A 455,382-nucleotide genomic window follows, 5' to 3' on the forward strand; every position below is an offset into this window, starting at 1 on the left:
TCGCAGGCACGCGAGTGCGAGTTGTTTGTCGCGGGTCAGTTAATGGAAACTATTAAAAGATAACTGTCGTTTCGGGGGATACGTAGCGATATTTCGGGATAAAAGGAATTTATTGCAGCAGACTGCGGCGTGTGAAATTGTCGCGCTGTTTCCTCTCGAAGATAGAAGGAAGAAGAATGCGAGAAAAAGAAGGACTGCCTCGCTCGACTTAATCGCGCGAACATTTTCTCGAGGAATCAAGCGGACACGCATCCGTTTTCCTTTTTTAATATCGTTCGCTCGCCATTTCACTAGCGAGAAACAACGTAATGCGACTTTCGTTTCGCCGTTAGAAATTTCGAGCCTATTACGCGTTGCGGTGCGCGAGTCCGCGGTGAATTCCAGTCGCACATTACGAATTCAGGAGATAGAAAAATTGAACGAGCGTCGCCGGCATAAAGAACGAACTGTCCGAGAGTCTCGAAGAAAAAAAAGAGACATTGGCTCGATAACTTTCTCGCGTGTATCACTTTCGTGCATCTAAATCAATTTTATTTGGTTTTTAAGGATTGCTTGGATGCCTAATTAAAGAAAACGGTAAAAGGAGCGCGATCCGTAGTTTTCATACATTCGTAGAAATCCATAACGGTTCCGAAAGCCGAAAATTGTTAATCGCTGGCGACTATACCGCGCGGCTATGGCTCTCTGGCGTCGGGCCAAGTCCGCATTGCAATCGTGTGTTATTACGCCTGGAGAGGCCGATCTATTGTGGAACTGCGTGAATCAATAATACTACCGAATTCACTTTGCGACGGAAAACCGAGTGGAGAGGAGAGAGACATTAATTCGAATTTCGATGCGTATCTGTGCAGTCGACTTGAAAACTACACTCGATCTACATGACAACTTAAGAGTATCCTCGAGCCAACGCACGCGACGTTACGTAAATTGAAGGATGTACGTAGATAGATTTTTGGAGAGAGAGAGAAAACAAGGTTGATGATCGCTTTCACAGAAGCAGACTCGTGTTTTTCGAATGATTTCAATTTCATAGCAGACGTTCGTTACGCGCGGAGGAAAATTGTAACGTTCTCCTTCCTCTTGGGCAGTCGGATACTCGTCTGGTGGTGTCGTTCGGCATCGCGATCGACCGGTCCGCAACGACAGCACGAAGGATAATTCTCTCGCTGCCCTCGCGTACGCGGCGCTGTCTTTCGGATCGCGAGTCGAAAGGCTTGATAGTCGCGGCGCGAGCGCGCAACCGCGAGCGGAGGGAAGAAGCCACGGCACAATGGCATACATCAGGCAGACGCAGGGCAGAGGGCTGACCCGAGCAAGTTCATTTTCAAGGATTTCTCGGGACTAGCCGCACACGCAGTGCTCGTAATACGGATAGACGCGTAGAGAGATGGTCTTCGGGTGCTCCGGCGTGTCTTGGCGTTGCTTGAGCTGCCGAGCGTGCTTCCGCTGTGTGCGCGCTGACCGGAAGTCGCGAGTCAGTCCGCGCCGGCTCGTTACGCTTCCTTACTCACCTCCACCGTGCGGTCTTCGACAGAGAAAAAAAAAAAGAAAAAAGAAACACGCAGGAGAGTCGAACGGACGCGGGGCCCCAACCCTTTTTCCAGCGCGTGCGCGACGTCGAAAAATCTCCCGTGGAAAAGCCCGGGCCGCCGCCGAGAAGAGCCTCCGAGCGCAGAAGAAGACGAAGAAAAAGGATCGAGAGAGCGACCGGAGGAGGGAGGGGTGAGGCTGGCGCGTGCCGCCAGATGTTACAGACTCGACGGCAGCTGTCTCGCTCTCCTCTTCGATATGCTTTTCCTCTCTCTCCCTCTCTCTCTCTCTCGCTCTCCGAGCTGCTGCGTCTTTTCGGAAAAAACGAGCACGGGCGCGCCCGAGAGAGAGGAAGAGAGACAGAGGCCCCCCGCCTTCTTTGCTCGCTCAACTCGTTAATGAAGATTACGAGAGTTGCCACGTTCGGATGTCGATTCGGATGCTCCTCTTCTTTTTCTTCTCTCGAGAAATGTGCATTAATTTTATAAATAGACGCGGACGGAGTGGTTCCTCCTTGGCTTTTTTCTCCGAGGAAGACCGGGTGCTACGGACAGATTGCGCGCGCGCGAGTTTCGTTCTTTATTTTTCGAGGAGGGCGGACTTGATTTTTTATGGGGAATCTCAATGAGGCGAGCGAGCCACTTATTCCGACTCGGAGCGCCAAAAGCGCCCGCGACTTTTACCCGCGCGTCGTCGCTTCGTTTCGCATTTGTCATACGCGCGCGGCGTCTAACGAGCCGTGACATAATCGGCGGCCAGCAACGCGACAAAGGAAGACGCTCGCCGCGCGCGCAGGAAACATCTGGCCGCGGGTGGCGCGGTTATCTAATCGGCGAGGAGGCGCAGTAGCGACGAGCGTCGCTTTTCCAGACGGCCTTCTCGAGAAAGCGAGGCGAGCGCGGAAGACGAGGCGGGGGGAGGGGGGCCAGGTGCAAAGTGCACGAGTCGCGCTTCATCGAAATTCGCGAAGCGCAGCTGCCCGGCCGCTTTCTTTTTTTGTGTCGCGCGACCACTTGCCACCTGGTTTTTCCTCGGCGCGCGCGCGCGCGCTCACGTTGATTGACACTCGATGCGAGCGCCTCGGCGCGACTCTCGGCGAGCGCGCGCGCGCGCACGGATTTTTCGGGAAGGAAGCGCGATATCCTTCCTCTCCGCGCGCCGACAGCTGCACCCTCGCCACCGAGGGGAGCACGTGCGCGCAAACAACCACTGCTCGCAGCCACTCCGGCGCGCACCTTTCTCCGCGGCCACGCGCCTATCGCCTTTTCCTTCCTTCCCGCGCTCCTTCCCTCTTTGGGACTTCGGCGTGGGACGGAAGCGCCACCGTTTCGCAGATTTCGCCTGGCATTGCTTCATCGGAACGCAGCCTCGTCGTCGACCTCGTCCGAGTAATGGCTCCTCGAGACTAGGCCGATTCCTCGGCAACGATGCTCGCGCGTCCTCGAGCAATATGGTCGCCGCGCGCGTCATCGCCGTCGTTGGCAAACGCTCGTCACCAAACTGCGGTCTCGTTGCGGTGCATCGCACGCGCCCATCGATTTCGGGGCGTATCCGCCTCGCGGCATTGTGCCGCATCCAATTCGAAAATTCGATTACGAGCGTGTCCCGTGCGAAATTCAAATGGAGCGACCGAGCGGGCATATGGCGCACTTTGCGCAACATTCTAGAAGAGAGAGAGAGACCTGCCGTTATCCCCACGAAAAGGAAAAAAAGGGAAAGGAGGCTTCATTCACATTGAAATTTGGCGCGTAGACGAGGCGTTCACGCACTTGTCCGCGTGCGCGCGCGCGCGTTCGGGGGACACGCGTCCGAGGGGAGGCTTTGGCATTGGCGCGTCGACGATATTGCGACTCCCCTCGAGTTTCCGATCGGAGATCGCGCGATCGCCCGACGACGAGCGTCACTCCCTCGCTCTCTCTCTCATTACATCCTATAATTTATCTTCCTAATCCCATAAATGCTACGTCTCGATGATTATCGTGCGAATGATCTACAATTGATTTGCGATCGACTTTACTCGTTGTTGAAACATGCCACGTATACGAAACGCACACTCGTGCGTACGTTGAGTGCAGAGCGATCCGAACGGACTTTAGCACAGCTAAATATAAAGCATCGAATGAAATCTCTTTCGTGCACCTTGCGCGCGTGGCGAGGGGGGATCGCGCGCTGGACACGCGGCTGTCGCTTCCAGTCACAAGGTTAATTAGACTTCTGCCTGCGGGCACGATTTATCGGATACGATTTATGCGCCGATCTGGGATTCCTCCGTCGCTCTTCTTTTTTCCTCCTCGACCTCTGCGCCGGCGCGATCCGATAAGACGATATTTTCTGAATTACGACTCCGAGGGATCCGCGCGAACGTGGCCATTAATCGAGAAATGACGAATCGCTCGGCCACGTCACAGCGTATAATTCGGCGCTTTCGAAAGCGTAATCGATCGGCGGATCGCCGCGAACGAGAGAGCCGGCGATGCGCTCCGGGTCGACGTCGACGGGAGCGGGGCACGTGCCGGAGTCGAGCGCCGCTCTCCTTTGCGAGGCGCGAGCGCGCGGTAACCGTAGCCGTTCGCTTCCGAAAAATCGGTGATTCGCGCTCCTCCTTGCAAGGATTCCGCCGTGCTCGCGACATCTGCGCGACGTCGCGCTCGATTTCACGACCAGTTGACGGCTTCCCGCGGGCGCGTCTCGGCGAGTCCGGCTCGAAGCGAGCGATCGCGTCGGTGTGGCCGTCCCGGCCAAGTCGGTCTCGCTCGGGCGCCGGAAGAGGCTTCCTGGCGGGCAGATGCCTCGTCGACAGCGCCAACAAAAGACTGCACAACGTCTTGATCGTGCATCGGGGAAAAAGCGCGCGCAGATGCATTTTCTCCGGGCCAATATTGACGCAGGAGGCGCCTGCTTCCTCGCGCGAAAGCCGATACTCAAAGCCGCGCGCGCGCGGCACTCGATCGAAAGATGACACGCGAGACGCGATGCTCGGGCTCAAGAGAGAAAGAGAGAGAGAGAGTGTGTGTAAGCGTGCGCGCGTGTGGGGGAAGGGACGTGGGGCACGTGCCAGGCGCACGCCGCACAAAGACACGCGCGCGCGTCGAGAGAGACAGAGAATCAGCATCCGCAACAACCATCTGTTGCTGCTCCGACGTTTTTACTTCACGAGCGGCCTTAATTAAGCCTGCTGCTGCTGCTGCTGCTGCTGCCGCCGATCCGCCCGCGCCGTGGACCGCCGAGAGGAGACGGCCGCACGCAGCTTGCGATATGTTGCGTTCCACAGCGCGAGCTTGTGGGTTTTCGAGGTGGCGCGCCGTGGAGAACCGGCACGGCAGATGCGCCGAGCCACGCGATAACCGATCGACTCGCGCGATCGTCCAAAATGTCAAACGCCGGCCAAACGTAATCCCTTCTCTCGTTCTCTTTATTTTCGAAATCTTCCGGCTTTTCCGTTAATGGCTTCCGTCGAGGCGAAGAAAAGAATAAAGCGACGCATCCGCCCCGAGGAGCGCGAGGCGAGGAATAAAAAAATGGAAAACGAAATCGGAGGCAGCCTTCCTCCGAGGCGCCCGGCCGTTATCGCGGCGCGTAAACAAAATGCGCGTGCGCTCGCCGGCGCGGGGCACCTGTTGATTTCGAATGCGGCGCACGTGTGTACTTAGACTTTCTCTCTCGCGGTCGCGTGCACGCGTCGAAAGCTGCGCGCGACTCGCCGCGCGCCGAGTAATTCGAATGATTTTCTAACGAAGCTCCTTCGCCCGTTCGAGGAGCGAATCGAAAATCGGCGCGAGGAGGAGAGAGAGAAAAAAAAGACAAGAGAGCGAGCGAGACGCCGTAGAAGAGCCAAGAGCGAGAGAGAGAGAGAGAGAGGGAGATCAAAGGTGGCAGATGGCCGCCAAGTGGCAGCGGGCACGCGCCTCGAGAGAGAGAGAGAGAGAAGAGAAACATCTGCTCCCGCGAGACAACGGGGGTACTCACGAGAAAGAGAGAGAGAGTGCGAGAGGGAGAGAGCGAGAGAAGGAACCACCGACTCTCTCTCGCTCTCAAAGCTTTCTGACCTTTTTACCTACGCACCTTTCCCAGGATTTTCCTGGAACGCGGTTGCGCGCGCGGGACGCCAGAGCGCTTTTGTGTGCGTGCGTTTTCGCGGCCGACGGGGCTTGCGAAGGCAGTCGTGCCCGATCCTCGCGTGCGCGGCTATCGCGCGCGGACGAGTCCCGAGACGGGCGGTGCGCGTCGGCGAACCCCGGCATAATGGAGCGCGGGCCCGATCGCGAGGAGGAACGGGGACGGCCAATGAAAATTCATCGCGGCGAAATCCAAGCGCTGCGGCTCGGCTCGCGGCTCATTTGAATGCCGCCGGGGAAGCGCGAGGCATTGTGCGAGACAAAGCGACCGAGCCGAACGAGAGAAGCCCGCGGTCCCCGAACAAAAGCTCGCGCAGCTCATCCGCGGAATAATTCAGCGCCGCGCCAGAGGAGCAGAGGAGGCGAGGCGAGGCGGCGCTCGCGTGGCGGCTGGCGATCGAGGGGCCGAGATACACGCGCCACGGCGCACCTTTCGGGGCCCCGGCAACGCAATTAGCGAAAAAAAAAAAGGAGAAAACGTAATATGGCAGGTGCCGCCCTGACGATAGAGCGCTAATCCGTCGTAGGCGAGAGTGCAGGCGCCCTTCGATGCGTTTTGCCTCTCCTCGACGCCGACATCTGGCTCGCCGGGGACGCGCCCGCGGACGCGCCGGGGCGAGCAGTCCAAACATCGGCTTTGTCGTCACGCGAGACGGAGAGAGAGGCACCTAGCCGCGCGGGCATACCTGTGTCGTGAAACGTGTCACCGGCAACGGCCAGATTTATTTCACTGCCGCGGCGTCGACCGTTTCGGGAAAAGCCTTTGTGCCGGCGCTCGATTGCATGTGCTGCATTTTCCGCGGCGACAATTGCCTTTCAAGGTTACGATGGTGTTTATAGCGTGACGAGACGAGGGGGGATGGCACCAGCGCGCACGGAAAACTTTTTGACGAATCGAGAGGGACGCGCGTGCGTCTCTTTCTCTTTTTTTTTTCCTCGTCTTTTTGTTCGTCCGAAGACGGGGATGTTTTATTTTTTTGCATCGACGAGAGCGCTTTTCTATACACCAATGGCCCTGTGTTTCCCACAGTTGGCGCGCAACCAGGGATGATTCAATTTTGATGATTATGCGCAAAGCAACGCTCGCCAAAGCCACGCTAGGCGACCGGTTGTTCGAAAGCTCGCTTAATCAAGAGGATGATGGATCGCTTGTCTTGCGCGCCGTATTTCACTGATCGGAAAGAGAGCGCGCATTGAGCACGTCGCTCGACAAGGCGTCCTCGACGAGGAAGCGAAACGCCGCTGCATCTCGATTCCCCCCCGCGCGACGAAAAGCCGGGAAAGGTCCGTAAATACAAGTAAATTGAGCGATCTCGCTTGATTTATTATCACTAGGCGCATTATTGAGAGAGAAACCTGCGCAGCTGCACGCGTCCAAGCGTCCGATGTACGGGGGAAAAGACGGTGGGCAAGATGTTTGATGGTTTTGTCACTTTCTGTTGTGTAAACTTCGTACCATAGTGAGAGTTAATAGAATAAGTCGATTGTCCAGAGAAAGACGCGACGGACGGTGCGCGCGCTCAAGTTTTAATAATGAATCACCGCCGAGCGACTGGATCCACCGCGGACACGAGGCAACGGCACTGAAATCTCCACTTTGAAGTAGAGCAACGCGTCTTCCGTAACGCGCGCGGTTCGGCATCGGCAATTAAAGATGCGACATTTCCGCGTTCGCGGGGAAAGAAGTTGAGGCGCGATTCCAATCGGGCGGAGTGCACTCGAGAACCGAGTAATTTATGTGGTGGCCGCGGCGCGAAGCGAGCCAAGAAGCGAGCGAGTGGCGGCGCAGGGCCGGGTGAAATGGTAATGAGGGTGCGCACTGGCGCGCGCCACTTCTAGGCTAGTTCCGAGCGTTGGAAGAGAAAAAAAGCGAATAAAAAAGAATAAAAGAATAGAAGACGAGCGCGCGTAGGCAGCTGGGACTCTTTTGAAATCGCGGTCAGGTCTCTCTCTCTCTCTGCGCGTTCCTCCCCTTCTTGTCTTTTGCCTCGGCGCGGCCGTGCGTAACGCAACCGAGTGATATCGAGAGCCCGGTCTCCGTTGTGTGCCACGCGACTCCCGGGCTTTGGACGACGCGCGCAAACAACCGAGCTTTCCGGCGCGTAACCTTACCTGTAAGCTTTTGCCGCTTAAACCGACACTGCCGATGAAAATCGATGTGTCGTACGATCGATTTGTTTTTGCTTGGCCAGCTAATAATACACCTACTTATTGGTTTGTTTTTCGATTCCTGCGGAATAAATCCAGTTACGAATACAGCTTGGAAAACGCCTCCGTTCATTTCATTCGCTCGTGTGACACTTGACGAAATTATTTGGTCAGTCTCCCGTGAACGACATTCTATCGAGAGAGTGTGAAAAAACGGTCAAAAATCAACGAGCGAAAAAAAATCACAGGCACGGCCGAGGCCCGAAATCTCGAAAGAAAAAAATCCGCCGCGAGAGGCAAAACATTTTCAAAAAAGCAGCGGCAGCGGCAGCGGCAGCAAGAGAGCGAGAGAGAGAGAGAGAGAGAGAGAGAGAGAGAGAGAGGCAGAAGTTGAGCACGTCAGCCGGTGTTATAGGTCAATCTCGCCAGCTTCAGGCCGAAACTTCCGGCACATCGAGGGCCTATCATTTGTCGGCGAGGAAGGCTCTTGCGTATGCGCGCGGAGCGCGGCGGCGACTTCCTCGACAGATTGCTCGCGCGCGCATGCACGTTCTCGGCGAATTGAAAATCTTGGTTCGGCGCGAACATCTGGCGCGTCGGTGGGATTCTTTTTCGCGGAGGCACCTGTTGCCGATAGATTTTCCTCTCCCTCGCCGGTTCGAAATCCGAAAAGTTTTTCGGAGCCGTAACGACAGCTTGTTTACAGGGCCTCTCGCTGCTGGCACGGCGCACATGTGCGCAGGGAGGGCGCGGCATCTGTTGCATCGGGCCGACGAGAAGACCAGGTGCTCCGAAACTCTCCCCTCCCCCCGCCGCGCCACGGCGAAAAGAGCGCTCCCGAGATTTCCACCATCTGCGCGCGAGCACCTTCTGTGCCGTCGTCGCTGTCTTTTCGCTTCACCCCTTTCCGAGACGGCCCGCGGACTTTTCATCGTTTTTCACAATGTGGCGCCGCGGCTGCAATTAGGAACGGGCGCAGATGCACGCGCCGCGCGCAAGGAGAGGCTAGGACGCAACGACTCGCCGAGACAATGCCGCCCTTATGTGGGTTAGTACGATACTCGTAGATGGCTTTTGTGCGAGCTGTGCGCCTAGGCAACCCGTTCCGCCCTTCCCTGCCTTGGCTCTTCCGTCCGAGTGTCCGCGCCACTTTCAGTGCGCAACGGACTCGGCTCTCGCGGTTCGCTCGTTATTAATCGCGCGCTAACCTGTCGTATTCCGCGCTCGCGTGGACGAGTGGCATTGCGAGAACGATCGCGCGGAGGCGCGCAGCTGATGCGCGCCTTTTATCCTCGCACGATGCGCGCCTTGACGTTTCCTCGCGCGACCGTTTCGCCGAGCTCTTGTCGTTTGGCCCTCGCACAGTAGGATTAATCAACTGCCGAGCGTACGAGCGAACGGCTCGTCTTGGTGGGTTGTACGTTGCAACTGAGCTCGCGCGACGCATCTTCTCCTGGGAGTCGGAGCGGACTCCCGCGATCGAAATGCGTCACCGATTATTGCGGGAATGGAAGAAATCGGCCGTCAGTCTACTTACATAACAAACTATGAAATCCCAAAGCCGCAAACGCACATGCCGCAAGAAAGCAAAGAGCCAGCGAAAAAAAAGGCAGAAGAGAAGGCGGCAGTGGCGGCAGCGGCGGCGGAGAACAAGAAGAAGAAGAAAAAGCCTGCAAGGGAGCGAGGCAAATAACACGAATTTAAGAAGAAGACATACGCCCCGCTCGCGCGTGTTTATATTCTTTATGGTTTCCCCGGCGCTGCCGCTGCTGCTGTCGCGCAGTTGTCGGCGTCAGATTGGCGCAGGTGACGCAGCTGCGATTCGAGGCCCGCGCTCGCAGCATGTGCCGGGGCCCCGCGGGGGGAGAGATTTGTTTATTGCGCCCGCGGATGCCGCGATAGCGATCGCGGAGGCGACTTCCGATACGGCGACGCCCCTCCCCTCCCCTCCCGAGGTTTCTCGCGATTTCCGGGATTCATTACGAGCGGCCCCATTGTCGACGGCCATACGTCGGCGAACGGACCGATCGCCGCGGCCAACTGATTTGCCGACCGGTACGGTTACGATTGGCGGTCGCGCAGTTCAGGAAGTTTATTCTTCTGCGGCCGGAGGATATCGAATCGTTTTCGACTCTTCTTTTCAGTGCGCCACGGCAATTAAAACAGTATGGCTGATTTTTCGAAGCGCCCGTGCGTACCTTTGTGCGCGTTTTGCGGGCGAAGGACCTCTAAAGATTGCAGTTGGCAGGCGGATCCTTCGTGTTTCGCATGGAGCATTCGCGAAAACGGAGCTTGCTTCCGATGAAACGTAACAAAAGTATTTCGCGATTGAATTTGGTCCAATTGAGCTTTCGCGCGAGCGCCATTCGACATACGTTTCCCGTCGACGCGTTCGTCTGATTTTTCAATCGCGCCGCCAAGCGTCAAAGCCATCGAAGTTCCCCGAGTGCCTAAGTTTAATTGGACATTTCCTCTTTAGCGCACCGAAATAGAACCTCGCTTTTTTTACTAATCCGTCCGGACTGAGAAGCGCGTGTAGCATTTCTTCTTTTAATAAATGATTGTTGATATTAAAAATACGTAAATACGCGAGGATCCATCAAATTGCTCGCATTAAATACACTTCCGACAAAAAAAGAAGAACGCTCAAATGGAAATGAGAGGGAGAGAAAACACTCTATCAAAACAGGCGCTCGGGATTAGGATTTTCCGTTGAACTTTTTCATCATCGTGCTTGTCCATTTGGGCTGCTCTTATTCATTACCCCGCAGTCAACGGAGAAATAGCTACCAAAAGAGAGGAAGCTCTTTTTAGCTGTATATACCTTTCGGGGGAAAAAAAAGTTCCGGAATGGCGTCGCATCGACGCGCGACGAGTTTCAATCGTCACGGCTTTCCCGGGTGAGAAATGAGAAAGAGAGGCCGCGCGCAACGCGCGCAGCGCGATTAATCGTTGGCGAGCTGGAAATAGGATTTCGGTGCGTGAGTTTCGCGCGAGAGAGACGCGTACGGGGAGCAGCGCCGACTGGAATTCGGCCGACCGTAGAATGCAAACGTCGCGTTTTCTCGCCAAGTGCCCTCTTTATTTTCCACGAAAGTCGGACGGGGCAGAGGCGCGACGAGTCGGTGTGAGTCATCCCGGCGGACGGCACGTAACGATTCCATTACGAGCGAGGCGGGCGCGCCAGGCAACACGCGATTAATAGATCGCAAAGCTATTACGAGCGCGCATCGCGGGCAACGGGGGCGGGGGGTTCGAACCAGGTGATCAGCGCTCGCAGGGGTAAAAGGGATGCCTCGCTCCGTGCTCTCGCAGCTGATGCCAGCCCCGTCGGCTCGCGGAACGGCGCAGCCTTGAACGAATCGTCAGAGCGACGCTCGGCCCGCGCGACCCGTTGCGTCACGGACGCGCGCGACTATGTTTAAACGCCGCGCCTGGAGCGCGTCTCCGTCTCTCGGAAATAGAACTTGGGCGTCGCGCCCGCCGCCGCTGCGGTATGTAGAGCGTTCCCGGCCGCGATGCACTTTGCCCGAATTTCAGCGCTGGAGCGCGCGAGGCTGGCCCGCAGCGGCGCGCTCGAGGAATATATTGAAAAACAACGGCCATCTGGCCGAGCCCCAAGCGGGAGGACCAGCGCGGGACCATAATAAAGCGAGAGAGAGAGAGAGAGAGAGAGAGGGAAGAAACCTCATCGCGCCGGCATCTCAGCGCGCGCGCGCCTGCTGCCGACAATTGTCTCGGACAAAACGTTTCTCTCTCTCTCTCTCTCTCTCTCTCTCTCTCTCTCTCGGGCGCGCGCTACCTGACTAGTGCACTCGTAGCGTGGGAAGCTCGCGGGCCGGCAGCTGAGTCGAGCAGCCTGCTTCCGTTTCTGCAGCAGCAGCAGCGGCAGCAGCAGCAGCAGCAGCAGCAGCAGCAGCAGCAGTTAGTCCTTGGGAAATCGATCTCCTCGCGGTGCGCGGCAACACACACGAAGGAGTGAGTTTCTCTCTCTCTCTCTCTCGTCGCTTCCTACGTGTGTGCGTTTTCGGCGTATTTGTCGATATTCTTGCCGCGCGTCACTCGGGTCTCCGACGCCTCCGTACAGCGTCGACGCTCGCCTTCTCTCTCGTCGAGCGATCGCTATCGCGCGCCGTTCAGCTTTACATCCGACCGCGACTTGGCGCTTGTGCAACGGTGTCCGACGCGTTCTGCGAACGAGAATGCAAGTCGCGCAAAAACCATTTCAACGCAATTCTGATTAACAGCCCGTTCGAATATGCCCCCGCCGTACTCCAAGGACACAACAAGAAAATTAGCGCTGCGCGAACACTCGATGATTGTTTCTTTGATCGGCGAGTGAATGACGAAAGCGAGCTGCTGTAATGGAAAGTTGCGCGCGGTAATAGAGCGTATTATCCCCCTTTCGGAAGCTCGCGTACAGTAGTGGAAACACGCTGACCTAAGGCTATATACGAAGGAGAGAGAGAGAGAGAGAGAGAGAGAAGCAAAAAAGCGAAGAGAGACGGCAGGTCTGGCGTTCAGGCGTAAACGAGGTTCGAATAGCATTTAGAGAGCGAGAGAGCGAACCCCTCGGGTAGTCCGTCCTCTGTGCCGCATTGTCTCTCGTTTCCTCGCTGCGAAGGTCGAAAAAGGGGTACGACTGCGCTGCTCGATTCGGATGCGCCGCGAGGTACTGGCAGTCTCTCCCCGCGAATCGCTCGCGACTAATCGCCGCGGAAGCAAGGAGAGGCGCTCATTAGGGGCGCACATCGAACGGGATATTCTCACGCGCGAAGATGGACGGGCGTCGAGGAGCGTGGCGGAGGTCTGCGGCAGAAGGCGCCACGCACAGCGGCAGCAGCAGCAGCATCTCGCTCTACGAGGCGGAAGCGGAGGCTGCACAACCACCTTGGCTTCCGCCACATTGACGAGTGCGCCCGTGCCGACCACCTTGTTTTTTCTCTCTCGCTCACTCCCTCGCGCGCGCGCGCGCGCGCACACGTGTTCGTCCTCTCTCTCTCTCTCTCGCTCGCTCGAATAAAACCCATCCACTTCCTTCCCGGCCCTCTTCTCCCTTTTTTTCTGTGAGAGAGCGTGCACTTCGTTAAAAAAAAGGACGATCCGTGTCCTGTGTGCCACTACTTTCGGGAGAACGAAGGAGAGGGCAAACAAATGAGATTTGCCGCAGATGCCGACGGCTGCGAGAGGAGTGCTTCCTTCATCTGTTTTTTTTTTTTTGTTTTTTCTTTTTTTCTTAACGAAGGTTGTAACCTAGTTTTTCGAGGAGGCGATCAACGGCCGATAACGCGAGCGCGAGGTCCGATGATCGTCGCGCGTATCACATGCGTCGTTGATTCGCCGCGCGGCCCGTCCGACACCGGAAAATCTCGGTTCGCGTTCTTTTTCTCTTTGCTCTTCTTCGTTCCCTTCGTCGGGGCGGCAAATGAAGTGCCCGAAACAAGGAGCCACGGTGCGACGCTTAATTGGCCGCGGGAGCGGCGCACAAAGGTAAATCTACAGGACGCAGATTAAAAAGAGCCACCGTTTGGATCTCTCTCCCTGACCGCTGTCGCCGCCGTCCCCTATAATTTGACCCCTAATGATAGAGCGTTCAAACTCCGAAATCTGACGTCTCTTGCGGTAATGTTTTAAATACGACCACCTTTTTCTTCTTTTCTTCCTCCGGGAGTGGCCTATTTAATGATATAATAGGGCCGGCTGCTTGATCGATACAACTGTGACGTTTTCGAAGCAACATCTGGTCGCGCGGATGGTAATTTTCGACGTGGGATTACTGTTTTAACTAATTTTACGGGGAGGGTTTTCAGATTAAAACGCGCACCGATTTTTGTTCTTTGCCTTCGGAATCTCGTGAGTACTATTGGGAAGGCGTGAACGAAGCGGCGTTCTTGAAGGGAAAGCCAGTGTTTACCTCGTTCGAACGCAGACTGACGAAATTCTATGAATACGTGGTTTTATTGATCTCCGTCACATCTACATTTGGTTGTCCACTGAAGAGTGCGTCCTGAAAATTTTTTTACATTCGACATCTCGTAATTTCAGTTCGTAACAATATTGGTATAGGCGAACCGATGCCACTGTGAAAAGTTCCCAGCTACGTTACCCCGCAGTACGAATCAAAGACCCAGCATCGCATTCGATTTGTTTTCTTTCGTACAGCAAAAAAAATGTTCAGGCGAAGAAAGAAACAAAAAAGTGTTGTAAAAAAAACTCATCGTGGTCAGGAGCTCAATTAGTATTCACACCAACGAGCAGCGGATCAATTGTCTGGCCACAATACACCAGCGCACAGCAGCATTGATCCTCAAAGGGAAGCAAAAAAAGATCATTAATTCATGACAAGAGCTTCGGACTAATCAAAATACACGACGACAATGGCGATCTAGAAGCACAGCCGTCTGATTAATGCGTCCCCTTAGAGGGACGATGATTAATAGGGAAAGCGTCGCGGCGTTAAGGGTGGGCCGCCTCGTCGCGGCTCGGGATTAAAAGGGCGGAACGCGGTAGCCGGCCGCGGCCTGCGTGGCCGGTGGGCCCGCGTCGCTTAATATTCCTCGTCGCGCCGGCTTTTCCGCTGCGGAAGTACGACAGCGAGATGATCAGCTCGCTCGTGATTCCCCGGCTTTTCTCCGCGCCGCGGCCACGCGCTCACCTGCATTCTCATGCGGCCTCGTTCCCTCTGCAGCCTTCGGATTTTCTCGCCGTGATTGTTCTTTCTCCATTCTTCCTCGGGCGAACGGCGGAAGTGTTCTCAAAGCGCGATCTTTCGTATTCCGCGCGCGTGGGGCCGTGACGCAAGCCGATAACGCGCCTCCGACAGCGATTTTCGGGCGACTCGCGCTGAATTAGTCAGCAGCCCGCCGATCGCTCGTCGAAAGAGCACGCGCGCCCTCGTCAACGCGTGGCCGCGAAATCGGCCCGAGAAAATCTCCGGCCAGCGCGTCGATATATCTCGGAGCCAATGGAGCGTGCCGTAACGACTCCCCTGGAAAGCCAGAGAGAGAGAGAGAGAGAGAGAGAGAGAGAGAGAGAGAGAGAGAGAGAGAGAGAGACATCACCGCGGGCACGCGTATTTCTCCAACTGCAGAGCGCACTATCGATCGCCGTCTGCTTCGCGTAAGCGGCTTAAACATTGCAGCTGGATAAATACGCTCGTAAGTCAGGGCCCGCCATTGGCTTTATAGACAGCGAGGCGATAATAAGGTCACGAATGCACCATCATCGACGCGCGCAGCCGGCTAACCCGATGACCCTTCCCCCCGGTCTCGGGACGACTTTTTCTCGTCGCTGGGGTGCGCCTCGAACGTTCGGCTTTTGTTGCGACGCTTTTTACCGACCAATGCATTTGCGTGCACGACGAGAGGGCGGAGGGGGTATAGGCGCAGGTAGCACGACGCATGTGCAGCGTACGCCGCTTTTGTCAACGCGACCGACGAGGCCCACCTACGCTGAGTGTCGTAACGTGCGCGCCGAATGTTTTTTTCCTTCGCTCGTTTCTCACCGTCTATTTTTTTTTTTTTTCTCGCCGTCGTTACGATCCAAGGTTTCGCGCGCGCACCTTTGTTACTGTTTTTCCCGCCAACCCGCTCGCTCGACAATTAATTGTCAATCGCAAGGGCAGCTAGAGCTCCCCGGCGCAGCCGTCGTCGCCGCGGCAGCTGGCGGAAAAGTCAGGCCGCGCCTCTCGAGACGAAGAAAAGCGCGCGCTCTCCGAGCTCGCGCCGCAGATGCTGTGCGCTTCTTTCTTCCGCACACGCGCGCTGGTCGGATTTTCTCTCTCTCTCTCTCTCTGTCGCCCTCCCCCCTCCCGAAAGCCCCGTGAGAGAGAGAGAGGCGAGGCTGGCCCGAGACTTTTCCTTTTCTTCCGCGACGAGAGTCTCCGCATTGTGCCGCGCCCGCGCGTGCCGAATGTCGAGACTGACACCGTGCTCCAGATTGTTCTTCTCGTCCGTCTCTACGCGGCTGCTCTTTCGGTCTCTCTCTCTGTCTGGGCTTCTGTGCGACAACGTCAATAAATAAACAGTTTTGCGCCGAACGGGTTACCGATGTGCCGGCGATCTCGTTGTCGGAGCAGATGGATAAATGAATTTCGGAGCTCTTGAAATAATACGCGCTTCTGTCCCATTCTCCACCTTTCTTTTACCTGGGAGGATTCGGGCGCTCGAGCTTGGAAATTCTCACGCGTGTGCTTCCTCCTCAACTCGCGTTTCGTATGTCAATCGTAAAAGTTCGATTGTCAATCGCTCCGCACTGCAGCGCTCCAACACGTTTACAATATTTTAATTTGAAAAGACTTTCCGGGTTTTTTTGTTTCATGGTTTTTTTTTTCGTTTCATTTTTTTTTTGCGGGCGGGCGGAGGAAACAGCTAACTCGAGGAAACAGCTGCACTAAATCTTTTCTGCTCATCATTATTCATTCCCAAATACAATGATTTATAACTCGAGAGTATCGGCGCCGATTTACGCAACTGCGAAAAAAAAATAATAACAAAAGATAGCTACGCGAGCATCGATAAAAATTATCGTCGAGAGCAAACGATAACAGGACGAAGATCTTACACGTCAAAACAGAGAGCGAAAATTGTGAAAAAAAAGAAAAACACGCAGGCGAGCATCGGCGTAATAAAACGCAACACAAGGAGAGAGAGAGAGAGAGAGAGAGAGAGGGAGGGAGAGGGAGGGAGAGTACGGGCCCCGAGGCTGCAGCCTCCGCATCTTTCGTCATGCGGTACGGGTCGGCTCAAGTGCATCGGGCCGAGAGCGGCGCAACTGCCTGCGTCGAATCCACGCGCACACGCACAAAGAGAGCGGAGCGAGCGGCAGCTGCGCGATTAGCATCGGCGCTCGCCGAAAAAAGCTTCGGGCGCGCTCGGCTTGGCTCGGGCGCGTGCCGCGTCCTCCGGAAGCCTTCGCCGGAAGCCCAACGCCGCGGCGCGGGCTTTGTCCTTGAGACTAGACACGCGCGCGCTCGCGCGGTGTGATTTTTTCGCGACAGCTGCTCGCGGAGGCATAACGCGCGCAAAATCCAAGCCGAGCGGGCTCCGGGCACGTCCCGGCCGCGAGGGCGATGAAAAGATTTTTCCGCGCGCCGGCGGCGGAAGCCGAGCAAGTGGTCGAACGAGCCAGGGGCAAGCTGTTGATTTTCCCCGCGTACGTGCGCACGTATGCGCACGGTGGTTGTGCGCGGCCAGGGGCGGGGGAATCGTGCCACGTCGCTCGGTGGTTTCCGACGGATCTCCTTTTCCCTTTCTCTCCTTGATTTTTTTCGATCGAGGGGAATATCGACGCGTTGCCGCTCGATCGATACGCATCGCTGTCCCTCCCCTCGGGTTTTTGGGACTGTTAACGCTGCGTTGGTTTGCACGGCGTGGGCTACGTTTTTTTATACCTTCAAAGTGTTTCCTGGTACTGCCGATTTCCAGGAAAACCATATTTTACTTTCGACAAGTTCATGAGTTACGTGGAGAGGTCAGCGTATCTATCACCTCTGAGTCAGCAATTATATGCGTATGAAAAAAGCATGCGACACTCGAACTTTTGGAATCATTGATCCTGACAGTAATGCCCAAGTATAATCGATCGAACCGGCATCGCCGACGCAATTCGAAGCGCTCGAACAAGAAAACACAAAGAGATTGTTGAAATTCACGCGAGTTAGCGTGGTCCAAAAGTAAATAGTTAAATAAATTAAAAAAATCTGAGAGTAAAAAATGAATAAATAAAGCAAAACCGAAACTAGCAGGGCACGACCATCTGCGTAAACAACGCGCAACATGGAGCGTAAATAGCCACTCGCGAAATTTAGAAGAAGAAAAAAGGAAGAGGCAGGAGGAAAGAGACGAAGCAGAAGAAGCCCTTGGGATTGTGTTGTTTGCTTGGTTGGAGCAACCCGCATGTGCGCTTTAGCTTCCGGTCACGAGGTGGTTCAACAGGTCAGAGCCAGGGGCCAGATGGAAAGACTTCCGGCGCTCGCGGCACCACCGCCGCGCCCGGCAAGTGCGCCCGATTTTTGCGTTCGCGCGTCGCCGGACGCGTTCGCGCTCCCGGTATCGCGCCGATGTAAATAAATATTGCCGATGACGCGCATTCCATCGCGCGCCCGTCGCGCGCACGGAGCTTTATTGATAGGTCGGCGAGGGAGCTTGGATCGCGTAAAAAGGTGTAGCCTCTGCCCCGAGACGGAGTCGGCCGCTCTTCGTTTTCCGCGACGGTTCAAGGGTTTCGCCGCAGCGCAGCTGTGACAACAAGCGCCTATCGCTCTCGGACTGCTGGGAGCTGGACCGGAAGCGACTCTTGACTCGATAAGGGCCAGATCTTACGCGGCAGTGGGATTCATTACAGCCGAACGGGAGCGCGTGACGCGAGTTTCAATTGCCGGCAATGAGCTTCGTTAGCCCGCGTTCCGGACACAAGAAGATACAAAGAGAGAGAGAGAGAGAGAGAGGGAGAGAGAGAGAGAGAGAGAGAGAGAGAGAGAGAGAGAGCGAAAGAAAAGCCAAAAAACAACGCCACGACGTTTCCTATACGCATTCCTTGACGGAAGCTCCACTGGAGCTTGCAATCTCGCTTGTCCACTCGTCTCCGAGACACGAGAGCTTGCGCCCTAAAAGACGACATTAGCGCAAGCTGCAACCGGACAATGCAGCACCAGTGTGCACACACACTCGAGGGAGAACAGGGCGCAGCATCAGCAGGTCGGACGCGCATGCATCGGATTTTCCGCAGCGTGGAGAGAGAGAAAGAGAAAGAGCGAGCGAACGAGCGAGAGTCGTCGGTGGTGGCGGCGGCGGCGGCGCGTGCGACGCGTGCCCCGGGCTGGCGGTGGTGGGGGCGGGTGGCGCGTGTGCAGCTGCAGCAGCTGCACGAGAGTCGGCGAGTCCCCCGGCCTGGTTGGCTCCTCGGCGAGCACACCGCGATTATAAGTAGGGGTGCCGAGCGAAGGGCCACCTCCAGTCGAGGGTTGCAGCGCGTCCCGTCAGTGTCTGCTGCGCGCCATACTCTCTCTCTCTCTCTCTCTCCGTCTTTCTCTCGCTCTCGCTTCCACTCCACTGCCCGAGTTTGCCGATTCGGCCGTGAGGTGTCGCGGGCGTTGCCACTGCTGCAGTACAGTGCTCTCTCTCCCCACAGTGAGTGTGCCGAGCGCGTCTGACGACTGCCTACCAGAGGCAGTTTCTGCCGAGCGTCCGACTCGTCGACACGCACGATACAGCCGCGCGCAGCGTACCATCACACGTTCAGCCAGTGCGACATGCCGCCGCGTCGAATCGTCGAAGCCGCGTGTGTCGTTGCCGAGTAATACGAGCCGCGAGGGAGCAGGCCAGCTGAAGAGCAGCGGGTAAACAGTGCGTGCTTTCCCCTATTCCGCTCCGAAGCCGAGCGTCGACGAAAGAGTGCGCGACGAAGAACAGTTGTTATACTTGCCGTCTGTCCGACACGACACGACGAGCAAAGCAGTGCAAAGAGAGTGACATGCCGCTGCCTCGAGCCGGCGCAAGGAGCTAGTAGTAGAGTGGTCCTGGATGAGGCATCTCGGCGATCGCTGCGTCGACGACTGAGCGCTAGACGACTTGACCACGAGCGACAACAGCAGCAGCAGCCAGCGAGACGATGGACAAGCGGCAGCAGCACTTGCTGATCTTGAGCTTGGTGCTCGCGATAGCAGCTTGCGCGGTAAGTGTGAGCAGCGTCTCGCTCGCTCCATAAATACGCGTCTGCCAGTAATAGCCGGGGTCCCGCTCGGCTGTTCTCCGTCCTCTTTTTTCCTGGCACTCTCCCCAAAGAGGCAGAGACGGCGCGAGAAGTGGTGCTGCCAGTGCCTGAACGTCGGCTGCGTTGCGCGTGTTGCAGGTGGAGGCCTCGGGGGTGTTCGAGCTGCGGCTCAAGTCGTTCGCCAACGAGAACGGCAAGGACAGCCTGGGCAAGTGCTGCTCGGGCCAGGCGAGCACGGCGCAGGGCCGGTGCACCGGCGTCTGCAGGACGCGCTTCCGCGTGTGCCTCAAGCAGTACCAGGTCAACATCGACACCACCACGCCGTGCACCTACGGCGACGTGGTGACGCCGGTGCTCGGCGAGAACTCGCTGACCAGCGCCAGCAATCTGACCAGCCCCATCCGCTTCCCCTTCGACTTTACCTGGCCGGTGAGTTGTGTGCCTGCGCCGTGGGAGCGAGTGACCGGTCGCGCGCGCACATCTGGGCGCGGAGAGCGAGAGAGAGAGAGAGCGGAGCGCGGGCGCGCGGCTAGACAAAGAGTCGGAGAAAAGCGACAAGGGACTAGCCAAGCGACTGCCGGAGCGCTGCTCCGCCTCGCCAGATGTGCCGGCTCGTCGCCGTCGTCTCCAGCGCGAAGGTCGCCGCCGACGGGCCCGCGCATTGTCACGTTATTTACAACGGAGCGCGCGCGCGCGCGACCCCCACGTGAGAGAGAGAGAGAGAGAGAGAGAGGAGCTTGCGACCGAGCGCGGATATTTTTAGAAAGTTTTCCGCCGTGGCGCGGCTCGGGGCGGGCAGGAGTCGGGCGCGCACGTGCGCCGCGTCGCCCCCCGAGAGTCGCGCGCCCGCGGCAGCGTGCGAGGATCAGCTGATCGCGCTCCGCGGGACGATCGTCGCGAGCGCGCATTTTCCCGCGTGGGAACGGAATCGCCGGGCGCAGCGTATCGTGCGCCTCGGTTTTTGCGTTTTCGGTCTGCAATAAATTAGCGGCCGATCACGGTGGCATTTGTCTCTCCGCCGCGGTAATTTATCTCTCTCCTTTCGGCTCTCTCTCTCTTTCTCTCTATACGCATGCGAGTGTGCGGATATGTTGGCTACCTCCTCCTCCTTTCGACGACGAGGAGAGCGAGAGAGAGAGAGAAGTTGGCGATCCTTGTCCTTGCGCCGAGCCCTTTCGAAAATACGCGCGCGCCACAGTCCAAAGACCGCAAACATAACTCAGCTCCCTGACAAATGTTCCACCGGCGACATTCTTCGGGATTCCTTTCTTGCCGCTCGTACGCGCGCGCGCGTGTGTGTGTCTCTCTCTCTCTCTCTCTTTCGAAAAAATTAATAGCGCCCCTTGAATCGATGCGTCCTCCCATCTGCGCGCGTGTGCGTACGTCGGTGCCGAGTATACGTGCGAGTGAATGGGGACGAATGCACGAACGTGAGAGAGTGCGTATACTAATTCGCGCGCATGTTTGTTGCAGGGCACGTTCTCTCTGATCGTCGAGGCCTTCCACGACAGCAGTGACGGCAGCGGCAACTCCACCGGTAAGTACACCGGGCGCAGCGCACATTTAGCACACTTCTGGCAAAAAATAGAAAAAAAATGCATAAATAAAAAAATAAAAAAAATAAGGAAGGAAGCAGGAGGACAAGTTTCGCTCTCGGTCTTTTTTTCGACAAATAGCCCGGGCCGCTGCTCTCGCACGGGGGCGCTCCATTGTCGCCGGGTCCTCACAATGTGGCCCTTTATGTTACGTGCAGCGAGCAGCGCCAGGGCCGCGTATACCTATATAGGTGCAGGCTCTCTGGCGGGATGCTGGTGCTTCCTTTCTCAGGCCTTTCGCCAAACACGCTCGCCTGCCTGCCCCCTCGCACACCAGTACACCTGCAACGACATCCCCACCTCGTGCGCGTCCTCCTCCTCCGCTGTTTCCTTCTCCTCCAACACACGAGCAGCAGCAGCAGCGGCACACAGGCCATCCGGATCCCATCTCTCTCTCTCTCTCTCTCTCTCTCTCTGTCCGATGTGCTCGTATGTACGCAGAGCCACGGGCCTTTGTCCTAATGCACTCTTTGCTGCTGCTACTGCTACTGCTGCCAACAGCACGTGACTCTTGCCAGAGCGAAAAAGCTCCGAAAAACCTCACGATGCACGCCGGATTTCTGCCTTTATTCCCGGTTCTGCTGAATCGCTAGCTAAACGTAGCGTCCTCCCTCTCCCCTCGCGCTCCCTTTTTCCTCCTGCTTCTTGATCTTTCCTCTTTTTTTTTTTTTTTTTTCTTTTCTTTTCTTCCTCGTCTTCGTCTTTTTTCTCTCTTTTTCGGCCGCTGCACGCCGGCGCGCGAGATTTACTACGGACTGGGCTTTCTTTTGCGAGCGCGCGAGAGATAACGGGCTCGCATTTTATCGAGCGCCGGCGGATTCCCCTCGGCGGAGGCTCGCTCTGAAAGCCACGGCAATTGCGCGTTTTGCAGGTAGCCCGAGCGAGCGGGTGATCATCACGAGGCTGGCCACGCAGCGCTGGCTGGACGTCGGCCCGGAATGGATCGAGGACGTGCACAGCTCGCACCACTCGGCGATGGTATACCAGTACCGCGTGACCTGCGCGGCCCACTACTACGGCAAGGGCTGCGAGAACCTCTGTCGGCCGCGCGACGACAACTTCGGCCACTACAGGTGCTCGCCCACCGGCGAGCGCGTCTGCCTGTCCGGCTGGAAAGGCGATTATTGCGCTAGTCGTAAGTAGCTTTGCTATTATACTTTCTCGCCTCCGCGCGCGCGCGCCTTCGCTTGCGTAAGAATCGGCGAGATCTCGGGAATCAGAGAGAGAGAGAGAGAGTGAGAGAGTGGTTGCCATAGGGACGAGGCAGCAAGCAGCAGCAACGTGTGTTCCGAGTGTGTGTGTGTGTGTGTGTGTGTGTGTGTGTGTGTGTGTGTGTGTGTGTGTGTGTGTGTGTGTGTGTGTGTGTGTGTGTGTGTGTGTGTGTGTGCGCGCGCGAGCCGGCTGCTGCTGTTGCTGCTGCTGCTGCTCGGCGCAACTTCCCACGCTTCATGCGCCCGCCTCTCTCCTCCGCTCTTCTCTCTCTCTCGCTCGACTACCTGTGCGCCGGAGAGAAGCTACGCGGTCTCTCTCTCTCTCTCTCTCTCTCTCTCTCTCGAAAATCCGCGCCACTGCGGCGTGCTTTGTTTTCGTGTTGGCGAGGCGACAAGTCATAATAATGTAACTGTAGTAACGATGACGACTGTTGCGACGGTGAGGCAGAGGCGTCGACAGCAGCGTCGCTGGAGCTTTCCACGTGGGTTACTTTCTTGCGCGGCTCGAGTTTCGCGGTCGTTGCACCTGCAGCGGCGCGCCGAGCAGAGCTGACCGACAAATGTCGTAGTCGCGGCATCGATCGTATACGTACGCCGGCTAACGGTCGTCGCCGTCGTCGCAGTCGTCGTCGCACGGGCGACAACACACGTACACAGACGGGCGAGCGAGCGAGCGAGCGAGCGCGCGCCATCAAGGGGAAAGGTCGGGGCAGCAGCTGCGGCAGCTGTGCGCGGCAAGAGGCCTCGAGGCGCTTTAACCCGCAGCTGCCGTGTGTGTCGACTTTTCCGAGCGCGCGCAAACCAGAGTGAGAGAGACGATCGATCGATCGTCGCCGTTACGTTCTCTCTCTCGCTCTCTCTCTCGGTCTCTCATTGCGCTGTGCGAGGTTTAAAGGGCGTATTTTCGCCGGCGCTGGAGCTCGCGCGAGCGGATCCGAGGAATCCCTGCGATTCGACTATAAATACTCGCTCTCTCTGGTCGAGACCCTCCGCTCTCTCGCGCGATTCTCTCTCACACACGAGCTCGACTTTATCAAGGTCACCCGGACTCACTCGGTATTAATCTCTCTCTCTCTCTCTCGCGAATTCGCTGCGAGAGCCGCCGCCGCCGCCGCCACCGCAGTCGACGCTCGGCTATGCACTTTCACTTGCATTCCCGACGAGAGGAGAGGAGAGAGAGAGAGAGAGAGGATCGCCGACCTCTCGGCTTATAACCTCTGCGCTCCTCGCGGGCGCAAAGCATGCTCATCCTTGATTTTTGCTTGACTTTTTTCCTGCTCGCCTGTTTCAGCCCACTGCCTGGCCGGATGCGACGAGCAACACGGACACTGCAGCCGACCCAACGAGTGCACGTGAGTATAGGCGCATCGCTCGCCGGATCCCCGGTGTCCCCACCCTCCAGAGGGAAAGCCTCGGCGCGGGCAGCAGCACGCAGCGATCGATTAATTACTCGCGGCGATTCGCCGAATTAGCAGGACGCGGAAACGCGCGTGTCCCTCGGGCGCACACATGTTCGAGTATGAGGCTCGGCTCTCCTCGCGCGCCGTGGGAGCTGCATCATCCCGCAGCTCCTCTCTCGCGCGCGCGCGCGCGGCCGATTAGCATTTTGAGAACGGGTTTGGGCTTATCTCGCGCGGCGGATCGGAACTTGTCGTAAAATCGCTTTTTTATCGGCCTCGTAATCCCATTGAAATAATGTCCCCGGGATTTCGAGCGAAGAGAGGAGCCGCATAAATTATCTCCTCTCTGCTGACTCTCTTTCTCAGGTCGAGCTCTCATACTCTCTCTCTCTCTCTCTCTCTCTCTCTCCCCCCCTTACTCTCTCTCTCTCTCTCTAGAGCGACGAGAGAAAGAGGGACAGAGTTATGACGATTCAATTGGAATAAATTCGTTGCGCAATTTTCGAGAAGTCTACTGCCGCCACCACCAGCGCCGTCGTTGCCTCGAGCCGTTCCTTCCTTCCTCTCGGTAATGATGCACCCCGAACCAACAAACTCTCTCTAGCTTTTCGAACAAGTAGCGAAAGAGAGAGAGAGAGGAGAAGAAAGAGAGGCAGTGGCGGCGGCGGCTGCAGCAGACTCCTCTCTTCTGCCGGTGTATATGGGATTTAATGGTATAGTCATGCGGCGCGCACCTCTCTCGCAAACACATATACACATATGCCTACAGACAGACACACACGCGCGCGCGGGAGAGCGCGAGCGTAACCTTTCCTTGACCCGCATACTGAGCGGCTCTCTGCAGGCTCGCGCGCGCGGCTCAAACCGTGGGAACACTACTCGGCGACTCATCCCCCCTCCCTCCCTTCCTCCCTGCCGCTCTCTCGTTTTCCTTTTCTCTTTTTCGCCTACCCGTGTGCTCCCTCTCTCTCTCCGGCGGACAAAGTAATGGCCGACCACCGCCACATCCTCTCTCTCACTCACTCACTGGATTGAGCCGCCGTCGCCGCCGCCGCCGCCGCCGCCGCCGCTGCTCGTGTCGAGCTGCCATGCCGCCCGAGGCCCTTATCCTGTTACCTCACCGCTGCAGCACCGGCTGCCGGCGGCTTTCAGCTGAGCGACCATGACTAAGCCGCGCGCGCGCGCGCGCAATGCTCTTCTGTCCGATAGCTGTCACAACGGCTGGACCGGCGAGTTCTGCGACCAGTGCGAGCGCTACCCCGGCTGCCTGCACGGCAGCTGCCAGAAGCCCTGGGAGTGCCTGTGCGACGAGGGCTGGGGCGGGCTGTTCTGCAACCAGGACCTGAACTTCTGCACCAACCACAAGCCCTGCCGCAACGGCGGCACCTGCTTCAACACCGGCGAGGGCTCGTACACGTGCTCGTGCGCGCCCGGCTTCACCGGCACCGACTGCGAGACGCCGCTGCTCGACTGCCAGAGCCAGCCCTGCCTGAACCAGGCCACGTGCGTGAGCGCGAGCGGCAACGCCAGCAGCCCGGAGGCCGCCGAGGGGCCGGCGATCGCGCGCCGCTACCGCTGCGCCTGCCCGGCCGGCTGGCGCGGGCGCCACTGCGAGGTGAGCTCGCGCTCGTGCCGCGACGGGCCCTGCGCCCGCGGCGCCACGTGCGAGGACAGCAGCGAGCGCGGCTTCACCTGCCACTGCCCGGCGGGCTTCGCCGGCGCCGACTGCGCGCAGCAGATCGACGAGTGCGCCTCCAACCCGTGCGCCAACGGCGGCAGCTGCGCCGACCTCACGGCCGGGTTCCGCTGCAGCTGCCCGCCGGGCTTCGCCGGCGAGCAGTGCCAGGTGAACGTGGACGACTGCCAGGGCGCGCCCTGCCTGAACGGCGGCTCCTGCGTGGACCTGGTGAACAAGTTCCGCTGCCAGTGCGCGGCCGGCTTCACCGGCAAGCACTGCGCCGAGCGCGTGGACCTCTGCCAGTACAAGGTGTGCGCCAACGGCGGCAACTGCACCTCCACGGCCAGCGAGTGGAAGTGCACCTGCCGGCCGGGCTTCGCCGGGCGCGACTGCAGCCTCATCTTCGACGAGTGCAAGAACTCGCCGTGCCTGCACGGCGGCAGCTGCCGCAGCCAGCGCGGCAACGGCTTCGTCTGCGACTGCCCGGACGGCTGGCGCGGCGAGACCTGCGCCGAGCCCGCGCGGCCCGGCGCCGCCGGCTTCTGGGCGGCCGACCGGCCGCGCGGCCACGTGGCCGCCGCGCCCGAGGCCCGCCACGCGGCCCTCACCACCGAGCACGTCGTCGTCATCGCGACCATCTCCACGGCCGTGCCGGCCTTCGTGCTCGTGGCCGCGCTCGCGGTCATGTGCATGAAGCGCCGCCAGAAGCGCGAGCAGGCCAAGGCCGACGAGGAGGCGCGCCTGCAGAACGAGCGCAACGCCGTGCACAGCAGCATGAGCAAGCGGGCGGGCGCGCTGCTGTCGCCGCCCTGCGAGCCCGGCGCGGCCGCCTGCGGCGACAGCCACATGATCAAGAACACCTGGACGGCCGCGGCGGCCAGCAAGAGCATCAACAACGCCGACAGCGCCTACGACGAGGGCTACAAGCCCGAGCCCGCGGCCGAGGCGCGCCCGCGCGCCACCAAGCAGCTCAACACCGAGGCGGCGGCGCACCGCGCCTCGCAGCACCTCTACCACAAGGAGAAGGACTCGTGCGCCTCGGTCTGCCAGCTGCTCGAGCCCAAGCGCGCCTCCAGCCTGTTCGCGCCCGAGGCCGGCTGCTGCTCGGCCGCCGGCTGCGCCGACCTCAAGAGGCCCGGCGCCGCCGGCCTGGCGGAGGCGCCGCCCGACGACCTCGACTCGGGCTGCTCGCCCGTCTACGTCATCGACGAGCACTACAGGCACGACCTGTCGCGCGACACCCTGGCCACCGAGGTCTAGCGGCCACTCCGAAGTCACTCTCTTCAAACGGATGCTGTGTGCGGGCGCACCGCCCGCTTTACTTAGCTCTTAGTCTTCACTCGAATACGAAAGAAATGCTGCGCATAGGTACATATATATATTATATATATATATATACACACACAGTGATGTATATCAATCGTGACGTGACGCGCGATGCGCACACACAACTCCTGTACAGAACTAATTTATTATCATTGTTGATTATTGATGTAGCTCGTAATTCGGTAACGCGTGCGTATTCTCGTAAGTTGGTGTCTGTGTGTGCGCGAAAGCAAGAGAATCTGACTGTTTGCTTGGCCGCGAGCGAAGCTTATATATAAATACTGCCTGCGACTGTGTGTGTGCGCGTGTATGTGTGTGTGTCCTGTCTTTACAAATGTACGTGTGTGACCGATGTTTTTGTAATTGCCATCTGCATCCGTGTAATCGAGCTCGGATGACAATTATAGAAAATGTCGAGGGCAAGTGCGACAATCGGCTCTTATAGAGCTTTTCTCCTTTTTTTTCCTTTTTTTTTCTCTCCCTTCTTCTTCGTTTTTCGTTCGAGGATCCGTGCGCGAGCGCGCGAAAAGCTTTTTTTCCAGCCTCGCGCCCGAGTTCATTGACAGTCTGTCGCGCGCGGACACACTAAAAATAAGCTCGGGCGTCAAGGCGCTTCAAGGTCCGACGTTGCGAATAATATTGGGGACGAGAGCTTTTTCGCCGGTAACAATCCGGAATCGCCATAAGCTTTCACTCTACGACGATCTCCATTACGATGATTAACTTTTTTTCTCGTTTTTTCTCTTTTTTTGCGTTTTTTCTTCTATCTTCGATGTAGGCGGTTCTTGATCGATGCCACGGATCCGAGAAGTCACGCCGAGCGGGCAAAGGACTAGCAAGTCCAAATGGCTTGTTTAAGACGTTTCTTTTTTTCACAAATTTTCGTTTTTTTCCTCTTTGTTTGTTCGTTTTCTTTCTTTTTTTTTTATTCTTGTAAAATTGTGCTATCGAGATTTATTTTGATGACTTGCTAGTCGGTGATGCCGCGAGGTGTGTCGAAGCACTGACGACTGCTGTTTTGTTACACACAAATCGTGCGATGAGTGACGTATTTATTTATAACGATAATGATAAATATTTGTTGGTGATATGACGATCATGAAGATATTAGATGATATGAAATATCGGACAACGATGCGACGACGAGATTCATTGATGTTCCTCTTAAAGTTATATTACTCAGAAGTCAGACTTGGGGCTTTCCGCATCTGTAAAGCTTTTTCTCAAAGGCGACGCCTATGCGCGCATGTCCCGTAATAACGGCCAAGTTCGTTGAAGCAGCGAATTAAGGATACAAGATTTCTACGATACATTTGGTTTTTGTACTTATATACAACATATACATAGGTAAAATATCGTCCTAAACGAAACAAAAGGAATCTTTATTCACTGCCACGCGTATGCGCAACTTTGGTGAGAAAATATCTCGACGAGCGTGAGCACTCCGATCGCTGTCTGCTCTTTCGCGCGAGCGCACCTTTTTTTTCGCTTTTTTCTCCGCCGCTGCTCACTTGGAACAAAGAGCGATTGGCCGTATTTTCTCAGCAAAGTTTCGATGTTCGATTTAGTCGTTTTTTTTGCTCTTCTCGCTATCTCAAGCCGTATCCCAATTTACGCATAATCTTAGGTAAAAAGGACAACAACAAATTTGTAAAGACTTCGTAGGTTATAATGTAATGAAAAAGTGCATCATTCTCTTTTTTGTAAGAAAAAAAAAAAATTTCAATGATAAAACGCGAATGAAGTGCGAAATCTGTATATTTGTAGTAGACGTGTACAATTATGATTAGTTAATTAAAAAAATACAAGCTATTGTATCATTATTATCAATACCATTGTAAATAGCGACGAAGAAAAAACATTGTCAGAATATAAATGAAAAACCAACCATATTGTCGAAATGAAAAGAGGATAAATGACAAGTTGAGCGAATTAAAAACGATAAATTCAAAGATAACATCTCTGCGTTCTCATTACTTCCACGCAATCCGTCTTTCACCTTGGCCGCCAGACGTTGCGTCTTAATGCGCGACAGCGCCTAAGAAGATACAGCATCAAACGCGGCTTTAAAAGCTCGCGCTGTTTACGAATAATACGCATCAAAGGAAAGAAAATACAGCGTTTGTCGACTCTAATTTGGGCGAGTCTTTTACTGGGTGCGGTTGATTGACGTCCCCCCGCGGAAAGGGAAGCCGGCGTCGCGCCGCCGCCTCGGCACGCGGCACGCGGCACACGGCGCGAGAGCCCAATCAATCGCACGCGGTAATTGTAACGCCATTGAGCTCTTTTCCCGTCGCGCTCTTATCCGCGCTCCGGATGAATCATTTTCCGCTTTCGGCCGATCGGACTCTCGCCGCGGGAACCGGGCTGCCGCTCGATTGCTCCCGTCGTAGTCCCCGCTGGCCGCTAATTTAATCAACCATTGAAACGCGCGGCTGTAAATCAGCCGTGTAATTGGCAGCTCGCCGTCGAACGTGGGCGACAATGGCACACAGGCGAGAGAGGAGCCCGAGGCGCGGCTGAAAACTTGGTCCGCGCGCGCGAAAATTCCTGAACGAAAAGTTTCTCAAACTCGTAAAAAGGCGCGTCGGCGCGTCGAAAAATTCCTGAGCATCGCCGGCCAGCCACCCTTCCGCAGTGCAATAAAAGCCGCTCGCGGAAATAGCTCGAAAATTTCGTTGGGAGCGTTTTTATATGGCTCGCGGTAAAAGAAAGAAGAAGAAAAAAAAAAAGACGTTACGCGCCGACGGGACGATAGGGGAGCGCAGAGGGTATAACGGACTGCTGGCGAGCGCGCGCACGTAGGTACATAACTGACGCCTCTTCCAGTTATGTTAATGGGCAATTTCCATGGGGGCACCGTTTGACAATGCGCGCCGCGAGCGCCAGTTGCGTCATCGCGCCAATCGAAGCGCAAACTCGCTGGCCGGCGTCTGCTTGGCGTCGTCGAACGTCGCCGTTGCCGTTCGTCCGCAGTGCCGGCGTCGCGACGCTATCCGCCGTACCGCGCTCGCTGGGACGCGGGATCGCAGGGCTTCGGGGCGCAGCGCAGTGACAAGAGCGTTCTGTTCAGCAGGATTGCGATTTATTTGTCGAATGAAGCACAAAGAGTAGTCGCTCGGCGGGGCTCGGGAGTACGGGAGCGTCCGGGCGAAGAATTGCATCAAGGCTCCGGCTGGACGTATCGGCCGGCGAACAGTACGTTGTTGGTCTGCAGGTCCAGCAGGAGGAAGGCGAACGGCCTGTCGACGCGGAAATTCGTCACCAGTGTACCCATTAGCGGTATCACCGAAACACCTGTAAAGACATTTAATTTTCGCTGATCAAAGGAGAGAAAACAAGAGACGCCCGTGTCGTCTGCCTCGTTTCCGAGATAAGGAATGGCTTTTATGCTAATACGATCAGAAACTCGTTCTCGCGCCTCATCGACTCTCGAAGCTCTTTGCGTTCTGATCGTCGTTAGGCCGGTCGTTAAAGGCGCGATTGATTACCGGTGGCGGCGGCGGCGATGGTTCCCTCCTCGCTGACTTCGATTCGGGCGTTGTGAAGCACAGCGCCGACCTGCACGACGTCGTTGGGGAAGCCCGCGGTCAGGTTCGACTTGGAGTCGAACAGATCCGTGATTTTCAGCTGGAACGACAAAGGACCGATCGAGAATGCGCCGTCGGCTCGCGTCTAGCGTGAACGCGACGTACCTTGCCGAGGCTGCTCTGGAGCTGGAGCTTATTGCCGACGGAGAATCGGGGCAACTGCAGAAACAGTTCCGCGTCCTCCAGTTGACGCAGCACCTGCGGGAGCGGCGTGAACGCCAAATCTCTGAGCAGTATTTCCAGTGCGTCCTCCTCCTGGCTCTTAGGCAGCAGCACCAACATCGCCACTCGGTTGCCCTTCATGATCAAGTACAAGCGGTCAATTGAGCACGAGGCCGACAATGTCGATGCGTGCGTTCAAAGAGTCACCGACGATGTAAGGAATCTGCACGACTTCGGAGCGAAGACTCGGGATCTCGGCGTACTTGTAGGTCTTGATGCTCTCCATCAGAGGCACGTCTTTGCAGCCAACGCGCGGCACGTTGAAGCAGCTCAACCTCGTCGCGGTCTTGTCGAAGGCGTGCAGCCAGGTTCCTCTGAAGTACACTGCCGTGGTCAGCAGCGCCTTCGTATCGGCGTCGAGACTGTCTGCAGGCGTGACGTTTCAATTGGACGACTGAATCGCAGTTCACGTGGCGCTTCGTCGAGCGACGCTTACCCTGATCGACGATGGAATCGATTAACCCGTTGGTACGCTTCCTCACCCAGTCGTTGACCGTCCTCGCCGACGTGGCAACGTCTCCGAAATCGACCGCCTCGAAATCGCTTCCGTAGTACCGCAGAGCGTCGCTCAAGTTGTTCGCGGGCACCACGTCCTTCCGGGTCCACAGTTTCATGGCCGACTGCAGCTCGGTGCCGCTCTGGGCATCCTGGAGGACGAAAAATACGACGCGACGCGATGAAGCCGCCTGCGAGCAATCGACGCGAGTGAGATGTACCTTGAAGGAGCCGATGGTTTGACCGGCGATTCTCCTAATGCCGGCAGGATCGGTCGGTAGCCTTAAGGACGCGACGATCTGCTGGCGCGTTCTGCCCGCGGCTGCCTCGGCGAGCACCATTAGCGCCGCCTTAACGCTCGACGAGCCGACCACCACATTACCGGGCTTGGCTGCGCACAGCTCCTGCGAAATTTCCCCCGTTTTTGCAGGCCTCCTCCTTTTCTCTTTTATCTCGTCTCAATTATACGTACATTAAGAAGCTCGATGTTGAAGAAGTTCTGAGTCGCCAGGTAATCGTCGGTCTCTTGCGCGGAGCTGGAGCCTGCAAAGCAAATCGAGCGCCAATAATGGGACGTTCGAGAAGGAGTAAAGGTCGCGCTGCACAACGATCAATCGCGATCGTTTGCGGTGACGGCCGCGAGACAAAGGAGAGCGCTCGGCAAATCGAACTTTTCCGCGTCGATCGTGTCGCGCGCAAATCGACGCGTTGCGCAACGGCAACTGCGGCGCGATTGCTTTTTTACAGGCGTACGCACGAAATACGCCCCAGCTCCGAAATTATAAATTCAGGGACCGCGTGCGCGTAGCGCTATACGCGTACGCGTTGCTTTTGTCGGCTCGCGACGCCAAGCTTTAACTCACTGGCTCGTGCGCTTAACGAAAACAAAATTTATACATCTCGTATACATACGAAGCGCAATAAAAACGGCTGCGGGTAAGCCGTAAAAGTTACACACCGAGCCGCTGATTCGGCAGTCCGCGCGGGCAGGACACGCTGTCCAATAAAATACAAGAGTCTCGGTGGGATCAAGGCAACTTTGTCTACCGGGTCAGGCTCCGATGATTAATTTAAATTTAACGGTGCTGTTACATTTCGAGTTTTTAGTATGGACGCGGCGACCAACGTTTATTACTATTTTCATTTATTTATTTATTTATTGTTTGCGAAAGAAAATGAAAAGAGCTTGTTTGGAAAAGTTCCCGAGACTACTGGTGGTATATAAAAATCAGTCGTACGAGACGCGCGCGTCAAAACAATTTCCCGCAGGCACGTATTTACAAACACGGGCGATCGCCTCGCGCGCAAGAAAAAGACGCCTCTCTCGCGCGCGCGGTAAACGAGAAGCAAGCAGGAGGCGAGCGACCGGTGCCGCGTTTTGGCGCATCGCTCGTCGGCTGCGAGCTTTTATCCGGAGACTGCGTCGGATCGATTGCGAGCCGAGCGAGGAAGCTTGTCGGCGCGCGGGTCTGATCTGTCGATGACTCGACCGTTTCCCCACCTCGCGCCCGGCGAAATTTATGAGTGCTCGGCGTCGGAGCGCACGCGTGTTTTTTTTTTTCTTTTTCTTTATTTTTCAAGGAGCGATTCGAGTGGACTTTGTTCCAGTCCTGTTTTGACGAGAATTCTTTTGCTTTTTTTTTTCCTCGAGCGTTGCTGGCAGTTATTATTGTCAGTGAGTTGTGAATCGTCAAATAAAACTCCAGGTTATAATAAGACGAGGCGATTTACATGAGTTTCGGCGATAAGCATTGAGCGTAGGATTGACTATATTTTTCTTTCGCATAATTAATTCCTCGACTATGTTTACTGCCGCAATCACTGTTTAAGGATAGTTGTTATTTTGATATTGGCATTTTAATTAGACGCGAATATAATTTTCCAGCACGCAGCTTTGATTCGCGAAGTGAAATAGATATTCGTGTTAAACATTTTCGTAAGAAAAAACAGCACCGCCGTGGAAAAATCTCGTACTATTTCTCCGTTAGCACATTTAACTCGAAACTAGTGCAGGAAAATCGCGATCGCGTCTCAAGAGTACACGAATCTATTGCAAATGGTAGAGTAATATAACGCGAGAAGCTTGGGGAAATTTAGTAAGGCACGAGTAGGGAGAGATGGTAGCCGTGAAAATGCGAAAACGCCAGTGAGCCGGAACGTATTAGCAGCAATGAAGAGATCGTTAGCCAAAGAATGGACGCTCCAGAACGAAATCCAAAGATCACGCGTACCTGGCATTGGGCCGAGCGTCTGCGAGGTGAGCGCGGGCGGCGGCTTGACGACTCTGCTCGTCTCGAGAGGATGATCGACGATGCCCATGTAGGTGATAGTGCCAGTGCTCTCGTCCTCGATGTAGAACAGGAAGGGATGAGTCGCGTGGAAGGTCTCGTCGCCCATCTTGTTTCCAAGCTCGATCGCTGCCGAGCGAGCAACAAGCAAACAATCAAAACGAGCGAGCTCTCTCGACGGGTCTCGCCAAAGCACCGATCATTTCATCAATTATCGGTAAACGCTGGGCATTCAGCTAATAGTTTCTGCGGACGATCACTCGCAGCCCCGTAATTTCGGCTGCTCGCTCGCGATAGACGAAACGCCGACGCCAGCGAGCAATTATTTGCCGGGGATGCGGCGATGGAGGCGAGTACGCTTGCCGCTGTGCCCTCTTTTACGACGGAGAAGCGCGACGATCGAGACGTTAAAAAAACAAAGTTATCGTTCGGAAGTTAAACGCTACCGATGAGGAAAGCAACCGGCGCGGTCAGAGAAATGAAATTAGCGCGGGGCATGCGCTTCCAGTATAATCACACGGTGCAGTCCTTGCGAGCGAGCTCTCTGTTTGCAGTGTACAATTTCGGACTTTTCGAGCTTCCCATTGCGCGTTAGCGAAAAAAGAGCGAAACAAAACGAAAACAAAAAAAGAAAAGACAAGAAAAGTAAACGAAAAAGAACAAAACACGAGAAAAAGTTCAATGGCATATCGGGAACCGATGATCTTTGAAAACCGTGGGAACAATTATTTCTCCCGACTTCCGATCGCGCGCAGTTGTACGTAACCAGCTTTTAACTGATTCGTCAAAAATCACGTCGGGCAAGCGCATCGGTAAAAAGTGCCAAAGTGTTGCGATAAGCGCGTCGAAAAGAAAAAAAGAGAAGTAAATTGAACGACAGTCCAACGTAAAACACATCCAAGTCAGCCGTGTGACAACGAACTCGTTTAACCGAGAGTCGAATGGTCGAATGGAATCTCTGGTTCAGAGCACAGAGCTGGCCATTCACACCTCGCTCGTTCTCACTTCTCCCGAAAGCGTCATTGAAATGCAAATAAAATCGGCCTTCGACCATTCGATACGACAAAGACGCATGATGTACGCACTGGTGGCAACGTAAGCCGTGGTTCCCTTTTCGTTGATCTCGATTCCCGCCTTCTGCACGACATCCGAGACGGCGAGTCGCCTGCTGGTGGACTTGGACTTCTGTATGCCCGTGAGAGTGGCCGTGGCCTCGAAGATGTCGCGGATGCCCAGCTGAACATAATCGCCAGTCAGCGCCTCGATCGATTGTCGCGTGCTTCGCTTCGTCGAACCTACCTCGCGAAGGTTGCTCTGCAAGTGGCTGGTGAAGTCAAATTGGAATTTGGGGAGCAGTACGTCGACGGGTACGAGCTGCAGCGTCGACATTTTCTCGGCCAGCAGCTTCGGCGTGATCTTCTGCAGCACGAAGTTCAGCTGACCGGGCGACTGCGGCAGCACGAAGTACATCGCGTATTTGCGGCCCTGCAAGCACGCGAAGACAAGTAAGCCGCGCAAGCGAAGCGCGACTCGAGAAAATGCCCAATCGAAAGGTCAGCTCACGGCATAGGGTATCCGAAGGATCTTCGAGTTGAGCTCCTCGGCGTAGGTCGCGTAGAAGCTCTTGCTGGCCCGCATGTAAGGCACCTCGATGGCAGTCTTGTCGGCCAGATAAAACTTGTCCAGCCTCGTCTGCTTCTCGTCGAAGGGCTGCTTGTCCCAGTTGCCTTGGAAGTAGAGCGCGCTCGCGATCAGCATCAGGTCGTCCTTCAAGCTCTGCTCTGCAAGGCGACGCGCACGGGCACCGTCAGACGACTCGGATGTCGATTCTCGGCATCGCGCGACGTCGATTCTCACCATCGTCTATGAGCTTGCTTATGCGCCCGTTGGTCACGTTGCTTGCGAAGTCGTTGATCATCAGCGCGACCGAGTGCGAGTCGGCGAAGCTCGCGTTGACGAGGTTCGCGCGGTAGTGGGCCTCCAGGATCGCGGCGTACGACTGGCGGGGCAGGATGGTGTTGTCGAGGTAGATGCGATTGCCGTAGTTCTGCGTGTACTCGGGGCTCTTCTCCTGAAACGCGTTTCGTTCTTCGTCGATCGGACGGCAATCGACTCGCGGAGAGCCTTCGCCTAGGCCGATCAATTGGGAGCGCGAGGAAGGAGCGCGCGGGCTTAAGTGAGTCCAATTCGAGTGTCGAGAGTCCGCTCGCGAAGAGAAAGAAGCAGAAAGAGAAACGCAAAGTCAAACTGATCGAGCGCGGCCTCTTTGCGTATGTACCTCGAGAGATCGCAGAATGCTCGTGTAGCGAGCGCGGCTCTCCTCGGCCCTCGCCGGCAGGCGGAGAGCCTTGGCGAGCTCCCGTGCGGTGTCCTCCTGCGCCCCCTCGTACAGCATGACCAGCGCCAGCTTCAGCGATATCGGTGAGATCAGGATGTTGCCTCGGCCGTGCGACGCCATGCTCTGCAACGGGCGATCGGCGGTCGTCTCAGAATAGTCGCTGTCGGTCCGCGATTACGCGCGTATACCTGCAGCAGAGCCCAGTCGAACTCGTCGAAACGCTCGCCTTTATAGGGCGCGAACTCGTCGACGTCGGTGCTGCTGCCGGTGGTCGGGGTGGTCGGCAGAGCGGCGCCGAGGGCTGCGCTCGTGGCGAGCACAAGTGCTATCCAGCCTGCAAGCAGCGCCATGGTCGGGCGTCAGTCGGCGACGCTGTCTCTCTCTCTCTCTCTCTCTTTCTCTCGCGCGCAGGGCCTCTGTCTACGCTATACTGACCTGGCGACGTCATCGTGCGCTTTGGCTCGCTCGCAGGCGCGTTGTGTCGACCAGCAGAGGAGCGTCGTGACTGCGTGCCGCTCGTTGGCCTGAACTCGCTCTTCGAGGATGTGACGACGACTGCTCGCATGAGAGGAGTAGGAGGCAGGACCGGATTGGCTGTCGATTCAGACGTGCTTCCTCGCTCGCTCCGACCGCGCGACAATGACTTCATCTCGCCGCGGATCTCTCTTTCTCTCTATCTCCCGGTTTTTTCGTCGTTTTGTTTTTGTTCTCGCGTTCATTTTTCTTTTTCCCTCGGCGACCGACACGCTCGTGCGCGTCTCTGCCGACGGCGACTCTCGATCGACGCGCGCTAGCGACACGCGTCACGGTCGGCGATCGTGTAGCTCGATCGCGCCTGTTTACGTATCGTATGGGGAAGTACGCGCATGTACGCACGCTGTCACGTCGTGCGCCTCATTGGACTTGGGCTCGGGCGACAAGTGCCCGCGCGGTTGCTACGCCTCGCGGCGCGAGTTCGAAGAGGAGAACGGGAAGACCACTTCGTTCCTTAAGCGAGTCAATGGGATTTTATTCTTTCCAGGGCATCACCTTTATTTTTCCATTCTCTGTACAAAAATTTCTTTTTTTTTTACAACAATTTTTTTTTTGAATTTTGATGTTTAATGAAAATAAATAAACGCGATTACTCGACGAACGCGGCTACGGTGAATAGGTTAGCCTGACTATGGACTTTGCGTGCATTAAATGAAGTTTTTGACCGAGGTGTAACTGTCCATCGCTGATCTTGCTAATTTCAAGGTGTAGTCCAAGTTCTCGTCGCTCATGTACGGTCTCGCCACGTTCTCTATGCGGGCTTTGATGTTCTGCAAATTAAAACTTATTGTTATGGTATTGGAGTGGCAATTACTTGACATTTCGCAAGAACAAAGCCATTGAAAATCTAATGATTATCAATTTGCTTTCATTAAACAAAAGACAAATTCAAATATCTTGAAAAAAGAAAAAAACACAACGATAAGGAAATCTGTAGATAAAACGAACCTCTTTGTTGATGTTCGGCAAATTCATGTTGAACGAGCAGAACGACGTGAACTTGCAAACCGCATGAGTAGCGACGACTCCCCAGAGTAAAAAGAACGAGAGGAACTTAGCGCCAGCAAAGATCTTGTGCGCGAAAGGCAGCAGCAAAGCTCTGGCAGTGATGGCAATGTTCTTGAGATGCGTGATACTCTCAAGGAAATCATACTTGGCTTTGTCCGGTTTTTCGGCCACCGATCGACTGACGGGGGCGACGTAGCCTTCGTAGCCAGTTTGCACAGAGAAGCCGTTGTTGGTGATGTTGACGGCTTTAGTCTCTTCGGCTGCTGGAAGAGTGCCAGCCTGGACGAGCAGCGCCGAGGTGGAGAGCAGCAACAAAACCGATGCCAGTGCCTGCATTATGCTCGTCTGCCCTTTCACGACTGATTGGTAGCGACGAGCCGTGCCTCCGCTTAAATATGACTTTCGACTAGCCGGTATGCAACGAATTCCAAACCCTTAACGGTATCGGGACGATAAGTTAATGCGCTTTGGTTAATTTTACTTTTACCTTAATTACGCGCAATTAAAGAGGAAAATCGTGACGGTGCAGAGGTGCATACTTTCGGGAAAAGTTATGACCAAGTCTTCTTTGCTCATTTACGGAAAATCTGAGCGATATCGAAGGGCCAGTCACGCGAAAGACTCGTGAAAAATTCGATAAGCTTCGCGCGCTTTCTATTGGGTTTAAGGAAATTTCCAAAATTACAATAATTATTTCGTGGCTCACGGCTTGGGAGGGTCTTTCACAAGTCATCCGGCGATTTTTATAGAGGCACGCGAAATTACGCAAGATTTGAAAATGTTTGCTGATTCAGCCCCCATTCGCATTTTATATATTATTCTATTGAATTCATCCGAGCGCTAATAAACCTATAATTTGAAATAAGAAATCAGTATAAAATTGACAATTTTTCTAACGTTTACAAAATTTACATAAAAAGTAATTAAATCATTTGCTGCAATCTTTTCGGACGAAAAATATTGTGCTTTTGAACAGATGTCATCGTTACGTTTTGATTTGCATTAAACGAAAGTTCTTAAAAGTGACTCTCAAGTAAAATCGATTAGGAAAAAGCAAGGCTCTCTTTTTTTGTAAAATTTGATCGAACCATTCATTATCGTAAGTTTTGACGGGGGAAAAAAAATAATAGGACGGAAAGCTCATTCTTGTTTCATAATTGCACGCTCACTCTGTTCGACAATAGCATCGATTTTTCATTCAATCGTCGCTAGTTGTTCGTCGATTTGGAAGTAGCTTGGAAATCAATCGCTTCGGGTGAGCGTTTGCAGTATCGTGGCAATGACCCTCGCGAAGTTCCTCGCGGGCGTCAGCTGTGATCGAGTACACAATTGGCGCACCGATCGCACGACCTCGACAAATTTACTTTTCAATCGATTCACAGTGCCTGGAATCCCGCAGACGCGGTAATAACGCACTGCGCTATTCCGTGAAAAGTCAATGACAAGCAAGTGTACCGAAAGAGAGTCGACGGCACGACCGGCAATTTTTTTGATGCCAGGTTGATCGGTCGGTAGCCTTTAAGGACGAGACGACTTGCCGACAAGTGTTGCCTGCGGCGGACCATTAGCGCAGCGTTAACTCCCGACGAGCCGATCAATACGTTACGGGGTTCCATTGCGGGTACCGCCTGGCAAACGTCCAATATTATTTTATTTTATTTTATTTTGTCCTTTTTAATTTCTGTTTCGCTACGCGCCCAAGAATTCCAAAAGAGAACAATGCCATCTCTGGGAACGGCGAAAACAATTCCAACGGATTTTCTTTCATCTGGAAATTGTTAATTGTTGTTGATCTTTCGTTCGCACCTGTATATCGTCGTGCGTGCCGGTGCATAATCTACTTAACTCGACACTTTCTAACTGCGTAGACGTTCGATGCTGATGCAGATAATCTTGCTGCGCATAAAGCCATGGTTTGGTTGCTCAAAATAACGCCGCTATAAAAGTGTACTCTCGCGCGATATATATTTGTAAGCGTATATTTCAAGTATCGAGCGAACGGATCCCTCTGTCGGGGGTAACTCCAATTTGAAAGCATTATAATCGTCAGTAAGCATTCTTTGTAACGACTTTATTGATTTCTTTTCACAAAATAAATAACAAAATGTACATTGAAGTAAGTGCAATCGGAGACGGAATCCCATCGCTTTAAGTTTCGTTTTCCTTAGCGTTCGGCTCGGGAGTCTTGGCAGTTCGGCTTTCGGCGTCCAGCTTTTTCAGCGAGTTGCGCGGGTCAAGCTGTAGTTTCGGGGCCGCCTCTTCGGGCGCGGATTCTGCTTTCGCCGGCTGCTCCGGGAGCTCAGCTGGCGCAGACGGCTGTTGCTTGTCGAAGAGGCTCGGGATCTTGGATACCGCTTCGAGTGCGTCGTAGAGCGCTGGCAAATGCTTCTGCGAGACATGCAAAACAAAGAAGGGAAGTGAAGCGAACGCTCGCGAGATCGAGCGCGTCGTGTAATTACAGAAAACGACCGCGATCGTCGAGAAGCGCGGGAGCGATCTCGATTTGCGAGCGCGTCGCAAGCGCCAACTCACCTTGTCGGGCAGTAGCGAGGCGTTGCTGGCGTTGAAGCTGATGCTGCATAGCGGCGTGAAGTTGCACAGGGTGGTCATGAAGCCGATCCCGACGAGCAGCGCGACCGCGAAGTGCAGCGCGACTTTGGCGATCTTCAGCCCGAGCGACGGCCAAGAGCCCGCTTGGTACGTCGACAGGGCCTTGTACAAGTCCAGCATCGAGGCCGACGGCAAGTCGTTCTTCCTCTGCTCGCTCTTGGTTTCGCTGTGCAGGTAGCCCTCGTAGTCCCTCTTGACCGCGATCCCGGTACTCGTCGCTTCCACGGTGTCCCTCTTGCTGGGCAGGGTGCCCGCTTGGGCGACCGCCAGGCACAAAGTCAGCACTGCGATCGTCGCGCTGGCGCTCGGCATCTCGACTCCGTGTGCTTCGCCGACCTAATAGTGCATTTCCGCGGTGGCGCGTCGGCTTATATATGCCCGACGTGCCGTGCACGTGCTCGCGGGGATGACGCATGGACGCCTGCGACGTTAAACGCGTGCCAGAGTCGTACCTTCCGATTCTCTATCGGCAAGTCGACGGCAAGTCCGCTTTCCTTCGCACTCGAGGGCTTGTTTTCGTAATTGACGAACGAAAGTGCGGCGCGTCGCGCATCTAGGAAATTTATCGGCCAGTAGATTAGGCTCCCGCCGCTTCTCGCAAACACAGACGCGATAAGGCTTTCCCTCGCGTCGTGCCATGAGTAATGCGGATCATCTCCGTAAGAACGCGGGCGCGTACGCACGCTCGATTAACAGTCGTTAATCGAGCGTGGGCCGCGGCGCGATTGCATAATGTCCCGGCAGAAAAAAGGCACGAAGAGCGCGGAATTTTCTTCTTTCGAAAAGAGTGTATTATCAAACACCGAACTATCGTTCGGGAAGGAATTGACGAGGGCGAGACGATGGTGTTAGTAGCGCGGATAACAAAGAGAGAGAGAGAGAGAGAGTGAAAATACGCGGACAGACGCGAGCGAGGTGAAGAGCGGCGAGCCGTGGGTGCGTGCGCGCCGTGCAATGCGAATCGAGGTTGCGAGGCGGGCAGTTCCCGCGCCGCCGTTGTCCGACGCGCGTTTCGCGAGGCTTTAATGACGCTAACGATGCCATTCTACGCGATGGCGCAATCGAGGCGGCTGCTGATCGCCGCGGTCCTGGCGATCGTCGTCGCCGACGTGGTACGAGCGGCGCCCGAGTCCACGTGTCTGAAGAGCAACGCGGACGTGAGTATACGATCGGCGATCGCGAGAAGAATTGAAAGTCGAGCTCGCGGCTAATCCGAGAAGGCGGGGGCGGTCGGTCGGCGCACCGCCGCGAACGATATAGCGCCGATGATGGAGCCAATGATCGCTCGCGGGTGAAAGCGCAACAGCTGCGCCTGGCGCGTTCCGCCTCGCCATAATCGCGATCCACTTTCAATTTTTCTCGCGAATCCGCGCTCCCGAGCCCTGAGTAATTCCATCGCGCGCCCGTGTCGTCGGGCTCAGCAGTGCGTTCGCAGCTCGGAGTGCTGTTCCGGATGCTGCCTGGACACCAAGTGCGTCGAATGTGAGTATGCGCGGGCGCGAGCCGAGCAGCGGCGCTGATCTTCGCAAAGGATGTATGGAAACGGTGCGTGTGCTCGTGCTCGCAGACGCCGACTCGTGCCAGAGCGACCTTGCGAAGCTGGGCGCGGGCAAGGGCGGACCGTGCGCCAACCTCGACCCGCCGTGCAAGCCGTCCTTCGCGTGCGTGCTCCAGCAAGCGACTTGCGCTCAGGCCCCCTGCAAGCCAGTGCCCACTTGCGTGCCGCCTGATTACCGCGACGACTACGACTGAAGTCTCAGCTCCACGGACAGGTGCCAGCCACACTTTTGCACTCGACTCTTGTAGAGCCTTGTACATTTTCTAGAGGAATAAATGATCCTTTGACTTTCATGGGCGATCGTGTTTGTTTGTTTTTATTTATTTATAGACGTATGACTGATGAGTCTCGAGCTGAAAACGTATAGATTTTCGGTGTAAACGTTAACGCAGTCGAGTGGATGTTGGGACGAACGTCGCAGATTGCTACGTGCTTCTCGTCGGCGTAATACCTGGAAGCGTAGAGTCGCGCGTCATTTGCCGCGAGGAGGTCTTGCGTTACTTTGTTTTTCTGCGTGCTAATATTTTCGGTTTTCCAGTTCTCGAGTGTTCCGTTGGCCTACCTCTTCAAGCCGCTTCGTCCTTGAAGCGGAGCAATCGCGTAGCATAAAAAAACGCTCTGAAATGTCTGTTTTGGTTTTTAAAAAACCAGCGCCATCTACTTCTGGGTGTGGTTTTCACGACGTATGATCGAGCACACTTCATCAAACGTACAAGATGCGTTTTTAGACAACACGCACTGGAGTAGTGATAGGCGCGCTCTAGATTATTGATCAAAACATGGAATCATGGAATGTCGTGAGTGCTAAAGGAAATGCAGCGGATGCGTTTGCTCGTAGGAGTTACATACGCCAATAAATAACAAGTCGCATTGCTACTATTTTTAGATTTTTAATTGTATTAATATTTTATTTTGCAGTTTTTTTAATATAATTTCGTGCGATACGCGACGTTTTTTTCATGAAAATCTTTAGATTTAATCGAGGATTAATTATTTTTGGCTTCGCCTAACCTATACGAGTGTACAAACTTGGAAGTTGAGACTGAAAAATTTAGGTATTCCAAGCTATTATGGCTGTTGTTGGTGACTCCGTTTCTCTGGAAAGAGGTAACATTCAGGTAAATCTAAATGACTGAATAAAGTGATCATTAAAATAATACTTTTTTTGCAGATATCAAAAGATCCATTGAACTCTTAGATAAGTTACAAAAAAGTAAGTTAGTTACTCATCAATTTTCTGCTTTTGGTTCTGAGAAGACCAATTTAGCAATCATTGTTTATGTAGGTGGAGAGTTTCCAGTATCAAAGTTTGTGGCTTTGCAAAAAGTCTTGCAGAGTGACTTTTTACATGCGGTACGAGAGATTTATGAACACATATATGAGTCTGTTGATATTCAGGTAAGTTTTTAACTACATATTGAGCTTATAACTTATGAACTTGATTAATTCATTGATTAATTTCATTGAACATAGGGATCACAAGATGTAAAAGCATCAGCCACTGCCAAAGCTACAGTTGCAGCTTTTGCTGCCAGTGAAGGTCATGCACATCCCAGAGTTGTTGAGCTGCCCAAAACTGATGAAGGACTAGGATTTAATGTTATGGGGGGTAAAGAACAAAACTCACCTATTTATATCTCTAGAATTATTCCTGGAGGAGTAGCTGATAGACATGGAGGACTGAAACGTGGTGATCAATTATTGTCTGTTAATGGAGTGGTAAGTTTATGCTAGTATGATTTTACAATACAAGAACTTTTTCATGATTGACTTACAATTGATATCTATTATTAGTGTGTAGAAGGTGAGAATCATGAAAAGGCTGTGGAGCTACTGAAGCAAGCTCAGCATTCTGTTAAACTTGTTGTTCGTTATACACCACGAGTCTTAGAAGAAATGGAAATGCGCTTTGATAAGCAAAGATCCTCTCGCAGACGTCAACAGTTACACTAAATTATCTTATTGCAGTTGTCAATGTTATATTACTATAACTGTTACCACAATCAATACAAAGAAACACTTTTAACATTTGTGATTGCAAGATACAAGAAGTTTATGTAGATCTAATCTTACAGGGTCTATGTAAAGTACCTGCATTTACATAAATGAAATAGTATTCTAGGATATTTTGGCATAATATTTAATGGAATATTGATCCATCACATATACTTATTTTAACAAGTTTTAATAAGCTTAGTGATTCTATCTTCATCCATTTATTGCTAACAAGCATCCATCAACTAATCATTCAAATAATTATCATAGATTATTTACTTACAAAACATTTCTCTATGGTTAATTTGGTCAAAATCAAAATAACGTACTTGATCTGATAAAATTTTGTGATTACATTATAAAATACTTAATGTTATCACAAATGTACATCATTTAAACTTAGTAGCTTGAGCAGCTACTATATATTTAGATAATATGTTCTTCTACATTAGAAAATTATGTGAAATTATATTTTAAATTGGAAAAAATAAAGTGATTGAATTTTACAGAATATCGTTTCTTTCAATGTTTTTTTTCCTATTTTGTAACTCCTTTTTAAAATTTCGAAAAAAACATTCTAAATATAACATACTTTCAAATCATTTGTCTGTAAATTTATGTATTTACAAATAATAGTCTTAATTTTCGTAATTCAATAAGTAAATTGGTTGCAAAAAAGTGACCGGTGCATATACCTAACGTTGGGATTAAATTAAAACGTGAATGCAGTATGGCAGACAGTATGGAAAACTTTAGTGCTTGAAAGAGCAAACTAAGTATTCACTTGCGAAATTTTACTGTTCCGTTAAAAAATGTTTGATCATTGTTGAGTGCTTTTTTATTCGGCTTGAGCCGTTACTTCGAAATAACTGTCTACTCATGATTATTAAAGAGCACAAGGAAATGTTAAGAAATTGCAGACTTAGACAATTTTTCACATAGCGACGTCAATTCGACGAATTCCAAAAATTAATTGTTGGTTGTTGCTACGTCATTTGATTGCAAGGCTGTTTACAATGGTTTCATTAAGCAGACTGTGGTTTTTTACATGTTGCGGTATGTCTGTATTGTCAAAATATAAACAAATGTTTATTTACATTTTATGTCATCGCATATCATAACCTTAAAATCAATTTTCAATCAATATTCTAAATTATATAAGGCAATCATAAATAATCTATACTAAATTAATTACATTAATGCACCAATTACATTTCTCATTATTAATGAACATATTTATTTCGATAAGATAAGAAAACGTTAATCTGACTTGGTAGTCATTATATTTTTTTACAAATTATTTTGTATTGTTGCAAAGTGTCAATAATGTTTGAAACATATCTTTTGATATTTTAGTCATTACTAGTTTAGTAAATATCAATGGGGCAGAGGCATCACGGGTATTGGAACTTGGTGATAGATTTTTGGATGTTCATAAGGAGGGGCAATGGCTTGTTATGGTAATAATTACTTTTGTAGGTAATTCTATAGAAATATAAATACATTAACACTGATTGTTTGATGATTGCTTAGATGTATGCACCATGGTGTGCACATTGTAAAAAAATAGAACCAATTTGGGCACATGTTGCTCAATATTTACATTCAACACCAATTAGAGTTGGGAGAATAGATTGCACTCGTTATACTAGTGTATCACATGCTTACAAAATTAAAGGTTTTCCAACAATTTTATTGTAAGTTAATTATCATTGTTTTAAAACTTTACAGCTTGTTTGGTTCTTTTTAAGTAACGCTTGTTTGATTTTTCAAACAGCATCAAAGGGGACGAACAATTTGTTTATAATGGAGATAGAACAAGAGATGAAATTGTTAAGTTTGCTACAAGATTGAGTGGGCCACCAGTTCAAGAAGTCACACGTACTGTTAGTTTTGATAGTTTAAAAAAAGATAGAGATTTGTATTTTTTATATGTTGGAGAAAAATCTAGCCCATTATGGGTAAGAATAATTTGATGAAACTTTTAAAGTATAAAGGATTATACTAAATATAGATTTCCTATTTTTTAGGAATCCTATCACAGTATTGCTAGTATTTTTCAACCACATGCATTTTTTTACCAATCTCATCCAGTTGTTGTAGATAAACATGCTCCAATCGAACAAACTCCTTCACTTTTTGTATATAAAGATAATGTACATTACAATTTTACAGGTAAACTGCTAATTCAACATATTTGACATTTTAAGTTTAAAAGTATCTAATAAATATTTTTTAAAATCTAGATATTGGTATATCTGATAAAGAAAAACTGAATGAAACATTGTATAAATGGATAAATGCAGAACGTTTTCCAACTTTTCCAAAAGTGACTAGAGGAAATATGCATCAGTTATTCTTAACAAATAAAAATCTAGTCTTAGCAGTTGTAGAAGAAAATCAATTGGAAGAAGTTCCACCAGACATGCTTGAATTCAGGGATATGATTGAGGCTGTGATCAAGAAGAAACGCCACAAATATCATGAGTAATGACTTACAAACATACTGCAATTTAAGATTGAAAACAAACAAAAATCAATTTAATTTATTTTTTAGTCATTTCCAATTTGGTTGGGTGGGTAATCCAGAACTAGTCAATAGTATTGCTATGATGGTTCTACCACTGCCAAGTTTGATTGTAATTAATTCCACTACAAATCACCACTACATTCCGGAAGATGAACCAGAAAAGTTAACACCACATGTGATTGAATTGTTCCTAGATAAAATTAGAGCTGAAAGTGTCCCGGTAATTGTATTTATTATTCATCAAATAATTTGATGCATAAACTTAATTTAAAACAATCAGTAAATAATATATTCTAATTTTTAGAAATATGGTGGAAATAGCATTGTAGTAAATATATACAGATCATGGTTCGAAGTTAGATCTGCACTTGTATCTATGTGGAAGGGAAATCCTGTTCTAACTCTGGTCTTATTTGGTCTACCTGCAGGCTTTTTGTCACTTATTTGTTATAACATTTGGTGTCCAGATATATTTGATGCAGATGAAGAAGATGAAGGTATGTCAGAGAGTTTTTAATAATAGAATATGTAAATATTAAAAAGTTCTTGATTTATTTGAATATTTTAATATTTCAGATACAGAATCAAGTCATGCAAAGAAAGACTAGATGCGCGGTTGAATAAGACAGATATTTCAATACACGAAGTGAGAATTAGTTATTTTATGCATTTAACCATTTTTCCAGATGTGACAATACTTTAGTTAATTTATTATGTGAATATGTGGAGTGACATGAAAATGTGTTTTGTTGTGTATTTTAAACTGTATTTAATATTCATTAATCAAAATTATTAACATGGTCGTTGAGGATTCGATCGTAAATTGTATATTTTATATATTTTAACTTCAACTATTCTTAACAATAGTATAGTATAGAAAAAGAATTCATAAAATATCAGTACAGTAAGCATATTCCTATTCTTGTATAGCATTTAAAACTCAGTGTTAAGTGGAAATGTGTTAAGTGGAAATAAAGATATTGTTATGTTTTCCGCTGTTATATTACAAGTCATCATCGTCTGAATCTAGTGCTGCTCTGCGCCTGTCAAACTGAAACATTCAGTGCAATAAATATTTGTACTATAGATACAAAATAACAAATTAATTTTTGTGCAAACAATACAATAAATCTCTTTATTTCATATATCTAATTTTTAAGCTAAAGTGTTTAACTGTGTTTTGTTACATGGAAGTAAGCAATGCATTTAAAATATGTTTATGAAAATTGATTTAAGAACTAAAATTTTTAAACGGAAAAGTTTTTGCTACATTAAATATAATGTTCACGGAAAAATTAAATTGTAATATTTATTTTTAATTCACTTACTTTGACTGTAGGAGTACTTTTATTTGTTTGTTTATTTATAGATTCCAAGATATTAATTAACTCTGGTTCTCCCAATTTTCCTGGAATTTGTCCTCTTTGTGCCATAGCAATGATCATATTTTCAACCATTTTTCCTTTTTCAGGTTTACCTAAACTTAGGGTATTTACTGAAAAACAAAATTCTATAAAATAATCAAAATTTTAAGTTTTTAAAATCTAGTCAAATATATATAAACTTACATCTGGCTCTTGCAGCTTGATCAAGACATTGGCTAAGTATTGAGTTTCGCATGTCTTGCATTTGTTGTTGTTTTTCAACTGCTGCTTGCTGATTGTTGGCATTGTCACCTTGCTAAAAATAATTTCTAGTAAAGTTCAGTTTAATGTAATTTATAAACAAATTTTAATAATTAAGTATAATTTAGAACAGCTAATAGGAATTTTCAATGTATTAATTCAATTTATATATACAATATTTATACAATGTACATTTTTAGTTTATATTATTTTTCAATAAATACAGTACTTTTACTTTAATTAATATATTAATTGTAGGTATTCTTTTTTACTTCTAACCTCAAAAAATTGTATTTATACTTATAAATGTAAACGTATTATTCATACTTTTATACATTCAGAAAAATTCATATCAACAGAATTCTTTTTAAATTAACTAAAAAATTCAAATTAATATTAACTTTTAATTTATACGAATATAAATTATTACGTTACCTTATACTGCGACTGTAATTGTGCTAATCTTTGTTTACGGAGTTCTTCAAGATCTGAATCAGCCATTTTTATAAATTAAACTAATTAAACAGTAATAACTAGCAAATGAAATAAAAAAAACTTTCTGAACTCCTTTTATGGTTTTCAACTCAAATGTGCGGCTTTTACATTACATTCACGCGCACATAAGCGCGCATGATGCACACAACACACTTATAAAGCAGTTGGTGATTAATTCGAATAGGAATTCTTTTTATCGACGTAAATCTTATAGAAAAAAATACTTACGATAATGAATGAATTTTCAAATAATCATCAAAATAATTATTGTTAAATGAATACCAAAATGTAATTTTATATACACATTTTTATTTAATAATGAATTAACTACATTATGCAGTTGCTGTAAATGAATCATGTATACCTTTCAATGTATGTATAATAGGGTAATGAATGATCAATTTATAATCATACATAAAAAATGTTTATAAAGTTGAAACATTAAGAGTATAGTTCCAAATATTTACACTTCCTCTACTTATTTATATACATTATGCAGCTTAAATTCTGTTTCAAATATAAAGAGGAGCATTTACACGTACTAATTATAACTGATACATACAACATAATAAATTTATTACATAAAACAAGCATGTACATCGGTGAAATTTCTTTTATATAAGTAATTTATGAGGATAATAAAATATAATAAAAAACAGAAACTTATAATATATACTTAATAAATTTTTTTTTTCATCTTTGACAACGTCAATAAGAAAGATATTCTCTACTTTGTAAAGCTATTACATACTCAAAAGCTAAATTTTTCAAAGAGACATTCTGAAAGAATCAACGGCACAATTAAAAAACAATCTCTTTTTCATCATTAAGTAACAATATACCATATTCTTTGATCCAACAATTATCAATAACAGTTTAATAACTAGGGGGTAATTCAACATTAGAAAAACGAATACATAATACGTAAAGTTGTTAAGCAATTATATAAAAGTAATAATCAAATCATATTGAGCCAAGAAATCTGCTGCATATTTCTTCTTAATATACAAAATTGTAATATTTATTAGTAAAAAACTTTATTTAGCTATAAAAATAACTTTTTTGTTATGGAAAAATGTATCTGATAAATAAATTCTGTTGGGTATTAAAAAAAAAACTAATGGTTTATCCGATTTCTTGTCACGCAGTTACTTATATCGTATTACTCTGAAAGTTTACTGTTCAAATTAAACTTACGTGAAAATATCTCCATTTTTACCTAAAGTTGATAAAATATTTTTACTATTAGGCAGATCGTGATTAAATAACTAGCACTGTTTAGGTCAAATTGAATCCAAGTACATACATTTATGATTACATACAAGATTTTTCTGCAAATCTTTGGCAAATTAAAGCTTTTTGCAGAAAAAGGTAAGACGTCGCTGTTTTGTACATAACTCTAACAATCGTACTTTTTAACAAGCGTTCATTTATCAAACCCATCTCTCATAATTCTACCAAACTTTTAGGCTACATTAACGTATTTGAAAGAAAAAGGCAAAAAGCTGTACAACACTGTTCAATCGAAATAAGAACATTTGTTTCAAAACTCAATTTTTTTACAACTTTTACTACTATATAAGTGATATGAAATCATACACTCTATCCTAAATTGTAATAAATCATTTAACATTAAAAAGTGCAAATATTTAACGGAAACAAAGTCAAATTTTTATAATCATCTCTTTTCTACAAGATAATTTTACATCACTTTTCTATATATGTTACATAAAAATGTCAGTATGTGCACGTTACTGTACTCACCCTGATTTTCTTTCAATTCTATTTAGTCACAGAATGACGTTTACACTGTGCTGGTTAATGTACACGAAGCATTAATGTTTGGCAAAGCCGTCACACAATTTATACCGGAAAGCGTTTAGATAAAAATATCTAAACGATTCTCATGTATTTTGTATCTTCTATAAATTCAGTAAAGCATACATACGTGTGATTGAGCGAATTTGATAAAGAACAACAAAAATATTAGGTATTCTGATAAAAAGTATTATTGCACAAAATAATTTCAAAAATTCGGAAAAAGAATATAGATACTTGAACCATACCGGATATATATAAAATAGTTGTACAAAAATTGCTTGCTTATTTTTTGTTTTGATTATTGAATAAAAACCTGTGCTGAAGTATCAAAACGTCGATGTAGATCAAATATCGTTCGTCGATAGGAATTATGGGAGAATCCAATCACTCTAGTTATCAGTCTCTAGCACGTAAAATATTAGCTCTAGCACTGTTTGCGTGTCTTCACAGCCTTGAACAGCTTTTTGCAAAACTTGAATTAGTTCATTATCCAAGCTGTTCATATATATCGGTGGCAAACGCGTTCCCTCGCTTCCGGCCTCGTACCCGACCTAAATATAGAAGAAACATCAAAAACAAAGCGGAAATTTATCAAACGTTTGTTCGTATATCGAGTATAAATATTTACGTTATCTGGACTAATGGTAGTTCGTACAGCAATTTTCGTGAGTCCTGCATTTACCAATAAGTCGAGTAATTTAACAAGTGCAGCACAGGTAGCTCGCGCTATGCTTTCCGATAGTTTATTTATATCCACAGGGTAATGTATTCCAAATGGTTGATCATCATCGGACTACATAAATAATTAAATAATTAGCGCTACGGTAATCATTTAAGCGTCAGGCAATGCAACGAATGTTACCTTAATTATGAAAACTTCCGTCCAACGTATGAACCTGCTTGTTCCAACAAAGTTAATTCCATTGTGCACTCTAATAGAAGGAATTCCATCCATAGGTTTATTATCAATTGGACTTTTTACACTGAAATTAATTTTATTTACCATAAGTTTCATGAAAATACGAATTATAACTGTGAATAGACCAAAAATATTGCCTCACCTTAAATTGAATTGCGTATCGTTTTCCACCCACTTAATATTCACAATCTCATCTGGTTCTGGAGCACCTTGTCGACCACAGCCAATCGTGAAGTCTTGCATATTTTTTAGAGTAGCTTTCAAAGCTTCCATTTTTTCAGGCATTATTTGAACCATAAGACCATCCTCAAGTATACTTGAATTTGCCGAGAGACCCGCGGATGATTTCAAAGCGCCATTAATAATAATAAAACTGGCACCAGTTACTGTAGAAACAGATAACGCATGCCAAAATATTCAAATAAAAATTTATTTCCCGATAAAAAAAATACGTTTACCTTTTCGAGGCTTATTCTGTATATTGATAGCTTGAGTTTGATAAGTGCTTTCATCCTCAGAATTAGTCTGCATGCAAACCAAATGCGAATCAGCTTGAATGCTAAAGTTCGCGGCAAACACAAGCACGTGGTCATCGGAATTGTTAACACCTTTGATAACTTGGTTGTATCTGTTTTTCGGCAATCTGACCATAGTAGTTCGGTCCTGCATATGGATTGTAAGCCCTTGTACTTTGGGGAGCGTATAGGTGAAGTTTCGGAAGTCCGCAAGGACTTTCATAACTGTGTGTCCAATCTCAAAATACACCGCATCTCTGAAGCGCACAGATACCAACGGGCAGGGGTAATATCGATACTCGGCACCTAGTCGTAATACAAGTCGTAATGGGAAAACTTTTGCCCATGGAGTTTCCCATCTGCATAGATTAAATCATTTAATGCGTTAAATCGCCAAGTATAAAATTATCGTTAAATATGCATGAATGCAATTACCTATGCACCAGCAGGCCGAATAAGAAGGGAGCTGGAGGAACTATGACTTTTTGTAAGCATTGCAGAGTTTGCCTGATGAAGAGAAAGCCCGCGTGCTCGCGAGATCCCAGCAAGTTTCCGCTCTGATGAATGGATATTGCGTACTCGGACAGCGTATTTCCTTTTGTAGCTTCATGATAAATTTGATTGATATGAAGTAATAGATCTTTTGGAACCTCAGTTTCATCCGGCATAGTTTCAACTAAAAATACTATTTCATCTTGACCAACGCAGGCTAAACCTTTCGAAGTTACATTCCAACATGTTCTATTAACACAGCAGTTTACTGCAGAAAAGAAAACGTTATAAATCAATTTCTTTTCGTGGCACATAAAAGTGTTATTAAAGAGAATCAACTTACAATTAACTATTTTTACATAAGCATACAGATTGCGATTAATTGCAAACATCACTGGAGATTTACATTCGTTTTTCAAAGTAGCATAAAGTGCGCTGATGTCAGTAACGTCTTGATAAATGATTTCTAAAAAACAGTAAACAGCATATCATTTCAATGTTCCTACAAGCTTTAAAAACTTATTTAAAATAGTTTCCGAACTTACGTCCTTTGTGTATCGTCACAGTTGGAGGCAGAGCCTCAGGATCATGAGGGATATAGCTATTTGTTGCGAGATCGATCGGTGGACAATTTTGTTTTTTATGCAGAGAGGAAGCTGTGTAGCCGACGCTTCTTCTACTATTATTCTTCCTGATGGTGGCTGGTTTCCAATCCCAGGAAGTGTCGAGCTCTGTCAGGTCACAGCCAGGCCTTATTCCTGTGTTGTTCGTGAGATATGCGTGTGAAAACAAAACAAACGGGATTTGGGATTCTTGGGGCCCGAAGTATGCCATTAAACACACTCCGAGGGGGCGAAATAAAAGTTAATCTTGTTTTCAAAGGAATATGAAACAAACTCAAAATTAACTCAAAAGCGTTAAAAAGGTATGAGTGTTGTGCATGACGTGTGTGATTCACATATATATTTCAATCGCAAAACCATTCAGTGTAAGCAAATTCAGTGTGTGAAAAGTAAAGAGAAAAACCATCTTGACGATCCTGAGCTTACCATCGCTGAACATCACAGATTTGGGCCCTTCTGAGCGTGGCTTTGTACTGCCTTCTCGTTTCAGTACTCCAACTGGCACCATGACCGTGGGCGGTGGCGGTAGGACACCTGCCAACTGTTGCAAAGGCGGTATCGTTGAACAGTACTCCATGGGATTATTTGGATTTGGTGGACGACCCTATAACCATTTGTCAAATACTCCAGAACTCTCAGCTTCTTTGCTACTAGGTTTTTACTTTTTGCAAGTTCACTCGAAAATTCGTCATGCCTAGGTTTTTTTATTAATAATTGGACTACCAATTCAAAATTTTTTTGGATAGAACTAATTTCGTAAAACCATTAATTTACTCAGAAAATATTTGTCATTTCGACATGCTCAATTTATCGACATATTTATTTTTAGAATTTTTCCGAATAGTTTCTTTCATGCTTGATTCAAAATGTATGTAACGAGGTTGAGGTATTCAACAAGTTGTTACAGGTTTATCATACTTGTGCATTCTCTAAAGACTAAGATTAGTAAGAAGTGTGCAATTCCTATTAGATTCAATGCGATTAAAGAAAATAAGCGTGCAATTATGGCATGAAAGGGAAAAAACATACCTGAGGTGAGTTTATGCTCGTTGGATTTATGCTTTGGAAGCCAGTGTAATCTCCCGAGCCGTTATCACTTTCCGCTGAAATTATAATTGTTCAATATGTATTATTAAATGAACAAATGATAAAATATTAATTTTTCATTTAAACGGAATACATAGAATACCTTTTGACAAGAGTTGATGACACGGAATACATACTCGCGAGTCGACGTTATTTTGATATTCCAAACGGAATTTCATACTGCAACATTTACTACATAGAACCTTGCCGCAAGCTCTGCAATGATGTCTCCTCTTGACAACAGTGAACTTCGTATCGCAAAGCATGCAGTTTGACGCATCACTGTCAGGTACCCAGAATGGTGGCTGTTTGCCAAGCATCATTCCACCAGATTCCATCGATGAATTTTCTGAAATATCTGGAGATGGAGCTCTTATGTTGTCACGGTTGCCTTCGGTGTCTGATGATTCTTGATTGTACGATGCTCCTATTTTGCATAATAAAAGAACGATTATTATTCACCAAAAATTGCTTTTCGATGCTATGTATAACTTTACCTGCAGACGAAGTGTTGGACATGACAATAGATGACGTAACGTCGAGAGTTTGAGGCCTGACAGGCCGATTGGGATCATCGTCACTACTGTCAGTGTGTTCAACATTGTTTTCCAGAGTTTTTGTTTTCGTGTAAGCTTGACTAGGATAACTGCGACAACCAAGTTTGTCGTTAACATCGACGTTTCTCGTAACGGAGAACCTCGAGATAGTTTCCGTATTTCTAACAGGTGGTCTACTGTTAAGTTTTTTATCGTCAGAGGTGTTATTGATTTTTAGCTCGCTGTCGTCCATATTCTTGTTGTCAACATTGTCAAATTTGGAAGTGCTGCTCTTGGAGCAGTTTAGATTTTTATTTTCCTCCGATGCGGCAGCTCTTATGCTTTCGTTATTATCCGAATCGTTAGTAGCTAAATAATTACCATTTTCCTTGTCCGACTCGTCATCTTTGTTGACTTTGTTGTCGTCTCTATGACTAGATTTCTGAGGGATTGGCTCTGAATTATCGGAACATTTTCTTACTTTCTCGTGCGTCTTCTTGTTCACCTTGATCTTTGTTTCGTCGTCGGTAACTTGCATGCTGATTTTACTTGACTCTGACGTTTTCTTTACAGTTGTTGAGAATTCCCTCGAACTTTCACCGCTACTTCCGGAGCTTCCTAAGCTATAGTCAATGACAGGAAATTTCTTGGCTTTTTCTTGCAAGTCTTCCTGAGAAACTTGAGGTAGTTCTCCTATTGTTACTGCTTCGAAAATTGGCGCTTCATTGGCATCTTCATCATTTTGTTTAGCAGATAACGGTTTGGTTTTCAATTCTGCAGGCTTCTCAGATGAAATATTTTCATATACTACTAAAGCTCCTTCTGTAGCTCTTTCTTCTGCTTCTAATTCAGCTAAATACTTGTTCAATTCTTCTTCGGACATATCATCGATTGTTGGAAAGCCAATGACAGATTTTGCCTCTGGCACTTGTACTGGTGGGTGATCTAACTGTACATTTTGAAAAACTAATTTTGTTGGATTTATTATTGAGGTTGTTGTATTTGAACTTGCAGCTGTATTGGTAAATGCAGTTTGAGGTTCTGATTCTTTCAAATTGAGCTGATCAATCATTTTTTTGGCTGCAATTTCTAATTCTGTGTTAGTTTCAGGAAGATTCTCCCTATTTCCAACATAGATGCACTCGTACACTCCATCTTTGTTTTGAGCTTCGAAATTTATGTTTTCATAAGTATGAGCAGCTACTTCAGAATTTATTGACTTAACTTCATTCACTGTTCTGAATACATCTTGAGCTTTTGGAATATCTGTTCCAATATAAACATTTTCATACACATGCTCTGGCTCACTCAATAAACTATTTGTACTATTATCAGATTTCTCAAAGTAATTCAAGCTTTGATTATCTTGTGTCAGAAAATCTGAAAATCCTAAGCTTGGATCTAACTTCACAGTATTATTTTCACTAGTTTTTTTAGGTATACAAGTATCTAGCTTAGTGGGCAATAAAATATTTTGATACTTGGGTGGTACTGAATTGCATTCTTTTTTATTAGACATCAGATCTTCTTCTCTTGTTGACAATAAGTCATCAATGGAGCATTTCTCAACAGGTTCACTACTGCTTTTAGCAAAGCTTGACATGAAAGAGTCAGCCACATCAATAATGTTACTACTCTGGCCAGTATTGACAAAGCTAGAACTAGTAGCAGCCATATAATCAGCATGATTGTAAACACTGCTAATACCAGCTTGCATGCTCGGTTGATTCAAAATCTTGTTGTAGCTAGTCTGATTGGATAAAATGTTATCGTTTGGCTGCTTCTGCAGCAGTTTTTGCGATATGTCATTGTGTATGGTTAAAGGTGACTGATCAACATCTAGATTAAAACCGTGCTTATATTGCATCTTATCATCATGTAGGTTATCGTAAGTATAAAAATGATTTATTGAATCTAAGTTGTCAATCATGCTCTCTGGTTTTCTTATACTATCAATATTACTAGATATGGATGTCTGATCTCTCACAAGATTCATTCCCTCATTCCTCATACCTGTCCCATCTAGAATATTAACTAAACCTAAATCACTGTTAGCACTAGGTTCTGTCTGTGGCTGATGATAAACAGTTGAGATTCCACATTGCATGTGCAGGCTTGAATGCATGGGTGGAGCAGAAGCTGCTGCCCCTTGCTCTGAATGACCTGAAACATCAAAATACGTTCTACAGTTGCTGGAAAGCTCTGCAAGCACATAGGATCAGGTCAATACATACCTGCATTAAAGTCAAAGTCATCAATAACTTTGTCCAAATCGACAGTGAATTTCTCCATGGTCGTGTCGTCGTCGGCTTAATCAATGAGTAACGCTGTCATTTAACCTATGTAGCATTTGACGAGTCGTCTCTCGAGAAATTATTAGTCGTCAACTTATATGGCGAACGAGGAAATGGCGAGAGCAGCTGCAACAGGACGAGCATGGAGAGGCAAGGCAATAGCGGCTCCCGGTCGTCAAGTGCATTTGAAGCCTTGATTAAACAGCACCGAGAGTCATCAAAGTCGTTTCTGAAAACGGAGAGTGCCGCAATAGGAGCAGCATGATTAGCAAAAACTTCAAAGGAATACACGCGAGCAAGGACAAAATAAACAAAAGAGAGCCCAGCTTATTTATACCTCGTGACATCAGCTGTGCGGGAGCAGCAGCAGCAGCAGCGAGTGTTGACTTAAGTTCTTTGACAGCCGCGAATTTTCCTCTTCGGTTAAGTCCTTTCAGCCGCAGCCCCGAATTCCTCGTCGCAGTGACGATCCATCCTGATCACGTGAAAACGTCTAAACTGTTGGTCTGACGGTTTGTCTTTGCAAGAACTCAAGAGAACGTTCATGCACTTCGTTGCACTTTGCACTTTTTTTCTCTCTTACCTACGGACGACCGACGTACACCTCGGTAAAAGTTATTGCTTGTTCGTTCGCAGTCAGTAAATGTAAAGTGTGATACGGACAATAGAAATGGCAGCTTGCGTCGATGCGACATCTCACGGGAGCGCCAATTGTTCGAATTATGCGCGTTTGCATTGCGATTGTATCGGTATTGTGTTGCGCTCTAATAGAAAGTAACCTATAAAAATGCACACATAAATCGCTGCCATTTACATTATAAATGACTAGAATGACCTTTTCCTTCTCGATCAAAATCAAACTTGCATTCAAATTAGATTATTTGCCGAAAATTAGCCAAACTCAACATAATAAATAAAAGCTCCACTTGGTAGCTCCAGCTGGTAAAAATAGTCCAATTAAAATACATCTCTGTTCATTGCCACGCGAGATTCTCATCTTTTTTTCTTTTCGCAATCGGGGTCCATCAGTTCTCATTCTCACTTGCTTGGTTTGCGTGCGCGTGTTGTAACTCATATTTTTAACTCTTCTAATTCGTAGAAATTCAACACGCGCGCATTTGACAAGAGAAAAAGATAGCTGGAGCAAACAAAAAAGCGAAGGTCGAGATATATATCAATGATGCAATCGATCTCATCATAATAGAATTATTACCGAGCGAAAGCTTGTGCAATGCCGCTATATCGAGCGCTTGTTTTAACTGTTGAATGTTGCATCTATCGTATGCTAAATTATAAATCTTTGTCGCTTCCTTGAGAGAAGAACAAACAAAGAGGGGAAGGAAACCTTCGCAACTAATCGCGGCCTCGTTAGAATGGGGCTCCAGCACAGTTGTTTTAATTAGGTGAGCTCTCTTCGTCGCGTGGGTCTTGACATTGGGGCCGACAACGTACGGCGAGAGAAGTGTGGTGTCTGTCAGTGGTGTGCGCGGCGGCGGCGCAGTGCGCTTGCCTAAAATGGCGACTTCCTTGTGTGATGATTGTCCGCTGCTACTCTGACAGGCAGAAGTCCGGAAACTCGCAATCGCGTGGGCGTTCTGTACGCGCGCGCGAAAAGTTATAGTCCCCTCGCTGACATCGACGTCGTTGTTGTCCAACGACTGTTGCGAGAGTAAGTACAAGATCACTTCTGTTCGGTTAAGAAAAATAAACTCCGCAATCGAATTTTCTTCGTCGTGCATATAAACGTTCGATGTCGCGAAAAAGTACGAGGGTTGAGAGGACAGTGCAGTACTACTCCTCGCAGTGATGAAAAGGAAAAAAAGATTGAAGATATTATGGGGACGACTAATGGCTTTACATCGTTCAACGTAACCGAAAAACGACAGGCTCCAATGTCGACCTAATTTATCACTGCTATCCGTTCGTTCGATTCCTATTTTCTTTTGGTTTTTTTGTCGATCGCCAAGAGCGATCGTATTATTATACGAGAGTAATCATGGCTGAGGATGAACTTTATCCTATACATAAATGTATATTCGAGGGGGACATGAAAACCTTGAGTTCTCTTATAAGGACTCATGACATTACAGCTAAAGATAAGCAAGGTACTGTGCAAAGCAGACATTTATTGATTTGCTTTTATGTTTTGCAGTTTTAACGTCGGTCTATACATTTGTTCTGTTGCAGGAAATACCCCATTACATCTAGCTGTTATGCTAGGTAGAAAAGGTACCATCTCTCAATTATAATTATAGATTGATTTGGAATGTGCCTTTGTGCTAATTAGAGGTTAACGTTACAGAATGTGTTCAATTTTTATTGACTCATGGAGTACCTGTTAAAGTTAAAAATATTTCTGGATGGAGCCCTTTAGCAGAAGCAATTAGTTATGGCGATAGGCAAACCAGTAAGTCATTTATCTAAACACCTGAAATTCAATTGCCTTAAAAGTTTTCCTTTTAATTTAGTTTGTTTTCCTTTTTATTTATAGTATCATCCCTTGTAAGGAAATTAAAACAGCAAGCAAGAGAGCAAATGGAAGAAAGAAGACCAAATTTAGTGGCAGCTTTGCGTCAAATGGGAGATTTTTATATGGAACTTAAATGGGATTTTCAAAGTTGGGGTGAGTAAAAGTGATGCATTATTGCATACAATAATTGAAAAATATAATGATTAAATTGTGTACTGTATTTCAGTACCCCTAGTATCTAGGATACTACCTTCAGACATTTGCCGAATACATAAAAGTGGAGCATCCATTAGAATGGATACAACTTTAGTAGATTTTAATGACATGAGATGGGAAAGGGGTGACATATCTTTTATTTTTAATGGAGACCAAAAACCAAGTAAATCCCTTACTGTTCTTGACAATAAAGCCAAACTTTTTCAACGAGTTAGATATGAGGTGATTAATTTTATCATATCTTTATTGCTCTAGCAACAGATCAATGACTATTTGATATTTTAGGAAACAGAGCTTGAAATTGAAGATGAAGTTGACATTTTAATGTCTAGTGATATAATGGCAGCTCAAATGTCAACAAAAGGTATTACTTTCTCCAGAGCACAAACTGGCTGGATTTTCAAGGAAGATAGAAGAGTGAGAGTTTATTTGTAGTTAATCTTTATTCTTTTGTATATTGATTCATAACTTAATATTTTATTTTGCAGGAAAAAGTTGGCCCATTTCAAGCAGATTTTTATCAAATTAATGGTATGGTGCTAGAAAGTAGAAAAAGGAGAGAACATTTAAGCGAGGAAGATCTTCAAAAAAATAAAGCCATTATGGAATCACTGACTAAAGGTTCATCTCAAGGTTTTCAAAATGGAGAAGTAAGCACCAGTAAAGAAAAATTGTTATCCATCATTTTATTTTATATTTATAGTATTGTATATTATTATAGCCTCCTATGAGAAGGGCATCTTTAAATCCGCCACCCAATTCAAATATTACATGGGAAGAATATATCTCAGCTCCACCGGGTCAGTGTCCACTGCTTGGTAGAAGTTTAGTGTACAAAGAAAGTAGCAAATCGTTTAAAGCCACAGTGGCGATGAGCTCAGACTTTCCATTAACGGTAGAGATGCTACTTAACGTTTTGGAAGTTATAGCACCGTTCAAGCATTTTAATAAATTGCGAGAGTTTGTACTAATGAAGTTACCACCTGGTTTCCCTGTGAAAATCGACATACCAATTCTTCCGACAGTTACGGCAAAGATTACATTTCAAGAATTTGCCTTCAAGCAAGACATTGGCCCAGAATTGTTTCAAGTACCGACAGACTACTTTGAAGATCCTCTGAGGTAAGATATTTGGTTTTTATAATAAATTTATTCTACTCATTCGATTGTTTAAAAATTCAACAGTCATTTAACCGAGTAAGCTGTTCGTGCTTAATACATAAAATAATAAATCATTTGGCAAACTAAGAATTCTTCATGTACAAATGAATTTCAGATACTATGGAGCATATTTGGCTATGTTGATGGTCCTAGATACCGTGTCGTCCCACTGAAGCGGAAAATCAGTCAAAAGTTCCAAATTTTATTCATTGTCATTTGACATCAGTTAATAACTAATAATGCTTTTATTTCAATTGCTTTTATTTTATTTATAATCAAATAACCAAATTTTTAATATTTGTTTAAGATAATTTTTTCACTAAAATAATTAATAGCAAGAGTTATCATTGATAAAAGTAACTCATTTAATGTTGAGAATTAATTAATTCATGATAAATTAGTCTTTAATGCTAAATTAATGCTTGTGATCATCATCAGTCACTTTGTTAACCATAGTATACTAAAATTTAAGTGTAAAGACACAAAAGCCCAATAAACTAAATTTAAACCAGTATTTTTTAATGGGACTGCAGATCAGGTTTCACTACAACTAATTTTCATATTTCACCTTACAGATTTCCAGACTTATGACGCTTCGGTATCTTAACATTAATCGAGGTCAATTATTGGACTAGCTGGGGGTTGCTTTCGTTACTGAGGGAGCAATTAGCACTCGTGTATTTCTACTTGGGATCAATCTCAACAGCATTTATTCGAAACACTGTGTAATATTCATTCAGTAATATATCGATCATTCACCGTACATAATGCTACTGAGCGCACCATTCTACTTATTTCTAACGAATTAGGAATGAAGTGCTCCACTTATATGTAAAGAAAAAAAAAACAACAAAAAATATGTAAAAATATGCACTTTTGTAAGTATATTTGTTCATTAAGCTCTATGCAAGACTGCTATGTTTTTTCGTGCTCTTTGTCGGAATCAAGCCAAGGTTCTGAAGAAAAAAACTGATTATTATACTATAAAAACCGATATCGGTTTTTATCATTTTTAAAAATCAATAATGCAGTGACAATGAGTTGTTTTTTACGACTGTGTATAATTCTGTTTATATATTGTAGCAATAATTGTGTAAAACGAAATCCTGTAGACCAGATGAATTTATATAAGTTTGTATGAAAAATAACGCTTTTTTTAATAATTCGTTAACCAAAGGTTCGATGGTACTTGTTTATTTTAAACTTGGCCAGTTACTTATTCAGAAATTTTTCGCTATTGAGTAAATTTCGTAATCAAGTAAATTGTTCTTTCTCGTTTTGCAACTGAAAGTAATACATCACAATCATAGCAACATAGACATCGTAATCGGTAAAGAGCCACACAAATAGATTTTGTACATGTTGTTGAACTGAAATATGCGTTACATAGGTATGCATAACGTAGTGTGCTTTATATAACAGTATTCTTTTTGTTTAAACTTGTTAGGATACGTGTTTTTGAAATATGTATGTATGTCATAATTGAGTTTTTATTTTTTACCATAAGAGCTTTGAGTTAAGGATATTACTCGATGTACATTTGGCAAGTCAATTACAATTTCGTGAAAAAGCAATTTATAGCTTATTAAATTGATTTAATAATATTTCATTTTTATCTCAAAATCATATCAGAAAAATATTCTTTTTGAAATTTCGTAATATTTTGAAATTTGAAGACGTAAAGTTTACAAAAATGCAATCTTAAAGTGTTTTTCTTTTTTTTAATGGACAATGGGGAGTTTAATAAGAAATCTGTATTATATGCAAAATTTTATTGATTTGATAGTATGAAAGCTTACATTTGTTTTTCTACAAACTTCAGTGTGAAAATTCAACATTTCTTTTGCGAATAATCATCTGATTTCTTGTAGCACTTTGTATAATAATAATAGTTTAATATATTAAATTTGTTCTGTTAATACAAAACTGTTACGACGAATATACATTTAAAATGTTAATGTAATAATGATAATAAGTTTCTTTTTAGAGTCGATAATTGGAATATCAGTTATAGCGTGAAACTCACGAAAATAATAAACGAATAAACACAATATTGTGGGAGCAGATTTAGTTAAACAACTGCTTTTAATAGAATAATATCTGAAAATACTCCTGATTCACAATGTGATTTACGCATAATCGTTATGCAGAAAGCACTTGTTTGCCGCCATCTATGTTACTGTGTAAAAGCTAAAAGTAAAAAAAAAGAAAAAAAACATTATATACATAACATTGTACAACAGAAATATTTACGCTGCCTTTTCGATGACTATTTTATTGCATTAATTACTGCGGAGACTCTGCCTTGTTAGAGCGATAGTTCACTAAACAATTGCTGAATTCGAATGGTCATGTCAAACGAAGCTAGACTTTATTAATTCAACAATCGATCCAAAAGCCAAGTCATTGGAAATATTTTCGAAATTTTTGACTACGTGTAAAGTTACGATATTGTGAATGGAAACATATTTTAAAAATACTAATTGCGATTTAAAAACGAATCAATGCAGTAACTATTGCAATCTTTACTGCTCAGAATCATATCGAATATCGAGGTTTCAATTCTTTTTCTAACTATTAAACTTTAACTTTATAAACAGTACAACCAACACTCAAAACATTTTTCTGTCTATGATAAATGTCATAATCAAAATTATTTTAATACATTTTTTATCGACAATAGCATTCGTCAAAGCGCAGCTAATAAATTGAGCCATTATTTCTCTATACATTGCAAAATATCAAGAACTAAAATTCCCGACTGATCGTATATAATATATACAGCTCAAATAAATGACCAATTGATTTTTTAACGAGGCACCTGAGCTAAGCATTGCTGTTATAAAAATCGTTTTCTGATCAGCTTCACGTGAGAAACTCACACACGAATGTAATAATCTCGAACGAAACATGTAAAAGCGGCGCATAATGCGTTGTTAATCAATAGGTGCAGTGTTTTTCGTCAGTGTTCCACTGATGAACACGTGGCTGCACGATACCACAATCGCGAAAGGAAAATGAAACTGAAAAGAAAATGAAATAGAAGAAACCTGATACGTGGTGCAAGGTGAAAAAACCGTTTTCCTACTTAGAAGAAAAAAGTAAAAAAGAACACGATACCTTAACTAAGTATTTGTAAATTGTCATAACAAGATGAAAATAAAATCGTCATGCGTACGAAAGCTTGTTATTTTATTATTCACGCAACCCTCCACCCAACATTATCAGTGCAATAATAACGATATTTATTTACTTGTACATGGAAACTCGCTATCTTATTATTCATTTGTATCATGTCCATAGATAGAAAGAGTTGAAAACATTAAAGTGTATTTCTCTTAACCGCGCAACAGGGAAGCCGCACACGAATTACCGTGAGAGAGGAAGAAGTTGAAAGAATTACATTAAATTAGCAACAAAAAATTATTGAGTATCGATAAGCGAAAGGAAAAACGTAACGCGTCAGTTAACGAGTACTGATTGTTGCGCGTACGTCGGTGTACTTTTCGAAACGCCTATTCACTTATTTCCAGAGGATATCTGTTCTCCTTCCTATATCTCGACAGATAAGACGTTTTAAAATAAATCTCAAGTTGGGAAAGGGCAGCTGCAGGAGCCGGAGCTCGCGCTGCATAAAGCAATCGCGGCGTTATTTCTCATCCGCTGCCGAAGCGAAATGTCGAGGAGCGCGCGCTCGAGAATTACGATGATCGAATAATATTGCCAACTACGAAACGGCGCGCAACATTGTTACGCGATGACGGTGAGTAAGGAAGTGAATTTCCGCGCGGCACACATTGCGCGCACTGTTGTCTAGCGCGTATTCGTATAATAAACGTCATCGCGAGCGAGCTGATAAACCGGTTGGATCGTTCGCTTTATTTGTTCGTTGGCTCGACGAACTGAAAATAATAATAATAATAGTAATAATAAGAATAATAATAGACTTTTACATATTTCGTCCCAAGCCTGTTAACGCAGTGCTCTTTTTCATTTTACTCCGCACTTTTTGGCTTGATGGAACGGATTGCTATACGAATAAGCGCGGCTTCATCCTCTCTTTTTTTTTTCGTTTTGTTTTCGGGATGTCGATATAATATTTCCAATATCGGATGCCAGCAGATATACGTGTATAATTAACGCTCCGTTTGCGGTATTGGAGGCGGCGATCCGTCAGAAATTCAGGTCAACGCAAACAAAATTATGTAACAATCGATATTTTGCACTTCTCGCGCGATCTTACTCTGATTAAAATAACGTTGCTCCATTGAGAGAGACGGCAGCTGCTCTCTCACTGTCGCAGGCCGCGAATATACAGAGTCTGGCTGATAAGCGGATAAGCGCGCCGATGACCGTTGACCCGGCAAACAATCGAGTCCAAACTCACTCTCGGCTCTCGCGCGCACGCGCGCGCCTTTACATGCTCCCCCGTGGAAACTTGGGAATTTTCCACGCGGAAGGACAGATGCTGCGCTCTATTGCCGGGCAAGCTTCGGTCTTTTAATTACCTGTCCGGCTGTACTTCTTTTTCGATTACATTTGCAGATTACGAAAACTTGAGCTCTCTATCTCTTTCTTTTTCTCTTCTTCTCTCTCTCCCCCTCCCTCTCTTTCTCTCCCTTTTTCGGAGTTTTATCAGCGCGCAAAAGAAAGAAGAAGAGCGTGAATTTATCGGGCAATCCGATGCGTCAACGTGTTTACTTTCTATTGATCTATCGAGTAATGCCGATTCAGTCCAAGATGTTTATTACTAAGCTTTCGCGAAGGAAATGTACGAAGGTCTTGTCAATTATCTAACTCTCGATATTCGGTGTCAGAATGGATAATTTTCAGAACAGTTACATATCTACGCTTAACATTTAACATTCTACTCACGGTTCACCAGCACATTCTTTACAGCAGAGATAATTTTTTTTCTCTATCTTCTTCAGCTTCTTCTTCTTCGCTTTATCGCCATTTTTTTCCGGCCTTCCGTGTAAACGCACTCGCGTACTCGCCCGGCAAAGTAAAAGAGAAAAGAAATCATTGCGTCTAGCTTTGCTAAATACTATTTTTAAATTGGGTAAAAAATCCAAATTGATATATGGTTCATTGGCCGTCTGTGATTTACAGCGGACGGAAATTAATTCGTGTAACAAATATTTACGATAAGCTTTGTATTTTGTACGGCTAGGCAATCTCGCTCAAGGCTTGACGTCTCTCCGAGATCCAATTAATATTGCAAATATCGTGCCAATAGATGAGTAAACAGACTGGACAGATGTCACAATAAAACTAATTATCTCGGATCTCGAAAGTACAGTGCATGGTCATTATTTATGTGTTTTCGCGCTGCACTGCGATTGACAATTTTTCCGAAAAACACGGATTTCTTTTCTTCTATTGCACGTAATCTTTATTTGTTGCACGATACCCTTTTTACCTCGAGTATAAATCATCCAGTTTATTGGCGATAATGAGATCGATGAGCTTATTCGTTCCAATTCGAGCGTTTTCTAATCTTTTTCCAAACCTTCCAGAGCTGACTCATGCACTTTCCTGCGCTTTTCGTGCACTTTTCCACAGATCGCTATTTTCTCAATGCGAAGCGTGCGTTCACTCGACGGGGACAAAAAAAAACGAGAGAATTATTTGCAATATATTACTAATTAATCTTGTATTAGCTTATGAGTTGGACGTATATCTCGGGTTACTTTTCAGCGATTCCTCAGAAATAGCACATTTACACCAAATGAAAAATTTTTTTTTATCGTCACGTATGCATTTTTAACTCTGCAACATCTAGCAGATTCAATTTTATAACCTACGCATAAATCCCAAGGTCTAAGAAATTATCTCGTTCTTACGTATCTTTTTTTATAATTCTTTTTTAACTCTTCGTGTTTCATTTAACGATATCTCAACACGCTACTCGTCGTTGCATGATTCTTGAATGAAATTTAAATATATCAATTTCCCAATCTTCGGTCTTTGACATTCACAAAGGCAATCTCAAAGCAGAACGATCGCATTGAAAATACAGCGCTTCTGGTTGTCAGCGAGGGTGAGAAGGAAGACGAGATTTCCAAAAACCAACAAAGGAAAGGTAAGGAAAGCACCGAACGTAAGTGATACAAAGAAAAGTTCCTTGGACAGATTGTCCGCGCAGGATTACAGCAAGCCAGAGCTTTCTTTCGGCGCGCGTCGAGATTAACGGCAACTATCGCGCATCGAGATTCCGAATCGACGGAGCAACGGCGGTCACCATATGCTCGAGGGAACCGAACGAATTTCGATCGCGTTCGATATTCAGCAGGCAGGATCGCGCGATTTTGGTGGCGCCAGGCGCCCGTGGCATTTAAGTCGAAAATGAAGAAAAGCAAACGAACGGAACGAAATGAACGACAGCGGAGAAACAGAGCTCGCGGACAAAGGAACCTCCGTGCACGCGCAAGGAGACACAACGGAAAATGAAAAAAAAAAAAAAAAAAAAAAAAAAAAAAAAAAAAAAAGAACGAACTACTGCGTAGATGCAGGGGACCTCCCTTTAAAGCGGGACAAAGAGTCTTTGGGAAACCTGGTAAACATCGGGTCGGGGCCCCCCCTTAGCGTTTTCGAACGCTGCACGGGCGAGGGGTAAGTAACAGTCGTCATCCGCGAGCGCGCGAGAGAGGGAGGGAGAGTGAGCGAGGGCACCCGCACACAAAGAAGGCGAGCACGTATCGCGGGGCCTTGGTGGTGGGGAAACGAGAGCATAAAAGCCCGTCCGCCAGAAAAGCCAGCCGCTGTGGTGTTCTCGTACCCCGCGACTGACAGACTATACGGGAAGAGAGCGAGAGAAGAGCGAGCGAGCCGCACTGTTTGTTGTTCGTTTGCGACGGCAATAACGCTCGAGTCGAATCCTGGAAGACTTGTAATCGTCGAAGCATGGCGCATCCACCCCGGCTCGTCACCGCGGGTCTCCTTGCCTGCTGCTACCTCTTTTTGTTCCTGTCTGTGCCCACCGCGTCGGCAAGTGAGTACCTCTCGCTATCGTCTTTCAATTTCTTCTTCTTCTCTCCTCTCTTTGCTTTTTGCCAATAGCTCGCCGATTTGTCCTTCCCCTGCCCTGCCGTCGTCTGCTTTTCGCCTACCCCGTGCTTTACCCGCGCGCTTAATGAGGAAGTACTCGATTCACGCGATGCCCCCGGCGATTCACGAGGACTTCTTCAATTGATGTTGTTTTAAATTCGACTATTATTTGCGCCGCGTGACGACCGCGCGCCCAAGGCACGCACGCCGCGCTCTTCCACGGCCGACTCTTTCGCTGAGCGTCGCCCGTCGAGCCGACGTTGCGGTGACTCCGCGACCAACTTACTTGATTTTCCTTTCGAGTCTACAGCTCATCTTTGCGATACCGTCGTTCGTCAATTATTTCGTTGCCCCGATTTTCTAAACCGTTTATCAGCGGCATTGCTTATCGTTAATTTTCTTTCGAAAGCAATAACGAGCGACGAAAGTCGCGCTTCGACACGCAGCTCGACGAAAGCAGAGAAGCTTCCCTTTGTTTTGATCACCACTGAAAAGCAAGTCTATCCGTTTAATTGAGGTACCGGGCTATTGACCTGCGCGGCTAAAGGGGCCGTTACGAGTGCGTTGAGAAAAAAAGAAAAGGAGGGAGAACGAAAGCCGCGGACGGGGGCGGAGGAAAATTCAATCTCCCTGAACTTTAAAAACTGCCGGCTAATTCGCGCGCGCGAAATTGCCGGGGAAAGGCCAAAATTTACGACTGGGCCATTATCAAGGCAAATTTGAAGTTGCCAGCGCCGCGCCGCGCCGCTACCGAGACTGTTGATTAAAGTACATTCGACCTCGTCGCGCTCGCGTTTCTTGTTACGGGCGCGGCGGGGGAGGGGGGGGGGGGGCGCCTGCCGAAACGGCCGATATCGCCCGATGAAAAAATTTCTCTCGCGCGATAAGTGAAAAGCGGGCGGCGAGAGCGGCTTCGGGAACGCGACGCGGACGGGCGACGAGAGCGAGCGAGCGACCGAGCGTACGAACCCCTCCCTCCCCCGCGCGTTAATGAAATGATTGACCGGACATGCGGCAGATTGACACGGCGTACCCCGAATGGCTCAAATCAATTCGACGCTGCGCGCATGTACGGGGACGATCAAAACGATACGTGTACCTGCATGTCTCTCGTTTATCGAATTTACGCTCGTTTATGTGTACCCAGTTAATCCGTTCCCTGTCCTCGTTCCCCTCGCGCTCGCATTTCAACTCGCCTCCTCCCCTGTCTTCGGCACTTAATTAGTCGTTCTGTAGCCGTGTACTTTTTCCACGCTCTTCTTTATTATTCGCGTCAATTGTAACGCGCATGTACGATGCCTCTGTCTCCCTCGCTTCATTGTTATCGATACATTTTGTTTGTTCGCCAAAGGATTAATCGACTTGCTTATACATAAAGTGCAAAGTTCGTTCTACGAGTTTGTGTGTGTGTGTGCGTGTGTGTGTGTGTGTGCGCGTGGCAGATAGCATTTCGCGGAATGATTTCGGGATGTAAGATGTACATTGCACAAAATTATTAGATAAGAAACGTTGCACTTAACAATTCTGAACATGCTCAATTCAAACTTTTATAAAAATTCCATTACCACGTTTACGGCAACAATTTTCGTTGAGTCTCGACTGCTATTTGATTTTACGGGGGAAACGTAAAAAATTCTTTTTACGAGTTGAATTCTTGGAAATCGACACACCGTGGGTCTGCTCTTGATGAAACAAAAAAAAATAATCTCAAAGTAGAGATAATCCGGCTACTCGTTTTTGTATTACGAACTTTCGCGAGATAACGGAGCGGAAAGTTTGTCGAGCCACTAAAGTAACATTAGTATTACGCGCACTCGGAATAAAATTTAATTAGCTCTCGCGTTCAAGTGCGTAGGTCATGATCTTTTTTCTTCTCCTTCTCTCGCGCAAATGGAAATTCTTTTTGTTTTTATTACAATGCGCAAGAATGAGCCGGGTCTCCGTGTGGCCGCGTGTAACAATGAATTATTGTATATCCCGCGTAAAAATTTTCATGTCTCGTAAAAGGATTGCCGCGTAAAATGTTGCTTTACCACGCAGCACTTACTCGTACGTGCAATAAAAAAAACCCGTATACAGCGTAATCCGAGGCAAATTTAATCTGCAAGCACGCCGATCGGCGATTGAAGCGAAAAAACAATTCGTGTAGGTATACGAAGCTTAGAAAGGGCAATGAAGCAACGCGTTGATAAGGCTGTTATATCGCATAGAAATTGATTACGAGAGACATTTCGTCGGGTCGTGAACTTTTCTAAAATAAAAACTTCGTGTAGGAGGCTGATGAGGGAGTTTGCCTTGTTGGTGAGCAGTGTCGCTATACCGATATCTTAAGTCTACTTGGACATGTCAATAGAGCAGTGAATCTTTCTTTCTATCATCGATTATCACTGCTGATTCACAAGACATACTTTACGCGTTTTCCGATTTTACAGAAACACCATCAAGAGTTTTTTCTAAAGCTCTGTCTTTGGTTTTTTTAAGATTATTCTTTCTTTAAGATTAGTCTTTTATTACATTAAAAATGTACAAACATCAAGTCGTTCCACATTCGGCACAAACCTTAAAGCTCACAAATATCCAGATATTTCGCAAAATCAATCAGTCGACATTCAATCGTCTTTGGCAGTTTCGATAATATTGGCGTATTTTTTCTTTAAATTTCTCTCCCGACAGTTTATTTATGCGCAATCATCGGCACCGATAAGCACACGAATAATAGTAAACATGTAAATGACGATACGTACGAGTATTTTATTCAGCGTTAATCTTAATTTATTTGAGCGTGATTTTTTTTAAACTCCCCGTTTCACGCATGAACGCAGCATCACCGCGATTGCGGGTTACACGGAGGCTCTTTTATCACTTTTATCGGCCACGACCCAACCACGAACTTCTTTTGCTTATCAATGCATAAATATAATTTTTCTCGTCTTCTTTCGCTCAAATAATCACACTCGAGCTCATCCAAGATTAATTGCCAATATTTTTTTTTTCACGTTGAACGTCTTGTCGCTCTTTCTTAATTTTCTTTGAATCCATGCAGAATTGGGGGTACGCATCTGAAATTTCTTATAGCTTGTCTTGCCTCCATACTGTAATATTCTTTAATAATATTATTGTCATGTAAAAAAAATACACTTTTTAAATGTTTCTTTTATTGCAATTTTCAGACAAATGCACAGTCGGTTGCCATGGAAGTAAGTATCATTTTGTAGCGTACACTTTTTAAACAGTAAGAGTTCGCGAGTATTTACTCAAATATCGAATAAAAAATTCTAGTGCACTCTGATGCGTCGTACAAAGAAGGCCAGACGTACACGTACGCGTTAGAAGGTACGTCAGTAACATCAGTTAGCGAGGGTCAAGGAGAGGCTACGCTAAAGCTCAAAGCCGATGTTGAATTGTCCGTAAAGCCCGACTGCATCAGGCAGATCAGGCTAAAGAATGTCCAAGTAAACGGAGCCGTAAGTATAGAATCTTAATTGTTTGTGTGTTAAATTTCGAAAAACTCTTTTGAGAAGATTTGCTAAATAAATACACGCGCATGTTCGCGAATGATGATATACAGAACGTGGCTCAGCAAGACCTTGAGAAGCACGCACTCCAGTTCAACTACCACCATGGGCACATAGACACGGAGTTGTGCGCCGAACCGGCGGACTCTCAAGCCTCAATTAACATCAAAAGGGCCGTAATCTCTCTGTTCCAGTCCTCGGTTGCACAAGAGGAAGGCTCCACGAGCAGACATGAGGCATGTATTTAGTCTCTCTCTCTCTCTCTCTCTCCTACTCTCTTTTCCTCTTCAGCCAATTCACGGCGCATTATTAAAGTCCGTCATAGATATATAATTTAAAACGTTTTCGTTCTGTCCTTTCAGATTGACGTCCTCGGTGGCTGTGTCACCGATTTCAACTTCGCCAAAGAAGGCGACCACCAGCTCGTAACAAAGTACCGTGACCTTAACCACTGTTCGAATAGAGAAAATATCAAGCAAGGTCTATTCTCTGGAATCACCAACCAAAACGCAGGACTTCAATCTCTGCCAATCATCAATGCCCACCAGAAGGTCGAGCAACGTTTCAAGAACGGAGTCCTCGACAAGGCTGTGTCCACCGAAACTTACAAACTCCGGCCGTTTAGCAATGGAGAAGCCGGCGCCAAGACTGTCGTCGAGACTGTGCTCACCTTCAAGGGCCAAAAAGGCGATAGCCCCACTGCTCCAGTATCAGTACCAAAGTCCCTTATCTTTGAAGCTCCCCATGTCGTCGTCAAATCCTCGGTCGAAAGTATCGAGAAGGCTCTTCAGGCCATACACAAGGATGATCATGAGGCTGTCAAGTCCGATGAAGCCAAAAAATTCTCTGAGCTCATCAGAGTTCTCCGTACAAGCAGTAAGAAAGACATTCTCACCGTTTACCACAGAATCAAGGCTGGTGCCGGTTTCGACAAGGAGCGCGACAAGAAGGCACTCCTCGATGCACTTTACCGCACCGGAACTGGTGAAGCTGCCGAGGTCGTCGTTGAACTCATCAAAAACAAGGAGATCACTTCCTTGCAGTCGCTGATGTATTATGCCAGTCTTGCTTTTATTCAGCATGTCAATCTTCCATCTGTCACTGCCATCTCTACTCTTTTGGATCAACCCAATCTCTCGCGCATTGGATACCTCGGAATCGGTCAAATTATTGGTAGATTTTGCAGCCAACACGCGTGCGAAAATGTTCCCGAGATCAAGAGTGCAATTGAAAAAATTTCTGCGAAGGTCAAGGATGGCAAAGCTAACAACCGTCAAGATGAAGATATCATCATTGCCGCTCTCAAGGGTCTTGGTAATGCCAAATATATGGACGAAAGTACTCAAACCAAACTGGCCAATATTGCTACCGATAAAATGGTACGTAACCGCATTCGTGTTGCTGCCATCGAAGCCCTGCCAACCAAGTGCGCCATGAAATGGAAGAGTACCCTCGCTAAGAGCTTTACTGATCAGGAGGAAGACAGCGAAATCAGGATCAAGATTTACCTGTCTTACATCGCTTGCCCGTGCAATAAGGTCGTTGGTATCGTCAAAGACACTCTCGATAAAGAAAGGATATACCAGGTTGGTTCCTTCATTCAGAGTCACTTAAGGAATCTTCGCGCTACTGCTGATCCTTATAAACAGAACGCCAAAGCTTACTTTGGTCAGATAAGACCACGCACCAAGTTCCCCGAAGACTTTCGCAAGTTTTCTGCCAATGATGAAATTTCATACGACATTAATGCGTTCGGTTTCGCTTCCACTGCTGAAAGCAACGTAATTTTTAGTCAAAACAGTTTCGTACCACGCTCAGCTAGTGTCAATCTTACCACCGAAATTTTTGGTCACTCATTCAACTTCTTCGAGTTAAATGCACGCGCTGAAAATCTTGACCGTATGATTGAACACTTCTTTGGACCCAAGGGTGTCATTCCCAGTCAAAAACCGGCTAACGTCGTGCGCGACGGTATCGTCGAGCTCACCGGTCTTTCGAAGTATATTAAAGAGCGCCTTGAGAAAAGCGCGCGCGGAAAACGTGAAGTCAAACAAGCCGATCTCGACAAATTCGCAAAGGGTGTTCAACTTCGCACTAAGGAAGTTGATGAAGATTTAGATCTTGACTTGTCTATCAAGCTCTTCGGCGTTGAACTTGCCTTCTTGAGTTTCGGTGGATCGGATCAGAAATACACTGCCCAACAGATTGTCGATAAGATCTTTGATCACTTTGATCAAAGCGTCAACAAACTCAAGAACCTCAACTACGACATTGAAAATCACGTTCATTTTCTCGATGCTGAATTTGTTTACCCGACTGGTTTGGGTATAGCTCTCAACCTTGGAATTGCTGGTTCTAGCGTCATCCGTTCCAAAACTCACAGCAAAATCGACATTCCATCAATCCTTCAAGATCCCAAGAATGCAGCTATCAAGATTGCTGTTGAGCCAAGCGCTTCCATCGAATTCGTTGGAGACCTGAAAGTCACAGACGGTTTCGGTACTGAATCTGGTATGAGAGTCGTTACCACTCTTCACACTGCTACTGGCTTTGATCTCAATGTCAAAGTCCTCGATGGTAATGGTGTCGACATCACCTTGGGCGTGCCAAAGAGAAAGCAAGAGATAATAAGGGTGTCCAGTGATGTTCTCTATAACAACGGTAAGGTAGACAAATATATGCCCGTCAAGTTCAGTAAAGGCGTTGAGCGCGAGGCCTGTTTTGAGCAGTTCAATGCTCCTTTGGGACTTACCATTTGTGGTCACCTTTCTTATCCGTACGAAAACTTTGCTATTATGCAAAAGAAACCGTTCTATCCTCTGAATGGGCCTGCCAAGTTTTATGTCACTATTGAGAACAACGATGTCTCAAGCTACCATCTTAAAGCGTTCGCCAAGAAAGGCTACGAGAACCACGACTATGCATTTGAATTCCTTGTGGAAACACCCAATAGCCGAACCAACCGATATATTAAACTTGCCGGACAAGCTACTCTCGCACCTCTGCCAAGAGCCAAAATTGAATTTGACTCACCCATTAAAAAGGCTTCGGCTGAGGCCGTTATCAATGCAGATGCTAAGGAACACAGTTTCTCTGTTACTGTAAAGAATGATAACACTGCATATTTCACTCGCATTGGAGTAGAAAGTGTGGGCGGTAACAAGTACAAGCCTGTTCTTGAGTACAAGGTTCCCGAACAGCTTCAAAAACTTGCAGGCAAAGCGGGAGACCAGAGTACCGAAGTAAAGGGGACTGTAGAAGTTGCAGATCACGACGGCGGTAAAAAGTATGTTTTCAATGATGTACAACTGCTAGCCAACGGCCATAAAATTTTGGGTCTTGATGGTAATGCTGCTTCTACACCCAAAGCACTCGATGTTGACTTGAATCTCAGCTATGCTGATGACAAGGTTGGAATCAAGGTTGATGGAAAGAAACTCGCCCCGAAACATTACACTTTAACTGCCTCCATTATACCGTCCAAGAGTCCATCTGCTTCATTGGGGGTTGACTGGGAGCTCAACATTCAGAAATCGACAATTGACCACAAGCTTTCCTTAACTCAGGGTGCTGATCTCAAGTCTGAGACTGACCGTCTCAAACTTGACCAGCATGCCGAATTTGATAGTAATGTAGAGAAATTTATCTTGTCTGCCAAGAACAAACTCACTTACCCACGAGTAGGTTTAGTGGCTGAGCTCAACGGTGAAGTTACTAAAAAGACTCTTAAATATGATGCCGAACTTAAGTACGGTAAATTTAAGTTTGGCTCTGAACTGGATGCTAAAATCAATCAAAACAAACCAGGTGATTATGCCATCGATTTCGAAGCTGAGGTTTTGGAAAACAAGCTTGAGTTTGACGCTAAGAAGACTGTTCTGGATGAATTCAAGAGTAAATATGAAAACTCGCTGAAAATGACTCCCGGCGGTACTTACAAAGCTGATGCTGATATTAAATGGCAAGTAAAGAAAAACGATATCGACGTTAGAGTCGATGCTGATTTGGGTTTCAACAACAAAAAGCTGAAGTTAGACTCTGGATTAATAGCCAAACCAGATAACATTGACAACCATGTACAATTGCTCGCTAATGGAGTTAAGTACCTAGACTATAATTTGAAGATTAACCGCGGTTCTAGCCATAACGGTAATCTCCTTTTCAACTTGAAGAGTTATTTATTGGCTAACGGCCAGTTCTCCTACCAGAACGGTAAAGGTAACGGTAACCTCAATATTGACATTCCTAAAATTAGTAGAAAAATCAAGGGAACTGGTGACATTACCATTAGTGGTAGCACACACGCCGGTAACTTTGAACTTGCTTACGATGCTGAAAAAGATCCCAACAAGAAGATTAAGATCAGTACTGTTACTGATTTCACCAAATCATCTATCGAATCGAAGAATATCATTGAAATTCTAACCTATAAGACCGAAGTCGATTTCAAGGGCAAGCATGCTGGTAGCCTGATGAATGGGCATCAAGAACTTGAAGCTAGCGTTACTTTACCAAATGGACGCTACGTTTCTTTAAAAGGAGATCGTACTGTTGCCAAAAAAGACGAAAATATCGACGTCAACGCGCACTTTGAACTTGCCGATCACAAAACCAAGGGTAACGAAATCAAAAAAATTATTGGTAACGCCAAGGGAACTGTATTCAACTTGAAGAACTATCTTTTTGATCTTTCCTACGACCTCAAATACGTTCACTCTGATGGCAAACATTTATCTGGCAAAATCGTTCTTAAACATACCGCTCAGCCAAATTCTGACAAAAAGTCAGCTACCGTTGACATTACGGGATCTGGAAGCTTGATTTCCACTTCGCATAATGCCCATGTTACTGTTGTTTATGATCCAGAAAATATTTCATTCAAAGGTTTGGCTTCTAGAGGCAATGACTTGTCTATAAAGGTAAGTTTTTTTTATGTAATGAATTATATGCAAATCTGTGCTACTATTCTTAACATTTATGGAGAATCATCAAATTATAGAGCAACATTGACATTGTTCACGGAAACCATGTTGACAAACCACACACCATCAAAGGTATAGTCGAAGCTAAATTACCCAGCGAAAAATTGAAAAATATCAAATTTGAAATAGATGAAACAATTCTTGATAAAAAAGACGATGACGGTGTTTTTGAATATTCTAAATCCAAGACTCTCACTTATAACGATGACAAAACGATTAAGCTTAACGTCAGATACAAACACTCCGGGAATATGAACTTCGATGACTTGGGCAGATTTAAGCGTTCATATACTGCTAATCTTAAGATATTGGACAAACCTGCGCTCACCATAACCGAGGAATATGATCACGATTTAACCGGAGATACAAAGAAAGCTCATGAGAAGGGTAGTATCAAATTTGGAGATAAGGAAGTAACTGGTGATGTTCAAGCTCAATGGAGCCCTGAATTCAACAAGATTGGTATCAACGGTAAATTCACAACACCGATCGAGAAATTGAAGAACATTGACTTGCAGCTTAACCATAAGGTGACTATCACAAAAATGACATGCTTATGTACTATAAGAAAACAATTAAATTTAATGCATACAATTTTTATAGCACGATGACAAATCAAGAAAAACTGACGTCACTGCTACAGTCGACGGCGTTAAATATACTCAATCTACAGAAATTATCTTGGAAGGAACCCCTGGCATTCACCTCATTTTCACTTGTCCAGCTGGAACAACTGAACTGTTTGCCAAGTTCAAGACTCTTGGAGAGAACGAATACTCTGGTGAATACAAATTAAGCACACCAAAAGGATTCGTTGCCGTTGACGGACACGTCAAACTCGATAGCGTCGACGACTTTGTTCTAAGCGTCAACTTTGATAGTGACAAGTTCAAGTACCGCAAGATGCACGTTGAAGTTGCTAATATGCCAAACTCTCAAGATGGTAGAAGAATTTTTGTTACGGTTACCAGTGAAGGCAAGAACCTTGTTACTGGCAGTACTAACTACAAAAGGCACGAGGAAGAAAAGAAGGTTACCCTCGAGGGTAACGGAAGCCTGCAAATCGGCGAAAATACCAGGAGCTCTTCCTTCAAATACGTTCGTAAACAACTGACCAAGGAAACCGATAAGGAAGTCGGAGTTGCCATTATGCTCAATGCTAGTTTTGGACCATCAGCTATTGTTGGTGAACTGAAACTGTCCGACAAGGAGGTGCACGTATTCAACAGCTACTGCGAACAGAGCAAGGACTGCGCTAACTTTAAACTGCACTCAACTCTTGACACTGACCGTAAGACTTTCTTCTTAGCTGAACAATAATATCAACTTTGAATAAAATTTAATCAAAATGAAATTGATTTCAGACGTATCTCATTTCAATAACAACTTGCAAGTGGAAGTCAATCTTAAGAAATTCAACGTGCCTGTTGAATTTGGCATTCAAGCCAGCACTAAATACAGCGACTTTTCATTTGACCACCAAGCTAATCTTTATCTACACTCTTCCAAGGATCGTACTCAGTACACTTATCACGTATATAGCAACAAGCGCGAATCTGGTATGTTTGATTATTCACAAAGACCATTTGAGTAATGAACGATTTATAAATAGATTGAAAATATAATATTTATAGCTGCTGTCTTGTCACTCCCAAGCCGTGAGTTAGCTATTGTTGCTTTCCATGACTTGCCTGCCAATAAACACTCTGGAGCTTACAAGATCGATATTTCTCTATACCTGGACAGAAAGAATAAGCCTACCGAAAAGACCAGTCTTATTTTCGCAGGAAACGTAAATATCGACAAAAACACTGTCGGCATTAAGGGAGAAGCTAAGTTTGTCTACCCAACTCAGCCAAAGGATATGATCGTCAAGGGAGACCTCAGTGTCAAACCTGGCCAAGAGCAACTGTTTGATGCCAACTTCGACATTGACTTGTTTGCCAACAAGAATGATAAGATCACCGCCACTGCAAAGGTTACTCGTCACGAAGTACCGAAAGGACAAAACGTTACCGCTATTTTTGGCTTGTTCAGCAAGGGTCAGAAATTAGACGTCAAGTCGGACAACCACTTTGCTGTATCTACCAATTCTCTTGATTATGGATCATCTTTCTCTTATACAGATAAGAATCAGAAACCAAAATCTATGGGTGCTTTCTTGCTAGTCAACCCACAACAACTCGATATCGACATCTATTTGCCTAATATACAACTTCTAAAGTCTCACGCTGATATTCATGTTAGCAAAGACCTCCTGAAATATGAAGCTACTAGCCACTTCCTTGGTCATGTTCCAACTTTGTTGGTAATTGAAGTCAAGGATTACAATAGCTTCAAGCTTGACTTTGGTCGCAAAGGAGACAACGACAAGTTTGCCGCTCACGGTAAATTTGTTTTTGGTCAACTTGCTGAACTTCAAGCTGATGATTTCAGAAATGGCAAAAAGAATGAGCTGTTACACGTCTTAATCCACCTTGACGAGAACAAATTCATGAAACCCGACTTTGGATACAATGCAAAGAATATTAAGGAACTCGTTGACCATGTTCGTCACGAGATACGCGAACGTGCTGCTGAGCTCGGTCAGATTGGCAAAACTGTAGGTAATGAAGTCGCTGTTGAATTTGGCGACTTATTTGACCACTTGAAAAAGGCTCAACCAAGTTTGAAGTCGTTAGTTACTTACTATCATGATGAATTAGAAAAACTCAAAAGTGAACTACAGGCTGACGCAACCGTCAAGGAAATCCAAGATATCTTTAATAAGACCTTTGGCGGTATAATCGCTGCCATCACTCAAACTCTTGAACAGTTTGCCGGGCGATTCGAGGATCTCAATAACCAATACAATGAGATCATTCATAAATTGGAGGATGTTGCTAAGACCATTTATCCAAGCCTCGTGCAATCTTTTGAATCAATCGCGAAGGCTGTTATAAGTATTGTGGAAAGTTACGCCAAGTTGGTGACTGTCTTTGCAGAAGCTGCTTTGAAGATCATCAATGAACATCAAAAGGACATTGAGGAGTTGATCGGCGTTGTTTCCGACTTCGCTCAGGACATCGCCAAAATCATTTTCAAGGGTATCAGCCAGATTGAGAAGGAAGTTAAAGAATTCGTGCAACTATTGATACAACAGATCCGAGCTCTACCAGTCTATGAAATGGCCAAAAACCTCTATAGAGAGGCTCTGAACTACAAGCTGCCACCGTACATCATTCAACCAGTCGAAGAGTTCCTTAGTAACGTCAAGAACATTTTGCCTACGCAGGAGCTCAAGGACTTCTTTACTACTCTCTACAGCTACATTCTCAAGCACGTCAAACACGAAAAGGTAATCTATCTTGTAGATAGCAGTAAAAAAGTGAGGTGGGTTTCTAACAATATTTTGTTTGATAGATCGACGACGCAAATGAAGTAAAGAAGATCTACACGCAAGCCCTCAATGCTCTTCGTTCTGTTATCGCATTATTACAGCACCACATTACTGTTGAAAATATGTTCGGTTTCATCGAAGCTCAAATTCCTGTCGACGCGAGCTACCTAAGAAGAATTCCGGGCCTTAGAACTATCCGCTTCTCGATTGTCAAGCTGCTGGTCAACCGTGAACTTCCAACTCTCGCGGAACTTTACTATACCTACAGACCACACCATTATGCTGCAGACACCATTCCTCCAGCCAAAAAAGACGCTTACTTCACCGACGGTGGTTACGTTATCACCTTCGACAGCACTCAATACATCTTCGGAGGTAGTTGCAACTACATTCTCGCTCAGGACGTTGTCGATGGAAACTTTACCGTTGTCGGTGAGTACGCTAATGGCAATCTCGTTAGTGTTACCGTCACCGAGCCTGGCGAGAGCATTACGATCAAGAACAGTGGACACGTAAGTTTTTAAAATGATTCATTATCAATTGGTTTATAATAAATTTATTTATTCATTTTTGTTTTTGTTTAATCAGATTTTGGTCAACAATAAACCAGCCGACTATCCAGCCACGACAAAGAATCTCGATGCCCACATAACTGTACCAATCAGACGTATCAATTCCAAGTATGGTGCCAAGCTCGTTTGTACCACTGGCAGTTCCATGGCCTGCTACCTACGTGTATCCGGATTCTACCACGCTAAGCTTCGTGGTCTGCTTGGAGATGCGAACAATGAACCAGCTGACGACTTTATCCAACCTAATGGAAAGGTTGCCGCCGGTACCGCTGACTTTGTTAACGCTTACAAACTCAACCCATCTTGTGGTGCTGCCACGGTCAAATCTGGCGAGGCTCCACGATCGCCCGTCTGTACCAAGTACTTTACTGGAAAATCATCCCTAAAGTAAGAAAATTAACACTTAAATTGGTGATTTTTTTTATAATTATAAAATTTTAACTTGTAGTATAAAAACGACATTTATTGCTATTCTTTTAGCTCGTGCTTTAACTATGTCGACCCCAAATCGTATCGTGCCGCTTGTGATCAGCTCGTCGCCGATGGTGTCAAGTTCGGAGCTTGCGCAGTTGCCCAAACGTACGTGACAAACTGCTTCATGCAAAACATCTTTATCAATCTGCCCAACGATTGCGTCCAATGCAAAGTTGGCGATGACAACGTCAATGGCGGAGACAGCTTCAGCGTGAAGACACCAAAGAAGCAAGCCGACATTATTTTTGTCGTGGAACAAGAAGCTGACAATGAGAAGGCTTTCAAGACCCTTGTCAAGCCAATGATCAACGAATTGAGGACGGAATTGAAACAGCAAGGAATAACGTAAGTTGAATGGTTAATGTAAAGCATCAATTAATCACGAATGTGTCATTTACATTGAATCGGTTATTAGCGATGTCTTCATCGGTCTCGTCGGTTTCGGCGAAGGCATGGACTACGCCATGCATTACACGTCAAACAATAACATAAACATCGAGGGTGGCGACGTCAACAATATGAAATTCACAAATGCTCGTGAACCCGTGATCACACTGCAAGAAGCCAAGGAAGACAAACAAGGACACAAGAAAGTTGAGTTCCTCAGACAAAGGCTCGCCGTTGAACTTGGTACCTCCAAGATCGCCAATGCCTTTGAAGATGCCATAAGGTATCCATTCAGAGCCGCTGCTTCTAAGGCTGTTATCGGTCTCATTAGCTCGAATTGCGAAAAGAGTGCGTTCTCGCCGATCTCCGTAAGTATATTTTTCACATTAATCCCTTTATATGGCGGAAACACATCATCGGTAGCAATGTTTGGGAAAAAATGTTTCTTGCAGTTCCAAGACTACAAGATGCTTCTTGGCCGTGACATTACCTCGAAAATGGGTCTGACGTACTACCACGTTTCGCCACTAGCCGACCTCGAGGTCTCCGGCAAGCCTGCAAAGACTGTCGTTGGTTATGACGCCGATCAGGTTTACACGTTCGCCGATAACAAGGAGAAACCCCTTAAAGGCAGCTCCGAAATGAAGAGTAACCTGCATCTTGGCCACGGCGACGTTTGCGCTAAATTTGCTGTTAGCGTGAGTATCCTTCATATTTCGCTTACCTGATCAACGTCATCAAGTAAAATTATGAACATTTTAAAATACGATCAATACAGTAATGAGTATAAATTTAGTGCCAATGTTTTCATAAGTGACATTTCAATTATTTAGATGTTTAAAACATTGATTAAAATTTCATATAAACGTTTTCGTTACTGCCGCACACCGCTGCAGATTCCACATCGCCCGCAGCCAAAATTGCCATTAACACGTCATACAGTATTTAATACTCATTCGAGTATTATCTATTTATATGACCGATGGATAATTGAATATTTAGCTTTTCAAGCGCATTGATTCTTCAAACAAATAATTAAAAAAATTATACTTTCGAGCAGACACAATATTCCTAATCCATAACGTTGAATAGAGAGAAAGAGGAATAAAATATCGTATCAATACATAAGAAATCGTGCTGACTCACGTAATAACCCATAAATTATACTCGCAACGACCGTCGCTGTCATAATAAGCCGAATGAAAATAACATTGAAAACCGAAATGCTTTTGCAGACCGGCGGCGCGGCATTCAGCTCGCACAACTTCCTGGAAGCCAAGCCCACTCAGCAGTCCCAATTCATCAAAGTAGCAGCCAGGAAAATCGCCGAAGATTTGACGCAAGTCGAGCTCGAGCAGGACTGCGTTTGCGCCGCCGATACTAGCTACGGTTATACCGCCCAGGTGGTGAGCCGGCCACATTGCAAAGTCACCGCACGCAACGACAAGAGGCACAAGGCCTAAGCTAACACAGCGATATACGACTGACAAAATACGAATTCTCGCTCTCTCATACACGCATTCTCATACTTTGTATTGTTTGTTTTTTTTTTATTGCTACTATTACTACTTTTTTTTTAAACTATTATTATTATTATAATTATTATTATTATTATTATGTCGCGACGGTCGCCTCTCCAAATGTATTGTGTCCCGCGCGTAATGTGTATATATACGACCAGCTTGATGAATATATATTAGAAGAGAGAGATTAAAGCGAGGACTGTCGCGGGTGATTCGGCAAATTTTCTTTTTTCCTGTTTCGACTGAACCTTATTTTTATATATTACAATGAAGCGATAATCCTTGCAACTCAACGCACACAAATGTTTGTTTTTTTTACTGCTATTACCTTGTTCGCCGAGCACTGATTGATACGCGACGACGACACTGTGAACTCTGTGAATAATAAATATTAATAAACAAAATATATATTAAGCTAGTTGTGTTTTGTTTGTCCCGCCTTCGTTTAACCTCCTGAAATTGCTCAGCCGAGTCGAGAAAGAGTGCCAGAGAAAATGTACCCACATCCGGAGCTCAACAGCTACCTGCAAGGTTTCGGCGTTAATTTCCCGAAGAAAGTTCTCAATAGAGCTATCGACAGAGGTGAAGGCAGAACATGTTGGCGGAAAGGGTTTCTCTCTCTCTCTCTCTCTCTCTTTTTATCTCTCTAATGACCTATTTAGCTATGCATGAGAAAGGCGCAGCTTGCGGCGAATCCAAATCGCAGATAATACGCCAACGACGTCTCGTCACTAACCAGCCGCGATTCTACGCACCTCACGTCGACGTCACTCGTGCCAACTGCGCTTACCGACAGCTCGCGCTTCCTAAACTGGTACGTCTTGGTTTCCCTTCCCAGCCAAAGTTTGACCCCCTCGGCGACGATAATGGCACTTGCGAAATGATGAATTGACGATAAATAAAGATGAAAGATTTGAGCAGCGAGGACCGGCTGACAGTGAGGCAAGCAGTGACGACTCTGGCGGATCTCGTAGTAGACCCGGAAACCTTGATAAGAGCTCTAGAAGTCGATATTCTAGAGAGGTGAGAGCGAGCTCTATTGATTTTTCCTCGGTTCACATTTTCTGTACCCTCGCTTGTGTTTCGACTTCATTACGAATATACCGCGCGCGTCGTGACTCTCGATAAATTTATCGCGATTCGCTTTGTCGCCTCGAGCGATGTCGAGTTAATCTGCACTTTTTCCCAGTGGCTTCACTCTGTGAGAAATACGCGAGAAGTAAGTTCGACTGACGGATTTCGAGCGAAATTATAATTTAAAATTGGCGCTGCGAAGGAAGCGCGTTGTTCCTCTCTGCTTCGACAATGAAACCACTGTTCGGGGAGGCGTGAACAACATACTAGTTGTGAAAAAGGCGAAACTGTCGGGGATATTACATTGCAGATTAGCCGATGTGTTGAGCTCGAGCGACCCGTACTTACGCGAGCATGGATTGCTGATTTGCGCGACGATGGCGAATCAGGCGGCCGGAAGGGATGCAATCCGGCAAAACCTGCAGCTCATGGCTAATCTCGCCAAGTGCGTGGGCGATCGTTTAGCCGCCGTGCGCTTACAGGCCGCCGTCACGCTGGAGAATCTGTCCTACGATTACACCGGTGATTGTCCACCCCATGGTATCGTTCGCGCGAGAGTTGCGTTTTTACGCACGACGAGTGCACAACAGTTGCAGATCAGCTGGTCGCGTACGGATTTGTCAAATTATTAACCGAGAGACTCGCGGAAGAGAAGCGCGACGTGCTGGTGAGTGGTAACGGCTTCGTTGCCTCGTTTCGAGATACCTCGTTCATGACAAAACGGCGAGCAGGTCCGCCATCTGAGCACGATGAGGTTGCTACTGCTGCGGAGCACTTGTAAGAGCGAGGCGATCGAAGTCGGAACTTTTGACAGGCTGACGGATCTGCTGCACCGTCGCAGAGACCGGCAAGTTTTGCTCGACACCCTGTCTTGTCTGACGGTCCTCTGCGAAGATCGCCAGGCCAAGATCAAGGCGCTTTGCTTGCACGACAGACTCAAGTGTCTGCTGAACGACGAGGTAAGGCCTACCGCTTCTTAATCTGATTCGCAATCGCCTGCCCTGCCCAATGGACCACCGCGTTCGCGCGATTCGACAAATACATCGGCGGAAACAAAAGCCGCGCGAGAGTCGCTCTTCCGCGTCGGAAAATGCGCACAATGGAATTGCGTGACCTGCGTGGCGCGGTAGACAGCTCGAGACGTAGGCGCCGGCACTTGTGCAGCCGAACTGGCGATCAGCGAGAGGAGCGCTTTTGCGCCTCGTTTACTCGGCGAATACATCGCTATCGTCCGTGACGTGCAGGACGAGTGCATAAACGCGGGAGCGGCTCGGCTGGCCTCGTTCATCAGCATAACGACGCCGGGCAAGCAGCGTCTACTAGACCTTATGCCCGTGCTCCTCCGCATGCTGTCCCGTCCGAAGATCTCGCGAGGACTCCTCCTGCCTGTCATCAAGGCACGTCATTACCGCGAGCCCGAGTTAGTTTGCGCGAATGGCGTCGCGTCTCTGACGCTCGTTTGTTACAGACGCTGACGAATCTCAGCGAAGTACCGCAGGGTCGCCGAACGATGCGCGCCTGCGACGCGACGGTCGCGAACATCGACGTCGCCGAGGATGACGATGTGCTCAACCAGCACAAACGCAGATTGCTGGATGTGATTCGCTGGGAGCCCTGAATAAAGATCGTCGATCCGCGCTGCTGCTCGACTTTAACCACCCCGCACCAGCCGCCTTTGTCATTGCAATTGCGAGCGAGCGAGCGTCAGATAAGCGGTTCCGATTAGTTATTAACTTCGGAACACGTCTACGAAATTCATGATAATTTGCGTCCAAGGCCGAGCAATCATCGAGCGCATTTATCTGCCGCGAACATACGCATACGAGAAGGTCGAACGATGAAGGCGACCGAGGCAAAAACCCACGGAGGGAATCGTTCGTATCTCCCTCGGCCTGTTTCTCGATCGACGCCTTTTCTTCTCCGAGATTTACTTTCGCTGCCTCGATGACTGTTGGACGTGCGCGTCCGTTCGTCTCCTCTTGTTAGTCGGTCATCGCGATGAATCCGAGGCGACAACGAGGGAGCACTTTGTCTTTGCGCCACCAGTGCTTGCTCGAATTCGAAAAGTTGCCTTTACTTTGGCCGGGCGAAGTCACATAGCTTTCCCGAGCGCGGAAACGCGTGGACGAGCTTCGGAGGTGTACGCGCACAAAAGCCCCCTCGTCCGCGAGAGAAAAGTCGGGCGTCGCTCGGCAGGTTTGGCTTCGGTCGCCGTTTACCGGCCATTAAAACGCCCGAGAGTGGCCGAGCGCAAGGGTCGCCAGCAGCGACGGTGTCGGCACTCGCCTAAACAAATCAGCCGACCTGCGCGTTTCTCAGCGACGAGAGCAACTTTCGCATATCGCGCGCGCGGCTCCAAGTTAACGAGAGCGCGGGAGACTTAACCAAATCGAAACTCTCTCGCTCTCTTCGTGGCAGCTTCCCCGTGGAGGGTCCACTTCCTCTCGCTGAAAAACCAGCTGCGGACACTTAGCCCCGCGGGCGCTCTCTCTCTCTCTCTCGCGCGCAGAGCGCAGTCGAGTGTGGACGAAGAGAGCGATCCCTCTCATCCCAGAGCGCGAGCAAATATTGATCTCCAGGACCCCTTTGGGCCGCGCGCGCGAGCGTATTTCCGAGAGCGAGAGAGCTTCCGCGCGCGATGGGACGATTGAGCTTCTCGTCGCCCAGCGTAGCACGCGGTGAGAGAGAAGCCATCGTCTCTCGTATTCTCATCTTAAAGTCTAATTTCTTTTTTCTTCTCCTCCTCTCCGCTTGTCTGTTCCGTCTTTTTTTTCTTTCGGGCGTAATATTCGATAGTCTCTCCGAGCCGATAATTCGCAGCTTTTATCGTCGGCGCGGAGGACACGGGAGATTCGATAGCGCTCGCGTGGCCTCGAGCGCGCGTTGACAACGCCCTATCTCTGCGAGCGTGGATTCACACGATGGACTCGGACCGTCGCTCGCAGCCCGTAAAACCATTCTGCAAATAAGCGCGCTAGCCCGCCGTCGATCCTGCTGATCGGAAAGTTGGCCAGTATCCTTATTCACAACCGAAAAGGCGTAGACTTTGTGCATTACGTAGTGCCGCCCGAGGCGCTATTTTATTTATACGACGGCGTGCACTTTCTTTCTCTCGCCGGACGGATTCTATTTCTCTCCTGTGCTGTCATTTGCGTGACGTTTCGCCGATCGCGCGCGCGCGTAGACGATGATCCGCATATTTCGGCGTGTAATATTTATGAAGCGACGCTCGTTGTAACGAAGAGAGAGGCAGAGAGAAAAAGAGCGATGGTCATCCGATGCTGCTTTGTCGATGGTAACGAACGCTTACGTAAGAGCTGCCGCCGCTCGAGAGCAGCGCGAATGGTGCTGCTGCGGCACAGATTCGCGGCAGAACAACGGTGCGACTTGCAGCCCGTCTTCATTGGAGTTTGATTTATTTTCGCGAGTAAATCACGAGCGAATCTCACTCTGATTCCGTTACATAGTCGGTCCTCCCGTTCCAAGCTTACGAAATTGGAACAATTACGCGAGGTCGCTTTCGAGCGTCGACGTTGATCGAACGGATCACCATCTCGCTCCACGAGGAAAGAGCGAGGAGGAAATCGCGGTGGTCGTTGTCGCTCTCGCGGATTGCCAAGTCCGACGCGCGCACGGCCAATAATAGCGGCACCCGGCGAGAGACGCGTGGAGTCGACTGTATTAAATAAACAAGCCCTTCTCCGCCGACCCCCCCTGGCTCTCTGTCTCGCGGGCGCAGGTGCCGCAGTGTCGTCAAAGCGTCTGTGTGTGTGTGTGCGCGCGTCGCGCTCTCATCAAATTAGGCAAGTTTGTAAATTAGCGCGTCGAGCGACGAGCAGCAATGTCATGCAAATGATATCATTCCGATATACAAAGCCATCGCGCAGCGTCGACGCCGCCACCGAAAACCCGATTCTCCGCGGTATAAATTAATTAGCCGCTCGCGCGCGAGAAAGAGAGACGCGCGCCCGACGCTTGCCGAATTGCAAGCTCAAAGGCTCGCCCGTGCGCGCCATCCCTCTCCCGGGGCGAAGATCGCGCCCGTGCTCCCGAGCCGCCAGCCGCCGCGGTCCTTTGATCTCGGCCGCGAAGGATATCCCCGGCGCTGTCGTGGCGTGTCTACGCGTGTACAGCTCTCGTGATTCATGCACACGTGCGCGCGCAGAGGTGCGAACGGATTACTCACGACGGCCGGCGGCCGTGCACTCTGGTAATTGGCGAATCGATCGGAGCGGGGGAATTCCGGAGACGAGCGTGCGAGCCGCTCGGGAAAAACTGCTCGAGGCGATCGAGGACTTTCGTTGGGGATTCGCGTCCGAGACGGGACGTGTCGGCGCCAAGCTCTGCCGGGGCAATTAGCACGCGCCGAATAAGCGTCGCGCGCGCGGAACGGACACGCGAAAGCAATTAGAGGACGCGCACAATCCATCCGTCTGTTCCGCCTCGCGCGACGCGGAATTCACGAACAGCCGTGCCTGTTGTGTTTCAACGAACGATGAAACAATAAAGAGGGGACGCGGAAGTCGATCTCGGGAGAAACCCCGCGAGCTTGTACGGGTGGCCGAACGCCGGTCCTTCCGAGAAAACGTTACGAAACGCCGGGACTCGCCGACGAAACTTCGCGGAATAACGTCGAGTGCGCGCTGTCGTGTGTCAGACCCGAAGATAAGAAAACTGGGCCGAACGCGGCTCGAGCCTCTTGGAACTGTGTACGAGGATGAGATCGACCGGCCGATACGCGCGAATTGCCCAAGTTTATTTGCCTTTTAACAAGCGCGAGTCTCTCGATGCGCAGACCGCGGCTCCAGTCAGGGGCTTTTCGGCGCTTGCCCGCGGCGAGTCTTTGCGCTTGCCGATCGCGGAGACGGGGGGGCGAGGAGGCGGAAAGCCGGCCGGACGACGCGGAACGCGCGCGCACTTGGTAGCGCGGCCTTTGGCCGCGGGCGAGCTTAGCGCAGCGAGCGCACGTCGGACGCCCCGCGCGCGCGAAGGTGGTGGGGCGCGCGGTAAATACGAGTGCAAGCGGCTCGCCTCGAGCCAGTCACGCTCGCGGCGCCGCTTCGACGCTTCTTTTCATTTGTCTCTCCTCGAGTTGCGTGGATTCGCTGCCGAGCATGCAGATCAGCGAGGACTGAACGTGTCACGCCGCAGACGCATATATATATATATATACATTTTTCGTTGTCTCGTCCCGTCGAGCGTGAGTATCGCCGATTTCGCAAAGTGCGCTATACTGTCCGTCGCCGATGCCTTGTACGGACAACAGTATAAACAGAGAGCTGAATCAGTGACCTTGAACGACGAACCGATTGTGTCTACGTATGTCGCAAGAGAGAGAGAGAGAGAGAGAGAGAGAAATGACCGCACTGCAGGCATCTCGGAACTTTGGATTTTCCGAGAGGAAACACCATTCTCTCTCTCTCTCTCTCTCTCTCTCTCTCTCTCTCTCTCTCTCTCTCTCTCTCTCTCTCTCTCTCTCTTATTCACGTTCTTTCGGCTTTTATCGCGTTGGAGAAGCCAAAGAGAGAACAATAAAAACACTGCTCGCTTTTGGCTTAGCAGCGTAGAAATTTCAATTGAAAAGTCCGCTTCGTCATTGATTCACCTATTATCGTTGACCTTTATCAATTCACTTCCAACATTAAAAAGGCAAAAACATTCATTCTCGCTGAGAGATAATAACGCGCAAGAAGCTTTCCGCTGATCCCGCGGACGGACAATTGTTGTCAATTAAAAGCAAATGTTCCAGCGCGAATGAAAGAAAACAAAACAAAACAAAATAGATAAAATAAATAAAAAGAAGAAAAAAGAATGGCCGTAGCGGCGCTCGAGCGAATGCCTGCATACCCGCACAGAAGCGCGCGCAGCGGCGTGAGGACGATTATTTAGTCACAAAGCAGAAAAAGAAATCCTTCGCTCGCTCGATTCACTCGCGGCTAATTTCTATCTTGTTCCTTTTTGTCCGTTTCGGCGAGCGAGCTTCGCTCCGGGTTGCGCTGCCAATCCGTTTTCTCCTTTTATTACCCCCGCCCCCTCTCTCAAGCTGTCACGAGGCGTGAGCATTGCGTTTGGCTGTCCGCAGGTGAAAAAAAAAAACAGCGCCCGCCGAAAGGATGAGACTGCTCGTGTCGCTGACACTGCTCGCGGTGGCGAGTAGCACGTGTCGCGGTCAATGGATCGATCCCGAGCAGTACGATCTTTTGATACAGCAAGCGGAGGATCGCCGGAAAGCTGCCTCGAAATTGCACATCCCGACGTTCGAGCCGGTGGCGCAGAGCTCCAACGATATAGACAACGGCTGCCAAGATTATCTCGGCAGTCAGCAGCGACAAGCCGAGGCCAGTGCTGCTCTCAAGGCCCCGACCCAAAGGATCACAACGACACCCTCGCTCAATCCCTTCGACACTTTCTTGCCGCCGAGGTGGCGCGACCACGTACGTATGCTCATCATCGGGCTTTACGTAAGACAAGCGTTGCATCACGATCGACTGCCTACTTTTTAATTGCTCGCTGAAAGCGACGCGGCTTCGGGTCTCAATAGTCTCCGCGCGCTCGACGCGTATGCGAGCGCAGTCGACTGCTCTGCGAGCTCGCACAGACGGCAAATCGAGCGAAAACGCGGCGCTCACCACGAACAATAAGGAGCTTAATTTACACGGAGCTCCGCTCGAGAGCGCGCGTCTGCCGTCAGCTAGGAACGGCGCGCGGGTCGGCGATTCGCGATTCGGAACTTTGCGCGTTCCGCTGAGCAAACCTCGAGATGACTGCGCGAAAGTGCACCTTGAGCCATACGCTTGGCGGAATAATTGCTCGCGAGCGCGCGCGAAGGATAATTTTGAGCAAGAAAAATAAGTCCCGTGGCATTGATCAAACGCACCTCGTTTACGTAGAATTCCGCTCTGATAACAAAGTTTCCTCGTGACAAGAAAACGATCGGAGCCAAAGCGAAGATCGATGACTCTGTTAGCGTTGCAAAATTGCTTTTTCCTTCACCAGATTAAAGGATGGTTCTGCGAACTCACTCCAAGTGAAATATCACAAAATACCTAATTTCCGTGTTTTCTTTTTTCTTTTATTGAAATACAAACATTTCTTTCGTAGGTGATCAAAATTCTATCCACCGGCGTGACCAAGTTTACTCTGGATATGGATCGTGCAATCGAAAAGTCTCAAGTCTCGATTCCAGACTCGACGCTTTTCTCACCGGTCAGTTTGACGACGACGCTTGCAATGGTGATGCTTGCTTCGAGCGGCAAAACTTTCGAGGAAGTCGCCAGGATTCTCGGCCTCGAGTCTGGAATCGACGTATCCCATCATTCCGAGGTGGTCCACCGAATCTTTGGCTTACTCCTGAACCAAGCTAACGAGATGAGCAGGCTTCATCCGGAGCTACCGCAGTCCAAATTCGCCTTTGGTATCTTTGTCGAGGTAATACGAAGCGATGGAAGGCTATTCGCCGACGCGAACGGTGGCAATGTTAGCTTCGGGAAATCATCAGCCGAGCCGTCTCACGCGGCGCAACGTTTTAGGACCAGTTCCCCGTGCGCAACGAATTCCGCGACGTGAGCGAGAAAGTGTACAACAGCGAAGTGATCAGCGTGGACTTCTCTCACCGCAGCGACGAGGCGCAGAGGATCATCAACGATTGGGTGAGCAATCGCACCGAGGGTAAAATCGAGAATATGCTTCAAGAAACACCGAGTCCAGCGACCGATGTGATCATCACTTCGGCACTTTACTTTAACGGCGAATGGGATCAGCATTTCTTTGACGGTGGCACCAAGAAGAAGCCGTTCATCGTCAATAAAAACGAGACTATTTACGTTGACATGATGGTCAACGGCGGCGAATTCCCCTTCTACGAGGACAAAAAACTCGGCGCGAAGATCATTGCATTCCCTTACAAGGGCCGTGGTGTAAGAAGAATTCGTACGATTATTTTTCTCTTATTCGGATGATTGCTGGAATGACGTTGTTGCAGGTGTCTATGTATGCCTTGCTGCCGACGGAGGAGGGTACGCAAGGGGTCAAGAATCTGAAGAGCAAGCTCAGTCCCGAGGCGATACAGGACCTCATTGGTAACATGAAGAACACCTCGTGCATCGTTACCTATCCGAAAATGAAGCTGTCGAGCACCCTGAAGCTGCAGCGCGCGCTCGAGATATTGGGGTTGAAGTCGCTATTCGACCCGCGAACGGCCGATCTCAGCGTGCTCTCGCCAGGTCGCGGCGGCGAAAGCACCCCAAGCAAACTCACCACCACGCCACCGACGAACGCGGCCGATCCTTCGCCGAGATCCAGATTCCAGGGCGGCTTCAAGCAGCCCGTGCAGAATCTTTACGGGGACAGCTTTTACTTCCCGTCGCGCATCGACGCCAGGAACTTGTACAGATACGAGGACCGAGTCGGTGGCTACAAGGTCGAGCAGTGGAGCAACGGCTATCGCTTCGAGAAGTCCAGGGGCAAGCGACAAACGCGACCGATCGATCGGCAATTCATCGACTTTCTCGATCATCAGAATCTGCCGACTTTCGGCGTCGACGAGCTGCGCAACACGGCCGGCATCAGCAATCCAGGACTCTACGCCGACGATGTCATCCACAAAGTCGAGATGACGGTGAACGAGAAAGGCACCGAAGCCGCCGCGGCGACTTCGGTGGTGCTCGACAGGAGCGGCGACTACCAACGATTCATCGCCAACAGGCCGTTCTTGTTCTTCATCAGGCACGACGTCGCCAAGTCTATCTGGTTCTGGGGCACGATCAATCGACCCGCGCCCCATTACAACAGCCTGTAGTGATAGTACAGCGATGCAATGCTATCGACTTGTTGTGATGTTGTATTTTTTTTCTCTTTCACTCTCTCTCTCTCTCTCTCTCTCGCTCTGGTGTGCTTCGTCGATAGTGCATTACCTTCCCTTCTTTTTGATATTCTACCGTAATTATATGTTAGTCGTAACTATCGTTTTACACTCGAAATAGGCTTGAAGAGTCCATAGATTGCGATAATCAAACAAGTATTACATCTCCCCCTCCCCTCCCTCTCAGCCGTTTCTCTCTTATTTACATTGAGTCACGCGTCGCTGCATTTGTAGCGACGGCATTTAATCATAACACGCAAACACGCTTCGGTCAGTGAATCATAGGCAACACGTGTGCGTATGAATAAAGTTTAATACTCAACAGATGTACCACGCAAAACCTGTTTACACATTGATTTGATAACCAATCTCCGCGCAGTTTTCATTTTCGATGTCATCAGTCGTCGGCTGGCCTCGCCAAATTAAAATCGAGCTGCTCGTCCGAAGTGAGATAGCGCACGTCGCTATCCTCGGCGAAGGCCGAACTGCTGCATGGACGTCGGTATCGCTGCAACCGTAGAACGAGCAGTGCCAAGGCGACCGCCACTGCGACCGCCGTTAGTGCGCTGATCATTGCGCCTACGATGCCTGTCAGACGGAACCTCGACTCGGGCTCCAATTGTCGAGCGTTCTGAATTATCGCGTGCGGCCCTGTAACTACGGCAAGCGCGTCCTCTCCATTATTTATTGAACGCTCCGTGACCGATAATTAGCCCTTCGAGCGATTCGCTTTTATGCACATTTATCCAATTCGATCTTCATCGCCACGCAAACTGCCGGCAGTCGCCTTGCAATTATCATCCCAAGTGCTTTTAATATTTATTCAACGTCATTGTCTGTACTACCAAACAATGCAATACAAACGTTACATTTGATTCCGAATTCATGAATAACGAAAAATTTATGGCAATCTCGCACAAACGGCATTTTAATGCTCCTCACGGCCTACTTCGATCAAAAATGAAATAGAAATGCACCGAATACCGAATCATTAATTGACCATCGATGAAAGAAATCGATTTGAAAGTGTGCTCGAAAAATTGGAAACGAGTGAAAGAAAACGCTTGTATTTACCCGTACTAGTGCTCGGCAAATCTTTCCTCCTAGTAACACTGGGATTAAAGAAAGTCGTCCGCTTCGAGCTCGCAGTCGACGGCGGCGCAGTTGGCTTAGTTTCGACGCTCGTGACTCGCGCCTTACTCGTAGGAATTGTAAATTTGGCGGTTGGCGTCGTCGTCGGTGGAGTGGCGGTGGCGGCGGTGATAGTGGTAATCGCCGTCGACGTAGTACTCGGAGTTGTTGTTGTTTGGCTTATCCTATCAGGCGTTTGTTGAAATGCCGGTGTCGAGGTTGGCAACGAGGGCTGCTCCGACGTTGCCTCCTCGGTTCTATTTGACGCTTGTCGAGCTATTGATTCCGTGGCCGATGACGTTCCCAGCGACCAAGGCATTGTCGTTTCCATCGCTTCGGTAAACTCTGAAACGATGGTCAAAGATACGGGATTCGAATGAGAACAGTTGCGCTTGGAGGAGCAAAGATTCGTGATTCGTCAATTTGGCTAGGCAAGACGAGATTTACCGTATACGCAGTACTCGGCGTAATCTGGACAACAGCTGGAACTTTCGGCGCAGTCCATTGTACACTGACAGACATCTGGATTGGAGTAAAGCTCGGGGCTCGGAGTAGTTTCTATAAGGCTGCAGCGACCCTTGCAACTTTGAATCGCATTGAAAATTTCAACCTCGTCTGCAGCAGCGAACGAAAAAAGTTTCCAATTAAAAAACACAAAAACACGAGGTAGCCAGGGAAGCACAGGCGCGGAGAACTTTGTCTACCCACCACCATCGGCCACCGGAACTGCGGGAGTCGTATCGTCTTTCAAAATGCACTCGTCGCCCTGAAGAATCGCCAAATCGTCGATCGCAATGTCGCTTACGTAGCTTGTGCCTCGGACCCCCTCGATTATCACCTGCGAAGCGGACGCACCAATTAGAATACACTCCGTCCCGACTCCGTTGACAATTAATTGAAGCGCACCTGAAAACTAGTATTTACAGCGGGCAAAGCGAATAAGCCACGTAACCACTGGTTACCCTGATTGCCCTGTTTTGTCCACATGAGCTTGGGCGGCTGCTCGTTCTCGAGTTTGAAGTACACGTTCAGGCTGCCAATTGTCGAGCCGTACATGTGGTACCTAATTTGCACACATGCCATTTCAGCTTCAGCGCCGTGCCCGCGAGCGCGAAAAGTCGCTTTATCGACGTTGTAGCGCGGAGATAACTCACCAGAAAGAAAAACATCCGGATTCGGTGAGATTGCTAGGGTACAGAGGAGATATTATCCTGGCCGCGTCGTTGACTAATCTTCCGGACGCCTCGATGTACAAGTAATACCCTAAACCGTGTTTCTCTTTATTATGTACCGCGCCTCCACGAATACGCCAGCATATCGCTATTTCAACGGCATTGCCAGTTATCAATTTTCTCGCCTATTTTTTTTTCATTCCTACTCTCGCTTCGGATTTTTTTTCTCTCCGCGGCAGATAATTGCTAAATGACTTACATTCACTTATCGGCGCAGAATGCTCGGCATTTTAATTATCGTTTAATTTAACTGAATTGCAATATGAGTTCTGTAGGGAATATTAAAAAAGAAACCGCCGATGCACGCTAACTGAATAATTCTGGTGAAGTCGTGCAGGCGCTTGAATAAACGATGCAAAATATTGATTTTAAAAGGATATAAGAGGACTGAAGAATTGAAAATCGATTTCGTTGATTCTCTTTTTGTTCGCAAGCAATTCAGCTGCGAAATTTTTTTTACTCAGCCACTTATAAAAAGAGAGAGAGAGAGAGAGAGAGAGATTGCACTTACATCGCGAGAACACGATCAATAAATTCCAAACGTGTTGGAAGTATCGTTACGCACGAAGCTAATTTGCATGCATCAATTTGGCGTTGTACCATCATAATTAGCACCAAGAGTATGATCGTGAGTGGGTCCAGTGCCGATGTGCGAGCTCGGCGTGTCGAACTTATGCCTGACCCAGTCGAAGTCGTGTTTGGGATCCTGCTCCCACCAGCACAATCCTTTCTCGAAGTCGCAGGACGTCGGCGCGACGGCGTTGGTATCTGGAACGACGACGGCAGCGTCAGAAGATACGGCGCGGCAGGGAGACGCGACGTATGATACTGACCGCGGCAGTAGGGAGTGGTGCCGTTCCACTGGCGTCCGTCGCAGTAAATTTCCGAGTTGCCGACGAGCTGGTAGCCGGGCTCGCAGAAGTACATGAGTATGGCGCCGCGATACTTCTCGCCGACCACGGCGTGCATAGGCGCCGGGATCGTCGGGCACCTCGTGCCTGAAACCACAGGCGTCGAGTTCGCGCGGGTAAGTGTCCTTCGGGGGCAGCTGTTAAAATGCCATTTTCACGGGCCGCCGACCAACAGCGGCTGTTTCAGCCGTTTTATTAAACTGACATCCCCCCTTCTCTCACTCACTCTCTCTCTCTCGCTCTCTCGTTTAATAGCCTCGTTAAAGCCTTTCCTAATTTCGTTTGCCCACGAATTATTCGGAAGCTGAAGCGGCTGCGTTATATCATTCGGCTACAATGAATTTATGTTGCTAATCGAAAATTCCAATGATCACGCACGCACGCGCACACACAGAATTCGATTTCCCTATAATCAATCGCGTACCTATATTTGACGACTAGCAGCTTAACTGTCTGATATTTCAATAGTAAAATTTGACGAGAATATACGTGGCGTGCAAGCTGGGCGTATGGCATTTTGTGACAGACATTATCTATATCCTGCCCAACTAGATTCTTGACCGAGATTAGCCTGCTCTCGTATGAGCAATGCTCGCCACGTGTGTGCACACATGTAGCTAACGGCGCAGCCGATAAGTGCATGGCTAATGCTGCGAGAAATTCGGCGAAACTTCTAATAATGCCGCGCGCGTTAAGTTTTTTCCGCTGCACGTCGCATTCGAAACAACGGCTAATCGAATTTAAAGTAAACATTAAAATTAAAACCAGCCACGCCAGAGCGAGAGAGAGAGAGAAAAAGAGAGGGCTAAAAAAGACAATCCTCGGGTAATCTTCTTATGAAATTTTTTTCACCTTTGCTGAAAAACAGTTCGCGGATTAAGGGCGCAGGGCGAGCAAAAAAAAAAGAGAGAAAAAAAAAACAAAGAAAAGGAAAGCGGAGAGGAAAAAGTGATAATCGTGGCTCCGCTGGCTACTTACTGACGCAGATGGGAGTGGGAGTGTCCCAGGAGCCGCGGATGCAGGTGGAATACTTGTTGCCGACGAGCTCGTAGTCGGCGTAACAGCTGTACCTGATGATACGACCGCGGCCGCGGGCTCGTATCCTGCCGTTCTTCAGTCGTGGCGTCGGGCACTGCGGGTCCGCTGCACCCCAGCGCACATGCAACCCAGGCATCGACATTGTTATGGTACGCGTGGGCGCGAGCGCGCGCCGCTCCGCATTGTGCGCCCCGGGGGCTTGCATTTGTATCACAATGACGTTCCCTCGGCCACGCCATTCAGCTCGGACTCGACAATGCGAAGCGCTAAACGCGGCTTACGTGCGGCCGCGCGCACGGCCAGCCTCCGTCGTTCAACTAATTCCTAACTAATTTCGACGCGCTCGATTGACGCGCAACGGCTAGAAAAGTCAGGCTGGTGAACTTTGACGCTCATCGATTATCGAAAATTAACGTATTATTCGATTGACGAGTAATACGCTTCGCCCTCGAAATACCGATCGCGTTGCATATGCCATGGGATGAATTATTTGGCACGACGCTACGGCGACAAATTCGTTCCCCCCTCCACCCACGCAACTTCTTTTTTTTTTTCGACGACCCTATATTAATTTTCAAACAACCGTTATTCACGCGTCGATTAGCGAGTTGCGCCCCGAGCCGAATTCCCTGCGCGTGGAACGAGCATAAGGAAAATATCGCGAGCAAGCGAGCGTCGAGTACGCGAAAAACAACCAGCAAGAGCAAGAAAACATAACGCGGCGGGGAGGTGTTGTAAAATCAGGAGAGAGCGACGCCGCAACGCGTATAACTCATTTACGGCGCGATGAACTGCGGAACGTGGCAAAAACAAAGTTCGCGCGACAATACGCTCTTTGTAAATTACACGGCAATGCCGTCAGGTTGACGAGTGGAATCATTAGCGCTCGGACCGGTAGTTAATTGAAAGCAATATCCTAAAGGAACGCACGAGGAGCAGGCGGTGGAAGAAAAAAAGAGAGAGAAAGAGAGAGAGAGAGAGAGTGCAAACGGCATAAGCAGCGAGACTCACAAAGGGTGCTCCTGGCGCAGGTGCCGGCGACGCACACGAGCAGCGAGGTAAGCAGCAGGATTCTCATCTTGTCGGTATCACTGGAGGCGCATCGTTGGATCTCATTACTGTTCGACACGTGAAGAGCGAATAAGGAACGGACTGTCGGTCGCGAGCGTGCGAGGCTCCTCCCGGGGACGCAACTTCCTGCGAGAGCGATTTTCTCTTATCGTTTCCGTTTTTCCTTATCGCCGACGAGCAACCGAGCGACGAGCCAACGTTGCGCTACTGTCACAGGCCTTGAAAGGGGTTTCCAGCTTTCAAATCTCTCTCTCTCTCTCGCTTTCCTGACTAAGAGAGACTGACTCCTTTGAGATTTTCTCTTATCCTTCTACTCTATCGATGATGATAAGCTGCCAGCGTGCTTTTGCAAGCGAATACTTCATTTACATTAGCCTGATCAGTTTCTTTTTATCGGCATCTTTAAGAATCTCCATCTACTTGGCTTTCAACTTCTCAAGCATTAGGATGATTCATTGCGTTTCACATTTATACTTGTGTATATAAATCGTATTTTTTTCATTCATGACTTATTTTTCACAGTTTCAATTGTAACTGACATTGCTAACGTTTGTTTTACAGGTACAGATCAATGCAAAGTGAATTATAACTTTCATTGTAAAAACAGATACTTGTCTGATCTGGTTCCGTGACACATCGTATTGAGGAAATGAGCTTTGAGAATTAAAATGTCTAATAAGTGAACGGACGTCTCATAACTTACTTTAACATGATGAAATACGCTAATATTAGTCGGGGTAGCGTTAAATACTTTTAATAAACGAGTGAACAAACATGAGTGTTCAGCAGCATGACAGTCACAAATTTATAATGATTTTGCGCAACGCAAATACCCAAAAATAAAATTTTATTTTGTCAAACCGTAATCACCAATTAGTGAAACTCCACCTCCCACGCAGTTTCCTGTACGTACATACACGAGAAACGTTCGACACCGCGCGCACGACATGTTACAAGGCTGGCTCTATAACAGGGCTCGCGCGAGCAACTTTTCGTTTTCTCATCACCCCCCTTTCGCGCGCTCCCTTTCTCTCTTTCTGCATCGTTATTTACGCGCGCGAGAGCTAGTTTTCTCTATGCTCTGATTTAAAAGTGGCTGGGATTGCAGCTGAATCCCTCTCGAAATTATAGCCATGTGTATGTGCGCGCGCGGACGATTGCCAAGTGGTAACTCGCGCTTAACGGCTCTTCGAAACTTCAGATAAAGCTCCGCTAGTTTAAAAAAATAAACAAAGCAAACACGTGCACACGCACTTACACGTACTGCAGCCAAGGAAATATAAAATTGCTTGACTCGGGAAGAAAAATGGGAACACGAGTGCGATTGATAAATGAATAGACGTATGTGGGTTATATGCTGCATAAACTTTTATCAAAAAAAATAGTAACCAGGCTTACTTGTTACAATAGAGATACACTTATAGGTAGCTTTATCCGAAATAATACGAACTGTGCTCAGAGTCTATAACAGAAAATAATTCATCTACTTCTTTTTATACCTCGCATAATATTGCAAACATTACTTCAACTACACAACACACACACATATATATATATATATATATATATATACACACATATATATATATTTATCAGTTCATTTTTCACGCATTATACACGATGATTGCGAAATTCATAAACTACACACGCGTGCGCACTTGCGTTTCATTGCCTCTTGGAGTGCATATGTCGATTCAGTTGATGCAAGTATGCATCGCTCATTTTACAAGCCTGAAAAGCAACATTGTTCGTACATGAGTTACGTGCCCATTCAGTGATGAAAATTCGAAAAATAATGTATTTTATTGCCAGCTTGTTTTGAAATATCACGACTTGCTTTATTTTAAAGTGAACTCAATGACTTTCAGATTAAACGCAGTGGTCCTTGAAATAGTCAGAATAAAAGAGAAAAAAGGAGAGCGCCAGCATTAGCTAATTAAAATACTATTCTCAGTGAACTTTCTTAATGCTTACCTCATTAGCATTGGGATGTTTGTATCTGTAGGCGACCTGCTGGCAAACAGGCGGCGGTGGCGACGGTGGCATCTGCCTCTGAACAATGTATCTCTGGTTGCCATTGAGTGGAGCAAAGCTCTGCGGGCGATCGCCACCACCTCCGTAGTTCATCTTCAGCATATCTAGATACTCGAAATCGGAGCTTTCGTTTGCACGAGAGGTGGGGTAACACGACTGTTTGTGCACAAATGAACAGGATTCATTGGGATTGTAAATCGGTTGACGTCGGTTGCCCTCAGCTGCATGATACTTGATTGGTTGACGTGTTGGTATCATGCAGTTTTTCATCGTCTCTAAGGAGTTTTGCTGATGACAACAGCTGCAAGTGTTTGACTCTTGGAACGAGTACTCGCTGTGAGGTATTATTGGGTACTCGTTTTGTGGAACGTAAACCGGCTGGTGCATACTGCATAAGGAAGTCGAGCAATCACAGATCGGTCTGTCATATGAAGGTTCAATAAAAGCTTTATGGGGCTGGTTCTGGTACAGACTGCAATTGTTTGTTGTCTCGCATGGCTGATAATGATAGTTGGGATGAGAGTGTTGAGAGGCATAAGCATGTTCCGTGTTCTCTTGTGAGCAGGTTTGATTTTGGGAACAAATGGTCAAACGGTTGGTTCTGTCTTGAATATCACCGAAGCTAACCATGTGAGTCATACCATTTCCATTCTCTAAAGCTTTGCTTTCTTGAGACAACTGGCAGAAGCGGAAGTCGTGACTGACATTTTGAGAGTAGCTTTGGTGCTGCTTTATAGGAGATAGATTGTAGGTTTGCGAAAGGATAAAGTTTTTCTGAACACTGTTTGGAGATGCAAATCCTTGAGAACACCTTACAGGTACTGAATTCCTATTATGTCTATTATCTCGTACTATTGGAATATTTATTCTAGAAGGTTGATTATACTTTGCATTCATATGACTGTATTTACTTTTTGGTGCTTCCAATGTTGACTCGTTTATTGTGTTTGGTGTACGTTCACTTTCTATATTGTCTAAGTTCAAATCTAATATTGATGACTTGTTTCTCTGGCTTGGATGCTCTTCAATGCTTAATATGGTGGCTTTCTCTTTTGCAATACAGTCTACCAAGGACCGATTTTTTCTTAAAATTGCAGGAATGTATTTAGTACTTTTGTGTATATAGTGGACACCTTTAGAGCTATTATCAATATATAATTTTTCCTTGCGCACAAGGCGTTCCTGATGTTCCTCACTATATTCAGAAGTAAAACTCTTTTGATCTCCGAGAAAACGAGCGACGAGCTCTTGACGATCTGGGTGAATGTTATTCATAGTTAATTCTGCCCTCACGCTTTTTGGATCTACAATAGCTTGCGTTGAAGAAGCTACATCTGGTTCGCTACCTTTGGATGAAGGTGCATGTTTCCTTTTTGTGACATTATTTTCAATGGTATTTGCCAGTGATCGTGCGTTAACTTTATTTACAAAATTCTTAGTAGAATCTGTGGAGTTAGTAGGAGTCGTCGTTGATTCTTTTTGCTTTAGGAATGCAATGTTTTTCTTCACTCGTCTCGCGATATCCGAATCTGGTTCCAGCAAAATTTCGGAGTTGCTAGACGGAGTACTTTGATTGGCAGATTTTGATTGCTGGCAATACTGACGTTGCAAATAATCCTTTAACACTCTTTTGTAAGTTAATTTTAGAGCTTCTCTTGCACTTTCCTCTGGATCTAAATAACATTATTAAATGAAAATAGTTCAAAAAATAAATAATATCTAAAATTCAATGTCAAAATTTATGTACCTTTGTACTCATTCCTAAACATATTTTTAAGATCATTTGTGCCTATAAATTTACAAATCTGTACATAGGATTCGATTATTTTTGGATCTGAGGGATCTATTATTGGATGTTTCTTAATCTTATTTACAGGCTGTTTTAATATCATTTTAGAATATAATATCACATTTTCTGGTGTAGAATTTCTAAAAAATAAAATTTTCCAATTAATTATTCAGATAATTATGGATCATAATAATAAAAATTTTTAAGACTCATACCTGGATAATTCATTATTACATAACACACTACTGGGGATTTCCTTACATCTATTATTTACACCAGCTACTGTCTCATCGAATAAACGTCTCCTATATCTCTCTCCTTTGTTAATATTATTTACAAGCGAAATATCATTCTCTTGAGAATGCACATTTTGATGTACCTCATTAACAGATACTTTTACTTGATTATTTCTTTTTTTAGCACTGTAAATGATTGAAAATAATTTTTAAAATATCAAATCAATATTTTGAAGATTATAATTCAAAACAATATTTACCCTTTACGTCTTCCTATCACAGGACTAGATGGAAATTCAATTACTCCAGGATTGTCCAAATCAAAACTGCTACTCTCCGAAGAATTGAAATTATTCAAGATTTTTGCTACTTCCATTTTCAAATCTGCATGATCATCTTCTATAGGACTCTTTGTACTTTTATTTGGATGTCTTTTCTCATCAGATCTACAGTAAAAATCATTAATTTAACTACAAGTAAATTATATTTCTTCAAGTATACTACATTGTGCTCAGAGCAAACCTGTGGCAAGGATGACCACTTTGAAGTATCTGTAAAACATCACTCTGTAAGACTCCATTTCTGAATTTTTCAAACTCTGGATCAGCTACAAAATAACCATTGACACTGTTATTTTAAAAAATTAATGATCAATTGTGCAACCAAATAATCTGTATACAATTTAAAAAACTCACAACGATGCACTTCTCTTCCCTTAACTCCTGCTCTGAAGAATCCTTTTATATCTTTCTGTAAAATAATTTAATTTTTACTTGTTGAAATTTGCGTTAATTATCAAATGCAAATTATGAAAAATTGAGTTAAAAAAATACAGACTGGCTGAATTACTTCCTGTTTAATAATTCTAGGTTTGTTATTGTTGCTTATTAAGTTAGAAGTAATTTGTGTGGCTTCTTCCTGTAATTTATAACTTGAATAAATACGTTATTAATTCAATGAAAGAAAGATAATTTATCACAAGACCTACAATTTTTCTCCTCTGAGAAGCAAATTGATTCAGAGTTTTAATGAAGCCTGACTTTGGTTTACAAATGATAGAATCCTTGCATCGCTGTGTTAATAGAAAATGCAAAATAAAATATTAAATGTCACCATGATAATCACAGTCAAATGATAACAGACTAAAACTGGACTTAAGCACAATGAAAGCTTTTTGCACAATTTCATAGCCTACAATTTCGATCGAGACAAGTAATGTTGATGACATTTGAATTTGGTAGTTAACCTAACACTTCATCAGCGGTTTGAACTAACGATCGTCTTTGTCACAAGAGACACTGAAAAATCACCGCCGACCAGATGTAATCGCCTCGCAGTACAATCAAACTCGCTCACCAAATCGCGCTTGCGTCCAAGGGCATTTCTTCGTATTTGATCGAGGTCCTTGATCCTCAACTTCCTTTTTATCTCCTCCGGATCTTCATCTTTGCCACCGAGCCATCCGGAGCTGAACTTGCCCATCACACACGCACCAGGTTAATGACACTTCTCTCTTGACGAGCGATTATTCGCGCACCACATGCTCGCGGCGATGAGTCGGGCACACTGCTTTGTTTTGGCTTTTTCGTCGTTCACAACAGCGTCCGTGAGTGTAAACATCAACCTTGCGCGTGTCAGATCAAACGTATAAGCGTGAGATAGCCCAGAGAATTGTGGTATGCTGCTTTTTTTTAGGTAATGGTTGGTAAACAACTTTGCTCAGTGTGGAATGCATAAGACGTCAGTATAATTTGTTATACTGTTCATGCGGTGCTACATTATTGAGTATTTTAACCTTAATTATTGCATCAATTTTGCACAATTCAACAGATTACAATATAATAAAAATTAGAAGAAAATATTTTTTAGGATGCGTAATTGTCAAAGTTATTTTGAGCGAAAGATGTACGTATCCTTTTATTTTCACGAGTCAACATCAACTTCGTAATTATGAAAAAGCTCACTCACTCGCATCAAATTTACTATTTACTATTAGTGCACAACAATTCTTTCTCTCTCTCTCTCTCTGCATTATGAAGTCACTGCGTTAAATCAAGCCATTGCATATGAAACACGGACATTTCGAGTGTCACGTAAAAACATAATTCACGCAGCGAGAAAACGTTAATTTATTGAGTGGAACCCGGATGCACGCTCATAAATTTATTATTGAGTTATTACGATGCAGACTCATAATTATCTTTAGAATTTCGGCATATTTCGGGGTTCATCGATGCCGAAACATAACGACAGCGGCACGCACGTGACGCTGTATAAATAACAGCGCGCGCATCGCAGCGAAAATGCCAGCGGTGACAATGGAATTTCATTACAAACAAAGTCAAGTCTTATCCTATCGATTATATTTCCATTCCATCGATTTCAATTCGATATTCAGAGCTTGATTTTTTTCTCGCGCGCGCGAATCAAATTTAATGTTCCGCGGCCAATGCAAAGAAGCTTTACGGTGAAACTTGGCAGATCGAAAGGCGGCCCGAAAGTTGGAAAAACGAAACGCGCTTCGCGGAAATATCTGTGAGTAGAGCCGCGATGGAGGTTCGTTTTTTTTGTCGTCGACTTGCGCTCGAAGCGAAAGGAGAAGTTACTCTGAATCGAAGGTGCTTCATCAGAATGCCCTCGCGTTTGCGAATTTATGAATCCCCCAAAAATTTTTCTTCTCGGTTCTCCCTCGGGATCGAACTTCTCAGTCTGCGCTATAATCCTCGCGGGAGCTTTCGACGCTTTACAGATTGCGACTTGTCAAACTTGAGAAATCATTGGTAGTAGATTCAGGGTTATTTCAGCTGCGCGGTTTTGAGGCGAGAGTGGATTGAGACTATCTTCGCTTTCAAAAAACTTCTCGTTATCGATTATTATATACTACATCAATTTAGCGCATTTTTAATGATAAAAGAAGACTTATGGTAATTAACATAATTGAAGTGGCTTCATCGGTATTCCACGCGTTTCAAAATTAATTAATCAAGCTGTATGAAATAATCTATCCAACAATTGCATGTGAAAATCAACGATAAATGGCAAATTAAATATTTAAGCAAATATAGAGAATCGTGCCTCGATAATATGTCTGTATATATACTAATAAATCAAACGAATAAAACAAACAAATTATTTAATAATGTAAATTTGTTGAAGTTAGTTGCTGCAAATGCAAGGGGATTAGTTCGTGCTGGTAGTTGTTATTATGAAAATAAAATGCCGATTTGGCCGTCATAACGGTTTCGTGAAGGATCATCTCGAAATTTACGAATTCATTGGCAAGCCGAGCGGCGCGGTAAAATCTGGCGCGGTTCGAAACTTTTCCGTCGCTCGAAGCCCCGTGGAAAGTCGCACGCGGTGTGCGATCCGCCCCCCCCCCCCTCTTGATCCCTCCAGATGCCGGTCACTTTGGAACCCGCTTTCAGCGAGTGTTCGCGCGGTCCCGCGGTATTTCTTCTCTCTTCTGTTATTTTTGCGTTCTCGCACGTTTGCTCTTCAGCGGACGTCCGTACAACGCTCAGACAATGAACCTCAGAGTGTTTCCTCTGAAAGCTCATTCTTTCCAAGGATCTGCCTCTGCGTTGGCTCGCGAGGCGCAGCGGAGAATTGAATCTCACGATTGTTTGCTCGCAATCGCAACGGAAATCCAAATGAATCAATCACGGCCCCTCGTCGACAGATAGAGAACAATATGTTTAGCGAGAACTCGCTTTTTTGTTTCTCGTTCGGTCAATGCTTAAATGTATAGCGCGAGTTTACAAATTTCTGCAAAACGTTTCGCGCGCATGTAAAAGTCCTCCCGCGGGGTGTCGGTTCGAATATTTGTTTTCTCACATCTTTCTTAAAAAAAAATAAAAAATAAAAAATAAATAAATAACAAAATAAAAACGCCGCTATACCGACTTATTGCGGTCAATACGAGCCGTTTTTCCGTTCGAAAAGCGCTTCAGACGAGTTCGACCCGTCGCCGAGAAAGCAAATCCAACCTGCTCGTCCGTAAAACGTCACTCGCGCGTGCGTCCGACGAGCTGCGGGCGCGCGTAGACGTATAGCCGCCTGCCGAAACTTATCGAGCGCTCGTCAGCTTGGTGGTCCACGTAACGGCCACGGGAAAAGAAAAGGACAAAAAGAAGAGCGAGAAGCACGGCAGAGCCATTAGCATGATAAGCTCGGGGTCTCGGGAAGCAGGCGCGGGTCATTGATCACGCCGGTTAGCCGACGCCCGGAGCTTTTTCGCGCGGCGTGAATAGTTGAAAGGAGGCGGCAGGCGCGCGGCAGTGACGCGCGTGGAATTAGGCGAGGCTCATCTGCATGCGATTAACCGCGATTGTCTGGGTTAAGCATCCTGCGCGAGTCACTTGCTCGCCTCTCCCCCTTCCCGCCCCGCCGTGTGCGTTTGCATCTTCCATTCGACCCGCGGTCGCCGAGCTTTCACGGATCACGCGAATCAATGCCTTACGTGCGAATGGGATTTTGTGCCGCGCGCGCGCGCGCGTGTTTTTGTTTATGTGCGCGCGAGCAGCGGTGCACTGTAAACTTTCACTTTGGCAGCGAATTTCCGCGAGCCCAATCTGTTCTTTTTTTCCTTCCTTCGTGGCGCGTTACACGGTTCCCGTTGCAGCCGTCCGAGCCTACTCCCCCGCCGCGAGTTCGCGGTTTAATAATCACTAAGGCCAAACTACGCCGCGGACGAATGATTAAAATTCGTCGAGCTAAATTTCGCGCAAAATTCAGGAAGCGTGCCGCGGGCGCTGTCGCCACTGCTTGCCGTCGTCCATGCTTCCTCGGCGAAACATGCAAATTACGACTGAGATTACGTTGGGCTGCGCTTGCATATTCTCGAAAAAGGAAAAGAAGGCGCGCGCGGAGTTAGTACCGTAAATAAACAACCGTATTAAGATTCCGCGATCGTCCGTTAAAGGAGGAGTGTGCCTAACGGAAGAAAAAGAGAGGGAGAGAGAGAGAGAGAGAGAGAGAGGCGGTGGCGACGGCGCTTATTTTGCCCGAGTTAAATCGTACATAATGCGGCACGTCGTAAAGAAGCCGGGGAGAGTCGGTGGGTTAGGCGAGCGTGACGCAAGTTTCTCAATTCGCCGTAAAAGTTAGCTCGCGCTCGCCTCGGAATATCATTATGTAGATGCATTGTTTGATGCATCTCGAGGACGCGCGTCGCTCCGTAACGCTTAATATTCATCGTTCTGTGCGTGCACCGCCGCCGTCACCTCGAATCGACGCCTTCAGGTAGCTCTCGCGCGTCTCTTCTTCCGGGGTTCCGAGTCCCCCGCCCCCCGTCCGCACGATGTATTCATGAGAGCCCAGGTGTAAAAGGTCTATTATTGATTTTTCGCGGTAGTCGCGCGGGAGCTGACGGCCGGTGAGTCGATTGCATAGTTAAAAAGTCGTCAATTTGCGCGAGCGCACACTTCTGGAATGTTCGCTGGGAGTGCGAGCTCCGAGGGAATGTGTGCTTACTGTTTCTATAGAGGCCAAGAAAAAAAAAAGAGGTGCGAATGCCAAAGGTACCCCGATAAAAACGAAACTCCCCCTTTTTTCCCAATTCGATGTACGATTTTCGCGCTATCGTCGCTGTCTATTTGCAGAGGAAAAAAGTCGCAGACTATCGTTCGTTGTATCACCGCGTTACGCTCGCGGGTGTGCAGGAGGAAAGGGGATTTTTTTCAGTAAGTTATGCACGAGTTTTATGACTCGACTGTAATTGTTTCCTTGACATGGTTCGCTTGAATTAGAGTATTCCGACTATTTACAGTGCATTTAGATCGCGACGATAGCGTTCGAGTCTGAAAAGAGTTTAATTCTTTTTTTTCCGCAAGCAGTCAGTAATTTCAAATAAAACCCTTGTCAATCGGGCATTTTTGAGCATCGATGAGCGGTCATTGAGTAGTTTTGGCCCGGTGCCCATTTGTAGCTTTCGGGCGTACGTGCAGCGTGCAATAAAATAAAGAAAGAGCGCGAGTTAATTTGCGGGACTCGCGAGTCTATTAGCACGAGAAACTGTGACATTATCATGGAAATTACGAATGTGCGAAAGTTTCTAAACTGCTAAAATTATCACAGGGCGACGCGGCGACGGCTCACGCAACTCGAGGCATTGTTTGATAGTATAAACGGAAAAGTTTCACCTGTACTCTTGCACCATTACAATTGCAGGGCCTTTCTAGTCTTACTTGGCCACAGCGAGATCGCTATGAAAAAAAATGATAGCAATGGAAACGCTGAAATATGCCTCGAGGTATATATATTCGGGGGCACTTTAGAAAATCGATTAACCTCGTTAGTCAAGTCAGGTGGGATTTCGGATGTATCGCGTGACGGCCGCAAATCGAATTACCATTTGTAGATGGCGAATGTGTATCCGCGCGATTGCCTTGCACGCGAAAAACATTATTCCTCGCGTCGCGTCGGCTTCGTCGTCGAGAGGCCCGAGAATTTCGCACGAGTGCCGACTGCACGCTTCCGGAGGCTCGCCGCCTACGGTCGCGAGTGTCATTTTCCGTTTAATCGTCTTGCCCGCGACGGACGGTGTCGTTAACGACATCCAAGGCGTTTTCATTGTCGGCGATACGTCCGTTATCCATTTTCGCTTTCTCTCAGGAGCCACTCGACCGCAACATCGTGAAATACGACGTTCGGGTCCGTTACAAATTTGATTTACAAAGAACCATCGCTCCAGACGCTTTTCAATAACCGGAGCGGAAAAGCTTCATCTTTTAGACGCGTCCGCCCAGGAGGAATGATGAATTTGACAGGCTGCGCGAAAAATGCAACGGCGCCAGTTCTGTTCACGCAGTGAGAGAGAGAGAGAGAGAGAGAGACGGCGTAAAAACATCGAAGCATCGGTTTGGGAAAGCTCGATTAGCCCAATATGATAGGGAGACGTGGGGCGATCGATGCGTAATTGGATTCGCGTAATCAAACGCGCGCAAGAAAGCCGTACGTACGGCGCGCCCGGCAATTTCCATATACGAGGCCGACACACCGTCGCGCGCGCGCACGCGAAGCCCAATCGCATTACGCCCAATGATCGTGGTGTAGCCTCGGCTGCGGGTTCGTCTCTCGATAGCTGCAGCTCGCGGCGGCCGCCCACTCCGCGCGCGGCAATTTCCATAATTTACGAATGCACGAGCGAGCGGCGCGGCCAAACTTTGCACGCGCCTGACATACCACGGCGACCTTCGATACCCGCGCGCGGAATAAAACCGAAGCTCGGGGCGTTGATTGTAGCCGCGCGAGATCGCCGATTTCGCGCCTTTCAAAGTGGCGCCTTTACGCGTGACACGCATCACTTGCGCGGCTGCTTTCACGCCAGCTTGGCAAACTGAACTCTCTTTCTTTTGGTCTCGCTATATGTATATGTACACATACATACATACGTGTTGATTCTGCTGGCTTGCAGTCGAGCGATAAGTTTGTCTAGATTATTTGCCCCGAGAATTTTCATATATTATACAAGACATTTCAGAGGTGGCGCTTAATAACTTGTTGAGGGTTTATCGAGATTCCTCTCATCCCACTCTCAATCGTTAACGTTTTATCGACGGAATCGGTTTCGGAAAGGTTTTAAGGTGTCTTCCCTTTACAGCGGAGCGTTAATGTCCTAGTCATCCAATTGTACAGGGTTGAAAAAAGAAAGACAGAGAGAGAGAGAGAGAAGCTTTTGATCCAGTTCACAAGTTGAATTTGCCAAGTTTCAAGTGTGTCGTAAAAATGCTGCGAGAAAAAAAAAGCACGAGCGAGGGAGTACTTATACTAGGGAAAGTACTTACTGGCGCATATACTTACGCACGCACATAAAAATTCTCGAGCTGTTATTCTACTTCAAACTAATGCTTCTCCCCTCCCCCTTTCTTTTTTCGGAGTTCAACTCGTTTCAACTTCCAAAAAAGCGAGAAAGAAGCTTTTCTCTTCTCCATGCGTGAATTCGAACACGCGAATAAACGCAAAAACGTATGACTCTTTCTCTCTCTCTCTCTCTCTCTCTCTCTCTCGCTTTCTCTTTTTTACTTTACACACGACGACTGGTATAGCGCGCCGTCCTAGAATATAATTGTATAGTGGCAGACGCCCGCGTAAAACAACGCATCCATTTGTGTAACGGCGTTTCCCTTGCAAGCTCGCGCATTCGCGAAATAAGCTCGGCAAAAAACGTCGAGGGAATGATTTACAAAGTGGCGCGATAATTCATAGAGGGAGATGCATAGGGGGATAGTAGAATCCCCAGAGCAGTACTCGGTGAGATATTGCAGTCGTGGCGCGGCGCTGGCTGTGCATTAAACACGCGGAAACCGCGGATCCTAAATGGCGACGTATCCAGTCCGTGCGAGCGCGTAACGCTCAACGGTTTCTTCTGTAATGGCTTTACATAATGCTCGTTGTTGTTGCGCGCGCGTACTCTGCTATACGGGCTGTCTCTGCGGTGCGGCCTGGCGATGCGCTGTGTAGGTGTAAGTGCTGTACGTGGCCGACATTCCAATTGCCTATGGCAGCGAACAATGCCAAGGGGCCTCTCTCAATCATCGCCGGAAAAGCCCGCGTACGATATACGCGTACGTACAGCCACCTCCCTCTCTCGTGTGCGATTGGCTTTGCGCTCTCGCGAAAAATTATCACTTTATTGTTAATGGGAACTGTGATTCTGCGGTTGGAGAGACGCGTACTGCTAGCTTTGGCTAGTCGCAGTTAGATGCTATTTTCAGACGCGATTGCTCGTTAGAGAAATTATTAAGCTTAGAATTTATCTTTCTATTAAACGCGACAATCGTACACCTGACTTTTAATGTTCTCTTAAACTGTGTTCGAATTTATCGATATGCGATATTTGGCGATAATCGAAAACCTCCTTGAGAAACGATACTTGAGTAAACTTTAACTGAGAAGCATCGGACTACCAAATTTATCTTTCTGTCATTATTAGTATTGAGCTTTAAATATTAGATTGCAATTTGAAACTATTATTAACTTTTAGTCTCTGAAAATTTCAGGAATTTTTCTAAACTTCAGAGAAACGATTTTTTTCACGCTAATTGCTTGAAAAATGAGTAAGTGAATACTGCTATACATTCATTATTAGACATATTAAGATTAAATGTGGAAATAAAATTCAGTTGAAGTTTCAAGTTACTCTGCGAAATGTGTAAATTGATCATCGGATGCTTTTATGTAGGAATTTTCCAACCTGATCTAATAATAATATCTTTGCATCGAACCTGTTATCACCGATCGAGATTACATTTATACATTTCAACATTGCAATCTGGTCGTCTCCGTCGTCGCAACATCGTGCAAATTAATCATCCGATCGAAGAAAATAAAAGAAAATGCTCGTTCGATAAATAAACAAACGGTGATTTCTTTTACAAACAGCAAATTTGTACGCACTTACGAGCTTCAAGTGGCTCGCAACTAAAAGCGTTAAACGCACTTTTGGGATGGGCGAACGAGGGGGGGGGGGAGGCGGTCATGTATTTTTATTCGCGCTATCGAGAGTAAACACACTTGTGCCTGGTGAAAACAAACGGAACGAACGTTTCGACGGCGGGGGTGAGATTGTGAAGTGTTCGCGCTCGATTATACGGGTCAACAGGCCACTCTCGCCTGGCTTCGCTCGCTCGCTCGGGCCTCGGATTTATGGAGTGCTCGCGCCGGAGCTATTTAATTTTCAGAGTCAAAGGGCGAGCGAGCGAGCTGCCGAAAATCCATCGACGAGCAGCTTCCATATAATTTCCGCGATTACCTTCCGATCGGCGAGCAGTCATTAAACGGATATGCCCGCGCGACTACTCGGCTGCGTAATAAAGTTTGATCGATTCCTTTCGACGACGCGCTCGAGTTCTCCGCTAACGGCTTTTGTCGGCCACGGAAAAACAGACAAGTCCAATTTTATGTATCCCCGTGAGATATCGCCTGTAACGTTCCTTATATGTTTCGCAGCTTCCCGAAATGGACTCTCTGACGCTTCGCTCTTCCCTGAGTCATTTTTATTGAAGTTTTAATAACTCGCAGTGCGATGTAGCTCGGAAGCAATTTTTTTTTCGTCGACGAATATCCACGAGGATCACGTCCAGCCGCAGGCAAATTACTCGACGTGAAGTATAAACGCGAGAAAGAGCGTTTTATTCGTGCATCATTCGAGCATCGAAAGATCGTTGAAACGCGCGCGTTAATTGTAATGCAGTTGGGTGCCGCTGCTGCCGCCGCTCGCGCGCCTCTTTATGAGACACATGAAAATAATAAACGCGTGGAGTAAACCCCATTCAGCGCAGATGCTCGTCAAGTCCATTTACGTCGCCATCATGGACACCCCACACGAGCTTTCTTTCCTCCTGTCGCAAGCTCTCCCTTTACCTAATACCACGGCTAAGCGTTTTTTTTTTAACTAGTCTTTCGCGTGCAATTACTTTTCTTTACGTTTTACTTTCGATGAGTTGCAGCATTTCAATATAGCAGTGTTATTTCACGTCGCTGATTCTGTTCAATCGCGAAAGTCACTCGTGAACGTCCGAATAGGAGCGAAGAATTTCACGTGCCTCCCTGTCCCCTCGCAAGCGCAGGGATCGATCGGTACGACAGTAGGCGAAAAGCAGAAGAAGGCGCTGATACCCAATGAAATTAGTGACGCCGAGAGCCACCTTCCACCATACCTGTGCCCCACGACGCGCTACTTGATTAACCCTTCGGCGTCGATCTCATTAAGAGGTGTTTCGCGACGACGTGGAGAGCGCAGCTGTAAAACTTTACGAGAGACCCTCTGTCGCTCGCATACCGCCCGTACGTTACCGTTAATTTTTAAATCCGAGCAGGGCTGTCCTGCAAAATTCATCAATTGTTTAGGAAAGGACGAATCGCAAACGCGCGTTAATTATTCGTCAACTTCTTCTTTTCGAGAGGGAAGGGAGAAGCGAAAGACGCGAAGGGACGTAAAGTTATTAATGCGAACGACGGCTATCATGCGAATGCGCGGGGGAGAGACCCGTGGGAATATTTGCGAGCTTATCAGGGGGAAATGATGATGACGACTGACGGAAAGGCGCGCGCGAGCATTCCTTCATCGTTCAGTTGGCGCGGCGTAACAGCTCGCGAGCGGATTGCTCGTACTGCTCGAACGATTAAAGTCAATCCTTCCTTAATAATTGCGCTTAGTCTCTTCCCTCGAAGCGAAGTAAGAAAGCAAACTCGCTTGGAAAATCCGAGGAATAACGAGTTCATTTGGTATACGCTCGAACTTTATCCTCCAAGGAGAAGAAGAAGGCACTGAGCGCAGGGGACCGCGAGAGAAGAATCTAAATCTCATTTAAATCTCACCCTCGATCTTCGTCCCTTCGAACCGTTGACGTTACCCAGTGACCCGTTAACCCCATCCCAAAAAGGAAGAGAGAGCGAGGAAACACAGACCCGCAAAATCGAGCATCCCCATAATCAGCATCCCTCCCTCCTCGGTGTCGACATGGTGGCATCGACCAGTTTGCGAACGGCAGGTGGCGCTGTGGGTTGGCACATGAAATCGCGAAAGCAGCGGCGGTGCGGCGAGAGCCGCGCGCCGCACCCCCAGTAGTGCCGTCGCAGCCGCTGCCGCACGTGCGCTCGCCGCTACTTTGCGCCTCCGTCGTGACCGCTCACGGGAGTTGTTCCTCCTTGGCTCGCGTCGTATTGTCCGCTTGTCGCGTGGTGACTCGCTCGACAGCCCAAATGTGTCGTACTGCGTGAGAGGTCGGCTGCGTTGTGCGAGCACGAGTGCGCCATGCCGCCGACGTTGACAGAGGTGAGCTCTTGGGTCCCGATTCCCTTCGCTGTTCTTTCTTCCCTAAGGTCCTCGCGCGAGGGGTGGACGACCGCGGCATCGGCACGCGACGCGCCGCCACAACGCCAGACGGCCACGCTGCGCCCCTCTCGCCGCGATACCTCACGGTGCGCTCGATCGCGCGAAAACGGCTGGTTCCGCGCAGCACCTGGCCCAGCCGACGGGAAAGACCGTTTCACCGTCGCGCGCCGCGCGACCGCCCGTCTCTCGGCCGCACGTGGTTGATTCCCATCCATCTCGAGGAATGAACTTGAGCTCAGTTAAGGACGAAGCGTGCCGACCGCAAATCACCGCTGCGCCACATTTCGTTTGTTGCCGCGGTCGTGACGTTTGCCGATTGCACTTCATTAACTCGTCTTGCAGCTTCGCGGAGCCGGGGGATAATAATAGCGAGCGAGTGGTGTTGTCGAAAATTCATCGTTCGTTAACCTCCTGCGCCATAATTACGATGGCGTATACCCTCGCATATGTGACCCGCGCATAAGCGCAGATCACCGATATAGTGTTCGAACGAATTTAATCAAGTATATACAGCGTATACGGGAATTACTCAATGCTTTACTATTGAGCTTTTTCTTCTTTCTCTTTCTAGACGTGCGTGTGTGTATGTGTGTGTATGTGTGTGTGTTTCGTGCAAAGGCCACTCACTGCGATCTATTTTCGCGTAAGGAAAACAGCTCGAGGGTCCCTTCCGAGGGCATTGTTCACTCACGATAAAAGGTGAAACTTTTTTTTTTTTCGAGGATCGACAAGCTACTTGTAGCGTCCGGATTTTACCCTTTTTTCAGCCCGAGAGTACGAGCGCTTTGTCAGGAAGGGGTAGTGGGGACAGAGCAATGATTTAAGTGCATTCACATACGGGAATCTCCATCTAATTAAACCACGAAGCTGGATTTGTTATATTGCAATTAATACGAATAATATTGCGATTAGCTGGTCGACGTGCTATCGTGGATAGCGAAATGAAAGAGATCGTGTTCCTTAATGCTCGAGTACGTCGCGCGCTGGATGTCGGCTCCGCTAAGGTACGGCAAGCGAATAAATCAGCGAGCTTTCCGCGACATTTCTATTCTTTCTCGAGAGAGAGGGAGAGAGACCGAGCAAGGTAAGGGAGAAAGAAGGTCCGCGACCTTGACGAATCGCGTGGAAGCTGGAAAATAAAGGGTCGTCACGCTCGGAGATTTTCGAGGACGAGGAAATTCATACCCGGTATCGAGAGAGTTGCTCAAAAGAAGTCTGCATAAGCAGCTTTGCGAAATGCGATTTGCAACAGAAAAAAGAAATCGCTCGCGCGCGACCTCCGCGGCGGGTAAAAGGAAGGAAAAAAAGAAACGGGGGAAGTATAGCTTTCGGAGGAAGAGCGATTTTTCCTGAATGCACGGCGTCGTATAGATAGGCTACTACTCGTCGTAATAAGTACTCGCTCTGCAAAGCTGAAACTCGGTCTCTCGTACTTTCTTTTGAGAGAGACGCGGTCGCGTAGAAAGGTAGAACAAAAAAAAAGAAACAGGATACTAGACAGTCGAGTAAAGTAACGATTAAGATTCATTCATAAACAGAAACGCACGAGCCATCTATCATTTGATGCACACGCGCCTGAAAGTGCGCGTCGTCGAGTTTTCCTCCTTTTTTTACCCGAGGTCTGTCATTAGCCTTAGGGTGGCAGCGTCGGTAGTGGGATGAGGTCAACGCCTGACTCTCGAGGGACAGACGCGTGTCCCTGGCAACTGGCCACCTCGAATTGCCTTGGCTGCCGCCGCCGTGAAACTCACTCGGCCGTTTACCGCTTTATCGTGCCGTCCACCGCCGAGAAGGGGATTCTTTCAGCGTTAATGCAGTTCCGTCGCGGACTATTGTCGTCGCGAGGACGTCCTCGTCGGAGAGGCGAGCGATCGTTCGTTGGCTCGTTTTTGGCATTGGCAGCCCCGCGCGACGGATCCGACACTTGGGCCGCAAGGCGGCAGGCCAGATCAATCGTCGGGCGTCTATAGCGGGTCCGCCCAGTTGCTTCCGCCTCGCTCGCCCTTCGCTCGTTTCAAGGCGAGCATTTCGATCGCAGTCGGCCGTCTAGCGACGTCGCGACGTCGTCGGCGAATGCCGGTCGTCCATGAGCACGCAAGCCCTTCTGACAGACACGGGGCCACCGGTTCGGCGGCTCGATATACGTGGGCGATCAGCAACTATTGCCGCGCCGACGGGGCGTCGGCTAAGTCGAGTGTCGCGGACGGGCACGCCGTTGCCCCTTCGCCGTCGACGCATTATTCCGTATCGATCGTCGCGCGGGCTATTTGCAGATCCTTCTCCGGGCCTCATCTATATTTCAATTGACATCGAGCGTTGGGCGGCGACGGCGATGCCTTCGAAAATTGACGGCGCGCCGCGGCGAATTTGCATGGCTGTTGGGTGGTCTCTGTCGCTCGCGCGGGTGGCTTGATGGATGACGGCCTCTTCGAGAATTTCGATGAGTGGCTAGTTTATCATGCCGGAGATTCCGCCGCCGACGCTCAGCTCCGCCCGAGCGCCAGCTCGACACGCGGGAGCTATGCTCTCGGGAGAGAGGAAAAATTACACCCTCGCGTTGTATTTTGTTTGTCTCTCTCTTATCTGCTCGCGCCTGGGAGAGCCTTAATGTATGGCACATTTTGTAGGATGGATTATTTAGCCACTCCCGTGGCCCCTGCGCTCTCAAAACCTCGCGAAAAAGCGAAATGCGCGAGTGCTCGATCATCCGCGTTGACCGAGGCGCGTTGTTGGCTGTCGCGTCAATTGCAGCTGGAATATCGCGCTCGTCGCCAGTTGTACTTGGTCGCTATTGCAAATTTGCACGCGGAGCACATCATGCAGAATCAAGTTAACGAGGTAAATCCCGCTTGGAAACTGTCAAAGGCATTCAAACTCCCAAAGCTTACTTCCGAGAATTGAATTTCGTCTTCCATTATGCTGCCGCGTTGCAAGCTCGCGCGCTATAATCACGACGTATACCGTCAAAGGACTTCTTCTTCGAATAATAGATCTCGATTCATCGTTAATGACTGTGCGAGCTGCTAAAATATTAAAAGGAATAGCGGCAACTTTTCGTGCGGCGAAGCAAAAGAGAAAAACTAATAAGAGTATTGTAGCACCGTTCACCGTAGGAACTTTCGGAAATTTTCGCAAGTCTACTCATAAATCTTTCGCCGTACTTCGTTGGCGAGAGGAAGAAAAAAGAACATCGAGAAAAGAAGTCCGACTGAACGACGTTACAACGTTTCAAAGTTCCTGTATGACGTCAGCCGCAGAGCGTTCTCACTCTGTCGACGCGTACGGAGCGCTATTACGCACACACAGCCAGCGGATACTCCAGCTTGTTTCGGCGGAGCCGCGCGATAAAACAAGCGATTTATCAGATACATACCTACCGAAAAAAAGAGAGAAGCGACAACACTACCCGGGAGCGATCCTGTGAGAAAAGAAAACACGCATTCAAGACGATTCTCGCGAGAGAATGTCTCTCTTCAGCGCACGCCGAGAGAGAAAGAGAGAGAGCGAGAGCGAGAGCGAGTGGATCAAATTCGAACGACGGAGGAGAGGTTATCGATTCCACATTGTTTTTGCGCCAACGAGAACATCGTGTAATCGTTACAATCATTAATCATCCCTCGGCGAGAGTGAAAAAAAACCTCGCCAATTATCCGTAGGAGAGGGCAGACGACGAAGGCATTCCGCTCTAATGAGACTTGGATAAAAGTTCATCCCGCCTGCGAGCTTCCGCGGAATTGTTATTGGCGATATCGCCGAGAGAGCGTTTGTTTTTCACGCCGACCTAATCGGATTATTAACTTGCCAATTTACAGCTCGTTACGCGCGCGCGCACCAAAGTGATCTCCCTTTAACTTTGTTATTTGTCTTGGCCGGCATAAAAAGCTCCGCCCTCGCGAATAAGAAAGTTCCACCTCTATGGGCGTCGTATCTGACATTTCAAAGGGCAGGCGTGCTCGGCAAATTTACCCTTAGTTTAACTTGTCTCCCGAGCGCCGGTCACTTAAATACCTGTAGTATGGCTTGCAGTGTTGACTATTGATTGCTTAAAAAGTCAACTTTGATTTGCGTTCGCAAAGCGGACTACTCTTGGCAACTTTCCTAAGGTCTTTCTTTTTTTCACACTCGACGGAAGAAAGTTTTCTTGTCTCGGTACTACTGCTAAACTTACTACATTCCACAGTTGCTGGTTTTTTTACCTTTCTTTTAAACGACACCCGTAATGTTTTCATTGATGTGCAAAATGAGCAATGCAAGCGGTTCGATTGATTTGTATTTCCAAACGAATAATTGAACTGCGAATAAATTTTAATTTTACGAAGAGAGATAACACATTAATTCGTGAAATTTCATGAAATCCAGTAACTTGAGTAAAATACAGTTATGTAACGGCTAAATAATCATATTTTAATTGGAACCACTCTCCACTGGTCGAGCAATTCAAGTGCTTTGTAAAATAGCTAGATATATTTTTCAACTTGAAAACTATGCTTGCATTCAAAGGTACGTATAATCGAAATGCTGGTCATTATTGAGAGCGATACGTAGGAAAGAAGGGCCGGACGGTACACTCCACTCACCTCTGTCGGCATACAAAAGCTGTCCGAACAAACAAACGTCAAACGCGCACAAAAATGTGAAAAAGCAGAGGCGAAAAGAGACGCGGCGCCGGACAAAAGCAAATTACAACGTACATAGCGTGAGAACAACTGAAAAGCAACTCTTTCGGCATTTGGGGTGGGAGGGAGGGGGGCGAAAAAGCGCGCGAGCGAGCAAAAATTTTCACGCGGTCATGTGCAGCTCGAAAAAAAGGGGGCCAAAAAAATTCCAACGCAAGAGTAACGTAGTAGCAGTAGTAGTCCATCAAGGTAAATATCGTGGTGGGTCGGTGCCAATTGCACGTCGTCGCCCGAGCGTTGTTAATTAACCAGAGGTAGCGCATGTATGTTTACGAAAGGGGGGAGGCAATGGGGAAAAGAAGAGCCGCCGCAACACGCGTCGGCATACACGCGCCTATATCTCGCGCAGCGTAGCGACAGCCGTAAACTCGTTACGAGGCAAACACGTGTCGGCAGTGGCGCAACGCGCCCGTACAGAGGGCACATTCTTGTGTGTGCCAAGATGTTGAAAATTGAAGCAGCTAAGAAGGGGGGAGGAGAAGATCGATGGGCTAGCGTCACCGCGACTGAATGCATATTTTAGCTACGCTGCGGCCTCGCACCTTTCGCCGCTTTTTTTGTCGAGCGCCGAGAGCGCAGACTTATTCTCGGCGAGCGCGTGCCACTCTTGATTAAACCATCGGCGAGCCTACCGGGACGCGCCGTCCAATCGGCCGTGGGCTAGTCAATAATTCGCTCATCCTGACGCTCCACTTGGGCCGTACTATTTTTGTGGAGCGGGGCTTTTTCGCGGACTCGATGGTATTTTCGGACGAGGCGACGCCACGTCCGCAGCGGTGCAGGCGCGATTAGCCCGGTCGCCGAGAGGTCGGCGCGTGCGTGGAGCGCCGCGCGCGCGCGCTCGCTCGAGATTCAATAAAATTCTTGGCAAGCTCGTGGCACCCGATGCTCTTTGGATTTTTCAAGTGCATCACGTCGCGCGCGATCTCCCATAACAATTTCGATCGGCGCGTCGGTCCCCGGCGCAGTTTCCTAAATTCACAAAGCATCGAAGCTGTAAACGCCACCTCTGGCTCTCCTGCCCCTCGTAAAAATTGAAACCATAAAGAAGTGAGAAGAGCTCACGCCTCTCGATACTTCGCGGTACATCATCAGTAGATAAGGGAGCGGCGGTACGCCTTCGTAAAAAGTGTACGCGGCTTACGAGTAGTAAAGGTCAGCGTCCGTTGCGACCAGCGCGTCTTGCGTGGATCTTTGACCCTACGGCGGGAAAAGGAAAAAAGAACGCGACCAACAGCGTGTATTCCATTATTATTTCTTTCCTTTCGTTCTGAGATTATAGAGGAAGCGCGTGCGAGGGAGAGAATCGAGGTCAAGGGAGTACTTCGGGAAATTTCGGAGAGCCCTCGTGCGCGAGATACTGCCTTGTCGATATACACATACACACACACACACACACACACACACACACACACACACACGTGCACACTTGGCGCTTTCGCGCGATGAGTTAAGGAAATGTTTATTGTCGGCTTATGTCTCTAGAGAGCAATGCCGGGGAGATAGATAAACAGCCCCGAAAATAACAGCTTCGTGTAGGGATCTGTATATACGCGAAATATTGACTTTTTCTTTTTCTTCTTCTTCTTCAAGTGAAGAAGACGTGCTTTTGTTAATGCTCGCACATTAGAATGATTGCGGTGACGGGCTCTCTCTCCCTCTTTTTCTCTCGATTTCGTGATGCGTTTTTATTGCGGAGACTCCGGCCGAACGAAAGCCTGATCTTTGGCATTCGCCGAGTTGTCTTACACGCGCGCAGCTGCTCGCATCCGGCGGAGAGAGATCTCGGTGATTTTTTATACCGCCCGCAGGGGGGGGCGCCATGTCGGCGGACGTCGGTATCCCCGCGGTCACCATAATCGCCACAATTCAGCCGTACCTTGCAACGCCGCACGGTGTCGATCGACGCGGCATTCCATGGGACAAATGCGCGCCACTTTTTCCGTGTGTCACCGCAGGCCGACGCACGTGCGAATTGATTTCTCTGCGCGATAGCGGATAACGGAAAATTTTCTCCCCGAGCCGTTGCGGGGGGGGAGGGCATAACCATCGCCGGCGACGAAAGTCAACGCAATGATATGGCAAAAATCAATAAGCACGCCAAAAATATACCGACGATAATTCTTCCAGAAGCAAATTACAACAAAGTGAGCATAATTATCCCCACGGGCGTGCGCCGATCGATGGTATAATTGTTTGCCGAGCGCTATCTCTAGTTTCTTATTTTTTTTTCGACGTGTCATTAATATAATATTTATCTCTAGAGGTTATATTCAATTAGCTGTTTTTGTGTTTCACTCAAGTCTGTCAGGTGAACTTCGATCGTGTCTGATGACGTGTCTTTCGAAGAGAGAGAGAGAGAGAGAGAGAGAGAGAGAGAGAGAGAGAGAGAGACAGAGGGAGATAGAGCTTCTTTTATTATTATTTTTTTTCCGGGTCACGCTTGAGCTTGGAGTATCGATGAACCAGCTTGGTCGCCTCTGGAGTTCAATGAGCCATCGTCATAATGCAACAGTTTGGAAGTGATACTCGTGGATGACGAGGCACGTAATTATTCTCGAGTGCCCCTTCATGGGGCGGGCGGGGGGCGGACCAGCGGAATATTTGAGAACCAGTACGTACGCGCGCTGTTGTCGCAGTCGCGAAGATTTGTTGCGAAGTTGCGCGCGGGAAAATGCAGTTCACGTTTCCGCGTACGCGCGCATAGTTCATAACTCGGACATTTCTCTCCCGTGCCGCTCGACCGACAACTCTCGAGTTGCAGTTTTGAGGAATACACTTTGCGAACGGGCAGACCGCGTGCGGATGAAAAATTGCCGAACAGTCGAAGCTCTCCTTGCCGATCGGAGCGTACAGCTAGTCTAGTTCCGTAAACAACTTTTCCGAAAATTCCCTTTCGAAATCTCGTCCGCTCGCCGGGCAATCTCACTTTTAATCGAGGACATCTCTCTCTCCCTCCGAAGCGCGCGCGCCCGACTGCGACGCCACTTCCAGTCGATTGAGAGATTTAGATTCCCGCGTAGATTTCTCATCGATGAAAAATAAAGAATAGCCGGATTAAAAATCAATTTTGGAGAAGAGCGTGCACCCGTGTGTCGCGTGTGTAATTTTCACAATCAGCTTCGTTAACCGTTCCAAGACGAAGCGAGAGGGGGAGGGAGAAAGAAAAGCGATTCTCTCCTCGGCGGAAGTTAAGTTTAAGAAGCTCCGAGGGATGGGGAACGTAAACACGCTCATGCCTGTCAAGTAGGACACTGTTAGCCGTCGATTTTCAAGCTCCACTATCTTAGACTTAGCGCCGATCAAAGGGGACGACGGCGAAATTGCGAGATTACCCGCTGTTTTTCTCTCTCTTTTTCGCTGGCACCTCGCTCTCCTGAAACAATTTTTAAAAGGCTCCCGCGAGCTGACATCAGCCGGATTTTGATTTCGCTGTAAACTTCTCTATCCGCTGACGCTGCGCCGACCGCGGGATTCTTTCATTATCCTGTCCTCGCGCGCGGGAAGCTGAAATACTACCGTGCCGGGCTGTTCTTTATCATCGGCGCCAGCCCGATTGTTTCCGCGCTGCGCGGATATTTTTTCCTTTCTCTTTCTCTCTCGCGCGCGTGCGCGGGAGATACGTCTTGGGAGATATGGCGAAAATTCGAAGAAAAAAGAAACAACGGCAGGTGCCGCGCGACGATCGATGGGATCTTACAGCTTACCGCTTTGCGGGAGGAAGAACAAGAAATAAGTCGAGGCTGCATGAATATTCCGATTCCTCGTTATCCGCAAAGATGACTGATAATGATCTTTATAATACATCAATACTCTGCCAGTGCTGGATATAAATAGTTGCTTTTATCCTACTTGAGGACATTGGCGCCATCGCTTTTTTCCCCTCTCCATTCAGGATATTATTTATCGATAGGTGCGCGATAGCTAGACGACCCTGGCGCGACAGGATAGTCAGGCGGATGCTCGTCTCTGTGCACGATGGCCAGAAAATGAACGGTCCACAGCGTCGAACACCAAGGAACATCCACGCGGCATTTCTCGAAAATAGAGACGACCGCAAATCCTCGCGTTCGTATGGCGGACGCGCGCGCAGCGATATGTTAATTTCTTGAAGTGTTTTCATCTGGCCAATGAAAAAGTTCTGGCCTGCTACCTCCACCGGGTGGGGAAATAAAAATTCGGCGCGCCGCGATCATTCATCTTCTCGCGCTACGAGGGTGATAGCGAGAGGGGGGGGGGGGAGAAAGGAGTCTGGAAACCGGGTGCGTCAGCATCCCATCCGCGCACTTCACCGAAATCCGGGGGGGGGGGAGGGGAGGCGCGGAGGGGAAATTCCAGTAACGGCAGGCCCCAAGCTCGCCGAGCAACGGGGGCAGGTGGGAGCGCGGAGTTGCGTTGGAGAAAAACGTTGCGCTTGGCGAATGAGCGCGTGCCGGCCGGTCGTTCCAAAGCGAAGGCAGCGGCGGAATCGCGAGCGCGCCGAACGATGCTAGTCGGCCAAGGTTGCTCGCCTTGGCACACGCTAGGTGCTCGCATGAATAGTGAACGAGAGGTTATTACTTTGATTGTCGTTCGCGCGCGCACCTTGAATTCCCCGACGGCGTAGAGATGCCTCTGTCGCCGGCAGCGCGTAGCCTCGATCGATCGGCCACGGTTCGTCGAATTGACGCGGCCTGTCCCATTGTTACGGCCTCGCGATAATCAATTCCCGCCCTCTCCGCCTGACTCGTCTCGCTTCGCGCGGCGCCAAGTGGCAAAAGTCAAGTGTAATCGGCGACAAACGCCGGCTATCGATTCGCCCGACCGATTAATCGGCCGAACGCGCGGCTCGTTTAATATTTGATCGTTGACCGGCCTGTCGCCGCCGCCGCCGTTAATGAGCGGCCATTCTTCGTTCGTCCCGAGCGATTACGCGACCTCGCGGCGAGTCGGGCAGGATAGTTTGTTGCTGCGCATCGATCGTCATCGCGCGCTCGCAAGTGGATTGTTTCTTCGGCGCGCCGCCGCGAGTGTAACGGGCAGCCACCGTCGGAAGCTTTCAACGGGCCATTCCGCTGCCAGGGGTTTTTATAGTCATCGAGAGGCGCATTCCCTCGTGCTTTTACGGCTTTGCTTTTTTTTCTCCAGCCGACGCACGGCGAATTAGGTTCTAGCGGAAAGAGCCCTTTGTTTTTCCAACGGGAATGAGTTATAAATAAGCTCGTAGCGAGCGCGAGCGGAGGAATTTTTTTCCTTCGCGCGCGCTCTACGTGTGTACGTGCGCGCGTGCGTGCGTGCGCGTGCGATGAAAGACGACCTGGATATGCTCGGCACGCGCCTTTGATCTAGTACGTACGCAGGTGCGCAGCCCGAGAGGAAGTCTAGGAAACAAAGTGTTGGCGTGTCTTCGTACGTAACGGCAGCGCCATTAAGTGGGAAGACGTAGGTCGCGACTCTGCCGACGTCGGGGAGCGATGACGAAGGGCCACGCTTATGAATCCTCGTCGCCGCGCTCGTGACGCGCTAAGGCGAGCGAACCCTTCGCCTTCGATGCCCGTCTGAAGATCGGCCTGTGTGCCTTTGTGTTTCAGAATCACCTTTGCCGCGCGAGGACGGCGCTGTCCTAGGTGAGAGAATGCGGCGCTTGAAGAGACCCGCCAAGTCCTGATGCCGCCGCGAGAGACAAACGTGATTGAAGATGATAATGTGAAGTGTTATACGTAATAGTGCGCGAGTGCGAGAGAACGATGAGGCGACGAGAACGCTCGAGCAGGTGAGTGAGAGAGGGAGAGAGAGAGAGAGAGAGAGAGAGAGAGAGGGACACGAGGTTTAGACGAGCGAAGCAGGGAGGACGATGGCACTGTCGGCAGCGGTCATTTTGTTGAGGCTCAGCGTGGCAGCCATGTTGTTGTCGTGCATCTGGTGCCAGAAGCCCCTGATCACCGGCGGCGCCAAACGCCACGACGTCTACATCGCGGGCCTCTTCCCGTACGCTCATCATGTGCCCGAGAGCAGCGTCGGCCGTGGCGTCATGCCGTCCGTCAAGCTCGCCATCGACCACATCAACGAGAACCTCAGCATACTCAGGAATTACCGACTGCACATGTGGTGGAACGACACGCAGGTACGTCTAGACTCTCGCGACTGTCGATCTCTGTTATTTTACCTCCAGCGATTTCCAGGAGGTAGAGGAATTTGTCGCGTGTGCCGTTTGACGAGCTGTCAAATGTATAAAGCTCTCGCTTCGACGGGAAGCAAGAGCCGAGAGTTTGACGTATATCAATAAGCTCCCCCGGGTATCGAGATAAAAGAAAGGGCAAATTTGAAGAAGGAAAAATAAGTCCACGGCTTACTCGCTGGGGATGGTGTTATTGGGGGAGGGAGGGGGAGGCCACGACGACAGTAATTTTTAAAGTTCTCACGCGAGATTTCTTTGCAGCTTCCGCGTCACCTACGACCTCTCGAATCCTGCAATTTTCTTTTCCCTCGTTTCAGTCGCGGCATTTGACCGAGAAAGCCCCTCTCCCCACCCCTCTCGTAAAATACCGTAATAATTCAGATCCGAACTAAGGTAACAAAACGCTGGCGCGAGTCGAGTGGTAGTCGCATTACTTAAGATTTACCGTCGTGCTCCGTGAATTCGCTCTACATCGAGAGCGAGCTTTTGCGCGCGAATCAGCGATCGCGCATACGCCCGATAATACGTTCTGAAATTTTCGGGAAAACAATCGAGTCGAGTGGTATCACCCTGTAGTCCATTGTGTCGGGCCCGCTAGTAATTTCATCCTCTAAACGTTCGAATTACTAGAGCAACTTGACTCGCTCTTCTCTTTTTTTTTCCGCGTTCGGCTATCGATTGGCACAGATTGACTCTCGATGCCGCGCCTACTTCGGCGCTGGACTGCCTCGAAATGTATTCTTCTCTTTTTTTTAGAAAAAAATCGTCGCGGATTGAAAAATGCGCACAGCTCGATTAGCAGCCGTTTCAACCACGGCAAATGATCGATGCCGGCACGCTCGCCTTAATATGATCGAGGCTCAATGCCATGCGTCGCGGTTATCGCGGGGTTGGAAAAAAATGTACAGAGAGAGAGAGACAGAGAGAGGAATGAATGGATTTGCAAGGGCTACGCTAAGCAAAAGTAGCCTTGGTCGATGCAGCAGGTGTGTATGTATAGACGCGTCTGTATCGATTGCCAACGCTGCCGCTGCTTGACCTCGCCCGCGCGCGCGCACACACGCGTATCGGCTGGAAAGAAAATTCCGATATTATGCACGCGCGGTGACAAGTTGCCTTTCCTTCTCTCTCTCTCTCTCTCTCTCTCTCTCTCTTTCTCTCCCTCTTTCCATCAGTTTAATGGCCCACGGTTCCAGACGCTCGCATTGTCGACGATTGACTTTGCCCGCTGCGACTATCCGCTCCAGTTGTCGCGTGATTGGTCCGCGCGCGCGCGTCTTCGGCGTGCGGCTGTCGTCGCAATTGGATTTCAATCTCAAGCGAGCAGCCGTCCTCGCCGAATGCACTTTCGCGCTAGATTCTTCCTGGAAATTATCATTTTTGCGCTTTATCGTCCGCCAACGAGGGAGCGAAGTTTAACGATGGCCTCGATCGAGCTTCGTCTCTCTTTTTTTTTCGTTTCTCGGCAGGAAAATTAAAACAGACGTCGAGTCTCGGGGCGAGCTGCCGGGTATAAGGGCGAATAAAACGAAGGATACACGTTCCGCGAACGAATCGGACGTCAAACGGACGAGAAATTTTATTTTATTTCGGCATGAATCCGTTTGATCCCCGCTTTGCTCTTGGCGCATTATGCGTATAGGGAGAAAGAGAAAAAAATCATACTTTGAAATCAATGAGGGGTATAAAACCGAAAGTGTGTCTTCTGTTTTGTCGGGATGAATATTGTATTCATTTGATAAATCGTCGTCAAAGAGAGACTGAGGTCACGTGGAAAATTCCAACTGGCATATATAATTGGCGTGATTTTTAATGCACGCGTGTGGCACTGGCAGAGGAAAGAGGCTTAAAAATTGCTCAAAGAGCAAATAGATAGTTCGCGATCTGTCAAAAACCGCAGCTGCATAGGTCATTTTTTTTACTGAATTGTGGTTTAACTGTGAATTTCAATTCTTCGCTGGATATAGAGGAAAGTAAGAGCTGCTGGCTTTTACATCGTTTCATTATTCAAACTTTGCAGGCGCGAAGGAGTAGTGACATTCAAAACTATTATTTTACCCTCTGAAACAACATCATAAATGAGCTGGAGTCGGAGTGCAGTTCAAATAGGCCCTGCTTGTACGTACGTGAAAGAGTGATTTTTTTATTCGAGGCCAGCGGGAATCCATTGAAACGTAATGAAATGTCTTTTCCTCTCTCTTTTTCGAGCCAATGGCTTCGACTCGAATTGAGAGGGAGAAAGATTTTTCCAATAGCCCGAGATTCGTATAATTTTCGAAGGTAACAGTTTTTTCCCCTCGCTCGCTGCTATATAGACTTTTTGGCGTACGGAATTTCCTTTCGTTTCGATGAATTTCGTATGCGGCTAATCTATCTTTTTTTATTCAGATATGAAAAATCTTTACATTTCCATAACGATTATCCTTCGCTGCGAACTTTCCGCTTATTTGTTTTGCTTTTCAACAAATATTTGTAGGTCAAACTACATTCGCGTGTTTATAGTTCTGCAGAACTATAACGAGAGGGACAGAGAGAGAGAGAGAGAGAGAGAGAGAGAGAGAGAGCAAGCGAGAAAAAAGTGAAACATTAATTAACTTTCCATGCCATATGGCGATTCCGCGACATTGGCCTACTGCGGCTTTCCAAACAAACGTAATTACGCAGTAACTTTTTCCACAAATCGATGGCCGCGCAAGCTAATTCCTTGGTTTTTCCCTTTCGGGCGTTGGGAATGCATCTCGCGAGAAAAGCACGCAAGCATCGCGGCGATAAATCAAAGCTCGCGAAAAGTTTCCAAGAGAGCGAGAGAGCGAGAGAAAAAGAGCTCGCGCGGCCTCGCGGAATTCGGATTTTCGCGACAAAGGCCCTGCTCCGGTGATTTAGGGTACATACGTACGTACCTACGCGAATTCCTCTCATTGTCCGGGCGAGGGAGAGAGGCTCGGCAAAATGAAAAAAAGCCCTCCGCCCGGATTGTTTCCGTTAACGAATGATCCGGTAACGCGCCACGTCAGACCTTTTGTACTTTGTGATTGTTAGCAACATTTTCCTTTCCCTGTCTCTCTCCCTCTCTGTCTCTTTTGTTCTCTATTTGCGGCAGTAGATCAATTTATTCACAGAGAACAGCTTAATTCTATGGTGCGTGCGACTGACAAGTCACCGAAATTGCACGCCCGAAGCAATTTGCCGCTGGAATAAAAGACGCGTCGTGCGCGTTTATGCTCGCGCGCGAGTCGTCGACGTTCCGCGCGAGAGCGACTCGTCCCGAAAGATCTCACCGAGCGAAACGCCTTAATTGCCTCGGGGGAGAGTCGCGAGCGAGCGAACGCTGCCGACTGATTGGCATTAGCAGGCGCGCTCCATTAAAGCGCAAATTACGCCGGCCAACAATTCCAATCGCTCGAGCGCGCCGACGATTCGAATCCGAGCGGTCCCGCGGAAACTTGGCGAGTCGCGCTTACGCGATTCATAATTTGCCGGCGGGGCGACGGGAGAGCGGAATGACGATCGAATCGCGGGCGCCTCCGGCAGCTTTCTCCGGGGACGCCCCGCTTGCACGCCGCGAAAACACGAAGAAAGAAGCGGTCCTCGCCCCGCAGACCCGCAATTAAGATTTGATATCGTGGCTCGCGGTGCGGCCTGCGCGCTCGCTCCGTTAATTGCCTCCTCCTCTCGCGGCAGTTAATTTCCTGTATCGATGCTGCCGCGCCGAGGCGGCGACGCTCCAGATAGCGCGCCTTAATTAATTATCATATCGCACAGGGCACAAGGGCCCGTCGCAATAATAGAAAAAAACGAGGAGGCGCGCGCGAGCTAAACTTTCATAACGGATTTTCCGCCGCTGCCGCTGCGTTTTATGGGCTGACCCATATCTCACCCGCACTCTTTCTGTGTGTAGAGACGCAACACGTGTGTGTGTGTGCGCCGGTTGCGTTAAATCCGGCCCGCGCTTGCGTTTCATTCGATAGAGCCTTATCGATCCCCGATAAACTGTTCCGATATTTCTCTCTTTCACGATATTACACGCGCAGTATGCGTGTGTATGTGTCTCTTTCCACTTGGGGATTATTAGTTTTTTTTTATTTTCCTTTTTTTTTCTCCGCCTTTGCGGCTGACACATTATTATTGCGGTGAATTATACTCGGCTAACGTTGCCTCCTACTTTCTGAATACTCAATTCGAAAAACTCACGACTGTAATAACTTCAATGCCTTATTCTTTTAGGTTATCTAAAAAAAAATGTAATATTCACGTGTACATGTTTGCCGCTCTGCGTTTTACCTTTTATTTTTTGACATTTGCAATGAAAAATTCCGCGAATTCCGAGCCAATTTGACGATTTATTCAGCGGCTTGGAAAAAAGCTAGACGAAATAACGTCGTGCACGTGTCGCGCGTGCGTCGAAATCAAGCTTTCGCTCGACAATTTTGCATATCCGTTCGATGTAGGTGACCTTATTATCGATAGAGTACGCTTTTAACAAAAAATTAATTTTCATCTCGCGGAGATCCACGAGATCCATAAAAAGAGAGAATATATATTAAAAAGAAGAGGTAGGAGCAGTGAATCCGAAAATTGGAAGCGAATTAAAAACCTGTCAATCTGTCTACCCAAATTCAATTCCAACTCAGTCAAACGTTATTACACTCGTTTAATGCACATCGTGCAATTGCTTCTACCACTGGCAGTTCGTTTGAAACTTCATCTCTGAGGGAGCATCAAGATTTTTTCGTTTGTTTTCTTTCCTATTTTTGTTTTTCTGTTTTTTTTTTTTTTTTTTTTTTTGATGATTAAAGATTAATTGCCGCTTGTTGAGCTCCGTTTCGTCGAAAAACTAAAACACTAAGCCCCTTTTACGTAACTGCAAGGTCTAATATTTGGGCAAACACGAGGCTCGCGGGACTGAACTTAGAAAAGCTAACTGTTTGCCCTCGAGGTCAAGTTGCTATCGTTTTAATTATCCGAACTAGGTCGCCGGTTAATTAGACGCGCATCGATTTCGCGCGAGATTCCATCTCCCGTATTTTCGTCTTATTTGATTTGATTTCTTTTTTCTTTTCGTTTTCTTTGCGTGTTTTATTTCCGTTTCGACCCGCGTCGCTTCTCGCTCTTGTTTATTAAGCGCCGCTTTGAGGACGCGACTCGCGCGGCTCTTGTTGTAGCGCCCTTTTTTCTCGCTTTTGATGCGCGCGCGTCGAGGATTAATTAATTACACGAAAGGGAGGACGAGAAAGGGCTGCGGAGCTGCGATGCTTTTGTTCGTCGTCGCTGCGATTGCCACGGAATAAATTAACAGAGCGAGCGCGTTGCCTTCCGCGCCTGCCCGCATTTAAACATCCCTCGGTTGCGAAGATTCGCGCTTTGCGCGCCGCGTGCGCGCGAGTCGCCTTTTAATTGGCTCGCGTTCAACTTTTTCAACCGCGGAAAAGGTAAAGGTCACGCGTGCTCTCAGTTCATATATTGGAGAAAATAAGAAAGAGAAGGTCTTCCAAGAGCTTCCAGTCGTTAAAACAAACACGAGATTATCCTCGTGCGTGTCGCAAACTGCGTAAAAACGTGAGCGTACCTGGGATTTTTTAATGGCGTATGACGCTCTCGCGAAAGACCACGTGCACTTATTTGCAATGTAAATCGGCCACGATAACGAGGAATAGCTTACGCGAGTGAAGCAATCGATAATCGACCGAGGATAAGTATAACGAAAAGAAAAGAAAGAAAAAACGAAAAGATAGTTATCTCGCGCACACGCTATTAAACAACGGTGGAGGTGGAGAGCGAACAAAGGCTGTGAGTCACTGAAATAATAAAGCGTACTAAAAGCAGTAGACACAAGGGCCAGAGCTCGCCGCGCGGGAGTTTCGTACTTTCAATTGGATTTTAAAACTTGTTGGGCTAGCAGCGGGCGTTCGGGATACACGTCGAACGCGATGCACGTTCGCGCGCCATAACAAGGGAGAGCGAGGCCGGCAGCCAGCACCCGAAGATGCGTGTATACTTTATTCAGGCGGGGCTTTTTCCGTTCGAGCGGAGGCTGCCGGCGCTTCGTTTTGCTCCTTGGCGGCCACGGCAGCGGTTAAACGCCCAAAGCGGCCCCTTTGAGTGGCAACGTAGAATCGATTCGGCGCGCCCGCTTTTCAGCAACGCGCCGACCGACGTTTTCATCAGGTTCGATTTTTCCGTAGCATTAGCATGCGACGCTCGTTTATCCCGCAGCCGCAGGCTCCTTTCTTACCTAAGCTCCCTCTCCGCCTCGTCCTCCCGCGGCGGGGGGCAACCCTCAGTCGATTACTAATCGCGTCGCGGATTTACCTCGGATATCAATTTCTCCCCGGCTAAAATCTCGTTTATTACGCGCGAGCGACGACGGATGGTCGGTCGCTTGCAAAGTAAACTGTATCGCGCGCTTAATGAATCGTTGAGACTAAGTGCACGCGTCGCTCAATAATTCAAGCCGATGATTTATTCAATTGCTAACGCGCGCGCCACGCGAAATAAAGCAGGCCACGCATAGCTAAGGTAGCAGCGGTAGTCGGGATGTAAAGCCGCCCTTCGCGCTGTATCGATTGACGAGTCGCTCTGCGGACGGAAAAAAAAGAGGTACTAATCTCACTGTTACGTAATGCGCGGCGCTCGCAACCTTGATTCGCGCTCTGGAAATCGATGGGACTGTTTTCCGTGCGCACCCGAGACACGGAGAACAAGAGCGACTTCGCGGCTGGAGCAGCGGGATGACGCGAAGGGGAATTACGCAATCGCCGCGCGCTTTGTGCGAGCCTGCGCGTTCATTCAGAGTGCAGCGAGAGAGAAAATCAACAGCGAGTTTCATGACCGAGGCACAACTGTTTATAAGTATCCGGTGCGCTACTGGTGACTTCGACGCTAACTTCGCGCTGCGACACTGATGCGTTCGGGACAGAAGCGCGCGAGCATTCGGTATCCACGCAGCTGCACTCGCCGTGGAGCGACCAGCGTATAAAACGTAGCGTCACTGAAAATAGCGTTAACGGGCAGCGAGCGATCGTCGACACGTCGAAAGCGTCAAAAGATTAACGCGATTAACTTGGTTTTCGGCAGGAAATTGAATTGGCCAAACAAAACACAATCGCAATTGAAAGCTCAAAGAATCGTCGATCCACGAGTTTAATCGTCTCTTATCGCGTCCCAGTAATCTCGTGCGTCTATGCTCGCATGTGCTCCCTACATCTCTCGCGAGATAAAATCGCGCGAAAGCAAAACTTTCGGGCGCAAAAGTCAATCCCACCTAAAATCCTCTCGCGAATGTGAACTTTCGGGGTTTAATAATTCGCGACGGCGCGCTCGAAGGAAATCGATGAGTTTCAATCAGATAATTAGCTCATTAAAGACGGGCGAGAGAGAGAGAGAGAGAGAGAGGCCGAACACGCCAAGCCATTCGTCAGTGTCGATCGTCGGCGTCATAAATTGAGGAGAGCAATTACCGAGCGCGCCCGCGAGTCCGTGGAGAATAGATCTGGCGTTGGCTCGGAGCTCGCGCTGCACGGCTGTGACGTCTGAAGTGACGGACACGAGGAGGGAGAGCAAGTTTCGGGGTAGTTGTACGCTAAATTCAATTCGACGTCGCGCTATGCAACGAGCAAGACGTTTACGGAAGCACTCCTTTTTCCCTCTGCTCCGTCTTGCCCCGCTACTCTCTTTTTTGTTCTCTACCTACGTCAACGTTTGACTTTCGTGATGAATTTCCTCGTCTGCAAGAGCGTGCACTCCGAGTGATACTGTAACAACTTTGAATTTTCAACTTTCTCTCTCTCTCTCTCTCTTTCTCTCTCTTGCCCCGCTTCCCGTTTCATTATTCCACTCGCGGAACTGTGATTTGTTGGGATTCCTTCTTTTTTTCCCTCGTCGACGTCATCGCTGAAAGTTGCGCGAGTTGGAGTTCGGAAATGAAATGTAATTGCAGGTAATTATCGGAGTGAATCGGCAGTCTCCGCGCAGGAAAGAATTTGCATTGTATTTCAGCGCAACAATTGCCGATCGATCTGCTTTCTCCGTTCTGTACCATAGGATCGGTTCACGACCTAATGAGTAATTATAACTTTGCAAAGTTACTTCCACCGCAGGCAGCTCGAATATATTATTGACGCGGAGAAACCGAAGGGGAACAAGTTTTTCTGATTATCAATCACGCACGCAAAAAGAGCCCTCCCACGGGCTCGCGCACCGATCATGTGAAAATCTCGAAGCAGAAATAGAGAGAGAGAGAGAGAGAATATAAGGATGGAAGCGAAATGAAGATGAAAAATAGTCTCTCTAGCAGGTCGCATGATAAATGCATGTCAGAGAGCGATCCACGTCAAATTTAGCTTCTCTCTATCTCTCGCGCGATATATGTATACCAAGGTCTGAAGGAATCGTGAGTCAGCCGACGTTTACGCGCTGCGGCGGCTAAACGACAGATGGCGAAAAATAAAAGAAATAACGCAGGCCGCCCCTCTCCCTCCCTCCGTCTCACGCGCTGCACTCGCCGAAGAGCTTCATGCTAATGCCCTCGCGTCATGAATATGCAGGGCCTGAAATTCATACAGTTTCCTCGGCTCTTCAAAAATTTCCTTCTCCCTCGAAAAGCCTAAGGATGCAAATGAACGCTCAAAGTTAGCCGGCTGGAAAAAGAAAAAAGAAGAGCCGTCGTCGCCGAGTTGATTTGTTGCGCCAAGGCGCTGCAGAAAGGAAAACGATGGAGGCAGCGCGGCAGTAAGCTCGCACCCTTTGCGAAGGCAGACGCCGGCCGCCGATCGCTAATTCGCAAGCGAAGGGGTAGCGAGATGGAGCGGAAGAAGAGGCGGGAAAAGTAAAAGGACCGAAGTGCCTTCGGAGTTTTCTCTCTCCGGGGACCCGATTGATTTCCGCTCTCTTGGCTTTTAGCATATTAATATTCATGCGGATGATCTTGCTCTCGCGTCAAAACGCCGGCGCCGCTCGCCATTCTCCCGGCATTTTCCGAGCGAATTTGTCCCTCCGCTTCTTTCCCCTCGTCGCGTCCGCTGCTGACTGTTATTGACTGAGATATACCCGCGAATTAATATATACGTACACATTCTTACGTGCGCGAGATCTGAATTTTCAGTCGGCTCGACGTATATCTCCGCAGCGCCACTTAGTACCGCGAGCGCAGCTAGAGAGAAAACTTTACGCTCCGCGAAGACAACGCGCGCTCGCTTTCGTTCTCGCGCCGCCGCCGCCGACGCCGCCACCGCCGTCGCCGCTTGGCAGACACTTGGCAGAGACCGCGCACTTTATGTACGGGGCTGTTTTGCGGGACGAGGCACTTAACGAAAGTTTTGTGCACATCGCATTTTATGCGCACAACGGAGTCGCTGCACTTTCCAAGTTGCTTCTGGCCTGAGTTATCGGTACGAAAATATTATGCAAAGGCTGATTGATGCGTGATATCCTGTAGTCTTATTTATTGATTTTTTTTTGGTCTTTTTTTGTTTTTTTTTTTTTTGACTGCCAATTATTGTTCTACGCGGTCCTCGCGAGGCGTGTTCGATAAATTCGGAGGGCAAAAAAGAAGCAAAGACTTATACGGTAACACAGCAATTGAGCAGATTTACGAGTCAACCGGATAGCCGCACCAAATCTGCACGGGTATAAAAAAAGGTGCAGCGCTTGCACTAAAACGGCCTCTCTCTCTCTCTCTCTCGCTCGCTTTCAAAGACATCCCTCGGTCAACGGTTGAATTTGTCGCTGCGAGGGGTTGGTTCATAGAGAGAACGAGGCAATGGGCCGCAACTGCACGTAATATATTCGGCTGAGCCGCGGAGCACCAGAGCGAGAGTGAAAGAGAGAGAGAGAGAGAGAGAGAGTAAAAGAAAATCTCGACATTTATTCTTTTTCCAGGGAGCAAATCCGATAAATCTGCGGCATACACGCGTGAAAGGAATCGCTCGCGTACTTTCGGTCAAATACGCTGCAGCTGGGGGCTGAGTATAAATAGCGAAGTGTAATTGCAAGGACAATGGGGTAGGAAGTAAGTTCGCTCGGGAGTTTTCTTCTAAGTGACTCGCGAGAGCATCCTTTAATCTTTTATGAAGTAGCACTCAGCCCTCGGGGATGCAGCTATGCAGCAGTTTGCTGGGCAATCCGGAACACAAAGAAAAGCTCTGTGTTCGCGGGAGAAGGAGGGAGAAAGAAAGAGAGAGGGGCAAAGAGAGTTACTCAACTGAAGGGCCACTGCAAGATTGCGTATCGATGTTTGCCGAAGCAGTTGTAGCAGCAGCAGCAGCAACAGCAGTAGCAGCATCGGAACTGCTCCCGTTGCCGCCGCTAGCTCTCCGTATTTAGAGTGAATCATTGCCGGGGCGCTTCGACCAATAAAGCAGAGAGCAATAATAATGGACGAATTCAGCAGTAACAGCCAACGCCCAGATCGATCCATGTAGCCAGTGATCGAGAGTCTCTTAAAAGTCTCGCTCTCTGTTGACGCTCACTTAACCCCATTACACTGTATGAACGGGTCATTGTCACGAGCGGCGCGGGGCGCGGCTTTATCGACCGTCGGTAAAGAAAACTCGACATCCGTACGCGCGCGCGTATGTGTGTGGCTACGTTTTTTTGTCTTCGCCAAGTCCTTCGTAATGGCCGGCAGTTAAAGCGACGGCCGGACGAGCGCAATGAAAATCCACTCCCCCCCAGCAACCCGGTAATTAGGACTTAATGGCTGGCAGCTCTAATGGACCGTCTTTATCCGCGTCAGTTTGAGCGCTCTCTGGCTGCGCGTACGCGCGTCGAGCGATTTGCGTCGCCGAAAATTGAATGCGAGCTGCGCTTAAACCGAGGACTATCGACTCTATCCCTTATGCAAGAGAAACAACGAAGCGAGGGCTTTGGCTCGTAGATAAGGATTGAATTTCAGGCTCGATGGATCGCAAGCACGCCCGCCGAGGGAAATTTAACGCTCATCATCGTGGCCGAACTCAAGCTAGACCATTTCTTTTCTCTTCGTCCCGTCTCCGCTCCCCGTTTATTTATTTTTGTTGTTGTTGTTATCTGGTGTGCGGTGCGTATTCCGGTCGGGAAGGTAGTTGCGGCGGATTTTGGATCTGGAAGAAAGTCCGTCCAACTCCTTTCCGTCTGGGCTGCGCGCCCGAGCAACGCTTTACGAGATGACGGCGACTAGACGACTTTTGGTTGCTGGCGAAGTTTAATCCTGCAAGCAGAAAACCGACGGAACTCTACGACGGACGGTCAACCAGTCGCACGATCCGCCCCGAAAGGGAAAACAATTTTCGCCGAGATTCCGACGGTATTTCCGGGGAGCGGGGGGAGGGGGGGATGTTTTCCAGAGTGAGAGATGGAAAGTGCCCCGGGAGCCGCCGAGCGCTATTTATTGTTCATGAATGCAGTTTTGTGGAAATACGAGACGCGCGCGATCGCCGAGCGAGAGGGCCAACTTTCCCTCGCCGCCGAGAGTGTGTGTGTGAGAGAGAGAGAGAGTGGAATTTCAGTTCTCCGCGAGCTGGAAATTGTCGATAAAAGGTAACGTTAACTTCTCGCTTCGATTGTGTTTATATAGCCTCGATTGAAGTCACTGCAAATCGATCGTACGCGCTCTCCTTTCCTTTTTTTTTTCCCCTTTTAAGCGCGTCGGAATCGCTCGACAATTGCTCGAGACGTTAAAAAGAACGCGCGGAGCACTCGTGTTCGGTAACATTATGCGCAGCTTCGAATTTGCAGTCTCATCGATTTTCAATAATTCAGCGCGCGGCACGGCGTTTGGCCCGATATCTCCCCTTTAGCCTCAATGCTCACCGTTAGTTACGAAGTATCGCCGTAATATTTCCCTGGCCTTTGACAAAGAGAGCGGCCGCGAGATATTAATGGGCACGCGCGAGCCGGGAAAGAAAGAAGCGATAGCGCGCCGATATAATTCCCCGGCGCGCGCGTTATCGACTTTGATTCCCGCGCCGAGCGAACGAGGCTGCGGCGCCATCGCGCGATTCGCTCGCGCCTCTTCACATTTTGACCGACGACGCCGCGATATTTATGCAGCCAACTCGACGGAAGACAAGAGCACTTGGAGAGGAAGGAAAGTTCGGACGGAATCGACGCGCACACTTGCGCTCGGCCGAACGAAAAGCGCTCCAGCGGCGGGCGGCTTCGACTTTATTTATAGGCGAAGTTGTAGCTGCGGCGCGAGGATATAAAGCTGGCATAGAAAACAATCCCAAGAGAGAAAGGGACTCGGCGATCTTATCAGGCACGATAACACGCTGAATTCCGGCGGACGAGTACGATCCCGAATTTATTCGGAGACGCGGTTGACGATCGCGCGGGTGCCTCGGGGTTACGCACGCCGGATTATTAATCCGCTAATGCCCGCGCGGGGCACATCTGTCGCCAGTCCGCTTTTTACGCGAATCCCTCGGCAGCGTTTCCGAGCGAGAAGAAAAAACGAAGCCGAGCCGCGCGGGCAGTTGGCGCGAGCGCGATTAACCGGCGAGGAACGACGTCGGAGAATGACGAACGGCCCTCCAATTACAGCGCGACTTTTCGATGACCCAGATGGAGGAGAGGCGGACTTTCTTTCGCGCGCGAGCCGAGATTTACGGCGAGTTGTCCGGGCGCTTGTTTTCGCCCCCTCCCGAGGGCGGAATTATCGCCGTCATGCAAATCGCCCCGGATGAGGGCTTCTTTATCCTCCGCAGTCCCGTTTATCGCGGACATCAAGTCACTTTTACGGAGGCTCCTTCCGAACGCCCGAGCGTCGCAATTCCTGCCGCGGCTTTTACGATGCTGCCTCGCTCCCCGGATTAGCTCCTTTCTATTCTTTATTTTCTGGCGCAGCGGCACGCGCCGGGCCGAGCGTTTGCTTTATCATTGCCGCGTGCAATCGACATTCCCTCAACTATTGCCTGCCGCGGGACCAGCGCGATCCTTTTTTATTTCGTTCCGCCTCTCCGTTCGGGCTCAGCGAGCCGTTTGATGTGCGAACCCCGCGCGGGATTCGGATAATGATTCGCGAGAGAGCGGGTAGGTTATCTTTGTCGCTCTCCGGTCGCGACTCTGACGTCAGCTCCGATTTTAGCCACTCCGGGAATATTGTACCGCTTAATTCAATTTTACGTTTAACTGCACCTATATCGCTCTGCTGCACAGTTTTTTTTCCAGCAAAAATGCGTCGGAGTAACGTTACTCCTTCTTTTAAAACTTCCTTCAACTTGCCGGCGGAAGACAAAAAGTCACGGATCAAAGTCCACTCAAGTGACTTGGTAATTTTTTTGAGATACTCAACTTTGTCTGAAGAAATTCTTGGCCAGAGATCATTTCATTATCCGCGTGGAAAAGAAGAAATCTCGAGTAATTTTTTGCAAAATAAGAAAAAAAAAAATGAAAATGAACGCCTTGAGAGGAAAACCCCAAAGTGGTAGCAACTTGATATTCTTATCGCTCGTATTCTAGACTTCGAATCCCTTCGAAATCAATACGCGTCACGTAAAGTTGTACACTATAAAAGAGAGTCGGAGAGCAAAGTACGGAGAGTGAGTGAAAGATTCGCGAGGGAGTAGAGTTCGTTTTTACGTGTTTGCGTTCGAGTTCTAAGGTTAAAAACCGCATCAAACACGATCCTCCCGGCACTCTCGCGGCGGTTCTAAGCTCAAAGCGGTCGATTCTGCTCTCCGAATACAAAGCTAGAGCGTGTCGTTTTCTCTCTCTCTCTTGTCCTCTCTAAAACAAGAGTGAAAGTCAGAGCTTTGAGTGTACCGATGATTTATCGCCTTCCCACACTCCCAGACTTGCACACACGCATCTACACGTTTCCCTCGCGTGACATTAATAATTAATGAGATGCCTCGTCCGCGGAGAAAACACGTTTGCTAATTACCGTCCGTGACCACGGCTAAGGGAGTGAAAAGCGGAAAAGAACGGGGAGCACGCTGGATTCGAAGCCTTGATCTCGTGGTGAATCCCCCCCCCCCGCCCCTCTGCTGCAGTGCGCGATTGCTATTTTTCCGAGAGCACTTGTGCGAGCGCCAAACAGATTGCGCGGGTGGGGAGAGGCAGGGAGAAACAGCAGGCGACGAGGTATGCGTGAATAGTGAGTCGTTTGAAAAATTGTAAAGCGCGGAACAACGGTGACGCAACAAATCGCGGGAGTCGAATACGCAGTCGCGCGGTTCTCACTCCTGAAAAGCGCGAATCTCGTTCGCGAGAGAGAGAGAGAGAGAGAGAGAGAGAGAGCTCGCCTTTCTTTCCCGACCGGACCCAGTTCTATCCGCGCTGATTGCTCCGGTCGAGCCTGCGCGCGCGAGAACGCCAAAGAGCTGATGCTCCACGCTCGCTAATGACGCTGCTGAGCGAGAGCTCGTTGTTTTCTCGGTTCTCCTTTTTTCCTTTTCTCTTTTTGAGTTGCAATAAAACTTGCTCGGCTTGTGTATACGCGAGTGATCGATAATGAGATTCCAGTTGATGCTCGGCCATCCAATTATCGTGCGCGGACTTTGCGAGCTTTTTTATTCTTCATTTGAAAATGCAAGCTTCCAGGGACTGGAATTTTCCGACCTAATTGGAAGAATTCTTTCAGAGTGGGAATTATCTTTGACGTGTTAACTGGCTGTGCCGAGGATATGATAGTTTGAAAGTGAAACGAGTCGAGCGACTACGACAATCTGCCATGATCCGGCGAGCATTTGCTCTAGCTTCGTCTCCACAAGAGGCAGCATTGAGTAAATTTTGTTATACCTCAGCTGAGCAAACATTGTTGCGTTAGCGTATGTGCGCGAGAGCATGTACACTCATGCGCGGCTTCAATTGGAATATCAAAACCGGTTGGCACACGACGCGTCGATAATTAAGTGCCGATGGCAAATATTTGACGCGGGACAACACTTTCCGAAGGTATCGCGCGCATCCGAACCCGCTAAGAGACTCGGCGTTGGAACGATCAAGACACTCGTTGTCGGGCCCTGGAAATTAAATTATCCGGAGCCCCGACGAGAGCGAGGCGAAACGAGCAAGGATAAGTGCGATCCGGAAAAACGCGCGCTCCGTCGGATTAGCCACGCACGGGCGAGCGCGCGCTGACGAAGATCGCTAATTTCCGGGGGGCCACGGGGGACGAAAGAAGCTGCCGATGATGCTCTATTGCTCGGAAGATGCAACGAGACGTTTCAACGGCGCCCGAGTCCAGTATTCGAGGCTCTCGCCCGGCCTGACATCGCCGAACGTAGCATCTCGCCCTGGCGATTGATCATTCGGCAACGATCGCCAGGTCAACTTGCAGATTTGCCCGCTGCCCGCGACAAATGGTATCCTCGCGCGCAATGCATATTTGAATTTCATTGGCTGCGATATCGTTCGCAGTCGACGCGTCCGCCCGCGCTCGTCGTGCTGCGTTCCGAGTCGGCAACCAATCGGAACGTCAATGCGCGAAAAATGGCGAGTGAGGGTTGATCGACTTTTTGAATGATATCCCGCGGACGTAATTCGATTAATTGGATATTTTCCACGCGTATAGAGCGGCAAAATTGAACTTGGAATTGAAAGTTTTCAAGTGAATTTGAATATTCCATCGCTGTCTGTAAAATCCCACGTAGAGAGCCTGACTCGACTAGCTGCTGCTTTTTGCCAATAGAGCGCTCGCGCGTAATCCTCGAGAATCCCTTTTCCCGGTATTCGGTTGCAACCAACGCGTCATTAACATTATAAATCCGACAGTCACACATAGCCAGGCGTAAAGAGAGAGAGAGAGAGAGAGTGGGGATACACACACACACAAGATTAGTAATTAATTCGAATGGAAAGTTAATGTCAGCATTTGTGGCTCGCAAGGCGGCTAGCGACGTCATAGCCGCGCGGCGCGCCAAGCTTAATGCAGTCATGACGCATTTGCGTTAATCCGCCGGCGGCGGGAGTGCAATTACGCTCGGGGGGCGCATCTGCGCCTCGAATAAATAACTCGACTTTTCGTCGCGGCGCGCAATCGGGATCCTCGACGTAAACAACTATCGCGCGTCTCGTTAATAGTCGCTCTGCGAATGCTGTTTTAATCAAAGCCACGCGCGCCCGCGCTGGTTGCCATTCTCAGGCCGCAAATCAAAGCCACCGCCGTCACCCTTGCGAGGAGCTCGGAGACGCTCCGGCAGACTCGGCACACACAGACGCGCGCGCGCGGAATTACATTTTCCTTGCAGCGAGCGAGCGAGCATAGAGCTTCATCTTTGGAACGCGTGATCGATAAGGGCTTTATCACGAGGCGTGACCCTCTTTTTTCCCCACTCTCAGCGCGTGTCTTCTTATTCGTCTGCTGCTCCCAGCCTCCACGTCTATCGAGTATTCTGCTCTCTGTCTCTCTTCCTTTCTCTCTCTCTATCTCACTGGGCCGAAATTAAAAAACATCCCCTCGGGCTATCGCGCACACACACACACACACACACACACACACACACGCACGCACACACACACACACACACACACACACACACACACACACGCACACACACACTTACATACACATAGTAGTTTGAGCGCGAGTTTGGTCAGACGCGAATGCCTGTCTCTTTTTCCCGAGTGATATGCGGCGTTGTTTCGTTATTACTCAACGACCACCGCCACCACGGGCATGTTCATGGAGTCTTCTATTTTATGGAATTAGTATTCCATTGCCACGCCTGATATTTAATTCGATATCTCTTTTTTGATATCTCTCGACTGCAAGAGCAGTAGTTGTAGTAGTAGTAGTAGTAGTAGAGAGAGAAAGAAAGAGCTTTGGGGATGACAGCAACACAATAAAGATGTCAGAGCTTAAGCCCTTTACTCATGAAAGGATTCCCAAGCTACAAACACGTACATACGTACATATATGCCCTCAGGCCGGGGAGAGAGAGAGAGAGAGAGAGAGAGAGAGCGAACGAGCGAGCCACGTTTGTTGTTACTGCCTCGCCCACCTCCTACGCAATCGTGTTCTGCTGTAGTGGTAGGCAATGTGCGCGCCATGTGTAGCAGATCGTAAAATAAATATTTCGCAAAAAGAGATCTCCGTGCGACAACGGCAGTGACAGCGGCTTTGTGCGCAACGGGCTAATAGATTTTTGCCCCGTTTCATTTTTCATCCAACGATCGCCGCTACGATCCCGCTCTCCTTTTAATTGTTCGCTTACCAACGCCATTGCCGCGTACCGGCCGAAGGGCAGAAGTGACCGTGGCGGAAAATAGACGGATCGTTAATTAGATCGACTGAATCTCAAACTGCGTTGCATCTCGGTTTTTACTCTCCCTCTCTCTCTCTCTCTCTCTCTCTTTCTCTCTCTCCCGCTCTCGCTCTCAACTGCAACCGCGCACCGCTGAATAACGAATGGTTAAAAGCGAATTTACACTTTGCGATGAGCGTTTCAACGAGGGAAAGCGTTCAAAGCCGCGATCGCAAAAAGCAGTACCATTAGAGAGAGAGAGAGAGAGAGAGATAGCGCGTGCCATATTCTGAAATTCAATTATATTGTCGGAAAAACTAAGAATACGCGTCGTGGCTTTTGCCACTTGAATCCTACGGCGACGCGAGGAGGAGGAAAAAAGAAAGAAAGCTCGCGTTGTTATTCCAGAATTCGGGCACACGACGTGGAAGCTGGAATCTGTATTATTGCAAGCATAAGTCGTAAAGTTGAGAGCATCTCGATCAATTATTCCGTTTAACCGCCGCGCACTTTACCGCACCCTCGCACTGTCAGCAGAGCGCAACGCGTGACCGGCCAGAAGAATCAGCCGCGCCACAGCCTTTGCCTCGCGGGCGCCTTTCACTTTGGCGCGAAAGTAGACGAAAAACGTACTTCGTGACAATAACTCCGCCGGCTTTTTTTTCTCAATTCCAGGGGAGAGAGGGGGGATACATTTGTTTCGACGCTTTCTCTCTCCCTCTCTCGCGTCACGCAACTCTATTAAAGCTTCGATTCGGTTTGCCTCTTCTTCTCGTTTTCTCTGCGGCAGAGAGTGCTCGTCCCCTTCACTGACGTGGTTGTCAGATCGGGAGTCACTCCGAACTCCAAACTTAAGTGGAGGTTACGGGTTGACCGTCGGTTACAAAAAAGCTCCACAGAAACTTACAGCCTGCGTTTTATCAGGCCTTGTGCCACAGAGTCGCTTCGCTGGAGGTTGGTCGAATCCTCAATTCAGTCACGTCTAGACTATTGCACGGCAGTATGCCTGGAAGCTTCCCAGGGACAACGCGTTCGGTTACAAAGACTGAGTTAATACATGCGCGCGCGGTATGTATTTGGTGTTGGCGCGAGGGGGAGGGGGGGGCGAACATATCTCTCTCCCGCAGGAAGCCTTTGGACTGGCTACACTCTGACTCGCTCAGAATCTACCTCACAGCTCTCTGCTAACGTACAAAATTATTAGGCTACGCGAGGCGCCGCATACTTAGCGGAGTTCTGTATTGCGTACAGGCTCAGAACCACACCCAGAATAAGCAGAGTGCCTAGATCTAGATCCTCTTAGGCTTCGATATTCAGGAGATTCGCTGTCTTATAGATGGGAGTGATTGGGATAAGGCTTTCTCTTATCAACTCTCTTTTACAATTTGACTTGGTTATACGACGGCATTCTCATTCTGGCTGCACTAAGTCTTTACTTCATTGCATCTGCCAGATTTCATTGTCGTGACCGAGAACAATTTTCTGTCTAAACTGTGATAGGTCGTTGACCAATCGATTAGTATTAGTTAATTAACTTTGTTTCGTTAATTGACAACGTGCAATCAACTTTATGTCAAAGCTATAATTTTCTCAAATTGGTTATTCTCGATAGGTACGTGTATATTGCTTTAACTCCACGCTCGATTTGCGTAATTGCACGTGCCCTTTTTTCCCCACGAGCTGCCGTCGGGTTATGAACGCCCTAGTAGCTGTGGCTAGCTGGTTTTGGGTGAAACGCGCGCGAGAGAGAGAGAGAGAGAGAGAGAGAGAGAGAGAGAGAGAGAGAGAGAAAGATCACAAATTAATTTCCCTTGTAGCGTACTTAGCTCGCCTTGGCACAGGCGACTACGTGGAAGTTGCACGGAGCCGTAATCAAATATCTCTGTGAGGGGAACGCGCGTAAGGCTGCGGCACTCGGAATTAAACTTGGCGCTCGACGCACGTTCTAATATGCTCGCGCCTCGCGCGAACGAGAGCGGCATTGGCAACGCGATATCTCGGTCCTTCGCCGATCCTGGCGAGATTTCGGCGCGAACAGTTCATCGATCGGCGAGGGGGGAATAGCTAACGAATCTAATTTAAGTTGGCGCGTGAGCTCGGGAGGCCCATAAACTCCATCGGACAATCTCATCGCCGCGTAAATATTCCAATGACTCGGTGCGTCAGCGGCATACCTAACGAGCGAGCGCGTTCCCGTATTTCTGCCTCAATAATGCATAAAGCTGGTAATAAGATAATCCGAGGAGGGGAGTAAAGGTTTTAACAGGCCCGTCGGCTAAAACAAGTCTGATGCTATCGGCCTCGACGCTCTGGCCTCTCGGCGTCGCCGGCGCTTCCCATTTAATTATCATCCGGGGGGAGGTTGGCAAGCTCCCTCGGCGTCTTTCACGCAATTACCGCCGCGAACTCTGCCAGGCGCGCGCCGGACAAAAGAATGTCCCTCCGATTGTTTTGCCGGCGATAATCTGGTCTAACTGCTGGTGCAGCTCGGGGCTGTCGCGGCTGCGCGCGTCGCGGGGTTGAGGAACCGCTGCGCCAGAAATAGCCGCTTCTTCTTTTCCTCGCGGGGCAAAGTAGATCGCGGAGGCTTTCCGAGACGGAAGCGCCAGTAGCGACTACCCTCGTCAACCCCGTTCGCTCGAAACTTTCTGTCTGTACAAACATACCCCCCCCCCCACACACACACTTGCGTTTACGCGCGCACGGCGATAAGCTAATCTTTGCGTTGTTTCGTGTGTTGCAGGTGAGTGAGAAGTACGACGAGCAAGCCAGTCATTAATAACCGAGCAGGAGAAGCTTAAAGTTATCTAATCAGAGGAGACATTCGTTTGTTTTTTCCCCCCTCCGACTTACGCCTCTCATCCACGGGCGTCGGCGAAAATTTCCCATTGGCGCTGCTCGCTGTTGGCGTTTCGCTTCCGTGACTTCCTGTTTTATTATCTTTCTCTCTCGACGCCGGAGACTTCTCTCCCTCTCCGAGCAGCGATCTAATTAAACGCCAGCCGCCTCGTCTCCCTGGCTTATTAAGCGTTGTTGTTTTATGGCCTTACAGCTTATTAGAAAAAGAGTAACGCGAGATTGGTTTTTCGCTGATTAAAGAGCGCGTCCGACGTATCTGTGTTTTCGTTAGAGATATGTTTGGAGGTGTAATCGCGCGCGGTTAGGACGTCACGCGCCCCCGGCGTCTCTCGGTGAATGCCTCTTACGCGCGACTCGCTCCCTCCGCACCCGCTGCAGCAGCTGTAAAGTGAGCCACTCGACCAGTCCATGACGTCAGGCGCTCTCCTCGCGCAAAAGTCTTGACACTGTACTAGCTTTCACAAGACTACTCTCCCTCCAGCCCTCCCTCTCTCTACTTTTTAGCCCCGAGTGTAATCGTTTATATAACTGCAAACACCGAAATAGCCGTCTGCGCAACGTGGAGACGAGTGGAGTTTCGCTGTGGGACGTGCTTTTTGCAGGAGACGCAAATTCGCGAGGCTCGGAAGGTCCGTCCAATTGTTATAGTAACAAGACTCCGCGGAAACGAGTACGTCTGCCCGAGGTAAGTGTCTCTAATTCGAGGAGCCGAAACGACGTTTCTTTCTCCCCTCGCACCGGCAAAAGCCCATTCTAATTTGCTTGAAATTTCAACGACTCGAGCTCAATTACGCGGCAGCGCGCTTCGCCAGCGACAGTTGGAGCTCGCTCTCGGCGTCCCCACGGCCGACTGCGCTCAGCCGGCCGTGATCGCGCTCGCGCGTTATCGGACCGATCGACTCGACGATTCGAAGTCGAGGACTGCAACGAGGTGGTTATGCGCGCCGAGGGAGGCGCCAGCCCGTTAACGACGGATATCACCGACGACGACCACGGCCCCCTTATCGCAGGCGGAATAAAGAAATTGGAATTGGCGGGCAAAGTGAAAGACGAGACGTGTAATCGGGGCGGCGCGCCGAGGGTATTAAAAAAGCGAATGAAAATTCGATCGCCGGCTGTCTATTAACGGATACCAATCGGCTACTCTCTTGCTCTCGTCTCAGCCGTAAACCGATGTATCGGCGCGCTCTTTCTCGCCCCGGGGACTATTCGTTCGGCAGTTCAACGGAGACCTGCCGCTCTATTACGAGGCTCCGCCGGACCCGCTCTCCCGGCAATATCCTCGTCGCGCACGCGAGATTTTACGCCGGGCGCCGCCTGTGTAATCGATTTTCTCCGGAGCGCTCCCCGGCTTCGTTAGGATTTTCGCGCGCTCGGCCCCGCGTTATTGCATTTTCGGAGCCGCGGCTCGACGCCCACCGGCACGCGTCGAGCGCCTCGTTTTCCTCGCTCGCGCGGCCATTATTAAAAGACGCCGTGAGCGCGTGCTCGATTATTCGCTGTCGGCTGCATCGACAGCTGCAGCGGGCAGCTGATACTTGTCGGCGAGTGGGAGCTTCTTCGCGCGCTGTCGCTGCACTCCACAATGTACCTATTATCCCGCGTCCACATTCGTCGCTAACGATCGGAGCAAGGGGGACTCTTAGGGCGCGCTCGCTGCAGCGCGAGAGGTCCTCCATATATAAAAGCCGTTTAATTGCTCGCGGGCCGTTATTAAAGCTTGACGATGTGTGCGTGCGCGTGTCACACCACGAGTGTCGATTAATTCGAATACTGCTCCGTGAAAATAGATCGCGTGCTTTATATCTCGTCCGGAAAATAATATCCGGTTCACTCTATCTTCTCGGCTGCCGACGTAAATAACCAGCGCCGCATCGCGCGCGTAAACAGCATCAAGCGACTCCGCTACCACCGCATGCATTATAAATGCATTTGGTTTTATTTCAGTCTATCTCTCTCTCTCTCTTTCTCTCTCTTTTCCTGGCTGTGTTGCCGCTCTCGGCATTAATTATGCCTCTTTACGGCGCTAATTTATTGTCTGCCGAGACGACTAGTAAAACTTTATCTCTCGCTTCGCGCGCGCAAAACATTCCAATCAAAAGCGTACGCGGGCGACGCGGGTTTACTGTCGGCCTTAAAAATCGCGGGGGACGCGCGCAGAAGGAAAAACGGGGCGCGCGTTCGAGAGGCCTTTAAACGACGGAGAATCAAAGGGAGCTTAACAAGCAGCCAGCGCCTCCGAAGAAAATTGTTTTGCCTTGTTAAGCGACATGTTTGTTGTTGCGCACGCGCGAGCAAGAGAGAGACGGAAGAATGTCTGTTACACTCGTTGCGAAAACTTGTTTCCGCTCAAATTGCCCTCGTAAAAGTCTGCACGGCGACCCTCCTCCCGGCTATCTTTCTCCCTCTTTCTCTGACGTCACTCTCTCTCGCTCTCTTAATGTACCTTTTGTAAGCTCTATATAGCTCCGACATTTTTTTGTCCATTGTCTGAACGTTTTCCTCCTTCCACTTTTTTTATGTCCTCCTCGTGTAAGTCGATAGCGAATTTTTATATACGAACGTCTCCGTTGCGCCTATTTTCGCAGATATGTATCGCTGATACATATTTCTTGTGATTTATACTAACGTATACACATGATGGCATCGTTTTTTTTACGACCCGCGGAGAAGCTCATTGTAAAGCTTGCCCGATTACATAGGCCATATAGAAATTCTTACTTACGTACTACGCACATTATCGATTTTATATCTCTCTTGTCAAACATTTATGTTCGTTTGACATTTGACGCCCTTTTCTTCGCATTATTAGCAAAATGACATTTTTCCTCGGCGAGCTTCAATTACCACAATCTTAACATAACGGACTATTGTCAATATTTTCCATGTAACACGCTGAGGATACATCATAATCCATCATTTGTAGACGAAAAAATACGAGTGAAAAAACAACGACGACGAGTGAAAACCACATAATTGATGACCACGATAAAAGTTCATTAAGGGCAGCCGCGAGATGAACGATGTGACGAGACTGTATGTGCTTCAGCTTCCACGCACAAACTACGCGTATAATTAAAGATTAACAAACCGCCAACGTAAGTTCTAAAAAACGATGGCAACCGTTTCATTAGCATAAATTCAAGTCGTGCAGAAGTGCTATACGTGAGAAGCAGAAGGGGAACGAATCCAAGAGGAGAAATCGATGCAGGTCCACGCTTCTAAAATTGAAGCGAGCAGCTCAAAGAAAAGAGAGAGAGAGAGAGAGAGAGAGAGAGAGAGAGAGAGAGAGAGAGAGAGAGAGAGAGAGCAAAAGGCTGTGAGAACAAAAACGCTATTAAAGCTTCCGTTTCGCGATGTACGTGCCCAGCGTGCGAAAACAAAATTCAACGCCTAACACATGGCGCGAGAAAGAAAAAACGCGAAAACGTCTTTTTCTTTTCGGCTCATAACGCGACGGAGGGGGAAACTCACGAGTCGTCGCGCACGTGCAAAAGTGAATTTTTCACGGTGAGCTCGATAATTCGGCGTGCAGTAGAGGTCGGAGGCGAGGTCGAGGGGAGGCAAGGCGTTCAACGCACTCGCAGCGCTATGATAATTAGAGAGCGCGTGAACGTCGTCGGTGAAAGAGGCAGCGGGACGAGCGTAAGGGCGGCGCGGTCGATAGTTGCAGCCACCGCCGCCGCCGGGATTATATGCCCTCGCGCAATCTCTCTCTCTCTTGGCCGAGTTTCGGCGAGGGAGAAGAAAAATCCATTCTCGCGGAAGTCATCTCTCCGCGCGCTGGACTCTAGACCGGGCTTTTTCCCCGCCGAGTGCCGTTAAAACAAACACCCGGCGACGACGACGAGGAAAATCGATTTCAACGCTTGCGGTGAATCCATTTTTTTTTTTTTTTTTTTTTTTTTTTTTTTTTCTTTTCCGCGTGCGAGTCTTTTTTTCCAGAATAGCGATGGTTAACGACAACGCGACCGAGATTAAACAACAGTGGTTACGCACTGAATTATTTTATTGGCACGTTTTTCGCTTCGCTTGCGGAATCTTGTTATAAACTTGGATTTTGTTTCCTTTTTCTCGCGCGGATAAAATGTACAGTCGAATTTTCGTATCTTTTAAAAGAACAGAGTCAAATGTAAATGGTTGCAAATTGAAAGCGAGGCGCGAAGGTTAAACAAAATGGAGGCAGTTCTAACCGAGCGTTGAATGGAAAATGAAACTCTTAATCCCTATGACGAAAATATAAATAGCTCGAGGAATAAAACCGCAATTAAGAGTGACTTCCGTAATTTAAAGAAAAGGAGACGTTAATTCTTTATGATCTTATAAGTTCTTGCGCCAATGACTTTTTTCTTTTTTTGTCTCTGTTAATTCGGCAACTTGAAATGTAACTGTAAAGGAAACTAGTAAAAAAATTGAAAGTCTTTTAAGACAGTTTCCACGCTGGAGACTTGAAAAAAAAGGATTGAATTAATATTTGCAAAAAACTTAGTAATCGTATGACATTTAGCATCCTTTGCTTGAAATTTCAATACATATAAATCGTTAAATTTTGCTCACACGTATTGTTTAAAATTGCAAATTAACTAGAACTACCGTATTCTATATGGTTTAGAGACGCCATTTGATTTGCAGTCGTTACAGGCTGGAATAGCTGCTAAAATATTTAATGCGTGGAAACGATGCAGTGGTTGGTGTTGCGATTAGTCAACCTGGAAATTCATGAGAGAGAGAGAGAGAGAGAGAGAGAGAGAGAGAGAGAGAGAGAGAGAAGGAGAGAGCATCCATTCGTCTCAGTCACGGCTGAACTTTTTGAAGTACGTTTGTACTTTTGAGAAACTCTCCATTACCATTCGCTCGAGCGCTCACCAGAAAAAGAAACCCGCTAAAATAAACCTCTTGAGTTGCGACTTGCCTTCCCTCGCTTGTTACGCGCTGAATGTCTGACCAAGCCTCTACCGTCGCGCACTTGATGTTACGCCGCACTCTATTAAAATATGGCTTTCTTTTTTGTGCGCTGCTCGGCGTGAAATTACGTTTCCGCGGCGGACGCTCCGCCCGTTGGATTTTCAAATTATTGGAGAATTTTCAATGGCCCGCAAAGCATTCGAGTTATGAAGCCGTGCTTTTTCGAAATCAATAAATGTTGACGCCACTTTTCGTTCGTATTTTCGGAAAAATCGCCCCGTAATAAAGGAAAAATGTTGAAACCAAATCCAACCACACGTTATTCATTAGAGATCGAGAAAATTGAATAAAGCGCCCTCACGACGCGTCGCATCCATCGCGCGCGTGTCGCGCTTTCCGCCGTTCAATTGTCTATTGATAACGATAAAATCACATGTACACGCAGGCGTACGAGTACACGTGGCGATGCGATTACGCGCATAGCGACAGCACGCGCGGAAGTTAGATTACAGCTGGCGCTTGGCGCTAATGGATAAGCGAAATAACGAGCGCCATCGTCAGACGTAGCCTCGCTCGGCGCTCCCGCGCGAAAAAGAGTCCGCCTGCTGGTGCGCGCACCAGCAGGCGGACCGCGCGTTCACTCAAAGCCCAGATTGACCCACATGCGTATATCTGTGCAGCAGCCGCGAGCGTGTCGCGTCGTGTCGCAGTCGTGTTAATAGACGCGCAAATTGACGGATACATCCCGTAACGGCCGTCGAGACGGAGAAATTCCGCGTCGAGCCCTTGTGCTATCGCGCAACATTGCCGCGCGGTATTTGTGTCAAGATCATCGGCGACGGCCAATTTTGCTTTCGCCGTGTGCGTGCACGAGGATACGAGAGTCAATCGATACGCGCATCGCTCCATCCTTCCTTTTTCTTCGCCCTTCGTACATATTTGGAGGCTCGCGTCACAATTGATTCCTCGCTTTTTAGCGGCGGCAGAAGCAGCAGCAGACTTGATCGAGAGCGTTTTTCCCGGCAGAATTTCCATGGGGCGGAATCGCCAGGAATTGCTCTACGCGCCGACGTCGTTCGATTTCTCCTTTTTCTCCGTGCGCTCGCGCATGTGCCACCAGTCAAAATACGAATTACCATAGTTACGAGAAAAGGAAAGAGACAACGTACGGCTGCGCATCGTGTCGGCTTCGACGGCGCGCAGCGAGAAAACAATGCCGTTCCACTTTTGTAATTTCATCCCTGACGTTTACCGTGCGCGAGTCACCTGAATTTATTCGTATCGCGATGCGTTTTACGGGCGGCGCACTCGATTTATGGGCATCGCCTTTTCGGCGTGCCTTAAATTCTCCGCTTATTCACTGATCGATATACCGTCCGCCAACTTGTGCCACCTAGCCCCTTCATTCAAAGAGCACGGCCAAAGTTTATAAACGCGTGATTTATAGGCGCGACGACAACCGTAGAATCTCGGCCCTTAATTCAGTTTCTCCGGCGAGATCGTATATTCGGTAAACGGCCCTATTAACAATGCGGATAAAAACAAACTCGCGTTTTCGCACTCGCTCCCGCCGATAACTCAGCATTATCCAAGTCTTGCATTCTTTGCCGGGGGCCTGCTCACGGCGGCGCGCGACTCCAGCGGGAGAGCCAGGCGCAGAAGCACTCGATTACTGGCGCCAGCGGCAGAGCGAACAGCGGCGGCGGCGGCTAATCGTGACAACGAAGTGGATGAGACTCGATTTGAGTGGGCCGCGCCGGCGCTTCGCTCCGGAAATTGAGCCCTTAATCGGAGAGAATCGTCCTCCGCGCTGCCGGTGCAGCGACGCTTTCGGCAATCAAGCTGCAGTCCGCAGCCCGAGTCGCCGTGGCATATTGTCATCATTAACCCGCCAACTGCGTCACAGCCGGGCACCTCGCGCAAGCTAATTTCAACGGGCGATACGCGCCATTTTACGCCGGATCTTTATCCTCGCGATAACTCAATGCTGGAACTCTACCTTATGACCGCTACCCCTTGCCCCCTTCGCCCGTGCTCCCTTTATCGCCTCGTTCGTTCCTCGATTAACTGCGATCCGAGGCACACTCACGACTACTGCGCGTAAGCTCGACTCTTGTTTATACTAATCGGCTCGCTCCACCCGGGTAATTCTATCGAAAGACAGCTCCATCTGCAGGCATCGAACGCTACATCGAACGCGCGAACCCCGAGAAAGAATCGCGCCGACCTTCGCACCAATCGCGCGCGCGGGTTAATCAAATACATGTGCCGGATAATCAAAATCAACTCGGCTAACGTATAAGTATGCTAATACAGAGGGCGAGAGGCGCTGTAAGCGTTTTTCGATCCAGCCAATCGCTTATTCCATCTCGCTCGGCGACTCACCACCAATGCTATCCCCACCCTTCCACCCTTACCGTCGCATATAAATAAATATCCGTCCGCGCACTCGTATAAATACGTATTCATCCGCGCGTGGGCTTGCAAATTGCTACAAGCTCGCGAGATAAATCCTCTCGAGCTTCACGAATAAAATAGACAGAGAGAGAGAGAGAGAGAGAGAGCGAGAGAGTCCAATTTTCCGGACGCGTGGCTTCGATTTCGCGGCGTTAATTGCGCCTCGGTTTTTTTTTGCGAGCTAAGCAGAGAGGGAGAGCGAGAGATTCAACTGTCCGCCCCACGCACGCGCGGTGCGCAGCAGCCTGACTCCAAGCTGGGATAAGTCATCTTAATGCGCATTGATCGCGGGTATATTTGCAACGAAGCGTGATTTGTGGGGGACCACTCTCACGCCGCGATGCCTCGTAGGAAAGGAACGGATACCGCCGGAAGAAATTGAAAGGCTCTAGTCCGCGGTCGAGGACCCACTTGAGAGAGAGAGAGAGAGAGAGAGAGAGAGAGAGGAAGAGTGCATTCTCGAGCTTGCCTTTTTCCTTCCTGCTCGACATGCCACTCCAAGGGCGAGACGCGGAATGAAACCTTTTTTTTCCTCCCTCTCGAGTGGTTTGTTTGCTGCAGTCATCGACCTTGCAATCGTGAGAGCGGGAATAAAGCCCGGTCCAAGTTTCGATGGGACGACGAGCGCGCTCTCCGAAATCATCGAACGCAAACAATGTTTTGCCGGCGTAATCGTAAAGCTCGTGCCGGCTTGACTTGGCGAAAGAATGACAAAGAAAGAGAAAAAAAAATGGTTTCGCGTTGTTGGATAGAACAACGCAAAGAGCGTCGCGTACGGCTTCTCCGTCGTAAAATGTGATTGACACTGATGTCGGAACGATCGCTGCGACGGTTCGCGCGGTATTTTTTCGGGACTCGCCGAAATATTCCTCGCAATCGCGAGCCGTTCAGTCCACGGTAGGCCACGGCACGTCGCGAGCCGAGTTCGTTCCTTCGCTCGCGCGACACACAATCCTTCCCGGAACCAATGGAAAGGAGAAGCTGCCTCCATGGTAAATCAGTATCTTACGGCTCGGGTAGTCGAGGAGAGAGCATAAATTTCATTCCCGGAGAACGGCGGCGCGTCACTGCAGCACTCAGCTCGCCAGAAAAGACGAGCGAGCTACTGCAAAAATGAACGCGAGAATATATCCGTGTCTCTGGCAAGACGCGCGTACGTAGACATCTGCGCACGCGATACGTCTGCACTAAAAAGCATCGTCACATCTCTAAAAATCAGAGTTGCCTGCGGGGCATCGCACGTCTACTTGTGTACGTAAGTGTGCGAGTGTGCGTGCGCGTACGTGTACGCGCGGGCGCAACGCAAATTCAACATCGCACGACAGTCTCGGCGGCTTGCTTTGATCTCTCCCACGAGAGCTTTTGTATCGAGTGCTGGCACCAGTCGATTCACTTTTACGTTCGTAAATAGGGACACACGACGCGACAGGCTTCAACGTTTACGATTCACTTTTTCCCATCTGTGCCCCTGCTTTCTTTCTGGCCTTTCCGCGTTGTTTATGCGCGCGCGCGCGCGCAGCAGACTCGACAGAGATGAGCCTGGCTTTCGGCTTGAAATGGAATAATTTAGCCGAAATGAACGTTAACATTTAATTGTCGCGAGGCGAATTTCAACTGGCGCTCGTCGGCAGTAGCGAGGGTCGTTTTCGGTCGGACAAACTGCACGCAAACGCGAACCTCAACGTTATGCCGCATTAAGAGTCTCGCGGTGATATTTTTGCGCACGCGCGCTTCTTTGTCAGTTTGCCAAGAGCCAACTGCTGGTGAGGATTTTTCAAAAGGCATACGGAATAATTCAGCAGCTGCTATCAAATCGGGCAAATGGAGAATCTTGTAGCGTCAGCAGCGGAGAACGAAAAAAAAAGAGCGTCCAGTAGTACGAATCGCTTATAGTCAGCCCAAGCCATACAGCAGCTGACAGAGAAAGAGAGTTGTTTACTCGTTCGGCCGATGGAAGCTGTAGTGTCATATTTCTCTATCGATAACTCATTTTCCGACGCATAGGGTTACAGATAGCCTGTAATTGATCTTTTTTTTCCGCTGTCGAAGATATAGACGGCACGACCATCGACAGCGAGAGAGAGAGAAAGAGTCAAGTATCGTTTGATTTGAAGCAATAAAAATTGTTCGCTTTTCTCCCTTCCTCTTCGGCTGTATTTCCGTGTACATACACGCGAATGATTTATCGCGGTACATTTTTATCGCAATGTGGACACGTAGCACGATGCGCGGAAAGTAACGAGCTATACCTCCGAAAAATTCTCTCTACGATTGATGATTCAGCCGGGGAAGGATAGCTCGCGCGCAGTTTCGAGGCAATCGACGAGAACGAAAAGAACTTCCGCTATTCGCGCAAGAGAGAGAGAGGGAAACTGGAGGCGCGCCGCTCTTGAGAGAGACTCGATTGAACTTTACTGCTTTGCCACTTTAATTGAATTTCATGGAACTGGAGATAACGGCGGATTTATCGTGCTCAAAATGCCTCCGACACTGTTCTGTCTGAAACAACTGGCAGCCGCACGCGTTTATATACTTCGCGGCCGAGAGCCACTCGATATTATGCCCGACCGAATATAACGTTCGCTCGTTCGGATATTCTCTCTGCCTCTCGCCAAGCGATGTTGTTTATTTTCGAGACCGCGCCCTTCGTTGCCAACTGGAAGTCGCGTGTGCACACAACGACGACGCTCGTCGATTCCCCTCTGCCCCCGGATCAGTGACATTTTTAATTTTATCGTCCTCACGGAGCTCTGGTGCGCGCATTTTCGGTGCGCTAATTACGTTCGATTGTCGACGCGAAATAATACCAATATAGCGCTCAGCTTGCCGCGGTCCTAACGCTCGCGGACAAACCTGCAGTTCTCTTATTCTACTTTCAATCGCCTCCTAATTGACTTGCCTCGCAACTGTCACCAGCACGAGTAATGTGGATAAATCCGCTTCCCATTTGTGAAACCGCGGTATCGAACTAATGCACGCGAGAATCGTGTAGAGTGGGCGCGCAATAGCAAATGCTTGTGTTAGAGCCACGACGCGCGCAAAAAAAAATGAAGGCGCGCGTATCGTTGCTGGGGCATCGATAGCCTCCGCTCGTCGAATATCGCCGTCACGCGCGCGTACGCAGATAAAGAGAGAGAGAGAGAGAGAGCCGCATGTGAACTCGATTAGAGCGGCCACGCGCGCGACTGGGAATTAGAAAATTAGGTTACAGTCGCTCGATCGACGAACAATCGCGCGATGAAATCTTGCGAGCGCCAGTTTCTCTGTCTGTATCGAGCAATTATGCTTAACGAGAGACATATACGAAGCAACCGTGAGAGAGAGAGAGAGAATTTACACTGGATATTGCAATTAGGCCATGCATGAGCCTGTGTTCTTGTCGGGAATAACAGCGTTGCGCGTTAATTTACAGTGTATTCTCGCTGTGCGAAAGCTCCGTGCGTAGTAAGCGCGTTATATTTATTTCCCAGTGCATTCCCTACCTCCCCTAGCCGCTTTTAAAAAAATTATGTCGCGTTTCTCGCGATACGCGCGTCTCTCTAATGGCATATCGTCCGGCAAGTATAGCTCGCGATACGCGACATACACGTTTTAATCTTTCGGTTGCTTCGGCGCAACTGCGAGATGAATAATTAATTAATTTATATAAGCGCGCCGAGAGCTCTCGTGTCTAATTTCGTTTCTGCAATGGGAGGTGCGATGCGAGAACGAGGGGGGGGGGGCGAACTAGAATTATCTCGAAGAGTGGGAAAACTATTCTCTCCCAAAAACTTGCGAATTGCCGGAGAAAAGAAAAGTTTAACAATGCTGGGAAAAACACGTGTGCCCGATAAAAGTTTAATCAGCTTCGAGAGAGAGAGAGAGAGAAAGAAGGAAGCTTAATTTCCTCACGAAGATATAGCAGGTGTCGCTCGGACGGAAGAGCGGGGTGAGGAAATATAATCGGCTCTCGCGCGCAACTAATCATTTAGAAAGCTTCGTCGGAGGTCGGGGGGAAAAAAGAAGAACAGCGCGCCGAGTGTGCGAGAGACCGAAAATTTACGAGGGCGTTACGGCGTTTCTGGGTCGAAGATGCGCGCCGCCGTTGCGAGCTTCGAAGTAAAGCGTAAAAAGCATCCTTCTGTTTTCGCCGCGGAACTACGATAAATCGCCTCTCTCTCTCTCTCTGTCTCTCTCCACGGCGTACGCGAGATTTTTTGATCTGGAGTGAGCTGCAGTTGACGTTTTCACGCCGCGCGGCGCATTGTATTTGGCCCTCCCTTATTTTTTTACGCGTGAGCCTGACACTCGCCGAGGATTTGTATTGTTTTTGCTGAACAGCGGCGTGTTCTTGCGCGCTGTTGTTAATTAGGCGTTGAAAGTGCGACCGCGGGAGCAAAAAGCCAAGATCTCGCGCGAAAGAAGACTTTTATTGCAGCGCACCTAACTTCAAGTACCGGAGTACCTGTTTTCGAAACGATTCTATCAAAAAGAACGTCTCTCTTTCTCACTGTTAGCGAGAAACGAGATTCTCTGGAGTTGATACGTTAATAACCCTTCTTTCCATTTCACCTTCTTATTTTTCGCGCGAGGAGGCAGCTAGCAGCAGCCAATCCATCAAGACCGTATCTCAGGGCAGAAGCGTATGCTAATGAGACGATTTTCTTCGTTCTCGTTACAATCGAGATTCATCTCGTCTGGCTTGTCTCGCTAACTTATCAAATGTCCTTTTTGTGTTCGCCGGTGTTTTCATGCAAACGGCAAAGAGACGTACAGCGAGCGCATACCTACGTACGTTCGTTTGTATTTCGGCCAAGTAATTTGGTCGATATCCAGCGATTGTCCAATTCGCTTATATCTCGCGCGCGGAGCACCGCAGCGCTCGCGGTGACGCGGCGTACGTGTGAGCCGACGGTAAGACGCTTATGGCCTCCCCGTCGGTCAGCCTCGCGCGGAGATTGATCTGCGATGCAAACGCGGCCCCGCGCGCCTCGAGAAAGGACGGCAGCGCTGGGGACGGATGAAGGCACGCTGTTCGTGGGATTACCCGAACTTCGCCGCGCGTCCAATTGCCGAGATCGTTCTATTCGCGCACCGGAGGGATCCCGGGAAAGTCTTTTTTTTTTGTTTGTTCCGACGCGAAATTGCGAATCAATCGTAAAGACGCGCGAGAAATTTGCGTTTGAAATAAATGGCGGCGATAAAGGGATATACTGCGCCATTGCACATTAGGACGAATACTGCACGTAGCACGTAAAAGATACGCAAGACATTTGAGCATAATTCTTGTCAACCCGGCGCCGGCAAAGTATCACGAATACTAGAATACGTTATAACCAGATGTATATTTCATGAATGACACTCCACGCCGCCCCCAGCTCTGCGTACATAAAGTCCTGAGCCTTGCAATATTCACGAAAATTGCACTTTGCCCCACTTCCCGCGTGACATTCCGCGTATACGTGCGACTTGGAATAATAAATTCCGCATTCAAAGCTGATCCTCTGCATTGAATCGTGGCGCGCGCCCGCGCCAGATTCGCAGACATCGCTGATCCGCGAGCGGCGAAAGTCAGCCGAGCGCCGAACGGCCGCGCGCGATAACAATTTAATTAAGGCCGCGCGGAGGAATTGCGCTTTGCGCCGGCTGGCGTAAACGCGCACGCGGCCCGATAAAGAACTGATTATCAGCGAGCCGCGAGGGAAACCGGTTAAGCGTCGAAGACCGCAGTCGCGGCTAACCGCCCCCACCCCCCCCACCCACCCTTTCGCCGCGTTCAATTAAGCGCAACACAGGCCGATTTTTCACCGCTTCGCGCACGCGCGCGAGTAGACGACGGCCAGAACGAAGGGCAAACGAGCGAAAAGGAAAGCGAAAAATAAGTACCGAGTCGCTGCCGGCCGATGCCCGAGCGAGCGCGCGCACGGCTGTTGACTGCTCGAGGCTTCTGTCGTCCGAGTCGATTGCTTCTACTTCGCCGAGTATTAGCGCGGCCGTATCTTTATTTCGCGACGTGAATTTTTCACCGGTCGCGAGCTACCCGGCACCCAATCGTTTCCGACGAGTCGATGGAAGAGCATTTTTTTTTACGACTCGCGCGGATTTTATATCCTTTCCCACGGGCCGCTGGCTACTCAAATAGCGAGCTGTGTATTTATGAAATGGGAATATAGCGAATGCTTTACTGCGCAGATAATGCCGCGCGCGGAGCGATAGTGGCGATCGTTTACTTCGATTTTATTATAATTTATCAATTATTGATTTTTATTGCTCCGGTAACGGTTATTTAAAGCACGTAAATTCAAGCCGATGGAGCTGTGTATGTGAAGAATTTTCCTGGAAATCCGAAAGAATTTATGCATTATTGCTGGAATTCCTCAAACTCTTACGCGGACGCGAAAATTAGATAATTTGCAAGCAGCTCATAATTTGGAGAGCCAACGGTAAATAAGCTCGCTGAAATTGACGAAATGCAATAGCGGTTGCGCTGGAAAACTATGGAAAGCCGGTCCGCAGCTGACTACGCGGAATAATACATCGGATATTCCTCCGTTCCCGCGCGCGAATCGACATTTTGAAATTTTCAAATTTTTCAACATCGCAGATCCGTATGCAGTGACCCAAAAATATCCGCGTGTCGGATTCACGCGCGAGGGGAAAAACAGGATTTTCGCGCGTGCGAATGCCATTTTTTTGTTTTGTCAAAGCGAAAGCGACGCTGAGCTTTAAAAAGCTTCGTACGCTATCTGAAAACGACATATGATAATGAATATATAGGAAAGCTATTTCGAGCGATCGCGTCCATTACGCAGTCGTTTATCCGATTAAACATCGATGGTAACTCAAAGCGCCGTTAGCTACGTGACTGGCAAATAGGTGGCGAGAGTATTAGCAGAGAGACAGACGGACGGACGAACGGACGGAATAATGACGCGCGAGAGCACAAATAGCCGATTAAAAACAAAGTTAACAAGTGCCGTGAAAGGATCGATCGAGCAACAGCAGCAACAGCGGTAACAGCGGCAAGTGGAGAGCTCGAGGTAAAGGGAAAGAGAGAGGGAGAGAGAGAGAGAGTAGCTGACCGTTGATCAAAGGGTTTGGCGTGGCCACATCAAGGCGAATAGTTTCCTGTCGACCGGCGGAAACTTGCGGCAAAGGACGATTGGTCGCATTGATACGTCGACGGCCACTTCTCCCCGGCCGTGTAAGAAGCCATTGCGTTTGACGCTACGAGGATTTCTCTTTGTGAAATGCTCGGGACTAATGTGCACCGGGCGGCGCGCTCTTGTAACACTTCTCCTCTGTGCGAGGCGCTGCGTCGTCTTTGCTTGATCGTCGTAATTGAACGGCCAAACAAGGGATCTTGCGTTTTGGCTTTGACGAGGGTGGTGCGATAGATTGCTGCGTTGTTGATTGGCGTAATTGACGTGTGCGTGGGACAGAAAAAAAGGGACGTCGTGGCTTAAACGCGTTCCCTTGATGAAGACTGACTGTTAATCCGACAGTCGCCCTCTTTTCTTTGATAAAGGCAGCTAGATTGGCTTTCTCGCACATTTTACTTCCATTCACTGAGCGACGAAAAGCTTTTGGGATTTCGAACTAGCTTTCTTTCTTTTGATTTGTTTTTACTTTGTACGGTGGACTCTGCGAATTATTATCTGTATTTGCAGTGCTTCCGAAGCCGAGATATTACAGTTCCAAATGTGTACCTGGCCGGCTGTGTTTGTTCATTACTATATAGCAGTCGGGTGCATTTCCCGCGTAACCAATTTCACGAAGTATTCGCAAACATTTGATTTAAAAAAATGGCAGAATCGCTGGATAACAATGTCGACTTATTGCTATAATTTTCTCGAATGTCCATCCATTGCCGTGTCAATTTTCCACTGAGTGAGTGTTGGAAAATATTTGGTTTCACTTAATCAAATACCGCTTTCATTCGTTTTGAGGGAAAGCTACACTCGCAACAATCGAAAACGTAGAACAAATGCAAAAACGCTTGAATATAATCTCTTCCCATTGTTTGCAAACAATCTCATAAAAATGTATCAATGTAATGTATAAAAGGAGAGCTTCGGTCGAACAGAGTTTGTTAAGCTTCGTTTTTTTTAACATTTTACACGACCGAAAACAAAATATTGAATTGAATGCGTGTAAACATTGTTTAAAATATCTAATTGAATATACAAAGCAATACGCGATCCATAAACAAAGAGAGAAGGAGGAGGGAGTCTAATCTGAATCTTGAGAGGTAAAGCGAGTGAAAAGCAGCGAAAGAGTGAGGGTGAGAAATGTAAATATCAGGCAGGTCAAGTGGTAAAATACAGTGAACGGTAAAAGCACTCGGAATAATTTCTCAACAGCGACGTACGCACGCGCGACGACGTCGCCGTCGATGGGTGGAGGGGGGAGGGGGGAGGGGGTTATTATGAATACGTATCGAATTTCAGGCAAACGTTATGGGCAGGTTGGTCGTTGCTTTCGTTTCTTTCGTAATTTCGGTATGGCGTGTGCCGCGCGGCGGCTGCCGGTTATGGGCACGATAAATACGCCGAAAAGTTGAGCGCCTTGTGTCGGCCGACGCTAATGGAAGTCCCGCGTAGTGCGCCGCGACGAGCCCGAAAACTTTGCTCGGCCAGGATTACTTCCCGAGTCCGCTGTGGCGGCGGCCGCGCGCCACAGATTTGCATCTGCTTGACTGCGCCGCGCGGAACTGCCTGTGATGTGCGCCCAACCCCGAATTAATCTCGCGCGCCCGTTCGTCAAGGCAATTTTTCCTTTGACGGACCGCACCGGCGCCCTCGCGGGACACTCGCAGCTTGATTAGATTGTCACGCGGAAGCACATCGGCGAGCTCCGCGCTTGGCTATCCTCTTGCTTTCTTTTCTTTTCAGCCCCCCCCTCCCCTCATCCCCACCGACCCCCAACCGGGCGCTAATGCGAAAACTTTTCGGGGTCGCGCGCGCGTGCTCGCGACATAATTTACATCCGAGTTGTGCGCGCTCTGTCTCTTCTACTCTTATTTTTCTTTTTATTTTTTTCCCCGACACACTGCTGCACATAATTATACTCGAACTTGCAGTTGAAAATAATCACGGCACTTTTTTCCTCCTCTCTACGGGGAAAAGTAATAAAGACGCTTCAGCGCTGGATTCTTTTCTTATTGAGTCGAGATTGACGTTTATCGTTCGCTGCGCAGTATATTGAAAGGCTGGAGCTATCTTCGCCCAGGCTTAATGCTTCTATATTACTTGCCGCCGTACCATGACAATTTGTTACAGGGCCATGAATTATTACCCTCCTAGCGCGAGCTCGGTTTACGCCTGTTTGATAAAAAATATAACCGCGCATTTATCGTGCACCTATACTGAGCATTGTTTATGTCGTTTGCTGCCGACAATTTACACCTAAACGCGTCGAATGGAACTCATTTCGTGTGACGTTTTTTGACGTAAATCATAAAAATTACTTGAAGCGAGAACAGCAGCAATAAAACCTTTAGTAAAATTGCAAATAGCCTGTTACGATGTTATCCTTCTCCTTTTCCGCGCTGTCGAAAAATACTATGAGTTGTAATATTTTAGCATAAGTTCTGCGGAAAGTCTACGAAATTCAAGTTTTATCTCATCAAGTTTTCCTAAATGATTTTTAAACGTAGTACACAAATAAAGCAGTAGAAAAACAGCAGATAGCATATTATTCTTCACTACTAAAAGTTTTTTTTTGTCTTTGAGAGGCTTTAACCAAATAGAAAAGTAATGAACGTAAGCGGAGCTAAATTTTCATTTGGTTTAATTTGACATTCTCGCTCCGTGTCTCATTCTCGTCGCAGCTGGAAATGTACGCTTGTCAGACTCTTTTGTCCATTGTCGAATTCCAATCTGAAGAGCTTGCTGCTCTTTTCACACTTAATAAATGGCGCCATTATGTCGCGTTTCTCTCTCGTCGCAGCGCACGCATACACAGCGCGCTTCTCTCTTGTAAAACGCGAAAGCCGCGTCAACCCGACAAGACAATCGCCCGGTCTTATTTGATTCGCGCGCTTAACGAACGACAATGCGCGTCGAAGCGGAGAAACGTAAAGTCCGAGGGCGAACGGCGCGAGGGTGTGGGAGGGCAGGCGGAGCGCAAGCGTCGAGAAAAATTTGATAAACGAGCGTAGCCGCGCACTTGCGCCGATGATGAACGCCGATGCAATTTACAAATAATTGCAGTCGCGCGGCTTCGATTAATCACGCGCGCGGCGGGGCCGCGCGGCCAATTTGTATCCACTGTCGACTCGTCGCGGGAGACAGCGCCTGGTCGCGATTTTTCACGATCAGCGCGCCAGCAGCGCCAACGGAGCAGCCCGCGGCATTCGTCTTACTTTGCGTCCGCGCGCGACTACAAATCGGCGAGGCACGCCATCGCGCGATAAGGCGCCTCGCTCACCTTGAACTCGACACAATCGCCGAAAGGATAATCCACGAGCGCGCGTCCTTCGCACGCGAGGCTGCGCGTGCAACAAGTGCAATAGCGCGCGGCGCGTCCGTGCCTTTTTTTTTTCCTCTGCGCCCCCTCGAGCGCGCGCTCACGCGATGGCGTCTCGCGACCGCCGCCGCCGCGCGATCAATCGCTTACCGCGACTACTTACAACCTAATTAAGCTGCCTCGGACACGCGATCTGCGTGTGCACACACTGCGTGCCGACGCTGAACTTTCGCTCGCGTCACCGCGGATTAACGATCATCGACTTTGATCGAGCTTCTCGCGTCCCCTCCTCTCGCGCGCGTCACCGCCGCTCTGCTACGTTTTCTCACCCCCGGCGAGATTCATTCATGACGCGCTCACTCCAGACTCTTTCACCGATGGCTCATAGAAGTGAGGAGATTCGTTCGCTGCGCCGGCTTTCTCTGCCGTTGGGTCTTCGGGTGTACTGAACCTGCGGAATTGAGTGGAATATTGTTCGACTCGATGAAACAGCGCCCGTCGGAAACAGCACATGAATAAGTCAGAAAGGCGTCAGCTGGAAAAAGAAAAATTGCGAAAGATCGCGCTTATATATATTTTTTAATCATAAATTATACTTGGCAAACAAAAAGAATAAGCTATATCAAGGCGTGTGCACGGCGTTTTTATTTCGTTATCTTCCTCCTTTTTCTTCTCATTCACTTCACCTGCAGTATAAAATGTGGCCTCCTACCAAATCCCACGTAAGTACACGTGGAGAGTGTTTTTATGAAATACACTGCCGGCACTTTAAAAAAAGAAACGCCCAATCATCAGAAGCTCGTGAGAGCCTAAATAAAGCAAATAATCCAATAAAAAAGAACGGCGGGTCGCTTTTGCTGGCATTATCTCGTTGGCCAAACTATGAAAAATCGGATGCTACGGTGTTAAACAATCATGTTCATCCCCACTTTCCTCTTTTTTACTTGTTTACCAATTTGAACCGAAACGAAGGAGACAAAAAGAAGGAGAGGTAGAAACGCTGTTAGAACATCCGCGTGCAACGTGCGAAATTAAACGTGAAATTCCGCGGAGAGAGCCATTAAAAACGCTTAAGGAAAAAGAAAAAAAAAAGGAAATTTTTTTTTTCGTCAACTCAGCGCCGCGAGCAAACACGCCCTCGAATTCGCCTTATCGCGCGGCGCGAACTTTTTTCATTTCGCTTCTGGGCCAAAATAAAGCTCGCGCGCGGGGAGGAGGCGCCAACTTACAACGAGTATCCGCGTCTATGGTTCTCTATCTCCACTTGGATTGCGCTCCCAGGTCCGCCTGTTCGATAGCGTTTTCGTTCCGCTGCGGTCTTTATTGAGGTGGCGCCCGAACGCTTACCGCGCGCGCGCGAGAGCTGGGATCGCGTCTTCGGAGCCTCGCGAAAATAGCGGCACGGCCGGGCCTCGCGCTTCGCTCTCCGTGTGCGTTTGCGACGCGCCGCACTTTCCTCTTGTGCGCCGCTTAAGATCGGCTCTCGCAGCCTTCATGAACGAAATCCGTGATGGCGTTTGTGCTTTCACTCATCAATATTCCGCGGCAGACCCACTCGCTTACGCGCGAAACCCTCTTCATTTTGACTTTATCTCGGTCTCGTTAAATACGAAACAGAGTATTTTTTTTTCTTTCAATTTGCGCAACGATTAAACGTCCGTTTATGCAAATCGGCCTTCACTTTCTTCGACAAATCTCCGCTTTTCCCCGTCGCCGCTTAGAATAATCCTTCGCGAAGAACATTAATTTTATACGCTGCTTTAAAAACTTTCAATTGAAGTTCTCGTATCTCGACATTGTTGAAACCAAGTTTCCCGGTAGATAATGCGCTACACTCATTGCAGCACGAAACTTTTAAATCTGGTCTTTTTTGCGCAAAAATGAATTCGACCACGTTGTTGGTTTATAATGTGTAATTGTCGCCTCGTGCGCCCGTTTGAACGTCAGAGCATTTTAAGAATAATCGGTTATTTGATTTACCTTCGCAAAAAGATAGAACCAAGGAAATGGCAGACGGATGCGGTTAATGTAAGAACTTTATTGATTGTGAGGTTGGTGGAATACACTTATGGATGACAGAGAAAAGATATATGTATTTATATATATATAGAGACCACTCTTAGTACTCAATCATAGAGAGGACCGACAGTGCTCCGACCGATACGAGATCATAGTCTCGACTCAACTCGCAGCTAGCATGCATGCCATATGCAAGAGAAAACATATAATGGTGGCGCTACTGTCGCTCTCTCTGATTGCCAACTTATACATTAGACTAAATGTACTTTTACCCCCTTTTCTTTTCCTTAACTCCTAAATATATGTTCCCCTTTTACCTCTGTAATAGTCATACGTACAGGGTATTTTAATAGAGCACACTCACGATAACAGCAGCAGCAACAACAACAATAGATACGACGGTGCTGCAGCAGTTTTCATTAAAACAAATTCAATGCTCAATCTCCGTGAATTGCGCGTCGTCACGGCCAGACGAAGCTCCGACCCGGCGACCAACGCAACGCCGTCGTTGTGAATGTAAAAAACGGGTTTGGAAAAGAAAATAAACACACGCGCATAATTCGAGGGACGGAATTGAATTCCGCATGGCAGTGAGCGGTGCCTTACGCCGCGTTGCGAAACCGCGCGGGGAAAAAAAATCAATTGGCACGCTGAAAATCCACGGCGCGTTAACGCCGGACTCGCGTGTTCCCCCCTTTCCCTTCTGTTTTTCCAGCTCCGGGGTTCGGTGATGCGCGCTGGCTGCGAAACTCGATCAAAAGTGCCGAGACTCGCCGCCGACGCGAGAGCGAAAAACAAGGACGCGCGAGCCGACGGCCAAGTGAATTCGGTGGGCGCGAGCCTTATCTCGAGCCACAGTCGCGATGGAGCAATTGAATTAGGTCGCCGCTGTGACTGCGAGGTAGCTAGACTAGTGGACATTTGCGACGATGGGGCAACCACCGGGTCGCTGTTAAAAACGGCATCACGTAGAGAGGGCCGCGGGAATAATTCAAGACCGAGCCCTTGCAGGGCGGCGGGGGGAGGGGGTCGGACACGGCGCGCATGCAGATGGGGATTTTCCGCGCGAATGATTCACCGTCTGGTGCGATGCCAAGAGACACGCGGCCGATTATAAAGGCGCGATAGAGCTTTGATAGCCGCAGACGCTGGCGTGCGAGAGATGGACAATCTCGGGCGCGAGTGGTCGCAGCGGAACGGGGGCGACGCGGCGAGGGGCGAGGCCGCGCGCGCGCATCGATCCTCGAGCTCGGCGGACGGCGGTGGGCCGTATAAGGCGATCCGAATTTCCGTGATGTCGCAGCCCTTCGGCCGGCGGGGGTCGCAGGCGACAGTGGCGCATTCGCGCGCTCCATTGCCGAATCGGCGATCAAACGCAGCGCGATGCGTGGGGAAGGGCGTAACGCGGCGCCGTTAAAGCCCATCTCGGCGGGCGAGCGAGCGAGCCGAGGCGATCGATTTGACAACTACGGCATGCCGGACGCCCGCGCGCGCGTTAATTAGGAGACGTCGACGACCAAATGTCATTTCGCAGCTGAATGCCAGCTATGATAAACACGCACGCGCTGCTCCGGGGCCTCAAGCGGCATGTACCATTGCCACACCCTCTCTCTTGGTGTCCATTGCCACCCTCCACCCCTCGAGCTTCTCGTAACTGCCCTCCCCCCTCCCCGCGTCTACCCCAAAGGGATCCTCGATTTCCGTGCTACTACCGCTGAATGCGTTTCAGCGCACTGTACAGTCGTAAATTTTGGCAGCCAGCGTCTAATAACAAAGTCTAATGCTCCCTGCCGCTGGCTGACTAGCCACTATAGCTCCTTTCCCCCTCGCGGCTCTGACGCTCGGAGACGTATGAAGTTGAATTATGCTGACCGAGTGTAGAAGCAGCATCAGCCCAATTAAGATAATCGCACATCTCGCTTCTTCGCGCTTTAAGGAGTAAGACGATTTTCGAATTTTTCAAAGCGTGAATTCCCGACTTGTCAATTATCAGCGCCATAGTCCGTTGTTGTGACGATCTGGCATCACTCGCCAGTCACGCTTCGATCGACCAATTATTCTTCCGACCCATTGAAATGTCAATCATGCAAAACGATCTTATCAGCTGACGCGTTCGATTCATAATTCATGCGACGTAAAATGCACGTGTGCACGCGCGCACTCGGCGCGTCAAAATTCAATTTCAATCCTGACGTCGCGGAGAGAGAGCTTTACAATACCGTGTAGGAGCTTTTTGGCCGATGAAAAAAAAACTGAAATATACGGCGAATTTTCGCAGCTCGACGTTAAAGTGCTAGCTGAGCGAGGCAAACGGGAAAACGTACACTTGGCATGGTTTTCTTCGACAATTCCCTCGGAGCTGCCATTCGAAAAGCTCACATCAATTAGGAGCATTCTTGAAGCTTTCTTGATTATGCACTGCGCCAGCATTTACTAACGAACAAATTCAGATGAAAATTTGAAATGGAGGCCGAGGAACGCGCGCGAGAGAGAAAGAGAGAACCGTCAACGGCGTGTCGACTTGAACCTTGACACCGTTTCATCCCTTGACTTTTTTTCGCAAAATTATTCGCCGCCAGCCTCGTTAGACAGCTGAATGCATATTCAAAGCGACATCGGGTAATTACAAGGTATAATACCCGAGCGCCGCGTGCACATACGTATAGGCATCGGGCAGAGACGGGCAGGTATAGCGCGGTCTGGCCAATCAAGACAGGTTTCAGAATCAGGCGCGCTGCTTATCAAAGCCACTGCGGCAATATCAGCCATCCATCAAGTTTGCTTAGCGAGGCGCTCGGCCGATAGAGCAGACGCACATAACTCGGTAAACGTAGGCGGCGAGAGCGGCCGAGAGCTCATTAGGCTAATGTCTCGAGCGGCGATTGCGGCTAGCCGCAGTTAACTTACGCCCGCCTACCGATAATTATCGGATGCTGCTGCTGCTCGACTTGCGCGAAACTCCGTCGGCGCGCGTTCCATTATGCCTTCGAGGAACGAATGCCTCGCCGGTAATTAAAAGGAAGGCAGCGAGCTTTGTGCGCGTGAAAAAAAAAAAAAATTTTTAAAAAGAGCCGCCGCCGCGGGTCAAGTGGGTTTTTGGGCGGCGGATTGTTTACCAGCTTGTAATGGTGGGCTATGTGCCTTTTGTGCACCGGCTAATTAAATGAAATTCTTCATTCTTTCGCTTTCTCGAAAATTGTCCTTGTATTTTTTATTTTTTATTTTTTATTTTTTTTTCCCGTTTTATTTCTATTCGACGACCTCGATTACGAGCGAACTAATTTTCTCTGCCTGACGCTGACGTTCGCCGAGACACGCGGGGCGACTGATTCATTCGATTTTTAATAGAAATTTTACACTCGTCCTACATCGGCTTGCCGCCGCGGCGTATTGTTCGCGGACTTTGCGAGTTAGCCAAAAGTTCATCGTCGCAACAAAGTTGAAAATGTTGCATAATGAATATTAAAAGGTCGCACAACAACGAGACACCGTGGGCGAGCAAGCGGATAATTATACCGTGAATTAAACTTGACCGGAAGTCTCGCTCTCCAAGAAGTTTTTGCGAGCTTGGAAACGAGATTATAGCGCGTAACGTTTCGTTGCGCATTGGGATCATTATGACCTACTTGGAAAGGAGGGAGGCAGGGGCCATGGGATAACAAGAATCTACGATAGTGGACTCCCGCCCATTCGCGATTACCCTTCGACTACTTTCCAACTCGCGTTGTGGCCAAAATCGCGTTTGCAGAGGGAGTAAGGGACGAGTACGAAGAGGAGGAAGGAGGAAAAGACAAGTCGGACGTCAGAATTCTGTCCCGAGGACAAATCCCAGTTGGCACGCTCGCCGGACGAGTAACTTGTTTTCCACATTGTCGCTCGCGCGGCTAAATAAATAACGCGCCGGCGCGGCCGGAGAATAGAAAACTGGCGGCATCTGTGTCAATGGAGCGCCGTCCGCCGCGGCGGACGACGAGTAAAAGTGTCGCGCCCGCTGGCGTCCCGCGGGAGGGCAATTTCCGCGCGCGCGACGCCGGATAATTTCTCGAGACGCGGGGAATCGTGCGAAGGGGTCGGCCGAGCGGACGGCACAGCCGACCGGAAAATAAAGACGTCGCGCGGTATCGCACATGCTAATGTTTCCCTCTTTGGGATCGATGCGCGCGGCCAAGCCACTTGGGACGCGCGGAGCTAGCTCGTTGCACTCGTCTATCCGGTCCTTCATTGATTTTTCAATTGTGCAGCCCTCCTCCGAAGCCGAGTCGTCGCTGCTGGCTCGCCGAGAGGGATTTTCAGGGACTCCGACTTTTTCTTTTTCTTTATCCCCGAGCCGAACGAGAGGCGACGCGCATATCCGCGGCGTGACGCGCCTGTCTCTGCCCTACATTTTTCAAAGGGCAAATTGCTGCCAATTGAGAGCGGCGAGGAACGGCAAGGCGTCACCTCTCGCAGCGCGCATGGCGAAACCGAGAGAATCTCGGGCTGCAAAATTACGTCTCGGAGCCAGCTGCAGCGCGGAGGGTGCAGAAAGACAGCCGTGGAGTAGATTCGTCGAGAGTTTCTTCTCTCGTTCGTCGCCGTGTTACACGGGCATAACTGATTCGATCCCCGGGAAAAATAATCCGACGAGCGTCCGTTCCCTTTCATCGCGAGCTAGCTCGAAGCTCGCCCGCGCACACATCGGCCGTATATCCGTAATAACTGGGAATCGATGCTGCATTGGCCCTCCGATCAGCGCAGCTCAAAGTGCCACGACAACAAGTACATTGTGAGCATTTGCCCGGCCCGCCTCCGTGATTGTACCAGCTCAAATTTTCTTTCTTTTCTTCGTCGACGCTAAGAACTTTCGCGAAACAAGAAGCGGGAGGGGGTGGGGCTTTGGAAAAAAAGTTGTTGGTCACGGGACCAGCCGTGACAAACCCGGGTAATAAGATCCCGGGACGAGCGCGCGCGGGAGCCCGGGATATTTGCGCGCTCTCGAAAGCGCAATTAGCCTAATGCAGTTTATCCGCGCGCCGAAAGCAGAGCCGGCGGGAAGAACGAAAGAAAGCGGCGAGATAACAAAGAGCGCGCGAGCGTGCGGCAATCGCACGCGTTTTCTTAATTGAGCCGAGGCGCGGCGAGGAGGAGACGGGCAACCCAGATAAACCGCGGCCACGAGAGCGAGAGTAAATCTCGTTTAAGTGAGTCGTTCTTTCATTAGGGAGGCTGTCTGCCACTGTGCCGCGCCAGCAGTCGCCGGATAAACAAAAGGAAATGACGAAGTCCTCGAAGAAAAGCATATTGCTTTCAGTTCGCGAGAGAGAAAGGCCTCGATTCTTCTACTCGGCTCTCTCCCTCTTTTCTTTTCCTGACCCACCTTTGACGCGCCGAGAGACTAAATAAATAAAAAGGACCACGTCTCCGAGGAAATCTTGCAGAAATTGCAATCGCGATCGAGAGCAGGGGGCGGGGGAAGGAGGACAATGGGGCGCACTTTTCATCTCTTGCTCGCTATTTGCCTTCTCTTTGCGCACTGATTCCAGCGGCCTCCGCGAGTTTCGGCCCGATCAAAACAATTAACGTCGCCTCGCTCAAGTTCGCTGCACAGTTACCGGATAGTTCTCGCGCTTGTGGCGTCGCGTAATGGCAAGACGAAACAAGTTATCCGGGACGAGGAGTTCATAAAGAAAGAAATTCGAGACCGCGTTAACTCCACACTGGACACTCGGGTAATTAGCAGCAGTCCTCTTTCTGTTCTCGCCCTTGCCCTGTTAATCAAGACAACTCGCGTGGAGAATAGAATAAAAATACGCGCAACGCGGCTGATTTTTATTTTCTCGCGCGAGGTAAAATTGAGCCTCGGCGCGAACGAGAACGACAGATCGATGCGCTCATTACGCGAGCGTCGGAATTAAAATGCGACGGTCGAGCAAGCGAGGCTCGCGCGCGAGACGGGCAGCGCGGGAATCACGGGGAACGAACGGGCGAGCGAGACGCGCGTGTTTGCCGTGGGCGCAAAAGCTCCGCTGGCGAAAAGCGGCATAATGCAGCAAACTAATCGTCGGCGCGCGTCGATGGCCGCCGAGCACACATTTGCATTTCAAATGATATCGCGGGCGTATACGCGCCCTGCTCCCCCGTGCCGCCGCTGAAATCCGATTTGCCGTTCATTAATCGCGATCGTCGCTGGCTCTCGCGGACTACTCGGCCCGGCCGTAGACGCGCGCGACGACTCTCAAAAGCGATTGTTTCGCTTTGCGCGCGTCGCCGACGTAGGCGCCGCCGCTTTTCCGAGTGGCGCGGCTTTTCTAGACACTTGCAAGGAAATTCCGCTAATGAGACCTAGTTTCTCGAGAAAAAGCGGCCCGAAGAGAGAATGGCCTCTGCGCGTACATCATTATGAAGAAGAAGAAGAGAAGAAAAAAAATAAAAGCGATGCCGTGCCGCGCTCCTTCTTCCCCGTGCTCCTGGCTGCCGCGCAGTCATCGAGCGCCAATTTATCACTGCGCAAGGAAGAAGGGCACGAATTTTCCAACGTCCTCGCATGCCTCTCGCGCGCGTTTCCGCGAGCGCTTAGCCAACTGTAACTCGTCCCCGGTCTATTTGCTCTCGCGATTAACGCGTCGTTGTGTGCTCAGAGACTTTGCCAACTCTTACCTCGCTCCCGGGGTGGCACGAACTTGCGGATTCATTATTATACATTCCGCTGTCGTTCAACTCGTTGCTCTTAACGAATTGTAAATTGCGTCTGAGGTGGGGGATCCCAACTGCCGCTCATCCGATGAGCCATGACGATCGACGCTGGAGATAGGCTCGTCTTTTCTGGAGCACGATCTCAAGCGCGCCTCACGGAGTTGTAGCCGTGCTTCCAAACTTTTAAATGCCACCGCGAGGGCGGCCCGAATTTCCCGTATGTTTATACAAATCTATAACTGCGTATCCAGGTCACGACTATCTCTCGAGAGGCGAAGCGCCCGCGTGGCCCGCGGTGATGAATCGCGATACGCAGCGGCGCTATCAAAAATCAAATTAACCGAACCATTAATGTGACGGCGTGGGGAAAACTATGCCATCGATTTTGCGATGTATGCGCGCACACCGATACGCACATCAATAAAGTTGGACGTATCGGCAGCGCGAATCAATAAACCGAATACATATTTTCTCGAGCTATTATATCGAATAACCGCGCATAAGGCCGCCGACAAATTGATATTGCCTGATAATGAAGCAAAAATGGGAGCGAGAGATGGGAGAGAGGAATGTTGTATCGGAGGGTCTGGGGGAATTGATGTGTGCTCTCTCTTCGCCCCCCTCCCCCTACGATTCTGAAAGCTCATCAAATTGCTCGACGTATATGGCTGCAAATTCTCGCGCTTCTGCCCCTTGGATGGTAGACACGCGTGGCTCGGTGTGTCCGGCGTAGTCTAATGATCGTGTTGTGTTTTTGCAGTGCAACGCGGCAGTGGGAATGAAGGCCTTCTTCGACATGATGCACAGCGGACCCCACAAGCTCATGCTCTTTGGCTCGGCGTGCACCCTCGTCACCGATCCCATCGCCAAGGCGTCCAAGCACTGGCGACTCACGCAGGTTGGTTTGCGATCTTGGTTCAACGAACTCCGTCGTAATTATGCCTGCGACGTGGACCTTTCGCGGGGTTACATTGAATACCACGAGCTCGTGCGCATTTTCCGTTTTTAATCAAATTTTTCATGCGCACGAGCCTTTGTTGAATTTGTCGCGTTTTTTTTCTGACTCCGTTCTCAGCTAAGCTCAGAGGGATATTTCATGGCATTCTGGAAAGGTCTTTTACGACTAACTCTCGGAAATTTAATCATTGACGCTTATAGCAAGTGAGCAAAAAAATTTAATTACTAGACATTTTCTTTGAACGGCGCCGCGGCACTCAAACCAGCTTAAATTAATTTGCTTCTTTGAATTCGATCACATGGAAATTCATAAGCATTCGCGACGAATTTAGCGATACCAACCGCGTCAAACTTTCACGGTACATTATTCCGCGAAAACTCAGTTCATTATATGGTCAAGCGCTCGTGGCTATCGTTAGCGCGCAAGCCAAACTCAACGGCGGTGAAAAAGAGCCACGTGTACGTAGCTTGAAAAATGGAGTACTCGAGAGTGGCCTAACGACAACGAGCTGCGATTAATCGCAATAGTTTTTAAAATAACACTTTGGCTAACGATTACGGCAGCTCGTTCGCCGAACAAGTGAGTGACCGAGTTGCGTAAAAGGAAGGTCACGCAGCGCGTAATAAAATTGAATAATTGGCGTGCGGGAGAAAGAAGTACGGGGCGATGGCGGCGTCCTTCAATTACGATAATTTCTGCGGCTGGATACTAATTTTCCAAATGCGAAAAAAAAGGGAGAAGCGACGCGGCGGCGGCATTATCGCGCGCGCAATTAAACAGTCGAGCGGCGCAGCTAAACTGACCCCTCCCCCCCCCCCCCCCCCCTCTGCGCCCAACCTCTTTTCGCATTTACATATAGATGGAGAATAAACACAGCGTGCGACGGACGCTAAAGGGAGCGCAAGTGAGAAGCATATAGGCAAGGAAAGGACTATAAATAATTTGCGGCCGACGTGGCACGGGGGGGAGGGGACGCTCAAGTTCCACTGAGTAAAGCTTGATCGAGCGTTTATCTTGCTCCCTTCTCGCTTCTGCTTTGTCGTGCTGCTGCTGCCGCTGCAACTTTGTCTTCTGCCGTACGCCCGAACACGAGGGAGAAATGTCACGAGAGCTGCATTGATTAATCTTTTATGAATAACTGCTTGCTTACTTGTTTTTGACCTTCTTTTTCGAGAGAGAGAGAGAGAGAGAGAGAGAGAGAGAGTGAGTAAGCGAGTTGGGAGGGAGAGGGAGTACGTGGAAGTTCAGTGTTTTCTTGCATTTTATATTCAATCAACTTGAGAGCTTTTTAGTTCGGAAATTTTTCCTCGCTTCCTCTTCTTGTTTTTTTCACCATCGGAGGTTATTGAAACAAATTATTCATCGTGATTTACATGGAATCCTTACGTAATGTATAAGAATAGGCCTTCCAGATTCTCAGGAATGAAGGGAAAATATTTTTATCACTTTTTTCCTTCTTGACAGTTATACGACTGCGAACACGCATTTAGAGAAAATAAAAGGCATGCTTGACCTGATTCCTGTAATATATACTTATACACGTTCGATTTGCAATATTCATATGCGTATTAAATTCAGCAGTACGAACTGGAGTGCGCACGCACACGTATACGTACCGCAATATTATAACTACATTATCAAGTTTAATAATTTGCTTCAAACTCGCGCTATAATTACGAGATTATGCATGCACCCCGGTTATAGCAACAAATCAAGAGATCGGCGTACGCGAGGCATCGCGAGACTTTAATTAAAACGAACTAACCATCCGCTCGCGGTTGTTTTGCCGGGGGGCGGGAGGGGGTGGGGAGGGAAGGACGAAAAATCACAGCTGGCAGCTGTTTCACGCGGCAGCGGACAGCACGAAATAAATATTCCAGGAAAAAATGTTCGTATCTCCCGCGCGAGAGCAATTTTGAGCACCGGGCTTGGCGTTCGCTTTGTGCAAACGTCAAAAATTTGGAATTTCGCCTGGCTTCAAAGATTAATTCCAGGTCAGCGGATCCGCAAATAGCCTTGGTAACTCCCTTGGAAATTAATGATTTTACACCAGGCGCCACGACTTATACTATCCAATTCAGTTAAAATAAATCCTGATGTTTATTCACGTCATTTGATTTGATGGCCCTTCCGCCCCAGATTCCCGTAATTGAGTTGATAATACTCGCGGAATTATCAAAGGACCGCCCTTTATGAAGGCATAAGTCTCGAGCGTGAGAATTTAGTAGATTAATAATATCGAAACTCGATACGTTTGCTCTCAACGCGGTAGCATTCTCCGCCGCCGAGTAGTAAAACAAAAGAGAAAAAAGAGCTCACCGCGGGGGGCAATCGCATAGGTGTGCAATTATTACTCCGAAACTCCGCTCGTCGAGGCGTAAATAGCGGCGATCTCGCGCGAGGTCGTCGCGGTGAGAACGCAACGAGGGAAACGACGTTAATTCGCGAAGAGAGCCGTCTTGGTCTGCGAACCGCAACGCCCGACCGCCAGAAATATCTTCGCCGCGCGCATAATGCTCCGATTCGCGCGCGCAAAATAGTCGCCCCTCCCCACCCTCGTGCCACTTTATTTATGCGCCGATCCGACCTACATGCGGCGACCGGCTAAAATAATATTCTCTTTGGATTTTGCGCGCGAGCGATCGATCGCCGAAATAAATATTCGGTGCCGATTGGACACTCGATATCCGTGACGGTTATTCTCGATTAATCGCTCTCTGTTTCTCCCGTTCGCTCTTGCTGCGCACTCCCCGCGGCGGCTCCAAAGCGGAAAACGATCTGCTCGCTCGTTGATTGTGTCTAGCTCTAGCTTGACTTCTTCTTTTATGTATTTTTTTTTTCTTTTTTTTTTTTGCGTTCGTTCGTGCCGCCGCTGCCACCGTGGTTCATCGTATTTGCGTTAGCTCTTCAAACTGCAGTTTGTTTCGGATTTCCCTTTTTGTTCGCCCTTCGTCGCGTGTTTTATCATAAATGCGTGGCAATTGAGTCTCGCTGTGTTTCTAAAAACGCCCGCGTGGCCGTGAAAGAGAGTCGCGCGTATATCGAAGGCGCCACGGGCGAAAAGCCGTCGTTGAAGAAAAGAAAGAAAAAAGAAAAAATGCGCTCGGGCTGACCATAGCGCTGAGCTGCGCCACTGCCGGGCGAAGCCTAGCTCCGCTGCGCGCGTGCGCGGCGGCGACTTTTCGAGGCAGTAAAAACGAAACCGCGCGCAATAATGCCATAGCAGTTAATATCCTCTCTCGCAGCGGCCATAGCAGCTAGACGACGGGAGGAAAGCGGCAGAGAGGGCGCAATATCTAGGCTGACAAACGATCCTCGCGTGTGCCTGTGACGTCTCTCCCTTTCTCTGTCGGGCTGAACGTCTCCGCAGAGCCATTTAAATTTATCGGTCCACGTGGCTTGTTATTTCTAGCTGCAATAAAGCCGCCGCCGATAAATAACCGCGATAATTCGTCGCCGAGAAATTTCTGTGACATTGTTACGGAGCGGCTGACTTGCTCGCGAGCGCAAGGTTTCATGGGCCAATATTTACCTTTGCCTTGTTTGACTTTGGTATTTTTCTCTCTCGCCGCGCGCATACCTTTCAGCCGAGTAATGCAATATTTCCACAGAGCGAGAGGCAGAAGAAAACTTCCCCGTCTGGCAATTGCAGTCTATGGTCGCGTCGTGCATTTATTCAGAGGGACAAAGGAAATGTTTTAAAATGAAAAAAGTCCGCGCGGGTACCACGTATCGCGGAGATGCTTCTTGCTCTTCCTTTCCTTCTGCAGATTCGATTGTACCGAGTAACTTTAGGCAGTGCGGTCTCTAGATGTGTAACACGGATTTTATCTTGGCTAACTTTGAGCACGCGAATACCTCGGCCCTCGCTCGGCTAAAAATCCCAAAGTATTTCATTTGTGAAAATTCCCTTGGTGCCTATTCATTTCCACGTACAAAGGCAATTAGCAACATTTCATCGTCGGCTTTGTAAGGCATTGCTCATAAAGGTTCGAGTTTCTCTCGCCAAGTAAACTTCGTTCTCGCGCTACATAAACTCGAGAAAAGGAGGGGTAGAAAAAGGCGATGATTATAACGAAAGAACAAGCATGCACATTTGCTTTGCTGATTACTACAAAGTACAGTAATGCCAAGCTGCCTCGTAATTTGCTCAGTATGCTTGCATAATGCAAACGCAAAAGGCTACAGGAGTGAGAGAGAGAGAGAGAGACTAATGGCAGTCTCCAGGCGGCAAAAGAAAAAGACCAGCCGGCACGCAAGACTACGCTAATTAATCCTTCGTTAATTAATTAGCTACCATATAGGAAGCGAAAGCGAGGCTTGTTGCTGAACCACGCGATTCTCGATTTACCGGGCTCGCGATTGCTGTTTGCCTTTCTCATTATTTCATTTTATTTCGTGCCCTTTCCCTCCCGCTGAGCGACGCCCGATTCGGCGCGAAGCCAATTAATTCTCGCAGCTTCTCCGCGGAATTCGAGTCGCGCCTCCGGAAATGCGTCCGTCGCGATCGCGCGACACAAGAAAGCGCCGGGTCCCGCGAGGAAATGATTAATCGACGCCGCGAGACGACAACGGCAGCGCGTGCGTGCCGCTTTGACGCCTGCGAAATTGCAGTCGGTCCGCGTTCGCGCCAAAGGGAGATAAATTCGTCGATCGCTGCAGCGCGCGCGCGGGAATTCAAATCAGCGCGCACTACTCTAATTCCGAATTGATCGCTTTGAGGGCGGCAAACGGCGCGGCATTGACAAACAGCACGGGGGAAAGAAATATTATGGGAGTGGTAAATCGACAGAGCAGGACTCTTTTTTCTCTTTCTTCGTCGAGCAAATAACAGTTTGCAGCGGGAATCGTCGAATCATTCGACGGATCGTCGTCGCGAGTCTGCGCGTAGAGCGACAAAATTCGATTCTTTTTATTTTAACTCCTCTTTCTCTCCCCGAATTGCCTGGACTGCTTCATGAGACTGAACTTTTATCAAGTTTGCTTTCCAAATTGAAGCTTTCCGAAGAAGCGTAAATTTGTTAAAACAGTCGATATCTTTTTCCAACGCTGAGTTCCATCGCGACTGCAAGGATTACCAAAAAAATACAAGAAAAAAATATGAAAATGAACGATATAGCGCAAACGTTTCGGTTTGGAGATCCGAGTGCTCAACGAGTACGCATGCGAGATCCCTGTCTCGCATCCTCCACGCGTAATCCCTCGGAGAGGAAAAGAAAGAAAAAGAATACAAGTAAGGAAGGATAGAGAAAGCGAAGCACTCCGTGTATCGCGAATGCGGTGTGCGCTCGGCCGTGGGATTAGTTGTACGGCGACTAATCCGATACACGATGCAACTACAGTGGAGCTGCTGTTAATTCAGCCGATCCTCCCGCTGCGCTCGTGATACTTTTAACGATCGCTCTTTGCAGGAGGCCCCGTCGGCGTGTAAAGTGTGCGCTCGCATGTACGCACGGAGGTCAGCGCCGACGCAGCAGTCGTGGGGCTCGTTATCAAGAGCCAAGACTGATTAGATGCATCGACCCGCGATAACTCTGTTTGCACGCCGTTACGCCTATACTCCCACCGAGGTTTATGCACTGTGTGCGGATATCTGTAGACTACGTTCGTTTTTTGCGCCACTGGGGCAATTAACGACTCCCCTCTTTTCTTTCTTTTTTTTTTGCTCGTTGCTCCTACCCAGAGCTTAGCCGCGCGATGGCTGATTTTTATTTATTTATTTATTTTTTTGATGGGGGGACGTGCGAGATGGATGAATGAAAAAAAACGTGCCAATCAAGCGAAAAGGTGACTTGCGGATCGCGCTGTAAATTGAAATGTCGCTCGTGTCAGGAAGCATTTTTGACAGGTATGAGGGTCGTTTGAAGCAATTCCCGTCCGAAAATCGTAATTCTAGCTTTATTTCGCTCCGATCATTTGCATGTTTGGTTTGAGCAGTCGTCGGAAGATCCTCGCCACGGGAATTTCGCGTTGGTCGCGCTTACGGCATGCGCGTCGCAGGAACAAAGCGCCTACGCGAATCGCAGTTGAATTTTCGACGAGAAGAATTTTTCCAAGTAATGAAAATAGCATTGTACCGAATACAATGGTCATTAAGCGCAAAACAAACTCAGCTCAGCTTGCACGTTCGCTCAGCAAGGAGCCGTGGGGAGGGCATCTTTCTCTCCTTTCAGCGAAATGGAGAAAGCTAACCTTGCCTGCTCATCCCTCAAAATTCCGACGAGCACACACGCGCGCGCACCCGCGAAATTAATTAGCCGAAAGAAAGCTCGCCAGAAGAAAAGCGGAAAGGCTAAAGCAAGAAAAAGGAAAACTCGTTCTCCTCTGGTTTTCCCGGCAATTTAGCGCGCGCAAGCGAAGCCGGGAGATTTACAGTCGCATTGTTCGGCGAGTGCATTCATCGCCGGAAGAAAATAATCCGGCGCGCCGGAGCGAGTTCCTTACCTCGTCTGCCCCATTGTGCCGCTCTTGCCGACGAATATAAAATTCTCTGTGCACGCGTGTGTTGCAGCTGAGCTACGCGGACACGCACCCGATGTTCACGAGCGAGAGCTTCCCCAACTTCTTCAGGATCGTACCGTCGGAGAACGCCTTCAACGCGCCACGAGTCAGCCTGCTGAGGGAATTCAACTGGACGCGCGTCGGGACCATCTACCAGAACGAGCCCAGATACGCACTGGTGAGTCGCAATGAAAATTCCTCGTCGCCCATCGGCGATCCAGCCACGCGCGTCCGATCCTCGACCGCCGCTGCCCCCGGGCTGCAGTCGCGTCCTCGTCGCTTACACATGGCCGAGCGACGCGCAGCTCGGAGCGAGCGCGAGTGGAATGGTGATTTATCTGGCGCCGGATTACCCCGGAGCCCAATGCACTTGATCTCGATGCCGAGGCCCGGCTGAATTGTCGCGCGCCGCCTCTGTCCGTTCGCTTTGGTTTGCTCGATCGACGCCAAACATCCCAGCATTTCGTCGAAAAATCAAAGTCCACTCGATCGCTAATCCTCGGCGACTCTGCGACGACAACGCCAATGATTCGACGTCCCCCCCCCCCCCCCCCCCGCCCTCCAGCTGTGGTGACGCAAAGACGACGCGCCACATATTAGTGGTCCTGGCCAGTGTGGCGCACGTAAGCACGGCAAAAAAACAACGACAATTTTTTCGGAGGCACACATTCGTCTTCGGCGGTAACAAAGAGGAGCAAGGGGGCGGAGGGCCTAAATTGATTGCGCTGCGTCGTCAGTCGGCGCACGTATACGCGCGACGACATACTATGCGAGCGCAGACTCGGCAATCGGTGCGTCAGCCCGCGTCTGTCGCTCGGCTCAAACGGAATCGAGCGAGTTCGGGGCCTCCGAGCCCGAGAGCCGCCGCGCGATATTCGCGGCCGCGAGAGCCGGTCGGCCTTTCGCAACTCCATTTCCGCGCGTCGACGTCGCGTTCGCCGGGGCTCGAAGCGTTCGGGCACGGAGCCGGCAAGTCCTCGCGATTCGCGCCTCCTCCTCGTGGTTACGGGCGTCCCAGACGAGGTTCGATTGTCGGAGCAGTCGCGAGGGAGGCTGTAGACATCGTCTGAAGCAATTACAAGTTGGCGCGCGCTCCCGCCGAGATAATTAAAATCCCGCGATTGATTTTCGGGCCGGAGCACGTGTAACCGGAAGGACGAGGATTTTTCTTCTTTGAGATAAAGGATCCTTCTCTTGGCCGAGATGACTGCGCTCTCGGGTACGGGGTGGAATAATTGTCTCTCTCGTGAATAAATGAATGGCGATGAAGCGACGCGCTGCTCCAGATTTTCCGATCGCGGCTCTCTTGGGCTGGGCGAAACGAAAAAACAAACAAAAAAATTCATGGCGGATCATTGTCCCTCGGTCGTTTTTGTTGCTTTCTTATCTCCCTTGTAGCCGGAAAGAAGCCGTGATTCTGTTTCTTTTTTTCTTCTTCGACGTTTGTTTGCGCAAACTGTTTTCTCTCCCGCTCTCTCCCCGAAGTTTCGAGACAAAAAGCGTTATCGTAATTTGCCGGGGGGCAAACGAGCGCAAGTCGCAAGAAAAAATAATAAAAGCAGCCGATTGCCTCCGAGGGCTTTCCGTCCGAGTTATTGTTACTTCGGCGATAAAAACACTAACAATTCGCTATCTTTCTCTCTCTTTCTGTATCTCTGAGAAGAAGAAAAAATCGATCCTACCAAAATTGCTCGAGTTTAATAACGCACCTTTTGAAAGACGCGCGCGTGCGTCATTTCAACGGCAATAGGAAATCTCATTTCCGCTGAAAACTTTATCACTTCAATTAAATTTCTGCAATACGAGCGAGTATTCGATTGGAAAGCCCAATATCACTTCATTTGCCCTGACATAGAAATACACGTCCTGCAGGCCAGATATCAGATTGGCCAGAAAAAAAAGGGTACGCAGACAAATTTGATATCCAAATTTAACGGGCATTTTGGCTTGGCGATGCCCGTCGAATTACGAACGCGGAAAAACCCACTTGAATGTACGTGTAGAAATCCAAGCTCGCAGCAGCAGTAGCATCCGCACATCCTGACAAATAGCTGCGTTAATCAAATTGTCAATCCGACCGACGACGTCGTCGGCAAAGTCAATCAGCGGTCTGACGTCGCGTACATGCGCGCTGCTTTGCATTTCTCCGCTGCTGTATAAGCTAACCCCCCTCACCCTCCCCCGATATTTCATGCCGATATCCGTTCAGCTCGCCGGCTGCACATGCCGCCGTACATAGCGTCTTCGGTGGCTGTCGTACCCCTTTTTCCTTGCAAAAACGAGGCATACCCGCGCGCGCGTGGTTCGGGTGTTTGCGGGGGGATTAGCCGGGCGGACACACGCGGAGGGGTCAGCGACGGCGAGGTCTTATTTAAGTTTAATGTCTCATTAAAAGCTTCTTGCCGGGCAAACGCGGCTTAACGGCGAAGCCACGCCGTAAGACAGAGCTCGGCCGAGCGATCGCCGGAGATTAGTTTTATTTGACAACCGCGTGCTTTCAATTTGACTCGTGCGGCTCGCTCTTCTTTTTCTCGCCACGAGCCTTGGCGGCCCGATTTTACGGACTAGAGCGTCGTCGGCTTGACGAATCGATCCCTCGCCAGGCTCGTCATCAATCCGCTATTACGATGAGCCCCGGCCCTATTTTACTACACGAGGGGTGGCCGAATACACAGTCGATCTTGGCTGATTATGTTGCAAGCTGTCGCTAATGCTGTCTTGTCGTGATTTTCGGTTTATCGACAGCGAAAGTTGCGACGCGCGCGAGCGAACAAAGGGCGGCAAGCGATCGAACGACAGCCTCGACGTAGGAGTCCCGGAAAGACCAACGAAATCGCGTCAGTCGCGGTCGACGGAGCTCCCGTCGCTTATCCCGACCGGCCGCGGGCCGCGTTGAAAAAGAGAGAAAGAACACCGCCGCGCGAATCCAATTAGAACGTTTCCCGCAAGGCGCGCGCGCGCGCGCGCGCGTCGTCTCGTTGGGTACGCGCAATTAATGCCCCGCTCGGCACTGCAGTCGCGATAGCGCTTGCGTCGCGAAGGAATGCTCGGGGAGATATTATGCGCGCACGTATACCTACTGGCGCTTTGGCCTCCCGATGTAGGTCAGAGAACCGTTCGCGGCGGAGAGAGCGACCGAGATTTTATTAAACGTCCGACGACGACGACGACGACGACGACGCTGCCGCTGCTGTAATTTCATCTTTTTCCACAAAATACCGCCGCCCGCTTTACAAGAGAAGCGGGAGAGAGAATTCTTTTTGTCCGTTGGAGCGACGTATATATAACACGCTTAAATACCCCCCTGAGGGGCGGGATACATTTAAATTTATCGCGGTCGCAGTAAGTTTCAATAGAAGCTGCTCTGCCGCCGAAGAAAAATCGCTATCTTGTTTGTTCGGGGCATCGCGCGGTTTTCCGCTTGTTCATTCATGCTCCTCGAGCGATATCTCAGCGTGGGCCTCTTTCGAGACGAATTTTCCGCTGTTTCAGGCTCACAATAGGCTGGTGTCGGACCTCGATCTGAACGACATCGAGGTGGTGGAGAGCCAGAGCTTCGCGACCGAGGTGACCAGCGCACTGGAGAAGCTCAAAGACAAGGACGTGCGAATAATCCTGGGCAACTTCGACGAGCTGTGGGCGCGCGAGATCTTCTGCCAGGCTTACAAGTAAGACCGACGATTCTCTTCCTCTCTGGCTCTCGGCAGACTCGAGATAGAGAAAGTCGTCCGGGCGAGAAGTTGACAATCGCCGCCGCTGTTGCAGGCTGAACATGTACGGGCGCAAGTACCAGTGGGTGATAATGGGCATGTACACGTACGAGTGGTGGCTCAAGGCGGACGTGCAGTGCGCGCCGGCCGAGCTGGCCGAGGCGCTCCACGGCACCATACTCACGGATCTGCTGCCGCTGTCGACCCAGCAGCAGATCACCGTTTCAGGCATCGTGAGTGCTGCCTCTCCTCCGCTCCTTTTCGCCGCCCCCCCCCCCCCCCGGGGGGGGCCCGGGCGCATCGATCCGCAACTCGTTTATTCCGACGAGCGGCCCAGCACAGTCCTTTCTTTCCGCTCGTTGACGCTCGACTAATTGACGATTCACGACCAATCGCCACGACCTTTTCACCGGAGAGAGAAAGACACTCCTGCCTCCCCCCTTGTTTGTTTATACAGCGGCCTGGAGATCCTAGGCGATCGTGAATATGGATTTCCAGTAATTAATCCGTCTATTAACAAGATTGTGTTTGACTCTCTCTCTCTCTCTCTCCCTTGCGTCGCGAGTCTGATGATTTATACAAGCGGCTCGCATATGATCGCGCGCGATTGTCGGAACGCCGTAATTGCACGAATGACGGCGGGCTGCTCGATTTCGCATTGGCGCGTCGCGGCGTACGCGCGATCGTAAATGGAAAAAGTGCGTCGATTATAGGCAATGCTCGCGAAAGGGGGAAAAGATGCGACGCCAAGCGCCTTGTTATTTAAAGCGCGGATTCCGCGCACGTAAAGTTTTATTGGAACGTCGCACTCGTATCTTCGGCAAGAAAGAAAGAGAAGGGGGGGGGCACGGTAACGAGGGACCACGATCCCGGCTGTCCCACGTATATCCCGCAGACATCGCGCTCCGGATAATAGAAGCGAGGCAGTAGTGAAATCGCTCAGTGCCTCGGATATCGCCGTCTGAGAATTTTCATGCGGAACTTTTTTCGGCGCACGCATTCGTCGTGAAACTTAGATTGGATCTCTCGGCTAGGCGATGGGCGGGAAGGGGGAAGAGGGGAGACACCTAACGAACGAGAAAACAAGTTGAAAAGCGGCGAAGTGAAAAAGGCGCCTTTTAGCCTCGCGATCCCAAAGTCTCGCGCGCGCGCGCACATTCCGCTTGGCGAGGGTGCGGACGAAAAATTCGAAATGCCGACATCGGCGCTGATCCGATCAAAGCTTTGACTGTTCAAAGCTCGCGACTCGGAGAATTGGCTCGTCGGCAGGGGGAAGGAGGGAAGTGTAATGTCATAAATTATGGAATTTCTCGGCAAACGCAATCAACTCAGAGGATCCCCCTATCTCTGTCGGGTTAATGTGATTATGAGAAAGAGATTGCAAAGACGACGGCGTCTCTCTCCTTTCAATTCCAATTTTTTTTTTCCTCGATTCTCTCGATCGGGAAATTCCCTCGATTTTCAACACTGACCCTTATCCTCTCGCTTTCTTTTGTCGTTGAAGCTCAAAGAATTACCCTTTTGCCGGCAAGTTTCGCTCAGAAATTCCATGAATATTTGGCTCTTCATCGTGTCCCCGGAAATTTGAGAGCTGCACGTACTCTCGTAACGAGATATGTAACTTTCCAACAATAGCGAGTATCATATATTGTTGTTGTTTCGCTGGCAGAACTCTCGCGAAATATTATCAGATATTATACAACTATAGGGACACGTAATTCGCAAATAATCCAAAGTTCCCGCGCGCGCGCGCGCGCGTGCAATCAATGCGATATTTCAGATTGCAATGTGCTCGAGTGGAGAAAACGTCGCACATTTCACGGGAAAAAAAAAACCCAAAATAACGCTTATACTGCCGAAGGCCCACTCGGCGTTTTCAGGCGGCGACACGACGACCGCAGTAGCGGGTGTATTTTTTGTTTTATTGGCGACGTATTACATCGGAGATCGCGCGTTTACTTGTTTTCAGACCCCGGACGAGTACCTGAAGGAGTACGACAATCGGCGCGGCTTGGAGTACTCTCGGTTCCATGGCTACGCCTACGACGGCATCTGGACGGTGGCCCTGGCGATCCAACACGTGGCACGGAGGATTCGGCACTTCCGTCGCAACCAGACCATCACCGACTTCCGGTACCGAGACGAGCTGTGGGAGCGGCTGTTCCTCGAGGCGCTGCGCAACACCAGCTTTGAAGGAGTCACTGTGAGCTTGACTTTAGGCGCACGCCGCGAGCGAAAGCGAGAGAGGATCATTTGCGGTTATTAAAACTAGTTATGCCATTCAAGCCAGTACCGGAAGCCTTTTAATTAAAGTTTAAGCGTTATTAGCGCTGTGTTACCAACGAAAGGGAGCTTATCCCTTCTCACTCTCTCTCTCGGCTCAATGAAATGCTCTGCACTGCTCTGCTTCGAGCTTGAGTGGAATTTCACCCTCTTGTTTTTTTGACGTTTTTATTAAGTCAGCAGCTTTCCACGAATGCTTTAGCGTACATTTCCCGTGAAAAGACTAATCCCTTCCCCCCACTTTTTTTTTTTTTTGGGAAAATAACGTTTCGCCATCTCGAGAGCGGACGTCAAACAATTTTTCGCCTGGCGGTGTTAGCGACTAGATTGCTTTTACTGCGCGTCTATCCTTTACGAATAAGTACTTTGTTGACGTTCCCGAAAAGAAATTAAAAAAAGTACCGTTGTGCGTGTGTGTGTGTTTTTTTTATTCGTACGCTAGTTTATCGCGAACGACTAGCGAAAAAAAAGATTACTCAAAGAGAGTGTACAACGCAGTTATTTCGTGGTGGATAAAAGTTTGCGCGAAACATAATGAAAAAAAAAGATATTCAATCACGGATCGTTTTTGCAAGCTGCCGCGTGCTGCGAGAAAGGACGAGCTCGGGCGCGCGAGGGTATGAACTACATTAAAAAAAAAAAATGTATATATACATATACCGTCCCTTTGATGTCTCTGCAATGTGAAAAGCCTTTTGCACGCGCGCATCGCTCAAATGGCAAGTATCAACGGTACATATACCGAAAGCTACTGGATCAAACATTCATTGTGGAGCTGTAAAAACTTGCAATTTCCGACGATTGGACGATGTTTCCCGAGTTCGATAATAAAAATATTTTTCTTTCGTTATTTTCTTTGTTTTTGTTGCTCTCGTTCCGCTAATGAAAACAGAAAGAAAAACAAATTTCAATGATTGCAATTCCTTTTTTTTTTTATTAGATTTTTGTTTAATTTAGCAGAAAAAATATTTTCCCCACGAACAGCCACGTGTAGCGCGTAAAAATGTGATCGAGCGAGCGTTAAGTGAAGCTTTCGCTGCGGTGGGAGGAAAGCGCGACACACTCGCGGAACGACAATAATTAACGTTGGGTGGAGCCCGTCCCCATATGGGAATCGAGAGCACCTGGTCATTCTTCTCGCGCGCCCTCATAGTCCGCCACCACGCCGGGCCTCTCGAATGCCGCGACGGCAGCGACGAAAAGAGCTCGTCTCGCCTTTGAGTCTTTATCGCGCCTTACGCGAGAGAGAGAGAGAGAGAGAGAGAGAGGCGTAATTGACGACTCCGCCGTGCGCGCACTTGAATTTCGCGCGTTCGGCAAACCACGGCTCGCTGCCTATCTGAATGACGGTTGCAAAGTGCAACGGCTGGCTCTCTGCAAGAATCGGGAAAATGACAATCAGGGCTAAAAAGACCCAGGGCTCATTTAAAAGACCTTCCGATGGGCAAGTACATTTCTTCGCTTGCTACTTGTAAACTTTGCGTGTTTCGAGCTTTGAAGCTTCAACTTCGAAGTAACCTTTCTAACTCTAGTTAGGATCGTTCATCTTGAGCTCTTTTAATTAAACGTAAACATGACGGCGATATTTCAGAAAAATTATTATGGGAACGCTGGTAATTTTAAGCATGTCGTGTATTTCGGAAATGAATTTCTCGCAATTCGCTTTTGATTCTTTTGACGTTGAGCAGGAGAGACGAAGTAATTTGCAACTTGGAAAACAACCAATGTATTTTAAATTGTTTAAATGAAACCTTTCGAAAGCTCTACTAAACATGAGTTAGCGTGGTTTATTTGTGCCCTCAAGGAGCGGCGTCCCTTGATTAAAAACCACTCAACTTTGCGGAATGCATCTACATGCGATATCAAGTCCGGGGCGAATCCCCAAAGAGTAATAACGCCCTGAAAGCATCTCGCAAATTATGAAGCACAATGCAACTCTATTTCGTTTCATTTGACTAAAGCTCTATCTACAGTGGAAATCCTTTGTATTTTCAGGGTCCAGTGCGTTTCTACGATAACGAAAGAAAGGCATACATAATGCTAAAGCAATTCCAGGGTAAGTAGATTTAGGAACGGGACGAGGGTCGAGGCAAGCGCAAGCCAGCGGATAATCATCAAATTGACCGATGTCTCTCGGTCGACGGGCCGATTATCGCGAGTCGCGAGAGGGGCTGTATCCTCGTTCGAGTGCTTGGCTCGGCGCGTGCGTACTCGCACGAGGCTCCGGGACTTTTGGCGCGTCGCGGCAAATGACCAAGGACGATTAAATACCCCGGCCCGCCGGCTGTAATATCTGGCTTTCGTTCGTGAGGGCGCGCAATAAATTCGACGAGTGAGCCTGTAAAAGGTCAGCCCTCTCTGCCTCCCTTTCTCACGGAGGTGTAATACTGTTTTATTTCAAAGCCCCGAGTGCTCGGCTTGCGCGCTTCCCCTTTTCATATCCTTAAGTAAGCTCCTCGCCAGCGCGACTCCACAAGCGAATCGCTCGTCTTTCCGTCTCTCTCTCTCTCTCTCTCTCTCTCTCTCTCTCTCTCTCTCTCTCTCTTTCTCTCCCCCTTACTCTTCTTTTTTACTCGGAAGACGAGCAAGAAAAAGCTCCGAAGAGCTTATATATTTTTGTGACGAAGTTCGGCCGAGCACGAATTGACGAGGAATGGAAAACAAAAAGATAAGTTTTGATGCCAAATCGAGTTCGATGCACAGAAACATTTCGAAAGAGAGAGAGAAAGAGAGAGAGAGAGAGAGAGAGAGAAGGGGGGAGGGGGGCAAAATTTCCAAGTGAGAAACGAAATTTACGGCTATTCACAAAACTGCCCGGCATACTGATTTTGTTTTCACTTTGCCTCCCCGAAGGCGAGGAAAAAGGAAAAAGGATGGAGCTACGTCCGACGGAGTCTTTCGAGAGCTTTCCCCTTTTTCCGCGCCGCTAAGAAGAGGAAAAGAATTGTTCTATTGTTCGGTTTTTCCATTCTACTTCTTTGCACGTGTTTTCTCATGTAAACGGTTAAATGCTCCGCTAAGTTTCTTTTGGGCTCTGTTATTTGTACCATTCATTGAGAACTAGTATCCAAGTTCTTCGTTTCCAATTATAATGTTAAATATTTGCAATTGAACAACTTGTTTTATCTCACGCCCGATTAATTTTCGCAGCGGGATTAGCCGACGAAGGCTTATGCCGTTGCAATATTGGAAGTGCACGCCGCTTTTTCGCACATCTTTTCATTCCATCGCGTGTTCTCCCAACTAGAAGCAAAACAACAAATGCACCGGGCGCCGCGCAACGCAGAGAGGAAAAGAGAATCGAAGCGGAGAAAGAAAAGCGAACAACAAGGAAAAAAAAAAAAAAAAGCAAAAAATAGCCAAAGAACAGCGTGAAAATCGGCGTCCGAAATCGCGCGAGCCTGGCTGCTAGCCGGCCTCTGCCCGGAAATGCCTCGCTCTGTTCGAGCTTCGCTCGCGGCTCCGCGGATAACGCGCGACGAGGCAGGGAAAAAATCTTCCGCGGTGGTGCAATCGATTCGGCCATTGACGCGTGCGCGTCGGTCGCAGGTGGCAGCGAGGTGAAGGTGGGCGAGTACGACGCGGTGAACAGCGAGCTGGACCTGTCGCCGAGCAGCGGGCAGCCGCTGGTCTGGCGCGGCAAGTCGCCGCCCAAGGACAGGACGCTGCGCATCATCGAGCACTCGACCGTCAACATTACCATCTACGCGGTCCTCGCCTCGGCGTCCAGCTGCGGCATCGTCATGTCCGTCATCTTCCTCGCCATCAACATCAAGTACAGAAATCAGAGGTAAGAGCTCGCCCTTGCGATTGGCAACGGCCACGACGATAAGCCGAGCTTTAATCGCGGGACAGACGCGACAATTGCACCGTCACGATCGCGAAGCCCCGTAACGCCAGTCATCGCGAGCCTTTCACTGGCGCTCGGGCCAAAACTGCGCGGCGCTCGTAAAATCAATCCTCGATCGTCCGGCAATCCATCGCTTTCCAATTGTGCGAATCCGCGCCGGCAGCTTTTCATTCGCAGCGCGTTTAACGACTGCAGCGAGCGCATGGACGCGATAACAAAATTACTCGTGTAATTAGCCCGGGCGCGTAACGAGGATAATGCGCCGAGTGGAGATGGGAAACTTGAATCAATATTTGGCGCAGCCTCAATTTCACGAGGCGCGCGACTCAAGCGTTTACTCGGCTGTGCGGCGCGTCCCTGCGCGAATACTGCACGAGTGGTCGGCCTGTTATTTGCAGATACATAAAGATGTCGTCGCCGCACCTGAACAACCTGATAATAATCGGCTGCATGCTGACCTACAGCAGCGTGATATTCCTGGGCTTGGACTCGACGCTCGCCTCGGTCAATTCCTTCGCCTACATCTGTACCGCGCGGGCTTGGCTGCTGATGGCCGGCTTCTCGCTCGCCTTCGGCGCCATGTTCTCCAAGACCTGGCGCGTGCACTCCATCTTCACCGACGTCAAGCTCAACAAGAAGGTGAGTTGTCCGCCGCGACGGCCTCTCCACTCTTACCGACTGCTCATCCTCGCCAGGTCATAAAGGACTATCAACTATTTATGGTCGTCGGCGTGCTGCTGTTTATCGATCTGGCGATAATGACGACTTGGCAGGTCGCCGATCCTTTCTACCGGGAGACCAAGGAAATGGAACCCTATGTGAGTTTTACTGCGCGCCATAACGACCGACGTCGCGAACGCATAAATCATGCATGCGGAAAAAAAGGGCCAGCGGCATTCTCTCCCTCTCTTGTGTTGGACATTTTTCCACCGCGATACACGGACTTTTGAACGCATGAATATGTGATGCCGCGGCAGAGCAGAGAAAAGAATGTCGACGCTGAATGTGCTTTTACCGCCGATAGTTTTCTCCTTTCCAAGATGTGCGATTACTTTTTAATAACCCGGGCAATTCGCGCGGATACCAAAGTCTCGCCGAGTTCGTTTGCTTTTTTAATTTTTCTTTTCCCCGGAACTTTTCTAATGAATCCCTCTCGCACTAAATTTTTCCTTCAAGATCTTTATAAGAACTTTGCAATCACTTAGAGAATGATTTTATCATTTTTCACTCTTCGCTCGAGCGAGATTTTTATCGAATTACGAATCGGAGCTTTTATTTTTCACCAAAGACGCGTCTCTGTCGCCCGTGTTTGCTCGCAAAAAGAAAATAATCGCGCAAACGTCGACTAGCGGCTAAAAATACAATCGATCGTGCGCGCGGAAACGAGAAAAGCCAAGTTACCCGTCTCGAGCGATTATTCAAAGAGATTCTCCTTGCCGCGCTATCTCCACTTTTATTATCTCACCTCCAGTGGCCGTCGCAAGGGAGGACGCGAATAAACTTTAGCAAATGTGAAGTGATCACGCGTAAGATGCAATCACTCTCATTCTCTCTCTCTCCCCACGTGAGCTTTTCCTCCGTTCTCCGTTCTTTCAGCTGCGTCCGAAAAAAAAAATGAAAAAAGAGCACGAAATAAACAATAAACAAATAAATAAAAATAAAAAAGGCAAGAAAAGAGTATGCAAATACAATGGCGCCATCTCGGCTGGGATTTTCAGCCACATCCATCCAGTGAGGACATAATAATCCTGCCGCAGAACGAGTATTGCCAGAGCAACAGGATGACGGTGTACTTGGGCAGCATATACGCCTACAAAGGTCTATTAATGGTGAGTGTAGGAGCGCGAGTTGTTCCCAGTGGCGAACGGGATAAGCATAACTTTCGTCTGGCGGGCAGATATTCGGCGCCTTCCTCGCCTGGGAGACGAGGCACGTGAGCATACCGGCGCTGAACGACAGCAAGTACGTGGGGATGTCGGTGTACAACGTGGTGATAATGTGCGTGACCGGGGCGGCCATCAGCTTCGTGCTGGCCGACAAACAGGACGCCATGTTCATAATGCTCGCGGTCTTCATCATATTCTGCAGCACCGCCACGCTCTGCCTCGTTTTCGTGCCCAAGGTAAGCCGCGTGGCCCTGCCAAGTCCGTTCAGCTTGCGCTGGCAAAGTACGGGCTTGCCGCACGAGCAGGCAATCAGCAAAGACGCGCTCGTCGCTGCTCATTGCAGATCATCGAGCTGAAGAGAAATCCCCAGGGACAGATCGACAAGAGATTCCGGCCGACGCTGAGGCCGATGCCGAAGACGCGACGTGGCTCGAGCATCAGCGAGCTCGAGGAGCGAATGAAGGACGTGACGACTGCCAATCAAAAATTTAGAAAGCTCCTCCACGAGAAGGAGTCCGAGCTGCAGGTAGAGCGCGCTACCTTTCTTTCTTCCCCGCCGCTTGCCCATTCAATTATGCCCCGCTAATGAGCTGCGTCGCCGTTGCAGATGTATTTAAGGAGACTCGGCGACGACGGCTTGGCGGATACTCAGGCCGCGATGGATAGGCTTACCGTGCCCAGACGGGAGACCACTATCAAAAGAGAAGGTAAAGCTCCTTTCATTTTCGCTCCGGCCCTCCCCTGCCCCGCAGCGCGCGCGCGGATGTGACGCCGAGCGACGTCTCCGAGCGAGGAAATGTAACGAGCAGCAGTCGAGAGAGGAATCTAGCGAAAGCTGTAATGAACCGGAGGACTCGAGGATACTTTTAAATTTCAACGAGCAGTCTGCGCGCTTTTTATTCCCCGCTCTTGCGGTTCTTTTTGCAATTTGTCCGAACTTTTTCTCGGATATATACCTAACTGCTGCTTCCTGCATTTTTCTCGCCGCGCGATTGTATCGTCGCACCATTTACTTTTCACTTATTTGCGTGTGTGGAAGTGCCTTTATGCATAATTTTTATTTTACTTCTCCCTCGACATTAACCTTCTCAACCTCGAGCTGTTTAACATTTCTGTATAAAATGTAAATATATTATCTCACGAATGATATTCTGAATACAATCTGTTTATATCCACGAAATCTGTGTATTAGAACCCACTGTCCAGCGGCAAAGCACTCAAAACTTGAAAGGTCAGTTCACGAGCATCGAGCGAAAAAGCTAATTCTTTTACAAAGTTTACCATTTTCTTGTTTTTTTTTTTTTTTTATCGACCTCTGTAATGCCTACTTTGAATTGCATGACACGCGTGTTATGTGCGACAAGCGAATGTAGTAATTGCTTTTACACACAATTCCGATGTTTCGAATGGAGTGTCTGCTAAACAATGGCTATTTGTATTTCTTTTTTTTTCTTTTTCGTTCTGTAGATTTTTTCCTATCGTTGCGTAACAAAATGGTCAGACGGAAGATGATAACAATGTTCATGCCCGTAGTCAACGCCTCGTAGTTTTTGTAGATGTTTCGTTGCAATAGCATTCCCGACGTTTCTCTAGAAGCACCTGTCAAATTGTTTCGCAAAAAGTCGAGACACGAACGTGCGCGCACACTACACACACACACACACACACACACGCGCGCACACACACAGATCAAGAAAGCCGCTTAATCAGCGATAGAGCCAGTGCACGAAAAATTGGATCAGCGCTCGCGAGGCAAAATAAAAGACGCATGGGTATTTGTCTTGCAGGCGAGCAAAAATACCACTCGAGCATCATTGAGGAGAGGAACGTTAATGAGCTGCACGGCTGCGTGTGTTTCAGGTCCGTCCATCACCACGGAAACGACTGACATCTCCATGTCCATGAACAGCTTGAGCTCGGCGGCGAATGTCTCTCAACTCGAGGGCGATTACGTCAACGTGAGCTCGTTAGATCAACAGGTTGCCAAGTACGTAGATTCGTTGAGTTTTCAAACTGCTTCTGACAGGTTGAACGTTCGGGTCATTTTTATTTTGCTTTCACTTCAAAGATAGAAAATTTGATAGATTAAGAGGGACATTACGTCGCTCTCGGCTTAATTATCAAAGTTACGCCCCGAAGGGCAACGCGTTCAACTTTTCTTTTTTTTTTCTGTTTTTTTGTTGTTTTTTAACGAGCGTTCATTGTGCTGAATTTTGATGAAAGGGAAAAAAGTTGGATGTTTGCTCGTTGAGAAGCTGGCCTATTATTCAGCCATGGAATAATCGAATTATCCGTAAGGTTATGCGAAACTTTCAAAGCACAAGAGCCGAGCTGCAACTTCGTTTGTTGGATTTTTAATTGACGTAAAGAAGAGAACGTGACACGCTGCAACTTTCCGAAAGTTCGTTATTACGTTTCGTTGCGCGCGCATTTTTCGAGCTTGGGCCTTTTCGTTTTTAATTGATTTACAACTTCCGACAAAACGCGGGCAGATCTCGTTTCGAGGATGAATAATCTTGGGAAGACGCGAAATAATGCGCCTCTTCCAAGAGCTCCATTGACGGCATAAAGGACGTATGGCGCTGGAAAACGAGCCGCGCAAAGAAAGAGAGAGAGCTCATAAAAGAGAATGCGTGCGCAAGCATGAAAACCGAATGACATTCGAGGAAGTATGAAAGTCTGATGCGACGCCCGGCGGGCGAGGCAATATATCCGGCGAAAATAGTCCGCGAGCTAGAGAGAACGCGCGCGAGATCGACCTTTGGAAAAGCAGCTCGGCGACTACATGGAGACGCGCGGCTCTCGTGTGCAGGAAGAAGACGACGTTCTCGACGAGCATCGTGACCACCACGGACGGCGGCGTGGATCGGGCGACGCACGCGGCCACGGCGCCGACCGGCGGCGCGCTCCCGTCGGCGCTCAAGCACTCGACCTCGGAGGACCGTCGCCGTCGCGTGGCGGCGGCGGCGGTCGAGCACGTGGAGGAGTCGCACTCGGACGAGGAGCCGGTGACGGCTCGAGAGGTGTGCAGTGGCCACCGGGGCTCGCGCGGTCGCCTGCCGACGCCGCCACCGCCGAAGAACGTCAGCTTCGGCGAGCTCAACGAGAAGGACTACCTCGAGCAACAGACGATCATCACCAGCGTGCAGTACATACCCAAGCACAGGCACACCGGTACGTACGACCCTTGGGCTGCCCCCGGCCGAGAGACGAGCGATCCCGGGATGACCGACGACGCGGTGCGCGCAGGGCCGACGGGCACGCCGGCGCACCAGTCCTCGCTGAAGCGCCGCTCGTCGTCGGCGAAGGCGACCGAGCTCGGCTACTCGCAGCACGAGCTGCCCGAGAAGCGGCGCACGTCGGTGCCGTCGGCCAACTCTATCAGCTATATATCGACGGAGGACGTGGCGACGCGCGCCGAGGAGTCGCTGGGCGGCGGCTTCGTCATCGGCGAGTGTGGGCACAGGCGGGCGCTGACCGGCGCCACCACGGGATTCCGCTGCGAGAAGCACGGCGGCGGCGGCGGCGGCGGCGGCGGCAAGACCAGCCACGCGATGCTCAACGGCGGCGGCGACGTGTCCAGGCGACATCGCGCGCATTACGACTCGCACAACGCCAGCTCGCCAAGTGTGCCGGCTGTCGTCAGCGCCAGCTACTCGGACAATGGTGAGCGTGAACAATCCAGCAGTTCGCTGGCGATATCTACGTCTGATTTATCACGAAAGTCGGTGCGGAGGGGAAAAGCCTTGATTCAGGTCTCTCTCGCAGACAGGCGGAAAGGGGGGATGCATTCGCATTTATGAGACGGGCCTCGAAAGAACTCGGACACTCTTTTGTTAATTTGAAATTTGGCGCGCGCCACGCCTACACTCGAGTGCTCGATCCCGCAATAGCGTGCGCTCTGGTCGGATTGTTGCAGGCAAGCACGAGGAGTCGATGATCCAACGCTCGGTGTCGGAGCGCTCGCGCGACAAACCGGCGTCAGGCACGGCCGGCAAGTCGGCGACGCGCCACACGCACCCGGCCTCGGAGTGCCCGCACCGCCGGCGCTCGTGCCACCGCCACATGGAGTCGCGGTTGCGCCAGCAGTCCCAGTCTTACGCCCAGAGCACGCCGGACGTGGCGTCCAAGTTCCGCGCCCGCGGCAGCGGCGCTGGGGCCGCCGGCCACGGCGTCGGCGGCGGCTCCAGCTCCTCGCAGATGCAGAGCGCCGTGTCCATCGGCGAGCTGCTCGACGTCAACATACTGCCGATCTTTCAGAAACTGCTCACCGAGAGGCACAAAGGCACCGCGAGCCGCTACGGAGCCAGCATCGCCAGCTGTCCCAACCTCTCCATCAAGTGCGACATCGTCGAATACCTTTAGCTCTTCGCGTCGATGATGCGTGTCTAACAAACTTAGACGATTGCACCCTGCCCCCCCTTCCACCCCCACAACCTTCTTTACCTTTACGATGGCCACGCTCTCTGAATTGTATGAAAAAACAAAAAAATAAAAAAACAAAAAAAACACGCACTGTGGCAGTTGCGTATACGTACAGTCTTCGATCCGTAGCAATCGTATTTTCGCGGCGCGATCGCGTTGGGTCTCTTTGACGACGACGAACCAACATTTTCGAAAGGTTCGCAAGCACGCGCAGGCAGTAGCATCAACGTCGACCGCGTCGCAAACTAATCGAAAGTAATCGTGCACACGACGATATGCTTAACTGCCCCATTATTTGATGAACGTTTGGTAACGAGAGCGAAACTACAGCTGCGGACGCGGCGCGCGTCGGATGTACGCCCGGCAGAACGCTTCGAAAATGCTTTCGCCGTCAGGATTAGAGTCAATTTAGTGTACAGAATAATCTTCAGCGAAGGCGAACGACTATCCCTTCTGTTTTTCTATAACGAAATTGTAATGAGATACCAAATCACCGAGAAAGACAGAGAGAGAGAGAGAGAGAGAGAGAGAGAGAGAGAGAGAGAAAGAGAGAGAACTAGAACAAACACAGCGTCTGTACGTTTAGAAGAATTTTGTATGATAATTCGGAGTAGTAGTAGCTCGATCGACGAGGGAGTAAAAAACGACGAGTGCGCGCGCGTCGACGTGTGTGTATATATATATATATATATATATATATATATATATATATATATATATGTGTATATATATATATATATATATATATATATATATATATATATATTTAAAGATAATATTAAAGATAATAAAAGATAACTTACACACACAGGTAATTACAAGTGATCGGTTTTATAATTATAATGTATGACAATGGACGACGTTTACATGAAAAAGAGGATTTTATGCGACTTACGAGGATAAGAGTTTTATTTATCGAAGTTATGAGGTTAATGGAAACGATGTACACTAAAGTGAACTCTGTTTTTTGGGCCTACGCCAAAATCGCCGTCATTGATTACGACAACGTAAAATACCAAGAAAATCATTGAAAACGGAAAAGACTTTTTTCTCTCGAAAAATAAAACGTTTTAATGTGTCAATTATTCCTCACTGGTGTGTTCGTGTGTGTGCGTGTTTTAAGTCCAAGTTGAGAGGCGCAATGAGTTATGAACGCACACTCACACACCGATGTAACGTTAAGTTGTAATGTTAAGAAAAATATGCATTGGTATATATTCTAGTACAAAATATTGTTGCTGAATCATTTGAAAAAGGATTATATTATCGATTGATTTTGACTGTTAATTATGTGTATAAAAAAGTAGGTGATATTTTAAGGAATCTGTTGATGAAAAACTAGAAGTTCATTATGTTATGTGCGAGAAAGAGCAAGAGAGTGAATGTTTGAAGTGCTTTAATTTTTTGTAATATAGAGAAGAGGATATTGTGCTAAGTCAGTAATGTTACATATAAGCATATACTTGTTCCGTATGTAAATTGTACAGAATCTAATTATGTCGATGGAATCGAAATTTTACATTAAAGGGAATGTGTTCAATTTTCATCTTGTACAGTAAATCAACGAATTTTCATTCTAAAGTTTACTTCGCATTTCTTACTAATCTCGTTTTTTTCCGTCTCCTTTGAAGTCTCGCTCGTTCTACAATTGCCTCATTATACCAAACTATGAAATAAAAAATCCTCAATCTCAGGTACTCGATGTAAACATGATTGAACGAATAGTGAGCTTCGAAGTGAGAACGAGTCGAGTTTGTTTGTGCGATATCAGAGAACAAAGAAGTTCACTCTCAAGCTTTCTCGTAAGAATATAAATTGCGTATCTTGATCCTCGTAAATGGATTTGATCCTTCAACGCCACAGGGAGAGACAAAGGAGATCAAAAGGAGAGCAACTTCCCGACTCAAGAACTGTTTATAATAAATTATACCTGTCGTACAGTCTCGCTATCGACTATGGACTACTCAAACGTAGTTAGTTAGATAATTTGCGAAATAAAAATAAATACGAGAAAAGTAAAAGGTAACGTAAAAAAAGTATCTAACGAATGGACAAGTGCGACGTGTGCATGTGAGACAGAGATATTTACCTTGTAGACCGAGAGAAAGAGAGAGAGAGAGAGAGAGCGCGTCGTTGAGTATGTGACTTGTTCGGCGATTGCGAGACGGCAATCCGCTTTCCGTTCGAGGGACAATATTGTACGCAAATGGCTTTCGTTGCGATTGACCACGCACGCTACGATTAGTCGATTGTTTCACGACTGCAATAATTTCCTCTCGACATAGATAACTAATCAACGATCGTCGCGATCTTGGACGTGATTTTGGGTAATCTTTATGAACCACCAAAGTAATGACGAGTCTTAACGCGTAGGTATTGAAAAATTGTATATTACAAATTATGATATTCATAATGCAATGTGTAATAGTTTGAATGTGAGCGAAAAAAAAAAAGACGTAAAAGTTTAACGCCATACATCTATAGAGGACATACTAATCGATATTGAAGGCTGTCTCGCAAAAGTGATAAAAATACAAGCAGTGTCGTTTTCTCAATCACACCATCAAATACCGCATACATTTTCGAATCAGTATTTATTTTGTAAATAATACGAGTCACCACAATTTTTGTAAAGAACGGCAGCGGCAAAAAGAGCAAAGAACGTCCGGTCCAGCGTCGACATCTTGGAGATAATAATTTGGTAAACAGAAAACAAAATGGAAATACTTTTAAAATAGTGCGATATTGCAGTGAATGGCCTTTAATAATTGGTATGATCTGAAGAGAGAAAGAGAGAGGAAAATGGACGACGGTTAAAAAAAATAGTTAGCAGCGGGTTCTGCCCAAGGCGCCAATATTGTTGAAACATTTAATAGATGTATACAGAAGCGTTTTTAAATAATGATTAATCTTTAACAAGAAAGATAACAAAAAAAAATAAGAAAAACTCGATCGTAGCGAAAACGAAGTTCGCGCGCGCGTGTGTGTGACTGACTAAAGTAAACGTGTGAATAACGATATAAATAAAAAACCGCATCTTGCGACGAATAAATATTGGGAGGGGCACCATTTTTTGGGAGAAAACAAATAAAGAAAAAAAAAACAAACAAACAAATAACAAAGGAAGAAAAAACAATTGTTTATTCGATTATTTGTACGATACATCAACTTTGTTTACTGTCAATAAGATTTATTGTCGGTTAATAAATTTATTATCGCTTAATGACTTTAAAAGAAAAAAAGAGGTGTCTGTATTGTGTACTTTCCGGATTCCCTGCAGCCCTTTGCCTTTTTCCCGCTGCTTCTCCGCGTGGAGAGGCGCTATTATGCGGGTTGATTGCTTTTGTGACGTCGCTGCCGCGGCGCTCTCTTTGAGGCGGTCAAGATGATGGACGCATTTAGCGCGTGCTTGCGAATGTATTGACCTGTTTATTCGCTGTCAATCGATAAAAGTCTATTTTAAAGTCGATTAGACTCTTTGACTTTGTGTACACGTACGCGCACCAAAAAGAAAAAAAAGGGAAGAATGGAATCTTTTGGCGAGAAAAGCAGCAAAGAAAAGGGCATCTCGATGTCCTTGACACGCCACGGTCCTTTTTTCGCCACGGTCAGCACGAAATTTCGACTTTTCCCCGTCCCCATAGTGCATTTCTCTTTTGAGATGAGTAGAAAGCGCAGGAGAGTCCCTCGAAAAAAGAAAAATAATAAAATAACACAACAACAATAAAACACCAGGTCGATTTTGGGGGTGCAACCAAGGACGCGGCAGACGCTTAGAGACGGGTCGACGCATCGGCAAGCCGACAGACTAATGTGGACAGTCAGCGAGGCAACTTCGCTATTTCTCTCGGGTTGCGGAAGAGGATTTTCTCTATCTCTTCCTCCTTTATACTCTTATTCCGTTATCTTTTTTTTCTTACTCTTTGTCCCTCGCTCTACATAGTTTTCAAGATGTTCGTTAGATTTTTCTTGTTTTTACTTTACGCTTCGATAGCTACGAAAACAACGGTTGCACTGCCGAGGATGTTTGTTAATTTCACCTTCAGCGACAGTCCCGTCGATACCTCTACTGGCAATAGAACAGACCGTGAATACTCTCTGGACAGTTCGGAATTCGATGGTAAAGCAACAAGAAATTTATTTTTTCGATATTAAATTATATTTTTTTGTTTTTCCTTAACACGTGCAAACGTATCGCTCGCAGAACACAATATAGACAAAATCTACGGAGGTTCTTACGCTGCAGTCGGCCAATTCCCTTTCATGGCTGTCGTACATCAATTAAACCAAGACCGCAGTTACATGTCCTGCGGTGGGACGATTCTATCGAAGCGTTGGGTACTTACGGCAGCCCATTGCGTCTACAAGTCTCATATATTTCTGGTTGCCTTCGGAGTAGTCGACAAATCCGCGTTCCGGTGAGAGCTAGAAAGCAATTTGACTTGACCTACGCAGATCAATTCGAACCCTGTAACATCCTTATACATTTCTTTGCACTTCGTCCTTGGATATCAGTTACGATTACATCGGCAAGAAAGGTGTGACGATGATAGTTAATCAAAGGGCAATCTATCCTAGATTGAGATATAAATTCGACCAATACGACATTGCTCTTTTATATATGCCCAAGGATATTCCTTTTGATGGTGAGATTTTTTTTTTATTCGCCGAACGCCAAGCAGCTAATTGAAAGGACATTAAAGAATATCTCTTTTCTCTTGTTATACAGATAATATTCAACCGATCCGCTTGGCCGGTGCATCCTACACCCGGAAGTCTTTTGTGGGCCAGACGGGTCACATTTACGGATGGGGTCAGGCCAGGCAGAACGGCCATGCGATAAAAAAGCTGAAATACGGAAGTGTGAAGATTATATCAAATGCTAAATGCCACGTGTGGTGGACCATCGACGGAACGCACATCTGCACGGACTCGTCAACCGAGAACGACGTCTGTCGTGTAAGCGTATACGCTTGCGGCTGCATAGCAGCTGACAAATGATTGCCACACGAGAATTTCTCTCTCTGATCGATACTTCAATTTCCGTTTTTAGGGAGATAGCGGCGCCCCTTTGGTTGTGCTCGAGAGCGACGATGAACCCGTTCAAGTTGGAATTGTCAGTTACAGCGACGGTCAGTGTCCCAGTTCAAGGCCCTCGGTGTTCACTCGTGTGTCTGCTTATCACATCTGGATTAAAAAAGTTACGGGGATCAGCTACAAATGAAAGTCATTTGTTTTACTTAGACTTTGTATTTTTTAACAGCTAGCTTGGCGAATTCTTAAGCTACATTTGATAATAAAATGTTGTAAAAAGTGAGAATTTGAATTTGATTCGAGAGGCAATCGAGCATGTGTAATCCCATTAAATGTGCAGACCGACCATCGGGATATCAAACGACTCCTTGGATAAACTCTAGAGGGCTACTGGCAGTAGATAATCGCAGAGCAAATGTTACACAGACGCTTACTTTAGCTACATTCGAATTTGAAGATGCTTACAATTTTTATTTTACTACCAAAAGCTATTCTTCTAGCCAAAACTGTGGTGTGATTGAAAAATCAATAATTTTTATTTCATTCTGATTTTTTTCCGATGGATAAGTAATATTTGGCTTCAATCGATTTTAATTCTGTTTAAGAAACTTCTGACTTTATCGAAACTACACTGGTAATTTGAATAAAAATATAGGTAATTATACATCCGGGTCCAAGGTTTTAATAAACTATCGATAAAAATTTAATGTTACAAAATTGAACAATCGATTTAAATACATTAAAAAATCACAAAAGAAAATGCAAATTTTCAATTTTACTTTTAAATTCACTTTTCACGAAGTAAACAATCATTATTCTTTGTTCATTGTCAACATATTTTCGTTTCCCGTGATTGACAAAATCAAATAAATTGAATTATTTGTTTAATTTATGGCAAATGATAAAAAGTATATACTTACTCTGAAAAAGGAAGTTTGGACTCTCTTTATAATTGGGATCAGGATTGTAGCCTGAAGATAAGTTTAACCACTATTCTTCTCTAGGGAAATTATTAAGAACTGAAACGGTACGAAACGAATAATGATATTATTTGTAAAAGAAGTAAAAAGCTTTCCAGGAAAACACCTTTGCATTTCAGAAAATCATGATTCTTCAGCATCAAGAGTAATCACTTCAATCTCTGGAGATTTATCAAATATCAATACAGTAATTTTTGGAGATTTCTATTTTGTTAAAGTAATTTTCTCATAACTTCTAAAATTTTTTTCTTTCTTAATTTCATCTTTTCAATTTCTAAAGCTTTTTTATTGTTCATATAATTTTGTCAAACTTTGAAGTTATTTTATTTGTTGATTTATTCTGATCTCCTGTTTTTTTCGTGGCGTAGAATGGGACGACGAGTCAAATATCCTGAAATAAATAAAACCTATTTAATTAAGAATATTTTTCAATGTTAGCTTTTTTCTGAATAATTGTTATGAAATTCATTACAAGTTAAAACGATTCCATACCAATTACTAAATTTCTTTTTATTAGTCTCCTGTAAGATGTATTACATAAGCTAGTTATTTTATCTTGCTATACTTTTTGACTTTTTGCTAGAACTTTAAGAATCTGTGTCTCTAAAACTTTTGGACTATTTTCTTTTCCACTTACTAATGTCACTTTAGATTTTTATATTTTTATATTTTAGATACATTGTTATCATATCTTTTCATCATTAGAAGATTCATGACTAAAATTTTTCAAATTTATGTTTAAATTGTTACTGTTTATGGCTTTTCCTCTTTTACACTGGTAGTGCTGCCAATGTGGAGTTCAGTTTTTTTATATTTAGATAATTCAATTATATTGATAATCTGTTTATTAGCATGGGATTCTTAACTAAAGTTTCCAGAACTTGTATCTAAATCTATAAAGTTTATCGGTTCTTTTCTTTTCCACTGATTTATGCTAATAATATCAAATCCAAATTTTTTACAGTTTGATATTTTTGATATATTATTAACAAGAATATGTTTATCATTTGAAAATTTATCTCTAAAATTTTCAAAGTTTAAATTAAAGTTGCTGATGCTAATTGGTTCTTTCCTTTTCCAGTGTTCAAAGCTAATATCAGCTTCATATTTTTCACTTAACATTAATATTGTAGAATGACGGTTTTGATCAATTTGTAAATCATCACAGGATTCTTCCGAGACATTCTCTCCATTAAATGTATGGTGACAGGGCATTGGATTTTCTAAACATTGAGTACAAACAATGTTGTTAAAATCATCATTAAACAACTATTTTATTAAATAAAAATTACAGACTTATTAGTTAAAACCATATTAAAAATATCAAAGAACTCTGAGCCAATCATTTACTTTTAATATTAACTCCATAGCTCTGTTTCTATGATTTATGAATTAGAGTATATACCAACCTACGATAAGCTTTGACTTTTAAGATAGTTCTCACATCATGACAACAGCATCCTAGTCCAACTGAATTTTCTTTTAACTCAAGATTAATGAACCTTCATAGAGATTAAATAAGTTTATTATCTAAATTTATTTCTAGACAATCAATCTCAAATTAAAAACTACATTAAGACACTAAATACCTCCAATGATCTAAATTCAAAGGCATTTCTTTTGCAAAAGATTATGTAAAATAGTTTATAGAATAATAACAATTTCTCTCCTCTTTTTGGAATATACATGTTCGGTAAATACATACGTAGCATCATCAGCTACTATTCCTTCCAAACTAAAAAATATAAGACATGAATTAAATAAATGCTGCAAATATGAATAAAATTTCATGTGTACTTAAATAAAATTATGTAAGTATGTAAATTGCTCTAGTAATAATTGTAATATTAACTAAAACTTATTTCATATACATAAACAAGAACTAATTGTTCATCACATATTATACATAAAAAGTAACATACTTTAATAACACACTCAATTTCCTTTTGAAGTTTTCGTTCCCAATCTTCAAACTTGAAAGTTTAATTCTCAAGGAAGTAAAGATGCTTGATAACAAAATTATTATTTTCTTCAAGATTCACGAAGACCATCTTATATACTTAAATTCTTTATTCCTTCCAACATATAAATTCACAACAGCATCCAAATATTATCCAAAAATAACTAATGACTAAATTATGATACCCTTAGACCGCTAACAACCAAATAATAATTTATATGAATGATCTTTGTCCACATGACATATATACGAGGTATCAGAAATACGTAAATAACTAAAAATTTACTTGCAATTGTAACACTATAGCAGCTAGCCACATATTTTTCTGAATCTCATCTTTTTATTTTCAAACACAACACTCGAAATTTATTAGCGGCTAAATTGTGTACTAAAAAATGCACCTGCGCAGTAGTTGTGTTTACGTGCGTGACAAAGTACTACGAGCTGCGAGGTTAAGACAAATCAAGACAAATCGGTATATCAATTAAATACTTTAGGTCGTCTAATACGAGTTCTATAAATGTTTAAAACCTCAATTTGTGTATAAATAGTGTCTAATAATTCTCTTCAGATAGTTTAGTTATTTATTTATTTTTTAATTTGGAGCATATTATTTGTTAAACAAGTAGGTACTCTAACTGAAGATTTTAGTTTAATCTTTCAATAAATGCTTTACTTAATGCTTTTATATCATTTAAATAATCTTGAATATCATTTAAAGGAAAATTACATCTTATCAGATACCAAAATGTCTGATGAAGATGAGCCCCAATATGTTAAGAAGCCAAGGACCATACATTATGGTACATTGGAAGATTCTCTTATCTCAGATTCAATTAGAGATGGAAAAGATGGTGACCCTAAGCAATTACTTGCAAATGTTCATATTTCAAATGAATATATGGATCTTGAAGATGAAATGTCCAAAGATCGTCAACAGTTATTGGAAGAGTTTGAAAGGAGGAAAAAAGCAAGGCAAATCAATGTATCAACCGATGATTCTCAGGTCAAGAAAGATTTAAGACATCTGGGAGAACCAGTTTGCTTATTTGGGGAAGGTCCAGCTGACAGACGGAATCGTCTTAAGGAACTTTTGGCAAGTTTAGGAGAGGATGCTATCAAGAAAAAAGAGGATGACGATACTGCTCCTCAAAAAGATCCGGAAACAACTTGGTTTCATGAAGGACCAAAATCCCTTCTTCTTTCTCGTAAATGGATTGCAGGTAATGAATAATATACATATTATCAAAATGTAAAAATGAGAAAATATTTATATAATTATCTACATAATTATGTATATTTTCACTGAACTTTGATTTTTTACAGTTTATTCACTTGCTCGAGCCAGAGAGAGACTTGCACGAGCGAAAAAAGAATTGGAATTACCTTCTGCTACTAAGACAGCAAAACGTCAAGAATTAATCAAAAAATTGCATGGATTAAATATAGAATGTTCTCAAATTGGTGACACGCGTCCAATCTCTTATTGCCAATTCAGTCCAAACTCTAAAATACTAGCCACAGCTTCCTGGTCTGGTTTATGTAAATTGTGGTCAGTTCCTGACTGTACTTTATTGAGAACACTAAAAGGCCATGAATGCAATGCGGGTTGTATTGTTTTTCATCCAAGAGCAACCCTTGAAGGAGATATTTTTGATGATCATGCAGCTAGAAAAGTTGTGATGGCCAGTGCAGCAGCAGATGGTAAATAAAATTTTTATAATTTTTCACTTGCTAGTTATGAAAATTTAGTGATTTGAGTAAAACTCTGAACATCTTTTTCATCTGTAGGTAGTGTCAAGTTATGGGGAGGTGGAAAAGGTGATAAACCCTTAGCTGAGGTAGAAGGACACAAGCCATACAGAGTTTCACGCCTTGCTTTTCATCCATCTGGAATGTTCTTAGGAACATGTGTACATGATTATTCTTGGCGGCTATGGGATTTGCAACAAAAAGTAGAGGTGTTGCATCAGGAAGGTCATACCAAGCCAGTTCACTGTATTAGGTAAAATTACTCAATTATTTTGAAAAATAGATATATGGAAATAAAATCAGCTAAAAAATGTATTTAATACATTTTCATAAAATACATAGATTTATTCTTTTTATTTCTCTTGATTGTTTAGATATTTTCATGTTCCCTAATAATATTATGATTTAAGTGAGTAAATTATTTATAAATTTTTTCAGTTTCCAAGTTGATGGTTCAGTGGCTGCTACAGGAGGTCAAGATTCATTTGGAAGAGTGTGGGACTTGAGGACTGGCAGGTGTATTATGTTTATGGAAGGCCATCTCAAGTCCATATTTGGCATAGACTTTGCTCCTAATGGCTATCATATAGCAACGGGCTCGGAGGATAATTCAGTTAAAATTTGGGATCTTCGCAAAAGGGCACACATATATACCATTCCAGCACACGTGAACCTTATCTCAGACGTGAAATACCAAAAAGAGCATGGTCAATATCTAGTGGCTGCTTCGTATGATCATACTGCGAGTATATGGTCACAAAATACTTGGCAGCCACTGAAAACATTATCAGGTCATGACAACAAGGTAATGTCAGTTGACATCTCTTCAGATGACAAATATATCGCCACAACTTCGTACGATCGGACTTTCAAATTATGGGCTCCAGATTCGTTAAGTTAACGTACATAACTGTAAATAGGTCATTTTTTAAGTGTTTTCTGTAGCTTTGACTATTCTTTGGACTATTCTTTATACCAATCCTGAAGACTATCATTGAGTGATAATGTATTTTGCAATTATTGACTGAAAAAGTAGATTGATTTTATAAACAGACACGCAACAAAACTTAACTTATTGACATATTTCTCAGTTAATTATTCGACCAGATTGAATGAATAAAATGTTGATTCTATTGAATGAAAAATAATAATAATAAATGTGTAAATAGTCATGTAAATCAGAGTCTACGCTTAATCACCTGTAACGCGTACGCACAAGCCGTGCCGATTTTCGGCTCATTAACTTGATCGAGCGTGTATATGGTGGAGGTCAGTCAGCGACCCAGTGCTGTCTCAGACGAAGATCGATGAGAGTTGCATCTTTGTTCGTCCGCTCGCACGCCGGGCGCGTGTCTTCTTATCATTACTCTCTTCTCGTGACTTTATCAAATCGAATGACGTCAATGCTCGCGAAAAATGAGCGCGCGCTCGCAACGTCTATTGCATTCTTGTGCATTTTATTTTTCAAACGGGGAGAGTTGGACTTTATTCCGATGGACTTTGGGGTCTATTGAAATTTTCGTATTTGGCTGACGGAACGTAGATACCATTTCAATGGAATTTTAATAAGTGATCGACGTCAGCCTGTAGATGTGCCATATTATTATTCTTTTATTGACAAGAATTGGACTTTATTATCCACAACTGTGATTAATATAATGCAGTTTTACTAGGAAAAATCCGCACGATCGTCTTTCTATTTTTATTATCTCTAGACGATTTTGAAATGCCAACGATTAGATAATGAGCTGAGAATTGTTTCAAAAAAATAAAGCTATTTCAAAGCTTCAGACTATCGAAAATAAGATTAGTTGTGTTATTGTTTAGCAAAAAAAGTCGACTTCGCAATATTGATAAGCTCCGATTTCCGCAATGATGAAAAGAAAAAATTAATCAAACGATTGAACTTTGCACGACGCCAAATCAAACGCACATCCTTGCCGAACGAGTCGCATCATAATCTGCAATTCTGCACTGCAAGCATAACATAGAATTCCCGCCTCATTTCCAGTTTGTTTTCAAACAAACTGATGATATTACGCTCAGGGTTATCTGTCGGCTTAGCTGTCGGCTACACGAAAATATTCCTTCGCTGGCGTTCAAGTTTCAGACCGCGATTACATCTCTCCGGGTAAATTCGCGCGCGAAACTTTTCCAGCCGATTATAATCAAAATCAGCGATAAGGATCGTACTGTCGTTCGTAGCGATCGACGCCTTCGTCCACGGGGATAAATGGTAAATTTTGCAAGAAACCAATCGCAAACATCGGGGTACAGGCTCGGGACGATAAGCCGACCTTACAGGCAGTCGGGCGTCAAAATATTCCGCAGAGTGCGTAATCTCAGCTTTTACGTAACGAGCGGCTCGCGCCAGACGACGAATGTTTTGGCCGCGGTCAGTTGTCCGTTTGATTGCCGCATCTGAGCGATAAGCCATTGCTCGCCCGAGACGAGAGGGCCGCGCGACAGCGACGACTCGATGGGTCGCCGAGTCGATGCTTGAGTTCCGCACCGGAGCGGCGGCGCAATATTAATGAGCTCGCACTCGGACGCAACTCCCGCCAAGCATGCGCTTATTTTCGTTGCCGCTGATTAGACTCGCGTCGGAGCTTGAAAACGAGACTGCAAGGCTCCTGCGTAAATCTTTTTTTATTTTGAGAAAGGGATTGTCCGAATCGCGTAGCGCACCGAGTGTTGCAAGTAACGAAGTGCGCTAAGATCGACATTTCAAGTCCGAACGAAATGCAAGCGAACGACGAAGAAATGAAGCACTTTTATAAATTTCAACGTTTTTTACAGGAATGTAATGCACGCGGGCATCTCCGTTGATTAACAAATCCTTGAAATTTCATCCATCCGCTCGAGATGAAATCCGAAGCGACCATTTTTCTCGCGGATCGAACCGAATGGCAGCAACAAAACAAAAATAAAAGAAGAATCAATATGCATTTACATCGTCTAGCTTATCGCGAGAAAGCATCAGAGATGGATCAGAAAAAAAAAGTCGCGCGCAACGAGGCTTCCACTCCAAAAAAGAAAAACGAGGAGAAGGGGGAGGGGGAGGAGGATGAGGGGCGCGGTAGCATGCCAAAATGAAAGAGCGATTAGGCTTATCTTGATATCGCTTGATCCTTGCCCTCCTCGCCCCGCGCGAGATACGTCGCTCGCGACCCACATTTTCTCAAGGACCGCGAAATGGGCGCTTAATTGCAGCGACGTGCGGCGTACGGTCTCGTCGTCGTTTGGGTTCTCGCGCGCGAGCTCGCGAGGCGCAAAGGGTATCGTGGAGTAAATGAAGTCTTAGGCATGGTTTACAAACAAAGGCACTTTCGAGGAAGGCCGAGCTTTTAATACTATCCGAGCAGAGGCGTCCGTATATACATGCACTTACATTTTTGTGTGAACGAGCATTGTTCGCGGCAAGGCACGCAGAGGCACGAAGAAAGAAGACAAAAGGCAGTGGTAAACCGAGCTTATACGTCGCAGTCTTCGAGCCGGCGAGCACGACGAATTTCCAAGTCGTTTTTCTCGCTCGCCTCGCGCGGCCCAGCTGACTCGCGAGCGCTGTTGCGCTCTTGGATTTTTGATCGCCGACGCGTACGAGAGGCTGCTTCGCCGTCGGTCCCCGAAGCTCTCTGCGGCTCTCGATCGTCGCGCGAAGACGGAAATCGACGCGCGCGACAAGCGGCCGTTCACGCGGCGCAGCCAGAGATCGCGGTGACGCGATCCCTCGCCGCGCGGATTTATTAATAATAAGAAACTCGCGTCGCGCGCGAGCACTCGCGACGCCCCTCGTCGGCCGTGCGTCGCTCGGACGATCGCCGGCGAGCGACGGGGCCGACGACGAGCTCTGCCGGCCGCGCGCGGTCGCGTCGATGAATATACACAATTGGCTAAATAAATAAGCGGGGCTCGTTCGAGCGGGCATCGTCACGCCTCGTCGACGGGCAGTGACTGATGGACGAAGCTGCGGGATCCGCCGTCGGCGAAGTCAGCGGCCGCGTGGCCGTCGCCGTTGAGCACCCACTTGGTGGTGAGCAGCCCGTCTACTCCGACGGGTCCTCGCGCGTGTATCCGCGCCGTCGAGATGCCCACCTGCGAACAGAAGACGGCAAGGCAGATGTGACACGTGTCGGCGGCCCGCGGCTCGTAGTAGCACGTCTGTCTCGCTTTCGTTCGCCGCGCTCGACTACGCTGATAACCTAATTGATTTGTGTCGAGATTCTTAATTGTCGTTTCTCTCGCGATAAGGACAGGCGGGAAATAGGACGTCAGTGTCACCACCTCGGCACGTGCAACGGACCGATTGCAATTTCCATTCGTGGCGAATTAATCGCCGGTCTTTGTGCGCCAACAGACATTCGTTCGCTTTCAATTAGAGGCGAGACTGGCATTCTTTGTCGAAGAAAATTGATCGGTTAAACGATTTAGCCGTCTGACAAACGACTCGTTTCCGATTTTTCCAAATTCAAAGGATCCGCCTCGTTTTGTACGAAAACAACCGCTCGCGCGACGATCGTTCGCGCAAACGCAGCACGGGTAGCGAAACGTCACTGCGAGTTATTTATCTGCTACGATACGACGGCGCAACGTAAGCATGTATTTTCTCGATGCAACTTGTCCGGAGGCAAAGCAACCGAAATGCAAAAGGAACGTCGCGAAAAGAGATAAGTTTCACTCGGTTCGCTCGCGCTTGTAATGCAGACCATTGACCCGTCGGTGAGCGACGGGAAGGTCAACGATAACCGCGAGTTTGTTTCTGCCGATCCGATCCGCGCCAAAGCGAAACGGTGAGGAAGGGTCGCGGAGAGGCTTACCTCGGCGCCAAGGCCAAAGCGATAGCCATCGGCGAACCTCGTGCTGGCGTTGTGGAAGACGCAGGCGCTGTCGACCTCGCGCTGAAAGTAGGTGGCGTTGCGCTGGTCCTCGGTGACGATCGCGTCCGTATGGCCGCTGCCGTACTTGTGTATGTGGCCGACCGCGTCCTCCACCGACGCCGCCACCTCGATCGTGCACTCCAGCGCGCCGTACTCGATCTTCATGCTGGGCGCCATCGGCGGCCCGAACGTCAGCAGCTTGCGCAGCTTCGGGCCCGCGTTGATTTTCACCTGCGCGCGGGCGGAACAACGCGGTCACTGACTGCGAGGCCGAGTCGAGCAGCGCCGATCTCTTACCCCCTCCTTCTGCAGCACGGCGCAGATGTCGTTGAAGAAGCCGCTAGCCATGTGCGACTCGTGAACGAGCAGTGTCTCCATGGCATTGCACGCGGCCGGGTAGTCGCACTTGGAGTCGCGGACGATCCTCACGGCCTTGTCCAGGTCGGCCTCCCTGTCGACGTACACGTGGCAAATGCCCTCCGCGTGGCCGAGCACGGGTATGTGCTTGGACTGCAGCTGGATGCTGCGCACGAGCTCGCTGCTGCCGCGCGGTATGATCAGGTCGATGTGCTTCTCCATCGAGAGCAGGTCGCCGATCTCCTCGCGCGTCGACACGAGCGAGATGGCGTTCACCGCGCCCACCGAGCTCAGCGACTCCTTTACCAGGTCCATCAGGCAGCGGTTGCTGTGGGCCGCCTCCTTGCCGCCTTTGAGCAGCAGGCCGTTTGCCGAGGACATGGCCAGGGCCGCCACCTGCGAGCACACGGCAGTCGCGTCAGGCGGGATCACCGCTGCCTACACGGAGTAGCCGTGCTCGTTGCGTGGGTCTGCGCGCGCTTATCGCGCGGCTGCCTCTCGATTAATTATATCCACGAGATAAGGGCGTCGCGACCGGAAACTTTGCGGAACGCGCCGCGCTCGTGATCCCGGCCGCGGCGTCGCCGCCGAGAGGCGCTCACCTGTGGCAGACTGTCGGGCCGCGACTCGAAGATGACGAGCAGGACGCCGATCGGCACGGTTATCTGCTTGAGCTCCAGGCCGTCGGCCAGCTTGGTCCTCCTGAGCACCCTGCCGACGTTGGTCAGCGACGAGTCGGCGATCTGCTTGAGGCCGTCGCGCAGCGACTTGAGCTTGGACGGCGTGAGGGACAGCCTCGAGAGCAGGGGCTTGGCCAGGCCCGACTTGCGAGCCTCGTCGAGGTCCTTGCCGTTGGCGTCGAGGATCTCGCTCTGGCGCGTCTCCAGCAGGCCCGCCAGCGTGTTTATGCAGCCGGCGCGCTCCTCCGGCGCCAAGGACTGCAGCACTCGGCTGCCGACGCGCGCTGCATGCGGAAGACAAGGACGTCGGGGAACATGAGACTCGAAGCGAAGACGTTGCGCAATGCGCCGATAACGCGGTGCAATTCAAAGTTCATGCAAAGCGCGCAACGATAAACTACTTCTTTTGTCGTCGAGTGCTCGCGTAATTTCATCGCCGACATTTTATTGGCGCATTTACTGCACGCGCGCGTATCTTTCCGATCGCAGCGGCCGCTGCGAATTCGTCGCGGAGCTGCTCGGCGACGACGTCGATGAAACGAACGCGCGATCACGGCTCGTCGCCGCGACGTCTCGATAAAGAACGAGAGTCCAATCTCGGATCGTCTTTTTCCTTATCCGAATCGGTCGTAGACACCGAATCGCGCAGGCTCACCGTTCTCGGCGATGACCTCGACCGGCGCCGAGCTGCTCGTCGTCTCGGTGAAGAAGGTGCCGATCTTTCGTCCGCCCATGATGCTGCTGATGGCCTTCTCCTGCATCCCGTTGCAAATGACCACGGACACGCCGCGGTCGAGGGCCCAGAGCGCGGCGTTCACCTTGGAGTCCATGCCGCCAGTGCCGACCTTGGACTTCTCGCCGAAGGTTATGGATCCGCGCTGGTCGGAGCTGAAGGTGTGCAGGAGCTTGGCGCCGTCCTGCCAGGGCGGCAGATTGTAAATCCCGTCGACGTCGCTCATCAGGATCAGCAGGTCGGCCTGCACCTCGGCGGCCAGCATGGCGGCCAGCGAGTCGTTGTCCTTGATGGGGATGCCGCGCCGACCGCTGTGACCCTCGACGACCTCGTCGTCGAACTGCAGCGGCGGCGAGACCGCGTCGTTGGTGTTGATGATCGGCACGACGTTCAGGCTGATCAGCTCGCTGAGCGTGCTAAACAGATTCTTCCGCGTCTCGTCGTTGAGGAAGTCCGGCTTGGTCACCAGCACCTGGGCGAGCTTCACTCCGTACTGCGCGAACATCGCGTCGTACAGCGACATCAGCCCCGACTGGCCCACCGCCGCCGCGGCTCTCGGCTCCAGCATCGTGGCTGCGGGGAATCGCCAGAACGGCCCTGCTGATTAATGGCTCCGCGCGAGACGGACGTTGGCACCTGTGCGTGCCGCTCGCTCAGCGCGACCGCGTTGCGTTGGCACGCCGGGACGGGGGGAGGGCGCCGTTCTTACCAGTTTCATCCGGCACGAGCCCGCGCCGCGACGTGCACGATTTACGGTCGCTTTCCTTTCCCGTTGCAGCGAGGCGATAAAGGCGCTCGCCGCCCGCCGATTATCAGAGTGTGACATGCGTAGATCGCACCGATAAATTAGCGAAAAAGCCGCGATAGTCGTATCGTCGAATCAGCCTCGAGAACGCCAGCCAGAAATAGAGCGGCGTCCCGATTCGGCGCGCGCTCGCGGCTTCGCGAGGGGCTTCGCGAGGGGCTTCGCGCGAGTGCGATCGGAATATCGGATGCATCGACAGGCCGAGCTGCGAACCTGGCGATTATCGCGCGCTCCTCGAAGCGCATCTTCGTCTCGTCGGGGAAGAATCGGGTATGCCGAGCGCAAAGAGCGCGACGAGGCGGCCCCCGACGGCACCGCGTGCAGCGGAACGCCTCGAGGGACGCGCCGAGGGAGCACAAGCGAGCCCGACTGTAGCTGCGGCGCAAACAATTTGCAATTGCAATGGGCCGCTGCGGTCCGGGCCGAGCGGCGAGCCTGGCTAACGACGCGGATAAAACAGATAAGGACCATCGATTATCGAGCGAGAGAGTGGCCTTGCCGATGCACTAGTCATTAGCGTTACTCCGCACGAGCGCCGTAGCAGGGATTATGACTCTTTTGCACGTGCCTCTCTCTCCCCGCCCGCCCCCGGTGAGTTTTACTCGGGCGTGAGTCATGTTTGCCGAAGTTTGTCAGGCGGACGCGGACACAGTCAGCCGGCTAATTGCCAATTGAATGTTATGCCCGAGTTTGCTGACTTTGCGGCCGAATTAATCACTATTGGTTCTAGATCAGGCTACTACTCACTCCGTCGCACTTGTCGGCGTTATTGTATGCTTGGTTATCGGCGTAACGCGCCATTCCTCGGGACTGTCGTTTTTCTCCATTGTTCGGTGAATCGTCGCTCCGGACAACGAGCTCGCGAGCTCCCGACGCGCGCGGCGCGACTCGACTCGACTCGACTAGACGGAACTCGCGTACTCACAGGCCTGCTCCCTGGTGTGGTCGATGGGGCTGAGCGTCTCGCGCATGGACATGGACATGAGCAGCTCCTGCGCGAGCTTCTGCTTGCCGAAGGCGACGGCGCCGCTGGTGACCATGATGCACTCGCGGCCCTCGTTCTGGCACTCGGCCACCTGCTCGACGATGCTGGCCAGCCGGCCGAGCGCCAGCCCGTGCTCGTCCTCGCGCGTGATCACCGCGCTGCCCAGCTTCACCACCAGCCTGCGCGCGTACTTGAGCTGGTTGCGCTCGGTGAAGGTGGCGCGTCGCGGCCGCTCGCCCGTCTGCAGCTCCCGCTTCAGGTCCACCCGCTTGCCCTGCGGAGCGAGCTCGTGATGGCGCTGGTGTGCTCTGGGTTGGGAGGCGCGAGCGCCGCCGGGGCCGTGACTTACGCCGACGGTGCGGATGGTGAGCGTGAGCGCGGGCGACGCGGAGAACGCCCGCCTGGGCGCGAGCTGCAGCAACCTCGCGTACATGGCGTTGCGGATGGCTGGCGACGGCTGCCGAACGATCACTGACCGCGCGCCCACGAGTCCCAGCCTTCTTATCATCGCCGACGCACCGGCTTCGGGCTATCTCGCGCGCGCGGGCCTGCAGTGGGGAGAGACGGCTCGGCGCGACGTTGCGGCCGGGGGGAGAGCGGCGCGTTCGTGGGAGGCGACGTTCGCGACCGCGCCAACGATGCCGTCTTATCGGCGCGCGCGCGAGACCAGCAGACGCGCCAAATATTTCGATATTTACGCGTTTCGCCAACGCGCGACGCGAGCCGCTCGGAATCACGAGGCGAGCGCCACTTCCGCGAGCATCTCGGGTGCGTCCGTCGGCTGTTTCGCGGGCGGACGGGTGGTGTCGCTTCCTACATCGAAGTTATACTCAGCGGAGCAAAGTCCGATGCTCGCTGCATAATTTCTGACTCTCTTCTCCGTCGGGCGCGCGCCGAGCCCCGATCTCCGCGAGCGATGCCCTTGACTGACTCGGCCGGCGACGGGGCCGTAGGCGCGAGCGAGGTGGCGCGCAATCGTCGTCGCCGTCGTCGACCGGAGGTACGCGCGAGCGCGCGCCAAAATCGATGCAGCCCTCGTCCTGCCCGACTTCGCGCCCTGTATAAATGGGGCGCGCTGCTCGTCCGTCCACGCGTCGTCGTTTCCCCGCGAACGATCGGATATAACCGGATTGTACCGCCGTCGCGAATGAACCGCGAGCAGCACTGGCGCGTCTGCCTTGGACAGGGCCACGATTGCGTTGCGCAACGCGGCCCGAGCTCAACGCGTGCGGAAAAGTTGGCTTTGCCTGTGATAAGCGCGTCGGCGCGTGGGCGCCGTTATAAGGGACGGACGGCCAGGCGAAACGCGAGTCGCGAGCCAGATGTTTTCGAATCGACTAATAACCTCGCGCTCGGCGCGCTCGATGCCGAGATAAGTTTGGAAATAACGATGACGTCGGCTGATCGTTTCACAGGGAAATGCGGTCTGACGATTCGTCACGTAGATATTGAAATCAAAAAGAAGATGCTGGATCGGCTCTCCGCCGCGGCCGTTCGGCTTTTCTTTCTCTTTCTCGTGGATTTTACAATTGACAAAGCGTGACTCGGACGCCGCTCGCGCTCTCGAGAACGGCGCTGAGTAAGGGCAATGCAACGAGGAATGCTCGAGCGACGCACTCAATACGGGAATTCATTCACCTGCTCGCGCGCGGATTCACGGCATGAGGTACAAATGAAATGAAACGGCGCTTGAAATGCCCGCGTTTCGCCGTAATTGAACGAGCACAAACGAGATAAGTTGATAAAAAGGCCGAAGCACTCGAGAGAGCGGCGTGCAAGCTGCTACTTGCGAGCTCGATTCAATTTAAATTCATAATCGACCGTATCGTTTTCGCGTATCGCTCGGAATTCATCGGCAGAGAAGACCGAGGCGCGTCAAAATCGATCGCCACCGAGCGGACGAGTTTTCGCCGGGAGGTCGGCTGCGCGCGGCTGGTTACATTTTCTTGCCTCCTCCGCGAATAACAACTTGGAAGCTTTTCCCTTTATCCTCGCCGGACTGTACGCGTATCGTTCGTGTTTCTTTGAAGCTATCGAGGAACGCGATAAGCATTGTTATGCTAGCACTTTATCTCTCTCTCTCTCTCTCCCTCTCTCTCTTCTGTGTCTATTTGTCTGTTTCCCACATGATCATTAATCTCGAATGATCAATCTCTGCACGCTGTGTATCGGCCAAAGAGATCGGAAAGTCGACAGCTGTTCGTTCTTTATGCTTTTGCCGAAACGGAATTTTCGCGTTTTTCAGCTGATTTTTTCTAGTCGCGACTCCCCCCGACCCCTAAAAAAGTATTCCACCCTTGCGCGCAAAGTACGTCCTCCCACGCGTCCAATCAATCAGCCAGGCGCGAGAGGGTTACAAGAGGAGAAGTCAAGGATCAGCCGCAACAAGTCTGCTTTGGTCCGCGCGTAAATTTGCGCTGAGTTTTGGGAGGGCGAGGAAGAATCGCGTTCTCCTTCGTGAATGTGCGCGTGTGTACATACGAGCGTGTGCATCGGGCGCCGCGCGTACTCGGAGGCATCGAACTGCGCGTGCGCGCGCGCAGTCTCTCCGTTGGAGCAGCGCGAGCACGGGCAGCACAGCGCGAGGCTGAGGCAGCAGCAGTAGCCAAGTCTCTCGGAGGCAGCAGCAGCAGCAGCCGCGGACTTGAGAGAGGCTTCTCCCCAGCAGTTGTGCTCTCGACGGCGGTGGCCGCCGCGCCCCGCTGCTGCTCTCCAGGTACACACACGCGCGCACACTATTGTTCCTCTTCTCCTTCCCCTTCTTCTTCGCGATCTTCTTTTTCCATTCTTCTTCTTCTTCTTCTTCTTCTTCTTCTTCTTCTTCTTCTTCTTCTTCTACTCGGGGTGGTTAGAGGCGATCCGCTTGCAAGTACACAGTGCTGACTCTGTAGTGGATGCTGCGAGTGACAGAGAGCTTGACGTTGTTTCTGGTCCCCTTTATCTCGCGGGCGAAAACTCTTTACATTGGCTTTGTCCGCCGGGAATAAAAGTGCGACGTTATATCACTCTTCGCGCGCCAGTGTGCGCGAGTGAGCAAGTGCGAGTGTGGTGCGAGTGCAGCCTCCAGCGTGAACGCAGCTCGGTGAGCACTCGCTTGCTTCTTTGCAAAAGCAACGAAATAACAAAACGCTGTAGTTCTCTCTCTCTCTCTCTCTCTCTCTCTCTCTCTCTCTCTCTCTCTCTCTCTCTCTCTCTCTCTCGGTGAAACCTAATCGATCCCGTAAATCTAGTCACTCTCAAGAGAGCAACGTTTCACATAACAATCCCCCTCGTGAAAAAGCTCTCCCACCCTCTCTTTCCTCCAGCGGGATACTAGGTCAAACCCCCTTAGCACTCTCGCCGAGCCTTTGCATCTATGCCTTTTGTTGGGCTCCCAATTGCGAAACGATTCATTATGCAAATGTTGCGGGGTTCGTTACTCTCTTGTTCTGCCGCCTTCTTTCCTCCGTTCGCTCTGTTTACGCTGAAGCTCTAGATGAGGGGGTTAACGAGGCGCGAGATTCGATGAATTTTTCAAAGCTGCCTCCCCCACCCCCTCCTCGCGCCCGTCCCCACCAGAACCTGCACTGCCGCACGCTCGCGCACATCTCGATGAATTTATTATCGCTTGGCCACGGGACTTCCGCTGATTTATATAAATTTTATCTTGGTTCGCAATTGAAATTCGCCGCGGCGCCCGGAGGAAATGCGCGAATTAGCCTCTACGCCGCGCACCGCCGACCGAGCGCCGAATCCATTATGAAGTTTGCCTTGCTTGCCGATAGACGCGCCGCTGAGCTTCGCGAAAGATGCGACTTGCGAGTGTGCGCGCGTGCAAAGTTTTTGTTGATTCCCAAACTTGCGAATCTACCCGGCAAGAGGAGACGACGCTACGCGATCGCCGCGGTCGTAACAAGATACTTTTATTAAAGTTGGACGCGATCCCAATCTTTTTCGTGAATTTATGAGTTGTTATTTAGTGCCGCACAATAGACTTACGGCTGGGCGCTCTTCTTAGTCCCGTGAATCGGGAACCTACACCCTCTCTTTCCACTGCGAACGTTGCGAAAAGCCGACTCTCGTGCAGGCCGGCGAATTGTTGAAGCGAACTTTCGACGAATGAAAAAGAAAAGAACGAAGGAAAAAGCCACTTTTTTCGCCCTCTGCCTCTCTGACTGTCTCGTCAACGTCATGTCCAGGAGCTTGTAAAAAAAGAACTGTTGTTCTATTTTCACCGCCGCCCCTGCGCCGTCGCATCTAGTCAGCCACCACGCGTTTGCCCTTTGATTAAGTCCTGCCCGCGCTGACCCAACTAAAACAAACCGACCTCATTTGGAAGGCTTGCGAACGGAGCGAAAAAAAAACCGGGTGGGGGAAGGAAGGAGCCAGGCTATTTGCTCGACGAGCGCGAACTTTCCGCCACTAAATTCGTCAAAATCAGGAGGCAAGCGGACCCAATTCGATGAAAGACTCGCGCAGACCGCAAGTGACTGTAATCGATGCGAGCGAGAAAAAGAAGGAAGTCGACGGGACAGGAGTTTGAATGTCATGAATAAAAGATGCGGCTGCGGTACGAGGAGGGGGGGCGACGGTTTATTCGACTGTGAAACCGCACACTGGATGGGTTAATTTGTCATTTTTCGTGTCGCTGCGCCGCTTTGGACGGCATTCGACGAGCATTCAAGCCGCGCCGTTGCCACTCCTGATCCTCGAAGATCTTAGAAAAGACGCGCATTCAAAGTGGATTTGCCATCGGGCTCTATTTCATTCCTGCGCGTCATTCCCTGGGAACACGGAAAGCCCTCCTAGTCATTGGTTCTCCTTCTTTTCCTTCCATTTTGCCCGTGGTTCGAGTGATTCGGAGGCAATAAGCCAACGTCGCTCGATGGTAAATGTCCGAGATTATTTCGCGCGAGTCTCCTCGCGGCACTGCCCGCGTCGAGGAGGAATGCTGCCACTCGGTAAAGGAAACTCACAGAAAGATATTCATCGCGGACGCCGTCAATCGCCTCGAGCAAATGTTGTCCGACTCTGCCGGGGACTCGCGCGGACTCGAGCATGCGTGCGCGATCAAAGCCGGGAAAGCGCTATTTTTTTCTCTCATCCTAAAAGAATACCCGACAAACGAACGCGATATAAGTCTCTCTAATTATCACCTTTTTCGTTCGGTGCCTCCGCCGCTCTGCTAAAGATAAAGCAGACCGAAAAAGAACATTGACACACAAAGGGGAAAACGAGCGAGTCGCGAGTGAATGAAAGTCGCGTTAAAAAATTCGCATGTCGGTTTGCTTGCCTTACGAGACATTAATTCGTCTTTCTCTCTTTTTCGCTCGTCCCGAAAAATTTAAAAGTCAAAATCGCCGCTGCTGAAGTTTTGATTCGGACAAATGTAAACCGACTGCCTTTTTTTGATTTATTTTTTTTTTTTATTTTACACACTCGGGAATAGGGAGTGTGTGGGAAGCACTGGCCCCGAAATTCACAGTGCACCGTTGTATACTTGTTTTGTTAGAAAACACATAGACCGTTCTGTTTTCTCTGACCGACTTCGATAAAAAAAAGTGAGAGAGAGAGAGAGAGAACCGCCCAATGCTTTTCAATTGTATGCCCGTGAATGTGCATGTGCTTTTTTACAAAACCGCTGAACTGATTTTTATTAAACTTATTTTATCTACGTGGATTATACAAATAAATTTAAGAAAAATTTTTTTGATTTACAGAATTCACACAATAAAACCGCACGGAAATAGCCTCTCGTGTTTAATTCGAAATTCACTAGATAGCTTATAGCGACGAGCTTTTGAATTTCGTAGCAGTCGTTGATGCGAAAAAGAATCGAGTACGACTAAAACAAAATATTCTACGTGAAGTCAAACGGCGACTGCCGAGAGTATTTGTTTTAGCCACGCGTTGATTTATTACAATGGTTAAACGTTGGAAGCGCTTATCTCCTCCACTAGACTATTACGCCTATAACGACTCGTATGTGCGTTTGTCTTCGCAAAGACGCTCGGATAATCGCGGCCCATCAGATGCAAATCAAAGGCATCCTCGTCAGTGGAAATATGCGCCATTGAGGTGTGCGCGCGACGGTGCGCAGCCAGCAGACACGCGTCGGGTGGCGTCGCGCGCTCCCCGGCAGTCGGTCGGACGTTGTAAAGCGCCTCGATTAGCGGCGCATTGTGTATCCAAGTCGCCTCGAGCATTCGCGGTGACAGGTAGAGAGAAGGGGATTCCGCGGCGAGGACGAAATTAGCGGTCAAAGAAGAGCGCACAGGCCGACAGAGAGAGCGGGGGCTTGGTCATTCCGGCGGAGTGCAAAATTTGATTATCGAGAAACGCAAAGCGGTGGAACGGCAAAGGCCGAGTAAGAGAGAGAGAGAGAGAGAGAGAGAGAGAGAGAGAGAGAGAGAGAGAGAGAAGAAAATTAGATTCCAGGCTGATAGAGGCCGCGCGTCGGGATAAATAAATATTTGATTAAAACCGGAGAGACGAGCGCTCTCGCGCCGAGAGCGGCTAGGCTTGAAATAGATTGTTAATCAATATGAGAGTGTCGCCGCGCCGCTGCGAGAGCAAAAAGGAGACGACGCCTCGATTGTTTCCGCCGCGCGTAGTTGATTGATCGCTCGGCGCGCGCTCGCCTCTTCGGGACTGCCGCGCGCCGTTTCCTTTCTCTCTTTGCAGAAGACCGCTTTACGCGGCCGCTTACCACCGGACGAACGCGAAAAGTGATCGTCGATCGGATCGCGAGGCGGCCATTCCGATTGCCGCTTCCCGTATAAAAGTTATGCGATACGGGTGACCGAGACATTCGACATCGATCTCAAGTAGTGCGCTGTGCCCTCGTAAAGAGGCGAATGACGAGCATCGAGTTGAATGCCCGTCAAGTTGCCTAGTGGATTTTGTTGGCTGGAGTGTTAGGAGAAAAAGGCCTCGACTCCGCCACGATCCTCGCGGAGTGTTCCGGCTGAATCGGCGTCTTATCGCGCGAAATCGCGAATAAAAAAGAAAGAAAGAAAACTCTCGGCGGTCGCGAATCGGCAATCCGCTGGGCTCGTGCGCGCGTACGTACGTCGTTCGCGCTCGTTCCCTTTCGGTGCGAGGGGAAACTAAATCGGCCCGATGTGTTCTCGCCCGCAGAAGCTATTCCTTTGCGCGGGCGATATAAAGGGGGCATATAATTCGCAGGGCGGCAGCTTAACGAACTTCGCGAGCGGCCGAATCCGACCGCATTAACGACAATCGAGTTTCGCGCTCGCTCGGTCGTAGAGCGCGGTTAACGGCATAAATAAGCCCTCTTGCCGCTTTTCGCGCGACACACTTCTTCCGCTTGATTTGCCCTCGTTACGCTTTTCTCCCCCCGCCCCCTCCAACTCCTTTTTTTCCCCATCCTTTGTGCGTGCGCGCTCGGTTTTTTCTCTGTTTTTCTTTTTGCGGGGGCGCCGCTTTTCCACGCGCCTCGCTCAAGTCGTTTGGAGAGGCGTGAGAGATCGTCCTTGTCGATTAACCGCGGTTTTATTATGAGCGCGCCCGTTCGATTGCCACGCCTGCAATAGGCAAAAATACGTTCACTGCCGGGAGCTTTTGCACTTTCCGTTCCGGTATCTCGTCGATGAACGCGATCGAGTGAGAACCAACGATTGTTTTTCACGAAATTGAATTTTTTTTACGCATTTCGGCGAGTGCAAAAGTTCCTCGCGGCTGCGTTTTTTTTTTTGTCTACAGTCGACTTTCGCGCAAAGTACGAAATCATGTTGGGAAAGTTGAATTTAGTAGCGACGAATCTGTTTTTTTTTTCGCTCTCTCGCGTAATTAAATCTTTATACCCGCACGCAGTCGACCGACGTTTTATTCGCGACGTCGAGCGCCGAGTTATTATTGCGCCGCATCAGTGATTGTTCGGACGAGTTTGTGCTTGCAAAATAAATAAAGAGCGTAATTTACGCAGGAACACAAGGGATGCAGTTGTGACTTGCCTGATTACGTCACTAACGGAATCACGGATAATTGCGCCCGGTAAAATCTATCCAATTTTCGATTCTAAATGAAACCAAATAAAAAACCCGAGCGACGGCGACGTCAACGCTCGCGTCGGTTTTTTCGCAAAAAGCCTTCAGAGATGAAAAATTGCACTTTTCTGTAGCTTCCCTCCCCCCGCCAATTTTTTTTTTTTTTTCTAGTTCTCCAGCCATTGAAACTCGCAGCAAAGCAACATTCGTAGCGAAAGGAGAGAGGCGCGCCATTGAAAAGGGTCCGTTTCTTATTTTGCAGCTTTGAATGGCTGTCTCTCTCATGTACAGATCTGAATCGGCTATTGACACCACTTCGTAGCCGCGCCCGTGACACTCGCAGAAATTTTCGTTACAATTTGCAAGCTCTCGCCATTTCCTTAAACTGCTGCGCTCGAGAACCTCTTTCAAATATGTAAATACGGAGGGCCGAGAGAGACCTCGAGATGAATTAAATCCTGGCACTCGATTCAAAGCCGACCAAGCATTAAAAGAGAAAGCGAGAAAGTACGAAATTGTAGTGTCGAGGGTGGCGCCGCGCTTCAAAAATTAATCTCGCTCGAGCGTCGTCGCGTGAGTATCAGATCGCGAATTCTTCGGCGTACCGATCTCAATTTTGCGGCGCGCAACAGCACGCGCGGAGTAATTACGCCCTCTCTCGCTCGCCGCATTAAACGGGAAAAAGGATTACCCCGACGACGACTACGAGCTTTTCGACAAAGCGCTTAATAACCGTGCTCCCTCTCTTTCTCCGGCTGTACGCTGTACGTAGACCGCGCGATGACGATGAGCGAGCGCGAGCCGAAAAAAAAAAAAAAAGAAAAAAAAAACACGAAAAAACGAAATTGGCTATTACGGTTTACAAGCTGTAAAATTTTATCGCGCGCCACTGCCGGCTTTATTAAAACATCGCGCCTAATCCTCGCCTGTGTGATATTCAATTTCGCGGGAGCGCGGAGCGTCGACGAATTCCCACTGCTTGTCCAAGGCCCGGATGTCGCGCGCGACGCTCGGCCAGGAGCGACAGTCGGGGCGCTTTAATTCACCGACCGCGACCCGTTAAACGAGCAATAACGCTCGCCGAGAGTGGACTCCTCGCTGCGAAAGTGTGTTCCTCGGTAATTTTTCAGCCGAGCCGGGGCAGTTGATGTGTCAGCGAAGTCCTCGTCTAGATTCTCCGCTGCGCAACACCAAATGGACTTGCAGCTCGTCCTAACCTCAGCCATCGTTTATTCGCTCCCGCGTATGCTCCTCGGTAAATAAGGAGCCATACAATTTCTCGTTCTTCTCGACAACGCCCACTGACGTAATTTCATTTGCGTGCATTTGACTCGCATTGTGCGCGGCGCGAGCAGATTAGCGCGAGGCTTTTATCTTCGCTCCGGAGGCTGAAATATAAATTTTGACGAGATTTTCGTGCTTTTTCGGTAGGGAGGGAGGAGGGTGGAATTGGGGTCGCGCCATGTTATGCAAAGAATTTATCGCCGCGTTATTTTTAATGCTTTAGCTTGTCCCGTTTAATTACGCCCGACCAACGCGAATTATTCGTTTGATAGACTTGCCGCGTTTCACGCGAGCTAACGGTGACAAAGGCATATCTTTTTTTTTTTTTCTCTTTTGCCTGGGCGCGCAACTCGGTGAATTATGATCGTCGCGTGGCTGCAGGATTTTTGTAATGCTTCGCGTTTTTTCCCCGCGCTAATCTTTTTGCGCCGACTAATGGTCCGTCGAGTCGCACGAAACGGCTCATTCATTCGACTAATCCGTTTTTAAATAAAGTCGAAATCTCCGTCGAAAATCGCGCGACTCTGCTCCATTTCTCTTGCTGCGGGCACGGTCGCTGCCTATACTCTGCGCCTCGCCGAGAGCCAACTTATCCAAGCTGCACGGGAAAGACGAATCGGCCTGACGAAAGTCGTCGGTTGTGCTCTCTCGAAAAGTTTCGGGCGATCGGCAGAACGCCTAATCTTCGCTGGTAACGCGAACAAAGCACGGCCAATAACGGCGCGCCGGCGAAAAACAGACCAAGCGTCCTACGCGTAATTCACGGCCGTCCGTCCGGTGCGAGTTGGGAGGAGGGCTGCAAGTGTAGCTAAGCAGCAAAGCGGAAATCTCGCTCGCTCGCGGGTACTTTCCAGTCCCGAACGCCATTTTCTCTCGCCCTCGTGTGTCGAATTTTAATTATTTCGCGGTTATTGTATTCCGTGGATTCCCACGAGGATTACGGCTCTCGCGATTGCTTATCACGGCTCGCTCGCGTGCGGATCGCGTTTCCCTTGACTCTGCCTTACGCTATGATTTAATCAATGCCATCCGCGTGCGCTCGGAACTCGCCTATACGGATTTATGTCTCAATACGCCACACTCCGTTGGTGACCCGTGCACGTTTTCATATCGCCGAGAGATATACGCGTCCTATCGCTTTGAATCATACATGAGACTTCTTTCATTTTCCTTTTTTTTAAAGAAAAAAAAAACAGACGAAAGGATTTTTCGATTTGAAATATTCTTCTTCTTTGAGTGTATGTGTGTGTGTGTGTGTCTGTGTATGTGCCTAAGCATCAAAGATATTTTGTGACGAACATCTCTTATAAGAACGAGTAATGAGCTGTTTCTCGTGAGCTTTGACGATTTTTTTGTCGCTTTACCTTCTCAAAGGTATAAGTCATCAAAGTGAGGGTACATCAGCGTCGAGGAAAAAAGAGTTTAATTGAACGCATAGGAGAGGAACGCTGCGTCTTGAAATTTCGAGAGAGAGAGAGAGAGAGAGAGAGAGAGGATGAGCACACACATGCGCATAAACTGGAAGCTCTCGGAAATTAGAACACAAGCCTCCATCTGCACTCCTCGGGATAGAATCTTTGGAAACTGTAAATAGACGTTAATTTACGTTGCTCTAACCCTGTAATTTTCGTTTTCCCACTCTCTCTTTCTCTAGACGCTCCACCCCCTCCTGAAATGAAGCTGCGGGAGGAAGAAGAAAGACGCGAAAAAATAAAGCCGTAGGACCTTCTTGACCTACATTATGTCCTGTGTATTCGCTCGGCTAAGAAAGAAAAAAACTTCAAATTTTTTTTTAAGAATCGCACAAAATTCTTCCGGATATTATGTATCTAATTACACGCCATCGCGAAAAAAAAATAAAAGAGGAAAGAAGTCCATTGATTCTAATAAGCCACTTTGTCGGACATATGACGAGTGGACGAGCCTGGCGAGTGGCGTAATGGACGTCGTTCGATTACATTCCAGTCCTCGCGCATGCAAAGTCTTCCTCTCCCCCTGTTAGCGTTGGATACGCGTACGTCTGATTTATGCCATTCGGCGATAAATCACTCGGCGCGTTTACGGCGCTTCCCGCGCACGCACGCGAGTTCTTTTCCAAGGCAGCGAGAGAGAGAAAGAGAGAGAGAGAGAGAGAGAGAGAGAGAGAGAGAGAGAGAGATCTCCAGGGCAGCTTTGAACGATGACTGTCGATTTAATTTTTATCGATGCCTCAGCTGGGTTCTGCGAATTGTACCGAGCGGATTCGCACGCGCCGTCAAGGGATGTGGAGCTTTTATAAATTGAAATTCGAGAAATCGTACGTGATTAATTAGAACAACTTTGGCATAATTTTGCGCATTGGTGGGTGGGTTGAGACACTCTTACATCGGTTACTGATGAGAGTTTCGCGTATATAAACATTGAAATTAATGATTATTAAGGTTTTTAGTAACGATCGTTGCGATAAATTGGGCAGAACGTTGTACGTACAATCTTCGTTAGACTAAAAATTCGCCTCACGTTCGTTACCCAAGCGCCAATAACTTTAATAATGCACTTCGTGGACTTCAATAATGCACTTTACCGAGAAAGGAAAGAAAAATCTCATTTTGGCACGTCACATCATATTCAATTGACGGCGCAGACTGCTTAAAGAAATTTTCAAAAGTTCTACAAAGTAGATAGAACTTGTCGAAAACAATGTCGAGCGAGATGTACGAAATTTGGACGTGCGCGAGCTGCGCCTCTGCAGAATGAAATGTTCGTCGTAAAGCATAAAAAAAAAAAAGAAAAATTACGCGGATTATTATCCGTCGAGAAAAATTGGGTCGCAATTTTCGTCGACAATGATAGCCTTTCGTGCGCGGACAACGTACGAATGTTTTTGGGAACGTGACGTTATTAGAAAAAGGTCTCTTTTCCCACACATCAGAGCCTAGCCGCGGTCGCGAACAGTGGGGCTTGCGCTACGCGAGAAAATAATTGCGGTGATTAGACTTTACGGTGGTCCGGTGACAAGTGTTGGGCCGAGAATTGAAATAACTTGTCCAGAAGCGTCTAGCGACAGGCAGGAGCAAACGCTGGCGGCAACTCGGCACTGCAGCCGTGATAAATCGTCGTTGATCGTAGCCAGACGACGCTCCGTAAATCACAATGCGCCTCGTATCGAAGGAGTCTCGAGAAAGAGGGAGGGAGAAAACGCGGCGCGATCCAGCGAAGCAGCCTAAGGCAGCGCGGCCGCCGCTATAGCGATGGCTGAGCGCGTTTCAAGTTCAACGCACACACTTGGCTAGTTATTTCGAAAATTGCTTGACTTTGGCACGAGCGCTAGTCCGACTTTGGTGGAAGTTGCCGAGCGCAAAACGAGAGTGTATCAGTTACGTGTTTTCGCGCTCGCGTGTAATCTCGAAATAATTAGAGCTGCAAGTTTGGCTTGGCGCGTTTCTGCGAGCGAGCTGAGGGTCAAAGCCGACCCGACATTACAGTGCACTTTGCTAAGTTATGCCCGGCGCACTTGGGGGTGGCGGACGTCGGCAAATCCGATGAAAGGGATAGCACTGAAATAGTTTGTTCCTCGTTCTGGCCCCGGTGACGCAGATGACTCGACGGCGGAGACCGCGGACGCAGTGAGGAGGAGGAGGCGGCGGCGGCGGAGGAGGCGGAGGAGGAGGAGGAGGAGGAGGAGGCGGCGGGCGGCGGGCTCGTGAGCGGGTCGGCATGGAGGTCCAGCAGACGACGCTGTACGAGGAGCCAGGCGCGCTGGGCGAGGACGGCTGCAGCGCCGGCGACGTGGATCAGGGCCCGACGCTGCCGCTGTGGGAGGCCGCGCTGGCCACGCTGGTGCTGTCGTTCCTCATAATCGCCACGATCCTGGGCAACTGCCTGGTGATCCTGAGCGTGTTCACCTACCGACCGCTGCGCATCGTGCAGAACTTCTTCATCGTGTCGCTGGCGGTGGCGGACCTGGCGGTGGCGATCCTCGTGATGCCCTTCAACGTCGCCTACCTCATCCTCGGCAAGTGGGTGTTCGGCATCCACCTGTGCAAGCTCTGGCTGACCTGCGACGTGCTGTGCTGCACGGCGAGCATCCTAAACCTGTGCGCGATAGCCCTCGACCGGTTCTGGGCCATCACCGACCCCATCAACTACGCGCAGAAGCGCACGCTCAAGCGCGTGCTCGCCACCATCGCCGGCGTCTGGCTGCTCTCGGGGGCCATCAGCTCGCCGCCCCTGGCCGGCTGGAACGACTGGCCCGAGGAGCTGGAGCCCGGCACGCCCTGCCAGCTCACCCGGCGCAAGGGCTACGTCGTCTACTCGGCGCTCGGCTCCTTCTTCGTGCCGCTGCTCATCATGAGCCTGGTCTACCTCGAGATCTTCCTGGCGACGAGGCGCAGGCTGCGCGAGCGCGCCAAGCAGAGCCGCCTGGGGCCGGCGCCCTCGGGCCAGCGCCACCGCGACCAGGACGACATCGAGGAGTCGCTCAGCTCCGAGACCAACCACAACGAGAAGTCGACGCCGCGCTCCCAGGCCAAGCCGTCTCTCGTCGACGACGAGCCGACCGAGGCCAACGCCGGCACCACCCCGCCGACCAAGGCCGTCGCATCGGGTGAGTTGCCCGTCGCCGCGGTGTAACGCGCGACTCGGTCGAGCGCGCGGCCGAGGGGGGCGAGAAGCGCTGACTCAGCCTGCGCCGGGGGCAATCGGCTCGCCCCGCCCGCGATCGGAAAACCAGAGCGCGGATTTAATTCTCCGTATCACGTGGGCGGAGATTGGCAAAATAAAAAGAGGGAGAATGGAACTGCAGCGTGGGCGCTGACTCATCGTCGTGTTCCGTGGGACTGGACAGGTCGGACTTGGATGTTGCAGGTGCGAGCAGCAGCGCGACCAACGCGACGGGCGCTGGCGCCGGCGGCGTGGGCACGGAGCGCCGCGGCGGTGCCGGTACGCCGGCGAGCGCGACCGTCTACCAGTTCATCGAGGAGCGCCAGCGCATCTCGCTGTCGAAGGAGCGCCGCGCCGCGAGGACGCTGGGAGTGATAATGGGCGTGTTCGTGGTCTGCTGGCTGCCGTTCTTCCTCATGTACGTCATCCTGCCGTTCTGCATGAGCTGCTGCCCCAGCGAGAGGCTCGTCTACTTCATCACCTGGCTCGGCTACATCAACAGCGCCCTCAACCCGCTCATCTACACCATCTTCAACCTCGATTACCGGAGGGCGTTTCGCAGGCTGCTGCACATACGCTGAGCCGGCCCCGCTCCCCTTGACTTTCCAGGAGGGCTCCCCGACCCCCGCGCGGCGGCATTCGGCTCGGTCGCCTCACCTCCTCCTTTGCGTATCGAGCACACCAAGATCGCGCGGTCGCCCGCTCGCCTAATGGCTTTTGTAGGGCTAATTGCCTATCCGTTATTTTTGGCTCTCCGCTGAGCGCGAAAGAATCCTCGTATCGGTTTTTCCTAATTGCGCGTTCCGAGCAATTACGGCGCCAGGGCGAACAGTTGAAGCCACTTTTGGAAAGTCAATTTGCGCGAGTAGGTTACTTGTTGACGTATATCAATTGCGCCGAGGCTCCTCGCGATTCACCCGCGAGAGAAGGGCTACGCAAAGACACACACACAAAAGGACGAAGCGCCTTTTACCGAATTGGAAAATTATATACACTTAAGACGTATATTATATATACATAATTCTTACGGATATATACATTATTAATTATATACAAACGGCGATCGACCCTCGCCATTGTCACTTTACGGTTGTGAGTAGCGTTAAAAAAATTTACCGCTATTAATTAACAATTTAATAAACATAAGGACCCGTCGTACCGTTATACTTAATAAAAATGATTATATAAACCAAAGGAAACAAAATAATGCTTGACTATTTGCGATCTACGAGCGAGGGAAGAATGATAAGAGTAAAATAAATAAACAAATTTTCGACCACAGTAGTCGGAGCACTCTTTAAATAAGGTTGTGATAAGGTTGTGACAAACAAAACAAAATAAAAAACACACATTTAGAGAACAAAAACCAAAACCCTATGCATTATTTAAAAGATACATTCGTAGCCGCGCTTCGGATGGAAGACACAACAGAGTGAGAGAATTAACGTATATACTACGTATTATTATCATATATGTGACGCCTTTATCCAATAATTAAGCGAGTTTTCTGTCCGAGTCTCGATTTTATTATTCTATATAATATATACCGACGCGATCATCGTCACATCCTCACATAATAGATATATATATATATATATATATACACACATACGAGTATATATACATTAATTATGTTGCACAGTTTTTTATATAAATCAAGCGGGAGAGGGGTAAAATCGTTGCGCCAAGCGCCTGGGATATATTATTATAAAGTTTATGATACTGTTATCAAAATGAAAAGAGGGGAAAAAAGAAACGCGAGACGTGTTCTTTGTTCCGCGCGCACGCTACTGGGAATTTCACATTGTTTTTCGAGACGCTTTTTGACTTTAATCAGCATGGAAATTTTCATAAGGCGAGAGCGAGCAAGAGAGAATGCGAGAGAGAGAGAGAGAGAGAGAGAGTATTAGCATATTTTATAATACATTCCTGTTTGTATTGTTCCTATTTGTGCTTAAATACATGTATTAATGAGGAAAGAAACGAAAATACAGATGCACGGGTGGAACAAAGTGCGGCTGTAACGGTGGTTGTATATAAATTTTAAGACGCGAGGTGAGCCACTCGCGGACGGCGTTTAATGCACGCTAACAACACGCGAGGACAATTGAATCATGCCAAAGCCCCAGCAGCGCCAGCCGCGAGAACGGGAGGCTAATGGAATTTTGGAGCGCGAAATCTCGGGCAGAAATCCCAATCGACGCGGCTATAGACACCAAACACAGCACAACACAACACACAACTATAAATTATATATGAATGAGTATATAAATAAATAAATATACGCACGTAAATATAAATATATATAGGCAGAGAAGCGGTAGGGTCGCTCGAACGAGTCCGGCTCGCCACAGTCAGCTTGGCGTCGCGGTGCGAGAGCAATCGAGGCCGTAAACTCGCCGCGGCCGACTCGCTGCGAACGCCCGACGGATCGCTCTTTCGAAACAGAGATGACGACGGAGGTGTCCGGTTGGTTGACGATCTCCGGGGTGAGAATTTAAGAAACACTCGATTGGTTGTGATTTACCAAAGTATAGCAATACATCTCTGCCGTGCGGCGCTGCGAGTCGAGCTCTCGATCCGCCAACCCCGGAGCTTTCGATAATCGCTCGGTAATTGGTGCGCCGAAAACCGCACGCGGCGGCGGCGACGATTAAACGCCCCTCTCGACGCGATGCCCTACAAGTTCACTCCGATGTTGCGCGCGCGCGCTCCCTCTCTCTCTCTCTCTCCCTCTCTCTTTCTCTCTCTGTACATTGCCAAATTGCTGTCTTGGAATACATAGCAAACAATTGCGAGCAATTTCCAGGTTCTGTTTTTCCTTCGTGGGATATTTACTTTCAATTAAACGGCTCGGAACACTCCGGAAATTTCGATGTAAATTTATGACTGGTACATCGAACGGTTCGTCGGGGGGCAAAAAAATTGTCTTCCTTCGTCTTATTTTTCGTTCCTTCTGTCGCGCAAGTAAATACAGCTCTTGAAAATGGTTCGCCAGTCCGTTCCTCCCCCTTCCCGCGCGTAGCCCACTTTTCGCTATCGGAAATACACTTGCCCGCGTGACGGAAGCTGCAGCGAATTTTCATCCCGGAATTCAGATGCGCGTCGCAATACATTTTAGATTACTTTTGATAAGCCATTGTGCCGCTTCCTTGTTTCTTTTGTTTTTTCTGAGCTTGTACGTCTCTTACTCTAGGTTCGTCTTTATCAATGTACAATCGACAACGGACGGTCGCAATAGGGGGTGTCTTATCAAAATACCAGCCAAATTACGCTGTAAAGCTGTTGGCAATTTGAGAGAGCAAGAGAGAGAGAGAGAAAAGGCACATTTTACGTACGCTCCGTAATTTCCTCCAAGAGCACTTTTCCATTAACCCTACTGCGTAAATGTACATATGAATTTATTCATGCGCGTGACGGCGCACATTATGCTGCCACCTAGTCAAAATTTCTGCTAAACATTTTAACGACTCTTTATATTCAAGTCGCGCTATTCAAATTCGACTTAAAAGCTTTCGATTGTTTCGCGCGCCGTCAATGTAAAGAGAAACACGGAGTTCCCCAATATGAAAATCCTTGGAATGGGCGACGTGTGCAATACCTTCGAATTATACGACTGTAAAATTGAGTTAAAAAGTTTTCTTTTCGACCGCGAGCAAGATTCGCATTTCGAGAAGACAGAACTTTGGCGTGTTTTTTTTCTTTTAGTTGAAAACTCGCGGTCATTATTAATAGCGCGTGGCAATACAAATTCATACTATAACAAGAGAGAGAAATGGATTAGACTACGAATTACGGAAGTTTGCGGGATTAGAGAAGTTTCCGAATGAGAATTCTCCGCTGCGAACCGATATAGAAAGCTTACCTGAAAATATTGCCATCCGTGTGCGTGAATCCTCCGCCGATTAATCATTTCGAAGATCGCAGCCGCGCGTTTTCGCGCCAAGCGCGGATTTGGAAGTAAGCTCGGAAGCCTCGATCGAGACGCATCGCGGCAAGTGCACTTCGAAGCATCAGGTGCGTGGTGTTATTTTATTTATTTATTTTATTTTACTTTTTGACGGGTAGCGCGCACGGCTGCGGGCGGAAGGAAAGAACCTGATAAATAGGCCGTAGCCTCGGCGACAGAGAGAATCCCATCAGATTTCAATAGATTCCTCGCCCGCGCGTTCTCGGCATTAGCATCTGCTCCCATCTCCCACCCTTGCCGCTCGCGGCGATCCTCGTCCGAGATAAAAATAAGCTTCGAAAACCAATATTGTCGAAGGCTCGTTTTATATATATACATATATATGCAACGCGGCGTTGGTGGGCTGAGCGCTGACACGCTTCGTCGCGTGCGTGCGCGCGCGCTCGCCTCGCTCAGTCGTGTAAATAATATCCGAGGAGGACGAGGAAGAATAAAAAAAAAGAAAGAAAAATAATAATAAAATAATATTCGTGTAAGTGTACTGTATAGAGTGTAGCGCGAGGAGAGAAAGTGTGGTGCGTGTAGAGACGTGTGTACGTGCGATGAGCTCGGTTTTAATAATGAACAATACGCGTCGACCCGACACCAACCGTATAATCATCGTCTTGCCGTTTGTTCGTTACGCGACCCTTTATGACTGTTTTTTTTTTTCAAGCGCGCCTGCGAAAAAAAGATGTCACGAGGCTGTCGGCGAAAGTATCTTTGTTGATTCTTCTCCTCTTTGTTTTTTTATTATCAGTTGTTACATTGCGCCTTCGTTCGTTATGTGGCGATAAGTTCCACGATTGCGTTATTTGATAAAAATACATGTCATCTGATTAAAAATTAACTGTGTTGCGTAAGATTTTCTTTCTGAACCTATATCAGTCACCCAACTTCTTTCTGTCCTCTACGATGTTCTCTTTCATTGCATTTTATACTAAAAGGGTAGAGTAAACAAATATTAAGTGAACCATATTGTATTTTTTCTCTTCGTTTGATGATATTTTTGTCTTTGAAATGTTTACAAACGAATTAATCTATAAGATAATTTTGGATTAATTAAATTTATTTTTCTCTACATTTTTATTGTAATTCAGATTAGCCGCGAATCAAATATAAGCTCGCAAAATTCAGCTTTGCAAGAAAAACTATTCTGAGTGATTACAATCATTTCTCTGCTCAGCAATTTAAAGCTTTGATGTCAGCACATTATGGAATTACCTAAAAGGATACATTAACAAGTGCATTACGGGATAAGTACGTATTAAAAAAATAAAACATATTTTGTTACAGATTCGCGAATACATTATAGCACTGGCAATAAAACAATAACATGAAATTCCTTTGCAATTAAAAACATATTAGAAAAATATAATCCAAATTTCTATCGTGAAGCAACTGAAAAGAGCACATCGGCATTTCCTATTGACATATCATTCGCTTATCACCGCAGGACAAATGGAAAACGAAATCCAGTAGACAGACAGTCTGTCGCCGAACGGGCTTGCACAGAGCGGGAGCCGAGGAAAAATAATATCCCATCAGCATTTCCAATCGGTGCCGTCACAAGCCGGCATAAAACATTGCAGCCGCATCTGGCAGCGAGTCAATATCCCCCGTCGGCACCAATAGCCGCCAGTTATTAAATCGTCGTGTGCGCCCAATGGAGTGTGCTGTTCCCTCGAAAAAAATAAAAACAACGACCAACCCAATCCATTTATCGTCTTTCTCTCTTTATCCGTATACCTGTAAAAATAACGAGGGTATATATACAATAAGCTCGGCGGGCGCGCGCGAGAGAGCAGAATCGCTTTGAAAGAAGCAGCCAGCCGCATGCGCGTAGAGACGAGTGGTCGATATGTACGACGAGAGAGAGAGAGAGAGAGAGAGAGAGAGAGAAAGAGAGAGAGGGAGAGAGAACTGCTCTGCTCTGCTCTGTTACTGCTACTGCTGCTACTGCTACTTGCACCTAGACGCTTTTGAAGATTATCGAGCGCATACAGGCGAACAATTCGATTTGAATTTTAATAAATCGACAGTCTCCTTGCGCACGCGCGCGAGGGAATATTGTGTCCTGTGTCGCGGACACGATACATCTAATCGATTGCGACACAAGTTAATTAATCAGCCGGTGCACATGCTCCGTTTGCATTTTGAAGAGGCCATTCGATGCCGACCAACGTCATTTGTCACCGCTGATTGATTGAGTAAACGTTGCTTAGATGATGTTCTCCCTTGCGTACTATCATCCTACTTTTTCATTATCTGATAATTTGTTTGAGAAATGGTCGACTGCTGTGAGCTAAAGTGTATTTCGATCCAACGACTAATTCGATCTCGTAAACTTCCCGGTCTGATGATTTTTACTTGTGAGTTTGGTATTGTGTTTTCTAGAACAAAAAAACAAAAAAAGATGATTTGATTGTGCGATCGCGTATTAGCGATACCATGCATGCGAGTAGTACAATGAGTGGAGAAAGAGAGAGAAAGCTTCAAAGAGCGAAGACAAGACTTTATTAAACAAACTAAACATCAAATGTGAAGAAGGAAAAAAAGGGAGCAAAGCAACGTGCACGTATATCTATCTATACGTATATATCTAAAAACATATATATCGGAGACACAATGACAATGACAGAGCGCGCGGACCGTTGTTTACAATGAAAAAAACTCGGGGAACAAAGGTGGCCTTCATATCCTAAGCCTGAGCCTCAGCTCGGAAGCAGGCTTAGTCTTTCGGTCCTTTATCGCTTTGACTTGGCACCTCTTCACGCGACTTTTACCAGATTCCTGAATCGGCGCCGCCGCCGCCGCCGCCGCCGCTTCTGCTGGCGGCTGGTTCTCCTTGTCGGCGTCGATGCCACTGTCGGGGGACGATAAGTCGTGGATCAAACGACGCGGTTTCAGGCCTTCTCGCCGGATCTGCGCCGATGCTTGCTGCAACTTCCGCGGAGCCGCCGGCACCGAAGGCTCCACGACTTTCCCTGGGGGCGTTTTCTGCTGCTGCCATTGCGAGAATTGTATTTAAGGTTAGAAGTGTTTTGTAAATACGAGAACCCGGAGGGAGAACACGTACGAGTCGAGTTGTTTTTCGAGTGGCTTGCGCAATATTTGATGTTGATTCGAGTTTCAAGGTCTCCGTCGACGTTGTCGTCACGTGTATAACGGCATACACGCGAGAAATGAAAAGCTCCGATAGGTCGAGTATCATGTTTCAACGAGGTATGTTGCGCTTAATATGTCGATCGTTTATTTACCTGTACTTCGAAACTGCTCTCGATGTTTCTCCAAGAGGCATCGGCAAAGGGAGTCCAACCTCGTTTAATCGCGAAGATATTTTCCGCCATTGCAACCGATAAACTTACGAATTATCGTTGAACGTAGAGAGAGAGAGAGAGAGAGAGAGCGAGAGAGAGAGAGAGCGCGCGAGAAAGAGGTAGAGATTTGAATGTTCGAAGAGCCGAGCTTGCAGCACGAGGGTCAGACCGGAAATTTCGCCTACAACGCGATATTTTTTTTACGACACTTTTGCAATGTCCGTACACCAACCGGTATATGCGCTACCCCTTTAATAACTATGGCGGCGCGCAGGTGCCGCCACCTATACCACTTGAGTCAAAGTGTATGCGTGCGAGGCAATAGAATCGCTACCCGGCTACGTGATCGTTACGAAATCGTTATCTTTTATTTTATGGAAAACTATTTGATTTTATACGAAATTTTGCTTGGTATTATACGGAATCTCGCTGTAAAAAACATTGCGGATACGGACCTTATATTGGTTAAATTACGAATTAGATATTCAATGTTGAACGGACAAATCCGAAACTTTTATTTTCAAATCAAAACGATTTCAAATTCAAATAACCATTTCGGGCAAAACATGGAAATGCACTATGAAATTCGACACGCGGGCGAATAATACTCGGCTCTGAATTTTCCGTCGATTAAATGATCGACAGGCCGCGCCAATCGATATGTAAGTCGCATTCTTTTTCAGCGTGGATATCGGTCTCTCGCTCTAATGATATACACGCGCACGCGCGCAAAGGAATTGCTCAAAGAGCAAACACTCTATGCTCCGACAGCTCGAGTAAAAAAAAAATAGCGGACCTTTGCTCTCGGACTGCACTCAACGATTGATGATTACGATTGACGGCGACAAAATAAAAACCCAGCTTTAAACTGCAGCTTGAGAGAATAGTGTATGCATAAGTGGCCTGATAGCGAGCGTAAAAATAAAGGAAAAAAAAGTAAAAACGAGACCGTCTTCGTAAAATGCGCGACGCGGGCTTAAGCGATCGAACTATCCAATTTAGAGAGTCGCTTAAGAAGTTGGCGGAGTCGAGTGTCCGCTATAAAATAAAGTCTCGTAAAAAATCTTGGCTGCCAATAGAGAAGTTTTGCCTCGCCCGGCGCATCGGCGAAATTCGATTAAGCCGTGGTCGCGCGCGTCTCGAAGAGATATAATGGAGGGAAAATTCCCCCGACGTCGGTCGAGGCACGACGTTCGCGCGGCGAATTCCGCGCGCCGCGGAAAATTACTCGGATGATCGAGATTAGAGATGCACGAACGCGGCTAATTCGATGTGGATAAGGGTCTGCGAGGCGTGTCCGGGGAACGCGCACATTGCTGATATACGCGAGGCCACGGAGCGGCAAATACGAGCGCTTCCTCTTTCGATTGTCGCCGCTCGAGCGTCGAGTGCGACTCTCTAAATAACGCTCCTTTGTTACTAATTTATTGCGCTATATTTTCCCGTTAGCGACCGTTCCATTAAGCCGAGCGAGGCTCAATGAGAGCGAGTTACATTAGCATAATTATCCGCGCGTCGAAGAGCCAGCTGCAATTGAGAATTAAGAAAATCCCTTTAAAAAAGATGCTGCAAGAGAACGACGATTCGAAGCTCCTTTTAAATTCTAGCGTGAAGTCTTTATCGAAAGCGAATTTTTGCATGCTATTTTGTTCGTCGCACTGGCTGCTCGCTCGTAATGACCTTTTTTCGTTACTCTTGAATATAAATATTTGCCATCGCCGCAAAGGTCCATTGTTAACTGCGCACCGACTGGTAATCTTATTAATTTCGATTTTCGTGATCTCTCGAGCAAATGCACTCGCGCTACGCAGTCCTTTCACGCGAAACACGGGAGAAGCCCCGCGTAACGAAATTTTTCAATTCAAACGATTCTCCGGATATCGATGTTGCGCCGCGAAAAGTAAGAAGAAAAAGGATCGCTCGGCAGGAATAATATTTTAATAAAAATCAATCGATGCGCTCTCCGATGTGAAAGGAAAATCTGTCGCGGAAATAAAATAAGAATCGTCAGTGAAAGAGTAAAGTGGAAGAAGGAAGCTGCCACGCCTAATGGAAAATCGATCCTCACTCGAAGATTATTTCCAAAAGTTTCGCACTATAGATAAAAGAGAGCCGGGGCAAACTGCTCTTAAAATTGCTCGGTTTCCTCATCGCCCAGAGCATTGCGAATGAATAAGAAACGGCGGGGAGGGGATGAGAATCGATCCCCGAGACGTACATCTTGATAAAACCACGTGCATCAGGCAAATTGTTATTGAAGAAACGCTCGAGCGTGCACTTTACTCTTGCCTTTATCCGGCAATTTATCGATACTCGAGAGCGAGAGCGAGAGAGAGAGAGAGAGAGAGAGAGAAAAGGAAGAAAAAAGCCTCGCATTCTCCGCGGCTTCGATAACAGACATTTCCGCGAAGTACGCGAGGAAAGAAGGACAAGTGCGCGGAGAGCCGTTTGCACGTGCTCGACCCGAGGGGCAAGCTAGGGGGAGAGGAGCGCGCGCGCTTCATCAGCGCAGCCATCCCCGTGGACGCCGCGGAGGGCGAAGCGTTCGACGCGCACATCCCGGCTGGCTCTCCTCTCGCCGTGCCGTCGCATACTTGATTGCTGCTTTCTTGTGCCGGATTCTCGTCCGCCTTGCTAGCCTACCCGGCGACGAGTCAACTGCGTTCGATGCGAAAAGCTGTTTCCCCGTTCGTTGCCCCCCCCCCCCCGCGCGGCTTTGCTGCCGAGCGGAGTTCCTTTAACGGCCTTTAACGAGCGTCGTCGCGCGATTTCGCCAACTTTTCGGATTATCTCGCGCTCGACGCGTCAAAATTAATGGCACTCGCGGCACCCGATGAAAGCAGCCTTCGCGTCCGACCGTATAGCGAGTCTTCTACTTATCCTTGAGAGTCAGCGGCGTTCTCTTCGCAGCCGCGACCTTTATCAGATCGCGCGAGGCCGCGCGCATGCGAGTAATTCAAAAAGGCCGTACGTGTTTATTCCCTCGGCCATTGCGAACAAAGAAGACGAGAGAGAGAGAGAGAGGGAGGAAACGAACAATGGGAACGCGGCTTCGTCGGTGTGTTTGATCTGACGTGCGCTTGGAACAAAAAGAAGTCGCGATTTCCAGCGTAGCACTGGCGCCGCAGCTCTTCACGCGAGGCGAATGATATTTCCGCGGCGAACGCTGGAGTTAGCATTTTACCGCGGTGCTGTGTGCCGAAGTAACATCCGTCCGTCCGTACCATGCATCACTAATGCTACTCTACTGTTTTGCTCGCTGTAATTTTAACCGCTATTCATTTGTCAATATTTGAACAGCCCGTCAGCTTCTCTCAATATCTTGTTTTATTTGCAGTGGCCATTTATTTGGCGGGGAGTAATTTCTCTCGCTCGACTTCGTAAGAGTTTTAGCTTGTCCTCTAAAAATAATTTTCTTACACATAAGCATTGTCTATGCGTTTTCTTGGCGTTACTTGTAGAATATAATTGATGTGTGCGCTTGACTGATCGCATCAAATTTTTCGGAAAATTATCGAGGTAATAAACACTTGTGAATTGCCCGATCGCATTGGTTCGTATTTAATCGATCAGTCAGTCCGACAATAAACACACAAGTGTAAACAGCTGCGACAAGGAGTTGCCGCACGTGCTCGCAGTCATCAAAGTGCCGTTAGCGATGTACGACAAGACGACAGGCAAGTGGTTGCGGCTTCCTACGTCGACCTACCGAAGAGGAGATCTGCAAACAACAACACTTCGAGTGCATGATCGAGCAAGCTACGTGCGGACAAGGAAGGCTGATGGATAAATAAGTCAAGATTTTGAGTATTTATGCATACCGTAAGACAAAAACGAGATCAAAAAGTGTTACGATGAAAACAGTGACCCCGAGTACAATATAAATATCAGAAACGTTAAGAGAGCGTTGATTCCCGCGAGGATATTGACGCATTATCTACACCATCATCCCCATCTATCGATAGCGAAAGGAAAAAGAAAAAATATGCCTATGCAGCGAACGCATTCATGAGATTCAAGTTCGTCGAATCAACCACGTCAAGTTTGCAGTTGCATATCTATGTGTGCCAATACTCAATCGCAATTTGTATATCTGGTCTTGATGAGATTTTTGTCGCTCGACAGCCTCCCCATCATACGCACTGTTTATTTCCTGTCAACTAGAGTCATTTCAAATCTCCCGATGATTATTAATGATAGACAAAAGTCGCAGCATATTTTTCGGCAAATATATTTTAATTCCTCTTTGAAAAGGAAATCAGACTTTTCGTTTTCGTTGCGTTACGACCGCGAGCTTCAAGATAAATGAGTACAATGCTTTCGGTAAATAAGCATGGTAGTCAACAAGCGGTAGAAAAATTCACAAAATGTTCTGAAAAGCAGCTAGAAACGTAAAAAAAAACCAAAGAATGTTGTGCACGGTTGACAGGAAAGCTCGAATTGTCGTGTTTTATTTGTTCCGCAAGCATTGTCGTCGCGCGTTCTCCTGGGTTTACGGCTTGTTCGTTGCTTAGTAGGGCGACGACCAAGCCAAAAAATGGCGCACCGCGAGCGCGAGGCTAGCGAAGACTCGACCAACGCAAAGCCGTAATTCTGCCCATCCGTTTCTTCCCTTCACCAAGGGCCGTAAAACGCCATTAATCGCGCATTAAAATTTATACCAGTACTCGCGCTCTGGACCAAGTTTTAGCGACGATCGCGACATTATTTTCAGAATAAATTCAATAGAAACTTGCCGCTCGGGGGAGAAGGAAAAAAGCTCGTGAACACTTGAGAAAAAAAGAAGGATTTTTCCTGCAAAATTAAACGCACAAGCACTGCTCGAGCTCCACGTACGTACAGACGTTTGTAGTAAGCTTAACTTCACCCTGGTGCATAATGAAAGCAATTACGGAGAATTTGTGATGGCCCACATCATCAAAGCCGCTACGCGGGAGCAAAGCCAGACGCATTTGAACTTGGAATAATTAATTAACTTGGCATAATTCCTGTCTGAAATTTAATCAACAGCCTCGAATGAATATTCGCGTGCAATTTTATCGAGGCGTGCGGCATAATTGCCATCGCGTCGGGAAAGGAAAAAAAGTAATATTTCCTCCTTGAAATACAGTAGCAATGAACATTACGTTGCTCGAATAGATACAAGTTTAAATTCAATTTTCACACCGTCATATCTGCCGATGAAACTTGTCGCGGCGCGTTGTAAGCGATGTTATTGCGAATTACGCACGCGCATTCGAGGCACTAATTAACGCGCTGTTCATCCTGTTATAAGCCAATTATCTTTCACGTGACATTGTTGAACGACGAAAATTAATTTGCGAATGCACTGAAGTGCGAACAAACGAGTAGTTTAGTGAACGCGCGAGTAAAGTCATTGTTGGCGTGTTAACGAACGCGCCGTTTCTTACGTCTTGCGACACCGCGAAGTGACGAACGATCGTTTATATTGCACTCGACTTTTCATCAATTCGTAAAGCGCAAAACAAAAAACGTATACCGTAATATTTGCCGTGCCCTCTGAAAAGGCTAATTGAAACTTTCAATGGCCGCTGCAATGTCGAAAGTTTGTTTGCAAAGCTTCGGTTGGCGCATTCAATTAGACCGCTGACCGCGCATCAAAATGTAAAGATAACAGCGCTCTTGCAGGAGGACTTTCTCCCGCGCGAAAAGTGCCGTGCTTATTTCTAATTTCCCTATCCTCCGCGGCTTATGCAAAGCGTCTGACCGCACGTCGACTTTACCCCTTATCCTCGAAAAATCAACAATTCGCGCAGCTGGCCGGGACGAGCTTTCGAGGCAGGGCGCGCGTTGACTGCGGGAATTGATCATGGTCGTCGGGATCGTGGGACAGCCAGGACGAACAACCGGAAATGATCGATGAAGCGGGCGAAAGTGGCGTCGGCGGCGGTGTCGACGGCGACGACGCGCGGGAGACAGAGTCCGTCCCCGCGGCAACGCACAGGCCAAACATCGCGATGAGCCCGCACGCGCTCGGTTAGCCCGCTCCACTCACCCACTGGCCGTATTTGCCGAGGCAACATCCGCTGGTGAGCATGTGCGCCGTCCTACTCTGGCTCCTCGCGCTCGCTGCGGCAGGAGAAGGACCCGTCGAGGCCCAGCACAGCCGCGTCCCCAACAGGCCCGTCAACCTTTGTACGTATCCTCCTCTTCTTTATTGCATTCTCGGACTTTCCTCTTAGTTCTCTAGTTTTGCGCCTGCAAGTTGTCGTTGCTTCCGTTGATCCTTTGGAGGTACACAGCAAGTTTGCGATCAAAAGAAAAGAAAACAAAGAAAATAAAAACGGAACAGAGAAACACGACTGCGCACAGAATCTTTCCGAAAGTTTCTCGGCAAATGTTTGTAAGCTTGACGGACACATTTTTAAATGCTGCGTCAACTTGACGTCTCGCTTACTTTGTGCTCGCCAAACTTTCGGCAGAGACAAAGTCGAGTTTGCTACGGGTGTTCGAACTGCAAAAACGAAATCGAACTCGTCCCATCCGAAGAATTATACGCGCCTTATCGATCATTTCGACGCGATTAATTATAAAAAATAATCGTCCATTATCGCAATTGCATTATTCAGCGCAGCTCGCGCAAATTATGCAAAACGATAAAAGGACGGGCTTTCACTCTATCGTCAAGTACAATTGCCATTGTTTCTTTTCTTACTTGTTGAAGCATTATTTGCCTCGAATTTGCTGCTCTGCCCACATCTATATATATCGTCTCGTCGCATTGTTCGTGCGAAAACATCGCCGTCCTCGCCAAAATTAATTCGGTTTGTCATTGTTGCGGACTTATCAAAAGAGCGATAAAAGAGAGAACTTCGCGACCCACTTGAAGTTAAAAATGAACTTTTCGCGCGGCATTTCGGAAAATAATAGCGCCGATACCGCAAAAATGAAAATGGAAAACGAAAAAATGAAAAAAAAAAGCCGCAAACGCGCAACGCACTCGTTTCGAAGCTATAGCACATTAGCTCGATCGATTTATCGCTCGAGCAGAAAGCCAAACGGGTGGGGTCGTCGGAAAAAGCCGGAAAAGCGAAGCGACTCGTTCTTCATAATTTATTCACGGGGAAAAGTTTAGGCGGCTATCTCCGAAGAAATCGCAGCGACGACGCCTTGTTCGCGTAACTCTTCCGCGGAAGTGTCTGGCGATTCCGCGCGGCGTAAACTCGCTCGGAGATAGGCCCGCGTTCTTGATCGTCGACGGTCGAGTAGACGAAAGTCGACTCGCTTCCGTATTTCACGTATTCGGTATATTTATTATCGAGCAAGGCTGCTGGAGCACAAATCGATAAGTCGATAGGTCAGCCTTGCTCCGCGCGCATAACGGACCGTGTGACAGAGAAGCACGCACGCACACACACACACGCTTCGGCTCGAGAGCAGCTCGCGAAGGCTTATTATAAAAGTGTCGCTAATTGAAAAGCACGACCGACAGCGTTTAGTCCGTGCGCGGTCGCTAGTTTGCGCCGAGTTGCCGCCCGAATTAGTCGCTTTTTTTTTGCAGCGGCCAATCAAGTTTCCCTATTCACTCGTCCACCATCGAGTTTCGACCTGAACTCGCTTTACGGAGTCTTCTGCTAACGACGGGCGCTACCCTCGGACTGTAGCGGTATCTTGTATTTTATATTCTTTCGGTTTCATCCCTTGCGCGAAATCAATTCGATGCGCGGATTTAATAGCCACTGGAGATCTTTTAGCGTACGGATAATCCAACGATGTTGGGGCAGCGATTACAGCCGCAGCGGCGCAATATATCGGATAATTATTCATGTTCTATTTCGCAAGGATATCCATTTAGAGGCACTGAATGATATCGTAATGTGGGCGCTATATATATTATATGAATGAATCCGGCAAATGAAATAGCCAATGTTGGAAATCCCGGTACTTTTAGCTTGATAAGTCTTTTCAGCAGCCGCGGCGGTATTACCTCAAAAGCCCTCGACCGTTTTTGCTATACATCAATTTTTCATCTTTTCAGCATTATTTTTATATTCTCTTTCTCTCTCTAACACACACACGTACACACTAATCTAATATCGGGCTGTGAAGGATGCAAACGTTAATTTGCAAAAGTGTCCTTTCTCGGTGGACTCGTTTTTTTTTATTAAAGTAAACACTCGTTGCCGAAAAAGATAGAGGGGCGTTATGTTGCCTAATTCCATCCTTAAAAGTTCAGATACACTGCACTACACGCTTATCCGCTTATCGTGAACGGCGACGAAACAGAAAACAATCTTCTTGGAGTACAAAAAAAACTGCAATATTCAGCTGGAAAGAGAGTGAGAGAGAGCATACAAAGGTAGAAAGTCAATTTTCCACAGGGCAGCCGCGTATAAATATTACACGAGCGCGCTGCAAAAAATCGTCGTGCAGTTCCCCCGCGAGGATTATCGTCGATGACGATTGCCTTGCAGACTGATTGTCTCGACTTTTTGTTCTCTCTCTCTCTCTCTCTCTCTCTCTCTCTCTCTCTCTCTCTCTCTCTCTGTCCTCTGTCTCTCGAAAGCGAAATGAAATCCTGCGCGTGTCTACTTTTTGTTTTCTCTTTTTGAAAATCATCTGGTCTCTGAAAATTACTGCTATTTATCGGGAATAGCGTTCGAATCTGAAAAAGAGAAATGGACGTTTGGAACAGATATATATCGAAAGGCAGAAATTCGATAACACTTTCGTACTACGAGTATTGTAGGTAAGAAAAATACTGGTGAGTTATATCGAAGTTCCGCCTATCCTAAGTTATATCCCGTTGGATTTATACAAAACAAAAGCTAACACACGGAGTTGAATTAATTTTATACGGTAATGGTATCTCGGCATGCATGCGTATATTTTGCTTTAATTTTCATTCTATACAATGAGTAGATTCACACCAGCATAACTCGAAAGGAAGAGAGAGAGAGAGCACTCACTGACTCAATTGCATATTTCGTACGACAGTTTTTTTTTACACCAGTCGGTCGATTGAATATTGTACTTCGGGCGTCAGTGACATTTGACGACAAAAGAAAGGGAAAATAATAGTCTTGCCTCCCCCTCCCCCCCGTAATCGTCATTAAAAATTCATACGTGTGCACCGCTGCAAGCATGATCGTTACGAATACAAATGACTACATGTTTCGCTCGTCATCGTCATCTCGCTGCGCACGCCGGTAGGTTTTTTTTTATTAAAATGCAAGAAACAAGCGCGAGAATCACGCACGCCCGCGCGTTCATCTAGAGCTCGCTAATGAACACGTCGCCGCTGGGATCATTCAACAGTCGTCATCAACGACGCGGGCAATGACGTGGCGAACAAGAGCGTGACCAATTCGCTGCGAGCACTCAAAGACAAGAGTCCCGACAAACTCGGCCGAGTGTACATAGCTCGGGTCAATGTTACCGATCCGAGGGAGACCCTCAACGCCATTTGCGAGGTTTGGAAGGGCGCCATAAGCGGGAACGAGGCTGACCTGCCCGACCTGGTGCTGGACACCACGACCTACGGTCTCGGCGCTGAGACCGTCAACAGATTCACCGCTCTGCTCGGGATACCAACTCTGTCGGCGCAGTTCGGCCAGGAAGGCGACTTGCTGGGATGGAGAGACATTTCCGAGGATCAGAAACGTGAGTCCAACAGATATTCAATTGCGAGGATCAAGCGCGCGGAGACAATTAAAGGGCCAGCGGATTGGTGGGCCGATCGATTCATTAAACCGCGGCGACTGTTGTCGATAAATTTCAAATAATACGAGTTAATGGTTCGACGGTTAAACAAGCGATGTGTTTTGTTTTTCCATCGAATAATACGGCGATAACAAGATTTTTCTCCCCGATATCGGTTGCTTGCCGATCCTTCGACGCAAAAAGTCTATTTGAGTTATTTACGGAAAATGGAAATTCTCGTTATAAATTTCGCAACCCGTCGGGACAGCATGAGTTATGAAGATTTTCACACCGACGATGCATATTTCTCGCGACGAACGCGGCGCATTTCATTCCTGCAGTATTAGTTTCTCTTTTCCGTAAACTTTCGGTGGTCAAATAATTAGCCACCCGTCAATTTGACGATCGGGTGAAAAATTGCGATCAAAGGAGCAACGGTCCTACACGCTCGCCGGCGCTAGTTATCACGAAGTTATTAATAGTTAGTCGTGCACAGAGTGACAAGCGTGTAAAATCGTTAGGTAACGCGCACACGCGTGATAGCCAGCCAGTCTATTAAGGATGTATGACATCCGTCGGATGGAGAGAGAGAGAGAGAGAGAGAGAGAGAGAGAGAGAGAGAGAGAGAGAGAGAGAGAGAGAGAGAGAGAGAAAACGCGAAAGAAGCCTCGAGGGAAAGCCGCACCCGCAATAAACCGCGCGCTCGTGCGATTGCATTTTTTATCCGAAAGCGGCTCTTTATTTATTGGAACTTGCTGCCGTATCGATAGAGAGCGGCGCGCGTAATAAGAGCGCGCGAGACGCGCGGAATTTCATTGTGATTTCGAAAAGCGCAAAGGGATCTCTGACCGTAAATCGAAAATTTCCAATTTATTCGGATGCAGGGGTTTCGTTCGCGCCTGAGAAAATTCGCATGAATAAATTAGCGCTGCCACGCACCGACGAAAGTTTCAACGTTAATTACATATCTCATAAATAATTCGCAGAGGCAACACTTAAATTCGATTTGGTTTTGGTTTGGGGTATACGAGCGGTAAGCGTGTGCGGCCAACGAAAAATTTGCAAAGAAAGTTGTATCGCAAATTATAATTCGACCTGTAAATGAATTGAATTAGAAGAAATCCTCGTGCGAAATTCTAATAAGTGGCTCGAACGGAGAAATCGACTCCATAGATGACCGTCGGCCACAATCGCGTTGCAGAGTACCTGGTGCAAGTGATGAACCCGGCGGACCTGATGCCGGAGGTGGTGCGCGAGCAGTGCTCGCACTTCAATATCAGCAACGCGGCGATCTTGTTCGACGAGACGTTCGTGATGGACCACAAGTACAAGAGCCTGCTGCTGAACGTGCCCACGCGCCACGTGATCGTGCCCGCGAGGCCTGCGGGCGCGGCGCTGCGCGAGCAGATCTCGCGCCTGCGCGACCTGGACATCGTGAACTTCTTCGTGCTGGGTAGCGAGGCAACCATCTCCGCGGCCCTGCAGGCGGCCAACAGCCTGGACTTCACCGACCACCGCTACGGCTGGTTCGGCGTCACCCTCAACGAGGACTCGAGCGTCCGGTGCGAGGACTGCCGACGCGCGCGCATCCTCGTGTTCAAGCCCGAGGCGTCGGGCAACCAGCAGCAGCTGAGCGAGCTGACCAGCAAGGGCGCCCTGCCCAAGCCCTGGATCCAGTCGGCCTTCTACTACGACCTGGCCAGAATCGGCGTGCTGGCCATGAAGGCGGCCGTGGACGCGGCCGAGTGGAAGCCGGGCCGGCGCACGTTCGTCAGCTGCGACGACTACGGCGACAACAGCACCACGCCGCCGCGGAAGCTGGACCTGCGCAAGCGGCTCGGCCAGCTGACCGACGGGGGCGGCGCCTTCGCGCCGACCTACGCGGGCTTCGGCTGGGGCGGCAAGAACGGCGAGCACCAGGCCAAGTTCGAGGTGAACGGCGTGGCCGTCCAGGTGAAGGAGGGCCGCGTCACCAGCGAGGAGCCAGTCGAGAGCTGGCAGGCCGGCGTCGACGCGTCCCTCAGCGTGAGTCCGACCGAGTCGGCCGCTCGCCGAGCTCGACCACTGCTCACCCCGGGCGTGCTGCTTGCAGCTGACGAACCCGGGCCTGGCAGCCAACCAGACGGCGGTCACGAGCTACCGCGTGGTCACGGTGATCAAGCCGCCGTTCGTCATGCGCGACAACCGCACGGGCGAGTGGTCGGGCTACTGCATCGACCTGCTCAACAAGATCCGCGAGCACGTCAAGTTCGAGTACACGATCGAGGAGGTGGCGGACGGCCAGTACGGCAACATGGACGAGCAGGGCAACTGGAACGGCATGGTGAAGGTGCTGAAGGACAAGAAGGCCGACATCGCGCTGGGCGCCCTCGCGGTGATGGCCGAGCGCGAGAACGTCATCGACTACACGGTGCCCTACTACGACCTCGTGGGCATCTCCATCCTGCGCCGCAAGCCCAAGATCCAGACCTCGCTCTTCAAGTTCCTCACCGTCCTCGAGACGGACGTCTGGCTGTGCATCCTCGGCGCCTACTTCTTCACCAGCCTGCTCATGTGGCTCTTCGACAAGTTCTCGCCCTACAGCTACCAGAACAATCGCGAGAAGTACAAGGACGACGACGAGCGCCGAGAGTTCACGCTCAAGGAGTGCCTCTGGTTCTGCATGACCTCGCTCACGCCGCAGGGCGGCGGCGAGGCGCCCAAGAACTTGTCCGGCAGGCTGGTCGCCGCCACCTGGTGGCTCTTCGGCTTCATCATCATCGCCTCCTACACCGCCAATCTGGCCGCCTTCCTCACCGTCTCGCGACTCGACGCTCCCATCGAGTCGCTCGAGGACCTCAGCAAGCAGTACAAGATCCAGTTCGCCCCCGTTCTCAACTCGTCCGAGTACCGCTACTTCGAGAGGATGGCTGCCATCGAGAAGCGATTTTACGAGTAAGCGAGTTTTCTTAAACACGTCGCCGTCGAAACTCGTGTCTCTCTCTCTCTCTCTCTCTCTCTCTCTCTCCGCTGCAGGATTTGGAAGGACATGAGTTTGAACGACAGCCTGAGCGACGTCGAGCGTTCGAAGCTGGCGGTGTGGGACTATCCGGTGAGCGACAAGTACACCAAGATATTCCAGACGATGCACGACACCGGCTTCCCGAAAAGTCACGACGAAGCCCTGGAGAGAGTGAGGAAAGCCGAGCCCAGCGAGTTCGCGTACATCGGCGACGCTACCGATATCAAGTACCTCGTCATGACCGACTGCGAGTTCACTCAGATCGGCGATGAGTTTTCCAGAAAGCCCTACGCCATTGCCGTGCAGCAAGGATCGCCGCTCAAAGATCAATTCAACAACGCGTGAGTTCGACTTTATTGTTTTACGGCATCGACTGCGCACAGAAGAGCCATCGACAAGTTCTCAACGTCGATAAAAAAAATGAGGGAATATTCTGCCGGCGTACTTTTCTTTTAACAATGTCCGTCGGCCGATGACGAAACTTGCATTTCGATTTGTGAGAAAAATTTGCACGATTTAATATAGCAGTTACTTTTCTAGCGTAGTATGTCATCGAATGAATCGATTCGATCTGTCGGTGATTTGACATGCGCGTATCGCAGTTGTTTATTGAAAAAAATAAAACAAAATACGCGCCCAGTAATCATTAACGGGGACTCTTTGCCGCGAAGTATCTCGCAAACTCACGAGGCACTTTTGACCAATGGGAAGCGTATATTTCAAATTCGTATAATTAATTAACCTGAGTAGTACAATTTTGTAACGAGTAGGAAGCGTCAAAGGCTTTTGTGATGTTAAACTGTAACTAGGTCCCGTCGAAAAGCCATTTCGCGTCGCTTACGAACAAAGTGTATTTTTTCTTGCCGGTAGCGGCAACAGCCGCGAGTCGCCGCGTATAAAATTAATCAACGCTGATGCCCCGCGGAGGTGAAAATTTCGCTCTAATGAAATTAGCCTCTATAATATCCGTAAATTGACAATTAGTGCGATTAAATTACCGTGACGATTGATCGGGAGAAAACGGTGATGCTCCGCGAAGGAATTGCCGCGGTGAATTGAATTTGAGCTCTCTGCTCGACTCGATCGATCGCGCATCGATCGAGAAAAAGCAATCGTTCCGGTAAATTTAACGCGAACAAAAAGAGCATAGAGCAAAGCGACCTCTCCGAAAAAAAAAAAAAAAAAAAAAAAATGTACCGCGCTGCCTACAGAATCCTGCTGATGCTGAATCGTCGCGAATTGGAGAAATTGAAGGACACCTGGTGGAACAGGAATCCGGCGCGCAAGACTTGCGGCCGCGACGACGACCAGAGCGACGGCATCAGCATCCAAAACATCGGCGGCGTCTTCATTGTGATCTTCGTGGGTATCGGCCTCGCCTGCGTCACTCTCATCTTCGAGTACTACTACTACCGCTACAGACCGCAGGCACGCCAGAAGCGCCAGTCGCAGAGTCAGCACAAGAGCAATTCCAAAAACCCGATATCGAGCCTCAAGTCGATGAAATTTAATTTCAGGCCCGCGCCTGCCCAACAGCTAGAGCCGAATAACCGTCGGTTCTGAAACGGCCGCATTCGATCGGATTGCTTTATTCTTTCCTCTCTCGTTTACCAGTGCTGATAAATATACGGCTGATCGATCGATGATTGATTGCTTTATATAGACGTTCCGAGTGCCTTGAGAAAAGCAAGAATGTTCCTTCTCCCATTACTCGCGTGCGAACAAAGAAACCTCGATAATTCAATAATGGGGCTTGATCGCTCGCCGAGTGCTGCTAATTAATTTTCCTTCCAACTCGATGAATTACAGATTTGATTCTCCGTTACTTTTTTTTTTCTCGCTTGCACTTCTCTGTTTTTCGGAGGTATGCTGGCAAGTGCAAAGAACCTTTTGTTTCAACGAAAAGTTTCCCCGGACCGGCTTATTCTAAAAATAAGTCTGTATCAAGTTTCTTGCGCTTGATTTTGTTTATTTAAGCGAAAAAAAAATTCCTTTTTAAACTTAAGATCAGTATCAGTAACTGTCACGTTGCATACAAAAGATGTGTCGTAGTTTTGTTTTCAGTGAGATGTAAAAGCGTTCGGTGCTGCGTTTCGTTTTTCATCTGTGAGCTTGCGATGCAGAAAACAAAATTTTAATAGAAAGTGATGGCTCGGTCTGGAAATAATCATAGCTCTTTGACAGAAGATATTTGATAATAAACTCAAAGTTTTCTAATGCTACATAATATACGTATCGTTGAATAACTTTTCTCGACGCCGCAATAGCTTTGAACTGAACATTTCGGAATATAACATTGATAATTGTTTATCAAATTCTAAAATTGTTGGCATTATTTCCATTATAGTCGATATTTCCACTATAAAAAAACAAATTGAAAATCTAGGTATGCCACGATAAATGAGCGATTCGCATAGTCAGTCAATTTAAACTATGGTAACAGACAGTTTATTGAAAAACGAAATGATAAAACGCAAAAGAAAAGCTGCATCGACAGAAAAATCGAGTTATCGGCGTCAAGCACACGAGCAAAAGATTTCGAGTTGTTTGTAAAGAAATTTTCCACGACTTATTAAAAAAAAAAAACGAAACATCGTTTGGTTATTCGCTGGACTTGATAATCATAAAAAAAAAAAACAAAAAAAACCAAAGCAACAGCGTATGCATGAATACGCAACCGACAGTGTGTTATATAAATCACTCGCGGCTTGCAAGTTGCACTTGTATATGGATTTCGCGTGAGTATCCCTTTCTCTTGATATCTAACAAACAACAGTTGTTAAACGCTTGTTGTCGACATTGGCTGTACGGAGACACGTAATTATAAATCGAGTTATGTGAATAAACAAAATGGAGTGGGAAATAATAATAAAAATAATAATAAAAAAAAACGAGTCGCGCCTACGGCAAATTCCCCTGGAGTTCCATTAAGTAAGAAATTATATAGGAAAAATGCAGCCGAGGACGAAAGCGAAGGCGGCGGTGGCGGCTATATCGATTGGCGCGGATATGAAAATACTCTCAGCAGCATCGATTGCAAAACAAGCCTCGCGTCGCGAACGAGATTCCAGTGGGACGACGTCGGCATGATGAACAAGACGGTGCTGCGAGTCTCGACGATTCCGAAGCCGCCGTTCGTCATCTACGACGAGCAGGCGAATCACTTCGATGGCATGCTCATCGAGCTACTCCACGAGCTGTCGCTGCGACTGGGATTCGGCTACAATCTAACCATTCAAGAGGATGGAAAATACGGGCATATGGACGATCATGGCAATTGGGACGGATTGATTGGCGAATTGACGCGGGGCAACGCTGATGTCGGTCTCGCTGCGTTCAGCGTCATGACCGAAAGGATGGGGGCTGTCGATTTCACTGAAGCCGTTTACAAACCCACTGGTATCTCTGTACTCATGCTCAAGACTAAATCTGTTACCTCGTTCTTCAGGTCTATCACTTTATGCGTGTTATTCTATGTCGATTTTTTTACAAATTTATTTAACAAGCTGATAGTCTTTTAGAAAAGGTACAAAATGCAAGAGATATTTAAGTGAATCTTTAATCCTAACGGCTCATTTTCTTGGTCCAAGGAAGCTTATGAAACTTGCAGTAAAGATTTTTTAGATGTTCATCTTCAACTCCTATGAACTCTAAAATTTGCATAAAATCTGAAAAAGAAAAACACTACAAATCACAATTCGCTGCAACTCATTACAGTTTTTCTAAACAAATTTTATAGTGAATTTTTTACGACTTTCTACCAAAGAAAACGAAGGCTACTTAAATAGGTTTCGCTGCACTAGTAAAACTTGTTAATGAATTGGAATAGAAGTGTTTAAAATTACGGAACCCCATGTCTAAAAAAGAAGACTACATAAAAGAAATCGTAGTTTTGAATAGATGCCCAGTTTAAAAGAATAATTTTCACGTGATTTTTTAGGAATGAAATTAAATGAATTCAACTCTCGTCTACCTCACTAGGATCGACGAGTACTATCTTATTGAAAAGTACATCGCTGTATTTTCAATCTTGTGAAATCTCCGGAAAGTATGCGGTAAAGATATTAATAATAAACCTTATAATTTTTCTTTATCTTTTTGTTCGGTGAATTCCAATAAAAATCGATGGTCTTATGTAACTCAGCTTGAGCTTTAAAATGCGGTAGTACACGGGTCCATGCAGCGTCTGAAAGTTTTTACAATGAAAAATATTCCATATCAGAATTCAATATAAATTAAAATTCATCACAGTACCAGTTTCCACATTCGCATTAATATATTTGTCCCCAGCAGAAAGCTCGCACAGAAATCGATATAATAGTTGTGCCAATTATTCCTTTTTTTTTATCGTTTACCAATACACGAAATACAGCGCTTGTCCTCTCGATGAAATGCGTTCAAATTTCCAGATGTAATGCAAATTCCCAACGCGCCGGAGACATATCAACTTAATTGGCAATTTCGATGTTTTTTTTCCATGCAATTGATCGCTACACTGCTGCGGGCCTTCCAGCGGCGAATACGCAACGTGGCTCGCATTCCGCAGCTAAAATTTTATTTATTTATTTTTTTTTTCGCGATTCTCTCGAACTTCACTTTGACGATCGATAACTCGATGACAAGGCAGAAGAAAGGAACTTTACGTGTACGTTCAATCGACAGCAAAGCTGAAATACACGAAACAACCTTCGGCATTTGGCCGTATGTCCTATTCGAAATAATATATTCGCAAATGCGACGAGGCAAAAGACAATTTGGCAAATATTTCACATAAACGCGTATGCCGCTCGCAGTCTATGCATTAAATTTGTTGCGTTCGATCGACGTTGAATAATTACGAGCAACTGACCTACAAAGTAGAAATTACGTGTAAGTTTGGATGTAACGTTAATTCTGCAGCCGTGGCGAAGAATAAAATTTCCATTTAAATCCGGATAATATAAATCAGAATCGAAAGTTGATCCGGAGTTATGCGCGTTCATACATACGGATTACGTACGTATAAGCGGCCCGAAATTTATCGCCACATTTGATTCTTGCGCAAATCGACGCTCGAGTTCGCGCGAGCGAGACACAGTTGCCATTGAGTGAATGAGTCGAACGAAGATTACCGGAACGTTTCGATTCGATCCGAGAGCTTAATGAAATTGGCCTCGTTCTCGGGGAGTTGCCTCTTCAAAAAGGGCAGAAGCCCGACGGCGTTTCAACAGCACGTGGCGCGGCGGAAAAACAGCGCGCACGCGGTATCCGGCCGTTGCATAATCGATCGTTCGCGTTCGTAACGCGGAGCCAATTCGCGTATTTGCACGTAGGCGCAACGTATGCCTGAAAGCAGACTCGCGCATCGCGCGCATTACGAATTCAACGTATTCGAGTTTGTCGTTGCCGAGTTGGAAAACGCATCGGCATTATTGCGCGTGAATTTTTCAAATGCCACGGTCGCGTCTCCGGCGCGTCGCCAAAATTTCATACGTTTGTCCTCGGGAGCCGCGCCGAGCTTAACGCAAAGGAGATAAGGTCCTTTCAGATTCCTAACGATTCTCGAGGCGGAGGTCTGGTGGTGTATACTCGGCGCTTACCTGCTGACCAGCGTCTTGGTGTGGATTTTCGACACCTGGTCGCCCTATAGCTACCAGAACAACGTGCACTCGCGCAAGAACGATAGGCAGAAACGCGTATTCACGCTCAAGGAATCGCTTTGGTTCAGCCTGACCTCGCTGACGCCGCAGGGCGGCGGGGAAGCCCCGATAAATCTGTCGGGTCGAATCGTCGCCGCGACCTGGTGGCTCTTCGGTTTCATCATCGCCGCTTCGTACACCGCCAACTTGGCGGCTTTTTTCACCATCAGCAAGTACGAGAAGACCATCGAGAGCTTCGACGACTTGATCAATCAGTACAGATACACTTACACCGTCATCGAGAACTCAACGACCCACACGTACTTCCGCCGCATGAACGACATCGAGTACGACTTTTACGAGTTGCGTATATCTGTTGATTTTCAATGTGTTTTTTTCCACCTCTTTGACGCTCGTACCATGTCTCTTTGAGCGTCAGCATCAGAGGGTCGCTTGAAAAATAAAACATACTGATGTATCTTTTTGCCTTCCCGTTAGAAAGTGGAAAGACATGACGTTGAACAACAGCTTGACTGCACACGAAAGGGCACAGTTGGCGGTCTGGGAGTATCCCCTGAGCGACAAGTTTATTAAAATTTATTCGGCTGTGCAGCATAACAATATGGTTCTTAATTTATCCCAGGCTCTGGCAAAGTTTGCCGAGGAGAATTCTCGGTTTTCCCTTATCACCGAGACAATCGACGTGCAGTACCAAGTATTGATGGATTGTCGATTCCGTGAAATCGGACCTGAATTCTCGAAGAAACCATTGGCTATCGCTCTACCCAAGAATTCCATTTGGACTAAGAGATTCAATGACGCGTGAGTGACCTGTCCTGTCTCTATTCGCAAGGATTCCCCACTGGGGTTCTGGAGATTTTTCTGCGACCTAAATAACCAATCGGTCGCTCAAAATTTTAATTAGGAGCGCTGGATAAGCTCGTCAAGACTCTTTCAGATTCGTGTGCCTTTGACGAAACTTGTAATTTCGTTAATAACTGTCTCGGGGATGCACATTACCGAGAATTGAAAAGGCCCTAATTATGAATAAACTAATGGGCGTCGGACGAGTCACTTTTAACCCAAGCAATAAAACTCCAAAAAGACCGTTTCGCCTAAGTTTTTTTGGGACAGCACGAAATTATTAACACGGATAGACAATAAACATATCTTCATCGAAATTCTAAAATCGGTACAGAACATTGTTACCCAGCCGATTAGAAAAAAAATGCCATCTATTTTTATGTTTTTGCATAATATCTTGTTTGCTAGCAGTTGAATTAAAAAATGAAAAATAGTTTTTTGTTCGTCTCGGCAAGACCTACAAAAGTATGTGTCGCACGCTAATACATGTTGATTAGTTAAAAATTATTAACATAAAAATGCCAATTGTTTATTTAATAATTATCGTTAAATGTTTAACTATAGAGGTTTTCCATATACCTCAATGTATTTCTTATCACATAAAAATTATGAGTTTTGAAGCCGCAAGCTGTAAGCTTAATTGTAATTTATTCATACGGTTAATAACAAATTAATACCACTTTATTTTGTCCACGGTCCGGATTATTATCCAAAGTGACGCCGATATTTTTATCGGTACTTGCTACAATTTAAAATTGAAAACTGCAATTTAAACCAGCAAATAATTTAATTTGCGACTCAGGGAATTGTTTCTGATATATTGCTTAGTTGTAAAATAACATTCACCGTCTATTAAAAGATTTTTGTGAAGTTTTACAATGCGTTTCGGTAGATGATCCAAAGAGCTTCAAATTAAAAAAATATATCAAAATTCGTTAATTAATAAAAAAAGTTATAGGTTATTAAAGTTTTCGGCATGTTGTTAAATAACGAATAGTAGGTATCGAAAAATTTTTTAAACGACTCTTGCTTCAATTATATGTACATTCAATTCATGATCGAACGTAAACTGAATTGATAATTTTTCAATCTTATGGCGCCGCGGAGTGGTAGAGAAAATCAACCGCCGCTAGTTTGGGTCGCTCCGAAATTCGCCAAGTGCCTTCAAAACACATAGCGCGACTATATCATTACTTTTCTTCCAATTTAAATAAGATGTTGATTCATTTTTTTTAATCTGATATGTTAATTAAGCCATAATTAACGTGGATAAAAATCATAGGTATTTGACATATAAATTTACAATAACAATCTTTTTTTTAATTTGTTAATAATTGTCACCTATTATAAATTTATTAACCTTTAGATGGCCAGGATTTCAAAGGGCATATCGCCCTTAGAAAACTGGTATAAAAGGTGTGTTATATCATTGACTGATCATAGGCAAAGTGTTGATCAGGGGGTGAGCCACTTAGTGGCTTTCCGGCCGTCTAAAGGTTAATAACCCAATACAATAGATGTTGGAAATTACTTTGGTTTTGAATGACAAAGGTGTCATTTTCCTATTGACATAGAAATATCAGAAATCTCTAATCAGGTAGAAATAAAAGTGAGTCATTAGGAAAGGATTACCGTTTGCTTTACAATGCCTTTTAGGAGTTAGAGGACAAAAGTAGTTATAATAAATTTGAGACATTCATATTTCAAATTTATTAAATTTGAGACATTCATATTTCAAATTTATTATATCTGCTTCTGTCCTTTAAAAGGCATTGTACAACAAAAGGTTACCCTTTCTTAATGACTTACAATACGTTATATCGATTTTCTAGAATTTTCATTTGCACTGATCTCAGATACAGAACACTAAGTATTACTTTATAACGTAATTAGAATTTTATGTTAAAAAAAAAGTCGGAAACAATGTACGAACTAATGGTCTTTTTAACAATGGATTTTTCAGAATACTCGAGTTGGTCAAAGAAAGCTGGTTGTTCTGGGCAACCAACCGCTGGTGGGATGAAAATCCAAATCGCGTATGGTGCAATGATTACACCATCAATACCGGCTTATCAATCGAGAATATCGGTGGACTTTTCGTAGTAATTGGAGCGGGTATAGTAATCGCGATAGCCACCTTGATCTACGAGTTCTTCTACTTTAACTTCTGGCGCGAGAAAATGAAGCGCTTTTACAACGATAATTTTAAGAAACTCGATGCGATAGTGTACTTCAAAACTAAAGTTCAGGGCATTACTCAGAAGGTCCAGAATCACTAACAATAAACTTCTATCTTTCTCTCTCGCTCTCTCCATACTTGATTTCCAATTCTAATTGCACCTAAGACCAAAGGACTTTAATTCTGATTCAGCTACAATAATGTATTCGTGTCGCAGGAAGAGTGAAGAAAGTTCAATAAAATTTATCCATAAGATATAGTCTGCATTAACTTTATTTTTGTCGTTTCCATCATTTTTACATTACAACCCAATGTCTCTTGCCTTTCTCATTATTTTACATTTTCACGTAAGAAAATTTACACCACTTTTATTTCTAATTCACAATTTCTCTGTTTGGCTTCACATTAATTTTATTTGTAAAAAAGGAGAAGACTTGAAAATGTACAATTTGGGCCATTTTTTGAAAAAAAAAAAAAAAAAAAAAAAAAAAAAAAAAAAAAAAAAAAAAAAAAGATATTATTTTTTGCTATTGATTTCCGTTATTGATTTATGTTTTTCTTTTGGTTTCATCAAAAATTACTCAAACATTAATGTTTCAAGCAGAAATTGTTTTTTATATTATAATTGATTTACGCTGGCAGAGTCTACAATAGTGACACTGTTTACAATTAATTTTACCGATTCGTATCTCTTCTATAAAATAATAATCATAATTAATTTGTTTCGGTATTATCACTTTGAAAAAACAATCGTATAAAGAAACTTTATTTCGATAATTGTATAATATATATGTATGTTTATATATATATAAAGTTTATATATATATAAAGTTATATATATAACATATATATATATAAGTTATATATATATATATATATATATATATATATATATATATATATATATATATAAAGTAAATTGATTATGAGAACATTCTAAAAACATTTTTCGTGGTTCATCATTATAACGTCCAATAAGTAAAAATAACAAAACAAAATTTAAAAAATACGCAATCATAATCGCAGCTTCAACAAGAAGAAAATGAAATAAAATTTACTTTATCTATTTATTTGCTATTTGGTTTTTTCTTTAACAAATTTCGATTATTTCAAAACTGTTAAAGAAAAGTGCTTTGATCGTAATTTTTTTCCCGCACTTATATGTTATCGATAAAACGATACTTCTCGCTTAATTTTTTATTTCACATGTATGAATTTATCGCGGTGCCTTTTGCATTTTTTAAAAAGAAAAGTAAAATCACGTGACACATTCAATATATATTTCACCACAAAATACAATCCGGCAAAAGGCAATCGATTTCCCTTATAGGACATGTCTCACACATCTTTCATTCTTCTTTAATTTTGTGAATCTCTTTTAAATTGAGACGAGGTATCACTTTTACAATTACATTTTTTTATACACATACGTTTCCTCTGTGTTACTTTTCTTTCAATTTTTGATAAAGGTTATGGGTCTGGGAGTTGAGGATAAGGATTTTTGTGTGGGATAGGAGACAAGGATTAGGAAATATTGATAGTACTAGGACCTGGAATTATGTTAGTGTTTTAAGGAGTTAAATTATAATAAGGAAATACGATTATGGTAAATTCATTAATAATAAAGGAAAACAACAAGAAAACTTATCAGCACTTGTCATTGCTTCCCTTTTCCTAACCTGCCGCTTCACTTTTTTTCTGATAGTCTTTCTTGTAAGCATTCAAATATTAAGTTTTTGTCATTGTATTCTCTACATTTTAAGCTCCTACCACTTTCTTTTTTTTGTGTCTTTCTTTACCCTCATTTATTAAATTTTTTTTTCATTTCCTTTTTAAATTTTTTTTTTTATCAAGTAGCACAATATATATTCATTCTTTGCATATGTGGTTTTATTGCATAGAATTAACGCACTAGGAGATAAAAACAAAAAAAAATTAATGCAGATTACGGAAAATAAAATATGTTATTAATTTAATCTGTCCACAAAAATTGTGGCGCGTTTGACTGGGATTTCACTATTGATTATTTTCATTTAATCATCGAGGGTGAAGAACGAAATCCTCATAAAAAGAAAAGGCAACTCTTTCCACTAAAATAAAACTCAACGAAGAGAAACAAAAATTGACACTCTTTAACTACGTTTATCTTTGAAAAAAAAAAATCCCCTTTAGCTTTTCGTAATAACGAGTTTTTCGTATGAGGTGTTCACGTGTCCGTTAATTTTTTTTTTTTTCATTCATTTTTTTCGTATGTATAATACATTTTTTTTATCACGTGAGGGATTCAAGTTAACGATAATTGAATTCTCTAAATAAATTGATATTTATCGCACGTCGCGTCACACATATAGTATTCTTTACATTGTCGCGTGTAGGGCAAGGGGCTGACCGTGCCGTCTTGGTTTCATGCATAACAAATTCCACATGCCAAGAGGACCCCGTTGCCTACCGTATTTTTTTTGTTTACTTGTTTAATTACCCATCGTGTAACGCTTTTTTTATTTTCATTCTTTATTCTAGACTAAAACACAACTGCCTGCTAGGTTGAATCGCGTCCTCACGGCACAAGTCCTGATGTCAGTGACCTTAGCGGCCTCACAGTGTCAGTGGGCGCAAGACTATCAATGATCGGGACTTGAAGTTGCTGCTATGCCTTCTGAATATTAACGATTTAACTTTTCATTATCTATGTTACCTCTTTAACAAACCAGTGCATCGCCTCTCTCGATCAAGGAAAGTAAAGTGTACCTTTTTCTTTCACTACGTGAGAGCACTGTCGGCTGATCCCAGCCCACCTGTTCCAAATTAAAAGAATCCTTCTCATTCTCTTCGTTTTCATTCATGTTTAATTCCTCTGCGGCGTTCGACAGATAATACATGCGATCTTTTTCCGAGAGAATCCTGCGCTTCACGGGCGATCTTATTGGCTCGGTTTGAATGCTTTTGTCGCATTGACGAACTCGAAACTTCAGCGTAAGATTTGCTGATACTGCCATTGGCGCAACAAGATTTTCTCGATATTCCATGTATGGGCTCTCACCGCCAGGAAGATAGAATAAATTTCCCGACTCAGATCTATACAGAGCCAATTGTGATCAATCAATAACCCTATTATGTTAACAAATAACATTTAGTAATTCAAGAAAGACGTACCTGCGATATGCTACTCGTTCAAGGCTGTTATTGACGGGGAAAGTAGTCCCGTCAGTATAGTGGCCGTCTTCTTTGATTGGGCGAAAGTGAGTGCGCGTAGAGGTAAGCAGGTCTTCGTCGGACTCTGGTAAATTATTTGCTTTCTGCTGAGTAGAGGATTCTTTATCAGTGGCAACAGGTACCGCAGGATAGTAGCAACTGCCTGTGCAAGGGCTTCGACCTAGCGTTGTGATACTTTTTAGATCACCCCAATGCCAAGGACCATCACCAACTGAATCTTTCCACGCTATGTCTTCTGAAAGATAACAAAAAATAATACTGTAAATAAAAATGAAATAATAAAAATTTTGTATGCAGATAAAAAAAAACGTACGAGTTTTGTTTTTATTTCCGGATTCGTTAGGACAGTCCTCAATACTAAACAGATCGACGTCCCACGGTATAAGCGGTGAGTCATCGATATGGGTTTCTGTATCTACGGTGCTTTTATCATAGGTAATCATTGGGAAAGTGATATCGCCATGGTCGGTTGGCCATAGCGGTCCAGATGGAATGGAGAGAGATGGAGCTGCCCAGATTGAATTGGTACCTTGAGATATTCCTGGACCAGTGCCCCATAATGCCTCGAGACTTTCGTCGAATTTCGCCTGTAGCTGCGCCAACTTTAACTGATCTAATGCGCGCTCTTGCTCATTATCTCTCTCACGCTCCATCGGTTCAGCAAATCCGGAGTCGTTTGTGTCTTTTTTCTTTATTTCAGTGGCCTGTATCGAAAAATTATTCGTTAATAAATTTAATTCGATTCTAACTGTATGGTGAACAAGAGAGACTTACTATAGTAACCTTATTTTTCTTCTGGCGGGCCTTGTTATTGTTGTTCTTATTGTTATTGTTGCTTAAACCGTTGTTCTTTTTATTATTATTATTATTAAAATTATTATTGTTATTGTTGTTGTTGCTTGTGATGCGTTCTTTCCGGTGCAGAGACTTCTTCGGGGTGGTAGGTTGCAGGGCCGGGAATGCCGCGTAGTAACGTAGAGCACGATCTTGAGGAGTTAGAGTCTCGTAAGGAACTTGAGCTTCAGCTTCAGTGGCAGTTTTTAGTTCCTTTTGGTCATCCTTGGTGTCGCTACCCTCAAGATCTCGTAGTTTAGCGCACAATTCGTCCACTAATGACTCGACCCCGCATTTCTGGGCGTATACAAGTAAGAAACTCATTAGTGGGACTAACCCACTTATTAAGTATGTATTAGTGGGACCAACCCACTTAGATATTTATTAGTGGAATTAACCCACTTAAAAATATATTAGTGAAATAGTGAATATCGAGATATACCTGATCAGCGGCATTAGTAAGGCATTGAACGACGGCACGGCGTTGCTCCCTATCACCCTGCAGTGGCAGTTTGGAACAGCGTGGCAGCCTGCTGATAGGTTTGAAGGCGGCTGTGGCGGTGGCGGCTCGTTGGCGCTGTGTATGCGTGGATGGCGTATGTGATGGTGGTGGTGATAGGGCCGAGTCGTCTGGTTGTCGCAATAAACTGAGGACGAAGCGCGAGTAGGCAACTGGATCGATGCCTAACGCATCCAAACGCTGCTCCAACCAGTTACGCAGTTGTTCTTCCTCGGCCCTGACGCCACCCGCCCCCACAGCTGGTGACGCCGCTATACCCACAAGCTGCAACGCCGGGTTTCTCATTCCTTTACTCGATGATGCTTCTGCTGCGCTTGCTGATGTGGCTGCCTTGCGTTTTCTTCGCCGCCTCTGCTGCCGGAAGCACGCCTCCTCGAGCCGCGAGTTCTCCAGAGCTCACTAGCTCCCGGGGTGATCATCCTCTCTCTTTTATTCCAAAACCATTGTGTCTCTACAAGAAAGTAGATGCATAAGTTTCCTCTGAAATGCCTTCCATAAGATAACAATTTGATTAAATTTTCATAGAAAAATTATTTCAGCATTAGTTAGTTGAGTCTTTGGTCGATAAATTATATATATCAATTATGTATTGTTCTATGATCACTCTTTACCACTTGACAATTTTATCGATTTATTCTACCAATTATATAATAAACAAATGTTAACATAGAGCAAACATTTGGCTCATTGTATATGTATCTACATAAATTTACTGATTATCATAACTTGAATCAACTGTATTTGTTTTTTTTTTAAATTAATTAAAAATGTAGATACCTAGTTACAAGTAACTTTGTCTGTCCTTTCGTTTGTGACTTCGTTAAGTGTCCACCACCAAAGAAAATGTGTATCGTCTTGAAGAGTAATGAGTGTATAGGTTTCTGCTATTGCTAATGTAATTCTTGCTTAGGCTTGATTGCAACAGCTCGTCGTTAAGTCGTTAATTCTTTTTGTCGTTTCGATAAATTTTCTTCTTGTTTTTTTATTTTTCTTTGAAATGTCGTTACTGTTGCTTAATATGTACTGGCCCTAGTTCCATGTAAGTGTGTGGTGGATGTTTCGTCGTCGTCGCAAGGATGACAGGCTCTAATGCGAAATGAGAAGTATTGTCTCCTTCCCATTTTGACACTGAAACAGAGGCAACGCATTGAGCATTGTGCTATTTCAAAGAGTTCACGCGTGCGTTTGCGCACAAAACCTGTGACGTGTATATCTGTGAGAGTGCGGTATATGTGTGACTAAACGCGCAACTACCGTGAAAAAATGACAGAGAGAAAATCCGATAAACAAAGCTGTCATTTACGCTATCGTTTACGCCCTCATCGTCTGTGTATTAGCAATTGTCTCAACGAGATATTTTTTTCTCTCTCTCTCTCTCTCTCTCTCTCTCAGAATCTCATCCCACTGCTAAAACGCATCAATATTCATACACTGATTGAACTGACAAACGTTTCAAATTACAACACACTCTAAAATCGCTTCGGACACAATGAGAAGCATGCACATCACAAAGCAATGTTATGAAAGCTACACGCGAGCGAAAGTGCAACAGTCATATTAGTAAACATACAAACAGCGATGGAACTCACGACAAAAAACTTCTCGTGACAATATAACAATCGTCGTCGATCAAAAGTTCTCTTAGCGATTCTATTTTGACGAAGAAAAATCCAATAGTTTCGCGCGAGAGGGAGAGAAAACTGTGTGTTTACGTATAACGTGAGTCACGGCGGAGAGCGCGCGCGAAACGCGTGACGTTGTCTTGAAACTCATGGCTTTGTAATCGGCGCTCAAGACGGCTCATTGAATAGAGCATGGAAAATCACCTCAAATGGTGATAATAGTGAAGTAAACAAGTTTACCTGCATGCCCCGAGAGATGATTTTCACCCCGGCCTTCTCTACACACCCCACTCGGTAAAAAACATGGCGGGCCACTGAGCTCGAGCCTCACCTCCCTTCTTCCAGATTTTCAAGCAGTAACGTGTCTATTGCAATGAGGCGCCACGGGTTTGTCGCTCTCGTCTGCTGCTTTTTGTTTCGATTTTGCATTCTGAATTCAGACGCTGATCGCCTCGACATTTCTCTTCGATGATCCAATTTTCTTCCATTTCCGGATATTAAGAATATTAAATTGCTATAATTTTACGATTGAATCGTTTTGTTTTATTAACTATCCTCTAATCACCGTTGTAAATAAAAGAGCAATTTATACACTTGTTTGTTTAATAATTTTTACTATTTCATTTAAAAAATCAATTTTGGTTTGACAAATAATTACAGATTTATAAAATCTTGTAGCAACAATGAAAATTTGATAAAGGAAGGGGGTTCCACAGCCAATTCGTCCCTGCAACCGAGACGTTGTGGATCAACGCAATCGGTGGCCGCGCATCGCGCCTTTCTTGATGCGACAATAATGCACCTGCAACATGGCGTTGCCTTCTCGAGAGATTGAAATCGATCAAAACATTGACTCGTTACTCATCGAACTCAATCAAGTAAACGATGTTTTTCGTTTACTTTTATATTGAAATTTCAATTTTAACGCAACGCTAATGGCGGTTCAATGGAATTTCAGACTCAACATTGGGACACGGCGCTTTTATCAGATTTTTTTATGAGTATCTTGATTTCGGAGCTTCTGCGACGAGCGCCATCTTTTTGATCACGTAACGCTTGCGTTTTCTTGCGCGCTCTTTGACTCGCGCCAAGCAACCAATGGAATTTCGTGTTACAAGGTTGGCTTCACTTGAAACACTGAGCAGAGAAGCGGCAAAATACTTAAATGAACTTTCATTACTAAGCATCGCTATTTTCCAGACAAGTAAAGAGAACGTTTTCATTGCTATGTTCGATAAAAAATAACAAAGTTACCGTTTCGAAAAGTATCTTTGAGATGACCGAGAAACCAACCGAAAATAACCACGAGAAAGTTTTGCAGGAGTTGGATGCTTTTATAACAGAAACGAAGATCCTTGTTGAAAAAGTTATGAATATGCGCAGTAAGTATTCCAATTTTCTTGTTTCTTATAAAAATTAAATTCATAGATTAGTGAACATATATTATAATTCAGTTCAATGTATGGAAGCACAAATGATATTGCTCAGATTATTTGATCCCAAGTGCATTAAGATTTTGGAAATTTCAAATGAAATGTCTTTGAGATCAACAAAGCAAGTTGAAAGAAACAAACGAATGAAAATTAAACGGTTGAATATCACTAAAATTGATGAAGTTCGTTTTCAACCAGAATTAGAAACTACAGACTTAAATTTGGAAAATAATAAGCGGATGATGGGTTAATAAGTCATTGAACTATTTTTGAGATTTGTAATCAATCAAATATTTTAAAATTATTTGATTTTGTACAGAGGTTAAACTTGAACAAATCCATTTAACTCAATCCATAAAATTTTGTACTTTGAATTAATTTTGAAATAAAATTAACATAAACCAATTTCCCTTTTTTGTTCAAATAGATTTATTTGTGGACATTCGCACAGAATGAGATTGATATACATATAATAATCTCCAACATAAATATATATATATAGACATGACAATCTTTAATAATATAATATATATAGCATCTTTTTAGAATGAATAAACAGTAACTTTAGCTGTACAACCATAGAGCCAAAGCACAGCATATAATAATATTTGTGTATGTGTGCCTCAAAAGTTCCCTGCAACAAATACTTTTGAGAATATCTTGGAAGTCTTTATTGTAGAATTGCATAATAATAATATAGATTTATAAATATCAGTAATCTATTCAATTTTTCATTTTATCAATAATTTTTTTATTCTCATGCCCTTAGCATTAAATTCTTTTTGTACGACTAGTATCATAACATATGTCATTATACTCGAGTTGATCAAGGATACAAAGCTGCACTTCCAGGTAGGAAACCTCTCTATTACACTTCCAATCGTTAAGAAATATGTATATATGAAAACACCTTTACATACCACCAAAAACACATCACATAAAACATATCAATCGAGCTGAGCAAATATCTTTATCGCCTTGGAAATGATTCGTTTATCACTCTGATTTGTTTCACTATATGGACGATTACAGATAGTTAAGAGTAGTTAACATCTCTATAGGACATTAAGTATTACACCTATATATTTGTGCTGCCCAATCACCATTGGCTTCACTCATTGTGTGCTCGAAACGAAAAAATGGAGAACAGTGCAAACTTGTTGCATCCACGTCGATCAGACGATAATATATTATTGTCCTAAAAACCCCGAAACACAATGAGCTCAGCAGGCAATGAGGGTACAACGATGGCTTTATCAAAGTCTGTCTCTCCAATTAAGCGAAATGAAAGGACTAGTGTGTGAAGGACTCGTCACAAAAATATACTCCCTTATTCCAGGTGTGGAAAAATAAACTCTTACTCGAGGCATGGATGATCTAAGCCGTCTTATCGCTGAGCCGCGTAGAGTTGACGCGAGCGATGACGTTGGGTTTGGAAGGGCGCGAGGCACGGCTCGTCGCCCTCGAGGCGACATATCGCCTCCGCGAATACCGGGGGCGGATGACGCGGTAGCTGCATGGCCGCCTGCACGCAGTGCTTGCGAGACCACGGCGTAGACTCGAGATCATCCTCCCGGCAAATCCTCTCGACCTCCAAGGCAAACCTCTCCAGGCAGTCGTCCTGCTCCTCCTGCAAATCGGATCGCGCCCGGGCGGTCAGTGCAGCTGTCGAGCGCGAGCAGGCGCGCGGGCTTCACTTACGCAAGCGTTGCAGATGTGGTACATGACGCACGGGCCGAGCAGCGCCTGCCAGTAATCGCCCACGAGGGCTTCCGTGGCTTTGCAATGCCTCTCGACGATGTCGACCTGCGGACAGTTGGCCTGCTCCTCGATGGCTAGCGCACAAACGGTCATGAGCTCAGACCGGCCGGACCGGCGCCGCTCTTCGCGGCGAATCGTCGCGCGGCTCACCTTGCAGCTCGTCCATGCCGCTCCTGAAGCGCTTGTCCTCGCTCTTGGCCTCGCCCCCCGGCTGGTGAGCCGTCAGGTTGTTCTGGCTCTGCGCCGCTCGCTCGGCCGCCGCGCTGTCGCTGAGCTCGCGCAGCGCGCGGCGTAGCTTCTCGAGGGAGTAGGCCGTCGCGAGCTTGGACAGGATGTCGTCCTTCACGTCCTGGTCGTCCATGTTTCCGCTGGCGCTTATCTGCGTCGCCTCCTCGATCAGCTGGTTCTTCATGTTACGTAGCTTGGCATCCACCCGCTGCAGCTTGTCGCGCTTCTCGCTGGCGTCCTTGTTGACGTTCAGGTTTTCCGCCATTATCTGCGCGCGGGGCAAAAGCACGATGAGTGGTCGTCGAGGAACGGTCGGCATCGCGCCGAGCAACAGTGCGGAACGCGCGAGACCTCGTAGTATTTTTGCAGCAAGTACTCGTTGTCGTGCTGCTGGCTGCCAGGTCTTCCGACGTACGCGGCCTTCTTCTTCCTCCTGTCGATACCGAAGTACTGCGACCAGTCGACGCTCTTCTTCTTCACCTCGATCGCGCGCTCTTTTGTCCCGTTCTCTTTGCCGTTCGTCTCTTTTGCGCTCTTGGAGGCCTTGGCCAACGACGACTCGGAAGTGTGCTCGTGCTCGTCGTGGTCATGGTCGTGGTCATGGTCATGGTCGTGGTGGTTGTGGTCGTGGTTGTGGGTGTGATTCACCGGCTCGCCCGATTGAGTGCCGAACAGCGCACCCAAGTCTTGTGCCACCTGCGACATCAATGTCGAGTTAACTAGGAACGACGAATTTACTAATTGACTCGACATACCTTAGGATCGGTAGCCTGTCGCTTCCTGCTAGCAGCTTTGGCGCTGCGCTTGGCCACGGGGAACCTCTTGTACATGAAATTCTTGTAGTCTCGATTGAACAGCGGATACCTCAGTGCGTTCACGTTCCTCCTCTCGGCGGTGGGGAATCGAGGATAAGTCGTTTGTCGCGGATCTTCGTCCTCGTCGCGATCCTGCGCGTCGAGAATCTCGCGTAGCAGCTGTTGATCGTTGCTGCGGGAAGAAAAATCGACTTTGACGATCAAAGCGAGAGAGAGAGAGAGAGAGAGAGAGAGAGAGAGAACAATCGTCAACACTCACACGTAAGGATTGCTAGGGCGCGCTTGGTACTTGTAAGTCGTACGCTGATACTCGCCTTCGTCTTCGTCGCTAGGGCCCAGACCGTCGGGCGCGCTGCTGTCCAACTGCTCGAGCAACAGCTTCACCAAGCCTTCGCCGCTCAAACGAGACGTCACTCCGTTGCCAGCGTTGCGCTTCTTGCTACCGCTCATGCGCTCGCGCTCGCGAAACATCGACTTCGCTGGCGCTTTCTGCGGAAGCATACCGAATTATCGATCTGCTCAGACTTCCGTGTTAGCAATTTAGCGGTGACCGTTCGAAATCGAGAGCTCTTTTGTGACTCGACCGTTCGATCGATTCAAGAGAAAGAATTGATAGCCGCGTGTACCTGATCCGTTGGGGACTGCAAATAATTCATCAGAGCTTTTTCCAGCTGCCTGTTGTTTAGATGTTGGTAGCCGTTGCCGATGGTCTCCAGCTGACCTACTCCCTCTGCGGCAGCGTTCAGTAATTAAAGGATCAAGTCAGAGAGATAGAGAGAGAGAGAGAGAGAGAGAGAGAGAGAGAGAGAGAGAGAGAGAGAGAGAGAGAGAAGCGAAATCTCACCAGCCGGTATGAAGGCGAGATTGTCCTCGTTCTCGTCTTGCTCGTCGTCCCCGGCGACCTGTTGCCTCTGCAGCTGGCCGTCGTCCATCCTGTACTGATAGTAGGCCTGCGGATTGGCGTTGAGCGAGCGCTGCTTCCGCGCGAGCGCGTCCAGAGCGTCGCGCAGCGACTCCTCGATGGTCTGGTGCGGCACGGGATTGGACGCCCGCAGCAGGCCGACGAGGCCCAGGCTCAGCAGCAGCAGCAGCAGCAGCGGCGGCGAACGCGAACTGGCCGTCATCTCGTCTGCGCGGATTACGAACCGTTTATTCGACGGGGAGAAGCTGCGTGGGCGACGTTGATGTGTATATCGATTCTACCCGGGCGAGCTTTGCTGACGCAGAGCTTTGACTTCTCCGCGCGCGCGACTGACCGCGAAGCGCTTATACTGCCCTCGATTTGCGTCAGACGCGCGCACCCCCGAATGGCGGCTGCGCGACCGAATGCCCCGCGTGCCGCGGCCGTGCGATCGCGAATAAGTCGGCGGCGGCGCGCGGTACTCCGCCGTCGTTTGCTCGAGAGCGACTCACCTGCAAATTGGACAGTCCGGTCACTCGTTAATGGAGCATCGACGTCGGCTTGTCTCGTCGGCCGTCGAGCGCGATGTTCAGTCCACGAGGGCGACTACGTGGCGACTGTCGTGCTGGCGGTGCCGATCCTCCGAGTTTATATAGCGGGAGGGAGGCGTGCGCCCTCATCTCGGCATCCTACTCGCGGGGGGTGGCGCGCGATCGATAGAACGGCGCACGGACACCGCCTCTCGGCGCAGCAACAAGTCGCGCACGTATACGCGGCTGACGGGGTGTGCCACCGCTCTGCTTCCTCTCGCGCTCACACTTCGAGATACATTCTTGTTATTTTTTTTCTTTGTTTTTCTTTTTTTTTTGTAGTTTTTTTCGCGCGGCCATTGCACATCGAATGTTTGTTTCTTGCACAATCGCGGAGCGAGAAGCTAGCATCTCCTCTCGGGCTCGCTCGATGCCGAGTAATCCAAGGGATGACGCTGCCTATATCGTCGCCCAATGAATGAGGCGCGCGAGGCCGGCGGGCTGTTGTAAATATCGTTTCTCGCGGCGTCACATGCAAATCCCGGCCTATTTTATCGGCCTTTCCCCGCCGCTGAAACGTCGATTTCCAGCGCGGACGCCCCCACGTTCCGCTCGCGAGCGCGCTAACGCACTATATCGAGACGAAAGCAATCTCGCGCGCGCCGAAGGAATCTCTCGGCATTTGCTAATGGGAAAAAGAAGAAAACAAAATGTCGACGTCGATTCGCGACGGTGAAATTGTCGCCGCGCCTCGGACAATGGAATTTTAGAACGGCCAGACGCAACGCGATTGCCAGTGCTTTTATCGATCGCGCACGCGAAGATAGCGCTTATCGAGCCGAAGATAAGCGCACGAAAAAAAAAAAAGAAGAAGGAACTCGTCCGAGGCAAGATTACGCGGGCCGACGACCAGGTGTTGGACGAGGATGACGGAAAGATGCGGAACGAGGAGGTGCCCGATTCTCAGCGGTTTCTCGCTGCCGAGCAGAGTGGAACAGGTATTTTTCGTTTGGCGATCGTCACCGCAGTGCCGAAGTAACGTTCGCGCATCGTGCAGTGTTCACAGTGGAGAATCACCAAGTGGTGACGGACGATGGCCTCACGTTGCCGCCAATACACACCGAGCCGAGCGTCGTCACAATTCAACCTTTCAGGTCGACAGGTATGTCCGTGGAAAGCTTGCGAGATTTTACGAGATTAAGCTACATGGCTGACGACATTGCAGAGGAGGTTCGGATAAGTCGTCCAATCAGCACTGTAGACTGGGTCTCGACGCCGCGATCGCAGCTCAGCCTCTTCTCCGGCACTTACTTCTTGTCGAGCATCGACCAGCTCGAGATTCAACAAGTTGTCGAGCTCAGCTCGCGTACGTATACCTCGCCTCTTTCTTCTTTTTTTTCGTTTCCAAATGGGGAAAGCCGGAGTTTTGGAAACAAGTGGTTCGCAGGGCGCTGTTTCGTTGTCTCGGCAAACAACTGGCAAACGAGGGAGAGGTGCAAGGCGTAAATATTCGACGCCGAGCTTTATGAATATAGACGAGTATCTATGACAGGAGGCGATTATCGTCGAGAGTCACTCGAGGTCATTTGTATTTTTCGAAGCGTGAAAAAAGAAAACTCGTCTTCCGCGCCCGTTCTCGATTGATGGTTTCCTCGATCGCGCAAATAAAGCGATTTCTACGGCAACGCGTTTCCATTGTCGACTAGAGAGACGAAGAAAGTCTTTATCCGTTCTCGCAGTGCTGGGTCGCTCGAAGAACGGCGCGCAGTACCGAGTTCGAGTACCTCGGGCCGAGACGGTCTTCTTGGCCGTCGAGGAATCAGCAGAATGTGAGCGTCAGCTATTACGTTCCTCTCGCCGCCTCACTCTCAATATCATGGATCCATCGGGCGAAACTGCTTACGTGATCAACAAGGGCCTCAGCTGGGGATGCTTGCCTGGCTTCCTCCACGTACGCAATAATATACATATTCCGCCGATGTAGCTGCCAATGACCGTTAATCTCGCTTTTACTTCTTCCTCGCCTTCAGAGCGTGACGATCCAAGCTGCCGAGTATCTGGGCAGCGTCGAGCAAAATCTCACCGTTTTCGGAATAAGTTTCACCGTTTACGACGAGAACAGAGACTCACTTTGCTACATCGAGGGACCTAACGTCTACTCTTGCTGTATGTCCACCGAAACGCAATTTCAGGTATAATGGTATGGTTATTTTGCGTCGCGTATACGTCACTAATCATGGAATCCGCACACTCTTAAGACTAATATCTATCGAGTCGCTAAGTTTGACGTATCGTAGGAGTGAAATTTAAGAAGTTTCTCGTGTTCTTTTTTCCTCCGGAAGAAGCTTTTATTGTAAGTGGTACATATCGATGAATTATTCACCGAGGGTAGCGACTACATTTTTCACGAGGGCGCTTTCGGTGATATACAAGTCAAGTTTGATTAATCAACTCGATACTCTTTGTCGCCACGTGGAATTAATTCGAATTCGTCAGAAGGACGTTGAGATTTTTTTTCGCCCGCAGATAGTCTCGATGGACAGAAGCCGACAGATAGCATCACTCATACGGCACTGGGATAACGTGCTGGTGGACTATTCGGTGCTGCTGACCTTCATCCCGGAAATGGGCGTCAAGCTCAAAGGACTACTACTCGGGGCGGCGTTCCTTCTGGTAATATACGACGCTATCTTTTCCCTCTCTCTCTCTCTCTTCTTTTTAACCGCGCCTAGAAATTAAGCTAACACCTCTCTATTCTTTGTTTTGCTTGCAGGAATTTTTATTTTTTGAACAACAGAGAAGATAAGATATACCTACATAATTATCTTGTTATGTCGCCGTAGGCTTTGAAGTCTTTTGTTTATTTAATAATATATCTTTTTCATACTTTGTTCGTCGAACGCCGCTCGAACAAAAAGCAAACATATTTGACCTGTCGAATTAAAGCTGCATCGTTATTTGTTTCAACCGGCATTTTGTACAAGCGTAATATACTGCAATAAAGAAAGTTGTTACAGAACTTATTTGAAATTTCGCAAAAGTTCGCAATGCGCTGGAACGGATCGTCGCACGATCGCGATAGAAATCAGTCGTGATATTTCGCCTCAGAGTTGATGAATCATCGTCGAGTCAGCAATGATGTCATGCATTGGATCTTTATTTCGGAAATAGTAAATTTTACAAAACCGACGTTCGCGTTGAAAGTCAACTTGACTCTTTCGCTTTTATCTTTCATATACAAAAGAAAACCCTCCGCAAAGGCTGCGTAGCGTAATCAGGAGTGAGTGCAGTACTTGAAAAGCAATTCTCTTATCGTTTGATGTACAAGCAAAGAAGAGCAAATGGTGTTAATTAATAATTGATAAGATTACACTTTGGAGACGGTTGAATGAAAATGGCACTATTAACGAGGCTGTAATGTGCGTACGGAGCGTAACAGGTGGAACGAAGCCCGTAAGCTCGAGATCGATCCGATGGGCGTACAACGCGAGAATGCAATAGGCGATATGCAATGAAATCGATAAGCAGCGAGTCTGCACGCACGCAGGAGGTCGCGATTCCCGGGCCTTCGATGAGCCTGGCGGCAGCGCGATACACGTGAATGGGAAAAAAGACGTGCGTGCGTGCGAAATGTTCTGGTTCAATAGCCGTGGCGCAGGCGCGGGGCCCGTTTTTCTACGCCTGTCCCTCTCCCACTCGTCTCGCGCTCTTGATTTTCAGAGGCATTCGTGTGGTGCGCTGCGGGGCCGAAGAGCAACAAGCGACACGCCGTATGTAGCCAGACACGTCCCGCTATTGCGCTAGATCCAGACGCGATCTTACAAAAAAAGAAAAAAACGGAGTGAATAAAAACAATATAATACACATATCAGCGCGCGATGGTTATTACTGCGATCATCGTGCTCGGCGTGCTCGGGTACTACTTCGTCTATGCCGTCCTCGTACGCTTCTTCGACTGCGATATCAAGCTCTTCTTCTGCGACAAATTCGGCAAATCCGTCAGTAAGTGTACATCGTAATTTTTATTTTTTCCATTGCACCGCGCTGCTGCTTAGTTGCGTAAGCTCATTTCAAAAACGAAATGACGAGTGTGCCAGTTAGTTTGAATTTGTATGAGATGAGTGTGCACGTACGAAGAGTTTAATGTATGGTGGAATAATTTTATTATCTTTTCTTCTCAATGCAGATACATTAAGTGGTAAGGTAGTATGGATAACGGGAGCTTCCAGTGGAATTGGTGAACATTTAGCTTACACTCTTGCCAAAGGAGGTTGCAAACTCATCTTATCAGCTAGAAGGGAGATTGAATTACATAAAGTCAAAACTAATTGTTTAGCAGGTAAACCATGCGATTTTTATATAAGTCTATTTTTTTTTGGAGCATTCATATAACTACTGTGTCTTTACAGCTAATCCATCACTGCAAGATCATGATATTCAAGTGGTGGTTTTTGATGTAAGACTGATTGATTCTCACCAAAGAATATTTGATAATGTTGTGTCAATTTTTGGAAGAGTAAGTCAGACATCCACATATAACAAGCTGTACAAATATTAAAAATTTAAATATCTTCAAAATTCTAGCTAGATATTTTAGTCAACAATGCTGGTAGAAGCCAAAGAGCTGTTTGGGAAGAGATAAACATTGCAGTTGACAGGGAAGTCTTTGATTTGAACACATTTTCAGTTGTGTCACTAAGCAGATTGGCAATTAAACAGTTCAAGCGTCAAGGTAGTGGTCACATTGCAGTTACTTCAAGCTTAGCTGGGATTATAGGAGCTCCATTTTCTGGTTCATACACAGGCTCAAAACATGCCATCCACGTAAATATCAACAGTTATGATTAAATTGGGAATAATTATTGTAAAATACTCATTAAATTTGTGATTTTAGGGATACTTTGATTGTTTAAGACTAGAGAAAATGAATCAAAATATTACCATTTCTCTTATATGCCCTGGACCAGTACAAACTGATTTTTTGGCTGAAAGTTTTACTGAGCAAGCTGGAGAGGTAACATAACAATGTGTTGAATGTAAATTTTATATGCAACTAATATAATATCAATTTCATATAGAAATATGGAATTCCAACTGATGTTGCATCAAATAAAATGTCTGCTGCTCGCTGTGGAAGATTGTTTGGAGTTGCTCTAGCTAATAAATTAGACGAGGTATGGATAGCTAAAGCCGGTGCTTTACAACTAACTTATGCAGTCAAATATTGGCCAAACTTAAGCGCTTTGTGAGTATCATTTCAAGTATAATTGATAAAAAATTATAAAAAAATATACATGCTTATAAAAAAAAATAATTGTTTTTTAACAGGTTCATGCCATACGTTGGAACAGCTATGATTCAACGAATGAGAGATTCTAAAGTTACAGTTACTGTGCAACAATAATCAAATTCTACTTAATTAGAGAACTAAATATTCATTGTCACTCATTTCTTTCAATCATTTTTGCCATACATTGTATTGTGATATTTTTAATGACAGGAAACAAAGAAAAAAGCATTTTGTACAAACTAATTTATATTTATAACGATTCTGTTTTGTTTTTCTACAATTAAATATTATGTTTGGTTATTATCTCTATCTTTAGCTTCCTTACCTAATAAAATGGCTTTCTTAAATAATTTACAATAAAGTTCAATTGCACTGGGAGTGTCATCATTACCAGGCACTGGATATGTTATCAGATTGGGATTGCAGTTTGTATCAACTATCCCAACTGTAGGTATACACATTTTAGCTGCATGATTCACAGCAATATGTTCGGACATAACAGTGTCCAACAGTGTTAAAAAAATACAAAGATCTGGTAACCTGGTAACTGCTCCAAATTCTTTAGTTGAGTTGGTGAATATTCCTCTTCTCCATTTTCTAGTGTGTGAAAACTCCCCACACTCAATTGCTGTCTTTTCTACTAAATGTGCATTTTGTGGTGATCTACAGATGAACATTATTAATCCTGAATTATATGCAACATGTGCTGTGAAGTTTAAAGCTTGTCTAAGATGTTCAGCCGTCTGATTAAGATCAAATATCAAATGTCCTAATCGAGATCCATACAAAAAAGGTCTCATTCGATCATCTAAAGTACCTTCTGTATGGCCAAAATGCACTCTAGCATCAAATAAATCTTTGACAGTGAATAATTTGGACACTTCAAAATAATCTGGATGCTTCAATGGATGTAATTTCACTTCTACTGGCCCTGCAATAAAACAATTCGGTCACACAATAAATTAATGCTTAAATTAACTTATCTTACCATCATCTTTAACGATAGGTTGTGTTTGTATTGACAAACATGAAATTTGCATGAAGTCTGCACTGATGCATTTCAGAAACCTTTTATCTCTGGACACTGCAAAAAATAATGATTAAACACGCGAGTCAGATGAAATTTAATAATTCTTATTTATTTATTAAGAATAAATACGTTTATTTTTAAATATTCTCGACACCACAGCAGCCATGTTCCAATGTGTGAGTGACTGTTCTATCTCTAACTTCACACGATTGGCTGCTTCTGCTGTATTTGTCCCTCCGCGATCCACTTATCATTCAGAAAACCCAATCGTAAAAATTCACCTGTTTTTGATTGATCTCAATTCAAAACCATTGCTGCAGAATTTCAATAACAAAATGACGCTATTGCAAAATGACCGATTTGCACGTGGAATAAGCAGTGCTCGCAGGTTTTGAATTTTTATGAGATAAAATTGAAATATGTTCATGATAAATTTCAACATCGTATTCATGAATAAATAAACGATAAAAAAGCCAATCTAGTGAGAATAATGAATGAGACGAAAATCTGAATAACAATGAAATTCCATCGACGCAATGCCACCTGAAGTTGCCTAAGGATCGTCTCTGTCTCTCTCGCTCGTTCGCTCTCTTGAAAGGTGCGTCGTCGGTGTATAGTGTGCGAGAGGGGAGGGGCAGCCATTTTCGAGCTGCTGCTGCTAGCAGATCGGTGATCCGCGAGTTGTAAGTTGGGGAGTATAGTAGCGGTGACCAGCCAGTCTCGGTGCGCGTAGTAGTACTACGACGAGGCATCGCAGCGAGTATATACGAGATACGGTCAGTTGTAGCAGTATCAGGCTCAAATTAAAAGCCCGCCGTGGCGTCGTCGTTGCACTGCTGTCCACAAGGATCAATTGCCAGGCCGCCCCGCGCAGTAGGCGCAAGATGCTGTGTGTGTGATGAGATTTGAGTGAAAAGTGAAGGGCGCGCGCGCTAAATGCTCTAAGAAAGTCGTGAGAGAGACGACGACGAGCGACGACGAGAGAGCGGTTGGCAAAGGCGTTGCCGACGCCAGTCCCGAGGAGAGCGAGAGAGTCTCTCTCGCAGCAACAGTCCACGTAGTCTGGCGTGTGACATGACCGGGTCTAAACTGAAGACGCCTCTCCCGTAAGGTATACATTTACAATTCAGCAGGGTCGCATTGACTAGCGTTCGCCTCGAGATTTCGTGAATTGTGCCCAAGTGCAGCTAGTCAATCATCTTTCAAGGGATAGAGAGCCGCCGCCTCTCCCATGTGCGGTCTGGAAAGCCGCCTAAGAGAGAGAGAGAGAGCTCCGGAAAAGCGTGCGGGAAAGGTAGAGGGCGCTGTTCGCTCTCGGAGTTCAGAGCGAACGAGCGAGAGAGAGAGAGAGAGCGAGAGAGAGAGCGGAGAGTGTGTTTTTCGAGACTCCGAAATGTCGGACTGATAACGCTATAGACTTCCTATATATTCTCCATCTAAAAGCCGACAAGGAATAAAAAGCGAATTGCGCCTTGCTGCCTCAAAACACTCACGGGCTTCCCGCTTGCGCGTTGAATTGATGCAATTTATGCCGGCAGGAGCGTGGGATTGTTTACTCGGCGCACACCTGCCCCCTCCTCCCGCCACCGCCGAAAAAAAAAAAATATCCGAAGGTCACAGATACGCACGTCCGCGCATCATCGACAAGGGGGTGTAGCCGTCGCCACGAAAACACTCTAGCACGGCTTTTTTCACGGGGAGAGCTCGGCACGCGAGATCAACATTGAATCGAAGCCGACTTTCTCGCGCGAAAACCGACTAACGAGCGCTCGCGCGCGCCGCTTCATTAAATAGCGGAGGATAATTAGTCGGCAGCGTGTAGTCTGCGACACCTGCGTGCTACCTTTGGCTTTTAGAACTCTCTTCCGCTGACCTACTCTCTTTCTATACCCTATTCCGACTGCTAACTGCGCGTGATATTTGTTTTCTTTCGCCGCGGCTGTCGGATTAGAGATAGCTTCTTGCCACCTCTCTGTCGGCCGAAAGGAAGAAGAGAGCGTGGGAGTGGATTGTTCTATGGGAGAGGAAATTTTTCGGGAGAATAGATAAGCTTTGGATTACTTTATGACGCTCTGCGGTGTGGTAGTTATCTTTTACGACAAAGATATCTGGGTTGTGCGTCAATTGTCGATTCGCGGAATAGTAACGACAGCTGCGCTAAGCGTCTAGTTACGTTTCGTCGGCGTCTGAGAAATAATCGAAAAATCGCCCACCAGAATCAGGCGCGTTACTCGCATGAAGTCATCCAAAAGCAATTGACTAAGCGCGAGCAACGAGCAGCTAGATAATTCGCATTATCGCCGTTAAAATTTTCGACGAACGTGCGCAAACGGGACATGTTGTATTTTCTTATCCTTGGAGGATATAATAGCCGCGAAAACGCAACGAAGAGAGCAACCTCGCGTCACCTTTCTTTTCTTTGCTTTTTCTTTTTTTATTTTTGTTTATTTTAAGGGAACCTATACAAAACGTGACTAAGTAGACGCATTTTCGCAAGTCTCAAGATCCATTCGTAATTGTTCGCGCAGAATATTAGGCAGAGCGGGAGTTGCCGGGTAGAGAAAAAAAAACTCGGCTTTTTCCTTTTTTTTTTCATTACGACACGACGTCGACGGCACATTGTTAAAACCAACCCAACAAATCGTCGATGGCAGTGAAAAACGTGGCGAGCCGCGACGACTTGTCTCTCGCCGGCGTATAGAGAGGAGCGTCGGTCGGGTTTTGTCAATCGAGTGACGTTTATGCAGTCGCGGGCCGTCACAGGGAGAAGTCAATGCAATGACAAAAACGTGGCAGCGTGCCGCCGGCAATGTCCCACATATCGCTTTCGCGTGGACGCACGCGCGGGTGTCGCTTTACGCGCGTCTCGCGTACCTCGCGCGACTATAACTATCGATTCGAAGACGCCGCCGGCCGCCGCCGCCGCCGCCCTCGTCGAACGAGCGCGACGTCCGAGTGCACACGCAAAATCCGTGGGCATTTTTTTTTTTTTTTTTTTTTTTTTTTTCACCGATGGCCTTTTTGCTTTGCAGGCGAAGCTGATCGCGCGTAAATGTAGGTGAGGAGGAAGTGGCGATCGACGTTGCTGGCATGTCAAACAATCAGCTGGTTGATTCTTGCCTGTGAGTATGCTCCTTCATTTTATTATTATTCTTTGATGCCTACCGAGGGTCTGTTATCGGTGCGTGGATTGATCGCTGGAGCGTCGTATGCGGCGTTTCCTCCATTGGCCATTGATTGATAATCGATGTCGCGCGCGCGAGCTTCGGCGCCGACCGAATCAATGAGCTTGCGTCGAACGTCTGCTTTTGAAAAGTTCGCCAATCGCGTCGAAAGCCAATTACGGCACTCCAGCCGAAAACTAACAATAAACCCCCTTCGGGAGCACTCGCGCTCCGTCTCTTGTTCACCTTCCAAACAGCACATTGTTATTCGTGTACCCTCCGCCACCTCCCCCATTTCCCTCGTCGACCCCGTGCTCTAACCAACGAATGCCAGCGCATGAAAACAAGTAGCGAAATTAACGGCGGCTCGTTCGCGCCTCGGGATGGTTTGCGCAGGCTGGTGAACCGGCGGATCGAGCAGCGCCAGGAGCACAACATAACCCGCACTGAAATCACGCAGAGGTGACTAACCCTCTCATTCTCTTCCTCTTTTCATTTGGCTTTGCATGCCTTGGCGAACAATCGCTCGCAATCGGACAACCGTAATCACCTTGTTCCTCTCTCCCTCCTGCCTGTCGCCGCGTGCGACTCTCCCTGCATCTGCGCGCGCGTGTGTGTGTCTGTTCGCGCAGCATTGGCCTTCCGCGACAATGCCACCCTCATTTTTTTCTTCTCTCTCTCTCTATCTCTTTCTCTCTTTTTCTGCCTTGCTTTTCGCAGACGCGTCGGCTCTGCTGTCGAGAGCAACGTCGCTGTTCATTCATTTGTTTTGTTTTGCGCCACTGCAAAGCGTAATTTTACGCGCAACAGCAGAGCTCCATTTCAAGAATATACACGCAGCATCGATTTCCTCTCTCTCTCTCTCTCTCTCTCTCGGGTGGAAATTTTCATCTGTTAGAATACGCTGCGCTTTGCAACTCGGAAAAGATAATAAAAATTCAAAACAGTTAGAAAAAGGAATGCGCCTTCTCTCGCTCCTCGCCTTTAAGCGTTGCAGCAGTAGCAACAGCAGAAGCGGCAGAAAAGCGTCTCGAACGGATGCATGTAAAATTTATCGAATCATTGAATTTCATTACGTAAACTCTCGCGAGGGTCCAGTGGCGCTCGTTAAAAGACTGTATTGTCGATGGCTAACGGGCGGGCATTTTTCCTTCGTTCCCTCTGTAGTTGCATGGAATACGTAATCGCTTGTGCGCGTGTGTGTGTCCTTTTCTCTCTCTCTTTCTCTCTCTCTTTCTCTCTCTGCAGCATCACACGTAGCTTGTTTGTACTTATTGACACAATGATTACGGGCTGCGCTCGCGCGCAATAAATATAGTATGAGGCGCGCGCACGTACACAGCGTGTCAAGAGAGCGCTTATTCAGTTTGCAAACAATGAGCGCAGCGCGGCGATTCGTAAAAGCTTCGCGCAAATACGCCAGCGCCGATAGCGCTCGCGTGCTAACAGCAAAACATCTAACAGAGCTACGATTCTCTCTTCCGCAGACGCGTACTCCAGGAAAAGGGCCCCGACATGCCGCAATACACGTGAGTACCTTTATCCTTGTATTATTATAGCCGCCGATCACGCGCGCGATCTTTCGCCGTCGGTACGCTGCGGAGCTACGCTGCTTCCGCTCGGCTTGCCCGGAGCTTTCGTCGCGCCTCGACCGATCGCCTGCACTCGCACTCGCGGCTCGGCCAGGCGAACGTCAGCGAGCGCGAACTTCATGAGAAATCCAATATACACGCGTGCTCATGTGCGGAACGCAATTGCAGAGGACAAGGCGACACGGACTACCACGGGAGCAACGGGCTGGCGGATACGCATTCTCTGCATTCCTCGCATCTGTCGGTGCAGGACGATCCGCTGCTCATCCGCACGCACAAGCAGCAAACCTCTCAACAGGTAGCGACATCGCCGGGCCTCAACGATGCACTCGCCCGAGGTCGAGGGCTCTCGCCGATAAACTTTCTTGGGAATCGCAGGTGACGACGGTGACCAAGGTGGTGCGAGAGGTGTCGCACATGGAGCCGGAGCCGGGAGCAGTGAGCTACGTGTCGGTGCCGCTGATGTCGCAGGACTATCAGGCCGATCCGCGATATGTGCCGGCAGTCGACCCTTACATGGTCAATTTCGACCAATTCGACCCGTACATGGGCTACCCGCCGCAGCCTGGTTTCATGCCCGGTGGACCACACGGTATCTACATGCCCGCACGATCGCACTCACCCCCACGTAGTCCCCACAGTCCCTCTGAGCACAGTCGCGCTTCTCCGCCCCATGGTAATGCTTCGTTTTGTTCTCGCTTTTCTTTTCAGAGACGAAGGTCCGCGACGCGATTGCAAGTGGTTTGATCGCCTCGGAGTGGCAACCGGCTTTTCATTCTCAGAGAACGGACTGAGAGTGAAAATTAATCGGTGACTCATTCTCGGCGGAAGCTTTATCGAATGCCGCCTCGAATGGCTAGTTAACGTCGCTCCGCGCAGTCGATTGTGCAGAAAGAAAAAGAAAGAAATGTGTACTTTATCGGAACTCAATAGCAGGCAGATGCCGGCTTCCGTTTCAATTACTGGAAAGATCGAGGTAGCATTTACTTCGTAAGCCAACGTAAATAAGCGTTTCGTTATCTTTCTTTTTTCAATGTATTTTTTTAATGTACAATCATTGAGCCAACCGGCGACGACTACTACTACTCCGTTTCTATCAAACCGCTGCAATTATTCAGAGATACGGCAGGTGATTTTTCAAGTGCAAATATTTGCAGTGAAAAGCTTCTCCCGTACAACTTGATTTATTTAACATTATGATTACTTTGCAATGCATCGTGTCATCCGAAAACTTGCCAATCCATTTCATGTATTATTTGCTCTCATTTTGATTTGACAGTGGCTTTTAACGTTTTATTGTTTTTTTGTTGCTGATCGTCATTCCTCGCCACCTTATCCTTATAATTCGCCCTAAGAAGAGAAGCGCCCTCTTTACCACTTACATTGCAATCTGTCGTAATTCGTTAACGAAAGAGGAAGGCAATACTTCTCTGCGAGCAAATATCTACAAATATCTATACAGCGTGCCCTTGTCGCCGGCCGTTGCAATTATCACCTCGCCGCTGAATGATCGCTCTTGTTCGCTCATTACAGATCAGATTAGCAACTCGTGGAACATGGACGACTCGGGCGAGCCTTCACAGCACCCGATTGGTAAGTTGGAACTTAGTCGCACAATGTTGTGCGGGCGAAGCACTGACCGGGACATATGGGTATGCATCATTACAGACGAGGGCAAAGTGGCATACGGTTTCGTATCCCCATCGCCCTACGGCCCAGTGTCTTACGGACCAGCGGTTGGCGTAGTGCCTACCGAGGTACCTTACGAAGAAGGTGTTCACGTACCGGTAGCTGGAATCCCAGGAGCCGGTCTAGCGATGTACGAGGACGAGGTACAACTGCAACGACTCAAAGGTCGTCACTTGGTACCCGGTATGGTTAGCCCACTGGACGACGAGCACAAGTCTATGCGCTGGCGAGATCCCAACTTGTCGGAGGTGATCGGCTTCCTCAGCAATCCCAATAACGTTATCAAGGCCAACGCAGCCGCGTATCTCCAACATCTCTGCTACATGGACGACCCGAACAAGCAGAAGACGCGCAGTCTGGGTGGTATCCCGCCGCTGGTACAGCTGCTGGATTCGGACTGTCCGGAAGTCTACAGAAACGCTTGCGGAGCGCTGAGAAATCTGTCTTACGGCCGACAGAACGACGAAAACAAGAGAGCGATCAAGAACGCCGGCGGTGTTCCCGCGCTGATTAATCTCCTCAGACGGACATCCGATGCTGACGTTAAGGAACTTGTTACCGGCGTTTTGTGGAACTTGTCGTCTTGCGAGGTAATTTGTCTTTGCTCTCTCATTCCGCTATAACCAGCTTTCACCGGGGCATTAATTAAATTTCCTCTCGTTCTACGTGACTTTTTTCAAACGGAAAAAAAAACAAAGAAGTCACTTTCACGTTTCGTATTTATTGCAGGATCTGAAAAAATCCATAATCGACGACGGAGTGACGATGGTGGTGAACAACATAATAATCCCGCACAGCGGCTGGGATCCAAGTTCGGCGAGCGGCGAAACATGTTGGTCGACGGTCTTTCGCAACGCTTCGGGTGTGCTGCGCAATGTGTCGAGTGCTGGCGAATACGCTCGCAAAAAGCTCCGCGAATGCGACGGCCTCGTTGATGCTCTTCTCTACGTCGTTCGCTCAGCCATCGAAAAGAGTAACATCGGCAATAAAATCGTGGAGAATTGTGTGTGTATCTTGAGGAATCTTAGCTACCGTTGCCAGGAAGTCGAGGATCCGAATTACGACAAACATCCCATTCAAGTCAACGTGCAAAACAGGGTAGCTGCTCCAGCCAAAGGTGTGTTGACAAGTTTTTTAAGAACATGCTCTCTGATGTGGGTGATGATCTTTAGAGGTTGTTAGTGACTCTACGCGGAATATGTTTTTTTTTCTTTGTCGATGCTATTTAGATGAGCGGGTAGATGTATTGCGACTTGTTAATGAGAACTTAGTATAGATTAAATTCTTGTTTCGATCTTTTTAGCGTTCAGTCTGTGTCAAGGTAAGACGTCGTGGAAGATTGATTTGTTTTTTAAGAAAGCATGATTGTTTCATGAATATTTTTTCTATTTGTAGATAATTAAATTGTTATTTGTCAGTTTTCTAATATAACAATCAAAGTTTATTTGTCGCCAACATTGTTCATTTTGCTCATTTTATCTTAATCCATTTAATCCTTAGACTTAACCTCGGAGTGAAAAATAATGGAATTTCAAATCACAATAAGGAGATATTAATTATCTCAATAGTCAATAGCTTTTACATGTAACTTTATCGCACTGATAATGCAGTTAGCTCTACAATAGTTATCTAGACGCTATTCAATTAGTATACTAGTTTTATAGATATGCCGTAACATATATAATTATTGTCCTTGAAACGATTCATATTAGTTAATTCATCTAAAGAAGCGTTGCATTCTATCGTTTACTTCCTTCATAAGTAGAAGCATATTATCATAAGCTCATCATAACTGTAACGTTAAAAACGATAAATCGTCTCACCATATGCTTATCAATAACTGTATGACCAGCTAGTCAAAGAAACACGTTTACAAATAACAGTCCTGGACGGTTTTGCTATAGGCGAGAACCTGGGCTGCTTCGGCGGCAGCAAGAAGAAGAAGGACGGCCAGCCAATGCAAAAGGACACCACCACTACGAGAACAACTAGTCCACGTACTGAGCCAGTCAAAGGCATGGAGTTACTCTGGCAGCCCGAGGTCGTACAGTTGTACTTGAGTTTGTTGCACAACTGTTCAAATCCCGAGACACTTGAGGCGGCGGCCGGGGCTTTGCAGAATTTGGCTGCGTGTTATTGGCAGCCGAGCATCGAAATTAGAGCTGCCGTTAGGAAAGAGAAGGGTTTACCTATTCTCGTCGAGCTGCTCAGGATGGAGGTGAGCGATTCTTTTCTTCCCTTTGGCTCATTCGATTTGCAAAACTGGGCTAAGTACTTGCCCTTCTATCGAGTACAATTTTTTTCATCGACTTTTCACTTGAGAGCTCTCCTTCACGGATTTTCACTTTGTCTGTCGAGGTCGGCCGTTTCATTAGATTTAACGCATTTATCTCGATCGTTATTTTCGTTAAAAAAATCATCGTAATTGATCTGATCTTTTTTCTTGTCATTCGATTGAATTTTTCTTCTATCTTCACGTCAAATGGTTTATTGTACTGCTTCGATCAATATGAACATCTAGTCATTTTTTTAACTATTTCATAGGTCGACAGAGTCGTCTGCGCAGTGGCCACAGCCCTGCGAAATCTCGCCATAGACCAGCGTAATAAGGAACTTATAGGAAAGTACGCAATGAGAGATCTCATTCAAAAATTACCTTCGGGTAACAATCAACATGATCAGGGTACCAGTGACGACACCATTGCCGCAGTTCTCGCGACCTTGAACGAAGTCATTAAGAAGAACGCCGAATTCTCGAGGTCGCTTCTCGATGCTGGTGGCGTCGAGAGGCTCATGAATATTACGCGGCAGAGGCAGAAATACACCCCAAGAGTTCTCAAATTTGCTGGTAATTACTATTTATTCTAGTCAACGTTGTAATGTTACGTTTCTATTTTTCGAGGTTAAAGGGATATTTTATCTTTTATAAGGTCAAGTATTATTTACAATGTGGCAACACCAAGAGCTAAGAGACGTGTATAAGAAACACGGCTGGAAGGAACAGGATTTTGTAACAAAAACGGTAGCTGCTAGAAATTCTGGCCCAAATTCTCCAAACAATGCAAACAGGTAAATAAAGCTTACTACACGCCACCTCTACCTTTGATTTTGGTACTAATTTTTAGTTTCATTATTTTGTATTTATGGGACTCAAAGTACTTTTATATTTTTCTTATATTTTATGAACGACATATAACGTTGAGTCCCAGCTTACTAAACAACGATATAATACTATGTTCAATGTAGTTATGATTGCAGCACGTTAAACCGGCCGATGGCATCGCAAGGCAGCACAAGATACGAAGACCGAACGATCCAACGTGGTGGTACACTCAACTCAAATAACATCGGTCGTACAAATATCTATCAATCGGTAAGTAGAGACTTAAAAACGAATTTAATAAACAAAAGAAAAACAAATAATTAACCCGATACTCTGAACTGACAACCGGGACGCGTGCGTTTTGTTTGGTTTTTTTGTTCTGACGCTTGTGTCTTTCGACAGCAAAACCAGGAGGTCGCAAGGCAGCCACCCGCTGGGGGCGTATGCGTGTACCCGAACAATACAGTAAGTCGCTAGACCGTTAAACGCGAAAAAGCGCTCTTTCACACACCGAAAACATGGACTGTCGAGGCGCGTAGTCGACAAAACAGGGGATCTAATCAAGCGTGTTTTTCAAAACACACACACACACATACACAATTGAGAGTACATTAAAGTATCTTTTCTGAAACATTATACTCTTTTTTTTTTATCATAATTTATGCCACATGGGAAGTAGGACTTATCGATTTAAGAAGTTATATATAAAATTTAATCGCACTTACAAAGACATCTATTGCACGATGTACTGGACAACGTAGTGTAATTAGCTGCTTGCAAAGCAAATCACAAGTATCGATTGTGTATCATAATTATATAATGCATTATGAGCAGAAAAATGTATAAACTAAGTCAATTACAGTATTGGACCTGTAACGTTGCACTTACCTGAAAACGGAATTTATTTGGGAAATGATTGAGGAAATTAGTGCAAATAAAAACAGTGGTATGTTTCTCAAGGAATTAAAAATGAAACATTTAGATTTTTATAAAGATTTTGGACACAGCGTATGTAGCTAAGCAGAAAAACTTCACAAGTATTATTATGCATTTTGTATGGAATCTTTTTTTTATACTTTTGACATTATTTTTAATTAATTTTGCATTAAGAAATTATATATACGTACTATAGACACACAAAAGCAATCAGTAGGTTGGACCAAGCAATATATATTAGTTCAAGTCAGACACGAAACTTCCTTACCGAAAATTTGGCTTATATTATTAAAGGGCTTCCGTTCTGTCTTGATCTTGAATGGCTATAAATTTTAGATTACAATGACAATTTTTATAAAAAAATACAAGTAAACGAGATACGAGCACTTTTATAAAAGAGTCGTTAACGATTACAGGAATTAATTGTATATTCGTTACATATTCTCACAGACGAGCGTAGGCTTTTACCAGCAAAAATAAATAATAACAAAATAAAAGACAACAAAGTTTGTTCCGGCGCTACGCGCATTATTTGCGCGACATGTAAATGTACATTGGAAGCATCAGGCAAATTTAGTGAAATAAAGATAAATTGTCACCTAAAATAAATGAAAATGTCGTTATTTATCAAAGTATTATTTAGTTTTCTTTTTTATTTATTAACGCCTTTACTTTTGCATTTTGTCTTTGTTTTGATTAAACCTCTTTTTATTTTGTGCATGCCCTTATCAAAAATACATAAATTACTCAGCAGTCGACAAAATTTGAGCTACCGAAACGTGATGTCAAGGCCCCACCCCCAGTCTGAAAAAAACGAAAAATAAAAACAAACAAACAGACCTGATCAAAGATAAAAAATAAAAGTAAAGTGCGCAAGTAAGTGTTTGTCGAGATGAATGATGTGACGTAACAAACCGCTGGCTTGTGTGTGTGTTGCAGCAGCCGAAGCCCGGCGAGCCACTTTACGCGCAAGTTAACCTGGAGAAGAAAAAGAAGCGCCAGTACGAGCTGGGGGTGGGTGGCAACTCTACCGTTGCCGGAACAGTCGCCCAACCTGGACAATGGATGGCTGCCGATGGTCAAGAAGCACCACCGCCTAATACCAACGCCCAAGTATCTGCTGGCGACTCCTGGGTCTAAAAACAATCAACAACAAACAAATACAATTGCGACGTTCATCACTTTAGTCACAAGCACCGCTAAAAATGAAATCGTTCGTTCACTTTCATCTCACACTTCATTGCACAATTCTAAACGATCATTCTCATACTCTTAACGTACGTAGTTGTAGAGAGCCTATGTCAGTAGCGGCCGCCGCCGCCGCCGCCATTGCCACAGCCGCGCGTGTTCTTTATAATTTTTTATTTCTCTGATATACACGACGGTTTGCTGGCGTTTTTTCTACCCGATACCCGTCAATTCAAAAATGGCAGCAGTCTTGCAATTGACATAATAAACATACACGAAGGAGACGCGAGGCGTAGATGGATTTTTGTTAAATGGATATTAACAATATTATAGATTTTATCGAGCATTAACTCTTAAGTTGAATTGTTAGTAGAGGTAAATTTAATATGTTCAAGTTTATCGAATCAAAGCGTCAGACGCCGATGTTTTATAAAGAGTTTACGCAAGTTTACCAAGTTAAGGAAATCCGTTGACTGTTGACGGATTTTCTTAAATTTGTAGATTTAACAAAAAAAATGTTTCCTTGCTCTCAATCGTATACTAGGACTTTATTTCTTTTGAACAAATTTTTTCATGTCATACGAACACGGTGATAAATATGATTAATCTGACGGAGATTTCAATGACGAAAGATTTATAATTGCACCAAAATATTATAATATAAATGAATTAATAATTATGTAAGGAGATACAAGTGTGTTGTATAGATTTAGCGTCGAGAATGATTGTAATCTGTACAACGCATCGACTTTTTGAAATTCAAGTTCGACGATGATTCACGACCTAATTTTTCGATGGAATTTCTTTGCTTCATGTGATATAATCCGACGATCTTTTTACAATTTTCTCGCTATCTTTAATCATTGTTCGAAGGTAACAAAGTAAAACAAACAAACAGGACGAATGTAGCGTCAAAGAAAGGTAGTTAAAGGTTTTTCAAACTAATTATATGATGAAGTATACACCATAAAAGAATTATATTAAGCAAGTTAATCAATGAGAAATCCAATAGTATTACACACCATCTTTTGACTGATCGAGATTTTTATAAATGTACTTCTCATTTTGTATTTTGTAAACTGCGTTTATAATTTTCTACGAAAAGACTGCTTAATCGTGTACAGTAGACCGAATGAAAGCTGAGTTATGAATGATGGCAGATACACGCTAAAAAAAGTAAAAGAGAGAACAGTTTTTTGCACATAAAATAACAAAAAAAGTCGTGTGATTCTGTATGAAAGAATGTTGATTAATTATAGTTCACTTCTTTCGATTACGTACTAATATGTTTGACTTGCAACAGTTATTTACGATTCATAGATTCTACGAAACACTTTATACAATCCATAATTTTGATCACACAGCAAATTCCCTAGCGATATTTTTGGCCGTTACATGATTCGTTAACAGTCATTAACGTGTAAAGAGTCTCGAAATTCGCTAGAAAACGATTATACACCTTTTTTAGAGCTTCTACGATGTACTTATATGCATTTTAGACACTGCTTTTGTTTCTCTTCGTTTTATTACTTACTCGACAACAGCAACGGAATGACTTTTGCGTTTCCATCAATTCTGAGTACAGAACTGTGATTATGCCGAATCTCATAGAGATTAACCACTCAAACATTCCGCTCAGATTGATTGTCATGGTTGTTCATATTTTCAATTGTCCATTGATTTTAAAATTTTTTCAAACTTTACTCCGATACAATTGCGTGTATCTTTTGTACAACAGATTTTATGAACTTTTCGACTATACACGTTTTTATGAACTCTTTGCTGTCACGATCAACCAACGCAGTTGTATCAGTGCAATTTTCGGAAGAAGAAATTTGTTTAATCATTCTATAAATCAATGTGCGATCTTAAAAAGCAATAGTGATTGATATTAAGGTTTATTGATATTATTAGATTGTAATCTGAATTAAGAAATTACAAAAATGATGATTCTTTTATAAAAAAAATTATATATTTTATATTTTTATTATTGAGTAATGTCAAAAGCAAAATGAAAACGACAAACTTTATTTTATTATTCGAGATGACTTACATGATTTAAAAAAATTATGTGTATATATATATATTGTTTTACTTTTTAAAAATTTTATAATATCGCAAGTCGCATACAAAGAAACTGAAAGATTATCAATTTTTTGGGTAGTTGAAACGAAAAAAATGGGACGTTTGGATCGTAATGGTTGGAAAACGCGGATCAACCTGACCGAATTTATGGCATACGTGTAATGTAACACACACTCACACGCATAACGAAATAGTCTACTGTACCGCGTAACATATTTACAATTAAAGGTCTATACATAAGCATGGGTGTGCATTATAGGTGTGTTAGAACAAGAAGAATAAGAAAATGATAAACGATGAAAAAATGATTGTCCGAGAGAAAGCACTCACAAGTTTATAGTAATTAATACATGAGCGCCCCACACGAACGCGACTCGACAAAAAAAAATGAGCGGATTCCAAATTGCAACGTTAACTTTCTCAACATTCGAGTCGATGAGTTTTACGAAGCTGTATTATACGAATCTAGGCGTCTCTCGATCGAACGCTAATTCATAATCGAGATAATAAATTAAACTACTCGAAAGGAAAAAGGGAGAGCGAAAACAAGTGGAATAAAGAGTCAAACGCATGTTGAGGGCGAGCAACAGAATCTGCATCTTTCGAGTCTCAATTAGGTATTTTCTTCCGAGGATTTATCGATGAATTCTCTCTTCTCTATGATTCGTTGATAGTGGGAAAATGTGGCGAATTCGTGTGACGAGAGCTCGAGCGCCTAGCTTCTAATTTTTCGAGGGAAAGTATATATTATATAAATATAAATATATATAAATTTATATATACGCATTATCTTTTATTTTCATCGTACATTATATTTATATCGAAGAGAAGAAGAGTACCATATATATAAATATTATATATATACAAATAACTGTAACTAAGTAATGCAGATTAAAAAAATAGTGTAATTCGAACTCGACTGAAAAACGATTAAAGAATTTAAATGCGCTCATTTAAATAAACTCGGCTTTCTTATTTACATCATCCCTCACAACTGCTCTTCAATTATTCATAACCCTCCAATGCTCGTGTAACACCGTTTCTTGTCACTTTTTTTTCCTCGCAAAGTTGACTTTAAAATTACACAATCATACAAGTGTGCGAGCTAACGAACGCAAGCTGCGTCAAGGGCTTTCGCTCGCACCTCAACGACTCGCCAGGCAAAATCATCGACGGACATTATGCCCCCTTATTTTCGCAAATTGGCGAGTAGCTCGACGCTATCCAGTGGCGCTCACGGGAGCCCATTAAAATTTCAGCACATCTCGAAACCGCTTCAAAGCGAGTCCAATTGAAAAGTCGAATTGTCAATTTGCAATTGTAAGAGACGACTGCCGTAACTTCGTCTGGTATCGTTGAAATCAATCAGCGGCAGCGCCCTTTTCCAATCTCGCGGAAATTGCATGGCGCGCGCGCGAAATAAAAATTATAAGATTCCTCGCTGGAATTACAAAGTTTTCTTTTTTTTTTCTTCCTTTTTCCTCGCCCCTACTCCTTTCCGTCCGATCGCGCCTGATTCTTTGTTTTACACGCGCAATCGATGCGACACGCGATTTGTCGTTCAGCTGGAATAACATTGCAATTCGACAGCTCGCGCTATTTATTGAATTTTCCGCGCGGAGATTATCGAGAAGCATCGGGCTTTCTTTACGACTCCGACGAATCGTTTCCTCTTCCGATACATTTCTCAAGTCGATCGCCAAGGCCACAACTCTCTACGTGAAGGGACCTCAGCTGAGATCAGTCGCTAGCGGAGCACGCGAGCATTAGCGCTCGCGTGAGCGCGCGCCTTCGCCGCCTGGTGCCCGAGATAAGAAAGGCAGAAGCTCCGGGCTACGCGATACATGCCCCGCGATCGATCGCAGCGGATTCGCGGCTGGAGAGGGCGAGAAAGAGATTAAAGTGGCGCGGGAAAATCGAGTTTCACAGCCGATTGAAAGTCCCCCGCTCCTCGGTCGGCGCGCCATGTGAAGTCCTCAGTCTGTCGCGAGCCACCATGACGGAGATCCGGCAAGGCGCCAAGTCGCCGGAGCTGCTGCGCGACGAGCTCGCGATCGTCCTCGGCAAGGTCGGCGATCTGAAGCTCGCCTCCAGAGCCGCGAAGCTGTCCTGCCTGTACTTGAAGCTGAAGCGCAGTCCGCTCGCGGTCAGGCTCAAGAGGAAGGCGTCGCTCGGCCTGGCGGTTTTGGCTCTGGCGTGCGCGCTGCGCTGGGCGAGGACCTATTACGAGAACGTCAGATTCGACAGAGTGAGTCTTGTCAAATGCGGGCTTGTCCACGAAATTACGGGCGGCGCGTTCGTGTGCAGTGCCTGCTGGATGTGCCGTCGTTTGCCAGGCAGGTCTTCCGCCCGGCCGAGGACTGCTCGATTTGCCAGGACGTTCAACAGGTCGAGAAGATTGCCAGGATCGATGCGGAATTGTTCGAGGAACGGTAATTTCAGTGGGCGCTCGCTTTCCCCAGCTGAAAAATGAAATTGGGCTGTCCCAGCGCGCGATGATCCATCGCCGACGCGGCAAACGAGTTCGCGTCGCCTTCGCCGCCGCCGCCGCCGCCGCCGCCTCGCGTGTTTATTATTCAAGCGGCACGCGAACGACCTCGCGTCCTCCTTCGATTTTTTCGTTTTCCACTTCTCGCCGTAACGCTGCCAAATAATTCCTTTGCGCATTGGAAATCCGTTACGGGATCCCCTTCCCCTTCGGAGCTTTTCCCGTTTAGCCGCCGCATCCTTTCTCCCCTGATTTTTCACGTTCTAATAATTCCCAAGCACATCAATCCATTTGCGCGCTACGCGCTCGCGTTTCCGTCCGCCGTGGAGCCTTTTCCTTCGCCGACTTTGCGATAATCCCCCGGCGCCTAATCTACATTAGCACTGAAAGCCGCGCGAGGCATCGCTGCAAGAATAAAGGGAGCGCTTGGATGTGCATCGGCAGCTACGCGTACTCGGGCCGGCCGGTGGTGATAACCGACGCAGCAGCCGACTGGACGGCCATGGAGCAGTTCTCGTTCGCGTTCTTGAAGCAGCTGTACGAGGGTCGCGAGGCCGACTGCCAGTTCTTCCCCTACGAGACCGAGTTCCGCAGCTTGCGGGACGTCTTCAACATGAGCGCCGGTCGTGCGCTGTTACGGGCTGGCACCAGGCCTTGGTACGTCGGATGGTGGGTGCACATTATCTGCTTCTTCGCTTCTGCCTCAGCCGCGACACACATTCGCAAACTGCCTTTCGTGTTGCTTGCCTGCGCGCTTTCGCTGGCTATATGTCGTCGTCGTCGTCGTCGGCGTCGTCGGCGTCGTCGGCGTCGTTGCGCGCGCGCGACGCTGCTCGACGACTCGACGAGGCCGGCTATTATTTGACCTCCTTGCGCGCTTCCGAGGAAAACGCGACGATTGCTTTGACTCGCGCGAGCTCGAGCTAACGCCCTTTCGACGACATTGCCGAAGGAGCAACTGCGACGAGACGATAGGGGCGATTCTCCGGCAGCACTATCGACGGCCCTATTTCCTGCCGGACACCGCCGAGAGCGAGAAAACCGACTGGCTGTTCATGGGCAGTCCCGGCTACGGCGCGCCCATGCACGTAAGCGACACTCTGCCCTAAGCGACGGTCACATCTCGAAAAGAAACCGACAAACACGGCTCTCGAATTTAGGTCGACGACGTGGAGTATCCGTCGTGGCAGGCGCAGATTCGCGGCCGCAAGAGATGGATCCTCGAGCCGCCGCGCGAGTGCCACTACGTCTGCAGACGACTCGAGGTGACCGTCGATCCTGGAGAAATCCGTGAGTCTCGATTCGTTCGCTCGCGATCCCCCGCGCAAGCTAAATCGATTTTTCATTGGCAGTCGTGTTGGATACGAACAAGTGGTACCACCAGACGACGATCGTCTCCGAGGACATCAGCATAACCATCGGGGCGGAGTACGATTGATTTGACCCCTTCCGCTTACGCCGAAGCACCTGTCTCCATTGGTCTGCTAATCGTTGGGCAACTTTCAAAGTTTAGCGCTCTGTGGATTCTACGTGAAATAGATGTTCGATCTTGACGTCGACTATCGAAGATGTCGCCGCTGTTGCCAAAAAAAGAGCTTCATCACTATGGAAGATACTCCAATTTCTTTTTAATTTCAAGTAGCTGTGACTGTTTATTTGCTTAATAAGGGTGAAACGAATATTGTAGATTACTTTGAAACTTTAATAAAAACGGATCGATGGTGTATGAAAATATTCTCGCATTGAAAACGTGACCGGGCATTGTCAGCTTGGCGCAATAACTTCGACTAGCTAGTAAATAAAACCATTCGTTGAAAGCATATTGGGAAGCACGCGCGGACAGCACGTGCACAAAACGGTAAGTAAAGAAAAAAAGAAAATAGCCGCGTAGAAGTGATTCCCAGGTAAGGAGAGGGATGTGCGCGTACAGTGTCACGCGTGAATTACAAATGCCTCACGAAATTCTGCTCTCGGTGCATATCCAGAGGCTCGTTCGAATAACTTTTAACTACGTCCGTGAAAAATTGCTCAAATGTACTCTTTGAATGGACTTCCATCATGACAGTTGCGACATTGTTTCCAAGCGAAGCGACGTTGAATTCGGTGAAGTACGGGTATCAACGCACGCCAGAGCAATTTCAGCTGTACTAGCGGTCGTTCGTATTTCACTTATCCGGAGCCGCCTGCCGCGCTAAGATTTTTATCCGGCTACGAAGTAAAGTTTAAAAGCCGCGACGTCGATGCCAAATTCACAATTGTCCCGGAAAAAAATTGCAGTACCGGTCGGCCTGGCTTCTCTCACCGATACGACATTAAAGTCCGACTAATGGGTTTTTGATTACCATCGTTTTGGGTTGGAAGCAAAGTGGGCACCACCGCAACATAACCGTCTTCGATGACATCGCCACTCGAGCGAAATACAATTAACTGCCACGTTCGACTAAAAGCGTATGCACCCTCGTGCATACAACGGATCGGCCGTGTGTTTTACGCGTCGCGTTGTGGGTCAAAGCTCGTGTCGATCCGAGTGTCGAATTCCCGATGCAGATGTCGCCATCGGACTAGTCGCGCGAGCTTGCGGCCGACCGATCGATCCGGATTTTCAAATATGGAAATCGTTCAACGTTTGATCAGACGAGCTTGACAATCCGGTTAATTTCAACTTTGTTCTCCAGGCCACGTTTTTCTTCTCTTTTTTTGTTTTATTTTCGAATTGGCTATCAGGTGTTTCGTAGGGAACGTTGCTATTGCTTTGGCAGTTTAATAAAGTTGGCGAGTTGTCGGGGAAACTGATGGCGTTGAATTTTTCATGAATTTAATATACCTAGCCGGCAAAACAAGGTAAACCGCTAACAAAAAAATTTTTTTTATGCTCGACAAAGTTGTGAACTCTAAACAGCTGAAAGTTCGACCAAAGCTGTGGGAAAAAAATAAAGGAACTATTTATAGCAACTCGACAATTGAATTAAAACATTTTATGGTCGTATAAAGGAACTTTGTTTATCACTCGGCAACTGTGATATTATTTAATGATGATTTCAAATAGAATATCAACTTATTATTAAAACATAAACCCGAAAACATAACCGATTATGACGTGATTTATACATCGAACAACTTATTATATTTATTGAAGAGGTAGAACAAAATACGTTGTACTCATCGCGATGAACTTATCACAATCGAAAATACTGAAAGAAACGTAAGTGTTGTCCGATGAAAAAAAGGCGGCGATCGATAAAAAAAAAGTATGTTACACGTGGCGCAACCTTCCACCCTCCCCTCCCGCGATCGCAAAAAAATAAGACTTCCGAAGAATCAGGTACACCCCCCAAAAGTACGCAACAGCAGGCAGCATCTTACAAAAACGCAGTCGTAGAATCTCATTAACCGGCACGGCCGCGGGTCATTCGATACGCGACGGCTGCGCAGCAGCGCCTCGGAAGGAAAACAAAAAAGCCCCGAGAAAGGCGGCATAATTAAGTTCCCGTGTGCGAGGCACGCGCGCGTATGCGCTTGAAGCGAGGCGGGCACGAGAAGGGGGGGGGGCGGCGGTGCTAAAGGTGCGAGGGGTTATTGCTCGCCCCTACGTAGATCGTAGCTCGTAGCAGATGGCACAAGACATAGAGCACCTGGCGGCAGGTGACGAGTACGCATGTACTGCACGCACGGTCCCCCCGCGAACGGATAACTGTTTCATTTCGCTTTATTTATTTCTTGTCGCCCCCCCCCCTTCCCTAGAAACGCGCGCTGACGAAAAATCGCGAGCGCGAAATATCGATCTCGACAGGTTGGCGCTTCGCTCTTTTTTTTTTTATTTTTTTTTAACTTTCATTTGCGCGCGCGCGATATTTGGGTCGGAAGGTAACTACCTACTACCTACTTTGCGGGTGGTGTACTTGCGCGAGCACAGGGGGTTTTTTTTCGATCGCGCGAGTTTTCGAGTGGGTTTGAATTATAATGACGTATTCATTTGTTTTTGAGGACGCGGAAGTAATTTTGAAGTAATTTTAAAGTGGGGAGGGTGGAGGGTGGAATCGAACTACCGGGTGCGCTTATTTTGGAACTTTGTCTTCATGCCGATCCCACGCGTCACCATTGTATCGTCGACTCGAAAAATCGCGGAAAAACAAGTACATCTTATCAACAGTGAAAGCGGGCGTTGTAGACGCGTCTTCATTGATGTTTTAAGCAATCACGACAATTGCCACGGGTACATCCCAACGTGCAACCACAACGAGCTTTACCTCTATTATGGAATTCGCATCTCCACGGTAATTACAGTTCGCGCATGATCGCTTGGCCAACGTTCATATTCTCAAAATTGGAGCATTCCTCGATGCCACTTTGCATTCCAGACTATAATATAGTTCTAAGTCGTTTAAACCACCACGCTACGTTGGATGAAAAATGAAAAGAAGGCTCGTACCGAATTGGCAATAAAACAGTCAATCTTTGCTGATATTGTTGTACTGTCCTAGAGCAACATTGACCATTTGCGGATTAATAGTTTTGCGCAATTTGCTTGACTGCAAAAAAAAAAAAAGAAAAAACAGGAAAAATCTCACTGCCATCCGTGCTGAAATAAATAAAAATCCTCGGTCGTTCGTCGCTGGGAAATACAATTTCAGAGAGCCGCGGCTGCCGCTGACAAAAAAAAAACAAAAAAAAGAAAAACAAGCAAGGAAAAACGATCGGCCGAAAATTCGTAGCTGCGCGCATATAATCCCCATCGAAAAAACAAGTAGCTGCCGCTGCTACTCGCGAATTTTCAATGCTCCTCTTCCTGTCTGTCCGGCAACCTTACTATGCTTCTGGCCTCCCCCCCTCCCCTCTAGGTGAGTGTGTGTGCATCACCGCTACCGCCGCCGCTGCTGCTGCTTCGCTTCGGCTCGCTTTTCATTTTCTATAACCGTTCGCCTGCAGCGCAGTTCTCTCTCTCTCTCTCTCTCTCCCTCTCACTCTCGCACTCGGATGTACGTAATTTTTAGTGCATTGCCAATCGAAGGCTTGCCTTTGAATTCCCTATATTTCTGGAAAAAAATCTACTGCGAGAGAGAGAGAGAGAGCACCCCCGTCGATACTTCTTCCTTTTTTTTTTTTTTCATATTTTTTGTTTTACTCTCTCGGCGAATACGCGTCGAGCAGCTTTTTTATTTCTCGTTTTCCGGATATTTCGAAATTATTTTGCTAAAAGCCGAATCAATACTTCGAGAGCGTACAATAAGGATGTACGTACCCTGGTATTTTTTTTTTAATTCGATGGATGCCAATTCGCGTGCGCGAGAAGAGAAAAGCGCGCGGAGGCGGTGCATATTAGTCCATACGCGCGCTGTCGTAGGATCGCGCGAATCTGAAATGTCGGTCGGGGATTCAACGTGGATACGATTCGATTCGCCTAATCGAAGAATTCATGAATTTCGCATGTGCGACGGAAGCGGAGTTTCAATGCTAATCGATCGAGAGGCCCGTATGGCAATAAGGAGCTTACACGCGCAAGGGCTGCCTATTTTTCCTAACCCATGAATGCCCCGGGGATCCCTTTCTCTTCTTTTCGGCCAATCGACATTCATCCGAGCGAAATGGGAACAGGATAGAACCGCGTCTCCGGCGAGAGCCAGATACGTCGGCGAATGCAATTTTCACGCGCTCGACTTTTCGAAAATACACGCCAGGCTGCGTGGGTGCGCGCGTCGTCATCGCCGTCTTCGTGTGCGAGATTTACAATTCCCTTATTCGATTCCCGAATCGAAATCCGTCCTCTCCCCTTCGCGTTGACCGCGGCGCTCGGTGTACGCACAAAAGCCGGGGAGCGGCGCGTCGCGACTCGATTGTAAAAATCGAAACGAAGAAAATGCCACCCTTCGGTCGCGCGTGGTGTGCGCAGGTCGGTTTCGCCCGAGACGTGCACGTATACACACGCACACAGGGGTATATCGGTCGGCGCTATCGATTATTTGACTTCGCGTGAGCTAAGCTACCGCCTCGGCGGCCTTTCTCCCCTCCAGGCGCACGCGCGCGACGTCGGAGGGAGCGCCGGCTCGAACATAGAGCGGCGTATCGAGCGTTGCATCAAGCCACCCTTCGCGCGAGACCAACCCCACCAAGCCGAGGCGAGCTTCAGGGCTGGACGAACGTCCTTCGCTTTCATTGGTCTTGCGCGCCGTTGTCGTTATGGTACGCGCGCGTCTTGGGGGGGCAGGAGCGTAAAAAAATTGCGGCCTTTTTCGCGCGATCCACTCCCCGGCGACGAACGAGATCGCGACGGCCCCGAGCGGACATTATGCCGCGAGGCGACGATTTATTTTGCCGATAATCGATGGAGAGATCTGGCCGAGAGGCACGAGCCGTGCATTGTGTAGAAAAGTTGGCCGGCCGTTTCAACGAGAACCGCCGTGTCTGCTCGCAGCAGGCCCTATTCAGCTCTCTCAGCTGGTGAGCGCGAGAGGGGGGCCCGTTGGATGTGAATCGGAGTGGGGGCCCGGTGGCACGCGCGCGCTGCCGTAAACGTACGTTTAAAGGCGGAGCGCGACGATCGATGGTGGTGGCCTCAGTGCTGGCGGCTAGCGTGCCAGCGACCGATCGATGCGTCGATCGATGAATTGCGGCTTTTGTTCGCGAGCGTTGCGTCATTGTTTCGGCTCACGCGCGGTTCGCGCATCGGCGTCGCCGGCTCGCGCGCGACGATCCCCGCGTGCCCCGCGCACGAATCGTCGACTTGCTTCGGGAAAATCGCGGCCGCGCTAAAACTCCTCTCGCGTCGCACTTCGCACGGAAAACTTCACGCCCCCCCCCCCCCCCATCCGCCTGCGCTAGCCGACGGCGCCCCGGCAACTTGCAACTTCAGCGCAAAGAGCAAGAGGAAGGCAGAAAAAAAGGAAGAACGACAAGAGGCAGAAGGGGTGGTGGGGAGCGGAGTGCAAGTAAGCAGCTTTGGATCCCTCGGTCCGTTGGTTGGCTGGCTCGACCAGCAGGCGCTCGCGTATTTTGGGGTGGCTCCATCTCGTCACCATCCATCCCTGGCGGAGTCGCGCTGGTCGCGTACTTCTCCGTCCTTCTCGCTCGCACACACACACACACGCTAGCGCGCGCGCACACGGTGGTTGTACCGCGGCGCGCGCGAGCGAGGGGTGGAAATAGTCAGTCGCGGGCTCGAGTCGAGTAATAATCGAAGCGCGTCAATATTGGCTGCAAGCGTCGGGCGCTCACTTGGTTTGGCGCGCGCGGAGCCGATAGCCAGAGTGGAGGGGGCCGCGTATTGATCGCTGATATCGACGTCGGGGCGCACGCGTCGAAGACGGACAGCGGGCGAGCGAGCGAGCGAGAGAGTCCGTGTGCGCGCTGTCTCGACTCGACTCCCCCCTGTCGCGTCCTCGCGAGCGCTCTGTCTCTGTCTGTCTGTCTCTCTCCCGCCGGGGCAGAGCAGAGCTTTCGCGGCCTTCAGGAATGGCGCATCGATCCTCCGAGTCGTCGTCGCCAGTGCAGTGCTCGTGACGAACTTCAGCGACTGAGAGTGTGCGCTCGAAGCGGGCAATCGATATCGGGAGCGCGGCTGCGATCGCCAGTGAGGAGGCCGAAGGAGTGCGCGCGAGCGCGAGCGAGTGCAGTGCGAGCGAGGGACCGCGCGAGGACCGATGCCTCGTCGATGGATAGTTTAGGCGAGGATCGTCAGCAGCAGCTCCTAGAGACGGGGCTCGATGGCACCTCGTCGGTGGCGCGGATGCGGAGCCTTCGCGCCGGCGCATCCCCTCCCCACCACCAGCTTCACCACCACCACCACCACCACCACCACCACCACCACCACCACCAGCATCAGCATCAGCAGCAGCAGCAGCAGCAGCAGCTCGCACAGCAGCAGCAGCAACAGCACCACCAGCAGCAGCGACACCAACAGCTCGGCGCGCGAGGCGCGAGTGGTGGAGGGAACAGCGGCGGCAGCAACGGCGTCGCCGCCGTGGCCGCGGCCGTGCAACAGCAGCAGCAGCAGCAGCAGCAGCAGCAGCAGCAGCGACTAGAGCTTCAGACGGGCAGCGCGCAGCAGCAGCAGCAGCAGCAGCGACTGGCCGAGCAGCAGGAGGGGGCCGCGTCCGAGGTTATGTCCGCGGGCAACTCGTCGGCCTCGCAGAGCCCCGACATCGCGTGCGCGAGCCTGCCGCTCGAGCTGCTCGGCGTGAAGGAGGAGCAGCCCGACTGCGACGCCGCCACGCACAACAACGCCAGCAGCGGCGGCGGTGGCGCGCCGCAGCCGCACTCGCAGCACCGCAGTGTGATCGTGGAGGCGCGCGGCGACGAGGCCAGCGGCCCGCAGCAGCAGCAGCAGCAGCAGCCGGCCGACGAGGAGCTGTCGCCCAGCATGATCGACGCCACGGACTTCCGGGCGATGCAGCCCGAGCCCACCTACCAGACGCTCACCTCGGTGGCCGAGCGCATGTCGCCGCCGGGCTTCTCGCCCAGCTCCAGCTACGCCACGCTGACGCCGCTGCAGCCGCTGCCGCCCATCTCGACGATGAGCGACAAGTTCGTGTACAGCGCGCACCAGTCGGGCGGCCAGGCCGGCCAGGGCGGCGTGACCGGCAGCTTCGCCGTCATGCAGAACAACGGCCTGGCGAATATCGGCCTGGGCGCGATGGCCGGCTCGCCCTACAGCTACGACAAGTTGCCCTCGATGGGCATGTCGCCGCCGCACAACTACCCGTCGCCCACGCAGGGCCTGCAGCCGTCGCCGCTCTCGCCGCAGAGCGCCTACAGCCAGTCGGCGCTCAACTCGCCGCACAAGTCCGCCTCGCCGCACTACGAGCCGGCCTTCCTGCCGCGCATGCAGGCCTCGCCGCAGGCGCTCTCGCCGCCCTCGCCGCCACAGGCCGCGCAGTTCGGCGCTGCCCACCACTCGCCCGCCTCGCCGCCGCCGCAGTTGCAGTCGCAGCAGCAGCAGCAGCAGCAGCAGCAGCAGCAGCAGCAGCAGCAGCAGCAGCAGCAGCACGTGCAGCACACCTCGGTGGTGATGAAGAGCGCGGTGGCGGCCGGCCAGGCCCAGGCCGCCGGCCAGGCCGAGCTCGAGGAGATCAACACCAAGGAGCTGGCGCAGCGCATCAGCGCCGAGCTCAAGAGGTACAGCATACCGCAGGCCATCTTCGCGCAGCGCGTGCTCTGCCGCAGCCAGGGCACGCTCAGCGACCTGCTGCGCAACCCCAAGCCCTGGTCCAAGCTCAAGAGCGGCCGCGAGACCTTCCGCAGGATGTGGAAGTGGCTGCAGGAGCCCGAGTTCCAGCGGATGTCCGCCCTCAGGCTGGCAGGTTAGTCACGTGCTCACCACGTGCCGCCGCGGCCTGCGTGCGAGCGAGCGACCGACCGACCGACCGAGCGCCACCGAGCCCTTCCACGTCGTTCGCCGGGGAGCGAGCGAGAGAGCGCGCGCCCACGCGTGCAGCTCCGTGGAACGCCACTTTTGCGCGACCGATTCCACGTCCCGCCAAGCGCTCTCTCTCTCTCTCGCTCGCTCGCTCGCTCGCTCGCTCGCGCGCCTCTCTCTCTCTCTCTCTCTCTCTCACTCTCGCGCATATACACACACCTCCGACACACGCGAACCCACACCAACAACCTCTCTGCTGAAACGTGGGTATTGATCGTTTTCACTGCGCAGACGTCAGGCTCGCCGTGCGAGCTGGATGCGTTTACCTTACCTACCTAAACTACCCCGCGCGCGCGCCACAGAGAGAGGGAGAGAGAGAGAGAAAAAAACGAGAGCGTTATTATTATCGTTCGACGTTTATTGTTGCCCGCGATCTACCATGCTGCAGCCTGTACTTTCTGTGTCTTTCCCTCTAGCGCGCGCGCCAGATCTCGGCCTTCTGTGCTTCGGTTCTATTCTCCGCATCCCCCTTGACTTTCGCAGTGTGACCTGTCCTCGATAAGGGCCAGTTGGGTTGATCGTAGTCCGTCTCCGCCGACCCTCGCGTGTTGCAGCCTTCTTTGCCCCGTCCAGTTGTCACGACGCAGCCTCCCATTCGCCCCACATTACACGCGCACGCACGCACGCGCGCTGCTGACGATTGCTGCGCGCAATCCGCGCATCCTCTCTCTCTCTCTCTCTCTCTCTCTCTCTCTCTCTCTCTCTCTCTCTCTCTCTCTCTCTCTCTATCTCTTATTTTCATCGCGCGCGCTCGAAAAATTGCGCGAACGCACCGTCCCAATCGAAACGCTGGCGCACGCGGCGATGCAACCAGCGCTCGCCTTTGGCGCGTTTTTATGCACTATTTCGGGATAGTCGTTCGAAAATGCTCGTCGGACAGGCGGGGATGAAAGGTACGCGCTATCTCTCGACTCGTCGTCGAGCCACTGTTGGATGCGCTCTGCGGCGGCGGCATTCAACTGAAAATTTCAAAGTTACGACAGGAGCGCACCGTATATATATATACATATATATGTATACATATATATATCGAGTGAGAGAGAGAGGAGCCGGGAAAAGGCAAAAAGATGACGACGACGAGTCGTTTGTTATTCGTGCAGAGAGAGAGAGAGAAAGAGAGAGAGAGAGAGAGAGAAAGAGAGAGAGAGTGAGACGAAGATAAGCCGAAGGAGGCCGACGAAGCTATACAGGCGAGAAACAATACGCGAGAGAGAGAGAGAGAGAGTTCAATCCGCAGCCCTTCAGATTAGAGAGTATTGTCTCGCGGAGTGCGAGCACGGCCCGAAAGTTCCGCTACTGACATTTCATTAGTCTTTTCCAATATGAAATAAACAATCGACAGCGTAGTCTTGGTTACGCGCGAGCTACCGACGACGCGACTTCCTTTTCACTTTCCGCCTCTCTCTCTCTCTCTCTCTCTCTCTGTCTCTCTCCCTCCCCCTCTCACTTTTTTCGCTTGTTGTGTCCATGCAAATGCGAGAACCCACATTGACGCCAAGTTGTTATATGCCGCTGAACTAGTTGTCGCGACCCTCGTGCGAGTCGCGCGTACGGGAACGACGACTTACTTTAATCGCGCGCCTATGCTTTCCACGATTCTTTTTTTTTTCTCTCTTTCTTTCGTTCGCTGGCTCGCGACGCGCGATATATACGTATATATACATATATATATATATATGTCCTTTGACTTTACGTTGTCGTTTTATTGCTCGATGCTACGTGGCTTTACGATTACGAGCGGTCTTTTAATGGCTCGCCGTTAGCCACGTTCATTCGCGATGTAACGAAGGTTTGACATGGTTGATGTAGCGCTTTCATGATGCTCTTTCTTAATTGTTAACATTTGTTTTGAATAAGTTGCAATTCGATCAACGACAGTCTTCATTGGCGCGAAGCGCTGAGGCTGAGATTGTCGTCAAAGACTTTCTAGAGCCATTTCACATCGAAAAGAAAAAATTGAACAACAGTCGCGTCGTGCTTTGGATGATCGCTCCTCGATTTCTAACAACTCGAAGCATACGAGTAAGCGCTCGATTCGATAATCCCCTCGACAAGATCCTAATCGCAAATCGTAAAAGTAGAAAGGAGAACAGGGGAAAAAAAAGAGGAAAGAAAGCAGAAAAAAGCGTGGGGGAAAGGCGAAGTCGCGCGAACGATGATACAGCCGCAAAACGGAAAGTTAGCTTCTCCACTGGCTGGCAGCGCGCGAGGCGCAAAACCGCAGGAGCGCACGCGACATCGGCTGCGCGGGAGCGGGGAGGGAGGAGGGCGGCGTGGGGAGGGGGTCGGAAAGGATGCACCCGGGGGCAGCAGCAGCCGGTGTGGCTTTCAGGCGTGGGCACGCGCCGAAACTCGACACGCCTACGCCGGCGAGAGGCCTTATGCTACCTACGCAAGCGCTGCACGGCTGCCCGGCTGCCCGGCCGCATGGGGTCCTTCCTCTCACCTGGAGGATACGTATCCTGTCGGCAAAGCCCCACACTCGCACGCTCGAGAAACCTAATTTCCGCGCGACCACCCTCGGAACGGAAGAACGGTGGGACCGCGCCGACGGCCGACGAGCGAAGGCTCGGATCGTCCCGCGCGACGACTCGCTCGCGGCCGTCCGTGTCGCGCGCCCCGAGGCGGCCTTCCGCGGTCGGCGCTTCGCGGAGGCGTCGCGCGTATCGGGAGCGCGCTAAATCACGGCGGAGCGCTCGGCTAATACCGGCTCGGCCGGGGCGTTAATCATCGGCAAGGCCGCGCTATCGCGCAGCCCAAAGCCGCCGAAGCAGGTGGCCGCCGCGCGCCCGCATATAAATCGGCGGCGGCGGCGGCGGCCATCTGCGACGGCTAGGCGCGCGGCGCTCGTTACCGAAAAGAGAGACGCGCTCGCGCTTTCCCATCGCGGTATCGAATGAAAACGGGCGACGACAGCGGACACCGTGGCATGCGAGCGATATCGCGTTCGAAACTCGCTGTCGCACGCCACTCGGCTGTATACGCGCGCTCGGCCGCGGATTTCATGTCCCACGCAAATGAGCCCTGAAAGTTCTGTACGTCTGCCGGCGAAGATCGCCGCGCCGTGCGCACGCGTAACCGACTGTGGATACGCCTGCGTCGAGCGAAGCCGAGGCTGCCATGGATTGATTGTGTATGTTTTTGTTGTTTTCCAAGTGACAAAAGCCAAACGGATAGACAGACAATTATTATGCGCTCTCACTCTCGGTGTATTGCACTCCTGCCGCCGCTGTCGCCGCCGCCGCCGCTGCCGCTGCTGCTACTGCTGCTGCTGCTGCCGCTGCTGCCGCCGCTGCTGCTGTCTTCTGTCTTCTCTCCTTGTCTTTTTTTTTTCTTTTTTCATTTACCCAACCCACCCCCAGACGACGTCACCTTCATTAAAATACATCCCTATCGATGTCCCATTGTGCATCTGCTTTGTTTGCCTATGCCGCTCTGTCGTTTTCTGGTGATCACCTTGCGTTTTTCATAGAAAGATTCCGTTTCAGCCATTAGTTTCTTCGTTTTTCTTTTTAAGCTGATCGTTGCTGGAGTTCTTGCTCAGTTTTTTTTAATTGCGATCAACTTGACGGGAAAATAATTATAATTTCGAATAAATATGTTCAGTTCTACCGATGAAAATTTGCCGTATATTTATTTATAAGAAACGATTTTATGGCGGGAAAATTTTGACGAAGCTACTTGAAGTAATATATTTATAACAATGAGCCTCCTACAAGCTGTCCGTTGAAGAACGATCTAGTAAATACAAGCAATGCATTGGTTGTACTCATTACTTTAAAGTCACTCTGAATTATTATCTACTGCTTGTGTCAAATTTATTTATACTTTTGATCCGCAACAGCTATTAATTAAATCAGACGAATTTCTCTTAGCACGGAGTATTTAAGTATGCCATTATAAAATAATCTCCTTAAAAGACTTAAAAATAAATTGTACATGACTGAAATGGTTTCGTTGTAGATGAAGCGAAATCCGAAACCGCATACTGATTACCAGAATACGGCTGTTATAATTTAATTTTAACTATAGTTTTGTAAGTTTTGTTATAAGTGTATTTACAATGCTTGCCGCGTTACGTCTTGGTTTTTATTGGTTAACCATTATTCTTTGATTTGCCACAACTTTTTTCCTTTATATAAATCAAACGTTGCTTCTCAAAGTGAAAAAAGGCAAAAAAAAAGAAACAGTTTGCCGAAACGGCGCGATGAAAAGCTCGCAATGTTTCACGCACACCTGTTTTCACATGGCCAACGTGCGAATATCGATCACCCAGGTGCAACTCAAAAAAAAAAACCGAGAACGGAGCGAGAGCCAAGCAGATAATTAATAAGCAAAATTCAAAAGCAAAGACAATTGTAAATGTTGAGATGGTTGTGTCTATCGGTTTGGTTTTAGCGCTGAGCAGCAACTGCTCGGAGACGAGCGGTGGCGTAGCCGTGGACGGACAGGAGAGCTTGGATCTCCACCAGGAGCAGCAGTATCACAACTCATATGGTAATGTCAAAAAAAAAAAAAAAAAAAAAAAACAAACAAACAAAACAAACTTTCAAAAAGAGAAGTCGCTGCATTCTATTCTATCCGGATAACTTTTTTTTCTCCTACTTCTGCTTCTTTCTCTCTTCTTCTTGTTGTTACGTACTTTTCTCATTTCTCGTTTCGACGACGAGGCAACTATAAACTTTAATCAGCCGCCCAACAATCGCGACTCGAAGGAGCGCGACGTCCCAATCTGCCCGAGATTTCAATCCCCTCCCCCCTCTGCCCGGACTGTTTTCTATGGGACACTGAGTGCACCCCCCGGAACGAGCGAGCACGATGTGCATCGATATGTGAATGGGAGGACACGACGACGCATCTAATTAAAGTCGCGTGTGCCGCTGCCTCGCCTGCCTTTATTAATGTTTTTCTCTCTCTCTCTCTCTCTTTCTCTCGTGGACGACGAGGTAAACCGTCGCTCGCTATCTTGGATTTTCATCACGGATGAATCGGAAAAATACCTGAATGGCCATTGTACGTCGGCGCGATTCGCCGCGCGCCTAGCTATTTTGCGAGAGAGAGAGAGAGAGAGCACGAGCGAGCACGAGCGAGCAGTTCGATCCTTGCATCCGATCACGACAATTCGTGCACGCGCTTTTGGACGACGCAAATTAGCGCGCGACCAATCCAATCCCCTTCCGAGAGCGGCGCGAGCCTCGCCGATTGCCCGCGAAAAATAAAATATATAACGCGACGGCTCGACTAATGATATACGCGCGCAAATTGACGCGGATAAAAATACGGGCGTGTTTTAGAAAACTAGCCGGCAGATGTATTTACGAGCGAGCTCAATCCCACGCAGAGAAAAGCGCGATAATCTCGTTATCCATACCCGATGCAACCGCAATGGCGACGAAAAAAAAAAAAAAGAAAAAAAAAAAGAAAAAAAAAGTCGCTTAATCGAGTTCCACCGCATTAGTCGTCGATAAGTAAAACGACTCTTTCTCTCTCGTGTAGCATCTGTTTTCCACTGGACACGGCTTATTAATTAGCCGCGGTGAAAACTTCTCTCCTTTTCGTCGTCTGGAAAAGTTTCGCAGCCACGGCTAATAGGATCCGATAAAATGCGGTCGGCTCTTTTTTTTCTCTTTCCTTTTTTCGGGAAGATAAGAGAGAGAGAGAGAGAGAGAGTGCTCGTCCGGTTTTAAATTCTCAGGCCTCATCGATCACCGATGCACACCCTCCTCGTGTCTGCTACATTAAGCCGCGACGCCGAGTCTTTGTTTATATCGCGGGGTGAACAGCCTTCGGGTGCTAGCGCTGAAAAATTGAAGACGAAGACAACGTTGGCTGACGTGTAACGCCGCTCGTGAGTTATTCAAGCTTCCTGGCACGCTTTCGCCCCGCGTCTGTGTATGTAGACGCAGGGCGGCTCATTAGCCATGAATTGGGTCATACAAACGTTATGGCTCCTCGAGAAGGAAAGCCATGCCAGCTGCTGATAATGCCTACCGTCCCGAGATATCTGTGTTACGCGATTTCAGTCAACTCCCCTGCCCCTCCCCCGCTACAGTACGTCGCGTTAATATTTAATCGCTTTTCATTCAAGACTATCGGGGATAGGGGCTCTTCTTAATATTCAAACGCCACCCTGGCGTTCATCATTTACCAGTCGAGAATATTAAACCAATCCTTCATTGATTCATATAAATACGAACGTCACCGCGGTCATTGAATTATTCCTCGTTGTTGCTGCTGCCGAGGCTTCGCGTCCAAGAGACGAGATAATTTTTCCGCCGCGATTCAGCCACAGCTATCGATTCGATCGGGCTCCCATTGCCATATCGCTGCTGTTATCGTTGTCGGGGTAGCCGAGCGCTCGGCGGCTGCTGTGCGTCGCCACGTAATTTTCGCGCGATTCACGGGTGCAGCAATGCTCGCTTGGCCTTTGGCATTTACGTTGGCGCCGGCCGCCTGGCGAAACCACCGCGGGCGATCAGCGCACTCTTTTCGCGGAAAAGAGAGAGAGAGAGAGAGAGAGAGAGAGAGAGAGAGAGAAACAGGCAGACAGACAGAGGCCGAAATAAGCTATTCTCGAGCGAAAAGTGAGATGCAAGTGGCAAGAAGCAGATCGAGGAGGGTCTCGCGCTAAAAGCCATTCGCGCGCCTTATTCTGTGGGTCAGAAAAGGCGGAGCGGGAGCAATCGGCGATCCACTATTGGAACCTTAATTAGCGTGCGTTGAGGCTACTCTAGGCCTCGCGCAGCCCGCGAGGAGTGCGCGCGCGCGCGCGCGAGAGAGAGAGTGAGAGAGAGAGAGAGAGAGAGAGCGAGAGAGAGCGAGGTGCACGGCGGCGGCGTCGCCTTGGCAGCCAATCAATAATCTATACACGTTCGCGGGGCGGCTGCGCAGCTGCGTTTTCAATGGCGCCGTAAGACACCTGCGAGTAGCAAGCGGCAGTAGCACCGAGAGCGCGGATTAAAGGCCGCTATTGATTTCCACCCACTACCCATCGAAGGGAGCGAGTGCGCGCCAGAGAAGCTCGCGATAGATAATAACCCCCCCCCCCCCCCCCCCATCGCTTGCAGCGGCTTTGCGAAATTTTTGGACAGATATATGCCGCTGCTGCAACTCTTTCTCTCTCTCTTTTTTGTATTATTATTATTTTTTGCAGCGTGCATATTTTTTTATCGATCGCGGCGCGTGCAGTCTTACGTGCGGGCGAGGAGAGAATTTCGCGCGCTGGCGAACAACCGCGCGCGCGGGATGAAAGTTTCGGAACCGTAAGCGCGATAACTAATAACAAACTCGGCCCGACGGTGGACGAACGCTGAAAAAAAAAAAAAGGAAATCGCGCGCGATGCACGCGTGTATTCGTTATTAATAAAATATCCCTAGGCACGAAACGAGAGAGCGAAAACCGCGATGCACTGACGGAATGCCAAAACTTTTGTGTAATTAAATTTTTCCCTGTCCCCCACCCCACCCGCCCCTCGAACGACCAGCGAGGATCCAAAGAGAGGCTCAATTCGGAATTTTTAATACGAGGAAAAATATTCCACGTGCAGCGGTGTCCTTAAATAAACGAATCGCTGGAATTTTTTTGCTTAGCGGACAAAAGAGAGAGAGAGAGAAAAAGAGAGAAAGAGAGAAAGAGAGAGGCAGCGGTTGGCCACAGGGGCGCAGCTGCGCCGCGACGCTGCTCGGAAATTAATAAAAGCGGCTCAATTAATAAAAATTTACACATTTTTCATGTATCGAATGTTGGGGGCTAGAGCTTTTAATTTCACTCGCGAGTTCCTTATCGCGCCTTTCTCTTTATTTTATTTGTTTTTTTTTTCCTCCGTGGCAGCGCGGGGCTTGTTGCCCTCCCCGCTCCCGCCTGTTCTACGGCTTTATTGTCGCGCGAGGTCGATAGCGCGCTTCCCTTTTTCATTAATTATCCGAATCGCCGGCGAAATATGTCGTTCGGTCCAACGTCTCGTCAATGGAGATCGCGATAAGGTATGCAAAACGGGAAGCTCATAACTCGAGCGAGACCAGAAAAATAAAACTCGGTTGACATACAGTTATCTGCATTTATTAGATCAAGTCGGTTATTCTCTGACTCCCTCTCTCTCTCTCTCTTTTATTCAACCTTATGCAAGCTTGATGAGTTGCCCAGCTGAAGAGTTTTGAACAAAGCATACAACGCGCGGCGTCGCGCGAAAACCGTGTGCGGCTAAAACCGGAAACGCTAAAAAGGGATTGACGTGCAGGCAGCGCTGCCGTTGCATTTTCCAACTCTCTCGTCGTCAATTGCAAATTGAATAGTTTCGCGCGAGCGCCGACAAGAACTTGTCACCGAGTCGATTTCGATATTATATTTGTTTTCGTTGTCACTTCGGCAGGCAAAAGCCGAGTGGAGAATTGAAACCCAAGCGGGGCTTTCGATAGGAGGGTCGTCATTTGCAGGGCGCGAAGACCCGCAGCAAGAGAAAGGATTGAGTTGCTCCACACACGGCACAGACGCACGCACGCACGCACGCACGCACGCACGCACGCACGCACGCACGTGCACGCGCACGCGCACACGCGCACCGGCACACACGTGCACAAGGTGAGAAACGAAAAAGAAGGAGACAATCTTGATTTTTTCGGCTAGAGATAATTATCCCGCCTATCAATCGCCATCGGTGAATTATAAATGATAGACGTTGCTTAATGGCGAAGCTGTTTCTCCAGCGGCAAAACGAAAAGAAAAGGTCAGCTCCGCCGGATTACAATTACACTGCAACTCTATGGATTAGCCTCTCTCTCTCTCTCTCTCTCTCTCTCTCTTTCAGCCTCCTCCTGCATATCTATATGTATAAAATCCACGGAGCGTTTTTTTACACTGTGCTTTGTGTTTATATGCATATATCGCTAGCTCTCTCGGCATTTTCCAATATTCCGCCTGGGCGCCGTCATATTTCGACAGAGAATCGAAGAGAGAAAGAGAGAGAGGGAGAGAGCGGTCCGGCATTTATTATAAGCTTTAGAGAGGGCACTCTCTCTCTCAGCATTCGTTTTTTCTTGCGATTTTTCTCCTCTACCACCCCCTCGACGTCGGTCGATCGATAAGAAATTAACTGTAATACGCAGCGTAGGCAGTGCTCTCTGAATTATTATTTCGAGTCTCTGACCGAGTCCTCGCACACACACACACACACACACACACACACACACACACACACACACATGTACGTACGTACGTCGAAGAGCGAGAGAAGTGGGATAGGCAATTGATACGGCGGACAGGTTAACGAACCGTCGGGCTTTTAATTCCTCCGATCAAAGCGAGCCGTTTTGAAGTGTGTCGGCGTGGACTAATGAAAACGCAAAAAGCGAATTGTGTCTCCTCTGTGCCGTACGTGCCTCTCTCCTCCCCCACTCTTGTGTGTGTGTGTGCGTGTGTGTGTGCGCGCGCGCGTGTGTGTGTTCTGGCACTTAATACCTTTTCTCTTCGGCAGACGTTTTTCCCGATCGAAGGACCGTCATGTATATAATGTCAAAAGCCAAACGCGATAATTAAAAAGTCAGACAGGCTGCAGCAAAACCAACGACGTTTTTAACCCTCTCCCCCACCCCGCCCCATCGAATTCCTCGAATATATACGACGAAGATTCGCCATACACAACAATTGTATCATCATCAAGAAAATTATGTATTTTGTATGTGTGACACAGAGAAAGACACTGATGGGTAATGGTTCCAAAAGAAAAAAAAATAAAGAAGGAAAGAAAGGTGGCGAGAGAGAAAAAGATAAGAAAGTGATGTTGATGACCCTCCCTGTTTTTATGTTTTATGCATTGCAGACTGCCAGATGCGCAATGTTAACGTGCGATCGGTCAACTCTAAGAGAAGGAAAACACCCTCCTCTTCCTGCTTGTGAGTCTCTCAGTTTCGGTGTTCGTTTAATTATCCAACAACCTCATATATCTTATATACTACTATTATACATTTCTTATTTATTATATACTTATATTACATACATTATATATTCAATATTATTATTATTATTATTATTACATACATTTTGGTTGTAACGAGATATATATTAACGTATATATAGGTTCTTTAATTTTTTGACTTAATTTTCATTTTGATTTGATTGTCTGGATTGATTGCCATATATACAAAGCAATATTATATATATCTAAACCCGAATCTATATACCTCTGTACTTGTATACTTGCCGATTCTAAACTTGCCTTTGCATAATTTATTATATACAGATATTATTATCACACGGCTCCGTTTGTCTTAAAACTTCTTCTGTTGTTATATAATATTATTCAGTTTGTTTATATATATATATATATATATATATATATATATGTATATATATATATATATCTGTCTCACACGTTGTTTCTTTTATATAGCTATATATATTTATATATAAATACTATGTATGGTCTGATGGATGGAATTGACGTACACGTACCGACAAGTGATATATTGACCCTATATATAATACCATAAACTTTGTCTTTTGTTTGCAAACAAAACCACAAGTAAAAAAGTAAAAAACCGAGAGAGAGTCCTCGTCTCCGATGATGATCGTCGAAAGCTCGATCGGCAGCCGCGAATGAATCTTATTATCTCTCGTACCCCTTTTGTTTGCTGTGTACCTTCTTTGTTACTCTTTTTTTTTTTCTTTTTTTCAACTTGATATCCAGTGTCTCTCTTGCGCGCGACGCTCTCTCATTATGCGCGGCTCATCGATCCCCGGCAGATCTATCGAACGCGCCTCGCTGGGCGCACTCTCGCGCGTTACACGAAATCACACCAGACAAAAGGGAATTCACGGGAGGCGGGAGGGGGTGATATTGTCGCTCGTGGGTAGTCCTGATGTGCAGCGATCGTAGGCCTCGATCGTCGTGCGTCTTGACTCGAAGCTAGTGGCAATTGAAACGAGCCAAGAATTTCCGCGACGATAGAGTCTGTCGGCGGTCGATGACGCGCACAAATCAAATTGGCTGCTTACGCGCGGATCAATGACCCCCCACTCTCCCCCTTTTTATTCTTCCTCTTTATTCCGTTACCTCCTGTTGTTGTCGCGGATTTCAGTTCTTGCTTACACGACATTACGTCTCATCACACAGTACACACGCACAATATTGGTGGACGAACACACTTATGATTGTATCTCTTTCATTGTTTTTTTCAAAAATTTTTTTTCTTTGGTTCTGTTCAGTACGAACAAGGCAAGCCAAGTACAAGCTAATTATCATTGAGAAGTCTTTTCCTTGCACGCTCGCTGTTCTTGTATATGATACCTATCTTATGACGCATACAACTGAAGATATATTATCAGATAAAAAGAAAACAACTAATACCATCATTATCAACATGACACACTGTATCTTTGCTGCTGCTTTATTGACCGTATATTTATGCGTTTTATTAGACGAGATAATCACATCAATACAGAAATACATCTATCCTTTTGTACAACTTTTTCAAAAAAAAATAAAAACGATAACACAACTTTGTTAATACGGAGGCATTTTATTGAGAAGCTGCTTTTAAATCTGTGATTTACAATAAAAAAAGACAAGAAAAACAAATCGTATGTATATCTATATATATACATATATATATGCAGCCAGGCACAATTGGCAAAGTAAAGCCTTCCTGTATTTTTCGAAATTTCTTTGTGGACGTTGCTCAAATTTTATCCATCGATCTATGCACGTTTTCTTCATACAAATTTGATGAAACGGTGACGCTGGACGCTTATTATACGACTCTGAACCGTTTACATCGCGATGCTATAATAATCAAATCACACTCTAAATACGAAGACGACCGTGGCTTCGATCAAGTCGGTCCTTCGAGTCGGCGCCATGTTTAATTCTCTCGTAAAGACGTTTCAATTCCGCGAGAGAGGGGACTTTGACAAGTCGAGTCTATCGGCTATTTTTGGACGCGGATATGTGCTTGGAACCGTCGATTCGTTTCGTTTGGTTCGCAACTCGATTAAAGAGCTCGTCGTTGCGACATACGTATCATGGATTTTTTCTTCTTTTCCGAAAATCCGAGTTATAACGGAAACTCCGCGGTGACGCTGTGCATACACGAGTCGCGAAAATGTATCCGCTGATGACGCGCTTTGAATTCAATCGTAGAGAGCAAACGAGAGGCATTCCTTTTTCAAATTTTTCGATTAAGCTTCCTTTTTTTGCATCGGGGGCTGACGGCTGTACGTAACTAACCCTCTCTCTTTTAAAAAATAATAAAAAAAAAAGGAAAGAAAGGGGGTCGCTTCGTTTTTAGAGTGTGACCGGTCTTCCATGACGCGCAGGAGAGAGAGAAAGAGAGTGAGAGAGAGAGAGAGGGAGAGAGAGAGAGAATGTGTGTGTGTATGTGTATGTATGTGAGTTTGAGTTTGTGTGTGAGTTTGCGTGTGAGTTTGCGTGTGAGTTTGCGTGTGAGTTTGTTGTTGGGTGTTGGGCTTAAACGGCTCGTCGAGTTATGTCACGGTTCAGCGTCCAGGGCTAGTCAGCCGTTATTGATATTGACGCAACGAGATATATAGAGACACGAGAAGCCGGCAGAGATGAAGAGCAAAAAGCTTTTCCTTTCTCTCTTTATTTTTCTTTGCCAACACTACGCTCTGCTAAAATAAATGTTCAATGTCACTGCAACGGCAAGATTAGTCGACGTATACGCGCCAAGTACCGAGAGAAACCGATGAAAAAGTCAAGTAAAAAAAGGAAAAAGAAAAAAAGCAACAACTGTTACTGAGAGAGAAAAGACGACGAGGGCCTTTTCCCGCTCTGATCCCCGACGATTGTATTTCGAGTCGAGCAGCGGTAATCGCCGCGCGGAGCGCGCAACTTGAAATACAATCCGCGCTGGGACCTCGAAAAGAGAGAAAAAAAAATAAATAAATAAATAAATAACGCAAAGCAAAAAAGAAAATGAAACGCAGGGGAGAGGCGGGGGAGCATTTATCGAAAGTTGTCTTTAAACTGTGTTCTCAATAAAACGCCACCGGGCTGTAGTTGCATGGCCACTCTCTGTAAACTACAATCCCTTATGTATTAAAACGTAAGACCCATTTAAATATTGAACGCCTGTAATGCTCGAGAGAGCGAGAGCATCTTGATCTATATCCTCGATAATCAGTAGTTGACATATTAATCATAATATACATATTAATATACTAGTCGTAATTATATCTTAGATCATTAAGTCGATGATATACATATATATTTATCTATACATATTATTGCCATTTTTATACCCTATGATGTTGCGCGTATATGAGTATAAACCCCTTGAAACAAAGCATGAATGTAACAACGTATCAACATATATACTTGATAACACCCTATATCATTTTGGAATAATCAAACTCTGCTCGTGATTGATGCAAGGCTCGCGTAAGGCAATTCTTTTCCGCTGTCAAATTTATAGTCGGCGCCGCTCCAAACGTATGCGATCGCTGCCACACACCCGCGCTCGGTGCCTCCATCAAAGAAGACGCAGGCTACAAATTTGAGAGATGAATTTCCGATCAGTTTCCAATAAAAGCCATGCCTTACAAGAGCTTTCCGGGCCGAAACCGAACGAAACAAGACACGTACAGGGCTGCGCTCTGGCCCTGGCGAAAACTATTCTTGCCACATGTATACAAGCGAAATACATGCTCTCACCTTATTCAGAAAACAACATCATTCGATACTCATCAGCGAGAGCGGGCAAAGGGAGAGAGCGAGAGTGGGGGCAATGTCCAGAACCAGGGCGTACATTTGCGTCGAGAGGTGTCGTCGCGCGTAACGTCTAATCGCTCTGCGCTGCCAGGCGCGGACGGGGCCAATCGTTTCCGAGTTACACGTCCCGTAACGACGTCATCGGTTTTACATAATGTATCTCTCTCCCTCTCCCTCTCCCTCTCTTTCGGAAACAGAAAGGGAACGAAAAAGAAGATCGCCGGGACGACGCGCGTTTCCCTTTTATTACCTTAATGCGAAGACGTCGCGAGCTTGATTCATCGACAGATCGTGCATTCGCGCGGGTGCGACCCTTCATTAGCGGTTTCCGGGCCGCGCATTAATGAATATTCGATGGACGACGGAAGTGTGCGGAAGATCGGCGCGGGGGGTGTGGGGTGAAACGTATAAGCCCGACGGGCGAATTTTCGTTTTTCATTTTTTTTTTTTATTTATTTATCTTTTTTATTTTTTTTTGTTCGCGAAAGTCCGCCATCGGAATCCGATCGCGGGGGTGAAAAAAAAGAGCCGGCGCGTTTATTAAATTGGGACAGTCCGATGCATCCGGTATCCTTTTTTTTCATCGGGTACGAAGGCTCATTGTTGACGAAATTAAAAATTGCTCATTCGATGCCACGCGTGCCGTGGATGCCTGTATGCATCTTCCACACGACAGGAGAATATACTCACCACACGATACGCACGCACTGATATACATATATAACTGTATTGGTTACCCTCGTAGCTAATTTTTTTCTTCCAAGTTTGTTTGTTTGTTTGTTTTTTTTTTTTTGTTTTTTTGGGAAAGTCAATGGAATGTCTATATGCCTATGAATGTGTATCTGTATTCTCGCGGTGACAAAAGCAACCAGCGAAAGAGTTGGAAAGCATATAACCGACGCGATTATCGCTGATAATTCATTCCTTCGTCTCTTGCCAAAACTCTTTCTAACCCCCAAGATCCCCCCTTGTTTTCCGAATCACGCGCCACTCGTACTAATACGTAATTTTTCTTTTTCTGCTTTCAGCTGCACAGATTCCACAGCGCGGAAGTAAGTACACACCTCTTTGCATTTGTTTTTTCGATCTTTCCTCGCTCAGTTGAGCCGACCATGAGATCGTCCGTGTTGCTTTTCTCCGCGTGTCGTTTCTCAGTGTTTTTCTTTACTCTCGCTCATTAATCGAATCTTCTTTCGATAATGTCGAGATTTTGAGATTGAGAAGCAAATCGACTCAAATCGAGCCTCTTTTTTACGTGCACGCGGGAGGTCGCGTTAAAAAAAATAAAGCAAACCCAAAGGCAAAGGCTCTGAACTAGACGTGCGTATGATTGCAGCATGCAAGAGGAAAGACGAGATGTCGAGTCAGGCCGAACACCAGCAGCCCGCCCCCAAGAAGCCCCGGCTGGTTTTCACCGACCTCCAGCGCCGTACTCTACAGGCTATTTTTAAGGTGAGAGAGAGAGAGAGAGAGAGAGAGAGAGAGAGAGAGAGAGAGAGAGAGAGAGAGAGAGAGAGAGAGAGAAACGCGCACGCACTGCACGCACCTGTTGCTGTTGCCGACGCGCGCCGCGGTCCATTCGTCATCCATGCGAGCCAAACTTTTTTTTTCCTCTCCCGCTTTCGCACTCTCGATTCGCTCGCCTGATAACGGCGCGCGACTGCCTCCCCTTCGCGCGCGCGTGGTGTGGCCCAGTTTGCAGTAGTGTGCAGCAGCGTCGAGTCAGCCGTCGAACTTCTCCGCCGAGCCTCCTCATTGTTCCACGCGCTGGATGTTCTCCTTTTTTTTTCCTATTTCTTTTTCCGTTGGAAGTGTCGAAGCGATACACGCGTCTCCTCGCTTTTCTCTTCGCTCGTCCACCGTCGACGACATTCGCGAGTTCGTCACCGAAGACCTTGAGGAATCGACTCGCGAACCGATGTCGAGCTCGCGCGAGGTCCGAAATCGAAGACGAAACGTCGAAGGCGCGAAGGGACGTTCGCGTAAATCGGACGACGCGAGACGCGACCTCGGCGATAGCACCTGGCGTCGAGCTCGGGCGAATCGTTGACGAGCGCGGCGAAAACGTTAGCGACAAAAAAGAAAGGAAAAAGAAAAACAAACAAAAGACCTGTCGGGCGTAACGTGCTCGCGCCCCGCGACGCGGCCACGAAATCGGTCATCTAGCAACGTCGCGCGGGCACCACGTACGTGTGCGCTGACGGGGCGCGCGGGGCGGCTGAATGAAGCTCGCGAGCTGTTATCGACCGCCTCGTGAATAATTTCCGCGGCGTGCCCCCTCCCCCGAGCGGCGACGAGCCGTCGGCCAGCTCGGTAAGATACCAACTGCTTGCAGGAGACAAAGAGGCCGTCGAAGGAGATGCAGGTGACAATCGCGCGGCAGCTGGGCCTCGAGCCGACGACCGTTGGTAACTTCTTCATGAACGCGCGCCGACGATCAATGGACAAATGGAAGGACGAGGACCCCAAATCGCAGCAGCAGTCGTCGAGTGTGGACGAGGGACAGTTGTCACCGACGATCGGCATCAGTCCCCGGCAAGCCGGCGACGTCTTGTGACACACGTCCGACCACGAGGAGTACCAGGACGAGTCGCCCGAGGAGGAGCTCAGCTTCTCCTAAATCGCCAGCCTGCGATCTTCGCCTTTCTCTCGCACTTTTGCAATCTAGTCAGACCGAAACAGCCCGGAGAGAAAGGCGAGAGCGGCTCTCGTCCTATCCGCCAGTGTACTCCTGCGTGGCTGATATCTATCATAGATATATAAATATATACATAACAAACTCGATAATTAACCATTCTTCACTCTCACTCACTTGATCGTACACTACGTGCAACAACAAACAGACGAACAAAAAGTAAATGAGAGAGAGAGAGAGAGAGAGAGAAACGAGCGAGGGGAAACTCGACTACAAAGAAACAAATGAAAAAAAAAATAAGAGAAAACTACGTCTATTTTTCTCTCCTTCCTGTGTGAAAGCGAAGGAGAGCCGTTCGTGCATAGTACAAAAAACACTAGGCAAGTCGTCGGTGCAACGTGTGCAATTCTTATAGGGGAAGGGCTTACGAGGCTCAGCTGTGTGTGGAAAAGAGACTTGTGTATTATATACGCTGTAAATAGTATTATAGTTAAGGAGAGCAAGAGAGAGAGAGAGAGATTGAGAGAGAGAGAAACAAGTTTATTACCGATTATAAAAAAAAAAATTAGAAAGCGCGACGGAAATGATGATTATTATTATTACTGCAATTGTATTGATGCAAAACAAATAAAAAGCAAGGTGTTTTTGTTAAGGAATTTAAACATTAGATAGTTGCATTGTAGACGAGATTACAAGCGTCGTGTATAAGTATTGTATAATGTACTGCGAGACACAAACATACTTACACAAATAACCCACACACATACACAGATACACGCGCGCGCGCGCGTGGACACCTCTATAGCTAACTTAAACTGTGCTACATTTATCATAGTGGGGTACGAATCAATAAGACCAAAGGACTGATTCATTTTTTTTTTTTTTTTCGTTTCGTTTAGTTTTCGTTTTCGTTATTATCCCTTCTCTTTTTTCGATACAGGGGTGGACGATCGCTACGGCGGAGTTACTTAATTCTTAGGCATTCCTCGCGATGCATCATTATTGCCTCGTTAGGTTGTAGACAATTGTTTATCGGTTTTCGACGAGATTCCACTCGTACAATTATTTTTCTCTCCCTTTCGTTCATCAATTTACTCGCGCTTTATTTATTTACGTGTATTTGCCTCGTAAGGCTTTTCTTTCCCCGTGAACCCCGTGAGTCAATTTACTTAGGCAATCCCTTTTCGTGGGCTGACGTTTTTGGGGAGTAGTGAGTAACTTTTTTAAAATTTTTAGTGTTTTAAGCCAACTCGTAACTGTAAAGCTTTTGGTTGTTTGTTTTACGAAATTGACATTTGTAAAATATGAGAGTACCTTGAGAAACTCGACTACGAAAATGCAGTCAATATCGTTTTTAATTCGACGCGACTCTCGTTGCTGCAAAAACGTCAACTCGCAGGGAAACAAGTCAACTCTATTGAGTACTGTTAATCATTTACGCTTACGATTATCATTCCTCGAGATTGTTTCGTTGAACAACGTGTAGGCTAAATTGTAAAAAAAAACGTTAAGCGAGATTAAAAGAAAAAAAAAATTAAAAAAAAAACAACGCGGCTGATTCCGACGCGTGTGCATGATGATTTTTATAAAGCGCGAGCTATCAATGTTTTCGGCTTTTCGAGTAAATCAGAATGAAAAAAAATTTTATCTAGCGCTTGCTCATCATCGATTGGCCGAATAAGTTTTATTCGTTCCTGTCAAATTTCAAATTGTTTTTTATTTTTCGTCATCGCGATTAGCTCGAAAGAACGTTTGGTTTTTTGATTCATTGGCGATCGAGAATATAAAAAAAAAAGACAAAACAAAAAAAAAACCAACACACTAAAAATTGTGATATATTATACAGAAGAAAGCGGTTGTAGAAGCTCTCATCGTTGCTGCTATCATTTTTAGGATTGTACACACGTTAGTAGTACTCGCGGTTTACTTTCCTGACGGATCGAAGTGCCTAGGAAGGAACATTTGGAAAAAAAAAAGAAAAAAAAAAAACCCGAGAAAAAGAAGAAGCACTAAAGAGTATAGAAGCGCATTCGTCGCGCGCGCACGTCTCTCTCCGCGATCGCCGTAACACAACACTGCAGCGCGTCGAATTCCATACATATGTGCCGTGAAGCACGCGGGTGCGCGCGCGCGCGCGTGTCGTTACGTTAACGCCTCGTCGCCTGATCGGGAGCCGACTAACCATGTATAAGATAAAATATATACGAGCCGAGCTTTCGTCTCGAGCGATAATAATTTTTTTACCTGTGCGTCGACGATGCTTCTAATGTGTAATCTGAAGGATCCTCCCGAGCATACCCCCGCAACAACACGTAACGCCCTCGCCAACGTTGTACATTGTTTTTCCCAGAGACATATCTTATCAGATGGACGAGAGAGAGAGGGAGAGAGAGAGAGAGAGCGGCACAATAACGTTATTTATACTATTATTCGCATCGCGTGCGCGCGGGAGGTGGGCGCGCAACCATTTTAAACCGCAATGTATCACCGGCAATATATATGTGATGAAAACGAGCAAGGAAAACGAGCGGGGCACGTTTCGCTTGACCGTACATGTGCACGTCGACTCGCGAAGGATCTTAGAATATTCGAGTGCTCATGGCTGGTTGGGGGAGACACGTGCGATCGTACATCTCGGATATGCAGTTCGTCATCTTATTTTGACTATCACATTGCGTCAACCAACAGATTAACGGGGAAAAATAGTTCACACGACAATAAGGTATATATTGATTAGTTGGACGAGTGCGGCGCTGTAAAATAATAAGGGACAAGAAAAAAATATATACAAAAAACCAAGTAAACAATTAACTATATTTATTATAATACGAGTGTCACAGTATGATTGAAACCATATATATGTATATATACATATGTATATGTACATGTATATTTATATAAAGGCAAGAAATATGAGCTATATGTACAATTCGGACAAGTTCGACACAAGTGAGAGATCTGATTAGGAAGAGGTGTGAATTGCGAGGAATTTAGCGGTGTATTATTAACTCGGATCATAAGGAATACACACACACACACACACACACACACACACACACACACACACACACACACACAAAGACAAGAAACAAAAAACAAAAACTGCTAGGACAACTATAAACGCGAGAGAATCGGTGACTGTTTGTATAAGAGTGATCGGTTATCTATTCTTAATAAGCTAAGGAGACACACAAGTTCAAGCGAAAAATACCAAAGGATATAAGAAAAATAGCTTATACGTGAATATTTATGATTTATTTATTATTTATATTATAAGTGAGCTCGCGAGTGGAAGAGTGTGGTGGTTGTAAGCCGTGCGCCGGAGAGAAAAAGAGTAGAATGTAACTTAGGACGAGCGGAGAGACATACATATAGTCATATTGTTTCCCGATTTATTTTTCTCGGAGAGAGCGCGTGCAGCAGAACGCGAATCTGTTGCGAGTGCTAGGATCGAGTTGTTGATAAAAATTTTTTGGTCCCGCGACCGGCGAATCGGTCTTTCCGCGGAGGGGCGCGCGCGTTTCTTTCTTTTTCCCTTTTGAACACGACGAATCGGCACGGTCTTGCGTAGATCGAGCAACTTTATTCTGGCATGAGCGCGTTCGAGAGGCAAAAATACAATTATTGTACTAGCGACGGAAAATTCGAGGCGCGGACAATTGTAAACTACTGTAAACTACAATGTTACTACGTTTTACGAAGAGCTTATTGTAGTCGAGAATTATAAATGAAGAAAAAAAAAATGAAAAAAAGAAGCGGCATGATTTTAAATCGTGACGACGATGAAAAATGGTAATTGAGTGTAGCACTTGAATTCTTTACACTTTTGCACGAGACGTGTGTTGTACTTAATTGATCGTTTAATGGAATATGTAATTAACATTTTATTACTTAGCAATTAAACTTAATTTATTTACCATTATAATCGAGTCCCTTGTGTTATACACCCTTCGTTGATTGTTTGCTTTTGTTTTGTTCTGTTGATTTTTAATACCTGATGAATGTGATAAAAGTAGACGACAAATGGTATCAATAAACCTCGATGCTTCAATGTCATTGACTTTTTCGCCTTGTTTTCTCTCGGTACATCAATCATAAAAATCCATAGCGAGTCGATTACACGAAACAGCGTTATATGTTGCTTACGACACCGTTGAATATCAGTATCATCATTTTTTACTGAACTTATGTACAAACGCATCAACCCTATCCCTTAAAAAATAATCGAGTGTGCTAAACTTAATTATTCAGTTATTGCAACTGCTCCAAATGTGGAATACAAGTTATATACATATATGACTTTGACGCCTGACATCGTGTGCGAAAAATTCGGACCACAATAAGTTATAGGATTGAAAATTGTATAGCTAAAATAACATTTTTCAAAATGAATAAACAAAGTTTAGGAAAAAATGCAAGGTTTCTCAAACTGGACAATCCCTATCATTTCAATCCCGTTTTTCTAATCAAATTTACTTATTTCCAATGCTTATTTTGACGTTTTATACATTGACGCGATTATTTTTATAACACTATTGAGAATTATATTGGGTTCTATGCAGTTCTCTATTCTTTAAGATGCCAACAATTTAATATTTGCAGTTTTTTTTTAATTTGCCGAAAGTATTATTTTACTGAATCCCATAAAAATTTACTAGCTATGTTGATGAGACCATAATAGAATTTGAATAAATTGAAAATTGGCTTGCAGACGATTTTTATAATAATGACTGCATATAAAAATTAACATAACAAATTTTATTATATTCAAGTTAAAAACTATTTTAAAAACATGTCTTATATCGATTCCACTTTGAAATTCAACCAAAAAACACAGTCTAGTTTTAATAAATCAAATTGATTATTGTATCCAAAATCATTTCACATTATTAATTATATCCATACGGTAGCTGTCTTATCATCCTCTGGTAACGAAAACTGTCTTATCACGCGCGCGATCCCACTCTACCTCTCATATGTAAAATCGAACGGGAATACAAACACACTTCTCACACTTCCAAGATATGCTTGTGGAGTGAAAGTTTTTAACGTTCTTTCAAGATCAAGCATCTTTTACGTTTGTCAACGTGCAAGCAAACGCAACAAACACCATACATCAATTACTGGTTAATCCTTTTGATTTGGATTGGGTACTCATCTTACTCGTACGAAAGAAAAGTATGTGTATAGGTTAGAAGCAGCTAATTTTATTAAAAGAAATATGGATATGATACTTAGCCGAGGTGCTAAATTTTCGTGTAATTTAGTTCCTCGAATATCAAAACTGCCTTCTACAATATTAAGGCATCCACGAATTTCTAGCTATCAAAACACTCAGTTTCTAGGTTGGTTAGTTATGAGTTATCAGTGATTCATTTAAACAAAATACATTGTTTTTCTACTATTTAATCTGTTTCTGTATAGGGAACCTTCGAATCACGTCATATCAGTTAAATAATTACAGTTTATTCAGTAAACAACATAAATATGAGCTTGAATCAAGTGCTTTACCTTGCTGTACAAAAGTTATCCAGTACAGCACATCATCAAAATCTGATGTGGCTGCTCAGTCTGCAACCAGTAAGGACTGCAATGAACCAAAAAAGGTTTCAATCTTTCAAAAAATGAAACAGCTTGCAAAAGATTATTGGCACATTTTAATTCCTGTACACCTCGTCACATCAGCTGGTTGGGTAGCTATCTTCTATACTGCTGCTAAAAAGTATGATGCAATATAATTTAATAATTGTATCTTAATCTTAATATTTTACTATTAAATTGTGATTTTATTCATTTATTTCAGTGGTGTAGATGTTATGGGATTACTTGAATCTCTACATTTCAGTGAGAAATATTTAGATATGTTACGAGGTTCCAATGCTGGACATTGGGCAGTGACATATGCTCTGTATAAAATATTTACTCCAATCAGATATACAGCTACTGTTGGTAAGTGCAATTAATCAGCTGTTTAAATCATAAATTCAGAATTGATTTTCATGTATACCATTCATTCCTAGGAGGTACAACCATGTGTATTAGATACCTCAGTAGAATGGGCTACTTAAAATTCAAAGATACTCGACGAGAAACTGCTAAAGTGAGTAAAAGTATTAAACAGATAAATTTTAACACATAAAATACAATGTATTTCTTACATTGCACATCCTTTATGACTTGGATGTAATTTTTTACATGCTTATTCGGGTTGCAGCCTGTTCGTGCGATCTCTTGTAGGTTGACATTAAAGATAACTTTAATAGATTATTTATTGAATTTGATATTTAATTAGAATAGCTTATCATATATATATATATATATATATATATATATATATATATATATATATATAACCACGTTGTAATCAGTATTAATTGCATTATTGTTTAACAGATTATGGAGTCCGCTAAGCAGAAAATGGCTGACACTAGAGCATCTTTTGGGAAATCTAAAGAGCCAAAATCGTAGCAAAGAGTATGTAGTTAACCTTTGAATCAATTCATTGTGACAGTTCTATTTTGATCTTGTAAATGTACATCAATTAACTAAGGATGGAGAATATCTACATTTGATAGAAAAGTATACTCATTTGATTATACTGTTCAATTTTACTTTCATAGAAAAATATATATAGTTGTACATATCAGTTGCTGTTTTTTTTTGTTTTGAATGTAATATATGTTAATAGTGATAATGTAAACATTAAAAAAATTATATATTTATCCACATAGATAGACAAGCAATAGTAATGAATTTAAATATTGAAAAGGGCAGATAAATTTGATTTGAAATTTAAACGGTAAAAAGGATAAAATAAAATGCTTCATGTTTAAAAGTGTTTTAGAATATTTTTTTAATTAATACCTTCTATCATCTTTACGGTAAAGGTTCTACAAATAAACAATTGGAAAAAAGTCCAATTATTTATTTTGTATTATTTATTTTCGGGAGGGGGGGAGGATCGGGAGTTTCAAGGGTCAAAATAAATGTAAACCATTGATTCGCACATAAGATTAAAATTTTGACATAAATCTAGATTTTTACTTTCTTTTTGAAATACAGTAGAAGTGTGAACAATACAGTTATAATTGGACACATACATGTTAGTGTTGGAATCAATTATCATTGACATAGATTTCCTGAAAAAGAGGTCAAGTTTCTGAAAATTTATTAATTATTTTTCAAAATCAACTAACGAATTAATCGAAGTATCTCTGAATAATTTAATCAACTAATTACAATCGAAGATCTATCGCAAAGACTGTGTGGAATCGAAAAATATGTGAAAAGCTAAATAATTGATTTTTATATATATTCTCTTACAACAATCCTTGAAGCCATTCTTGAAACGCATACATTTTCACTTGTGTGAATGTCTTTTCATAATAATAGAAATTCTTACGTACTATGATATGTATGATAAAGAACGATCAAGTCTTCATTATTACTTTTTATATTATCTTACAATTTTACAATTCCAACCGAATAAAGCACGGCTACGAGAAAAATGTTTAAAAAATCTACTAAATCTTTCAGCTCGATAAAAGGTTTATAGAATAAACGAAACAAGAATACATATTCTATCATTGACAATAACAATTTTGTGCAATTTTTGTACTTTGAGAATAATTCGAAATCAACGATACTTTCCTTCAAATATCATTCTCAAGTTAAAAGTAAACAATAATGGAATTGAAACGACGAAGTATTGCACAGGTACGACGTTCGAAGACTGATTCTTAACTGTACGTTTATATAGTGTTAAATGTTCATCCACGGTCTAACAGATGAAGTAAATTATTTCTTAAAATTAATTAAGTACCTATAGTCCGCGTTGAAATTAGCGCGTTAATGGCGATGAAAATTAATTCGGAAATGCTTGAAGCAACATTATCATATTGCAAATCATGAAGTCCATGTTAACAATCAAATGTGGCACAAACGTAACTCGCAAAAGTCTCGTGAAATTCATTCAGTCGTAAAGAAGCCGGTAATACGTACATAGCTTTCGAAGCAGTTAACATATTGTTTATTTGTGCGTCGCAGACTTTCGTCCAGCTGATCGACTGAATCATCTCTTTGAGCAAATTGAAAATCAAAAAGCACAACGCTATATTCCTTTCTTGACTATTTCGCAGAGGCGTTTGCAGAAATTATTCGCTTTAGAAAGATACAGAACCATTTAGTTACATGCAACCTAGCTCTTTCGAGAAGATACAGCGTACTATGCTCCTCGTGAAGATGCGTGCTCAAACGCATTTTTGCTCTCATGGCAGAAATGTACCTTTAAAGATTAGTATACATCCATATAACATGTTCCGTAATAATTGAAGATAAAAATAGAATTTTGCAATAAATTATTCATCGCAGTATAACATTCCCTATGATTTGCTTGTTCCACTCTACTATAGTTTTCGTTTATACCCTATCGCGTTTACTTTACACAGTGTTGAACTGTTCTCTTTGTATATCATCTGCTGTTTAGGCATCTGAGTGATATATCTGTGTCTCAACTCGCAGAACGTTCCATGTGAAACTTCGGGACAAAAGCAGCTCGCGAGTCGCGCCGACTATCAGCCGTACAGCCTGTTAAATCGCTTTCAATCCAAAGGTCAACCGTCTAGCCGTGTTGGTCTGCGCTTATTCGGCAGGACCCGCGAACTGCTTGCGTCAGAAGTCTCGCGAGTGAAAATAACAACTGGTCGTCTGCGTCCTGCGAGCGTCGATCGAAAGTAAAAGTGAGCAATGATTTCTCTTTTACACTCATCACTCGAGTGAGTTTCGCTTGTCAATCGTCATTTAATCAAGAGTCATTTGAGCAATAGAAAGCATCCGAAATGTCATTAGCTTGTAAGTGCTTTTCGAAATGTTTTTTCAACGGCATAAATCACTTTCTACTGGATAATTTTCATCGTTAATGTCTTGCCGTTGAATCAAATCCAATAACGATAGAACGGAAAAGAAAAGTCAAGTACACCTAAGATTCTGCAGAGTGTTCCACATATCACATTGACTATTTGTTAGTTACAACTCCGAGGGCCGTTTGTTGTTGTCGTATAATGTATCTCGTTTCATAATCAGTAACTTACGTCGATCGGCAAAAGTCGCCTCATTGATATGTATTTGTATTACTTTCATAGATTACACGTTACTTTCATTGATATGTCTTCAATAAAATATATTTACTTATATATCGCTTTTTATATATTTCGCTTACACGTCTAATTTCCAATCTTAAAGACTAATGCACAAATCTTGATATGTCTTGTAACGTTCAGTCGTACAAGTGAAACCGTCTTCTCTGATTTTTTTGTATTTTGCTTTTTTCCGGAAGCCTCCATTGGCTTCGATGTGCATCGAGTTACTTTTGGGCTTCCTTTGTCTTTGTTTAAAGCTAATGAAAAGCATCGGTAAAGATAATGAAAGATACTTTGAACGCGTGTAAGGCAAAAAGCACTCGCACGAAACGAAAATGAAAACCGAGGAGAAAGAGTGGTAGAGTCGTGTGTCGACGTTCGCGACGATCTGGAGCTAAAGTTTGATTTGCAGCTCGACGCGAAAGTAATCGTCGGGGTGGAATGAGGAGGGGTGGGGGGGAGGGAGGAAGAGGACTAAAAGGCTCATAGAGGTTCGTTCGGCAACGGTGTGCTTTAAGGGTAGCCTCGCTTGTAGAGCCGGTTGTTCTTGCCGGTGATGCGCTTCTCGCCTGCCGTGTACTGGACAATCTGCTTGACTTGATCCGCCGCCACGGGGCCGATGCATACCAGCGGATCCTTGAAGTACGAGCACATCTGCAACGTTACGATCGTTTCTTTGCTTTGCAATGGCAGACTTTCGCGTTTGTCAGTTGGAAAACTAATTAAGAACTTTTCTCTCGTTGCGACCCCACGCGCTTACCCGGCCGCGGATGGTAGCGAGGCGTCGGGAGGGAGGAGTCCTATTACGTCGCTCTCTTTAATCAGACGTTAAAATTGGCAAATCGAAGCAGGCGGGAGCGCGCACACCCACGGCGACCATTCGAACTTGATGTTATTTTCAATCCACTGTACGTTCAAAGTTTAGTCTCGCACGCGCCGTCTCTCGAGCCACTGCACAAACGGCAATCTGGTAAACTTACCGCGTTACGTCCGAGAGCAAAGTGCATCGCGAGTGCATCGTCAATTGTTGTTTTAATCGGCGCGACAATTATTTGCTCCGCTATCGCGATGAAGAAAATCGCGCTCTCGTGCCGGCTTCGCTTGTGATGCGAATCGCCTACTCATCGGGGAAACGGCGCAGAACGCACTGACCTTCCGCGGAGTCTGGCGGTGCCGCCGCTGTATCTGGCAGCACAGTCCCCTGCTGATGTCGCACTCGCCGGACATGGTGCACAGCTCACCTACGCGCGAGGGGCGAAAGGATCACGATGAGTAGTCGAGCGAGGCGAGGGGCGTGAGCGAGCCGCCGCGCCAACTTACTGTACTGCTTGTTGGAGGTGACGGGCGGCTGGCACGAGAGGCTGTCGCTGCCGGCCACCTCGGCGCAGATCAGGCCCATCTCGCAGTCGTTGTCCCTCCGGCACAGCTCGCCCTGCTTCAGGCCGTACACGAACATGCATCTGCCCGTCGACCACTCTGCAAGCAATCTCGCCCGTGGGTTAGCGCCCGCGAGCAGTCCGCGGAGATCCGCAGCCGGTCGGCGCGCCTTACCTCCCTCGGAGCTCATGCACACGGAGCCCGAGCAGCAGTCCTCGTTGGTGCTGCAGTGGCGCTCGTAGCACGGCTCCTCGATGCCGTCCTCCAGGCCGTTGCCGGCGAAGCCGTTCTCGTGCTGCTCGTGAGTGACAGACGTGGTCAGCGAGGTACCTCGCGGAACGCTTTCGCGGCAGCGATCGCGAACTACTTTGCCCCGTCGATCGGCGGCAGGTGAACATCCGCGCACCAAAGTGGAACCTCGACCCTCGCGCGATTCAAGCGTTTCGTAAACTGTGCTCGCTCTTCTTTCGGTTTCGTTGAATAAGTCGCGTAATGTGCCCCAGCGAGCGATCGAAAGGTACACCGGAGGCTTTGGCAACTGCAGCGAAGGCTCTCGGCTAGGATGAGAATGGCGCTGCGCACTCGCCCCGAGGCACTCGCCAAGTTTGCCGCTACGTGCCCAAGCCAGCCTCGCAATCTCATTCGTGAGCTTTCAACTCTTGTGCTTATTACGAACTTGGCTCATTCGAGGAGAATCCGCGTTTCTCCGCGGGCGATATATCATCCTTCGCAGTGAGTGACGGCCGAGGGCGCAATCCTCCGATGCCAAACGGAAAATCGTCCTTCGCCTGCCCGCGCGTCGAGCGGTTTACGACTCTTTCGCTGCCGCGAGCTAGGCGGAGAAGCGGATGCCGTCGAGCGCGCAACAGTATGCACCCACGATAGCCCAACGACGATATCGATCGTCGCTCGCTCTCCGCGCGATCGCGCGAGCTCCCTCGCGAACGAACCGACAGCCCGCGCGAATTCGTCTTGTTTTTTTCTCCAGCTTCTCTCTCTCTCTCTCTCTCTCTCTCTCTATATATATATATCTGCCTGTCACGCGGGACAAATCTAGAGGGAAAAAAGGGCGAACGAATAACGCGCTTGTGCATTATTCATTTAGCTTTACGCATCTTTCTTTCTCGAACGCGAAAGCTCGGCATAAATATTCCAAAAGGTTTTGCGTGCCGCGCGCAAGGTTTCCCCATTAAAAATTCATCTTTTTTTTGCTGTCCTCCCCCGCGTCGGGTCGAGAAAGGGAACGAGGCCCCCGTGTCGTATCGACGAAAAAAGGAAAAATGAAAACGCGACCTCATAGCGTGTAACGCGGTTAGCGAGGCAATTGAGACGAGCGACAAGGGCATTATCGAGTGATACTATGTGTACATTACAACGTATTTATGCGCGGCTAATGGATCATCTCGAAGCCTCGGCGAGACTTGCTCAATTACAGCCCACGTGTACCCCGGCCGAGTGAAAGGGGAAATTCGTGTGCTATCAAAAAGAGACAGGCATAAATAAGGCTAATTGGATTGGGAGCAGTGTTTTCCGTGTAGGGCAATTAGAGAATTATTCTAGATTGCCTTCGTTACTTTTGCTATCCGGGCGATCTCCCCGTTTTTATTTCTCGTTCGCGAACCCAATGCTGTTATCATATCACGAAATGTAATTAGCGCGCGAGCGCCTTTTATCGTTTGAAAGACCCGTGCGACGTACACGTCCGTTCACTTACGGAATTGATATTGCGAAATTTCCCATACATTATCGTTATATCTTGCGCAACGTATCTATTTGTTAGCTGGCCAAGTTGAGTCCATCGCGCGTGGTTCACCTGTTAGCCGCTCGACCGCACGCACGATTCAGATTGGCATTTTCTTATGCGATAATCGGATATTTGTTCCGCCGCTTGCGAGAGTTGCACCGCCATCTGCGCGTCGCTCTTGGAAACGATTAAATCAGCGATTTGCAGTCGCTGCTGCGCACGCCCTAGGCATTTCAGTACGACCCCAATGATTTTTTCCTACGTTCATCGTAAAAATTCTTCAAAGCGCAATAGTCCTTGCTGGCTATTTTTACGTATCAGTACGTATTTTCATAATTACTCTAACGCAATGCTTTTTTATTTTCGTCATGATGAACTTTTCAAAATAGTCTGATAAAAATTATGACGGGCAGGGTAGAAATTAATAAAAGTTTATGGAACTTTATAGTGACGCAAGTATATCCCACAGTTACGATGTTCCGCGGTAAACTTTGCTGCAACCATAAAGCATTTTATTACAGCAATTCCTCCAGCGTTGAATCCCGACGAAGCTGCGCTGCTCGCGTGGCGACTTAACGCGAATTCGCATAATGAAATTGTCATCTCACGGGGCTCGCGAACGTGCGGCGAACCTGAATTTTGAGCGTCGGGCAGGGCAGAGACAGCAACTGCGCCAACTGCGCACCCGAGGTTTTCGACGTAGCGGGCCAGTGTCCGCGCGACGTATGCTTCAGGTGCGGCCGCTCAATGAATCGGGACGCGACGTACGAGCGACGTCGGGGAATTCCGCGCTGTCGCGGAGCGCAGGAGAGAGAGGCATCGATTTTCCTAAACGCGACAGCCAACGATACGAGGGCGGCCGCACGAACGATACGGGACGCCGTGGCCCGCGGGAAAACGCACGATTATGTCCTTTCGATCGATCGCGCCGAACGCGGATTCGCCGCATTGATCCCCGCGCGGTGCGACGGCCTAGATACAAATTGTCGGCGGCTTGCGATACCTGCACGAGAGCGGACGACCTGCCGGGGTAGCCGCCGTGGCTGCCGTAGCCCATATTCGACAGCATCTCCGGGCTGAAGCGATTGAAGAGTCCGCCCCAGGCCTGCGCACCGCCATTGAGCTGTGCCAGTCCGACGAGCAGGACGATCATCGTGCAGGACTGCCCCATCATCTCGCGCTGCCTCGGCTGTGCTACGTGTGCGCTGCGACGGCAAGCGAACTGCAACAAGTTCTCGCGCGTCCACAGTCGGAGAGACAGAGAAAGAGAGAGAGAGAGAGAGAGAGAGAAATAGAGAGCGCAAGCGAGCAAGCGAGGAGCTTGTGAACTGGCGAGAAGCTGACTGCGACCCAGTCCTTCCCGAGCGCGATAATCTATACCTAAGCTCTGTCCCGCTGGCGCAGCTCGACTTTCTGGCGCTCTGCGCCTGCGCTCTCACACCTGCCCTTGACGTAGGTGTACACCTTGATTCGCCGCGCACCGAAACACGCGCCATCATTCATCCCCCGCCCCCTTCCGCTTCTTCGCTTCCCTCGCGCACGCGATACGTGTCGTGAATGAGCCGACTCCTCTCTCTCTCTCTCTCTCTCGCTCGCTCGCTCGCTCCTTTCGACTCAGAGCGGGAAGCTGCTCGCTGCTCGCGGAAATTACCAGCCGGATTGATTTTGTCTAGCTCCCGGATCCCATTGTCAGCCGCCCACCTGCGCGAGATTCTCGCTCGCTTTCTCGGGCAGCGCGCAACTGCCGCGCGCGCGATGGGAATTGCTTCGATCTCGCTCGTACGGCAAGGCGCCGCGGGTGTTTGCGTGCTAAATGAAAAGGCGAGCGCCGCGGCTCCGCAATTTCCACGCGCATGACGATCGCCGGGGCGCGCTTCGCCAAAGGCCAACGAGGACTCGGGAATGACGGGCAGCAACAAGAATAAAGGCCAAACGTGTGCTTTCTACTTCCGCGTCTTATATTTCGTAGCAAACAAAAAAGTAATCATTGTTTCGTAAGCTTTACAATTAATTATACAAAGTCTCGTGCGCCTTCATCTTCTCTAATTTTTTCTCTTTTCAGCATGGTGACGAGTTAGTTCGTTTGTTTTTCGTTCTCTTCTCGCTGTATATACACACACACACACACGCACGCACGCGTTCAGAAATTAATCGCACCAATCGCAAAGCACGCACCAAAACAAGAAAAAAAATAAAACAAAAATAACGAAGATTCATCATCGTCACACGCGAGTAGTACAATAATAATAATAATAAATAAAAAATAAATAAAGTTAAATAATAGTCTCTCTGTTTGTCTTTGTACAATATTATACAAGTGGCACGAATGAAGGACTCAAAATTTGAAGATTAGAAGGGAAAGAGGAGATTTTGAGTTGAATCAGACGCCGGTGATGCTGTGCAGCCATGGTTTGAAATAGGTGGTGCGCATGTAGACACCGGGCAGGTAAGGAGCGGCGCACTTGATGCCGTGCGATACCGTGCCCACCAGTATCCATCTGCCGTCCGGTCGTTGCAGAGTCAACGGGCCGCCGCTGTCGCCCTGAAACGCAAAGACAAGCGGGCACATTCGCGCCATCTCCTTACTCGTATCCTCCCGTCGGAATCGCAAAAGCGAGAGCTCGCGGAACCGCGCGGTACGATCGAGCGAGGACGAGCCAACTTTCAGGATCGGCGTGCGAAAACATCGAAGCGGCCGGAGTCGTGGCTCGCGCGAACCGGTTTCGCGCTAACTCGCGGGGATTCGGTAAGTGATTAGCCACGCGTCTCGTCTTCCTCTTGTTTCTCGCATCGGCGAAATCGGCCGAGCTAAATACCCCAAGTTCGGCGACTACGCTCGGATACTGTTAGCTTCGGCAGCGCTGTATCTCTCGAGCTTGCTCGCGTGTTTTCGGATAATTGCAGGCTAAGCGGTCGAGAAAAAAAAAAAGAAAAAAAAAAAAAAAATAGTATTTTCCGAACGAGCCTGTCGACAGCGACGCGTAGCTTAGATATTTATTGCGTAACGGGAAACGCATAATTTCGAGCCACGGGTAGTGGAACTGTTGCGAAGGCATGTAGGTCGCGTGTCGCGGAGTAGTTTTACAGTTTGCCGGCTGGACCGAGCGTATCCCCGACGCTTTGGCAATTTGGCGAGATCCGAAAAAACGCGAGGAAGCAGAGTTGACGAACGGACGGCCGACGATCGAAGCTTGCGCGCGCCGGCGCAAAGTCAGTTAACCCGAATGAGGCCTGGCACATGTAGCACGTGGTGCCCGTTATAATCGCGATTCCGAATACCGTTCCTCTCTCGCGAGCGCGCGCGCGGGCACACGCTCGTGTGCGAGAAGCTGCAGCGGCGCTTAATTAGAGGCTACGAGCGAAAGGGAAAACAGAGAGCGCGAAGAGCAGTTACGCATATCTCACCTCGCACGAGTCCTTCTGGCCGTTGGCGTAGCCCGCGCACATGAAGCTCTCGAGGATAATCTTCTGGTGGTTCTCCGTGAGGAACATCTCCTGGCAGACGGAGTTCTCCATTATCGGCACCTTCACTTCTTGCAGCACCGAGGGCACGCCACCGTCTGCGCGGCCGTCCAAGGAACAAAAAGCAAACGCAAAAAATTAAGCCGCTTGTTTCTCCGCGGACTCCGAACAGGGTCAGTAAGGCGCAAGCCAGCTCGAGTGGAAGCTGCGCGCACCGTAGTTTCTTTTTTTTTTTATCCCCTCTCGAGAACGATGATGAGGCTGATTTTAATCGCGAGCTTGTGGCATCTCTTTTTTTACCGTAAAGATCGAGAGAGCGAAAATTTCATGAAAACACATGACTTTCTGTTTTTCCCCTGGCATCGCGCGTGTAACGAGGCTCGCGAGAGAAAGCTCTTGTAAAAGAAGCACAAATGTACGCCCGTTTTAGAGCGTCCGATAATCGATCGCGTAAGAAGGAAAGCTGCCGAGCGTCCCTTTATAAACAGCAGCGGCATCGTCCACGTAAGCTGCCAAACGATCACGCTCATTGGACGTCCACGCGCGTGCGATTGTTCCGTGGCGCTAGGCACAGCTGACCGTTAAAAGGAATAATAATCATCATCATCATCATCATCATCATCATCGCTGCTATTGGCACAGCGCGAGCGCGCCGCTCCAGAAGTGAGATTAAGCATGTGCAACGACGCGACGTACTGTATTTGAGCCTTCCCCAGCCGGTCACCGTGGCCATCCGGTTGGTGTAGTCCGCGTTGTCGTCGGGCATGCAGATCGGCACGATGTGCTGATCGAACTGTATGGGCGACTCCAGCTCCAGCAGGGCCAGGTCGTTCTCGAAGGTGGCAGGGTCGTAGCCGCTGTGCGCGATCACGCGGCGCACGTTCCGGGACACGCTGCGCCTCGACTCCAGCTCGCCGGATATGTCGAACTCGCCGAAGACCGCCACCAGCGAGGCGAGGAAGCTGCGTGGCGTTTCGGCCAGATTGCGTCGCGCCAATGAAAAAGAAAGAGCAGACAAACGAAACGCCGTGACTCTTTTTCCTTCTTTGCTTTTCTTTTCGCTTCCGAGGAGGAGGAAGCGTTCGGTTAGCGGCTTAAATGCTCAGCCAGCGGAGCAATTCGATGCTCGAATATAAAAGTATGTAAGCGGGTCAGTAAAAGCCTTCCACGGGCGCGCGTGTAGCGGCATCGCTGCGCTGGCTGGCTGACTGACTGCCGCAGTCCCATTGATCAATCCGACGTCGCTCGACGACTCTCCGCGCCAGTCTGACGCAACGCCAGTGAAACTCACCCAGGCTGGCAGTGGGCGGCGGTGATGACGTACTTGTCGGTGATTAGCACGCCGCCGCACTTGTTCTTGGTGAACAGTCCCAGCCACGTGGCCTCGCGCACCAGCACCTGCCACGGCCACTCGCCGAAGGTCGCACCCCTGCCGCCGACTATGCGGCCGGTTTTCATCAGCGGCCGGATACCGCAGACTGTTGAGAAGCGCGCGTGTCAATATGTGCCATAGCGGAAGCGACGTAATATTCGACAAATAAAAGTCGCGCCGTTACCGTTAAAACCGATTAACACGGTATATCGCGAGACTGTGTCTCTCTATATTTAGATGGCCGATGGTCGAGTCGAAAAGGAAAAAACGTAGTTTTGGTACTTACTGTCCCTGAACTTGGCGTTGGGCGTGATCTCGGGAATTTTAGTTGTGACTTCGGTGGGTCGCGCCTGAGTAGTTGGCTCGGTCTCCACAGCGGAAAACTGCTCGGTGGTCGGCGCGACGGTGGTGGCTTTCCTCGTTGGCTTCGTCCTCTTCGTTGTTGCCTTCTTCGTCGGTAGCGTCGTCGGTTTCCTCGTGACGAGGCTCGGCGTCGTGGTGGGCCTCCTCGTCGTCGGTCTTCTGGTTGTGGTATGCGGCCTCCTCGTCACCGTCGTGACGTTCTTGGGGTTGTACAGCACGTCCTTGAGATTCTGGAAGTTTCCTTGCAGCGAATCGACAATCTTGTTGACGAAGACGTCCACCTTGTTGTTCAGCTCGGCATCCTCGACGAAATCCGGAGTCGATATCTCGTCGGCACTGATGACTTCCGGCTTCTCCTGGGCCACAGTGGAGTTGAGTTCCGGGTGTCTCACGGGTGGGAAATTATTCACGTCGTCCGACGCGGCGGTGGCTGAATCTTCACAGTCGGGCTTGGTGGATGCGCCGCCGGTCGAAGTCGTAACGGGCCTCAGGTAAAAGCTCGGCTTTTCTGACCACGACGTTAGAGTGGTGTACACAGTCGAGGGTCGTTTGGTGACCACTTTCACACCGTCGGCGCTTGGCTTACTCGTGGTGCCGTCCTTGAGATTGACGCTGATAAAACTCACCTGCACCACCTGTTTGTTGTTATTCGATACGACGGTGCTTACGTTGTGTGTCAGTGAGGTGTGGGTGGGTGATGGCTTCGTGGGTTTATAGTTGATGTTGTTGTTGTTGCTCACTTTGTTACCCACCGGTGGGGTACTTTGAGCGGGTTCTGTCGTGTCCAGTGGTCCTAATACGATGACCGTGGGTGCCGGTGGGTTGGTCGTTGGTCGACTATTGTACGAATTGGTCGAGGCTGGCCTCGACGATGAAGCTCCCGGCGAGGTGTAGAACGAAGTGAAACGCGATGGTTCGGTCACAGGTGGTGAGTTATAGTGATAGTAATTCGGTGACGAGTAGATGGACGTTGACGTTGGACGTGTCGTCAGTCTTACGAGGGTCGGCCTCGCCGACGCCTCCGAGCTGGACCATTTGTACGTGGTCGGTGGTCGGCTGGTCGCTGAAAACGCCAGCGCGATCGTTTTATTTTCCGTTCGGGACGGAACTTTGGCGAACGCCTCTCCCACAAAAGGTAAACTCAAGGATCGCTAGCTGCAATCGTTAAAGAGCAGTTTCGGGCGTAACAGTTGCGGGCGCGCGTCGCATCGGCGAACCTTGCTCCTGACGAGTCGAAACCTCGTCGGCGTCGCTCGCTCACTCGAATCTTTCGCCACTGGCATTTTCCGCAGCCAAAGTGGAATCCATCGGATCGGCACGCGCGCGCGAAGCAAGAAAAAGAAAAGCCACGGGAAACTTTCCCCGCTCGACGCGCGAATTTTCTCTCGCGCGCCACGCCCCTGGTCGAGGAAAGAAATAGAAAGAAAAGAGAGAGAGAGAGAAAAAAAGAAGGAAGAAGTCATCCATGAGCGGCATGCATTTATCGGCCGGCCTTGATCATCGCGCCTAGCACCTCGTAGCGCGCGCTAACTGTTCAGCCGAAAGTGGGTCGTTCACCTCGCTCTCTCCGCGTGCGCACGCGCGCACACACACACACACACACACACACACATACACACACGTACCTTTAGCGGTGGTGACCTTGGGCGTCGGGTCGCTGCCGGAAGTGTCGTTGAGAAGGGAAATGATGTGGTTGATGGCGATCTCTTCGTTGTCGACCTCGTCGTGCTTCTTGTTGCCGGACTGGCCGGAGTACTGGATGGTGGATATGCGCACCAGGTCATCGGCGTTGCGAGTGGTCAGCGGTGTCATCGGCGTGGTCGCGTACTCGTACCTCGTCGCGCCGGGCTTCGTGCCGGCCGGCGCGGTGGGCTTCTTCTTGGTGGCCGCCGGCAGCGGCGAGCTGGTCTTCTTGCTGGGCGGCGACCGAGTGGTGTCGGTAGTCCGCGTGCTGAGCTTCTCGGTGCTGAGTCTGGTTCTCGTCTTGTCCGTGGTCTTGGTGCTGGTTCCGGCCGGCAGTGCCGTCGTCCAAGGCCTGAAAACCTCGTCCGGGTTGTTGGTCTCGTTCAGCCTGGTGCCGTTGCGGTCGAGCAGAATGGTCTCGGCGCCCGTGTCGTTGGCCTCCAGGCCGTGCGAGAAGAGCGCGGGCAGTTGGTCCACCGGGTCGGCCACCTGCAGGATCTGGTCCGGGCTCAGCAGCGTGGTCACCGGGCGCGTCTGCTCGTGCACGCTGTTGTTCGAGTCCGGCGCCAGCAACGAGGGCAGCTTCAGCTCGTCCAGCAGCTGCTCGCTGCCGAGCAGGGCCGAGAAGCCCTCCTCCAGATTGGCATGCGCGAGCTGCGTTTTCTCCGCGTTCTCGATCGCGTCTTTGGTGGCGAAGCCGCTCTTGGTGCTCAGTTCCAGCGGGGCGTCGACCGGCGTGCCGTCGGGGTTCAGCAGGATCGGGATGTCCGGCACGTGATCGATCTCGTGCGCGCCGACGTCCGCCAGGCTCGCCTTGTCCAGGGTGCCCAGCGAGGCGCCCAGCGAGGCGCCCGAGGGCAGCTGGCAGCAGGCGCCGAAGAGGAAGCCGTCCATGCAGGTGCCGACCACTTGGCCGCGACGAAGGCTGCACTCGTAGTTGAACATGCAGACCGCCGGCGAGTCGGACTTGAGGCGGCCCGGGTTCGTCGGCCGGCACGCCTTCGGCGCGATCCAGTAGCCGCCGAAGAGCTTGCGCCCACCCGCGGATGGCGAGGGGGCGATCGCGCGCGAGTGCGAGCCTTGCTGGCCGTGCGAGACGCTGAGGCCGTGGACGGCGACGTAGGCCGAGCACGCGAGCAGCACGCCGATCATTGCCGTGCCGCGAAGCATCTGCAACAGACACGCGCACCAGTTGGAGTGATTGCCGCGCGCCGCCAGGTGCGCTCCGCCGCGACTGACCGCGCGAGCGAGCTAATGAACGCGCGGACGTACGGCGGGGCGGGGCGGAGTAACGGTCGGCGAATTTTCGGTCGCGAGCCGCGCGGCGAGCTCGCGCTGCCCGATCGGCCGAGGGATTCCGGAAAGGCGACTCCCGGGGGCGCGCGGCGGCGCCTCGCGCGAGGGTCGCGACGCGCGTCCCGTTAGGAGCGCGCACACGTGCTCGCGCGATGCACCCGCCGCGTCAGAAAAATTGGCAAATCATCGGAATGTCGCGGCGGCAGCGCGCTGCCGGTGGAAGTATAACCGTACAAGCTAAAAGGCCTAAAGACCGTTACGGAAGCCATATACGCACTTCCCGGGCATTTGCTTTCTCTTCGATTTCCGGCCGAGCGATTAGTAGGTCATCAATCTCTCTCTCTCTCTCTCTCTTCAAGACACTCACCGTACTAGGCAGCGCGCTGGGCGGAGGAGCGGGCAAGGACGAGAAAATTGCGCTGCTTTCTTCGGGAGTTCCACGATCAACGAAAGCTCATCACTCGCGGCGTTACACTTCGCAAACTCGGCTGGTCTCGCGTGGTCTCCTCACGATCGGATAGCACAGAGCCGAGCGGCGGAGAGCAGCGCGCAGGTTGCACCGGAGAGTTTCAGTGTGCAGCCTCGGCGCGCACGTGAATGACAGCAGGTTGGAAATCCATCCGGCTAGTCGAGCGGTCGCTACCTGTCTGCTTCCGAGCGCGCGCGCGCGACGACGTACGGCTGCTCTGGCGCGCGCGGCTGCCCGCCTGGCTGGCTCGCGCTGCCGCGAGAGAGCCTGGGACGGGCCCCGCATCGGCGCAGAGTGGAAGCGGGGAGGCGAAAGCGATCGGGGGAAAAGGGACGCAGCCGCTGCGGCATCTGTACGCCGCGCTCGGCCCGAAAGGCTTGGCGATCCGAGAAAGAGAGAGGATAAAAAGAAAAAGAGGAGGTGAAAGCTAAGTGGGCCAGGTCACACACAAACGAAACGAGCCGGCCGCACTGCTACTGCGACGACCAAGAACGACGACCAGAGCGAGAGAGCGAGAGAGAGAGAGAGAGAGAGGCACCGAGCGACACACTGTCCTACTCAAGCATTCGCTCGCGAGAGAGCCTCCGGGCTCGAGCGCCGCGCCGCCTCGCAGGAACTTCCTATGCGGATGCGTACTTGTGACGCTCGCGCGCCTCGTCGCGATCCGTCCTGCGGCCGTCGCCTCTCTCTCTCTCTCTCTCGCTCTCCTTCGCGGAGGACTGTTCGCCAAAGCTCGCACGAGACGCGCGTCTCCACGTTCGCCGAAAAAAATACAACTGTTCTCCGCCTAACGGACTCTCGCGCGACACGTTCGCGGCTCCGACGAGCATTGTCAATTCGGTCGGACGCGGACCGGCGATCGTCGTCGATCGCACGCACGATCGGCGCTCGCGATTTATCTGCATTCCGCTCGAGAGCTCGCTCGCGTCGACGTCGGGCATTCCGAAAGCTCGGAGTCATTGCTTCGAGTCGCGCAGGCCCCGGCGGAGAGAGCGAGTCCCAAAGTAAACACGACGAGACCAAGTGAGAACTAGAGCGCGCGCGCGCGCGCGCCTCGGCCAATCCGACGTATGACTCAATAGCGTGCAGCTGGATCCGCCGATGGAGAGAGAAACCGCGCCGCATCGAGGCGTCGCGCGCCCGCGAGCGAGGCTCACGGGACGAGGGTCGTTGGCAAGCGAATCTCGGCGCGGCGATGGGGGGGAGGAGGGTCTCGAGAGAGAAATTCGGGCGGCGAGATTGACGGGGAAAAAGATGCGCGGGTGAATCTATGCCGTGGCAAAGCTTTCTCTCGGCACGGCGCCGCCGCGAAGGCCACTTAACCCGGTCCAGTAACATCCATCCGCGACTGCGTTCGACGGTGTCACACCCGTTGCTCCGCGCGCGCGCAACGCGGCTCTTGCCCGTGTCCAGCATTCCGATCGTTCCGATGGATTTGCATACCTGTATGCGCGCGGCCTAGTCGAAACGCGCGAGAAAGCGCGCGTCGCGCCGAAAATTCGGCTACTGGGCGTCGGCGGGAACGCGACCGCGAGGAGTTGCCGGGGCACGATGCAGCGGCACGCCCGACCAACTTGTACTTTCTTCCGACGGCTTTTATCGACTTTTGCTCGCATAAAAATTGACGACGACGGGACCGACGGAAGAAAGAAAGAACTTTCCCGCGCGGCGGCGCTCGGCGGCTTGTTATGAAAGTATAATGGGAGTCGTGAAAACTAGATAATCGCCGATCGATTGGATGCGTGGATGACTATCGAAAATGGCTAAAAAGAAAGTTGCATTATCCGAGAGGACGCCGCGTGTAAAACAATGAGCCACGGGCACCGGAGCCTAATAATTCATTGCGCTTCGAAATCAATGTCAATAGCTTTCGTCGGTCGGCGCGCGATACCGATCTGGAAAGTCGAGTGCACTCGTAAAGCGCGCCCAATGAGATGACGATACCTATCTTTTTCTTCCTTCGGGGTCGAGGAAATTCGCTTTGCTACGATGAAGAAAGCGATTGACGATTCTCGCCCTATTAAGCAGCGACGAGCTCGAAAAGGGGGCCGTTATCTAGGCTGTGTTCGCGTGTAAAAGTAAAAATATCGAGGACTCGATTTTTCCTTGCGCGCGGCACGAAAACACGCTGAATTAAAATGTACACCGCGAGCGCGAGCTGCCTGCTAATAATTTGTCGCTCGCGACAGTGTGGGAAGAAGCGCGCCCACCGGAAAGTTGATAGTTTCATTTTTCCCTTTCTTGTTCTTTTTTTGTTTGGTAGCCGACTCCTTTGTCGACGTAGTTTTTTTCTTTCTTGTTTTTTCGTAAAACGCTTTACGTCGCTAAGAGGTATTTAAGGCGAGTTGTCGACGTGGGCGAGCTACGAGATTACCGCGTTAACTATCTTCGAACAGAGCAACCGTCGGTTGATCCTCGTAAGGCTTTCCCTTTTTTCATCGTCCACGTGCCCTTTTCTCGATAAATAATTCACCGTACGGAGCTTTGATTGGAACTGCTCACGCGAGAGTAGGAATTATTTAGTATTCCCGAGCTGCTGCCCAAAGTTTGCTCTGCAGTTCTGACTCGCTTCCAGCGTCGGCGACTCCTCTTTTGTCTCTCTCTCTCTCTCTCTCTCTCTCGCGCGCGCGCTTGTAGATCGCTTTCCATGTGTCCCATACGATCTTCCGAAAAAGCCCTGAGAGAGCTTTCTATTTTACCTTCCAGAGAGCTGCTGCTCCTGATACGCATGGTGGTGGGCTTCCAAGGGAAAATCGTTTCTTTCTCTTTTTCCCTGGTGCCGAGTGAGAGAAGGTGAGATGTTCGGCAAGGTCGGCCTGCGTTCGAACAAATTGAAGCGAGCCGAAATCTCCACGAGGAGTACGTGACTAAAATGATAATGCAACGCCTGCGGAGCGCGAAAGCAGAGTTCGAGGGTGAAGAGAATAATTGTACTCGATGTGCGAGGATAAGAATGTCCAGTTCTTAACAAGCTCGACATGCCCGTGACATCTCGTTTTTCTTCCAAGTAGCGCCGACATTCGTTACACGCTACGGTAATTTTCTCTGTCGACGCGTGTGTGACACTGTAATTACCCTCTCTCCCTCCCACTGCGCTAAAAATGAAGCTTTATGAACAAATTAACCTGTTTCTCTTCGTTGAATAAAACCACAGATTATATATTTCAATGAGTTAATTATCTCTCCGTGGCAACTTGTTATTACGGCAATCCACCTCGCATCAAAAGTCTTTGATACGAGGAAAAATCGTTGTAATAATGGAAAAGAAATCGAACCGTCGAAGAGGAAAATTACACGTCAGAAGCTTCATGGAAACAATGTAATCCGCACGAGTGCGCTGTATTAAAGAAGTCAACGTTCTATTAAATAATCATTTGCACACATAATCGTAAAACGAATGTCAGAGAAACACGAAGCTAGAGAGAGAGAGAGAGAGAGAGAGAGAGAGGCGCGCGCCACTTCAACAGTCAACGACGCGGGACCGCGGCGAGCCTCGCCTACGCGCAAATGTAAAGGCCTCGCCGCTGCGGATGTAGTGACGTGTTGTACGATCGATAAGGAACACTTCTGACGCTTCGCGCAATGACGCAATATAATGGAAAAAGCGGCTCGGAGTAAGAAAAGCACACAAAAAAGAACACTGTATTCTTGGCAAACATTTTTGTATTTCTTTTATTGTTATGATAAAGCTAATGTCATTTTTTTTTGTACAGACTCGACGTTTCTTTTTTATTTCGCCGAGTGCGAGATTACAATTAATAATACGTTAATGAATAAATAAAAAATACAAATAGAGATAGGGCAAAGAGTCTCGACGGGTACAGAGTAAGAGCAGAAACACTCGTGACGAAGAAATAATTAAATAAGAGTTTGGCATACGTGCACAATCGATAACAGACCTACGTAAAAAAAAAAAAAAAAAAAAAAAAATTGTCGTATTTACAAATTGCCCTACACATAGGGCGGATCACTGTTGCACCTCGCGCACAATGTTCTCCACACAACAATTATGATACATCTTTAGAACTGGAGGATCTGGTTGATCCACTCGCGGAACTCGGAGATCCTCGTGTAGACTCCGGGCTGGTTCGGCTCGGCACAACCAATACCCCAGCTGATCACTCCGGCTAGAACCCAGCGCTTGTCGCGCTTTCGCTGGATTACCAGTGGTCCTCCGCTGTCGCCCTGAGGAACGGCAAAACGAGAAGGCAAATTTTCAACATCCGTCGGTTGAATTTTTTATTGTCGCGCAAAACGCAGCGGCCCTAGCTCTCAAGGTGGCCTCTCCCTCGGAATGAAAGAGACACAATCGATCCTCCCGCACCACTCGGTTGTCAGCGCGCACGAAGTTCGTCCCCCCTTTGCAATTGACTTCCATTTCTCAACGGCCAAGCTCAGCGGTGCGGCGAGTTTTCACCGGGCTCCGGTCGAACTCTAACGGAAAGAGCGTGAAATCGTGACTCGAAAAGAAAAAAACAAATTAACGAGAGCTCATCGCATTCCCAGTTGTTCATCGCCGCCTCGAATGAAGATCATTGCAAAAACTTTGTCGAAGTAACGCGTACGCTCGTGAATGGGGATCGCGAGTGAGAGCTTTATCGAACTGCTTTTTCTGCGATGTAGCACGAACTTAGACAACGACCGAAGTCGACCGATTCTCGAGTCCAAATTATCCCCATTAATTAGAGTGTCACTGATTGCCGAGGCAAACTTGAAAGTCATCGAGGAAAGCTCGATCTCCGCAAAACAAAAGAAAAACAAAAGAATAACAAAAGAAAAACAAAAGAAAAATAAAGGGTTCGAAGCAAAATTGACGGAGGAAACTGAGAGGGTAGAGGGTAAATAGGGGGTCGTTACCTCGCAGGAGTCGAAGCCGCCTTTCCGCCAGCCGGCACAGATGAAAATGTGGGGTATGTGCTCGATGTAGCCGGCGTTCCTGTACATGCCCTCGCACAACGAGTTATTTATCACCGGTACTGCCACCTCCTGTAGTACCGACGGCAGCGGTCCATCTGCGAGCAAGCCGCTCGGTTACGGACAACGTGCGCGCGCGAAGAGCCGGACAAGCGGCAGACTCACCTTCGTAGAGCCTTCCCCAGCCGGTGACGAAGGCAGTCTGGCCGACGTAGTCCTCGTCGTCGTCGGGCACGCAGATGGGCAGCACGTTCGGCTGGAAGGGCAGCACGGGCTCGTAGAATCTCATGAGCGCCAGGTCGAACTCGAACGTGCGCGGGTCGAAGTTGGGGTGCGACGCGACAATCTGCACTCGGCGCTCCTGGAAGCCGTACGGCTCCTCCTCGTTGCCCAGGTCGTGCTCGCCGATTCTCAGCAGCAGGTCGCTCGGCAGCACGCTGCAAAACGCGACGCGCGTGAGTGAGCGAGGCTTGTGTTTTCGTGGATGGCGATGGCGATGATGAGTCAGGCACGGGTGAACGCACCTTTGGACGCAGTGAGCGGCGGTGATGGCCCAGTTCTCGTTGAGCAGAGCCGCGCCGCACTTGTGCAGGTACGTCGAGGTCCGCCATTGACGCAGCGAGATCTGTTGAGGAAGACGAGGTGTGAATTGTGAGCGCAGCGGCGATGTGGTTGCCATAGCCGCGAGTTGTGCATCGTCGACCGGCCGAAACGCGATGCTTTTTCAAATTGACGAGGCTGTCAGAGTGAAAAGCGTAGCGTTCGCGGCTTGATCGAACGGATGCATCGATGTTTCGTGCATTGGCAGCCAACTTTTCGCGCTCGCGATTATGGCGGCAATAAACAGAATCGACGAACGGGAAGGGCGCCAAAGAAATCCTTCGAATCTTACCGATTCCGGGCGCTTTACGTTCAAGGCGCGGAAGTAGACTTTTTATCGCGGAGTTGCAAAGAGCGCCAGTGCAATCAAGTTTTTTCTCAATCACACGATCAGCGCTTGAAACAACAATAACGTTACGCGCGCGCGTCTCAATGCCACTACACGCGTAAACGCCCGTTCGGCAACCCAATCGCCGCGCTAGATTCCAGCGGAAGCGCGCGCCAACGGGCAAAGCGCAATCCCGTTCGCAAGCTTGCGCTTTCGAAAGCGAAAACAAAGGAGAAGGAAAGCAAGGAGCAGAGCAGCCGATCGCAAAGCCACGCCGGGGCGTAGCTTTGCGCGAGCAGCGGCGAGCAAAGAGCGCATTACCTGCCAGGGCCACTTGCCGAAGGTGCTGCTGTCGCCGCCGACGATCCTTGACTCGGGGAACAGCCTCCTGCCGCAAACTGCAAGTATGAGAATCGTCGAGTTCACGCTCTTCATGAGATTCGCGTGCCTCAGCGCGGCGGCCATGTTGGCGAACACGCGCTTTTGCGCCAACTGCGCGCGTACCGCCGAGACCGTGTGACGCGCGCGCGCGCGCTCGCGTGCGACGACGAGGTACATCGGGGGCCCGGCGGGAGGTGGAAAGGAACCGGTATCGTCGGCTGCTTTTGTCGCGTCGACGCCGCCGATCAGCCGCCGTATCCACCCCCCCGAGCCGCCACGCCGTTGTCCCTTGCTCGCCTCTACTTTTGCTTTTTATTACGACCGGCGTCGGTCGACGAATGTGAAACCGATGCGTGTTAACGGTACAACGCCGCCCGTACCGGTACAGCTTCTCTCGCTCGCGAAACGCCTCGCCCCTCTTTTTCGTTTTCTTTTGTTTCTTTTCTTCTTCTCCGAATAAATTTCCGAGTTTGTTGACTCGCGTTGACATTTCGTTGGAATTGGAAAAAAAAATGATCGCTCGTCAGTTCCCAATGAAAACGATTATATCCAAATGATAAAACTTCCGCCACGAAGGATGAGATCAGCGATGCCTGGCATTGTCCTGGTACGCACCATCTTTGTAATTAGACATGTTTATGGGGACAGCCGGCAGCTCGTTGTGACTCGGTGCGAACGTGACGCTCGCGAGCGTCGACAGCATGTCCAGGTAGGTCGTCGACGGAGTTGTAATAGCTCGCTGAGTCGTCGTCGTCGTCGTCGTCGTCGTCGTCGTCGGTATCGAAGTCGTCGTGCTTTCCTTGGTCGTTGTGGTCGCCGGAGTGGTGGCCTTAGCTGGAAACGCACGGTTCGGAGCTTAATTTTCAAGGTCGCGAGATTGGCGCTTTCGCGCTGTAAACACGTGGCGTTAAACTTGATTGCTCGCGCGTTAGAGCACGAGCTTACTTGTAGTGATGGTCGGACTGTCAGTACTATGCGTCGTGGAACTGCTAATCGGCTTCGCTGTTTCTTCTTCTACTTCGGATTCCTCTTGCTCGGTCGCGGGAGATTGGACGATGATCCAGCCGTCGGGCGTTGTTATTGGCTGCCACTCCGTTTCCGTGGTCTCTGAAAATCGTCATTTTTTCCAATATTCGCTCACTCGTAACTGCATTAGCATTATGATACGCGCGTTATCAGTCGAATAAGCTTCCGAAATTCTGGGCCAACTTGTCGGAAGACGAAACGTTGCAACGAAAGAAAAGACGTTCCTTTTAAAATGTCATAATGTAATCCACGTTACAATACAGAGGAAAAAAATATACACTAGTAAATCGTTGCGCGCATCGTGGCTCATAGAGCGAGCAAAAACACCATAGCTATTCCGCACCGAGAAAGAGAGAGAGAGATTACGGTTCTCCAATATCCACCGTTAGCGTGGCTTCTCTCTCTCTCTCTCTTTCTCTCCTTCGCTCGTCATTGATAGCCTTGTGATAAGCATAATAGGCGTACCTGGTTCTTTGGCCGGGGCCTTGGTGGGACTTTCATCTGGGAAGGACGACCAGGTGACGAATCCCGTAGGCGTTTGATCGTCGAACTCGGCGTCGATCTCGTTCGAGATCGTGGTGTTCTTCGCGGGTGGCCTTGCCGTGATGGTAGTAGCCACGATGGGTTTCGTGGCCGCGACCGTTGGTTTCGCACTGGTGGCTATCGGCAGCTTCGTGGGCTTGCTCGCCGTCGTCGTCGTCGTCGTGCTGCTCGTGACTTTCAGCGTTGTCGGTCGACTAGTAGTGGACGCGCTCGTCGTGGTTGATCTCGTCGGTGAAGGTGTGGTTGTCCTTTTCAGCGTGGTCGCCGTGGTAGGCCTTTTAGTTGTCAATTCTGCCGTCGTCGTCGTCGTCGTCGTCGTCGTTCTCGGCGTACTGGTCGTCGTCGGCGGTGCACTCGTCGTCTTCGTAGGCCTCTTCGTCGTAACGGTGGTAGTGGTCGTCGCAGGCCTTTTGGTCGCGTAGATCGCGTTGCTCACCGGTTTCTTCGTCGCGTGAGTCGCGTTGCTCGCAGGCTTCTTCGTCACCGCGAGCGTACTGCTCGACGTCGCGGCAGGCTTCTTGGTTACAACTTTTTTCGTCGACGTAGCAGTTGTGGGTATCGTCGTTTTCGAGTTCGTCAGTGGACTGATCGTGGTGATAGTGGCCTTCGTCGTAACAGGCGTAGCAGCAGTCGTCGCGGGCTTCTTACTCGTCGTCGTGGTCGTGGTGCTGGGTTTCTTAGCGACCGTCGTCGTCGTCGTCGTCGTCGTCGTCGTCGTCGTGCTGGGTTTCTTAGCGACCGTGATCGTCGTTGGTTTCTTGCTGGTGGTCTTTACCGGTTTTTTCGTCGTCACGGGCTTGATCGTCGACGTCTCCGGCACTACATTCTTAGTAGTAGTAGTTGTCGCGTTGTTGCTGAACTTGGTCGAAGCCACGGTCGTCGCGTTCCTCGGTGGGAATCTCGTAGCAGGATAAATCCTTTGCGTCGTGGTGGTGAACAGGCTCGGTCTATCGGCGGCGGGATTAATCGTGAGACTCGGCGCAGAAGTGGCTTCGGTCGCGGTAACCGGTTTCTTGGTCGGCGACGGAGAAGCCGGCTTCTTCGTAGATATCCTCTGGCCGAAGGTCGTCGACGGCGGTGTCGGTTTTTTTGCCAACGCGTTGCTGCTCGTGGTCAAGTAGAAGGCTGTGGTAGAGGCTGGCTTCGGCGTGGCGACGATCTTGGTGTTGGTAGCGGTGGGCAAGGTCGTGTACCTCTGTTGAGACGCGTTGCTCTGCACCGTTTGGAAGGTCGACAGTCTCGTGGACTGCGTGGTCGCGTCCAGCGGTCTCTTTGTCGGCCTCGGTTTCAACCCGCTGTCCACGTTACCGGGTATGTCGTTGCTGTCGAGCGGTTGGCTGTTCGCGCTGCTGGTGGTGGTGGCGGCTGCGGTGGTGGCGATCGCGACGAGGAAGGGCTTCGCCGGCGAAGTGCTGTCCGTGTCGATGGCGTTGTCCTGCGGAAAAGCGTCGATGGCCGTCGACGGGTCCTCGATCTTGCAACAGCTGCCGAAGTAGAAGCGGTCGATGCAGGTGCCCAGGTGAGTGCCGTTCGCCTTGGCGCACGTGAAGGCGAACATGCACACGCCCTGCTCGCCCGTGCGACGCGACACGCACGGCAGGTGGCGAATGTTGCGACCGGTACCTGCAATCGTGCAACCGCGTCATTATCTTCATCGCCGATGGACCAATCGTTGGCTCGAATTACGCAGCCCGATCGTGGCCATTGGCTCGCTCACGTTTGAAGAGCTAACGAGTTATACGAGGCGCTAACGGTTCATTATCATAAAAATGCGCGCGCGCGCTGAAGCGGATACACGGGAACTCGCGGTGCGCGCAACTGACTGAAATGCGTCAACGGCGCGCGTAATCGGCCGATTACCATAACTCGACCGCCCGTCGTTCGACACCCGTTTCGATCTCATCGGGAAATCGCCGTTTACGTCCACGCGAGTGCGCGCACGGGCGGTCCGCTTGCCGTTCGTCCAAGGCGACTCCACCGAGGAGTGAATTCGTGTTAGAGCGTCGGCAATGCCGGCAGAAATGATACCGTTAAGCTTCGATGTACGAGACTAGCTGGCCGAGCGGAAAAGTAGGCCAGGCGAGGAGGCGCCGCGGCGCGGCAGTCAGCCGCGTCTTTGCGCCATCCTTCACCACCATCCTGCCGGCACCGCCGCCGCGCTGTCGCCCGAATTCCGGCCCGCGTTGTCCGGATCTGCTGCCACGACAAGCGGACGCACGGGAATCTCGCAGCTTCCGGAGAGTCCGCGCGCCCTGCGTGCGTGAGCATACGAGCCTGCTCTTTGCGGCGAGAGGGGGTGTCTCCGCGCGCAATGAATTCTGACGAAACGTGGGATTCGTCGTTGTGCAGTGGGTGTCGCGCGCGTTCAACTCGTCCGGGCGCAGCTACGGCTGATTGTCGGCTAGCGATACTTTTGCGATCGTTCGTCTAACGTCGCTGTGCGACGGTTATCTTGGTGCTCCGCGGAGAGCCACGTCTATTCGTTGAATGCCGAGCGTTTCGGATGCGCAGCGTCCACCGAGGAGCTATCCAAGCCGGCTGGTCTCGATTCGAGTCGGGCGACAGCCAGAGCGAAAGAATGTCAGCGGACGAATTTGCGGGTCAGTTGGCCAGTCGCAGCTGACTTGTCATTCAGCGTGCGCGAGCGGAAGTTTCGGCGCGTGCCCGCGGCGGCGAGTCGGAGAAAGTCATCGGTCGGTCGCGCGCTCGTTTCTTCTGATTTCGCGGTTTCCTGCCTACTGATCCGCTTCCGCGGCGGCGCGTCCATTAGCCGCTGCCACGCGGTTTCGCGGCTCTGGATGCTTGACGGTCTTACCTCCGGACAGGAATTGCGGCACGAACACCGGGCTGCCGTGGCACAGCTGCGCGAGCACCAGCGCTGTCAGGCAGCTCAGGGCGATGACGACCTCGTGGCGCCTGGTCATCATCTGCAAGAGAAGAGGTCGGAAAATACGGCTTTGCCGCCTGGCTGCCTCCTCGTTTTCCTTTCGGCGGCGATGACTCTGTCGTGCCAACGTCGAGGTGGCTGCGAGCTATGAGAACTTTCCCACGCGCAGTCACGGCCGCAATTACGCGCGCGCAGGTTCAAGGCCAACTATGCGCAGCGGCCGACTGCTGTTTTTTGTTGTTGGCCTTTTTGTCCTTCTCGCGCGCGCGCGCGAGCCTGTCGCTCTCGCGGAGCTTTCAGAAACGGTATTTCGGCGTCCGTTTTTCTCTGCCCCTCTCTCTCCCCTCGACGATCGGCTCCGCTTTTGTCTCTTCCTTTCTCTCTCTTTCTCTCTCTCTCTCTCTCTCGGGCCGAGCGTGAAAAGTCGCCCGAACCTCCGGCCGCGTTCTCGACTGAGAACGAAGCGAGACGCGAGCAGCGAGCAGCGGGATCGGCGATCGTCGAAGTGGGTTGGGTTGACGAGAGGCGAAAAATCGGCGTGGTCGGGCGCACGCGCCGCGTCGAGCCGCGCGCGCGAGTTACCGTTGCTCTCACCTACATAACTGCGAGAGCTCGATCTGCTGCTCACCTCGAGACGCGTCAGAGCCACCCACGCGCTGCCGAAAACACGGGCAGAGCGCCGCGCGGCCTGCCGGCGCGAGCGACGTCCTGCGGTCGGAGAGAGAGGGGGGGGCGGACGGGGCTTTGCCTCGGGCGCGCGCGTCACGCGGAAAGCACGTCCGAAATTCGTGAAAGTCGATCGGGCCGAGCTCGCGCGCGCGAACGGCTCCGCGTCGCCGCGCCGTCGTAGTACCGCTACGCTGAATATACGGGGCCCCGCCGTGGGCGCCGATTTACGGTACATCGCGTACAGCTTGGCGGGCGAACGAGGCGCGCGGCGATAATTCGACGGGGCAGCGAAGCCGCGGCGATCCGACGTCGCCTCGCGCGCCCCGGGACTCGCACGGCCCGGGGCCCGCCCGGATCGCGACTCCGTCGTCCGCGAGCTCGAGAGACCGGCGGTCTTACCTTGGGGAGAACGGTGCGAGAGCTTCAGCGGCGGCAGACGACTGACATCGCCGATGGATCCGCAGGGCGTCGACAAAAGATCGACGCGGTTGTCCACTCGCTGGCGCTTCCGACAGAGCAGGGGGTTACTAAGCCTAAGCCTTGGCTGCCTCACGCGAGCGTCGAGATAAACAGAGGAAGAACCGACGACGAGCCCGACAACATTCCGTCGAGCTCTGTCTCTCTCGCGAGGTCTAGTCGAGCGACTCCTTGGGTAGACTCGACTCGCGGCTGTGGCCCGTGAGGAAAAAGGAGGGCCCCGTGCCGCCGCCGTTGCCGCCGCGATGTGTGCTGCAGGTGGAGGCAATGACCGTTCTTTTCTCTCCCCCCTCTCCCACCGCGACTCTATCTCCCTTGAGGCGCTCTGTTTCTCTCTCTCTCTCTCTCTCTCTCTCTCTCTCTTTCTTGCCAACAACACTACCAGCTCCTACCTTTCCGCGGGATGCGTAACCCTAATAGCGCACTATGCTGATTATATCCCCGCGATTCTTTTGCTTCTCGTTGACGCTCTACGGATGTTTCGAGGGGATGGCGTTGGGTATCGTTCGAGTTCGACGCAGTTGCCCAGGGCATTTATCGACGCGTGCGTGAGTCGGGAGACAGAAAGCTTTTTTCAGACATCGACGGATCGTACGAGTGTCTTTTTTTTTTTTTCGGGAACACAACAGCACTGCGTACGCGACCGTCAACCGCCCGGATAGTTTCACCGCCGAACGAACGATTAAAAGTCATTGCTGCTGCCTCTTCGCGACTTTCACTCTTTTGTAGCTCAAAAGATTCGTTTTAGAATTGGAAATGCCTGATTTTTCTAAAATGTTTAGCGTTCGACGCTTCATTGCGTGGCTCGTTCCGGCGCCTCGTGTACACGCGTCACTGAAATTCCATCTGCGTCACGGTTCAAATTCAGAGCAAAGAAACGCGCTGAATCAATATTCACGAATGACTTTTACGTGACAGTATTTATCGCAATTATAATTTGTAAAGGCTACATTTACATTTCTCCGAGCAAATACCAGGAGAACCCAACGAAAATGCTCGCGATTTCGTTAGCCTAGGGTGGCACTGATAACCGCGTTGAGCGCGAAAAAAACATATTTGCATTCGTTGCCGCATTTCGAGGTAAGCGAGAGGTATGTTCCGTCTGTGCAACGCGAAGTCGACAAAACAAGCACGAGACCTGCTAGAGAAAGCCCGACTGATAGTAATTTTCCTTAAATGCGAAAATTACGCAAAGACGAGGGGCACAGTGCAAGCGCTCATAAATACGAAGGCCGGTATTGATGTTCCTTCCCGCGCTACTATCTCAGCGCGGAGTATGCGGGACGAGGAGAGCTTTTGCCAAAACGCTCGCGAGCCGGCGGACGCGACTCGTAATAATATATTTATAAGTGTCGACGCGTGTTTTCATCTGGACCGGCTCGTCGAGAAACAGAAGCATCGGGAATAACGGCTTTTTTTGCAATCGACAGCGATGGCGCGAGCGTCCGGTTCTGAAGATTCTCCAATCGCCAATCCGACTTGCCTGGACACTCGAGCGCGCATTTCTCTCTCTCTATCTCTCTCTCTCTCTCTCTCTCTCTCTCTCTCTCTCTCTCTCTCTCTCTCTCTCTCTCTCTCTCTCTCTCTCTCTCTCTCTCTTGGCTCGCGAAATGGAATTTCGCGCTTTGGGCTTTGCGCGTCCGGAGAGCGATGCGCCGCTCTTATTGAATTTCACGCGGGGATCTCAAATTTTTCCACGCGTCTCGGTTCTCGCGAAACTCGCAGAGACCATCGTTTTATTCGACGATGGATTCAATTCGGCGCTAACGGGCGCGGACAGCCGGCACACATTGCGGCGCGCATCGCGACTTGCACTCGTTCCGCAAGTCGATGCAACAGATAAAAGTCACCGCTTGAAAATACCACGAATCACGCGCAATACAGGAAAGAGCGAGAGAGAGAGAGAGAGATAATGAGCGCAAACAATATCTACGTCATAGAGGAAAAAAGGCGACGATCAACTCGAGGTTGGCCCGAAGGGATTAACGCGGACTAAAAACTTTTCGGGCAGAGAGCGAGAGAGGAGAAAAAAATTTCACGAGACAGGATCCAATATCGCGCGGGGGATTGTATATCAGTTATAATGAATCTATGCTCCCCTCAGCGGGAGATGCGGCTTTATTAATATTGTTCTTCCCCTTCGCTCACGCTCCTATCTATGTATCTATACGGCCACGGTGGCAGGAGAGAGAGAGAGAGAGAGAGAGAGAGAGAGAGAGAGAGAGAGAGAGAGAGAGAGAGAGAGAGAGAGCGAAAGAAGCGCACCTTGACCGTGATACTTTCTTTGGCTGCGCGAGCGGAGCGGGGATACGCGCTCGCGAATTCGCCGTCGCCTGCACTCGAAACTGGCGCATTCCCTTGCGACGATCGAGGCAGCCTGACCGGCGCGGACGCGAGTCGGTGCTTCGAAGCACCTCCCCCTCCCGCGCGCGCCGGTGAGAGGCATAACTTTTCCCGGCCACTCGTATCTCACGGGCACCTTTAATTGATGTATCGTCGGGGATGAGTAATTACCGGGATTTGAGCGCGAGAGGCGCTATGGTTCGATTAATCGCGGGAAACGGGGGGAAATTTTAATTTTGCGAAAATGCCGAAGCGCCCCGACGTGGGCGTCGGCCATAACTCGCAACTTCATTTACCTCGGACGGAAGATCGCTCGGCTCCTTTTTAATCAGGGCCCCTTTCGTTCCGACGAGCGGATGACGATGAGCGGCCGCGCGAGGCGCGAGCGATCGGCGAGTACGGCGATGATATATAGGTTTGAAAGCCGCGCGATTGCCTTAATTGTCGCAACGAGGCGAGCAGCGCGCGACAGTGAGATCGCGCGATTTTACGCTAGCTGCGCCCGCGTGCGTGTGTCGCACGACTCTTCCCGTTGGCGCCAGCCCACGTTACAATGGGCAATAAATCACAGCGGATTAATTGTTAATAAAGCTTTCCAATGTTGAATGGAGGATGTCCGATTGGCAACAGTCAAAAACGACGCGCTGGAAAAGCGGAAAAGCGAGCAGTAGCGTAGGGAGAGAGAGAGAGAGAGAGAGAAAGAGAGAGAGAGAGACGAGAGCGCGATAGGTGTATAACGGACGTGGTGCACAGAGAGGAGCGACGCGTGCCTACACGGCAAGTAGTAGGGGCTAGAAGATAGGATTCGCAGTCGGGGATTCGCTGGGAGCTGTGCGCGCACCTGCCGGGGCGAGGGTGCTTCTGGGTTGGTCGGCCGCTGTATATATAAGCGACGGCGCGCGCGCCCGACTGCTCGTTACACAAACTTCCAGACCAACGAAGTTAAGCCGTGCGCCATCCAGGCTTTTAGCGAACTGCCAGCTTCGCGCGTAAGTTGCACCTCCGCAACGGATAGCAGATAGGGACGGGCGCCACTTCGATTCACTGCTGCTGATAGACGGTCAGCCAATCGTCACTGTACATCTCTGCTCTCCGGTTGCCAAGGTTGGTACTCTCTCCCTCTCTCTCTCTCTTCTTTTTGTCGCTCGTTTGTCTTGCACCTGTTGATTTCGCGACGAAACTGCGCGCCGTCAATGAAACTCGTAAATGCAATATTTTCGTTGATCCACTGGCAATCGGATGCCTTAGTAATTCGGTTGCCTTCCAACTCGAAGCTCGCGAAAACTGAGCTTTTCGCTCCACAGCGCCTACGCCGGCTTGGAAAAGGACAGTGGATGAAAATTCTTGCCGCGATAAATTCGCTCAACTTTCTCGATGGATCGAAGATCGCTCGCTTATCTTATTTTCAACGACAAATCTCACGCGCGCAGTTCGCCTCTGCAAGCTCCTCGTGCGATCGACGTACAGCTCAGGGCAGCTTAATGCGAATGCGCTTTGGTTCGCCGCGCCAAGCAGAAACCCTGCGAGGCACATCCGTGAAAGTCGACAGCACCAAGAAAAAAGCAACGTAATCGGAGCTTCGATGCACGTTCTTTCCAGGCGCCGCGCATAAGTTCGCTCCTCGCGCGTGTACGCCGACGTATCACGGCGGCACGTGAACGATCGTAGATTTCGAGATCACCTGTCGCCCAGTCATTTTATCGTCTAGCGATCGCGAAAAAAATACCTCGCCTGTTTTTCTATGTCTAGCGTGTAGACGTCTGTGACGCAATGTGGCAAAATAACGTAATTTGAAGGGCCGAAGAAAAAGAAAAAAAAAACAAGGCCTGATAAAGCCAACTCAGAGGCTAATCTGTGTCAGCTGCTGCGATGATAAATCTTATCTTAATTTATTTTGAATTCCACGGGGCGACGCTGCGTCCAGTAGTTCTTAATTTGTCTAATCTACCTGTCGCTTCGGCATTCCAATTAGTCAAGCGCGCTTTTCACGTGCGTGTCTGGCTTTTGCTAATGAAGATTTACGAGAGGATTTAAATATGCATACTGCTGGGACCATTGTTATATCAATTACACTTCGATCTGAGCTCGATGTAACTTTATTTCACCTTGTATCTCTTCTTCGAGTATACGTGATTTTTTTAATTATCACGAGAAGCAATGATGTTTTATCTGCCTCTCAGCGATTTCATTGATACGATCGTAGGACTAAAACAATTTTTCGGATGACTGCTGAATTTTTAAAGGAATGCAAATCATAAAAATTTTAGATTTTATAAAGCGAAAATGATATAAAAAACGTATTAGTAAAAACGACTCAAGTTTATAGTGCACTTTGCGGTGCTCGCGGAGTATATAACTCGGTCTGGCAGGAAATAGTACAGTTTTATGGGATTTCACGAAATGACGGGCCTTTCATTTACGAACACGAGAACGAAATTTATGACGCGCATGAGGCCATCATCATGGAAATTAATTTCAGATCAGAATTGGCGAATCCGTCAAATCGGCGCGACGTGCGTTTGACGGACATCGTGTGCGCGGACGAGGCAAGCCGAGCGAAAACGGAAAGTGCAGTAAGCAGAAGCACGTTCGTCGAAAAAACGAAAAAAACGAACACGTAGCGGTAGTAGCGAGAATTTCGATGCGTTCAATCGTCCAGCAATGACAATATGCGCCGTAAAAAAAAGTTGTAAATATTCAAAAGGCTTTATGCCACGCGGCCAAGTGCAGATAAGGGACAAATGACATCTATGGCAGTTTCATCTTCTTTACTGGGTCAATGTATTCACAGCAATTTATCTATTTCTCTTCCCGATTGTTTTTATCATGGGCGTCGGGCGAAATTAAAAGTGGCGATCACAGCTCCAACGTAGATTATTCTGATTCCAGTTGACGGGGGCTTGCGCGCGGCATTGTCAACGGATCACGTCGCGACGTTGATGATTTCATCGACGATCTATTCGTTCGAATTCCAGCCGCTCGGTTCTTTCCGAGATCCCACTTCTCGTTTGGAAAGTCCAAGCTATCGAAAAGTAGTAGACGCGCCGAGCGATAAGGCCAACGAATTGGCGGGTAATCAGGAGCACGTACAAGGCGTAATGAGCGCAAACATTGCTTCACTGCCGCCTAATCTGAAGTATGAAAGCGCAAAAAAGATAATGGCGAATTGGCGCCACGCAGAGCGGCGCGCAGCACCGCATTATCGGAAATATTTTCAACCGCGTCGAGATGATGCACGCGCGGCGAAGTATGTACGCGGAACGTCGTTCGCGCGACGAAAATCAGGAAAAAGCCGCCCATGTCCTCGATAGGCAATCCGCGACTTTGTCGTCTCAAGGATGCGCGCGCGACTATGTGTATGCGTCAATCAGTAAAGAGCCGCGTATCGGTACCCGGGAAATAATAAATATTTGCCCTCTTTTTCGGTTCGGGCTCCTCTCGTCCTTATCGCCGCATCGATTGCAAGTACGTGCGCCGAACGCCAGATACTCCGCGCGATTATGCCAAATCGATTTGTCGCCGTTCTTCCCCCTTCCCCCTCCATGGCTGCGATGTAACGTCCGCCCACGCGGTTTTCCATCCTGAAAAATTATCACGCGAACGAGCTCGCGCGCGCGAGGAAAAGTGGCTCCGACCGCGTCGTCTCTATGCAAACGTGATTCATGCGCCGGGGTTTTCCACTCCCTTTTATTTCAATTCAGATAGAGACGCGCGCACTGAACAAATGGATTAGGCATACACTAACAGATGGAACGAAAGCTTCATAAAACATGACAGATGATGCCGTCGGCCACGTGTGCTGTTTACTGTGAATATCTGTCGGCGGGAATTACCCACCTAAATCCTAGCTGCAATTGCGCGCCCGCGCAACAGTTGTGCCGCTCGATCTTCTCGCCCCGGCCGAGTGACGTTTTCAAGAAAACTGCCCGGGCTCGTGCTCGCGGCGCTCATTTACGGTGGCGCGGATGAAAGCTCGAAGCCGTCGAGTCAGATAATAATCGTTTCCGTTTGGCCAGGCGCGCTGAACAAGACGAAGGAGCTGAAGAGATTCGCTCTTTATCGTCCAAGTTTCCATGTGACGTGGCCGCTCGCCGTTAGTAGTACAAGCCACCTATCGCGCGAACGATAAAGAGCGTCGTTGCAAATCCGCGGAGCTCGCCAAGTTTGCATAGGCGCGATTAGGGGGGAGGGCGGTAGCAGCAGCAGCAGCAGTAGCGGAGAAAATTAATGAGAGCCAAATTACCTGGAAGAGGCCTCATCGCGCGATAAGATTGCGGGAAAAGGCAAAGGAAAGTTTGACCGGGCGACAAGTGCGTGGCACCGGTGTGGCATTGACGACGACGACGGAAACCAGCCGCGTGGTCGATATATATATCACTGCATATATGCAGGCTCTTTTATAGCCGAACTCGCGTCGCGGACTGTCGGCCGCGCTGACACGAAACTATCGAAGCTCGATCCACGGACGGTCGTACCTTCGATGCCAATCGCGCGCTTGACCTGCCCTCGACACTTGTATACTCGCACGCATCCCATCCTAGTCACCGCGCGTCACAGCCATCGCCAATCTGCGCCTTCGTCGCGTCAATTAGCGAGCATTATAAGTCGCTGCGCGTTGCGTTAATTCCGCAGAGCGTAGACACTTGCGCGCAACGTATAACGGAACAATCCGCTCGCGGAGCTTGCGCGGACCAATTGGTGTAACTCGTCTCGAGAGCCGGCGAAGGGGGCGCGAAGCGATAGGCGTACTCACGTTTGTCCGCTGGGCTTTCAGAAAAATGCACGGCTCGAAGGCGTTGCTGCGCGCGACCTGCGTCGCCGTGATCTTCATGGCCGTGGGCTGCTTGACGGTGCAGTCCCAGCCGGAACCCATGGCAAGGCCTACCAGGCCGAAAGTGTTTACCAGTCCGGAGGAGCTGAAGCAGTACTTGGACCTCGTCAAGGATTATTACACTTTGAACTCTAAACCACGGTACGATAGTTTCCTTTTCATTTCTACACTCCTGGAGTGATATTGGGGATGATGCGTGCAACTTGCCTAGTTGTGTGTCATTTCGTGTAATTACAGACTTTTTCTAATAAGTCATTGAATAACATTGAATACTATCAAAATTTCAAATTGTTATACATTTATTATTAATTTACGCTTTAAACACAGCACCAGAACAATCTTTTGCTAAATCTTTTGCCTTATTTATAAAAAATGATGTATTTCTACGTAAGCTTATTAATTGCAACCTCTGCATGGTCTAATAATGGACATGGTTTCATTACATAAATTCTATACATAATTGTAATACAAGATCTTTGATACATACATTTACTTTAAATCTGTGATAATACTTAATCTTATCTTTTTTCGTGCACACTCTTTAATTTATCACTCCTTATTTTCCTATCTTACATAATCTCACATTTTACAAATTTTATCAAATTTACACTTTACAAATTTTTCATGTCTATCTTATTTCACACATTTCCTTTGTTTCGCATATTTACATATGTTATATTGCATTTACATTTGTATAGATTTTTTTTCTTTTTCTTTCTCCTCAATTGCCTTTTCTTTATTTGTTACGCATTCTAATTTTTTAACCCAATTTACGCCATTTTTATGTTGGCTTTCCCCTCCCATACATCTCTTAGAGCTTCCCTTCTAATTTCAAATTCGCGTGATTCTCTACCCCATTCTTTTGTTTCTACGCAGTTACCTATTAAGGGGAGCAACTGATATTAAACAGTAAAAATTATAAATTTTTATTACTGCGTTTTAAAAAACATTCTATTAAAGTGATCTCAATCGTAAGAGCTTTTTTTTTTTTTAAATGTGGTTTACCACGCTCCTCCGAATGTTAGAGTGAATAAAGATCGCTTTTGAAGGGCTTACTTTCTTCTTTTAGATCAGTACTCCAGATTAATTTCATTCAAAATTCTTTTTAGATAAATTTGTGGAAGTTCTCATAAAAATGTTAAACTCGAATATTTCGATAAATCTTTCATTTAATCGGGAGTACTAATCTAAAGGAAGAAAATCCACCCATTTAAAAGTGATTTTCGTTCACTTTAATGTTCAGAAATCGTGGTAAATTAATTTTTCTAAAACAAAGGTATTACGGTTGAGGGGACTTCCTAGGGCTCTTACGTGAGATTTTAGAACATAAAAAGAAGAAAATGAAAGCATTTTCCAAATACTTCAAAATGAAAAATATTCACAGTGACAGCTTTATTAAAACAGCTTTGACATCACAATAAAGAAAGCATAATTTTCAACAGTTGACCGCCTTAAATGACCTAAGTTCCCTAAACTTTTTCTACATAGAGTGCATTTAAAAAAGTGATATAACAGTAACAAATGATATAGAAAGATCCAAATGAAGCGACTGCTCGTCGCATTTTCAACGAAATCACTTGACCAAACTAAGCGTATCGCACGAAAGCGCGTAATGATCATCTGTCTCTGTTGAAACGCAGGTACGGAAAGCGAGCCGACCCGTATCAAGCGACGAACGCGCCGGAGCACCCTATAAACATTCTGCGGATGATGATGGCGATCGAGCAGCACAAGCAGCGCAGCCAACTTGCGAAGCAGCTAGACAGGGAGGAGCCGAGCAAGCTGCAGATGATATATCCTGACGAGCACCTCAATAGATATTACGAAACGATGGAATAATTGTTATTTTTCGGCGGAGAATGTACTCATTAATCATTAGCCGGACGAAAACTGCGTTCGCTGCTTCCTCTTTGCACTTGAAATCTACAATTCCGTCGCCTGTATCATTCAGTTATTGCAGATTCTTATTGAAATTTCTATAATGTAACGCAAAAATCGATGGTATGCATTTGAAGAAAAAGCACTTCCAGACTTGTTTGTAAATCGAAATGTGATATACGTACATATGTAGCCCGTAAGCTGATCGCACGAGCGAGAGATAAGGTAGAAATCTACTGTTGGTAGAGTAGTCTGGTAAAAAAAAACCGTCGTAGGTAAAATAGTGTTTGTTACTTACTATTTGTCTCCCCCCGCTTCTCCTCTCGATAAGCGCAAACACGTGATCTCGACGAATAATCATTTCGTCTTCAACGAATTCAATAGAACGAAGTGCGTTTAGTTTTGGCGCTAGTCACGTCATTATATGCTGCTCGATTATTGTTTGTTCATGACAGATTATAAATAAAAGTCTCTGAAATAGTCTTGAAGATATGTGCGATTTGGACTTTGAGAGCCTTCCTGCCCAGTACTTTATTTCGATATGCCATTTCCTTGATTATGGATTAGATTGCCTATAAGAGAGATCAAATACTTTACGAGTGAAACGAGCAGAAAAAACTGCTATAAGGACTCCGTGTTCAATACTAAAAAAAAATATAAAGTCAAGTTCCAGTAGTTAGCGCCTAAGAATTTCACAACAAAGCTGGCAATATTCCGGCATTTAATTTTAAAATCTCCATACTCTTTCTGTCTCTCACTCTCTCTTTCGAAATCAAAACAATAACAATGCACGCGAAAAGAGAGTCACCCATGTTTTTAACCCCCACCATCTGTTTCACACTGTGGCGACGCGCGCGCATGCTCAGTAAGCCGCTTAAATCACCTAAACACGACGAGCCTATACTTTCGTAGTTGGCATCGCAGCTGGTGGCGATCAGCTGCGTCCTTCTCGGCCCTCTTCTCGCTTGCAGCGCGAACAAAGCAGCGCAGCAGCGCAGCAGCAGCAGCAGCAGCAGCAGTAGCGCCACACAGCAACAGTCGTGTTGTGTCGGTAGACTCGGCCATTTCGCAGTATTGGCGGCTTGGTACTCGTGCGGTTTTCGTTGGCTGTCGCCGTTGTTGTTGTTGCTGCTGCCGTTGTTTGTGGTGGCAGCGCGCGCCCGTGTCGGTTGTGCTGCGGTGTCGATTTTTTCGCCCGTTGAATGCGTGGGTGCTGTTGGGCGCGACGACCTACGTCCCCCAGCTAGCCCCCAACGAACATTAAAACTGCAACAATAACGCGACGCAAAAGGATGATACACTCCGGGCGCACGAGGCTCGAGGTAAGACGCAAGATCATTTCTCCCCACGTATATCACGCTTGATGTGCCGAATAACCCTTTCTCGCGGTCCCGTAATCATCGCTCGCTCGGTCTGTGCCAAAGAGCGAGAACAGACCTTTCTCGTATGCGTTCTGCCTCCATGTTGGTTGCATTCGCGAACGATGTCCTTTGTTCTCTCTGTCTATCGCGCTCTCCTTCGCTCTTTCTCTCGCTCCCTCCAGGTCGTTCGCGATCCATTTGGCAACGTATGAGAACTCATGCGTTTGTGCACACTCCTCAAGGGTTTTATGAGCCTCCCACGGAAACTGCGGGGCTACCCTTTGTCCCCGCGTTGTAGCTCTTCTAGATGGACGCACTCGAGAGGAAGCGTTCGTTTGTTTGTTGTTGCCATCCTCTCCTTCCCCCTTCTCTCTTTCTCCCTCTCCGTCACTGTCTTATTCGTTATCGAAGCACACGCAAGTTTTTTATCCCTACACTTATTCGTCTCTTTTTTTTTATCGATCGATCGATTGTGTTTTACTCCGGACTGTCTGCGTCTATCCGTGTGTTTTGCAATTATATTGTGCGCGCGCGCGCGTGTGTATGTGTGATTTATTATGTTTACGCGAAAGACACCGAGTACGTTTTCTCGAACTCTGTGCTTTCTCGCTCTTTCGACAATCCTCGTTTTCCAAAGGTATTGTTATTTACACTCTCGCATCATCGACGAAACCGTACACACACGAACTGTGTGCGTATTTATTTCGCTCTTTTATCTGCAACAGCGGAGAGAAATTTCAATTTTCTTTTCTTCTCTGTCTCTGTCTCTCTCTCTCTCTCTCTCTCTCTCTCTCTCTCTCTCTCTCTCTCTCAACAATTACGCACACTCGACGACTGCATTATTCATTGGTACGTTTGCAAAAGAACTCGTCCGCTAATTGAAAGAGTAACTCAACGAAATAAAAAAAAAGGAAACAGAAAAAAGCGAAATCGTTTCTACATATACATAACAAAACAGACATTTCAGCGGCATAAATAAAGGGCTAGCAAAATACGGTGTACTCGTGACGACGTATCGTACAGAAACACAGACAGACTGCTGGTGTTGTAGAATAAAGTAAGTCGAGTGGGTGTGGGTGGCAAAGAGGAGGCCGGCTCGTGCACCGGCGGCCAGCGGTGGCGTCAGCAGCGGCAGCGGCAGCAACGGCAGCAGCGGCAACAGCAGCAACAGCAGCAGCCGTCAGCGGCTCAGCCTCACGGTCTTCAGCACTGCAGCAACGAGCGTCACTGCGACTCGCACTCCCCGCACGTCTCCAATCCAGTCGCGAGCATGAAGCAGTCTTACATGCAGGTTCGTTCATCTCTCAGCTCATCTCACTCACTCTCGCCTCGTACGTACACGTACACTGTCTCTCTTCCTCCTCCTCCTCCTCCGCCACCACCTCCTTCTCCTCCTCCTCCTTCTTCTATTGCTCTTACTCTTTCACCGTCTCACTGTATGTGGGCCTCTCGTACAGCTGCACAGCTCTCGTCTCAGCTTTTGTCGTGTCTGTACATGGTGCATTGTCTTCTGTATGCTCCTCGTTGTTATTGCCTTATTGTCGTCGCTGCACGCGAGGTGGAACGTGGCGTATCTTGAAGTAGCTCTGTATCCTCAACGACGACCTGTGGTTTATCTTCCCGGCGGTTTGAGCTGTCTGCGAGACAAGTATCACTGTCGTTTCTCCGAAAGAGGAAAAAAACGAAGACACGATTAGGATCTCGCGAGCTTCCGCGCGACTCGGCCTCCGGCGCCTCGCTCCTAAAGATGCCTCGTGGTCGCTGCCTTCACGCTTTCCGCTCTGTTTCCTTGCAGTTGACGTGGGTGTTCCACGACGACGAGGCCCAAATCAACAAGAAGCTGCCGAAGGAGTTGCTGCTAAGGTACGTGCGAAGGGGAGAGGGCCGAGGGGGCGAGCGAGCGAGCGAGCGAGCGGCAGAGTTAATCGCACTGTGCTTTCTGTCCTCCGGCCCGTAGAATTCTATCATACTTGGACGTGGTGTCCCTGTGCCGCTGCGCCCAAGTGAGCAAGGCGTGGAACGTGCTGGCCCTAGACGGATCCAACTGGCAGCGGATCGACCTGTTCGACTTCCAGAGGGACGTCGAGGTAAGGCTTCGCGCCGACGGGCGGCGCGCGGCGGCGGCGAGTCACGCCAATGGTTAACCGACGCGCGCGCGCTCCAGGGCCCGGTCATCGAGAACATCTCCCGGCGATGCGGCGGATTCCTGCGCCGCCTGTCGCTGCGCGGCTGCCAGAGCATCGGCAACCAGTCGATGCGCACCCTCGCCCAGTCCTGCCCCAACATCGAGGAACTGAACATGAGCCAGTGCAAGAAGATCTCCGACGCGACCTGCGCGGCGCTGAGCAGCCACTGCCCGAAGCTGCAGCGACTCAACCTGGATTCCTGTCCCGAGATCACCGATCTCGCGCTCAAGGATCTGGCTGACGGCTGCCCGCTGCTCACCCATATCAATCTGTCGTGGTGCGAGCTGCTCACCGACAAGGGCGTCGAGGCCCTCGCCAGAGGCTGCCCCGAGCTCAAGAGCTTTCACAGCAAGGGCTGCAGGCTGCTCACCGACCGCGCCGTCAAGTGCCTCGCGCGCTTTTGCCCCAAACTGGAGGCGATTAATCTGCACGAGTGCAGGGTAAGATTTCGCCTGGTCGCCGCCCCTCTCGTATCGACCTCCAACGTTAAAGCGCTGCTCGATATTCGTGAGATCTAATGGACTCTCTTAGCCCGAGTTTCAAAATAAATAATCAATGCCACTCTTCGACCGGTCCGCCTTTAACTGGACCTCGCGAGTCGAGCCCGTGTTGCCAAGGGCGGTATTTCGCAGTCTCGACTTTCCCGTTATTCAGAGATTACTCACGAGTCCATTTGTGTAACGACCTTTGACGAGTGCGTTGCGCCTTCTCTGCAGAACATAACCGACGATTCGGTGAGAGAGGTGGCGGAACGATGTCCCCGGCTGCACTACGTCTGCATATCCAATTGTCCGAACCTGACGGACGCGACCCTGATGAACCTGGCGCAATACTGTCCCCTGCTCAGCGTCCTCGAGTGCGTCGGTTGCGCTCACTTCACCGACAATGGCTTTCAAGCTCTCGCGAGGGTAATACTTGATTTTTTGCTCAACAAAGCACGATTGAGGCACCATTTAGCGACATGTGATCCGTTGCAGAATTGTCGCTTACTGGAGAAAATGGACTTGGAGGAGTGCGTACTCATTACCGATGCCACGCTCATTCACTTGGCGATGGGCTGTCCTCGCTTGGAGAAACTCGTAAGTCACTCGAGACCAAAAATAACAGTCTCTTCGAATTTCCTTGGAATCCCGCGTGAATAACGAAGCGATGAGTGTATGCAAACTTAATTGTGCCATTGAAAACTCGATCTTCCGACGAATCCGAGAGACGCTTTCGCTCGTCATATTTCTGACGATCATGATTGTTTTTGCAGAGCTTATCGCATTGCGAGCTGATAACCGACGAAGGTATAAGACAGTTAGCCATATCGCCGTGCGCGGCCGAGCACCTGGCCGTATTGGAGCTAGACAATTGCCCACTGATAACGGACGCCAGCCTTGACCATATGCTGCAAGCTTGCCACAATCTCGAGCGGATCGAGCTCTACGACTGCCAATTGATCACTAGAGCCGGCATCCGCAGACTCCGAGTGAGTATCTTCTTTTTGTCTGACTCGTCCGAGTTCGGAAATGCGAAACATTCGACATTGCGGAACGTTTTTACCGCGTGATAATCTCAATAGCTAATGACGCTGAGCTTTACAATACCGCGGAATTCATGCAACTTGTTCTACTTTTAATGTTTTTGTAAGCTTACTATTACTTGCTAATTTCGATCCCGGTCGAGCAAACATCTTTTAAAGAGCTATTGCATGCAACGGCATTCGAAAACAAACAGTTACAAATAAGAGTCGGTTCTTTTGTTCGAACTTTATCTTAGTCAGATAATTATCGATCCACCGGAACTCGACGATCCGTTAACATTATCCATCCGCACTCAACTTTAATCAATAAACACGTTTTCTGTTTCAAGACACATCTGCCAAATATAAAAGTTCACGCGTACTTCGCGCCGATATCGCCGCCGCCATCGTCCGGTGCCTCTCGGCAGCGTTACTGCCGCTGCTGCGTTATCCTGTGATTCAGCATCCCCCGCGGCAGCAATAACGACAACGACGACGACCACGAAGATGAAGACGATGACTATCATCACGATGCGGTATGCTCTCCTCGCACAAGCGTGCTCGTCCCAATGAATTACACGAGCGCAGGTTGCATTTCAATAGTGACTCGATAGGGGGTGTACACGCAAAAAGGTATATACATTTTATCAGACTGACGAAAAAAAAATGAATCAACACGTTCTCGACCATTATTAACCTCATGGGGAGATAACGTTTGTACATATGAGACGAAAGATTTTCTGACTTAAAACTTGAGTTTTTTTCCCTTTGTTCCTTTCCTCGCCTCTTTGACGCTGGGAGGGGAGGGACTGCATTTTCTTTCGACGCGTGCATCCGAATGGCTTTTAAACGACGACTACTCGTGATATAATTAATGTCTTGTAGGGCATTTAGGTCTTTAAGCGTGTTATCGTTTATACACACTTTGCCTGTAATCGTTTATTTCTCTTTGAGGACTGCAAGAAAGACGTAATGTAGATACGTTCGAAAGAGCTTCTAAGGTTGCGCGTTACCTAAGTTTGAATAAAGAGAGAAAGAGAGTATGACGAATCCACACGGGGAAGTGTATAGTTAAGAAGAAAAAGAATATGTTTTATACGCTGTATGTTGAACGTAAACAAATGTGTGACATCAATGGTATATTATGTACTGTCGTGCGGAACTGGAGAAATTCTTGTAAGATAAGTAATGTTCGATGCGTCTATAATATTTATGAAGTTACAAGGAAAACGGAGAAAGCGAGAGAAAGAAGAGCTTGAAAAATTTCATTTTTCTCGAAGCTTTCCATTATTCGCGATAATTCAAATCTTTTTTTACTGCTGCGAACAATAATTGTCGCAATCTCATTGGCTGTTATGCGTTTTATCAGTGGTTCTTCAATTCGTTTTTTTATTATCAATAATTGGTTCCTATAGACCCACTGAAAAATAATTATAAAATTGAGTTTTACCGAGCAATTCTTACGAATGATATTATTGTTTCTATATATATATGTGTTATGTATAATGAGTTATATGTGGCGTGATACGAATGATCGAGAATGCAAGTGTTTGGCTGTGCAATAGAATAGACATAAATGATCCAGATGCTATAAAGGACAAATCGGCTAAAGCATTTTTTTCTGTGCCTGTAAATCTCCCAGATAGGATCAAATTCTCTCGAGGAGAGAGAAGCAATACTGCATTACAATAAAGTTTTTTTCTAATGTGTTCGAAGATTTATACATATTACTCGAGAAAATGATTGAAGTTAACATTAAGTTTTACAATTGACTATATTATAACTTTTGCGCGCTTGGCTTCTCTTCTGACCCACGACTCGACAAATGTTCATTTAATAACTTAATGCATTTTTTACAGAACTGCACGTTAACATGTATCTCGTAAGATTTATATCAATGTGTATAAACGTTGTATTATTTTAAGTTGAAATTAATATTTTTAAAAGCACACCAGTAACTGTAAAGTAGAAACAAAGATACTCTTGCACGAAAAGGATTGGGTTGACGTAATCGATATTCGGTATTTAATTTCTAATCAAATTGTCGAGAGTAAGGCACAGCTGGAAAGAAAAAAAAAATTTATTTAATTAATCACACTTGTCAGAGGAGAAGTCGAAGATCCTACTATTAACATAGTAAACAGTGTTATCGAATGTATCGTTTCATTATTTCTTTAAGTCCCAATGATAACACTTATCTACGATTATCTTTTACTTTTTGTGTATCATTCAGATCTTCGTATTTTAGGTACACATTTATACGTTGTATAGGGCTACTATTACGCACATGTATAATTAAGTGTTTCGACATAATTTGTATATTACATAATCTCATGTATCACTCTATACGTTTTTGCTTTTGTATGGAGAGAGCGAAAGCGAAGCTAAAAAAATACTTTTTATATCGAGAACAAAAATGAATTGATGTCTATTATACTGCGTACTGTTATTTTGATACCTGATGTTTAAAAATTAACATACAACCGATATTTCACCAGATATATAGTCTATTAATCGGCCTATATATATATATATATATATATATATATATATATAAATTGAACATTTCAGTTTTATTACGTGGAATACAACACCGAAACAAGTTCAGAAAAAAATTCCAACAGCCGATTAAAACAATGGCTTGTACAAGCCGCAATCTACCATGTATATATTTTCATGAATGTATCTATAATAAAATATATTCAAGAATTGTCTTTTGAAGTATACAAGTCTATTTATTCAAACGTCTGAAGGCTACAGCTGCATTTAACACGTTGATTAATAAACATCACATTTTAATGAACGAGCCGTATAAAGCCAACGAAATGACTACCACAAAATGATAAAATAAAATAATACGTAAAAATTCATAATATATTTGAATTTGACGTTAATTTAATATTAATTTCAAAACAATTTTGAATTGATCAACGTCAATATTGAACCAATAGAAACTTGCTTTACAGGGTCGACGTATAAACTTGACTTTTGCAGTTAGAAACCAAGCCATGAAATATTAATGTCGATTATTGACAAACGTACAATTTTGCATTTTCACGAATACTAGAACTATTCAAATCTTCTTTTAAATTCTCAGTTGAGAGCCAATTTTCGAGCGTAAAACTCACGACACCACGAGCGCGAATATAATCAGTATAACGTATTTGACAATAAGGTCGGGTATCTGGGAATGGAGACCGCAACGACTAATCGCCGTAGAAAATCAAACTAGCTAGACAATCGTCATAACCCTGGGCTGTCTTCGTACTGACCATGGCTTACTTGGGCCAAACTTGCCAACCGATCGTTCGCATCGGACTTGCAAAGCCGAACGGCCTCTTCGACCAGGTACATGTTATTAAAATGTCCATTCATTTTTCAGGTGCACGCGCGTAACGCTCGCGTATTTTATGACGAGTCATAAAAATTAAGCGCTCCGAGCAAAAAACAAAACAAGCAAAGGCTACCCCGGACGAGTCGGCTGTTCGGCTGTATAGCCGCACGACATTCTTCTCGGCGAACGCTCCGCGCAACCCATCGCAACTCCTCGCGAAAGGCGCACCGACGTTCGTTCCCTTTGCTCGGCCGAAAAAGTATAAAAAAATTGCGACTACTTCCATAAGCGTAGCTCCCATTGATAGGCAATCGGCAGCAAGACCTGCGTGATATATAGGTATTTTATTGGGCGAGCAGAAACTCGCATGCCCCGAGCATATTTTGCATCGCTTAGTTATGATATATGTAAAGCATATGCGCGTTGGGAACCACCAGGCCCCTTCAGCTTGTACGAAATAAGGAAAGAAGTGCTCGATATTGTTTTCGACCTCTTGCGTCGGCCGAGAATCCAGTAAGGAATAATTCGTCTCTTTTTCAGGCATCCATCGTGAATTCGACGACGTAGATGCAGACTCACATTCGACTGGGCACTGTAACGTGAAACGCCTCGATGCAGCGAAGAAACGTGAAAGAGAAATCTATAAAATCGATGTCAGCGATTCGTACAACAATTCCACAGAGATTTTTCGACACGAATATATACCTTCGATTTTATACGATAACGATCTTGACTCATAGCGCTATCGTGGGACGTCCACTTACAATGCAATAGGCCTCATTAATTTGGCGGCTCACGTGTTCGATAATAATAGCCATATCACATGTAAGCCAACACTGCACGTGTCTAACTGTTTGCGTACGATTCTTTGGCTTATTATTGCACATTCCAAAAGTTCGTCCTCCCCGCCATCGAAAATATCATAATGCTCGACGAAAACTGGCGCTATTACCACCAAACGCCCCCTTGAGACTGCAAACAGCTCAAAATAGATTAGTATTAGAAAGGCACCACAGCGGGTTTGATTCAGTTGTTTGCTTATGGACTACGATATGAAAACCATCTCATGTCATCGTCCAAAAAGACACTGGGAGAACCGATGACGGGCGCTCACTCAGTTTGGGATCAGAACAGGCAAGACGCTGCGAAAAAAATTACTACTGAAACGCCTGAATTTTGGACAAAGGCATCTAGCGGGATGGCTAATGTATACTGATACCTATGAAGATCAAAATTTTAAATACCGACAAAGATAATAAAATAAATATAATTAAAATTCTTTCTTTGATTTTCCTTCGCTATTAAAGGGAACTCATGCTTTATTTTATACTGATTCAGAATTTACCTTGCAATGAAGTTGAGAAAATCAATAGTCGAGTAAAACAACGAACTGGTGAAGTCATATTAATATGCAAACTGCGAAATATTAATGGCATTTATATACGGTTCAACGGATTTTCCCTGTGAATTCTCAGTCGAAAATCAATTCATGTTATCGTTGGTATGAAGTCCGCAAAAAGACTCGAGTGCTCTCGAAAAAGCAATGACGAGCCAAAAATTCAAATGAAACTTATTTGGAAAGTGACGATAATTCAGGCTTATCTATTCATAGTATCATTGGTCCAAATCGTATTTCTATTTGAAACTGGCGACCGGTGAATATCATCCATACGAAAAGAATTGTTCATTATACGACACTTGTACGACGCTCGGTTTTGAAATCGACGTATAAACGTATTCCAAAAATTGACGGAAAAGAGAAGGCCTGATCTCGTTTACGCAAGGCTAACTTTAGCGAGATCTCCGCAAGCGTGAGACAAATAAACATTCATTTATACATGCAAAACTTTCACGATGTAGATAATTACGAACGGTGTCCCTCGAATTGGCTCACACGTCGCACGTACAAAGCCGAATGGTTATTTCGGCCATCGCTGATGATCATGTTCACTGCATATTGCAAGTAAATATTTAAATATCGCTGGACAATGCCTCCTCCCTTGCCTTGCTTACAGGTGAACAATGAAGTAACAACAATGGAACGCACGCGATGAAATTCAGTAAATTTGAAGAGGCTTCATAATGTCTGACAAACTTCCGCAACTCGGAACAGTTATCGGATTTTGAAATCAACGTTGACTCGGTAAAAAGCGATACTGTACGTCGAATTGTCAATTCATCGACGACTAAAAAATGCAATATTCAATGATCAATCCAATCGAAGTTAAAATTGCAATTCATTAGAAAGGCAATACCGGTGAACTTGTAGCGGAGCTTGAAAAATGCACGCGAGGGGATCTGAGAGTCGAAAAGTTGCCTGGACGCTAGACCTTTTTCAGTGTTAGTAGAAGCCTTGTATTTCTTAAGTTCCATTAAATTACGGAAATCTAACGAGCGTCACGATCTCGGGTCACCGATTCGCTCGTAACCTTTGCGAGCGTAACCCTCCGGCGCGTAGAAATAGATAGGAGGGCCGCGTTCGTTCACCTTGACGCTCGACATTCCCATGGTCGCGGGCTGCTTTCGTCGAACTTCAAAGCGCGCACGAAGACGCCCGGCGACTCGGACATCGAACGACAGCCGCGAGATCGAGTTCCTTCGAGGGGGTGAAGCAGTGCTGCTAACGAATCGCCGGACCACCAGACGCGCGCCACTTTTCGGCACTCGCGCAAACGCAACTCCAGCTCTCGCGCGACGAGCGACGAATCGTCGCGTCAGGTGTCCGCGCATATTCTGCATCGCGCGTCGATCGCGCAACATGCAAATCGCGCACCTCGACAGCCGATTATTTCGCGGCGGACCTGCAATACCGAATCTCATTCGAGCCGCGCGATTGCCTTGCATATTCAAGATTCAGCGTGTATGCCGTCGCGGTGCTTCATCGTATCTCCGGCCGTCGTGCCTCGGGGAACAGGGCTATCGGCGCAGCACCTCGCGTTGCAGTAGCGCAGCGTCGGACGTGCATCGCGCGTGGGCCTCGGCGATTCCGCTGCTGCTCTCGCCGCCTGCCTTTGCTATCGCGTAAGTGCACCCGTCTGATATCGCGTCACGCGCCACCCTCGGCCCGAGTCCACTGCATACGTGCATTCCCGAACCCACCGCGTGCTCCGATGAGCATTCCGATTGCCGGCAACGATTTCAGCACGGAATTCATCCCGCGCGTCAACCAATGACTTATTGAACGCAAGGTCAGCGCATTGACTTAACTTTTAGACCAAACTATGAAATATTAATGTTCGCGCGTGTGCAACGCGGCGCTTTCGAGTGAAAAAAAAAGTTAATTGCATTTCAGAACAATTTTTTTGACGGCAGATAATTATTTTCCTTCCAGAGCTTCCAGTCGAAAGTCAGCTCTGCAGTATAAAGCTTACGGCATTGACAGCGCGCACACAACTGATGACAAGTAGACCGGCCATTCCGAGAAAAAAAGCTGATGGCGAGCGGCCAGCTGTAGCATCCTGTTCGTCCGGTGACCAATTGTGATCGTGGTTGTCTCCCAACTGGATCGATTCGCGGCTTCCATTTGCCATTCGCCTCGGCCACAGTTGCCACTACGTTGTTTGGTGAGTTAACATCTTCGGCGCTACCTCATCGTACTCCCAAGTGCATCGCGAACATTTATGATTTCCACAGCTTGCCGTCGGATCAAGGCGCAAATACAAACGATATGTTATTGCCTGGTTTTTGTTAAATTGAAGTTTTATCAAGCCTAGACTGGCCAAACTTTATTTCACATTGTGGTGTTTCGAATTCGCTGAACGTACGGTAATCAATTTGCAGACGCACAGTGCACTCGACCGGTAAACGAGCCGATCAAGTGCTTCCTCGGCCGTGATACCGGCTTACTGCAGTCCAGGACATTGACAGGTGCGTTGAGCCATCGCAGTCCGCGTGATGAATCATTCGCGAGCTTGCGACCGAGCGCGCGAGGCGCGTGCTTGCGTTCGCCCGCGACCAAACTTTCGCGACGCCACGGTACAACACGGCGAGGCAAATAAAATTTTCTCCGATTTCGTTTGACCACGTCGAGTTAGCGCAATTCGACTTCGGCTGAAAGATTCATTCGCTTTTCTCCGCTGCCAGAAATCAATAATTCTAGCCAAACGATTCGTAAGAAAACGTACGTTTTTATCAAGCAGCATTATCTAAGTTTCACCAAAAAGCGCGCCGCAATAGTTTTAAAAGCCAAAGGCATTATAAAATCAACAATAAACTTTTTGATTTACATTAAAACGGAATTGATCAAAGCTCAGCGGAGAGTCCAAACATGACCAAAGTCAAAACGCGAGATGTACACGTTTTGACTATGATCACGTTCTAATTCTTTGTTAACTTCTGATAAGTTCCGTTTGAATTTGTTAATCGTAAGCTTTATCATTGATTTCATCCTGAAGAGAGTCGGAGATTGCACTTGAAAACAACTGACACATCGGATTTTTCGTTAAATAAAGTACCGCGAGAACCTTGTTGGTAATGTCGATGGATATTCCTGAAGATGGACGATGAACGATTGAATGAAATTCGAACTGAAGAATAAAATAATTAACGTGTTAACACGATTAATCAAAGGAACTCTTCGTGTTTCTTGCAGTTATATATCCATTTTCAAACGTAGCGCTCACTGTATCATGAACGCGACAATCATAGAGAACAAGTTAGAAGCCGAGATGGAGTTGGAAACAAATGAGGAACAGTCGCCCAAAATCGAAATTTCTTGGATAATAGTCGCGATTCTGGGCTTCAACCACGTGGCGGCGATTTACGGCCTCTATCTGGTTTTCACCTCGGCCAAAATCGCCACTACGTTGTTTGGTGAGTTGACACGCTGATTTTTCTTCGAACTACTTTACGATATTGCGATTGACAATTAGCGAGAACACGATCGATTTTCTGATTCAAATATGCTCTTTCGATTTAAAATCCGATCGAACCCTGAATAAGCTCTCTATTTGTCCATCGTCAATAAAGTTTAAAAATTATTATCTGACTTGAATAACGTTTCAGCGATTTTCCTGTATCAATTCACGATGCTGGGAACTACGGCTGGTGTACATCGACTCTGGGCGCATCGGACCTACAAAGCCAAATGGCCGCTTCAGGTGCTGTTGATGATCATGTTTAGTACTTCCTATCAAGTAAGTGCTGGAACTTCTTTGTGGAAGGATACGGAATATCGAAAAGGAAATGCATCCTCAAGGACAATTATTATTAGTCTTTTACTACTTTTTCACGAGATTATGTTTTTTTTTCTTTTGCTAGTTTTCAGTGCTGACTTGGTCGAGAGATCACAGAGTTCACCACAAATTCACTGACACTAACGCTGACCCGTACAGTTCGAAACGAGGCTTCTTGTTCTCGCACATGGGCTGGGTGTTTTTGAAGAAACATCCCGACGTCGCGAAGAAAGGCAAAGAAATCGACGTGAGCGATTTGTACAACAATCCCCTGGTCAGATTTCAACACGAGTACGTTTCGTTGGGTTTTTCGCAAGTAGCGATCGCACGAACGCTTGATATGGCTTACGCGAATGTCATTGCAGACATAAAACCGCGGTGTTGATGTTGTGTTGCTACGTCCTGCCCACGCTGATACCGATGTACTTTTGGAACGAGACTCTTGCCAATTCGTTTTACGTGGCAGTGGCTCTGCGTTGGACCTTCACGGCCCACTTAGTGGGACTCGTCAATTCCGTCGCCCACATGTTCGGCAACAAGCCTTACGACAAGTAAGCCAAGGGTGGTCGGCCGGTCGCTCGACGCTATAATTCTCTGGCTTTGGCTGTTCCAGAAACTTGACCGCCGTGGAAAACATGAGTGCCGCCATCCTGACGTCGGGAGAAGGCTGGCACAACTACCACCACGCGTTCCCTTGGGACTACAGCGCATCGGAGCTGGGAAACCATTGGACCAACAACACCACGAGATTCATCGATTTCTTCGCGAGAATCGGCTGGGCGTACGATTTGAAGACCGTTTCGCCGGATCTCGTTCGGAAAAGGACTTTGAGAACTGGCGATGGCTCCCACCCGGTCTGGGGTTGGAACGATAAAGATCTAACCGAGGAAGACCGCCTTGGCGCCACAATATTGTCACCTCAAAGCGGCACCAAAATATTCAAATAAAGAGCCTCTGTTGATCAGTCGTCGCTCTCTCTCTCTCTCTCTCTCTCTCCTTCGTCATTCATCTTGCTCCCGATACTCTCAATTTCCGAGGCACATATCAGACTGTCGCGTTATCGTATTTCTAAACCTCTAATGAAAACAAATAACAGTAACAGCTACTGTATAACATAGTGGCAAAATGAAGCAACTACAAGTAAATAGTTTACTTTGCTAACTAAAATATAATAAAATTCATTGTTTTTTAAACAATTTATAAAAACAGTCAATTCGACTATTCCAGCATTTTCAAGAACATTGATTATTCATTATCGTTTACTTCATTCCATTTTGCGATGCTGTACAGTAAAACTTAGTACCACAGTTTTCTTCGGCGTATTTCATGAAAATTAACTCCATTGTAGTTGTTTTTATTATTAAAAACTCTTCGCTGTAATGATGCTCGATAAACGAGCACATTAATAACATATAATAGCTATCGTGCTTATTGTTATTATTGCTATTGAGATCTTATTTCGACATGCCAATGAGTTGGAATTTAAACATACAATTGAAATTTGCAAAAGTTGAAAAAGAGAGGCGTTGTTCATTCTTCGCGTCGGACTTGATTCAAAACAAACTGTTAGAAATTTCATTTTCCCTCCCATTTCACCAACAGTTCATCTGCTCGACACTGACGATGCGCCGTGTCAGATGCGCGATTTTTCGGGGCATGTATAGCGGCCTTGTTTACCGATGATTTGTTTAATTGTTTTCAAATTACTGCTTATTTTTCACTGCGTACATAAAATGTTAATTGTTATTCTTTAGTTAGGAAATTAGTCGTTAATAATCAACAGCAGGATTTATTGTTTAGGTAATCGACAATTTTTTAAGTTTTCAAAAGGGTTTTTCACGTCTTTTCAACAACGTTTCTAACCTATATATGTAAACAGAGCTAACAACTAAGTTAATTTTATTTATTTATGTTATTTCGAAAATTAGTTCCGTATGAAATAATAATTAGCAGGTATTGATGATGCCTAATCTAACATATTTTTACAGATAGAAAATAACCGACTAAAACAATAATGAATAGCAAGTACAGTAAGAGGGATCACTCGAGCAGTGACAGTGACAGTGAAGAGGAGAGAAGAAGGAAGGATATTAAAGAACGAGATGAATTTTCCAATCGTCTCAAAGCCAAAGATGAAAGCAAAACTAAGAAAGTTGCTCTACCCGCAGGTTCCGGAGCTGGTGAGTACATTTATATATCAACAAATAAATTAACAACAGTTGTTGTGTGTTTGTAAATAATCACTGTTCTATTTTTATTTAGCTGAGGCAGCAAAAAGGTTGAAGATCATGGAAGATGAGTCAAAGGATAAATTAGTTCCAAAACTTCGTGTTGAGTCTAGGAGAAAGTATTTGGAAAAGCGAAAGGAAGACAAAGTTGCAGAGTTAGAGGCTGATATTCGCGATGATGAATATCTGTTTGAAGAGGAGATGTGAGTATTTCCCCTATCTTACAACTTTCTATATTTTTCAGGTCTAATTAATCCAATAACATAATATTTGCTTTAGCTTGACTGAACGAGAAAAGAGAGAGAGAGCTCACAAAAAAGAACTTCTTCGATTAGCAACAGAACATGAAAAAGCAAGAGAGTTGGAAAGAGTTCAAAGGTATCATATGCCATTGGATAAGAAAAGATTAGAACCAGAACCAGAGTACAATGATCGGGAACCACCTCAATTTGAGCAAAGTAAGTGGGAGTCAGATCAAATGTCATCAGCAGTTTTCAAGTTTGGTGCTAAAAATAAAAAAGGTTTGTATTCAATAAATTTTTACATGTACATTACTATAGGAGTTTACAAAAGATATATCTATACTTTTATGTACAGTTCAAGAAGAGTATGATCTGCTACTGGAAGATGAAGTGGAGTTTGTCAGAGCAATTAGGATTCCAGGAGAAGATGAAAAAAAGTTAAAGGCTGTCATAAAACCCGCTGAAAGCAAACTAACAACAATTGAAGAAACACAAAGAAGTTTACCTATCTATCCTTTTAAAAAAGATTTAATTCAAGCTATAAGAGATCATCAAGTAATTTATTTTACTTGAGAACACTCATAAATTATGATTGTCATTTGTAAAATTATTTAATTATTATTTTCCAGGTATTGATCATTCGAGGAGAGACAGGTTCTGGTAAAACTACTCAGATCCCACAATATCTATACCAAACAGGATTTTGTAATGATGGAAAGATGATCGGTTGTACATCGCCTCGTCGTGTTGCTGCAATGAGCGTTGCAGCTCGTGTGGCTCACGAAATGCGAGTTAAGCTAGGAAATGAAGTTGGTTATGCCATTCGATTTGAAGACTGTACTTCTCATAGGACCCGAATAAAGTACATGACTGATGGTACACTGCATCGTGAGTTTCTTAGTGAACCCGATTTAGCATCTTACAGGTATGATTTGGCTTACCAATAATCAATTATTCTTTATTCGATTGATCTAGTTTTCAATTTCATTCTTTACAGTGTTATGATCATCGATGAGGCTCATGAACGTACGCTCCACACAGATATCCTGTTTGGCTTAGTCAAAGATATCGCACGCTTTCGACCTGACTTAAAACTTCTCATTTCATCTGCTACGCTAGATACTACGAAATTCAGTGAATTCTTTGATGGCGCACCAGTATTCAATATTCCTGGTCGTCGATATCCCGTTGACATTTTCTATACAAAAGCTCCTGAAGCCGATTACATTGATGCGGCAGTCGTGTCGATTCTGCAAATCCACGTCACACAGGAACTTGGTGATGTTCTTGTATTTTTAACTGGTAATATTGATTATAAACTTTTGAAACAGTTGAATTGAAATTGAAATGTTTTTATATGTTTTTTATGTGTAGGTCAAGAGGAAATCGAGACGTGTTTTGAAATGCTCCAGGAACGAGTTCGTAGATTGGGTAGCAAAGTAAGAGAGATGTTGATTCTGCCGATTTACGCTAATTTACCCAGCGACATGCAGGCCAAAATCTTCAATCCCACTCCTCCGGGTGCAAGGAAGGTTCGCATTTTTAACCATTCGCTTTCATGGCTTATTTACAATCATCGCTGAGTAATTTTTTATTTGCGTATCTCACAGGTGGTCTTAGCAACAAACATTGCAGAAACATCACTAACGATTGACAACATTATCTACGTCATTGACCCTGGTTTTGCTAAACAAAATAACTTTAACTCGCGTACCGGTATGGAGAGTCTCATGGTCGTACCAATCAGCAAAGCGTCGGCGGATCAACGTGCAGGACGTGCGGGTCGCGTGGCACCTGGAAAATGCTTTCGTCTGTACACCGCGTGGGCCTATAAACACGAAATGGAAGACAACACGGTACCTGAGATTCAAAGAATTAATTTGGGTTAGTGCACGAAAATTTCATTGTTTCAATACAGTTTTGAATGTTTTATGTACTTTAAATTACTGATGATAATATCTATAGGTAATGCAGTATTGATGTTGAAAGCATTAGGCATCAACGATCTGGTACATTTTGATTTCTTGGACCCACCGCCACATGAAACCCTCGTTCTTGCTTTAGAGCAGTTATATGCTCTTGGAGCATTGAACCACCGTGGTGAGTTAACTAAATTGGGCCGTCGAATGGCTGAATTTCCAGTCGATCCGATGATGGCAAAAATGCTCATCGCTGGCGAGAAGTACAAATGTTCCGAGGAAGTTGCTACTATCGCAGCTATGTTATCAGTGAATGGTGCGATATTCTATCGGCCCAAGGATAAAATCATTCACGCTGATGCGGCAAGAAAAAATTTCAACGTTCCTGGAGGTGATCATTTGGTCTTGCTAAATGTCTACAATCAATGGCAACAAAGCGACTTCAGCGTTCATTGGTGTTATGAGAATTTTATTCAGCACAAGTGAGTAACGCAAAATTTATATTTGGTTTATGTGTATTAAAGCTTGTTTTGTTATATTAGGTCCATGAAAAGAGCCAGAGATGTTAGGGAACAATTGGTTGGACTGATGCAGCGTGTTGAAATGGAATTAGTGTCTGGTATTACAGAAACTGCAAACATTAGAAAAGCAATTACAGCTGGTTATTTTTATCATGTGGCTAGGCTGTCGAAGGGCGGTAATTACAAAACTGCCAAGCATAATCAGCAAGTATCTATACATCCAAATAGTTCACTATTTCAAGAACTGCCTCGGTGGGTACTGTATCACGAGCTTGTCTTCACAACTAAAGAATTCATGCGACAGGTTTGTATTCAAGTTCAATTTAATTCAATGATTTGGCGATCTTAATTTTTTTTTCTTCCACTGGCTTTAGATAATCGAAATCGAGTCGAAATGGCTGCTTGAAGTTGCACCACATTATTACAAACCCAAAGAATTAGAAGACTCGACGAACAAAAAAATGCCTAAAGTTGTAGGCCGTTCTCGCCACGACGGGACCAATTGAATTGAAGACCATAAACTATCACAATACAGTGGAAATATTGTACAGTAAGTAGAGTAAATAATCCTTTCACGTGAGTTGTGATAAGGTTTCTTTTGTATAAATTGTTATATTAATTAATTGATTACTCTTTCAAGTGTGTATAATACGTACATAAGTATTGATCATGTAAATATAATTTATATTTTACCCAATGATTCAAATACATAATAATTTGACTTAGTTAAGCTATAACTATTGTTTCCATGTGGAAAAATTAATCAAATATGGTAGTTGCAATAAGGTAATCATGTAAATGGTAAGTAATTAGGCATTTGGTGCATAACATACATAGTTATTATTCATAATTTTACATCATAATATAAAATTATGTTTACAACACAACACTAACATAATTCTATACGTTCATATTAATTCAATATTTTATCATTCCATTCTTACAAAATTTTATAGCTCTATAACTGTATCTATTGCAATGTATTTTATATTATGTTCATGTTTTCGTATAAAAGAATTTGTATTTGAAATATTCTCAAAATTTTGGAAGACTAATTTTTGCAATTTCGTTCGTGAATGGAACAATTGTAGTTTTCTAAAAATTTATTTATTACTAAAGATTAATACGTTTTAGTAAATGTTATTGCATGTAAAAGGAAAAACCAAATCTCCGAATTTCTTAAATTTATCTAAACATTGCATACTTTTTCTAAAAACGCACTAGTAATGAAAAGTTTATGTATAGTTAACTGATTATACAATTTCAACATTGTAAATTTTTACAATAATGATTTATGTTTGATAGACTTTGTTATATTGTAATACGCAATTCTGAAACACAAGTACTATCCACCAAAAACTTATGATCTAGATAATAAATGTCAGTTAAGATTGTATGTATCAGTTAAATTTTGCATAGTAACATTCTTAAAAATACTTTCTCGGAAGAGAAACAGGCAAGTTTAACAATAATCTCCATCATACTTTAACAATATTACAAACTTCTTTTAAAAATTGCATTACATTAAAATGTGACTCAACAATAATCGGTAGGTATATCTTTCTCCAAAAAATCGCTTTTAAAATTCCTCTACGTGTATTAAGGTCATTTTTATCTTATAGTGATTTTTATTACCTGCACAAAACTTTTCAGTTAGTTCGAAGTAGTCATTTCTTAGAAGCCTAGTATGTAAATAAGGCACACAGAATTTATTGTTCATGTAATCACATGCGATGATAAGGTATCTTCAAGCAGATCTATCAAGAATCAAATGGATCATGAAATTTTTAATGTGGGATGCATTATACTATCAAAGTAATATAAGATAAAATATGCTCTTTACTTTTCGTCATTGGTTTCAAAGTAAAAAAATATCATTCAAAATTAAATGCGTGAAATGCAAAATATGGAATGAATACTTGAAAATTGAAGTAGGATAAAAAGTAAAATCAGAGTCGTAAATACATCTATAAAAGCATAGATATAATTTGTACATCTCGGCAGAACCTACTTTAATATTATAAGCTGTAAACTAGTATTGCAAAGAATGTAAACTGGAATTTTCAAATGTACATTGCATGCGATAAAACTACTTAAAAAATAAATATTACTTAGAAGATCACTTTTTAACTTGATGTATCAAACTTTTAAAAATTTGGCCTATACCAAAAAACGAAAACAAAGTTCCATAGAAAAATATTGGCCCCAGAATAGCAATTCGATGCATTTCTAAATTTTTCATTGTAAAAGTTGTACTAAAATTTTCAATTACGTATTTATGCTAGATCTGCAATAAATGAGATATACTACAATTGAATTAAAAAGTTCACTTTAGTTAACCTACTTCGTCAATTTAGTAATTTGTTTTAAAACTCACTAGATTACACAAATGCAAAAAGTCTCAGCAAATTATAAATTAGTAATTTCAAGAAACTCTCAAAAGAGAAAAAAAAATCTATTATGACAAATACATTATTCATCAGAAGCAGTGTGAAATTCCTTGACTCGCCAGCCAAAAACAACTAAAAGACCAACCGACTCGTGTTAACAAAGAAATGTTGTCTTGAAACCCATAAAAAAGTACAAATGGAAAATGCAATAAATAGTAGCGGATGAAAATTCGCGATATCTTACAATTTAATGAATCTAGTCGGTTAGCCTCTCATCGTTTGGACACTCCGTCCCTCTTTACATTCATCTCTTTCTTCTACAAACTTATTAGATACTGATTGCCGTGACACGTCGCGCGAATACTTGGAGTATAATTCCTCGATAGTCGAGTCGTTCAAAAGATGAATGGTTCAACATAATTGGCCGGCAACATACCCTGACGACCGGTACGTTGCACTACCCCAGTCATCCAACCTTCGTCGATGGCCGTGCAATTTATTATCAGGTCACCGTCGCAAAAACTCACCTCATCGTGATCTTGTGCCTCGTAGTCGTACATAGCTCGATACACACGCTGGAAAAAAGAAATCGCATCATTCGGTTAGTCATCGATTTTATAATTGTACTTTCTCGCAAACAAAAATAACAAGACACTTACGCCCACGTTCGCGGGCGGTGGGGGCGGTTGGTGTTGTGGGACATGGTTGTTATTTGTGGCGGGCGGTCAGCGAACCGTAATATTCATTCACTGGGTCGATGTCGGCTACCGAGCCGATTTTCCTCGTCGGTGGACTCGTCACTGCAACATCATCATTATCCAATTAAAAAGCGCGCATACTCATACCAGCATCGCATCGATGTCGATTCTTTTTAGTGCAAATTAGATTTTTAATGCAACAATGACGATGAGTTTTATTTTTTAAAACGACGTACCGGCACCCTTGTCACTCGTGTAAATAACAGTGGTAGCTCCTTGCCTCGACGAGTAAGGACTCGGCCTTGCCTCGTTAAGTGGATCGTAGTCAGCAATTCTACCGGGAGTTCGTTTGAACAGGTGATACTGCTTTCCTCACTGCTGGCGGATTTTACGTTGGTATTAGCGTTCACGCTACTAGCCGGCGCAATTGTACCATCCGTGTACTCAACGTACTCTTAAACGTTAAAAAGAATACGTCAGTTCTCAAAAGTACGTCAATAATTTTAATCTAGCTAGGATAAAATTAAAATAAGTACCAATTTGTTCGCCATTTTCACCGGTCATAGTCCTTTTCTGTTCCATCATGGCCTTCTTCTCAAGTTCACCGTGGTAGGCGACATTAGAAATTATTTTACTGTTCTGCTTGACTCTTATGGTTTCGGGATCATCGGCAACCTGAGTAAACTTTCCCTTGGCTTTCTCGAACTCGGCGTGATATTTAACGTTGCTCTGAATCTTTGTATTTTCGGCAATGCGTGTAAGCTCTGGCGTCACCGCCATTGTCGTTGCTTTTGCCTTTGGTATGTGTCTGTACAAACAAAAGTAAGATTTGATGTTATTACGCAAATTTGCATAGTCAGGTAGTTGTCGTTTATATAAGATATGAAAAAAAAAAGGTGTCAAGGATAAAGCAAACTCTTTCTATAATTACTCAAGAATACAATATTTGAAAATTTACTGTTTCTTTTGGAATTATAATTTATATTTGTATGAAGCTTATCTGCAGGAAAGTACAGACTCAATGCACTATCCCCTCGGCACTTCTAAAAATTATTCTATGTCTCAGCACAGAATCATTTTGCTTTTACAAATGATTTTGTTGCGCCAACGACAGTATAAATTAATAATTTTTAATTTATTAGAAATACTTATAATAGAGTTTTATAATACAGACATTTATAAAACAACTTATTTTTCAAAGTATTTTCACTTCCACATGATCATTCAATTAAATTTATTGAGCATCAAGAGACTGAAAATAAAAGCAATACAAGAATTAACTTACGCTTCGCAGTATGGCTCTTTATTGAAACCTTTGTATGTACGCATATTGAGGGTCATTCCGCAGCCCTTGCATTTGAAGCATTGTTTGTGCCATATCTGCAAGTTAAAAGGTATGTAGATTTGAATAAAAAAACAAAAAATATATTTGAATAACACCCATAACATATGCAAAAGTAGACTATTGCAGCACAGAGAAAAAGAGAAAGCATTAAGCCAAAACACGTTTAAGCTGATTTTCTGCAGACCAATCAAATAAGTAGCAGAGTGATGATTCACGAAGTCACATAGAATGTATCGTTTTGTCTCTCACCTTATCCAGGCACTTAAGTTCCTCTATCGGATAGACCGTTTTCTCACAGCGTGCGCACGTCTTGCTCATGGTTGGTGCATATAAAAACAACGAAGCGATTGCACGATAGTAGCAGCAGTGTAGGAGGCAGCACAGCCTCGCCTTCAGAAAAGCCTGCGTGACCCGCCCTCGCCTCCACAAGTTCTTTTACTCGACACAAAAAGTCAGCGTCGCGCAACTGACTCGTGGACGAGACTTTTCTCGCCGTGTTGAAGCGTCCGTGCAGAATGACGAAGGAGGAAATGGTGGAGGAGAAAGAGGAGGGACACGCCAGGCAAATATATACACACGCAGCACTGACCGCACGCGCGACGACGACGAGACGACACCAAACTAGCTACCGCGAGGACGCATGAGGTGGAGCCGTCACGACAACTACAGTACCACACACAAGACTGAGAACAAATAATGGAACGCGAAGATGGAGGTCCCGGCCGATCGTGCACTCGGCTGATCTTTTGAGCGACCATATTTTTTTACCATTCGATTTTCATTTCGGATTCTCTTTTCACGGCTATTTAACCTCGTATTTTCAATGTTTTTAATAGAAAAGGTTAAAGACTGATTCTTACGATAATTCGCAAGGTTTGGTTAATAGTTCGACTATTGCAGATCGCTGAGTTAACTGACTCGCGTAGTTGCGATGCCGATAATGTAGATCGATCCGTGATTTTTGAATCTTAAATTGTCAAACGCTTATTTATCAACTGGAAAACAATTTATTATTCTTAGTAATAAAAGTAAATCTAATAGGAAAATAACCAGTTAAACGCGATTTTTCCAGGGAAGTATAGATCTCATTGGGTTGATGATTGCCATATATAGTGTGAAAACGTATCAAAAAATTGTTTTGATTATTATAAATTCAAAAATTATACCGAGCATAAACAAACTTTAATCGGTTATAAAAATGATAAGGATAGCGATCTAAGTGAAGGTCGCCAAGTGTCGTTTAAATGATTAAAAGCCTCTCTTTAAAAACATGCATAAAAATATATTTCATAGTCTGTTGCATAAAAAAATAAATTTTGTATAAATGTGGGTGCGCGCGCGCGTGTGTATGTGTGCGCGCGTATGTATGTATATACATGCTATGCGCGCGGCGTTATCATTCGACACAGGCTACGAAAAGCATCCGTATCTGTTTTGATTTCTATCGGCATACAGATAACGAGCGTGTTTTCGTCTTTTTGTCGCTCGCGCGAATTAATTTGTCGCTAAATGATCTTCTTCGGGCCAAGCTTATCGCGCTTACGCAACGCTCGCTGGTTCATATCTTCATTTGTCCTCTAATGAACTGATAAATGACGCTGAAGTCTTTGGGACCGAGACCGTGGGCCATCATCGTCCTGTAGATCTGGTGAGAGAGGGAGCCAAGAGCGATCGGCGATCCTACCCTCGTTGCAGCAGCTTGCGCCAAGCCAAGGTCTTTCGAGATCAGCGCCGTGCCGAATCCACCCTGGAAACGACGAACAATCGTTTGATTTCCTTATCGTCGGTCGTGCGATTGATTCGTGGCGCAAGAACGAGCTACTTTTCGAAAGAGTACCTCGTAATTTTTAGAGCTTGGCACCGTAGGAATGATACCGGGCACCGGGTTGTAAATTTCCGACGACCAGCATCGGCCCGTGCTCGTGTTGACGATGTCGGTGAGTATTTTCGGGTCGAGACCCAATCTAACGACACACCCGAGCAATTATAAACGATCGATCGCGATATTGAATGATGCTCTCTTGGCGTTCGCAAACTCACTTGTCACCCAAACTGAGAGCCTCGCTGAGTCCGATCATCTGAATAGCCAGCAACATGTTATTACAGATCTTGGCGACTTGTCCCATGCCGACTTCACCGCAGTGCACTGCGCGTGATCCCATGGCTTCGAGGAACGACTTCGCCTGCTCGTAATCGGACTTGGCACCGCCGACCATGAAGGTCAACGTACCGTTTTCCGCACCGACGACTCCTGCAAAAACAGCGCCGCGCTTTAGCGACCGCAAAGACGACGTATTCTTTTCGACGAGCTTACCTCCGGACACCGGGCCGTCGATGAACCTCAAGCCGCTCTTCTGGGCTTCGTGGGCGACTTGCTGCGCGACCGACGAGTCGATGGTGCTGCTGTCGACCAGCAGCGTGCCCTTCCTCGCCGCGCTGAAAATTGCTCGTCTCTTTACTTCGTCGCTCGTCGATCGCACGCCGGGCGACGGCTGTTTTCAAGCAAGGCGGACAAACCTGATGATGCCGTCCTTGCCGGTGTAGCAATCCAACACGTGCTGGTTCATCGGCAGCATAGTAACGACCACCTCGGAATTCTTGGACACCTCGGCGACGTTCTGCGCGCCTTTGGCCCCGGCGCTGACCACACCCTCGACCGCCTTCTTGTTGATGTCGTAGACGGTTAATTTGTAGCCCTTCTTTATCAGATTTCTCGCCATGAAGGCGCCCATGTTGCCGAGGCCCACGAAGCCGACACTCGAAAACTCGCGCTGGCTCGCTGTAACGCCAACCAATTCGAGCGGTTATGTAGCCGAGGCATCGCCTCGCACGGGGTGCGTGCAATTTATCTCGCGCAGCTTTGATACTAGCGCAGACCTTGATCTATAAATTATGTTTCTTATCGCTCTGCACACTTTGTGCGCGCGCTCTAATGAGCCCCCACGCTGGTCTCGTCGGAATTCTTTCGTGCCCTTTTCCTTCCCCTTTCTGCACGCGGCTTCCTCGGTGGAATTGCGCAATTTTCGGAGGCGCGCGGAGGGAAAACCCCGATAGGCAGAAAGGAAAATAACGCGAAGCCGATTCAATCGACGCGAATCGGGAATTATATTATGCATGCAGTTGTGTAGGAATATACTACGCGAGGCTAAGCACGCGAACCTATTCTTGTTTTCACGACGACGCGAACGTTTTCTTGAGATAGAAACGGGTCAAATAAAAGTGTCATTCTCTCGACGTTTGTTATTTTTTTATTCCAACTTTGACTGTGACGACTGTAAGCGGAATAGATGAACAATTGGAAAATCAACCATTAGAAACGCTTGCGCGCATCTTTCACGTCAAAATATAAAGAATTCTTCTCGAACATTAAGTCTATCGATAGAGTCGCATGTGTAACGCGGTCTATCGAGTCGGCAAAGTGGGAGATCATCCGATCAATAGACGGAGAGGCGTCAAAAATTTTCCACGGGCTGAAAAGCTAACGAGAACAATAACGCAAACTCACCTTTGCCAAAGTGACGCGCCCCAGGAGTGATAGTCCGAACGAAGCTAACGAGGACGCCCATCTTCCCGGAAAAATGTGTATGTGGACGTGATAAGGCCGTGGAAATGGAGACGCGAGGCGCCGGAGGAGTGGCGTTGCGCTAAACTAAAGCCATTCGGTTGGCGATCGAACGCTTTAATATGCGATCTCCCTCTCCGCTCGCCGCACTGAAAAACCTCGCGTGGCGCTCGGGGAGAGAGAGAGAGAGAGAGAGAGAGCGAGTCGCGACGACTGAAATAAAATCCTCGCCCGGCGCAGAGACCGAGAGGACGCCGTGCGTCCGGCCGCGCGGAGATTCGGACTTTTCTCCCACGCTTTTGGTATACCTGCGCGCTCGGAGCGTGGAAGATGCCTCGAGGAATGGCCAGAATGTCATCCCGTGCACATTCTTGCGCTGTCGCTTGCTTCCTTTATTTTCACGAATAGCGCAGGGACGCGCTGCACGACGCGCACGAGTAGAGAGAGAGAGAGAGAGAGGGAATAACGCGTGCATCGTCGCGTTCGCCTCCGAAAGCTGGCAAGCCACGCCACCTGATTTGGCCAATCGCGATATCGATCGACGAGTACATCGGCCGCCGTATCAGCTGGTGTGCGAGACGCACGCACGCGGGCAAACAAGCGTCATCGTCGTCGCAGCGCCTCGCTCTTGGCGATAAGATGGACAGCGTCGAGTGCTCGCGCGAGAGCCTAAGCAGTTTTAGAACGTAAAAATCAGGGGGCGAGAGAGCGCTCGGGAGATGCTCTATTTTTAGGGCGTAATGTACGCTCGTGGTGAGTCTGCGTGCGTGCGCGCGCGACTACGGGAACGATATTGTTTTGCTTCGCTGAGAATCCGTCGACACACGATCAAGAGATATACTTTATCGTTCGCTGGTTCCAAAATTGCGTGGTCGGAAACCGTAGAGGTATCGCCGTGCCTCGCTTCCGAATCTTACGCGAAGGTGTCGAACTCGACAACGCGGCTTACGCAAAATCGACAGCATTGTAATGTGAATCGGCGAATTATCGCGATCGAGCGCGTAATATTGTCATCTCATTATGGTGTGAACGGCGGTTAAGCCTATTGCGTCGTCGTGGCCGAGCATATGGCAATTGGGGTGCACACAAGCGCTGTTCGTATATCTTGTCTTGTTCTTACAGGCCGCACTTGTATTACTTCAATCTGAAAATGCGCGAAAAAACCAACCGGTCTTGTCGGTGCCGCCCTCTTCTTCCAAATTTTTAAAGAGCTCGGAGGGCGCCACCTATGCCGCTCGCTTACACACACACACGCGCGCGCGCGCGCACGGCTCTCGTCGCGGCGCGAGGATGCACCTTCAGCCTCAGCTTAGCTCGGCTCGTAGCAGTAGTGCAGAGCTGCACGCATAGGTGTGTGTCACGTCGTCGTTTTGCCCGTGTTTCAACGACGTCGTGCGGCCGAGTCGCGCATAACTCGTTACCTTTTTTCCTCGCGCGCGTGAGTGTGTCTGTATCGCGCTAAACGAACGCATACAGAGTCATTATTAGTGCTTCTCTCTTCTCGAGGTGTGCGTGCCAAGTGCTTTTTAGCGATAAGGAAGAAGAAACATCCTCGTCGTCGTCGTCGTCGTCGTCGAGAGGAGAGAAAGAGGGAGAGAGCAGCGCGCGAGAGAGAGAGAGAGAGAGAGGAAGAGAGTGTGCAGTGCGCGAAAGTGAGACATGTGAGCCTGCAGCTGCTGCATCCTCCGACAAAGTGTCTAGGTAAGCGTTTGATTCTTGACTAACGGGAACGATGAGCCAGCGGCGCAGTAATAGGTTATAGCCGAACGCTGCTCTTGTTCGCTTAAGGGAGGAAAACGTTTTTTTAAAAAATTAAAAAAAGATAGAGACCACGTACACGTGACGTCGTTTTTAATTGTCACAAGTCGTGTCTTTTCTCTCTTTCTGCCTGTCTGTCTGTCTGTCTCTGTCGGTCTCTCTTTCTCTCTCTCTGTCCGTCTCTCGCGCTCTCTCTGTTCGTCTCTTTTTCGCTCTCTGCCCGTCTCTCTCGCTGCTGCACGCGAAAGAGAAAACAAGCAATGAAAAAAAGAGCCGTCGTCGTCGTCGTACTCGCCGTCGCCGTCGCCGCCGCGGCGTTCTGGTTTGGGCGAGTGTGCGAGCTGCGCGCGCGCGCGCGCGTGTGTGTGTGTGCAAGGGCCTTTCTCTCCGCGAAGAGAGAAAGAGAGAGAGAGAGAAGCACACAGGCCAGGCAGCAGAGCAGAGCGCGGAGAGAGAATCATTGGGTGGGGTGGCGCTCCAAATATTCTTCCGGCCAAAACTGGTTTTCCGCGCGCGTTTCTTTTGTTTTGCACGGCGACGACGGCGACTCTGCATGTCCGTCGTCCAGAGAGCGAAGCGAGCGAGCCAGCCAGCCGAGCGTATACGCGAGTACTATAGCAATCGATCGATTTGCTCGTCGCACGTTGAGCCGCCACTGCGCGCACAATACGTGCGTGCCCGTCGCCGCTGTTTATTTTGTTGGTTGGCAGTGAGAAAAAACAGCTGGCGAATGATCATCATCGCCGTACGCGAATCTCGAGGTAGGCGGGCAGGCTGCGAGAGAAGTATTCTGGCCAACGCGGCAACGAGAGAAGTATTCTGGCAAACGGCAGCGGTGGCGGCTCGGCGGCAGTAGGCGGTGGGGAGAGAGAGAGAAAAGAACTCTCACGCACAAAAACTCACCGCCGCCGGTTGTCCGTCCCTTCTTGTGCACTCTCTCGCCGAGCGAGTTTGTCCCACTCCGCGGCGGCGGCGGCGGCGGCGTATCGATCTGCAGACCCGAGGCACCCGCAATGAAAAAGAGATAGACGCGCCTGAAGCGGCCGAGCGACGATTAATAATCGACGCCGCCGCCGCCACCGCTCTCTCTCTCTCTCTCTCTCTCTTTCTCTTTCTCGTCGGTTGTGTGCAACGTTTCCGAGAGAGACAAAGAGAGAGAGAGAGAGAGAGACAGATGGGTGACGCGCGTGCGAGCGCAGAGAGGGGCCCCCTTAAGCTTTTGCTTTGCTCGTTCGCTCGGTCGGCTGCGTGCACGCGCGGCCTGGCCTGCTTTTCGACGGTGCAGCCGCCTGCGAGAGAGCGAGACAGCAGCACCTTGCCAGGCCAGCGAGCCAACGTACCCAGCGAATGAGTAATCTCTGCCCGAGAATGCGTTGCGCCGACTGCCAAGCGAATTTTCAAGTAGAAGGCTGCGCGCCCGCTGCAGCGCCTCAAAGTCGCGCGCCACGGGAAGACCGCTCGGGCTTTATCCACCTCCGCGGCCCTCGTCGGGCGGGCGCGTCCGCGCGCAGTCTCGAATTGGCGATTAACGATTGCCCCATTCCCCCGCGCGCAGGCGGCCGCGTTCCCAATTCGAACGGCGCGATTTTCGCACCCGACGCGCGCACTCAAGACGGGAACCTTGCCCGACGCGGCCGAGCGACGCTCCGGCGGCCGTCGCCTCTCGTCGGCGCGAGGCGAGAACCCTCGGGACGCGTCGATTTTCGGAAAGCGCCAGCGAGCGTCAGTTGCTCCTCGCTCGCGTGCCCGGGATCCGTTTCCAATTGCGATAAGCCGCGCGCGACCGGCGGCAAGGAAGAAAGGAAGGAAAAGAGCGCTCTCTCGCTCGTCGTCAGCCTACTTCGCTAATCAAGGATATACACTTACATTGTCAGTTGTCGCGCGCACATACCGCCGAGTATATCAAACGATATTGGACGATAAGACGCAGGCCTGTCATTGACCTTTAAATCGCACGTGTTTGTGCTAGAATCATCGCCAAAGAGAAATATTAGCATGCGAGTGGAAGTGAAAGCGGAGAAGTATATATATTAAAAAAAAAGTCGAAAATATTGATTCTAGCAGCGCGCACACACGCGTACACATGTATATACGTCGAAAAGGTCAACGGCCGACATTGATTCGCTGAATGACATTATGCAATGTTTGACATTGACCGAGTTTTTCGAAAGTCTCTCTCTCTCCCTCTCTCGCGCTCTCTCTCTCTCTCTCTCTCTCTCGCTCTTTTTAAAATGCTCGCTTCGCGCCGATAATTGTTTCGGCGATAAAACTCTCGTGCGCGCGACATTTAAAAAAAGGGAGGGGGGGTAGAAATTTGTTATGCATTATTCACGCCGCGCGCTATTCAAATAAAAATCAGATTGAATTATTTATGGATATACTTAATTAAGCTTCGTCTTCTCTCTCCGTCTATTTATGTTTTTTCTTTCCTCTCGTCTCGTCGAGTTTATGAATCACTTAGCGAAGTTTGTGAATGACTTATAGAATGAAACTTCGCTGTGTGTCAACGTGCGTCTACATACAGCTCATCGAAAATCAATTATTCAATTTGAATGAAGCTCACGTGGCGCGGCACTTTACTATTTTCCCCGGTGCGTCTCTTTTTTCCTTTTTTCTCTTTTTTTTTTCTTTCTTTTTTTTTTGTTCGTGAATGAAGAAGAAGGAAAAGGAGCGTCAGATCGCGCCATAACCAGCGCGCTCGTAAATTGTCGGCGACGCGCGCGATCTCGTTGTTCTTGCTTTCGGCGACCTCGGATGGATTATCAGTGAGTTGAGTATCAATCAGCAAACAAGCTTACACGAAAGTTTTGAGTGCTCGTATAACTTTAAAGAGCGATGAAAAGGCTCGCCGTGCGAAGCATTGTAACGTGCGCGATCGCGCGTCGCAGCCATCGATTCCCCCGAAAAAAAGGCGCACGGCCCTGTCGCTCTTGCTCGCTTGCTTGCTCTCTCTCTCTTGCTCTCTCTCTCTCTTGCTCTCTCTCTCTCTTTCTCCCTCTCTCTCTCTCTCTCTCTCTCTCTCTCTCTCGAAGGAGAGCAGAGCGGCGCGTCCGTCGAATTAATCGTAAGTATATCTGCTGGCGCTGCAGGCAGTTAGAGAGAGGCCAGCTAGGTTTGCGCGCGAGGGGGATGGCCGAGCGGCACGACGTATTGATTGCCGCCAGCAGCAGCAGCAGCGGAGAGCTGCGCTCCGCAACTCGTAGCAGCGCAGCGGAGCCTCTCCTTGCACGTATAACGCTGCTTTTTCTCTCTCTCTCTCTCTCGCCTCGCCTCGCCTCGCCGTTCGCTCGTCGCTGGTTCTTATAGCGAGAGCGAGCAGCCATTGATTGCCGAGCGTAGCGCCGCAGGTTTGGCGACGCCGCGCCGAAGAGACACGCGTGCGTTTTATTAGCAGGCGAATCGCGATGATAATGACGGGAGGGAGCTAGCATTGACCTTCGGCCCGTCGTCCCTCCCCCCGCGGGCCCGGCGGCGCGTGTGCGTGTGCCGTCGGATCCGCTCGGAGGGAAGTTGCGGGCCGCCGGCCGCTCGCGGGACTGTTGGATACGGATGATAATTATTGTGCGATTGTGTTGACAGGGGGAGCCTGGCATGGAGAAGGAGAACTCCGCGACGGCTGGAAGCGGCGGCAGCGAAGTCGCGGCAGGCGCCACCTCCAGCACTGACCATCTGCAGGCGGCGGAGCAGGCCAACTCCTTGCTAGACCCCAGTGCTCTCTTCGGTGGTAAGCTCGCCGGTCGCCGGTACCGCGGCGCTCGGCCCCCATCGATTTTCCTATTAAAACAGCTGATCCGAGTGGTTCGCCCTCCCACCCCCTTTTGGATTTGCGCGACGCTTTTGGTTTCGCTGCTGCCTGGCCCCTGCCTTGGCCTGCCCGTCTCTCTCGTCGATCCATCCGATGCGCACACGCACGCGGGCCATCGATCGACCGCCTCGTCCCGCTCGTCCGCTCGCTCGCAGTGCTAGCCGTCGTTCGTTTCGTACGCTTTGTATCCTCTTCCGCCTCGCGCGTCCAGCAGCATCGAGAGAGGCGCGCAATCAAGAGCCAGAGCCAATCGCGCGCGCGGCAGCGAGAGCAAAAAGACCGAATCATCGTCGCTCCGCAATGCAGATCTCGGCGTCGTCGCTCCCCCGAAAACTTTCAGCCGTTTCTCGCTCGGCTACGCGCCTGGCCGTTGTGCACGGCGAGCGAGCGAGCGAGCGAGCGATTTATTTTACAGCTGCTCTCTCTCTCTCTCTCTCTCCCCGTTCACTTGGTTCCTCGCAGCAATCGAGCCAGCGGCGGCAGCGTGACGCAGGCGCAATAGCGGTATATACTCTCTCGCGCGCGCACACACACACACACACACACACACGTACACACGAACACAGGCGGCGACTCTCGAGCGAGAACTTCGCAGACAAAGACACCGCTCCGCCGAACGAACGAACGCGTTAATGACGATACCTACGGGCCCGCGCTCTCCAATTAAAACGAGCGCGCGCGCCGAGGCAAAATGTCGCCGCCGACAACGGGGCCGCGATTAATTGATCTCGCGCGCGCGCGGACGCCGCGTTCGATGGCTTCGCTACGCGCGCGCCGAGAGCCTGGCCGCGAGAACGTAAAAATAGATGCCGAGGACATCTTGGATGCTGCGTGCGTGTGAGAGAGAGAGAGAGGAATGCCGGGCCGAGAACGCGACGACGCTCGAGAGTTTTCCGCCGCAGGATGCGCTCCAAGTCGCGGCGATGTGTGTCGAGCTGGCGCTCGCCCGCTTGGATTTATCGACGCGGCCGATGAAAGTTCTCCGGGCCGAAAGCGCAAAACGAAAGCAAATCGCCAGCGGAGGCGGATCGCCACTGTTTTGCTTTGTTGTTTCTGTCTCTCTCTCTCTCTCTGTCTCTCTCTCTCTCTCTGTCTCTCTCTCTGTCTCTGTCTCTCTCTCTCTCTCTCTCTCTCTCGCTCTCGCTCTCGCTCTCTCTTTCCTTTCGTCCGTCGCGAGGGGTGCATAAACGACGAGAGCCGGGCGGTAATGATTCGTTCTCACTCGCGCGCGTTTTATCGATTTTTCCGCGCACTTTTCGCCGGGGACAAAGGGCTCCGGCGCTCGCCTAGCTCCGCGCTGCCTGCTCGTGTGTACGCGCCAAGTTTATTGCTTTTCGGAATCATTGCGCGAGCGCAGTTCAGCAGGTCACCGGGACACAGCTCTAAAAGCTTACCTACTCTCTCCTTATGCAAGCGTCCCCTCAGCTCTCTCTCTCTCTCTCTCACTCTGCATGTGTGTGTGAATATTTTATGGGGGGAAAAAGTAAAGCGCAAAGGGTTGTGCGAGAGAGAGAGAGAGAGAGAGAGGCGATTTCTCTCCATTTTTACTTTGCGCGATTGACCGAGTGTGTTTTCTTTAGTCGAACTTGGAAAAGTCAACGGTAATTTTGTATAAGCGATCGATGTAGAAAAATCAGATTATGTATTCTCGTTTGCTTACGATTACTATAATGCGATTTTCATTAATTCTGATTACCGCAAGTATGCAAATCTCCCTCCATGACTTTTATTAATTGCTGAACTCGGCGTTGAATCAACATTTCAATCGCAAGCTCATTCAATTGAGATGATGCGTTTATAGAATTGTAAAAAATGCTTTTTTTCTACGTTAAACGCGGCGGAAATTTCACACGTCGAAAATATGCTGACTCCCTCACTGTTTTTCGTTTCTATCTCGAGTGCGCTGTTCAAACAAAAAAAAAACAAAAAAAAATGGAAAAAAGGTAAAACGTTATGGAATTGAGAGGGTAAAAGTTTAATTTTGTAATTCGTAAAGTAGTTTTTGAAAATTTGATTAATGCCCCGGTGGAGTTGAGTTTGGAGAACTCCTATTTAGCATCCGATTAGATTATGGACGCTCAACTGTATCTACGTGCGTTTATCTCAAAGATAAAGCAGAAAGCACCGGAGCCTTCAAGCCGACATCCGTTCGATTTCCATCGCAGCGGCTTAGCGTCGCGCGTCGCAATGTTGAAGGCTGCGAGACATTGCCTCGCCGCAGTCTCACGAGCTGGCAGCAAACCGAGAAATCAATAAAATGATTTGCAGCTTACTGGCCTCGAGGCAGCGACGCAGCGAGCTCGCTGTTCCCGGGGATGCAGGGCGCGGGCTACCCCGGGCTAGGGGCCCACCATCTGCCCTCGGCGTACGCGCGGCTAGGCGGAGCTGGGCCCGGCGGCTACTCGTCGGCCGCGGCCTCGCCGTACTCGCACGGGGGCCCGCTCGGCAGCCTCGGCGTCGCCGCCAGCCAGGCGGCCAGCCTCGGCATGAACACCGCCGCCTGGTGGACCATGGCCACTCACCTAGCCACGCAAGATTACCTGGCCAGGCTGCAGGGCGCCGCCGCCGGTCTGCCCGCCTTCCCACCCGGTGCCGAGAGCCTTCTGCCGCCTTATCCGCCGGCCGCTCTGCTCAACGCCCCTTCGCACGCCTCGCATAAGTCTAGCAAGTGTAAGTTTCGCTCTCTAATCTTCCTGAATTGCCGCGTTGCGTTGAATCAGAAAGGCCATTCTTTTTCTCGACTCAACGCATTTGCGAAGATCGCTTGGCGCTTTTCGGACAAGCTGCCTGCGTCGTGCGTTTTTCGACGCAGTTGAAAAATTCACTTCCGAATGCTCGAGTTACAGCTGCAGACCGCTTGCAGTTCGAATTAAAAAAAATGCGATTCGTGTAATAAGAAAATGTTGCAATCGACATTTATCGCGAGCCAACAAACAATTCGTAACTGTAATTATAGAGGCACGAATGAATGATGAACAGTATAACTAAAGTTTCCGCAATCTTTGCGATTAATTCAATAACGTTGTTCACGGACGCAGCAATTGTCATTGCTGCCATTATTACTCTCATTATCAATCGCAATAATGTGTGCTTTTTTTTTTGAAGTTGCTCGAATTAACCGTTTACCACGGGGGAAAAAAAGCCGATATCGAAATTTTCGTAGTTCACGATAAAAAAAAACATCATAAACTCGATTGTCCGGCGAGCTAGTAATCATAAGTGCACTTGCAGCCAAATCGAGCAAAAACAGTCACAAAAACTCGTCGCTGTCGTCGGCAACAACAGCAGTCGCAGCGGCGGCGGCGGCAGCTGCAGCAGCATCATCGGCATCATCGTCAACGTCGGCGGTGACGAACAACGCGAGCTCGCACTCGAGCTCGAGTCGAGCTGCCGCTAATTCGCCGGTGATACCCAGTAGCCAGACGCAGCAGCAAGCGACTACCACACACCAAAATACCTCGAGTTCTACTAGCGGTAACTCGATGACGAGCGCCAGTCAGTCGAGCAGTTCTCAGTCGAATGTCATTAGGTGAGGATTTTATTTTGCAGCTGTTTTCTTTTGGGGCACAATGAACGAGTAAGCAGCTTCGCGAACGGAATTCCTGTGTATGAATTAACCGCTGAGCCCTTTTGCGCTAATTGTAATTTAATAATTCAGTGACTCCAGAGCAACGCGAATATTTATCGTTAGGTCGAGAAAAAGCCGAGTGAATTAGTCGCGAATTCGAAAATTCGGAACGAAATCACGTAGATAAATCGCTGACGGGCGAGCTTGCGCGGCGTTCCACCTAGCAGTCTGACGGTCTCTGAATTGACATTTGCAGCAGTGACGCAAGCAGTATTCTGGGCGGAGTAAGGCTGCCGCCCGACACCGAGATAATAAAATACACGTCGAGCATCGTAGGCCCGAAAGTGCCCGGCACAACGAATCGCGGCCGTAAGAAGACCATCTCGCTCGACTCGCCGGCCGTTAATGTACACAGTCCCTTGCAACAACCACTTCCGCCACAAACAACATCGTCCTCCTCCCAGAAACAGCAGCAGTTAAATAATAGCACAGCTGCTCAGCTGTTGATGGACTCGACCAAGTACAGCCGATCAAGGGTACGTTGATGTAGTCATCGTAGAAACACACACCTATCAGTGATAGCCAAATATTTGACATGCAAGTTTTTCTCTTCGCTATACGATTATCGTCTCGGGAGATAAGAAGCGCGATAATTTATTCTTGTTTACATTTTTTAAGTCAATCTTTACATTAGCTGTAATACGGATAAAGAGAAATTATCCAAACAACAGTCACAATGTCGCGCGCACGAGTGTGGTTTCAAGAAAACGTCGTACATTTTCTCCCTGACGTAGTTTCGTAACTCGAATGGTGCAATATTACTATACATCTCGCTCGCATCGACTGATGAAATTGCTCACGCCAAAAGTGCGAATGAGCTTTGTTCTGTTTTGTTAGTAAGCGCGTGTACTTCACGATGTACACTATCGAAATGATTAATGAAGTGAAATGAATAATAACCTTTCTCTCTCTCTCTCTCTCCCATTTTTTTTATCGTGTGTAATAAAAACGCTAATGATGCGATATAAGATGAAATTATGCTCAATCGAATTACACGCCGTATCCAATAGTTTATTCAATGAGAAATCTCGAACGTATAACTTTCTTCTTACTATCTAGCTACATACATAAGGCATGATTCATAAAGGGGGGGGGGGAATACCACTGACTGAACCGCATGCCATTTTCCACAGAACGATAGCAGCGGCAACGAGTACGAGAGAAATCGAGATAGAGACTCGCTGGACCGAGTGGAGGTGATAAAGTTGCCGGCTCACTCAACTAACGGCTCGGTACTCTCAGTCTCATCTACCTACACCACGAATAACACTACCAGCAACTCCGACGTCGATGCACCGTTGAATCTTTCGTTAAAACCCTTGTCCACCAGCTCTGATTCGCCTATTCATGCTAGTAGTCAGCCGTTAAGTCAACTCAGCAATCTCAGCCAGTCACTCCTCGCTTCTGATCGGACTTGTAAGTCATTTTTTTTTGACTACTCGTTTATCTTGTGTTTTGACTTGTCTGATCGCGACTATGAAAAAAAAGCATTCGATAATGATTAAAATATCTTATCTAACTTATGAGAAAAATCTATAAATGCTAATTAGTTTAATGTAAAAATAGGATGAGAGATAAGCATTTTGAGATAAATTTTCTAGCTACTTTAATTTTTTGAACTACACATTGGCAATAATTCAATTCAACCATTTTGATTATGAAACCTTAAACTTGAACGTGAGTTTAAATGAGATTTTTATAATGGAGATTTGCCATGCCGTAGATAGCGCTGACTTTAAATAAACATCGCTTTGTTTAGTTGAATTGTATTTTCTTTTTGCACAGCCAAAGTGTGTAAAATGTTTAGTTTAAAAAACCGATGTACATACGTAAAAGTTCAAATTTCATGTTCCAGCACGACGAAAGCCAGGTCCCAAACCACGAAGGGTACCTCAAAATTCATTACCAGGCTCGGCAAATTCTTCGCTGGCGCAGCTATTCGCGGCAGCAGCAGACTCGTCTCCTCAGCGTCCCGAGGAAAGTGACAGTCCTGGTCAGCATCAACAGCAGCATCATTCAGCACAACATCATAAGGACCGGCCGCGAAATCTCGGTCGTGGTGTGTCCAAACCCAAGAAAAACACGGTAGCGTCGTTGCTCGCACAGAGCAGAGCGTTAGGGATCAAACCCACGCCTCAATTAGATCCTAATGTACCGTTGAGTCATCAGGTATCGCTGCTCAGATCGAATATACTTGCGGCCCAGCTGCATTCATCGACACTTGGGCATCACGACGACAAACTCTCGGTAAGATTTGATCTATTCAAAGCCAATTTATTATATCGTAAACGTCGAGTTATCACGGAATACTATAATCGCAGAAAGCTTAGAATATTCAGTGTCGATGCACGATTCGTATCTTTTTAGCGCTCGCTGCAAGAAAAAATGAAGAACAAGTTAATGGATATAACTGGTGAAGAAAATATGGATGTGACAAGTGAAAGTGGAAGTAATACCGACGTGCTTTCGGACACGGACGAGGATATCCTCGACGGTCCGAGCGCGAAGAAGCGCAAGCTCAATTACAACGAGAAAGATCTGCAAGCGCCGCTCGAACGAGGCTGGAAGCGTGAGACCGTGATCAAGGGTCTCGGTAAGACAGGCTCGATTAAGGGCGACGTGTCGTATTACAGCCCCTGCGGGAAAATCTTTAGGAGTAGCTCGGAATTACTGAAAGTACGTTAATTTTCTACTGACAACTACAATATTGTTTTTTAACTGTAACAAGGTGTTACAACGTTTGTTTTTTGAAACAGTTCCTAGACATGCAAAATCCAGCAGACTTGACAACTATTAACTTCTCTTTTTCGTCGAGACCACTAGTCGGTGAATTTCTTCAACCAACGATGGGTCTTGCGGAAGCCGAATTCGTTCGCCTCGGTGCTCAGGAGGTTGCGAGGCGACTCGAAGAACTCAGGGCAGCTGGTAGTTTTCGCGACGTCAGGGTTAACAACCAGTACGAGAGGGACAAACTTGCTTATGCTAAGAAATTAGCTAAAGAAGAGGCTCAGAGGCACAAGGAGCAGGCAAGGTAAGTTATTACTTTTGTATTTTAATATTTCATTCTTGAAAAAAAATCATCTTAACTAATGCCATTTTTTCAAACGTTCAATCGAATCCCGTGTTTATCGATTTGTAATGTAATCTATAATTATATTTCGCATTCACTATCGATACAGCTTACAATAAATTAATAAATCATGTATTATTGAAATAACCCGTTAATTCCATCATATTACGAGCGCATAATTTTCCAAATTGATTAATTGCAGGCTATTAAAAGAACAAGAAAAATCTGAAAGGCAAGAGGCCGTTCGTCGAGAGAGGGAGCTGCGAAATCAACAGCTGCTCGAGGTAAGTGTGTTCGTTCGTAAAAAAAATACAACAAATAGCAGGCTTTCAAAAAGGAATTTCTCGAATTTTATCATCTTGTTGTTTCATTCATTTTTTATTACAAAAGAATTACTCTCTTTTTTCTATATATCTCTCTCTCGGATACTTGATCCTTTTTGTACTTTTTATCACTTGTCGTGCGTGTCGCATGCTCTTTGTGTGTACCGTATATATATACTCTATTAATTTTTTGGAATTTACTTGTGTCCATACACATATTTTTTCTCTATCTTGGAGTTATTTATATCTGTGTGCGTGTATACACATGCACACGCATATATATATGCTCATATTAAACACGTGGGCAATTTTTTTATCAGATTCTTACATTTATATATATATATATATATATATATATATATATATTATTTTTTTCCTTCACACATATATAAGCTTATGTATATTTTTCGACTTAGTCTACTACACTTTTGTCCCCTTTTTTATATTCCTGTCTCAAATGATCCACAAACACACGAATCTACACCAGCCAACAAATTTAGCTAGCGATAGTGACAGGAGAGCTATAGCACTTTGTGTTTTCGTTTGAAAAAAAATCATTGATTACTGTGCTCTCACTGTTCAGTAACATTAAAATCATATTAATAAAAAAATGAGTAATTGATATGTTCATTTGCTTGAAAAAACAACCACATGCAAAGACTTTCCAATTGCTTCCTAATGGTACTTATCACAATATATAAGGACCATTTAGAGCAAGAGAGAGAAATCGTGCACTCGAGTAAACGTTATAACTATATACTGTTACTAACTTCACGATCTATATACAGTTGGCTATACAAACAATGCCCCACCTGCACTCACCTAAATCTCATCTTTCAACACGCACAATTAATCAAAGAAAATCAAAGATTAAAAAAGATATACCACCACGCAATCATCTCAAAGCACATCACCCTTTAGCTCTATATATGTAACAGAAAAACCTATCTTCCACCGAGTCGTGCAAACCGAAATGTATCATCATAAAGAAAAAAAAAATAGAAAAAGACTGCGACAATGAAGTCACTAGGACTATAGTAAGCCAGAAAAAATCTCTCCGGCGCGTGTTCAATGTTATCTCGACGTGCCTCGTGTATAGGGTCGTAAGCGGCTAGCATTCACGATCAAGCAGAAGATGAAGATAATCCAAGAGATCGAGCGCGGCAAAAGCAAAAGCGACGTGGCTCGCGAGCTGGGCTTGGCTAGCAGCACCGTGGCTACGATCTGGAAGAACCGCGAAAATATTGCCGAAAGTTGGAGGAATCGCGACATGATGCATTCCGAATTGGACGTCGAGCATGCCAAGAAGATCGTTGCGCATCAGCCGACCAGTCAGAAAGCTGCCGCTGCACTGACCACGCCGATAAAGCAACAGCAACTTCCCAGCGAATCCAGCCTTGTACCCAGCCATCAACAACAGCAGCAGTCCACTGTGGAGATGATACAACAGGCACAGAGCCAGAGCCAAGAGATGCTCGAGGTAAGAGCGCTGTGATGAAAAAAACACACTCTGTGAGTCCTTTACCTGCCCTTCGCGCGGGAACTTTATATCGACTCTTTGACATCGACACTACAAGTCCTACCTCGAAATTCCTGCCGCCAACCTTTAATTGGCGAGTGTATCAACCAATGAGCAATTGTTGAGTCTTTCGGATTCAATTACTTTCCTTTTTAAAAATTAAAAATCCTCATTCCCCTTCGATTCCCTGACTATGTACAAAAGAAAACTCGCACACTACAAAACTCGACATACCAAACCAACATGCGCTGTGCTTAAGAAAGAAAACTGCTTATAAACAACTTCAGAGCAAACAAACACATTAAAAACACAGATTTATAAAAACACTCACATCTAAACGCATAGAAGAGGAATCGCACAAAAAGAAATTCATACCGTTTAGTAAGCAAAAAATAAACGAAAGAGAAAAAAAAACGACAAGCCATATACTCGACAATATAGATGCCCTAAAACACTTCTATATACTGTTGATCGACATTGCATGAAAACTAGGAAAAAGCTTATGTATACCTCTAGAGATATACGTCTTTGTAAAAGAAAACGAGCGCACGCACCTAGAGAAGTTTTCCGCTAGCGGCTCGAAGACTTATGCGGTGCGAGTCTCCTCTTTATTTTCCTTTTTAGTTCCGTTTGACATAGTTGACTTCTATTTTTTTAGATGTTGATTTTTTGTTCTATATATATTTTTCGTTCACTATCATTGAAAAAAAAGCTTGTAGTGAGTCTCTATGATTGACTAGTTGAATAATAAAAAAAGAAAATTAAAACGAACTTGTGTTGAATAAACGGGAACGAGCTCTCTCAACAATATATACTTTGGCGAGTCGTCTGCTAAAGCCGATTTGCATATAATTGCTTGTGAGAGCGTGCATACACGCATATGTACTTCAAGATCCAGAAGATGACAACAACGACGGCGACGATCTGAGAAGACCACAAGATCTCAAGTGCAAGTGATGATTAAAGCAGTGAAAGATAGATATACATATACATGTATATATATATGATTTAGGCACGTTTTTTAGAGGCTGATGTAATCGTAGGTGCGATAAAGAAAACTGCAGCAACACTATTCCTGTGCCTCTATAGCTTCTCCTGTCACTATATTATAACAGCTAGCTGTTTAATCACATACAGCATGTCAACTATATATTTATATATCTCTAGTGATTCGTATACATTTGTATATAACTTTTATGGTCAACGGAGAGATTATTGTATTGTACTGTCGAAAAAAATCTTTTTCTCCATTCTCTTGTTACATAGTTCTCTGCATTTTTAGTCCTTAAAGCTTTGTGTCATAGGGCTCGCAGTTTTAAGTGCTTATGAAGCTTCAATTTTTGCATGCACGCTTTTTGTTAATTTCAACTGCTATGGGTGACGGTTTATGAATACATATCTCACGTGCTCATATTTTACTATACTATATTACTATTTTTATCTGTGCATCATCAGCTTTTTAATTATGATCACTTTAAAGTAATTTTTAGGGTATGTTTGGACGATTTCTGCTCTCTCCTGTGCCTTGCATTGTCAGTGATCAACAGAAGTTTTTCAAAGTTTTGCATGTCAATTTTGCTACATTTATTATTCAAGTTTATTAAAATACTGTCAATTTTTGAAATAGTAGTTAATTTTGTATATACATATATACATATGTATACATATATGTATATGTATATGCTATATATATATGTATATATGTATATAATCAGTTTTGATGTTTGCTTCTTTTATATATTTAATAATATATTTATATTATTACTATAATGTTCTCAATGATTAAAGAGTTTATAAGATTTGTATTTAAAATTACAACTAAAATTTTTTATGAAATATTGTACAAATTGATCTAATTGATCTGAGAAAAAAATGTTAAACGATTAATGTTTATTAAATTCGTGACAGTGTTTTTCAAAAAGAAAATATAAGTGGTATTATCTAATTTTAATTTCTACACGTTTATAAAATCGCGGCTGCTTATGTGTCTGTAGAAGCATCTCATAGATTTTAGATCCTTTCGAAAACAAGGATGTAGATGACATTTTATCAAAGCATTTTGTCGAAGTTAAAAAAAGAATTTTTTAAATATAAACGCGAAAACACGAATGGAAGGTACTTGCCGAGAAAAACGAAAACACACAAATACATCTAACCATACGATAATTTATATACATATTTTTTCAATCAAAAGAATTTTGATCACTCTACTATTAATTGAATTTTTAGGATGATCGAGTGAGTTATTAGACATAGCGCTGCGGTTATTATATTATCGGACAAATAAAATTTACAAAGTTCACTTAAAAAACACATGCCAATTAGTTTCCAAGCCAATGAATTGCAAATAATTCAATCATATATCGGTTTATATTAATATTTTTACCTGCTCTGTCGATACACTTACTTGAACAATCCTCTCTGAATATACATAAAAGAAATCAAAGTTACGAGAATGTGCAATCAAGGAACTGACGAATGATATCCGAATCTATGCGTAGGCGCGGAAAAAACGCCAGGAAGAAGTGGACAGGATCCGCATTGAGGAGCAACAACGGAAGCAGCAGGTTAATACAAAATTTGTTTTTTAATATTTTGTCATCCTGTCCGGCATCGGGATTTTGAAAAAATTATGATAATGTATATGTAAATTGCAGGAACGCGAATTAAAGCGACAACAAGCGGTAATACTAAAAGAGCAGGTAAGCGATTGCTTTTCGAAACGAAGAAGTTGCTCTTATCTCTCGTGTGATATCCATATAGTAATATTGTGTTCTCTCTCTTTGCGAGTTATTATTTTTTGATTTCATTGTAAACTATTTTTTTGTTATCTCAATCAATCTTCGTAGTTTTTTTGACATTGTACTATTCTTTTTTATACATTTTCAAGTAGCTAGTTTACTCATTCAGAAGATTTTTTTTTTTTTGGCGCGCTCGTTTAAATATAAAAAAATCAAAGAGAAATGACATGTACGCTTTGTGAGTATCCCCTTCAACAATAAAAAAAAAAGAAAAGAAAGAGAGAATGTGAGTTTGTTGAAAGAGAGCGAAAGAGATTAGCACTGGTGGACTGGATGTGTTTTTGTTGCCACAGATGTACATGCAGGAGCTCACCAAGCAGCGCGAGATGCTCTACACCGTCGAGCTGGTATGTCCCATACCTAACTCTTGGTTTAACCTGCTGCTCCCCCCACCCCCCAGACCACCCAGCCCACTTTTACAAAAGCTCTCTCCCTTATTTGCGGATAAAAAATCATCGCCTTGTATGGTCTTTTCTTTCGAGAGTTTCACTTGTTTTTGGTTCATTGGTGTTTTCACGCTTTGTTATATCACCTCATCATGCTTTGTTTTTTGGCTTTGATTGAATGAATCGATGTGTGTAATTTTTTTTATCATTATTTTTGTCTTTCCTCATCCTTATCATCCCCTTGCTTTGAGCAATACTTAAATTTTTGACGTTAAAATAGATTTATTCGGAAGATTTCAGACCGGAAAGTAATTTTTTTGAACGAAATGGACTTATCTCAATTTATCTTAGAAAAATATTACTTTTTTTCAATTTATATGAACAAGTGGGGTCAATTACTAATGATCTCTTTTTCTAGAAATAATAAATTCATAAAATTTCTATGTTGCTAATTACTATCGCATGACAGCGATTATCTAACGAAAAACATGAAACAAAATTAATTGTTTGATTCTGTAATTATTAATTACAGGTCAATTGTCGGAAAAATAAAGTATCAATTTTTTTTGCAAGCGATAAATGAATCTCCAACAACACTTTCAAACGCTTGATTAATCCCGCTGAGTCCCTCCACTCTCCTCGAGAAAAGTAGTAGTCTTTGTGTGTGTTGACTTGACGTGTCTGTTCGGTCGTCTGTCGACGCAAAAATTTTCTTTCATAATTATTTTATCGTTCTCCTCTCTCGCCGGTCGCACGATTGAATATTCAAAAATGTTCTGTATGTACCCACAGGAACGGGAAAGGCGACGTCAACACATGGCATTGATCCGAGCATTAGAAAATCGACGAAAAATGGAAGAGCGAGAGAAGAAGAGATTGGAAGCGAGAGCCGAAAGGATAGCATCGAAGGAGAAAAGAGCAGAACAGAGGAGAATGGAGCTTGAACTCGTCGAGCAGATTCGCAAACCAGTCGAGGATATGGAATTGACGGATCACAGGCCTTTGCCAGAGATCAAGAGAATACCTGGTTTGAGATTGTCCGGACAGGCGTTCGCTGATATCGTCATGGTTTTCGAGTTTCTGCACAACTTTGGCGAGACGCTTGGCTTTGGTGAGTTACCTTCTTATCGTGACTTTTGCTATTGCATTTCGAACTGCGGTGATGACCGGACAAAATTTTTCCCAGTAGACATGGAGTCGCTGCCTAGTCTAAAGAGCCTGCAAGCGGCTCTGTTGAACGACGAGGAAGCTGAAGAAGAGATGCTGTCAGTCATGACGCACCTGTTGGTCTGTGCAATCGAAGATCCCGGAATACCCCATCCGGCACGCCACACGACCGGTCTCGGTCAGAGTCTTCGCCAAGCGGATATCACACACGCGAATATTAGTGAGGTACTGCGTATCTATCTGTACGCGAACGCGACCGGCGAAGTGAAGGCGCTGACGGGTGTGTGCCTGGAGCGCGAGAGAGACAAAAGGTTCGCTGATCATCATCAGAACGGCGGCGACAACGCGCTTAACTGTTCCAGTAAGAATGCACAGTTCTACGAGCATCTGCACAACAACGAAACCTGGCGCATGTCTGAGCGCCTGCGCGATAAACCTTTCCTCGCGCTCAATCCGACGCACAAGGCGCAGATGCTCGCCTTCTTGTGTAACGAGCTGCTGCAGAACAAGGCTGTGATTCGACAGATCGAGACGAGTCTCGAAACCGTCGCTCAACTCAAAAAAGAGAGATTTTTACTGGATACGAAGATCAGGAAACTCAGGCAATTGCATGGTAGAAAAGTCAGGATGGAGGCCGTTGGCGTGGTTGTCAATAAGACTGGTGATACGATTACGATCGAGAAGAAGGACGTCGACGGGGAAGAGAGTAATACCAACTCCACGGCTGTAAACACAACGCCGACGCCCGATGATCAGCATCACGAGGAGGAGACGCATGAAGAAGAAATGTCCGAGAACGAGAGCGAGGGCACGCAGCCCGAAGAGGTCAGTATTGTTAGTATCGTTCGTGTTAGAGTCCTGCACCTTGTTCTTGCTGAAATCAGGTCAATAGACTTGATAACACGGTGCATTTTTAAAAACTTTATTTCGTTTGTTGAAAATATTTAAAAAATATATATCTTTTCAATAAAGTGAATTACGGGTCAACTGTATTTTTGCAATCGATGTATGCGTGAAATTAACTTTCATTATTTTTGTGTAGGAGGAGGATAAGAACTTGTCGGCAGAAGAACTTGGCAAGAAGCTTGAAAAATTATTGAAGCAATCGGAAGAGCAGCTTCAAAAGCTCAATGGATCGTCGAAAGGACTCCGAGCTCATGCTTTTGGTCAAGACCGATATTGGCGAAGGTACTGGGAATTACCGTGTTCCGGTGGCATATTCGTTGAGGCGATGGAAAGCACAGAACCTGAAGTTCTCGAGCTACAAGCAGAACTTGACGAAAAGTACAAAAATATGCCTGTCGAAGAGAAAGAGGAGCCGATATCCGAAGAAAAGGATATTAAGAATAACGAGAATCGTGAAAATGAAGTTCCCAATGACGTCAAAATTGAGGAGAAGAAAGTCAATTCGATCAAAGAAGACGAGAAAGAAGACGAGGTGAAAAACGATCACAAGAACACAGCTGAAGTCCTGAAGAATAACTGTATATCCGATGACTTGAAGAATTCGTTAATAAAGAAAGACGTCGATCTAATGGACAGTAAAACCAACGCAGATTACGTTAAAAAAGAGACTGAAATGGACGTCGAGATGAAATCAGACGAACCGAAAAAGGATGAGAATGGCGATGAAGAAGAAACGAAACGTACCATAAAGGCTGAGAACAAGAGTGTCGAGGCAGTAGCTAATGGGGATAAATTCAATCATGTAAATAACCTCCACAATGGCAAAGAGCTAAATGGAAATTATATCACCGGTAATATATTTATCGATTTCCTAATACAAATTTTGCAAACAGTAAAAATTATAAATAAATTAATATTCTTTTTTCATAGACAACGGAACGGATACCTGGTTCTCCATCATCCCACGTGAAACATGCGACACGCCAGGTACAAGTACAAAACAGATCTTTGGCGTCGCTGAGCCAACAGAGCTGAAGATCCCGATATTTCCACCACCTGCAAGTCCCAGCTATGATCGATGCGACAGCCCTGCGCCACTCGTTCTAACGCAAGACGAAGCTACACAGCTCGAGTACCTAAAAGTGCATGGTTTACCACCACCTGGTGAAGCGAAACCTGTGCCCAAAGGTAAATTTATGATTAAATTTTGAACCAAATAGTGGCTGGGGTAATAGGATAGGGTATTTTTCTTATTGGCAATGACTATAAAGTTTGATTAACGAAAAGTAACGTAGTGCCATTGTTTTATAAAATAAATGTATGTTAATTTTTTAAATAATAAATCATACGGGTACTTACAAACATATTTTTACATAAAAGAAGAATATGGTCTACGTGTAGATACAACAAAAATGTATCAACCAATTACCTTATGTGCTAATGCATCATGAGCTAGCTAACTTCAATTTAAAATAAAGAATTATTTGTTTTTTATCACTAAACGTTTGCGCATTAAAGATATGTCAAATCATGCAGGAACATAATGCTTTAATTAATTTAATCGATTGTAAAAATGTAAAAATTAATTTATTAATACCTTATGCTCTTAGATCTGCGATGTGGCTGGTGGAGAATAACGGAGGTCGAAACCTTCAATGAACTTCTTGAACATCTGCATTCACGTGGAGTGCGCGAGAAAGAATTGAAACGCACGACGTGGGCGATGATGGAGTCGTTCCTTGCGGTGACGGGCAAAGTTCACGTAGATCCAGGCAATATTACAGCCACAGACATGTCAGAGGACGGTGAAACAGACCCGTCCGATCCACCAAAAGCAGATCATCCAGACGAGTGGAGCGAACAGGTGGCGATACGAGTAGATGCACAACTGCTTGAGCAAGTGGAAGCTCTCGAAGACAAAGTCGCCAATGCAAGTATGCAGATCAAAGGTTGGAAGTTGCCACCGAGGGCTGGTACCGAGGAGGCCGAGGAGCTCGAAAAGTTACACGAGCTGGAAAAGATCAGTGCGGTGGAACAAGCACGGCAAAGATTACTCTCGCTCGAGGCAGCTATCGAGAGGAGATATCTCAAACCACCACTTGGAACTTGGTACAGTGCAGTTTGAAATTTCTTTTATACAAACTACGAGTCAATTAAAAATCAAACATTAGCTACATTAGCTACTTTTAAAAGATTAACAATTGATATAAAGATTATTTATATTACAATTATCCGCAGCGCGGGCGATGCGAATCTAGCAGCGCTAAAGGCAGAACAAGCGGCGGCAGCAAGCAGCACGAACATCAATAGCAGTGCAAATTTGTCGACAGAAGGTGGCAGTTCACAACCAAGTTCAATGGAGGAGACAACACCGCGAGGATTGAACAATTGGCGCGAGGCCACAGCCAGAGCACACACATCAGCTCAACTGGCGATGGCATTGTACATGCTCGAGGCGAGCATCGCCTGGGATAAGAGCATCATGAAGGCTGTGAGTCTAAACAACTCGGCTAGAAAGCCAGTCTGCGTCAAGCTACGAAATCGCAGCGTCTCACTCAAAAGCGCTACTAAACAGCTAGTGTCTTCTACTCAGGCCTCTGTGGGTATTTGCACTAACTCTTACTAACCGGTTGATTGCTTCTTCTTTTTCTTCTACTTCTTCTTTATCCTTGGTCTGTCCAACACTTCCACAGTCTTTTTCCAAGTGGTTTTGTAAAACAACAACAAAAATACTCTGCACCCATTGTCACTATGTCTCACTTTTCTTAGAGAAGCAAAAACTGCCTCCTAATGTTGTCCTCTTTCTCGTCCTACTTGTTAGAATTTTATAATGGTGAATATTTTAAGGTCAAATTTGGCTGATTTGAGATTTATCAATGCTGTACAATTGATTGAGCCGTCGATTTTAAAGCTGTGACGCTGAATAATTAATTATTTATGTGCTATTTATTTTCAAAGCAGCAGAAAAAGCCGTTATTTTTCGTTTAATTTTTGTCCATTGTTGTAAGGCTTTTTTTAATGAATTACTTCATCACAGCATGATTGTTTATGCACAGCTACTTATTCGACTAATTATTTCAATCGACTATTTATGCTTGCTAACATCGTTCACTTACTAAACAATCACTTCTTGCTATCCTTCCTGTTTATTTTAATCCAACTCCTTGCTTGTTTCATTCCTTTCGGTGGATATTACATTTTCGTTCGATCAACCTTATTATTCGTTCAAGTTACAAATGCATGATATTCAATTAAATTCCATTGATAATTCGTAAATAATTCATAACACAGCTACGTTTTCTTTGACTAATTACGTAAATATTTTTTGCTGCTTTTTCAACTTAACTTATTATTCAATTTACTCCTATTGCTTTCTAATCGATTCTAATGACAAATAAACTTTATATAAACAAAGCTTTGGTTAAAAAGCTACTTTTACAAATAATAATTTTGCTTTTTTTTTAATATTGCGTTTCTATAATCAACGTGATTATTTCCAGAACTGCCAATTTTGTCATAGCGGTGACAACGAAGACAAGTTATTGTTATGTGATAGTTGCGATCGCGGCTACCATACTTATTGTTTCCGTCCAAAAATGGAAAATATTCCAGATGGTGATTGGTTAGTGATTAAAATTACAATTAAGTTACGCAACCGTATACATTTGTATAAGCTCTTGTCGGGTTTGTTTTAGGTACTGTCACGAATGTATGAATAAGGCGACAGGAGAAAGGAATTGCATAGTCTGCGGTAAACGAGTTGGCAAGAACTTGGTTCTTTGCGAACTTTGCCCTAGAGCTTATCACACGGACTGCCATAATCCTGTTATGCCAAAGGTAATATTATTTAGTTAATTTATTCTATTTACTGTGATCTAATAAAATCTTATGTTCTGCTTTATAATTTTGATCTGTAAGTTTTTATCAAAAATATTAATCGTTAAATGCAGGTTGATTATTATTTCTTATACTCGATTTATTACCAGTAATATTACTGATTTTAAACAATTTTCATTTATTTTTGCAGATGCCTCGAGGAAAATGGTATTGCTCGAACTGTCATAGTAAGCAACCAAAGAAGCGAAATAGCAGCAGAAAAAGTCACAAGGGCGATAAGGCGGGAGGCACGCGAGACAGTGAAAGTTCCGATCATCCACCAGCTAGGTGATTACGTTAAAGCAAAACAAATGTGTCGGCTCGATTGGTTCAGCGTGTTTTATTTACAAGGTTTACTATTTGCGAATTACAAGAATTACAAGCACCTCTCTGTCGACCATCGAACACGAGTCATATACATACAAACACCACTCACACTTTCACGCATTAATTATCACGAGAAACACATCTCTCATTTCGATCGACTTGACAGTTGATTGACTCGCTGTTTTTTATCAAAAAAAGTGTACCTTTGTTTCTTATTTAAGCGCCGCCGCCGCTGTTAGACTACTCTCATTTCACTATACATAACATTTTACGTTTTCGCTTTTTAGAGGCTGAATAAAAAAATTTTTTTAAATGCGTCGCGCGATTGACTGATGTATGTATGTGTTTTGCGCTACAGTCCAACGCCATCAACAGCCTCAAACACGCATATAGAAGACGTAAGCTCATCCGAGCCAGCAACACCAACAGCTTCACCAAGGAAAGATGCCAATTATGGAAAAACATTAACCAAGAAACAACAACGCGAACTTGCACCCTGTAAAATTTTGCTCGAACAGTTAGAAAACCAAGACGATGCCTGGCCATTCCTCTTGCCTGTTAACACCAAGCAATTCCCCACCTATAAGAAAATTATCAAGATTCCTATGGATCTCAGTACGATCAAGAAGAAATTACAAGATTGTGTGTAAGTAGAACATCTGAAATACAAAACCTGCAAAAATCCATTAATTTGCAATTCATCAAAAAATTGTTTATTTTCCAGATATAAATCACGCGAGGATTTTTGCGCAGACGTACGGCAGATGTTTATAAACTGCGAAGTGTTCAACGAAGATGATAGTCCGGTAGGCAAAGCGGGCCACGGGATGCGAAATTTCTTTGAGGCACGCTGGACTGAGATAACCGGAGCACCGCCACCACTACACCCACAGACGCATAGCTGAGGCTCAGCTCGCATTCGTAGCGGCTGTAATAGTTTTGCACACTTTTATTACTAAAAACAAAAACAAACAATGCTGTCATAATAGCATGGATCCTCATGACGATCGCGTTATAGCGATCCACCTTATTATTCTGTATTTTCTCTTCTTTAATTTCTCGATCCGGCCTAAAGCACTCGATACAACTCGAGATTTGACGTTACGTTTTATTCTTTGTCTAGTTTGAAAAGTATTTTTTATAATACTCATTATTGCGTTTTCATTAATGTTAAGTTTTTTTTCTCTTTTAATTAACAAACAGTCTTTTTCTTTGGTATTATATTAAATGAGGATCGGTCGATGTACTTAAACGAAAATATTTTGCCTAAGCAATTCAACCGTGATTACACAAAATTGTATTATATAGGCTTAGTGTCACAGAGTCATTGGGGAAAAAATATTTTACAAAATAACGAATGTGAGATAAGAGAGATAAAAAAGATATATTATACCTAGAAAACGTGTATAGAGATCACAATATTATTATGTAAAATGTAAAAACAAATCGCAGTTTAACGCTACATTAACAGAATGTATGTATACACAATTTCTAGATAAAGTCAAACGAATTTTATCTGACACGAAATAACAAGTTTAGAAGCAAATTACACGCCATTCCAGAATTCACTCGTATATCTTTCCATATTGCACACTCGAGTGCAGCGGAACTCGTTGATTCAAGTGTACACGCATAGTGAAAGTATTGAAGAGTCATGAAAAAACTCATGAACAAAGCATAAATAAAAAAAGACATTATTCGAAACATCATCAATTATCAGTATTTTAAGGTGTAGATTAATAAGCGGATTCGCACGTAAAGATGTGTTTTTTGCAACCGACGGGAACTCTACGAAAGTTCAAACTGTACATAAACATAGCGAATGGTGAAGACACTGATGTTTTGCGAAGCTTATCTAATAATAACTATTGATGCTGTGAATGGATTTTAAATAGAGGACAAATTTGATAATCCGGTACTTTTTACTACGAAGATACAAAAAATTACAAAAAATAACTACTAAAAATGATGATATGGTGAATGCTCCGCTTTTCAATGTGTAGTGTAAATACGATTTTATAACGAATTTTTTTAATTCTGAGCTCGCCGTTTCACATTAAGGCTCGCGAAGAAGTGGCATTATGAATGTTTCACACGTGGTGCAAACATACTAATCGCATTTTAGATTTAATTGTAAAAAATTCTCTCCTGTAATGCAACATAATGTCGATATAGTAATAAGTTCAAAAAAATCACTTATGTACACTCATAGGTCGAGTTTTTAGGTGAAAAAAGGAATTGTCTTGTATTTTATATAGCTTTTTTTAGCTTTTACGCGTCTCTTGCTTTCTATTTATAACAACGTAAATTAGTTTATTTTGATGTTTCTCTTAACTTCAATTTATAACGTCTTTTCGAATGAAAATTTTCAAGTAGTTTTACCTTGGCCCAGCTCATCTTAAGCTTACATGTGATTTATGTAAACTTTGTAAATTTTCAACAGTATATCGTCGTTCCACAGTTTTTAACAGCTAATATCGCATAATTACTTAATATGCATGAATTTGAGCATAAAAGACGTTGAAATAAATTGTTTTATGTAATTGATGTAAAAATGATTTTCAATTCCACCTGTAATAATAATATTGATAACAGCGCTCGTAGATATCATGAGATATCTACATTCGTAAAAATAAGCCACGAAGCCAATCAAAGTTGTGGCAAATGTAAAGTGAGAAAAATAATGTTTTTCCGTTCAAAGTCATTAGATTTCATATTCACGTTTCGCCAATTTATTCATAGCAATAATTTTAGTATCGATTCACAGTAATAATTTTATATTTAAAAAAGAAATGTGAACAACTGAAAGATAGACTTTTTTTCGTCTAGCATAATTTATTTATTATTTTCTTTTTGTAAAATAAAAACGTTGTCTTAGATATGAACAGTATTTCGTCAATTCAAATTTTCAAAAAGTGCATGTGTAAACAATACCTTAGAGTGCTGTGAGGCACTTCCATCTCCCCCGTCGATGATAAACTAAACTAATTTGTTATAATTTGAGAGAAATATACTTTAGCTAAATCGTTGGTTCGCGAAATAACGACGCTTTTTATAAAATTTTAATTTTTGATGCGACCTTACAATACATTAAATAGTGTAATATTAATTACTAGAAGAAGAAAAAAGAAATCCGATTGCATGAATTTCTCGACGCAAATATGTAAAAGTGGAAAGAGATGTTGTGCAGACGAAGCAAACGATGAATTTAGAAGTAAATCATCATGATTGTCTATAGTTTCAAGGATGGCTTACACTAGGTAGCCTGTCATTGCTATTTAAACAGACTTATTGTATTGCAAACAAATTAATAAAATGTAAGCGAAGCGTGTAAACGAAAAAACAATCGTGTTAATTTTATATACTTTCCTTCCATTGTTCTCACTTGTATTTATTTGTCTTTTTTTATACATAAATTGAAAACGATTGAAGATAAATACTTCTTTATGCACTAATATGTGTTCAATCAATCATCTTTAAATTTATAATAATTTTTCAAAGTAATATAATTTTGAGCATGCAATTATCATTTTTTGTTCGAATTGAAATGTTAATAATTTTTTCATTGATTTGAAAGTCATTGGTATTACTTATTTTTTGAACTATGATAACGCAATTATTAATATCGAGCCCTATAACCTTTGTATCATGCAAAATGAAAAGAAGATCCGTATAATTGATTGTTACCAAGGTTGATCAACCATTAAGTTATAATCTTCGATTTTACGTAACGCCTCAAGAAATATAAAAAAACAATTTTTTATTTTTTTTTATTTTTGAAGATAAATATTTAACTTAATTCAAACATAACAAATTCCTTTACAACAAGCAATTCGTGCTTTTAAGTTGATTTTGTAAATTGTATATAATTTACCCGAAAGTTAAAACAAAACCATACTACTTATCGTGTAATGGTAATAGGTACTGCGTAATTTCAAATAAAAAGTGATAAAAATTTATTTTCAATAATTAAAAGCTTAGTATACAAAAACTTCTTTATTGATTGGTGTTTCAGTCCAATATGTAGATTGGAAGAAGTACATAAAGTACAAATGTACCTACGCTGAAACTGTAGAACATTTCTATACGTTCTCCGGTGCAGTCTAATTTGGTTTGTCATTAATTGTCAGGGAATGTTTTTATTTTTATTTAACCACTAATTTTTTATGTAAATAATCACGTACAATTTGCAGGCTTTTATAAGTATTTGATAGTGAACGAATTGTATTTTCGAGTTGAACGTAATTTCATGACGAACAGTGAGGTTAAAATATGTTATAGGGTATAATTATAAACAACTTTGCATATATAAGCAAATTCTACCCTTGTTTTAATTTGATTCTGTAACATGCGAAGCACATGATGAAGTTTTTTACAATACTTCAAAGAGGAGCATATTGTGAGTATTTATTTTTGCCTGTATACAGAAATTTAATTATTCAAATCAATTATAATCATTTAAAGGGATAATGTGATATTTAAAGATTTCGATTCCTTTTTTCATTTATGAAAAATGATACACTTTATTATTGTTTTGATACTAAAGTATTGTTGTTTTGATAAAATAGTTTCACTTTTTTACATAACAGCTGCTCAAGAATTTCTGAAATCCCGCAACTCATCCAAGCTACTGCAAATTCATAAGTGTTTTGAGTCAAGTTTTATACCACAAAGAGTCCTTATCTTGACAAAAATTTCAAGATATCAAATAGAAAGGCAAGCTAATCCTAGTCTTTCTGAGGACCAGTTCAAACAAGGGCTATTGACAAGAGGCACAAACTATGATGCTATCTTTGCTGGTCATCAACGAAATAAAGCTACAGAGTTAAGAACTATTCAGGCACTCAAAAAACAAAATATTGATTTTAGAATAAGAGATAGGTAAATTAATTTGTGTACAACTCTTGTTTGCTTAATTCTCCTTTAAAAAACTTGTTTATCATTGTTTTAGACACAATATTGATATTGAAAGTATTGATTGGGCAGATCTTATTGTGCCTGTGGGTGGAGATGGTACATTTTTATTAGCTGCTAACATGATTGCCGATAACAATAAACCCATTGTAGGAATTAATTCAGATCCAGAATTTTCAGAAGGATTTTTGTTGCTTTCATTCAAATACACTAACAATATAAATGAGATATTTGAAAGACTGAAATCTGGTAATTTTAAATACCTAATGAGGAGTAGAATTAGAATCACACTCCATGGGGAGAATGTATGGCAGATGCCTTTTCACATGCATGAAAAATGTTTGCCTTGTGAAGATGACAAGTGAGTTTAAATGATTTTTGAAAAATGTTTATCACAAACATGGCTTGTGATTGTACATTTCATCAAAAACTATTGCAGATTTTATGTGAAATATCATAAAACAACTATTCCAAAAGGAAATCTTCCCAAAGTGAGGAAATTGCCATGGTTGGCCCTCAATGAGGTAAAATAAATACTTGAATATTTTTTTGTACCTTTAGCAATACAACAGTATTATTTCTAGGTTTTCATTGGTGAAACATTATCAGCAAGAATTAGTATTTTGCACCTTGACACTGGAAATGGTACTTTTCAAAAAGTGAAAAGCTCTGGCTTGTGTGTTACTACTGGGACTGGTTCAAGCTCCTGGTATAGAAATATCAATTGTCTTAATCCTCAGATGGTTGAAGATGTTTTATCAGCAGCAGGGTGTAATAATAAATTTAGCCATGAAGAATTCAAGAAGATTTGTTTTGATTTTAACTCTCAACTACAATATCCCGCCGGTAATTATTACATTATAAATTTATTGTATTTTCTAGAAACTAGAAATTGATTTTATAATGTATTTTTTGTTCAGAAAAACTTCAACTAGCATATGTCGTTCGTGATATGATTGTTAAGCACATTTGGCCACTACCTAATAACATACAACCTCGGGATTTTTGTGACAAATTAACAATTCGTTCACAATGCTATGACGGTGGCTTGGTGATAGATGGTGGAATTGCAATTCATTTTAACGTCGGAACGACAGCAGTGCTCGAAACGCTTGAGCAAGACTCTCTTCGAAATATTGTTTTTCAAGATTGAAAGAAATAGAAGGAATGGTAATTTTTTCAACATTCCTTAATCATATAATTAAAATATCAACTAATTTAATGTATACACCTCTTAGAATTAGTTTATGGCACTCATATTTCATAAATATCATGAACTTTGATATTTTAAATTGAGATCTGATATTTTTCTACCAAATATCTACAATTGATTTCAATTGTACTCTAAGATTTGTATCACATAGTTAAAGTGACAAACCAGTGATAATCAAAGGTATTTTTTATTATATAATCACAATGCTACAGCAATGTTATACTATGTGTAAATACGTAAGAACATAGGTATTTTTCAAATTGAAATATAAATTATCATAAATTGTCGGATTTCGTTTTAATATGCCCTTTATTCATGAATAAAAATTACTAATATTCTATTTTTATAATTTTTATAATTTTTAGAAAAATAATCATTTTTCAATTATCGCAATCAACGTAAGTTTTAAGCTATATTTCATAAACTTGACAAACAACACAGAAACCTTAGAAAACAAAAAAATATTTTGTCACTGTGTAATACTTGTACTATTACCGTGTTGTAATTTATTTATTAATACTCGTTTGAATGCCAAAAAAAGTATGTATGTATAATGGTTGTATTTTATTCCCACAAACTAGTTTCTTTAATTTATAAGTAGTCTATACTTTCTTTTTTATTTTTGGATTTCGTCTTCAAAAAATAAATACTTCCTGCCTAATATTGAATTATTCTTAACAAAAATCCACACCTAAAATTCCATTAGGCCAGTATGTTAGATTTTCTCCAATTTCATTACCAGGTTCTGAAACATACAAAATTTAAATATTTCTTAACTTCCATTAGTTTTTACTTATATAGCATTTAATGGAAAAAAATAGCGTTACTTGTCTGATTAGGAGGCATTCTTAAATTAATAGGAACAGGAGGCTGCTTATCTTTGTAGCTTGCAACAAAACTTTTAGCAGCATTAATTGAATCATCCATTTCACGAGATTTTGGAGCTCTAGCTAAATAAATTGCTAACTGCGCCAAAAGTACATGGCAAGAAGCTGATTTCAATTCTTTGCAAGCTCGCATCGTATTCACCGCCATGTCTGGAAAATAATAAATCTATGTATAATTTTAGCAAGATAAAGCTTTAACTACTTTTAAAAATACTTACTTAAAGCTTTAGGATCTGCCAACCCAATATCTTCGCTCGACGCGCGAACTAAACGTCTAGCAATATAAACAGGATCTTCACCTCCTGACAACATTCTTGCCAACCAATACAATGCAGCATTATCATTGCTTGCTCTGATAGATTTATGAAGTGCTGAAATTAAGTCATAGTGTTGATCTCCTTTTTTATCATACAGCATATGTGTCTTTTTCAAGCTGTCTTTTATGTCATCTAATGAGATATGAATAATTCCAACATCTGAAAAATTTTTTGGCACTTTTGACTGTATTGCTAACTCCAAACCTCCAAGAGCAATTCTAGCATCTCCATCTGATGTCTCTGCTAACCAAGTTATAGTACTTTTGTCTATTAAAAATTTTTTCTGAACTTGAGTGTCATCAATAGAAGTTATATTTCTCTGAAAATGTTCAAAATATACAAGACCATGTATTTTACAAAGTTTCTTGAATTCTGTAACAGACTTACATGTCTCATTTCACTCAGTGATCCATCTAAACTTTTCACAGCATTTATCAAAATATCTTCCAAATTTTCTATACTGAGCTTATTTAAAACTATAACTTTACATCTACTCAAAAGTGCAGCATTCAAACTATAAGATGGATTTTCAGTGGTGGCACCAATCAAAGTGATTGTACCTGCTTCAACATGAGGTAGAAAAGTATCTTGTTGTATTTTATTGAACCTATGAATTTCATCAATAAACATTACTGTATAGCGTTTAAACTTCAGTTCATTGGATGCTATTGTTATAGCCTCTTTTACTTCATTTATACCAGATGTGGTAGCTGATAGTTTGATAAAACGATGCATACTTTTTGGTGAGTGTTTACAGACATTGGCTATAACATTAGCCAATGATGTCTAAAAAATAATTAATAAATAAATTTTATTTATAAATAATACTGATTATTATAATATTACTTACTTTTCCACAACCAGGAGGACCCCACAAAATAATATTTGGTATTTCATTTCTTGTTAATAATTGATATAACATACTTTCAGGTCCAAGTATGTGCCTTTGTCCAATATATGAAAGTAAACTTGTAGGTCTCATTTTTTCAGCTAAGGGAATGAAATCTTTTTGATCAATTTTATTTTCTTGGTCATTTCTAAAGTTCTGAATAGAATAAAATTAAGTTTGTTATTCTATTATAATTAATGGATATCATGTACAATTTAAAATAATACATACTTGTGTATTGTTCAAAGTGGATTCTAAAACCTTTGGCTCAGATGATTCTGGTTTCAAAGTTGAACCTTGCTTGGTAATTGTTTTAAAAATATTGTGACTCTCTGTTTGTACTTTCAATTTTTTGGCAACAGGACTACTTTTTAAGGATGGTGACCTTTTTGTAGCACTTTGAGAAGCATTCGACGATTCATTCAGAAAAAGACATTTGCTTACGTGATTTTCAATACTAGATGTAGAAAACTCTTTAGAGCATATTGGACATTCAATCAATTTTGCCGCCTCTTCCGGTTTGTCACTCATCTTTCCGTCAATTCTCAATTTCACTATACGTAATTCTTACTAATTCCCACTTCACAATATTGTCACGTTATTTTGAGTCATTAAAACGTCACATTGAAAATAACACAAGATTACCACCTACGCACGTGCGTGCAGCAGATCACATAAAAACAAAAATAAACTTAGAGGTTAGTGTACTTAGAAAGAGAGAGAGAGAGAGAGAGCGAGAGAGACAGATAGCAGAGACAGAGACACCTACATACGTATAGAGATCGCACACTCCACACTCTCATTGATGATATATGAAAGCGGGGCCCAAAATGAAACCGGGTAGTACCGTTATGTCGAGTCTTCATCGTGGAAGGCTTGTGGAGAGATTTTTTCACGGGCTGAGAACTAAAGGAGAAAGGCATTCTCTCCCTCTTTCTCTCTCTCTTTTAGACTAATCCTTTATTCGGTATTGCCATTGGTCATGAAGAATTTTTAATATCGTGGATAAGAATATCCACGTTGACAGTTTCCTTACGCACAAAAACTGTGCTGTTTTCTTTACAAGTAGGATACGATTTTCTTTTTATTTTGGTGCTTGAAAAGTTTGTGTTATGCATTTGATAATGAATTAATATTCAATTTTAAAAAGTAACAATGGAAGTACGGCGAAGAAATAAAGGTAAAAGCAATGATGCCAGCAGACAAACGACTAAAGAAATTAGTAGTAGTGAAGATGATCATTCCGCAATAACAAGCGTGATTGATGACTTTAAACATGAAGTATGTTATTTATTTGTTAATAAAGTTAAAACAAAACTAAAATTAAAAGTTATTGATTTTCTTTTTAAGGAGACAGATAATAAACCAATTGAACAAAGTATTATTGAACAAAAATGTGAACAAGTGAACAAAAAATTAACTAGTATAAAGATAAATTTTGAGATTGATCTGTTAGCAGTATTACTATTATTTTTGGGTCTAACTACGCGTCTGTATCGACTAGAAGAACCTAAAAATATAGTGTAAGTTGTTACAATACACTATGCAATAGAATTTTTCCATTGAATGTCTTTATATTTACAAATATTTTATAGATTTGATGAGTTGCATTATGGAAAATATGTTAGTTTATACATGAAAAAAACTTTCTTCTTTGATTCTCACCCACCTCTTGGTAAGCAACTTATATCTGCTGCTGCGTACCTGGTAGGATTTGATGGCAATTACAAATTTGATAGAATTGGATCCCCATACAATGACAATGTTCCTCTATTTGTTCTGAGAGTTATTCCAGCACTATGTGGAAGTTTAAACATTCCAACAGTATATCATTTAGCTTTAGAATTGGGCTTGAGACAGTGGAGTGCTGCTATAGCAGCATTATTATTGTTGTTTGGTAAATACACTTGCAAATTTAAGTTTATGAGTTTAAAATTTTACGATTTTCAAATGTATCTCTAATATTTCAGACAATGCACTCTTGACTCAATCAAGATTCATTCTGATGGAAAGTATTTTAATACAGTTCTCACTGATGGGTTTACTTTGCATTTTAAAATTTAGAAAAGTGATGGATAAACCAATGACTTTTGCTTGGTGGTTCTGGTTAGTGGTGGGAACAATCAATTTGACTTGTGCCTTATGGTTTGTATACAATTTAATTTTATTATCATAATTACATAGACAATATATTGATAAATTATTTTACATTTCAGTGTTAAGTATGTCGGATTTTATACACTGCTACTTGCTCTCTATGTTATTGGAAGGGACTACTGGTCATTGTTACCAAGAAAAACTCTATCTATTTTAAGTTTATACTTGCATTTATTTGCAAGATTGTTTGCGATAGGCTTAGCTATTAGTTTTATTTACTTGGGTGTGTTCTATATTCATTTGTCAGTACTTACTAAGGCTGGACCGCATGATTCTGTCATGACAAGTGCTTTCCAAGCAAGTTTGGAAGGAGGCTTGGCAAGTATTACCAAAGGACAGCCTCTTGAAGTAACTCATGGATCTCAAGTCACTTTGAGACACACGCACGGCAGAGCTTGTTGGCTGCATAGTCACGATCACGTGTATCCCTTACGATATGCTGATGGACGTGGAAGTTCTCACCAGCAACAGGTAAATGAATAAATTAAGAATTGACTCGAGTTCTGTAGATAATATGTTAATAACAATTATTTTCTTGTAGGTCACATGTTACTCGTTCAAAGACGTTAACAATTGGTGGATCGTAAAAAGACCAGATGTAAACGACTTGGTGGTGAACAAACCCAGTGAACCAATTCGTCATGGAGATGTGATACAACTGGTTCACGGAATTACAAGTAGAGCTTTAAATTCACATGATGTTGCAGCTCCCATGACCCCACAAAGTCAAGAAGTCTCTTGCTACATTGATTATAATGTATCTATGCCCGCTCAAAACATGTGGAGGCTAGAAATTGCAAACAGGGATCAAGTTGGGAACGTCTGGCATGCAATTCAGTCACAAGTTTGTGCAATCTTTTCATTGAATGATATTTAAGTTAGACTAAGATCTAGATGTTGACTATTTTGTTTGTATAGGTACGTTTGATCCACGTGAATTCAGATTACGCTTTAAAATTTAGCGGGCGACAATTGGCTGATTGGGGATTTAATCAGCATGAAGTAGTAGCCGATAGGCACGTAGATCAATCAGATTCTATTTGGAATGTCGAAGAGCATCGTTATACGAAAAACGAAGACCAAAAACAGCGTGAAAGAGAGCTTCTCAATGCAGAAATGATACCACTAACTGCTACAAGCTTGAGCTTTTGGGATAAATTTATAGAGTTACAGATGAAGATGTTATTTGGCGGCCAAGATGTTCAAAATAGCCATATGTACTCTAGTAGTCCTTTAGAGTGGCCTACTATGACGAGAGGTATCGCGTATTGGGTGTCGACGAAGAGCAATGTAAGTTGTAAATAATTTACGTACAAATAATACATTTACTTTCGAAGCATTTCTTATACTGAAAATATCAACGCATTTGATAAAATTTATAGGCTCAAGTTCATTTACTAGGAAACATAATCATTTGGTATTCAGGAACGCTAGCCGTTCTAGCTTATTCATTTCTACTAGTTTTTTATACGATGAGACGTCGAAGATTGTGCTATGATATTGACGAAAGGGAGTGGAATCGATTTGTTGCTATTGGTGAAGTTTTGTTTGCTGGTTATTTAGTTCATTATCTTCCATTTTTCGTCATCGAGCGAACTTTATTCTTGCATCATTATTTACCCGCATTTGTTTTCAAAGTTCTATTGACTGCTGCCGTTGTGGATCACGTACATTACATTCTGAGGTGAATTTTGATAAACTCAACGTTTTAGGAGTAATTAGTACGTAATAAGTACATAATCAATATATAATTTTTAATAATTTATTTTTTCTTTGCAGTACTTACGTACACTTGAAGATTGTTTCAGCATTGTTCAGATTGCTTTTGATAGCTTGGATGATTGTTATTGCGATGGTCTTTCGAAAATTTACTGCGCTTAGTTATGGCGTAACACCGTTGTCAGCTAAAGAAGTTTTGAAACTGAGGTGGAATGAAGAATGGGACTTCATTATACACAAAACTTGAGCTTTATCAAATTACTTTTATCGACTGACTAGTATAGATCTTCTCGCTTTTTTATGTATTATTTATTACAGGTATATTATTTAATTTACTTACTTTTTCTACTTGAAGTGCAATCTCGAATATTTGCAATAGTGCTAAATAATGATAGGCTATATTGAAGCATATGCAATTTATTCAAATTAGCTTATTTAAGTATTCAATATTTTTTATGTTTCATAAACATGGTTTTACAATACAGTACAAAGTTATTCCGATGAAAAATATTAATTTTCATTGCGCACACAAATAAGTTTTTGAACTTATCTGTTTATGAAATCAATTAAAAAGATATAAATTAAAAAATTGTTCTATAAACCGTGTTCACATTTTATAGAAAGTTTTATATGTATGTTAATCGTTTTTTTAAGTATTGAAATAATATTTCAATAAAAAACAAATATTGTTGCATATTTTTTTTACAACTTGTGTTATTCGCAAACATCTACTATAGCGTGTCGCATTAGTCGAGTCTTTTTGTACAATTACAATTTTATGTAGATTTTTTATATAAAAAATGTTATATATACGATGAAATTCTATGATACAGATATATTTAATTTTTCAACTTCCGCTACTTCGAAGAAATAATAAAAAATTTTTCAATTGTTAATTTTCTTCATTATTTACATTAAACATCAAATTATTTATACCTACATTTAACGGCTGCAATTTTTATACGACTTCCAAAAACAAATAGATTGAAAAAATGTTACTTTTTTTTTCAAGAAAATATTCGTTAGCGATATGTAAATACAATCGATCTTATAAGTCCATCTCTCAAGTAATCAACACCATTAACACCAACATTGAAGGTAAAGGAAACATTTTCACAGTTGACTTTCTGAATGCCATTTCCAATTGGGTAAGCGCCAGGTTTATTAAAGACAACTCCAACTTTGTAAATCTAAAAAATTTAGTACCTTTGTAATCAACGTTCAATCAATGTTTATTAATCACCTAAGCAATAACTTACCTTGTTTTTTTGTATATACACTGGTCGATTAAATGAAATTTCTACTAAATCCCTTACTGAAGCTTTTGTTCGATAGTGTGTGTATGTTAATCTAGTACCATCAGAATCGAGAAGGTGAGCGTAAAGGACTTCTGTATATGTTCTGTCTCGTAATTGAGGTATTCCCATCGATGACTCCTAAAAACGTTACTCACTTTAGAATAAATAAACTATAAATACTTATTTTAAGATATACTTACAGCATCCGATAAATTAAATACAGGAATTTGAGATGGTACTTGTACACCAAGTACAAAAACATTTCTGTCTACCGTGAATGTTACAGAACAATCCATAACATCATAATTGCGGCAATTAGTTTGTTCAATTATAGATCGCGTACAATAAAATTTCGGTCTATCTTTGATATTCGTTATTAGAATTTCGTTAGGTATCTCTTGAGAATCTCGGTTCACATCCTGACTTTCATCTCTCAACATTACAGGGTAATTAGGCTCGCGCATGCTAAATGGATTACCAATAGCATTAGCACATTCAATTGAAAACAAAGGAACTGAGATAGGAAAGCTATTCTGAGGAATGTTTATTGTTGGGTTAAAGTTGAATTTCTGCAATAAAATATACATATTGTTATTCACAATTTCAAGGAAAAAATTGCATAGTCAAAAAAATTGTTGACATACTCGAGCATCATTTTCAATTATTAGCATTTTAGATCTTGTAATACAAGTGTCAAAAAATCCTTCTGGCATTGGGAACACACTTTTATTGGAAGATATATTCATTAAAATGGCAAAAGCTTCTTGTTGTGTTAAAAGTGGAGATTTCCCAGGTCCTTCAGCGAATTCTTGTGGTGTAAGTGTGAGAAATCTGATCTTAGTCAAGGCATTCCCAATGACAGATCTCAATGCTTTTGGATCAGATGGGTCTAATGATTTTCTATTGCACTCAGCCTTTGCCCATCTTTCTAACGCATTGAACAGAACAATCTCTGAAGATATTTGCAATTCCTGTTGATCTAATATTGTCAATACAGTGCCTTGTTCCACTTCGTCCCAGCTTGATTCCTTTAAGATCTCATCAGTTTTGGAGCAAATTATTTGTAAACATTTCTCCATCAATACTGGCTCTTCAAAGAGCTTTGCAAACTCGTAAGCTCTACAAGCTTTTTTTAGTGAGAGATCGCACCATAGAAACTTTGTGCATTCTTCAACTAGAAAAGGTAACATGTATTTTTTTGCACAGTAACACAATTCACAAGCTAGTTCAAAAGATCCAAGATCCACTCTATCAGTGTAGATGTACTCCATTAGAGCTTTGAAAGCTTCAGGTTGGACATCTCTTATTGGAATTGGATCACTCTTTTCAGCCATGGTTCCATAAAACATTGCCTCAAATACTGGACTTGACATGGCAAGAAAAACTTTGTGCCCTTCTACTATTTGTTGGTGGGGCTCTTGACCTACAATAAATTTGCAGTCTGACCTGTAAAACAAAACTATTTTACATTTGTCTCTTTAATTACTTCATCAATTTAACTATTTTTTTTTATACCATTGTCCTGTTTCTAATAGATATTGGCCTCGTTGAGCTATTTTTTGTGTTGTAGTCTGCCAATCGCAAGGTAGGACCATTATTGCAGTTTAGCTTTTTTGTACTTTGCGTCTGCAAAATGAAAAAAAACGCGTTGGCAGTGAAAAAAAAAGCTCTACTGGTTAACCAAAATAATCTTCATCCTTGCAAGACAAAGTAATAGTACTCGTAAAGTTGAAAACTACGTTAAAATTAAGATGAAAGTGGCGAGATCTATTTTTTCCAACGAAGCTATGAGTGTTGGGTGCAACTAACCTCTATTTAAAAATAATAGCTTGTAGTATTTTGGAATAAGACACTTACGAAAGGATGGGGGAAGAGTTCACAGTTTTTCAATTCAATACGGAAAATAAATTGACGAGCTCGACGTAGGTGAAACCGAACTTCGTATTCATCTTCCTCTTTGGCACCTCGTACGATTCCTGATCCATTCAAACTTAATTTTATCTATTCGACTATATTTTTACATAAAAAAGGCCAATTTTGACTGTCAAATTCACAGACGCAGCGTTCGGCGTCTAGTGGCAAATTACTCTACTATCCAATATGGTGGACGGTTAGGATCTAGGGGAATGTTACCAAACGTGGGTTTTTTGAAAAGAAACATGCAAGTGACTTGTTTACTTTTTTCAGACGAGACAACATAACTGGTACTTGATTTCTCAAATATTTTATCGTAGGAGTTGCTGTACAAATTAAAAATAATATGACTTCTATAAAATACAATAAATATAGGACTAAGACTAACTTATACAAAGTGATAAAACGCATCGCCATCCTAAGCAGCTACTCTAATGTAATACTCAACACGGGTGTCGTATGCTAGAACGAGACTGATGTGCGTCGAGCGTGCCGCGTTGGCTTCTCAAGGGAAACCAGGGAAAATGGAGGAAACTGTTCGCCTTATGTGTTGGGCCCTAAGCGGTGTCCAATCAGAGATGAAAGGACGCGGTGGCGCGCGCTACCTTATTTTCCTCTCTCGCTCTCTTTTTGCAATGCTACGGTGAGGGGCGTGGGTCAGGTAGTTCGAACTGGCTCGGTGAACGACGTTACGGTGAGTGCGTTCCATTACCATGCGAACATTTGAAAAAGAAATACTTTTCACTGTTTGAGATATAAATTTAAATTCGCCATAGATGCGTGTATCTCTCGAACCAGTAGGTGCATGTGCACTTTATACATAAAGAAAAAAAACTATTGAAATGACTGTCGCGTGATTCACGTACAGTTTCATCCTTATCGTCAATGTGAAAATGAAGAGAAATTAAGTTCTGACCCACATTGTTCGCAAATACACGTCAATGTCACTTTTATCTTCGTGACTCGTGCTTCTTCAATTTTACCTTAGCATGATTTCACTTTCGTGTGCGCGAAAAAATTATCAAAAAGCACAAGAATGCCAAAGTTTTTTACCCGTCAGAGAAGTCTTTATGGCGAAATTTGAGCGCAAGCGGTATATGTATATATGGATAAATCAGATGCGAGCATAGGTATCTATGCGCGACTAGAGTGAATGACAGTCGGTGGCGTCGAATGGACAAGAAAACAATGCGCTATGCTGCAACAGGTAAATCCAGGCAGACGCACAGCGTCCTCGGCGATCCCCACTTTTACCCGAGGCGCGCGTTGCTTTTTCTCGTCATTTATACATAAATATATATACACATAAAATCGGCTCTCCGGTGACGATCCGCGCTCAGTTGTCGTTTCGGGCTGGAAGATGTTCACGGCGAAAGTTTGCCTCGTGCTACTTATTGGACACGCATGGGTTCGCGCTGACGCTCAGACCGACAGCCCTAACGCGCCGAATAATCCCAGCGTCTGGTTCAATGCTATTTATCCGTATCCCACGAAACCCGACAAGTGGTCAAGTGAGTATGGTCGCGTCCGGGTGTCTGGTAAAAGCTTGAAATCGTGGTTTTGAGCAATTTCGAAAACCGCTGTAATTGCCGACGTTCGCGTAGTCAAAATGTTTGCGACCTAGAAAGCACGCGTATTTTGTATTTTTTGTTTTTATTTTTTTTTCTACCGCAAGCATTACATTCCGTTGCGCTAAGCTTATATAAACTTTAAAGTCTCTTGATAATTTTTTAGATAAAAAGGAACATGCAATGATATACTTTTTAAGAAAACCTTTTTCCAAAGCAGCGTGTAACTTCGAAATAAACTAAACTTTATTGTTGAAGTTTTTTCGGCACTCGGTATTTTCAATCAATGAAGATTTCACTAAATCTCTGTTTACCTGAAATTTCGACGGTAAATGATTTTCATAAAGCTGAACTAACCCATCGTTTTGTGCTTTCAGAGGAGTGCGACACACCTGCCGACTGTCCGAGGTGTCAAGGTGATTTGATTGTGATCTGCATGTCTGGTTATTGCGGTTGCAAAAATAGATACAATTTTGGCTGAAAAATTACGAAAAAAAAAATTATTTACAAAATTTATTAATAATATATATATAAACTCTTATATTAGATAAAATATAAATTTAATAAAGTTAAATTTATCAAATTGTTTTGGCATTTACATATCTCATTACCTTTTCTCATCTCACAATAATCATACTACTATAATTTTTATATTTGAATAAAAACAGCAGCGCATGCTCATTGGCCTCATGCACTTCGCAGCGTTAGCGCACAGTTTGGGTCTCATTTTCACGCACGTGCGGTGCGATGCCGTCCGCCACCGTCACCAAAGATTTTAGTAAATTAGTCAGGTCTGCTGTAACGGAGTAAAAGAATGGTAACATTACTCCAGTGTTTTGGACTAGTGAAACTTATTTGCGAGCATAACGTGACGTTTAATTTTTCCGTATCAAATTTGTTAATTGTTGTGTGAAAGTTATAGAAATGGACGACAAGGATATAATTATTTGTATACCAGGTATATGATGAAATGTTTACGTTAACCTCATAATTTGTCATTCCGGACAAATATTAGTTTTGCTAATTATTTTGAAAAATAATGTATTTCGCAGGACAAAGGATATGCCCTACAAATCAAGAGAACATTGCTGGTCAGGGAACGTATGAGCAACTTGGTTATATTTATTCAAAGTTTGCTGGGATAGTCAAAGTTGTTAGGCTTGAGAATGTAAGTAACCTTTTCTGTCAATCAGATGGTGAAGTTCAGTTTGAATACTGTATATGTTCATTTTAGACAAATTCAATTGAGGTTCATGGTATGACTGACCAAAGCATAGTCCCGGCCCCTGGAGATATTGTTACTGCCATGGTGACAATAGTCAATCAAAGGTTTTGCAAGTGTATGATAAAGTGTGTTGGTGATATAGTGCTGAGTAGGCCGTACAGAGGAATTGTAAGGAGAGAGGATGTCAGAGCAACAGAAAAGGATAGGATTGAAATGTACAAATCTTTTAGACCTGGTGATATTATTTTAGCAAGAGTTGTATCCTTTGTTTGTAAATAACAAATATCATTATTCCATTTAAATTAATAATTTATTATCAACACTCTATCTAACTTTTCCATTAGTTTCCTTAATATTTTAAATATAGTTACCTATGACAGAAGCACACACTTATCAACTAAGTACTGCTGAAAATGAATTAGGGGTGGTTATTGCACACAGTGAAGAAGGTATGACTGAAATTTACCAAAGCAATTATTTATTAATGGTTTTTCAAAAATTAATTATTTTTAGGAGTGGCAATGGTACCAGTAAGTTGGACAGAAATGCAATGTCCAAAAACTTTGATTAAAGAATTAAGGAAAGTGGCAAAAGTTATACCAGAAGAAGTGGCTGTACAGGATGGATAGTTTTTATATAGTGATTTTTATGGCATTAGTTAATAAAATTAGTAATAGTAAAAAATTATTAAATTGTTTCAAGCCCTTTATGCTTTGTATATACATGACTTTCAGATAATCTAGCTTTCACAGCTTTCAGACTCGAATTATATTCCATTGAACAATGCAAATAGAATATACTTCGTATTAAAAAGTGTATAAAAATTATATCTAGTGGATAATGTAATTACATTTTGATTAAAATTAATAGTAAAAACTTATTTGATCTGGAAACTTAAAACAAAACTCGCTTCTAAATAATTCTTTTTAATTTTCTAACTACATCTAAATAAGGCATTAATTAAGTACAAAATTAATATTTGTTTTATTCCATATTTTTTGATAGTTATTTTTCTATAGATCAATGAATTACTTAGTTCTATACAAATTATTGAATATATTTACATAGTAATAAACAATTTTGCAAATGTCAATTAATTTTATACGCGAAAAAATGTTTCATAATAAGCATTTAATTATTTATCTATCAAAATAATCAACATGTACAAGTAGAAAATAGTAAAAAGAAAAAATAAGTGACGTAGTTAATTAAGTAAATCTAAGTGTAATTATACAACTATCCCTTTTGATAAAATTAGATATCGCTTTTTCAAGCAAGAGGTATCATTACACATTCGCATACGCGCGCACACACACACACACACACACACACGTGTTTAAAGCAGTCTTACAAACTAGCTGAATAAATGATATCGACATCGTCTTTCATCATTGATCTATGTCAAAATCCAACGTTATGAAACCGAACGTAGTTGCTAAAAATTGACATTGCAAAGTAGTGCAACTTTAGCTAGAGAAAGGCGCTACAAGTGCTATTTTTTCTACCGAAAACCGCATATAAATTTTTATAATGAATTTTTTATCACAATTCATTTATGCTAGTTAAGTAATAAACTTTCGTTGAATAAAAAAAAAAATACAGTAACCAAGGTATAACTTATCTTAACAATCCTATTCACGTGTAAGGTAACTTCAAATACGGAAGACTACATTGTTGCAAAAAAATATGAAACGTGTTATAATATCGTAAGCTTGTTGTATTGATCAATATGAAAATAAAAAACATACACTCACAAAATAGCAATATGTACACTTAATTGCAGTCAATAGGAAAAGTAATGTAAAGAAATGAGGCAATATGGTGACGTTGAATTAAAATAAAATCATTGTACAATTGTTAGTTGCCTTTAGTGCTGTAATTTTACATCACTTATATATAATGAAAAGTATAATTAGTTAATTTAACTTTACTTCTGGCTTATTCTTGAAATTGTACTTGTTCGTGGGCTACTTGTTCCTGCTCCTGGATTATTTCTTGTTCTCTCTCGAGGACCTCTAGTTCCTTTTTCCATTCTTCGGATTTAGCTTTGAAATCGTCTTTCAAAATTTTGAGTATTTGTTTAGCTTTTTGCTTCACTTCTTCGTAATTTGCTTTGCCAATTTTCGCGGCTTCTTTGATTGCCTGTTCCCATTTTTGTTTCTCAATCTCTATGGTTTTTTTGGCTTGTTCGATAATCGCGTGATAGTTCTTGTCAACTGACTCTTTGGCAGACTCCTTCACTCCGTGCCACCAGTTGCTCACATCCTTCCAGCCACGAACAACGACCTTGAATTATATTTTATTATGTAGACATTTTTGATGACTTAATATATTTTTCAGTTTTTACATATAAATCCTTACTTCATTATAAGCATTGTTCTCAACTGGACTGGCCTACAAACATGATATATACATTTAATTATTATTTCTAGTAAATTCAAATTGTTTTTCAAGACGAAATCCAAAGTACTTACCAAAGTCAAGGCAGTACCGAGAAGGACAAGGATCAGAGTTTTGGTGAACATGTTTCTCGTGTTAGAAACTGGAAATGAATCAAACAGACGTGATTTCTTGCTCAATCTTTCCGTATTTATACCGATGAATCGAAATTTATCCATATATTGGCATCTGTGTCATCAAAGATTACCCTTTGTTTAACAAAATTCAAGTGAAAAGTTAATCAGATTAATGATAATTAATTAATTAATTAATTAATTAATCGTTTGATACTCTGATAATTATTAATTTTTCCCTCAAACAATGTTACAACATTCTTTTGTTAACGTTTTGCTAATTACCGTCTGCTTATTAAAGCAAATTATTCAATTCATTCATTACGTTGTGAAATTTTCCAAGTAAAAGATAGATCATCACATTTTCCAAAGGACCTCAAAACCTCTTGTAATATCTCGCTATGAAAAATCATTTTAAAATAATACAGTCTTCTATTGTTTTAATGTCGAAAAGAAATCGATGTGTCTATTAGTCATTCGATTAATTAACTACTGGCAACTGTGAACTGGAATAAACATTGTGGTAAAAGTTAAAAACATATGATAACATCGTAAGTTTATTGTATCAATTAATACTGAAACAGAAAATATAAATTTAGAAAAAAGCAATAAACATACTTGTTGCACTACTTCCTATCTCCGATTACAATTTATTTGTCTCCTTTACTGTACAACCGTTTTGTCAGCAGTTCGCTTTATATGCACCACGTGTCTCTTCATTTATTAGATCTCGACAGTCACATTTTTATTAATCCCCTCGTTCAAATTTCGGCACGTTTGGGAAACCACCAATATTTTTCTAGTATCTGATGAATATTGATCTTGAAGTTGGAAAATGTCCCATAGTTGCATATAGTATTTTATCTAAGCTGTTTAGTCTTGCTGGATAAGTGAGTCCTATGACACCAGTAACTTTATAGTGGAGAAACATTGTTTTATGTTGGGTAGTTGAGTTACAAATACAGGATACTATAAAGACTATGCCATCAACGACTACTAGGTTTTTGTGTTCGAGTCTTATTGAATACATTGAATTAATAAAAATATGCGTTCCTTTCTCGCCTCCGTCAAGGTTGAGTAATGCTTTGTTATTATTTCAATTCTAATTAGTTTATATCCGCATAAATCATCTGATAACAGTTAGGTTGCTGTATTGATGGTTTCCCTAGGGCAGACACCATGCTATTTTAGTTTTCGCTATATTACTGTTTACTTAACAAGCTTATCTATAGTCCTAAAAATTGTTTCAATATTGGCTTGTTTTTTAGTTACTTGGTGTATCTGATACCTTGGTTGATGCTTTAACAAATAGTGTAATCGGGTTTAATGAAGTCGTCATTATCTGTTTTTGTTTTATTTTATCTATTTGAATATTAAAATGCATTTTTCCCTCCTAAGTGCTAGTATAAACCCTTGCTATTATAATTATTTTGTTGAATTTTTCAGTGGATTTAGATTTCATCTTTCTTAAATTGAATATTGTTATTCTTCTATGTGATCTTTTATGGTGTAAATTACACATACTATATGCATATAAGTATGTTTTAAAATCTATAAACTATCAAAATACACCTCCTGGACATACGAATTAGGATCTGCATCTCCGTTATAATTTCCTTATTCTAACAAAAATATTTATTGATTGCACTTATACTTTTCCTTCGTGTATTAGGTTATATAATAAGAGTTGTTCAATTGTTCTCCCTTATCCAATTTTTTATTTTTTATTTTCCAATTCTCTTCTCAGCTATTGTTTTAAGTTCATTTGGTAATAATGATATATTCAAGTATGTACGTTGTTGTATCTTATTCTATTGGTTTTACTGATGTATTTTTGAGATAGTTTTTCATAATAGTAAAGTAACGATTTATATTATATGAATGATTGATCTATATTAAGTGGGTTTGTATCCATTATGAATAAAAAAAATTATCGCTCTTTTATTGATGAATTGTATATATAAAATAATGTAATGATATACGGTGACGTTGAATAAAAAATAAAATAAAATTATTGTATTTTTAATTGACTTTAATGCTGTTACTTTGCGTTATTCATATGTACAATGAGAAGTACAATTAGTTTATTTAATTGTACAACTAGTTTATTTAATTGTACTTTTGGTTTATTCTTGGGATTCTACTTGTTCTTGGGGCACCTCGGAAACTTCCTGTTCCTGCTCCTGGATCATTTCCTGCTCTTGGATCACTTGCTGTTTCTGCTCCTGTTCCTGAACCACTTCCTGTTCCTGTTCCTGGACCACTTCCTGTTCCTGTTCCTGGACCACTTCCTGTTCCTGTTCCTGGACCACTTCCTGCTCCTGTTCCTGGACCACTTCCTGTTCCTGCTCCTGAGAAACTACGGGCTCCTGCTCTTGGAAAATTTCCTCTTCTTCCTCGGTATTAATTTCTTTGTGAGCTTCATTCTTTTTCCAGTGATCTAATGCAGCTTTCAACTCGTCTTTCAATTTTTTTATAGCTTGTTTAGCTTTCTGTTTCACTTCTTCGTATTTGTCTTTGCCGATTTTGATGGCTTCCTTGAGGGCATGGTCCCATTTTTGCTTTTCGCTCTCGATGGTTTTCTTGGCTTTCTGAATAATTGCATGATACTTCTCATGAATGAAATCTTGGAAAGACTGATTCACTCCTTGTAACCAGTCGCTCACATCCTTCCAGCCGCGAGGAATGATCTTAAAATATATTTCATTGATTATTATGAACAAATTTTTGCTCATTTTAAAATGTATTGTTTAGCTTTTATATATAAAACCTTACCTCATCATTATCAGAAGAGTACTTGACTGGGCTGGCCTACCAAAACAATATGCATTATATTGTTATTACTAGTTAATTGAAATTGTTTTTCTAAAGCAAAACCAAAAGTGCTTACCAAAGTCAATGTAGTGCCGAGAAGAACGAGGATCAGAGCTTTGGTGAACATGTTTCTGTTGTCAGGGACTAGAAACAAGTCAAATCGAAGTGATTTTTCGCCCTCTTCCCTCCTGTATTTATACCAATAAATGGAAGTATGTTCACATATTGACATCTGTGTCATCAAAGATTCCCCTTGGTTTAACAAATTTTAAGTGAAAAGTTAATCAGATTGACGTCGTTTGACGCACTGGCAATCATTAATTAATTTATCCTCGAACAATGTTACAACATATTTTCCTTGACGATTACCATCTGCTTATCAACGCAGTTTATACAATTTTTTCGTTGTGTTGTGAATCATTTTAGAATGAACGAAAAAGAATCATACTTTTCAAATCATTTCAATGTCTCGCGAAATTGTTCTGCAGCAAAAATTCATGTAAAATAATAGAAATCATTCTGATTTTTGAAGTCAAGAAGAATTGAGGCTTCTATTGCCCTACGAATGAAGAAACAATACAATAATGTATAGATTTCATTAACTGGTTTCATTTGCTGTATATTTGTAATCATCTTTTATCACGACCTAATCACATAAGGCTTCTAGTGTTTACATCACTGTCGATGATGAACTTCATCTATTAATCTTGCTGATTATTAATCTTGTTAAGAAATAAAATTTATCAAGAACCTGCGTAATATAAAAATGGTTTTGAGTGCACAAAAAAGTAATGTATAAAATGTGAAATCCCAGACAATACTTTAGTGATACCTAGTTAAATAAAATATTTCATAAATGCGCATCGCGTCGAAAATTGTGTTTCAATGGTCGGCTATAAGAAGAGAGATTAACTTTTATAGAGAAGAAAATACATGCGAATATTCAACGTAATTTTAGCTGTTGTATAAAATTATATAGCTAGAAGAAAGCGCTATTGTAAATTTTCATCTCATGAATTTTCTTATACCCATCTCATAGCAGGTGCAGATGCTCATTTTATCAATAATCAATGCGCCTGCTATAAGATTTTTGTGCGAATCAAATAAGCGCAGTAGCTAATATGTAACTTATCTTGTCAATCAATCGAATTAATAGACAACAGGAAAGAAAATGCCACATTGTTGCGAAAAATAAGAAGCATGTTATAGCTAATTCGTACGGCTGCTATTTAGATCAATACTTAAACAGTAATATTATACGTTCAAAACAGCAGTGCGTAAATGTGCGTAATGTGGCGTGGGTTCGCTAAAATTGTAAATACGGTAAGAAAGAAAATGTTAAAAGCCGAGCAGGACAATTTACTAATCAAGAAATGAGAGGCTTTTTTTATACTTGTAAAAAGATTTTCGATTTTAAGGAAACTGATATCTTCATGATAACGAATAATATATATACTTGCAGAGAGCACCAGTTCATATTATATACTCGTATAGCGCGTGAAAGTGCATTTCTAATAATTAAAAGTTTAACAAGAGTCTAAAATATTATTATCGTTTAATGATACGTCAAAAGCTTATGTTGAACAAAACTTTGTATTCGTATTAGCAGAGTAAAAACTTTGAATTATGATGCAAGTCAATTTTTTCGTGAAGTTGCTATAAAATTGGCAGAGAATTGAAGTAAATAGCGCACATGTATTAGATTAATTTATATAAGAAAGATAATAATTTCTATTCATAATACACAGATGCTAATGAAATATCCAGAATTATATATAAACTTTTGCAAACGAAGCTGTTGACATTGATGGGAATATAGCGTTAAACTATCAAGAGCAATAGAATATCATACATTAGTTTTCCATTAGAGTGTCTATTCAATCTAATTATTTCAAAAGCACATTGTCCTTTGGTTCTCATTTAATATAAATATAGCAAAGATTTTTGAAATATTAATTTATTCGAGACTGTACAAACATCAATCAAAACATCATATTATTGATGACAACTAATTTAGATTTAGGAAAAAACAGGATGTAGTGTTTCACGTAGTACCAAAAATGTAGTATAACACGTAGTAAACCAATTAATTAAAGTACGTAATAAGGATGAAAAGGTTATTGTTGTATTTTTTTTTTTTTTTTTATTTAAATTATTGTTGTATTACGGGACCTGGCAAAAGTATTCAATACAGTCGATCATGAAATTCTACTTAAAAAATTAGACAGGTATGGAATCAGAGAACTTGCAAATGATTTCTTTAGAAGTTACTTAGCTCAAAGCGAAGGCACTTTATTAAGTTTCACAATCATCAATGTAATATAACTGGGGTCATATTAGGCTAACTGGTTAAATGCTGAATTTAAAATCAATAACTATAATGCGATTTGATAGAAGTTGGCAAATTAATAGAGATAAATCGCCTGTCATTTAATGTTCTTAAAATAGTATATATATAACTGTAGGTTCTTATCATGCCATTGTTCCAAATGACCTTAACATACATATCAACAATAAGCATCTAAGTAGGGTATGTTTTTAAAAATATCTTGGGGTAGTGCTAGAGTCACGACTCAAATGGGAGTATCGCGTGCATTACATCGTCATAAAGGTCAGATGTATCGTACATGTAACGTTGGAGTTGCGAAATTTCTTCGATATCAAAACTTTAATGACTAATCTACAGTGCTTTTTATCAAAGTATTTACACTAATGGCATAATAACTTAGGGAGGAGAGTACAAAACTGTCATTAACAATATCCGAAAAATTCAGAATAAACTGTACAACGTTAAATTACGACTTTGCTAATTTGTCCGTTGAATCTCACAATCGTCCGTTCGCCACTTCAGACGTGTATGTATGAACTCTCATGCCGATTTTTTCTGTTTGAGGTGTGATGAAGGAGATGACTGGTGAAGTCAGGAGTGGCTGACGACTGCGGACGATGAAGAGAGATGGTGAATGCGGGATCGGGGGGGAGCAGCTATAGAGAGTTAAAGCTGGATCGTCGGATCGTGTTGAGTCCTGGTACCTGAGCGTGTGAGGATTCCGGCGAGGATACGCGCGGACGACGCGTTCGACCGTTTATCAGCGAGCGGAGAGCGGCAACCGGACGCGAGTAGCGACAGCGGTAGGAGATCAGCAATCAGGAAGCTGTCGCCGGATCATGAAGATCGGTGCCCGTGTTTCTTTCTCTCTGTCTCTCTCTCTTTTTTTGTGTTCATGCGTGTGTGACTGAGTAGTTTTGTTGACCCCCGCGTTGGTTGTAATAGTCGGTCACGTATTCGTCAGGCTAAGGATTATCAAGTAGTCCGTTCATCAATCCTCATTCCAACATTAGTTTCTCTCATGATTAATCTATACACCTGGTATATTATTCAACTGTCGGAGTGTTTGCGCCTCCCGAATACATTCTTTTTAAACAATTTGTGCGGGCGACCGCGGATATAACCCTTCGGATTGTCGGTTGTATTTCTCCGTAGCAGCTGGTCAAATTTTGCTTAAAAAATTCAATAATCTATCATTCTAACTTTCTACGAGAATATTTATTAATGAAAATTATAGCATATATTATTTACAGAATATGCCAATCAGTTCAAAAAAGAACACTAGATATAAAATACTTATGTCGTACGTTAACAAGACTCTAACTTTACGAAGTCGATCGATATGTTTCAACAAAAATATACAGGGAATTTGACGGTGTAACAAGAAGCTTAAATGTTAAACAAAACAGCTGTCCGTATACAAAATAAAAAAATAGGTACGAACTAACACTTACAGTTATGTACTTATTGATCTTGATGTCATTAGCATGAATGAACTGATCATCTGCGAGTATGATCTCCGCATTGTCGCGCAACAGTGTATCCACCGGATAAAAGTCTGCAGATTACGCAGCATACTTCCAACGGCTATCTGATCTGACGATTCGAACCACGCAAACGTCGTCGCAAAGTTGACTCATTTGCATTAAGCCTGACAATATCGTTAAGGATATATTTTGATACAGGATTTTGTCCTGTTTTGTGAATTACGTGTTGATTGTAAAAACATGGTTCGTCCTGGAATTTAATGTTCCACGAACGTTTCTCCGACTGTTAGTGTATAGCTCGATGCGTTCTCGCTGCTTTGGGCTCATCAATATTGCAACACAGATCGACGTTGTAATTGGCTGCAATAAGCACTGCTATAACAGACAAACATCATCGCTGTAGGTGCCGTTTACCTCGCGTTAGACGAGCGAACAGCCAATGCAATAGTCCGTTATTACCCTATTATTCATATAAATATTTGAAGGAAATTATGGCTATGCTATATTTTTTCGCAAAAGAGTACAATGCAGTTTAGTGCGGTATTGATCTGCCAGCAGAAACGAAATTCTTGTTTTCGTCACACTTAATTCAATGCGAGCTAGTTGTTATAATTTAATTAAGAAATATCGAGATATATGGCATCTTCTTACTGATTCCCTTTTATTTCCGCCAACATAGTTTTCAAGGTAGCGACTTTTCAAGGCATTAGACGCAATTCAGTGAGGTTTATTTAGAATAAAGTATGAAGAATTTTTGGCTAATGCAATTATCGACCGAAAGTTGTTTTTCTTATTACGCGAAATTATTCTATGAAAATTGTTCGTTCCTTTAGCCGTTCCCAAGTTTACTTATGCTTCTATAGTTTGGTCAACACAATATGGAGTCTATTTATCAAGACTCGAGGTAATTCAACATCGCTTTATACGTTATCTCTCTAATAGGTTTCGCAAAAGTATGGATCGGTTCGATCATGATTATTCCTCGGCTGCTCTATCATTCAATATTTGTTCAATTTCTTCTTTCATTAATGTACAATCTGCTTTATACATATATAAGATCTGTCATTGTCTCATTGATTCTTACGACCTTATCTTCTATGTTCCCTCTCGCCTCCTGCGTAATCGCAATAATACATTTTACTTTCGTCCTTGTAAAGGGGGATCAAATCATCTATCCGTTGTTGACAGATCAAGTGATATTATCAATGGCCTGAAGTTGCTTGAAGACATTCATTTGATCACAATAAGTAGTTTTAACAATACTATAAAATTACAATTATGATCTTTTAAGTAAATTTTATTAGATGCCTTAACCTTTTTGGATTTTATTTATATACAATGTTTACTGTTTCTTCCTATTGCTGTTGTTCCTGTTTTTATTATTTTTATTGTTGTTATGTTCTTATATCGTTTTACAACTTTCTTTTATTTGTACTACGCTAATGGGAGTATCTCCTGTATGATCAATAAAAAAAAATCCAAGGAGGCCTTTTGCTTCACGGTCACAGTAAGTACATAAAATGTGTATTGTAACCATTAGCCATTAATTACTTTCTTTCTTTTGTTTATTTCTTAAAACGACGTAATCTTACGATGTGCCCTCAGATAGATGGATCGAAATTCAGAACGACTTGCCAGGAAAATGTAAATCTTCCACCGCATTAAGAGAATTCCAATTAATTGAAAACATTATAACAGCTGAAGAATCGTAATAAATTTGTAAAAGAAATTAAGTAATGTATACGTATATCGGTGTGTGTAACTGTACTTATAAATAATAGCCACATGTACATTAATATGACGATTAATAAATTACATTTCAAAGTTTATTGATGTTATCTATGTTATCGAATATATCATTCGAATCGTATTATCTAAGCAATTAAACATCCATATTTTAAAAATAATGATAGCAATAGTAAAACTGTAACTCGTAGTATTCAGAAAAGCGTAGCAAGTTTTTCTAAAATATTGTGAAGATATAACTAAAATTGTGCTATTGTTGTTTTGTTTATTTTATCTTATTTCAACAATCCATTCAGACAAGTTATTCATCGGAGATTATTAGACATACGTAAAAAGGTTTTAATTGTGTGGATTTGATTTATAGAAGGACGAAAATAGTGTAAGATATATGAACTTAGTTCGACATATGAAGAGTAATTGAAAATTTATGCTGTGAATATTTTATTGTAATGCAGTTATTTTTCTATATTCAATTAGAAGATGAATAACTTAAAAAATACAATTTATCGGACTGCACTGTGATTTATTCATAATGGTTGTAAGACTCTACGTGAGACGCTACGATATCTATTCATGTTGGGGCTCTTTCCTGTCTTCCTTTCTAACTTTCTGAATAAGCCTTTTGAAATTGGACTTTCCACTTTAGTATTAAATCTATCAGGCGCTTTTTCATTATTTCGATATAATACTTAGACATGATCTTAGTTCTTTCGTATTCCTGTTTATTCATTTTGAAGGCATACGTAAGGTGTTCATTCCATTTTTGCTTCTCGTTCTCGATGGACTGTTCAATTATCTTGCGCATATTTTCATAGCTTCCATTCAGATCCATAAGCCGTTCCTTACTGATTTTAATCGCTTTACCTGTTTCTTGTTTGTTGTTACTATCATGCTGTTCGGTGACGTTCCTCCAATAATCCAAATAATCTTTGATAGAGCCCTCGATTTGATGACACAAAATGCTCAGTTCTTCTTTGAATCCGCGTAAATCCGCCTTCATCATTATTACATTTAAAGTTTATACTTATTTGAGAATAAAGCTAACAGTATTTGTACAAACTCACCTCATTATCATCAATATTGACATCGACTTGGCTAGCCTAACAAGAAAGATATTCAATTGTATGTAATAAATATTTCTTCTACACGGTTGTCTAATAATTAGAATTTTATCAAGATTTCTAATAAATACACATTATTTTTTTTAAAGAAAATTAAAAATGCTTACCAAAGTCAAGGCGGTACCAAAAATGACAAGGACGAGGGTATTGGTGAACATGTTTCTTGTGTTCGTGACAGAGACTGAAAACGAAGGAAATTTAACAGTACTCTACTGTTTTTGCCGTACTTCTACCAATAAATTCGAATACATTAATTCAATTAGCATCTGTGTCATCAAAGATTCTTCAAAGATAATCTATTTGACATCCAGTTGTGTGCATTTAGAGTAAAGAATTAGATATTGAGAATTGATTTGATTCGTAATAAATCTTATATTCGTAATAAATCTTATATTCGAAGAATATTAATCTACGATTTGTAAATTTATTTTTAGTCTTGAACAGCAAATCTTATAATTTATCTACTAAAACGAGAAATATTCTACAGTAAAAGTTTCAACGGCAAAGTATTTAATTAATTAATAAAAGTATTATTTGATTGCTTCAAGTCAATATACATTTATTTTTAAGCGATTATACAAATAATAATGTTAAATATTATAGACAATATGACATTTCGATTACATTATATACTATTCTAAAACAAATTTTGTGTTTTAGCAATAAAAAAAAGAATAAAAGTATCAATCAGTGGACGAATCTGTAAGGATAACTCGCAGACAGTGGAATGGATATTTCTGGGATAATTCGATCACTATTCAGAGAATACCAATCGTCAGGTTATATTATACATATTAGGGAAAAGAATCTTCTAATGTTAGTTTTTCATATGAATGGTACTTGAAGGAATTCAGCGTATTTTTTTATTCGAAAAAATATAACAAACAAGATATATAATATTAAATTCGAAAAATCAAGAATTTGACACAACTTTTTGATATATTTTAACATCTATTATCTTATTTAAAAATTAATATTAAGTATCATAAAAAGTCAAATAATAGGAACTCATTAGTGGAACAGTAACTTGATGGAAAATAGATACAAGAGTTATTATACGTACCTATATTATTTAAAGGAAACCGGTACAATAATTTGTTTTTCATTTTACTTTAAGAGGGTAGTTTGAAAAGTCCGTGCAAAAATAAAAACTATTTGATATTTTTTTAATAAATCTTTTTTTATTTTTCTACATAGTCTCCTTTTAGGCTTTTACACTTTATCCAACGCTGCTTTAGTTTGTTGATCCCTTTTATATCATAGGATTTGTTCGAGCTAGTGTGTAAATAGGCATTCGTTCCTGCAATTACCTTCTTATTTGAACAAAATCTTTTCCCCGTCAACCATTTTTTTATATTAGGGAACGAATAATAGTTCAACGGAACCAAGTCTGGAGAATAGAGGGGATGGGATGTGGAACGAGTAGGAACCCTATTTCCATCAGTTTTACGGCCACAACTGCTGAAGTATGAACTGGTGCGTTATCGTGATGAGAGATACTTTTTTGTGGGACCATTGTGGACGTTTTTCTTGCAACTCAGTTTTCAAATGATCCAATAACGATGAATAATATTCACTTGTAATAGTTTTACCTTAGATAGTCCATGAAGATTATTCCTTGCGAATTCCAAAAGACAATCGCCATAACCTTCCCGGCCGAAGGAATGGTCTTTGCGTTTTTTGGTGCAGATTTCCCCTGGGCAACTTATTGTTTAGACTATACTTTGGTCTCAGGAGTGTAGTGGTGAATCCATGTTTAATCCACAATGACAAAATGACACTCAGGCTTGCAGATTTCGCTGGAACAAATGCAAATTGTCCTTGCAACACTTTACACGATCTCGTTTTTAGTCAATCGTGAGCCATCACAGCACCCTCTTAGTAGATAGCTTTTTCATATCCAAATATTGGTGCAAAATATTATGTACCCGTTCGCTCGAGATACCTACAGAACTAGCAATCTCATGCAGCTTGACTCTGGATTTCTGGAGTGGTGATCTCAACAGGGCATCCAGAACGTTCAGCGTCTTTTGTACTCATACGGTTACTCTGAAAATTTTGAAACTACTTATAAACCATTCTAATCGAAGGCGCACAATCACCATAATGTTTATTAAGCTGCTGTTTTCTTCTGAGACGTTTTATCTTCAATAAAGTAATGTTTAATCAACATACGAAATTCTTTTTCTTCCATTTTTGTACAACCATTCGATTTCTTTAAATCAAATGAATCTTAAACACAAATTAATAGACCGATCGGGCTAAAATTTGGTATGTGCTCTTCCAAGATATGTTACTAACTGAAAATAACCTCGTTACGCTTCAGTAGTGACATTTCTCTGACTTAATTTACACGGATTTTTCAAACGACCCTAGTACAATTAATATAAATCATGAAAAAGTAGCAAAAATAATTCTCAGAGGATATCAACTATTTATTGGCTATCAATTTTAGTAATTAAAAAATTCATCAACTTATGAAAATAAAATAATTAAGCTGGTTACTGATATATCTTTGTATTTATTCTAAATAAATATTCACAGTTGTAAATGTGTTACAATTGTAATCGCAATAAATTGCATACTTTTTTTTACTTTAATTTCAGTAATGTAGGCATATAATGTACGACATGAATTCAATTTTAAGGTGATTCATATTCTAATATATATAATTATGATCCAACAGTAAAACTATTGATTAAAAATAAAATTTCAGTCGCAAAGCAGCGGAAAATTACTTTTTGGTTTAGTTTTCCTCACACAATATACAAATAAAGAAGGGAACATGAAAATTATATACAGTGTATTTATTTATAGCTTGTATTTTTTGGTAATTGACACGTTTTATATTGACGAATACAGTGAAGATATTGTAAAATTCATCATCAGTGTCCAAAAACGATATAACACTAGCAGTGTAGTTATTGCCATGAGTAAGATAGTTACTGGTGAGTGTTAAAAATTGTAAATTTTAACGTCACCTAACTTTTAATTTATATCGTTTTTCTATAGGTTTCTCTTACAAAACTGTACCTGTAAAATTAACCAAATATTTGTCGCGTAGAAATGTCCCTTCAATGTTTACAACTATTAATAATCTTTCTAAAACTATGAACTATTACAAGAAACATTTGGTCTTTACTTCATTTGTGATATTTATTGAATCTTTCAATGATTTCAACGGTCTCATTGACGTTGCACATAATCAGAGCACGAAATCGTTTTCAGCCACGATGCTGATATTTAGAAGCTCTAATAAAACTTTAATGGAAATATGCAAAAGTCCAAAACATAATTATTTTAAATTAGCTTTTTACTCGAATATGCTAGTTACATGTGTCAATGAAGATATACCTATAAGAGAATGGTACTCTTTATTTTCTGATAAAATTGAAACGTTCGACTATGCAACGTGGTCCAACAAGAAGGGGTTCCAATTATTGAGTAGTAAACATATGTACGAGCGAAGGCCGTCTTTGAAAGGGATAACTTTGCGTGTGACTTATGTAAAGGTATGTTCGCTTTACGATACAAGATTGCATTACACTCATTATCTAGAATTTTCATTCGCCATTGTTTAGGACGAAGTTTATGAAGGAAATAAAACCCTGCCAGGATTCTTTCGTGAGCTTCTAAATATTACGTCTCAGTTTGCTAATTTTACTATTCAGCTTCAAGAGCCGCAAGATGTATACGGAATATACAATAATATGACTGGACAATGGAATGGATTAATAGGACAGTTAGTTAATAATAAAAGTGACGTAGGATTGGGTTTCATTACCATAACCACTAAGCGCCTCGACGATGTCGATTTTGCGATCCCATTACAATCCCTTCGCTGTTGTTATTTTGTTAAAAAATTAGACCAAGTCTTGCCAAAATCAATTTATTATAAGGTGAGATCAAATTTACTTGTCGGGTTCTTATCAACATGATTCAGAACTATTTTAATATTTTATTTCAGTCATTTGGCAAACGAGCGTCATACGTACTCACTTCTATATATTTCTTAGCTCCGTTCGTAATCACGTGTATGTTATATAAACATCGCGAGGCACGTTTTTACAAAAGAGACCCGTGGAGAGTTGTCAAAACATTGCATGAAAATTTCATTCTTGTTTGGGGCATTTTATGCAAAATGCCATTAACGAGTAACGTTTGATTGACTATAATACATGTTAATAAGTTTATGTCATTAACGTAATACATTTTTTATTTTCTCGATAAATTTCACAGAGATGACAAAGATTTCATCATTGCGCCTGGCCTATCTGTCCTTATATATTTTGTCATTGCTACTGTCATCAATATATTCAGCCAATCTTACGAGTTCTTTAACCAATTTTAAATCGGACTTGCCATTTTACTCCGTCAAGGACTTTATACAAGATGGTACTTATAAGCTGATGGCTGTCGATGGTACTAGCCTATTAGAACAGATAGAGGTAAGTTTTATTTATTTGTTATTCATTTTTTTTCGAGGCAACGATGTGCTTAATAATGAGTGATTCAAGGATACAAAAGATGAAAATTTTAATAAATTAAGAGAAAAGAATATGCTGCTTGATCAAAAAAAATTCCCAAAATCTACGGAAATGGCACTGCAGCAGGTAAAAGCGCTTTTTTTATTCTAAAGAAACGATGTAATGTAATACCGTAACGATTTTTATAAATATATAAGCTCTGTGATGATGAAAAATTGGCACTGTTCGACGACACATACTGTAAGCATCCTGAAAGAGCTCCCATTCCTTGTCGGATTGTGCCGTTTGATGAAAGCTATCTTTCCAGTGTATCTATTGCATTCGTAAAAAACAGTCCTTATGTAAAATTTTTCAATTTTTGGTAAGTTTCGTAAACCAAGAAAATAGTCCTATAATTTAAAAGAATTCATTTCTTGTTTTAGGATTCAGAAGTTACAAAGTTCTGGAATTCTTCAACGTATACACAATCGAAATTCACGACAGTACAGTACGGAATCATCGAAATATCAAGCTATTTCATTTCCAAGTGTTAAATTGATTTTTTTCATTTTAATAGCAGGATTATTTTCATCTCTTGTGGTTTTCGTTATTGAAAAAATATTTTTTTATTTTTGTCCCAACCTTCGGCACGACTTTTCGGTATCGCGAACTAACTACTGGACCCCTCTAATTAGACATCCAAAGGAAAATAAGAAAAGATCTAACATGAATTTAAAAAATCAGTCATTATGATTTTTAAATATTTTAAGAGTAGCTGTAGTGTGAGTAGAAATATATTATTCAATTTTTTGGTGTTTCAATAAAGATATTCAATATACATTATTAATTTTGTAAATTTTGTTGCTGAAATTACTTTATTTTTTAACAAGCTAATAGCATTTTTCGCAATGGTAAAGTCCTTTTCAGTTTGATTTGTACCAGAGTGAATTTCACTCGCGCGAAAAGATCATATATGATTAGATTGTTATAATAGGTAATGAAAATTTATGGAAAAACTAAATTTCAAATGTAAAAACTTAAAACTAAATTTTCTACAAATATGAGGTAAAAAGGCAGCACAATTGATTAATGAATGCATAATGATTATTCCAACTATTTCTGTGAATTAATTGCTTCTGATCAAAGGCATGAAATTAATTTGGCAATTGTTTTTATTAAAATTAAACAGTTTTTAGAAGATACGTGCTTATAGGATTTTGCAAATTCTGAAGAATTGCTACCATTTTATGTAGCGCTTTGGGCCTCAAAAGAGTAGTTCATATATCTATCAAAATTATCCGTAATCCATACTAATATCTTGTACCATAAAATATGAATATACATATACGTGTTGATTATAATGTGCTAAGTCACACGTTATCGCGATGAAATGTAAGATGACAGTATAGGTATGAACACTCTCTTATCATGTAGTTATCTTTCGTTGTCACAGCCTTGCAATTTACCTTGACCTCAAAAACCCTGGAATTTTCTTTTAAAAGTTCTAACAAACATAAAAGCTATCCAATTGATCAATATTTTAGAAACACGTTATGTTTAAATGCGGCTTGAAAGATTTTTTATGTTTGCTACGGCGCAAGGTGTCATTAGATCGCATTAGTGAAGCAGTAAATTCTACATGTAACTTATTTATATTGCAACTATATACTTTTGTTCGATGCGTTGTAAATACGTTATAACCGCGCCAAATAAATTCCAAATTTTTACATCCGATTCTAATTTTTAAATTGATTCCTTCGTTGACTGAGGCCTTTCACGTAAATTTAATAGCAATAAAATTTCATCAAAAGTTATAATTGCTTTTCAATCCAATTTGGATACCAATAAAGTGGAGTCAAGTAAATCACTGAGAAAATATTAAGACTAGTAAGTGCTGCTCATATATTTCAAAACGTATCATTTTTACGACAAATATTGTATTGATTGTTTTAGATATTCCCAAAATTATTAGTATTAGAGAAAAGTTACAATGTTTTTCGAGGATGATGTCTCTTCAACATAATGTACTCGAGTAGCTCATCTTTAACTACAATTCGAAATGCATGTCCTTCTAAAAAGTATTATTTAATTCGAGTAACGACAAGTCGTCCAAAAAGTCTCGGAGGTTATTCATATCGATCCCATGTCCTTTGCCTCACATATATCCCGCTTTTATGTGAAAAACATTAATAAATAAAGAAGATTGAAAGCGCGATAGAACGACAGACGGAAAAAATCGAAAAATAACGCCTACTCACAATTGTGCGTTTAGGAAACGCAGGTGAGAACTTTGCCTCTACAATCATCAATAATTCTAGATTCGTGTAAAGAAACTTATCTAACAGTTCGATTGTATTGTAGGTAAGCCGTGTCACTCGAAAATTACTGGCCCATCGTCGAAAGTGCTTTTATTTGTCGATTGCTTGATGCTCGTCGTCATGGGATTTCAAGGCAGGCTCGATGGTGTATGTAATCGCGTTGCGTCGGTTCAACATTTATTCGACTTGCCGAGTCTCTCCATCGTCGACGCGGTTTTCTACGAATATAGGGTCTCGTGAATCGTCGTAGATCGTCTTGGTTAACGACAGCCGACGATTCTTTCAGATCTGGTGTTAATGGTACTGACGGCCACAGCGTCGTGGGAATTTCCAGCAGAGCAGTGTCCATGCTGTTTCAAAACATCGACTTCAAGGCCATAGGTTGCACGAGGAAGTCCAGTATCACAAAGGCAATGCCGCCCAGCTTTACGCGATAATGCCGAAAAGCGCGTGCACGACCTGCGTCGATTCATCGAAACGCGCGCGTTCAAAGAATATACCGCCATCGACATCTCGTGGAAACGTTTGTTCAGTCTGGTGATCGGCTCGAGGATGCTCGTCAATTTCGAGATAATGGCATTCCGTGAACGGAACGTAGGTCCATCATGTCTTCGTTTGCGAGGCATATGGCGCACGAAGGAGGGCGCATCGTGGGAGTCACGGCGGATCAGTTTGCCGAGAGGATGAGCAATTTCAGGGGTCTACGTTTAGAAGTTTCGACTGGCGACGGTATGCGTCGATGGAAAATTTCCCCTCGCGATCTTCTGCTTCTTCGGCTGGATGATTTGTCGATTGAGACGCAAATAATAACACTTTTAGTCGGTCTCTTCGGTATAATTATCCAAGTGCTGAACCTCGCGATGGAGTTCGACTCGAACGAGTCAACGTACGGCAGTTCCAACTCATCCCTTCATGGCTCGAACGGGATGATAGGTGAACGGCAAGATCGACCTTAGTATCGGCTATATTTCTATGTTGAAACGACCAGAAACGAGTAACGTCGATTTGTCGGCTTGCTATGTGTCAATATTTGCGCCAACTTTCGTTCGGAAGATAAATCATACCGAAAGCTGTTATTATGTGCAAAGACTGGCTTTGCGAACTGATACGTGTTTAAACAGCTATATAAATATAGCATTATAGCATTCGAGCATTATACCTTGAATCGGCAGATTATTACGTCAAGTTAAAGAACATGCACAGAATCCAACGGTCTTGCAAGGTGAAATTGCATAATATCGTCGATTTTTTGTCGATTGTTATTCATGGGCATGGTTTGCTGTGTATTTTAGGCGTTTCACAAAGGCATTTGACCGATAATGATCATGATACCGATCGTCAGCTCGATAATTCTAACCACTGTATGGAAAGTAATCAAGGGTCACGATTCGATCTATCATTTGGTTCATGAGTATTTATACGCATGGGACATTTATTGTCAAAAACCACTACGAGGTGATTTTTCCAAAATGACACGTTAGACGCGCGATTTGCCTGCCGATGATATTTCGTTTCTGAAATGTGTCAAAACTGAAACGAGCCGATTGAAAATCTCATTGAGTCTATGAGCTTCGCGCGAGAAAGATAACGACAAATTAATTATCACGATATTAGGATTTCAAATGACCCACCAAGCGATTAAAGCGCGACAGCATATCAGTAGCAGCAGACTGGATACGGTTAACCACGAGGCGTTTGTGTCAGCCGCGCTGCTCGTCACCGAGAAGAGAGGCGAGAAAGACGCGCGAAAGAGTAACATTACAAGCGGATTTTTCGACAGCGTCGTCGTCGCGCTATCCCTCGCTCAATACTCGGCCTATCTCACCGACTATCTCGTTCTCTTCAGACCGAGTCTGCCCTTCGAAACGTTCCGAGGGCGATATGCCACCTATAAGCTCATTATCGTCACGCGACGCTATTCTGATCAACATCTCTTTACGGTGCGGATTTCTTGCGCTCCCTCGTCTTAATGGCCTTGCTCTGCGCGATTTTCCGGTGGTTTTAGCGGGCGGAGGATTCCATTTTATACGACACGGGCAAACTGTTGAGATACAATAAATAGCTGTTGCACGATATACATATTCACCACTGTGGGACGAGTGAGTGAACAGTACTATTAAATGTGGCTTCTATCGCTCTTCGGATGTTAGTCGTATTGAACGACAGCGAAGGCAAGACGTATCGCCTTTTGAGACTGGTCAGCACTTTTCTAATCTTTGAGCATCGGCCAGAATCGATTGCTCCGAATCCACGAATTTTCCACGAGTATTCAGTCTTGTTTTTTATACTTGGCCAGTGTCGCGAAAAATATCGAGGAGGAGAAGCCGCGTGTTTCGACCAATCGACTATTGATCGAGAAAATCGGCAGAGTCGATCGCATCAGTCTGACCCCCGAGAAAGACAATCCCTGCGCTTCAATATCAGCATTTGCAACTGTCACATTGACGTTGATATAGCAGTTTGAGGCTTTCGGTGTAATCGTGTTCCTGAAGCGTCGCTGAAAAGCTGCACGCAGCCGTCAGTCGAACATGCCGTCGGGAGCGCAGTGCTTTCTAGTGGTAACATTATTCCGTGCGATCCAAACCTGTGTGGCCATGAGCGACGAGCAAATGTGGAGCCACGCGAGGCTGGCGGTCGAGGTGAGGAGGTTCTACGGAGCGTCGAGCATTTTCAACGTCTACAACGACAAGAACTCGGGTGAGACGCGAGACGACAATCGCTTGGCCGTGTCACTTCAATTCACGCATCTTCCCGATTCGACTGCGCAGACAGGGAGATCATGTCGACGATGCTGCGTCTGTCCCTGCGCTTCTCGCGCAGCGACGTCCTCGTGCACAGCACGAAGATGAGCAAGGTGAAGCGCTACGCGGAGTACTACCAGCAGCGCACCCTCCGGTCCTTGTACATTATCACGCTGAAGACGCAGCTGGACATGACGGAGTTCGTCAAGTTCGCCAGCGACTTCAAAATGTCGCTGAATCTCTGGCTAGTGTTCATCTACAAGAGCAGAGAGCTGCTGAAATACTGCGCCAGGCCCGATCGGAATCTCTTCAACGTCAGCTTCGACACGAGGATGCTGGTCAAGTGCGAGAACGACCCGACGGTTCGAGAATGGTATGCGCTGGGGAAGGACGCGGTTAGAGTCGTCGATCTGGCCAGCTGGTCGGTGGAGAGCGGATGGAGGCGAGTCACAAATAAATCGCTGTGGGAGAGGAGGAGCAGTTTGGACGGCATCTCTTTGCGTATCGCTGCGGTGAAGGTACGAATTCGCATGCTCGTTCGATCAAGCCCAAGCGTGATTTTTTCCTGGGCGAACGCGACTCGCAGGAGTCCGTGTACACAGCGACGGAGTCGAAGCGCAAACGCAGCTCGTTGCACGGCCTCTTCGGTGCCGTGCTGCGCGAACTCGCTCTGGCTATGAATTTTACGTTCGAGCTGATCAGCATCGAGGACATGTATGGCAGCTTCGAGCCGGACAGCGGCACGTGGTCGGGCGTGATAGGTCGTCTGGTCGACAAGGATGTCGATGTCGGCGTGGCCGAGTTCGGGCAGAGCAACGAACGACTCAAGGTGGTCGATTTCACGGTGCCGTTGCTGCTGACCTGGGCCAACTTGTACCTGAAGGAGCCGAACATGTCGGCTATCATGTGGTCGACTTACGTGCAAGTGAGTGAGATCACAGTTTCCCTCGCGGGCAATTCTGCGAAAGATAGATTCAAACTCCCAATTTTCGCAGGTCTTCGACACGAGAATCTGGAAGTTCACTTTGGTATTAGCGATCGTGTGCTCAGTCGTGATATCCCTGATGGCAGCGAAAGTTGAGCAGAAGCAGGTATTGACAGTCGCCGTAGACACCTGGTTTTACGTCTGGGGAATTCAGTGTCAGCAAGGATTCCCAGGTAATGGCACGCCATTTCAGTTGAATTGTCAATCGCCGATTAACGCGTCTGTCTCGCAGGATTTCCAACGGCTTCGTCATTGAGAATAGCCTTCATGTCCATCATGATCACGTCGATGGTCATCTACAGTAGTTACTCGGCCACTCTGACTAGTTACCTTGCTCTCTTCGTTCCGAGCTTACCGTTCAACTCCGAACCGGAATTCTTGTTAAACGCCGCTTACAATCTCTCCGTCGTTCGAGGAAGCGTTTATCACGACATCCTTGAGGTGCGATTAATCTTGGTTTTGTAAAATCTAACTTTTTGCCGATTGAACGAGCAACGAACGTTACAGCGAGCAGAAAGTCGCCGAGCAAAGTTATTGCGAAGACGGTTGAATAGGGACGAGGATTTGCCAAAAACCATGGTCGAGGCGATAGATCAAGTCTGCCAGGAGAAAGTCGTCCTTATCAGCAATGAGCTGTTTATTGAGAAATTGCGCAACAAAATGCCCTGTCCATTGGTGGCCATAAGCCTTGGTCGGCTCGAGAGCATCGCGTTTCCTCTAACCAAGAGGAGTCAATTCAGAGAGATTTTTGACTTTTAGTAAGTACAGATTGTTTCATAAAACACATGCTTTTCGCGTAAAGCAAGCGTCCACTCTTCCTATCCAGCATCGAGCACTTTCGCTCGTACGGCATAATACAAGTGCTGAGAAACCGACATCTGCCCAAAATCAGTCCCACGAAGATGATCTACTTGCCGGTGAGTTTTTACGGTATCGTACCGCTCATTACGATATACTTCAGTGGCGTCGGCCTCGCCATCGTTATCTTGATCTGCGAATTGTTGCATCATCGATACTGGTATGCCAGGAGATCAGCAATTAGGAATATACGTGACAAATACTTGTGCGTTAAACTTTGCTAAGCGAAACGGTTCGACGGATGATACGTTGTAAAGAAAAAATGGATTTTATGTGAAAGTGAGAAAAGTCTAATCATGTATCCTCGATATTCTTTAGAGATGCATTTTTTTTAAATTTTTTGAAAGTATTATGTTGACAGTATTCTACAAATATTTAATGATGCAAAATTATTTAATTCATTATTGTAATGATTTAAGAAATCGCAAAAGCTATAATTGATCGGTGTTTCAAATATTATTATATTTATTTAACATTTATTGATATTTATTATTATAAACGATATTTTTACAAATGCTTATAAATAATAATGAATTTTCACAGTAAGTTTTTAAATTGTTTTACTTAAAAAAGTAACCTTCCGTATAAATTATTCATTAATAATTTATTATTAACTGTGTAGTTTTATTTTTCATGTATCATCTAGAATAAAATTATCAACATTAATATCCTCACGTTAATTTTCTCAAATCACTTTTTAAAAATTTCCCGCTTCTGCGCATTCTCCTTCTTTACCCTGGATCTACAATATCGTGCAAAACATCATGTTAACATGTGGGGCTGGTCACACAACCTTCTTTCAATTTTTCAGGCAAGTGTCGCCTTAAAGAATGAGAAAAGAATTTTTTCAACCTAAACTCAGAGCCGAGTTTAGGCATGGGCCTACCTGGGCCCAGGCCGGGGCCCCGCCGTGGAAACCAGGCCTCGCGAACAGGGCCTCGTAACCAGGCCCCGTCTTTTTGGCCCAGGGGTCGGGAAAGGTCTAAACTCGGCTCTGCCTAAACTGTTGCCTTAAAATATTTACTGTACGGAGGACGCAGGTATTTACAATCGTATAAATAAATACCTGTGTCCTCCGTACAGTAAATATTTTAAGGCAACAGTTTAGGTTAAAAAAATTCTTTTTTCATTCTTTAAGGCAACACTTGCCTGAAAAATTGAAAGAAGGTTGTGTGACCGGCCCCACATGTTAACATGATGTTTTGCACGATATTGTAGATCCAGCCTTATACCTGCGCAGTCAACGCATGAGTTTTGGCATACCGGAGGCGGGGTTTCTGCGAGATCAGCTACGTCTAGTGATGGGCGATTATCACAAAAGTAATCGATCGAACACAATCGATTATCAAACTCTATAACTATTGACTAATCGATTGATCAGCTAAAATAATCGAAAACAATCGGATAATCGATTAATTGTCTGAAACATTTAAATAATTATAATTTATCCATTATTTATTAAATAACGAAATTTATCGAATCCAACTATTATTATTTTCAATGTTCTACTCTACAATAATGAAATTGATCATGGACCCAATTAATTACAATAAATTTTTCATATTTCCAAACTTTTCTTGGCCTTCTTCTATTAAAATAAAAATTTGATTATGTATTTCTGCTTCATCGGCATTATTGAAATCTAATTCTGTCACACCAGATAACTTCCCGCCAGGATGTGTGCGTCATGATGATGGATTTATTCGAATTAAGTACTATGAATTAAACGACTTGAATTACCTTTAATACTTTGAAAACCTTTAAATTAAAAACTTTTTGCATTTCACGTGTAGTACGCGTGATAAAGATAGAATAAAACAAATGACGTTCAGTCTTATTAATGTATTCATAATAAACGACTGTATTAGGGCAACTACTCATACACTCACGCCTATAGTAAAGCCAAAACATTTTCAATTCAATATTTTCCATTTTACTTAGAAATGAAATAATTATTCATAATTATACGAATATTTCTACCAATTGATTGAATATCTTTGATTTTTCAATGTCACCGGGGTGGGTTGGGATTTAATCGACTAGTTTTCCGTAACTAAAAATTTCAAAATAATTTTTATCGCGCACGCGCAATTTTACTTCGATTTCAATTGCGAGTTAAAAATGAATCGAGCTACGATTAATCGGTGGCTCAAATAATCGATTCGATAATCGATCATGTATGAAAATAATAGGACGATTATTAAACATCGATTAAAATCGCTCATTACTATCTACGTCCGTGGCACACCCCTTACCCTAGCCGGCAAAATGTGTGGCGGTCGAGCCCCGGTTGGTGCCGCCACCAGACTTGTGAATCTGACGCCCAAAAAAATTTTTTAATCATATTTTTAAGTTTTCATGAGCTAAAACGTTTTCTCCCTTTTTCCGAATTATGTCTCCGCTTGAAATTTTATTGCCGGATTTTCCGTTTTTAAGAAAATTGCGAAAAAAAATCGGGTGTTCGTACAGCGCGCAAAATGCATTAAACATTTTTCTCCTGTTTAAAAAGAAATAATATCGATAGCGGATGATAGCTCCTTATTCCCGGATTACGAAACAATTTTCCTTTTGTCGATTTTCTATCAAAAATTAAGGAAAATGTAAAAATTAGTAATATGCGGCAGTTAGTCGATAAAACAGGTAAAACGTTTGCTAATCACCAGATATCCCTATATGAGTTCTACATTGCGTAATTATAATAATAAGTAATTTAAATTCTACTCAATTAACCATTCACATTTTATGTACATATACATAAATAATTTTTTTTAAGGTTTTCTATAAGTTTGTCAACATGTCAATTTTATAATTAATATTTTAATTATACAAAATAACATAATTCTAAACAAAGTAATAAAAAAATTGAATTGACTAGTTAAAATTGAAAAAAACAATCATTGATCAAAAATTTATAGCTTAGTTTTATATTTGTTGAATTATTTAATAACGAACTTAATTTTACTTCCATTCATCTTAACAATATAAAGTAATAATCCATTGTAGCATATTATAAAAATACTTCAATATACAGGTCAGGTTAAAATAAACTATATTTGTTTTGTCAAAAATATATAATTTATTTTTCCTTGCTTATGTTATATATACAATATTTATTGATAAACATTGTGAACAATATGTCGTATTATAAAATATATTAAAAACTATAAAACAATAAGGTTGGATTATTTATATTTTTTTATGCAAATACCTAATCGTAATCATTATCCACAAAATTAGCAAAAGTGTTGCTACGTTGAAACAAATATATTTTTGACAAAACAAATATAGTTTATTTTAACCTGACCTGTATATTGAAGTATTTTTATAATATGCTACAATGGATTATTACTTTATATTGTTAAGAAGAATGGAAGTAAAATTAAGTTCGTTATTAAATAATTCAACAAATATAAAACTAAGCTATAAGTTTTTGATCAATGATTGTTTTTTTCAATTTTAACTAGTCAATTCAATTTTTTTATTACTTTGTTTAGAATTATGTTATTTTATATAATTAAAATATTAATTATAAAATTGACATGTTGACAAACTTATAGAAAACCTTAGAAAAAATTATTTATGTATATGTACATAAAATGTGAATGGTTAATTAAGTAGAATTTAAATTACTTATTATTATAATTACGCAATGTAGAACTCATATAGGGATATCTGGTGATTAGCAAACGTTTTACCTGTTTTATCGACTAACTGCCGCATATTACTAATTTTTACATTTTCCTCAATTTTTGATAGAAAATCGACAAAAGGAAAATTGTTTCGTAATCCGGTAATAAGGAGCTATCGTCCGCTATTGATATTATTTCTTTTTAAACAGGAGAAAAATGTTTAATACATTTTGCGCGCTGTACGAACGCCCGATTTTTTTTCGCAATTTTCTTAAAAACGGAAAATCCGGAAATAAAATTTCAAGCGGAGACATAATCCGGAAAAAGGGAGAAAACGTTTTAGCTCATGAAAACTCAAAAATATGATTAAAAAATTTTTTTGGGCGTCAGATTCACAAGTCTGCCGCCACCTTCGGGCCTGGATCAGCGGCGGGAGAGGCGTCTCCGGTTTGAATTAGCCGGATTAGGAGGCGAGGCTTAGGAGGATAATGGCCTATCTGGCCATCCATTATTTTTATTTTTATAAAAATAAAAAATAATAAATTTTGTATATTTATTATCTATCCAGTTAGTCTGGTCATCCCTAAGCGGCTCATACGATCACACTCCGGCCTGGCGGCCTATATAAGGTCACCCATCGCAATACGTAAAGTCAGTGTCAATCGAACTGCTGTCCGTTGTCAACCCGAACGTATCGTCCGCTCAGCCAAGCGTCAGTCGCTCTTTCCAAGCAGGCTTGCCCTGTTTGTGACGCTCACGGCCCCCGACGCGGGCGAGCATCCGCACGTCGTTGTACTGCGCCACTCTAATTTTATTGTAACAACAATCTAATTTTATTGTATGTTTTTTCCAAATAGATTATTGGATTATTAAGTTATTTGTTCTTTCCAAATAACCCAATAACCTAATAATCTATTTGGAAAGAACATACAATAAAATTAGATTGTTCTTTCCAAATAGCCTAATAACCCAATAATCTATTTGGAAAGAACATACAATAAAATTAGATTGTTGTTTTTGACATGTTTATTAATAATTTTGAAAAAGTAAGAGGGGTGCAATTAAAACAAGTAAGGGTTCAATTTTGTTGCCTTGTTTCTTTGCAATAATACTAAGTATTACTAAAGATATCGCGGACTCTCGAAAATATGTTGCCGAGTTTGCGCGTAACTAATACGGATGTTTTTTTGGCCGAATGTAAGATCGCGGAATGTAACGAGGAGGGTATTTTTGTATTATTCGCTGTTAAAGGACATCTCGGGAAGGGAAATTTCGGAAAACTGTATACGGAGCACGTATTAAAAATGGTATTGGCTGAAATATCGCTTCGTATGGAAACTGCAATGTAGTACGCGAAAGAAAAAATTTATTAAAAATTGTCAAAAATAGTAGTTTTTGAGCGGGACAACTGCAATTTTAGTGAAACGGTAGACCGACACAGCGCCGAATTTGTTAGGTCTTTCAATAGCATCGTGTTTATTTTTTATTATAAATGTATTCACGGGGCTCGAGTGGATATACCGTCAGGTTTGCGAATGTATTATAGGTTGATCAAAAGGCGGTATATTCATTTATACTTTTTGACACAAGTACATTACGGTGTGTCTATAAAATCTCCGCCGAATTCCGTCTATTTATTAGATTTAGATAGCTTACCGAATTTGTTATGTATATCTCATCAGCTGACGAAGGCACCTGTATTTTGGATGAAGAAATACGGGCACGCGTACGGTTCTAATATTCGCGATACGAACGTCGCGTACGTTTAATTTTATGACACCATAAATCATCAAATTAGCGACCACCAGTACCGACATCAGATCATGCCATATTACATGTTTAACGGTTATCCGGGTAAATAGGGTAGATATCAGCAAATGCGGGAGTCGTGTTACGCGATGGTAGATGAGCTCGTTTCCTCCTAAAGCTTATCGGTATATCCGTTTACTGTATGAGAATAGTAGACAGACGAATGCCATCGATAGGAATGGTTTCATTGCATTTTTGCCAATGTACGATCATCCACTTGATTCGCTGAGTAACCACAAGCTATCGATACCATTACTTTTTCAAACAATCGCCTTGCTTCAAGAGGCTTGGTTGTCGAACATCGACGATGACGACGACAGCGGGACTTTGCCTACGCGCGTGATGATCAATTCCTGCAAATATTTTTTACGCGAGAGACCGGTAGTTGGGTTAATAAAAAGCTCCTTGCAAGTCGTATCTTCAAAAGCATTTTATAAAATTTTGTTATCACAGCTCGCCGTCGCGCATTGCTGTATGCGATCGTTTCTTTATACCGGGATCGTTTCGATCCGATCCGCTGTGGCGGTCATGAATGGTTTCTTCTTGAAATTAGAATTAGTTAGAATCTCGTGGACCTAAGTCGAAAAACGTGAACATTAAATAAAGTAGTTTATATCTAAGTCGAAAAAGTTCTGTTGATTCGGTATTTGTTGTCTCAAAGATCGGTGCTTCTAAAAATTCGGGAGGGTTTCAGAGTCCAGGCAATAGAGCCCGAAAAAGAGCGTTTCGCGTACATTTTTCCGGAAAGCACAAAATTTTTACTGTGGATAGCTGACAATGTGTGTAACAACATATGGTCATCCAAAATCTGAAATCGGTCCCGAACATTGTTAACCAGCCGTTTGAAAAATAGTACATTACAAGTGCGGGAAAATAGATTCTTGTCTCGTGTGGCGTTTACGCCTGAACAAAGCGAAGGTATTTAGCGAGGGGATTTTAGTAGTTAGTAGTTGTTTAACAAATAACCGCGTTAGTAACGGTTGTTTGTTAAATAAGAAATTCTTTCTAATCTATGAAATATTTGAACATCGGAAATTCAGAGACAAAGACTATCTCCAGAATTATTATTATTATTTTTTCAACTAATAATTCTTCATACTTGCACCCCCTCCCCCCCCCCCCCCCCCTCATATCACAAAGTTTTATAAACCTCACGAACCTAACATCCGAAAAAATTTCAAAGTTAGACCCCTTAAAGCTACTTGATGGGATAATTGCTCTCAATTAACAAAAATACGACGACAAGCAGGTAATGAATTACTTAAAAATCCCTCTTACTTTAATTTAAAAAAACTTAAAACCATCGAAAAAAACGTAAAACATTCTGTAAGAAAAATTAAAACTAACAAATTCCATCAACACATTGAAGAAAACTTTTCAACATCAACAGACATTAAAAAATGTGGGATACCTATCATTGTTTTAAAAACGTTAGAATAAAACAAACAAAATCTTACTCCAATAACATGACTTTAACTGAAAACTCAAAAAAATTTGCATAAGAACACTGTGATGATCTAAACCTATACCCTCGCTTCCACGAACAAAATTACTCTTTTCAAACCTCTGACGAACAAAACTCAATTTACACAG

At 46.1% G+C, this 455,382-nt stretch overlaps 50 protein-coding genes and 1 long non-coding RNA gene across 94 annotated transcripts; 31 read left to right on the forward strand and 20 right to left on the reverse strand.

Moving 5' to 3' along the window:
• Window positions 1-18,776: 18,776 nt before the first annotated feature.
• On the forward strand, window positions 18,777-28,293 carry LOC131667059 (neurogenic locus protein delta). 2 transcript variants are annotated; one of them, XM_058940244.1, is made up of 7 exons: window positions 18,777-19,466; window positions 19,644-19,934; window positions 20,979-21,042; window positions 21,972-22,235; window positions 23,603-23,663; window positions 24,921-25,326; window positions 25,447-28,293. In XM_058940244.1, the coding sequence occupies exons 1-7, from the start codon at window positions 19,404-19,406 to the stop codon at window positions 26,647-26,649; spliced, it is 2,352 nt and encodes a 783-aa protein (XP_058796227.1). In that variant the 5' UTR covers window positions 18,777-19,403; the 3' UTR covers window positions 26,650-28,293. The 2 variants fall into 2 exon arrangements, with proteins under 2 accessions (XP_058796227.1, XP_058796226.1); XM_058940243.1 differs by having other exon boundaries at window positions 24,921-28,293.
• A 1,447-nt stretch (window positions 28,294-29,740) lies between these two features.
• On the reverse strand, window positions 29,741-36,229 carry LOC131667058 (uncharacterized). Its single transcript, XM_058940242.1, has 15 exons — window positions 36,084-36,229; window positions 35,837-35,982; window positions 35,589-35,771; window positions 35,168-35,381; window positions 34,874-35,091; window positions 34,610-34,795; window positions 34,396-34,546; window positions 33,254-33,439; window positions 31,495-31,565; window positions 31,244-31,426; window positions 30,964-31,174; window positions 30,679-30,893; window positions 30,411-30,602; window positions 30,207-30,345; window positions 29,741-30,012 (listed from the first exon to the last, which is right to left on the reverse strand). The coding sequence occupies exons 1-15, from the start codon at window positions 36,211-36,213 to the stop codon at window positions 29,879-29,881; spliced, it is 2,559 nt and encodes an 852-aa protein (XP_058796225.1). The 5' UTR covers window positions 36,214-36,229; the 3' UTR covers window positions 29,741-29,878.
• Window positions 36,230-39,264: 3,035 nt separating this feature from the next.
• Window positions 39,265-40,136, reverse strand: LOC131666966 (uncharacterized). Its single transcript, XM_058940096.1, has 2 exons — window positions 39,723-40,136; window positions 39,265-39,578 (listed from the first exon to the last, which is right to left on the reverse strand). The coding sequence occupies exons 1-2, from the start codon at window positions 40,110-40,112 to the stop codon at window positions 39,339-39,341; spliced, it is 630 nt and encodes a 209-aa protein (XP_058796079.1). The 5' UTR covers window positions 40,113-40,136; the 3' UTR covers window positions 39,265-39,338.
• A 645-nt stretch (window positions 40,137-40,781) lies between these two features.
• On the forward strand, window positions 40,782-41,670 carry LOC131667065 (uncharacterized). Its single transcript, XM_058940252.1, has 3 exons — window positions 40,782-40,957; window positions 41,225-41,282; window positions 41,368-41,670. Exons 1-3 carry the CDS (start codon window positions 40,826-40,828, stop codon window positions 41,550-41,552), a joined length of 375 nt encoding a protein of 124 aa, XP_058796235.1. The 5' UTR covers window positions 40,782-40,825; the 3' UTR covers window positions 41,553-41,670.
• A 387-nt stretch (window positions 41,671-42,057) lies between these two features.
• On the forward strand, window positions 42,058-43,854 carry LOC131667062 (protein lin-7 homolog C-like). Its single transcript, XM_058940249.1, has 6 exons — window positions 42,058-42,192; window positions 42,277-42,465; window positions 42,530-42,571; window positions 42,644-42,756; window positions 42,832-43,077; window positions 43,153-43,854. Exons 2-6 carry the CDS (start codon window positions 42,429-42,431, stop codon window positions 43,309-43,311), a joined length of 597 nt encoding a protein of 198 aa, XP_058796232.1. The 5' UTR covers window positions 42,058-42,192; window positions 42,277-42,428; the 3' UTR covers window positions 43,312-43,854.
• Window positions 43,855-44,103: 249 nt separating this feature from the next.
• On the forward strand, window positions 44,104-46,598 carry LOC131667061 (protein disulfide-isomerase TMX3). The gene is made up of 9 exons (XM_058940248.1): window positions 44,104-44,409; window positions 44,710-44,813; window positions 44,887-45,050; window positions 45,131-45,314; window positions 45,384-45,528; window positions 45,600-45,840; window positions 45,911-46,103; window positions 46,188-46,380; window positions 46,460-46,598. The coding sequence occupies exons 1-9, from the start codon at window positions 44,370-44,372 to the stop codon at window positions 46,489-46,491; spliced, it is 1,296 nt and encodes a 431-aa protein (XP_058796231.1). The 5' UTR covers window positions 44,104-44,369; the 3' UTR covers window positions 46,492-46,598.
• Window positions 46,532-48,139, reverse strand: LOC131667063 (programmed cell death protein 5). The gene is made up of 4 exons (XM_058940250.1): window positions 47,944-48,139; window positions 47,452-47,563; window positions 47,212-47,378; window positions 46,532-46,934 (listed from the first exon to the last, which is right to left on the reverse strand). Exons 1-4 carry the CDS (start codon window positions 48,007-48,009, stop codon window positions 46,887-46,889), a joined length of 393 nt encoding a protein of 130 aa, XP_058796233.1. The 5' UTR covers window positions 48,010-48,139; the 3' UTR covers window positions 46,532-46,886.
• A 214-nt stretch (window positions 48,140-48,353) lies between these two features.
• LOC131666946 (uncharacterized) lies at window positions 48,354-56,929 on the reverse strand. 4 transcript variants are annotated; one of them, XM_058940056.1, is made up of 14 exons: window positions 56,627-56,929; window positions 56,230-56,518; window positions 53,957-56,158; window positions 53,563-53,886; window positions 53,403-53,476; window positions 52,800-52,914; window positions 52,296-52,481; window positions 52,094-52,216; window positions 51,694-52,018; window positions 51,202-51,617; window positions 50,886-51,129; window positions 50,687-50,807; window positions 50,453-50,617; window positions 48,354-50,375 (listed from the first exon to the last, which is right to left on the reverse strand). In XM_058940056.1, the coding sequence occupies exons 2-14, from the start codon at window positions 56,285-56,287 to the stop codon at window positions 50,214-50,216; spliced, it is 4,515 nt and encodes a 1,504-aa protein (XP_058796039.1). In that variant the 5' UTR covers window positions 56,288-56,518; window positions 56,627-56,929; the 3' UTR covers window positions 48,354-50,213. The 4 variants fall into 4 exon arrangements, with proteins under 4 accessions (XP_058796039.1, XP_058796038.1, XP_058796037.1 ...); XM_058940055.1 differs by having other exon boundaries at window positions 52,296-52,508; XM_058940054.1 differs by having other exon boundaries at window positions 52,800-52,977.
• A 324-nt stretch (window positions 56,930-57,253) lies between these two features.
• LOC131666894 (ankyrin repeat domain-containing protein 13C) lies at window positions 57,254-63,312 on the forward strand. 2 transcript variants are annotated; one of them, XM_058939952.1, is made up of 9 exons: window positions 57,254-58,394; window positions 58,477-58,518; window positions 58,592-58,696; window positions 58,781-58,912; window positions 58,986-59,197; window positions 59,261-59,392; window positions 59,464-59,625; window positions 59,697-60,097; window positions 60,252-60,668. In XM_058939952.1, exons 1-9 carry the CDS (start codon window positions 58,286-58,288, stop codon window positions 60,307-60,309), a joined length of 1,353 nt encoding a protein of 450 aa, XP_058795935.1. In that variant the 5' UTR covers window positions 57,254-58,285; the 3' UTR covers window positions 60,310-60,668. The 2 variants fall into 2 exon arrangements, with proteins under 2 accessions (XP_058795935.1, XP_058795936.1); XM_058939953.1 differs by lacking the exon at window positions 60,252-60,668 and adding an exon at window positions 60,712-63,312 and having other exon boundaries at window positions 57,262-58,394.
• A 3,601-nt stretch (window positions 63,313-66,913) lies between these two features.
• On the forward strand, window positions 66,914-82,422 carry LOC131667053 (apolipophorins). Its single transcript, XM_058940232.1, has 15 exons — window positions 66,914-67,130; window positions 70,357-70,383; window positions 70,466-70,650; window positions 70,755-70,937; window positions 71,064-75,620; window positions 75,701-76,213; window positions 76,287-76,974; window positions 77,048-77,242; window positions 77,318-79,020; window positions 79,086-79,574; window positions 79,651-80,021; window positions 80,115-80,453; window positions 80,524-80,863; window positions 80,948-81,193; window positions 81,731-82,422. The coding sequence occupies exons 1-15, from the start codon at window positions 67,043-67,045 to the stop codon at window positions 81,956-81,958; spliced, it is 10,152 nt and encodes a 3,383-aa protein (XP_058796215.1). The 5' UTR covers window positions 66,914-67,042; the 3' UTR covers window positions 81,959-82,422.
• Window positions 82,423-82,512: 90 nt separating this feature from the next.
• LOC131666982 (radial spoke head 14 homolog) lies at window positions 82,513-84,710 on the forward strand. Its single transcript, XM_058940132.1, has 8 exons — window positions 82,513-82,600; window positions 82,681-82,832; window positions 82,923-83,041; window positions 83,403-83,632; window positions 83,689-83,759; window positions 83,821-84,051; window positions 84,337-84,489; window positions 84,561-84,710. Exons 1-8 carry the CDS (start codon window positions 82,513-82,515, stop codon window positions 84,708-84,710), a joined length of 1,194 nt encoding a protein of 397 aa, XP_058796115.1.
• Window positions 84,711-88,146: 3,436 nt separating this feature from the next.
• On the forward strand, window positions 88,147-92,276 carry LOC131666915 (leukocyte elastase inhibitor). Its single transcript, XM_058939994.1, has 5 exons — window positions 88,147-88,292; window positions 89,175-89,526; window positions 90,194-90,520; window positions 90,622-91,008; window positions 91,074-92,276. Exons 2-5 carry the CDS (start codon window positions 89,206-89,208, stop codon window positions 91,887-91,889), a joined length of 1,851 nt encoding a protein of 616 aa, XP_058795977.1. The 5' UTR covers window positions 88,147-88,292; window positions 89,175-89,205; the 3' UTR covers window positions 91,890-92,276.
• A 58-nt stretch (window positions 92,277-92,334) lies between these two features.
• On the reverse strand, window positions 92,335-97,485 carry LOC131666916 (MAM and LDL-receptor class A domain-containing protein 2-like). Of its 2 annotated transcripts, none has more exons than XM_058939996.1 (10): window positions 97,276-97,485; window positions 96,205-96,369; window positions 95,149-95,313; window positions 94,916-95,083; window positions 94,238-94,346; window positions 93,990-94,146; window positions 93,792-93,921; window positions 93,531-93,698; window positions 93,027-93,428; window positions 92,335-92,603 (listed from the first exon to the last, which is right to left on the reverse strand). In XM_058939996.1, the coding sequence occupies exons 1-10, from the start codon at window positions 97,340-97,342 to the stop codon at window positions 92,350-92,352; spliced, it is 1,785 nt and encodes a 594-aa protein (XP_058795979.1). In that variant the 5' UTR covers window positions 97,343-97,485; the 3' UTR covers window positions 92,335-92,349. The 2 variants fall into 2 exon arrangements, with proteins under 2 accessions (XP_058795979.1, XP_058795978.1); XM_058939995.1 differs by having other exon boundaries at window positions 92,335-92,609; window positions 97,276-97,479.
• Window positions 97,486-98,723: 1,238 nt separating this feature from the next.
• Window positions 98,724-102,948, reverse strand: LOC131666929 (uncharacterized). The gene is made up of 10 exons (XM_058940029.1): window positions 102,751-102,948; window positions 102,383-102,466; window positions 102,232-102,312; window positions 102,090-102,144; window positions 101,917-102,001; window positions 101,655-101,840; window positions 101,374-101,580; window positions 101,117-101,298; window positions 99,310-101,042; window positions 98,724-99,066 (listed from the first exon to the last, which is right to left on the reverse strand). Exons 1-10 carry the CDS (start codon window positions 102,874-102,876, stop codon window positions 99,001-99,003), a joined length of 2,805 nt encoding a protein of 934 aa, XP_058796012.1. The 5' UTR covers window positions 102,877-102,948; the 3' UTR covers window positions 98,724-99,000.
• A 10,031-nt stretch (window positions 102,949-112,979) lies between these two features.
• Window positions 112,980-194,865, forward strand: LOC131666936 (gamma-aminobutyric acid type B receptor subunit 2). Of its 2 annotated transcripts, XM_058940036.1 has the most exons (20): window positions 112,980-113,170; window positions 123,477-124,009; window positions 171,350-171,487; window positions 178,059-178,226; window positions 181,541-181,716; window positions 181,814-181,991; window positions 183,728-183,961; window positions 186,037-186,097; window positions 187,591-187,831; window positions 188,290-188,530; window positions 188,587-188,709; window positions 189,610-189,720; window positions 189,789-190,013; window positions 190,121-190,303; window positions 190,385-190,484; window positions 190,970-191,008; window positions 191,638-191,764; window positions 192,590-192,951; window positions 193,027-193,443; window positions 193,697-194,865. In XM_058940036.1, exons 2-20 carry the CDS (start codon window positions 123,740-123,742, stop codon window positions 194,140-194,142), a joined length of 3,840 nt encoding a protein of 1,279 aa, XP_058796019.1. In that variant the 5' UTR covers window positions 112,980-113,170; window positions 123,477-123,739; the 3' UTR covers window positions 194,143-194,865. The 2 variants fall into 2 exon arrangements, with proteins under 2 accessions (XP_058796019.1, XP_058796020.1); XM_058940037.1 differs by lacking the exon at window positions 190,970-191,008.
• A 130-nt stretch (window positions 194,866-194,995) lies between these two features.
• On the forward strand, window positions 194,996-199,832 carry LOC131666977 (collagenase-like). Its single transcript, XM_058940124.1, has 5 exons — window positions 194,996-198,322; window positions 198,407-198,620; window positions 198,718-198,848; window positions 198,932-199,161; window positions 199,256-199,832. Exons 1-5 carry the CDS (start codon window positions 198,154-198,156, stop codon window positions 199,424-199,426), a joined length of 915 nt encoding a protein of 304 aa, XP_058796107.1. The 5' UTR covers window positions 194,996-198,153; the 3' UTR covers window positions 199,427-199,832.
• LOC131666978 (uncharacterized) lies at window positions 199,210-201,713 on the reverse strand. Its single transcript, XR_009302157.1, has 3 exons — window positions 201,626-201,713; window positions 200,157-201,439; window positions 199,210-199,389 (listed from the first exon to the last, which is right to left on the reverse strand). It is a non-coding gene; the product is annotated as an uncharacterized LOC131666978 (long non-coding RNA).
• Window positions 199,847-207,100, forward strand: LOC131666976 (U4/U6 small nuclear ribonucleoprotein Prp4). 4 transcript variants are annotated; one of them, XM_058940123.1, is made up of 5 exons: window positions 199,847-199,870; window positions 202,898-203,399; window positions 203,503-203,880; window positions 203,968-204,181; window positions 204,367-207,100. In XM_058940123.1, exons 2-5 carry the CDS (start codon window positions 202,925-202,927, stop codon window positions 204,827-204,829), a joined length of 1,530 nt encoding a protein of 509 aa, XP_058796106.1. In that variant the 5' UTR covers window positions 199,847-199,870; window positions 202,898-202,924; the 3' UTR covers window positions 204,830-207,100. The 4 variants fall into 4 exon arrangements, with proteins under 4 accessions (XP_058796106.1, XP_058796105.1, XP_058796103.1 ...); XM_058940122.1 differs by lacking the exon at window positions 199,847-199,870 and adding an exon at window positions 199,871-199,891; XM_058940121.1 differs by lacking the exon at window positions 199,847-199,870 and adding an exon at window positions 201,983-202,801.
• Window positions 207,101-207,238: 138 nt separating this feature from the next.
• LOC131666975 (delta-1-pyrroline-5-carboxylate synthase) lies at window positions 207,239-212,874 on the reverse strand. The gene is made up of 7 exons (XM_058940119.1): window positions 212,715-212,874; window positions 212,306-212,639; window positions 210,498-211,148; window positions 209,765-210,126; window positions 209,103-209,558; window positions 208,746-209,036; window positions 207,239-208,023 (listed from the first exon to the last, which is right to left on the reverse strand). Exons 1-7 carry the CDS (start codon window positions 212,871-212,873, stop codon window positions 207,859-207,861), a joined length of 2,418 nt encoding a protein of 805 aa, XP_058796102.1. The 5' UTR covers window position 212,874; the 3' UTR covers window positions 207,239-207,858.
• Window positions 212,875-214,803: 1,929 nt separating this feature from the next.
• LOC131667054 (ionotropic receptor 25a-like) lies at window positions 214,804-247,775 on the forward strand. 3 transcript variants are annotated; one of them, XM_058940233.1, is made up of 7 exons: window positions 215,067-215,081; window positions 239,325-239,703; window positions 242,827-243,171; window positions 244,412-245,235; window positions 245,303-246,144; window positions 246,226-246,552; window positions 247,423-247,775. In XM_058940233.1, exons 2-7 carry the CDS (start codon window positions 239,604-239,606, stop codon window positions 247,772-247,774), a joined length of 2,790 nt encoding a protein of 929 aa, XP_058796216.1. In that variant the 5' UTR covers window positions 215,067-215,081; window positions 239,325-239,603; the 3' UTR covers window position 247,775. The 3 variants fall into 3 exon arrangements, with proteins under 3 accessions (XP_058796217.1, XP_058796218.1, XP_058796216.1); XM_058940234.1 differs by lacking the exon at window positions 239,325-239,703 and having other exon boundaries at window positions 214,804-215,081; XM_058940235.1 differs by lacking the exons at window positions 239,325-239,703; window positions 242,827-243,171 and having other exon boundaries at window positions 215,032-215,081.
• On the forward strand, window positions 224,868-231,068 carry LOC131666983 (uncharacterized). Its single transcript, XM_058940133.1, has 3 exons — window positions 224,868-224,886; window positions 225,325-226,222; window positions 226,483-231,068. Exons 1-3 carry the CDS (start codon window positions 224,868-224,870, stop codon window positions 226,877-226,879), a joined length of 1,314 nt encoding a protein of 437 aa, XP_058796116.1. The 3' UTR covers window positions 226,880-231,068.
• On the reverse strand, window positions 231,156-234,652 carry LOC131667057 (uncharacterized). Of its 3 annotated transcripts, none has more exons than XM_058940241.1 (3): window positions 233,307-233,460; window positions 233,014-233,233; window positions 231,156-231,976 (listed from the first exon to the last, which is right to left on the reverse strand). In XM_058940241.1, exons 1-3 carry the CDS (start codon window positions 233,439-233,441, stop codon window positions 231,948-231,950), a joined length of 384 nt encoding a protein of 127 aa, XP_058796224.1. In that variant the 5' UTR covers window positions 233,442-233,460; the 3' UTR covers window positions 231,156-231,947. The 3 variants fall into 3 exon arrangements, with proteins under 3 accessions (XP_058796224.1, XP_058796223.1, XP_058796222.1); XM_058940240.1 differs by lacking the exons at window positions 231,156-231,976; window positions 233,307-233,460 and adding exons at window positions 232,005-232,620; window positions 233,488-234,652; XM_058940239.1 differs by lacking the exon at window positions 231,156-231,976 and adding an exon at window positions 232,005-232,620.
• Window positions 247,776-249,275: 1,500 nt separating the features above from the next.
• On the forward strand, window positions 249,276-255,709 carry LOC131667056 (ionotropic receptor 25a-like). Its single transcript, XM_058940238.1, has 4 exons — window positions 249,276-249,659; window positions 251,739-252,191; window positions 252,328-252,651; window positions 254,657-255,709. Exons 1-4 carry the CDS (start codon window positions 249,298-249,300, stop codon window positions 254,970-254,972), a joined length of 1,455 nt encoding a protein of 484 aa, XP_058796221.1. The 5' UTR covers window positions 249,276-249,297; the 3' UTR covers window positions 254,973-255,709.
• A 1,579-nt stretch (window positions 255,710-257,288) lies between these two features.
• Window positions 257,289-261,385, reverse strand: LOC131667055 (uncharacterized). Of its 2 annotated transcripts, none has more exons than XM_058940237.1 (8): window positions 261,302-261,385; window positions 260,217-260,567; window positions 259,362-259,890; window positions 258,868-259,216; window positions 258,399-258,800; window positions 258,026-258,320; window positions 257,621-257,947; window positions 257,289-257,528 (listed from the first exon to the last, which is right to left on the reverse strand). In XM_058940237.1, exons 3-8 carry the CDS (start codon window positions 259,722-259,724, stop codon window positions 257,468-257,470), a joined length of 1,797 nt encoding a protein of 598 aa, XP_058796220.1. In that variant the 5' UTR covers window positions 259,725-259,890; window positions 260,217-260,567; window positions 261,302-261,385; the 3' UTR covers window positions 257,289-257,467. The 2 variants fall into 2 exon arrangements, with proteins under 2 accessions (XP_058796220.1, XP_058796219.1); XM_058940236.1 differs by having other exon boundaries at window positions 258,399-258,789; window positions 258,860-259,216.
• A 753-nt stretch (window positions 261,386-262,138) lies between these two features.
• LOC131667033 (uncharacterized) lies at window positions 262,139-262,776 on the forward strand. The gene is made up of 3 exons (XM_058940201.1): window positions 262,139-262,179; window positions 262,262-262,443; window positions 262,516-262,776. Exons 1-3 carry the CDS (start codon window positions 262,160-262,162, stop codon window positions 262,743-262,745), a joined length of 432 nt encoding a protein of 143 aa, XP_058796184.1. The 5' UTR covers window positions 262,139-262,159; the 3' UTR covers window positions 262,746-262,776.
• Window positions 262,777-263,018: 242 nt separating this feature from the next.
• LOC131667029 (uncharacterized) lies at window positions 263,019-266,854 on the reverse strand. Of its 2 annotated transcripts, none has more exons than XM_058940197.1 (9): window positions 266,712-266,854; window positions 266,143-266,427; window positions 265,925-266,028; window positions 265,558-265,787; window positions 265,239-265,470; window positions 264,835-265,179; window positions 264,406-264,751; window positions 264,196-264,329; window positions 263,019-264,121 (listed from the first exon to the last, which is right to left on the reverse strand). In XM_058940197.1, exons 2-9 carry the CDS (start codon window positions 266,420-266,422, stop codon window positions 263,882-263,884), a joined length of 1,911 nt encoding a protein of 636 aa, XP_058796180.1. In that variant the 5' UTR covers window positions 266,423-266,427; window positions 266,712-266,854; the 3' UTR covers window positions 263,019-263,881. The 2 variants fall into 2 exon arrangements, with proteins under 2 accessions (XP_058796180.1, XP_058796179.1); XM_058940196.1 differs by having other exon boundaries at window positions 263,025-264,124; window positions 266,712-266,853.
• Window positions 266,855-266,984: 130 nt separating this feature from the next.
• On the forward strand, window positions 266,985-269,737 carry LOC131667031 (phospholipid scramblase 1-like). Its single transcript, XM_058940199.1, has 7 exons — window positions 266,985-267,727; window positions 267,787-267,891; window positions 267,955-268,095; window positions 268,469-268,680; window positions 268,760-268,921; window positions 269,256-269,402; window positions 269,503-269,737. The coding sequence occupies exons 1-7, from the start codon at window positions 267,667-267,669 to the stop codon at window positions 269,533-269,535; spliced, it is 861 nt and encodes a 286-aa protein (XP_058796182.1). The 5' UTR covers window positions 266,985-267,666; the 3' UTR covers window positions 269,536-269,737.
• Window positions 269,738-270,460: 723 nt separating this feature from the next.
• On the forward strand, window positions 270,461-272,275 carry LOC131667030 (dehydrogenase/reductase SDR family member 7). Its single transcript, XM_058940198.1, has 7 exons — window positions 270,461-270,731; window positions 270,916-271,068; window positions 271,139-271,245; window positions 271,314-271,553; window positions 271,624-271,743; window positions 271,808-271,974; window positions 272,058-272,275. The coding sequence occupies exons 1-7, from the start codon at window positions 270,608-270,610 to the stop codon at window positions 272,131-272,133; spliced, it is 987 nt and encodes a 328-aa protein (XP_058796181.1). The 5' UTR covers window positions 270,461-270,607; the 3' UTR covers window positions 272,134-272,275.
• A 31-nt stretch (window positions 272,276-272,306) lies between these two features.
• LOC131667032 (small ribosomal subunit protein uS2m) lies at window positions 272,307-273,291 on the reverse strand. Its single transcript, XM_058940200.1, has 3 exons — window positions 273,179-273,291; window positions 273,008-273,103; window positions 272,307-272,950 (listed from the first exon to the last, which is right to left on the reverse strand). Exons 1-3 carry the CDS (start codon window positions 273,213-273,215, stop codon window positions 272,307-272,309), a joined length of 777 nt encoding a protein of 258 aa, XP_058796183.1. The 5' UTR covers window positions 273,216-273,291.
• Window positions 273,292-273,398: 107 nt separating this feature from the next.
• LOC131667027 (catenin delta-2) lies at window positions 273,399-287,749 on the forward strand. 17 transcript variants are annotated; one of them, XM_058940177.1, is made up of 16 exons: window positions 273,399-274,160; window positions 276,082-276,171; window positions 276,610-276,675; window positions 277,701-277,742; window positions 277,974-278,103; window positions 278,184-278,481; window positions 279,339-279,398; window positions 279,474-280,084; window positions 280,224-280,611; window positions 280,798-280,815; window positions 281,378-281,712; window positions 282,039-282,342; window positions 282,425-282,563; window positions 282,741-282,867; window positions 283,000-283,062; window positions 284,473-287,749. In XM_058940177.1, the coding sequence occupies exons 2-16, from the start codon at window positions 276,140-276,142 to the stop codon at window positions 284,671-284,673; spliced, it is 2,814 nt and encodes a 937-aa protein (XP_058796160.1). In that variant the 5' UTR covers window positions 273,399-274,160; window positions 276,082-276,139; the 3' UTR covers window positions 284,674-287,749. The 17 variants fall into 17 exon arrangements, with proteins under 17 accessions (XP_058796160.1, XP_058796164.1, XP_058796165.1 ...); XM_058940181.1 differs by having other exon boundaries at window positions 284,476-287,749; XM_058940182.1 differs by having other exon boundaries at window positions 282,753-282,867.
• Window positions 287,750-288,631: 882 nt separating this feature from the next.
• LOC131666944 (uncharacterized) lies at window positions 288,632-291,012 on the forward strand. Its single transcript, XM_058940049.1, has 6 exons — window positions 288,632-289,054; window positions 289,114-289,238; window positions 289,739-289,963; window positions 290,247-290,382; window positions 290,455-290,584; window positions 290,647-291,012. The coding sequence occupies exons 1-6, from the start codon at window positions 288,803-288,805 to the stop codon at window positions 290,730-290,732; spliced, it is 954 nt and encodes a 317-aa protein (XP_058796032.1). The 5' UTR covers window positions 288,632-288,802; the 3' UTR covers window positions 290,733-291,012.
• A 5,175-nt stretch (window positions 291,013-296,187) lies between these two features.
• On the forward strand, window positions 296,188-318,976 carry LOC131666979 (homeobox protein onecut-like). Of its 4 annotated transcripts, XM_058940127.1 has the most exons (6): window positions 296,188-298,587; window positions 303,102-303,200; window positions 308,519-308,591; window positions 313,456-313,479; window positions 313,764-313,879; window positions 314,763-314,900. In XM_058940127.1, the coding sequence occupies exons 1-5, from the start codon at window positions 296,940-296,942 to the stop codon at window positions 313,876-313,878; spliced, it is 1,959 nt and encodes a 652-aa protein (XP_058796110.1). In that variant the 5' UTR covers window positions 296,188-296,939; the 3' UTR covers window position 313,879; window positions 314,763-314,900. The 4 variants fall into 4 exon arrangements, with proteins under 4 accessions (XP_058796110.1, XP_058796108.1, XP_058796111.1 ...); XM_058940125.1 differs by lacking the exon at window positions 308,519-308,591 and having other exon boundaries at window positions 314,763-318,976; XM_058940128.1 differs by lacking the exon at window positions 303,102-303,200.
• Window positions 318,977-320,057: 1,081 nt separating this feature from the next.
• On the forward strand, window positions 320,058-321,890 carry LOC131666980 (protein FAM210A). Of its 2 annotated transcripts, XM_058940130.1 has the most exons (6): window positions 320,058-320,407; window positions 320,487-320,784; window positions 320,866-321,011; window positions 321,083-321,162; window positions 321,277-321,295; window positions 321,456-321,890. In XM_058940130.1, exons 1-6 carry the CDS (start codon window positions 320,284-320,286, stop codon window positions 321,470-321,472), a joined length of 684 nt encoding a protein of 227 aa, XP_058796113.1. In that variant the 5' UTR covers window positions 320,058-320,283; the 3' UTR covers window positions 321,473-321,890. The 2 variants fall into 2 exon arrangements, with proteins under 2 accessions (XP_058796113.1, XP_058796112.1); XM_058940129.1 differs by lacking the exon at window positions 321,277-321,295.
• A 2,754-nt stretch (window positions 321,891-324,644) lies between these two features.
• On the reverse strand, window positions 324,645-328,681 carry LOC131666981 (prohormone-3). The gene is made up of 5 exons (XM_058940131.1): window positions 328,324-328,681; window positions 325,751-325,871; window positions 325,520-325,675; window positions 325,352-325,440; window positions 324,645-324,853 (listed from the first exon to the last, which is right to left on the reverse strand). Exons 1-5 carry the CDS (start codon window positions 328,492-328,494, stop codon window positions 324,713-324,715), a joined length of 678 nt encoding a protein of 225 aa, XP_058796114.1. The 5' UTR covers window positions 328,495-328,681; the 3' UTR covers window positions 324,645-324,712.
• Window positions 328,682-329,321: 640 nt separating this feature from the next.
• LOC131666908 (serine protease filzig) lies at window positions 329,322-335,939 on the reverse strand. The gene is made up of 7 exons (XM_058939980.1): window positions 335,864-335,939; window positions 334,143-335,370; window positions 332,441-333,580; window positions 332,074-332,260; window positions 331,479-331,744; window positions 330,726-330,880; window positions 329,322-329,862 (listed from the first exon to the last, which is right to left on the reverse strand). Exons 2-7 carry the CDS (start codon window positions 335,368-335,370, stop codon window positions 329,701-329,703), a joined length of 3,138 nt encoding a protein of 1,045 aa, XP_058795963.1. The 5' UTR covers window positions 335,864-335,939; the 3' UTR covers window positions 329,322-329,700.
• A 3,679-nt stretch (window positions 335,940-339,618) lies between these two features.
• On the reverse strand, window positions 339,619-345,330 carry LOC131666984 (serine proteinase stubble). The gene is made up of 8 exons (XM_058940134.1): window positions 343,680-345,330; window positions 343,176-343,295; window positions 342,804-343,022; window positions 342,129-342,205; window positions 341,404-341,504; window positions 341,045-341,316; window positions 340,823-340,977; window positions 339,619-340,150 (listed from the first exon to the last, which is right to left on the reverse strand). Exons 1-8 carry the CDS (start codon window positions 345,313-345,315, stop codon window positions 339,986-339,988), a joined length of 2,745 nt encoding a protein of 914 aa, XP_058796117.1. The 5' UTR covers window positions 345,316-345,330; the 3' UTR covers window positions 339,619-339,985.
• Window positions 345,331-350,963: 5,633 nt separating this feature from the next.
• LOC131666928 (pro-neuropeptide Y-like) lies at window positions 350,964-357,564 on the forward strand. Its single transcript, XM_058940028.1, has 3 exons — window positions 350,964-351,237; window positions 354,908-355,105; window positions 356,605-357,564. The coding sequence occupies exons 2-3, from the start codon at window positions 354,912-354,914 to the stop codon at window positions 356,801-356,803; spliced, it is 393 nt and encodes a 130-aa protein (XP_058796011.1). The 5' UTR covers window positions 350,964-351,237; window positions 354,908-354,911; the 3' UTR covers window positions 356,804-357,564.
• A 212-nt stretch (window positions 357,565-357,776) lies between these two features.
• On the forward strand, window positions 357,777-364,447 carry LOC131666927 (F-box/LRR-repeat protein 20). 2 transcript variants are annotated; one of them, XM_058940026.1, is made up of 9 exons: window positions 357,777-358,164; window positions 359,255-359,494; window positions 359,999-360,066; window positions 360,161-360,290; window positions 360,368-360,829; window positions 361,106-361,297; window positions 361,367-361,468; window positions 361,645-361,860; window positions 362,244-364,447. In XM_058940026.1, exons 1-9 carry the CDS (start codon window positions 358,135-358,137, stop codon window positions 362,349-362,351), a joined length of 1,548 nt encoding a protein of 515 aa, XP_058796009.1. In that variant the 5' UTR covers window positions 357,777-358,134; the 3' UTR covers window positions 362,352-364,447. The 2 variants fall into 2 exon arrangements, with proteins under 2 accessions (XP_058796009.1, XP_058796010.1); XM_058940027.1 differs by lacking the exon at window positions 359,255-359,494 and having other exon boundaries at window positions 362,244-364,442.
• A 3,738-nt stretch (window positions 364,448-368,185) lies between these two features.
• Window positions 368,186-371,357, forward strand: LOC131666918 (acyl-CoA Delta-9 desaturase-like). Its single transcript, XM_058939997.1, has 8 exons — window positions 368,186-368,248; window positions 368,559-368,790; window positions 369,008-369,094; window positions 369,819-370,039; window positions 370,232-370,362; window positions 370,487-370,692; window positions 370,767-370,952; window positions 371,015-371,357. Exons 4-8 carry the CDS (start codon window positions 369,856-369,858, stop codon window positions 371,346-371,348), a joined length of 1,041 nt encoding a protein of 346 aa, XP_058795980.1. The 5' UTR covers window positions 368,186-368,248; window positions 368,559-368,790; window positions 369,008-369,094; window positions 369,819-369,855; the 3' UTR covers window positions 371,349-371,357.
• Window positions 371,358-372,047: 690 nt separating this feature from the next.
• LOC131666932 (pre-mRNA-splicing factor ATP-dependent RNA helicase DHX16) lies at window positions 372,048-375,824 on the forward strand. The gene is made up of 12 exons (XM_058940033.1): window positions 372,048-372,201; window positions 372,390-372,581; window positions 372,664-372,832; window positions 372,909-373,150; window positions 373,227-373,426; window positions 373,501-373,796; window positions 373,869-374,173; window positions 374,246-374,403; window positions 374,482-374,755; window positions 374,837-375,272; window positions 375,333-375,615; window positions 375,686-375,824. Exons 2-12 carry the CDS (start codon window positions 372,416-372,418, stop codon window positions 375,815-375,817), a joined length of 2,661 nt encoding a protein of 886 aa, XP_058796016.1. The 5' UTR covers window positions 372,048-372,201; window positions 372,390-372,415; the 3' UTR covers window positions 375,818-375,824.
• Window positions 375,825-378,090: 2,266 nt separating this feature from the next.
• On the reverse strand, window positions 378,091-380,498 carry LOC131666933 (LIM and SH3 domain protein Lasp-like). The gene is given in 9 exon segments (XM_058940034.1): window positions 378,091-378,276; window positions 378,361-378,423; window positions 378,425-378,501; window positions 378,636-378,747; window positions 378,749-378,788; window positions 378,790-378,853; window positions 378,936-379,207; window positions 379,685-379,779; window positions 379,994-380,498. Coding segments are annotated over 9 exon segments (972 nt in total). The 5' UTR covers window positions 380,063-380,498; the 3' UTR covers window positions 378,091-378,096.
• Window positions 380,499-380,992: 494 nt separating this feature from the next.
• LOC131666935 (3-hydroxyisobutyrate dehydrogenase, mitochondrial) lies at window positions 380,993-383,407 on the reverse strand. The gene is made up of 6 exons (XM_058940035.1): window positions 383,250-383,407; window positions 382,262-382,523; window positions 382,059-382,180; window positions 381,785-381,995; window positions 381,582-381,708; window positions 380,993-381,491 (listed from the first exon to the last, which is right to left on the reverse strand). Exons 1-6 carry the CDS (start codon window positions 383,308-383,310, stop codon window positions 381,303-381,305), a joined length of 972 nt encoding a protein of 323 aa, XP_058796018.1. The 5' UTR covers window positions 383,311-383,407; the 3' UTR covers window positions 380,993-381,302.
• Window positions 383,408-384,650: 1,243 nt separating this feature from the next.
• On the forward strand, window positions 384,651-410,203 carry LOC131666912 (bromodomain adjacent to zinc finger domain protein 2B-like). Of its 3 annotated transcripts, XM_058939985.1 has the most exons (26): window positions 384,651-385,007; window positions 388,644-388,788; window positions 391,138-391,539; window positions 392,101-392,398; window positions 392,694-392,973; window positions 393,631-393,913; window positions 394,353-394,582; window positions 394,667-394,744; window positions 394,865-395,173; window positions 395,254-395,528; window positions 395,770-395,851; window positions 396,990-397,370; window positions 399,911-399,976; window positions 400,067-400,111; window positions 400,504-400,557; window positions 401,389-401,707; window positions 401,786-402,588; window positions 402,806-403,520; window positions 403,600-403,857; window positions 404,280-404,778; window positions 404,908-405,268; window positions 406,170-406,291; window positions 406,365-406,506; window positions 406,697-406,833; window positions 407,231-407,518; window positions 407,597-410,203. In XM_058939985.1, exons 2-26 carry the CDS (start codon window positions 388,656-388,658, stop codon window positions 407,775-407,777), a joined length of 6,741 nt encoding a protein of 2,246 aa, XP_058795968.1. In that variant the 5' UTR covers window positions 384,651-385,007; window positions 388,644-388,655; the 3' UTR covers window positions 407,778-410,203. The 3 variants fall into 3 exon arrangements, with proteins under 3 accessions (XP_058795968.1, XP_058795967.1, XP_058795969.1); XM_058939984.1 differs by having other exon boundaries at window positions 394,353-394,744; XM_058939986.1 differs by lacking the exon at window positions 396,990-397,370 and having other exon boundaries at window positions 394,353-394,744.
• Window positions 410,204-410,887: 684 nt separating this feature from the next.
• Window positions 410,888-413,290, forward strand: LOC131666914 (NAD kinase 2, mitochondrial). 4 transcript variants are annotated; one of them, XM_058939992.1, is made up of 7 exons: window positions 410,888-410,983; window positions 411,066-411,271; window positions 411,462-411,753; window positions 411,824-412,147; window positions 412,226-412,310; window positions 412,371-412,632; window positions 412,707-413,290. In XM_058939992.1, the coding sequence occupies exons 2-7, from the start codon at window positions 411,232-411,234 to the stop codon at window positions 412,937-412,939; spliced, it is 1,236 nt and encodes a 411-aa protein (XP_058795975.1). In that variant the 5' UTR covers window positions 410,888-410,983; window positions 411,066-411,231; the 3' UTR covers window positions 412,940-413,290. The 4 variants fall into 4 exon arrangements, with proteins under 4 accessions (XP_058795975.1, XP_058795974.1, XP_058795976.1 ...); XM_058939991.1 differs by having other exon boundaries at window positions 410,936-410,997; XM_058939993.1 differs by having other exon boundaries at window positions 410,953-411,271; window positions 412,707-412,956; window positions 413,025-413,290.
• Window positions 413,291-413,373: 83 nt separating this feature from the next.
• On the reverse strand, window positions 413,374-415,739 carry LOC131666913 (ATPase WRNIP1-like). Of its 2 annotated transcripts, XM_058939989.1 has the most exons (7): window positions 415,324-415,739; window positions 415,054-415,248; window positions 414,591-414,989; window positions 414,408-414,522; window positions 414,105-414,335; window positions 413,827-414,036; window positions 413,374-413,744 (listed from the first exon to the last, which is right to left on the reverse strand). In XM_058939989.1, the coding sequence occupies exons 1-7, from the start codon at window positions 415,621-415,623 to the stop codon at window positions 413,674-413,676; spliced, it is 1,521 nt and encodes a 506-aa protein (XP_058795972.1). In that variant the 5' UTR covers window positions 415,624-415,739; the 3' UTR covers window positions 413,374-413,673. The 2 variants fall into 2 exon arrangements, with proteins under 2 accessions (XP_058795972.1, XP_058795971.1); XM_058939988.1 differs by having other exon boundaries at window positions 413,375-413,744; window positions 414,105-414,522.
• Window positions 415,740-415,944: 205 nt separating this feature from the next.
• On the forward strand, window positions 415,945-419,215 carry LOC131666900 (protein O-mannosyltransferase 1). The gene is made up of 10 exons (XM_058939969.1): window positions 415,945-416,157; window positions 416,243-416,373; window positions 416,443-416,615; window positions 416,688-416,989; window positions 417,063-417,237; window positions 417,309-417,720; window positions 417,791-418,093; window positions 418,168-418,539; window positions 418,632-418,933; window positions 419,029-419,215. Exons 2-10 carry the CDS (start codon window positions 416,248-416,250, stop codon window positions 419,213-419,215), a joined length of 2,352 nt encoding a protein of 783 aa, XP_058795952.1. The 5' UTR covers window positions 415,945-416,157; window positions 416,243-416,247.
• Window positions 419,216-419,395: 180 nt separating this feature from the next.
• Window positions 419,396-422,330, reverse strand: LOC131666901 (uncharacterized). Its single transcript, XM_058939970.1, has 6 exons — window positions 422,124-422,330; window positions 421,782-421,892; window positions 420,911-421,712; window positions 420,467-420,835; window positions 420,228-420,404; window positions 419,396-420,158 (listed from the first exon to the last, which is right to left on the reverse strand). Exons 2-6 carry the CDS (start codon window positions 421,859-421,861, stop codon window positions 419,991-419,993), a joined length of 1,596 nt encoding a protein of 531 aa, XP_058795953.1. The 5' UTR covers window positions 421,862-421,892; window positions 422,124-422,330; the 3' UTR covers window positions 419,396-419,990.
• Window positions 422,331-424,480: 2,150 nt separating this feature from the next.
• Window positions 424,481-426,727, forward strand: LOC131666943 (exosome complex component CSL4). The gene is made up of 5 exons (XM_058940048.1): window positions 424,481-424,706; window positions 424,801-424,916; window positions 424,983-425,231; window positions 425,341-425,422; window positions 425,487-426,727. The coding sequence occupies exons 1-5, from the start codon at window positions 424,673-424,675 to the stop codon at window positions 425,600-425,602; spliced, it is 597 nt and encodes a 198-aa protein (XP_058796031.1). The 5' UTR covers window positions 424,481-424,672; the 3' UTR covers window positions 425,603-426,727.
• Window positions 426,728-429,612: 2,885 nt separating this feature from the next.
• Window positions 429,613-437,141, reverse strand: LOC131666985 (uncharacterized). The gene is made up of 6 exons (XM_058940135.1): window positions 437,091-437,141; window positions 436,927-436,962; window positions 436,606-436,856; window positions 430,377-430,488; window positions 430,262-430,297; window positions 429,613-430,176 (listed from the first exon to the last, which is right to left on the reverse strand). The coding sequence occupies exons 1-6, from the start codon at window positions 437,139-437,141 to the stop codon at window positions 429,613-429,615; spliced, it is 1,050 nt and encodes a 349-aa protein (XP_058796118.1).
• Window positions 437,142-440,306: 3,165 nt separating this feature from the next.
• Window positions 440,307-444,204, forward strand: LOC131666986 (glutamate receptor ionotropic, kainate 2-like). The gene is made up of 8 exons (XM_058940136.1): window positions 440,307-440,495; window positions 440,565-440,882; window positions 440,951-441,137; window positions 441,223-441,431; window positions 441,501-441,596; window positions 441,668-441,831; window positions 441,893-441,952; window positions 444,054-444,204. Exons 1-8 carry the CDS (start codon window positions 440,307-440,309, stop codon window positions 444,202-444,204), a joined length of 1,374 nt encoding a protein of 457 aa, XP_058796119.1.
• A 2,091-nt stretch (window positions 444,205-446,295) lies between these two features.
• On the forward strand, window positions 446,296-448,575 carry LOC131666987 (probable glutamate receptor). Its single transcript, XM_058940137.1, is given in 7 exon segments — window positions 446,296-446,464; window positions 446,536-447,026; window positions 447,095-447,433; window positions 447,504-447,725; window positions 447,728-447,934; window positions 448,001-448,251; window positions 448,296-448,575. Coding segments are annotated over 7 exon segments (1,959 nt in total).
• Window positions 448,576-455,382: the final 6,807 nt, after the last annotated feature.

This window comes from Phymastichus coffea, unplaced genomic scaffold (genome assembly GCF_024137745.1).
Source record: "Phymastichus coffea isolate CEN01 unplaced genomic scaffold, Cenicafe_Pcof_1.1 PCOF00062, whole genome shotgun sequence".
Taxonomy (NCBI): domain Eukaryota; kingdom Metazoa; phylum Arthropoda; class Insecta; order Hymenoptera; family Eulophidae; genus Phymastichus; species Phymastichus coffea.

What these genes read in the sequence shown, in the direction of transcription:
- LOC131667059 (XM_058940243.1), top strand. Translation starts at nt 19,404, where the DNA reads ATGGACAAGCGGCAGCAGCACTTGCTGATCTTGAGCTTGGTGCTCGCG. An exon ending in CGGCAGCGGCAACTCCACCG is followed by an intron (nt 21,043 to 21,971) that starts GTAAGTACACCG and finishes CGCGTTTTGCAG; the next exon opens with GTAGCCCGAGCGAGCGGGTG. An exon ending in AGCCGACCCAACGAGTGCAC is followed by an intron (nt 23,664 to 24,920) that starts GTGAGTATAGGC and finishes TCTGTCCGATAG; the next exon opens with CTGTCACAACGGCTGGACCG.
- LOC131667058 (XM_058940242.1), bottom strand. Translation starts at nt 36,213, where the DNA reads ATGCGAGCAGTCGTCGTCACATCCTCGAAGAGCGAGTTCAGGCCAACG. An exon ending in TCGACTGGGCTCTGCTGCAG is followed by an intron (nt 35,772 to 35,836) that starts GTATACGCGCGT and finishes CGCCCGTTGCAG; the next exon opens with AGCATGGCGTCGCACGGCCG. An exon ending in TGCAGAGCAACCTTCGCGAG is followed by an intron (nt 34,547 to 34,609) that starts GTAGGTTCGACG and finishes GATTATGTTCAG; the next exon opens with CTGGGCATCCGCGACATCTT.
- LOC131666966 (XM_058940096.1), bottom strand. Translation starts at nt 40,112, where the DNA reads ATGCCGAGCGCCAGCGCGACGATCGCAGTGCTGACTTTGTGCCTGGCG. An exon ending in CCTCGCTACTGCCCGACAAG is followed by an intron (nt 39,579 to 39,722) that starts GTGAGTTGGCGC and finishes CATGTCTCGCAG; the next exon opens with AAGCATTTGCCAGCGCTCTA.
- LOC131667065 (XM_058940252.1), top strand. Translation starts at nt 40,826, where the DNA reads ATGACGCTAACGATGCCATTCTACGCGATGGCGCAATCGAGGCGGCTG. An exon ending in GTCTGAAGAGCAACGCGGAC is followed by an intron (nt 40,958 to 41,224) that starts GTGAGTATACGA and finishes CGGGCTCAGCAG; the next exon opens with TGCGTTCGCAGCTCGGAGTG. An exon ending in GGACACCAAGTGCGTCGAAT is followed by an intron (nt 41,283 to 41,367) that starts GTGAGTATGCGC and finishes TCGTGCTCGCAG; the next exon opens with ACGCCGACTCGTGCCAGAGC.
- LOC131667062 (XM_058940249.1), top strand. Translation starts at nt 42,429, where the DNA reads ATGGCTGTTGTTGGTGACTCCGTTTCTCTGGAAAGAG. An exon ending in CTCCGTTTCTCTGGAAAGAG is followed by an intron (nt 42,466 to 42,529) that starts GTAACATTCAGG and finishes CTTTTTTTGCAG; the next exon opens with ATATCAAAAGATCCATTGAA. An exon ending in CTTAGATAAGTTACAAAAAA is followed by an intron (nt 42,572 to 42,643) that starts GTAAGTTAGTTA and finishes TTGTTTATGTAG; the next exon opens with GTGGAGAGTTTCCAGTATCA.
- LOC131667061 (XM_058940248.1), top strand. Translation starts at nt 44,370, where the DNA reads ATGGTTTCATTAAGCAGACTGTGGTTTTTTACATGTTGCG. An exon ending in GTGGTTTTTTACATGTTGCG is followed by an intron (nt 44,410 to 44,709) that starts GTATGTCTGTAT and finishes TTGATATTTTAG; the next exon opens with TCATTACTAGTTTAGTAAAT. An exon ending in TGCAGATGAAGAAGATGAAG is followed by an intron (nt 46,381 to 46,459) that starts GTATGTCAGAGA and finishes TTAATATTTCAG; the next exon opens with ATACAGAATCAAGTCATGCA.
- LOC131667063 (XM_058940250.1), bottom strand. Translation starts at nt 48,009, where the DNA reads ATGGCTGATTCAGATCTTGAAGAACTCCGTAAACAAAGATTAGCACAA. An exon ending in AATTACAGTCGCAGTATAAG is followed by an intron (nt 47,564 to 47,943) that starts GTAACGTAATAA and finishes AATTATTTTTAG; the next exon opens with CAAGGTGACAATGCCAACAA. An exon ending in AAAGTACTCCTACAGTCAAA is followed by an intron (nt 46,935 to 47,211) that starts GTAAGTGAATTA and finishes TGAATGTTTCAG; the next exon opens with TTTGACAGGCGCAGAGCAGC.
- LOC131666946 (XM_058940053.1), bottom strand. Translation starts at nt 56,287, where the DNA reads ATGGAGAAATTCACTGTCGATTTGGACAAAGTTATTGATGACTTTGAC. An exon ending in CGAGCATAAACTCACCTCAG is followed by an intron (nt 52,978 to 53,402) that starts GTATGTTTTTTC and finishes AAATGGTTATAG; the next exon opens with GGTCGTCCACCAAATCCAAA. An exon ending in ATCTGTGATGTTCAGCGATG is followed by an intron (nt 52,509 to 52,799) that starts GTAAGCTCAGGA and finishes CGAACAACACAG; the next exon opens with GAATAAGGCCTGGCTGTGAC.
- LOC131666894 (XM_058939952.1), top strand. Translation starts at nt 58,286, where the DNA reads ATGGCTGAGGATGAACTTTATCCTATACATAAATGTATATTCGAGGGG. An exon ending in ATGGGATTTTCAAAGTTGGG is followed by an intron (nt 58,913 to 58,985) that starts GTGAGTAAAAGT and finishes ACTGTATTTCAG; the next exon opens with TACCCCTAGTATCTAGGATA. An exon ending in TTTTCAAGGAAGATAGAAGA is followed by an intron (nt 59,393 to 59,463) that starts GTGAGAGTTTAT and finishes TTTATTTTGCAG; the next exon opens with GAAAAAGTTGGCCCATTTCA.
- LOC131667053 (XM_058940232.1), top strand. Translation starts at nt 67,043, where the DNA reads ATGGCGCATCCACCCCGGCTCGTCACCGCGGGTCTCCTTGCCTGCTGC. An exon ending in AGCACGTCAAACACGAAAAG is followed by an intron (nt 79,021 to 79,085) that starts GTAATCTATCTT and finishes TTTGTTTGATAG; the next exon opens with ATCGACGACGCAAATGAAGT. An exon ending in GCGCTAAATTTGCTGTTAGC is followed by an intron (nt 81,194 to 81,730) that starts GTGAGTATCCTT and finishes ATGCTTTTGCAG; the next exon opens with ACCGGCGGCGCGGCATTCAG.
- LOC131666982 (XM_058940132.1), top strand. Translation starts at nt 82,513, where the DNA reads ATGTACCCACATCCGGAGCTCAACAGCTACCTGCAAGGTTTCGGCGTT. An exon ending in CAATAGAGCTATCGACAGAG is followed by an intron (nt 82,601 to 82,680) that starts GTGAAGGCAGAA and finishes TGACCTATTTAG; the next exon opens with CTATGCATGAGAAAGGCGCA. An exon ending in TCCTCCTGCCTGTCATCAAG is followed by an intron (nt 84,490 to 84,560) that starts GCACGTCATTAC and finishes CGTTTGTTACAG; the next exon opens with ACGCTGACGAATCTCAGCGA.
- LOC131666915 (XM_058939994.1), top strand. Translation starts at nt 89,206, where the DNA reads ATGAGACTGCTCGTGTCGCTGACACTGCTCGCGGTGGCGAGTAGCACG. An exon ending in CGCCGAGGTGGCGCGACCAC is followed by an intron (nt 89,527 to 90,193) that starts GTACGTATGCTC and finishes TTTCTTTCGTAG; the next exon opens with GTGATCAAAATTCTATCCAC. An exon ending in TCCCTTACAAGGGCCGTGGT is followed by an intron (nt 91,009 to 91,073) that starts GTAAGAAGAATT and finishes ACGTTGTTGCAG; the next exon opens with GTGTCTATGTATGCCTTGCT.
- LOC131666916 (XM_058939995.1), bottom strand. Translation starts at nt 97,342, where the DNA reads ATGAGAATCCTGCTGCTTACCTCGCTGCTCGTGTGCGTCGCCGGCACC. An exon ending in CTGCGCCAGGAGCACCCTTT is followed by an intron (nt 96,370 to 97,275) that starts GTGAGTCTCGCT and finishes GCTGGGGTGCAG; the next exon opens with CGGACCCGCAGTGCCCGACG. An exon ending in TCCGGATGTTTTTCTTTCTG is followed by an intron (nt 94,147 to 94,237) that starts GTGAGTTATCTC and finishes TGTGCAAATTAG; the next exon opens with GTACCACATGTACGGCTCGA.
- LOC131666929 (XM_058940029.1), bottom strand. Translation starts at nt 102,876, where the DNA reads ATGGGCAAGTTCAGCTCCGGATGGCTCGGTGGCAAAGATGAAGATCCG. An exon ending in TGTAATAATGAATTATCCAG is followed by an intron (nt 101,299 to 101,373) that starts GTATGAGTCTTA and finishes TTTATTTTTTAG; the next exon opens with AAATTCTACACCAGAAAATG. An exon ending in GTTTAGGAATGAGTACAAAG is followed by an intron (nt 101,043 to 101,116) that starts GTACATAAATTT and finishes AATGTTATTTAG; the next exon opens with ATCCAGAGGAAAGTGCAAGA.
- LOC131666936 (XM_058940036.1), top strand. Translation starts at nt 123,740, where the DNA reads ATGGCACTGTCGGCAGCGGTCATTTTGTTGAGGCTCAGCGTGGCAGCC. An exon ending in AGAAGGAGTCCGAGCTGCAG is followed by an intron (nt 190,304 to 190,384) that starts GTAGAGCGCGCT and finishes TCGCCGTTGCAG; the next exon opens with ATGTATTTAAGGAGACTCGG. An exon ending in TTAGATCAACAGGTTGCCAA is followed by an intron (nt 191,765 to 192,589) that starts GTACGTAGATTC and finishes TCTCGTGTGCAG; the next exon opens with GAAGAAGACGACGTTCTCGA.
- LOC131666977 (XM_058940124.1), top strand. Translation starts at nt 198,154, where the DNA reads ATGTTCGTTAGATTTTTCTTGTTTTTACTTTACGCTTCGATAGCTACG. An exon ending in GGACAGTTCGGAATTCGATG is followed by an intron (nt 198,323 to 198,406) that starts GTAAAGCAACAA and finishes TATCGCTCGCAG; the next exon opens with AACACAATATAGACAAAATC. An exon ending in GTCGACAAATCCGCGTTCCG is followed by an intron (nt 198,621 to 198,717) that starts GTGAGAGCTAGA and finishes CTTGGATATCAG; the next exon opens with TTACGATTACATCGGCAAGA.
- LOC131666976 (XM_058940120.1), top strand. Translation starts at nt 202,844, where the DNA reads ATGCTTTACTTAATGCTTTTATATCATTTAAATAATCTTGAATATCAT. An exon ending in TTCTCGTAAATGGATTGCAG is followed by an intron (nt 203,400 to 203,502) that starts GTAATGAATAAT and finishes GATTTTTTACAG; the next exon opens with TTTATTCACTTGCTCGAGCC. An exon ending in AAGCCAGTTCACTGTATTAG is followed by an intron (nt 204,182 to 204,366) that starts GTAAAATTACTC and finishes AAATTTTTTCAG; the next exon opens with TTTCCAAGTTGATGGTTCAG.
- LOC131666975 (XM_058940119.1), bottom strand. Translation starts at nt 212,873, where the DNA reads ATGATAAGAAGGCTGGGACTCGTGGGCGCGCGGTCAGTGATCGTTCGG. An exon ending in TCACCATCCGCACCGTCGGC is followed by an intron (nt 212,640 to 212,714) that starts GTAAGTCACGGC and finishes CTCGCTCCGCAG; the next exon opens with GGCAAGCGGGTGGACCTGAA. An exon ending in CCGTGCTGCAGAAGGAGGGG is followed by an intron (nt 209,037 to 209,102) that starts GTAAGAGATCGG and finishes GCCCGCGCGCAG; the next exon opens with GTGAAAATCAACGCGGGCCC.
- LOC131666983 (XM_058940133.1), top strand. An exon ending in GACCAAGGCCGTCGCATCGG is followed by an intron (nt 226,223 to 226,482) that starts GTGAGTTGCCCG and finishes TGGATGTTGCAG; the next exon opens with GTGCGAGCAGCAGCGCGACC.
- LOC131667057 (XM_058940239.1), bottom strand. Translation starts at nt 233,441, where the DNA reads ATGATACTCGACCTATCGGAGCTTTTCATTTCTCGCGTGTATGCCGTT. An exon ending in CTCGAAAAACAACTCGACTC is followed by an intron (nt 233,234 to 233,306) that starts GTACGTGTTCTC and finishes TCGCAATGGCAG; the next exon opens with CAGCAGAAAACGCCCCCAGG. An exon ending in GGCGCCGATTCAGGAATCTG is followed by an intron (nt 232,621 to 233,013) that starts GTAAAAGTCGCG and finishes TTTTTGTTCTAG; the next exon opens with AAAACACAATACCAAACTCA.
- LOC131667054 (XM_058940233.1), top strand. Translation starts at nt 239,604, where the DNA reads ATGTGCGCCGTCCTACTCTGGCTCCTCGCGCTCGCTGCGGCAGGAGAA. An exon ending in CAACAGGCCCGTCAACCTTT is followed by an intron (nt 239,704 to 242,826) that starts GTACGTATCCTC and finishes ATCATTCAACAG; the next exon opens with TCGTCATCAACGACGCGGGC. An exon ending in GCGTCGACGCGTCCCTCAGC is followed by an intron (nt 245,236 to 245,302) that starts GTGAGTCCGACC and finishes TGCTGCTTGCAG; the next exon opens with CTGACGAACCCGGGCCTGGC.
- LOC131667056 (XM_058940238.1), top strand. Translation starts at nt 249,298, where the DNA reads ATGATGAACAAGACGGTGCTGCGAGTCTCGACGATTCCGAAGCCGCCG. An exon ending in ATCGAGTACGACTTTTACGA is followed by an intron (nt 252,192 to 252,327) that starts GTTGCGTATATC and finishes CCTTCCCGTTAG; the next exon opens with AAAGTGGAAAGACATGACGT. An exon ending in ACTAAGAGATTCAATGACGC is followed by an intron (nt 252,652 to 254,656) that starts GTGAGTGACCTG and finishes TGGATTTTTCAG; the next exon opens with AATACTCGAGTTGGTCAAAG.
- LOC131667055 (XM_058940237.1), bottom strand. Translation starts at nt 259,724, where the DNA reads ATGAGAAACCCGGCGTTGCAGCTTGTGGGTATAGCGGCGTCACCAGCT. An exon ending in GAACGAGTAGCATATCGCAG is followed by an intron (nt 257,948 to 258,025) that starts GTACGTCTTTCT and finishes GGCTCTGTATAG; the next exon opens with ATCTGAGTCGGGAAATTTAT. An exon ending in TCACGTAGTGAAAGAAAAAG is followed by an intron (nt 257,529 to 257,620) that starts GTACACTTTACT and finishes GTTAATATTCAG; the next exon opens with AAGGCATAGCAGCAACTTCA.
- LOC131667033 (XM_058940201.1), top strand. Translation starts at nt 262,160, where the DNA reads ATGGAATTTCGTGTTACAAG. An exon ending in ATGGAATTTCGTGTTACAAG is followed by an intron (nt 262,180 to 262,261) that starts GTTGGCTTCACT and finishes GCTATTTTCCAG; the next exon opens with ACAAGTAAAGAGAACGTTTT. An exon ending in AAAAGTTATGAATATGCGCA is followed by an intron (nt 262,444 to 262,515) that starts GTAAGTATTCCA and finishes ATTATAATTCAG; the next exon opens with TTCAATGTATGGAAGCACAA.
- LOC131667029 (XM_058940196.1), bottom strand. Translation starts at nt 266,422, where the DNA reads ATGACGGCCAGTTCGCGTTCGCCGCCGCTGCTGCTGCTGCTGCTGCTG. An exon ending in TGCAGTCCCCAACGGATCAG is followed by an intron (nt 265,788 to 265,924) that starts GTACACGCGGCT and finishes ATGCTTCCGCAG; the next exon opens with AAAGCGCCAGCGAAGTCGAT. An exon ending in CGGCATGGACGAGCTGCAAG is followed by an intron (nt 264,330 to 264,405) that starts GTGAGCCGCGCG and finishes TTTGTGCGCTAG; the next exon opens with CCATCGAGGAGCAGGCCAAC.
- LOC131667031 (XM_058940199.1), top strand. Translation starts at nt 267,667, where the DNA reads ATGCGGAACGAGGAGGTGCCCGATTCTCAGCGGTTTCTCGCTGCCGAG. An exon ending in GCTTGCCTGGCTTCCTCCAC is followed by an intron (nt 268,681 to 268,759) that starts GTACGCAATAAT and finishes CCTCGCCTTCAG; the next exon opens with AGCGTGACGATCCAAGCTGC. An exon ending in CCACCGAAACGCAATTTCAG is followed by an intron (nt 268,922 to 269,255) that starts GTATAATGGTAT and finishes TTTCGCCCGCAG; the next exon opens with ATAGTCTCGATGGACAGAAG.
- LOC131667030 (XM_058940198.1), top strand. Translation starts at nt 270,608, where the DNA reads ATGGTTATTACTGCGATCATCGTGCTCGGCGTGCTCGGGTACTACTTC. An exon ending in CAAAACTAATTGTTTAGCAG is followed by an intron (nt 271,069 to 271,138) that starts GTAAACCATGCG and finishes GTGTCTTTACAG; the next exon opens with CTAATCCATCACTGCAAGAT. An exon ending in TTGTGTCAATTTTTGGAAGA is followed by an intron (nt 271,246 to 271,313) that starts GTAAGTCAGACA and finishes TCAAAATTCTAG; the next exon opens with CTAGATATTTTAGTCAACAA.
- LOC131667032 (XM_058940200.1), bottom strand. Translation starts at nt 273,215, where the DNA reads ATGGCTGCTGTGGTGTCGAGAATATTTAAAAATAAAC. An exon ending in GAGAATATTTAAAAATAAAC is followed by an intron (nt 273,104 to 273,178) that starts GTATTTATTCTT and finishes TATTTTTTGCAG; the next exon opens with TGTCCAGAGATAAAAGGTTT. An exon ending in ACCTATCGTTAAAGATGATG is followed by an intron (nt 272,951 to 273,007) that starts GTAAGATAAGTT and finishes GTTTTATTGCAG; the next exon opens with GGCCAGTAGAAGTGAAATTA.
- LOC131667027 (XM_058940177.1), top strand. Translation starts at nt 276,140, where the DNA reads ATGTCAAACAATCAGCTGGTTGATTCTTGCCT. An exon ending in TCGCGCTTCTCCGCCCCATG is followed by an intron (nt 278,482 to 279,338) that starts GTAATGCTTCGT and finishes CGCTCATTACAG; the next exon opens with ATCAGATTAGCAACTCGTGG. An exon ending in GGAACTTGTCGTCTTGCGAG is followed by an intron (nt 280,085 to 280,223) that starts GTAATTTGTCTT and finishes TATTTATTGCAG; the next exon opens with GATCTGAAAAAATCCATAAT.
- LOC131666944 (XM_058940049.1), top strand. Translation starts at nt 288,803, where the DNA reads ATGACGGAGATCCGGCAAGGCGCCAAGTCGCCGGAGCTGCTGCGCGAC. An exon ending in AGAACGTCAGATTCGACAGA is followed by an intron (nt 289,055 to 289,113) that starts GTGAGTCTTGTC and finishes GTTCGTGTGCAG; the next exon opens with TGCCTGCTGGATGTGCCGTC. An exon ending in GCGGAATTGTTCGAGGAACG is followed by an intron (nt 289,239 to 289,738) that starts GTAATTTCAGTG and finishes GTGCATCGGCAG; the next exon opens with CTACGCGTACTCGGGCCGGC.
- LOC131666979 (XM_058940125.1), top strand. Translation starts at nt 296,940, where the DNA reads ATGGATAGTTTAGGCGAGGATCGTCAGCAGCAGCTCCTAGAGACGGGG. An exon ending in GTCCGCCCTCAGGCTGGCAG is followed by an intron (nt 298,588 to 303,101) that starts GTTAGTCACGTG and finishes GTTTGGTTTTAG; the next exon opens with CGCTGAGCAGCAACTGCTCG. An exon ending in GCAGTATCACAACTCATATG is followed by an intron (nt 303,201 to 313,455) that starts GTAATGTCAAAA and finishes TTCTGCTTTCAG; the next exon opens with CTGCACAGATTCCACAGCGC.
- LOC131666980 (XM_058940129.1), top strand. Translation starts at nt 320,284, where the DNA reads ATGGATATGATACTTAGCCGAGGTGCTAAATTTTCGTGTAATTTAGTT. An exon ending in TTCTATACTGCTGCTAAAAA is followed by an intron (nt 320,785 to 320,865) that starts GTATGATGCAAT and finishes CATTTATTTCAG; the next exon opens with TGGTGTAGATGTTATGGGAT. An exon ending in CAGATATACAGCTACTGTTG is followed by an intron (nt 321,012 to 321,082) that starts GTAAGTGCAATT and finishes ATTCATTCCTAG; the next exon opens with GAGGTACAACCATGTGTATT.
- LOC131666981 (XM_058940131.1), bottom strand. Translation starts at nt 328,494, where the DNA reads ATGATGGGGCAGTCCTGCACGATGATCGTCCTGCTCGTCGGACTGGCA. An exon ending in GGTCGTCCGCTCTCGTGCAG is followed by an intron (nt 325,872 to 328,323) that starts GTATCGCAAGCC and finishes ACTCACGAGCAG; the next exon opens with CACGAGAACGGCTTCGCCGG. An exon ending in CACCTCCAACAAGCAGTACA is followed by an intron (nt 325,441 to 325,519) that starts GTAAGTTGGCGC and finishes CCTCGCGCGTAG; the next exon opens with GTGAGCTGTGCACCATGTCC.
- LOC131666908 (XM_058939980.1), bottom strand. Translation starts at nt 335,370, where the DNA reads ATGCTTCGCGGCACGGCAATGATCGGCGTGCTGCTCGCGTGCTCGGCC. An exon ending in CAAGGTCACCACCGCTAAAG is followed by an intron (nt 333,581 to 334,142) that starts GTACGTGTGTGT and finishes TGGCGTTTTCAG; the next exon opens with CGACCAGCCGACCACCGACC. An exon ending in CAACGCCAAGTTCAGGGACA is followed by an intron (nt 332,261 to 332,440) that starts GTAAGTACCAAA and finishes GCTTCTCAACAG; the next exon opens with TCTGCGGTATCCGGCCGCTG.
- LOC131666984 (XM_058940134.1), bottom strand. Translation starts at nt 345,315, where the DNA reads ATGTTCGCCTTCACGTGCGCCAAGGCGAACGGCACTCACCTGGGCACC. An exon ending in CATGTCTAATTACAAAGATG is followed by an intron (nt 342,206 to 342,803) that starts GTGCGTACCAGG and finishes TCATACTTGCAG; the next exon opens with TTTGCGGCAGGAGGCTGTTC. An exon ending in CTGGGGAAGGCTCTACGAAG is followed by an intron (nt 340,978 to 341,044) that starts GTGAGTCTGCCG and finishes GCTTGCTCGCAG; the next exon opens with ATGGACCGCTGCCGTCGGTA.
- LOC131666928 (XM_058940028.1), top strand. Translation starts at nt 354,912, where the DNA reads ATGCACGGCTCGAAGGCGTTGCTGCGCGCGACCTGCGTCGCCGTGATC. An exon ending in ACTTTGAACTCTAAACCACG is followed by an intron (nt 355,106 to 356,604) that starts GTACGATAGTTT and finishes GTTGAAACGCAG; the next exon opens with GTACGGAAAGCGAGCCGACC.
- LOC131666927 (XM_058940026.1), top strand. Translation starts at nt 358,135, where the DNA reads ATGATACACTCCGGGCGCACGAGGCTCGAG. An exon ending in TGAAGCAGTCTTACATGCAG is followed by an intron (nt 359,495 to 359,998) that starts GTTCGTTCATCT and finishes GTTTCCTTGCAG; the next exon opens with TTGACGTGGGTGTTCCACGA. An exon ending in GTCCTCGCTTGGAGAAACTC is followed by an intron (nt 361,469 to 361,644) that starts GTAAGTCACTCG and finishes TTGTTTTTGCAG; the next exon opens with AGCTTATCGCATTGCGAGCT.
- LOC131666918 (XM_058939997.1), top strand. Translation starts at nt 369,856, where the DNA reads ATGAACGCGACAATCATAGAGAACAAGTTAGAAGCCGAGATGGAGTTG. An exon ending in AATCGCCACTACGTTGTTTG is followed by an intron (nt 370,040 to 370,231) that starts GTGAGTTGACAC and finishes ATAACGTTTCAG; the next exon opens with CGATTTTCCTGTATCAATTC. An exon ending in CTGGTCAGATTTCAACACGA is followed by an intron (nt 370,693 to 370,766) that starts GTACGTTTCGTT and finishes ATGTCATTGCAG; the next exon opens with ACATAAAACCGCGGTGTTGA.
- LOC131666932 (XM_058940033.1), top strand. Translation starts at nt 372,416, where the DNA reads ATGAATAGCAAGTACAGTAAGAGGGATCACTCGAGCAGTGACAGTGAC. An exon ending in TGTTCTTGTATTTTTAACTG is followed by an intron (nt 374,174 to 374,245) that starts GTAATATTGATT and finishes TTTTATGTGTAG; the next exon opens with GTCAAGAGGAAATCGAGACG. An exon ending in CTAAAGAATTCATGCGACAG is followed by an intron (nt 375,616 to 375,685) that starts GTTTGTATTCAA and finishes CACTGGCTTTAG; the next exon opens with ATAATCGAAATCGAGTCGAA.
- LOC131666935 (XM_058940035.1), bottom strand. Translation starts at nt 383,310, where the DNA reads ATGGGCGTCCTCGTTAGCTTCGTTCGGACTATCACTCCTGGGGCGCGT. An exon ending in GGCAAGGACGGCATCATCAG is followed by an intron (nt 382,181 to 382,261) that starts GTTTGTCCGCCT and finishes AGCAATTTTCAG; the next exon opens with CGCGGCGAGGAAGGGCACGC. An exon ending in CGACGGCCCGGTGTCCGGAG is followed by an intron (nt 381,996 to 382,058) that starts GTAAGCTCGTCG and finishes CTGTTTTTGCAG; the next exon opens with GAGTCGTCGGTGCGGAAAAC.
- LOC131666912 (XM_058939984.1), top strand. Translation starts at nt 388,656, where the DNA reads ATGGAGAAGGAGAACTCCGCGACGGCTGGAAGCGGCGGCAGCGAAGTC. An exon ending in GAAATCAACAGCTGCTCGAG is followed by an intron (nt 395,852 to 396,989) that starts GTAAGTGTGTTC and finishes CCTCGTGTATAG; the next exon opens with GGTCGTAAGCGGCTAGCATT. An exon ending in AGCAACAACGGAAGCAGCAG is followed by an intron (nt 399,977 to 400,066) that starts GTTAATACAAAA and finishes TGTAAATTGCAG; the next exon opens with GAACGCGAATTAAAGCGACA.
- LOC131666914 (XM_058939992.1), top strand. Translation starts at nt 411,232, where the DNA reads ATGATGAAGTTTTTTACAATACTTCAAAGAGGAGCATATT. An exon ending in TTGCCTTGTGAAGATGACAA is followed by an intron (nt 412,148 to 412,225) that starts GTGAGTTTAAAT and finishes AAACTATTGCAG; the next exon opens with ATTTTATGTGAAATATCATA. An exon ending in CATGGTTGGCCCTCAATGAG is followed by an intron (nt 412,311 to 412,370) that starts GTAAAATAAATA and finishes TATTATTTCTAG; the next exon opens with GTTTTCATTGGTGAAACATT.
- LOC131666913 (XM_058939988.1), bottom strand. Translation starts at nt 415,623, where the DNA reads ATGAGTGACAAACCGGAAGAGGCGGCAAAATTGATTGAATGTCCAATA. An exon ending in CCACTTTGAACAATACACAA is followed by an intron (nt 415,249 to 415,323) that starts GTATGTATTATT and finishes TATTCTATTCAG; the next exon opens with AACTTTAGAAATGACCAAGA. An exon ending in CACTGAGTGAAATGAGACAT is followed by an intron (nt 414,523 to 414,590) that starts GTAAGTCTGTTA and finishes GAACATTTTCAG; the next exon opens with AGAAATATAACTTCTATTGA.
- LOC131666900 (XM_058939969.1), top strand. Translation starts at nt 416,248, where the DNA reads ATGGAAGTACGGCGAAGAAATAAAGGTAAAAGCAATGATGCCAGCAGA. An exon ending in GAAGAACCTAAAAATATAGT is followed by an intron (nt 416,616 to 416,687) that starts GTAAGTTGTTAC and finishes AATATTTTATAG; the next exon opens with ATTTGATGAGTTGCATTATG. An exon ending in AATTTGACTTGTGCCTTATG is followed by an intron (nt 417,238 to 417,308) that starts GTTTGTATACAA and finishes TTTACATTTCAG; the next exon opens with TGTTAAGTATGTCGGATTTT.
- LOC131666901 (XM_058939970.1), bottom strand. Translation starts at nt 421,861, where the DNA reads ATGGTCCTACCTTGCGATTGGCAGACTACAACACAAAAAATAGCTCAA. An exon ending in CTATTAGAAACAGGACAATG is followed by an intron (nt 421,713 to 421,781) that starts GTATAAAAAAAA and finishes TTTGTTTTACAG; the next exon opens with GTCAGACTGCAAATTTATTG. An exon ending in TATTTAATTTATCGGATGCT is followed by an intron (nt 420,405 to 420,466) that starts GTAAGTATATCT and finishes TAACGTTTTTAG; the next exon opens with GAGTCATCGATGGGAATACC.
- LOC131666943 (XM_058940048.1), top strand. Translation starts at nt 424,673, where the DNA reads ATGGACGACAAGGATATAATTATTTGTATACCAG. An exon ending in AAGTTGTTAGGCTTGAGAAT is followed by an intron (nt 424,917 to 424,982) that starts GTAAGTAACCTT and finishes TGTTCATTTTAG; the next exon opens with ACAAATTCAATTGAGGTTCA. An exon ending in ATATTATTTTAGCAAGAGTT is followed by an intron (nt 425,232 to 425,340) that starts GTATCCTTTGTT and finishes TTTTAAATATAG; the next exon opens with TTACCTATGACAGAAGCACA.
- LOC131666985 (XM_058940135.1), bottom strand. Translation starts at nt 437,141, where the DNA reads ATGTTCACCAATACCCTCGTCCTTGTCATTTTTGGTACCGCCTTGACT. An exon ending in TTGGTACCGCCTTGACTTTG is followed by an intron (nt 436,963 to 437,090) that starts GTAAGCATTTTT and finishes CTTTCTTGTTAG; the next exon opens with GCTAGCCAAGTCGATGTCAA. An exon ending in TCGGCACTACATTGACTTTG is followed by an intron (nt 430,298 to 430,376) that starts GTAAGCACTTTT and finishes TTGTTTTGGTAG; the next exon opens with GCCAGCCCAGTCAAGTACTC.
- LOC131666986 (XM_058940136.1), top strand. Translation starts at nt 440,307, where the DNA reads ATGCTAGTTACATGTGTCAATGAAGATATACCTATAAGAGAATGGTAC. An exon ending in ATGCAAAATGCCATTAACGA is followed by an intron (nt 441,138 to 441,222) that starts GTAACGTTTGAT and finishes TAAATTTCACAG; the next exon opens with AGATGACAAAGATTTCATCA. An exon ending in GCCTATTAGAACAGATAGAG is followed by an intron (nt 441,432 to 441,500) that starts GTAAGTTTTATT and finishes GAGTGATTCAAG; the next exon opens with GATACAAAAGATGAAAATTT.